Raw genomic sequence first — 440,857 nt, forward strand, 5'->3', positions numbered from 1 at the left:
CTGTCACGTTTACACTGATCTATTGGGCTCAGAGACTTTAAGGTTGGTTCATGCATACATGTTGGTGCATCCATTTAAACAATGGATAGCTTCTTCCAGATGGTCCATTCAGGACAGGTGTCTGTCCACGAGATGAATATTTTTCTTTCTTTTTTTTTTTTTTTGGGGTCCGGTCGTGAGGCCCGAACTCTGGGCCTGGGTGCTGTCCCTCAGCTCTTCAGCTCAAGGCGAGCACGCTACCACTTGAGCCATAGCACCACTTCCGGCTTATTTTTTTCTGCTTATGTGGTGCTGAGGAATCGAACCCAGGGCCTCAGGCATGCAAGGCAAGCGCTCTACCACTGAGCCACCTTCTCAGCCCCATGAATACTTTTCTTTGTGAACCTCCACCCTCTTTCTTGTGTGTGCTGGTCCTGGGGTTTGAATTCAAGATCTGGGTGCTGTCCTTGAGCTTGTTTTTACTCAAGACTGGCTCTCCACCGCTTGAGCCACAGTTCCACTTCTGGCTTTCAGGTGGGTAATTGGAGATAGGAGTCTCATGGACTTTGCCTGCTGGGGCTGGCTTTGAACTGCAATCCTCAGATCTCAGCCTCCTGAGTAGCTGGGATTACAGGTATGACCCCTGGCATCTGGCTATGAACCTTTATTTTGGTGCCTAGAAGAGCCATTTTTTTCCCCCTCAGAGTTTTCCAGGATAAGTATCTTTCGTGAAGATATCCTTGCTCAATTCCCAGAGCACATCGATTATTTAAGTAGACAGGGTTAGAGGGAGAGAGCTGATCTGCTTCCTGTTCTTTTTATTCAGTTGTTGTAGCTTATTGAGGGGCCATAAAACTCAAGGAAAAGACAGTAGAGTGTGTGTGTGTGTGTGTGTGTGTGTGTGTGTGTGTGTGTGTGTGTGTGTGTGTGTGTTGGTTGAACTCAGGGCCTGGGCATGGTCCCAGAGCTTTGTTGTTATTATTGTTGTTGTTGTTGTTCAAGGCTAGCACTCTACCACTTGAGCCACAGCTCCTCTTTTGGCTTTCCTGGTAGTTAATTGAAGATGAGAGTCTCACAGACTTTCCTTGCTCAGGCTGGCTTTGAACTGGGATCCTCAGATCTCGGCCTCCTGAGTAGCTGGGATGATGGGCCTGAGCCACTGTGCCCGGCTCCACAGCTGTTTGTGCAAAACAGCCATGACAAAGAAGGGAAGGAGAAGGTGGAGTTAGGTGGTGTCTGCAACAGGGAGGCAAAACCCTCCCAGAAACCCCTTGGGCGATCGCTCTTGCAGGGTCGGATCCCATGTGAGGTGAGCAGATAGATACTTTTCACTGGTTATGTTGTTGCTTCAAACAAACTATGAAGTTTGGCACGGGCCAACGTGGACACTGCGTGGGCAGCTAAAGATGTTGGCCACCATCAGCGCCGTGATTCCCTCTCCACAGGCCAGCGTGGACTTTGCTTTCTTGGATTCATAAATCTATATTTTTTTATCCCCTCTTCTTCCATCTTTTTTTTTTTTTTTTGGTCGGTTGTGGGACTTGAACTCAGGGCCTGGGCGCTATCCCTCAGCTCTTCAGCTCAAGGCAAGCGCTCTACCATTTGAGCCACAGCGCCACTTCTTTTCTGAGTAGTTTATTGGAACTAAGAGTCTCATGGTGACTTTCCTGCCCAGGCTGTCCTCTGTGTCCCCCAACACAACCTCATGCTTAATGGTGGCCTGTGGAAGGGTGTCCATGCAGAGCTAACCCGAAGGAGGTCACACACACACAAATGCTGTGTGTGGTGGTGGTGTCAGGGGACTGTTCTGTCTGCTCTTAACTGCTGTTAACTGACTCCAGCCTTGGTCTGGAGCTGGGCAGAAGGAGGAGTCTGAGCTTCGCGCTGCTCCCTGTAAGAATGACGGGCTATTGTGAGAAAAGGAAGATGCGGCTTCAGTGTCAGGAGCGCAAGCACAGGGCTTTCACAGAGTCCAAGCCCTGCCCGCCACGAACCCACAGTGTCCTGATAATAGAAGCAGGCGCTTGCTGGGCGCCGGTGGCTCACACCTGTCACCCTAGCTACTCAGGAGGCTGAGAGCTGAGGATCACGGTTCAAAGCCAGCCTGAAGCAGGAAAGTCTATGAGACTCTGATCTCTAATGAACCGCCAGAAACCCGGACAGAGAAAGGCCAGATCTGCAGAGGACGCATAAATGTATTTTGCAGCCGCAGATCCATCATTTTAATGTAACTCGGCCTTCCCATTTGAATGATTAACGAAGGGACTGTCGGTCCCAGTGCTGGTGACCGACCTGCAGAGTCCCGATAAGCCGCCCGTAAAACTGTCTCCAGGCAGCCCGGCCACAGCGGTGGCTTGATTATTCTAGCAGCTTCTAGTAGCTTCTTTTCTGCCCAGTACCGCAAAGCACTTAGGAGCCAGTTCCGTACACACTGCACAAAGACCCCAAAGACATGATGGGGTGGATATGGCAACTGGGCTTGGCCGTGGTTCTAGTCACATCCTGGGGCTCACACCTGTCATCCTAGGAGGCTGAGATCGGAGGATCGCCGGTTCAAAGCCAGCCTGGGCAGCAAAGTCTGTGAGACTCTTACCTCCAATAAACCACCAGAAAACCAGAGGTGTGCTGTGGCTCAGGTGGTAGAGCGCTTGCCTTGAGCTGAAGAGCTGAGGGACAGCGCCCAGGCCCAGAGTTCAAGCCCCATAACTGACACACAAAAAAAGAATCTATGGGTGGTTCTTTTCCAAGAAGTAGAGTCCGAGAGGCTGAGTTGTGAAGGCAGATCTCAGGGGTTTGGGAAACGAGGTAACCAAGGGAGATGTTGAGCTCTAAATAGCAAATGAGGTCCCGGCCAGTCCTGTGGGGAGCTGTGTTGTCGGGTGGCCTGTTAGTGGGGTTGACACAGGGAACCAAGTTAAAATCAGTCACCAACACCTAAAGCACAGTCAAAAAACGGCGGGGGAAGAACTCAGAGAAAATGCGATTCCTTGAAATGATAACCCGGTGCTTCAAATGAGTAAAAAGACAAAACCTGGAACGGGAGGAAATATTTGCACCTCACCTAGCTGATAAAATCCTAGCATTCAGACTCTGTGAGGAATTCCCACAATGCAACAGGCACCAAGGTAAATAAGACTAGCCAAGAGCTGGTGCTAAGGCCTGTCATCTTATCCTGGCTTCTCAGGAGGCTGAGATCTGAGGATGGCAGTTTGAGGACAGGCTAGATGGGAAAGTCCGTAAGACTCTGATCTCTAAACCTCCCAAAAGTTGGCTGTGGAGGTGTGGCTCAAGAGGTAGAACACTAGCCTTTAGGGGAAAAAAAAAATCAAAGTTAAGGGACAGCAGTCAGACCCTGAGTTCGAGCCCCAGGATTGGCACGTGCCAAAGGAAGGCTCGGGGGAGGCGTGTGATGTGGAAATGAGGTGGTGGTGAGCTTCCATACTTTGGTTTGTCGGAAATATTAAATAAGAGGACACAGAGGAGGCAGGTGTGGGTGCAAATGTAGCCACGTGAACAGAGAAAACGCATGCTCGGTTTCTCTGAGGGCACTCTGATTTTTCTCACTTTGTTGGCTAGAGGGAGGGAAAATGCTTCAACTTTAGTTGGGTAAACTGAGTCACGGCCATACGCCAGCCCAGCACTCAGCCTTCTTCACTTAGACTCGCTCAGCTCTCACGTTTTTTTCCCTCTGACCCAGTGTGGCATCTTCAGTGTGGAAGAGAATGAGTCTGATCAGAATTCAGCCACATGGAGAAGGAGAGACAGTGGGACATTTAATGGCTTGTGAAATTGTTCCGGAAAGATCAAGAAACAGACTCTTGGTTAGTCTGCCTCATGTCACCTCTGCCGTGTGCATTACACACCAGGAGTGTGCCCCTGGCCTGTGTCCTGTCCCTGTAAGCCTCGGTGCCCAGGCCCCATTTTGTTGCAACGCATCTGATTAGTAACCTGTACACCGCACCCATGAACCCTAGCCAGCTGCAAGTGCATCTGGGAAATGTAGTTTTTATTTTGTGTTCTGTGGGGCTCTACCCCTCTCTCAGTTCTGGTGTTCTGCCACATCTCTCCCATCGGGCGACTCAACATCCACTCATCCCCTTCATCCTCTGTGTCTCAGTCACCATGGCAACCTCAGCGCGCTTCCTTGGAGCCCCTGGGCAGACATCAAAAGGTGCTCACCTTCTCAGAATGAAAACCTCAATGTGTCACCAGATCTTGCAGCTCTGGGTGATGCACCTAGCTCGGTCACAGTTCTGCCTTGATATCATCTAACCCAAAGACTAAATATAGGGTGAACCACAGCTTATACAAGATATATTTTTTAAATTATTTTATTTATTGTCGTGGGGCCTGAACCCTGGGCCTGGGCGCTGTCCCTCAGCTCTTCAGCTCAAGGCGAGCGCTCTCATGCATGCAAGGCAAGTACTCTACCACTGAGCCACCTTCCCAGCCCATTATTTTAAAACAAAAAAGGAGACTAGAAGAGTAACTTGGAGTTTCACTCTGGTGGCTCATGCCTGTCAACCTCACTTAGTCAGGAGGCTGAGGTCTGAGGATCACAGCTTGAAGCCAGCCTGGTTAGGAAAGTCTGTGAGACTCTTTGTATCTCCAATGAACCACTCAAAAGCCGGGAAGTAGAGCTGTAGCGCAAGTGGTAGAGCACTAGCTTTGAGCCAGCTAAAAGACAGTACCCAGCCCCTGAGTTCAGTCCCTGGTACACACACACACACACACACACACACACACACACACACACACACACACAGATTATTTGGGTATACTCTGTGTGTATTACACAACTTGAATATACATCCATGTCTACTAGTTACTGCTGTGTAAGAAAACGCTCCCTAGTGTAGAGGGTTGGCTGGGCAGCTGTGGTTGAACACACATCTGTGGTCAGCTGATAGAGGGTGGACAATGTAGCATCACCTGGATTTCATTCACAGTCTCGGGCTTCAGAGCACCGTGAGAAGCCTGGCCTTTTTAAAGGAAGCTTCTGCTCATGGACCATTGCCCAAAGCCAAGCCATGTGGCCTCTCAGCCCAAAGGATGGAGATGTGGGTAGAGGGCTGGGAAGGTGGCTCAGTGGTAGAGCGCTTGCTCCGCATGCATGAGGCCCTGGGTTCGATTCCTCAGCACCACATAAGCAGAAAAAGCCAGAAGTGGCGCTGTGGCTCAAGTGGTAGAGTGCTGGCCTTGAGCTGAAGAGCTGAGGGACAGCACCCAGGCCCAGAGTTCAGGCCCCACGACTGACAACAACAAAAATAAATATATATGTATATACCATAGATCACAACAGACCATATGCTGAGCCCCAACTCATGTCTTGATAAATTAAAAAAAAAAAGGCTTAGATTCCTAAAAAATAGATCCTCTAACCAAAATGGAACTAAACTGGAAAGGAGTAATATAGGATCTTTGGGTGGTGGGAGAGGATCAAAATAAAAAAATCCTTATCAAGCTTGAAGGAGAATAGCAGGAACTTGTCCCTGTGAGCAGCTTCCTTCATTTCCATCTGGTCTTGATATTTTTTTTCTCCCCCCTCCTAAGAACAGCAAAGATTTGGAAAAATTGTCAGCTAAGGGTTCTTGATTCTTTCTTCCTTGGCACAACCTGTTGACACTTTTTTTTTCTGATTTAAAAAGAATTCCAACCCCCCCTCCCCCCGGGAATTAATGTGATCAAAGATACTATTTTTTCAGGATAGCTCTCATTACATTCTATCACCTCCCGGGTGTCCCAGCTCTGCAGTTTCCTCCCTGAGAGACACAAACAAAGCATTACTGCCTCCTGACAGTAGGCTTCTCTCCATCATTCTTTTCCCTGTTTGCTCCACAACTGAGCAGAATCTGCTTGCTATTTCTTATTTTTTTGCCTTCCTAAGATACTGGAGAATTTTCTAGAATACAGCAATATCTATCTATCTATCTATCTATCTATCTATCTATCTATCTATCTATCTATCTATCTATCTATCTATCTATCTATCTATCTATCTATCGTGCTTCTGCTTGCCTGTTCTGAGCCCGAGACAGACATCATCAATCAATTACGATGCGCTGGCTCTCTGACAACCTCCAAGATGAGCCCCGCACCAGGCAGGCCCTGTCAATCAAGGAGTCGACACCAGAGTGAAAACACATTCGTCAGCTCACTGTATAGCACCTGTCATTTTGTGCTTTTCTCTGGCTCGAATAAAAATCCACTGTGCTGACAGTCCTGATGGTGGAGGTGTGGAGAGAGGAATCGAAGCCCCGCGTCAGGCGGGTATGAAGGAGGGTCTGGACAACAGGGAACCAGCCAGCAGCCGGTGGCTCATGCCTGTCATCCCAGCTACTCAGGAGGCTGAGTATCTGAGGATCGAGGTTCAAGGCCAGCCCGGGGAAGGAAAGTCCGTGAGATTCTGAATGTCCAGTTAAAAGCCGGCAGAAAGCCAGGAATGGAGCTGTGGTTCAAATGGTAGAGTACTAGCCTATAGCCAAAAAGCTCAGGGACAGCACCCAGGTCCTGAGTTCAAGTTCTAGTACCAACACACACACACACACACACACACCAGTGAAATAATGCATGCCAGCCCCAACCATTATAATTTTATAAAAATTTCAAAAAATCCCAGCCTTGAGCAACATTACACAAGGGAATGGAATACTCAAGGGAATGGAATATGCTGTGTTTCTCACAGATTCCTCCTCAGGAAGACTCTAGAAACTTCCCCCTCTCAGAGGAGAGAATCAGAGATGGATTTGTGTTCATGTGTGTCTTGTCTTGTCTTTTCTTTCTGTGTATGTGTGTGTATGTGGGTGTGCTGGCAGTGGGGCTTGAACTCAGGGCCCAGCACTGTCCCTCAGCTTTATTGCTCAAGGCGAGCACTCTACCAACTTGAGCTACAGCATCACTTCTGGTTTTCTGGTGGTTCATGGGAGATCAGAGTCTCGTGGGCTTTCCTGCGCAGGCTGGCTTTGAACCGCAGATCCTCAGATCTCAGCCTCTCGCATAGCTAGATTGACGGGCGTGCCCGGCTCCTCATTTTACTTATACTGAGTAAAACCTTTTGTGTCTGCACAATGCCCTGGTCTTTCCCAAGAAGTATCAATTGGTTGTCCTTTGGCAACTTTGGAATGTTCTGGAAAAAGAGCCGTCACCTCTTGTGGTTTTCATGGTGACTACCTAACTATTCGGGGTACAGTGGGGGGAATGTAGCTCAGTGGTGCAGCTCTTGCTTAGCATGCGAGAGGGTCTGGGCTTGAACTCCAGCACTATTGCACGTGCGCGTGTTTGGAGTCAGATGGTCTTACACCGAGCTCGAGATAGGCGGAAATTGCCAGGCAGAAATTGAATTTCCTTCCCGGGGTGGTGGACAGGCGTCTTCACCGCGCATGCTTTCTCTCCAGCTGTGCAGGAATCTGGCATGGGTTCCCCCAGCCCCCAAACCCGTCAGCTGGAGGAGTGGGTTTTCTGGAGCCTTCTTGAGCTTTCTCTCCCCATCTCCTGAACCGCTCGGCTTCCTCTGCGCTCAAGAATATTAGATGGGGAGTCTAACTGTGTAGAGTCCCCAAAGGCCCCAACTTGGCGAGAGGAAATGTGGCCTGCCCTGTCTGATGCACCCCAGTTATTCGATTTCCTCGGGGTGCAGGTCGGGGTGGGGGGCATTGATTCTGACTTGCTTGGTGCCAGAGGGGCGCTTGCTATAAAATCTTAGACCTTAGCACGTTAAGCTCAGCCTGTGGTGGTAGACCTGGGGCCTGGAGAAAGCTCCATTTGCTTGGCACTTAATAATAGACCTGGATGCCGTCCTCCGTGAAGAAGCCAAATGACAGCAGGGTGACATCTGTGTCGCCAGCCTCCTGGCCTCCGACCTCGGTCTCCGTGCCAAGTGTCCTGCTGGTCCCAGCGCCGTTCTTCCCCATTTTCATGTAGATGGTGACCTTATTCTTTTCATGCAAGAGGTTATCTTTGAATTACTTGTTTTCTTTTCAAAAATCTCTGGGCTTAGGGGTAAGTTTTGGGGTATAGTATAGCCGTCTTTATGGATTTCTGGAAGATATGTCCCGTCTCTTTGTTCATCTGTGTCACAGTCTTGTATCTGGCAGTAGAGGAAGTATGTTCTTGCCACACAGACACAGGAGTTTCGATCTAATCCTCGGATCTCTGCATCTGGGGTAAGAAGCACTAGCACGTTCCATTGCTATGAAGCTGAGTCTCATCAGCTGAGAAAGAGCTGAACTGACATTGGTAGGACACAGATGTAGGCCCTCTGTCAAGTATTCACTTATTATTGTTGTTGTTGTTGTTATTATTTGCCAGTTGTGGGGCTTGAACTCGGGGCCTGGGCGCTGTCCCTCAGCTCTTCAGCTCACGGTGAGCGCTCTACCACTTGAGCCACAGCACCAATTCCAGTTTCCTGGTGGTTCATTGGAGATAAGAGTCTCACAGACTTTCCTGCCTTGGCTGGCTTTGAACCGCGATCTTTAGATCTCAGCCTCCTGAGTAGCTGGGATGACAGGTGTGAGCCACTGGTGCCTGGCTTTAAAAAAAAAAAAAAGAAAAATCCTCCAGGAAACCAGCTAAAAAGCTGGAAATGGAGGTGTGGCTCAAGTGGTTCGAGTGCTAGGCCTTGAGTGAAAAAGCTCAGGGACAGCGCCCAAGCCCCGAGTTCAAGCCCAGGACTAGCACAAAACAACAACAACAACATGAACAAAAACCAAGCGCCCGGTAGCTGCGCGAAGTTGTTTGCTGAGTGCAGGAGTGGAGGTTGCTGGGACACTTGGCCTTTTGTCTGTGTTGTGAGTGGATCACCAGGGATGGAGCTCCGGCTCTGTCTGGCCTCCAGACCTTGGCCGGGGCCGGGGCTGGTTTCCCAGAGCCGGGGTTCAGGGCCCCTGCTCTCCTTACGGCAAGGTGGTGGGCATGTGCCAGCCAGTTTCCTCCCAGAGTTCTGTGCGGCCCTGAGAGTCTCCTTGTCCGTGAACCACGCCCTCGCTTCCCTACATGCTCTGGGTGAGCACCGGGCTCTGAGCCAGACCCATAACAGGGCGGCCCTTAGACTCCAGCCATGGCAGGCCAGCTCACGCCGCCTCTCACCCGCAGCTTTCCCATCTGTGGAGATGAGTGCCCAGAGCAGAGATCGGGGGTGCTGAGGCCTGGGACTTGGGGGTGGGGGTGGATTACTTGGGTCTGTGCTTGGTTCATAGGAAACGGCACTGATGGTTGTTGAGCTTGCTTGTTGGCTCCTGCTCTGTCAGTAAAGGAAAATCATCACAGCTGGGTGCCCGTGGCTCACGCCTGTCATCCTAGCTACGCAGGAGGCTGAGATCTGAGGATTGCTGTTCAAAGCCAGCCCGGGCAGGAACATTTGTGAGACTCTTATCTCCAATAAGATGTGGAGCTGTGGTTCAAATGGTAGAGTACGCACCTGGAGCTGAGGAACCCAGGGATGGCACCCAGGCCCTGAGTTCAAGTCTCCCCCCCACCACAAATGGAAATCTTTGCTTCCATTCATCCTTTGATGAATGGATAGGGTCTCGGATAGGGTGGGCTCCTGCTGGGAGGGGTGGAGGGCTGAGGTGGGGGGGGTTTGGGGGCTCTGTGAGAGGGCCTTAGAAATCCAGCAGCCCTGTGGGAACCCCTCAGGAAGTTAGTTCTAGTGGGATGTCTTGTGGAGGTGGAGGGGAGTCTGGGGTTCTCGCTCTGCTCGGCATATGGCACCCTTGGCTGGGAGCCACATTTCCCTGGGGAACCATGGGCTGGAGGACCGGGATCATCTAGACAGGGAGGAAAAAGCCACCTCCACTCTCCTGCTTCTTGGCGGACGGTCTCACCTCCGCCTTCAGAAAGTGGGGGTTGGGGGACGGCCTTGCACCCCCAAGGAGAGAGCTGGTGGTGTTTGGGTTGGCGGGGGTTGGGCGGGTGATCCCCTCCACCTGTGGGGGCTGAGGCTCTCTTAGCTTTTCTTGGAATCACAGACGCCTAGACCCAATAAAGAAAGGTGGAGGAGCCTCAGCATTGACCAAATTAATCATGCAGTTTAATAAAAAGGAGCACCCAGTGCCCAAGTCAGCCGCTTGACTTTGCTGTGTCTGTTTCCTTCCCTGTACGCTCAGGGACATCAGCTTCTCTGAGGCACTGGGTGCTCAGTGAATTGAAATCTCTTCCTCCGTACTCGTAACTTCCCGTGCTCTGCTCCGTTTCTCTTCTAGCCCAGAGGAGACAGGGTAGATAGAGGGAAGGGGTGTAGGGGAGGAGAGGCCTCTGGGATTTCTCTTATAATGTACTACTTGTGTGTGCATCCTGAAAAGAGTCTCAGAACCGTGAAGTTGTAACTCTGGATCTCTGTCCTGGTACTACTTAAGGGAAAGCCCTCTGACTTGGGCAAAGCCATCTTGGGAAGCTGGTTTCGTCTATACAGAGCTGCAGCAGACCCACGCTCACCAGGGGACCTTGTAAGACAGGAAATGCTCTGCCAAGCCAGGGGTATTGTTGTTTCCCACTCTTTCTGCTGTCTCTTCTGTGGCCAACGCGGTGGGGTTGGGGGGTGAAGTTCTGTCCAAGGAACAAAGTCTTCAGCAATGAATTCCGACGGGAGTTTGCCTTACAGTGTGATCTGTGAGTCTCAGAAGTGTGTAAAGACCGCGAGCTAGCCCAATGAATTCCCACCTGCGACTGTTCCCCCTCCTTTCCTCTCTCTCCCCCCTGATTTGGGTAAAAACTGGGCAGGCCCTGATTTCTTTTTGTCTTTTTCGTTTTTTTGTGAGCAAGCGCGAAGTGTTGGTGAACCGGCAGGAAACGATCCCAGACTTGTGAGCCCGTGCGACAATCCCATCCTAACTCAAATTAGCTAAGGGTTGAATTTCACCACAGAGCGGGCAAGTCTGTGGTTTATTATTTTATTTATTTTGCCAAGAGAAGAGGCCATTTAACTTGATGTGCCCAGGACAAGGTGCTTTTACGAAAACAACAATAACCCTGGTGTCTTTTCTTCATGTTTCTAAATGGCTTTCATTCTGCTGTCTCTTGCAGACCCGCTTAGCAAAACCATCTCTTTGTTCTCATTAATACAGCCATTCCTCCTCAGACATCTACTGTGCTTCATTAATCAGGTTAGAGGATTAACAAATATTAGGAGGGTTTTCTTTTCTTTTTCTTTTTTGTGAATCACAAAATAATAAGAACTCCAGTCTACTGATGGCTTCATTTCCCAGCCTGTCTTTAGATGATGAAGAAACTATTTTGTTTTCTTTGTGGGTGTTGGACCTCTCAGCCCAGAATCTAGTGCTTTGGGGAATGAGGGCGGTAAAATCATATCATCTTCTGCACACGCAGGTCCTAAGACCCCCTGTGTGCCCTGTATATACCCATCATCGGTTCAGAATTCAAAAGCGATTATTTTAGACTTCGGGGCATGGCTCAAGGGGTAGAACCCTCTGCCTGGCAAGAAGGGAATTAAGGAGAAACCTTGAGTTCAAGTCATAGTACTTCCTTTATTTTTTTTTATATTTTGGGGGCTGAGACTGGGACTCAAACTTGGTATATGATACTTTCCGCTCTCTGGCTGGTGCTCTGCCACCTGAGCCACGCCTCCAACCCTGAATCTTGTGGTCTAGGAAGGTAAGCCTTCCTGAAGCTCTGATACCTAGATTTCTTTCTAGGGGACATGGAAATGTGAACAATGACATGAATCATAATGAGCGTTTTCACTATTTGAAGATGTACCATGTTTGCTTCTTCACATGAATTTTCTCATGGACCCTCATACGAATACAAAAAAGGGGGTGCTGATTGGGTCTTCTTCCACACACTAAAGGACTCAGGCACAAGAAAGGTAAGTAGTGCATCTGAGGACACACAGACAGTTGCGGTAGAGCTGGGTTGATTACGTGCATGACCTTAAGGACTGGTTTCCAAGCCCTGATGGTTTGCACTGGGTCTATGACCTGGAAGGTCACATGAGCTGTCTGGATTTCATTTTTTTTGTTTTGTTTTTGTTGGTCATGGGGCTTGAACTCTGGGCCTGGGCGCTGTCCCTCAGCTCTTCAGCTCAAGGTGAGCGAGTGCTCTACCCCTTGAGCCACAGCGCCACTTCTGGTTTTCTGAGTGGTTCGTTGGAGGTAAGAGTCTCATGGATTTTCCTGCCTGGGCTGGCTTTGAACCGCCATCCTCAGATCTCAGCCTCTTGAGTAGCTAGGATGACAGGCGTGAGCCACTGGTGCCCGGTTGGATTTCAGGTTGGTTTGATGGTTCTCTTCCTCGTCTACTTGTACATGAGAACATTTAGAAAAGATGAACTTCATTTCAGCCTCTTTCTAGCTCTGACTTTCCACAGCCCTGAGGGGTTATGTGGAGGGGGTGGGGATAGCGGGAGCCGGCACGGAATTATCTCCCATTCAGAACGCTGCATCCGGCCTTCATTTCCAGCGGTGACACCTCTGTGTCTCTGCCCGTGATTGCCTGGCAGCCGCAGGTCCTGCTAGGCTCTCCAAGCCTTTCCCAGCTGAATAACTGTCTTCAATTTTGCAGTTTCCCCTCAGCGCCACCGAAACCACGGTGGTACATAAACAACCCAGCCAAGAGCGGTCATTCTGTTTCTCAGTATGGAAGAGGCGTGGATCCATTTTCATTTATTTTTCCTTTTTCTAATTCCTTGTAAGAGAGTGGGCATGCATTATCGAGTTCAAGTGTTTTGGAAATAGGCTATGAAGAATCGTCATCTGCTGAAAAACAACAACCTAGAAACGTGTCCATTTGCACGTCTGTGTGTCTCTGTGTGTGTGTGTGTGTGTGTGTGTGTGTGTGTGTGTGTGTGTGTGTGTGTGTGCTGGTCCTGGAGCTCAAACTCAGAGCCTGGGCACTGTCCTTAAACTATTTTAACTATTTTGCTCAAGGCTTGTGCTCTTCCACTTGGAGGAGGTGGTTAATTGGAGATAAGAGTCTCACAGACTTTCCCACCAGGGCTGACTTCAAATTTTGGTCCTTAGATTTCAGCCTCCTGAGTAGGCTGGGATTACAGATGAGGGCCACTGGTATCTGGCTCCAGCCCTTTATGCTTTCGTTATTCTAGAGTAGACTTGCTTTTTGCCCTGGCCCGTCTGGACCTTGATCCTCCTGTTTATGCTTCCTGTGTAGCTGGGTTGATAGATTCATATAACTGTACCTGAGGTGGAGTCTGTTGAACTTTTTGCCTGGAGTGACCTAGGACCATGGTCCTCTTGACCTCAGCTTCCTGAGTAACAAGGATTATAGACATGAACAAGTGTGCCCAGCTTCCTTCCCTCCTTTCCTTTCCAGAAATCTTGGAAGAGGTTGATGATCACCGCTATCCCAAGGTTAGGAAGAAGACTGCAACCAGCCTTTTGCCTGTAGACGCTTTTACAAATCAATTTTAATTGTTAACTTGAAACATATCAAGCAACATCCCTTCCGGGCAAGTTTGAACTGTGTAGGAAAAAGTTTAGGGCTCACTCGCAGTCTCGGAGCTGGAGGTAGATGGATAGATCCCCTGTCGTTCGAGGAAAGGAAATATGGAACTCAGGGGAGCCGTTGAGCCTCAGCCAGAATTTGTGTCAGAAGTTAATTGTTGCCAGCTGTGATCTGAGCAGGATGACAGCTGGTGAGGTCAAGGGAAAAGAAAAATCCAGAGATGACTTTGAGCAGAGTTGTGGGGTTGGGGTCGGGGATGCTGGCTCATGATGGCAGAGCTCCTGAAGTTCATCGCTGGGCTTGGGCCACGTGGAGGACCAGTAGCTGAGCTGGTAAGCTTGTTCTTTGTTTTGTTTTTGTGCCTGGGTCTAGATGCAGTCCCTGAAGTTTTGTTTTGCTTTGCTCTTCTTTGCTCAAAGGTAGTGCTTGACCACTTGAGCCATACTTCTACTTCTGCTTTTTGGTGTTTTCATTGGAGATCAGAGTCTCATAGACTTTCTGGCCCCAGGGCTGGCTTGGGACGGCGATCCTCAGATCTCAGCCTCCTGAGTAGCTGGGATGACAGGCGTGAGCCACCAGCGCCCGGCCCATGCTAAGTTTTAATTCCAGCCTAGGCAACATTGCTGGACTAACAGCTCCGCCCTTGCAGTGGGCATTTACCTCTGAGGGAAATAACAACACCTTCCTGCAAACTCTGTGCTTCCCTCCAATAATGTTTGAGAGATTCTAGACACTGAGAGTGGGTGTTGGACCCATGGCTTGGACACTGCGCTGAGACAGACATCATAACACACTGTAATAATAATAATAATAATACAACCAAAAGTAGTAGCCAGCCAATGACAGGGCGGAGTAAGAAGGTGTTGCTCTTTAAGCTCAGTGTATTCTTGTGTGGATTGTGCTGTCTAGCTTCTGGCACTTTGTGTGTGTTCTGTCATTGCTTTGGGGTGTGTGTGGGGGGACAGCCATTATCAGGGGCACACCCACTCTCTCTGTTGATGAGAATATTAGGCCTTGCCCTGGAAGGGAGCCTGTTGGAGCGTGGTTGGTGATGCGCTGTTGTAAAGAACTGGGACCGAGATGGGGGGAACGTGAGCTTCAGAAACCCAACATGTGGGTCCAGAAGAGGCCGCCGCCAATGGGGTTGCCGTGAGTGATGTGGGGTTCTGATGCCCTGGGCGGCCTCCTCGGTGCTGGGAGCCCTGCGGGCTGTCAGCATCTGTGAAGGCCCGGGTTGGGGTGTTTGGAGTGGAAGGATCCAGGCGTGTGGGATCACACGTTGGTCCACAGGGACCTAGCGCCTGTCGTGAACCCCTTCCTGGAGACGAGCTCATAACCACATCTAGATCCCGGGGTGGGAGGGGGCCTCAGATGGCTGCCCGAGGAACCTCAGGAATTCAGGGAGGCCAAGCCGATGCTCCTGAGCGGGCTCTCAGCCTCTCCAGGGTTGTGTGTGTGTGTGTGTGTGTGTGTGTGTGTGTGTGTGTGTGTGTGTGTGTCTCAAGCCAATTAGGAGAATAGATTAAACTGCTTTGGTGTCAAAATAGCTGTGTGTGTATGTGTGTGTGTGTGTGTGAACCTTAATAGCAGGTTGCCGATGGAAGAGGATGGAATGGGAAAGAGACAGGGCACATTTGAGAAGAAAGCAATCAGCCGAGAGAAAATAGAGGGAGGCGATAAAGCCTGGCATTTTATTTTATTTTATTTTCAATTGAAAAGTAGGCCGGGGCCGCGTGTGCATGTGCTGAGCGGCAGGCGGGGACCCGACTCCCCTGGCTTCCTCAGGGCCGCCCCCTCCCTTACTTTTCTCCATGTCCATGAGTTAGGAGACACTGTTGGGCCGTCACCAAGAGCTTTGGGACAGGGAGGATCTGCTCTCTGTCCCTTCTCGGCCCCAGCTTGGCCACTCCCTGCCATCTGCCCTCAGTTTGCCTCTCCTCAGAGATCCCCGGTCATTCCATTCTTCCCACGCATGTTTCCCGCTGGCTTTTAGAGGATGGCTCTCCAATCCAGCTTCCCAAGCTGAAGGGCCTCTCCCCTCCCCTTCCTTACCTCCCTCTTCCCCCCAGTCCTTGAATCCTCTAGCTGGTGGTCCTCTGCCTCTAGTGCCATCTCATTTAACTCTCCACGCTGCTGCTGCTGCTGCTCATGTATTCTCCTTCCCTGCTTCCTCGTCGCCGATCACAACGCCACCATCTACCCTGCCATCCAAGTCTGGAAACTGGGCGTCTTTATGGACTCTCCTCCTGTCCATCATACCCCCAAGAAGCCAGGCCCTGAGTCTGTGTGTGTGCTTGCTTTCTGACAGAGCCCTAAAACCCAGGGTTTCTCTTCCCTTGGCTGCCACCATCAGTCATGTATACAACTCCACACAGCCCAGAGAGTTCTTCCTCCTAACCCATTCCATACCCAGCTAAATCAATTATTTGAAGCCATGAGCCAGTGGCTCACTGGCTACTTCAGGAGGCTGAGATCTGAGGATCGCGGTTCCAGAATTCTGTGAGACTCTTCTCTCCCATGAGCCACCAAAAAAAAAAAGATGGAAACAGAGCTGTGGCTCAAGTGGTAGAGCATTAGCCTTGAGTACAAAAAGCTCAGGAACAGCCCCAGGACCAGCACAAAATCAAAAAGGATTAAAAAAAAGGAAAGCCAAACACTTCATCGGATGTCTTAGTCTGTGGGTCAGGAAAATTCAGGCCTGGCTCGGCGGGGAGATTCAGTTGGGGCTTGCTTCCCCGTAGACTGGCTTTTCCCATACCGCAGAGCTGCGGCCAGAGCCGTGGAAGGCTGAGCTGCGGCTCCGCTGTGGTTGGGGGCATCTATGCGGCTCCTCCAGCCGAGTGCTCGTGGGGAGCTTGGTCCATTCCCTCAGTAGCTCACAGATCCACGGCAACTGAGAGAAGGTGGTAGATGCAGCCGCCTGGTTCTATGGCTCGGTCTCAGCGGACCTGTGTCACCAGTTCTGTAGTCCTCTCTTGGATGAGGTCGGCCGTTTTCAAGGACAGATTTAAGGCGACAAAGACCTCTTAGTCAACAATGCCCAAGATGGGCAGCCATGTCCTTTTCGCTGCCGTCTGGTGGAGGATGGCATCCCAGAGCACAGTGTGTATGTGTGGTCCTTGGTGGCTGCATTCTGCTCACCTTGGCATTGCCAAACTTATTGCTCTTTATTTTTTTGTCGGTTGTGGGGCTTGAACTCTGGGCCTGGGCGCTGTCCCTCAGCTCTTCAGCTCAAGGCGAGCGCTCTACCACTTGAGCTACAGCGCCACTTCTGGTTTTCTGGTGGTTTAATGGAGATCAGAGTCTCACGGACTTTCCTGTTCTGTCTGGCTTTGAACCATGAACCTCAGATCTCAGCCTCCCAAGTAGCTAGGATGACAGGTGTGAGCTACTGGCATCCAGTTGTTTTTTTTTTGTACCTGAGTTTTGAACTCAAAGCTCTGTCATTCTTGCTAAATAGGCATTCTGATTGCTGATCCACACCCCTGGGTTGTTGTTGTTATTTTCCATTGTGGGACTTGAACTTAGGGCCTGGGCGCTTTCCTTGAGCCTTTCCATTTACTAACTGGGGTGTGTGTGTGTGTGTGTGTGTGTGTGTGTGTGTGTGTGTGTTTTAGAGAATTAGTTTACTTTTCTGTCATTTCAGTTTCCTATAAGTAAGTTGTGGGTAATATTTGTTGTAGAAGAGATCATGCAGGAAGAACAGTTTTCCACAGAACACGGTCAGGACTCCAGAATGAACTGTGGCAGTTTCTGTGGTATGATTATCCATCTTTTTATCATTAAAGTAAGGCCTACGTCCAAAGTTATCTGAATTCCCAGAGGTGACTTGGAACTTCGTTAAGGAGAACAAAATGGAAGGGTCCCAATTTGACTTGGGCAGTAAGCTTTGAAACTGAACCTGGTGGCAAATTGTGGCTCAGTCCTGGGAAATACTTCTCGAGTATTCTTGTCACAGCCCTAGTTTCAATCAAGACATCTATAAAGGACAAAGAATGACAGCTTTTCTAACAAGCCAGATTGCTTGACCAGAGAAACATAATTTTGTCCTTGGTGAAGAGAGGGAAGAAATGGCAAAAGCCAATAGAAAACGATTGATTTCAGACTCTGAATGTGTGTGTGTGTGTGTGTGTGTGTGTGTGTGTGTGTGTGTGTGTGTACATGAATGTATACCAATCTAAGAGGGGTTAGAATCAAATTCCCCCAGAATTTGATGTTTGTCATTGAGAATGACTTAAGGTGAAGTTGAGTTATAAAGTTTTAAAAATAACTCATTACCCGACTTATAAAATGGTTAGCTCTCTGTATAACACCTTAATAATAACAATAAAATCATATGTTTAAAAAATAGTAACAGGCCAGGCTCTGGTGGCTCATGCCTGTAATTCTAGCCACTCAGGAGGCTGAGATCTGAGCATCATGGTTCAAAGCCAACCTGGGCAGGAAAGTCTAGGAGACTCTTACTTCTAATAATCTACCAAAAAGCCAAAAGTGGAGATGTGGCCGAAGTGATCTAGTGCTAGTCATAAGCAGAAAAGCTCAGGGACGGTGCCCTGTGTTCAAGCCCCAGGACTGCCACATGGAAAAAAAAGGAACAAAATAAGTTGATTATGAAGTTTAGAAACTCAATAATTTGGGAAAAATCAGCAGAGGAAGATTATGTAGAGACCTGGCACTGCGTAGAAGACCCGGGGAGCAGCAGGAGACGGTTAGGTGTTAATCTGATTTTGGGAGCGTTAATGCACGAAGCTCTCCAAGCAACAATGACAAATGCACTTTTAATCATCTCCATATTAAATTTGGAACCCAGGCGAGGGGTACTTTTCCCGCTCCATTTCGTAGGAATGAGATTAACATGGATACGAGAAAAGGCACGAGGAGAAACAAAATCTGATTTGAACTTGATGGTGGGTTTCAGGGTGGAAATTAAGATGTATTTGTAAGATGTCCGTGGGGAGGTTTCCAAGGGACCGCCTGTCATTGTGATTGAACCCATTTCATCTTGTGCTTTTCCTCCCTGGCTCTCCCCTTTCCCAGAGGTGTGAGTCAAAGGAAAAGAGCAGCCGGAGGGGAGAAGACTCCATGTTGGGGTGAGGAGGGTCTTGGGGTAACACTGGCCCCAGCGTGGAAGGTTTCAGGTCCAGCTGGAAACAGGGGTGGTGAACCCCCAAATCTTTTGTGGGCATGAGAATGGGCTCCCCCTTAATCTTGGACAAGAGAGTTGGATACAGATCGGTGACAAGAGCTCTAAAACAATGATAGCCATGATGGTCAGTGGTGGGCTTCAGGGTTGACAAGGGAGAGGCTATGATGTCAGCTGTTACTTCCGGATCCTCCTGCCAATCAGGACGGGCCACTGCCGGATCCTGTCGGCCAAGGTAGGCCACTTCTGGGCCCTTCTGCTAGCGGCTCTCCCTAACTGGCGTCTGAAGCGTGGGAGTCAAACACTCGGGACTTTCAAAGCCATCTGCATCTGGAAAGGTCTCTGCTTCGCTGAAGTCCCCTTCTTGGGTTCTCATAATTTTGGGGGGGCTAGTGAAAGAGAGGAGGAGCAGTGGGGTCCCTTGGCTTTGGCAATGAAGGTACCTGCAGCTCTCTTGTCATATCTTGAAACTAGGGTATGCCTTTGTTTGTCCCTGTCTTACTGGAGTGTTTTAGACTCATGTATGTATGTATGTATGTATGTATGTACGTACGTATGTACGTGTGTGTGTGTGTGTGTGTGTGTGTGTGTGTGTGTGTGTATGTGCCATTCCTGGGGCTTGAACTCAAGACCTGGGCCAGTCCCTGAACTTTCCTGCTCAAGGCTAGCACTCTACCACTTGAGCCACAGGTCCACTTCCAGCTTTCAGGATGCTTAATTGCAGATAAAGAGTCTCACAGACTTTCCTGTCAGGGCTGGCTTCAAATCAGGATCCTTAGAACACAGCTTCCTAAGTAGCTAGGATTACAGGCCTGGGCCACTGGTGCCAACTCTCATCATCATCATCATCATATTATTATTATTATTTAGTAAAAGAGTATATGTATGAATGGATGTCTTCCTACAGAGGGACATTTTTAGTACATGCTCTGCAGTAGTGTAAGGAACCCAGAACTTTGGTCTGGTTAGATGTCAGAAAACAGGGCAATGAAAAGGATGTGTTCAATTCATTCAGAAATTGACCCCACAGGCCAATTTAGCCCGTTTGGTCTGGGCCAGATGAGCCCAGCTCACACTGGTGAGCTGGGCTCTCTCCAAAGCTGGGGACGGAGCTTGCTTGATTAAGATGTTCCCTGGGACATGGAATTAAGCCTAATGATTTCCGATGGAAAGGACTGCTAACTGGGATGCCTGTGGGTAACTAAAATCTCCCTCCCCGTTGCCTTCCCCACTTAGGGCTCTGGGAGGTGGAGACAATGGGAATGATCTGGGCAATCTCAGCCCTGTAGGTCCAGGTTCTCCTCAGGTCTGATGTCTAAGGCCACCAAACTCGGCTCCTTCCTACTCCTTAGCGTGATGTCCTTCAAAAACACGGGGAGCCTGGATGAGCTCCCGCTGAGCTGCTACTGGGGGAAACCTGAGGGAACTCTCTAGAAAGGCCAGGAAAAGGCAGTGAGGATTCATGGCCGTGCCTAGGGAGGGCCCTGTGGTCTGGTCGCGGCATCCAAACCCTCGGGACCTCTGTTGACCGTGACTCTGCTGGCTGACACTGTGACTTGGTTGTCCCAACTGGAAAAACAGGAATGATGACCTCTCACTGTGGATCACCCGCCACGCTGGCCTCCCAGGGGCTGGAAAAGGGTGGAATTTCAATCTCGGTCGGTTCCATTTGGCGGGAGCCTTGCCCCTTGTAAACCAACACTTGGCATTGCCGATCCTACTGGGAGAGGTCACACATCAGAGCTCCCAGAGGACTTCCGGGGAGAGGGGACACCAAAGAGAGTTGATTGGGAAGAAGTTGGGTGGCTGGGTGGGCAGTAGGGGGTTGGGGTCCCACACCTACAGATATTGAGGCCCCCTCGTGAAAGTGTTGCTGGCTGAGCATCTCTGTTGGGTGGAAAGGATGGAGACTATGGAGAAGAAACAAGCTGGGGGCAGGGGGAGGAGGGGAGGGGACCTCATGATGACCGCCATCATAGGAGATGGAGCCTAGGACTAGGCCCCGTGTGCCTTGCTTAGTCTCCCTCGAATGGGCCCAGAGTGATTATTGAGGAATCTTCACTGTGGCCATGAGTTTGAGAAAAGCTACGATTCCAATTGGGGAGCTGGAAAGTTGAGGGGCCCGGGGTGGTGGTGGAGATAGTTGGCTAGCTGTTAGAACAGTCTAGAAGGTGGCACCAGGATCCTAAATCCTGGCTAAAGCAAGGGCGCCGTTTGCACGGGTGTCCTGGAAATGCTCCGGCTGCAGCTGTGTCTATGTCTGAGCTTCTGAGAACGCAGGAATCAGAGTCCCGTGACAGCCCTTTGTCCCCCTCGAATGAAGCCTGCCCCCGCTGCGTGCTCTGTGAGACACACTCTCCAGGACCTGGCTTGGCAAAGCAAATGCTTGGGTGGCCTGGATTCTCCCCACATCTGGCATCCTCAGATAACACCCGTGAAAGAGGAGAGGAGCCTGGGGCCTCTCCCTTCCCCAGGAGGCTTTGGAGGGAGGCCCGTGGGGAGACAGGTCCCCACTAGACTTTGAATGGCGGGGAGGATTTAAATGGCAGCCAAGCTGGAAAGACTGTCGCTTCCACCCTACTGGCCATCTGATCGTCTCGTTTTTCTCACGGGGAGATTGGGTGATGGGCACGGGTGGATTCAAGTAGGGTCTCATTTCCGATTTTGTTTGGAAAGCTATTCACCAGCTTCGGGTCCTCTTCATGGCTTGGGAGCAGCTCTTGCTGTCGATGAAGACGCTAGGGTACCAGAGCGACTCCCTGCTAGCCTCGTTCCCAGCAATGTCAGCATTTGGGGTTGGAAGTGTCCGGCTGTGGTTTGCTAACTGAGCGCTTCTAGTAATAGCAGCTGTGCAGAGGTGGGAGCAGGTTCCTGGCAGGCCGCTGAGGGTTCTCTTGAGCTATGGCTGGTTCATCTCTACGGTCCATCTTACCTTTCCCAGCCCTGCCTACTGTGTAGCTGCTTACGAGAGATGCGTGTGTGTGTGTGTGTGTGTGTGTGTGTGTGTGTGTGTGTGTGTGTGTGTGTTTTGGTCGGTCATGGGTCTTTGAACTCTGGGCCTGGGCGCTGTTCCTTCAGCTCAAGGCGAGCGCTCTACCACTTGAGCCACAGCGCCACTTCCGGTTTTCTGGTGGTTCATTGGAGATAAGAGTCTCAGGGACTTTCCTGTCTGGGTTGGCTTTGAACCTTGATCCTCAGATCTCAGCCTCCTGAGTAGCTAGGATGACAGGCGTGAACCACTGGTCCCTGGCAGGGACCGGTTTTAGTCCAAAACCATGACCTGTCCAGGTAGAGCCTCCACTGGGTAGGAGCCAGGGACTAGATCTTGGTTCCTGCCCCTGAGCTTCTGAGGTTGGATGATGGTGGAGAGATACCAGAACTCCACGGGCCTCAGTTTCTCCATTCTTTCAAAGGATGACAAGCAAGGTCTGATGCTCCCTCCTTGGTTTCCTAGTTGAGGCAGAAGAAGGACACGGTTGCTAAAGTCCGGCCTGGTGAACCAGCCTGGTTCTGGGGTACACAGCCCATGAGCCACACACCGAACCCCCCCAGCGACTTCCTGTAAAAGTGGCAGGAAGTAATGGCTGCCTGTTCTTGGAGCAAATTCAGGCATGCGGGGGAGGGGAGGGGTGTCCAATGGCTGAGTTCTGCACCCATAGTTAGATAGAATGACAGCCTTAATCACCTGATAAGAAGAAAGGTGGTCCGTTGGCATAGAGCAGTTGAGGTAACCCCTCACGGTAGGCTGCCATGTGCCAGCATTGGGACCCGTGGATACCGTTCCTGTCCATAGCAGACTTGAGTACAGACGTTGGTGCCTGTGACTCATTGGCCTTAAAAAAGGTACCTTCCCAGGCTGGGAAGGTGGCTCAGTGGTAGAGCGCTTGCCTCTCATGCATGAGACCCTGGGTTCGATTCCTCAGCACCACATAAGCAGAAAAAGCCGGAAGTGGTGCTGTGGCTGAAGTGGTAGAGTGCCAGCCTTGAGCTGAAGAGCTGAGGAACAGTGCCCAGGCCCAGAGTTCAAGCCCAGGACTGGCCAAAAAAAAAAAAATTCTCCCTCCCCCTTTTAAGGCCCTAGATGCAGCTCATTTCTCTTCCCCATTTGGCCTGTTTTCCTGCAATCTCTACCCCTACCCCTCCTCTTTTTTTTTTTTTTTTTTGGGTCCGGTCATGGGGCCTGAACTCTGGGTCTGGGCGCTGTCCCTCAGCTCTTCAGCTCAAGGCTAGCGCTCTACCACTTGAGCCACAGCACCACTTCCGGCTTTTTCTTTTTGCTTATGTGGTGCTGAGGAATCGAACCCAGGGCCTCATGCATGCAAGGTGAGCATGCTACCACTGAGCCACCTTCCCAGCCCCCTCCTTTTTTTTTGTGTTCAGGGCTAGTGCTCTACTTCTTGAGCCCTAGCTCCACGTCCAGCTCTTCCTTCCTTCCTTCCTTCCTTCCTCCCTTCTTCCCTCCCTCCTTCCCTCCCTCTCTCCCTCTCTCTTCTTCCTTCCTTCCTCTCTCTTCTCTCTTTCCCTTTCTTTCTTTCTTTCTTTCTTTCTTTCTTTCTTTCTTTCTTTCTTTCTTTCTTTCTTTCTTTCTTTCTTTCTTTCTTTCTTTCTTTCTTTCTTTCTTTCTTTCCCTTCCTTCCTTCCTTCCTCTCTCTCTTCTCTCTTTCTCTCTTTCTTTCTTTCTCTTTCTTTCTTTCTTTCTCCCTTTCTTTCTCCTTTTCTTTCTCTCTTTCTTTCTCTTTCTTTCTCTCTTTCTTTCTCTCTTTCTTTCTTTTTTCTTTTTTGTTCGTTGGAGATCAGAGTCTCACAGACTTTCCTGCCCAGGCTGGCTTGGAACCAAGATCCTCAGATTTCAGCCTCCTGAGTAGTGGGAGATTATAGGCGTGTGCCTGCTGAGTGGTTTGATGTAGCCACTTTTGAAGCACTTTTTTTTTTTTTTTTTAAATGATTGCTGTTGAAGGTAACGGATCGTGCGGATGAATGGTGTTATTTGCAATTTCCCAAGTTCTGTCGCTTTGAAGCAAGGGCGTAATAGTTCTTAATGGCTAACTGAGAAAACCAGAGGAGAGAAGAGATGGCTGTTGCCTGCCTTTCCAACACTTTAGAGGGCCCGGGGGAGGGGTGTGTGCATTTGAGGCTTTGTGTATCCTCCTTCCTGAACTCAGTAGGCTGAATTTCCAAAATGACTGTTTCTCATTTTTTCCTTTTCTATCACTATTGCATTTAAGCACACCCACACGCACACATACATACGCACACACACACGCACATTTAATTATACAAGCAAACTAGAAAGACAAGTAGAATAAAGATTGCTGGAAAACCTACCACCGGGATCTAACTGGTAGATAAGTTGGTGAAAAATTTCCCCAATATTTGTGTGTGTATATGTATGTGTGTAGAAAAATAGCACTTTGTGTTCAGAGAGCAACATTCTGTATAGACTGCTTTACCATCTACAGCCCCTCTCCGCTTACTATTCTGTGATGTTTCCATGTCAGGGGATGCAGTGCGCCATCATTCTTTTTAATGGCTCTATAGGACTCTCATTGTATGGCTGTTTCATGATTAATTGAACCTGTCTCTTATGATGCACATTTATCCACCTTCATATGGCACCATAATTATCCATTGATTCACCTGTTCTTTCTCTCTAGGCTGTGTGTTATTGAGACCAGGACATATCTAAGATCCACAGTCCCATGCTAGGTCTCCCATAGATGTGGGGATAGACCGATGGACGAGCAAGGGGAAAAGGAGAGAAAGGGGTTTTGTTTGCTCTTTGCTGTGCTTTGTTTCCGGATGCAACTCTGTCCGTGAACCCAGGGCTGTGGAGAGCATTGCGGTGATTCTTAGGGTGAGCTGTCACTGTGTCTTTACTGTCAGGAGTTTAAATCCTGATGCCAATCGTACAGTTCCAAGTCCTTGGGTTGGTTGGTTTGTTTGTTTTTGATCCTGTGGATTATTTTCCATGGGACTGTATCCTGCTCACCCGATCACACAGACTTCCCAGCGGAGGTGCACAATGTTTGTAGCAGCAAGCGTTGGCTTTGTGTGTGTGTGGGGGGGGGGGGCTTGGAGATGGGGTATAGCTGGAATAACAGGCATGAGCCACCCAGTGTCCAACGAAGAAAGCATGTTCTTTTTCCCCTCATGCCAGCTCTCCCTTTCTCTTTCCGTGTCTGTATGGAGATTCAGTCATGTGCCATGTTAGAAGTAGGTACATGCATGTATGCTGTGGTTTGACTCCCCAGTGCATTCTGGAATCTAATTCCCAGGATCACAACGTGGACAGGCTTTAGGACCAGTGAATGGTAACGAGGGAGAAAAAGGAGGATTAATGTCTTTCTCCAGGGAGCTGGTTAGCAAAGCAAGGCCACCCTGGACATTTTGCGTTTCTCAAAGCCTGCTTGCTCTTCTGTCTCTCTCTCTCTGTCTCTCCCTCCCTCCCCCCCCTCTGTCTTTCCCTCCCCCTCTCCCTCCCTCCCTCCCTCCCTGCACCCCTCTCTCTTACTCTGTCATGAACTAAAGCAGCACCCAGTCACACTGGAAGCCAAGCAGATCAGGGAGTTATGTTCTTGGAGTTCCCATTCCCCCAGAACCACAAGCTAAACAAACCTATATTGTTTATAAATTACCCAGCTTCGGGTGATCTGTTAAAGTGACGGAAGATGAGCTCTAACTTCTACAAAGGGCGAAGAGTGTATTCCTAGATGTTAATTTTTACTTTTCCTTGCTTCTTAGGATTTGCCCTTCAAGTGATTTACATTTTTAGACAAATTATATGATCAACAATATTTCGGGTCATCTTTATCCTCATGTCTGACTTTTCTTAAAGGATAGATTCTCAGATATGAGACGGACCAGACTTTAGAGGTTTGCTCAAAAACTATATAATATATACTATATTATATATATATATATATAATATTATATATATTAGCCTTTAATACATGCTTATGGCCTAAATGTTTGGCTGACCACACCATTTTTTTTTGGTGAAGGAGGAGATAATTATTTATAATAAGTTCTCATATATTGCTTGTGAAAATATAAAGAGGTACACTCCTTAGAAGTTCACTAGTTTATTTTACTTACTTTTGTGCCTGTCCTAGGCTTAAACGCAGGGGCTGGGTACACCTTCTGAGCTTTTTGGTTCAAGACCAACACTCTACTACTTGAGCCACAGATCCACTTCTGGATTTAATTGGAGATTAGAATTTAATAGATGTTACTGTGTGGGCTGGCTTTGAACCACAGTCCTCAGATCTCAGCCTCCTGAGTAAGATTACAGGTGTGAGCCACCAGCACCACCTGGTGCCTAGAAGTTTATTGATTTTTTTTTTTTTTTGGGTCCGGTCACGGGGCCTGAACTCTCGGCCTGGGCACTGTCCCTCAGCTCTTCAGCTCAAGGCTAGCGCTCTACCACTTGAGCACCACTTCCGGCTTTTTTCTTTTTGCTTATGTGGTGCTGGGGAATCGAACCCAGGGCCTCAGGCATGCAAGGCAAGCACTCTACCACTGAGCCACCTTCCCAGCCCCTATTGATTTCTTAAAACTTAACCCCCCCCCCCCCCCACACACACACACACACGACCCAGGAATCTCCTTTCCTGGTCATTTACCAAGGAGGGGGGAATGAAATACTCATCTCTGTGGAGACTTCTAGATGAATCCTAATGGGAATTTTATTTGAAATTGACAAAACACAGCAACAGCTCCAATTCTATCAGCGCGTAAGTAGGTCAACAAATGTTAGTGTGTCTATACAAAAGAAATCTCCTCAGCAATATGGAGAAATCAACTATTTTTATGTGTCATAACACAGATGATTTTCTAAATCATTCTGCTGAGTGAAAGAAGCCAAAGCGAAAAGAGAACCCACTGAACGATTCCATTTATATAAAACTCAGGAAGAGCAGGCTGGTCACAGTGAAAGAATGGGAGCTGGGTATATGAGAGGCAGAGATGAAGAAGTCTTAGCGAACTTTTTAAGGGTGATAGTTCTACTTGTTATCTGGATGGTGGTGATGGTCTCAGAGGTGAATGTGCGGATAGTTGCTAGACACTAGGACCTGTAGTCCTAGCTACTCAGGGGGTGGAGATCTAAGGGTCCAGGTTCAAAGCCAGCCAAGTCAGGAAAATCTATGAGACTCTTATCTCCAATGGACAATCAAAAAGCCAGAAGTAAAGCTGTGCCTTAAGTGGTAGGGCATTAGCCTTGTACAAAAAGAAGCTCAGGGACAGCACCCAGGCCCTGAGTTTAAGTCCCAGGTTCTGTATACACACACACACACACACACATTATACATATATATATATATATAATATAAATATTTATATATTTAGTTTTATTATATATTTATTATATATGTTTAGTTTTAGTGTATAAATATATATGTGTGGGTATTGTATGTTTGTTAAACCTTAGTAATGTTAGTTATGATAAAGGCTATCCCACATGACACAGGATTATATCAGAGTTTTCTCACCAGATAAATGACCTTTCTGACTATTATACATCTTAAAACATTGATTAATTGAATTGGTAAAGGACTGATAGGATTGTTTTAATTTTATTATTTATTTTACATGCTGTATTCTGTTAAATTTGAACTTTTGTAAGTTTTTGTACTTCTGTGCATGTTTGTGTGTGTATTAACTGTCTTTTGTCACTTGTTATTTTGTATACTTTTCACCCAGTTTATGATTTGATTTTAATTTTTTTTTTTTTGGTTCCGGTCATGGGGCCTGAACTCTGGGCCTGGGCGCTGTCCCTCAGCTCTTCAGCTCAAGGCTAGTGCTCTACCACTTGAGCCACAGCGCCACTTCCGGCTTTTTCCTTTTTGCTTATGTGGTGCTGAGGAATCGAACCCCGGGCCTCAGGCATGCAAGGCAAGCGCTCTACCACTGAGCCACCTTCCCAGCCCTTGATTTTAATTTGTATAGGCAATCCTTTTTTTTTTTTTTTTCTTGTCAGTTGTGGGACTTGAACTCTGGGCCTGGGCTCTGTTCCTCAGCTCTTCAGCCCAAGGCAAGTGCTCTACCACTTGAGCCACAGCGCCACTTCCGGTTTTCTGGTGGTTTATTGGAGATAAGAGTCTCAAGGATTTTCCTGCTTGGGCTGGCTTTGAACCATAATCCTCAGATCTCAGCCTCCCGAGTTGTTAGGATGACAGGCGTGAGCCACCTGCGCCAGGCTCCTTTTGTTTTGTTTTGTTTTTGATGATATTACTCAGAGTTGAACTATGCTCTGGCAATGTTTAGATAGGGTCTCATGTTTATGGTAGGGTCTCACGTTTATGCCTGAGCCCGTCTGGGTTTCAGTCTTCCTATTTGCACCTCCTGGGTAGCCAGAAATGGCAGGCTTGGGATGCCAGGCCCAGATTGTATTGATTGAGATGGAGATGGAGTCTAGCCTCAGCTGGCTTCGAACCATGATTCCACCCATCTCCGTGTCTGCGGTGGCTAGGATTTCAGGCGTAATCCACCGTGCCCAGCTTTTAGGGAGCATTCCAGAATCACAGGTTGTGAGACATTTAAGGTCAAATCCGTCCAGTGTCTCCTTTACATCCTCATTTGCAACTTTTTAATCCTGGCTGGGGAAAAATAATGAATCATGAGACATCCTGAAATTGCTTAGCAAAGCAAGAGTGAATGAGGCCACAGTGCAGACCTTGAGACTTCTCTAGAATCGAGTTACATGTGTGCGTGTGTGTGTGCGTGTGCGTGTGTGTGTGTGTGTGTGTTTGGTAACCACTGTTCCAGCCCTTTCCATGTCAAGGTCTTCCAACCTTGTCATGTTCAGGAGCTCTTTCTAATGTACAAAAATTGTGGGTCCTCATAGCATATGATTATATAATTAATACAGTCTACAAGATAGGGATATGTATTTGTATATACATATATATGTGTGTGTGTGTGTGTGTGTATGTATGCATCTATGCATCTATCTATCCATCTATCTATCTATCTATCATCTATCTATCTGTCTGTCTGTCCGTCCGTCCATCCGTCCGTCCGTCCGTCCGTCCATCCGTCCGTCCGTCCGTCCGTCCATCCATCCATCCATCTATCTATCTATCTATCATAGAGGATAGATAATCACCAGAAAGCACCAAAGGATTCAGTCCCTTTAAAGAGAATTCCCGTTGTACCACTCACCATGGCTCTCATCCATGTTTTGAAGAAGGAGGAAGCTCTATGTCCAGCATGACGTAGGTGTGGAGGAGACAGCTGGTGTGAGTGTGGCCATCTGGCCCCTGTAACACGGTCAGTTTGGGCCACGGGCCCATTGTGGGCGGAGCAGAGTTTCCGCTGTGTGGCCCCTACTTCTTTAAACTACTTTCTGCTTAGGAATTAGGAGAAGGTGGGTGGACTTGGGGCTTCAGGGAAGCATGTGGGATTAAAAATAAAACGACAAAACAACTTTGTTTTCCCAGCTACCCTCTTCAGTTTTGAAGGCCATGTTCTCATTCCAGTGTTTCAGGAGTGGCTGAAAGAAAGATCTATACCATCCTCTTCTTGGCCATTTTCTTTCCCAATCAAAGCATCTTTAACCCAGAAAAAAAAAATTAGCACGTGGCTTTCCCAAGACCCTTTGTCATTTTGTGAGAGAAGGTGTGTGTGTGTGTGTGTGTGTGTGTGTGTGTGTGTGTGTGTGTGAGTGATTTGGAGCATGTCTGCTTAAAGAAGATAACAAGTGTGACCCCATTCCTCACCTCCACCTCCCCCAAACAGCACAAGATCTGGCCTACAGCTCATGCTCAGGAAATCTTTGCTCTTCTCCCTTTCTGTCCTCTGAAGCAAGTTCCAGCTCAGAACGCTGATCTCATAGCAAATATAATTTGGCTTAGTGATGAGTCCACTCGACATAAAAAAAAAAGAAAGAAAAGAAAAAAAAAGAGCAAGAACTATTTAAATTATTGAAATACCTTCATCCACGAGCTCACTCACATCCACAGTGTTTGCAACTAATGGTTTTGTTCATTTTGGAGCCGGTCTCGTACTTAAAACATTCCAGGCTTTTGATTTGAAAATTCCTTTTGTGTTAAACTTGCAGTGGAGTGTTGGATTGCTTAGCACATTTTTTTTTGTGTGTGTGGTTTTTTTCCCTTTCTTTTTCTTCCCCTCCCCAAGCCCTTTATCAAAATGTTAAGCTTGGTTAATTTGCATAAAATATTTCCCCTGCAATTTACTCTCTATTACTTTTGAGACACAAATCGCCTATGCTTGCAGCACAGGGCGGTGGAGGGGTGGGGGCGAGGGGGGGGGGGGGGACGTGGCTGTGATGGCCCGCAAGCTATCGGGGCTTTTGCTTTTGGAGATGAGGACGGCTCAGGTCTGAAGCTCAGGGAGAGAAATTGCAATCCGGCAATGCCTGACTCTTGGGTGATTGGAGTTGCTCTGAAGAAGAAAAGCAGGGGGGAATAAAAGGAAAGGAAATGGAGGTTGCAAAGGGAGAATCTGAATGCTGAAGCATATGGTTGTGATGTGGCATTATGCACATTATTAGTAGTAGTATTTGGTAGAACAGTGCTTCTTGATCAATGGCTGGGTGGGAGATCTACCCACCATCCTTAGCCAGGTCTTCCCGCAGAACCCCAGCCTCACCCCTGGCCATTGCTCTACTCCAACCCCTTGTAGCCCAGCATCAACTCTATGTTCAAACAGACGGTCGGAATAGCTGATGGCTTTGATGCTGAAGGAAATGGATGAGCCACCCCCAAACAGCCTGGCCATAAACCAGAAGCTGAGAGATGTTCCTCGGTTTACTTGATTTGATTTGGTGTGTGTGTGTGTGTGTGTGTGTCCATGCCACTACTGGGGTTTGAACTCAGGGCTCTTGCTTGGCTTTCTTATTCAGTGCTGGTACTCTACCCCTTGAGCCACGCCTCCACATCAGGCTTTTTGCTGGTTCATTGGAAAAGTCATGGATTTGTCTGCCTAGGTTGGCCTGGAACCAGCATCTTGAGCTCTCAGCCTTTGGAGTTGCTAGGATGAGAGGCGTGAGCCAATGGGACCTGACCCATTCCTGGGGTTGTGTGACAGGGGACCCTGATATCTTGTCTCTGTCCAAGACACTTGTCTCTGAGCCCAGTATCCTGACTCAGTGGGAGGTCCAGAGCCCCGGGGGGGCCCTCTACATTTATCTCACCAGCTTCCCTTCGAGGCAGACTTCCCAGCCCGAGACACCCTGGCGTTCCCAAATAGCAGATGGATGGGCTATAATTAGAGCCGCTGTCTCCTTCCCCTTTTCTTAGAAAGGGGGAGACTCAGAAAGAAATGGATGGGTTACCCTAATGGGGAGGGGGTGCTCTCCCCTTTTGCACACTCAAAGTTCCTTCCTAACCCATCCAAAAGCCTTGCCCTGAAAGCCAGAAGGAGCTGGTGCGAGTCGGAGCGCACGCATGCGTGCGTTTTTGTTGAGAGGTGAGATCTGGTGTGCAAAGACAGGGGGTTATATTTAGATCTTGGGTGATTAAAGGCCCATTTATGTCTGAGCATCCTTTCAGAGACAAATATAAAGCTCATGAATACCAAATCCTATTTGGGTAGCTGGCTGGGAGTACACACACACACACACACACACACACACACACACACACACACACACACACACACACACACACACACACACACACACACACACACACACACACACACACACACACACACACACACACACACACACACACACACACACAGTTTGTACTTGTCTCTGGCTATCTGGTTAGAAGTCCAGGCCACATTGGGCTGCTGAGATGCCATGCCCGTGCCCCATCCCCCCTGCCCCTCCCCCCCACCTCCTCCCCTTCCCCGCTGTCCCAGGGTTGGGGCTTTTTCTGCTTCAGCATGGAACCCGGGCTCAGCTGAGATGGACCCCCACCAAGGCCGGGCCGGGTGGTTCTTCTCAGCCGCTTTTCTCCCAGGAGACGAGTAGAAATCACATCAAACATCTTAAGAGAAAATAAGAAAGGGAGTCAATGATTGGTACCTATTGAAAAACAATGTGTTTTCACCTAAAAATATTTCCAAAAGAAAGAGAAGCACAGGGCTGGGAAGGTAGCTCAGTGGTAGAGCACTTGCCTTGCATGCATGAGGCCTTGGGTTCGATTCCTCAGCACCACGTAAGCAGAAAAAGCCAGACATGGCGCTGTGGCTCAAGTGGTAGAGCGCTCGCCTTGAGCTGAAGAGCTGAGGGACAGTGCCCAGGCCCAGAGTTCAGGCTCTACAACTGACCAACAACAAAAAAAAAAAAAAAGAAAGAAAAGAAAGAAAGAAAGAAAGAGACGCACAGATTCCCAAATTCTGAACAACCTAGCCTGTCTTTAAATTGGATCAAGTTCCTATTATTTATATATTCATATATATACATGTATATATATGTATATAAATATATCTGTATCTATTATATAATATATAATAAACAACACATATATAGTATATAAATAATATATTTATATAATATATTAATTAATTAATATATATTTATAAATTAATTAATATATATTTACATAATATATATTATATATTATTTAATTAATTTTTTGCCAGTCCTGGGGTTTGAACTCAGGGCCTGGGCACTGTCCCTGAACTTCCTTTGCTCAAAGCTACACTCTACTGCTTGAGCCATAGTGCCACTTGGGGCTTTTTTGAAGTGGTTTATTGGAGAGAAGAGTCTCATGGGCTTTTCTGCCGGGGCTGGTTTTGAATGATGATCCTCAGATCTCAGCCTCCTGAATAGCTAGGATTACAGGTGTGAGCCTCTGAATCTGGCTCATTTACATATATATATATATATATACGTATATATATATATATACGTATATATATATATACGTATATATATATATACGTATATATATATATATATATGTATATATATATACACGTATATATATATATATATATATATATATATATATATATATAGTGTGTGTGTGTGTGTGTGTGTGTGTGTGCCAGTCCTGGGGCTTGAACTCAGGGCCTGGGTTCTGTCCTTCAGCTTTTTCGCTCAAGGCTGGCACTCTACCATTTGGGCCACACTCCACTCTCTGGCTTTTTAATTGGAGATGAAAGTCTCTTGGGTTTTTGCTCTTCAGCTCCTCAGCCTCCTGAGCATCTAGGATTACAGGCCTGAGTCACGGGCTGAATTAGTCTTGGTGAGCTTGATGTACAGGCCGTTGAAGCTTTGGAGTCTTGGTTTTAGTAGCCTTTGGCCCTTGTCAGCTTTTGCGATTGGATTCTCTGCCTGCGGCGTTGCTGGAATTGCTCGTGGGCTTGTTTGCTGATGACAGGTGTGTTTTGTCCCTGCTCTCCTCTCTCTGAGGCGTAGCTCCTCTGTGGCTAACGTCAGTTTGCCTGGTGCTATTTCCAAGCACATTTATAACCAGAACAGCCAGAGTTACTATCAGGGGTCCCCTTCTAGGAGAGTTTTCACCCACCTGGATATCCAGTGGCAATGTTTCAAGCGTGGAATTTTAAGGAAAATCTAGGGAAGAAAACGCAGCCTGGGAATGCTACGGGTCTTGCAGTCAGACAGCTTTGCATATGAATTTTAACCCGGCTGTTTTCTGTGTTCTTAGAAAAGCCTCTTTCGTGCACTCACTCATCTGCTCATTTATTCATTTCATTCACAGCAGGTGATTGGCTACCGTCTCTGTGCCCGGCTCTATTGGAGGCATTTGCGACATAGCGTGGCATAGACAAGCCCAGAATCCCTGTCTTCTGGGAGTCTAAGGGCCTTTGGGAGGAGATAGTACATGCTAAATATGATCAATATGGAAATTATATAATATGTAGAGCGATGATAAGCGTAGTGGAAAAATACAAAGTAGAGCAGGGGTGCAGGCCTTGGGGTTTGGTAATTCAAACAGCCTGGCTGGGTAGAGCTCACTGAGAAGGTGGCACTTCACCAGCAACCAGGGAGGTGAGGGGCGGTCCTGGCATCCACGCGGCAGATGTCTGTCTGCCAAAGCCTGCAGGGGAGAGGCTGGAGGGGCCCGGGGAGGGACAGGCCCTTACTTGTTTGTTCAGGTTCCTGTACATCCACAAAGAAGGGATCAGATTCCTAAGGGTGATTTTTTCCTTTTATTATTATTGTTATTGTTGTTGTTGTTGTTATTTGACTACCACAGTGCATCATCTCAAACTGGGTTGCTTAACACCATGTGAATGGATTCTCTTAGCGTTCTCAGGGCTGGGAGTCACAGCATGCCTGGCGTTGGACAGCTCTCTACTCCCAAACCAGGGAACTCCTGAGAAGCAGAGCCAATTGTGTACAGCAGTGTGCACGTGTGTGTGTGTGTGTTTCTAAAGAGATTTAGTACAAGTTGCTGGCTCTCATGATTGTGGAAGCCGACAAGTCCTCAGATCTGCACCTGGAGACCCAGGAAGGTCAGAATGCATGACATCCGTGTGAAAGGGGGCGCCTGTGACCCTTGATAACTCAGCAGGCTTAAGACGTCCCACAGCAAAGGCCAAGGTCCCAGCTCAGTGGTTGGGCAGGAAGAGAGTTCTGTCTTATGGAAGTATTATCATGATTATTATGTTCCATTCAGGCCTTCAGCTGATTGGACAGGATCAATTTGCTTTGCAGCTGACTGATTGAGATATTAATCTTATCTCCCCCCCCCCCCCCTCCGCTAACACCCTCTCTAGCAGACTCAAAGATGAACAGTTTGAGTAAATACTTGAAGTTCCTGGGATCTGATTTTCCTTATTTGATTTTCTGATCATTCTGATGTTCTCATAAAGCAAGGCATTTCCAGGACTTACGCAAATGAAGTTCCTTCGCTAAGGGATAAAGCCTGGATTTTCTTGCCGAATCTCTCTCTATATATGTATGTATTTCTTATTCTCTCTCTCTCTCTCTCTCTCTCTCTCTCTCTCTCTCTGATTGTGGGGCTTGAACTCTGGGCCTGGGCGCTGTCCCTCAGCTCTTCAGCTCAAGGCGAGCGCTCTACCACTTGAGCCACAGCGCCACTTCCAGTTTTCTGGTGGTCCATTGGAGATCAGAGTCTCACGGACTTTCCTTTCCCGGGCTGGCTTTGAACCACGATCCTCCGATCTCAGCCTCCTGAGCAGCTAGGAGGACAGGCGTGAGCCACTGGCGCCCGGCTTGTATTTCTCATCATCTTGACATAGAATAACGTTGGCTTGGAAGGCAGGGTGATCTTTCCTCTCACTGGGCCTCTCGACTGCTTTAGTCCATCCTAACTTTTGTCACACACCAGGGAGTTTTGCTCCTTTGGAAAGTACCTGTTTCCACGTGAACACTCTCTGTAAAGGATGGACTCAGGCTGTCTATCCCTTTGTAATTTATTTATTATATTATATAGATTTATTTATTATTGTGCCAGTTCTGGAGCTTGAACTCAGGGCATGGGTGAGGTCCCTGAGTTTTGGTGCTCAAGGCTCGCCCTCTACCTCTTGAGCCACAGCTCCACTTCCATCTTTTTTTTTGGTAGTTGATTAGCAATAAGAGTCTCATAGACTTTTCCTGCCAGGGTTGGTTTTGAATCACAATCCTCAGATCTCAGCCTCCTGAGTAATTAGGATTACTTCGTCCCTTTTAGTTGAACTCCACTGGAAGAATCTCAATTGGAAATGGATACAAAGTGGAGGTTGGCCCAGACGTGGGGACCCAAGAATCCTGAGTTGACCTCCAGTTTCTGGACCCAAGTTTCCTGAGTTGGCCTCCAGTTTCTTTCCAATTCCTGTAGCTCTTGTCCACCCTCGTCCAATTATTCCCCGGGAATAATTTGCCTAGCAACAATCGTGAGAAACATTAAATACATCATTATCTTCCAGAGTCCAGAGTCGAGAAATAGCAAAGACAATTTCTTAGGAGATTGTGGTGCCCACTTGAACACAAACTCTCATTTCCTGAAGTCCAGCTCTGTTTTGAAGAATGACCTGATGGATATTCCTTTTAATCGAATTTTGCCATCAGGAAAAAAAAAAAAAACCCTGCCAATAGGTAACTTCCAGAGTTGTTTTTCTTAACATATTTCTTTCTTTCTTTTGGTCCGAGCCCGCAAATATCAAGAGCTCCCTGCTTTCCTTCCTTCTAGAAGTTCACTCTCAACTGCGTGAGCAGATCGCTCCATGTTGCTCAAGCTCTGGTGTGGCCGGGAGATACGGCAGGCTGACATCTCCCGCTCTCTTCTTGTAAACTGTAGACTTTTTCCTCCCAGGGGTATCCATGTAAAGGATGAAGAGAGAGGTCAAACAATTCTCAAAAGTAAGAAGAGTCTCAAAGGAGTCTCTTTCTTCTCTTTTCTTTTTTTCCTCAAGAGGCAATGACCACAATCAGCAAGTTCAGAGGACAAAGAAGTGTGCTCCCTCTTTCTAGCGGGGCCTGTTTGTTTTCTTCACCCATTAAAGAATGAAAATGTTGGGCCAAGTGGCTCACGCCTGTCATCCTAGCTACTCAGGGGGCTGAGGATGGTGTTCGAAGGAAGCCAAGGCAGGGAAATCTGTGAGACTCTTATCTAATGAACCACCAGAAAAGCCAGAAGTGGTAAAGTACTCCGCTTGAGCAAAAGGAGATCAGGTTCAGTGCCCAGGCCCTGAAAGTACTTTGGGATGGATGCAGCCATCTATGAATGGTTAGATCTTGTATACACGTCAGAACATCTTACATTTGGAATCTGCCCTGGCATGGTTCCACGAGAGACGGGCTACCCCTTGAGAGGAGTCCAGCCTTTCTTTGTGGTGGTCCAGTGGGAAGTGGTTTCCTTTATGGGGGTTTTGGGGGAGAGTCGCAAAGCATGCTGGGTCTTGGCTGAGGCTGTCCTGACCCATGTGCGGTCCCCGCCCTCTCCGGAGACCCCCACATCCCACCTGGTTCTTGAACCCACACAGGTAACGGCCTGTCATGATCACCCTAATCCTAGGAGACTTGACACCGACCTGTGGAGCTATCAGTTCGGAGGTGATGAGTGAAAATGAAAAATGAAAAACAGATAACATTTTGTGCTTTTTTTTGTTCTCCTCTCCCAAATGATGTCATACCAGGTGGTGGTTGGTGGCTCAGGCCTGTCATCTTGGTGACTCATCAGGCTGAGGTCAAGGATGGAGGTTCAAAGCCAGCCTAGACAGACAAACCGGTAACCTTCTTATCCCCGGTTGACCATCAGAAGAAGCCCTGAACCAGAACAAAACCGGAAGTATCAAGTGCTGGTGTCTCACGCCTGTCATCTTAGCTACTCAGGAGGCTGAGATCTGAGGATCTCCGTTCAAAACCATCCCAGGCAGCAAAGTCTATGAGGCTTTTACCTCCAATTAATTACTCAGAAAAAGCCAGAAGTGGCACTGTGGCTCAAGCGGTAGAGTACTACTAGCCTTGAGCAAAAGAAGCTCAGGGACAGTGCCCAGGCCCTGAGTTCAAGCCTGAGGACCAGCAAAAAAGAAGTAGAGTTGGAAAGAGTTGTGGCTCAAGTGGTAGAGCACCAGCCTTGCATGAAGAAGCTAAGGCAGAGCATGAGGCCCTGACTTCAAGCCCCTAAATTGGCATATACATACACGCACACGTGTGTATGTACACGTGTGCATGCACGCACGTGCACACACACACACACACACACACACACACACACACACACCAAGTCAGGCATGTCGAATCTGCCATTGTGTAATCTCTGGATGTGAACTCTCATTTCTTCTGCTCTTTCCCCAGTGGAGATGGTTCACAGCACAGCCTGTGTTTCCTGATGTCTGCCTTGCTCAGCTGCAACAGCTGAAACCGAATGTGCGGTGTGCTTCTCCACAGCCATGTGCCTGCTACCCCTGCCCCCCAGAACGCTCCGTTGTGGGCTCTCTTTGGGACCTTGTAGGTCAGAAGCCGAGTGGCCCCTCCTCAGACACCCTTGATTGCGGGTTTGGGGGGTGATTGGCCACCCGTGTGGAGATCCCTCATCTCTCTGCCACCCAGAGCATCTTCTTAGTCTCAGGAACTTCACTTTTGAGAGGCCAATGGGCTGGTGACAGCAGATTTTATTATTATTATTATTACTATTATCATCATCCATCGTGGGTCTTGAACTCTGGCCCTCAGCTCTTCAGTTCAAGGTGAGTGCTCTACCGCTTGAGCCACAGCGCCACTTCCGGTTTTCTAGTGGTTTATTGGGGAGAAGAGTCTCATGGATTTTTCCTGCCCAGGCTGGTTTGAACTGCGATCCTCAGATCTCAGCCTCCTGAGTAGACAGGATGACAGGCGTGAGCCACCGGCGCCCGGCTTAGGTTTGCTGTTTTAACCGTTTTAACTGCATATTCTGATCTTGCTAAATGTCTTCACTTCATCCTGCATTCTTCTTTCCAGCTCGAAACTCTGAACCCTTGCCACAGTAACTCCTCAGTCTCCCTTCCGTTATCCTCTGCTCCTAGTAACTCTGTCACCGTGAATAGTGTCTTCAAGGCTCATGGGGCTCCTGCCTTTTTAAGGTGAGTCATCTTCTTGTCTAGGTGCCTAGTACATATTATTTACATATTCATCTCTGCCCTTCAATCATTGTGAATAATAACACTGCTGTGAATGTGGATGGATGGATACCAGTCCCCATATTTTGTTCCCATGGCTGTATTCCCAGACACGAATGGAATGGCTGGGTTACCTGGCAGTTCTGTCTGTAATTCTTTCTGGCAGCACTGGGGTCTGTGCTTGCTAGGCAGGTGCTCTACCACTGAGCCATGCTTCCTTCCCCTTCCCTCCCCTTCCTCCTCCGCCTCTCCTTTTCCGTCTGAAGGAGAGGATGAAAGTTCACATTACGAAGATCAGATTGTTTATCATTGTATAACAGAGAGGGAGACTGTAGAGACAGCTCTGAGTACTAAGATTGTAAATAAAAATTTTTGTTCGGAGCTGGGTGCTGGTGGCTCACCTCTGTCACCCCAGCTACTCAGGAGGCTGAGATCTGAGGATCTGAGGTTTGAAGCCAGCGTGGGCAGAAAAATCCCCGTGAGACTCTCAACTCCCACAAACTACTCAAAAAAAAGCCCGAAGCGATGCTGTGGCTCAAGTGGTAGAATACTAGCCTTGATCACAAGGAAGCCCAGGGACAGTGCCCAGGCTCTGAGTTCAAGCCCCAGGAATGGCCAAAAGCAAACAAGCCCAATGTTTGGGGGGGCCTTGAAATCTTGATTTGTAATTGTTTATAATAAAGGTCAAGCACTGTATAATGCTACAGAGAGGCGGAGCTGACAGTACTCAAAGCTGGGAAGAGGAAGAGGAAGAAGGAAGGGGAAGAGGAGGGGAGGAAGAAGAAGAAGGAAGGGGAAGAGGAGGGGAGGAAGAGGAAGGAGGGGGATTGTGCCTAGCAGTGCTGCCCCAGCCTGCATGGTTCCCTAAGCATCATCAGAGAAAACAGACCCAATCTTCCCCTGAAAGTCCAAGGAAAGTTCTAGAACTGAGCCTCTTCCAGTCCCCCTTTGAGGTGCCAGGCCCTGGTGATATCAAAACCCACACACCCAGAGTTTGTTGTGTTAAAAAAAAATGCATTCACCTAGGGACATCCTCCTAAAACAAGTCCCATCTCCTACACGTCGGTGCATCTCGCATTGGTCAATGAATACCCTATGGAACTTTCTAGAAAAAAAATTTTTTTTTCTCCCCAAATGATTTGGATCTAAGTTGGATGGAAGTCACAGATGCAGAAACAGAAGGTGGGCTGTTCTCTGGGGACAGAGAGGTTTTTGTGCCTCATTTTCTGGAAGCCATGGGGTCCACTAGCCGGTAAATCAAGGCATAGTTAACGCAAGACCAAAAAAAAGCAGAGAAAAAAATAACCGCCGAGAATCCTGGGCAGACAAAAGCCACAGGTCTCCCCGGCTTTGTCGGCACAGCCCGGTGTTTATTTACCTGGACGTTGTCTTGTGTGCAGAATGAAACATGGCCCTTGAAAGGCTGGTGTTGAATAGCAGCACTAACCTCCTTTGCAGGAATATAATTATAAAGCATCCCCTTTTCTAATTTCCCTACAACCTCTGTGCTCATCACAAACAGAGAAAATGAACACGGCGATTGCATTTGAATGCAGTCACGGATTTGTTCCACCGGAAGGGCACCTGTACGCACACAAGAGGGGACATTAACTTAATTACTAATGGATCCAATATCATAGGCCATTGCCCTGAGAATTTATCTTGTGTCATACCCGGACAGAGGAGCTGGGCATATTTCTAAACACAGTCAATTTCCAATTATCCATGCTAATAGAAGAAACACAGCATGCGGAGACTCTAAATACAGTTTCTGTTTGGTTTAAAGACTGGACACGATTTTTTTTTTAAATTTGCCTTCTTGGGTTATTTGTCTTGCTTGGGCTTGTATGAGTTTGTATTATTTGGGGGCCTACATGATTTTTTTCCCCCTTTTGTTCGTTTTACAGATGTGAGTTATAGGTTGGTTGTTTTTACTTGGATTTGGGGAGTGTGTGTGTGTGTGTGTGTGTGTGTGTGTTGGTCCTGGAGCCTGAACTCAGGGCTTGGGTGCTGTCCCTTACTTTTTTTTTTAGTCAAAGCTGGTGTCATACTACTTGAGCCACAGTTCCATTTTGGACTTTTTGGGTGGTTCATTGGATATAAGAGTCTCATAGACTTTCCTGCCTGGGCTGGCTTCAAACCATGATCTTTGGATCTCAGCCTCCTGAGTAGGTAGGATTTCAGTGCCTGGCTTTTTTTTTTTCTTTTTAAACTTTCACTTTGAACTAATTTTACATTTATAGAAGATTTTCAAAACAGTCTGGAGAGTTCTTTCACAATATCTGATGTCATTTGTTTAAAATCATATATAACCATATGCTAAACGCAAGAAATACTGATTCATTACTATAAATGAAAATAGAAACAGTACTTGAGTTTCACCCAAATCCCATCTTTAGTGTGTCCTCGATCTCAGATATAGCAACCACAAACTCATACTCCTGTTACGTAAGTTTCCAAGGTACTCCATCCACTGGAGTCTTGGAGTTGGTGTGCCACAGGATTGGAGTGAATTTAACGTCACAAGCAAGTGGGTATGAGCCGTGACCTTGTATTGACAGTCTTGTCCTTGGCAGAGATATTCTGGGATGGTTATACTCGCCTCCAGCCTGGCAGTCAACATCCAATAGCATGACAAGACACAATATCAGCTTCTCAAGGGAGACCAATGAGTTGTGCCAACTCTGTGGTCCAGAGTTCTCCAGGGATGACTAATGCTGGTATCCATGGTGACCAGGCTCGCTTGGCTTTCTTCCCATCTACCCATCTCCTGTTTTCCTTTGCTCTCTTTAGTGCCTACCCTCAGTGAGCTGCTTCTGCCGGAATCCTGATAGATAGATCACAACTGCTCAGTATTCCCTCGTGATACCACTTTTAATGGTGGAATAATGTTCTATTCTGTAATCAAACGTTGTCAGACCCTATATTATATTTTAGATGAAAAGAGTATCTTTGGCTGTACCAAGGGGTTTCCATCCGACGTGTCCGTGTGTGAGGACAGTGCGATACATCCTGGTCAATGTCACCCCTTCCATCATTGTCCGCCCATCGTTCCCAACCCCACCACCCCTCCCCCTGATTCTCCCCCATCCATCTTCGCAGCCATTCAATATGGCTGCATTGGTCCACCTTTCACCTCTCTCCATGGACTTCCCTCCCCTTGCCCTCATCCTCCACCCCCGACAATGCACGTTCCAGAAACGAAATCCCAGGGCCAACCAGGAAAACACAGAATTACCCGAGCCCAGGCCTCGTGTTTCTCTCTCTCCAACGGCGGCCACTCTTCCAGTCTCATGGCAGATGGGGACAGAGAGGAAGCAGGGAGGGAGCCGGGCTTGGGGCTTCTTGTAAACTCACGTCACATCCGCCCGGCACTTGTTACAGACACGGCTGGTCTCTCTTCTCAGAATTCCCGGTGCCTTTGTGTGGATGATCGTCGCCATTTAGCCAAGTCACCGGAAGCAAATGAAAGATGCCCAGAGCTCCTAAAGCTTCCTCAGAGATGGATCTGAGTTCAAGACCCGTGTCTCCCTTCTGCCATAATATGTCGTCTTGATGAATGTTCAGACTACAAGTTCATGATCAGAACGGCAAGCTATACCCACCGTGGCTCTGTGTGTGCCCTCTTCCTCCTCCTCCCCCTGCCGAAATCACCACCAACTTCCTAACGATGTTTAGAAAAAATATATATATTTTTTACCCTACGTTTCTCCATGTTGCTTCATGGATTTTATAGCCATCAATTTAATTCCCTGCGTAATATTCCTTTGTTAGGCAGATGCTCAATTCTTGGGTTTAGTGCTTCTCCCCCCGCCCCCCACCCCCCATGGATGGTGTTGGGAGAATTTCCGGGGACCCCTGCTGTCTCCCGTGCAATTCTCCCTGGATGGATAATTCCATTTTCCCTTCCTGTGATGAGTTCCACGACCACAAATTTAACTTGCAAATTGCCTGCGAGTCTCTCTTCGTTCTGGAAATTACACGTGAGTGTCTGTGTAGGCAGGCGGATTCTTGCTCACTCTTTGACCTGAAGGAAACTCTTTCTGGGCACTGGGCACTGGTACCCATCACCACCCTAGCTACTTGGGAGATGGAAAATGGGGGAGGGAGGGAGAGGAAGCATGCTTCTAGGCCATCCTGCAGAAAACGCTGGGAGACTCCATCTCCGCGGAAGGAAAGCTGGCGGTGGTGGCAGGTGCTGGTGATCTCAGGGATGATGGACGCCTCAGGTAGGTGGACCTAGAAGGAACCCATTCCATCGTCACCCCCATTTCTCCCACAAGCAGATTGGCTCAGGGGGGGATTGCCAGTGGATCTGAGGGTCTCTAGCCGGGATTTGAACTCAGGCTTCTCAAAGCCTGAGAGGCAGAGTAATGGGCTATGATTCTCCTGCCTTCCACTATTTCATCTTAAGTTAACGACTTCCTTCCGAAAGTATCTAAGGAAGGCCTGCAGCCCAACTGCGGACGATCATTCACTCGATTGAAAAAAAAAAACCCACAAAAACATACATGCTGAAGATGCATGGAGAGATTTCTCCAAGGAAGTTGTACAAGTGGCCGATGGGTACGTGGAGAGATGCACTGTGACAAGCCATTGAGGGACCCGGCTCCACTCATTCGGATAGTATTGATTGTAAGGCTACTATACACGAGATATGTGTGTGTGTGTGTGTGTGTGTGGACTTGAACTCAGGACCTGGGCACCATCCCTGAGCTTTTACACTCAAGGCTAGTGCTCTACCACTTGAGCTGCAGCTCCACTTCTGACTTTTTGGTAGTTGGCTGGGGATAAGACAGAGTCTCACAGACGTTCCTGCCCAGGGTTGGCGTCCAGCCGCCACCCTCAGATCTCAGCCCTGAGAGTAGCTGGGATGACGGGCGTGAGCCACCTGGGTGCTGGGCAGCTTTCTTGAACCCTGTGCACTGGGTAACAGGTGAGACCCACCCTGACTTTGTGCCTCTGAGCATCTGGTGGGAGATGGACGTGAAGCCGTCCTTCAGCGGTGATGGAGAACGCTTTGTCGAGGAGTTGGAGTGAGTCTGTGGTTTGGGGTAGGGGGCACAGTGCGGGGCTGGGCAGGGACTCTTCCTCCGGACAGTGGGGAGGAGGGTGTCCAGGCCTCAGGGAGCCCATGGAAAGAGCCTGTGGGACAGGGGTGGGGATGGAGGATCTGGGCATCAGGGAGATGAGCTGGGGGGACAGAAGGGTCCGGAGGGACCAAGTGAGGGGCTCCTGGCCTTCATCCTGAGGGTACAGACGTAGAGAGCAGGGATCCCATTTCCATGTGGAGGGGACCCCATGAGTTGGTTCTGTGTGGAGATCGCGTTCCACGTGGGGAGAGATGGAGACCCTGGACGGGGGTTCTGGGGAGTGAAGGTAAGAGCTGGGGTGGGGGGTGGAGGCAGGTAAGAGGGCAGAGAGGGGCTCAGATGTGGGGACGAGGGGAGGACGGGAGCAGGGCTAAGGTGGACTTGGCCGGTGTGTGCGTGACTGGAGGGGAAGGTCAGAGGGGTCAGCAGGGTTTGGGGCACAGGGAGGGGAGCAGGCTCGATTGGGGGTGCAGTTCCCATGCACCACATTGGACACAGTGAGTTCGAAGCAGGAGAGACAGCGCATAGCTAACGATGACGACGGGGCTAAGAATGAAGGAACCCACCGGGGGAGCTCTCATTCCATTCTGAAGTCCTTCTAGAACTTTCCACTGCCAGGCCATCTTCCTCTCTTTCTGTGACCTTCGCCATTTATCTCGACTTTCCTGGGCCTCCTCCTCCTCCTTCCTCAGCATAAAATGGCAAGAGTTACATCTGCTTCCGTCCAGCCGGCAGCCCGTGCTGGAGCATGCATTAAACTGGAAATAAAGCATGCGGGCCTCCTTGGACGTAAGAACCACGGTAAAACAAGGAGTTATTATCGCCACGCATGAGCCGATGCAGAGCAGAAATACAGCTCGGAGGCTCTGGTATTGATCTTGGTCCTGGGCAGAATCAATCTGACATTTCTCCCTTGGAGTCTGGCTGGGAGGATGGCAGGGGTCCAGCTTCTAGCCTCTTCACCCCACTTCAAGGTTGTGACCCCTTATTAGCGTTATTTTTTGGCTCCGTCACCTCTCATCTTCCTCCCCCCCCCCCCCCCCGCCTCCCCTGGCTGCCCTTTCTGCCCGCCCTGGTAAGGTTGGCGTGTGGCCAAGAATGAATGCCCTCTGATTAAGCTGGAGGGAACGGGTCACCCCCACCCCCCTCCAGAATGGGCTCCGATCCAGAGACCGAAGGAGAAAAAACACGTGCTCAAAGCAGCTCGAAGGTTTTCAAACTTCAGCACGCATGCAGGGGTCATGGAATTGGTTTGACCCATCTGTTCATTCTGCAAATCGCAAGACGCGTGTTGATGGTGTGTCCGTCAGGCTGAGATAAAATTTGGGGGATCTGAGGCCAGTGTCCTTGGATTATAGGTCCAGGATTATAGGTCCAGGATCATACCCCTGACCCTCTCCTCTCAGGACAGGAAGGGAAATGGCTCAGGTGATAGTAAAGGGTTGTGAGACAAACAACTGTCCTTTCCATCAAAGTGCATTGCTTCCAAGTTCCTGCTTTGGCCCAGGCGGCTTGGCTCTTCTTGTTAAGGAAAAGAAGATGTGGTCAGGGATAAGCAAAGCTCTGTGAGATGCAAGGTTTTATCTTAAACTGGTTTCTTTCAGAGATGGAGTCGCCACAAGCCCCCAGATAGTTCAAGAAATAGCTGGAGGGTGCCCGTCTATGTTGAGATCACTGGTAAACTCTTCATCGCACTTCAAAAGATCACCTGATGTGAACACGGTTCACCCTATTCAGACTAGCCAATAGCGAGCAGACTGAACCTGAGCTCAGCCAGTCGGAGCCGAGGGGCGGGGCCTGCGGGGCTAGGGATAAATAGGGGTGCGGCCTTGTCTGCTCTTGTGCTTGCTTGGCATGTTTGTGGCTGATGGCATGCCCTTCTGCAGAAGTCCTTGTGACTCCAGTGGTTCTTGGAGAGCATATTTATGACGGGGTGTAGAGCAGCTCCCTGTGTGGGCAGGAGAGCTAGGAGGGCAGGTGACCCACGGGCCACAGAAACTACTCAGGCCTGAGTGTGGTGGCCAAGAGGAAATGAGCTAGGCTGACAGAATAGGCTGATGAGAGCTAACTGGACAGCAAATCCCAGGGGGGACTCTTTGGGGTGCTTTTTTGGTCCAACTGGGCAGAGAAATGGGGCCCCTTGGGTGGGTTTCTCCACACATCAAGAATGTATTGTTCTCCATCATCCCTGGGCCTTTCTTTCTTGGAGGTGCACCCAGGCTGTGACACCTGAGATGTTTCTATGTCAAATAAACTCAAAGGGCCAGCTCTCCTTCCCTTCCCTTCTCTTCCCAGAACGCTCTCAGTATGCCCCGAGTCACCTCCAGAAGCCTGAGACGATTGATGATCTGTTTTGTTTTTGTTGGTCTTAGGGCTTGAACTCTGGGCCTGGGCGCTGTCCCTCAGCTCTTCCGCTCAAGGTGAGCGCTCTACCACTTGAGCCACAGCGCCACTTCCTCGGTTGACGATTTTAAGAACGTCGTGATCCAACTTAACCTAGCCATACAGGAAACCAAGCGGAGGACCACAACACGAGGTCCGATTGAGCGTACCTGCGCTTGCTGGCCTGCTGGCTGGGGAGTGGGAGTCTCTCATTCATCAGGTGTCTCTTGCTCTACATCCTTGGAGTCTGGGCCTTCGGCTTTGGAGGCCACTCCACGTGGGAACATTCTGGGTGCTCACGGAGCCCCTGCCCACCGGGAGTTGACACAGGAAATGAGTGACTTCAGGGCAGAGAGCTTGAGGGTTTCCCAGGGCATGAATCCTGGCTCAGCCCATGGACTCCGTGAGAATCTCTTCTCTGTCAGTAAGCAGAAGCTTGAGTTGGGGCGGACACTAGTCCAGGCCCAAGTGAGCTCAGTGTTGGCAGGACCCTGTCTCCACGGGGGTCTGTGCCCGAGGCCAGCCGGTCCTGTGAGTCAGGGGAAGGGGAGGAAGGAGGGGACGGAGGCAGCCAGAGCGGTGGCCAGGAGGCTGGACGCTTGCCTTCCCTGTGGCTGTAGCCACGGAGCCAGGTCTTCGCCAGGAGAGCCTCACCGGGTGCTCTGAACTTGTGTGCGACCATGTTGCTCTGATTTTGCTTCCTTCTCAAGAGGTGATGACAGAAGCAGACTTCCTCCCGGATGCCCACACTCAAGGATCTCCTTAGGATCAGTGTGGGGACAAGGATGGGGAGACAGCAAGGAAACGGTCCCAGGGCATAGACGGAGGCGGCCGTAGGGAGTAGCATGGATGACAGGCATGCCCTTTGGTGCAGGACCTGGCTCTGCGGGTGCAGAAATTCACTCAATTTTGCGCTGTCTGGTAGCAGCACGGAGGGGACTTGTTGAAAGTGCATATGGGTTGTAAGGCCTGTTGGTTTTGCAAGCTGGGGGGCTGGAGCCAGGTGTATTCTCCTCCCTCCACACCATTGCCTTCATTATTTGTTGTGCCTTACGGATGCCTTGCATATATATTATATTATATTATATTATATTATATTATATTATATTATATTATATTATATTATATTATATTTCCCCTAGCTTCTCCCGTGACGTGAGCCACAGCTCCAGGCCTGGTTCCTTGGAGATCAGAGTCTCACAGACTTTTTCCTTTGGCCGCCGGGGTTGGCTTTGAACCGTGATCCTCTGGCCTCAATCTCCTGGGGCTCCTGGGGGAAGCTGTGCGTGCGCACGGCCGCCAGAGGGCGCGCGAGGCCCTCCCCCTCCGCTCCCCGGGCTGCGCGCGGCGCCCCCGACCGCGCCTGCGCACGGCCGCCAGAGGGCGCGCGAGGCCCCGGCTGTGCGCCGCCCCGCCCGCGCCGCCGCCGCGCCGGCGCCGAGCCGAGCGGAGCCGGAGCCGGAGCCGGAGCCGGAGCCGGAGCCGGGGCCAGAGCGCTGCGGCGCGCGGAGCGGCGGGAGCGCGGGGAGCGGCACCGCGGCCGGCAGCTCTCCCTCCGGCGACCGCGACTCGGACGCGGGGCCCCGGCGGGCCCGCAAGGTACGCGCCCCAGCCCGCGCCCAACTTGGCGGGGCCCCGGCTCCGCATCCGGGCCCCGCGGGCGCGGCCGGGCGGGACCCCCGCCTCGGCCCCGGGGCTGCGCGGAGCCGGGTCCGCCGACGCGGGGGGGCGGGGCGGGCGGGCCGGGCCCGGGTCCCGCGGCGGGGTCGGGGGTCGGGGGTCCGGGGTCGCGTCCGGGCCCGGGTCCCGCGGCGGGGTCGGGGTCGGGGGTCGCGTCCGGGCCCGGGTCCCGCGGCGGGGTCGGGGGTCGCGCCCCGAGTCTGGGGTCCCCCTGCGGCGGGGTCGGGGGTCGGAGGTCATATTCCAAGTCTGGGGTCCCCCTGTGGCGGGGTCGGGGTCGCGCCCCGAGTCTGGGGTCCTCCTGCCTCGGGGTCGGAGGTCGAAGGTCGCGCCCCGTGTCTGGGGTCTCCCTGCGGCGGGGTCGGGGGTCACACCTCGAGTCTGGAGTCCTCCTGTGGCGGGGTTGGGGGTCAGGGGTCACGCTCCAAGCCTGCTGGGGGGGGCCCCCTATGTCGGGGTCGGGGGGGGTCAGGGTCTCCCCTCTCCGGTCGGTCGGCTCACCTCGGCCCCCCTCCCTCCCCCCTCCTCCCCCCTCCTCCCCCCTCCTCCCCCCTCCCTCCCTCCCCCCCGCCCCCCCCCCCCCCCCCCCCGCAGATGCCGGCCCTGGCCGTGCTGGCCGCGGCCTGGTGCGTGCTGCAGGTGCAGAGCCGCCGTCCCGACGCGCCGGCCCCGGGCGCCGCCGGCCTCCACCGCGGCAACTTCCTGGACAGCGACCCGTGGCTGGGCCCCGCCGCCCAGTACGACGGGGGCCGGTACTGGAACCGCTTCCGAGACGTGAGTAGGGGTCGGGGGTCGGGGGTGGGGGGCCCAGGCCAAGGAGGAGGCCTGGGGCAGCGGGGACGGCCGGGACAGCGGGTGACAGCCCGCCAGCTCGCCCCCGCGGGGAAGGGACACCTGGAGCCCAGGATGGACGCACCTGTGCCTCCAGCCCCTGGCCCTTCCCAGGGGCGCCCCAGGGGCGGTGGGGGGTGGCACCTGGTACCCTGCTCCCAGCAGGCCGCAGCTCCCCCCTGCACCCTGGGAGAGGCCACCAGCACCTCCCCACACTCCCCCACCTTCTCGGACACGGCTGGTCCTCTAGGACACTTGGCATTGCGAATTGCCATCTCTGACTTGTTTAAATCCTGTAACAACAACAACAAGCTGTCCACGGCAAAGAAAAACAGCTTGTCAGGGGCAAATGCGGCTGTGTTTCTTTTTTTTGGGGGGGGTTTGAGGGGCTAAATGAATAACATATATTAATATGCATTTATATAACAGCTATCTGTCTCTCTTCTGGTACTGGGGCTTGAACTCAAGGCTTAGTTCTCTCCCTCCATTTTTTCACTCCAGGATGTCGCTATGTCTCTGCTACTTGTGGCTTTTTTGTGGTTCATTGTAGATAAAACAGCCTTTTTCCCACCCTGGCTGGCTTTGAACCTCGATCCTCAGCCTCCCGAGTAGCTAGGGTGACAAGCATGAGCCCCCCCCCCCCCCCCCCCCCCCCCCCCCGCCCCCCCAGTGCCTGGCTCGGCTGCAATCTGAAGAACCCGCACCTTTGCCTCTGTCTGAACCAGGGAGTGTGTGTTCAGAGTCACCTGGGGCCGAGGGAGTTTTGCTTTGGCCCTTGCAAGGAGGTGTGGGAAGGGGAGCATGTGTGGCTGCTGATCAGTTGAGTTGTGGGGTGGTGCTCTCCCACCCATTCAGGCTGGCGCTCAGTGTGGTTGTGTTCTTTGTGTATCACGTGATCCCAATATCTCATTTAGCTTCACATACAAACAAACACCTGATTTTTATTTATTCTGGATGGATGGTACTGGCTTTGGGTTAATGCTTTTTTTTTTTCGGGGGGGGGGGTGGAGTGGATTCCATGTTTCTGGGGGTATTTTATTTCATTTAGTTATTTTGGTCGGTCGTGGGGCCTGAACTCTGGGCCTGGGCGCTGTCCCTTAGCTCTTCAGCTCAAGGCGAGCGCTCTACTGCTTGAGCCACAGAGCCACTTCCTGGGGTCTGTATTTTAAACAGATAGGCCAGGCAATTCGTAGGATCTTGGAAAGCATGAAGACAAAAGAAGAAAAAAAAAGAAGTGAATAAGGCTTTACCCTTCCCCAGATGAGAAAAGGTTCAGTTGCATTTCTTTCTTTTTTTTCCTGGAGTTGCTTTAGATGTCAAGGTAATACTTATCGATTGGAAAAATGATAATTGGATCCAGCCTGCCATTAACAGATTGACAAGTGTTCCCACAAAACTTCAGGCCTCGTCCATCACCCACCATTTTCTCTGCTTCATTGGCGCCTTCCCCCACAGTGGCTCAGATGTCGCTTAATGCCATTAACCTCTTCCTGGTTTTCTTTTATGAAAGAGGACAGAGCCACGCATCTTGTTTTTGTCGGTCGTGGGGCTTGAACTCGGGGCCTGGCGCTGTCCCTCAGCTCTTCAACTCAAGGCGAGTGCTCTACCGCTTGAGCCACAGCACCACTTCTGGTTTTCTGGTGGTTCATTGGAGATAAGAGTCTCACAGACTTGCCTGCCTGGCTGGCTTTGAACCGTGATCCTCAGATCTCAGCCTCCTGAGTAGCTAGGATGACAGGTGTGAGCCACTGGTGCCTAGCTAGCCTGAACATTTTCTCGGAGCCAGGCTTTGCTCAAAGTAGACAAAGCCCCAGATTCTCCGCTGTTGTTCCCCCGCCCCCCAAAGTCTCTGATAAGCTTTGAAAGGCTGTGTCCTAAGATGACTGTGAGGCTGGAATGCGTTGTCACTTTTGGAAACTCACTTTGGCAAAGAACTTCTCATCATTCTTGTTACTTGGTTGGAAAAGAGAGATTTAGACAATGATCTTTTTTTTTTTTCAATCCTGGGAAAATGAAGAGCCCAGGGCTCTGCTCCTTACGACGGCCCAGTGTGAGCTGGAGAGGATGCTGAGCCGTCAGGCATGGCTGTGTTCTTGCTGGTGACTGTCCGGCAGACTCGACTTTCCACTTTAAACTATCTCATTGCTCACGGTCTGCTTTCCGGAAGTAACGCCTTCAGAATGGCCCCGTGGCCTCTCCTGGAGTTACAGATGCCGGAGAAAAATACCAACTTGTGTCTGATTGTTCCTAGAGGCATTTGGAGTCTGCTAGGCTGATCCTTGTTCTTTGATAATGACTGGTTGTTTGGCCAGAAATGAGGCGTAAATACAATATGAAGCGGGAGGGGGGGGGGGATAGGAGGTGTAACTAATTTCACATGTGGCTGGTTTGAGGCAGAGAAGTCAAGGCAGACATTCTCAGTGATTCTGGCTTCTCCTTACTCTCACTATAACCGGAAGTTCCTGGGCTAGATCTTCATATTCATTCATTCTAATAAACAGAACCGTCTAAGCACTGGAATCTACAGGCGAACAAGATTAATACAGTCTCTCCTGTATTGTAACTTCTTGTGTGCCTTTATTTTACATCACACATTCCTTTCTTATCCTGTGTATATGTGTATGTGTGTGTCTGTGTGTGTGTGTATGTGTGTATATATGTTTAAAAAATACATTTCTTTTCCTGAGGATCATGGTTCAAAGCCAGCAAATCCAATAGACACTTATCTACAGTGAACCATCAAAACCCAGAAGTAGAGGTGTGGTTTGAGTGGTAGAGCTCCATCCTTGAGTAAAAAAAGCTTAAGGACAGTGTCCGAGCCTTAGTTCAAGACACACACACACACACACACACACACACACACACACGATTATGAGATTGCAGAAATAACCAACATTTATGGACCACTTAGTGTGTCAGGCATTGTTGAAGAATATATATATGTATATTATTTCACTTAACATGTATACCATCCTAGGAAAGAAATGTGTTCATAGCACCGCCTCTCTCCCCACCCCCCATTTCCTGGGGCTGCTTGAGTCTGTTGGCTGGAATGACAATGCTGGAGCCAGTCAAAGTGCGGTCACACAGGGGCTATTCCTCGCTTCCTGTCCAGGGTGGCTGGCAAAGAACCTTACCTCTCACACAGCCGTGTGGGAAACAAGTAAACAACAGGTGTGGACCTGATACCAGGCCTCAATCTTCTAATAACGAGCGTCTGGCTGGATGATAGTAATGCATTTTCTTTTTTGTGCTTGAACTCCCAGCCTCCTGCTCTTCCCTCAAGGCTGGTGCTCTACCACGTTGAGCCACACCTCCCTTTCTGGCTTTTTGCTGGATAAGTGGAGATAAAAAGAGTCCTAGGAGACTTTTTTTTTCCCGCCCAGGCTGGCTTTGAACCTGCCTGCTCATCATTCAGCCTCCTGAATTGCTCGGATCACAGGTGTGAGCCACCAGCGCCTGGCTAGATTAGAGTAATATTGTTGCTTACAGTAAATATGGCATTTTCTTTTTTCTTTCTTTCTTTTTTTTTGTACGCATGAAAATCGCCCTGACATTTAATTCCAGGATAATTACCTTTAGGAATCTGGCAAAATCAGAAGTGTTGCTTTGGCTGGCATTTCTCTTACTCCCCGGTGACCTGGGGTTTGTAATCGTGATGAAAGATTACAAGGACCTGCCCTTGTTCTGGACTTCTTCCTTCTGGCACATTCTCTGTGGGCCACAGTGGTCTTCCTGGCAAAACGGGGGGGGGGGGGGGGAGGAGGGGGTGGCAGTGAACATTATGATCTGTTGATTTAATCCAGATACCTCAGCCATAATGAATTTCAAGGCTGGTTGTTTTTGGGGGCCTGGTGATGAGAGGTGGGGCCTGGCTTCTGTCACCACAGGAGCTCAGCTGGGGAGAGGAAGTAGCAGAAAATCATTTTGATCCAACAGATTCAGGAAGACAAGAATCAGTCTGTGATCTGGACTGTTTGGAATGAGAAACCATCTTTCCTCCCCTGGGCCAGATGACGGCCGATAGAAATCATTAATTCACACAGATGGTGTGAATTGAGAGCATTCTTGGCTTCTTCAGTCTGAGAAAAAGCCAGCTCTGGCCTGGCGGAAGTGGTAGAACTCTCTGCTCTGGTTGATCTTCCGGGTCCCCGCTCCGAGGCTGCAGAAGCTACTTTTCAAAGCCGAGAAATAGCTCTGCCCAGTTGGATAATTGGGTCTGTGAGAGTCTCTTTCAGAGGAGCTTGGATCTAATCATTAGTACCACAGTTTCATGTTGCTTGAGGATACAAAGTAATTTTTAAGTCATTATCTATTTTATAATACTATGTGATTTCTGACGTATTACACGTGCACACGTACACACAAGATAATTACCAACAAGCAATTTCCCAAGGTTACAAGTAATTTTTATTTAAAAGCATCTTTTAACCAAGTTGTGGGTCTTGAACTTGGTACCTGGGCGCTGTCCCTCAGCTCTCCAGCTCAAGGCGCGCGCTCTACCACTTGAGCCACAGCGCCAAGTCCGGTATTCTGGTGGCTCCTTGGAGATGAGAGTCTCATGGACTTTTCTATGTGGGCTGGCTTTGAACTGCGATCCTCTGATCTCAGCCTCCTGAGCAGCTAGGATGACAGGCGTGGGCCACCAATGCTGGCCACCATTTTATAGACTGCTAACGAAGAAGCCAGGGCCAGGAGGGTGAGTGGAACAACCCTGCCCCTCCCCCCCATGCCTGCACGTGGGGCTGCGGAGGGCTGTGTGAGATAGTCCACCTGTCCATCCTGGCCTCCATGGAGGCCGGACAGGGACAGACATCCCCTGAGCCTTCCCGCAGGCTGGCGCTTGTGTAGATGTTTGGCTCAACTGCTCACCACTTTGCTGCCCTCACCCCAAATCGTGCGAAGCCAAGTCGGAGCAGCCTGGGGTGGCTTGCCCTCTCTGAGCCGCTGCCCCCCCCCCCCCCACCCGTCCAGGCAGAAGTCACAGCCCTCTCCCTGCTGAGTGCCGAGACCCCGCCCCTTGGATGGGGCGGAAAGTCTCATTGATGGGCGTGGCTTTATGTGAGGCAGGGGTGTGTGGGGGGAGGCCTGGGCTTTGATGTGCCTGGCGGGATCTCTCTCCTGTCCCCCACTGCTTTGGGCTTTGCTTCCCGCCACGCCCCTGGCCCCCATGTTGGTTTTGACCTCAGGTTTGTTCTGCGTAGCAGCTCATGGTGACTGAGAGTTCCACCTCTGAGTTCTGTGCCTCCACCGTGCCAAGAAACTTCCAGAATCGAGGCTTGGGTCTGTCATTTTGGTCAAGTGTTATGCAGGGTTGCCCCAGGGGGTTCCATGGTTTTAGGGAGGGGACAGAAGGGCAGAGGCTGTTCCTTTCATGCGTCTGAACTCCAGCCGCTGTGACTGAGCATCTGTGCCCTGCCCCTCCTTGGATAGCAAGAGCCTGAGGTATTTTGTTCTTTATTTTGTGCCAGGCTTGGGGCTTGAACTCAGGGACTAGAAGCTGTCCCTGAGCTCCTTTTTGTTCAAGGCTAGCAGTCTACCACTTGAGCCACAGCTCCACTTCTGCCTTTTTCTTCTTTTTTTTGGTGGTTCATTGGAGATCAGAGTTTCATGGACTTTTTCCTGCCTGGGCTGGCTTTGAGCCACAATCCTCAGATCTCAGCCTCCCGAGGAGCTGGGATGACAGGCGTGAGCCACTGGGACTTGGCAGAACCCTGAGTTCTATCACACACAGTCAGTGGTCAGGAGGGTTTTGTGGGCTTGATTGGCCCGCCCGGTGCACCCCTTGGCCAGCCCCGGGAAGGGGAGCCGTGAGGCCCCAAATGGGCAGAGTGCCGGCAGGCTTTGATGGGGGAAGTTTTAGGCATCACACTAAACCTGGATTTGTTTTCCGGTCTGACCTCTGTATGTCACCCAGCAAATCGCCTGGCCTAGAGATGTTTCTTGTTAGCATCCAGCAGTCCCCAAATCCCAGAGTGCTGTAGAACCAACTAGAAAATACAAACAGGATCCGCACTGCTCCTTCTGGTCCAGAGACCCAACTCTCTTCATTAAAGACCATCCGCAGGGCCTGTAACTCACCATGGCCCGTGGAGACGCAGGGTGGGGGTGGGGGGTGCCATGCTGGCTAGAAGAGAGTCTTCCAGGGCTGACAGCCCCAGAGCTTTGCCCAGCGTAGAGGGGGCAGGGCAGGAGCGAGGTGAGGCTCCTGCGGGCCTGGGGCTTACAGTCTAGCGTCAGCGATGGATGAAGGATGAATGATGGCCGCACAGGTGTAGTGGAGAAGGAATCCACCGAGACACGGGCACTTGGGCACGGGGAGGGGAGGCCAAGGCTGGGGGTCAGCTCCCGGGGGGGAGGCCCTGGATGTATTTCCAGGTATTTCCACGCATGGCTTGCCCTCAGAGACCCTGGAGGAGCAAGCTCTCGTTTTCTGTGCTGCGGAAAGCCTCCCCCCTCCCCCCAGCTTGGGTGAACACACATTTTGAGAGGCGTGAAATGGTCAAAACCCTTGGGAGACTCCAGTGGAGGTTCAGAGTTGGAGGCTAAACAGGGAAAGCCAGGCTTCCACTCTCAGGGATCACAGCTGAGAGGGAGGCTCCTGTGGAGACCCCAGGGCCACGGGCGGGCGGGCTGTGCGTCTGGGTCTGGACCCCAGGGCCACGGGCGGGTGGGCTGTGTGTCTGGGTCTGGACCCCTGGGCCACGGGCGGGCGGGCTGTGCGTCTGGGTCTGGACTCTGGGGTGGGCTGTGCGTCTGGGTCTGGACCCCAGGGCCATGGGCAGGTGGGCTGTGTGTCTGGGTTTGGACTCTGGGGTGGGCTGTGCGTCTGGGTCTGGACCCCAGGGCCACGGGCAGGTGGGCTGTGTGTCTGGGTCTGGACCCCTGGGCCACGGGCGGGCGGGCTGTGCGTCTGGGTCTGGACTCTGGGGTGGGCTGTGCGTCTGGGTCTGGACCCCAGGGCCACGGGCAGGTGGGCTGTGCGTCTGGGTCTGGACCCCAGGGCCACGGGCAGGTGGGCTGTGTGTCTGGGTCTGGACCCCTGGGCCACGGGCGGGCGGGCTGTGCGCCTGGGTCCGGCCTGCATCCCCAGGGCAACCCTGAGCAGAATCATTTCTCCTGGGGAGGAGGGAAGACAGGTTCACAGTCTGGGGGGTCTTTGAGAAGCAGCATCGTCGTGTCCAGGTGAACTTGGAGAGAAGATGCTGTCTTTCTGGAGATGGTTTCACTTGATGTTTGAAGGTGGACTCTCCCTCGTGGCGTGCACGCCCAGGGCAGGACAGAGGGACATTTCACACGCTCTTGGCAGTCGTGGATGGGTTTGTCCCGTGTGCTCTGTGACCGACACCCTATGGCGGCGCCATGTTCCCAGGATGGGTTTTGTGGCCAGCAAGTGGCTGTTGACACAGATTCTGTGGAGGGGGGCTCTTCTTTCCACCCCGATGGGGTGTCCTTCCCGCCTCTGCCTCGCCTCAGTCCAGAGAGAGGCCAGGCCGACGTAGGCGATCCGCCAGGGCCGAGGTAAACACAGACGTGCTGCAGAGTGGACGGGGACCGGATCCTCCTCTTCCTCTTGACAGTCTTGGGGAGCCCTGGCCGGGCTGGCTTCAGAGTTGTACCTGCTGCTAGCCTGGATCCCAGCACCCCTCCGCAGCAGTGGCACCCGGGAGCTGCCCAGGGGGCCCTCCCATGGGTCCGTCCTTCAGAAGGGAACGGATTGCTATGTCAGAGAGCCGGTGAAGAATGCAATCCACCCAACAGCACAGTCTCAGACGAAACGGCTTTTTATTGGAAGACCCGCAGCAAGTTATTCCAAGGCTAGCAGGGCAACCATCACCGCCAGCGGAAAGGGCACATCTTCCTGTGTATCTGAGAAGCAACTGTTCAGTTTGCTCAGGGAGGAATGGCATCTGGCTTTTCAGTCCCGGGACATGGAGATGCCCGCACGCTCGAATCAGTGCAGTGGAAGGCATGGGTGGGGAGACGGGGCGGAGAGGAGCCTGTCTCCTGAGGGCCTGCGTGCAGCCAGGTCTGGTTTGATTTCTGCTGCTTCTCTTGATAAGAGTTGCTTTGTTGCTAGGCACTGGTGGCTCCCGCCTGTCATTCTAGCTACTCAGGAGCCTGAGACCTGAAGATCGTGGTTCAAAGCCAGCCCAGGCAGGAAAAAGTCCATGAAACTCATTTCCAATGAACCACTGGAAAACTGGAAGTGGCGCTGTGGCTCAGGTGGTAGAGCGCTCACCCTGAGCTGAAGAGCTGAGGGACAGAGCCCAGGCCCAGAGTTCAAGCCCAAGGCTGACCCCCAAAAAAGATTTGCTCTCTTTTTGGCACAGAGGAACACAGGGGAATTGACTCTGAACCTTGCCTTTGGTTTTGATGAACGGGGAGCCGGGGGCAAAGTAGTGTTAGGCAGGGAGGATGTAGCAGAGTGCCCACTCCAGCAGGAGGTGTTTTCTTAGGCGCAGACAGTGGCAGCTGAGTGCCAAGAAGGCCCTGGGGTCTGGGCTGCAGAGCCGGCGCTGCCCGCTTCTGCCTTCTTGGCGTTTGGTCTGGTTTGGTTGTCCAGCCTCATTATTCTGGAGAGATCAGAAGACACCCAAATCAAAGGCGCCTTGAAGTTGAGAATGCTGAGCATCACCAAAAGTTGGCAGGTTTTATTGTTTGTTCTGAAGCCTTTCTTTTCTTTTCTTTTTTTGGGGGTCCGGTTGTGGGGCCTGAACTCTGGGCCTGGGCGCTGTCCCTCAGCTCTTCAGCTCAAGGCGAGCGCTACTGCTTGAGCCACAGCGCCACTTCTGGCTTTTTTTTCTGCTTATGTAGTGCTGAGGAATCGAACCTAGGGCCTTATGCATGCAAGGCAAAGACTCTACCACTGAGCCACCTTCCCAGCCCTCTGAAGCCTCTCTTCCTTCCATTGCTGGCTGAACCGGCCCTGGGATCTTGCTTTACTCTTTGAATGTACTCAAATGCATAGCAAATAAATGGTGCCTAAATGAGGCAGTAGATACACAGGAGAGACTTGGTGGCTCTCTGGCCTCTTTCCATCACCCCATTGCTAGGGGCCATATGGGGAGTTTCTAGGCCTTTCCATGGTCTTGGGGGGAAGTATGGATTTGGTTTGGAAAATTATTGCAGTAGTGTGTGTGTGTGTGTGTGTGTGTGTGTGTGTGTGTGTGTGTGTGTGTGTGTGTGTGTACGTACGTACGTACGTACGTACGTGTACATGTGTCCTTTAGGGAGCAGCCTTAGCTTTCGAAGGCCAGTCACAGACCCCCATGTCCCTATTGACCACACACGTATGGGCCACTGTATTGAGGGCTTTCAATCTGGGAAATCAACAGGAGATACTTTTGTTTATTTCTATTTGCCAATTTCCTTTAATATCTTGGTGTTTTTTTCTCTCTCTCCCTCCCCCCCTCTCTATACATATACTCACATGTATATATATTATTATTTTTTGTCAATTGTGGGCGCTGTCCCTGAGCCTCTGTGTTCAAGGCTAGCGCTCTACCACTTGAGCCACAGCACCGCTTCCAGGTTCATTGGAGATAAGAGTCTCACGGAGACTTTTCTGCCTGGACTGTCTTCGAACCGTGATCCTCGGATCTCAGCCGCCTGAATGGCGAGGGTGACAGCGTGAGCCACCGTTGGTGCCCAGCTGCCTAATTTATGGATATGGTGGTTGGACTCCAGGCCAGCCCCTTCCTCCTGTTCCCTGGTGTTAGTGGGGTGGGTTACTCCGGGGGGACGGCTCCAGAACAAAGCACAGATCTGGCTCCCCGGCAGCCAAGCTGGTTTCCACCTTGTGCTCTGTGTCTCTCCAAGGCTGGAGGCGTTCCACTCTCTACGGTCACTAATCCCCACATCAGGGAGGCCACACACACAGGGATGGGAGGGGGGGGGCGGGGCGGGGAGGGCTTAGAGAGACTAGAGGTAGAGAGGAAAGGAGAGAGAGGAGAGAGACAGGGCTGTTCCTCTGTCTCCTCAATAACTCTCCATGCGTCGCCCTGCTGGAGCAGCGGGTTCGAAGGCTTCCCTGCGCTGTCCCTGCTCCGTCCGCTCTTCCCTGAGTCACCTCTCTCCTGTTGGATGAGTCAGGTGTCAGATTAGCCAGGCGGGCATGGCAGAAGTGAGTCTCTCCTTCTCGTGGCTGCTCTGGCTCAGCGATTCTCTAGTCAGCCCCTCTCCCCTCAGTGAGCCTTTTGTTTAAAAAAATTACTTATTTTATTTCTGTGGTTCCAAGGAATTGAACTCAGGGCCTCCTGCATGCTAGGCAAGCGCTCTACTAGACACTGAGCCGCATCAGTGCACGAAAACCCTCCACTGGGAAAGCCTTGTGGAGCATGTGTCCCCCAAAGGCTGGTGACCCCCTCTCCCCCTCTGCTCCTTCAGGCTGGGGGAGCAAGGGAGGGCTGGTTTGGGGTGAATTTCACCCCCTTCCTCAAAGCCTCCTTGTTAAGAGTTGTGCTTTAGTACTGGGCACCGGTGGCTCACGCCTGTCATCCTAGAGACTCAGGAGGCTGAGATTGAGGATCGTGGTTCAAAGCGAGGCCAGGCAGAAAAGTCCATGAGACTTATCTCCAATGAACCACCAGCAAACTGGAAGTGGCACTGTGGCTCAAGTGGTAGAGCGCTTGCCTTGAGCTGAAGAGCTGAGGGACAGCGCCCAGGCCCAGAGTTCAAGCCCCACGACTGAAGAAAAAAGAATTGTTCTTTAGCATCTGGGAGTTTGGTACCTTCCCCTAACCTTCCTTTAAGAACATGTAGGAATTTGGTGCTGAGCTTTGGTCTTATTAAACATGTAGGAGGCCAAATAAAAAGTCTTCCTTCAATGACGCTGTCAGGGCAGGGTCGTAACTCGAGGCTCGGCATCAGCGGTGGCTCTGACTCGCGGGAACCTGCATTACGCTAAACCAGCTCGAAAAGCCTCTGGATTCCTGACCTGTATTCCATTGGTTAGCCTTGAATTCTTTGCTCAATGCAAATTTCCTTTTCTGTTTAAAAACCAGGGAGAACGCTTGTTTAATTTCTTAAAACAAACATTTTATTGGGTCATTTAGCTTCTGTTCCATTTAGAGTAAAACAGTGATTATTTCAGTGTCTCTGATCTGAGGGATTTGTGGGTGTGTTTAATCCAATAATTCATATTTCTTTCTCCTCCCTCCCTCATTCCCTCCCTCCCTCATTCCCTCCCTCCCTCATTCCCTCCCTCCCTCCTCTCTCCCTCCCTCCCTCTCTCTCCCTCCCTCTCTCTCCCTCCCTCTCTCTCTCTCTCCCTCTCTCTCTCTCCCTCTCTCTCTCTCCCTCTCCCTCTCCCTCTCTCTCTCTCTCTCTCTCTCTCTCTCTCTCTCTCTCTCTCTCTCTCTCTCTCTCTCTCTCTCTCTCTCTCTCTCTCTCAGAGGGGCTAGTGCTGATGCTTGAACTCAGGGCCTTAGCTTTTTGTGCTCAAGGCTAGTGCTGTCACTTGAGCCACAGCTCCACTTCTGACTTTTTGGGGATTAGAGATAAGACTGTCATACACTTTCCTGCCTAGGCTGGCCTTTCTCAGATCTCAGCCTTCTAGTAGCTAGGATTATAGGTGTGAACCATCAGTATCCAACCCAATAACTTCTTTTTTTGGGGTGGGGGTTATGAGTGCCAACTTTTAATTCCTGGAGACAGTGAATCTTGGTACAGCTTACTGTTTCTCCAGTCTTCCAGCTTGTGGTCTCTGATCCGTTAGTGTCTAATCCTGGATGACTATTTAAAAAAATTATTGTGCTTGTACCAGGAATTGAACTCGGGGCCTTGTACTCTTGCTTAGCTTCATTGCTTAAGGCTGGTGCTCTGCCACTTGAGCCACAGCTCCACTTCTGACTTTTTGGTGCTTCATTGGGAGGCAAGTACTTTCCCACCTGGGCTGGCTTGGAACCATGATCCTCAGATCTCAGTCTCCTAGGTAGCTAGCATGCAGGTGTGAGTGAGTCTCGGGTGCCCGGATCCTGCTCAGCAGACGGGAAGTTGATGGGATCTGGGACTTTTTCGGTTTGGTGACCGGAAGCCAGCCTCCCATTGCCGCGTGGGGAGGAGGAGGTGCCAGGGTGGGTGGGATCCTGCAGGGTCCTCGGCTGTGTGCTGGCTGGCTGAGTGGAGAACCTCACACTGAGCAGGAGACTTGGGGAGCAAGAGGGGAGCAAGCCGGGAGGCATGGGGGGATCGTGACCTGGGGTCATGCTGAGAACTTCCTGCATGTGGCTTTTCCTATTTACAAACTCACCATTAAAAACAAAACACTCCCCCCCCCCCACCTCAGAATGACCTGAGAAAAATAAATGGAAAAATTAAAATACCCCTCACCAGCACTACCTGATAACTAGCTCACTTTGTGCATTTATGCATTTATATGTGAATGCTTTTCTTGTTTTGGCAGTACTGGGGATGGAATTCAAGGAAGTTGCTCTACCGCTTGAGCTGCACACCCCCAATTCGTTTTGCTTTGCTTTGTTTCTCCGGTAGAGTTTCGGTTTTTGCCAAGGTCAGCCCTGGACGGCCGCCCTCCTACCTCTGCTTCCCAAGTAGCTGGATGACAGGCGCGCATCCTTGCGCCTGAGTGACACACACTGTATATTCCATGTTTATTTTAAAAGGCGGCCATTTTCCAGGTCCTTTCATAGACTTTGATCACATCTTCTTAGTATTTAAATCTTTGGTGGATAGTCTAATCATGTGAAACTTTTTTGCCCCTTTGGTTAAACATTTGGACTATTTTTTGTTAGTTTACTGATATGATGAGCATTCTGGTGATGAAATCTTTGTCCTTATAATTGTTTTGTTAGAATAATTGTGAGCACAATTATAAAATTGCTATAAAATAAAAATACGTATATATATGACCTATTATATATATGTATATATACACATATACATATATACACATATATGTATGACTTGTTTTGTACTAGTACTGTTCTCTTAAATTTAGGACCTGGCATTCACTGTCCCTTAGCTTTTCCACCTGAAGTTGGTGCTCTACCACTTGAGCCACACCTTCATGTCCAATGTTTTGCAGGTTAATTGGAGATAAGAGTCTCATACATTTGTCTTCCTGAGCTGGGTTTCAAACTGCAATCCTCAGTCCTCAGCCTGCTGAGTTTTAATCTTTTATCATGAGTGAAGCAGAACATCTTTTTCAGATATCTTTTCTGTGGACTATTTATAAATCTTGCCTCTTTTTCTGTGGGTGCCAAGTTTTTTTTTTAGAGGTGCATAAGTATACTATTGTGCACATACATTTTTATTTACCTGGTTTCCTATTGGTAGAGACTGGAATTTCTACTCTTCAAAAGAGTGCTCAGAGAATAATCTTATGGAAACTTCATTTTATTCATATACTTCTCTATGCCAGTTAGTTTTCGGAGGTGGATTTTTCGGGTCAAAGGGCAAATCACTAGAGCATATGTGCACACTAATGGATATTAATGCATTTTACTCTCTTCTGTGGGCACTCTGCCTGGCCGTGTACGTGAATGTCTACTTTTTCTTAACCTTTGTAAGCCAAGCCACTGGGGTTATTACTTTTTTGGGTCTTTGTCTTAAGAGATGAAATATAAGGTGGCCGGATGGAGCTGTCTCCTCTTTGATCCGGAACTCATCGAGGGCTTCACTGTTCTAGAACAACCTGCTCCTGAGGTTCCCTGCCTCCCCCCCCACACATTCTGGACCCCATTTCCAGTGGGCACTCGGGCAGGAGGTGGCTCTTGGGTTGGGGTCTTCTAGTACCCAGTGGCCCCTGCTGCGCTGACCCGCGGCCATCCTGTGGGGGAGGGGGGAGGGAGGGGAGCTGGACTCTCAAGGCTCAGGACCGGATGGAGGGATGCCAGTGTCTCATTTCTGTTCACTCTCGTCAGCTGCCTCTCTACCGAGACGAAATCACTCTGCCCTGTCATTTTCCACGCCCGAGGGGCCGTGGCAGGTGATTATCTCTCTGTTGATTACAAGGCTGCAGAGTTCCCTGATCACCTTGCTCTCGGGCCTCTGACGTCTGAGCTGAGAGGTGTTGGGAGCCACGAAGCCCCTCCTGCTCAGGGAGATGCCGCCGCCGCTGCTACTGCTGCTGATTTTATTTTTTAAAATTCTTTTGCTGCTGAGTGCCGCTCTCTAGGGGCTGGGCTGGAACTTGCCCTGGGTCTCAGCTGCTGATTGCTCTCCCCCCCCACCAACCCCCACATCCACCCAGCTGCTCCTGGCAGCCCTCAGTAGGATCAGCCCTTTCAGGTGATTGCAGAGTATTTTAAGAATAGCTACAGAAGGACCCCGTGCTCGGTGGCTCAAAAGCTGGTGATCCTAGCTCCTTCTGAAGCCGAGAATGGAAAGGTCCTGGTTCGAGGCCAGCCTGAGCAGAGAACTTTGTGAGATTGCCGCCCCCCCCTCCACTTCCCCTTCTCCACCAACAGCGGTGAGCAGTGACCTGCGCCTGTCAGCACCGTGGGAGGCAGAGATCAGTACCATCGCCATTCCTCCAGGCCATCCCAGGTAGAAAACTCCACCGGCCTGGGTCTCCCTGGAAGCAGCTGGGTGTACTGGTCTGTACTCCGCAGCAGCAGGGAGTCTGGGATGCACACCTGGTTGCCCAGGTGTGCACCCAGGGGAGGGGGTGAGATCCAATGTCAAAATCACCAGCACTCCTTGCTAGCCATTAGCCCCCCCCCCCCTCGCCAACTGGAGGCAGGAGCAGGATTTCTCCATCTTGGTGAGCCTGTCACGCAGTGGTCGGCACCAGGCAGACAGGCAGGCTGGGTCACCAGGCCCTCAGCTCGTGTTTCGTGGCTGGTGCACAGCTGCACCACCAGGAGGGATTTGGAGATGGCCCGCAGCTGGATGGGCGCTGGGCCAGAGGGGCTGGCAGTGTTCTCTCCCCCTGCAGGGGCTGCCGCGGCGGGACCTGGTGCCGTCAGGAGCCCCAGGCTCTGCCCTGGACGCCTGCCCCTCAGCATCAGAGCACAATGCAGTGGTGGCTAGGCCTGCCACCCACAAACGCCCGCCCCCCCAGCCAGCCATGGCCTGTGGAGAGGAGACACCTTCCACAGAGCATCTCCTCCTCCTCCTCCACGTCCCATCACGATGAGGACCGAGGCCCAGGGTGGGGGCTGGGGCAGCAGAGCGTGCACATGGGAGGAGGCCACGCCACTCAGGCTGAGGGGGAGCGGAGTGGTCTGTCATCCCGTGAGCTGCCTCTGCAGGGCATCGTGTGCTCCCCAACTTCCCAACCCACCACGAGACCCCTCCCCTCCCCTCCCTTCCCCTTCCTTCATCTCCCCTCCCCTCCCTTCCCCTCGCTTCATCTCCCCACCCTCCATCTCCCCTCCCTCCATCTCCCCTCCCCTTCCCTCCCCTCCTCTCCCTTCCCCTTGCAAAATTAATACTCAATGGAACCAGTGTTTGTGTTTTAAAATATTTCGGGAAGTCACGAGATAGAATTATACTTTCCGTACTCTTTAAAAGCTTTTATGTATTTAATTTTGTTTTAAAGATCGTGGCGGCGCCCTTCCTGTGGGTGCTATGGACTTGGTTTTCCTCCCCAGTTAGAATGTTAAGTCCTCTGAGGGCAAGCGAGGCCCCCGCCTGCTGACGGCTTCTCAATCAGGACTTGTTAATTGATCGATTGAAGGTGTTTATTAGAGGCCAAAGAGTTAATTAATTGAGGCTGGAACCAGTTCTTTGAATCTGCAGCCAGAGGCAGCCTTTGCCGGCCAAACTGGCTGTGCCTGGAGGGGCTTCAGCCGCCTGCAGTTTCCTGAAGCTGCTTTGAAAGCTAAAGGAACTTCTTTGTTCAAAAATTATTATTATTAAGCAGTTTACTCCAAGTGCATCCCTCTTGACTCCTCTCCAACGTGGTAAACCTCAGATGCATTGAAGTGGGTGAGTGAACAGCGTGTGGGCAGGTGCGCTGTGTGTGTGTGTGCGCGTGCACGCGTGTGCGTGTGCTGTGTGTGGTCAGAACTTCTCCCCATGTTTTCTCTCACTGAAGCTTCTTGCCTGCGGAAAGCATGCAACTTTGATCTCTTCTGCTTTGTTCTGTCTGTGGGCTTTGCTTTGGGAATTCCATCCTAGTGGAAGGAGGGAGAGAAACGGGGATGGAGGCCTGCCTGCAGCCAGAAGAGGCTTCCGGCCAGGCGCCGGCGGCTCAGACCTGTCCTCTTAGCTACTCCAAAGGCTGAGATCTGGGGATTGCGGTTCAAAGTCAGCCCAGGCAGGAAAGTCTCTGAGACTCTTACCTCCAATAGGCCACTGAAGAAAGCTATTTATGCTCAAGTGGTAGACCACTGGCTTTGACCATAAAAAAAAAAGAGAGAAAAAAAGCTAGGGAACAGTGTCCAGGCCCTGAGTTCAAGCCCCAGTACAAAAACAAACAAAACAAGAACTGGTCAGTCTCCATTGCATTGCCAGGTGTGAATCCACCGTTGACAAAAGACTTCACTACTAACGCTTGCGCAGAATCAGTAGAAAAGACACGAACGAGGTCCTTTGTGCCTGAGGCTACAGCCTAGCCATTTGTCATAACTATCTCAGACAAGGTCAGCATGGTATACAGGGAACCTGCTAATTCTTCTCCTTTACCACGGTAATCCGTGCATTCTAACATGTCTTTGATGGCTGTTTGGCACAGGACAAAGCCTTGAGCACTGGGCAGCATCTGCGTCCATCTGGTCTATACTCCAACCTTGGAGAATAACAAGAAATGCATCTTGGCTTTTGACCGAGCCTTGCTCCGGCTTGGTGTCTACAGTGCCCTGTTCTCTTTAACACCAGGAGTCACTTCGTAGCATCATTTATATAAAAATGGATTGAATTTAGTGAAATGTATGAGAGAGAGGAACATGAGTGCCCGGTGGTTAGCAGTAGCCATTGGCCTGAGCTCTGACGTTGGGTTGGGGGCCGTGGAACCTTCCTGGTCAAGGATCATACAATAACAAGGCCCCAAGGCGCTGGGTGTTTAGAATCTTGAATGTTGAGACCAGAGTGGGTTTTATCACCTCTGTTTATCTGGATACTTTGCTTGTGGGTATAACCCAAATTATGGAGGGCCAAAGTTTCTGAATGACTTCGTGCAAATTTACTTTTGTTGAGAATTAGGGGCTACTTAGTGTCTTGCCCATCTCCTGTTGCTTGGCTCTGCCAGGAGCAAGATAATTTCAGCTAGTCTGTCCTCCCTCCTTCCCTCTTTCCCTCCCCTGCCCCCCTTCTTTCTTTTTCTGGTGTGCCAGTACCTCGGCTTGAGCTCTACTGACTTGAGCCACATCTCCACTTTCAGTTTTAGGCTGGTTAATTGGTGATAAAATCTCAGACTCTTCTACTCCATCTGGTTTTGAACCACAGTACTCAGTTCTTGGCCTCCAGAGTTGCTAGGATTATAGGTGTGAGATACCAGTGCCAGGTCTTTTTATTGTTGTTGTTGGTCATGGGGCCTGAACTCTGGGCCGGGCCGCTGTCCCTCAGCTCTTCAGCTCAAGGCGAGTGCTCTACCACTGAGCCATGTTCCCAGCCTGTGGTCTTGATTCTATTGTATCTAAGCAGCGGCTCTCTTTCCTGGCCCTACGCTTTGTCTTGTCTATTTTCTTTTTCCTTGATCTTTTGGTCTCAGCCTTCCTCTGGGAAGGCTTCTTTGAATTCTGAGTAGCATTCATTCTATAATTTTATAAGATTTTCCTCCTCCCCTTTATAGCACTTGTCACTAAATCCATCCTAATCCATCCCTCCCCCTTCCTTCCTTCCTTCCTTCCTTCCTTCCTTCCTTCCTTCCTTCCTTCCTTCCTTCCTTCTTTCCTTCCTTCTTTCCTTCCTTCCTTCTTTCCTTCCTCCCTCCCTTCCTTCCTTCTTTCCTTCCTTCCTTCCTTCCCTCTCTCCCTCTCTCCCTCCCTCCTTCCCTTCCCTTCCCTTCCCTTCCCTTCCCTTCCCTTCCCTTCCCTTCCCTTCCCTTCCCTTCCCTTCCCTTCCCTTCCCTTCCCTTCCCTCCCTCCCTCCCTCCCTACCTCCCTTCCTTTCTTTTCCTTCCTTCCTTCCTTTCCTCTCCTTTCCTTCCTTCTTTTCCTTCAGTTAGAGCTGGGGATTGACCTCAGGGCCTGGGTACTGTCCCTTAACTGTTTTGCTCAGAACTGGTTTTGGCCAGGGCTGGCTTTTGAACTAGGGTCCTTAGAACTTCAGTTCCTGAGTAGCTAGGACTCCAGGCATGAGCCTGGTTCTGTTTTTCTCCCCATTTCTCAGATGAGAGAAACGGGGCTGAGCGGTGGAGTCTCTCGTCTGCGGGGTTGGCAGACAAGCACCAGTGGTGGTGGAGCGTGTGCTGCGTTCACGGCCGAGGGCGAAGCGCGTGCCCTGGGAGGGGGCCGGGCTGCTTTTCCATTTCCATGCTGGGCCTCCTGGCAGTGCCACCACTGGTCAGTGTGGGGGTTTGGGCAGGGACAGCTTGGGTCTGCCTCTTCCAGAAGCAGGACTAAGCCCTGGTAAGAGAGATCAGCTGTCGCTTTATTTAGGCACAACCCTTTTAAGGCCTGGAGAATTCGCACGCTTCCTATGGAAGCCCAGGGAGACGCTTCCAAGTCCACCATGCCTCCCTCTGGTGTCTAAGAATAAAATCCAGTCGCTTGCAGGAAGGACGGTAGCTTCTGGAATAAAATGAACAGCATCCCGAGAGATTAGAGCTTGTTTTTCAACTTGCGCATGATGAAATTAAGTTGAGTAATTGTTTGCCTATTGAACCACATGACTCCGATTTGTCTGAGGCAGATTGTGACATGGCGAATATTTACATCAGTAATAAAGTCTTTTTGAATGTATGTGTTTAGGTTTTATTTTTTTCCTCTCACATTTATCCGCAGATCTAAAAATGCAACTGAGTTAAGAAGGATTTTTTCTGAGGAAAGGATGGATGTTGGGTGAGATCACCGAGGGTTGAGGTTATGCAGTTCCAAAGCCTGGCTTTTGGAACTGATTTTGTGCGCAGATTCTACCATATACGTTGTTCCAGGGAAATCCTGGGAGAGCAAGGCCCTGTGGGTGTCTCCTCGTGTTCTTGTCTGCCTCCTGCCTCCGAATCGATTTGGCTTTTCTCCTCGAGCACTGTGGAGTCACATTGTAATTGCTCACTGAAATAGATGCATTTGGAGTGATGGACAAATAGCCAGGCATGCACAGATGACAACCGAGAGTTGGGATTACAACCTGTTGGGAGCGTATACTAGGAAATCTCACTTCAGGATCAGACCTTATATTCTGCAGCTGTACCTGTATCTCATAATCCAAACAAACAAACACACAAGAAACCCTGTATGCTTTCCTAGAAGCTCTACCAGATAAACAGCGATCGGGTCTCAGCTCTTAGGAAAATATCAGCTTATGCTTTGTCAGACGCATGAGCACCAGTCTTAGTGCTTTATTGGATGCAACTTGAGGTTTAAGAGTCCAAAGCATTGCTTGCCTTTCCCGTTCAGCTGCCATGATTTTGGCAGCCTTTTGATCCTGGCGTTGGTTTCTTACCTGAGTGAAGTTGCGCATGAATGCAATCAGTGTGTTGGGTTTGGCCAATCTCTTTTTTTTTTTTTTTTTGGTTGGACATGGGTCTTGAACTCTGGGCCTGGGCCCTGTCCCTCAGCTCTTCAGCTCAAGGTAAGTGCTCTACCACTTGAGCCACAGCGCCACTTCTGGTTTTCTAGTGGTTTATTGGAGATAACGGACTCTCAGGGAGTCTCACGGACTTTCCTGCCAGGACTGGCTTTGAACCATGATCCTCAGATCTCAGCCTCCTGAGTAGCTAGGATGACAGGCGTGAGCCACCGGCGCCTGGCTTTGACCGATCTCTTTAACCAGTGAAATGTGGAGCGCTGTGTTCATGGAGATGAGCTGCTTACATTTTCTTCAGGGAATTTTATGAGTCTAACAACCACCACCACCACAAAGGACGGCCTGAGTGTCACTGATTACCTCTTCCTGTTCAGCCCCAAGCCCAGGATTCGGGTGTGATCCGACACTCTTCCCTTCCATTGTGCGCTTTGGTGGCTTTCTGACCTGGCCTTCCTGGTATCTGTGGCGCTGGTTTTCTTCTTTTTCTTTTTGGTCTGGATAGGTGTTTTCCTTCAGCCCCTGAAGTACTGGTGACCCCCCTCCCTTGCTCTCCCTGCCCCCAATTCAGTGGCCTGGCCACTCCCACAGCCTTCTGTACCTGCAGAACTGCCCTCCTTTAATCCCTGGACCTTTCCTACTGCCCCGTCCCTGTCAGGGGCACTGCCGACCCTCCCTCAGACACCAGGTCTCTAGGCTGAGTCACCCACCCTCCCCCCCAGGCCCACGCTCTCAGGACCATCTTTTAGCATCTTGTCCTTCCTTCCTTCCTTCCTTCCTTCCTTCCTTCCTTCCTTCCTTCCTTCCTTCCTTCCTTCCTTCCTTCCTTTCTCTCTCTCCCTCCCTCCATCCCCTCCCTCCCCTCCCTCCCTCCATCCTTCCTTCCTTTCTTTTTTCTTTTTCTTTTTTTTGCTATTCCTGGGGCTTGAACTCAGGGCCTGGGCACTGTCCCTGAGCTTCTTTTGTTCAAGGCTAGCACTCTACCACTTGAGCCACAGCACCACTTCTGACCTTTTCTGTTTAGGTGGTGCTGAGGAATCGAACCCAGGGCTTCATGCCTGCTAGGCAAGCACTGTATACCACTGAGCCACCTCCCCAGCCCTGTCCTTTCTTAATGACACCTTTGCCATGGTGTCTCCAAGCCACGCTCCATATGCCACTTGCTCCCAGCTCCTGCCCAGGCCGGGTAACCCGTCCCCCTGGAGTGTCAAGATGGAATTCTGAGCCTGGCAGTGTAACGATAAATCTGTCCCTCAGTGCTGTGCCCAGCTTCCTGGGGCTGGAGTGGCTGTGACCTGGTTGGTGTGTGTGTGGGGGGGGGCTGGGGGGAGCAGATGCAGGCTGAGGTCCAAGGATCCCCAGCCTCCTGACTGGACTGGGTGCTTGGCCCTGGTCTCTGAGCTGCGGGGCTCCCGCCAGCCCCAATGTTGCAGCGGCCTGTGGCGTCTCCAGAGCTGGAACTGTCTGGAGACGACGGGGTGGTGATCAAACGCCTGGAAATGGAGGCAGGTTTATTATTAGATCAGAGAGGGGCTGGCCGGAAGAGGGTTTGGAATTATCTAAGGCTTTCCTTTTTCGTCTCGTTAGCCTCAGTCCGTGAGACCTGGCTGCGTTTTGTGCTTTCTGGGCCATGTGGAAGTTTCATAAAAGGCAGATCTGCTTTTCATAAAGTCTCATTAGACCCCGAAGGAAGGGGACGGAATGAAGACACGGCCCGGGCCACACGGCCACTTCCCGCTCGGCTTCCAGGACGTCTCTTAGCTCAGTCACTAGGGCCTGCTGGCAGTGTCACGCTCTCCAGCCCTGACCTTGCTAACAAGGGAATCTCATCATCAACATCGACAACAGGTTTAAGGGGCCGTCCCCATCAGCCACTTGGCGAATCAAGACATTTCTAGAAGTTTCTTTTCTCAGGGACTGTGCGTTCAGCAAGTTTCCCATTTAATGTGAACACACACACACACACACACACACACACACACACACACACACACACACACACACACACACACACACACACACACACACACACACACACACACACACACACACACACACACACACACACACACACACACACACACACACACACACACACACACACACACACACACCCCCCCCCCCCCCCCCCCCCCCAGCTGCCAGTGTTTGAGGTGCAAATGAGTGTGTCACATAGTCCTAAACAGATTTCCCTACCCAGGGAGGTAAACTTCCATGGATTTTTTTCCCCCTCATAAGACATAGATTGATTAATTAATTATTCCATTTATTTAACAAGTATTTATCGAACACTGCTATTGGCTAGGCACTGGTGTAGACCCCGGAGCGGCAGAGGTGAGCAAGACTGAGATGTCTCTGCTCCCTTGGGTTTTGTGTTCTAATTTGGATAACAGCAAACCAAGCATGCAGCACGGCGGGTAGAATCTGTGGTAGGAGATGAGCAGGGTGTGGATGGCTGTGCTGGACTGGAGTCGAGTGGAGCGTCTCCTCCCCAAAGGTCTGGGGGGTCACAGTGTCTGGCGTCCACTCGGGACACAGAAGCATGGTGGGAGGGGTAGGCGGGGCCTGGCAGGCCCGTGTCAAGACTTGGGTCTTCCTTCCCTCCTTCCTTCCCTCCTTCCTTCCTTCCTTCCTTCCTTCCTTCCTTCCTTCCTTCCTTCCTTCCTTCCTTCCTTCCTTCCTTCCTTCCTTCCTTTTTTATCAGTCTTAGGGCTTGAACTCTAGGCCTGGGCGCTGTCCCTCAGCCCTTCAGCTCAAGGCGAGCGCTCTACCACTTGAGCCACAGCGCCACGTCCGGTTTTCTGGTGATTATTGGAGATCAGAGTCTCACGGACTTTCCTGCCCAGGCTGGCTTTGAATCGCGATCCTCAGATCTCAGCCTCCTGAGTAGCTAGGATGACAGGCGTGAGCCACCGGCGCCTGGCAAGACATGGGTTTTATGTAAGGTTGGAGCTCTCCTCGCTTGCACTCCCAAGTCAAGTGCAGCATGTGGGAGACCTGGGTGCATTTGCCTGGAGGGTTTTGCAGCGCTACCTTAGAGAGCGTCCCTGATGATTCCTCACGTGTCCTGGGTTCAGTCCTGACCTTGACCGGAGCTTCTTGGAGGGTTGGACGCACTGCTGTGTGCCCTGTATGGTTGGGGCACGTGGGTACGGGCAGGAGGCAGCCCTCCGTCTGCGTCTTCTCAGGGCATGGAATAGGCCAGTCTTTAATTTGCTTCCTGACCTGGAAGGTTTTCCCAGAGGCCCCCATCCTAGGGTCCCACCCTCTGCCCCTTCCCCCAGAATCGTCAAGCAGATGGGCACCTCAAGTTACAGGGGGGAGCAGAGTGGTCAGCCTTGCCTACATGGATGCCTTTCCCCATTCTCTAGCTTCCTTCAGCGGCCAGTTCTGGGCCTGGGCCTCTGGGCTGCCTTTCCCGACGGCTTGAGCTCACCGGGCTGTCTGGTTTACCTTGCTCCCGGAAGACCACCACCTGCTTGCTTGTAGATGCACGGCTCAAGGATGGTGGGGCTGTGGCTTAAGTGGTGGAGCGCCTGCCTAGCGAGTGTGAGGCCTCGTGTTCAAACCCCACCACCTGCCCCTGCCCCCCACAAAACAGCCTACGAGCTGGCAAGAACCTACGAGTGAGTGAGAAACCACACCCCTCTCCTCTGGGTCAGGGCGGGAGAACATTCTAGATGGGACAGTCCAGAAGGACGGAGTGTCACCACTTAACTTTCCAGAGAGTTCTGATCAGCTCTACAGATGAGAAGGTTTCTTGTGGAAACAATGCCTTCAAGTGAGGTGTGTATGAATGTGTGTGTGTGTGTGCATGCATGTGCACAGGTACATGTGTCTGTGCTTGTACACGCTGGGGGTTGAACCCAGGGCCCCGTAGGCTAAGTGTGTTCTTGGTCTTCGTGCCACATATCAGCTCCAGAGGAGTAGTTTGTCATGGAAGGCCTGTGTCTTGAATTGGCCAGGACAGCTTACTCTTGGGGGGGGTTCCCCCAGGGCGTTGGGGGTGCCCTTGGAGTCTGAGCTCTGTGGATGGTCATGTCTGGTCACAAGGACTGTCCTGCTGGTGGCATTGGTTTGATGAACGTTCTGGTCTCGGATGTCTGGGAGCTGCTCTGCCCTTGGATTCAGCAATGAGTCTTGCAAGTTTTTAGGGCCCGGGAAACTACAGGATGCAGACATCCCCACCCCCTCACCTTGAGCGTGGGACACCCCCTACCTGCTTCCACAGTCGCCACGGGGGTGCAGCGTGCCTGCCTCCGGCACCGCCCAGCCACGTGTGCGTACACACGCACTCACCGAGAAACCAAAGTCCCCGGGCGAGGAGGGCCACGTGTGAGTTCCTCCTCAGTGGGTTCTGTTTTTCTGTGAGTCTCGTTGGCCACCCATTCCTATGCATTTGGGATACCATAAAAGTACCCACAGTGGCCGCCCCTGATACGCACCCCAATACCCGTTTCCCGGTGGTGTGTTGCTCCCCAGGGGAGAGGAAGGAGTCTGATCTGCGTAATTTGGTTTGGTGCCTTTCCATCAGACATGCTCCTTAAAAGGGATGATCTGTTATACCCGTGAATATTCGCTGTGTTCCCACCTCTATTGGAAAAAGCTATCGACACAAGAAATGAAACGCTAACTCTCGAAGAAATTTAGATATAAGGCGATGAAATGACAGAAGAAAATAATGCTTCTTAAATTCCATCACACGAGTTCTTAAATGTATCTTACCATCAAATGTATCTTGCCTGAGTGGGCTGCCAGGTGGCTCACGCCTATAATCCTAGCTGCTCAGGAGGCTGAGATCTGGAGGATTAAGGTTCAAAGCCAGCCCAGGCAGGAAAGAGAGACGCTTTTTTCCATTGTACCATGAAAAAGCTGGAAGTAGAAGGGTTGCTTAAGAGGAAGCATGCCAGCCTTGAGCACAAAAGCCCAGGTCTATGTGTCCCCCCCCCCATGTATTCTCCACAAGAAGAGTGGATTATTTCTCAAAATTCAAGTGTGTCTAGGCCTGAAAGATATCACCCCAAGCAATATTGAGTACATCCATTTAAAAAAGATTCTCTTATGGCAAAACTAATTGCCATATACATTTATTACAAGAACTTAGAAAATAGAGTCAGCTCTTGTTTTTGTTTGTGTTTTTGTTTTGTCCTTCCCTGTGAGACTGCTCTGCATGGGCAAGACAGACTTGAAGTCTAGAGCCAGGTTTGGAAACAGTGATTGAAGCCTGGGGCTTCGTTAGAAAGTTTGCTGGCCCAGTGCCTGGGCTCTGAGCCTTCGGAAGAAGCTGACGCCTGCGTGGGCCTGCCAGGTCCTCTCTCCCCGTCGAGAGCCGTGACGCTGCGTCAGAGTGAAGGCCCAGGCCGATCTGGGGCGAGGAATGGTATTACAGTCCGTGGGGAAGCAAGCCCCAGAGCACCTGCTGCTATTTCCCGGCCACCACCCTTTATTTCCAGGAACTCCCAGACAGGATTGACTCATTCCTCTGGACTGTCGTACTTGGTGCCCTTCGATTTCTTGCCCCACATAAAGCTCCCACTTGGTTTAAAATCAAAGGGCATTTATCTTGCTCAAGGAAAGAATCTCTTCCCCCACCCCCATTTCTCTGAGATAAGTAGAAAGCCAACACATTCTGTTGGACTAAAAGAGAGGGGATCATTTTGAGAGTTTTTAATTTAGCACGTGCTTTCTCCATGTTTTTCTCCACTGTAGCACATAGTAGGCATTCAAACAAGGCTAAGTGAATTACTGACTCAAACAGTGGTGCATTTTTAGTGGTCCTTTCTCCACTGTGGAATGACTGAAGGCAGTAGTTTTGTCTAGACTTGAGTTGGTCTGAGACACGAAATTGGCATACCAACTTGATGTCTGGTATGGTTTAAAGATTCTTCTGAGGCCAGGCACCGGTGGCTCACGCCTGTCATCCTAGCTACTCAGGAGGCTGAGATCTGAAGATTGAGGTTCAAAGCCAGCCCTGGGCAGGAAAGTCCATGAGACTCTTATCTCCAATGAACCACCAGAAAACCAGACATGGTGCTATGGCTCAAAGTGGTAGAGTGCTAGCCTTGAACAAAAATGCTCAGGGACAGGACCCAGGTCCTAAGTTCAACTCCTATGACTGACCAAAAAAAAAAAAGATACTTCTGAGGTCTGGGAGGTAGCTCAGTGCCACCTGCTTTGCAAGTGAAGCATCCTGGGTTCACTCCCCAGTACCAAAAAAGAAAAGACACACACCCCAAACCCAGTCAGAGAGATGCATCTGAGAGCAGCACTGCGTTTGTACGTCTGCAGCTGCTCTGCGTACCCGCCGTCCCACACCGGTCCCGTTCTTTGGTCTCCTCCAGTCTGGGAACGCTGGACTCTGCTCAAGGTCATCCTTCCTGAGTAGGCTTTATCTAAATTCCAATCCACGCCAGCCCCGCTTCCCTTCCTATCATTCTGCTCCAACCCATTCATGTCTATTTTCTCTTTGATCTTCCTCTGAAAAATTCATAAGGACCTCTGCAGGTGTCTGCTGATGCGTAGGTTGCTGCTCAGAGCCAGCCATATGTGAAACTCCTTCTTGATAGCAAAGCCTCATCTGAGCGAGTGATTTTCTTCGTATCAGAGGAGTTACTCTCGAGTTTAAATTTATTCTCACCTGGATAGTGGACTACGCTGGGAAGGCCCGGGCCATTAAAAGTGAATGAGTTTTCAAAGACGATACTACACAACCAGAAGACTTTCTTCAGATTTGTTGTGTGGTTTTCTTCAAACAAAGGTTAATATAGCTCCCATGAATGAGCAATAGTTGGTGGTGTGCAGTAACGGTGACTTTCTTCTGTAGGAAGAATTTCTGTTGGATGCTGTGTTGAATTATCAAGAAAAGTAGCTTCTGTTATAGTCTTGTGGGTAAACTGGAGACTATACCAAGTTCTCACTGGCGTGAGATGACTCGCTCTTATTTGGAACGAGGTATTATGGTCTTACTGCAATCGATCACTGGTAGTTATTCCTAGGGTTCATTTGACCGATGGTGTGTTCCTGCGTCTCTCATTCATAATGGTCACCTTTCTTCATATACATTTTCAGGGGTGATAATCGTGCCACGCTGTAGTAGTGTTGCATCAATACTTGTCAAGTGCATAAATGCACTGAGGGTTTTCATTGATCTATTGGGATCAATACCATCTGGGATCAGAAATGCCCCCTATTCTTCAGCACTTGGTAGAATTGGGAGATTTAGGGGCAGAGCAGAAGGGCACGTGGCTCCTAGCTCACCGAAAGGAAAGAAATCATGCTGTGTGTAGGAGCTAAAAGTAGGCCATCAGCGGCTACATGAACTGTGACATGCAAGTTATTGGTTATGTAACTAACAGGTACCTTCCCGTCAAAGAGGGAACTCCGAGTCCAGGATGGGACAGGGACCTCGTGAGAAAACTACGAGACATACGAGGAAATGCAGGAAGAGGTGCACCGGGTGGCTAGCTCAGACACAAGGGCTTCTCAGGTGTAGACCGTGGCCCAAATCCACTCCATCTAGCTTATTCAGTTGTGCAAGAAAAAGAAACTAGTCCCTCAATTTTAAGTCTGTGATCCAGAGAGGATCCAGCTGGATCCAGAGGGGAGACCTGGCCCCGAAAGCTGGGCCTGCGGGTCCCAGAGTGTGTGGGAATGGCTGCCTTCATCCTGGGCCGTCTCAGAGCTAGGGCTTTGGCTGGTGCCTGTCTTTAGTAATCTCTTTATTTAGGCTCCACAAGGCAGTTGCTTTCCTCCAGAACCCTGTTAGACCAGCGTGGGCCCGGGCAGGATATCCTGACAGCAACTATCTTCGTTTGATTTGAGTAGGATGGTGTCTGCAGGAAGTAGGAAGGAAAGATCTCTCTTCATGACAGCTCTGACACCCTGAGCAGATCCCTTCATCTTTTCTAGCCTTCCAACTTGGGGAGGAGAACTTCTTGTTTCATTTCTTTTTTTAAAAATTCAAGTAGTTATACAAAGGTGATTTCAACTGAGCGTGTCAGATTACAGACACCAGAGACCTTGATCATTGGGGAGAGGATGTCTTCCTCATTGAATCAAGGGGCAGGGTGTAGAGGACCGTCCCCTTGGAGGAAGGTGCTGGGGGGATGGCGGTGCGGCAGTTATGTCAGGGAGCAAGCACACTCTCGTGTGTAAGGGACTGCCTGTTAAAGCTGCCAGGCTCAGCTTTATTTCTCCATTGAGCATCCAGCTCAATGAACAGCTAGGAAATCGAGCACAGACTAGCACGGACGCATGCCCGCTGTCATCCTGGCTTCTCCAGAGGCTGAGATCTGCTGACCATAGTTTGAAGCCAGTCCAGGCAGGAGTCAGTGAGACTCTTAGCTCAAATTGGCCATCAAAAAGCTGGAATGTGGCTGTGGCCCAAGTGGGAGAGCACTAAGCCTGAGTGGACAAAGCTAAAAGACAATGCCCAGGACCTCAATTCAAGCCCCAGTACTGGCAAGCATGCCAACACACGCGCACACACACACACACACACACACAGATAAATGAACACCTATCTGAAAAAGCTTAACCTTCAACACAGTGGAGGTCTGTTGGGGTAATTGATTTCATTTGGAGAACAGAAACCCTTTTTTTCCCCTGTGTCCCATAGTGTCTGAGTTGAAAAGCAATAGATGAATTTATGCTCAGTCTTCAAATGGTCCAAATGATGTGCGACATCTTTTTCTGAACGTTGTTACCTAGAGACCAAAAGCCATTCTCTTTGCACAGAGGCGATGTGACAGCGATGTGGTCTGGGGTCATTCGCGGCTGTAAGTCCTCAACTGTCACGAGTTGTTGAGGGGCCTTCACTGTGCTTTGTCAAAACCAAGTTCATGCTCATCATACAAGCCATGTGACTTTCATCTTTATTAATCCATCCATGGAGGAATCCTATCCACGTTGAATGAGAGTACTAATTATTGTGAGTCCTTCTCAGAATGCTGTAAGAAATCTGTGTGTGTGTGTGTGTGTGTGTGTATGTGTTGGTTGTGGGGTTTGAACTCAGGACCTGGGGACTGTCTTTGAGGTATTTAGCTCAAGGCTAGTGCTCTACCGCTTGAGCCACAGCTCCACTTCTGTATTTTTTTGGGGGATACTTTTATTAGAAGTAAGAGTCTCATGGGCTGGGCTTTCCTGCCTGGGCTGGATTCAAATTGTGATCCCCAGATCTCAGCCTCCTGAGTAGCTAGGGTGACAGGTATTAGCCACTGGTGCCTGGCTGAGGAATTATTACTATTATTTAAAAAATATTTTCTAGGAAGACTGTCTTCACTATTCTCGCAGTCTCTCTGTTTGCTCTCCTTCTCAACAGGTTCTTTGGTACTTGTCTGGACTTTTAGGGCTGTGGCATTTGCTACAGGCTCTCTTGGTGCTATAGAAGAGATTTTAAATGCTCTTTCATGAGAATACTCTTAAAATACTTCAAACAGGAGCTCAGGGATTCTCCTGAATGTATTTCCTATTCTTCTAGGTATTATTATTATGAATCATTATTATTATCTCTTTTTAATTCAAGGCTAGCACTCTACCACTTGAGCCACAGTTCCTCTTCCAGCCTTGGGGTGGTTGATTGGAGATTAGAGCCTCACAGACTTTCCTGCCCTGGGCTGGCTTCAAATTGCGATCCTCAGGTCTCAGCCTCCTGGGTAGTGAGGATGACAGGCGTGAGCCACCAGTGCTTGGCCAATTGTTGTTGTTATTATTTTGGGGGATGAGCTTTGCATTTAGCCCCGTATCCACCCTTGTAGTAGAGCTGCCCTCTTAGAACTGAGTTGTCACCCGTGCCCAGTAGTGCCCAGGTTCGTCTGTCAGCTTCACCCTTCTGGGTGTGCATGGGCTGAGGTCCGTGTGGAGGGGCAGCTGTGGATCTTTGGCGCTTTCTTACATAAATATTTGCCTTCTCATCGGTTCTGTCCTTTAAAACAAGGGGGGAGGGGGGGGCGCACTCTGGGATTTTGTTTTCCTTGCATTTCTCTTCTGGTCTTGAAGTACCTTCGGGTTTTGCCAGTGACACTCTTATGCACCATGGTGCATTTGCCACTAACGAGCGTAGGTTGTTGGTGCACGTTATCCAGGCACAAACAGGTAAATGTAGCTTGGAAAAAAGTAGAGCCTAGGGGATTTGGGGACTCCATTCTAGTCACATTAATTAAACCTCTGAGACTTGTAGTTGTCATTTGCTCTCTCCCGTGAGAGCCCTGCTCCAGTAACACCAAAAAACAAGACACAGGTGGGCGCCCGAATCCCCGTCTTGAGTGGCCTCACTGCTGGGACCCCTCACAGTAGGGCCAGGAGGTAATGTGTGCTTCTGGATCTGTCCACGGTGCTGAACAGGCTCTTGAACCTGTACCTGAACCAGAGCACAGGATGTACACCGAATTCTTGATTGCATTCTCACCCCGGACTGCACCCGTTTCAAGTACCTTCTTCCTGGTGTGTGCTGTGTTGAACTCCAGACCTTGCCTTTCTGAAGGAATTACACTATTTGAGTTCTCCCTTGAATCTACCATATGTTTGTGAATTTATTTGTATCCACGTACCTAACTTATTCGTTTGTAAGCTAATTCTGGCCTCCACATATGAGGGAAAACACGCAGCCTTTGTCTCTCTAGGCCTGACTTCCTTCACTTAGCGTAACTTTTTTCAAGGTCCTTCCCATGTCTTTACAAGTGGTACCACTTCGTTCTTTCTAATGGGCTAAGATTCCATTGAATACATACACCACATTTCCTTGATCCATCTGTCCACTGAGGGACATCTGGGCCGATTCCATGCCTCGGTTATGCTGAATCATTAGCTGCAATGAAATTAAGAGCAGTGAAGGAAAGAGCCGGTTGAGAGGCACTGGTGCGAATGTGAAAAGGGGTGGCACTGATCAGGAAACATTGTATGTGTTCATAGACGGCTTTGTAAAGTGGCAACTCCTTTATACAATGACTTAAAGTTTATGTGTCTATGTACCTATATAGCTATTTATCCATATATCCATTTCCAGGGTTATGTGCTGACACAGGGCAAAGCATAGCAAATTGGTGATGATCACTTTCCTGCTTTGAGCCACAATGATATTTTGAACCTGATTTCTCTTGGTCTTAAAAATTGGGGCAGATTCTAATGTCTGGGCTGTTTTCTGTTGGTAGCAAAAGCTCATGTTTTCCTTTCTTCTTTCTTGTAGCCACCCCAGAGTGTCAAATTGACAGTCCTGGGGCTTGAACTCAGGGCCTGGGCACTGTCCCTGAGCTTCTTTTGCTCAAGGCTAGCACTCTACCACTTGAACCACAGCGCCACTTCTGGCTTTTTCTGTGTATGTGGTACTGAGGAATCGAACCCAGGGCTTCCTGCATGCAAGGCAAGCACCGTACCCCTGACCCATAAGAGCTGTGGATAGAAAGCAGCTTCTCGTCCTCAGTTCTCTGCAGTGCCTTGTAGTGTAACCAGGGGCCATTTCTGGTAATGTTCGAATCAATGGCCTGTCATATTCTGGAAGGAACAATAGGTTTTGGTTTTGAGTTAAGTTTCCAAAGTGTGGCTTCTTTTGCTCGGCAGGCCAGCTTTCATTATAGAGGAGAAAACTGTAGCGTTCTAACATCTGCCTTTGGTTTTAAGGAGGGTAACAAGCCAAGTATGGTGAGGAAGAACTTAAGCTTGATTCTGTCTTAACATCCTCCATCATGATCCCCTTAAGACTCAGATTTATGGGCGTGGAGGATTCTTAGGGTACTCACGTCTTAGAAATTTCTCAGGAAACAACAGAGTTGTTGTTGTTGTTTTCTATGTTACCCACGTCGCCGTGCCATTTTGCTTCAAGTACGGGAAATGAAAGTGATATTCAATTTAATGTATACTTACTGAGAATTTACAGCTGGACCCTGATTGAGATAAGAGCTCAGTGGAGAAGACGGATAAAGGATAAATAATTGCCCGAGTGCTGTGTAAGCCGCGTGGAGTTAATGCCCACATGCAGGTCGGGGCCCTATCATAGAAATCTGTCATCGCTGTGTTTGCCTAAAAATGTGACATGAGCTATCGTACGGGGCCTTCCTCTCAGGCATACCGAGAGCGCATTGGCATGTTGGTGTGTGTTTTAGGCACATGTAAATTCAAGAAGGAAGTTCTTCACCCCTGGTAACCCTTGAGTCAGATTCACTTGTATTTTGTCTCCAAGTGGCAGTGTATAGTAGCCAGTTCCAATGGGAACACAGAGAGAGTCAATTAACCCTAACTTTTCAAAGTGGCAGCTTCATAATGGCCTGATGAAAGACTCTGTTTTTGTACTTCCTTAGCAACAATAAGCCAGCAGAATAGATGAAAAATATATCTCATTGGCAAAGAGCCCTGCAACTGGTCATAATAACATCACTGGGGCAAAATCACGTGGGGAACACAGGATGCGCTTATGTAGACGATGATTTGTTTTGCTGGTACTGGGGCTTGAACTCAGGGCCTGGGACAGCACTGTCCCTTAGCTTGAGTTTGGTGCTCTACCACTTGAGCCACACCTCTACTTTCAGCTTTTGGTTAGTCAAGTGTGCGTAAGAATCTCACAGACTTTCCTGCTTGGGCTGGCTTTGAACTGTGGTCCTCAGATCTCAGCCTCCCAAGTTGCTAGGATTATAGGCCTGAGGCTGGTGATCTTGTTTTTTTTTGTTTTTTTTTGTTTTTAACATATATTTAAGGTTGTTTATGTAGCCAGTGGTAGAAAATGCAAAGTTATTGTAGGGTATGAAATTATACTAATCAGACCTGGAAAACAAGCTGGGTACAGGTGGCTCACGCCTGTCATCCTAGCTACTCAGGAGGCTGAGATCTGAGGATCATGTTTTGAAGTCACACCAGAGAGAAAAGTCCCCATGAGACTCTTATCTCTCAAAAACTGGAAGTGGAACTGTGGCTGAAAGATTGCTAGCCTTGAGCAAAAGAGCTCAGGGATAGCACCCAGGTCTTGAGTTCAAGCCCCACAAGTGACAAAACAAAAAAATGAAAAAAGCCACCCTCAACCCCTGGAAAGCATACAGCCATACATCCATACTTACCACATTAACCCGTCCTTGGGCTCACCAGAGGAAAGCAGTGTACATACTGGGGACAGATACAGTCTCCTCACCCACAGCTCTCCACACACCAGAATTAGTGTGCGCCACTAGGATCACGATCTCAAAGGGAGGCATAACAAGCAAAATGCGCGCTGATGGGGCTAACTCCATTTGTTTTGTTCTGTATAGATCTAGAGGGAGACGTTTACCAAGATGATGCTTGTTAAATATTCAAATGCGGGGTCGATTTCGGGGGAGGCAAAGCGTATTAGCTAGCTTAATGGAGATCTTTCCCGTAAGGCGGAGGTAGATTCCAAGAGTCTGTCTGTGCGTAATGTAATTCTTCTTTGTACTTTGCCATTAAAGTAAAGGAGCCAAAGCTGGGCGCTGGGAGCTCAGCCTAGGCCCTGCTCCTAAATCCTAGCACCTCAGAAGGCTTGGATTTGAAGATCATGGGTCAAAGCTAGCCCAAGCAGTAAAGTCCATGAGACTGTTACCTCTAAACGAATCACCCAAAAGCTGGAAGTGGAGCTGTGGCTCAAGTGGTAGAGAACTAGCTTTGATTGTAAAAAAAAAAAAAAAAAAACCAACCGAGAATGTGAGGCACTGAGTTCAAGCCCTAGTACCAGCAAGAAAAAAAGGAAAAAGAAAAAGAGCAGACAAGATGGCAAAGGTCCTGCAAGCTTGAATGCGCTCCCCTTAAATTCCCCAGAACATTGAATTGGCTAGAACACTGTCAAATGTGCCAGAAGAAATCACTTCCAACGAATTTCCTATTGATTAGGAGAGGTGCTTGAGGTCATCAGAAATGGACGGATTAAGTGTGAATTTGGACCTGGGAGAGCGAAGTCAGGCATTAGCCCGTTGTGTTTTAGAATAAGGATCTAGGCATCACAGGGGATTCAGCTCCTGAAAGGTCTGAGCCCGGGGCGGGGTGAGCCCAGGGGAGGAGAGACGAGAAGGGAGGGGGTCGGGGTGGTGGGAGCAGGCCAGCAAGCCAGCACACTGGGAATGGGTAGGAAGACACAGATGCGCCACGTAAGAGAGCAGACAGCCCCTGGCCGCTTTCAGCTGCACAGGCGAATGGAGGGAGAGGCTGTGTGATCTCAGTTCCAGGCCGTGGGGAAGGTAGTAGCGCCACGATTGGAAAGAGAGGGAGAACCGGTGAGGGGAAATGCTGCACTGTCAGCTGTGCTGTGCAGGATGGATGAAGATGCAAGGCCACTTGTTAAAGATTAGAGAGCATGGCCCTGCTACACATGGGTCCCTCTGAGGATGTACCGGAGTGTGGAAAGGCGCGTGCACCCCCACATCTTTCCTGGGCACCAGCCCCGGGTCTTAGCTGGCCCAGGTGGCAGTGTGGAGCATCTGTGCACAGATGTGCACAGAGGTGTGGGAAGCTGAGGAGTCAGGACCACAGCCAAGCAGGCTCTGAGTGGATTGGACCCCATCCTTCCCCGTGGGAGGGCCTTAGGCCAGTACCATCCCCTCCCACAAACAGGTGCCCCGCTGGAAGGAAGGCTTCTGAGGGTGGATGAAAACGCTTTCAGTCAAGAAGACTGTTGAAGGAGCTCAACGTGCTTCCAAAGGGTACGGGCTAATGGATGGAAAGCCAGGCATCCAGCCCCAGGGCTTCTGAGCAGAGCCGGGTCAGATTTTATTTCTTGGGCTGTTTGTGATTCTGGCTGGGGTTGACTCTGGTGGCCATAGCATTGTTCGTGGCCCTGAGAGGGGACAGCCATCATCCACCACACTTGGATGAGTGGGTCACACACTGGAGTACAATTCAGCCATTGAAAGGAAGGAGATGCTGTCACTTACCGTGGCAAGGATGAACGCCAAGAACATGATTCTAACGAGAGCTTTCTTTGCTGGCTTCAGCTGCAAGCAAACAGCTACCATATGACTGAGAATCAGAAAGGCAGCGGGGCACCGGTGGCTCACGCCTGTCATCCTAGCTACTCAGAAGGCTGAGATCTGAGGATCATGGTTCAAAGCCAGCCCGAGCAGGACAGTCTGTGAGACTCTTCTCTCCAATAAACCACTCAGAAAACTCGAAGTGGCACTGTGGCTCAAGTGGTAGAGTGTTGGCCTTGAGCTGAAGAGCTGAGAGACAGTGCCCAGGCCCAGGGTTCAAACCCCATATCCAACAAAAAAAAAGGCATTGGGTTTTCCAAGTGCTGGGGCAGAACACATGGAGGAGGAGTTGTTGGATGGCTGTAGAGGTGGGGCAGCTACAGAGAGTTCTGGACATCGTTGTACAGTGTTGCTAACACACTGTTGAAAAAAATGGAGAAGATGCTAAATTCCATGCCAGGCCTTTGAAAAAGAGTTATCGCATGGGGTCTGCAAGCCTGGTGGCTTGCTCCTGTCTTTGGTCTTTGCCCAGGCTTTGGCACATTTCCTAATTTCCCTCTTGCCATGTATCTTGCATGCCTTCTTCCCCCTAGGAGAATTGCTAGAATACAGGTTAGACTTGCCTCCAGAGCCTGCAGAGACCAAAGGAGACTGCGCGGGCTGCGGGGCCCTGCTGGGCTGCCTCTCCGCTCCTCCTGTCTGGGCCAGGGCTGTGTTTCTCCCGGTGCAGCTGTTCTCTCCAGATGCTGGCATAGGTGCCATCTTCTGCAGCTGCATTGATTAATTGCAGCATTTGGTTTGGTTTAATTGCAGCGAGTCTGCCGTTAACCGTTTCACACAAAGTAGAGCGAGGCAGGGGGAAAGTTTGCGCATACTTTCATCTCTCCCCAAAGATAAAATGTAACCATTTCTTTTTCTCCCTGCATCATTTGAAGTTTTTACTGCTAATAAACGCCCAGCACCGCTTCTTGGTATGATGTTTAAGTGTAAAGGGATATTGTAGAACCCACATCCACATAATTTAATGTGGAATACCGAATGTTTTTAGAGTTGGGAAGGAACTTGGAGAGCTTTTATTTTTACTTCCTTTGTTGTATAGTGGAGAATTTTGAGGAACGTTGTTAACAGGGTGGGCAGAGCTGTGTCGAGGTGCTAGTTTGAGTTGTGAGCACTTAAAATTTTTTTTTTCTGGAACTCAGGGCCTGGGCACCATCCTGATCTTTCTCACTCAAGGCTAGTACTTTACCATGAGCCACACCTCCACTTGTGGATTTTTGGTGGTTTACTGGAGAGATAAGAGTTTCACAGATTCTCTTACCCCAGTTGGCTTCGAACTGAGACCCTCAGATCTCAGCTTCCTGAGTAGCTAGGGTGGTAGACATGAGCCACTGGCACCTGGTTTGGTCTTTTGGTTCCTTGGAATGTCTAGAACTTTACTTAGTGCCAGGATTCTGGGCACCACCCACTTGAGAGCATACTAGCAATGTGAGCTTGATGTGATCACGAATGGTCTGGAACCTTCCAGAGCCACTCTCCTGTACTTGAAGTCTCGGGTGGGTCATTACTCTCTTCTTTCCTCAAAGGTGGGATTCCAATGCTGCGTGTAAAAGTCAACCTTTTGGACTTAACTCTTCCAAGGAGCCAGCTGTTGGAGGACGCTGGATTTGAAGTTCTGTAACCAGGAAAAGAAAAATCACCCTCGAATTCACCTTTCTCGGGGAGGAACATGGGGGGGGGGGTGCTCTTCTTTAAGTACCTTTCCTTTCCTTTGGGACACTGTGACACATCCCTCCTCCACCCCCAGGGTGGAGAGCGCGGAAGTTCCTATGCATGTCGAGTGAGCATCCGCGGCTCCCGTGCGGTCCCTAGCTTGGGGTCCGGCGCACTGCAGGGGCGCCGTGTGACTGTGGCTGAGCCGAATTTAAGTTAGACCATTTGCAGAAAAAGGTGCGGCCACACAGGAAACACAGCATTCTCCAACACGGCGACTAGGGTTTTGTAACTGGATAGAATCATCTCCACAGAAACCGCCACCGGTAGTCAGGTGCCTTGATTTTACAAGCTCAGAGGTTCGATAGGGCGTGCAAGGCCAGCTGTCAGGCCAGCGCGGCCGCCCGTTTCCTTTCCATTCCTTGCCTCCCCGTGAGGCTGAAGATTGGGGCTGAGATGAAGGCTGCAGGGTGCAGAGCACTTCCAGATTCCAGGCAGGTGGCCACTCTGATGAGCGTCTGAGGGCATCACTGACCTTGTGCTCCGGCTTTCCCCCCTGAGCCCGGCTCTTACTGGAATCCTGGGCAGGGAGACGCTGTCTCTCCTGGAATACGGAAAACAACGTTAGTCGTTTAATTGCACTGTGGATTGTGGCCAGCAGAAGAACCTAGCAACAAACTCATTTTCTGTGGGGCACAAGGCACATGGGATGAACGGTAATTAGTTCTGGCTTTTCTTTCCCTCTTGTTGGCAAAGCCCTCTCCATTTGTTGTTGTCGGGGTTTTTGTGTTTTTGTGTTTATTTCTTTCTTGAGTGCTCCTGTGGTGTAAGGTTTACACCCAAGGTTCTGGGGTTAGAGTTGGCAGATTGTCTTGAGAAGAGTTTGAGAGGTTCTATAATTTGTACAAATGTGACCACACACACACACACACACACACACACACACACACACACACACACACACACACACACACACACACACACACACACACCATCACCATCACCACCACCATCATCATCATCTGTTGTATACCTGCTGTGTACAAAGTTACACCCGTGGAGGGTTATACGTGCATTATCTTATTTAATTCTTGCTATGTGAGTTTGGTGATAGTAGTGTCCGTTTTACTGTAACATCTCTGCTAAATGGGGAAAGTTAATTTGCCCTAGATAACCTGGCTAACAAATGGCAAGTAGAGACTGGAACCTAGCTCTCTCTAACTTTTCCAGTCATTCTCTTCTCTGATCTGGCATTGTATCCAAGTCCAAGAGAGACCCATGGACGTGTGTTTGTTTCTCTCCTGTAAGCAATGGCTATTCCTGATGACATCAAAGAACACGCAAGCCTGCTTAAGAATGGCTCACCCCTACCAGGTGCTGGTGGCTCACACTAGTCAGCCTAGCTACTCAGGAGGCTAAGATCTGAGGATCACGGTTCAAAGCCAGCCCAGGCAGGAAAGTCCGTGAGACTCTGATCTCTAATAAACCACTCAGAAAACCGGAAGTGGCACTGTGGCTCAAGTGGTAGATCACTAGCCTTGAGCTGAAGAACTGAGGGACAGCGCCCAGGCCCAGAGTTCAAGCCCCACAACTGACAGAAAAAAAAAAAAAAAGGCTCACCCCTGTCTGCAATCCCTGCTACTCGGGAGGCTGAGATCTGAGGATCGAGGTTCAGAGCCAGGCAAGTCTGTGAGACTCATATGTCCAGTTAACCATCAAAAAAGGGACAAGTGTGCTCAGGTGGTAAAGGGACAGCTTTGTTTCAGAAAGAAGAAATTACGAGGCTGTCAAATGCTGTGTGGCCCTCGGGGGCAGCCTGGGGCTCTTGGTTCTTGCAGTGTGGATGCGGTGGGGCCTGCTGGCAGCTCCGGGCTGCCTTGCTGCGACCGGCTCATCCCCAGAGGGTGCGTGTCCTTTTCGGAAGCCCGTGCCTGAGTGCGTAGACAGAGCAACGCCTTTCGCTTGAGGCCTCTTGTGTATGGATTTTCTTCGGCACCACGAGTGCCTCTGTCTTCTTTTGCTAATGAATTACCCAGGTGTCAACAGTCCTGGTGGATCGACGCGGTGGCTCAGGCAGCGGAGACACAGCTGCCAGCCTGGTGTGACAGGGACCCCTGGCCACAGCTGCCAGGTGATGGCAGGGCTGTGCCGTGAGCTGTTTGGCGATTTCCCCCTCGCGGACGCCACGCTGGCCTGCAAGTACACATCTGCTCGTGTGTCTGCGCCGCTGGCAAAGATGCTGATTTGATTGATCTTATTGTTAAGTCGCATGCATTTGGATGGAGGTTGGAATGGCAGATGGATGCTTGAAGGAGTCTGGGGCTTATTTCCCTTTACCTTGCTCCTGGGAAACCGAGGCTGGAGAAAGGAGAAACTTTGCCCAGGGACTGGTAACACACTCCTGGAATCCTAACTACTCTGGAGGCTGAGACCTGGAGGACCTCAGTCAACTGGGCCAGCCATGGGGCTCGAATGCTGGGCCTGGGCCCTGTCCCTCAGCTCTTCAGCTCAAGTTGAGCGTTCTACCACATAAGCCACAGCCCCACTTCTGGTTTTCTGGTGGTTCATTGGAGATATGAGTCTCACAACATTCCTGCCTGGGCTGGCTTTGAACCGTGATCCTCAGATCTCAGCCTCCTGAGCAGCTGGGACAACAGGCGTGAGCCACCGGTGCCCGTCTCAGATCCCTGAGGCTTTAACTTGAGTCGACCAGCCTACTGGAGGTGTGGCTCAAGCGGTGGTAGAGTGCTATCAGTGAGCAAGAAAGCTGAGCAAGAGCGCAAAGACCCGGGGTTCAAGCCCCAGGAATTCCACCAGCACCAAAGAAACCATGAAGAGTTTGGAGAGATTTCATTGGCCTCCCAGTGTCGGTTGGGCGGGGCTTATTCTCAGATAAGCTCACCTGTTGAGTTGAGTGTTGGGCTCTGTAGTTTTCCTTTTTCTTTCCGGAAATCCAGGAATAGTTGTGACAACTGCTCGTCATGTGAACAAGGATCAGTTGTGTTAGAAAACTCCTTTGCCCTCCGGGTTATTAGAGACCCATTAGAGACCTCTGTCAGCCTCAGAACCGACGACACCCGGGAGGCCGGATGGCAGCGGTGAGCCGTGTCTTGGTTGCACCAGGGACTCACGTGGTCAGCGGGATGCTGGTCAGTGAGCATCATAGGATGTTTGCCTCCCACTTTTCATACTAGGCCTATTTTCTATTCCCTAGACTCTTGGAGCAATAGAGGAAGGGGAAAGGAAGGAATATACAGCTAGCAGATTATAGAAATAAAACCTTGAATAAAACTTATGAATTAAAAATACCTAACTTCCGGGGATCTAACTCCTTCCTAATGCTTCCATTGATACAGCATGTGAGTGTAGCGAGGCTTAGATTCAGAACTCACTTTTGAGTTCTGGGAGATGATTGGGTGCAGGAACGATGCTGTTACGTCCGCTAGATAGCTCCCAGGTAAGTTCAGAAAAGACTGTTGCCCTGAATGAGGTGTACCTCGGGGGCAGAGCTATCTCCAGCATGTATGGGGCTCTGGTTCAGGCTTTGACACTGGAAAAAAGAAAAAGGAGCTTGTGAGCCCTGGACTGAGGGCTCACGCCTGGAATCCTAGCGACTCAGGGGGCTGAGATCTGGGGATTGTGGTTCAAAGCCAGCCTGGGCAGGAAAGCCCATGGAGCTCTGATCTCTAATTAACTAGCAAAAAGCCAGAAAGGCAGGCCTGGCCCCAGTGGTTCATGCCTAGCTACTCAAGAGGCCCAGATCGGAGGATCTTAGTTTGAAGTTAGCCTGGGGAGGAAATCTGTGAAACTCTTATTTCCAGTTAAATACCAGAAGAGCTGGAAGTAGAGCTGTAGCTCAAGTAGCAAAGCACTAGCCTCATGAAACCGCTGGGGGACAGCGCCTCGGCCCTGGGTTCAAGCCCCATCCTAGCACAAAACCAAAACAATGCAAAGCAAAGGCCGTTTTACTCATCTTCCTGGGCATGCACCCGAAGAAAACAAAGCAATACCCGTGTTGATTGCCGGTATATTCACAGTATCACACTACAGTCAGTCTAACTCTACCTTGCTGTATTAGTGGATAAAAGGAAAGGGTGATATACATATATATATGATGGAGTATTATTCAACCATTGAGAGGAGCAAAAGCCTGTCACTTTGGAAGGAAAATGGGTAGAACTTGGTGTGCATTTCAGCGAGGCCTTCTTCCTTCGGGCCTCACCCCCTTCAGAATAAGAGTTTGGTAGGAGCCCGCTTTGCCTGAGCCCCACCTGGGGCTCAGTCAGAAGGGGTCAGAAGGGTGGGAGAGCACGGCACGGGGCAGAGAGCTGGAAGGGGCCGTGTGATCCCTTGAAGGAGCCGTGTGATCCCTTGAAGGGGCCGTGTGATCCCTGGAAGGGGCCGTGTGATCCCTTGAAGGGGCCGTGTGATCCCTGGAAGGAGCCGTGTGATCCCTGGAAGGAGCCGTGTGATCCCTGGAAGGAGCCGTGTGATCCCTGGAAGGAGCCGTGTGATCCCTGGAAGGGGCCGTGTGATCCCTTGAAGGGGCCGTGTGATCCCTTGAAGGGGCCGTGTGATCCCTGGAAGGAGCCGTGTGATCCCTGGAAGGAGCCGTGTGATCCCTGGAAGGAGCCGTGTGATCCCTTGAAGGAGCCGTGTGATCCCTGGAAGGAGCCGTGTGATCCCTGGAAGGAGCCGTGTGATCCCTTGAAGGAGCCGTGTGATCCCTTGAAGGAGCCGTGTGATCCCTGGAAGGAGCCGTGTGATCCCTGGAAGGAGCCGTGTGATCCCTTGAAGGAGCCGTGTGATCCCTGGAAGGAGCCGTGTGATCCCTGGAAGGAGCCGTGTGATCCCTGGAAGGAGCCGTGTGATCCCTGGAAGGAGCCGTGTGATCCCTGGAAGGAGCCGTGTGATCCCTTGCAGATGACTTTCTTTTTGCTGTGGCACGCGCTCACTGCACTCCGCACACAGGCCCGTGCTTTTGGCTGCCACTGTCATCCGCTGATTATTCATTTGTTCATTCAGAAAGTGTTGAGGAGGGCCCCGATCTTCTAGGCCCCCGCCAGAGCAGCGGAATGCAGACGCCCCACGTCCGACCTCCTTCGCCCGCGCCAGTTTGCCCAGGAATAAAAAAGTAATACCAAACAAGCAGGAATCGCATAGCCAGAGACGCTGCCAGACCCCAGATGAGGAAAACCACAAAGATGTAGCGGCAGACGTAAAAGAAGACTCAGACGAATGGCCGTGTGCACTGCTGGTTTCTCTCAGTGTGGGGAAAAAAAAAGATGTCAGTTCTTTCCAAAGAAATGTACCCTTTCATCCATTCCTCAACATCTCAGCTGAGATTTTCTTTCTTTTATTTTTGGACCGGGGGGTGGGGGGGATGTGTCAAATTTTTCTCAAATACTTGAAGAAGAAACTGGCTGGAATTGCCAAGGAAATTTGGAAAATGATCTCTCGTGAGAGGAGATTTGCATTTCCAGATATAAAATTTCCTCAGAGGATGCTAATTGAGACCACATGGCTGTGCGTACAGGGACGTACCCATCCGTGGAACAGAATATTCCAGAAAGAACACAGTGTGATGAGGGCTGGGTGCCCAATGAAGGGAAATACTTAATGCATCCTAAACTATCCTTTTGGAAAAAAATAGTATTTTAAGGCCTTTCTTCACACTATATACCATATTAAGGTTTGGTTATATTTGTTTAAACTCAAAATTTATTCCAGTAGGAGTAAAAAATACTTGCCAATTTAAGACACTAAACACAGGAGAATTCATATGGTACTCTGGGATTAGGGAGTTAACATACACAAAAATCTCAACAGAGAAAATAAACGAGTGCTACCCATAAAAATTAACATTTTTATAAGACAAAACCTCCAAGAAATGGAAATTAAGATGCAGATTAAAAAACAAAACAACAATAAACATTGGGCACTGGTGGCTTGCACCTGTAATCCTAATTATTCAGGAAGCTGAGATCTGAGGATTGTAGTTTGAAGCCAGCCTGGGCAGAAGAGTCTGTGAGACTCTTATCTCCAATAAACTACTCAGAAAAAAGCCAGAAGTGGTGCTGTGGCTCAAGTGGTAGAGTGGTAGCCTTGAGCAAAAGAAGTTCAGGGACAGTGCCCAGGCCCTGAGTTCAAGTCCCTGGACTGGCAAACAAACAAATAACACAAACAGCTTTGAAGCTGGGAGTAGTTAATCAGGAGGCTGAGATCTGAAGATTGCTGTTCAAAGCTAGCCTGGGCAGGAAAGTCTGTGTGACTCTTCTCTCTAATTAATTGTTAAAAATCTAGAGTGGAGGTGTGGCTCAAGTGGTAGAGTGCCAAGCCTTGAGCAAAAAAACCCAAGAAAGCGTACAAGGCCCTGAGTTCAAGCCCTGTCCCAGCACCAAAAACAAAACAACAACAACAAAAACTTGGCAAAAATACCTGTAGTAAATTTTGTTACACTATAAATAAATGGAATTGTCATGAATTTACATACATTTCATATGATTTCTGTAGGTTTGTTAAGAGACACATTTTTATAAGTAGAAAAAAAAAAGCACAGAAAAAAATCCTGTAAGATGTTCACTGAAAATTTAATAATAGTATGGGAAAACAAAATAAAAGCTATTTATTATTTGGCCAAACCAAATACTGTTGGTAGACATGTATAATGAATATAACTTTTTTTTGGTTGGTTGTGGGGCTTGAACTCAGGGACTGGTCTCTTTTCCTGAGCTTCTTTGTGCTCAAGGCTAGTGCTCTACCCCTGAGCCACAGCACCACTTCTGGTTTTTCAGTGGTTAGTTGGAGATCAGAGTCTCGCAGAGACTTTTCTGCCAGGGCTTTGAATTGCAGTCCTCAGATGTCAGCCTTCTGAGTAGCTAGGATTACAGGAGCCACGGGTGCCTGGCTATGAATATAACATAGTAAAACAGCTTTGCCTATCTTATTACAAACCTTATAAACTCATTGGACATTGTCCCGGGAGATCTTCCTTTCCTTCTTTTTCCTTCTTCCCTCCCTTCATTCCTCCCTTCCTCCTTTTCTTCTCTTTTACCAGTCTTTTTTCTTCTTTTTTACCAGTCTTATTTTTGTCAATATTGGGGATTGAGCTCAGGACCTTGTGTTTGCTAGACAAGCAGTGTATCACATGGGCTGAATTTCTAGTCCTTTTCCCTCTGTTTAGTTTTTTTTTTTGTTTGTTTGTTTTTGGTCGGTTGTGGGTCTTGAACTCTGGGCTTGGGCGCTGTCCCTACGCTCTTCAGCTCAAGGTGAGCGCTCTACTGCTTAAGCCAATACGCCACTTCTGGTTTTCTAGTGGTTTTCATTGGAGAGTCTCACGGACTTTCCCTTCTGGGCTGGCTTTGAACCGCGCAATCCTCAGATCTCAGCCTCCTGAGTCGCTAGGATGACAGGCGTCCGGCGCCTGGCTCCTCTGGTTAATTTTTGAGGTAGCATCTTGCCTTTGTCCCAGGCTGGCCCTGACCTGGCATAACGTAAGTACCACATTTGCTCAGCGAATGGTTGACATGAGCTCTCGCAAACATTTTGCCCGGGCTGGCTTGGATCTTTGATCCTGTAGGATTTCAGACTCCAGGCCTGGCCTATGAATTTTCTTTCTGAGAATCACTCCTAAAGGAATGAATCAGAAAGATGACCATAGCTCTACCTAGGTCAATATTAGTTTATTGGTCAAAATGTAAAAATTAGGAACAAGCTATAACCCCAATCACAGGGGCTTGCTTAAAGAAATCAACATTAAAATGACCTTGATATTTCACGTAATGTTTAACGAGAGAGTACGATATAAGATTTAAGAAAGAACATCCCCCAGCTGCGATTAAACATGTGTACTCCAGACACACACTGTGAGGACAGAGGCTAACATTCGAATCTGGGTTACATGTACGTTGTGAGCTGGTTTACCACCATCTTCCCTTTCTTCTCTGAACTGTCATGGGCTTTCTGTCTTTTGAGCACTTACTGCTTTGATAAATCGGAATCACATCTTCTGGAAGTGCTTTGTATGTAAGCAGACACTTTATTTGACACTTCCTGACTTGTGCATCTTCCTGGGCCATTAATATTTAACCACTCCCATTCTCACACAGTGGAAGGAGGGACACTTTCTCTCAACCCTGTAGAATCCGTACCTGCCTTGGTTAGCTGTGGTGGAGATCTGGGATTGACACCTGGAAGGTCAAGACTGGGAGATTTCCCTGGAACTCTCTTGTGTTGTTGAAGTAAATTCTCTGACGAAGGACTGGAGATCAATATTGAAATCTCTTTCTCTCTGCCTCTCCCCATCCCTCCCTCCTTTTCCCCCAAGTGACAGTTAAGGAAAGAAGATAGAACATCACTCTCTGCCTTTGTGCAGGCCATTCACGAAACGCTTTTAAAACCCAGTGCACGGTCCAGCGAGCCTGTCATTCCTTCGGGTGGACTCGTCTCGGCACGTCGATTTAATTAGATTTCAACACAGCGTCTGTAGCCCCAGTAAATTCAGATAATTAAGCTCCATGATTTCTTGTGTGTCCGAAATGTCACTGGAATTACTGTCGCAGAACGCATCATTTCTTCAGCAATTGCAGTTTCTCTCGTGATGGTTTCGTCACGTGGAGCGGTGGATGGGAGCTCGGAGGTAGAATTTTCTGGAATTGGGCTCAGCGGTAGGACTTCTGGCTTTGGATTGAGTCTCCTCGTGCCTTTGTGGTTCTTCTCCTCCTCTTCCTCCTCTTCTCCTTCCTTCTTTCCTCTACCTCCTCTGCTTACTCCTTCTTCATTAGCCATCCACATAGAGAAGGACTCAGTGGTTGCTAGGGAAGAGTCCAGCGTTGAGGTCAGGCTACGAAGAAGCTCAGTGTCCATTGAACCAGCGAGCCAGGCTCTGATGGGCGAGACTCCAACCTGAGTGTCAGGACTGACCCACAGCATCCATCCATAACCCAGGCCATCTGTGGCGTTTGTGTATTGGCCCTGGCGCCTTTGGTTCCATGAAAGAAGGCTAGGTGGTAGTGTGAGTGTGGTCTCTGTCTTCCCCCATAACCAGTGCTACTCACCTGGGGACAGGAGAGGTCCCTCTCCTTGTGGTAGGGGATAGAAGATGGTTTTGTAGTAGTGGGGTTTGGACCCAGTACCTTGGGCTTGCTAGGCAGGCTCTCTTCACTTGAGCTGCCATATTGCTAACTCTTCTTTAATTCCCTTTTTTGGATAGGGGCTCACATGTTTGGTCCACATGTTCCTGGACCATGATTCTACTGTTTTTGCTTCCTGCCTATCTAGGATTGCAGGCACTGGAGGACAGGCTGTGTGAGGCTTCGCTGGCCTCTCGGCCTTTCTGTTTCCCCGGTGTGACATCCCAGACCCTGAACCATCCCTCCTGCTCTACCTTATTTGCCGCTGAGTGAGAGCTCACCTGTCCGTGAGCTGAGTCCTACGGTTGGACCAGCCATTCTGTGGATAGCGTGGGGCTTGGAGTATGCCAGTGGAAGGCTGTGAAGTGGACAGGAATGGAAACTTCTGGACTGTACAGCACAGGCACCAGTAAGGGTAGTTGATTCTGGACAGGTAGAACTTAAGGCACAGAACCTGGGTGGGGGCAGGACAATTCACCTTCCATGTGGCCCGATATTGCCTTACATGAAGAGGAAGTTGTTTCTGGACTCGGGCGGGCGCAGAGGCCCAGAGCGCTCTTGTGAGACCCTTTGTGTTGGTGGCTGCCATGTTTGGGGTTGGGTGGCTGGCATGACCACCAACCTCAGGATCCTCAAAACCTGGATCCCAGACCTCTTCCTGAGCCCAGCACCGTCCCGATGGTGTCCTCTAAGACGAGGAACTGGTTGTTTTGGGAGAGGTAACAATGAGATGTTCATTGGGGAATAGGGTAGGGGACAGTACGAAGATCACCACTTAGCTGTCAGCCCGAGCGACACAAGCCATTTGCGCTCACAGTGCTGGCATCCGTCCCACACTCCTGGCTGGTGGGGAGGGCAGCTCCCACTCCTTAGGACCACCTGTGCTCTACCGAAGGGCATTGCGGGTCTTGGGTGAGCCACTCAACTCCTTGAGCTGCTCGTGGCAGTATCACAGACGCCATATTTCTGGCAGAGGTATCTGAGTGCTTCAGATGTTGCCAGGGTAACGGGGAGCGATGAGCCGTCTAGACTGGGAGCATTCTTGGTGAGCTCATGCCTTCCAGGGAAAGTCCCGGAAGCAGGAAGTCTGTGATCCCTGAAACTCAAGGTACACATGGTATGATTGTTATTCTTTGCTAGGGGAAGATATCCAGATTGTCTCCGTGGAAATGTTCCCTTGCAGGTTGTAAGAGAATAACTCATCAGGGCGCCATTGTTGGAGATCCCTCTGGAGCGCGTGTCTGGACTTGATCCTGGTCTCCTGAGCCACTTTCCGATCTGTGCTGAGCCAGGGACAGGTCCCGCTTGCGTGGATGTCCGGGTCTTGTCTAGAAGTAATACTCTTGATGTATATGAGTGGATGAATGGACCTCAAAAGTATGCATTTGTCTTAGCCTTTATTTTTGTTTCCAGCAAGAAGAAAGCAGTGTGTTGGCCCATCTCCACTGCTGAACTGAGAGATTTTTGAAGCTCAGCCTCAAAAATTCTCCATTCCTCCCTCCCTCTCTTCCTCCCTCCTTCCCTTCACATTTGTAAAGAAGCAGTCAGTAATCTAACGGCCGAATGGATTGAGCTCATCGCCAGAGGGGATGCGACAGTACATGCAGCGGAAGAGTAATAAAGGATAGTGACCCCAGACGGCTGACATGTATCCATCAGTTCCCATTGGCCAGCCTTCTGCGCCTCTGTCATCAGCGCTGTCTTATGGCTACGGAAAGTAGGACAGTTCATCTGAGACTCCGCTGTAGCCATCATGTGGCCGGGTCAAGGTTGGAGCCTGGCTATGGGAGGCGCAGGGCAGGAGGACTGGGCGGCAGGCTGTACGCGCTGTGGACATGCCACCTCTGGAGTTTGAGACCCATCAGTTTAGAGAAAAGTGTGTGTGTGTGTGTGTGTGTGTGTGTGTGTGTGTGTGTGTGTGTGTGTGTGTGTGTGTGTGTGTGTGTGTGTGTGTGTGTGTGTGTGTGTGTGTGTGTGTGTGTGTGTGTGTGTGTGTGTGTGTGTGTGTGTGTGTGTGTGTGTGTGTGTGTGTGCCCGCCAGTATCCTGGCTTGAACTCAGGACCTTGTGCTCTTGCTTGGCTTTTTAAAATTTTTTCTCAAGGCTGGTGTTCTGTTCCTGGAGCTACAGATTCACTTCTGGCATTTTGCTAGTTAACTGGAGGAAAGAGTCAAGGGGACTATTTCTGCCTGAGCTGGCTTTGAACCTTGATCCTCAGATCTCAGCCTCCTGAGTAGCTAGGATGGCCAGGTGTGAGCTGCTGTTTTGATCCTATTCTGGTTCTCACAGCAGCTGCTTTTCTTTCTTTTCTTTTCTTTCTTTCTTTTATTGAGACAAACCGCAAGCAGGGGATCTGGATCTCGAAGAGTCTTGAGAGCTTCAGGGTTTTAACCTGAAGCATCTGTTGGAGATGGAAAATGTCTTTGATGTGTCCTTTTAAGCATGCTAACAAACCATGTGCATTTTGCTTCCCCTGACATAAAATAATGTGACTGTTGGATCTCAAACATTTCCTCCCTCCTCAAGTTCCAGGAAAAGGGATGCTCCAGATGTGTGCACCGTAGGAGGAAGCAGGTCCTAGTTGGATGACTAGGATTATGCGGTTTGCTACTCGAGAGGTTACAGATGTGTTGCTAGTGTCTAGGACCTGGGGAGCCCTCAGGGGCCGCTGGGCACGCATCTGCTCTCTGCAGGGCTGTGAACCATCTATCAGTATTGCTAGAGCTGCTGTTATGTCAGCAAAGACACACACACACACACACTCACACACACTCACACACACACTTCTTTTGAAGATTAATTTGGCCAAAGAATTTCAGGTCATTCTCTTGTTTTGGGGGTCCGAGTATGGAGGAGATGTGTATGAGTGGAAGGATGCGGAGGTGAGGAACGAGAATGTTCCGCTGGGTCATGTCTGCGTTGAATATCGTGCTCTGTCTCTGGCTATCATGGGTGTTGCTATTTCAATGACTTTAACAGGAATCCAGAAAAGAAACAGTGAACACAGATCGGTGAGTACCTAGGAAATAAATGTATCGCGATGACGGAAGCCATCCGGCCCACTGCTAGGAGTTAGTTTAAAATATTAGTGTCCTAAGACCCTTTTAGAAATAATCAGTAAAAAGCAAGGGACAGCCTGACATCTTTATATCAAGCATTTTGAAGAACGTACTTACGAATATAGACAAATTCTTGAGTAAAGTTTTGGAACAAGAAAGCTCTTACTGTTACCGGGGAAGATTGTGTATTTTTTTAAAACAAAAATCCATTTCATTGAGGAATAATCTACATACAGTAAGCTGCACTGGTTTAAGTGTACTGTTTGAGCGTTAATAAATGTTTGCACGGGTGTAAATCCCAGCACGATCAAGGTTTAGAGCAGTTCTATTACTGTAAGTCTCCTTATTCTCCCCCCCTTTCCATCCGTCAATCCGTCCCCAGGAGACTGCTAATCTAGTCTTATCGCTGTAGTTAAGTTTTGCATATAAATTGAAGCATACACTATATAATCTGTTCTTGCTGGCTTCTTTGTCTTAGCATGATCTGTGTTAGTTTGCCCGTGGTATTTGGTGTATTAGTAATTCTTCCTTTCTTCTCCTGTTTTTATTGCTGTCTGGTTTCAACATGATTTGTTTATGCATCTGCCATGAATAAACTGTTTCTAGTGGCAATTATTCTGAATAGGGTTGTCCTGTGTGTTCACGGGTGAAGCTTTTCTCTTGGGCTAGCCGTAGATTGTTGGGTCATGTGGACAGATGTGAAGAGTCTAGAAGTCAGCAGACACATTTAGGATCAGCTGATTTTTTGTTTCGTCATTCACTGTGGAGAAGGCTGTTTTCGCCCAGCAGCACTGGACCTATCTCTGTCCTCGTCTTCTCTAACTCAGGGATTATTCAGAAGTCTCCACTGACATTTATATTCTGAGATCCCTTTTTGCCTTATCTTTTGCTCGTGTCCCTAGGGTAGGACTTAGAAATATCACCTGGTATCTTCTACAACTTTTACCCTCGTTCCAAAATTGGAGTACTTTGCTGGTTCTAATTGGGTACTCCTCTGTGGGTTTTGATCTCGGAATGAAAGGTTAGCTAGGACAGCACTGAAGGAGGGGATGGAATGTCCACATATTGAGTATCCACTGTCACCCCATTTATTACCAGACCATTCAGCATTAAAACTCTGGCCCTCAGGGGACCAACTGTGAAGTCTTGGAAAACACATCCCAGAAACTCAAAGCATTTATTGCAGGAATTAGTGAAAATGTAAACCTTTGTGGTTTCTTTAATTAATTAATTTACTTGCTTGTTATTTATTTATTTTATTGGTGGGGGGAGAAGGGCCAGACCTGGGGCTTGAACTCAAGATCTTGTCTGGGTGCTGTTCCTGAGTGTTTGTGCTCAAGGCTGGTGCTCTACCACTTGAGCCACGGCTCCACTTCCACCTTTTTGGTGGTCAATGGGAGATAACGGGCTCACAGACTTTCCTGCCTGAGCTGGCTTCCAACCATGATCCTGATATCTCAGCCTCTTCAGCAGCTAGGATGACAGGCGTGAGCCACTGGCACCCGGCTCTGTTTTTCTTTTCCTAGTGATGGGCACAAGGTCACATCCCCGTTTAATACTATTTCTCCTGCAATAAATCATTACCAGGAAGGCAATTTTCAGCGTTTTTTTCTTCTTCTTCTTCTTTGCCACCAGCAAGCGAATATCTTCCACTTATTAGAAGGAAATGTAAACAGAGCCAGCATCCCCGTTTCTCCAGGCTTTAGGAGTCATTAATAAAGATGTCTTTTCTCTCTCAGAGGGAAGGGTGGTTGCACAGTTACATTTTTATTATGCTACTGAATAAGCGAATTTACCCAGCACATAAATTAGCAAATACATTTCCTCCCCGAAGCACATGTTGACATTTTCCCGCAGATGGCGTGGCAGAAGGGAGAGCCGGAGAGGTGGCTCGTGACAAAGACAAGGCATGTCTGGTCACTGCCTCTCACCACCCCGAGTGCCTGGCCGGCTCCTCTCTCTGACCCACCTCCTGCCCTTGCTGGGAAGAGACGGACTCTGCGTCCAGGCAGGGCCGGTAGAGACAGAGCCAGGGTGACAGGACCTTTAGAATTTGTTTCCACGCTTCTGTATTGCATTTGGACGGACCCAGGCAAGTCCTCATAGGCCTTCCCCCCTTTGCTCCAGGCTGACACTCTTATCATCTGAGCCACGGCTCTTTGCCCTGCGTCTCTCTGCCCTCTTTTCCCTGGTGCCTTCCACTTGGGCAAGTTTTCCTTCACTTGTCCAACACACGCCCCACCTCGTCTCCTGCTCTTGAGAACACGCCCCTGTCCGCGTGTATCTTCGTGTTCATGGGAACACAGGCAGCCAGCCCGTCTTCTTCCCGGGCAGCCCCAGGCTCCCTCTGTGTGATTGGCCTCCGTTGGGTCTCATTGAGCGGTGAGGTGGGGACCCCCCGGCCCCCGGCTCCGCCTTCTGTTCAGTAGGTCGCCCATGCCGTGCTCAGGCCACAGGACGATGCTGAGATCGCGGCTGGGGTCAGCCTCCCTGTGGTACCGGCACCCATGGGGGCTTGTGACTTGGATCTTGGATTTTTACCCAGAGTGAGGATCTCAAGGCCCCCAACTTGAAGTGCTCATGCGGGAGGAGGTCAGCCATCTCTGCTTTTTCCCCCTGTACATCGTCAGCTTCCTCCTCCTCCCTCACTCTCTCCCTCTCCACCTGGCTTTCCCAAGGAGAGCAGGTGGTCCCCTGTTCCCGGGCGTCCCTGCCTGTATCTCAGTGATGCTTCATGACACACCCAGGTTCCCCACCTCCTTCCCCCAGTGTCTGCTCAGAAGGGCGCTCCAGCGATCCAGCCTTCCTTGCCTGTCGGCTCTTCCTATCGGGCCCTAGGCTGCTGTCCATTGAATGCTTGCGGATCCCGTTCAACTCAGAGCTCTTTTCCAGGCCGGTTGTGCAATGGGCCACACACGGAACTTGTTTGGAATAATGGAATTGATAACATGCCCCCCATGGAGCATCTGTGCAACCACCACTAGGAGGATAATTTTTCCCTGTCCTACAGCCTGCCTGCTGGGAGCAGCAGCTTAAAAAGGTCCAGTTTTTGTGATAAGACTATATGGTCATCATTTTCCCGAGGCTGCTTCCGCCTAACATCTTGATTCATTTTAAAAAAAATTAATTATCCTCAGGAACAAATCAAACAGTACCTGGGATAGGTCTTCTTAAATACTAGCAGGCCCTGCGGTGGAGTTCTCAGATAAGGGTATGAAATAGATCAGCCTGGAATGGCTTGGACTAAACCATCAGAGCCCTGTCATGAAATGCCTCCAAGTGCTGAGTAGCAGGAGTATGGTAAAAAGGAGAAAAGACCAAGGCAGTAAGGTCCGTAATGAGTCAGGTTTGCCCTGGAACTGCGGGGAGGAGGTGGAGTTTTCAAGTCCAGAGGGCAGCTAGCTAGGGCCTTGACACCAAGAGCAGCTCGGGATGGTCCGTTTCCCGCCTGCGTCTCACGCAGCTTGGCATCTTTGCCTTCCTCCCCAGCTCTGAGCCCTGGCCTGAAACAGGATGTACCCAGCACACTGGACATGGGCCTAAACTCACTCTCCCTCTGACCACAAGCTCCCCAAGGCCCAGATACCTGTTTGGCTCAGCACTTAGAGTGAGCCACGCACTTCACAGATGTCCAGTAACTGAATGAATGGAGTGCGTGTGCACGTGGGAACAACAAGAGAAATTTAACCGTCGCCACCCGATGATTACGAACGCGGGCGCTGCTTCCCCGCTCCTCTGGGCTTCTTCCCACGGGGCGATCGTGAGCCGCTGGTTATTTCACTCTCTGTTAAGACGCTGCTAAGGTTGACCGGGCTTAACCCTCGTGGACATGCCTACAAAGTGGGTTGTCGTTTTGCCATTTGGTTTTCATGTTAACTTACTTTGGGTTTGGTCGTCCCTGGTTTGAGCTCAGGCCCTTGCAGTTTCTAGGTAGGTCCTCGAGGGCTTGAGCCACACCCTCAGCCCTTTCTGCTTTAATTTAGTTTTCAGATGGTGGGGTGGGTGGGTGGTGTCTCCTATTTAGCAGAAACCTGTCTTCCATCACGATCTTCCTCCCTCCGTCCACCTCCTGAGTATCTGACCACAGGCGTGCACCTTGATTTTTGGGTTACGAGGTTGTCTTACAGAACGGGAAATGGGCTTACAATGGTGAGCTCGTGGCAGATCTGGGTGGGAGCTGAGGCCGTCTGACTCTAGGCAGCCCGCCTCCTCTGGCGTTCCTCCAGCTCAGTTGCCCCCAGCCGGGTCTCTTGCAGACGCCATGTCCCGTGTGCACAGTCCAGCCTTCTCTCCACCTGCACCAGGACCACACGGGCAGCCACACTTCTCAAACCAGGCTTTCTTTGATCTGCTTTGGGCAGAACAGACAAGAGTTTCCTGCCAGGAACCAGTGGTTCACGCCTGTCATCCTAGCAACTCAGGAGGCTGAGATCTGAGGATCACGGTTCAAAGCCAGCCCTGGGCAGGAAAGTGAGACTCTTATCTCCAATGAACTACAAGAAGACCGGAAGTTGGTGGTATGGCTCAAGTGGTAGAGCGCTTGCCTTGAGCTGAAGAGCTGAGGGACAGCGGCCAGGCCCAGAGTTCAAGATCCATGACTGACAAAAAAAAGGAAACCATATCTAGGGGGGAATAAGGAAGCCAGGAGTGCTGGATCTTGAGGCTAAGTGATAATGGTGAGGAGCAAAATGCTGTCCTGTCTTTGGTCTAGCCGTGTGTCCCGTCTCTCCTCCTGGTCTCCTCCTCTCCCCTCCACCCCCCTCCCCCGAATATTTGGGAAGTCAGATCCAACTACTGAGGATTCATGGGATGTACTGAAGACACAGCACTAAACAGATCATCTCTTTTCACCTAGTGGTAAGGGCAGTGGGGGATATAAATCAAAATTCAGTGCAGCGATGTTCTAGCGTGACCCAAAAGCATCTGCAGAACTTGGCCGGCTGTAGGGGCTGCCAGGAGCCCCTGTGGCTGGGGGATGGGCTGGCGTAGACCCCCGCAGGGCCCTGGCCACTTGGCTCTAGGATGCGGGATGCCATCGTAAGCGTCGGAGCCATTGCTGAGTTTTAAGCCAGGGAGCGATGGGACCCACCAGGCTTTCATGGTACCTGGCTGTGTTTTCCACTGCACAGGTGGGTGTCCAAGAGAGCCTCTGTGTAGAGCAGAAAGACCTGTGACTGAGGGCTGGGCCGGGGAGAGAATGAGGTCCTCTGTGCCAGCCTGGAAGACGGGAGTTCGCTGTGTAGTCCAGCCACAGTCATTTGTGTTTTCCGTTGAGCTCAGGACTCTAGAAAGTAGCATCTCCTCTTGCCTTTGCCATGTGTTTTCTGCAGGGACCTTGGGGAAGGGGCAGGTGCAGGCAGGATGCAGGTGTCCTTTGGGCTCAGGGCAGCGCTGTCATAGGACAGACCCTTCGTCTGATGCCCACCTCTCCTTGCAGGCGCACCTGGCAAAACCCTCAGGGCCCATGTTCCAGACAGACGCAAAATCCGAACCACATCCCCCTCTCTGGGTTCAGCCAGTCCTGATTCTTCTTTCTCTGACTCCTGTCTCTTCCCGCATTTCTCTCCACGTGTGAAATAGAACTTAAAGCAGAAAAGCCCAGTGTTGTCACCTTTCTCTAGAAGAGAAAAAGAACATCGAGGTACTCCAAAATGACTCATTCTTCACGGACAGCAGCTGTTTCAAAGTGACAGCCATGGAGTTGAAGATCTTACATCTTTTATTCCAGACCATAAAATTCTCTCCTGCTCCAGTTTATATCTTTGGTATAATTAAGCTGTTAATTCACTCTGAGTTTATTTCTGCTGCGTTCTAGAGGCTTCTGCAGCTGCTGTTAAGGTTTCCCAGTGGCTGAGGACCAGACCTCAGTTCAAGACCCAGCCCTGCCTCTTTACTAGCTCTTCGACTTAAGGCAGCTTTCTTTCTTCTAGAAGCATCTACATCCTTGATTTAAAACTGAGGTAATTGCAGAAGCTAACGGTCACACTCTTGGACTGCGGAGCGTTTTCACTCAGATAATTCGTCCACTTTTCTTAATAATCCTGCAGGGTGCCGCAATCGTGATGTCCACTTTGTAGATGTGAGCGCCGAGGTACCGGGGGAGGGGGGTGGGTCACTGGGCCGGGCCAGGTCTGTGCTGTCAACGCCTGACCACATACCTTTGCTGAGCTCCCTCTGAGATTCAGGTGGGAACATGGGCTCCCAGCACCCAGACACGCTCCTCCTACCTCTGTCTCCCCACGAGCACTGAGGAGCTTTTCGCCTGGGAGCTTGAGAGGAGGGCAGCCGCTTTAACTCCGCATGGTGACAGTTTCCTGGCACCAGATGCTCAAAGAAGGAAGGCGTTCTGCACGTGTGCCCACTAGGTGTCGACAGGAAAGTCTGGCCCCAAAGTAACGGCCACGCCAGTCCCCGGCTGGTGGCCTCGTTCAGCATTACCGAATGCACCGGCTGCTTGCTTAGTCCTGGAATTCACGGTTTCATTCAGGTGACCTTGGCATCTGTGGCGTTTGCCACCAGGGGCTGACATGGCTTGGACAGTCACCAGGTGTGACCGTCGGGGTGTAAAGTCTAGCCCCGGCCTGTGAACATCTGTCTATGGCACTGTCTCACCTGCTGGGCTCCTTGGGCAGGCGGGGGGATGGGGTAGGGGACCACACGGCTTCTCAGTTCACCTGCCCAGAAGTGAGGGTGTCCTCCTCACTGGCTTAAGACATGAGTCCGGACAGCAGCAAGCCGTCTGGGGCCTCGGATGGTGTGTGTGTGTGTGTGTGTGTGTGTGTGTGTGTGTGTGTGTGTGTGTGTGTGTGTGTGTGTGTGTGTGTGTGTGTGTGTGTGTGTGTGTGTGTGTGTGTGTGTGTGTGTGTGTGTGTGTGTGTGTCTCGGATGGTGTGTGTGTGTGTGTGTGTGTGTGTGTGACAGAATCAGGCCGCTGTGTGGCAGCAAACTTGTGATTTCTTTTCCCTCCCCGATGGCTGGACCAGCTGCGTGAGCCCAGCTGGAGAGGTGGCCAGTTGCGGGAGGCCCGTGGGATGGCTCAGCTGCCCAGATGTGGGGCGGGGTCGCGCACGTGACCCAGGACACAGGGCCTGGACCTGCGCTTCCTCTTCTAGAGATGGGATTAGGAAGTTAGGTCTGCAGCTAAGCCAGGCGAGGATCAGCCCGCCTCTCCTCTGCTCCCCCCCTGTCATTCGCGGGCTCACTCAGAGAGACCCCGCCCACTCCCGGCTCTCCTCAGTCCCCACGGCTGAACTTCCTGTTCAACTGATTTAGGGGCTAAAATAGGTGCCTTGTGGGGGTTGTCGGCAGTTCCGTGGATTGATGAAGGGTTTTTCTTCGCTTCTTCTTTGGGATGCATGCAGAAATCACTTCGGCTTGATTTTGCTTTCCTGATGTGAACGGTGGTGAATTTAGCCCTCAGCCTTTTCCTGTCCAGAATCCCTTGCGGTCTCCGTCCGCAGCTGTGGCTGTGGGGCCAGCTTCTCCTGGGTCAGCGCTCAGAGGAAACCCCAAGGGTTCCTTGCATCTCGGATCGGCTGTGTGGTCTTTGGTGTGTTGATCATGAACTGCTGGAGAAGGGTTCGTCTGTGGAGACCTCAGGCAGCCGGCTCTTGCTATCAATGTTTGCTGCCTTGGCAAGTGAACAGTGGAAGGTTCTAGAAGGTGGAAACCTGTGAGCACCCTGGGACATTATTTGCTGACAGTATGGAGGCGGCGTGGCTTTCCGTGCGTCAGCAGGTCAGGACGTCGGGGACTTTCTCTGCGCCATTTATTCCCATCTAAGTCATCTCATGCTTTCTTCCTTTAAAAAACATGTGGGTTATTTCCCGCATCGCTGTTGTAGAACGTGAGCCACACAATGCTGGGGTTTGGGGTGGGGGTCCTCGCTGTTCCATCCCTAGGGTCTTCAATATTCCTTCAGAAAGCTCTATTGGGTGGTGTCCAAGCCTCGGGAGTTTCCCAAGAAGCTCTTGTCCTGTCGGTGCTCTCCTCCTCCTCCTCCTTCCCTCCGAGACCTCCTGGCTCTCTCTCCTGCCACCGAGCACAGGGGTGGCGGCTTATGTGTCCGACGGAACAGAAACGGTGGCAAGAAGGAGGGATCAGAGGGATGCCTCTGCCTGGCGGGCACCGAGCTGTGTGCCTCGGGCACAGTTCGGGCTTCCCTGCCCACCGGCCAGGAGCTAGCGCGGCTCCGCGAGACCCGGGAGACCCGGAGACTCCGGGCCCATGCTCATTAGCAGCCCTGCCCTGCTGTCAGCCGCTTCCGACAAGGTCCTGTGGGGCCTGGTCCACCCGTATCTGGTGGGAGAGCTGCGGCATTGCTGACCTCCCCTCCCCTCCCCTCCCCTCCCCTCCCCTCCCCTCCCCTCCCCTCCCCCCTCCTCTCTCCTCTCCCTTCCCCTCCCCTCCCCTCTCTCCTCCCCTCCCCTCCCTTCCCCTCTCCCCTTCCCTCCCCTCCCCTCTCCTCCCCTCTCCCTTCCCCTCCCCTCCCTTCCACTCTCTCCTTCCCTCCCCTTCCCTCTCCTCCCCTCCCCTTCCTTCCCCTTCCCTCTCCTCTGTTCTCCTCTCCTCCCCTCCCCTCCCCTCCCCTCCCCTCTCCTCTCTCTCCTCTGCACTGTGTGGGAGCAATGCTGGCCCCATGGTCGTGGATGGTAGTGAAAAGACACTTTTCCTTCCTTCCTTTTCCCAGTAGAAATTCCCTTCGGGGTTCAGGTGTTTTCCCCACACGCCCCTCAGTGAAATGCGAAGTGACTGTAGAGTGTGTGAACGCGGCCTTTGCCGTGCATGCCGGCACTGGGGCTGGACCTCAGGCCCGGCCTCTCTCTCTAGGCTTTTCAATTTTCGTAATTTCCTTCGCTGCTTGAGCCAGCCCCACTTACGGCTCTTTCACTGGAGACAAGAGACCCATAGATGTTCCTGCCTGGGCTGGCAGAGAACTACGATCCTCACATCTCAGCCTCCAGGGAACTGGGGTGACAGGTGTGAGCCACCCTCACCCCACGGGTGGGGAGGTGGATGCTGGTTCCTCAGCTTAGCTGTTTGTGGGCGGGTGGGGAGGTGGAGGCTGGTTCCTCAGCTTAGCTGTTCGTGGGCCGGTGGGGAGGTGGAGGCTGGTTCCTCAGCTTAGCTGTTCGTGGGCCGGTGGGGAGGTGGAGGCTGGTTCCTCAGCTTAGCTGTTCGTGGACGGGTGGGGAGGTGGAGGCTGGTTCCTCAGCTTAGCTGTTCGTGGGCGGGTGGGGAGGTGGATGCTGGTTCCTCAGCTTAGCTGTTCGTGGGCGGGTGGGGAGGTGGAGGCTGGTTCCTCGGCCCCTTTGGCAATAGTGTTCATGCTGTGCTGTCTGCTCCGGTCCCTAGCTCGCCTCTGCTTCTTCTTCTTAGTGGAGAAGTACCTGCAGACTCATAGGATCTAACACAGGCCGGCCAGCACCTTGGCCTGGAGGAGTAAAACGCGCCTCATTTCCACTCCAGGTGTTGTCAATGAAAGGTGACATTTAAAAAACACTGACTCAATGTAAGGCCGGTGCAGTGCTTCTTCTATCATTTAAATGCCTTTTTTTCTTTTTGGTGGGGGGAGCTTTGTAAGTGTGTTCTATTCAGATGCCTATAAGCATATCAATCTTACACGAACGAGGAAATCTACCGTGGCCGTACATGTTCCTAAAAGCTTTTCCAAGAGAAACTCAACAGCCTCTACCAAAACAATTGCAAAACCCCCTGTAACTCAGGGGAAACGGAAATAAATGGACCTATTTTCTCCCAGACACGACAGCTCTGCTCTTGTAACCTGCCTTCCCTGGCTTTTTCAGTGCTGGCCTCAAGGTGAAATCTTCATGAGACAGATGGGGCTCCTGGGGAGGAAGGCAGCAATGCCTCCCAGATAACACCAATAAATGTGCCATTTCAAAGCCTCCTTTCTTCCCAGAGAAACCCCAGGCTCCAATCTCGAGATCTCAGGTGGGACAAAAGCCTTTTCTGAGCAAAGACACTAAAAAAAAAAAAACAATCCCCCCAAAAAAACCATCCCCTAAAACAGTGGGACGTGGGGATCTCAAGGCAGCCGGGGGGAGACGTGGCCACACACAGCTGACCTCACCTGCTCCCACAGCTAGCGTTTGTGTTTTTGTTTTCCCTGGGAGGGGGTGGAGTGGGGACCTGACATGACCTTCCTGAGCCTCGACTTCACACTTGCAGATGAGAATATTCAGAATTCCTGCTCCCTAAGATCATTGCAAAGAGGAGAGATGGGATGGCTTATGCAAAGGCTGCACATCAGCTTGTCCTGTGACTGTGCTTTGATTCCCCGCTTCACACTCCCCCTCCCCCCTTGGGACACTAGAAAGACTCAGGGAAGGACCCCGCTCCCCCAAATCCATTCCTTCCTGCTCTGCCTTCTAGAATCCGCAGGAAGCCTCTGCCTCTTAGCCCCCTGCGGTGGGTTGGGTGGGAGGGTGCTGTTCAGCTCAGGTAGGGTGACGGACTGTCCCTCGGCCCTCCCCCAGCCTCCGACTCCAGCAGAGAGGCCAGGTCCTAGCGGACAGGCTGGGGAGGGCTGTCCCCGGGTGCTTTGCGGGGAAGTCTGAACGTGCCTGAAAAATGGGGGCTCCCCTGGGAAGAGCACACACCCTGAAGAGCTCTCTGAAGCTCCCAAGTGCCATGTGGTCCGTAAGAGCCAGCCTGAGGCCACCAGGCCGCCATCTTGCCACAGCTCTCTCTAAGAGCCCAAGGCCTAGTCACACCGAAAGCCCTTTCTTGTCTTAGTCCCTCAGACGGGCGTGATCTGGTGCTCCAGGCAGTGTAGCACAAAGTCCTGTAGGTTTGCTGTGGATGAGGAAGGGGCAGGGGTGTGAGGGGCCTGGCCTCGGTGGTCTCCCTGCCCATGGGTGGGTCTCCCACACAGAGCTGGCCCCCGCCCCTTCTTGCTGAAGGCTGCAGCTGTAGTGAACTCTTTCCCAGAGTTAGGACCGATGATTGGTTTCATTTTAAAAATATATACACGTCCACACTTCATCCCATTTTGAAGCAGAGCTTGAACGCATTGACTTGTAATCTGCAGCCTTCTTCTGCTGTTGGGGAAGGGTCTTCTCTGAAGTGAGAATGTTCTGGTCCTTCTCTCCAAGCCCAGGCTAGGCCTCGTCTTCAGGGCCTGCTCGATTGTGGGGTGGGGAGCGGTGGAGGTGGTACTGAAGGCTTCTAGTACTTTCTCATGATGGAGTCACGTTCGCACCTTTTCTTTTTTAACCCTTAGAAAGGCAATCCAGTAAGGAACGATGAGGATTTCATGAGGATGTATTTGTCTCCAAACTCTTCAGGTTGGGTGCAATAAATATCTACAGCTTTTTGTAAATCATTTATGTTTCTGGAGAGTGGGTCAGAGCTGGTGGGGTGCTGTAACCCTAGCTCCTTGCGGGGGCAGCGGTTGGCCAGTCACTGTTCAAGGCCAGCCCAGCCCAGGCACAGACGTTCACAAGACTCCATTGTACTCGACGTCTGGGGACAGTGGCACATCCCTGTCACCTCCAGCAACATCAACACCCACACACAAGAGGCCTGCACCCCGCGCCAGCCCTGGCAGGAAGGTGAGACCCTCTCTACAAAATAACTAGCACAGAAAGGAACTGCAGGTGTGGCTCAAGTGGTAGAGTGCCTACCTAAAAAACGCAGGGCCCTGAGATCAAGACCCAGTACCTCCAAAACAATCAAACAATAACAACGAAAGAGATAAAATCGCACAGCCACGGAGAGTCTGGGCTCTGGATAGTTTCTCCCTGGGGCGGCATGATGGAGACTCACTTGTAAAAAGCTCACAGCTCACCGCGGCTGGTCCTGCCTTTGAATTATCATCCGCGGTTACTTTTTACAGCCTTTGCTTCTTGTCCTCATTCCCTGGCGTATTTCAAATGTTCCCTAGCATTACTTTTAGCACCCAATCTGGGCTACTGTGATGCAGAAAAATAGAATTTTTTTTCGGGACAAAAATAAAGGGCTTGCTAAAATAAACGTGAAGTGCTCATCTCTCAGGTGGCACCACGCTGTCTCCTCGCCTCCCTCGGGGCCTCCTTTAGCATGGAATCATCTGCCTCACCGTGCCCCGATTCATTTGGCAAAAGTCACTTGCCTTCTCGGGCTCTGCCTGGCTGCCTGCGTCGTAGGTGGGTAGAATGTCCAAATGGCTCCGAACACGCTTTGCCAATGGGCTGGGCGCTCTACTCCATCTACAGTGTGTGGAGTGGGGGCTCGCCCCAGCATGAGATTCTCATCGATCACTTAACTCGGAAGGAATGATGGAAAATCTTATCTAGACACTCACCATCAAAGCCCATCGAGTCTACCAAATTTCCAAGATGAGAGGATCCACTAGGCTTGTTGTGTTTATTTGTTCGTTTGTTTGTTTTTTGGGTCTGGTCGTGGGGCCTGAACTCTGGGCCTGGGCGCTGTCCCTCAGCTCTTCAGCTCAAGGCGAGCGCTCTACCACTTGAGCCACAGCGCCACTTCCGGCTTTTTTTTTTCTTTTTGCTTATGTGGTGCTGAGGAATCGAACTCAGAGCCTCATGCATGCAAGGCAAGCACTCTACCACTGAGCCACCTTCCCAGCCCTGTTGTGTTTATTTGTTGAAGCTGTGGTCTCTGGTCCTGCTTTTCCTACGCGTTGTCTCTCTTACCCAGAGATTTGTTCCTGTCTTCCCGAGAGAGGAAGGTGTGCACACCCCACCGCCGGCTTGCTGGTAGAAAGGAATGGAGCAGGGAGATAAATTAAGCAAATATTTCAGATTTGTTACTGTATTTTTTTTTTTTTTGCGAGCCGTAGAAGTTAATGATCCAGGGCCAGATACATTGCTTCATGCCAGACACAATCACACTAGATGCGGCTTTTCCTAGGGGAGCGGTGGATGGATGGCGGATCCGGGTTTCTCTGGCTGGTCTCCTGGGGGTGACGGGTGTCTGCTTCATGTCGTTTTATCTGGGATTGAGCATTCTAGTCTCCAGGCACCAATTATTGCAAAGGTATGAGTTACTGTCATAGTGCCACCTCCTTGTAACCCATCAGCTTAATGAGGCTGCGTCTCGAAGGTCTGCACATGCCCAGAAGTGGTAGGCACGCCAGCCAGCCTCATTGAAAGTCTCCTCAGGTAGCAGAATGGGCTCATGCATAGGTAATAATGACAGCTATCAAGATTGGGTGAGCTCATGGCTGGACAGGACCCCGGGAAGGCTGTCCACACTACCTGGGATTGATCCCATGATTACTCTTCCAAGAATTGTTTTTCCTTTTTATAGGTCCTGATGATCCCTATTCCTTTAGAATCCTCATCAGATATTCCCTTGATCTATCGATCTATCTATCGATCTATCTATCTGTCTGTCTGTCTATCTATCTGTCTATTTGTCAATCTAATCGATTGATTGATCAAGCTTGTGCTGAATGCTGGAGGTCGCCTCAGTGAGGGGGATCTTAGGTGGTCTTAAGAAGCCTTCGTGTGGCTGGTGAGGTCTGAGCCCAGGCTCGAAGGGTGGGTAAGAGAGCTAGGCGAAAAGATTTCTGTGAGTTCCATTCCTTGGACCTTCCACAGCTCTAGAAAGGAATGGAATCTCAGGGAAGGAAAGGAACTTGCTCCAGGTCAGAGGCTACTAGTGAATTTAGGAGTCTCTCTCTCCAGAAACCATGTGCTCAACCAGTGCATTCTAAGTAACACTTTGCTGTTGTTATTGTTACTGTGGAGGTGGTGTACAGAGGGTTGCAGTTTCATAAGTCAGGTAATGAGCACATTTTCTTTTTGGATGATGTTATCCCTTCCCTCACCCTCTCCTGGTTTTTACCTCCTGACCCCACCCACAAGCTGTGTAGTTCATTTTCCACGTAGTGTCCCATTGAGTACCACCGCTGTAACTGTTCACCCTTTGTTCCACCATTTCTGGGCCTCCCCCCCCTCCCGAACACAGATCAATGAACGGACAAGAGAAAAAGGAAAGACAACAGAAACAACAACAAAGAAAAACCCACTTGTTTCCATTTCCTTGAGTCTATTTTGATAAATAGTCTCTCCATCAGTGTATCTGACCCACAAGTTAGCCCAGTGTTGGCAAGGAAAAAGGAGGGGACAGAATGAACCCGACCTCCTTCAGGGTTGGCTCTGTTACAGGTGTACAGCTCGGGGTGCAGGCAGAACTCAATCTCTGTTCTCCACGAGTTGGTAATCCTGTTAGAAAAGCCAAGTCCGGGAAGACTCTAGCTGGCAGAAATAGATAATTGCAGCCCTGGGTACAGCCCAGACATCATGTGCCAGGACTTGGCAGCAAAATGGTGCGGAGCCGCGGCCCTCAGCACCGGCTCCTCGCCGGACGCGGTTCTCAAACCTGCAGCGGGCGTAGCCAGCTTCAAGCGGTCCTTGTTGTGTGGGAGACCCCTGCCCCTGAGGCCGGAAGCCATCCACGAGCTCCCTGAAGGAATTCCCTGGAGAACGCGCTGGCTCCTTGAGGCATCAAGTGAAAGGATCAAGGGGTGGGTTTGAGCTTCTAGACCTTAAGAGTTCCGCAAACGTTAGTTCTGATCCAGACTCACCTGGCTCGCTGGCTGGGGTAGTTCTTGCTCATCTTCATTCAGCACATGGAGGCCTACTCTAAGGAAGGGAACATTTTTGACAAGGGGATAGAAGAGTAAGGCTCTTTGCAGAGTACGAACGTAATACTGAATGCTGATGGCGGAGGGCGGGGGGAGGCAGCAATGGACAGGGAGATTCAGTCTGGCTCAGTCTGATGACGGGGGCAGGCGTGGACGGGGAGATTCAGTCTGGCTCAGTCTGATGACGGGGGCAGGCGTGGACGGGGAGATTCAGTGTTGTTCAGTCTGATGGCGGGGGCAGGTGTGGACGGGGAGATTCAGTCTGGCTCAGTCTGATGACGGGGGCAGGCGTGGACGGGGAGATTCAGTCTGGCTCAGTCTGAAGATGGGCAGGCGTGGACGGGGAGATTCAGTGTTGTTCAGTCTGATGGCGGGGGCAGGTGTGGACGGGGAGATTCAGTCTGGCTCAGTCTGATGGCGGGGGCACGCGTGGACGGGGAGATTCAGTCTGGCTCAGTCTGATGGTGGGGGCAGGCGTGGACGGGGAGATTCAGTCTTGTGGGGTGCTAAGTTGGCCCGGCCACCCACAGGTTGAGGCTGGCCGAGCTACTGGATACACACAAGATTAGCATGTGTATGCACTTGGATAAAACGCCTTAGTGTCTGTTTTTCCCCTGCCTAGAAAATGAGAGGACTTAGTTTCCCCTTGCAGTTTGTATAAGAAAAAAAAACAAAAACACAAATGGGGCTGAGGTGGGAAAGTTCCCTAAAGCAGAGAAGATGCCCTGAGGTCCGCTGCCTCCCCCGGGCAGGTGTGGCGGGGGCCCCCTCCTGGCCCCTGACTTACGAGTCGTAACCGTCCTCGTTTCTGTCACATTGCAGACGCTGGAGTTGATTTCCTTTCTGCTCACCATACTGGGGTTTGAACCTGGGGCCTTGTGCTTGACAGGCAAGCTCTCTATCACCTCAGCCATTTCCCTGGTCCTTTTGTCTTTTTTTTTTACACTGTTATGTTTATTACTTTTACACCTTTTATACCCCTTAATTTTCAACTTTGATACTTACGTCACCTTTAAGAGTTACACAGAGGGGTTGCCATTCGACAAATCCATTGATAAGTACAATGCATCTTGATCATTCCCCACATCCTTCCCAACCCAAATTCTCTCCTTGCCCTGTTTGTTTTTCAAATACGATCTCATGCTTTTGCTCAGGTCAGCCTGAACCAGGATCATCCTATCTCCACCTCCTGAGTAGCTGGAATGATAGCCATGTGCTACCACACTTAGCTAAACAGTCTTTAAAAAAACATCAGTTCACTAAGCCATGTGTCAGGGGCTCACGCCTGTCATCCCAGCTACTCAGGAGGCTGAGATCTGAGGATCGTGGTTCAAAGCCAGCCCGGGCAGGAAAGTCCCTGAGACTCTTCTCTTCAATTAACCACCAGAAAGCCACAATGGCACTGTAGCTCAAGTGGTAGAGCGCTTGCCTTGAGCTGAAGTGCTGAGGGACAGTGCCCAGGCCCAGAGTTCAATGACTAATATGCATGTGGCTTGATAGATCGTTTGAAGGAAAATAACTCCGGCATGCCTGGCATGTGTGGGGATTGCTGATGAATGAAAAGCAGAGATCCAGGTCGTGTCAGAAAGATCTCACTATTACAAAACGTGGCGGCCTGCGAAAGACAACATCCAAGAAAGCTAAGGAGCTGTCAGAGCTTCTTTCCAGGCGGGCAAAGTGCCGTGTTCTGGGACCAGGTCATTGGCATAAACAGGGTACATGATGGACAGTCGACAAGGCACGGAGGACCCCAGGAGGGAATGAGGAGGTCCGGGTTGTTTGTTCTCAGTTCTGCCCACTGACCCCCGGTCACCAGAGGGCAAAGCAGTTCATCTCGCTGGAACTCAGAATTGCCCTGTCACTGACTCCACCTGAGTATGTGGTAAAAGCTTTGTCCTGTCCTCAGAAAGCAAGTACACACACACACACACACACACATTTATATACTATATAATATAATTATATATCCTATATGTAATTGTATTATATATTATATGTAAATTATTTTATACTAGATATCTTAGATAAGTATATAATATATAAAAATTATTTTATATTATATATGCAAATACATAACATAATATATACTATATAATAATTGTTATATAATTACATATATTTATAAATTATTATGTGTATTATGTGTTTTTATATTTATATGTAATTATACATATTTATATACATATTTTGCACAATGCAAAGCTTGGTGGACCTCAGGTGTAGGATCTGCAGATCTAATGAGCCTTAACTGTCCCTTCCTGCTCCAGAGATCACTTCCAGACTTCGTGTGACTTGGTAATGTTGCCCCTCAGGGTGGGTCATGACAGAGCGCTGGTCCCAGGGCTGTCTCTCCTGGTTCTGCTCAGTGAGCATCGTTGCACACCCTTCCTTGCGTGTGAGGCTCTGGGTCGGATAAGAGCTGTGGAGGTGACTGAGGTCCACAGCCTGCCTCAGGGTGGGTTTTCTAGGGTGGTTACTTTCAGCAAGAATGAGTCAGGATTTGAGATCTGGCTCCAGCCTTATCTTGAGTGATAGCTCCATTCTTGGCCATCCCAGATAACTTACTGTACCTCAGTTTCTTCACATGTTCAATAAGCTCTTTTATTCAAGGGCTTCCTGTCTCTCCAAATTATGAAAATATGCTTATCTGTAAGTTTTTTTTTAAATTGGTTTACGAGCTGGGTGCTGGTGGTTGACATCTATAATTCTAGTTACTCAGGAGACTGAGATCTGAGGATCACAGTTCAAAGCCAGCCTGGACAGAAATGTCTTGAGTCTCTTAACTCCAATTAACTACCAAAACAGTGGATGTAGAGGTGTGGCTCAATTGGCAGAGCACCAACCTTGATATAGAAGCTAAGGGACAGTGCCCTGGCCCTGAGTGCAAGCCCCAGTATGGACACCTGTGCACGCCCGTATGCACGCACACCCACCCTTTGGTTATTAACTGCATGACTTTCAGAGCAAGCCTCACTCAGGGGAGCCCCATTGGGGCTGCAGTGTACAGAGACCTGCTTGCACACCTGGGAGCTAGAGAACCTTCTGGAAAGAAAGCACCTGTACTCTCTCAGGATGGCTGGTATTGCTGATCACCCTTCATGTTGATGGTCCCTTTGGTTTCTCATCCCTGCTGAGGAACTGTCTCCTCTATCCCTCCCCTCCCTTCCCCTCTGTCTTTTGACTCCTGCTTCTCCATGACTTGGGGCCTTGGTTCAGACTGTAAAGATCTGAATTCTCTCCTGTACTTCTCCTCTGTAAAGTACGGCAATCTCTGCCAAGTCTCGTCCTAATGATGGAAAAACAGGGGAAGGGGAGAGAAAAGAAAATGTCGGAAAGAACATGTGGCAGACGTGGCCCGTCCTGGTGTGTCTTGTTCCCATGGTGCCTTGGGCTCTAGCTCAAATGCTGCTTCTTCCCATAATGCCATTGGGTTCCCGGTCAAATGCTTCCTTTTCCCATAATGCCCTGGGTTACTCAACATCCTGTGTTGGCAGTGAGGTGATGCCTCACGCCTGACCAGGCAGGACGAATCAGGCTTCCATACCTGCGGCCTGAGAGCCGGACCCATAAGAAAAGAACCAAGGTGGCATGCGCACAATCCAGCAGGCCATCAGCGCAAAGCCTGTGAAGGGAAGGTCAGCCAGGGGAGGAGCTGCGGGAGGAGCCCCCATCCTGGAACTCCCCGCTGCGTGGACTTGTCAGGCCTGGGCGCCGGTCCTCTACCCCGCCATCCTCTTTTTCTCCCTCTTTAAAATAGAAATGGAGCCTGCGAGGAGGCTCTCCCAAGGACCTTTTTTCCTTTAGACAAATAGATGGGTCTTCCTATTAAAATGGTAATTTCCTTTGTTTAAAAAGGCAGATGTGGTCAAATTAAGCTAATCTAATTTGCAGTTTTTCATTAAAAATACATATGAGTGAGTCCGGGAAGCTGCTCGGGTCCCAGGGGTCATTGCGTTAGCAGCCAGCAACAGGAACAAACGTCCCTTATCTGCTTATAGATACAACCATTCCCAGGCAAGCGCCATTTCCTCACACTGACTTCTCCCTGACCTTGTTCCCCACCACGGGGGATTTTTATCTGCCAACTTGTCTTGTGTGTTGCCCTTTTTATTAAACAGAAAAATCCCTAAGTACCTCTAGGTTGCAGAGTCCCCAGTAAAGAGACGAGGAGAAAGGGTCTCCTCTAACTAATGAGGGACACAGGACAGAGACACGGACATTTTTATATTCAGAGCAAGGAAGGCCAGATGTGCTGCCGGCAGCTGGGTGGAATGGAGAGCCTCGGACCTGAGGGCAGTGCAGTGGCAGGCACGGCAGGGCGGGCCAGTGGGTGTCCTGTCTGTTGCATTCCAGAATCCGCTGTTGTTACGTGTAGACTACGATCCCCCCCTTCCCCCCAGAGAACCACAAAGCCTGTCTGACAGGGACATGTCCCTATTTAAGCCTTGATGAAAATCCACATGTTCTTGGACATTCGGGCACTCACCGACCCTGCTACGAGAAGTCCACCACGGTGTGGCGAGCTTGTGGGTCTTCCAGTGCGCTCCTTGAGATCTGGGTTTGAGCGCCATCTTGCAGCGTGGTGACCCCAGGCCTGAGGAAAGCACGTGGCATTCCTGCTGGGCACTGAACCTTCGAGGGCTCTGTGGGAAGCTTGGCCCGTCAAGAGACGGTGCCTCTTACCACCACTGCTAGCTTGGGCATGGCTGTCACGAGTCGGGACTTCACTGCACAGTCAAGGATGGCGGCTTCTCCTGGGGTACCCTGAGCCTGGACGAAGAGCCTTTGATCCAGAAATTAAGGCCGGATCAGTGCTAGTTGGTGGGTACCAATGGTTGCGGGGGGGGGGGGGTGTCGATAAAAGCAGGCAGCACGCTCCACTAGACAGTCGAACATCTTCTGAAGGATGGACAGGACTTGAGAAAATTGTGCGTGGAATTCTAGAAAGTTCTGGCCCTTTCTGGGGGTCCTGCATGGAAATCTATAGAACTTGAGAGGAACCGGCAATGCTTCTGAGCTATTTTAGAGCGGGTTGACATCCTTGCGACTGTGTTTATCTGCATGATCATTCCTAAGAACCATCTCCCGGGAAGCGTGAGGTGCGGGGTGCTGTATTGGTGCTTCTTGCTTCCTGTCTGATTGGTCTTTGGAAGGAGCCTTAGGTGTTTTGCTGTAGTTGTCCTATTTTTCTTCCCTACCTAAATGATGCCAATTTGTGCAAAGAGCTACATACAATGACAAGCGGATGGGCTGTGGGTGAATCCTCTCTCCCTCAGCCCTCTCATCAGCGTCAAAGCTCTGAGCGCTGGCAAGTTCTCTAGTTAGATGTCTCTCTCTCTCTCTCTCTTAAATGTGTGTCTAAAATTAAATTTGACTCTTTTGAAGAGGTTGCCGAGCAGATGTGGTTTTGCAGAAAGAGTCTGTAGGCCTGGCAGAGGCTCTGAAAGCTTCAAGCCTGGGGTGATTAGGCCTCGGCTGCTTCCAGATGGATGGGCGGTGTCTGGGTGGGGCTGTGGGCGGGGCCGGTGTGTGGAGTAGCCATCACATTATTGAGCAGACCCGGCTGGGCCCGCAACTCCTGTCTTTGAACTTCAAGGGCAAGAGATGGCACCGATCAGACTAGACGACACACCCTGGGCATTTGGCTGTGTATCAGAAAAAGCGATGTATTTTATTGAAGAGTACGTGGGCCTGTGTGGCCTTGCCTCTGCTACGCAGTATCGTGTGGATTCGCCATCACGCTCCCCTTTGTGCCCTTTACCCCCAGAGGTGGCATCAAAGAGCACAGGAAGCGCTTGGCACGTTCTCAGAAAGAGCACTGGTGCTCGGTGGGTTCCTTTGTATGCCTCATGGTTGTGGTGTGTGTGTGTGTGTGTGATTTCAGTTGGCACCTAGCAGGGTGTCCTCAAAGGAGGAGGAAACACTCATCCTCTAGGCTGTGGGCTCTGGTAGAAATGGAGTTTGCTGGGTTTCCCACAACACAAATCTCTACTGCCTGTCAGGGGCCGGGTACTTCAGGAGCTGAGCTTTAGAACGTGGCTCCCAGAATAATGATGTGCATGCGTGCGTGTGTGTGCGTGAGAGATAGTTCACAATTTGTATTTGTTGGTTGGATTTTCCACAATTTGAATCACCACTGTGCCTTCTGGTGTTGTGCATGTGATGAGTTTTTGGACAGATGATATAATGACATACCTGCATTATTATAGTATTGGACCCAATAGCTTCATTCACTTAAAATGTCTTCGTGCTTCTGGGCATTGGTAGCTCACGCCTGTCATCCTAGTGCCTCAGGAAGCTGAGGCCTGAAGGTCAAAGTTCAAAGCCAGCTTGGACAGAAAAGTCTGTGAGACCCCCATTTCCAATTAAACAACATGTAAGCCACGCTGGAGGCACGGCTGAAGCAGCAGAGCACCAGCCAACTGAGCAAGCGGAGCAAGTAGGAGGTCCTGAGTTCAACTGGTTACCAGCAAGAAAGAAAAAAACCCTTTGTGCTCTGTCCATCCATCTCTTATTCTCTTGATCGCTGGCAACCACGGGCAACCATGGAACGTCTTAATCACTTGGTGATTTTCACGTTCCTGGAATGCTGTTTAAGTAGAATCACACAGCACATAGAATCTCCAGTCTGGCTTTTCTTCCACTTAGTAATATGCATTTAAGCTTCCTCTGTGTCTTTTCGAGGGTCATTTCTTTTTAGTGGTGAATAATATTCCATGGTCTGGTATACATACCACAGTTGACCGTCCACATGTCGGAGGGCATCTGGATTGCTTTATACACTGTTAGTGATTATGAACAAAGCTTCCGTAAACATCAGTGTGCACTATGCTAGCTTTAGTGTGGATATAGATTCCAAATTTCTTTTTTGGGGGGCGGGAAGACAAAGGAGGTGTTGGCTGAAAAGTATATCAAGTGCTGTAAATAGTCTGCCAGAGTTGCTGAGCAATTTTACATTATCACCCACAAAGGGGAGTTCCTGTTGCTCCTTATATCACCATGTTTGATGTCATTGTTTGGGTTTCTGGACACTAACTCACCCATAGTGCTGTTTCATGGGGGTTTAATCCACATTAAAACAAGTTCAGTGATACGCTACGTGAACAATTTTTTTTTGTTGTGGTCATGGGACTTGAACTCAAGGCCTGGGTGCTGTCCCTGAGCTCAAGACTAGCGCTCTATCACTGTGAGCCATAGTGCCACTTCCAGTTTTCTGGGTTAGCTGGACAGAAGAGTCTCACAGACTTTGCTACCTAGGATGGCTTTGAAACCTGATCCTCAGATAGGATCCTTCTGAGTAGTTAGGATTTGCAGACATGACCCACCAGTGCCCAGCTGTGAAGAATCTTTTCATTTGCTTATCCGCCATTTGTATACCTTCCTTGGTAAGGTGTCTGTTTTTGGATTTTGGCCAATTTCTGAAATTGGTTCATTTCTTCTTTTTAAGTGTTCTTTGCATCGTTTCAATGACAGTACTTTACTGCTTTTGCAAATACTTTTTTTTCCAGCCTGTGGGCGTATTGTTCCAGTTCCCTTGGTAGTCTCTTTTACAAAACAGCAAACTTTAACTTTGAGGAAATACCACTTGTCAATTCTTGCTTTCATGGATTGAGCCGTGAGTGGTGCCTGTAAAGAAGTCATCAGCAAACCCAAGCTTGTGCAGATCTTCTCTTCTGCTATCTTCTAGGAGTTTTTTTAGTTTTATGTTCTCTACTGAGATTTGTGATCCATTTTGAGTTAAGTTTAGTGGTGGGTGTAAATCTAGATGAAGATCCAGCTTTCTTTTTGTCTTCCTTTTTGTGCTGTCTCTGCGTGTCTATCTATCGCCTTCTGTCTCCTACTTCTTTACATACAGGTGTCTAGGTCTAGTGCCATTTGTTTCTCCTTTTTGCCCTCCTCTGTCTCAGTCACCGCTTTTTAGGAAGTCTTGATGTTGGTTGTTCTCAACCCCACACTTTATTCTTCTCTTTCAGTGTGGTTGACATATTGACTCCTCTGGGTCTTTTGACTCTCCTCCCATATAAACTAGAGCATTATGTTGTCAACACACAGAAAGTTAGGTGCTGTAATTTTGATTGGGATTTCACCAAAACTATAGAACAAGCTGGAAAGGGGTGACATCTTGACAACACTGTCTCCCTATCCATGAACATAGGATGCCTTTCACTATGCTTAGCTCTTACTTGATTTCTCTCATCAGAGTTCTGTAGTTTTTCTCATACAGATCTTGCACATAATTTTTAGATTGATACCTGAGTGTAACATTTGGGTGCTTAATGTAAGTGGCATTGTGTTTTTAATGTCCGATTCTATTTTCCCACTGCTGATCTATGTGAAAGTGATAGGCTTTTATATATTAACCTTATACGTATACTGCCACATTGCTGTCATTGTGTATTCACCAACACCTATGTTTTACAAATAAGATGCACTGGGAGTCAGATACGTTTGTTTGTTGACGTTTTCAGGGGCAGCTTTAATGCTGCGAAAGTAGAGCTGGAAGATTGTAACCGTGACCACATGGCTTTTTTTTTTTTCTCTGAGAAAGTTTGCTGGTCCTCCTTCAAGAGCAGTCAGGAGTTGCCGAGCACGTGGTAGGAACCTGGCAGAGTGTGTGTTCTGTGAAGGTCTGAAGATGGGAGGAAGGCTCACCATTTAGCAGTGTTCATTTCTTTGGGGTCTGGAGGAGGTGAGCTTGTGGACAGCCTTTGAGTAACCCCCACCCCCACCCCACTGCCTGTAAAGGGCTGTGGATGGCCTGGCTTGATCTGCAGGCTCTGTGGATCAGGGGGAGGTGAGGTCGGTGGTGCCCATGTAGTTAATCATGAGACATTTATTGGCTGGTTCTCGTGACGAATCCTTACTCTTGTGGGTCGTGTACACCGCGCGTTGGTCCTGTATGCGTGTGTATTGTATTGTGTGACCGTTCGCAGCCTTCCCTGGAGCTGGTCGTCCTCCTGTTTCTGGGAATGTAAGGGTGAGATGTGAACACGGGTTCTCACGACCCGGTCACGTTGTGAGAGTGGGGGACCTCAGCGCACCGTCCAGTGCAGGCCCCCGTGACGCGGCCAGCGAGCCCACAGGTGTCCACAAGCGCTCGGCCCTCCCCAAGCGTGGCCCTTGCTCTCGAGGTGTTTGTAGTCTAGGGCGAGTCTGAGGGAGCTGGTGTGTGAGGAGGGCTTTCTGGAGACAGGCAGGGGATGATGGCTGTGCTCATGGTAACACGGAAACGCAGAGTGTTCGTGGCTGGCTGGGCAGAGCATGCAGCAGCCTTTTCCTCTAATCTGGGTGCTGTCCCCTTCCCTCCCCGCCCCCTTCTTGCTCTGCCTCTGTCCTTAGCGGGTCCTTGGTGGAAGATGGGGAAAAAAGCAATCACGGTGTCCCAGCATTTTGAGTCCCGTCACAGCCCACGTTTACTCTGCCGGGCTGGTGGTCTGGCGAGTTGGTTCTGTGTGGGTCTCAGGGAGTTTGCTATGTTGAATATGTTAGGGGAGGAAAAGAGAATGCCGGGAGCTTGGAAAGTGCCCCCCCCCATGCTAATTCTTCCCCGCTAAGCGTGGCAATGTTTAGTGTGATGATTCAGTCTGTGCTGGGGAATTGGTTTTCGTGCCGCTGTCATTGCAGCTCATGAGGGTCGATCTGCCACCAGAGGAGTCCGGACTGTCTGAGAGATGAGTTCATTTGGCCTTTAGAGATGGAAGACAGCCCCAAACCCCACTGACCTGACGGTCTGTGCCGTCACTCCAGGCCTGACCAGCGGCTCGGGCAGTAGCACTGCCGGGCTGGTTTTGATTTCACATTCAAATCAGATTCTGACTTAATGCACGCTTTATAGCTATTAGGCCAAAGAAATGAGTACAATTTGAAAGCACTGGCTTGTCTGGTGTGATTTTTAAGTAGCACCCAAATAACTCTGGATGGTAGCCTTTGCCACAGACAAGCAGGTGCGGGCCATTCGTAGCGGGTAGAGGGGCGGTATTACAGATCTTGCCACTCAAGCAGGGTCTTTAGCAACATTAAACAACCCTCCCTCGTTTTCTTTTTCTTTCTTTTTTTTTTTTGGGTAAAGCCACAGGATGGCTCAGACATGCATTTGCATATTGCTCAGGATTTTTTCCCCCCCTTTCTTTTTGGCAGTGAAGATAAATCTGTATGTGTTTGATCTTTCTTGTGTTTGAAGGAGATTAAAATAGATTCATTACGATGAAACTCATTTCCAATGGTAAGTCTGTCTTTGCTGTGACAGAAAGCTAGAGCGCGTTTTTATTTCTAGAGGCTTCCAAACATGATCCTGACACGATCAGTTCCCAGGATGGGGGGAGAGGGAGGATGTCCGGGCCAGTGCCCCTGGCTGGCCACCAGATGCAGTGTGGGCAGTGGTGGCGGTGGTGGGGAGGGGGGTGGGCAGCCTGGAGGCTGCTGGACCTCTGTGGTGGACGGCTGACGGCCCTGTTCTTGCAGTTCGCCCAGGCTGCTAGGGGCTGAGGCGTGCCTGGGGTGCTATGGAAACCCGGGATCATTTCAGGCAGAGGGGAGGAGGAGAAGGCATAGGACAGCGTCTCAGTTGTACAAAAGCCAAACCTGGCCTGGCCTGGGAAGCAGGTGGGGACAGCAGCAGACATCTCTACAGGCATCTGGCTCCAGGGTATCTCAGATGCTCACACGTTAGCCCCGATGCCTCTCTGCCTGCTTTTCACAGCCATACGGGCTGTGTCACTAGATGTGCCGACCCCGGGGGTCATGGAATCCCATCGGGCCGTGGGGCTCTGAGGGGTGCGGCTGGAGACCTTGCTCTCTTGGGCTCACAAGGCCATGCCAGCCTCACTCACTCACTTTGGGGTTCATTGAGTGTTTCCAGCTCAGAGGCTGCACCCTTCCATGCCTGAGACAAATGACTCAGGCTTCTGATCATGAACACCCGCCCTGTTCCTGTCCCTCATCTTACGGAGTAGGCCTGGCTCTGTCCAGCCCACCTGTACCACCAGAACCAAGTCTCTCTGACCTCCCAGTAGATCTGCTCTCCCCTCCCCAGCTCCAGAGCCACGGAGGCCACACGGAGACTCCACGCAGAACTCGCGCGGAGGGCAGGAAGGAGTTGCTTTGCATCTCTACCGCTGCTGCGGCCTGCGTCTCCCGTCTTGCCCGGTGCTTTTGCAAAAAATACAAATAAAAATCGTGCTTTCTCATGAAGAGAGGGCTCACTTGCAGCCCTGACCTCAGCTGACTCGTTGATTTGGGAAGCTGTAAACATGCTGGGAGAGAGTCCCGAACTCAACCACAGCCGGAGAAGGCTAAGACCTCCGCGCCCCCCCCCCCCCCAGCCCCCTTGGTTGGCGCACAGTTGATCTGCCAGCTTATTGAATTGCTTGTGTCTCCACTGGTTCCCCAAAACTCCATTCATTATTCCACACGCAATCCATGTTCCTTGTAGAAAAAACATTCAAAAAAAAATAATGGAAAGAAGTCGTGGGAACAAACGGTTCCCTGATACTTGGAGACGACGACATGGCGTGTGCAGATTTCCCTTTCATCCCTGCTCAGCACCGCCCCTCCCGCCGCTGCACCTGACCCGCCAAGCACGCTCGCCTTCGGAATGCTTCCGTGTACTTCTTGCGTGCTAACTTGCAGGCCTCTTGGCTGCCCGTGGCTTGTCTGCGTGTATTGCTCATATTGCCAGGCTCACAGATGATGTCGTAGAGATCTGCCCTTGGCAGAGAAAAGCTTCCCCAGCCCTGACAGAACCCCCGGGCGACCCACAATCCCGCCGTGATGTCTTATTAGCCGCTGCCCACCTTTTGTGCTGGAACTGTCATCCAGTACAGGGGTGTCTCAGAAGTTGGGGGAGGAGGGGGTTCAGACTCTCAGAACCAAGAAACATTCACAGAAGAAACAGAAATGCGGGATGAGTGAAGGCCCGAAACTCAGCTCTCTCTAGGTTTATCTTTCTCCCCCCTTTTTTTCTTTTTTCTTCCCCCGTGCTCCAAGACGGTTTCTGAGTCAAAGGCTCTTTTCACAAAGAACTTCAGAGTGAAACCTGTTCCTTGGGTGGCTCTAATTTCCTTTTTAAATTTTTTTTTTTAAATTTTTTAATTCCATTCCCCAAGGCCCCCCAGGGAGCTCTACTCACCGAGGACCTTGTAATTGCTAAACTGCAATTCAAATCAGAGTGTGATTGTGATCAAACCCAGGACTCTCGTTACTCCTTTGCCTCTTAAATCAAAACCCTGCATCCGCGGTGAGTCCCTTGGAGCAGCACGAGCGGCCTGCGATTCCCGGCAGGCCGGCTTCCAATGCTTTTAATAAGCAGGGGGGAATGGCGTGAGGTGCAGGGTTGGCTAGTGCTGGCTGCAGGTGGGGGCACCGTGCCCGGAGAGAGCCTGTCATGCATTTCTTCCTGGGACCAGGAAGATGGCAGGGGGGAGCTCTGGTTAGCTCGCTGGGAGGTGTCACCGAGCGGATCTCTGGGCTTGCATTCTGAGCCTAGCCTGCTCTCCGGCCTGGAGCTAATTAGAGGCAGGCATGCCAGTGGTGGCCCAGAATAGGGTCAGAGCCTGGTGGGCGGCGGGGCTTCCTTTTGTGCTGTGCATCCATTTTACCCCATGCACCTGCCTCTGGACATGGCCAGAGACAGTTTGGCTTCAGCCCATGCTTTGGAGATGAGTTTCTTCTGGGGCCTTCTTAAAAGGCAGATGCTCCTCTAGGTCACCAAGAAGGGAAATATCCTTCTAAGTCCCTTTGAAGTGGCAGGTGGGAGCTTTGTTCTCCGCAGACCTGTCCTCCCTCAGTCTCACTGTGGGTCTCTCCAGCTGTGCAGGTTAGGGATGGCTATAGGGATGGGGGCGGGGGTCAAGGCATAGCTTTCTGACTTTGGAGCATTCAGCGCCTATGGGCTGATTCCCTTGCTTGAATATTTTATTGTTGCTGAATTTTGGAGGTGACTGCCACTCCTTTATTAAGTGCAAGAGTTATGTCTTTTTTTTTTGTTTGTTTGTCTCTCGTGGGTCTTGAACTCAGGGCCTGGGCGCTGTCCCTCAGCTCTTCAGCTCCAGGCGAGCGCTCTACCACTTGAGCCACAGTGCCACTTCCAGTTTTCTGGTGGTTCATTGGAGATAAGAGCCTCACAGACTTTTCCTGCCCAGGCTGGCTTTGAACTGTGATCCTCAGATCTCAGCCTCCTGAGTAGCCACCGACACCCAGCTTCAAATTTTTGTCTTGAAAACTATCTGATTTTAATTTCCTTCCTTCCTTCCTTCCTTCCTTCCTTCCTTCCTTCCTTCCTTCCTTCCTTCCTTCCTTCCTTCCTTCCTTCCTTCCTTCCTTCCTTATCTCCCTCCCTCCCGATCCCTCTCCCTCCCTCCTTCTGTCCCTCCTTTCTTCCTGCTTTCTTTCTTAAAGGGCTGTGGTCCCCTTTTTACCTAAAAGTAAAATCCTGGATCAGATAGTTCAGTGACATCTTCTTGAGTTCTTGCTTTACATTTTTATTGAGGCATTATATACATACAGGAATGGGTGCAAATCTTAAGTGTACAGCTCAGTAAATGTTCACTGCTACAAATATTCATCTATACCCTTATTCTGATGAAGGTGTAAATCATTAACAGCCCCCAAAAGCCCCTTGTGGTTTTTGGGGTCCCCTTCTGTCACCAGACTCAGTTGTGCCTGTTTTTGTATTTGATATGAAAATCAGCTCCTTTAGGGTATATTCTGTATCTTTTTTAGTCATTTGGCTACCGTCTGTCTGTCTGTCTGTCTGTCTGTCTGTCTGTCTGTCTATAGCCCCTTTCCATTGCTGTGTTGTGTTTCCTTTTTTTTGTGCTGGTACTCATGGCCTTTGAACCCTTGCTCAGCTTGTTTGCTGGCATTCTATCATTTTGAACCATAGCTCTACTTCTAGGTTATTTTTGCTGGCTAATTGGAGATCAGTATCTTTTGGATTTGTCTACGCAGGCTTGGTTTGAACCATAATCCTCAGATCTCACCCTCTTGAATAGCTAGGACCACAAGCATGAATCACTAGTGCTTGGCACTGGGTTGTATTTTTTTTGTTGTTGTTGGTCTTGGGGCTTGAACTCTGGGCTTGGGCGCTGTCCCTCAGCTCTTCAGCTCAAGGCGAGCGCTCTACCACTTGAGCCACAGAGCCACTTCCAGTTTTCTAGTGGTTTATTGGAGATAAGAGTCTCACAGACTTTCCTGCCCAGACTGGCTTTGAACCTCGATCCTCAGATCTCAGCCTCCTGAGTAGCTAGGATGACAGGCGTGAGCCACTGGTGCCCGGCTAAGGGTTGTATTTTTTTTTTAAATGTGAATCTATAAATATGACTTCTCTATTCTAATGTTGATAAATATTTTACTAAATTTGTATTTTTTTTTAAATCTTGGTTTATAAACCTTTTGCTATCGGGTATCATTTGCTACAATGATCTTATTTTTCATCCGAAGGGAATTTTATATGCAATCTGGTCACAGAAAAGCGATGGGATGTGAACTGTTATGACAGAGTGGGAATGAGTGGCGTGGATATCCGCACCCCGCAGGCTCTTTGCCTCTTTTATTTTTGCACCCATGGGTGGGCCTTTACTGAGATGGTTTAGCTCGCAGACTCAGAGCCTGGCTTATTAGCTATGCTCTACATTCCTGGACCAAGAATTTAACCTTCCCTGTCAGGTGGAGAATGAAAACTATGGCATTTCTATAGAATACACAGGAAGGAAGGTAATTCAAGGTAAGTTGTGCACTGAGTTCACACTCGGGGAGTGTGTAAGCAGGTCATTGGTGGTAAGTTGTTGAGTGAGTGTGTAAGAAGCAGTCTGCTCAGCCCGCTGCTATCATCACGGCCAGCATTGTTTCCCTCTCTCAGATCCCAGGTCTCCCTGAGACACCATCAGAAAGCCCTGGGTTCATGTCAGAGCAATCTCGGCGCCCCCACTCCCCCCCACCGCCTGGTTATCCCTCCAACCCGTGAAGATGAGAGGGGTGTGTCCCCTGGCTGTCTCTGGGGTCATCTTGCAGCTAGTGTGGGAGTGTGGGTATTACAGGTAGACAGGTTACTTGGTCTGGGAGGCCGGCGAGCTGGTACTAGCCCGGCTGGGCACCTTGCGTCCACAGAGCCCGATCCCCCACGCCCACCTTCCACTTGGTACCCGAGGGACTGGGTGCTCCACATCCACAGAGCCCGATCCCCCACACCCACCTTCCACTTGGTACCTGAGGGAATGTTTGGGTTTGCTAAATGAACACAGTCTGGGGCTCAACCATGTGGCTTGAATCCCAAGATTCCAGAAGACAGAACGTGAGCGATCGGAGCCTGTTCCCGCTTCCGCCCTGGCTTCCAGCCTAATTGGACATTTGGAACGAGGCCCAGCCTCAGGTATAGCTGGGAGAATCCAGATATTACCGTGGTTACTCCCTGTGACAACAATACATAACATTTAGCCCACACAGTCTACATTGGGTGAGTCCTTGAATCTTCAGGGCCGACCCCATGAGTGAGGTGTGGTTCTTCGATCTGTCAGTAGGCGTTGGAAATGCTCTCTGGGCAGCCTGCTTCTAACTAGCAGGAAATTTCACGAGGGAGAGATTCTCTGTACTATTACTCTCAGATGCCAGGATAGCATGGGCTCAGCCTCCCAAATGAATGAGCGATACTCTCTGGGATGGAGAATGGGGTGGGGGGTGCTCAGAGCAATTACAGAGTTCACTTGGGGTAACCCTGTGTAAGGGGGGGGGCTGGTTGGTTGGGTATGGAGCCCCTGCTGGCCACTTGTCCCCGGGAGGGTGGGGTACAGGCCTGGAGTGGAAGAGAGTGGGCTGGGGGGCATGAAACTCCAAGCTCAGCATTTGTGGGTACTGACGTGTCCCGTGGAGCACGTGGAACGTGGCATCCACCACCAGACCAGGGCTGGGTCATTTAGGACTCTGATGTGTGGACCCAGGTCTCAGCTGCCTTCAGACGGCCTGAGGAGAGGGCCTGGGCCTGGCTCAAGTCTTCCAGGCATTGCAGACATAGGAAGATAATTTTTTTTTTTTTTTTTTTTAGCCAGTCATGGGGCTTGAACTCTGGGCCTGGGCGCTGTCCCTCAGCTCTTCAGCTCAAGGTGAGCGCTCTACCGCTTGAGCCACAGCACCACTTTTGGTTTTCTGGTGGTTCATTGGAGATCAGAGTCTCATGGACTTCCCTGCCTGGGCTGGCTTTGAACTGTGATCCTCAGATCTCAGCCCCCTGAGTAGCTAGGATGACAAGTATGAGCCACCCATGCCTGACAGGAAGATAATTCTTTAATGAACCATCAGAGAGGGGTGCTGCGTAGACTCAGCAGGGCAGGAGGTAAAAATCACCCTTATCTACAAGGACACTGGAATGGCTTTAAGTGTAGATGAAGGACTATCCATGCTTGAGGGTCAGGGATTGGGGGACAGAGAGATGTGTATTTTCTTTCTCATGAAGTTGTGCCTATTTCTACCACAAAGCTGTTGGTTGTGATAATCTCATAAAAGCTTTTTAAGCTGTCTTTTCTGTGTGTGTGTGTGTGTGTGTGTGTGTGTGTGCATGTGCACCAGCACTAGGACTTGAACTCAGGGCCTGGGTGCCATGTCTTAGCATTTTTTTTTTTTTTTTAATCAAAGCTGACCTTGAGCTACAGTTCCAAACCTGACTTTTTGATGGTTAACTGGAGATAAGAATCTCAAGGACTTTCCTGCCTGGGCTGGTTTCGAACGTGATCCTCAGATCCGTCTCTTGATTAGCTAAGATGATAGGTGTGAGCCAGCACACCTTGCTCCATCTTGATTCTTGAGTGTACTTCCAATCCCAGTTCTGCAGTGTAGATCGCCACGCTACCATCTGACCGTGCATGGTTTTTTGTTTTTTTTCTTTTTGCAAAATTTCTATTCCTGTGATTTTCCTGTCTTTGAGGAGAGAACTCAAGAGGGGAGACTTGGCCAATTTGAAGCTCCTCCATTCAAGGCTGTCTCTAGCTAAACAGGCCTGTTCCCCATTTCCACTGAAGAACGAAGTACCTGTTATCTTGTTTTGTATTTTTCTGTGCTTACCATTTTTTTTCTTTCTGGGAGTTTTTTTTAACATCAAAATTCTTATCCAATTGCAACAAATCTCTGTAACCTTCATTCTCTTTTTTGCAACTTCCAACACAGAGTTGAACATCTTATTCTTCTTTTTTTCCCCTTCCCTGACAGATCTGAGACTCTCCTTTGACACATCAGTTGGGTGCTTTGAAAAAGTACTTGTCTTCTCATACCCTGGGTTCCTTTTTTTTGCAAGTTTCAGGGATGGGGTTTGCCAGAATCTTTTCTTTTTCTTTTTTTTAAAACAGCTACACAGCAGGTGTCTCTTTTCTCCGCTTGCAAAGTGGGTGGGCCTTCAGTGCTTACAGCGAAGGAAGGATGAAGCTCCCATTGTTCAGTGCCCGAAAAGTGTGGAATTTAATGCGTCTAGCAAACAACAGCCTGCTTTCTTTAAGCCTCGCAGTCCAGTTCGGGTAATGGTCAGCTATATCTGGAATTCTTGAAATAAGGCTAGTCTGTGTTGAGATGGTCTATGAGTGAACAGACACACACACACTCACACACATTTAGTAAGCAGGAGCATTCATTGTTTTAGATATCAATGGCATGTGGAAATGAAACATGTTATTGAAATCTCACCTGTTTCCTTTGACTTCTTAGTGTGGCTTGTAGAACGTTTAGGTTGTACTTGGGAGGTCACCATCTCCCTGACAGTGTATTTCTATTGGCTGGCACTGATCTCCACCAAGGGTGATGACTGATGGGTGGTTGTGACGGTTGCATTGAGGGCTCCTAGCTAGGTGACTAGTGTTTAACTTGACACGTGGCATGTAATAGCTTTCACCAAACCATTGGGCCATTATCACCACTCTCGTTTTCCAATCCAAGATGGCGGCCTCACCTAAGAGGAACGAATTTTAGGTGTGGCAGCCGCTGGGTTTTGGTTTGAGGGGAACTCATCTTTCTCCTCAGAGGCTGTACATGATTTTTCTTCTCTTTGTGTGTGCGTGGGGTCTCAGATCGGGTAGGTAGTCCTACTGCCTTTAACTTCCAGTCTTGGTTCATAATGGAAGGTTGTTTGTGTTGTTCAGGTTTGTGTTGTTGTAATGTGACTCCTTCTGAAGTGCTCTGTGGAATCTGCTAAGGATCTCTCCAGCATGCTGTTACATGCATGAAGAACAAGTGTGTGTGTGTAAATGAAATCAGTTACCTTTAGGGTGTGCTCAGTACTTTCTGTATATTATTTTATCTCTTGTATGTGGCATCCTTTCCCGCTAAGCTCCGGTCCTTCTCTGATTTACATCTGAGTGAAGTGCGGCGTGAGTAGGTAGCATGTCCCAAGTTTTCAGAGCCACTGTGTCTGGATGCTGAGCATGGAATGCAGGTCTGCGCGGTTCTACTGTTCCTACTCCATTTATTCCACCTCATTCCAACTCAAAAGAGCTGTCTTCTCATCAAGAAACCTCACACAGCCCCGACTGGATATCCCTGAGATCCTCCAGAGAGCATGAACCTAAAAGTGGAAGAGGCCCAGGGCATGGCTAAACCTTCTTCAGTGGGGTCCACAGTGGCCAGGGCCTGTGATTGGCTGTGAGGCATGCAGACCACGGTGGCCAAGGCCTGTGATTGGCTGTGAGGCACGCAGCCCACGGTGGCCAGGGCCTGTGATTGGCTGTGAGGCATGCAGCCTCTGCCTTGCAGATTGGATTCCCTTCTTCTAGCCCGAGTTCCATCTGGAGAGGAGGAGAAGTCCTTCTGGCAGTCCACAGACATAAAGGCACCTGATAAATGCATTCATTTCACTTATGCTGCTTAAAGAAGGCATTTGAGAAAACATTCCCCAAACTCTAGTACTTTTTAATTTGGTTTTGTTTGTTGTTTTGTTTTTGTGTTGGTCTCGGGGGTTGAATTCAGGGCTTGGGCACTATCCTGTAGCTCTTTTGCTCGAGGCTGATGCTGTACCAGCCACACTTCTACTTCTAGCCTTGTGGTGATCAGTAGCTAGGATGACAGGCATGAGCCACTGGCACTCTAGCTGGTTTTTTTTTTTTTTTTTTGGTCGGTTGTGGGGCCTCAGCTCTTTAGCTCAAGGCTAGCACTCTACCGCTTGAGCCACAGCACCACTTTCGGTTTTGTGGTGGTTTATTGGAGATCAGAGTCTCACAGACTTTCTTGCCCGGGCTGGCTTTGAACCTCGAACCTCAGATCTCAGCCTCCTGAGTAGCTAGGATTATAGGCGTGAGCCACCGGCGCCCGGCTGCTATTTTTTTTTAAGAAAAATCTCACACCAGTTAAACTCTTAATGACTGCATGTGTCAAGAAAAGGTCTTCTGTTCCATTCCAGCCTGTTGTAAATTTGCTGGTGAAATACCACGTTAGCTACCTGTCAGGAAAGATCTACGCCACGGAGTCGGGTGTTTCACTGCGGGCAGACGCTGCGTGGCGTGCTCATTAATGAGTGAGCGCCAGGGATTGGAGCAGCTGCTTTTCCGGGAGGCCCGTGCTATTGAATAAAAGATTCCTATTTAGTAATCCCGGTTACTTCCTCTTCAACACACACTCCCCCCCCCCCCCCCCCCCCCAAGCCTCCCTTCAGTCAAAATATGCAAGGCTTATTCCTCACCTCTTGACATCCAATGGCTGTTAGAGTCTTATTAGCATTTGTTCTCATTGACGCTCAGTGCATTTTCAATCTGGCAGAGACGTGATTAAGAGGTGGAAAATTACTGGACTTGGTTGGTTGGCGTGTGACTGTCAGATCGTGGCTTGATGACCAGCCCAGCATTTAATCACATCTCTTTATCCTTTTTTTTTTTTTTTTCTTTCATAACCCTGGGGATGGGGAGGGAGAGAGTTCAATTCCAAGTCATGCTCAGGTTCAGCTGCGGCAGGCAGAGGTGAGGCGTGGTGGGGGGGAGCCCTGGGTTGTGCTTGCCTGGAGGAGAGAAGCTGGGGTGTGAGTGGGAAATGGTAGCTGCCATTATCCGAGACGTCTTTCCATCAGTCGGCTCAAGGAACAAGGAGGCTGGCAGGGCCGTTGCATGGCCGGGCACTGTGCTTTTCAGTGTGCAGGCGAGATCTCAGGACAGACCCATGTTAGTCTGTCTGTCTGTCTTTCTTTTTTTTTTTTAGTTAGTCATGGGGCTTGAACTCTGGGCCTGGGCGCTGTCCCTCAGCTCTTCAGCTCAAGGTGAGCGCTCTACCACTTGAGCCGCAGCCCCACTTCCGGTTTTCTGGTGGTTTATTGGAAATAAGAGTCTCACAGACTTTTCCTGCCCAGGCTGGCTTTGAACCACAACCCTCAGATCTCAGCCTCCTGAGTGGCCGGGATGACAGGTGGGAGCCACGGGCGCCTGGCCCAGGCTAGTCTTTCAAGGCTGGTGGTGGCTATGGACCTGTTGTGTCTCTGGTCTGAAATTCCATACCATGGGGTGATGGATTTTGGGGATGAGTCTTTGAGGAGGGGGTTGGGGTTACATGAATTCATAAGGATGGTTTCATCGTGATGAGAAATCAGTGCCCTCGTGGGAATGGGGGTCAGAGAGCTTTCTCCGTCATTCTCCACGTGAGGAGCACACAGTAGGACTGCAGCTGTCTACACGCCAGGAAGAATCCTCCCCATACTGCCGCCGTTACTTTGACCTCAGCCTTTTAGCCTCCAGACTGTGAACAAAATGGACCTCGGTTGTTTCAGTCACGCGCTCTGTAGTGTTGGGGGGGTTATGACCCTCTGAGCGGAGCCAACTTTGAGAAGCCGACCCAAGGCCCCCAGCCAAAAGGCATGCGCAGGCCGGTCTGCCGGTACGCCTGCTGCGTGGTGTTCCCGGTTCATCTCTGCTTCTGTGTAGACATCGCCTCTGCGCGTGTGTGCGTGCGTGTGTGTGTGCGCGCGTGCGCACGTGTGCGCTCTTTCTTGTGTTTTCTTGGAGAGACTCTCCTGTGGTCCTGTCACGTATCCCTGGGTCCAGGCTGTGTTTAGTTTAGGCACGGACTCAAGGTACAGCTGTGAACACGGGATCAGGCAACTCAAGGGGACATGAACTGACGCGCTGAGTTGGAACCCCCTCTGTGCAACTACTTAAAGACAACGGCAGCGACCAAACTCTAGAGCCAGAGTAGACACTGAGCAGATGCCACAACGCCATGAGAGGAAGCAGGAGCTGGGGATGGAGACTCGCTAGGGACAGAGAGGAATGCGGGAGGGGGCAGCAGCCTCTTTCCTTTTCCCCAGACATACACGTCTGGTGCACGTCACGGTCATCTGAAAGAGCCCACTGGGGTCTCCTGCCCCTCCCTTCCCACAGAGGCCCAGCTGATGCCCTTACCTGACACCACCCTACTGGGTGTCCAGCTCTCTCCTGTTCCCTGAGTGCCTGGCTGGATGGCAAAGAAAGAGTTAAATCCTGCAACTGTGAGTCTCCTACCCAGAGCAGCAGCTCCTAGGTCATCCTTCCAACACAAAGGAAATGAAATACTGCTTGCCCCAGTGCTGGTGCCTCTCCATGCAGGGAACCTGCTCTGTGGGGAATGTGGCCAGGCCAGCCACCGGGCCATTCTCCTCAGATGCAGCGAGATCGATCAGGGAGCAGCCGCATGTTCCTGGGGGACATGTGTCCATGTGGTAGGAGAGCACAGCAGGAGAGCAGTGGGGATGGACGGAGTCTTGCGGGGGACAAGAAGCAGGGATTGCAGCCCTGAGCGAAGGCCAGTCCAGGGAACTTCCTGAGGGCAGGGTAGCATCAAGCCGCGGTGCTGAGCAGTCTGTGGTGATGACCTCACATTTTTGTTTTTTGGTTGGGTGCTGTCCCTCAGCTCTTCAGCTCAAGGAGAGCGCTCTACCACTTGAGTCACAGCGCCACTTCTGGTTTTCTGATGGTTCATTGGAGATAAGAGTCTCACGGACTTTCCTGCCTGGGCTGGCTTTGAACTGCGATTCTCAGACTCAGCCTCCTGAGTAGCTAGGATGACAGGCGTGAGCCACCAGCACCCGACTGACCTAACATTTGATGGTCCCATGCCACGTGCATGACTCCTTGTGAAGTGCTCTGTAGCCAAGCAGGCTTTGTTTGGGGCCTACCTGGAGACTGTGTATTTGTTGTTCCTCTTGCCTGGATCATCACCCTTCCCCCATCTGCGCCCCCCCTCCTCCCTCCCTCTCTCTCTCTCTCTCTCTCTCATCTCTGGCTCAGCAATTTAAACCGTCTGAGGTCTGGCGTTTGAAAATTGCAACCACAATCATTTGCTATTCTTCTTATTTGCTTGGTCTGCTTTTGCCTTGTTTTGCTGGCGCGAGGCTGGAGCATTTCCATCTCTTTCCTTTCATGTTTTTTTTTCTTCTTCCTCCAGGGCTATGCCCTCTTCCCTCTGGCCCTGGCTTTCCCAGCAGAGGTCTGTGGTAGGCTCCCCCCCCACCCCCTCATACTTGATCGAAACTCCAGCCTGATCATGGGTGTCTCTGCATCGCTCTCCGGTCTGCCCATCAGAGGAACTGGGCTGGTTGCACAAGCCAGTGGGTCCACGCAGAAGGGCAGCAGCTCCTCCCGCGGAACCGAGCATACTGCGCAAGCCCAGGCGCGTGCTTTGACCTTCTAGGCCAGTCTGGGGAAAGGGTGCTGGGCACGGGGATTGGAACCCCTGCTCTGACTCAGCTCCGCCTTTGGTCCCGCGCCCAGTTTGTGAGCATCTCTGTCATAGCTGCCAAATGACGACGGTCACCTCCTGCCTCCCTCCAGGAGCTCTCTTTGGGGACTAGATGAAATCTCGCCTCTCTACGACACTTCAGCCCAGCGCCTTGTAGAACGTGCTTCACCTGAGCTCTGATTTTCCAGCTTAGAGATGGCCAAGTTTCCTGATTGGGAGATAGTAAAATGGGCTCTTCCCCGCACCGTGCCATCCGGGGTGTCCATAAGACTGGATAATGCTGTCTCGTCCTTGGAGCCCTGGGACGGTGGTCTTGGAGGTGACATCTACGACATTTTGGATCAGGGTGTCACCTCTGCTTCCCTGCTCAGCGGTCTCAGCTTGGGGAGGATTCCTGGGAACCCGTCCCCTTCCCCTGCCTCCCGTGGCCCCGTGTGGGACTCCAGTGTCCCCCTGGGGACAATTCCTGAGGATTGGCTTTTCTTCCCCTCAGTGCCTCCAGAAGTTTTGAGGCTGTACTTTTGTGTGCCGACGCGCGTAAAGGATGCTAGAGAATATTTAATAAGGTCAACCATAATGCATGTTTGAAAACTGTGTAAGTTGAGTTAGGAAAACAGCTCTGATTGCATGAGTAATATTTAAAGTGTCTGCTAAAAATGCAGTAACTTTTCTGTCAATAAAAGGAAAGCCGTCTGAGTTCTGCCGAGATTTTTTTTTTATTATTATTTTTTTTAACACAAGATTCAGTGGCTCTTGCCCGCCACGGTGCAGGTTTTCCATTAAACAGATGATTCATGCTATGAGAACAGGGTGATTAACATGAATTATGGGAAAATTATTCTGGGACTCAGATGTCTCAATTTATGAATGATTCGGAAGCAGATTTCTCCAAAATTTTCTTTTTAAAGGAGGATTTTGGCTTACTGTAGAGCCTCAAAAAATGAGGTTGTCTTCCTTCCTTCCTTCCTTCCTTCCTTCCTTCCTTCCTTCCTTCCTTCCTTCCTTCCTTCCTTCCTTCCTTCCTTCCTTCCTTCCCTCCTTCTTCCCTCCCTCCTTCTTTCCCTCCCTCCCTTCTTCCCTTCCTCCCTTCCTTCCTTCCTTCCTTTCTTTCTTCCTTCCTTCCTTCCTTCCTTCCTTCCTTCCTTCCTTCCTTCCTTCCTTCCTTCCTTCCTTCCTTCCTTCCTTCCTTCCTTCCTTCCACCCATCGATCCTGCTATTCCTGAGGCTTAGGGCTTGAATTCAGGACCTGGGTTCTGTCCTTTAGGTTCTTTTTTGCTCTACCACTTGAGCCACAGCTCCATTTCTGGCTGTTGGTGCTGAATCAGAGATAAGAGTCTTACAGACATTCCAGCCTGGGCTGGCTTCAAACTGTGGTCCTCAGATCTCACCCTTCTGAGTAGCTAGGATGACAGGTGTGAGCCACCAGTGCCCAGCTTGATGTTTCTTTAAGGTGGCCTTTTAGGGTTCTTGATTTGAAGAGGGATATCAGAGGAGCTACCCATTTTTGTTGATTTCCAGAGTAGAGTGTAGAATGACTCTCAAGCCTGAAGGTCAGGAAGGTCAGAACTCACCCTCGTCAGGGGTGGTACCGGTCTGCATAGGGACCTGTACCTTCTGACATCTGAAGAATTAGCTCAAGCTGGACAGAGCTTCCAGCACTGAGGAGAACGGAGTTTGGCTAGGCTCTCTGTCCCTGCTGACCTGCTGAGAACTCCAGCCCAGGAGGAGAGGGGGCTACTGAGTTAGGAGCAGCTCTGAAACCCCATGCTCTGTAGATCCTCTTCCATGGCAGGTCAGTGTGTGCGTCCCATGCCTGGCCCTTTGCTGGGTGCTGGGACGAGGAGCTCACCTCGCATCTCCAGCAGTTTGGCTGAGCAGTTTGCATGTCCGTAGCGCCCCTCCCCTTACCCTAGCCCCTCCCCTTACCCTAGCCCCTCCCCTTATCCTAACAGCCCCTGTGGCCAGCCCCTTGGCCAGCTCCCATAGTATTCAGCTGAGGAGATTTCCTCACCCAGCACGGCAGATTCTCTTCGGAGCTCTTTAGGCTCCAATTTGTCTCTTGACTTCCGAAAGTCAATATTTACTGAAGCTTTGCGCATGAGCTCACCTCCTGGCAGTCCCCTTGCATAGAGTGGCTGATCCTTTTGCAAAGAAACCAGTGCCAAGGGCTCGTGGGCGGTGGGCATGGGTGTTACCGATGCCCGAGAAGGTCCCGTGGGGGAGGGTGCCGGTGGAACTCTGGGGGAGATGCCATAGGACTTGGAGAACTTCGGGAAAGTGGGGTGGGCCAGATCTGCATCTTCCTCGCTGGAGCTTAGGATGCTGGTGCAAAAGCCTGTGCAGTATGTTCACCGGGTGAAGACGCCCACAGGCTGAGGCTGAATAATCTTATGGAGCAATGTGGCTGCAAGGAGGCCAAACTGAGCCGGGCGTGAGCAGAGCACCGCCTCCTGCTAAGAGCAGGACCTACGCAAAGGAGTTGATCTCCCTGATGCTTGGTATCCTGACTTTAGCGTGGCGAGAGAAAAATCAAGAGCTCAGATCTGTGGCCTGCCCACATGGGACCAGGCCTCAGGCAAGGCGGTCACTGGTCCATCACTGATTACCCAACACAGTGTTGCCTATTCTGTTGTGCGTCTGTGACCACGTTTGAGCCATCAACCACAGACTTCAGCTGTGACAGAGACCACAGGGCCCCACCGAAGATCAAAATGAATACTCCCTGTCCTTTATCGCGCAAGGTGGCCACCTAGAAAGCACTAAACAAACGGGGTGTGTACAGTCATCATGGTAATTATTGTCACTATCTCTAACTTCCATCCCTGCTCCTTCATCAACGCAACGTTAAAGCAGCGGCCTTCCTCGAAGCTTTCCGGCTTTGGGAATGCTTTTTCAATGGCTTGGTGGCCCCAAAGCTTTGGGTGGGTGGGTGGAGTTTCCTTCCCAGCCTTTTTCTTCTGCTCTGATGATGCCTCCTAGGTTTGGCTCTGTCCTCTGAGGTAACTCTTCCCTGTCCTTTCTGTCCTGACATTAAGTTTTATTTGGGTAAGCAGCCAAATGAAAGAGCTTTAAGGTGAGGCCTTTCTTGCTTGTGGAGAAGTCTGGAAACGTGGGAGCTTCTGAGCTCTGGAGACATGGATCTAGACAGTCCTGACCTTCTTTCCCTGTCTCTCTGACATTGATTTGAAGGTGAACTCTCTTATGGATGTGGAAGCATACTTTTTTTTTTTCTTCCTAAAGTAATTTCCTTTTAAAAAATGTGATCTGATTTTTGGATTACAATGTAATACGTGGCATTTGTGGGAACATGGGAAATGCGGGGAACCACAGCAATCAGTCTACATCTTACCACCCCGAGGTAACCGATTTTAGTCTTTTCAGGGTGATTCCTCCCGGACTCCTAACCGTGTGTAAATGTTTACATAGTGCAAATCACATGGCTTGTGTAATTTCACTTCCTACGTGTTTACTCGCTATGTCATTACCATTTCCTCCTGCATTGAGTGTTTTTTTTCCTCCAAAAACCGTAACGTCTATCTGTGTATGTGCATACGCATCCACACCCACACCTCCGCCTGCCCACCTGTTAATGCACACGGCCCTTCTCTAGGTATTTCCTTAGCGCCGCTCAGATGCCATGCACCATGCCAAGTGCATAGCTAGGCTTTGTCCCTCCTCTGCCCTTTTGGGCTGGTCCCAGGGCTTGAACTCAGGACCTCATGTTCTCTTCTGGATTCTTTTTTTTTTTTGCTTAAGGTTGGTGCTCTAACCACTTGAACCACACCTCCACTTCTGACCTTTTTTTTGTTAATTGGAGATAAGTCTCTGGGATTTGTGTGCACAGGCTGGGCTTGAACTTCGATCCTCAGATCTCAGCCTCCTGAGTAGCTTGGATGACAGGCGGGAGCCACCAGTGGCTGACATGATCTCTCCTTTTGAGGAGCTAACAAGCGAGTAGAATGTAGACAAATGATTGTAAGCTTGTATCCACTTGGGCTTCTGTAACAAAATACCATAGAATTGGGTGGGGTGTCTGCAACACCAGGTACAGGGAAACGCCTAAGGGCTTTGGTTGATTCTGTTTTTGGTGAGTTCTGATTTTCGATTTGGAGGTGACCATACTCTGGCTTGTATCTACACGCAATGCTACTAGATGTCCATTTCTGAGGTCGCCTCTTTTGGGGGAAGCATAAGGAATCTTGACCTGCCAGCTCTCTTTGGAATAGTAGAACATATTCTTAGGGGTGTGTGTGTGTGTGTGTGTGTGTGTGTGTGTGTGTGTGTGTGTGTGTGTGTGTGTGTGTGTGTGTGTGTGTGTGTGTGTGTGTGTGTGTGTGTGTGTGTGTGTGTGTGTGTGTGTGTGTGTGTGTGTACACAAATGGAAGGAAAGGAAATTGGTAGTTATTTTCTGAGGCAGAACCCCAAATATTGCTGCGCCGTGCTATTACTGCCGCTGTCTTCCCAGCATGGGACTCTTTAGAAATAAAAGGAGGACTGCAGAGAGGGAAGCAGGCAGAATTACGGGCAGCATCCAGCCCAGCCTGGAAACAGAAGGCACCGTCCCCCAGGAGATCCCTTCCCTTACACCGAAGGGCACGTGTTAGGAGGGGGAGGATTCAGACAGAACTCAGAGACCCAAAGCGTGTCCAGAATCCTCTGCGCACCTTCTTCCGCTCTCTCTGATTCCTGTGGGCCCGTCCTACATTTCCCCTAAGAGATGGCCATTGTCATAGACGGATTACCAATGGAGTCTTGTGCATGCAGGGGGGACAGCAGAGCCGGGCCCCCGAATTTATACCTCCGTGAGCAGCGCATAAGCCACTCAGACACCGTCCGTTCTCTGAGAGGCCAAGATCGAAGTGGCCACATTTGTTCTTTTCTGGATGTTTCTGGGAGGGGGTTGGTCAGGGGCGGCCCTGTGGGTACTTGGTAGCACATCTGCCACCGAGGGGGCCTGGAATGGCTGCGGGATGAGTCTGTGGGCCATGCCTCCTCCCAGCAGCCCACGCAGAAGCCCATAGTTACAGAAGCAACAGTAAGAAAATCCATAGCTGCAGGGAGGGCGGGTGGCACAGGACCTGTGATCCTGCCTACTCAGGGAGCTGGGATCAGAGCATTGAGATTTGAAGCCAGCACAGGTGGGATAGTCCTCTAACCATCAAAGAGCCAGAAGTGAGCCAGGCGCCCGTGGCTCATGCCTGTCACCCTAGCTACTCAGGAGGCTGAGATCCGAGGATCATGGTTCAAAGCCAGCCAGGACAGGAAAGTCCATGAGACTCTTATCTCCAGTGAACCACCAGAAAACCAGAAGTGGTGCTGTGGCTCAAGTGGTAGAGCGTTTGCCTTGAGCTGAAGAGCTGAGGGACAGCGCCCAGGCCCCATGACTGGAAAAAAAAAGTCAGAAGTGGCTCAAGTGGTATAGTGCCAGTCTTGATCAAAAGGCTAAAGGATAGCACCAAAGTACTGAGTTCAAACCCCAGTACTGCTCCCTTCCCACCCCCAAACAGCGCTCAGTGATAGTTACATCACAGAAGGAAAACAGAATTCCAATTTAGCAAATGTATCTGTTTCTGCATTTTTTTCCCCTTGACTTTGTATCTTTATTCAAGTTGGACAAGCAGATAAAAATGCTGACTGCATTTGCTTCTTAGTATGGACTTGCAATGCTTTATAAAAAAAAATAAAATAAAAATGTCTTTTCATTAGCAAACGCCTGCAGGCGAGGCAGAGAGGAACAACATTTGCATTTTCTCACCTTCATTTTGCAAAATGTGGAACTACACTCACACTACCCCGTAGGGTCCCTTGTTAAGGATTAAATTAGAGATTGCAAATCCTTAACCTACTGCCTAGGATGTAGTAGGTACTCAATGCATGGAAGCTATTATTTTTTATTGATATAATAGCTGAGTTTGATTCAGGGTTCAAAGTGCTCTGCCTGTATTAACTCTCTTAATTGATTTTATATGCTCTGGATCTCGGTACTTTGGTCTTTAATCAGAAGTGGGGCTGCAGAAGCGAATGCCTGCTTGTGTCTCGCTCACCCTCCTTGGGGTGAGCTCTCTGGCTGCTGTCCATATGATGAAAGGCTGGAGAAAGACTTTATAACCAGATCAGTGGAGCTTTCAAGCTCAGTCCCTGGACTGCTCCCTAAGATACTACTACAGCAACAACTACTACTACTTTGTGATGTTACTATAAGGTGACTCCAAGTTTCTATTCTTTAGATGGTCCTTTGCTCCAATTAGAGGGAGTATTCCTTTTTTTGGTCGGTTATGGGGCTTAAACTCTGGGCCTGGGCTCTGTCCCTCAGCTCTTCAGCTCAAGGTGAGCGCTCTACCACTTGAGCCACAGTGCCACTTCTGGGTTTCTGGTAGTTCATTGGACTTTCTGCCTGGGCTGGCTTTGAACTGTGATCCTCAGATCTCAGCGTCCTGAGTAGCTACAGCCTGGGCGCCCAGCCTAGAGGGAGAATTCTTATTTCCTGAAGACAAGATGCTCAAAAGATGGCTCTGGTTCTTAATAATAGGTCTTTATATCGTAGGCTTCCTCTGTGGGCTTGATTTATTTAGACATCCTTTGGGGCTAACTGACTGCGATAGACAAATTTTAGCCTTCATCCCAGAAACGCTAGCTTATGAAGCTGTCTCCTGTTCTGTACTGCAGGCTTTGTGATGAGTTCATACTTTCCGAACGATCCAAGCAACTATTAAATTGGAGTTCAGGGTACCCGGATTCTTGATTTGATCATGTAAGTCTTGAAATTTTGTCCAGGAGGCATAGAGGAAGAAAAAAAAAAAACCCTTCAAAGTTCTGAGTGTTTAATCTGTTTCAACAGAGTTTGGGGAAAGGGTTAGCCAAGAAATACCAGACTCTGATAGATACCGTTTATCTAAAACCAACAGAGAATGTCCATTAAACACACAACGACCCTGTGCATTCACGTTTTACAGGAGACGGCGGAAGAGCTGTTGGATGGATTCAGTGTCTTACCATGATGGGTGGAAAGGATGTGATCGGGGAGGAAGTCTGTCCTTCTGTCTGTCTGTCTTTATTGCATGCAAGTGACCAGAACCCAGTGATTTGTACAGATGAGGGGTGAGACAGTGCTCCCCAGGGTCAGTGCTTTGTTCCTTTTTGTCCCTTGGCAGATAGGAAAGATGGTGAAGGTTGGTTTTATGTTTTTGGCCTTGGCAAAGTGCAGAGTCTTGGTTCTGCCATCTCTCAGAATTGTCTCTCGTAGATACAGACTATAGAATGCGGTGACCAGCACACATCTTGGGAAGGAATCAGGGCTGCAGAAGCCCTCAGTCCCTCCTCCCCGTTTTCCCTCCTTCTCTCCTTCCCTCCCTCCCCCTTTCCCTCCTTCCTCCCTTCCCTCCCTTCCCTCCTCCCCTCCTCCCCTCCTTCCCTCCTCCCCTCCCTCCCTCCTCCCCTCCCTCCCCTCTTTCCCTGTTTCCCTCCCTCCCTCCCTCCCTTCCTCCCTACCCCTTTCCTTCCCTCCCTTTCTCTTTCTTTCACATTTGCCTCTTAAGGTGAAGTGAATCTGGCAATGATTTCTTGATTCCCAGGAAGATCCGTGAGATTTACATGGGATGGGACCTTCGGGTAAGAATCTTTTATTCTCTTTGGAAGATGGATTATTAACGGCGGCTAGCGAGAGGTGTCTGTAAGAGGTCCAATTATTCTGTTAGGAAAGAATGGAAAAAAAATCAATCTCCCTTCCAACTTCACAAAGTTGGTGTGGGTACCATCAGTCACAGATGGGGTAGAAAGGCTTTTTTTTTAAATAAAGGAAATAGTCTACCAACAACATATCCCAGAAATTCGTGGCTAGCTTGTGGTATGGCCCTCATGGCATTTATGAATGCTAACCTGCCAGCTCTTTGGCAAGAAAAGCATTCTGTGGCTCAGGCATTTGTACATGTTGGTCATTTTCCTAGCCTGCTTAGCAAACTCCTACTCAACCTTCAAGACCCATCTCTTCCTCAGTGCGGCCTTCCTTGACCAGCTTGTCACATACCGGGGCTGATCTCCGACTCTTGCCTCCCCACTGGCTGAGGACATTCCCTGGTTTTAATTCCATCCTCTAGTGTCTCGCAGCACAGGCCCTGGGAGCTGTTCTGTTTCCTAGTGGTTTATTTGCTACAGCACCCGCCCTTCTGGCCTGTGCATACTCTATTAGCAGAGTATGAGTTCTGTTCATCTCTGTGCGTGCAGCAGTCAGTGCCATCCCCGGACCATAGTTATAGCTGTTCATTTTATGATGCACTGATGGATGGATGGACGGACGGACGGACGGACGGGCGGATTGGGCAGGGTGCTCTCACACTGGATGGGGAAGTCATTGATGGTCCCTTCATTGTAAGCACTTCTCCTCTGGCCGGGGTATTTCCATCAGCATCAGATTGAGCTGTGGGTGAGCAGAAATCAGTTCTTTGCATCCACCTGAGCGGGGAGAGAGGGAGGGGGGGAGAGAAGTCTCTGCTAATTACCAGGTCAGCATGAGGTGATATTTCCCTTTGTGTTCTGGAGAAGAAAGTCAGCTTCCTGCCACCCCTGTGGTCTTAGAGGTCACAGGGGGTGGGTCTTGGCCTGTGGCCAGATCTCGGACCCTGGAAAGAGCCACCAGAAGGAGTTGACACCCCCCAACCCTCCCGGGAGGGGGGTCCACACACAGCTTGGACTCGGTTTCAAGGGGTGGTGGGTGGAAGTCATTTGCTGGGCTTGCTGGCAAAGGAAATGACAGCAGGCACAGAAAGCCGGGGATCTTTGCTCACAGAGGCGACGCTGGACAAATGCCCGTTCCCTTTTTAAATTTCCCACCAAGGTTCCCTAAAATGTCCAGATGGCAATTTGTGACTGAATAATTTATAACCAGACAGTTTATGCATTATGCAGGGCCCGTTTAAATTATACATTGACCTCGCCTGGCAGTTTACCTTAGTTAATAAGTGGACTTGGTGGTGGTCGGCTTGATCTGCTAAATTGGTGCTGAGTTAAGTGTTAGTCAAAGGGAAATAGCACGTCTGGCTGGATCCCACCTGCGGGGACGAATGTGTTTGTGTGTGGTGTGTGTGTGTGTGTGTGTGTGTGTGTGTGTGTGTGTGTGTGTGTGTGTGTGTGTGTGTGTGTGTATAAGAGTACCCTGGAGACTTGGACTCCTCCAAGCCCACTCTCTGAGGGTGAGCTGAAGACAGCTGATCATTCATTCTCTCTAGGCCTGAGCTAAGTATAGCAGGGGAGAGAGAAGATTGCTAGAATCAGGCCTCCTCTCTTCCTAGTCTGTGAGTTCCCAGAAGGAGGATGCTGTGTTCCGGAAGGCACATCTCAGTACGGTGGCAGGGAGGGGGGCGTGTTTGTTCCCCCACAGGGATTCTGGTCTGTGTAGTGGACTGTGTCCAGTAGCAGCTCCCGTGACTGGAAGCCCACCTCGCCTGTAGGGCCAGGTCCTCTCTTGGAGGCTGGTAATCCAGCAGGGAACAAGTAGACAGGTCTCCGTCCGTCTGATGGCTCTATTCGGGTTGTCGGGCACCAAATAAAGCTGTCACCCAACAGAGTGCCTGACGTCTGTGGCTGATAGGGAAGCCTTTGCCCTTAAACTCCACGCTGTATGGATTGGGCGGACAGGGCTCTTCTGCAGGTATTGATCCACAGCCTGCATCATGGAATGGCGCTGCACCATGAATAATGTACACACAGACGAGATGCAGTCTGAGCTGCGTAGGGCTCAAATTCTGGGGCTGTCGGGAGACGTGGAGCACACATGGCATGGGAAGAGGGCGTGGCTCCGTGGGGGCGTGGTTTGGGGAGGGAGGGGCTTCACGGGGGCGTGGCTCCGTGGGATAGTGGCTCCGGGAGGTCCTGCCTGGACCCTGTGGAGCAGAGAGAAGAGCTACTCACCTTCTCCATGCACCATCGTGGGTTGACCTCTCGGAGGGAGGTCGGGCTGGAGGTCACATTGAGAAGTGAGGGGTGCACCAGTGGGGACAGGAGCCCCTGTGGGCTTTCTGACTGGAGTGAGAGTGGTAAGTAGATGGATGTAGGACAGTGGGAGTGGAGATCAGAACCAGGACTCAGGGACGTGTGTCCAGGACCGGGTTGTGTGCGGGCGAGAACCAGGGCACCTGCAGCCTGGACGGGAGATGAAGCAGGACAGACTTAGAGGGGGCGTGGAAGAGGGCCGCGAGGCTGAGCTGAGACAGGGAGCAGGGCTCCCACAGGCCGCTTTCCCAGAAGGACACGGGCCTACCAGGGAGACAGACTTGGCAGAGAATGAGGACAGGGGTCAGGAGTTTGAGAGCATGATCTCGTGTCCGATTGTTTTAGGGAATCTTTGATCTGGTCATCACTTCGGTACGTAGTGGTCAGATAGTAAAAGTTCATTCCCAGGAAAGTTCTGAAAGTAATTAAGAGTTGGAAGAGGTGGACCCATTGCCACAATGAGGTGTACAAGTCATTACGTCGAAAAACGAACTTTATAACTTTGGCTGGGGAGGGGGCGGAGGGAGGGGGTGAATGGGAAGGGGAAACAAAGGAGGAGGCACCAATGCTTGATAAACGCACTCATTACCTTGCCCATGTAATTGCAACCCCTCTGTACAGTATTTTCACAATTAAAAAAAAAGAGTCAGAAGGGGTGGAATAACTGGTCTCTTAAAACGGATCCTTCTGTCATTCTGGTCAGAGGCGTTTGTTTCTGAAGTGTAACGAAAAGCCAGCTTTTCTGATAGAGCTTGGTGCTGGGACGGGTTCAGAGGTCAGAGGTCATGCCATTGTCTGCCTGCTTCGTTGACTTTGGTTTGAATCTAGGTCCATTATATATACCCTCGACTGGAGTAGTACTTGGAAAATTCAGATCTGCACAGGTGTCTTCTTTGTAAATGCCAGAAAGCCTTTAGAAGTACTTGGTACTCCCCCCCCCCCCCCCACACCCCCAACCCCTCAAATACAGAAAATAATTGTGTGTACAAAAGAACACAGAGACGAGTCACCGTGGTGTCTACACCCCTTTAACTCACACAGCATAATCCACCCACTCTACCCGGCCTCACCTGCTCTTCCAGCTAGAGAAGTCAGTTCATTCCCATTTGCTCCAGCCTGTCAGTGTTACGGCTGCCTTTCCTGGAACCTGCTGACGTCTTCCATCCACTTCCTCCTCCCTGCCTGCCCTCCCTCTTCTTCTTCCCACTCCTCCACCATGGCTTCCTGCTGAGCTCCCAGGAAAGCTGTGAGCCAGGCGCCTTCATGGCCCTGGAACAGATGTCGTCCTGCTTTTCCAAGGAAGGAGGGTCACCTGCGTAAAAGGAGACATAACAATTCGATGAGAATATAGGGAATCTCACGGCCTAAGCGCGGTGCACCTGTCCTTCGGTTGTCACTCCATTCTGACTACTGTACCCAGTTCTGCCTCCATAGTCGATGATTAAGTCAAGGGCTTATCAAGTATTTAATGATCAGCAGACATTTGTAAAGATTGGTGCTCCAGGCTGTGAAGGAACAATAGCTTTTCTTACTGGTATACTAATAACTGGTATATTAATAGTTGTTGAGCATCGAGGGTCTGGGGCGAGTCAGCTCCCATTCTGCAGATTTTTCTTCAATTTCCTCAAGCCCTCTCAGCAAACCAGCACGGCTGGATTATACCGCAGTTATGCTGAGTTGTGCAGCAAAGGCCTAGTGGCTCTGCGGCATAGGAAAGTCTGGACACAGACACAAACATGTCCAGAGAGGAGGCTCATGGGAAGAGTCCCGAGAAGGTAAAGGCAGAGCTCAGAGTAGTGCCCTATAAGCCACGAGTCACTACAGATTATCAATGAAGAACCAGAGGCTAATGGAGAAGCCTGAGGCGGTTTCTACTTCGTGGGTCCTCAGAAGGAACTAATCCGGCCCACCTTGATGGTGGACTTCCAGCCCGCAGAACTGAGAGCATAAACTTCTCTGTCGTTCCCGCTCCCTGCTTTGTGATCGTTTACTACAGCAGGGCGAGGGAACTCTGTTGACGTGATCTCCCTCGCCCCCCTCCCTCACCTCCGCCACTGGTCATCCCTTAGTCCTGGTCTCAGCAAATCGCTGAATTGCTTCTCCATCTATTTATCCATTTGCTCAATCCGGAAGCCAGACGCCTCAGCAGCGAGAGCTAGACCGGCCTGAAGCCAGGCACTCAATAATATTGACGGTATAAATAGATGCCCTCAAAGATGGCGGGTCTTGGGGCGACAGCCCGTGCGTGCTATCACCCAGAGGAGGGGCCACGCAGAGCAGGCGAGTGAAAAGGTGTCCTCAGAAGTGTTGGGCCTGTCCCTGGGTGTTCCGGGTTTCTAGAGGGGAGCTATTGATTTCTTCTGTCAGCCTCGGGCACAGACATCTTTTCAGAGCCACGTATATGTAAATAAGGACGCAGTGCCGGGCTGCCTTTCTATTCTTCAGAGACCGATTGATTTTTTTTGGGGGGGGGGAGGGACTGGGGAAAAGTTCCCTAGAAGTCCCCCCTTTCTGCTAGCTAGACTCTTTGTCTTTGTGTACGTCCCATACGAGGGGGTTGAGGTGCACAATGTGGTCTTTGTAACGCGTCTTGCGAGTCTGGTGGAGTTCTTTGGAAATCTTGGGGCGAGGAGGGCTGTCTCAGAGTTATGTATTGATCTGAGGCGGGTTATTGAAGTTTTTCTAAATGCTTACCTCCATCTCCCCCCCCCCCCCCCCCCCACCACACCCCTTCCATTCAGTGATAACTCAAATCACTGGGCTGCAGAATTAAAGCATCAGGTTTCCAAAGAATTGTTGTGCTATTCTCCCCCCCCCCCCCCCATGGTGATTTAAACAAGTCCCTTGGCTCCATCCTTTTCAATCATCTGTATTACCCCTGGTACCAGAGAAGCAATGTAATTGTTGCACGTTTATTTTTATATTGAAATGACTTCAACATATTTCTGATGCTGGCTGGGGTCTTCTCCCTCCCCCCCTGCCCCCAAAAGGAATTATAGTTGTGTGTGTAAACCCTTAGCAGGGCACAAAGACATCAAAGTCCGCTCTAATCATAAAAAGCACATGCAAATCTTCCACATTAATAATTCACAGTTAAGCACGAGTCTGGAACTGCAGCAAGTAGCAATTTGTTTGGTTTGAATAAAAGGGCAACAGCATCACCAGGTTCAGATGCTCTATTCTGGCCTCGATGCTGGCCTGGTACTTGGCTTTAGGGATTTGAGTCAGACAACTCATTCTGCTTTGTAAGGGGGTACTTGCCTTTTCTCCTGGAGGTCTGGTTTGTAAGGGACACACCTGTACATGTACCACCATGGCAGGCTTTGGATGAATGTGTCGGTGGCAGACTGTGGGCTGTCCCTTAGAATTGGTTTGATTAGCTTTTCCAGTCATGGGAGGGGGCAGGTTTATTCTGTGGGCTAGACTGCTGTTAACAGAAAGCGCAGATTTCCAGAGAAGTTAAGACTAGGCTTGCTGTGGGAAAGAAGTTCACGGGTGTCTGTGTGGACCCCAGCCTGACTGCAGGAAGGTGGCTGAGGCTCTTGTAGAAGACAGAGCTAATTCTGTGTGGTGACCGGTCTAGTGTCCCCAGAGGCCCCTGCGGGAATCTTCATTCAATCACAGTTTTCCTGCTAAAAGCTTCAGTGACCCACAACCACCCACGACCTGCAGATAGGTTAAAATTCCAGAAATAAACAGTTCATATGCTTTGAAGTCTCTATGGTAGCCTGGCACTGGTGGCTCATGCCTGTAATCCTTGCTAGACAGGAGGTTGGGATCTGAGATTGCTGTTCAAAGCCAGCACAGGCAGGAAGGACCATGAGATTCTTACCTCTGGTTACTTTGCAAAGAGCAGCAAGTGGAGCTGCAGTTCAAGTGGTAGAGCACCAGCCTTAAGTGAAGAATCCAAAAGGGAGTATGAAGCCCTGAGTTTAATGCCGCCCCCCCACCCCCACCCCAGGGCAGGATGGCAAAAAAACACAACATGTGCTCTTCCAGCAGGGTGAGGAAATCCCTCTGGGTCCTGGGTAAGAGGACATTATCATATTCTGCAGGAGATAGGGGGGGAAGGGAAGGAGGTTGGGAGGGAAGGAGATGTGAGGGAAGCGTGCACGTAGCGTAGCGTTTACTACAGCATACAGTCGTGACTCTGTTTTTATTAGCCAGCCAATTGGTAATGTCTTAGTACAGGTGCAAACAGGGCTTGGTGCTAGGTTTCAAGAAGCCATTGTGTGTGTGTGTGTGTGTGTGTGTGTGTGTGTGTGTGTGAAATCTTGGGGTGTATTTCTGGAGGATAAGGGGTACTACAGAGTGCAGTTAACTCGTCCACTGGAAGAAAATCTACTTGGGGGATGGAGCTACACCCCCCGTGGTGTCATCTTCCGGAGCCCAGGCAGGCGGTGAGCTTGCTGGTGCTGCCCAGTGAGCAGCCGTGCGGGGTGGGCAGCGGAGAGGCAGCGGGAGCCTCTTCCAGCTGTGCTCTGCTGTCTGCTGGGGGGCGCCATTTCATCCACTGTCCAGCAGCAGCGTTGAACTTGAACTCCAACTTCTAGGCACCGAGGGCTGGTCACATCGTGTGGGGTTTGCAGGTCATTTGTCCTGGGTGGGCTTGCTTGGATCTTGTCCCTCTTGGGGTACAGAGAAGGGAGAGAAAGGAATGTTGAAATATGATTTTTTTTTTTGGTCGGTCATGGGGCTTGAACTCTGGGCCTGGGCGCTCTCCCTCAGCTCTTCAGCTCAAGGCGAGCGCTCTACCACTTGAGCCACAGCACTACTTCCGGTTTTCTGGTGGTTCATTGGAGATCAGAGTCCCACAGACTTTCCTGCCTGGGCTGGCTTTGAACTGCGATCCTCAGCTCTTAGCCTCTCAAGTAGCTGGGATTTCAGGTGTGAGCCACCAGCACTGGCTTGGGTAATTTTTTAAAAAAACTGGTAGTGGAGCTTGAACTCAGGTCCTGAGCACGGTCCCTTAGCTTTCTCTGTTCAAGACTGGAGCTGTATGATTTGAGCCACATCTCTACTTCTACCTTTATGGTGGTTAATTGGAGGTAAGAATCTCACAGACTTAAACTGCACAGACTAGCTTTGAGCCACAATCCTCTAAGTTTCAGCCCCCTGAGTAGCTAGGATAACAGCTGTGAGCCACTGGTGCCAGCTTGTATAATTTTTAACCGTAGTCTAATACACGATGTCACATTAAACTGAAGGACTGGCAGCATGGGGCTGTGAGTAGGTGAGTGTCTTTGAGCGGAAGTTCAGCCAAGCCCACGCCTATGGGCTGGCCACTGGCCACCTAGGGGAGGAGTGGGCGGGCTCAGCCACGTGCAGGCTGGCCCCTCCCGCACCTGCTGTGAGAGACAGAGCCCCGTGGTTCACACCTACACCCCTCTTCCGGTGGGAACCTCCAGCCACATTTCTTCAGCCCAGACAGTCCGTGAAGATCCACATTCCCTGCCAGGAGCCTTCCGCCAGGCACTCCACAGCACCCCGGCTCCGCACGCCTGCCTGACAGCTCCTGCAGGAAATCAACTTGATTTGGTTCCAAGCGAGCAGGAAGGAGGTCAGGAGAAACCCCTCTCCAGGTTACAATTATTTTCATCCTCCGTGGACGGGCGAGAGATTGACTGGGCTCACAGATGAATATTTTATTTGTGTTTTCAATTATTCACGACAATGGGTTCCATAAAGTCAACCCAAGGAAGGGCTCAGAACGAGATACAGCTTAGTGACAGAAGACAGGAAACAACTTCCAGTCTTGTGTGTTTTGTGCTCTCCCATTGGAAGAAATGTTGGTGCTAGAAGAAATTAGGAGCGTCCCCTGACACCTGAGGCTTCCCATCAGAGGCCGGCACGGCTGTGGTGACTTCTGAAAACAGCTTTATTAGTGTGTATCGGTTGTACAGAGGGGTCCCATTTTGATATCTCCAAACATGCATACATTGTACTTAAATCCATCTCCTCTGTTCTTCTTATTACCCCTTGGTCACTCCCCTCCCCCACTTTGTATTTGTGCGTTGGTCTTGGGGCTTGAACTCGGGGCCTGGGTACTGTCCCTGAGCTTTTGTGCTCAAGGTTAGTGTTTTACACAACACCACTTTCTGGTTATGTGTGTGTGTGTGTGTGTGTGGTTAATTGGATCTGAATCTTTCCCTGCCCAGGCTGGCTTTGAACTGTGATCCTCAGATCTCAGCCTCCTGAGTAGCTAGGATGACAGGCGTGAGCCACCATACACACACACACACACACACACACACACGTGTAGATATCCATATATATTATATAAACAGATGACATAGTTTCATTCTTTTTTATGGCTGAACAGTACTCTATTGTGTGTATACATTACATTTTCTTTATCAGTTTTTGGGGGTGCTATGATAATTCCATAACTTGGCCTATGTGAATAGTGGGGCTACAAACGTGGATTCCCAGAAGGTTGACTCGCATTCCTTTGGATCTATCTATTCCCAAGAGCACAGAAAAGTCACAGGTAATTCTCTTTGTAGTTTTCCCCTCCAGATTTCCAAGTGGCTGCACTAATTTATATCCTTACTGCAACCTTGACGACATTTGTTGCCGTTGTTTCTGATGGCAGCCCTTCTGACCTGGTGAGATGTGATCTGTGCTGTTTTGGTTTGCATTTCTGTTTTAGCTAGGGATATTGTCCATTTCTAAATACATTTATTGGCCACTTGTCCTTACTTCTCTTGAGCATTCTCTGTTTGATTCATCTGCCTATTTATTGATTAGATTACTTATCCTTTTGGTATGTGAGCTCTTTATCTCTTTATATATTCCAGATGTTTTTCTCTTACTGGCAAAGGATTTCTCCCATTCTGTAAGTTGTCTCCTGGTCCTGGTAATTGTTTCCGTCGTGATATTGCGATGGTTTTCTGAAATGTTCTCTGCAGAGAACTGTCACTCACCATGTCCAGTAGATCAGACTTTGCCTCATCAGGGATATTTTTGCAAGGCTTTGACCATCTCTTGGAGTTGCGAAGCCCCCACCAGCCCCCATTTTGCAGGTCTGGTCCTTCCTCTGCTACTTACGGGCATGTTCACCAGTAAAAGATCTGAGAGGACCCGCAATAAAAAGTCTGTCCTGCCAGCGTTAAAACCACCTGTTCTCTGCTAATTTGACCACAGAAGCTTTTTGTTTCCCTTCCTGTGACACCTTATTAGAAGAAACAAGTTTTGGAATGTTGCTGTTCCACCAAACATTTTCTCCTGAGATTTCCTGTTACTCACTTCACAATGAACTTGGAGGTTTTACAAGCCTGTGGAAGCCACTAGCCGGGGAGGCAGGAAGGTGATCATCTCTGTCTGGCCTGGTCAGCGGTATGGTCTCAGCATGGACCACTGTGCCCAAGCATGTAGAAGCTCATTAAAAAATAGAAGCTGGGTGCTGGTAGCTCATCCCTGTAACTCTAGCTACTCAGGAGGCTGGAGTCTGATGAGCACAGTTCAAAGCCAGCTTGGGCAAAAATATGTGTGAGACTCTTACCTCTAATAAACTAGCAAAAATCTGGAAGTGGAAGGAAGGCTCAGAGTGGTAAGAGTGCCAGTCCTGAGTGGAAAAGCACGAGGCCCCGAGCTCAAGCCGCCACAACTGGCACGAAAACAAAGGGTTAAAAAAATCAAGAAACAATAAGGCTAATAAGGGAAGGCTTATTTAAGAACTGGATCAGCCTCTGTAGTTCCATGCATGTCCTCTGTGCTCAGGAGGTGACACATTTCACCTTCCCTCCCCTTTTTTTTCCACCACGGTTTTTCCAAACCAGAGACAAGATCACTTCCCCACGGCGAAGCCATCTGCCCCAGCTGCGCCGGCTTCCTTTTCCTATGGGAATGCAAGGAGGTTCAATTGCAAGGAGTTTCCTTGATGCTCTGGAAATGGAAAGGCCCTGGGAACAGGTTTTATGGATTCCGAGTCGTCCTTAAAGTACAGCTCCATCTATAACATACCCGTTAGATGGAACTTTCTTCTTGTCCCTTAACCTTTCTGAGTGCAGTTTTGGCGAGCGTGTGCGGAGCATCCGCTTGAAGTTGTTTCCCCGCCGGGAGACTGGGTGGTGCAGGAAATGCAGGTGGGAGTAGAGGCAGCTAAGAGCGAATCGCCCGGGTGATGGTGCATGCTGACTTCCAGAGTGGTGGAATGCTCAGGGAACCGGCTGGTGTGCCAGTGTGGGGAGCGAAGAGAAAGGCTTTCATGACGGACCTGAATCCTGCAAGCATTAGTTCTAGGATGTCAGTCTTCTCGCATGCACAACCACAGTTGACACCTGCTACCATCCTGCTCCTCATTGAGGAGTGTGTGTGTGAATGTACTAAATCCTGGAGCTTAAACTTAGGGCCTCACACCCTTGATCAGGTTTGTTCACTCACACTGGCTCTCTACTACTTGAGCCATGCCTCCAGTCCAGCCTTTCTGTTGGTTAGAGATGGTGACTTAGACTTTTCTGCCCAGGCTGACTTCATACCTCCATCCTCAGCCATCAGCCTCCTGAGTAGCAAGGATTGCAGGTGTGAGCCACCAGCATCTGGCTACACCTGGTCTTCTTCCACAAATGCAGGCCCTAAAGGCCATTGGGAAGTAGGTCCACTTGCTCTAGGGTTAGGAAGAGGCGATGCTGGGAACCCAGTCAGATGCCTAGGACTGGCCACTCTTCTACCTGCTTGGGTGAGTGGTCAACAAGGGCTGGAAGGGAGGGGCCAAGAGTGAAAGTCCAAACAGCAAAGGTCAGCTCATGCTGCATGGCTTCCCCCATGCAGTGGAGGAAGACAAGTCTCCCAAGCATTTCAGTTTCTCTTTCTCACTTACCGTTCAGGATCAAGATCTCCTTCAGTGGTCGCAGCTGGCGATCAAAGTCCTTTAACTGCCTACCTCCTTTGTGTGTTTCCACCAAGCCATTGGTCAAATAGAATTGATGAAGTCCTTCTGCCCCACGCTCCAGGGCACACGGATGGCCCTTGTAAATGTCGTGGTACTGCCCACCCATCGTGGTACTGCCCACCCGCAGGGACGAGAGAAAAGTCAAAAGCCCCACCATTTCCTCAGCACATCTGTGCCACAATCCAAACACAAGTCAAGAACCTGGGGACTTGGAAGCAATGCCCCGGCTTACCGAGCATGATCTGGCTCTCTGCTTGCTCTCCTTGGTGCTCAGCCCCCCCCCCCCCCAAGTCTCTCCGTGTCCCAAGACAAAGTGCTTATTTCAAAAAAAAAAAGCCTATAAGGAGAAATTTTAAGGCCCGAGCAAGAATTGAAGAGGAAGTTCTTGCTTTAAATTTAGCTTGATTTGGAGCCATAGAAGGTAACAAACTCTGAATTCTAATTTCTTATCCTTGAGTTGAGTTTTGTTCTATCCGTGGAGTCTGTTCTTGGGCAGGGCAGGTACATATAGGGTAAGCTGGCTGTAGCAGCTCATTTACATTGAATAGCAGTGGTCTTTCAGCCATTCTCACGACATCATAGTACATAACCTTACCTCTGATTGTATCACGCATCCATCCATCTAAAGGAAACTGTCATGCTTTGGTTGGCATGGATTTGAGTCAAGACTCCCATCCTGGAGCTGGGAGGTCTATATACTGCCAGAGACTAAGTGTGATCTGTTCTTCTCATAGGAAGCAAGATTAATAATGTATCCTGTCCTTATCTAAGAAGTTAAGACAGATAAAAATGTTTGCTGCTCCAGGTTAGCTTGGTCCCCAAGTTGCTGGAGGATGGGTGTAGTCCATAGCATATCTCTGTGCAGACCACAGAGTGATGTCTGTGCTCTGGCCAAGTGCTCACATTAGCATGACCAGGCATAAAATCAGGAGCAGTGAGTATGGCCATCCTTTTGAGTCCCTACCCCATGGCATGCACTTTCAGATACACTTTGATGTAAGTTCTCTAACGCAGTCTTTGAAATAACACTGCAGAAGGTATTACTAGTCCATTTAACAATGGGAAAACAACCTTTGGAGGTGTCAGGGCTTGCCTAGCCACATTGTTAGTGGAGAGGCCCTGGGGAGGAGGCTCCTCCTGGTAAGAAGTCCTTCTGCTGGAGTGGCCAGGAGTCACTCATTCTACCACAGCACCCGAGTCCCTCCTATGGGAGGCTCCCCTGGGCCTGTCGCCTGGACATTTGACCCGGGAGGCCTTTCGTTGGGAGCATGGATTTGAAGCTGGCCTGTCTTCCAGGCATGAGAAGGAAAACATCTGGTTCCTCTGGCTGTCATTTTGCCGGTGTTCCCAGGCAGAGAGAGCTGAGGGAGGTATTTTCTGTTTGCACAGTGGAAGTTGCTTGTCCTGTGTCCAAGGCCTCTTTGGATGTTGATCAGAAACCCAAACAAACAAACAAAACCGATTCAGGCTGAAAGAAAGTAGCAATCAGAAGGCCGAGGGACAGTCCTTTTTTTTTTTTCCTATTAAGCATTTAATTAAAAAAAAATTACCTGCCATTGTCCAGAGGAGTTTCAGTTCAACATGCCAATCCTGAGTTCCTGTGTCTGGATCAGTGTCATTCCTCCATCATTCCCCCTCTCTCTCTCCCAACCCCTCCTGTCTTCTCAAGTTACCCGACTCCATATTTACCTATGTTCATAGAGTGTCATGGCTGCATTCCTTCTCTTGAATGGATAGTGTGTGCTGTCTGTATTTCTGTACCGAGATACCACAGGCCCTCACATCTGTGTGTTCTGCTTTTCTTCTTTACCTCACTCTTTTGAGCCTAGCTTTATCTACTTCACCAGGTACATCGGTGTAAAGTAATTACCCTTTGGTTTCAGGATTCACAGGTCCATCTTTCAAATGACAAGTGGAGAGTCATAGTAAATTCTAGCCCCTAACATCAGAGAGGAGGACACGTGGGCCGGGGCTTTCCACAGCCTCCGCAGCTGTGGCCTGAGGCAGGCGAGTGGGGTTTGCGTTGCTAACGGGGTGGCGCTGGGGGAGCAGGGAACATTCATACGTCAGTGCGCACAGGCAGAGGACTCTATTCTCAAGGTGTTAGGTCGGGCCAGGGCAGCGAAACACCATTTTGCCTCAGCTCACGATTGTTCTTCACACCAGCAAACTGTGGGCTCGGCCTCGGCTCACCTTTGTTCTTAGTCTTAACACCTCTGATGTAGAAACTCCTGTGTTAGCATGGTACTATTTATTGCCTTAGAAACTTCCCTGTCAGCAGCGTATTTAGACATCCAGTGTGCGACATGAATCTCGAAGGATAGAAAATCACGAGTTGTGGTCAATAGATTCCCCTGTTACTTTCTTATTGTGTGTGTGTGTGTGTGTGTGTGTGTGTGTGATTTGCATGAATATGTTGTTCTGAGTTAGGGATAGGCACCTTTAGGATCATTCTTGCTAATTTATATTGACTTTGGATTGAACACATAGAAATGTGTTCCAGAGTTCACAGGAAAGCTTGATGGACCTGAGATTCCTGACTGCCTTCTCTGTATGGGACCCGGCCCCTTCTGGAAACACACAAAGTAACCACTGAGCAGAGAGGGTATGTGCTTGCCTGTGCTTGCCTGTGCCTGATTGCTTATTACTTCATTGGTTTTTGCCCCAGAGTTTCAGCAGCAGCCATGGTGCTAAATACCTCCTGCTGTCCTCAGGGGACACACACTGAGTGGCATCTTCTCACGTTCATGCCTTCCTGCTCGCCCTCCCTGCGATGCACTCTGCCAATCTCTCCAAACCCACATCGCAGCTTCCGCTCTTGGTCACGAGAGCCATCAACATTCATGGTAGAAATTCAGAACACACAGGAAATAGAAAGAAGAAGATAAACTTCAGGTTCTACCATATCAAAGATAACCCAGGGGAGTCCTTTTTGGCATATTGCTTTGTCTTATTTCTTTATGCCCGTGTGTGTTTTTTAAAACTTAGGAGCAAATGATGTATTCCGCGTTCCGTGTTGCTTTTTACCTTCTATTTCTCCTTATCGTTAACTACTCAGTGAGTGTGTTTCTTTTATAGGCTTACTGAGTTATAATTTAGTATCACAACTCGAGCCCATTTCAGACGTACAGCTCAGTGAGTTTTACTAATGTATCCCATTCACACAACTGTCCCTACCATCTTGTTCGCAAGCGTTCGTGTCGGCCTTCCAGTTCCAGGTTCCCATTTTACCTCTCACCTGGGACACCTGCTGGTCTACCCCGGGCTTCTCTAATGTGTGGTGTGCAGAGTGCCCCCATGGTCCTCTGCATCTGGCTTCTCTGAAGGAGGCTCCCTGGGGGGCAGCATTGGAGTGTCTGCCATGCCAGTGTGGGTTCTAACACCCAGCTCTTTCCAGGGCATTGGGTGCTGTCATCCGGATATTGTCTGTAGAGAAAGGAGCGAGGTGCCTGTGGACAGGATCGTGTTCTGAGCCTGAGAGGCCAGTGATTACACATGTCCCTGACACTGTGAGGGGATGATGAGGTATCCATCTCAGGATCTTATTGACCTCATCTTAGGGCCAGGGGTTCCTGCTTCATTATGAACCAAAGACTCTGTTACGGGTATTGATTTTCCCCACAAAGGTAATCGCTGAAACCCGAGGGCTGCTCTGGACACAATGGGAGACAACGTGGAGCAGGCAGGAGGCCGAGGGCCTTGGCTCTGTGACAGAGCCCTGCACAGCCTGCAAGTCCAACATCCTTGCTCTGCCTCTGCACCCATTGCCTTTCCTGTCTCAGAGCTTAGCAGGCTCCCTAGAAAAAGCCAACCAGGATGTTTACAGCCTGTCTGCCTTCAGACAAGTGGAAACAATGGGAATGATGGCTGGAACCTTGTTCACCCATTTCAAAGAGAGACTCTTTTCACAGTCACCTATATTGTATTCATCTCGGCAGAAAGGAAACTTGTTTGGCTGCTCACACACTCTGTCATCTTGTATCCAAGTTAAGTATGTACATTGTTTTGACGCTAGTGTGTCTCAAGGAACCAGTACCTTCTGGTGAAGACACTGACTTATATGTCGCTTACAATACAAGAGCCCCCAAGTACCAGGATGGGAAGAAGACAGGACTCCCCTGGCAGAGACCCCAAGGGAGTGGGGATCTTCATGGGGACCCAGTGGGCATCCTTTAAACTCTTGAGTCAGGGTCAAAACTACCCAGCAGGTCTCCATTCTAATAATGATACTTTGGCTATGAAGTTCATAGATTTTTCTCCCAATTCTTTTCTTTCTTTCTTTTTCCTACTGAGTCAGAGAGGTCATTGCAATTTATCTCCCCCACAAATGGGCAGGCCTGTTTGGGAAACATCAGTGTTCACAGAAATATGTGAGCATTTATAGGTATGACGTGCATGTAATGCTTTTCCTCAGAAAAGCAAATCCTTGGCTTTGAGTGGATTACAGTGAGGATGGATTTGTTTTCGGGAATCCGACATATAGCAGATCACTGTCGAACCTAGGGCCTGGGCACTCGAGTTCTGAAGGATCTCTTGACCCATAAATAAGGCTTTCCCTCATGCATTGTGTGTTTCCCTAGACGCCTCTGAAGATTCGTGGCAGGCTGGTCTGCATCCTTGGGTGGCTCAGGGCCAGTGTAGGCCTGGCTCACGTCGGATTCCACGGTGGCACAACCGGGAGCTGCGCACGGGAAGGGGGCTCTGTTGGGTTCAGGGTCTCTCGGAGACTTTGTGGCCTCCTGTCTGCCTCTCTGTCTCTCATTTCCCAGTCTCTCCCGAGCCGTCTCTTGCCTGGACTTGACATTCCCAGCCCCACGCATGGTGCAACCTTAGCCTTTGGATTAGTGTTAGCGTGTCTGACCTTTTCTTCCCTTTATCCTGTGTTCTCTCAAGTGACCGCGTTCAGAAAAGAGCTGTGCGTCCTGGCCCCTGTCTCATGATGGGCTTGAGCTTCCTCATCGTTCATGTGATCAGAATTCCCTTTGCATGTACTGAGTGTGCAGAGGCCCAGGCCCAGCTCCCCGCGTTTATGCAGCCAGCATAACCGAGAGGGTAGAGCCACCCGGGGCTCTTCTGGCTGCTGACCTATGCAGAGCTGAGCCTCAGCCCAGGGCCTGGCCTCCCCTGGGACCTCCTGTGTCTCCCACCCTTGTTTCTCTAGCGCTGGTGATTTGTGATGCTCATTTTGCACTTACACTCTTCTGCTTTGGACCATGAGTGAAATGTCACACCTGGGCGCTCACACTAGTTACAGCATTCAAAATCTCTTCTATTGAAGACACGTGTGTGTGTGTGCCTAGTAGGGCAGAGACCCTGCTCTCTCCATGGGCCTTGGCACCTCCCGCTCCTCTGTCAACCTTCAGCAGCTGGGCAGGAGCTGTGGCGTGGCCGCCAGGGCTGCAGGAGGCTACAGCTAGGCCTGGTGAGGACCAGGAGTGTTTGTTGTTTTGGACACTGGGTGCTCATTGCCGATGGCCAGTCTTGCACTAGGTCTTCTGTTAGGTGCTGGGTGCTGAGTGATGGGACTGGGGCCTTGTGAAGGGGAGGGAGAACCATCACAGATGAGAGGGAGGAGCAGGGGTCTCCAGAGGGAAAGAGGATTCAGAACTGGAGGGGTGGTAGCGTGGAGCTGGGGGTCAGGGCTGAGGCCTCCCTAGGGAGGGACACAGGAGCCAGAGGGACTGCCGGGACCGCGTAGACCCCACACAGGACTTCTTCCCATTTGATAAAAGGCTCCTTTCGACACAGGAGAGTCGTGTGGTGTGAGTCATATATAAAGAGTGGCTCTAAATCAACACATAAGATGAAGTAAGGAGAGGGCAGTGAAGTGTGTTGTAGGGGGTTGTGCTAGCTGGAGGTGGAAGAGGCAGGGTCTGGGGGAAGCGCTCTGCATGTGGAATCCCTGCCCGGGTCTGGTGGTTCTGGAAATGAACTGGGAATTCTTGGCCGTGCCCGGCAGGTTTCCAGTCACAGGCTCAGAAGACTCTAGAGTTGGGAAGCATCTCAGGGATGCTCTGGTTGCCTTGTTTCGAGGATGCTGCAGTCTCACCAGTAGCTCTCTTGTCTTCCCCTGGACAGGGGACCACAGGATCCCTTCCCACAAAGGAGGGTTGGCCGCTGGTCCTGTGAGAAGTAGGCCCTTTGGGATACCCTTGGGATCCCAGCCGATGCTGAGATTCAGATGGGGAATTTGAGCCCTCCCTCTACCCAGCATTGGCAGAATTATATGACTTTGGACAGCTCTTTGAAGTCTCGCTGTCACTTGTAAAACAATAGTGCTAATGGCCATGTATCTTGCAGAGGTAGCTGGATTAAGTGACATGATGATGAAGAGAATTTGTCCACGTCTGATATTGTAGGTAATGAGTAAGCACGATGATGGACTGATCTGTGGCTGAGTGATCCCTTAGCCAAGAGCGAATGCAGGGCTGGGCAGGCCTCTGCAAATGTCCACACAGCCTTTCCTGGCAAGTGTGTGTGTGTGTGTGCGTGCGTGCGTGCAGGGGTATTGAAGGTACATGGACCACAGCAAACTTCAGTGGCCATGGCCTCATTTCTCCATCTTCCCATCTTCACTGCCTCTGCCTGGAACTCGAGTCCCCCTCACGGCTCAGCGGGGGTGCATGAGTGGGTATGTTTACTATCAATAAGTGAAAACAGGGGCCATAGACCCAGATCCCAGCCTTGCGGTTGTGATTGCAATCATGTTGGACTTTGCTTCTCACTCTCCCCGTGGATCTTCACACGGCATCTGATGATAGGTTGGGAACAGGTCATGTCTTCAGATCCGCGAGAGGTGTGGCTTCCAGATCAATGCTGATGGCTTTCAGCGGTGAGTGAAGTGGCTTCTGCCTGTGTCTGAGGAGGAGGCCGCTTTGCGTTATGGTCTGGGAAACGCAGGAGGACTCTAGCCACGGTGCCCTTACCTTAAGCATCCCCTGTGGCCGCTGAGGACCCCTGAGTCAGCCAGCCAGAGGAGCTGAGCACAGACAGGGAATGCGCAGGGAGGGGACAGGATCATAAATATTATGAATTGGCCCCGCAGGGCACCTCTTGCTCCTGTGCTCTGGGTGGATTGTCATGATGGAAGAGCTCATTTTCAGGAGCTGAGCTTGGAGGGAGGCCTCGAAGAGCAGAGGTGAGGTCCCTGCTCAGCTGCCCACGTGACCTGCAATAATGGCTGGCCCAGCCCAGGTCGCATGACAGATGAATCCCCACGAGGCCTCGTTGGAGGGCCGGGGGGGGAGGGGGCCTGTCCCATGGATGGGAATGGGGAAGAAAGGCGAAGGAGAGGAAGTCGGGGGGGGGAGAGAGCAAGCGGGAGAGAGGAGACCTGCAGAGAAGCTTTTAGCTTTAAAGCAGCCTTCTCTGCTACTGTTGGCACAGACTCTTCTAGATTCTTCTGTAGGCTCAGGGATATGGGCAGACCCGAGGGTGATACGCCAGGGGGATGTGGCAGATGTGGCGTGTCAGCAGAGCCAACAACACAGCTGCCTGGGAAGCGGGTGCTGAGCACAGGGCAGACCCCCCCCCCCCCCCCGCCGTGCGCCCTGCCTCCGGGGACTGCGTTCACAGCGGTTACTTTTCAGGTTCAACATCTCTAAAGTTCTGTTTAAAAAGCTGGGCTGCTGGATGCATTGTGTCCAAACAACCCATGATAAAATCTCCTGGGTTAGTGAAGGCTTTGATTGGATTTCTGTGATGATTGGCACCTGTATTCGTCATATTTCTTCAGGCCAACAGCCTGATCGGGGACAGACCGATCAATTGATCCATGGATGGATGGATGGATGGATAGATGGATAGATGGATGGATGGACAGATGATAGAAAAACAAATAAATGATAGATTATAAGCAATAGCCAGACACACATTAGTTGGCTGGTCCAATCGTGTATCACTATCCCTTCTGCAATTAGAAGCAGTGAGGAGCCAAGCTGCCGAAGGAATGTCAGGCAGTGGCACAGGCTGAGATGCTGCTTCTGCTTTAAGCGGAATTTCATCTATGGACCGTGGATGTCCACAGTGAATGTAAGAAACTGGAACAACACCGCTCTGTTCTTTCTTGTTGTTGAGACCCCTTCCCCCATTGTTTGCAAGGCTTGAGACCCGGGACAGTCTGGCAGGTGAAGGCCCACTGTGCAGAAAGCGGGCAGGTGAGCCTTTCCCAGTGCGCCTTCAAGTGCTGTGTGTGAATCTCGGGACTTTAAGCACAGCAGCCCTGGGGGGCTGGGTGTCTTTATCACTGCCCACCTCACAGAGGAAGAATGGCCGCACAGACTGTCTATCCGCTTTGCCCACGGTGACAGAGCGTGTGTGTAAAAATGAAGGATTAAATTACTGCAGAGAAGATACCAGCCTATTGGGAGAGGATGGCTGAGATACCATTTAAACAGCCATGAAAGGCTGAGCCTCTCTTTTCCTCTCCATTGCCTTCCTCTTTTCTGGTGGTTGAGAGGCTCCACCGTTGGAGAATGACTCAGTTTCCCTGACTTGTGTTGACTTCTGCCATTGTCAGAGGGGCTATTTCCCACCCTAATATTTCATTACCACTGTTTTCCTACTTATCCTTTGGGGCTGCTTGTCGGATTATGAAAATGAAGGTCTTCTTAGTTCCTATTGGCAAAATAAAAGGTGATTGGAACCGCACAGCTCTGTGTTTTCAGTAGAGCGCATCCATCTCTACTGCTGGGTAACTTGAGGTTGGGGTGGGTGAGCAGGGCTGGGGCGTGGGCGCCATTGTGGGTCAGGTCTTTAGTCCCCTGTGTGGTTCACTCTGTGCCGGAGGCTGAGCTGGGACTGGAAAGTCCAGGCAGTGCCAGTCTGGGCTCACTCCCACGATGCCTCAGCCCCTCCCCGTGCAGACAGCACCCAGCTTGGACTTGCTGAAAAGTTCCATGTAAGTCAATGATGAATGAAAATGATCCCTTTTTAGGATTTAAATGGAGTGTGTTCACCGTGAGGCTGTCTCGGACAAAAAAAATCTCACCAGAGATAATGAGATGTAATGCAATATGTATTAAAATGCACCCCATTTGAGGACATCCCAAGAGAAATTACTTGGTTGGTTTTTACAATGGACATGAACACAATGGCATGATAGGCAAGACAAATTCAGGTAATCTCCAGATTAAAATTCAGAGCAGTGAAGGAGGCATCTTTCGTAAAAGGTTGAATCGCCTGATAAGCTCCAAATTATATTCCCACCTTATTTAAGAATATGTGTTGGCAGGTTTAACAAGATCTTGGCACATTCTAATTTGAGATTTATTACAAGATGTGTGCATGTTTAATAGGGGCTTAATTATTCATCTCCATATCTTCCTGACAGTAACGTACTTCAGCTTTAGATAAATTCCTGGCACATTGGGGAATATTGGCTTCTGCTGTTAAAAAGAGCCAGTGAAAGGAAAAGCAAATGCATATGCAAGAAATTACCCTGGACAGCCTGTACTGCTCAGGCTCAGCTCCTCTCCGTGGGGTTGACCCCAAAGCGCATTCATGTCCCAGGATAGGTGGTATGGAAAGAGCTAAGAGTCAGGACCAGCTGGTATCGGTTCTACTTACACAGTAGGGGTCTCTGTGCCTTGGCTCCCTGCAGTCTCTAGGCCTGAGGTATTTCTGCATGAAGAAGCGGGCTTCCAGTGCATCCTCAGAGGGCTGACACGGAGGCCGGGCGGGGAGAAGGCTCGGGACAGCTGCCCTCCATCCCCTCCCCAGCCACCATCAACTCCTTTAAATATATCTGTCCAAGATTCTTGAGGAGAACACTGTGAGGCAGTTACTCACTTACTTACTTATTTTTGTAGGAAATCCAGGTAAGTGAGGTGGTAGTGAAAATGCTGGGAAACAGTCAGATCTGATGGTAAACACAGATTTGGTTTATCCAAGGAAGTACTTTCTTCTTTCATTCTTAAAGAATCCTTCTGCCAGACTGGGTTCTTTGCTGGCAGGTTTTTTTTTTCTTTAATTTCAGCACTTCTGAATACATAATTGCATTCCTTTTGAGGCTGTATGATTTTTTGTGCTGAGAAATATTCTGCTGGTCTTCTGAGAGCTCCCTAATACAGTTTGATTACCACGTATCTTGATTACCACGCCTCTGTGTTTATCCTGCTTGTAGTCCATTAGGGCTTTTGGAGCTGATGCCCATTCTTTTTTCATAATTTGTAAGGTATGGTAAGCTCTCTGCGCAGTTCTCTCTCTCTCTCTTCTTGTAAGATATCCATCGCGCACGTACTGGAATGCTTGGTAGGCCTCAAGTCTCTCAGATTTTCTTCATTTCCTTTCTTTCTATTTTTTTTACCTCTCCTATGATTGAGTAACTTCAAACGATCTATATTTTATCAATCACTTATTAATTTTTGCTGAACCACTGTAGTGTTTCTTTTCAATTCATTTACTATGCTCAATTCCCAAATTTTATCTGTTCTTTAAAAGTTTGAACTCTTCGTTAGTATTCTCATTGCATTTGTGCACTGAGCAATGTTTGTTATGAATTCTTTCTCAAGAAATTTATATACCTCTGTTTCTTCTTCCTTCCTTCCTTCCTTCCTTCCTTCCTTCCTTCCTTCCTTCCTTCCTTCCTTCCTTCCTTCCTTCCTTCCTTCCTTCCTTCCTTCCTTCCTTCCTTCCTTCCTTCCTTCCTTCCTTTCCTTGTTGTGGGGCTTGAACTCTAGGCCTGGGCACTGTCTCTCAGCTCTTCAGTTCTAGGCTAGCGCTCTACCACTTGAGCCACAGTGCCACTTCCGACTTTTCTGTTTATGTGGTGCTGAGGAATTGAACTGTTCTCTTCTGGCCACATCCCCTCTCGAATCCAGGGCCTCATGCATGGGAGACAAGCACTCTACTGCTGAGCCACCTTCCCAGCCCCTTGAAGATGAATTTCTGCAAGCTTACTTTGTTAATTTGATTGGGTCATGTTTCCTTTTTGTTTTTATTATTGGTGTGTGTGTGCGCGTGTGTGCGTGTGTGTGTGTGTGTGTGTGTACACGTACCTGTATGTGTCCTTTTGGTTTTGTCTTGGGATCTGCCATTTGAAAATTAGCCTCCTCTTTCCACAGATGTACTTTCTCAGAGAAAGACTCTGACCAGTCAAACCAGCCAGAGATTCCAGGCCCCCCTTTTCTGAGAAGACATTTTCTGGGGGCATGCGCTCATATGCTTGTAAGTTGCTAATGAGAGGTTTGCCCCCCCTTGGGCTTGTCCTGGGGCCTGCAGGTTTGGGGCACATTTTTGGGGCCCCCTGAGCTCTCTTCTGTGTTCTGTAGTCCCTGGGTATCTAAGCTGCACTGGGCCTGTCAGTCTTGGAGGCACGGTCACCCTCCAGGCAGCCCCTGAGGAGCCCGATATGGGATGCACACTCTTCCTTCTCCCCCCAGCCCTGCAGAGAATGCAGGTCGCAAGGCGCTGTGGCTGCTTGGTGGCGCAGTATTCCAGTTTGTCCGGGGTTACTCCAGCAGAGAATGCAGGTCGCAAGGCGCCATGGCTGCTTGGTGGCGCAGTATTCCAGTTCGTCCGGGGTTACTCCAGCAGAGAATGCAGGTCGCAAGGCGTCGTGGCTGCTTGGTGGCGCAGTATTCCAGTTCGTCCGGGGTTACCGCATCTGTTGCACCTCTGTTTCCTCTGCTCCCCGCACGTCGGGTGCCTGAGTCAGGCATGGCAGGAGGCAGTCAGTCTCGGGCATGCCTCTGACGAGCAGACACGCCGGGCATACATGCTCCCGTCTCCCTCCTTTCTAAAGGAGAAGCTGTCCACCAGGCCTCTCCTCCTCATCCGGAACGGTTCTGCGAGAAGCTACAAGGTGGGCTTTTCCTCAGGTCCCGAGCTGTTCTGGTGTGGGGGAGGAGTTAACATGATTGATCTGAAATGGCCTCTCTTTCCCATTTGATGTCCTTGTTCCTCAGGGTACTTTGACTTTCTAACTATCTCCCAAACTCTCAGGAAGGCTTTTTAGACCATATATTTTTGTTAAGTTGGTGTTTTGACGGGAGAATGAAGCCTGGAACTTCCTGTTCCACCATGGTTTTTGTGTCCCTGGAAGAGCAGATACACTCTTCAGCACGTCATAAAATTGCATCCCACACTTCTGAACTCACTCTAGTTTCACCACTGACCTTCTAAGAAACCATTTCACAAGTGTTTGAAGGAATTACTCTTCAAGAGGCATCTGCTGTGAGTTATAATGAGCAATGAATTATTGGGAAAATTTGCTGCATGAGAGAAAGGGGTTATGAAGGTCTTTGGATTCATAGATGTTAGATCTAAAGCTAGCCCTAGAATGTTATCCCAAATCAATGAAAGGCCAAAGAAAATCTCCATCATCAAGCTGTATGGGTTTTTTTTTACTGACAGAGAGACTTTCCTTAAAAAAAAAAAATCTATGAATCTTCAGTTCTCAGAGGAGAAGCAGCTTAAAATTCAGATGGGTTTTGTGATGTCTCAAACAGCCTTTACCACCTTCACGATAGATAGACAGTCTTGAAACCTGGCAGTGTGTACCACCTCTTTCCTCTGGAACCTGGCTTGTGGACTCCGTCTTTTCTCTAAAGCAGAATTGGGACAGACTTGAACTGGTGAGGAGGAGGAAGAGACTTCTGGCAATTTTTGCTTACAACTGCATCAGGTGGCAAATTGTAGGAGCCAAAGCCTGAATTGTATGCACTAGGAAGTGATGGCCACAAAACGTTCTCTGTGAAGGAAGTTCTATTTCCTGAAGGGAACTTGGCCAGCAAATCTGCATTATTTAATGTCTCCGCTCTCTTCTTGAGGTTAGGAAGAAATATTCTGTCAGCTGGGTGAAAGGTACGAGGTCAGCGTAGGCTGTGTCTTCTTGTGAGTGGTCTGATTTTTGGACTTTCGGCTTTTCCGTCCAGCATCCCTGCTTATTTATGAAGGATGAAAACCGAAACAATAGATTCTGCGATTCTCATTTCACCGTGGGGGGTCGGTTCTTCAGAAGATCTGTCTGCGTGTCCATTCCTGGTGTGCTTTGCCTAATAAACAATGCCCTGGCTCACTGTTCACCATAGGACAATCGGGGACGGGCCTACCTTTTCCTGAGGCTCTGAGGCAGGCTTCCCCAGGGACAGCCGAGGAGCCAGACCAAACGCTCATCACCCTCAAGTGGCCCTTCAGGGCTGAGGCCTGAAGACAGGCATCCTGCTTGACATTCCAAACAATAGAGTCACCCCCCCTTTTTATTATTTAAACACAGTTTTTCTTCCCTCTCAGGTAGTCGACAGCTAGCGATTTAAATGAGCTGGGTTTATGGATGGCTGCAGAGATCCTCTTCATTCAAACTCAATATCTATCCATCAGCCTGTGCAAGGCTCTCTGCCACGGAGCCAGCCAGGGGACAGCTCATCAGAATGGCCTCGGAGGAATGTCGGGATAGGAAGAGAGAGCAATAGATTACATATTTATGCGGTCTTTGAAAATGCAGTGGGACAGGAGGCTTGCTTGTAACGCATGCAGTTACATTAAATGACTATTAACCTTCCTAGTGGCCAGTGTCTGGCGCATACGTTGGTGCCCCCGTATGTTGTATGCCTTGAAACACTCATGAGGATTTACAAATAACTCAAATTAAGAATATTCATTAGCCCAGGTTCTGGCGATCGATCAAAACAAAACTGAGTAGAACTTATAAAAATAAAGTATCATCTGAGAGAAAAAAAAAAAAAACGCAAGCAGAAGAGAAGGAAATGCCAGCTGCGCAGGAGTGGTTAAGCTGGTCTCATTGGTGGAGAGAATCGGTTGTGGATGAAAGCGGGTGCGTGAGCGCTGGGAGGGAGCTGTGTGGGAATGCGCACTTGTGGGAGTGGCTTCCCAGACCTGGCGAAGACTTCCGCAAGTTTCCAAGTGGCTTATACAGACCAGGGCAGTTTGACTCCATTGTAGGTTTGTTCATGCTATCAAACTTCGCACGTATTTTGTCCCCACCCCCTTTCTGTTACCAGTCCACCCTCCGTCTTCTGTTCTTGAAACCTGCCCACTGGTGATCTGGTCCACCCAATCCCCTGTTCTCCAGTGTCTTTCCCCACATGAAAGGAACGCAAGCCATCCAGTCAGGAGCAAATCCCCTGGATGAGGAGCAGCTGCCTTGCTCTGTGGCCATTCCAGGAGAGAGGCAGGGAGGTAAGAGTTCCAGGAAGGTGGTTGTAAGAATTAGAAAAGGAGGCACTTCAGGGGCTGGGAAGGTGACCCAGCGGTAGAGTGCTTGCCTTGCATGCATGAGGCCCTGGGTTCAATTCCTCAGCACCACATAAGAAAAAAGCCAGAAGTGGCACTGTGGCTCAAGTGGTAGAGCACTAGCCTTGAGCTGAAGAGCTGAGGGACAGCGCCCAGGCCCCACAACCAGACCCTCCCCCCTCCCCCCCCCTCCCCCCCCCCCCCCACACCAAACGTTTCTCTAGCTGTAATGGGAACCAAGGGAGACAAGGCTGTTGTTTGTGACTAGGGACTCTTTCACCTGGGACTCAACTGTGTAACTGCAAAGCCCTTGGAAGGAGAGGCGCTTGGGGTTCACCATTCAAGGCACTTACCAGCTTGGAGGAAAAAAAGACTGATCCTGAAAAGGTTTAGAAGGTAGGGCCCAGTGGGGAGCCCAGAGCAGGCCTATTTGTCCTCCCGTGGGCGCGCAGCAGTCCACCCTCCCCTCCCGAATGTGTTACTTTAATTGTTAAGCCAGAAGGACCAGGGTTTGTGAGTTAGGATAATTGATCGGCAGAATTCTGATTTCCTGCAATTTAAGACTCCATCCTGGGCATGAATGAAATATTCAGAGGGCAGAGGAGCTAGAGATAAAACCTGTAGGGGGGAAAAACTAGTTAGAATACAGTTTCACAAGTACAGTTCTGAAGCGCAGGGATTTAAAAGCCCAGGTTGCCACCCAGGCCTCGGTCATCACAGCCAGGCTGCTGGTAATGAACCTGAGAGCCGTGAGCCCCGGCCGCAAGCCTGGGTGCCGCCAGGTAGGTTATACCTGGACAGTTCTCTGGCCCTTAGCTTTTGGTGAAGAGTGAAGTACCCGAATCATATGCTATCAAGAGCCGCGGGTAGAGAATTCCAGCCGTAGCTGAGAGAGAGGAGCCGTAAGTTGTCTAGAAATGAAGATCCTTCCTGAAGAGTAGAAGGTTTAGCTCTCGGTGCAGGGGCCTCCTGCAATGTGGGCCTGCCCCTCAGGGCCATCTGCTTTTCAGAAGCCCATCACCTGGGGGCCTGTCGGACTCTTGGTGACTCTCAGTCCCTTTCAAGACCTACTGAGTCTCACACTCAGTATAGTATGTTGACATGCTCCCCCTGGGGGATTCCTATGCGCATAGAAATTCGAGAAGCAGAGACAGCCTGGCCTGCCACACGGGATTGGAAACCCGTGCCTGGTCTCGGGGGACCTCGGGGTCCAGGGAGAGGGTGGCATATGATGATCACGGGGTACTGGTGCCAGTGGCATGCGCCTGTCTTCCTCGCTACCCAGGGGGCTGAGATCTGAGGGTCATGATTTGAAGCCAACCCCAGGCAGGAAAGTCTCCAAGACTCATCAGCAGTTAACCAACACAAACCCGGAAGTGGAGGAGGTATGCCTCAAGTGGTAGAGCGGCAGACATCTTGAGGCAAAAAGCCAAGGCAGAAGGTGAGACCCTGAGTTCAAGCCCCAGTACCAGCACAAATATAAACATACAGACAGAGTGACCACAGAGTGAGTGGCTGATTTTGGGGGAGCTCTGTGGAGCGTCTCATGATCCCTGCAGCCCCTGCATGGGGTTTGCTGCGCAGTTGGTTTCTTGGTGTATTCCGTGAAAGAAGGAAGGAAGGCCAGGGGGAACTCTGACCCTCTCCAGCCTCTGCTTCCTCAAACAGTGGCAGCAAGGATGTCTTCTTCTCAGACCTAGTCTGCTGTGCCTGAGAAGTTTGCTGAACCTCTATTCTGGAGTGGAGAGAAAGATCCTTGGAGCTTCCAGCCTCCTGGGAATGACAGATTAGAGGAAGGGGAAACAGCCCGTGACCCGTGAATCACAGCGAGGCACTGAGCATTGGCGTGTGTGCAGTGTGGGGTCTTGGAAGGCTTCCTGGAGGAGGAGATGGAATGTTAGCTGAGATAATGCAGCTCTTCAAGGGCCGAGCTCCAGCTCTAGCGCTTGCTCTTCTTCATTCCTCTTAGAGCTGCACAGGGTCCCTGGTAAACTCACGCAGAGGAGAGCAGGGCGTTTGGGAAAGCCACAGGATTTCCTACATACAAGGTTGTTGTACGCACGAAAGGACTGTCTCAGATGTTCCTGAAGACAGCTCATTTCTACTGGGTATTGAGGCCGCGCCATGCACGGGAGTGCACAGAGAGCTTTAAATGCTAGTGATCCACTCCTGCCAATTAAAGAGGCGCCACTGGCTGGGGATTCATGTGAGGAGCACTCGCCTGTTGCTGAGCTGGGGGGTAGGACATGCCGACCAGGAAGACACGGTCCAGGCACTTGCAGACTTTTAAACGTGGTGGGGTCCCATGTGGTCTTTTAAGTAGAGCCAGATGAGGATCCTGGCCTAAGCAACAGACGTGCAAATACCCTGACAGTAACCTCTCCCGCAGAACGGGATCTGCTCCTGAGCGGCGGCCAGCTTTACCAGGGCCATTTCCGCTGCGTCCTCACGAATCCCAAGGCAGGCTTCCTGGTGTCTGGGGTGCGGGAGAGGATGAGGGGGCCTGCCCGGCTTTTTACCGGCAGACCTGGGCTTCTGGGCAGCTGTGTCGGGTGCAGGCCCAGTCTTCTTCCTGCTGGAGCTCTCCTTCTAAACTCAGAGAAACGGGGCTAGCACAAGCCCAGGAGAAACTGCTCGGCTTTTGTGCTTAAGGCTGAGGCTCTACCACTTGAACCACACACCTCCAGCTCCAAATTTTTACTGGTTAATTCGAGATAAGAGTCCTGCAGAGCACTGTTCACAATAGCCAGGATATGGAAACAACCCAGATGCCCCACCACAGATGAATGGATCCAAAAATTGTGGTATCTATACACAATGGAATATTATGCAGCTATTAGAAATGACAAAATAATGGCATTTGCAGGGAAATGGATGGAGCTAGAAGGAATCATGTTGAGCGAGGTAAGCCAAGAGCAAAGAGACAAACGGTACATGGTCTCCCTGATAAGTGGATGCTAAATCCAAAATGTTAGGTGATATGACAAAATTAACAAGACTTAAGAAACAAAGAACTCCCACTCATCTGGTCGAACCACTACTAATTATCCCCATGCTGCTGATCACATGTACGGTGTATAACATGTGTACACCGTTATATGTTACAGACTGTGATAGACAATTTGCTCCAGGAAAGTTAGAATGAGTTTGTGACTTTAAATGAGCATCATTATTCCACAATACTGTGAAATTCCGGAAATTATGTAATCACTTAATCACAATCAAAAAAAAAAAAAAAAGAACCTCGGGGAAGGTAGGGAGGGAGGGGATGGTAGGGGGAAAACAATGGAGGGGGTAACAATGTTCAATAGGAAGTGTACTCATTACCTTACTCAAGTAACTGTAACCCTCTGTATAGTATCTTTACAATAAAAATAATATATAAATATATATATATATACCTATAAAAAAAAAGAGTCCTGCAGATTTGTCTGCCTGGGCTGGTTTCAAATGGAGATCCTCAGATCTCAGCCTGTTGAGTAACTAAATTATAGGTGTGAGCCACCAGGTGGCTGGTAAAGATAGTGTCGTTTTAATTTAGTGCCGTTTTTCAATTTAGGGGAAAGAGAAAAGTAAATAAAAAAGCAAATTCTTGCTGCTTTTTCTCACCATTGTGATTGAATTCTGGGGTATGGGTTCCCGAGGGCTTCTGAAGTTTTTCTCCTTTATGTCCCCTCCCCTCTCTCCTGGAGAGCTGGGGCCCTGAGCTCACGTGATGGTCTCCTTTGGGTGGTGTTGGCTGAGACCCACTGGAATGGGAGACTTCCCTGCCTTCTTCCCCTGGCGGCTTGGGTAGAGACACCCGGGCAGGGCATGGATTCCGCTCTTCCCACGACTTGAACTGTAGGGAGCTGAGTTTGAATATTGAGTCATATCCTGGGGAATTCCAGGCACGTTGTGGAATGAGATGTATCTGGAATCCCTTTGCCTAAGAGGTTCCCCCAAAAGAACCAGCATATTAATGCAGCTGCGTACGATGCACTGGAGCACATGTGCATTTCCCAACACCTGATTTCCCCAGTTTGCGGATGGAAACGGAAGAGGAACTTTGGTCAGGCTGTAAAACCTAATTAGTTCAGACAAGCTAAGTAAATGAGGGCAGAGGCACGCGCCGCCATGCTAGGCAGCCAGGAAAACGATGCTGGAGAATATTTAATGATGTGGAGAAAGGTTCATGCCTTCTTCAGAGTAGAAAGCAGGTTACAAAGGAGTGCAGGCGTCCAGTTCGCCTATTTGCCTGTAATTTAAATGCAAGTGTAGAGAAAGACCGAGAAGACAAACATGGGAATGTGAGCTGAGGCTCTCTGTGGCAGTGGCCTTGTAGGTGATCCTTTCTTTTCTCTTTTTTTCTCTTCTTTTCTCCTTCTCTCCCCTCCTATCTCTTTGCAGTCCCCTCTCCTCCTTTTCTCTCCTTCTCCCTTTCCCTTCCCCTCTCTCATCCTTTCCCTCCCTCTCTTCTTCTATCCTCGCCTTTCTCCCTCTCTCCCTCTCTCCCTTCCCTCTTTTCTTGTGTTAGTCCTGGGACTCAAACTCAGGGTCTGGTACTGTCTCTTCGTTGTTTTGCTCAAAGGTGACACTGCCACTTGAGCCGTCCTACCACTTCCAGCTTTTTGTTGGTTAATTGGAGATAAAAGAGGCTAGTGAATTTGTCTGCCAGGGGCTGGCTTTGAACCAGAGTCCTCAGTTCTCCATCTCCCGAGTAGCTAGCATGGCAGACGTGAGCCACCCATGCTTGGCTAGCTCTGTTTCTCACACCAACACCAGGGGCTCTGTCTCGTGGCTTGAGAGATGAGGACTCCCTTGAAAACACTCTTTTTAGGATGAAGACAACATAGATTTCTAGACTGGCCTGCTGAAAGTTTTCTCTTGACCAGGAGGAGGATTCCCGCAGTCTCCTTGCGGACAGCGGCACCCGTGTCTGGAAACAGAACAAGTCGTCTCTGTTACTTTCTAATAAGATCCAAATTGATTTTTAAAGCTTGTATCTCACCTGCCCCTGGGGGAGGTTTTTTTCTTATCCTGTCCAGAATTAGTTTCTCATTTCCTGGATTTCTCTCGCCATTTTCTATGCTCAGGAGTCACTAGAACACAGCGAGTCAATATTCCCCAAGTTTTAATTCATTAATAAACCCATTAGGCCCTCGGCACTTTGTACTGGTGAAAGGCGGAAGCACGTCTTCCTCTGAGTTGTCTTGCTCACACCCGCGTTCCCAGGTCAGGGCCGGACAGGGGAAAGGTCCGAGATGAATTGTGGATGACAGACGGTAGTGTTTTTGTGCAAGTTTCCCTTTGTCACCGAGCAGGAGCGCGCACACACTGTGTGGAGCCGGCTCCCCAGCCCACGTTGCTGCAGCGGTGATTAATGGTGCTGGCTTGTTGGTCCTTCCTGCTCGCCTCACAACAAGTATTCCAACTGTATCCCTCCCCAGGGAATTGCTTCCTACGGCTAATAAATCAGTAAATGACTTAAAACTCTTAAATGAAGATGATACTACTGTGGCTCCACCTGCGTGCCATTATGCTCTGGTGTTAAAAAAAAAATCATAGCGAGCTCTGCCTGATTTTTATACCCACTGAGATGAGCCCCACCATTCCCAGTCCTGCGTGGAGACTCATATTTGTAGAGACCTCTTATGCCAGAGGGTGCTGTGTTAAGTACTACATATGTTCTTCACTGAATCTTAATAGAAATTCTTTGCTTTATTATTGTTTTTGCTGCTGTAGGATTTGAACTCAGGACCTTGCGCTTGTTTTGCTTGCTTGCTCAGCTGGCATCCTGCAATTTGAGCCCTACTTGTAGCCCGACTTTTTGTCCTGGTAATGGCGTTTTGTGGCTTCTCTGCCTGGCAGGCTTTGAATCACGATCTACCAGCATTCCTTCTCCTGTCCTGAGTAGGAGCTGGGATGACAGATGTGAATGGGAATCCATCTGAGGAAAGTGGCATTGGTCCTGTTTTTCAGGAATGATTCAGAGAGGTTCAGTAATTTGTCTGAGACCCACAGCGAATGAATGCCGAAAGATGAGATTAAAACACAGACCCCTGGTGCTCAAATCTAGGCTGGTTTTAGGTTTTTATGCCTCTGGGGTACCAAGAGGCTGGGGTCTCCAAAAGAGGGTTTCCCGAGGCCCAGGTTAGTGACACGTGTGAGAAAGAGCCATTAAATGACAGCTATTCTAGAGAACACCAGGGTGTGTTGTGCGTGCGTCCCCCGTGAGGGGGACACCGGGGGGCCTTGGAGGACCTGGGCAATCACAGCACCCCCACCGCGTTGTTCAGGGAAGATGTCTGAGCAGAGGCAACGGGCAGGGCCCGGCCTTGGGGTCCGATCTGGGCTGACCATAAACAAGTGATTTCAGTGTGCGCGGGACACGTGGCGGCACGCTCCACCCGTGGTAAAGGACGAGTGCACTTAGGGATCACTTAGCGTGCCCTTCCTGCTCGTCCCTGGAGGGAAGGGTGGGCGCACGGGAGGGAGGAGCCACACGGAGCGGAGCTGGGCAGGAGGCTTAGGGACGTGTCAGCGTTCGGGCGTGCATATCCTCAGGGGCTTCCGTGCCGAAGGTTTGCTCCCCAGTTGGTGCCGGTACGGGGAAGGCTGATGCGCTGATGGGCTTGTGTTAGGAGGTGGGTCTCAGTTGGAGGAGGTAGGCACGCACACTTTGTGTGGAGCCTCTTCCTGGCTGCCGCCTCCTGGCTGCCCTGCAGCCTTCTGCCCCCTTGTCCCTCCGCCGTGAAGTCTCTGCAGTTCATCGCCCCGAAGCAACGGAGCCAGCGGTGGACTGGAGCCTCTGAAACCATGAGCCCAAATCGAGGCCCTCAGAGGCTTTGTCATAGTGACAGGACCGAACGCAGTGGGACGTGGGGACGTGGTCTCCAGGAGCGGCCACGCAGCAGTGGTAGGTGAATGCGAGGCCTGGGGGCCCCCGCGCGTGGCCAGGAGGGGCCTGCGGAGGAAGCTCAGGGCGCTGGCTCCCCGTGGGGGAATGCTGGCAGCGCGGCCCCTCTCCCTCTGGTCACAGCGTGCTCTTCCTGCAGGCCGCTGCTTCCGTCCCGGAAAGGCTGCCCCGGGAGGATCCGGGCTGAGGAGGAGAGGCAGCCTGAGGGGGAATGGGTGGCCTTCATCTCCTGCAGGTGGGCTCTTTGGATGGCTTTTCTTCCTCAATATAAGTGGCTTTTTCTGGTCTGGTTGATGTGGATTCTTTTACAAAACTACAGAGAGGCATAAAAAAGTTTGTTTTTAAAACTATAATCTCACAACTGTGAAGTAAGAATAGACAAAATTGCAGGTACATGTAACAGGCACCTTTTTCTTTCTTTTTTTTTTGGTCGGTCGTGGGGCTTGAACTCTGGGCCTGGGCACTGTCCCTCAGCTCTTCAGCTCAAGGCGAGCGCTCTACCACTTGAGCCACAGCGCCACTTCCGGTTTTCTGGTGGTTTATTGGAGATAGGAGTCTCACAGTCTTTCCTGCCCGGGCTGGCTTTGAACCGCGATCCTCAGATCTCAGCCTCCTGAGTAGCTAGGATGACAGGCGTGAGCCGCCGGCGCCCGGCTCAGCCACCTTTTCCTTAGTGCACATGCCTGCTCAGCTCCTGCGCCAGGCTCTTTCTGATTCAACACTGTTTTCGAGTCCTCTTACTCCCTTAGCCCTCAGTGGTCTTACAAGGAAGTTCATTCACAGGTGTTCGTGCCAATGGCTGCCTATTGCTCCATGAAACTGGCCACATAACTGTTGTGTGGAGCATCTGTGTTCTCTGGAGTGTCGGTTCTTCTTTGGAGGATGTATTGGTCAAGATCTATGGGAGAACACAAGCCCACGCCAGGTATTTTCAACAGAAAAAAAAACTTAACACAGGGTATTGCTACACAGGAGATGGAAAGCTAGAACAGAGCAGCAGGGATTTTCTGTCTCTCTTGGGCTGAGCCAAGCTGGGCGGGAGGCTGGGCTTTCTGCTAGAGCTGGAGCCCTAGCAGGGCGTCTTAGCTGGAGCTGGGACTCCTCCTGTATCCGCTGTCTGTAGAACAGGGCAATGGCAGGGTGCAGTTACTGCTGTCAGAAGCAGGCGGAGGTGGGGAGAGACCCCAGCCTCCCTTCGCTGTAGGTGGAAGTCGAAGGGGAGGGGAAATGCCTTCCGTTTGGACTCAGAGCCGAGGAAGAGCAAGGGATGTGTCTGAGCTGGAGTTGGCAAATGGCTGGCAAAGCTCGGAGGCAGGCAGCTTGGCATAAGGGCTTTTATACGCCTGGAAAAATCCTTCTCAGCACGAATGGTTTCTGCGCTGGCTGAAGTGCACTGGGCGCAGGAAGCTCGTGGGACGCGACCCTGCTCTGCAGCACATTCACAACCGCTGCTGGTCGAGCATTTACGAAGCGCCTAGCTGCCCACTAAGCGCTTCCCGTAATCATCGTGTGAGCCCTCGCATCCCATTTTGTCCCCCATTCTGTGCGCGCATCGCTCTTTCTGTGTGGGGTGTGTTCTGGGCACGAACGCGCTCCCTGACTGATGAGGACCCCGCAGGGCGCGACACCTGCGCCTCACAACGCGCTGTCCCTGACAGTCACCCTTCCAGCACACGCCCAACGCCACGCCAGGTGTGGAGGCCTGTGTGGCTTCGGCTCCCTGCTTCTCCGAGTTGTGGCCCAGCCCACACTAGGAGCAGGGATGTCCCTGAGACCTGAAGCCACCAACATGGCCCTTGGCTCTGGAAGGCCCAGAGGTCTTCGCCGTCTGTGTCCTGGAGGTTTTCATCTGGTCGATGGGAGTTAACCTCGCCTGCCTCCCCCTTCCTCCCGGGCTGTGTGCTTCTCGAAAAGCATTCTGGGTGGGGCTCGCTGCGTGCACAGCTGTTGACCAGGTCGCAAACTAAAGGGTGGGGAAAGAGGCTGCCACAGAGCGCACGCACCCTGCAGAAGGAAGCCAGCTCCCCAGAGGGCTGCAGAGCTCTGGTTGGCCACGCAGTGTTTGTCCACTCCGGGTGAGGTAGAAGTAGTCTTGGAGAAAAGCAGATGCTCATTAAAAGTGTACCATTGAGGCCTGGGCACACACGTTGGGTGGTTAGGAAAGGATTATGGAGTTTGTGGTTGAGCGATGGCGCTCACCTCGGGGGAGGTCTGCCTCTCACAACTCTGTCGGCCCACGACTGTCTCTCTAGTTGCCAGCATAGCACTTGGAAGTGGCCCGAGGCCTGTCATTACTTTTCTTTGCAGCGTTAGGAGTTAAACCCAGAGCGTTGCACATCCTGGACGAGAACTCCACCTCGGAGCGAGCAACATCTCTATCTCAGATGTAGAGTCGTCCATAGGAACTCTCCCAACTTTATGGCTGAGGAAATTGACCATACAACCACTAGATGATAGGTCTGGGGAAAGGGTGGGTCCGTCCCGGCCTCCGCATGCCCTTGCCTGAGAACTCTGCGTGTGCAGTGTGTCCAGAAAGCAGCGTATTTGCCAAAGAAGCTCCTAAATCCACTTTCCTCATGGCTTAGGTGCGTGTCAATCCCATGTTGAATCCAGTGCTAGGTGTCTGGAGCTGGTAGTGTGTAAGGGTCTTGTGTGTGAAAATAGATATTGAGATTATTTGCTGTTTGGGCTGAGCAAATAAATAATAAAAAAACGGCCAGTCTGGTAAAGCTCCCTCGGGTGGCAGCGATCCAGTCCGGGAGAGAACAGATTGGTGTTGTACATCGGCTGCCCAGCACAGCTCCGTAATGAGTTTCCCCTCCGAGCTTTCTGCTGCGTCTCCTTTGCTCGCCTCCTCATAGGACATCAATTCTTTAATCTTCTCTACAGAGAGATCGCACAGATAATTCAGCCTCTCCTCCAGCGTGCTGATGAAATTTGGTTTGTTTTTGATAGCTGCACGCCCAGTCGCACAGCTTCCAGAACTGTCTGTAGAGGCGGCGTCCTCACGCACGGGCTTCTCGTGATCTCCGTGCCGCGTGACTCCCATCCACACACAAAGGGAGGTGGCCTGCGAGTTTGCCCGTGCGTGCCGCGTGACCCTCGGTGCTCTGCCCTTGGAGCAGTCCCTCCCCCCAGGTCCCCGCTTCCATCTTGTGCGTGTGATTTCTGGAACGTTGTCCCCCGAGTCCGGATCCTGGAACGGTGTGTCAGCACCGCGGATCCCTGGCTGGGCACCGCAGGGCACCCTCCTCCCCTATCTGACTTTGCCGTTCTTCCGTGTTACCTTCGCACACCGTGAGTGGACACATTCCCGAAAGCCGTTTGCACACCGTGATGACGAGCTGTGATCCCACCCGTCCCAGAAGTGACTGCAAACTCCGCAGCCACACCCCCTCCCCCTCGGTGCACCTCGAGACAGAAGGGTCTTAACTGTGGTTAAAAAGGATCTGTAGCCAGGTACAGAGGTTCTTGCCCATAATCCTAGCTTCTGGGGAGGCTGAAATAAGGAGGATCACAATTGGAGGCTAACCCGGGGAGAGAGTGTGCGAGACCCCATCTTAAGAGAAAAAAGCTGGACCTGGTGGTTCATACTTTGTATCCAGCATAAGCCGAGGCTCCGACTCTGACTTGACAGTTTGGTTATAGCTGAGTGGCGAGGCAGAACAGGAATGGCTACCCCAGAGCTGTCCATGGATTGACAGCAACCGTCGAGCTGCTGACCTGTGTCCAGTACTTCCTGCGCAGGTGCTGTGACAATGCTTCCCCGGCCCTCTCCTAGTTACCGTGGCACTGTGACCTCCAGGATGCCTTGCTCGGGTCTGATATCCCGGCACGGAACCTAAGCTGGGAACAGGGACTTACAGATGTAACGAGCTAAGCTAATGGCATTAGGGCGGGCGCTGATCCTATAGGACAGGTGGAGGAGCCGTGAGCTTGGGGGGGGGGGGGGGGAGACGACTGGTCAGAGGCGGGGACTGCCATCTGTCCTGGAAGCCGGGAGAGGCGCGGAGGGGTCCCCGCAGCGGGCAGGCACAGGTGTGGGCAGCCCGCTGCTCCTGCCTACATGCTGTCTTTGCATTCTGGCCTTCTGGGAAACTCTGACAGCACGCTTGTGTTGTTTGAAGCCGCCGCTTTCTGCTGGTTCTTGCGAGAAAATCGCATGCTCCCCTGGAGCCGTACGATGTAGGGAACAACACAGTCCCCTCTACAGATGAGGAAACTGAGGTACGGGAGGCCAAGCAGCTTGCCTGGATCACACACACACACACACACACACACACACACACACACACGTGCACGCACGCGCGCGCACACACACACACACACGCAGCTTGCCCGGATTTCACACCCACACCCACCCACCCATACCCCCCCCCCCCCCCACACACACACGAGTTCTGTCAGTGCCTGAGGCCAGGAGGCCATGTGGAGGCCAGAGACTCACTTTTCATTTTTTGGTTTGGCTGCCAAAGCCTGTGAATGAATGTCAGACAGGCGCTCAGCCACCCAAGCAGAGCCTCTAGCCTTCAGCCCCCTTGAAACACCTCCTCTTCCTCTTTCCTCCCTCCCCTGCTCCCTCTCTGGCAATACTGGGCTTTGAACTCATGGTCCCAAACTTGCCAGATACTCTACCACTAGAGACATGCCCCTCAGCCTGGAGAGATGGCCTCTTAATTCGATCTCCTTAACCATGGGAAAAGGTTGTGTGAGTTTGTGGCTGTCTTGTATGTGATTGCATGTGTGTTTCCCAGGGCTTGAACATAGGCCGCTGCCCTAACCACTTGCGTCAGACCTCCAATTTGGCTTTTTGCTGGTTAAATGAAGTCTTGTGGGCTTTTCTGCCCAAGCTCATTTAAAACAACAGTCCTCGGCTCTCAGTCTCCAGCGCCGCTAGGGGTACGGGTACACTTTGGAGAGCACACCAGACCTTTAAGTGATCTGGAAGATCCGCGTGTGTGAACTTCCTTCCTTAGGAGAGAACACAGTTGCATCAGACTGTGAACGGCATCCAACACTGATTTCAAGGAACTTCGAGATGACTTCTCCCTTCGTGATGTGAGAGGGGCCCGCAGCATTCGTAGACGCGTGCTTCGACACTAAGCCTCACGGTGGTTTTCTCCTCGCCTCTGCGTTTGTGTTTCCACGAGGAAGATCTGGCTGTCCGTCTCTAGGCCCGGTGATGGTCTGTGGAGGGGAGCTGGGTTCGTTGCTAAGAGGCCTCTTTAGAGCCCAGAGCACCTCGCTGTAGAAGCTTCCAGGCCTTGGCCTGCGCTGCCTGGCCTGGGCTTGTGCATGTCCGTCAGCACACGGGCCGCTCACCCGTACTCCTGAGAACAGCTGCGACTTCCCTAGTGCTTACTGTCACCCGCCTTCCCACCCGCGGTGCTGAGCCTCCCTTCTCCCCCTCCTCCTCTGCTGTGGTTCCTCAGCCTGCAGGTTTTAACTTGTGAAGGCTCCGGGGGCGGGGCGGTGTGGCTCCGGGGGCGGGGCGGTGTGGCTCTGGGCGGGGCGGTGTGGCTCCGGGGGCGGGGCTGTGTGGCTCTGGGCGGGGCTGTGTGGCTCTGGGCGGGGCTGTGTGGCTCCGGGGGCGGGGCGGTGTGGCTCCGGGGGCGGGGCTGTGTGGCTCTGGGCGGGGCTGTGTGGCTCTGGGCGGGGCTGTGTGGCTCCGGGGGCGGGGCTGTGTGGCTCTGGGCGGGGCGGTGTGGCTCCGGGGGCGGGGCTGTGTGGCTCTGGGCGGGGCTGTGTGGCTCCGGGGGCGGGGCTGTGTGGCTCTGGGCGGGGCTGTGTGGCTCGGGGCGGGGCGGTGTGACTGGGCGGGGCGGTGTGACTGGGCGGGGCTGTGTGACTGGGCGGGGCTGTGTGGCTCTGGGCGGGGCGGTGTGGCTCTGGGCGGGGCTGTGTGACTGGGCGGGGCGGTGTGGCTCTGGGCGGGGCTGTGTGACTGGGCGGGGCTGTGTGGCTCTGGGCGGGGCGGGGTGGCTCCGGGGGCGGGGCGGTGTGGCTCTGGGCGGGGCGGTGTGGCTCTGGGCGGGGCGGCGTGGCTCTGGGCGGGGCGGGGTGGCTCTGGGCGGGGCGGTGTGGCTCCGGGGGCGGGGCGGGGTGGCTCTGGGCGGGGCGGGGTGGCTCTGGGCGGGGCGGGGTGGCTCTGGGCGGGGCGGGGTGGCTCTGGGCGGGGCGGGGTGGCTCTGGGCGGGGCTGTGTGGCTCTGGGCGGGGCGGGGTGGCTCTGGGCGGGGCGGGGTGGCTCTGGGCGGGGCTGTGTGGCTCTGGGCGGGGCTGTGTGGCTCTGGGCGGGGCTGGAGGGCGGGGCAGCCTGGGGCCCGGGAGCCTGCTGAGGACAGACGTCTCTGCCTCTCAGTGGCAGCGCGGGGTGGGTGAGCCTGCAGCTGGCACCAGCGTGGCGCTGGCCGCATTCTCACCCTGCTCTCGGGGATGACGAGTTGTCTCGTGCAGAATCAGGACATTTCCAGGTCCTTCCAGGGGGGCGGCCCCCCGCCCCCGGTCCCGCATCTATGTCAGGCCAGTGGACGCCGCCCCCTCTCCCTACCGTGGGCTGAGCCAGGAAAACGCTACACACACAGCAGGCACTCCTGCCGGAGGGCCGTGGGGCTTCCACAGACAATCGTGGGTAGGAGCCACTCACAAGGGGCAACGGAACAGGAAGCAAGCCATGCGGATACCCGAAGGAAGACCGCTCCAGGGAGGCAGACAGCCAGGGCCAAGGGCCCGAGGCAGGAGGGTGCTGCAGGGTTGGTGCTGCAGCAGAGCAGCACGACTGGAGCAGAGTGAACGAGACGGGGCATCAGGAAAGCACAGGCGCCCACCGTCCCCCGTGGCCCGCGTGGTTCGCTCGGGGGCCTTCCCTTTGTCTGTGTGGCACCGACTTTGCCTACAGAACCTTGCACAGGGCTCATCCGCACAGAGGCAGTTCGTGGCAGTGGACCCCGGCAGGTGTTGGGGTCCCCACCTCGGCTCCCACTCTTGGCTGTCTGGCCCAGCCAGGGACGCTGGGTGAGCACTTAGCCTCTCGGATGACAGAAACTCTCTATTGCATTGTCTCTCCCCATGGAAGAAATGGCTGCAGATTTACAGTGAGAAAGGAACATGGTCTCACCCTGGGAACTGATTTTCTCTTCCTATCTGCTCTTTACCTGACAGGCCCGGGGCCCCTGTGAGGCCCACAGACCCGCCTCTCACCACCACCCATATTGATAATATTATGTGACCCAGGACTGATGTTATAGATACATCAGTGGCTCTCGGCAGAGGAAAGGTTCCATAATGAAGCCAAACGACGCATGTGGCCGTTTACGCTAAAATTAATCGTAATTAAATGAAATAAAATGCTGAAATCCTGTGTCTTCTAGTCGCGTCCCCAGTGCTTGGCTGGTGCGTGTGGTCACTCGGCCTTTCTCCATCACCAAGGGCCTTTTGAACAGTGCTGCTTTTGAGTTAGTGGAGAACTTGATTTATTTTGGGTCTGTTAATCACTGGGATTTGAACTCAAGAGCTCTGAACTCAGCTTTCTTCCCTGGCGGGCACTCTACCACTTCAAGTGTGCCTCCAGTCCACTGTTGTGCTGGTAATTTGGGAGACGGAGCCTCAGGGACTTTTCTGTCCAGGTTTGCTTCGAATCACGATCCTCAGATCTCTCAGCCCCTTGAGCAGCCAGATGATGCGTGTGACCCCAGCGCCTGGCGGATGGCATGCTTCTCCATGGCAGCGTTTCCGAGGTGGGAGCTCAGAGCGCCAGGACAAGGCCCAAGGGCCTCCTTTCCCATGTCCTCCGACCCCGGTGCACCGTGAAGTTTAGGGTGAAGGACACTGAAGCGCACGGCCACACACGGCTGTCCTAAGTGCTCGGGCGATGCCAGCCACAAAGCTGCAAAGTGTTATTAACAATGGCGGTTGCTGTAGTGGGCACTTCCCGGTGCCCACTTGAGATTAGACTAATTTGTTGGACTCGGAGAATTACCAGGCAGGTAGCATTCTGTGTGCTTTAATAAAAGCTGTCAGCATATTATTTGTACTTTCAAAATATTACTGATATAAATGATCCTACTCGTAGTTGGTTTATTAGATTTATTTATAAAACAAGACAAGCCCAATACCCAACGGTCTATGGCATATACATTGGGAAAAAACTCACGTTAACCACAGAATTGGATTAAACAACAGTGGTCATGGTTTTCTTAAAAGAGGAAGCTGCGTGGGCTCAAGCCACAGGGGGCTACCAGACCCAGAAGATAAACAAGATTAACACGGAATTATTTCTCAATCCAAATCAGGATTTTCCTTTTTGTTTGAAGCAGTGACTCTGGGGGAAATTCAGCCCACATAGAGTTACTGTCACCGAGCCATGGTGTGTGTCCAGTGATAAATCAGAGGATTTATGGATTTAATTTCCTCTTATTGCCGACTCCTTTCCTATCTAAAGATATGAATTTAAAAGTTAGGGCGCGTAGCTACAGGAAGTAAAATAGCATTTGGCTCTTCCTCACCACTGAATGCTCTGTGGAATTAAAATCACAGGAAAAATCTTGTTAAAGTTGAGTCAATTCATTATGTCGGGGGATTCATGAGTGGGAGATGTGCCTGCCTGGGCGTTAACTCTGCTGTGGGCGGGGCTGTGTTCCAACAGCTGTTTGTTCCAGAAGGTGATGTTTGGCTCTATCCTGGGAGATCACCTGGGCGCCTGCCCTCCCGCTGGGGCCTGACCCTCCATCTCTGTCTGTCTGTCTGTCTAGCTAGCTTGCTAGCTATGTAATCATCAATAGTAGGGACTATACACAGGCCCTCAAAATTGCTAAGCAAGTACTCCACCATTTGAACTGTTGCTGAGACTGGGATTTGAACTCAGGGTCTTGTGCTGTTGCTTAGCCTTTTCACTCAAGGCTGGTGCTCTACCCCTTGAGCCATGCCTCTGCGTCTGGCTTTTTACTGGCTAATTAGAGTTGAGCCTCACAGATTTGTCTGGCTGGGCTGGCTTTGACCTCCGATCCTCAGCTCTCAGCCTCCGGAGTAGTTAGATTACAGCCGTGAGCCACCACTGCCTGGCTGTGCCCTTTTGAGTGTTGATTACCAGTGCGGTGCAGTGGGGCCTCTCTTCCAAGTTTAACTTAACAGTAGTACTTTCTCAGTTCTCTGGCTTGCGGCTTTATGTGCCTGTAGCTTCTCACCCCATGTAGGTACTGCCTAAAGCACGAACAGCTGTTTTCTGGGTAATTTCCCACATTGCTGGGTGAACGTTTTGCGGTAGCAAAGGGCTCTGGGAATGAAAGCCCCCACCCGAACCAGCCATCCGCAGACACAAACACAGTGACAGCGTCGCGAGGGGCTGTCTGGGGACAGCAGAGCGTAGTAATTGCCGAGAGCAATTGGCTTTCTCTCCACACCAGTGTCTGCCTGGTGACAATCGTGGAAACTTTTAGGGGCATCAGAGAGCCATTTCGCCTTTGGGGGTGGAGATGAAACTTGGGGAGGAAATATGGTTTCTTTTATTTGCAAATCCATTCCTAAACAACTCGGATCTTCACTTGTTTCTGTGGTCTGCAGACTGTGGGGCTGCTGTCCTCAGGAGGAGGGAGGTAGGATGGGAGAGACAGCCTCCCGCGATTTAAAGGCCCTCCCTCCAGGAGTTACCCTCCCCTTCCCCCCCATCTTGAGGCCGTAGCGAGGCTGTGTGTGAAGGGAGCCCCTGCAGGATCTGGCAAGTCAGGCCCTGACTGTGTGAGTCCTCAGGGTGCTGAGGATCGTGGGCATCCAGCCAGGTGACCCAGCCCTGGCGTGGCTCTGCTCCGCCAGGGAGCCCCGCCATGACAGTGCACGGGACACCCGTGGGTCCCCGTGATGTTTGGGTTGGGAGTTCAGGGATGGTGGCCTCGCAGGAGGTGGATTCCCCAGCCCTCTCCCCTGACCTCTCAGCCTGCAGCATGGAGCAGTCACCTACCTTGATGACGCCCAATTCCCACGCCTCACCGCGAGCACGCACCACGCCCATTCCTTCCTAGACCGTGTCTGAAGCCGCATGCTGGCGTTCTGTGCGGTGGGAAAGTCACTTCCAAGACACGGCGGGCGGCATGCTGTCCGGACACCCACCGCCCCGGGCCGTCCTTCCTCACATCCGTGGACCCTGCTCTGTCTCCCTTCACTCTGCTCCGGCTTTCGGTGAGGCTGATCTTGCCTCCTGTCCTCCCAGGAACTATTAGCAGGGCACAGTGGAGCCTTAGTGAGAGACGGGCCCGGCTTCGTGTGCAGTCCGGAGGGATGGATAGCTTCCTGCCCTGGCTGCCGAGTGTGGACCGTCATGTGCAAAGGGCAGGGCGAGGGCCAGGCCCGTACGCCGAGGCTTCACCAGCATTAGCTCCTCTTACAGCCCTCATTCCCATCATACCTCACTTGCTAAACTTAAAACGAGATTTTAGTTTTATTGATATTTACTGTGCAAAGTAATAGGTTTGGATTTTGGTATTGTACTTGGCCTGTTTGTAGGCCACATCCAGCGGAGGCCAGTAGATTAGAGTTAATGATATATGTGTGTACGTATATGCATATATGTTGATATATGTGTATAAATTTATATATATATATATATATATATATATATATATATATATATATAGTTGTTGTTGTATGTACCAGTACTGAGGCCTGAACTCAGGGACTTATATTCTTGCTTGGCTTTTTTTCACTCAAGGCTAGTGTTCTAATATTTGAACCACACTTCCACTTCTGGCCTTCTGCTCGTCAATTGAAGATAAGAGTCTCTCAGATTTGTCTGCCTGGCCTGGCTCTGAACCACGGTCCTCAGATCTTAGCCTTCACAGTAGCTAGGATGACACTGTGAGCTACTGGTGCTTGGCTGAAGTTTACATTTTTAAGACACAGGAGGGGCGGGTCACAAAAGAGGAAAAGTGTGTGACACAGGCTGTAGATGATCCACAAAACCCAGTGTAGATCGCGAATGGCCGTTCTTGGGAAAAGGCTGGAAGGTTGAGCTTGGCTGGCCAGAGGAGCTTCTCAGGCCTGGGCGCCTTGTCTTCCTTGCATGGATGTTTGGGGCAAAAGGCTCAGAGGCCAGCCCCAAACCCACCCAGGGAGAGCCCAGCATGCAAAGGGAAATCCAGGGACGTACTGCGTCATTGGACAGTCTTCTCCTTTGAGTTCTGTGCTCATGGAGGGCTAGCTTGGCTTCGGTGGCCACAGGTATGAGTGGCCTTTGATGTTTGTAAATAATCACAATGAAGCAGGCTATGTGGGGAGCATTTTTCCACCCTGACAATCTATAACCTGGCTATTTATTTTCTTGGAGAAACAGAAAACCCTGCATGGCTCGGTAATGAAGTGCGCTGTGGTTATGGGACTGGCCCGTGTTGTGTCGAGGAAGATTTATGTTCTCAGGTAGATTTTAATGGGAAACAGAGGAAACTAATGTGGTCTTCAAAAGAGCAGAAAGATCCTTAACAGCAGGAGAGGTCCGTGTCCGTCATGCAGTGTTCTCGCCAGTCCTGTGTTTTGCTGTGGGGAAGGAGAATGCAAAGCCTCCGGAAGGTATGCAGTGATACGTTTAAAAAAACAACCCGGCACTACTGGGTTTTGAACTGGGAGCTTTGAGCTTGCTAGGAAGGCACTGCACCCCCGAGCTAGAGCTACGTCCCGATACAACGTCTTCTTTTCATTTTGCCTCGGTTACTTTAGAGAACAGGTCGGCTTCCTGTCTGGCGCATCATGCCTGGTGCATCTTCCTTCTTCCTTGAGCTGCGGTGACAGGCGTACTGCCACACCCAGCCTCTTCTGTTGAGGTGGATGCGTGTGCACGTTTCTGCCTGAGCTGTCTTGGAACAGAGATGCTCCCTATCTCAGCCTGTTTCGGCTCACGGTTTCAGAGACGTTGGTCCATCATGGCAGAGAGGGCTCAGTGGAGCAGAGCAGCGCACATCATGGTGGCCAGGAAGCAGAGAGAGGAAGCAGGAAGGGGCCAGAGCCAGACAGAGCCCCAGGCTGCCTACTTCCCCCACGTGGGCCCGCCTCCTCCTTTTACCACCTCCCAACAGCACCAGGACTCCAGGACTCCATGCGGGATTACGCCTTCCTTTAGGATTAAACGCCCAGGATGGTCACATCGGCAAGGGAACCTCGGTATGTGAGGCCACAGGCAGCGATCCACAGTCAAGCCGCCACAATTCCTCAAGGCTACCTCACAGCCTTTCATTCCCCTCCCCTCTCTTCACTCCCCATCTCCTGCAGACCAGGGCTGAGCGGTGTGCTGTGAATTCCGGGGGCAGACCACCCCGGCTCTGGTCCTTAATCCTAATCATCTTCACTCCCCATCTCCTGCAGACCAGGGCTGAGTGGAGTGCTGTGAATTCCGGGGACAGACCACCCTGGCTCTGGTCCCTGGAGGCGTGGGTCCTTTCGCAGTGTGTCTGGCCCCAGGGCCATTCCAGTCCTCCCTGACTGGGTCTGAAGGAAGGCTCCGGAAGCATGTGAGAACCTAAGGGCACAGAAGCCTCGCTGGGAGGGGCAGAGTCTCTAGGACGAGTCTGGCTGCGTCAGCACGACCTCTTGGTGGGGAGCCCTCCCCAAGGAAGGTCAAGGATGGGTGCTGCGGACCTGGCTTGAACGCCAAGAACCAAGCCGTACGGCCTGCCTGGGCCTTCCCAGCCTTTCCCCTTCAGACTCCTACGTCTGCTCTGATGTGGCCTTTCTAGAAGCTGAGCACGAACGGTCTGAGGACCATCGGGTTGGGTGATTCAGGGACCCTTCTCAGAGAGGGACCAGGTTTCAGGCTGACACTCTCTCGGTGCTTGACTTGTGGCTGGGCACTTCTGAGATGTGGAGAGCAGTTAGCTCCTTGGTGAGTGAAGAGGCCCCACCCCGCCCCATGTAGTAGGGCCAAGAGGATCGCGCTAGCAATCTGCTCGGGCCCAGACAGTCGGGGGAGCCCCTGAGAGCCAGACAACGTGACCCTTAATGTAACGGCTGACTTAGAACTGGCAGTGCTCTTCCAAACAAACATTTCTGTCCATGTTACCTCTTCATTACGAAGGCGTTCACCTCCTTCCCGCCAGCTCTGTCCCCCCCCCGATTGCAGAGCCTGCCGGTCCCGTCGGGAGCAAACGCAGATGTTTGCAGCCCACACTGCCGCAGACAGCTGGGCGGAGCTCAGTGGCACCCGACAGACAGGAGAAATCCATCACACACACGTGCGCTTCTGTCAGATCCCATGCAGAAGCTGTGAGCGATGTGGCATTTTATTTACACTTTCTCACAGAGCAGCGGCTGCTGTTTGTCCAAAGCAGTCCATGACCCCCCAGGTTACCTCCTGAGTGTCAGGACGGTGGCTTAACAAATACACGAATAGGCCGATATTAACCTAGGGCCGTGGATGAGGTGCGATTCACGCAGGAATCCTGAGCCTCCGGTGTCCATGTCCCCGTCCTCCAGGCGACCCCGTGTTGTAGGCGCCCCCTTGTCATCCTACAGGTGAGGAAACTGCAGTTTAGTCAGGGAAAACCACTCGCTGGCAGTCACCTGGTCGCAACATGGAGAGAAGTTACCAGCTAAAAATGCTGCCTTTGGTGTTTCTGGGTCTTGTGTTTCACACTGAGACACAGAGCTGTTGATTTTAGGTCCGAGCTGGGTAGGTGTTCTGAGATCTGTGAACCGAGGCGTGAGGATGGCTGGGGCTTTGGTAGGCAACGTGAAAATAACCTGTGCAGTGTTGCTCCGAATGACTCCAGCAGGTAGCCCTGACAAGGTGCGTGTGTCCCGACGGTAGACTCCACGAGGTGTCCCCCCCCACCCGAACACCGTATTACATTTAGCCACAATTTGGGTTTGTTGCGGAGTTGTCTGTGTGTCTGGGTGAATGTATGATTTCTGCCTGAGCTCAGGCTCCTCTCCTGTGTGTTTCTGCAGCTTGTGGCTGAGTCAAGAGTCACCCCTGCTTACATGTTGGTGTGTGTGTGTGTGTGCGTGCGTGCGTGCGTGCGTGCGTGCGTGCGTGCGCGCGCGCGCGTGGATGCGTGCATGCCAGTCCTGAGGCTTAAACTCAGAGCCTGGGCACTATCCCTGAGTTCTTTTGCTCAGGATAGTGTTCTACCACTTAAAGGAGAAGTATTTTTCTACCACGTAAGCCACAACTCTACTTCTGGCTTTTTTTCTAGGCTTTTCTACTCAAGCTGGCTGGAGCTGGCTTTGAACCGTGATCTTCAGTTCTCAGCCTCCTGAGTCGCTGGGTTTGTAGGTGTGAGCTACTGAGATTTTGACTCAGATCTTTCCTTTTTTTTTTTTAAATAAGAACAGAAATGTCAGGACCAAAGGAGTAAATGAATGGATGATGCCACTGGCTATTCTAGACATAGGTGATGAGTTTGTGGTTCTACTGAGTTCTGTGGGGATGTTCCTGGGACTTTGGCCTTGGTCGGGAGCTCTTCCTTCTGGATTCCCTGGGTGGCCTTGCAGTCTCAGCGTTTGGGTCTTAAGACAGCAGAGTTTAATTTTCTGCGACTTCCTGTAAAAACAGTTTTGCCTCTTCAGGCTGCAGTTTCTCTGATTATCCTGTTACTGTGAGGCTGTCTTCATTTAACCCATCCCACAAGGACTTTAAATGAATGATAGAGTAGACAGTATATAAATTCATGAAGTAATCCATCTCCATTTTGTACAAGTTGCCTAACAATTAGAAAAGGTAGGAGCAAGAAGAAAGCCCCTGTGTTCTCCAATCCATTGATCTTTGTCCATACCATTTGACTTTATCGCTTTGATCTTAGTCTTTTCGCGTGACGACTCTTCCCTTTTCCTCCTACAGCGAGGCCTGGGAATAATTCAGGCATAGGAGAGACCTTTAAAGTAATGGAGCTGTGCAGCTGAGTAGACTAGTTACAGCCAACAGGCCTGACCTAGTCCAGTGGAGCTCCCGTGTCCCTGTAAAGAGCTGGTGACTTTGCTTCCCTGTGCCTTCAGCAGGGCCCAGGGGAGGCCTGTGTGCCTGGAAGTGTGTGCTTAGCTTACTGGCGAGGGGGGATGAAGCAGGCGCTGGCACGTCCTTGGTCTTCCTTTGCTTCTTGAATTTTCCACCGTCTTGCTATCACGGCCTTCCTCTAAGCTTGCAGGAGAACCCAATGTAGCTGAGCGATTGGGTCGTGGAAATCTGCTAAGGCAGTTTACATTGCAGAGGAGTAAAACGCCACTGGATTCTTTCCTTCGTGTTCATCAGTTATCTAACAGGAAGGAGACTTGGAAGATTTAGCAAAGAATGACTACTTGTGGTCATATTGGGTCTGTAAAAATGCGTTTGGTAAACATCAAAGCAAAAGCAGCTTCTCGGTTTGGTCCACCTTGCCTTATTTCTGTTACGCTGGTTGTTGCTAGTCAGTGAAAAATGCTCCTGCTTTATTGGCGCAGAGCTTTTGGGCAGATTTGATTTATTATTTGACGTATTTAGAGTCATAGAATTTTAAGACTGGAAAGAACTTGCATTGTATTTCCCCAAATAATAGATGGGAAGAAAATATAAAAATAAAAAGTATTGCAATGGTTTCTGCCATCTGAGTACATATGTTCTCACTGAAGCGTATTTTTGTTACTGTATAAATGATGTCACCTGATCATTTCACCGTGGAGGATTTTGACTTCAAAAGCTGGGACCAGAGATCTTGGCTGTTCATCTCTCTGTACCTCTGTCCCCTATGTTCAGATTGGAGACTTTTCAAAGGCTCAGGGAGAACAATGGGGCAGTAATTGCTGAATCAATGTCTGAAGCGCAGGGAGAGGGACCCCCATCCTGGCTTCCGTGGCGTGGCCCCAATTCTCAGGGAGCTCAGCTTCAGAGAAGAGGTTTAATTATTGAATACAGGAAGGCGTAGTGGGATCAAACTGTGTCTCTGCAGGAGGAGGGGCAGCGGCAGCCAGCGCGTCACTTCCAATTGTGTTTCAGAATGACACGCAGGTGTGGACAGGCAGCCCAGGGACACGTTCTGGGAGGAGAAGGATTCAATGCGCAGTGCCCACGTCGGGCGTCCATGGAGAGGACCTGAGGGCGGAGCTGCCCAGCCCGGCCTGGGGACTGGCCGTGGCGGCCTTCCCCTGCCGTTGTGTGCGTCGTGTGCTTTGGGAGAATGCAGATCACAGTCCCATGCAGTGCGGGTGGGGACAGCGAAGGCATCCCACAGGAAGTTGAGTGTGAGCCGGAGTCTGCTAGAGTGTGTGTGTGCGCGTGTGTGTTTGTGAGAGCAGAGCCAGGCGGTGTGTGTCTGGCAGAGAAGGGGCATCACAGGCAGGGCTTTGGCGGCTGGGAGAGGCTGGGCTGGGGTGGGAAGTACATACACACCGGCCCGAGGCCACGGCCTAGACTCCACTCACAGGGAGGCCGAGGGTCCCCGGGCCTCGGGCTGGGCCCGGGCCTGAAAGCCACTTTGGGATTTGGGAGGGGGAGTCACATGATCAGAGTGTCCTTTAGAAGGTCACTGTCAGCGCCTGCGGAGAGGAAGCTGGGGGGACCATGGGAGCCGTGGAGGGTGGAGGTCGGGAGGGTGGATGGCCCTGAGGCCGGAGAGCTGGGCTGGGTAGGAGTGGAGTGTGTAGCTAGCGCCGAGCTCGGAGGAGGGCTGAAGGAGGGGTGGAAGAAGGAAGGGAGACAGAAGAGTCCAGCTTGCAGCCCGGGACCTTGCCGGGCAGCTGGGCCAACAGAGGCCCGGGCTACCAAGGTGGGAATCTCAATGGCCAGACGCTTAAGTGTGGAAGGTACAGGAGATTCTAGAAAGGTCCAGAAACCAGGAGTTGTGTCCCTGGGGGTGGGCGATCCACGGCGGGCCTGACTTTCCCTTGGTTCCCTCAGTCCCTGTGACAAGGGCTGAGTGTTTACAATCACTTGGAAGGCCCGACAGTCAATCCAAGATGGAGTCCACAGTCCAGGCCTGCTTGTCATCACCTCCCAAGTGGGGCTGGGCCCAAGTGGGGCTGGGCCTCCGAGATGGGAAACCCACCTCTGCCGCCCACTACCTGCCTCAGAGGCCAGCCAGGGGGAGGGGGAGGGGCTGGGTGCTTGCTGGTTCATTCTCTGAAAGGTAGCATCTGCATATGCGTGGATGCCTGCCGTGTGGGAAGGGGCATGCTTCGACGGGGGGTGGGACCTAATTAATTTGGAACTCATAATGGTCAGACAAGGCTGGGCCTCAGGCCAGTGTAATTTGTACTTTGTGGGACATAAAGATTTCCATGTGAAAAGGTGGCAAGGGCCTGGTTTGGTGTGCCAATGGGCCAGACACTTGCAGGGCTCCTCCATCTGCTGTGTTCAGAGAAGTCGATGATTACACAGAAATTTTGTCAGGTGCTGGTGGCTCACGCCTGTGATCCCAGCGACTCAGGAGGCTGAGGTCTGAGGAACTTTTTGGTCAGCCTGGGCAGAAAAGTCTGTGATTCTCTTATCTCCATTTAACCAGCAAAAAGCCAGAAGTAGAGATGCGGCGCAAATAGTAGAGCTCCAGCCTTTAGTGGAAAAGACAAGAGTGTGCGACCTTGAATTCAAGCTCCAGTATTGATGGGTGTGTGTGTGTGTGGGTGTGTGCACACGCATGTGCACTCACCCACCCACACCCACACAATGCCAGTTTGGGCTCATTTCCCTTAGGAGGATCTAGTTCATCGTAATTGGAATATTAATTCATTTACCTTTATCTGGTGAGTAAATCTTTGCCTTACTTCAAGGCACAAAACTGTTAAATGGCACAGGTGTTGTGTTATCTTTTTGTGCCAGGTGGGTTGTATTTATTAGATGAGTATGGTCAGACCTTTGACAGAGAGAGTCAGACTTGAAATACCAATATGCTTGTAACTTAGGTTTTCAAATTTTATTGAGTTTTTTCCCCTAAGGGACTCTTCATTCATGAGACTAATAAAATTACATGCACGTAAAGTATTTAATAAGTATCATGCACTGGTGGCTCATGCCTGTCATCGTAGCTACTCAGGAGGCTGAGATCTGAGGATCAGGGTTTGAAGCCAGTCCGGGCAGGAAAATCTGTGACACTCTTATCTCCAACTAACCACCAGAAATCCGGAAGTGGGTCTGTGGCTCAAGTGGTAAAGCGCTAGCCTTGGGCACAAAGAGGTTCAGGGACAGGGCCCAGGCCTAGAGTTCAAGCCCCAGTATTTCTCTCAGTTGCAATTGGTCTTCTCTTACTTGGGCTTCATTGGTAAACTTCAAATGAAGAAGTCACATTATCGAACTTTTATTTAGCATTATTTCTGCAGAGCCTGACGTTTACCTCTGTTTCGGGTATATCTCACAGCCACAGAGCTCTGGACATGCAAGCTCTGTGGCTCTGTTATTTATTCTGTGCTGGGTAATGAGCCAGGCCCTCTGCATCACTGTCAGGAATCTGAGATCATGCTCCGAGCGAGGTAGGTGCATGTGGTCTTAGGATCAGAAGCTTTGTCCTACAAGGCCTCAGAGCCAGGGGGTAGAGCAGGAACAAGAGCCACTTCTGTGTCCAAGCCCGCCCTGCCCGTAGCAGCCTCCCTTCCTTCCACGCATTGTCTTTCCGCGAGATGAAGCAGGTCTCAACAATTTGAGGAATGGGTGAATCTGACCCGGGACAGCGCTCCTAACTTGGTAAGGGATAATGGAGAGCCGCCTCTTACAGTTGCTGTCTCTGGAGGTGAAACCCAGACGCACAGCAGCATTGCCGGAAGGAACCTCAGACAGACTTGTTCAGCGTGGGGAAAGACCAAGTTCATGATTGCTTCCTTTCCACTGCGGTGGGGGTGGACTGACACAGGACAGTGCTTTCAGCATGAAGGGGCCCTGCTCAGCCTGCCGCCATTACCTGGTTCTAAGAAAAACACAAATCCGTGCCCCTGGGGTGGGAGCCCTACTGAGTACTTTGGAGCTGCGAGGCAACATAATCTTTTCTTTTTCAGAAGGCGGAAGGTCTGCCACGCCTTGGTCTTTGTGGACCTCTGGGGGTCCTTACTGATTATCGCCCCTATACGGAAGGTCTCGGGCAATAACCCACTTGAGATGCTCCCGGAGAGCCACGGGGTTGAGAGTGTGATCCCCGTGGGACTGTGCCCCCGTCCCTCCGTAGGGGACGTGTCCCTGTAACCACACCTTCCTGCCTGAGAGATGGGCGTTTTCCTGGTGGGTGACTCATGAGAAGGTGGCGGTCTAGCTAATGAGAGAACTTGCCGTTGTGTGTGATTGTCAAAACGTACACAGTCCAGCCTGCTGTCTGATGTGACTCTTTCTTTCTTTTTTTTCCCATTTATAATGCTTGCGTACTCAGGAGGTTGAGGTAGGTTTTTGACTTTTCCACTCCATGTAGACATAGTATCAAAGTAGTTACCACATAAAATGTAAATGGTACCCTACGTCTCAAATCTCAGCGATAAATATTTGTTTTCCTTCGGTGAACCAGTACCTCATACATTTGTTTTTCATTGGTGTATCCAGGGGATACAATTTATCAAGTGTATATCAACAGTCCATTTACCGCTTTATCTTTTCTCATTAGTTACAGTACAAGTATGATTGTCAGTTATTATCTCTGCTTTACTGGTGGGTTATTTATTGAAAGAGCAGAGCAACTGACATTGTTATTTTCTAAATCACTTTGTCTAAGGCCTGCAGGACTTTCCACTAAATGTCAGACCAATTTATCAAAGAATCGTTCTCCTCTGCATGAAAGTGATTTCCAGCGTGTATACAAACACACGCCCACCTGTACTTAATGCACACCAGTGGCGGGTGGTTAGGGGAATTTCACAGGGATGCTCATAAAACTCGGAAGCAGCTTCCTTGGATTTGAAGCGATACAGAGAGGCTTGCTCACACCTTAGAGAATACACCGGTGAGCGTGGCTTCTCCCTGCTCTGCAGTAGCCGTGGCTCACACTCACGTACGGGTAGTGACATGCACATCGTGGAGTGTTTCTACACACAGTGCCCCCTCCCTGGTGGACAGGGCTCTGCTGAGTGGGGCCTGGGAGGCCCCATCTCTGCCCACGCGGGGCCAGGCGGTTAGGTCATTCCTTTCAGAATGATTCTCCACCGGAACTCTTCCAGGGATGGACACAGACAGCCCTTCCCCTGGCCAAGAGGTGAGTGGACACAGGTCAGAGCCGAGGGGCTGTGTGGGAAGCTAGCCCCCTCCACCCTAAAGGAAGGGCTCTGTACCTTGTAAGTAACCCGATGAGCAGGCAAGTCCATTTTTCCTAAGTTCAAATGACCAGAAAAAATGGCACATTAGATGGCAGATGCTCTTATATGTAGCCTTGTCTGGAGCGCTCACGGTTCTAGGGGTTCAGTTACGATTCTGGGGAGCCTCCTCTTACCCAGTCACCAAACAGCCCTTCCCTCTGACCTCCACAGTCTCGTAGCAGGAAAAAGAAATGGAGTGGCTTCTACAGAATCCCCCGGAAAGCAGTTTGGTTTTGAGGGTGTCTCCGCTGGGGTCTGTCACCCGGCAGGGGCAGGCTTCCCCGGTGGCACTGAGTGGCCGCGGGCCCACGCGAGTCCCCGCAGTGACCGCCCGGCCTGGCCCCGGCCACCCTTGGCCTCCTCTCAGACGTGGCTCTCTTACACATCCCCGGTCAGGGGAACGAGGCTCCTCCTCCCCCACCGTTTCTTTTTTTTTTCTCAGGCTGGTCATTTGTATTATCTCAGGTGATCCTCACCTGGCAGGGTTCAGACAGTTGAGCTAAAATATGTATGAAGGAGAAACGATCTGTTTCGTGTGAGCTAAGTGCCTTTCAGCTGTGGCCTCCTAGGCTGTGGGGAGTGATCAGTCACCCCAGCCTCCCCCCGCTGCTTGGCTTAACATTCTTTGGAGCTTAACTAGGAATCTCCTAAAAGGCAGATCCTTGGAAGAGAAAGAATAGAACCGGGCACCAGTGGCTCCTGCTGGTAATCTTAGCTCCTCAAGAGGCCGAGATCTGCCGGGCGCCGATGGCTCTCGCCTGTCATCCAAGCTACTCAGGAGACTGAGATCTGAGGATCTCAGTTCAAAGCCAGCCTGGTCAGGAAAGTCTGTGAGACTCTGATCTCCAATAAACCACTAGAAAACCGGAAGTGGCTCTGTGGCTCAAGTGGTAGAGCTCTCCCCTTGAGCTGAAGAGCTGAGGGACGGCGCCCAGGCCCAGAGTTCAAGCCCCACGACTGACCCAAAAAAACAAACAGAAAAAAGAGGCTGAGATCTGAGGATCACAGCTGGAAGCCACTCCTGGAGAGGAAAGTTTATGGGACTCTTATCTGCAATTAACTAGCAAAGAGCCTGAAGTAGAGGTATGGCTCAAGTGGTAGAGCACCAGCTTTGATGGAGAAAGCCAAGTGAAAATAGGAGGCCTCTAAGTTCAAGTTCCAGCACTGGCACCAAAAAAAAAAAAAAAGAAGAAGGAGAAGGAGGAAGAGGAGGGGGAGGAGGAAGATGAGGAGGAAGAGGAGGAGGAGGAAGGGTAATAGGTTGAAGATGATTAAAGTATTTTATATAAGTTTGTGGGAATACCATGATGAAACCCCTTTGATACATGCTAGCAAATGAAAATAAATAACACGAAAGGCGAAGCCCTGGGCAGTGTGTAAGCTGAAGCCATGTTGAGGCTGTGGCACAGGAAAAAGAAGACTCTCTTTCAAGATGGGCGGGGACCCTAGATTGGTCTGTTGATCAGGTCCACCCACTCACAGTGAGGCAGGGATGCTTTGCCCTCATTCCGTGTTAGGAACACTCATGGCGGTGGAAGGCCCTGGACATATCCAGGCATCCCTTCACATCGGTGGACCCCCAGACCCCTTCCACAAGATGGCATAGTACTTACATGCTCCCACACACTCTGAACCACCCGTCCATTACACACAGTGCCCCCGACAGTGCAAGTGCTGGGTAGATAATTACTGTGTTGTGTTGGGAATCACTGCAAGATAAAGAAGCTGCCATGTTCAGTACAGAGATAATTTATTTGAGTGTTTCTGATGTTTAGTTTGATCTTTGGTGAAAATAGTACCCGTGAGAGAGAGTTGACCATGGGTATATATGTGTGTGTGTATATATGTATATATATCATATATGTTAGTAATATGTACAATGATATATATATATATATATATGTATCTGTATCTGTATACATATATACGGTAGGCACATCTTTCCCATAAACACTCATAGGGACAAAATTCTTTTCATGTTACAGAAAACCTAGAACTGATATCTTTGTACCAGCTATTGGGAGACAATAATTTTATGCCATCTAGTACTTTGTTACTAGGATATTTTAATGAGTGAGGTAAATGGAAAAAGATAATTTTGTTTATGTTGATCAGTCATGGAATTTATTTATTTCATTGTGGGGCTTGAACTCAGGGCCCAGGTATATCTTTGAGCTCTTTTACTCAAGGCTAGAGCTCTACCACTTTGAGCCACAGAGCCACTTCCTGTTTTCTGGTGGCTAATTGGAGTTAAGAGTCTCATAAGACTTTCCTGTCCAAGCTGGATTTGAACCACAGTCTTCAGATTTCAGTATCCTGAGTAGCTAGGATTGTAGGCGTGAGCCAGAGTTTCTATTTATTTTAATGTATTCATGTTCCTACCAGTCTCTAGTCTTTTTAAAACTAAAAACTTAAAAAATAACTTTAAAAACTTAAAAAATAAGTTTCTTTTATTGTGAAAATACTGTACAGAAGGGTTACAGTTATATGAGCAAGGTAATGAGTGCATTTCTTAGCATTTTTTTTTGTTTTTTGTTTTTTTTTTTTTGCCAGTCCTGGCTCTTGAATTCAGGGCCTGGGCACTGTTTCTAAGCTTCTTTCCTTTTTTTTTTTTTTTTTTTTTGGGTCCGGTCGTGGGGCCTGAACTCTGGGCCTAGGCACTGTTCCTCAGCTCTTCAGCTCAAGGCGAGCGCTCTACCACTTGAGCCACAGCGCCACTTCCGGCTTTTTTCTTTTTGCTTATGTGGTGCTGAGGAATCGAGCCCAGGGCCTCATGCATGCAAGGCAAGCGCTCTACCACTGAGCCACCTTCCCAGCCCCCCCCACCTTTTTTTTTTTTTTTAATTTGATGTCTACTTTTTTTCCAAGGCAGAGTAAAAGTCCTCAGAAACGAAGAATTTTCTTTCTCTGCTTGGTCTTGTAGGGCAAGGGGCTGTTTAAAGCCTTATTTTGCATAATGAGTTTCCCTTTCAAGATGTACTTTTACATTTTGTAGTAATTAGGCAGCATTATTCTACTTGCTGGGAGTTTCAACTATTCTAATGCAGATATCTGCATTTAGAGGTTTCCTGTTTAAAATGGTAATCTCCTCCCCACACTTGAGGTGACTGTGGAGTTGGTGGTGAACCAGTGGAAGTTGGGAGGCCCAGAAGAAGGCTTTGCCTTCCATCCGGCTGTGGGTTGAAGTCTTTAGGGAATATGCCATTCTCCAGACTTGCTCCAGCCTTTCCTTGACTTCAAAGAGAATGTGACGCGGGGAATTAAAGAGACTGGTCTTTGGCTCCAGCCTTTCCCGGTCAGACGCACCGCTGGAGCTCCCAAAGACTTCCATGTTTCAGAACAGCACACTCAAGTAGAAAACAGCCCCCAGGGTTTTCCCCCTGACCCTGGTGCCATGCTCTGCAGGAGAGAGCACCGGAGAACACAGTGGGAAGCGTGTGCTTGCTCTTAACCTTTGTGAAAAGAGCAGAATCTGCGGATACTCCAGTAGTCTAAGGTAGCCGTAACACTGGGAAATCTGGTGCTAAATTTCCTCCCTTCCACCCAGTGCTTAGGTTACAATGCGTATTTTTAAAACAAGTGTTAACTTACCTTTCAGTGTTTTAAAATGATCTTTAAGTAGTTGTACCAAGGGGCTTCATTCAACAGGCCGGTTGATGAGAGCAGTGGGCCTTGATCAGTATCACCACTTCCCTCCTCCCAACCCCGCCACCCAGGCCCTCAGTTACTTGGTTCCCTTTCCACAGGTGCAGCCTGACTTTTATGGCGGTGTTCTCTCTCCATTCATATTTCCCCTCTCCCCTTGACCCCCCTCCTGGCCGCCGGTGCTCCGGCTCCCTGGAATTCACTTTGCTTAGCTCTAGGTCAGTTGTTCAAAGGAGTCATATGGTCGCAGCCCCGCCCTGCGAATACCACGCTGTAGACCATATGTTTATGCATCTACGCAGACGACCCCGTGTGGGTTTTCACATATGCTCGTGATTTAGATCTAACTTCCACATTCTGACAAGTTTCAGACAGCACACTTTTGAAAGATTCAGCTTGCATTCAAGTAAAAAAATGGAGGATTTTTTTTTTTTTTTGGTGGTTGTTTGGATTTGGACTCAGTACCTTGTGCTCTTGCTTGGCTTTCTTGCTCCTAGCTGGTGCTTTACCACTTGAGCCATGCCCACAGCCCTGTCTTTTGCAGGTCTAGAGATAAGAATCTCACAAGCTTTTCCATAGACTGGCTTTGAGTTGTGATCCTCTGATTCTCACCCTCAAGAGTAGCTAGGATTATAGGTTCGAGCCTTCAGCACCCAGCTGGGAGAGTGATTTCCATGGTGTCGATCTCCAGGCTAAGTGGGCTAGGAAGACGACCAGTTGGACCATACAATTGAAGCCAGGGAAAAGTGGGCCAATTCCTAAGAGTTAAAAATAGTTTAATGCAGAATCTCCAGGATCCAGAGAAACCTGTTCATGTTTATTCATGCTCTGGAAAACGGCATCACTGGCCAAGAAGCAATATGTTCTGATTTTCCTCTAAACCCAGTTTCCTCAAATCTATTTAAGGGCTTAGGTGAACTCAACAAGGATCTAATAAAGCCAGGTAATTGAAGGACGTGGAGCCAATAGGATTCACGGGAGATGGTGTGGGAGATAAACTGCAGCAGGCGACGGCATGGACAATATTTTAAACTAATTGTGTACTTTGATGTAAATTAACTTTGCCGGAAGAGAAATGGACAGCTTTTTTGAGAGTGTGATAAGCATGCCGAGTGCCCCCAGCAAAGAAACCAGATAATAATTGAGAGGCGGGAAACGCCAGCCGACGGCGTGGGTTGCGTGCGGGGCTGGCAGCCGTCCAGTGGTACAGACAGCGGCCGTCTGGGCAGTGGTGGGGGCTGGGGGAGGGCAGGGGGGGCAGGCAGCTCAGCGCACAGCGGCTGTTTGCAGCGAAATGGAAGTGGAGGAAGCCGGGTACCTGCGGCCTAGGCCTGTCATCCCAGCTACTCAGGAGACCGAGATCTCAGGGTCATGGTTCAAAGCCAGCCTGGGCAGGAAAGGCTGTGAGACTCTTATCAACAATTACCCATCGAAATGCCAGAGGTAGAGTTGGGGCTCAAAGAGAATGCGGTCTTGAGTTCAAACCCCAGTACCAATACACACACACACACACACACATACATACACCCAAAGAGGGAGGAGATTAGAACTATGAAGTGAGTGGCTTAGACTCTTGCCATTTCAAAGCCACGGAAGACTTCCCTCACGGAAGCAAAAGTTGCTGCCAGCTGCATGCAAGAGAGACACGGTTACACATGGCCCAAGTTGGCCAGCGTTTGCTTTTCCATCCTTCCACGACTGGAAGACATGGCGTTCAGCTCCATATGCATCTACGGATGATTCCAACATTTGAATGGTCCTCCGTGTTCAGGTTTTGTGTGAGCGCCGGAAAACTGAAGCTGTGCCTGGGGAGATATGAGAAAGGTTGACAGCTGGATTATCAGTGTTACAGACACAAAGGCTTCATCTTAAGCGAGAGTGGCCTGGTACCACTCTCTACACAGGTCTAATTGATAGCAATTCCACTTGCACTGTAGAAAGTGTCTGGGCATCTATGTCAAACCGTGATGAGCAATGCTGCTTCCGTGTTGAGGTGAAATGGTTACTCTCCTCGGTGTTTAATCCATACAGCTTGAAAGAGAGGAATGTGACAAATACATCCATCTTTTGGATTGCATGCTTATGCCTGCTTGGGGAAAGAATTCTAAGCCGTGTTTGCCTGTGTCTTTGGGGCGTGGCGGGAAAGGCAAGCGTGTGGGCAGTTCTCTGAGAAGCCTTCTGAAACCTGACTTGTGTTTTCTATTTTTGCTTTCGTAGGATGATTATTTCAGGAACTGGAATCCCAACAAGCCCTTTGACCAAGGTAACGGATGCCACCTTTCTTGCTGTCTGGTCTGTGGGAAATGCGGTCTTGCTTTTCTTTCCTGACATGTTGAGCGAAGGCCAGCTAGCTCTCTTATTTGCTTGACTGTGGGGACGCAATTGATTGGGATGGTAGAAATTATTTTCTCAAGTTGGTTTATTTGTCTAGGACAAATTGAAGCCGTTTTTCTTTAAAAATTGAATTGACTGATACAATTACTGATTGCCTTATTTTTTTTGGTTTTGATAGCGAAATGGTTATCAGACTTACCTAAAGAATCGTGGGCTGGATCCACTGCTTTTATTCCTGGAATCTACTGTGCCTAGAGTTACCATAAAAATGAAGCTTCCTTTGTTTTAAAAAAAAAAAAAAAAAGGCTAATCCTGGGAGATGTTTTTCAAGGTCACTGAGATTTCCTGTGCTAAATGACTTATTCATGGTTTCTGAAGCTTGCTTGCAGGTTGGCTTGCGGGTGGTGTGGGTCTCAGTCTGGTCCTGGGAGGGCTCTGTCCATCCACATCAGCATGCAGAGGACCAGATTCATGAGACAAGTCACTCATCGTGGCCTTATGTGTGTGTGAGATTTAAGACTCAGGGAGAACCACAGTGAACCAAGCTCTCGTCTCATTGTTCCCTGTGGAGCCATCTTAGCCCGGCCCCATGTATACCTGGGACCCCAGTATGTACCAAAGCTCCTTCTTAAAACCCAGAGGAAGACTATTACACAGCATGTCTAGGAGGGTTTGCGCTTCTGGGAATGCGTGCAGCTTGTGGCTATGGTGATCGGCTTGAAAGGAGGCACTGGAAATGGGGGAAGACGCCCTTTCTAGGTGCCCCTTCTTTTGCCAGCTGTCCTTATCTTGAGGTTTGTCTCAGAGACCTGTGCCTGGATTCACAAACACTCTTTCTATCCACTATCTGTAACCCGCGTGGCCAGAGCGGGCCTTGCAAGCCACTTTGAACAGACCCACCTGCCAGGCTGATAGTGAAATTTTTACCTCCAAGCTTATCATTTGCCTGGAAGTTGTGTCATGCTTTACTTATTCATGCCTGCCTGCCTCCTCCTATCTGTTCATTCATGGATATTCATTGAGCTCTCACTGTTTGCTCAGCCCAAGCCAGCTAGCTACTGGAAGAGTGCAGAATTGTTGGCATGCCTGCCCTAGCGCAGGTCAGGGTGAGGAGCAGGAGCAGGGAGAGAAACTGGCTACAGGATAGGCTGATCAATCTGATGTAGAGCTGTGCAGAGAATTGTGACTGGATAGGTGGTGTGTGTGTGTGTGTGCGTGTGTGTGTGTGTGCACGTGTGTGTGTGCGTGTGTGTGTGCACGTGTGTGTGCGTGTGTGCGCGCGTGCGCGCGCGTGCGCGTGTGTGTGCACGCGCGCGTGTGTGCGCGCGCGTGTGCATGTGTGTGTGTGCGTGTGTGCGTGTGTGTGTGCGCGTGCGTGTGTGCACGTGTGTGTGCGTGTGTGTGCACGTGTGTGCGTGCGTGTGTGCGCGTGTGTGTGCGCGCGTGTGTGTGCGCGCGTGTGTGTGTGCGCGTGGGTGCGTGCGCGCGCGCGTGTGTGTGTGCGTGTGCGTGCGCGTGCGTGCGTGCGTGCGTGTGTGCGTGTGTGCGTGTGTGTGCGTGCGCGTGCGTGCGTGCGTGCGTGCGTGCGTGCGTGCGTGTGTGTGTGTGTGTGTGTGTGTGTGTACCAGAGAGAGACAGAAACAGAGATGTAGACAGAGACAGACAGAGAAAGGAGGAATATACAAGAGAGATTTCCTCTGTCTGGGCTGTAGATGTCTCAGTCCCTCAGGGTTTGACTCCTTTAAAACTCTGAAGCATTGTAGTAACTCAACACAAAACCAGAATTTAGGAGTTTTCCGTGAAACATGGCCAGTTTCTTCCTTCCTTTCCTTCCTTCCTTCCTTCCTTCCTTCCTTCCTTCCTTCCTTCCTTCCTTCCTTCCTTCTTTCTCTCTTTCTCTCTCTCTTTCTTTCTTTCTCTCTCAATCTCTTTCTTTCTCTCTCTCTTTCTTTCTTTCTCTCTCTCTCTTTCTTTCTTTCTTTCTTTCTTTCTTTCTTTCTTTCTTTCTTTCTTTCTTTCTTTCTCTCTCTCTCTCTCTCTCTCTCTCTCTCTCTCTCTCTCTCTCTCTTTCTTTCTTTCTTTCTTTCTTTCTTGCCAGTAGGACAATTTGAACTCCGAGTCGTATGCTTGCTAGGCACATGTCCTACCTCCCGAGCCACGCTCAGACCCCTTTCTGCTTCCTCTTCTCCACGCCCCAGTGGGGTCTGGCTTTTTGCCCAGGCCAGCCTGGGCTGGGACCTCCTATGAATACATTATGCGTAATAGCAGAGTTAACAGGCACGCGCTGTTGAGCCCAGCTTTTTGCTGCTTGAAAGGGGGGAGGGGGGGAAGGGGTGTCTCACAAACTTTTTACCCATGGTGTCCCAGAACCACGATCCTCCCAAACTGTCTATGCTGAGTAGGTAGAAATATGGCACAAGCTCCTGTACTTGGCTTAACCAAATGTTTTTGAGAGATAAACCTTCATTTATGAAGAGTACTCATCCATGCAGAACAGCAAATTCCCTGTCTAGACCTGCTGAATGAGCCCCTCTGCGCACCTCTCCCGAGCAGGCCCTTACTTGGGAAAGCAACTTGACTAAGAATTACCCAGAACTGATGAGTTTTGTTTTCTTAGGTAAGAGCCGGAAATGGGGTCAAGTCAGTAATGGGCTCACAGTTACTCTTTTTTAAGACTTTCAAACAAATACGAAAACTCTTCTTTACTTGTGCTACTAATGTACTTTGGAGATGACAGGCCCGGACTGGCTGTCCATTCCTGACTGGAGTGTAGCAGATTGCTCCCCTCGGTTTGGTTAGACAGAAACTGAGTGTTGAAAAGCACCTGTGATTTAATTCAGGTAGGGGTTTTCTCTCTGGAGAGTGGCAGCTGGCATACTGAGGAGACCTCGCCTTTGCAAAGCACATCGTAAGAAATGATGGGCGGGGCGCCAGGGGCTCATGCCTGTCATCCTGGCTACTCAGGAGGCTGAGATCTGAGGACCACGGTTCAGAGCCAGCCAGGGCAGGAAAGTCCATAAGAAACTTATCTCCAATAAACCACTAGAAAACTGGAAGTGGCGCTGTGGCTCAAGCAGTAGGGCGCTCGCCTTGAGCTGAAGAGCTGAGGGAGGGCGCCCAGGCCCAGAGTTCAAGCCCCGCGACCGACAAAAAACAAAAACAAAAGAAATGATAGGGTACAATTATCAGCACATTAAGAGTTTCAGTGAGGCATCTGGGCTCGTTTCAGGGTGTGGGGGCTTCCAGATGGCTGCGGGCTTGAGCAGCAGGGCAGAAGAGGGGAAGGAAGGCCCAGCCTGGGCACTCTGGCTTAGCGCTGTCACAGAGGCGATCTGGGGCGCATGGAGGGGTGTTCCACACCTGCTGCAGGCTTGCTCTTTGTGTTCTTGGCACTGGGGAGCCATGCGAGGTTTCTGAGCAGGCGAGTGACATGAAAATGGTGTTTACTTTTAGACGATCTGGTTGGGTAACTCAATAGGTGTGACCAGGGATGTCAGACACACTTCTGTAGGATGCTGGGGTCACTTCCGCATCCCATCATCCACCATGTTGGAGTCCAGGGCTGTGGCGGTAACGGGTGGCCAGGGGCGTGGCTCGAGCACTGATCAACCTAACTCTTCCCTGGAGCAGCCTCAGGCCCCGCGAACGCTTCTTCTCAAGGAGAGCTCTGGTCCTGCACACATTATGAGACACGGCAGGTCCTCCGGCCATCTGGAGACTCATAATGCTCATTAAAGCTCCGGGACACGCTTAACTGTGAAAGCACTTTCAACCTGTCCATTTCTAGCTTCACCTTTGAGCTCCTGTTGTTTCTGTTTCTGGTCGTGCTAGGGTTTGAACTCAGTGCTTCACACTTGCTAGGCAGGAGCTCGGTCCTTGACCCACATCTTGGCTTTTTGTTTTGAACTGTTCTTTTGAGAGAGGGTCTTGTTATTTTTTTCCCCTGGCCAGTCTCAACTGTAATCTTCCCTATGTTTCCCACCGTAGCTAGGGGGCAGACCTGTTACTACCATACCTGGTTTTCAGTGTTGAGATGAGGTCTCCTGAACTTTCCTCCCGGGGCTGGCCTGGAACCGTGATCCTCCTCCCTCTCCCAGATTCCCACATAGCTGGGATGGCAAGCATGAGCAACGGCGCTCAGCTGCTGAGTGAGATGGGACCTCCCACACGTTTCACCTGGGCTGGTTGTGAATAGTTATGCTCCCAGGCTCTGCCTCCTGAGAAGCTGGGACGATTAGCATGAGCCGCCGGTGCCTAGCTGGGACATGGGTGCTGATTTCGCACCTTAATCTGGGTACCGAGAAGAGGTAGTGTAGTACGTGACAGGTGTAGCCTTGGGCTCTGGAGTGTGATTCCCAGGCTTTAGAGCTTGATGATCAGTCACTGTGTGGCTTTGGACAGTCATCTCAACTTCTCTGATCTCAAGCCTTCCCATGGGGAAACTCAATGCTGATCGTACTTTGAACACAAAGCACTGAGGAGATGCAATGGATTCCTCCTCCTCAGGGCTGGTGGCACGCTCTCCGGGAGTGTTGGCTTGGCCAGTAGCCCATGTCTTCCATGCCTTCTCTGCCTCTCACTTTTAGCTGCCTCTCTCCCTGGCTTCCCTCCCTCCCCACTCAGGTGTTCTTTCCCCTCCTTTCCCATGTGCGGACCCCCCAGAGCTGAGGCACGCTCCCCTGGCAGTTCATGGGAAGGACTGCGTCCCAGGTCCCTTCGGCTAGAGCTGAAGAGGTCCAGGCTCTTAGTGCCTTCATTTATTCCTTCATTCCACGAGAAGCTCCAGGTGTGTGGTGTGGACAGTGGACCACACCGAGGAAAGCGCCTCGTGGCGTACCCCCATTGCTAGCACCTCCACTGGTCCCCCAGGTACGGCGTGGGGGGGCTGGGCGGGTGGGGTTGAGGAGGGAGCTGGGGCCTGGGCTGCCTTGCATTTGAGCAGGTGGCTTCGCTCTAGTGGAGCAGCTGGGGTGTGGTTGGGCCACGACTTGGCCTTAGACATTCTGTGCCTTTGATCTGTCCATCTGGATCCGGGGAACCTGCCTGGTGACAGCCCCCACCCCCCATGTTGACAGAGGCGTCCCATTTCCTCTCGCCCTCTGAGGGAGGTGTCTCGGTCAGGACTGTTATCCACAAAGCGCAGAGTGGGAAGGAAGAGATAATTGACTGAACCACAGTGCTGTTGTTAAAAGCTAAAGAGCTTGCTTCGGGGATTCCCAGAACGGGTACCGAACAAGCTACAAAGCTAGTTCTTTTAGGAAAAGACACCTGAAGCTTCCTCCTACCATTTCTGTTGAGGAAGCAGGCCTTTCCCTTGCTGGTTGTCATCCTGGGTGATTGGAAAAGGTAGCTGGCGTATGCCCATGTGCATAATGCCTACCTTACCTTCACGTGGAATCTGGATCCCATGAAGACAGCTCAGTAGCTCAGGATCTCCACTGTAGCCATGCTCCACCAGGGGATCAACTCACTCATTTCTTTGGGTACAAAGTCTTTCTTACCGAGCCAAACCATGTTAGGGAGAAAGGGCCGGTGAGCCTTAGAATGGACGAGAATTGAGACAAAGTAAATGCACGTTGTAGACAAAATGTGCGGCACTGTCGTTAGGCTCGCCGTTCCTCCTTCAAGGAGAACGCTGGTCGTTCTTGTCCAGCAGCAGCTTGTGCTGGCAATCTTCAGAGCAACATAGGGGCACCCAGGAACTGATTCCCAGAAAGAAACAAAGCCTAGAGAGTCATCCCGTGTGCTTCAATGGAAGAAGAAAACCCTTGACCTTTTTGACTCCCAATCTATTATACCAGCATTCCGGCAAGTCCCGATCCTGAGCACAGCCTTGCACTGTGTGTTTGCAACAGTTCTACAACTCAGAAGGAGAAAGTGCTTCCCCTGGCCTGGCTGCCTCTGGACCCTGGGCCCAGAGGATTCCCACTGCGCTGACATTTCACTGCAGTTTTAAAGGAGCATCAGGAGAAGAAATTGCTTTTTTTTTCCTCCAAATTATTCCTTAGGAATGATTTTCCCCCCCTCTAAATGAATGTGAAACGTTACAGGATGAGTTTAATAGAAACCGCGCATGTCTGTAGCCTTCCATCTAGAGGTGGACTTAGACCTCATCTCTCAAGGAGCCTCTGATTTGCATTCATCAGGCCTTGAACAATTTATTTCTTTGTTTCCAAAAGAGCCTTCCCCAAGCCCTAGAGCTGTTGATTTGCAGAGGCAGCTGGCCCGGTGTGTGGGAAGCATGTTGATCATCTTCTCCTGGATCCTTCACGTGGGATGGCTGGCTTGCTCTCCCCCTCTGCCTTTCCGTGTGGTTTCTGGAAGATGCTGTTTTTATTTTTTTAAATCGCTGCTCTGCTAAATCACATGCACTCCGCGCTCGGTGGCCTCCGCTCCACCACCAGCGCGTGTGTGTCTGGATCCCGACAAGTAGTTTCTGTTTGAAAAAGTAGGTGGAGTCTGATTTTTAGAAGTTCAAACTCAATTCTGGCAGAGAAGACAGAAGACAGAATTCAGATATGGTGGTGTCCCTGCCTAAACTCGTCTCTCTGCTTTGAAGCCAGATTGAGTTCAAAGATTCCTCTTTGGCTAGCTTTCCCTGTTGGCTTATTCAAGAGAAATTAAGCAGTAGACGTGTCAGAGTGAAATCCCCTGGTGGTTCCTTCTTGGTCTTCTTTCTCATTTCTATAACGATTATTAATTAACTTTTGCATCCATGTTTAGAAACTGTTATATCTTGTCTGTGTGTCCACAAATTGGTACCCTACGTTTTAAATGCATACATACATACATATGGTTCTGGAGCTTTAATCCTGGCCTCACACCCATTCTGCTTGTTTGCTTGCCCAACTGGCAACTCTACGGCCCTCCTATTTTGCTAATTTCTTGGAGACAGTTTTTCATGGGCTTTGCTGCCCTGGGTGGCTTTGAACCTTAGCTAGGATTACATGTGTGAATATGGGTACCCAACTCTCTATAGTTTTTCCTTGTGGTTGGTTGTTGGCTGTGATGAACCACCATGATGCTCAGATCTCAGCCTCTCTAGCTTAGGTTACAGGCGTGAGCCACGGCGCCCGGCAGCAAGGCGAGTTCTGTCAGCGTGCATTCCTTCCAGCTCGGGCAGTTCTACCAGGTGCAGTGATGTAAGCCCTGTTTCTTCTGCGTGCAGAGGCAAGCACGGGCATCCCGTGTGCTGGCATCGTGCCGGCTCCTCAGAGGACTCTGTGGCCCCTTCCCTAGAGCTCTAGAAGAGGAGCCGTTCAGGGTGGCATCTCCCCTTGGGGAGTTCTGGGGATCACGAGAGTAGTCCAGCTCACCATGTGGTTACGGGCTTTCTGTCGCGGTCTTTAGGGGGCTTTGGGGTATGATCAGTCCACCTTTATTACCATTTTCCCTGCCTCATAAAATGAGGTGTTAGTTTTGTCAAAAGAGGAAAAAAAACCGTATCTGCTATTCCACTTGCTCAGAACAACAACCTTCCCTGAATGAATTATGGAATATTTGTTGAGTTTTAATGAACCAGCTTTGGTTTAGGTAAATTCTCAATAGGGGAGCACATATCAGCTGAATTTTCAAACGGATCAATATTGCAGTTTACATTTTTTGTCTTATTGGAGATTGGGGATCAGAAGGGAGAGGATGGCTTCCAGCACATTGCTGAGAAAGGAGGGCTGTGCTCAGTGGCCCTGCGTGGAAAGTCCTGGCTGGAAGGCGGTGTGTGTGTGTCCAGTGTCTGATGACGACGATGTGGTCTGCCAGGAGGCTGCTGAGCAGTGTCAGGATTTGAACTCCGCTCTCTCCTCGCCCATTTGGTAGCTCTGTGTGCCAGGGCAGGTGCCCGACTTCCCTGAGCTTTCATTCCTTTATCTACTAGATAGAAATTCAGACATTTCCCCCCATTATCCTCTCCCCCTTCCTACTTATCACCCCTACCTTCCCAAGTAGAGCTCCCTCATCTACTTTTACATCTGTTTTTCTTTTTAAATCTTGATTCTGTACATGCCAGAAAACATACAGTATTTCTCTCTTTGAATGTGGCTTAGTTGGGTAAGCACACGTATTTTCAGTTCTGTCTGTTTTCCCACCGATGACGTGATCTTGTTTTTCCCTGTGGATGAATAATATCTCATGGTGTTTATATAATAACACGCTGTCTTTATCCATCCATCTATTATTGATGGACACTAGGGCTAATAGCACCACACTAACCAGGGCAGCTAAAAGTGGCACACAGGAATCTCTGCTGAGGTTCCCTTAGATGTATGCCCCGGAATGCTATACCAGAATCTCAGGAGAGTTATATTTTTCTTAACATACATGTTTATATTATCTTTGTGCGGTGCAGGGGTTTGAACTCAGGGCTCATGCTTGCCAGGCAGGCTCTCTAGCTACCATGCCATAGTTCCAGTCTTAATGTTTTTGAGGAGTCTCCATACTGATGTCCGTAGATTGTGGCACTAGTTTGCATTCCCACCAAGCGTGTATGAAGCTCCTTTTCTCCTACATTTGTTTATTTTCCTGATGATGGACATTCTGACAAATGAACCAGAATATCAGCATAGTTTTTTGAATGTTGAACATTCCTTCACATAGTTATTGGCCCTTTGTAGTTCTTTTAATAAATGTCTCTACAATTCTTTTACCCATTGATGGATTATTTGGATTTTTAGTTATTTGTGTGTTCTAGATATTAATATCCTGCCAGATGATAGCTGGCAATTATTTTCCTCCAGTTTTTAGGCTGTTTATTCTGGTAATTTATCCTTTGTTGTACAGAAGCTTCTTAATTTGATAGAGTCCTACCGACCGCTCCTTGCTCTCATTTCCTGAGCTACCTAAGTTGTATTCAGAAAGGCATTCCCCATACCTATATCTTCAAGAGTTTTCTGTGTTTTCATGGAGTAGTTTTAGGCTTTACATTAAGGCCTTTGATCCATTTTGAATTGATTTTTGTACAAGGTGAGACTTTGGGATCTAGTTTCATCCTCTTACACAAGGATACTCAGTAAGAATTATGAAATTTATTGCCCTCAGGTAGGGTCTGCAAACCGACCCAGACTTACCATAAACAACACGATATGGAACCAAGCCTTGGCCAAAGATCGAACCAACTCTTCCTCATTATAAGCAACACAAGCTTTGGCTGAAGATGGAGGACTGAAATTTCGTTTTGAAGTCTGAAGGATCTTAGCCCTTTTTGATGTGTTGACTTATTCCATCAGAGTATAAATTAATTGATCCATTCATCCCTGGGCCAAGTAGTTTCGGAGCATGTAGGCTGCTCTGGTTGTAGTTTACATAGCAGAGAGAGAACCACAGGAAATGAAATCAGCCAGAGGCAGTGGCCAAGACAAGGATCCAGGAGCAATTTAAGGATGGGTGGACGTTTGGAGGTGGCTTGCAGGTTACGTGCGATAGAGAACAATCCTCTCCAATTTTAGGGTGGCAGATGTGAGATTGGACAAGCCTGTGTCACTCGGGGCTCCTGTAGCAAAATGCCAGAGGCCGGGTTCTAAGTAGCAAGCATGTTCCCGCGGCACGGGAGGCCACGTGTCCCCCGTCTGAGTGCCAGCACGGCTGGCCTCGGAAAAGGGCTTTGTGCCTTCTGGGTTGTATGTAGTAGCTCTCTCCACATGTGTTCACGTGGAAGAAACAGTCAGAGAATTCTCCGGGGTCCCTTTTATAAGGTACCAGTGCTGATTGGGAGGTTCTCACACCTCTCAAAAACTACCTCCTAATACCATCATGCCGGGGCTTGGGATTTCAACATCTGCAGCTCCACTCCGCGTAGACAGGGTGCTGCTTTTAAAGGTGCGCCTGATAGACAGGAAGAAAGTGCAGTACACTGAAATGCAGGCCGATGCGCTCCCCATCCGTGTCTGAAGAGCCCAGATGTGCCCTTTGTGGGGCAGAGGTTCAGTGCCTGGGAGACGGGGCTGAGGCAGCTGGCACTGCTGCTCCTCTGGAGAGAAGACCCGGCCCACTCCAGCTGAGTCCAGTTTTGAGGGCTGTGCTGGGCAGCATCGGGACTTCACATCGCTCAGGAGTAGCAGGAGATGAAGATGCTTTCATGTGCATGTATAGCTGGGCCTGCCTAGCGGTTCCTAACCACCAATCAGGGAAGGAGACATTCAGTTGTACCTTCCAGGGAGGTGAAGACAGGCGGCTGATCAGGAGAAATGCAGACATTCCTGGGACTGAGAGCAGAATGCCCTTGCTCAGGGGCCTCAGAAGAGGCTTGCCAGGACTCCTTTGTTTGTGCCAGTATCTGACAGTGACAGAAGTCTTCCTCTACAATATCTCAGTGTATAACAGCACTGGCCGCCAAGCACAGTTCTTTCAGTTAATCCAGTAATACTGAGTACACAATCTTCAAAAGGTCTGGCCTGATGCACGAATAAAATTGACAGCCTGGAGAAGATGGTTGGCCTGTACCTACATCAGGGAATAGTCTACATTGCTTCCAGTAACTGTTTAGCAGGGAGAACAGAGAGTTCTAGGCTTTTCCTGGCAGAGACAAGGAGTTGGGATGATCTGTGCTGCCAGCTAATGGAAGCAACTGAGTCCACTGACTTCAGCCAAGTGGCAGGAAGTGCCAGGCCCTCCATCCGCGCCCACCCCAGAGCATTCAGCCCCCACAGGTCACCTCTGTGCTCAGAGCAGGCAAGCCGGGCGTGAAGAGCATCCACATTCTCCTGTAAAGACCTTAGAACCCTGGGCCGGTGCAGGGAGCTGTCCAGGGTCCTGCAGAGTCCCTTTGGGTGATACACATGCTCACACACATTCACCCATTTTTTTTTCAAATGTGTATAGACTAAATCTGCACTTTTTATTTATTTTATTTAAAGATATTACTAAGTTTGTAGCACATAAAATATAAAAAAAGAAAATATGAAATTTATAAATTAGAAAACGTGTAAAATTCTCAGCCACCATCTGAATTGGTGGCCCTTTGCAGAGGTGAAGTGGGTGTGTGCAGATCTCAGTCTCGGTCTAATAAAAAGAGATCCTCATGGCAGAAGAGCTAAACATTTTGCGAAAGTTCAGAGAAATAGGAATGTTATCGTAGAGCTTTTTTTTCCATGGAAGTGTTATGAAATCATAAAAAAAAAACTCAGCAGACACACACTGAATACTTAATTTTAAGCCACATCTCTGATCTAGTTAAGATACATTATTTATTAAGAAAACTCTCCCCTTGGGGAAAATATAATTTTTGGATACAAGCCATATACACGTTGGCAGGCATATGCTAATATTTAAGGCTTTTTCCCCCACTCTTAGTGAGGTTGCTCCTCTGTTGTTTTTTATGTGTTTAGTCAGGAAGAGAAATTCCCGGCTTGTGATGGTAAAGTCTGGTTAGGGACGCAGGTTCGTCATTCGGCTTTCATAGCAGGGCCCAGACTTCTTCCTCCTGAACTGCCTTCTAGGGCAGGTTTTCCAGGAAGGGGTGGGAAGAATACTGAAGGGGCTGGGCAGGCATGCAGGGCATCCAGTTTCCAGCAGCTCTGCTTGGTTCTTCTCCTGATGCTTCCCAGAGTAGCTCAGAAGCCAGGGAGGCTTTGGTTCTACCCAAGTACAGCTTCTGAGCTCCAGGGCTGTCCCTGAGGCGGGGGGGTGGGGAGGAGAGGGCGTGAAGGCTGGGTTAGCTCTTTGTGTGTGTGTGGGGTGGCGCACGGGTCATATCGGGCGGCCCCCTGGGTGTAGTGAGCACCGTTCTGACTTGGGGTCTGTGTTGTCCTGTGAGACAGTGGGTCCAGGGACAGGTGCTGAATTGCTTTACTCAGTGAGTGATTCCTCATGGAATTCCTCCAGGCAGCCCACCTCGCTTGCGCACCTGCAATGCATCTTTGCAAGACTAAGAAGTGAATGGGTACAGATATACACAAAGCTGCCCAGTCCCAGCTATGGGGGGAAAGGGACCGAGGGATCTTGAGTTCAGCGTCAGCCTGGGGAAAATTAGCAAGACCTTATTACTCAAGAAAAGAAAAAACAGAAGGGCTAGGGCATAGATGGGAGGCCCTGGGTTCAATCCCCAGTATTACCAAGAAATGCCCCATTCATTGCCGCCAGGAAAGAAAGGTAGCCGGATCAATATATATGCAGCGAGGAAAGGTAGCCTGCAGTCTGTTTAGAGCGTCAGATTATGGGTGTGGAGCTGCCCAGTCCCTCCAAGAATGCGGGGAGTAGCCAACCCTGGCACCACCATTTGTCTTGTTAGATCTGCAGGCACCAACATCATTTTCCAAATACAGTGCAATCTCTGAGGTGTTAGGTTCCTGTGGAGAGATTGGCATCTTCAATCAAGAAGGAGACACTTCTTTTTTGCAGTATATCCTGGACTCCAGGAAATGGGGAAAGTAAGGATTGAGCAGGAAGTCAGCACCTCTACACAGCACCTGCAGCGGACCTGGAGAGAGGACATCACCCGGTCTGTGTCCTCCAGGAAAGCTCTGGTCCTGCCGGTCAGTGCACGCAGCCAATCCCAAAGGGTAGAGTCTCCTGCCGGTCAGTGCACGCAGCCAATCCCAAAGGGTAGAGTCTCCTGCGTGGAGCATATGCCCCGCCCCACAGGGCACAGCGGTGCTCTTACACAACCATGTCATGTGGCTTCCTTCTTGGAGAAACCTAAAGTGCATGTCAGATGCAATGTGATTTATAGCTTACCATTTCAGACGCCGAAGAAAAGACCTGACAAATAAAGACCCTCTCAGATAAAGGAGGGGTGTGACGCTTCGGCAAAAAGCTAGAAGCAGGGGCGGGGCTCACGTGGCAGAGGATCGGCTTTGAGTGCAAAAGCTAAATGAGAGCCAGAGATCCTAGTTCAAGGCCCGGTGCTGGCACAAAAAATACCCACAGAATTAGGTAATCAGTGTGGGATGTGAGAGCCTTTTGTCATCTCATCTCCAGCAGCATTGATTGGAAGGTACCGGACTATTCTTTTTCTCTTTTGGGCTGGTTATGGGGCTTGAACTCAGGGCCTGGATGCTGCTGTCCCTGAGCTCTTTCACTCAAGGCTAGCATCGTACCGCTGCTAACCACGGTTCTGCTTCCCATTTTCTCATGGTTACTTGGAGAGCAGAGTCTGAGGGATTTTCCTGCCTGGGCTGGCTTTGAACTGCCATCGTCATATCTCAGCCTTTTGAGTAGCTAGCATAGGCATGAGCCACCAGCAGCCGGCATCAGAGCTATTTTATATACCACTAAAACCCCCCAAATCTTACATTCAACCGATGGTTTAAAAAAAATAACCACCATTCTGGCTTCTGTATTAAAATACGAAAATTAATATTGCAAATCTAGCAAATGTTAAGCATTGGTAAATTTGGTATTCTTGGCCTGTCTGTGCAAGGGGCTTAATACTGCACTTATTTAACAGGGTAGGAAACCTAGCCTCAAATCAGTAGTATTGGGCAGAGGTGTCTACCATTTTTCTTCTGCAAAAGGTCAAGTAGTAAATATCGTAGGCATCTGGGCCTTTGAAGCCTTTTTTTGCAACAGTTGAGTTTGGACTTGGACATAGGAAACATGCAAATGAGTAGAAGGTCTGGCTGGATTCCAGAGAAATTTCACTTGTGGAAAATGAAATTTGAATCTCATTTAATTTTCATAGGCTATAAAATATTGTTTTAACATTTCGAGTTATTTAAAAATGTGAAAATTGTCTCAGCTCATGAGTCACGCAATGCCACCAGCAAACCAAATTTGACCTGGCTTTGGCACTGGACTGGAGGTTGTTGAGCCTTGGATAAGAGCCACGAAGGGTCTTGGTTCAAATCCAGGTGTGTCTCCACAACCATGTTCATTCTGCACTATAATAGGCTGGTTCATATAAGGAGAATTGTCAGCTTGTTTATTCTAAGAAAAACAATCCACTCGAGTATGACTTGCTTTAGGTTGAGAAGTTTGTCAATGTTTTCAAGGGAGGACTCATTTTTTTCTGAAGTTGTTTCATTTTTTAGCTCAGCATTAATTATGATGTGGTGATCCATTTTGGCTCTTGAACTGACAGCTTGGAAATGTAAAGTTTTCTTTAAGTATAACAAACATGTACAAGATCTTAAAAAATTCAGGTCATTAAATGAAAAGTCAGGATTGTCACTTGCTCATTCCCTTTATTCTATAATTCATCTTCTTGAAGTAGAAGTGTGGCTCAAGCGGTAGGGTGCCCAGCCTTGATTTACAAAGCCACAGGAGCGTGCAGGGCCCTGGGTTCAAGCCTCAGTACTGATACAGAAATACCTAGCATTCATCTTCTCATCGACGACACTGTGAATAACTTCTACATCATTCTGAAAGTTTCCTGAGGGAGAGCCGTGTGTGTGGATTCATGTTCGCTTTTAACCTCGCGATGAGTTTTACTTTTCATCACTGTTGTAATTTAGCTTAGAGAGCGCGCCATGTAAACTCACACATTAGCACATTGCATATTCCATGTTTGGCCTGGCTGGAGTTTGCACTTAGGGCCTTACACTTTCTAACAAGTGCTTTACCATTTCAACCATGCTGCAGCTCTTTTTGCTTTAGGATTCAGTCAGACTCTCATGCTTTTGTCTGGTTGGCTTTGGACTATGATCCTCCTACTCCCTTCTTTTGATTTACAGGGATTTCAGGCATGAATCCAGTATGCACTGCTTGTTTTTCAAGATAAGTCTCCCTAACTAGCTGAGGAATTTTTCCCACCTAGACTACAGTCCTACTATCTCTGACTCTGAGTAGCTGGTATTACATGTGTGCACCACCTGGCAGTATATTATTTATACGTACACTGTGCCATCTACACTTTAAGTATAGCTACTTATTTAACATTGTTTTTTTTATTGCTGGATTTGAGCTGATTCTAGATTTTAGTGATTATAATGGCTTACACACTATGTTGCAGTTAAATCTATCATACTTTGAGCACAATTGTGTACGGTATATCTCTAGAAGTGAAACTGCTGCATTAAAGAAACTGTACATATTCTCTACATTAGCATATTTTCACAGTAAATTTCAAACCAGTTATCTGCATGGCGAACAGCCTCGCTGGTGGGAAGCGAGCCCTGTTTTGTCCCTGTGATGCTTCCCAAGGCCTGCTGTGTTCTGTTTGGTGAGAAAATGCATCCTCTTCCATCGTGCTGTTGGTAGAGAATTAGTGTGCAGTGGCCCTGAGGTTTGGGGTCCCGGATCTCATCATGATCTTTGACATCTACTTAAAGAGCAGTCACTTTATGAACATAAGAAGCATGTGTTCTGTGTCTCCCTGGCAGGAAGCAACATCTGTCTGTGAATGTGGTGGTTCATGTCCCTAAATGTCCGCGAAGCCGACAGGAAGGCTGAGAGTCGCTGGCGTCCACTGGACTGTGCCACTTATGCGCTGAGCACTTTCTGTGGCTCATCTTTGAATTTTCACAATGACCTTATCAAACCTGGAACTGCCCCCATCCTGTGTTCAGATGAGGAAACGGAGAGGGTCACCGAGCTTATAAATGTGGGTCAGAGCAGCTCAACGGTAGAGCCAGGCTTTGAATCCAGAGCGGACTTGGAAACTTCCCCTCTTGGTCAGTTCTATCATTTTGTATTTATTTTTTTTTTGGGGGGGGTCCAGTCATGGGGCCTGAACTCTGGGCCTGGGCGCTGTCCCTCAGCTCTTCATCTCACTTGAGCCACAGCGCCACTTCCGGCTTTTTTCTTTTTGCTTATGTGGTGCTGAGGAATCGAATCCAGGGCCTCAGGCATGCAAGGCCAGCGCTCTACCACTGAGCCACCTTCCCAGCCCCGGTATCCCAACATTTTTAAACTAGCGTCTGCTTCATGTTCCACATTACCCGGACTGAGATGCTGTTTCTACCTTGTTTCTCCAGCCTTAATACAAAGGCTTTTCTACCAGAATATGAGTTCCAATGACAGGGTCATGAGTCACTCAAACCTAGGGCCATGGCATGTTGACTAACTTAATGAATTTGACAGATTCACATAAAAAGAATTGGAAGGTCATCAAGACTGTATCATCAGGAGCTGAGTAATGGGGAATGCAGGTTAAGAAGGTTGAAGAAGACTCAGAGGATGTGACTTCTGTATCTGCTTACCCAGTCATGAGACCAGAAGAACAGCAAATTTTATTTTCAATATGTTAAAACTGTACTTGGTCCCTCATCCTGAGTCTCCACATTTCTAGTGAAGAAGCATTAGGGTGTGTGTGTGTGAGTGTGTGTGTGTGTGTGTGTGTGTGTGTGTGTGCTGTGAACCTACCCTATGGTGATGATTGGTTATGTAGTTGAAGTCCAGTCCGTTTTCTGAGATCTGGTTGGTAAACTAGCCTAAAGAAGATCACAGAGGAAACCCCCATGTCCATCTCATAGAATGAGGTAGTTTCTGCATGCGTGGTGACCCCTGAACCAAGGGAGAGTGTGAACCCCTGACTCCTGGTGCTGGCCTCAGGAATCGAGGCCCTGGGCGAGGCAGACCCCCCCTCTGAGTATGCTTTCCCCTCCTCAGCGTGCCCCCCTGCAGGTTTTTTCTCAGAGCTTCTTCATAGCTCTTCTCTACTGCCACGACCCTCCTTCCCTCTGAGTCTTTTCTTTAACCTGACTAATGCCTCTTAATTCATCAGCCTTACGGGTTGTCCGCTGAGTGAACTGAAACGTTAGAGACTCTCCAAACCGCAGGGCAGGGGTCCTCCAACTGGAGTTGTGTGATGGGGACGAACTGTGGAGCCGGTAGAATGCTGACCCTGGACTCGACTCACAAGAGCTGGGTGCAGCAGCAGGGTGGGCTTCTGGCCTGGGTGGTCCATCCTCGGGGATCAGAAGCTCCATACAGGGGACCCAACAGCTTTCAGCTTCTTCCTGGTGTCTCGCCTCGACCGTATATGCCTCTGTTGCCCCAGCCAAAGGCAGAGCAAGGTGGCACGGGCAGTGTCAGGCAGAACATGTATAAAAGAGTGAGGCCCAGCATGGAGGGTGGAGAGATACTCACCAGATCACGGTCTCCATGCAGAGCTTGCAGGACCGACAGATTGGAGACGCCTGCACAGCGGACGTGAACACCAAAGTTAGAGACACAGAAGCAGGGATGGACGGGAGAGCTTGGAAGACAGTTGGAGGAGCGAGAGCTCTTTAGCCTGAGATAAAGCCGTGTGGGAGTGAGCTGGAGCAAGGTGCACGGTATTGGATTCTAGCTGGTAGACGCCGTGCGAGCGTGTTTGAGCTACAGGGAGGTCGTCCGTAGCTCAGCATCAGGGCCCCGTGCTGTAATCATCCCAGCAGCCAAGAGAGTGCGTGGAAGATTGGCTGCATTGCTGTAAGAGGTCCTTGTTACCTGACTTCATTGACGAGGCGCCAGTGAACCTGTGAGGCCAGCGGGAAGGTTGCCGACATACTGGTGTTGAACTGGGCAGTGAGGATTCACCTACTGATAAGATTCACAGGAAGTGTGAAACCCGAAGTGTGTCCAACTGTGCCGTTTCCTCTCAGTAATATGAGTTGTCTGTAGAAATGGAATGAGATGCGGGGGGGGGGGGGGGATCCTGTCACCAGCTATTCAAGTGCACCATGAGAGAAACTTCTCTCTGTTCATCCATATGAGTGGGTATTAATGTGTGTGTGTGATAGGAAGGCAAGTTGGGAAAACAGTAAACAGTAATTAGGCATCCTTCTCCCTGGACTTCTCTGAGCTTCTAAGATGCTAATATACATTGTGGACCTTGGAAGACAGGCAACATAGATCATCTCCGAACATATGTAAGCCTGGGTTCATTCCTACAGAATATCACAAGGTAGTCCTGGGCTTCTAAGAAGACATTGCTCACAAAGGCAGTGCTGACAGAGCTCATGCTTCAGAGAATGCATGTGTTAGTCTGGTTTTCATATGCTGGAACAACATGCTCCAGACTGGATAATTGATAAAGAAGCGCGTCTTACAGTGCCTCATTATTCTTGAGGCTGGGAAATCCAAGATGGTAGATACATCTGGTGAGGGCCAGGAGGAACTTGCAGAAGGGGTAAAGAAGCTAAACTCCCTGGTCTCTAAAGGCTTCCTACCAGAAAACCTTTAATTCTTTCCTACGAGCTCCATTCTCTTGACCCAAACACCTCCCAAGATTCCACCAGCTGTCAGACTCATTGAAGTCTTGGTGGACACAGGTATGTTCAAACCACAGTGGACCTGTGATCCAAGCTCCCAGAGGGTGCCTTGCAGAGGGGAAGCCCTTGGATCTAGGACGCTGTCATCTGGGATTTGTGTGTTTTTCTGTTTTGGAGGGGGCATGCATGGTCTCTCTGCCTGCATTGCCTTCACACTTTGCTTTCATTTTTCATGAGCAAATATTGAATGTTTAATTAATTCCCTCCTCTGCTTATGTCCTTAACTATTGATTAGAACAAACAATTGTCATAATAATCATTAGAAGTATAATCATTTCCTATAAATGTTACATGAATCTGGGGAATGGCCACTGGAAAGCAATGGGAAGACACACTTACATCCATGTGTTTTTCCATTCTGAAACCAATTATTTTCCTCAAATTGCTTTTCAGATTGGCTATTAAGTTGAAAAGATCATTGATTTTTTTTTTAATACTGGCATCAAGGAGAATCTCAATGAAAGAGGATGTGTTTGCTGTTAATTATGTTAGCTCTCACCTGGAGGCTTAGTGCCAGTAATATTTATGTGTTATTTCTGGTAGGACAAAGTGGCCATGCTCACTGATACATCCTTGATTTTGCGGGGGAGGGAGAGACTGATTATCTTTTTATGGAAATTGGTGGAAGGTTATTTGGAATTACTGAGTTAAAAAGCATAATTTTCATATCATTTCCCCATTTCCTTGAGCTATATTTTCTTATTAGGTTGAGGTGAACTCTACCTTAGTCACTGGTAAGGAATCCGAGTAAGGTTTTAAAGCTATTTTTGTTTAAAAGTCTCGAGTCTCTGTAGGGTAGGACTCATCTTCAGTGTCTACGCTGGAGCACAGACCAGGTAAGAGACGCTGGAGTGGCAGAGAGCTCCAGGGGGAAGGTCTGCCCAGGGAGCCAGCAGGTGCACAGGGTCTTGTCTGGAGGGGATCTGCAGTCACAGGTGGAGGTCCATGTGCTCCAGTCCTTTTCCAGGTATTTACACACCTCCCTTCAAAGGTAGAACAAAACCCAAGTGGCCAAGGCAAGTAGGATTCCACCCCCCCTGGCAGAGCACCCCTTACTCACAACCCACAGACCCGACTTTCTCCTGACCTCACAATCGACTGCTCGCTCCTGGGTCATCAGTTCCCTCAGAAGCCAAGGGAGAAATCATTTCCGTGTGAGGGCTTTTTGAAAGCATTTAGGATCTACCTCCCATTCACGCACACTCTTTTCAGTTTTCCTCCCGGAGTCCTTTATATTGAAAATCCGACAGTGGAAGATATGTGTATAGTCTTGTAGTTACCTGAAGAATGATGAGTTTCCAAGAGCGTTCTGCCTAGGCCCCCGTACACATCTGAATTTTGGTCTGCACTGAGCTTTGAGGGGGTTCTTGTTTGTGGGTCCCTGTGCTGTTGGCTCACAGACTCTCCAAGCTCCTGGCTTGTTGCTGTGTGTACCTGCATCCAGCTCAATAGTTCCTTTATAGGCAACATGTTATTTTTATGTGGCTTACTTTATTACACATGAAATGAAACCATCTCTGACATTTTCTATACTCACTGAATTTTTATTAGAGTTCTATCTTTCATCAATAATAGCATAAGCTGCAGCACCCTTCTCCAGAATATTTACGGAGATTGCCGCTCTGCTGCCGTTGGACAGAGAGCTGTTGCCACCTTATTAGAAATACCATCATCCTTACTGCTTTTTATCTCATTAGATAATCCTTTAATCCCGTTCATGGCCCATAGATTCTACCTCTCCTGCCAGGGCTGCCAGCGTAAGCCCACAGAACAGTGAGGTGAATGAGGCTGGCCGGCCTGCGAGTTCACCAGAGTTGAGTCATTACAGGATCATTAGTTCTGGTGGCTGTGGTGATGACAGCCAGAGGTCCCATACCTGAGGCCAGTTCATTCAGAATAAGGGATTTAGCAGATTCGTATGCAGGCAGAAAATTGAATCAGCAGTGCCATCGGTGCGTTAAATGAGGACATATTTCGCCCCCATAGAATTCTTGTAGAAATACATCTGTGGCTTTGGACGGAGCTATCATCTCTTAGGTGAGTTAGTTTAGGGTGGTTTGGGTAACACAGGGAGCTAAGAAGTCTACATAGGTTACGTTCTCATTCCCTGAGACTGCAAACCAGCTTGTTCTGGTTGGTACAATCATATGAACGTCTGCTCACATTTAGGTACCAGCCTTTTTCACTACCCATTCGGGGAAATCACCTTCATGCTGATTTCTTTAGTCACAGAAAAAATGAGGTAGGAAACACAAGAAAGCAGGCAGGTTCTAGCACTGAATTTAGAATCTAAAATATTAGTCCAGTGCCAGTAGCTCCACGTGTAATCCTAGCTACTCAGGAGGCTGAGATCTGAGGATCTTGGTATGAGGCTAGCCTAGACAGGAAAAGTCCATGAAATTCTCATTTCCAGTTAACCAGCAAAATGCTCAAGTGGTAAAGCATCAGCTTTGCGCAAAAAAAAAAAAAAAAAAATCCAAGCAAGGCACTGTTCAAAAAATGTACTTATTACCTGACCTATGTAACTGTAACTCCTCTGTACATCACCTTTACAATAAAGATAAATTTTAAAAAATCCAAGCAAGAGTGAGAATCTATGAGTTCAAGTCCCAGAAGCAGCACACACACACACACATACACACACAAAGAATATAAGATATTAGACTGCCTTTGACAGCTGCATGTTTTAGTTAATTTTAAAAGATCTAAAAAGCTGCTGATTTTGTGACATCTTAAGTTCAATGTTATTTCCCCTGGGTACTAGCTGTTAGGGAAAAGAAAACCTGGGGCTTAAAAGAAGACCCTTAGGAAGAGGCATTTCCCAGAAAACATTTGAGTAACTAGTTATAAATCATCACAGAAGAAAAGTATAGTACTTCTTCATGTTTTTAAATGTAACTTTAAGGCAGGTTCTACCTCTAGTTAGTTCAGAGATAAACATAAGTAGGAAGAAACATTGTAAAAACTCTCCTCATGCCCAATTTCTCACCCTATAGGCACTGTTACACATTTCTTTTATACCCTTCTGGTTGCTATTTAAATATGTGCCTATGTTCTTCCTGTCTTTTAAGACATAAAAGATAGCATGGAATGCACAATGTCCTCCATCCTGCTTTTTGCAAGAAATGATCTTGGAGATAACACCCATATTTATTCCTGGAGATCCTCGATTCTCCCTTCTTCTGTGGCTGTATGGTGTTTCAGTGTGCAAATATTGCCTAGGATCTTTAACCCATTTCCCACTGATGGTCACTGGAGTTGTTTCCAGTATTCAATGTAAGAAACAGTCCTACAGTGTTTTCCACACATTATGTGCTAATCTTCCTCAATGCTAACTTCTCAGAAGAGGTGTTCTGGGGTCAGAAGATATATGCCATTGTGAGTTTTGATGATTGCTGGCAGATTTCTATCCCCGCCTCCCTTCATAAAGTCAGTATTTAGGCACAGCTGAATCCTAAAGCCGTGGTAATACATATCCATATCCTTTATCCATTTTCCTAATTGGTCCTTGGTATACTTGTTAATTTCTAGAAACTCATGATATATTTACAGAGGTTCATATTTTGTCTGTCATATGAATGCATTCCTTTAGGGTTGGTGTTTGTCTTTTTAATTAAGGTATCTTTCCAGATTAAAGTCTAATTTTATGGATTCATATTTATTCTCTTTGATTTTTTGTAGCCTCTGGATATTGATACATGAATTAAAAGGCTATAAAGAACTTCTCTGTGCTTTTCCCCTTACCATCTTTTAATACACGTGAGATTTAATTTGGTATATGATCCATAATAGAAAACCAACTTTCTTCTTGAGATGGTACCTGGCCACTTTTATTTCAGGAGTTTGGTATACTTTTTTTTGCCCACTGATTTGAGATATCATTTCTTTTACCCATTTGTATTTAGACTACTTCTTGGACTTTGTATTCCAGTCCATTTGTCTATTCTATACCTGGACCCAGTCCCAGTATCACACTGTTCATTGCTCTACCCTGTATTATACGATCTAATAGGGCTGGTCCCTTTTGTTACTTTTTCCAGAAAGTTTCCCTTTTCTTCCTGGTCTTATTTGTTTTTCCAAATACACTTAAGGGTTAACTTGTGTAACCCCAAGTTAAGAACAGTGTTTTCATGAGGAGAGCATCACTTTTGACATCTCTTGAGTTTTGTCTTCCTATCTAAGAACATGGTATATCCACCTATCCGTGCAACTTTTCTCTTCTCTCTAAGAAGGTTTTGATATTTTCTACTAACAAGCCTCACACATGTCTTAGTTAATTCCTTGGTGTTATTTTATGTGTTCTCCAAAATTTTCTTTCTTTCATGATGGTTGGTGGTTTGTATCTAAGGAAACTATTTGCAAATTAATTTTGTATTTTATTAGTTTTCTGAATTGTCTTTTGGCTTATGGTTTATTTAGTTGATGGTATGCGTATAATCAACTTGGACTTTGATAGCCTTTCTTTTTTTTTAAATTTTTTTGGTTGGTCGTGGGGCCTGAACTCTGGGCCTGGGCGCTGTCCCTGAGCTCTTCAGCTCAAGGCTAGCGCTCTACCACTTGAGCCACAGCGCCACTTCCGGCTTTTTCTCCGTATGTGGTGCTAAAGAAACAAACCCAGGGCCTCATGCATGCAAGGCAAGCCCTCTACCACGGAGCCACCTTCCCAGCCCCGATAGCCTTTCTTTTATCTATTGCTTTCTAATCTTGAGGCTTTCCCTAGCTCTCCTTCTAAAATGTGAAGTAACAGTAGTTATAATTAATTCCCTTGGTTTAGTCTTGATTCTCACTGAGAAGAGGAAAAACCTTTTTCCTCTATCCACAGAACACTGCAGATAGCAAATCTATGAGTTTGTTCCGCACCAAGCAATTCTCTGCCATCACTAACTGGTTGTCCTCCAATTCAATTAAATTCTGACACGACCTGGAGGCAGTGTTGGTTCTCACCGCTAATGGGTTCCGTCCCACAAGCCTGTGCCCATGTCAGAGGCCAGTACCAACCCCACCTTGCACCTTTACTTCTGACGGCCAAAGGTACATCCAGAGAACTGCCCTTCCCCACGGTCTCCCCCCACCCCCCACACCTCTGTTCTACCTGTCTGTATTCAGAGAACGGCTTCTGGCTTATTATGAAGGATTTTTTCAGAGGGTAGAAATGAACAGATGAAAGAATACACAAGGTGTGGAATGGCGTGGGTCATGGAAGCATCTGTCCTTCGGAAGTGGTGTGTGGCACACTCCGGGCATGGGGCATCCATTCACCAACCGGAAACATGTGCGACTCTGTCCCCTAGGGTTGTGACAGAACTTGCTTCAGTCATCTTCCAGCGGGGGTTAATTCAGTCTCCAGGCCATCTCCCCCCACTGGAAGCCAGGGGTCATCTGAAACTTCCCATCTTCCAACCCTCCAGGCACCTCATTAGCATAAGCTCAGGTACTACTGAGAGGGTCACGTGATCAAGGCAAAAAGATGCTCCTATCCACGCACTGCAGGAAATTCCAAGGGAACTAGGAATTCAGACAACTACATGTTTGTGATCATAGCATACAAGCAGTGTACATGTATTTCAATGTTGCCCCATTGAATGTGGTCCTGCTTTGGGTATGAGATGAATACATAGATGAATTATCATGCCAGAGAAGTACACCTCTGTTTCTGTTTCGGTAACGTGTCACTGTTACCAAGAATGGAGATTGACTTTTGTTCAGTGTTTTTTTTCAGTGTCTCTGGGCTGGTTATGCGACATCACTTCTAAATATGAAGTCGTTTCTTGGATTTACTAGAAAAGGTTAGTCTTACACTTCTTATGTGTACTATTTGGTCAACAGTGCTTTTTTTGCACTGCTATTTTTAATATAGTTATGAGGTTATACGCTTATATTAAATAACCTCATCCTGTGGGAAAACGATGACGTGCATGTTTGCGTCAAAGGAGCAGGCAATTCATGGACTCCAGTGGTTTCTTGTATATGAGTGCAGATTTAAACCATCAGTGAAGTAGATACTGTATTTTTAGGGAGATTAAGTATGGAAAACAATTTCTTAACAATTAGGATCAATAAAATTACAGTATTAGTTAGGCTAGTTTGATGTGAAGTAGGTTAGTGTCCATATGTCAGGTCATTTTTATCCTCAGTGTAGCCCTGAAGAATTGTTTTTAACTTAAATAAGAAGTATCACGCAGAAGTGCTTAGGATGCTGATGATTTCAGATGTAGGAGAGGTTGGAATCACACTTCAAACTTAGATCTGGTCGATCTTAGCTTCCACATCCTCCCTTCCTCCCTCTCTCTCTCCCTCCTTCCCTCCCTCCCTCCCTCCCTCCCTCCCTTCCCTCCTTCCCTCCCTCCCTCCCTCCCTACTCCTCCCTCTCTCTCCATACTTCTCTAGTGTGCAGGCACTAGGGCTTGAACTGTGGGCCTTTGCGCTCTCGCTTGACTTTCTGGCTCAAGGTTGACACTTTACCACTTACACCAGATTTTCAATTCTGATTTTTTGCTGACTAATTGGAGAAAAGAATCTCACAGACTTTCTGGACTTCTCTACCAGGGCTGGCTTTGAACTGCAATCCTCAGATCTCAGCCTCCTGAGTAGCTAGGATGATTATGAGTATGAGCCACCAGTGCTCGGCTACATTTTCCAGTTTTCTTCCCAACACATTGCATTTTCAACCTAAGTTTGACTTTGTGTTGGCTACTGGAAATAAGAAAACTATGTCCTGAAGCAGTGGCTTCAGGTGTAGCCCTCAGACCAGCACCTGCTGAATCATTAGATGACAGAACTTTGTTGACATTGCGGAATGGTGCTCAAGTCCTGCTCAGATCTGCTGTCTCGGAAGCTCAGAGGACAGGCCTACTGTCTTTGTTTTTGCTTTCCAGGTCTTTTCTGTGTATTTTAAAGCTTGTGGCCCACCGCCTTGGAGACAGCAGAGTCTTCCCCCACCTGCAGTGTACATTTTAGGAGCAGTTACCTTGTTGGCTCTATGAAGAAGGGCCAAACATTCATTATGTCCTCGATTACTCCTCTGAAGTGAAGGCCAGTCATTTGTTTGACAGCAGATGGCTTGCTCACAAAAGGGAGTATTTGCTGAGCATTGCCTCCCTCTGAGACTCTTGAGCATTAAACCCTTGTGACATGTCACCTGGGCAGAGGTCTTGAAGCACACTAATGAGACTTCATGTTAGGAGCGGAAGCATCTTGTACATGCAAGTGCTTTGCACGCCTGGCCCCCCACGCACGCTGTGTGGGGACTTCCCGGATGAGAGGGGCTGGCCAGGCGTCCTCAGCCCTCCACCTCCCAGCACGGTGCCCCCAGGCCTCGGGTCCGTCCTGGAATGAACGAAGATGACATCAATGTCACAGTGCCACCGACTGAAGACAATGATGAGTCATTTAACCTTAAAAGGCTCAACCAATTAATAATTTGCATGCATTTGCCAGGTGCCTGCCCTTCTCTTATGGGTTCAGCACTCATTTCGCTGGCATCACGGATTCACAAAAGGCATACAGCTCACACACTAATTGGGGACAGTCACTGGAGAGGGCGGTGTGGCTCTGCGCTGGAGCCGGGCTAAAGTGGTTTTCGATAAAGTCTCCCTCATCCCCGTATTGATGTTGCCCCCGGAGCAATTAGACCTGAAATGATTGGCATTGGTTTGGGGCTAGGAGGATTCTGGGAGGTTTGACAGTGACCATGTGTACTTGGTTGAAACTGGCTCTTAATTATACTCAGACGCCTGTGCGGCTTTGGAGGTTCCCTGGCAGACATGGCTTCTGTGCTTGGTGGAAGTTAGCCCGGATGTGAGCATGTGCATGGCTGTACTGGGTCATGAGGATAAATGAGCTAGTTGTGAGGGATGGCGGAGTGGCACCACTGTAGGAGTTAACTCAAGAAGGACCCCACCCCCCTTCACCCCCAGTCCAGGGCACATGCTGCTGTACCCCATCTTTATCTCTGTGCCTGGAGGATTAAGGGCTGTAGGTGGGACTTGCTGGCGTTCACAGGAGGTCCAGGGAAGCCGGTGGGTCGGCATGCCCCCCACAGCCTGTCTCTTCACAGGTTTGAGACCTGGAGCAAGAATGTGGCCGCGGTTCACACGCCTGAATTCTCGTAACTGAATTTGAGAATATACTTACCCACTGCTGTTTAGCATAATACATATTCTAACCCACGTGGGCAGGTCAGCGTTTGTAGCAACCCGGGATGTGGCCGCAGGGACACAGCCCCCCGTCCTCCCACCCTTGGGTTCAGCCTATTCAGGAAGGGCCCGGTGTGTGAACCTGTGTGCACACAGCATTTGATGCAGGCCCCCTGATCATAGCCAATCTTCATGGCACACTGTTGCTCTATGGCTTCTCCTTGGACATTTCTAGAAGGCCCACTTAGCCTTCTAGAAGTTGGTTCAAGGCCATTTGGACCAAAATTTTGGGTTCCTGAGACTAAGGATGTGTCAGAACAGCCTGGGTATGAATATTGCTTATCTTCCAAGCCACGTAGAAGCTTAAACAAAATGAAAACCAGAGTATGGGCACCATAGTTTGTGTCTGAGGGTAAAGCTGGGCTTGTGCCAGCTTCATTCACAGGGTCTCGGTTAGAGGCCTTATGTGTAGGATGCTCACCCCGTGTACCTTCACTTTTAGCACCCCAGCCTGAGCCGCCTTGTGAGCTACCTACCTGTCACATTCTACTCCTAACCGCTCACAGGCACATTGCTATGCGCAGAGCCCTGCTTCTCCGTACAGAGACAAGAGCTGAACTCAGTATGCCACTGACTACCAGACGTCCTGAGAGAGGTAGAAATGGGGTTTTCCAGGCACCTTCTCTGTAAAGCTGCTACCTGCTGCTTTCCCTGGTCTCTGTTTGCAAGCAAGTCACGAATCCAATCCCACCCTCCTGGGAAGGAAGGCAGGAAGCAGAGTCTGCCCTGGGAGGGCACCTACATGCTATTATCACTTATTACTTGGAATTCTACTCAAAGATAGAATTCACTACCCATAACTTACAAGAAGTTAGACAAGTGCGTCTTTTGGTATCACTTACCTTTTCTCTAACCTTAACTTTTAGGAAGCTATAAAGGTGTATCTTTTGTCATGAATCGCTTTACCTGCTGTCAAGGCTTACGATACATAGCTGTAGTAATCAAGACAGCGTGGTGTTGGCAGAAGGTAGACACATGAACCAGTGGGATAGAATAGTGAACCCAGAAATAGAACTAGACAAATACGCTCAACGGAACTTTTGACAGAGGGGCAAAAGCAATTCAGCGTGTGTCATTGGAGGGTGCTGAAGCAGTTGGACATCTGCAGGGGGAAGCAAAAAAACCCTCAGCAGCCTCATGCTGTATTCTAAAGTCACTCAGCATGTATAAAGAACTCTCCGAACCCAAGAGGAAAAAGTCTAGTTTGAAATGAGCAAAAGACCCGAAGAATTTCACCAAGGAGGAAAACGATAAGTATGTGAATTGGTGTCCTATATGATTAGTCTTCCAGGAAATACAAACTTAGTAACAAGATATCCCGACACACCTGCCAGAATAGCTGACATCAAAAAGAATGGCCAGTCCTGGCACTAGCAGGCTTACAGAGAACCCCTCATTTATCTCTTCCCTGAGAAGATAAAGTAGTACGGCTTCTCTCAGATCAGTGCCATACAACCCAGCGATTGCCCACACCAGCGTTCACCTGAGAAACAGGAATTTATAGCAGCTTTATTTTGTTTATTTATTTGTTTGCTTGTTTATTTACTGCAGATCTAGGGCTTGAACTCAGGACCTGGGCACTGTCCACGAGCTTCTTTTTGCTCGTCTAGCCCTCTACCACTGGCGCCACAGTGCTTTTTGCTGATTAATTAGAGATAAGAGTCTCAGGGACCTTTCCTACCCTGGATGACTTGAACAGTGATTATATCTTATCTGTCTAGATAGACAGATATCAACGTGTGTATCTATATAGATAGATAATGTAATGATGCTGTGCATTTTTAATGAGCTATGTTTTCCTTTTCTTTGTGTACAAGTAGCAAAGGTGTCTTACATTTAAAATTTCCCGACAAACCCAAAGAATATAGTATGTCTGTGTGAATTCTGAGCTAGGTTACTCAGGCTGCTGCACTTGCGGTTGCTTTGCCGGGTCCTGCCTGTCCATTCTTTCTGCAGTGGGCTGGCGGGGTGGCGTTTTCTTGCACATGCTTCCCACCTGCCCTCCCCCAGCTCCCAGCTGGTATGGGGCGGTAACCTGAGGGCTTGCCCGTGGATGTGTGTGTGCATAAAGACAGGGTGAGCTGCGTATCCAGTCCTGCCTTGATTAGCCCCTTGATTTGCTAGGTGTGGACTGCTAGAGGTTCTGCAGTTACCTTTCTGCAGAGGCCAAAGTGGATCCTCACTGTTAACGCCCCTCATGCTGCTCTCAGCCTGCTGGGTTCCCACGGTTCTGTCTTCCCAGAAGAGTGGCAATCCTTCTCTCTCAGAGGTGTGCCTCCTTCCTCCAACCTTGTCATTCAAGGGAGTGAAACCCGGGGCCTGGGAGCTACCGGAGTGTTTTACCAGGACCTGGTAGTGGCCAGCCTCAGGTACAGTTTGTCCCTAACCTCATCTACCTTTCAGCTGCCCTGTTTACAGGAAGGACCGAGATGTGTGCCTCGCCTAAACCAGTTCTTGTGGAGTTGTTTTCAGTTGTGTCCGAGCGTCCCGACTCATACCGTCTCCAAGAGCATGTACATTCTTTTCTCGCTTCCTTCTCCTCTGTGTTTTACTGTTCTTAGCTATAGACAAGAGCGCCCCAAAGAACTGGAGCTTTTCCTTCTGTTCTTAAGTTTCCTGCTGAGTCCCAGACAGGATCAGTTGCTGAGTGCCTTCGTGTGTCTAGAGAGGATCACAGGCTTCTCCAGGACCGGCTCCAGTCAGACCAAATTAGGACCCAAAGACCCAGGAGCTCCTATTCCGTGGAATTCCAGGGCATGAGCGCATCTTGTTGCTTGAGATGGATGTCATCACCCTGGCCAAATCCAAGCTGACTCACAGATACAAAGCCAGGCATTGATGGCAGAGGTATATTTGGATTGTTCCGAAAGTTTTTGACATTGCTTCAAGGTAAATCCATTACCTGTAGTAATTACATTGGAGATATGATGTTTATACATGCTTTCTCCCCCTCTGCAGAACATGCTTAAAACGTTCTCAGAGGTGATTTTTTTCTAAAACTTGGCACTTTCATACTATATAATTCTACCTGAACACCATCCGGCGATTTCTCAGAGGTAATGGTGTTTTGTGTCTTGTGGTGGCGAGGGTGGGGTCCCGCGCGCAGGCTCCTGCGTGGCCCCCTCCCGGCCAGGCCTCCCCGGTGGCTGTGTCCACACAGCTTGCCGTCACTCCCTCCTCGGCCATTGATTTGGGCCGGGGCCCTCCCGGTGATTGTACCGGCAATGTGACCTTTGCAAATCTCAGATCTTGTTTGGGTCTCTCAGGGACGTTCAGGTCAATTGGCATTGATGCGAACGCCAGGCACTCGTGTTTGCTGATGAGGGGGGCAGAGCGAGAAGAACAGCGCACGCTTTGATTGCTCAGCACGGCCTTTTTGGCCGGATCGGCTTTGCTGAGGAGATGGGATTCGTGAGTTCCCTGCACAGACAACTTGGTGGTTTTCTGCACAGAGCTTCGTGGTCCTTGTCCCGGCGTGCCTTGAGGAGGAGGACAGGAAAGTCTCCATGGAGGAGGGAGTCTGAGAAGCAGGAGCTTCTGACTGCGTGCCCTGTGGCGGTCTGGGGCATTGCGGGTGCTGGCTGTCACTCTGTTTCTGCCGGTGTGGGGATGACCTGTCCTCATCTCTGAGGGTCTTCTGAGTTGCTGGTTCAGGGTGCTGCCATGCCCCGTCCCCTCGGCCTGGCTGGCCGCTCTTTGCAGACGGGATGAGCAGATGGGGGAGGGGAGCAGATGCTCTCCCACAGACCGTGGCTTCCTTCTGACGACACCAGGGCCGGAGCATCGGGAGGATGGGAAGGTCCTGTGAGGTGACCCCACTTCAATCCGAACCCAGTGGATTAGTCAGTTTCCTGGGTCTAGAAAGCCCTCCCCAGAAAACGGCCATGACTTCCACATTTCTCTATATTGTTGTTTGCTTTGTTTTGCTTTTTGTTCTATTTTTTTTTTGGTGCTGGAGTTGGAATTGGGCCTCATGCATGGTGTGCAAGTGCTCTACTATTGGAGCCTCTCCACCATTCCCCACTTGTGTTGGTTATCTTCAACATAGGGCCTCTCTGTGCGCAGCCCAGGACTGGGCTCCCCTCTGTCACTGGGATGACAGGCATGCACCACCGCGTACAACCATTTGTGGAGACGGAGACTCAGGAACAGGTATGCCTGGGCTGGCCTCAGGGCTCCAGCTCTGTTTCTCGCGTACCTAGGATCACACCTTCTTCCTCTTTCTTCTTTCTTCTTCCCAAGCAGTGCGTCTTTCTTTATTTCTCCCAAATGAAATTTCACTTAGAACCTAATTCAGGAAACCTCTTAAAGCAGAATTTCTTTCCCATCCCTTTGCATCCATAATCACTTTTGAGACAGTTCCTGGAAGCCCAGGTTTGAGGGCTACTGGTCTAAGTACTTCTCAACTCCCTTCTAAAAATGGGCTGACAAGTCATAGCGGTGGCCCGGGTGCCCTACAGTGGGCACACGGCTAAGGAAAATGTCGTTTTATACACACGCACATGTGTATATGTGTGTGTGCCTGATATGTATGTATAATGAAATTGTATTCAGCCCACAGGAAGAATGAAATTATGTCATTTGCAGGGAAATGGGTGAGTCTGGAAAAAATTCATACTGACTGGAGGAAGCCAGGCCCAGAAAGACAAATGGTACCTGTTTTCTCTCATACATGTATTGTAGACCCAAAACACAGCCTCCTGTTTAAGCACACACAGGAGCATATGCCCGTGTACCCAACCAAGCTGACTAACGTAGCGTATGCAGGAGTGAACTCCACCGAGTAAAGCCTGTGCAGACGAACAGCTGGCTCAACCAAGTAAAGATCAGGAAGTCGAATCATGTTTTGAATGCGAGGAAGTGGGTGGAGGTAGAGAGAGGGTATGGATGAATGGAAAAGGGAATAGTAGATGAATACTCAGTGTAGATCAGCGGGGAAACTTGATGTGATCAGTGTGTGTGGGGATGGCGGGAGGAGCGATGCACATACGTGGACTTGTCTGGTTATAACTCCCTGAACAATGGTCTGCAGAGAAAAGGATGGCTTGTTGTTGTTGTTTTATTGTCATGGAGGGCTGAGCAGTTTCCACAGGATAGAAGTGTTTTATGGTAGGACCTTTTGACTCCCTACATTCTCCGAACTTAATTCCTTTAAGGAGTCTGGGGTTTTCTGGCCACAAAGTGCTTAGAAATCCCGAGTCGGAAGTCCTCATTTTGCAGATGGATGAACAGGGAGGCTGTGAAATAAAGACAGGGTGTTGCTCAAGGTCATCTACAAGTACTTATCAAACACCTCCACCTTCCGTTGCTTCCCTGGGCACTTTCCTGGAGGAGGGTTTGGGCTCAGAAAGCTTGCAGGTTTGATATAACATGAATGACCACCCGTCTGACTGTGTGAGAGGCGAGGGCTGGGGTGTTCCTGTGACTCCCAGTCCTGATACTTGCAGGGCTAATGGGAGGTACAAACCTTGAGAAACAGGGGGAGGCCGCCTTCCAGACAGAGGGACTGGCCTGTGCAGAGACGCAGAGGCAGGGAAGCCTGGACCCTGGAAGGGAGGTGGAGAATGGGACTGGAAGGAATCAGACACTGGAAAGAGTCTGGTCCTGCAGGGCTGGTGCGCCATGTTAAACGGCCCAGACACAACTCCAGACTGGTATGGGGGACTTAAAAGGAGCAAAGCCCAGGGGACGGGAGGGGGCTGGGGTGTTTGTGTAGCACTAAGGACCCAGCCTGCGTAGGGACGCATCCCAGGCCAGCATCCTTTATTGAAAATAAATGTGGTTGACTCTGTAGTGTGACACGCCAGCCCTCGGGGCAAGTAGATCAAGCCACTATGTGTGTGGTAAACAGATTAATTTGGTCAATAGTTTAATTCTGGCAGGAGTGGAATGACATTATAAAGAATGCAGTGGCATTTCCACTGGAAATGTCTGCCATCACTTTCTTTTTGACATGAGGAAAATAAAGGCTTCTCGGCTCCAGAAAGAATTAGCATGAAATATGCCCATCAGTCTCCCCGCAAAGAAGCGTTATGCTGCAGAATCGTGTTAGCACGGAGGACCCGAGGACAGCTGGATGGGACAGCGCACGGCCCACTGGGAGCCTTGTTTCAGAAGCTCACGTCTTTGCAGGGTCCAGCTCTGCCTCATACTCCCCCTGGGCTGTGTCTTTGGGTTAGCCAGCGGTTTGGAAGGGCGAGGCTCACCTCCTGACTTCCGCAGGGCTGGGCAGTCATTGCTTCTTAGCTTCCAAAGGAAGCTGTACCTTCCACACATCCTTTGAGCTTGGCTCTTTGTCTCTCCTTCCACCTGGTACAGTGGTGCTCACAAAAAAACAGGAACCAGGATACAAGCACACATACACCTCCATGTTCGTTGCAGCACGGTTTACAATAGCCAAGACATGGAAACAACCCAGATGCCCCACCACAGATGAATGGATCCAAAAATCGTGGTACCTATATACAATAGAATATTATGCAGCCATTAGAAAGGACAAAATAATGGCATTCACAGGGAAGTGGCTGGACCTCCACTCATCTGGTTGTATCATTATTAAAGGACTGCATGCTGCGCACCACATATATGTGCACATTAGAGGGAAACTAGGAGGAGGAAACAGAAACAGAGGGAAACGGGAAAAACATACAGCAGCGGGACCCATCAGCTGCGCTGGTCATTGATATCAAAACAAAACAAGACAAAAAAAAAAAACCTGGTCCATGAACCAGCACCAGACACGCAGGTTTGGGGTTCCACCTCAGATACTGAATTGGCATCGTGGAGCATGGGACCCCAAAACCTGTATTTTCACAAGCCTTCTGCGTGCTTGTGAGAGCCCCCAGTGCAGCTTGCCCCTGCCTTACCGAACGGGAGCATGGAGGATCTAGGCTGTGTGTGAGGAGGAGCGTACGTACTTCCTGGAAAGGTTCCAGACAGTCAGGTAATATAGGGAGCCCCTGGGCAGGTGGCTGGTGAAGCTGGAACATTCTCCAACGCTTGTTGGTACCTGTTGATAGCGTAGATGATGGTAGCTGATAAAACAGAAGCCGTGTGTCACTGTGTCAGTCATTGCTGACACTATTTCGCTGTTTCCACATAGCATTTCTTGTTTGAACTTTATGATGTCTAAAAGTGAGGTTCAGGGCACTTCACTAAGTTGTTATATTTCATCCAGCCAGCAGTGGAAGATGGAGCCCGTGTGCACAGGCCTGGCTTGGGCCCTGCCGTTAAACTCTTGTCCTGCTTTGCTCATGTCTGTTTTAAGCTCACCGAGGCTGCCTGTGTACAGTCCTGGGGCAGCCTTGAGTGAGTCAGTGCCAAGTCCCACCAAGAGACCAGCCATGCAGGACTCCTGTGTTCTCGGGGTTTGCTGTGCTCATCTTCTCTCCAAGAGTAACTTTAGATGCATAAGCAGGAAGCAGAAAAATGAGGCGAGCTATATTTTATACTGCAAATGCATCACAAGTGACCCCGTGTCTAGTGGATTGGGCTGGACCTGTGTTCCTGGTCCCCTTGCTGGAGATCATTAACATGCGGTGCTAATCCGTGGCGGGGAAGGCTGGCTGATTGCCTGCAAGAGAGGCGGAAGTTTCATGCTGCCCAGGGCACGCTCTGTGGAGATTCCTCTTGTGACCCAACACACAGCAGTGTTTCCCTTTACTTGGGAGGCGAGGGAAGCTGGGATGAGATTTCGAAGCCTTCACCAAGCCCCGTGTGCACGAGGCTCTTGTTTGTTTCCTCAGGCTCCGCAGGAGACAGCGTCTGAATCTCAGCATAAAGTTTCCTGGCGATCAGTGATGTTTCCTCTGGTCTCTTGTCAGTTCTGAAATCTGAAGATGGAGGAGTACTTTGGGACACAGGTAGTATCCGCCCTCCCCTCTGCGTCCCAGTGCTGGTCTAAGGTCTTGAACTCAGAGCCTCACGCTCTTGCTTAGATTTCCTGCTCAAAAGCCACAACAACCTTTGTGTGCTTTTTTGATGACAACTGCAGATAGGAGTCCCATGGACTTTCCTTGCCCAGGTTGGCTTTGAACCTTGATCTTCAGATCTCAGCCTCCTTGAGTAGCTAGGATGACAGGCGTGAGCCACCGGCCCCCTGTGGAACTGACTGGGCTTTGATTTTATATCAGCTTCCTTTCCCAGCTATCCTCTTTAAGGAATTCTATTTGATCTTTCTTTCCCCCCTTCTAGACTCCATCTTTGCCGTCTGTACTAGAAAACATGTCATTCCGCAGACCAGTTTGCCTGCCCTGGCTGCAGCCCTGTGTCCATTGTGCATCTCATGTGTTTTCCAGCTTCGAGTTGCAGTCACCCAGCAATGTATTGCATTTCCCCCATGATTCCTTGCTCCCAATTAGCTTGTAGCCAAGCTCCAATAATATATTAAGCCAAGAGCTTTTCTTGTTAATTTCCCCATAGAAAAGACGTTGGGGGAGCTGCAGAGAGGCTGAACTTAGGCTACAAGCAGTGCTGAGCTCTGCTGTTCTTCCTTTCAAATCATAGCTGGCCCCCTGGAGAATAGGTTTGTTTAGCATCTGTAACAAAGTCTGAGTGTTACCAGGAGTTGGAAACTTTGTGGCATTATTAGTTAGGGGAACGCCACCTCTGGAGAAACTTCTTGAAGCAACTTGTGCAACTTCTCCTATTATCCAGTAGATGAGAACCCTAAGGGGTTCTGACATTTCCACGTTCAGCTTTGACGTAAGCCTGGCGCTTTGAACGAATGCCCATCACCAGCCTTTCCATCCCTTGCTTTTTTGCTTTGTTTAGATGATCCCTGGAAGACAGGCATTCTGAGCCTTGGTCTGCCGTCTGGGTTTGAAGGGGCAATGCGATTTTTCTGGCTTATCCTTACATATATCCGAGCACTGCCTTGATTGTCTGGTGTATTTTATGTATTGCTTTTACATGTTTGTAATGGTATTTAGCTACTCGGGAGGCTGAGAACTGAGGATTCATGGTTCAAAGCCAGCCTGGGCTGTTGAAAATCCAACTAACCAGACTAAAATGCATCTGGAAGAGGAGGTGGTAGAGTGCCAACCTTGAGCAAAAAAGTCAAGCTCGAGTATGAGGCCCTGAGATCAAGCCCAGTACCTGTGACTGGGGTGCGCTCTCTCTCTCTCTCTCTCTCTCTCTCTCTCCCCCCCTCCCCCTTTCTCCCTCTCCCCCCCCAATCTCTCTCCTTCCAAATCTCTCCCTCCCTCCCTCCCTTTCTCCCTCTCTCTCCCTCCCTTGCAATCTCTCTCTATCTTTCTCTCTCCCTCTCTCCCTCCCCCCCTCTCTCTCTCTTACACACACACACACACCCATCCCATTCCATCCCTCAGTAGCACAGTTAGGGGGAATGAACAGGTTGGTATTAGTATATAGAAATAGAAATGGTTTTTGGTCCAGTGTCCTATTCTTTGTCTCCTAGCCTATCTGCTTCTCTGCTTTGTTTTTCCATGACACTTACACTTAACAGATTATGCATCTTATTTCCTGTTTATCGTCTGGTGCTGCCAGTAGAATATTAGCTCTATACGGGTTTTATTCATTATTCTAGACCAATGCTTCTCAATTGTTTTCATTATCACTTCCCTAAGGAGATTTTTAAAAATGTTTTCTCCTTAATACATCCCCCTCCATGAAAGTTTAATATCACACACAGGCTGTAATCTGTTTACATGATGTGTGTGTGCACACTTTCTGCACAGGATGAGTACGCCTTTGTTTATCTGTCAAAAGCCAGTGTGTCACTCTAGAGGGACATCAGCGCCCCCTGAGAATGGCCGTCCAGGCCTTACTTCAACAAGAGGACTTAGAGCCTAGCAGGTATCCAGTGGGTTTGTGTTGAATGAGTTTGACTCCCTAGGATTCCTGTGTTGAGGAAACCTGCTAAACCTACATGAACAGTACGTGGACCTGCTATGACCCTGTTTTGAGAATGTCTGTCCTTGGTTTTGCAATTGAGAACAAATGTATGTTGGGTAGGTTTTTGACTGGTATGTGAAAGGACCCCTTCCCATAGCAGTATGAAGCCCTCGTTCTGCTTTTAAGAGGGTTTGCTCACCAGGAAAGGGGATGTTTTAGCTCAGGCTCTTATTTAAATCCCTCGACAGTTCTCCAATGATCAAATGATACCCAGATAGCGAAGCGCAAACCTGCTCTTGCTGGCTGCTGGCCTTTGTCCCCATGTGAGTGGTGCACTCAGTCTGAACTGTTGGGTGACAGAGCTCCAACAGCATTTTGCTGGGCTCCCCAAGTGGCCTTCTCCAGAGATTTTCCCTTAGCCACTTCAGAGCGAATTTGAGAACAAAATAGCGATGCTTCGTCAGGTGGTAGAGTGCTGTGGCTGGGCCCAGGTCCTCTGCTTGTGTTGTGGTCACAGGACGCTCCAGGCCCCCTCTGTCGTCTGGCTGCCAGCCTGTGTGTATGGATGGCGTGAAAACAGCAAATGGTTCCTATGGCATCAAACAAAACACGAAACGCGATGCCGGCGGCTCACCCCTGTGGCCCTAGACACTCAGAAGGCTGAGATCTGAGGATTAAGGCTCAAAGCCTCTTCGTTCCAAGTAGGCAGGAAAAAAAAGCCAGAACATGGAGGTGTGACTTAAGTGATGAGTGCCAGTTTTGAGCAAAAAAGCCAAGCAGGTGAGTGAGGCCCCGAGTTCCAGCTTCAGCACAGCCCGAACAACATACAACGGAAACAGAAGAAGTAAGGACACTCAAGGTTTTGCGCTGTCCTCAGTGGCGGCTGGTGAGCGCCCGTTCTGTCAGATACTTGGGCGGCCCCCAGACTGGAGGGCGGCCCAGCCAGAAGCCCAGGCGGAGGGTGGGTGCTGCTTCCTGCGAGGCTTGGGAGGAATAACTGGCTGTCCTTGTGTTCCCAGGAAGGCAACTATTCATTCATCATTCTGGGTTGGCTTGTTTCTCCGCAGACATTTGCTAATTTCCTTGGTAGAGAAGATTGACGTTCACACTTAATTTTATACCAACGATTAAAAAGAAAGCGATGAATATTCATACCCAGAAAATGAATTGACAGTCCCAGCAACCATCATAATGAATGGTTCTCACCGCTCCCCCGTTCATGAGGTTCCATGGAGTGGAATCTGTTGTCCATTTCCGTTGCTGACTCCCTCGTGTAGATCTTAGGTAAGGGATGGCACTGGCAGGCCTTGCCACAACCCAGAGACCTTGCTCATTTCTGACACTGGTCTGAGTGTTTACAACACGAGGTCCTGTCTTACTATCTGTCTCTCATTGGTCTTTTGCCTTAGGATGGACAGAAGTCTACAAGCGAGGGTTTTTGGAAGATGCTGAAATCAGACATCTTAAAGTGAAATTTCCAAGGCAACAATGAGCTATTTAGAGGAAACTTACGGTGAGGCCTTTTTATAATTGAATGCCTCCCTCATTTATATCTCCACGTAGCTTTTTAGATTTTCATTCCCAGTCTTCTCAAAGTGAACCATACTGTTCTACAAAGATGTGTTTCTACTGGCCATGATTCTGTGGTTCTTGTTTGGTTCTGGTGGAGTGCTACGTAAGGAATTCCAAGAGAATACTTGTAGAAGTGCCTTGAAAACACACACAGTAAGTCAAATACCCTAGTACTAGAGTTGGATAGCTTTTCTGCTCGAATCTCTTATGAATGTTAACTGTTTTCTACTCTGGAACTGTGCTAGGCTTTTGAGGGAGTCTGTGGACTCAGTATGGAAACCAGTAATGTTCTCTTGTGCTGCTTGCGCTAGCTTTCAGGCACCTACCTAGGTGACCTTTTCTCAGGACCAATAGGCAGTGGTCCCTCTGCCCAGTGCTGGGGAGAGGATGACACTAGGGGGCGGGGCTTAGGGCACCTGGACCCTCAGCCAGTCACGTGTGACACTGGCCAGATGACTTAGGTCCCTGTGTTTGCGGCATCTGTAGAAAGGAATTGAAGTGGTGACAATGCTCTCTCCAGGCTCCTTGAGGGAGTGGATAACCCAAGTCCATTCTCGCAACAGTGTCTCCTGCTGGGTGTGACTGAGAAAATGATGGTCCATTCAGCAGGTGCCCAGACAGGCTCCGCATGCCCGCAGGGAACCAGCCCCAGGCCCGGCCACTCACTGAGTGCACACAGAAGACCACCCAAAGAGCGAAATTTACCACAACGCAGCTCTGGGAAAAGAAGGAGTGGAGGGTATGATTTTGCCATCCTTTGATGTTGTTCTGGAGTTCTCTGTCTCCTTCCACTCCTTCCACTTCCTTCTGCCAAGCATTTGTTCTTGTGAGTTTGCCTAGAAACGGTACATGGGTGAGTCAGGTGATGCAGGTCACCCCATTCCCCCCCGCCCCCAGGATGGCATGATGTCTAGACACCCTGGGATCTCCATTCAGAATGTGCGGGAGCGGGCAAGGGAGCATTAAGCATGTTGCCCATGGATTCCACTTTAAGCCAGTGATGGTCTGTGAACTTTCATGTGTGAGGTGTCCTTGTTAGGATCTCCTCTCTTTTGGGAAGCAAAGCAACCATAAATAACAGGAGAAGGAGCTTATAAAATCCCTCCCCTCCAGGAAACAAAACAGTGCTAGATTATGTTCAGTGAATCAAGCTTCACGTTGTCAACACAGTGTACTACCACGATTGACAGATGCTTGTTGAATGAATGAATGAATGAATGAATGGGTGAGCTAGAGACACCAGGTAAACGCATTGTGCCAGTTGTTTCTTCTCATTTGTGGTTTTTTTTTTTTTTTCTGGCAACAAAGCCTAATTTCTCAAGGAATTCGACCTGAGATTTTGTTTGGCAGTATTTTGAGCTTCTCATTTGGAGAAGAAAAAGGCATGGTTCTTAATTGGTGTAATTTTACCTTCATGAATTTAGAAATGTGGCTCTGGGAATAATGAATTCCCCTTTTAGAAAGAAACATATTTACAGAAATGCCAACTGTTGGCTCATTAGCCTCACTGCAGCTGGTGGATGTACGGTTCTCCCTGGGCGGGCCCCGCCCGGCTCGGATGCGCCATCTCCTTCCAGCTCTACTGCCCCTAGTCGGCTGGACGCTCCTACAGCCACCATCCGACATGCCGTGAAGGACCTCTGAGATGCATGCTGGCCGGAGCCTGCCTCCTTGTCTATTGGCATATATTCCCAGTGACTATTTCTTCCCATCTTATCCCCTTCCGCCATCATTTCCACTCAAGCATTGGGTGCGTTCAGATTTGACCACTGTCATCTTCCAGTAGGGAGAGATCCCTACTGGGCAAAGGGCTCTGGGTCAAGGCCTTGCTTCCGATTTGGCTCCTTAGGCTTCCCCCACCCGCACTTACAGAAAGGAGAGCCTCAAGGGGAATCCCACACTTTCCCATCGCTCCGCCTCCGCTCGCCAGGTCCGGTGGGCGCTGCCTTCTTCCTTGTTTATGGTCATCTTCTAACAAAATCCCTGACCCTGGGTAACTTACAGAGGAGGGAGGGTGTGGGCCGTGCTCTGGTCTTCTTCCTGCGCCGCAGCATGGCAGAGGGCGGCCCTCGGTCAACTGAACAAATGTCTAAATCAGGTATTCTGTTCTTGGTGATGCCAGCCTGGGACCTGCCCCTCATGACCTCATCAGTTCCACTCGCCTCGCAGCCCCGCCTCCCACACCGTTAACACGGATTTGGAGCTTCAGTCTCCAGTACATGAGTTTTGCTGTGATGCGCTCTCACATCTGCATACCCGTGTCTCCGCCCCGCGCCGGCTGGCTGTGTCCATGTTCCCGGGTTGGCATGTCTTCCCTGCTGGTGTGGTGATGTGATGAGACGTAGCCCTGGTGACCCCCGTGGTCTTTGCTTCAAGGGGACGGGAAGGGTTTGGCTGGTTTCTAGAGGATTCTGCTCCAGGAGCTGGCTTCTGTGTGTCTCAGGAATGGGATTTATGGTTCATCCTTTGGATGCAGCTGAGACATAGAACTTGTCACTTTTCCCTGCAAAGCTTGAAGAAAATCTGCCCCCTGCAGAAGGAATTAAATGAGTAGCAATATTGTTCTTTTACTTATTTCATGGGTTTTCTAGGATTCTCAAATATTTGTTAGCTTGTGGGGTTAAAAATATAATATCTCTCAGCCTTACAAGTTATTAATTTCATTCAGAACAAATCAGGAGAGTGGTTTTAATCAATCAGATGCCTTGTAATATCCAAGAACTGTGTGTCAGGCTGGGATTTGGAACAGTCTCCTAGCCCATGATGCGATCACCTTTGACATCTCAGTTCTACTGTTTATTCTGAGTCAGATACAGAAAGCATCGGCGATTTCACCCTCAGCCTGCTAGTCCGGAAGTCCAGAGAACAAGCATGGAGTCCTTCCCCACCACTGACAAGCTGCGTTAAACAAATCACATGCCCCTTACACGATCAGCCTTCTTCATCTTGAGGTCTGATCAGTTAGCAGTGAATCTGTGGTACCCATGAAAAACAATTCTTTGATTAGTCATGTCTGCCATAGGTACGGAGAAGGTCAGTGGTGGCCTGGCTGAGCAAGTCAATGCCAGAGCTTCCCTTTCTGACACCAGCCTGAGTAGTGCATAGTGGTTGTGAAGGTGAAGTAATCCTGCCCAGGGGAAAGCAGTAGAATTGGAGCCATACAACTTGGGAGCTGGGTGTGTTAATGACTCTCTCTGGCTATATTCTCTTCAGTAAAATGAGAATGCCATAATCCTTGCAAGATGGTGATAATGATAGTCAGGCATTTTAAATACTCAGCCAAGATTAGATGATCAATACCTTGCAGTCTAGGTGTTGTTGTTACTGTTATTATTTTGGATTGGTATTGAGGCTTGAACTCAGGGCCTTAGCTTTCTTACCGGAGGCCAGCCCTCTACTACTTGAGCCACAACTCCACTTCCCACTTTTTGCTGGTTATTTGGACATAAGAAACTCAGGGACGTTCCTGCCCGAACTGGTTTCAAACCTCAGTCCTCAGATCTCACCCTCTTAAGTAGCTAGAATTACAGGTATGAGCCCGCCGGTGCCAGGCTCAAGGTGTTATTAATGTAAGGCGTACAGTTGATTCTCCCTTCATACCACCGTGTGATTTGCTGCCGTGGAGGGTGTACGAAGCAGCCCCAGAACAGTGCAGCAGTGTGAACAGCCCGACTTTGGAGTGTAGAGAACCCACGTTTCACGGGCGAGGGAACGGAGCCCTGGTGACCAGGTGAGCCGAAGGCCAAGCGGGTCCTCTTCTCTCGCCTCCAGCCCGTTCTTGATCTCCATCCTTGTTGGCTCTGTGCGGCTGCCCGGCCCAGGGCCCCCGCAGGGAGGGGGCAGCTCCTTGGGATGGCACCGCACTCCCTGGGTCTCCATCGCTGCCCTGCAGAGTGTGCAGCAGCCGAGTGCTGCTTAGCAGCCCCTGGACGTGTATTTATTTAGTCACCGTGTTTGGGAAGGGCCTCTACTCCCAGAAGGAGATGCTTCCGTCCCCCGAGCTTCGCTTTCTGCATTGGTTTACTGTGAATCCTCGTGGCTCCCGATGGGGCATCCCTGACTCTGCTCTGCCTTCTTCCCCATCAGGACTGGGCTGGGCTGCCTGCCCTGTGTCTCTGATGCAAGCGTGTCCCGACCCCCGTTTTAAAGCCCCATCCCTGCCCTGCCCTGCCCTGCCTCGCAGTGGACGCCTGGTCGTCTCCAGGGTGAAGGACCGCCTGCCCTGGCACACCACCGCACCAGTGGCCGTCTGTGGGCCTCATGCCTTCCTGTGCCTTCTTTTCTGCCGAGGGCCGCATCCCTACACCTCTCCACGCGTTTCCGACTTGTCCCAAATGATATAGCCCCGTGCCAGCCCCTGACTCCTGGAGGCAGGCCGAGTTTCAGTGGAGTTTTCATTTCCTCTACTTTCGTTTCGTTCTTGTTTACGGAAACACTGCATGATCTCTGGAGGAAAGAATGTATTAGAAACTCTTTGTCCTGGAGCAAGTATTTAATAGATGTTGGAATGTCTGACTGGATGGGCATTAGGTTCATGCTCATTGCATATTTGTTCTGTGCACGATTCTGCACTGAGTAATGCTAAGATCATTGCATGGTAGTGTCATTTAGGTTCACCACTTGAGAGCTGAGCAAGTTGAAGTCTGAGAGGATGAACCGTGTTCAAGCTTTTGCTAGTGAGTGATAAGGTCAGGGTTTGAATGCAGGTTGGGAGGTGCGAGGTCCCAGCTCCTGGTGCTGCGACAGTCACCCACAGGGGCAGTATTTACTCCAGGTGATCATCACCTTCTGAACAGAAGGCCTGTTCTCCCCGCCTGAGTCCTTCCTGTGGTTCACGCCCCGCCCGGGTGTTCCCGCCTCCCTCCCACCACGTCCCGGCTGGTTCTGTGGCCCCCGTCGGGATCCCTGTGTGATTGGCTGGTTCTGTGGCCCCCATCGGGATCCCTGTGTGATTGGCTGGTTCTGTGGCCCTCCGTTGGGATTCCTGTGTGATCAGGACAGGTTGGAGCTCAGCCTTCTATTTCACTGCGCTCCTTTGTCATCTGCCAGCTTTCAAATTTGAACCTGGAAAACCAGCAGTTCCAAAGGCCAGCAGGGAACAGAGCAAGTCCTAGGACTCTGTGTTGGGCCTGGCCCCGCGAGGTGGGGCATAGGCAGCCCCCCACCCCCCCGGCAGCCTTGCCCCTTGCATTCTCCATGGCCCCCATCCTGGCTGGTTCCACTCACGCCCTGTCCCACGCTCCTGGCATCTCCAGCATCTGGGGTCTGCACTGCAGCATAGGCTCTACCCACAGGACTTCCGTGCCTTGTTCCACACCTCCGGGCCTCCAGGCCTTCCTTTGAAGTCTAGGTGGAAGCCTCCATGACCTTCTAAACCCTTGCCTTCGGTGTGACCAAAGACCCAGCACCACATGGATGATGTTGAGGTCCATGGCCGGCGTGGGGGTTGTCAGGCGTCAGGAGTTTCCTTGTGCCTAGGTATGGTGGGGCTGAGCGTGGTGAAACCTCTTGGTGGCTCTGAGTGGGTCCTCTCCTCCAGGAAAGTCCTTCAGAAGAGCTACCCTGGAGCTGTGGGTCGATGCTGACTGACCCACTCCTGAGACGCCCGCCAGGCATCTTTCCCCGTCTGTACTTGGTTTCTTTTTAACGGTGGTAATCTCTTCAGAAACCATACCTTTACACGTCCTTTTTATGACCCAACTTCAACTTTTTCATATTTCTGCTCCTCTTTTCCTGATTCTCACTGTACACTTGATTAAAATCAGCTCGCAATATCTATTCACAGCCCGAGTGCTGGGCCGCCCTGAAATTTCTTCCACCACATTAATCAGTTCATCACATTTAAACTCAGTCTCCCATAAAGTCTGAGGACATGGACAAAATCATAGTGGAGTTCTTTGCCGGCTGTAATGTGAATTTCTTCTAATCCAGTACCCAGTGGATCCTCATTTCCACCTGCAACCTCATGAGCTCTTACTCTCTGTATTCTGTCTGCATTGGAACTAGAATCACCATTAAGCTGTGATCACAGCACACGGGGGCCGGAAGGCCTTTTTGTGAATACGGTTCGGATATTTATTACGTCATTTGCACACCATATAAAATCATCGGTCTGGCCAGACAGCCTCAAGCAGCTAGTGAGAAGCAAATGGGTCTGACCTGCACTCACAGCGATGTGGCCCTTGACCTGTTCCCCACCCTTCAGCTCTGGGGCTTTTCTAGTCTTCTCTTTCCAGTCTTTTCCAAATTCTTTCCACAGCTCCTCTCCAAAGTCTTTAGAACCACACGTGCAGGTTTGGCACACCAGTGACCCTACTTCTCGGTACCAGTTTTCTGTTAGACTTCATTGCTGTGGGAACACGGCTAGCAGACCTGCATAGGTGTCAGAGATTCAGTACTGTGTCCTCGGTGTCCCTGGTAGACTTGATGGGAGCAGGCTCGTGTGGCCGAGCCGTCCACCTCCTGGCAGACGGGAGACAGCGCGCGGACAGGAAGGAGCCCCGGACAGCACACACGCAGAGACTGCCTCCTCCTTCTAGGCTCTGCCTCCTAAAGCTTCCAGAACTTCCCAGTACTGCCCCTCCCCTCTCCACGAGCCTGCTGAGCACACTGCATGTTCGAGTCACAGCACAGGCTGGATTTTCCTAGCATATCTCTGTTTACTTTGCCGTGAAAATGTGCAAATTTCCTGTTTCAAGTGGGTGTTCTCATCACAGCTGTTCCGGTTTTCATTGCAGACCAGGGGAGTTGTGCGCTGGCCTCCCCGGGTCCCCTGACAGTGGCTGGCACGCATCCTGGCTGGGGGTGGAGGAGTCCAACTCAGCGGTCCTTCAGGGCAGGGCGCCTCTTCTCTGCTGTTCTGGAAGCCAGACATTGGAGAGGGGGCGAGTTCATCAAGGAAACGAGGCTGTTAGAACACAGTTTACCTCACTGCCTGGGCAGACACTCAATTCCTAGCATTCAATTGGAAGGAAGATACCTGTTTTCTGTAGAAGTCAGGACAGCCTCCTCGTGGGAAAAGCTCATCTATTTCTCAGAGGAGGAAGCCTATGAACATTTTAGTTCTTGGTGCATAGGACATGTTCAGAGATGACGTTAGGCTTTACTGCACATCCCGTGCTGGGCGGTTTTTATCCAGTTGCTCCCCTGGGTAATACCTTCATCTTTCATCGCAAGGGTCACAGTGTGTGTCTGTGAATATAACCTGCTATTCTTTAGGTCTGTACTCAACGAAGAAGGAAATATTAAATTATCCCCTGAAACAGATACATTGAGCTTAGCATTGGAATGGGAATGGCTAACGGAACTACATATTTCCTGAGAAATGATGGTGATTTATTATGCTGTGGATTCTGCCTCACGTCCACGATCATTCATGACCACCTCAGGGCCTGCCGGCTGCCTTTCCCTGGACCCCTCTATCCCTTATCATCTGTACTTGGAATACGAGGCATTCCATCATTTCTGTTTCTGTTTCTATGTCTCTGTCTAATTATCCTAATTGTATTTAGGGCAGAGACTGTAGCTGTCAATACATACTTATTCAATCAGTCATTCCAAGGGTTTTGTTTTGTGTTGTTGTTGTTGAGAAACTGTAATATCGCAAAGTGTGCTGTGCTGTAGGGAAAGAATGGAGAAACCGATAAACAGAGCTGCTTCTTTATGAATGAATAATGAGGGCACACGCTTATGCACGGGCACGCACAGCCCCGTGGCAGCGACAGAACTCTGTGCGTCTGGATGGCTTTGCTGTGCTTAGTGTTAGATCTGGCCATCTGATGCCCACCGATCTGAGAGCTTTGCTTCGGGGTGCGCGCAGCTCTGGGGTTTGGTTCTGTCTCCACTCCTTACCAGGTCTGGAACCTTGGCCGACTGGCTGCTTTCTCCCTGCTGAGCTTCAGTTTTCTCTGTGTGTGTTTTTAATGTGTAAAATAAGAATAGAAGAATTCCCCTTTCATAAGTTGCAGAGGTAAGTAAGTTGGGATAACCAGGCCTACCTCATAGCAGCACTTGGCATTAATTTGTTACATTTTCTAGGATCCTGAGATATTTGGGGTCCCAGTGTGTGAGAGACCATGGGCTCGGTTTTACGCTCAGAACTGGGAAATGTGGTGATGACAGAAGAGTTGTCTTGAACTCAAGGCTGTGAATGCTGATGCAACTGAACACAGCCATTTCTGGGTACACCTTTATCATGTGGTGGTTCGATTGTTGCTTGACTGCAGCGATATTCTGTTACCACTCTCCTTGCTCTAAGCAGAGAATGAATTAAAATGAGACTGCGAGGGTAAGACTTGGGCCTGGCCACATCCAAGAGCAACGGCAGGTGGACTGGCAGTAGCTGCTCCCCAGCAGAGCCTCCGTCAGACCAAGCAGGTGCTGTCTCCCTGTCTCGCGGATGGGGAACCATGGGCCCATCAAGACTGCTGACTTTATCTGAGGGCGTGTCGTCAGTAAGCGGCAGAGGCAGGACTGGAACCGTCTTGCTGGACTCCTGATTAGCATTGTCATAGACCCAGCCTTGTCAGCCCTTGAGATGGGACCGGTTTGTGTCCTCTGCCAACGGGCAGAACAACAGCACTTCTTTGGTAGTGGTTTGATGGAGGTGGAATTGGAGTGCACAGAGCTCGACTCCGAGGTCTAGAAATTCGAGCTGTGGATAGCAGTGTTGGGATGATCTGCATGCCAGGGTTCAGGGTTTCTTCTTGGTGCTCACTTGTTGGCTGCCTTGAATTACGTGCTTACCTTCTCTAAGCCTGTTTCCTCGAGAGCATCGGGCCCAATCCTAATCAACCAACACAGTTCAGCTCGCACGTGCTCAGTAAGGACTGGTTATCACGGTGACGATGGGGAGGTGGTATGCTTGCTCTGCCTCTCTGTCCTTTCTGTGCTCATCAAGAATGGAAGGCCTGGCTACAGGCCTGAGATAGGCCGTGTTCTCTGGCTGTGGGCTTGTCCAGTTTCCTCTTTTCTGAAGGACCCGGGTGAGCTGCAGTGGCCTCTGCAGTGCACCAGACCCAGGACTCATTGCTTTGACCTCTTCGTGCTCAGCTCAGCACAGTCTCCTGGGTGCAGCCGCCGTGATCTGGGAGGTCAGAGGCAGAGCTTAGGACGACAGATGCTCTACTTCAACACAGTGCAGGACTCTTGGGCCAGCCAGTCACTGAAGGCTGTTACCGTGTTCAAGAAGGCTGAGCCTCGGACCTCAGCCCCCGCCGGGCAGCTCCACTACGGGGAGAAGCAAACGTGGCAGCTCATAAACACAAGTTTGGGAAATTCTGACGTGCGGGGGAAAAATCTAAGGCTCCTTGCCTCTGGCCCAGGAATTCTAACTTAGATTTAAGCATGGGCTAAACATGGAATCTTCACCTAACCAACATGAGATTATTTACCAGGCTCCGTGCAAGCAATTCTGGCCACAGTTGGTGCATAGTACCAACTTGAATCTTCCACAGCCAAACCCACAATGCAAGGCAGGAAGTATGAGTTCAGTCTATGTCTGCATGGAAAGGATCAGTCTGCAAGGGATGCTAGGGAATTCCACCTTCTCTCTACATAAACATGCGTACTTACACGCCAGACGCTGAGCTCAACATTTCCTGTGCAGTATCACCGTTCTTGATCTGCTTTTGATGTACTTACACTGAACACACTTAGTACAGAACATTTTGCCCTACTCCTCAAACTGGGTATACATTTTTGCCTACTGGCCTCTAGCAGACACTAACCCAGTGTCTATGCTGCCACTCAGTTCTTACACTGTGGACCCAGAGTTATAGTTACCTCCCACAGATGAAAGATTTGGTATCAGATTTAGATGCTAATCCTATGCCCCAGGGGGATGACCTGTGCTTTTGACCGGCCAGATACAAATGGAAGTCCCCCTTGGAGTCTCTCCTTGGATTCCATTTAATTTCCTGGAGTGCTTCACAGACCCCAGGGCACAATTTCACTCTCATTTACCCACTTATTACAAAGGATTCAGAAAAGTTTACCGAGGGAACGCCAGTTGGAAGAGAAAGCAATGGAACTTCTGTGCCGAATCTGACCAAGCCCCCCTCCAGGATCCTCTGTGTGTACGATGACCGAAGCTCTCAAACCATGTCCCTTGAGGTTTTCTGAGGCTGCTCTCTACAGGCATGATCAGTTGTTTCTTTGGCTCTGAGTGAGGCCTGCAGATTTAAAGTCAACTCTCTAGTCATACCTTAATCTTTCCAGTGATCAGCCCCCACTGTGAAGGTCTCCAGAGATCCCAGCTACCACTTACTTATCCATTACCCTGTAAAAGATGCTCATTGCTCTGGAGATCCCGCCCATGCCAGGAACTGTGCCAGACCTCGGACCAGAGCTCTCCCGACACCCCTCCCACCCACCTTTAAGAGTGTTAGGAGCTCTGTCTCAGAAACAAGTAGGAGAAGGCAAATCTGTCCCTATTTCTTACTATATCATAATAGCCCACAGCTACAGTTCTCTTAAGGTAGGTGCCATCTTCCCCCCCTCTTTTTTTTTAAATATCATATGACCTGACCCTGAGGTTTAGTGACTAGTTCCTAGTCACAGGACTAAGGGGAAGTGGAGGTCAATATTTGTGATATGTTTGACTTTGACTCTTAACTCATAAGGAATCCAGGGTAAATGGGGGCTAAAGCGTGGGCTTGTGTTCCCCTAGCCTCTCGGGGCATCCATTTCCTTGTCTCCAAGGAAACAGTAGAACAGGGACTTGGGAGTACTGTCCTGCTTCTTGCTGTGCGTGCGTGCGTGCGTGCGTGCGTGCGTGACCTCCTGGGCCCTGACCCAAGCCTGACTCTGGCTGCTGCCCATCTGCCGGCCTATTGGCTGTGGAGGATGAAGAGGACTGTGTTCCCTCATTGTGTTGGCTCATTTGAAAGATTCACAGTTAACTGGGTTTGGATGGAATACTGGGGGGGAATGAACAGCCCTAGAATGAAGCCCATAAACTCCAGTCACATAATGCAGGCCCAGCTTATTAGCGGTTTCAGGTCTAGATATCTCTCTTCTGTAACTAGCACAAAACAAGGTTAAAGAGATACAAATAATGCAGTTAGAAGATGGGCACTCTGTATATAAAAAAACCATCCAGCAACTTTCCCTTTCCCTCAGCTGTTCCTTGCAGCTCTGCCTGTGTCAGACGGACCGATGGACGGACGCACTGGCCGGGTCTCACCTCAGCCTCTCCAGCTTCCCACAGGTCCTGCAAAGGGGACCTTACCTGTGGTATAAATGTGCCTTTTACTCTCTGTTCTTTCCAGTACCTTCCTGAGTGAACCAAAGGGTGCTAGGTGGCCCTAAAAACCGAAAAGAAATGATTCTGAAGCAAAAATCATCTTTCCACGGCATTCCAAAAGCCTAGTGCACGTGATGAATCTTAATTTTCCAGGGACTAAGATGTGGTATTGCTTTGGGAGTCCCCTGGATACAGAATGTACCAGCTCTAGCCTGGGACATGTTAAGAAAGCAGGGACTCTCTCTGCTTGCTTCTTTCAATCCCATTTTGAGGGTTGTTTTGAGTTGAATTCACAAAAGACTTGACCACATTTCTTTTGCATTTTGGTTGTATGGAGAAGGAAGGCATGTTCCCAGGCACACGCGGGAACAAAGGAGGGAAGCTGACAGAGGTGGAAGGCAACTGGAACTCACCTGATAGTGGGCAAGTCTCCTACCCCTTTGCTCCATTGTGCTATGTATAATGGGGTGGAAGCGTCATCCTCAAATTCGCTAGACTTAGAAAAGTACAAAGAACACAGTGGCTGCTCCAGATCATACCTTTGGTCCCAAGATCTTTCAATTCCTAGCTTCATAACAAAAAAATCAATATCAGATCTAGTTGTGCGGGTAAACACACAGGTTTGAAAAGACTCAGCTAACGTTGAGAACATGAAAAATGCTGGACTCTTTAATGCCCAAGAATATATAAATATGAACTTATTCTCTCTAGCATTTGAGGAAGTTTGTCTTTCCCGCATTTCCCGTGGCTGTGTGGTTGTCTGGAAGGTGTTCTGTGTGCCCCTTTTAAAACTTGACTCCAGTAATCGTATGCTAATTGACTGGATGAATCAGTGTCTTGCTCCTCATACCAGATAACTTTCCTGGCCATTCTCAAGCTGCAAGGTTGGGTTCATGGTTTGTATCTTATCTGACTGATGCTGAGACGAAATTCTCAGGAGCCCGATAATGGAAGCAAAATGCAGTCAAGCAATATGCGGTTAGTCTGATTCAATCAAGCCCAGGGCTTTCTCATCTGTCACATAAGCCACTCTCGAGATTCTTGGCTCAAGAAATTATTATGAAAGTGGTTTCACATTTGCTGCCCATGGTAATGTTGCTGGGTTCCAACTTTGGGTAGGATATTTACAGTGTTTCTATTAGTTTGAGTCATATCACAGCAAAATCAGACTACCTCCATATCTAACTTAACACTTAGGAGCAATTCATTTATAGCGGGCAGGTCATCCAGCGCTGGCTGTGACATGGCCTGGTTACTGAGGGCTTTGCCAGAATTAATAGCTTTGAATTGCCTAATAGAAAATATATTTTGGAAATGGTAAACACTCTGCAAGTAATTCCTACCGTGCAGCGGGATTTGATTTTGAAAGGTAAAAAGTACCATGCAGGCAACGTTCAAGAGAATCCATCCAGGCTTTTTTTTTTTTTTTTTAAGATGCTTCATCAGGTTGAGGGAAAGAAATAACATTTATTGAGAGCGCTCTCTGAATTCTCCCTGCAGTCTTATGAAACAAGCATTGCTCTCCTGGTTTTGCAAATGAGGAAATGGAGATCAGAAAGAGATTTACCAACAGATTGCATTAGGAACGAATGAAACTGGGCTTCACACTCACGCAGACTAATTCCATATTCTGGATTCTTCCTTCCAGTCTACAAAGTCTGACTTCTGTTTAGTCTTATTTCAGAGGCAAAAATTAAATAACAGAGACAAATAACATGTTTGGGATGGCGCAGTCTCTCTAAGGGAGGCAGAATAGGGGCTGATAGCTTTCCTTGAACCCTCTTAGGTTCCATCTGATCTACAGTAACTAGGGAAAGTACCCCAAATTCACAACAATATGGTATAGGGTCAAAGTTATAACACCAAAGCACCCTACTCACCACCCATCAGGAAAATTCCTGTACCTGTGGACCCAATTATTATTCCCTGTCTCTTTCCTTGTAAATCAGGGAACCATATTCTAGTTGGAAGAGAAGCCAAACCAATCAAGAGTTAGGGTCAGCTGGGCACCTAGCTAAGATCTGAGCATCCACAGGCTGAGATCTGAGAATCTGGTTCAAAGCCAGTCCAAGACAGACAAATCTGAGTGTCTTACATCCAAATGACCAGCAAAAAGCTGGAACTAGAGGCATGGTTCAAGTGGTAGAGTACCAGCTATGAATGAAAATGTAAAGAGTAGAAGGCCCTGAGTTCAAGCCCAGTTCTGGCACAAAAATAAAAGTCAAAGACAAAGAACAAACTAGGTCTAGACGAGGAGAGGGGGCGGGTTGTCTTGGAGACTGGGCTTCATGAAGCCGGCCCCTTTGTGGTAGCAGTGGGGACGTTTGGGAGAGGAGACGTTTTGACACATGTGCTGGGGATGGCGTATTTAGATCATTTGGGGCAATAAAGGATGGAATTCCACGTTTCCAAACTCTTGAGTGCAAACCAGGTTGGATTTTTAGAGTATGATAACGATTAACAGTCAGCAATAGCAGTCTCCCAGTCCAACAGCTGGCATCTGGAATGTGTCGCCGGGTTCTGGGCCACGCGCTGTGCAGGTGTGATCCTGCCTAACATGCAATAGGCTCTGGCCTGGGCTCAGCTCATCTCCCCTGCCCCATGCTGGGTCCTGTCCACTGCCATGCCCCGAGCTAGCTCCCTGTCTCTGCTCCTGCTACAGGGCGATGGGGCCCCTGGGGGGCTGAATGGAGATTCCCGGTGGCCTCTGGTTATCTTCAGGTAACACAGATACAAGTTTGGGGTCAGGCCAGAGTAAAGCGCTGCTACTGAAGTTTCAGGTCAGCGTGGCAGGCTTCACAGGACATGACGTTTTTAAGAGGAATGGCAAGGGATGCTCCGTCCTGAATCTTGTTTCTGAGGTCCAGGGAAATGGGAGGTGTGATGCATTCTGTGTAGTTTCCAGTCTGCTTGGCTGTTCCTTCCGCCTCTGCCACCGGTAGCAACTTTGACATTGAACATTGTGCAGCGACCCTGTCAGCACGTAATGTTCTCATTATCCAACGACAGAATCTAGCACAACTTTCTCACAGGGCTGTGGCGAGCACTCCTTGAAAGAATGGCGGCACAATGCTTACTCCTTGTCCATGCGCCGTGTAAATCAGTGTCGTGAAGTTCTTTCACTTAGCTGTTTCTGTCTCCCGGCGTCCGGCCCTGGCCAGCCTGGCGCTGGGCTCTCGGATTCAGGCTGCGTTTGTAACAGCTAGGAAGCATTGTTTTGCCTTTAGCAGCGGCTGTAACTCGGCTGTGCATCCTCGCTCCAGCGAGGCCCGGAGGCTGTGTTTCAGGGTCCCAGGGCACGAGGACTCTGGCGGTCAGCAGAGGCCGGGGAGCAGCTGCGTATTCTCAGGGCACCAGCCTGCTGCCTCCGCTCTGCCACCCCGCTGGCTGCTCATCAGAGACAGGAGCAGAGCCTCTTCCAGCTCAGAGCTGGCGAGGGGAAAGCCACTGCCAGCTTGTGCAGGCCCATCAGTGGTTTCCTCTGAACTGCTGGCATGTCCCCAGGAACAGGCTGAGGCCCCAGAACTCGCTCCTCCGGGGCAGGCAGGCAGCTCGTGTGAGGAGCCACAGCTCTCTTGTCAGTTTGCAGTCCACAGCGCTGTCCCGTTGGTCCCCACCCCCATCCTATCCCCAGCCCTCTCCCCCTCCCCTCCTCCCTCCCCTCCCCCATCCCCTCCCCCATCCCCACCCCATCCCCATCCCTCATCCCCACCCCCACCCCATCCCCATCCCTCATCCCTCATCCCCATCCCCATCCCCATCCCTCATCCCCACCCCCACCCCCATCCCCATCCCCATCCCCACCCCCATCCCTCATCCCCATCCCCATCCCCACCCCCATCCCTCATCCCCATCCCCATCCCCACCCCCATCCCCATCTCCACCCCCATCCCCACCCCCATCCCTCATCCCCATCCCCATCCCCACCCCCATCCCTCATCCCTCATCCCCATCCCCACCCCCACCCCCATCCCCATCCCTCATCCCCACCCTCACCCCCATCCCCATCCTCACCCCCATCCCCATCCCCACCCCCATCCCCACCCCCATCCCCACCCCCATCCCTATCCACCCCCCCCCCCCCAGCTTGGGAAGTCATGAAGAACACAGGCCACATCTGTGGCCGGCGGGTGGGGGGCGAGCTCCAGCCGTGGGTGGAGCCTGACTGGTGGGTGGGGCTGTGTTCGGCCATGGGCGGAGCCTGACTCTGGTGGGTGGAGCCTGACTGGTGGGTGGGGCTGTGTTGGGCCCTGGGCAGAGCCTGACTCTGGTGGGTGGGGCTGAGTGTTCGGCCGAGGGTGGAGCCTGACTGGTGGGTGGGGCTGTGTTCGGCCATTGGTGGAGCCTGACTGGTGGGTGGGGCTGTGTTGGGCCATGGGTAGAGCCTGATTCTGGTGGGTGGGGCTGTGTTGGGCCGTGGGTGGAGCCTGATTCTGGTGGGTGGGGCTGTGTTGGGCCATTGGTGGAGCCTGACTGGTAGGTGGGGCTGTGTTGGGCCATGGGTGGAGCCTGATTCTGGTGGGTGGGGCTGAGTGTTGGGCCGTGGGTGGAGCCTGACTCTGGTGGGTGGGGCTGTGTTCAGCCATGGGTGGAGCCTGACTGGTGGGTGGGGCTGTGTTCGGCTGTGGGTGGAGCCTGATTGGTGGGTGGGGCTGAGTGTTGGGCCGTGGGTGGAGCCTGACTGGTGGGTGGGGCTGAGTGTTGGGCCATGGGTGGTGCCTGACTGGTGGGTGGGGCTGAGTGTTGGGCCATGGGTGGAGCCTGGCTGGTGGGCGGGGCTGAGTGTTGGGCCGTAGGTGGAGCCTGACTGGTGGGTGGGGCTGTGTTCAGCCATGGGTGGAGCCTGGCTGGTGGGTGGGGCTGTGTTCGGCTGTGGGTGGAGCCTGGCTGGTGGGTGGGGCTGTGTTGGGCTGTGGGTGGAGCCTGGCTGGTGGGCGGGGCTGAGTGCCCTGTTCACAGTGGCAGTGCTGCAGGCGAGCACATGGTGACTTGGTAGTGGGAGAAAGGAGCAGAGTTTGGAGACGGGATCCCGAGGGGCGATGGGAGGAGGGGTGAAGCTCCACCTCGTGCCCCTCCCGCGGCGGAGGCACCCACCTCCTCCCCTCTCCCGGCCGGGGAGCGGGGCCTTTTGGTGGTGCGATCACGGTGGGCAGCTCTGCCGCGGGCTGGAGGGCGCCCCCAATGGTCAGAATGACGTTGTAACCCCGTGAACATCGCCTGTCTAGAGGCCCGTGCTTAGAGCTTAGGGGTCTGATCTTACGAAGGCATCAAGAACCGGGAGCCGCCATTCCCATTCCCCGCCAGAGAAAACCGGTGACAGAGCAGCCCGGAGCCTGGACAGTGCGCGGTCCACACTGAGGCCAGAGCCCCGGCTGGCCGGCCCCTGCCCGCGCCGCCCTGCCCGGCTGGCCTCCCTGCCTCAGGATTTGACTTTTCCTCCCTCCCTCTGGACGTCGGAGATAAGCATGATTTTCCATATTCTCCCTCTAGTCAGCCCTATTAATGAACGAAAGGGAGACGACAGGGTGCGGGAATGGCAATCGCTGATCTCAGTAGCCTTTTGTTTACAGACGCAGTGTTCAAAAGTACCCAATAAATCAAAAAGCAGAAAGCCCGGACTGTAAGTGATTGACCTCGCCGACTTGCTGGGACGCTTTCAGTTCATTTCTACTGCATCGTGGGTGAAGATCTTAAGGATTAGAAAGAGGCCATGGCTTTCTCCTCTACCTTCACGTAAACAGTCATGCCACCCTAAGGAAAAAACCAAAGTGTAGGTGGTGGGAATAGTAAGTAACTCATAAGCCAGACATCAGGAATTAGACACAGCTCCGCCGGCCCTCTGCAGGGAGTCCATAGCAAGATGCTCAGGCCCCAGACGGGCTCAGCTTGACTTGGGGAAGTGTTATTCTCATAAATGGACGGTAGAGGGCCGGACGCTCTCAGGAAGATCACCAGTGATGGGGTCAGAGCAGGTGTCCCTTGTCCCCCTTCGATGAAGTTGATCCATCTCCGGGAGGAAGGGCATGGAAGAGCAGATCATGCCGTGACTACGGAAGATCAAGGCCAGGAAAACGGTCCCAGTAACCCATGACTGGCATGGGACTGCAGCCGCGTCCGGGGCTTTCGAAGGCAAACCCTCTCATCAGTTATTAAAGCGAGGTGATCGTTAGCCTAAATGAAGTTTCATTAAACGTAATGTACTCATTAAGCATAAAATGGCTGGGAAAAAAAGCCTAACCATCATCATTTCTTAGAATAACTCAAACCTTGGCTAGGAAGGTTGACTTTCACCTTTGTGCAACAAGCAATCAACATTTAATTAGTCGAGCACTTCGATTTGTTGATTAGCGTCAGCACATCAAGGACGTGAATATGTATGAGATTCTTAAAGCCACAAATTCAGATCTTCTCAGCTTTTCGGAAGCTGCTTGTCCAGCGAGTTTAAAAGACTCACAATGAATATGGAACAACTCCTCTGTTTCCATCTTTAGCCTTTACAAAGTTATTTCCGAGTTTACTGTGACCTGATTTTTAATTCCAAGAAAAGAATACTTTGCCGATGTTTTCCTGTGCACTGTCTGAGTTTCTCCAGTGAAGGAGCCATTCGAGCCTATGAACACCTAACTTGCTCATTTACAAACTGAGGAAATAATGTTTGAACTCAAAACTTCTAAGTACTATACTGTCTGTCTGTCTATCTATCTGTGTATGCTTGTGTGTATTTTTTCCATTGGGTCTCCTGTAGAGACATATGGAGGGAACACAAAGAAATTGACATGTCATGTGAATTTGTGTCTGTGTCTTCTAATTTATCTATACCAGCATACATAAAATCTGGTATCAAGTACAGTTGACTACTGACTTTCCTGAGCATTACTTTGGCTTCTCTGGTATGTCACATTGCACGAAAACTTCTGAATATCTTTTTTATTTCTAATATAAGAATATTGTAGTTGAGCACTGGTAGCTTACTCCTGTAATTCTAGATACTCAGCAGGCTGAGATCTGATGATCACAATTCAAAGCCAAAGATCAGTAGAAGACTCTGTAGACACCCAGTCTCCAATTAACCAGCAAAATATTAGAAGTGAAGGTATGGCTCAAATGGTAAAGAGTCAGACTTGAGGCCCTAAGTTCAAGCCTCAGTACCCAGCACAGAAATCAAAGAACTTTAAACACAACTAAACTTGTATTAGCTGTAGACTCGCACGACAAGTACACAACATAAAGGACCACCCGTGTCTTTCTGTACTACTTGCTTCTTCTCAGATGATGGGCTGGCTGTTGGATGTTTTTGTGCAGTGGGGTGAACAGGTACAGAGAGCAATGGGCAGAGAGCTGGGTACCGGTTTGCACCCCGGCCTCCTCTGAGCAGCGCGCAGTGTGGCCCGCAGTGACGTACTTGCTGTGCATGGTTAGGTCATGGGATTTTCTGTTCATTCTCCTCTCCGTGGAATGGAGCTGCCCGTATGTCCTGTAAGATTCTTTAGAAGGGACAGAGAGTGGATGATGATGATGATGAAGGCAGGTCATGCACCAGGAATGATGGATGCAGCTCATCCAAATCACAATTGCCTGGCCTTTCTCACTGGGGTACAGATAATTATTGAGCTCTTCTTTCTTTTTTTATTTTTTTCTAGAGAAAAGTTTGTACTGCCTTGCTTGTTCAAATGAAGTATGCCCGTGAGGTACTTTTCAAAGTTAACATTGCACTTGGCACCAGAGCCAGGATTACATCCCAAATGTGGTATCTCTGGGACTTTGTTAATAAGGCTCTGTTTATATTAGCAGGGAGAATATTAAAGCTTCCCACAAACAGCTTGAATTGTTACAGTGGCTTTGTTTCCCGGGCATAGCAGGAATGCAGCACATTATTAATTTTCGAAATGGCGCGGCAGAGCCGTCCGCCCCTCTCCTCCCTTTAGAATTTAATGATGAGAATGGGCATTTGTGAAATTGACTGAGCGCTCTTTGGGGGGTGCCCATTAAAATCCAAACATCATTGCAGAGTTTTGTAGTGGCTTCATTATGAGCTGTAATCTTATTAGGATTGTTTGGTTTTGCAACCACCATTCCATCGGGCCAGCCCCTAGATGCACTCCATGTTTCTACTGGTCCAGCCCTTCTGATCCCTTTTGTTCTGACAAAATCATTCCTTTCCTTTTCTGTCAATCAGATTTTTATCTCCTTTATCTTGCTCGGGTCTTTTTCTCTTCCTAGTCCTATTCAGCAGGACAGTTACTTTTGTGTTTATACTTCCCAGACCCAACTACTATCTAAAGATACATTAGCAGACTTTCTCTGTGCATTGTAGAACAGAGCTGGACTTGCTCAGGAGACCTAGATTCTGTGGCAGTCTTAATGCCTTAAATCATATGCACAGTATTATGAGCACAGGCCTGAATTAGAAGTGTTAGGTGGATGGATGCTCCGTTTGCTTGGTGGTAGATTCGATCAGGACTGGTGGCTGGCTGGTCTGTCTTCCCCATTCTCATGTTAGAGATGGGGGAGGCTGAGTGGAAATGAGGAGCCTGGGTGGCTGCTTCCAGTGGGTTTAACCCGTCACACAGACCCAGGCTCCTATGGGTGCCTTGCACAGCGGCGGCATTCTTTATCTGCCGGCTCTGACCAGAAATGGGGAGAGTAGCAGTTGAGATGATGCTGTCTCAGAGAATCCTGCTTCTCCTCCAGGCCAGGATGGAGAATGGCAAAGGAGGAGCCATGAGCTTAGAGTTGCTTTCCAGTAGTGAGCTCTAGGGCTGGGGGTGGGGAGAAGGAAGCTTGTGTTGGGGAAGTAGAGGTTGTTGGGGGAGGGAGGAAGACTTGGCTATCCTCAGTCACCTCGGGGCTGTCCAGGCCTCTCTTAGCTGCTCGGCCTGGGAGAAATCCGGGCTGAGCCCAGAGGAGGCAGTGTCCTTGCCCGCCCGCCCTTCTGCCCTCACGCGCTGCACTTCGCACCTGCCTTCTGCAGAATTACTCTGGACCACTCTCAGGCACACTTTCCCTTTCCTGAAAGCTGTTGCTCTTCCACCCCCTTTGCCGGCCTGATTCCCAGGCACCGTCGCCGACACATTATACCTCATTTACGGATGGTAAGGCCTCGGCACTGCCGCTTTCCTTTCCGTGAGCACAAAGGGCTCCTGGCTTGCGAAGCAGGAAGGAGAGGAAGTCGGCTCTGCAGCCCGCTTCTCCCACCGGTGGCGGTGCCGTGTGGATCGGCGCCCCTGCCTTCTGAGACAGGCCCACTGGCATCTCAGGTGCGCAGACGCCCAAGCCCCTGAGCAGCCCGGGGATGAGAAGAGCAGTTGTGCACCTTCTGCTCAGCTCCACAGAGTGAGCTGTGTCGTTGATCACGGAGGAAGGGCCCGTTCCAGGGGCCTCGGCGCTGTCTCCTGGGAGGGAGAGCAGACCTAGGGCGTTTGGGGTTGGAGTAGCTTGCTAGGTTATCTGCACAATTGCAATAGCATCTCTCACCCATTCCACACTATTAAATCTGCCTCTTCTAACATATCCTTAAGGGGGGGAGGAATAAATGACCAGTGCCCTTGTACCTACAGCCCTGTGTTATTACTGCTAATGTAACTTCTCAGGGGGTAGCCAGGAACTGCTCATATTTCATAGTCGTTTGCACCCCCAGAGCCATAGTGAGCTATGGAGTATTCACGCACCCCCTCCAGACCTCCAGTTTTTCCTCTGCTGGTTGTAACCAAAGGTTCCAAGGCAGAATTAAGCCTGGGTTGCAGGCTGCACGGGGCTTCAGCGCTAGCCTTTCCATCCCTTCTCTACTTGGGTTGGTTCATCAAAGCCGCGCACCACGGATGACTTAGAAAGAATTCTCGTGGGGGGTCCATGGCAGCGGCCCATCATGGGTCTGGTGAGAGCTGCGGGTCTCACTTCTTTTGCCAGGGGATGGCACCGGGTGGCTGGTCGTGGATCTGTTTCTGGAGTAGCTGGATATTTCTTCTCCACTGCCGGTGCCTACACCGAGGCTGCCACTGCCCCGTTCCAGAAAACCGGATGTCAGAGTTCCTCCTCCTTTTCCATAAACTTCTACTTGCTCTTGATGCCCACCAATATCCAAGGCCTCTGGCCACCCAGCACTCCTGAAGATGAGCCTGAACTGAATCTGCTCACCTTCCATTATCCTCACGGTCTTCATTCCGTCTCCTGTCTGGATTATTGAAGCCACCTCCTAATCGGTCCATCTGCTTACAGTCTACCCCCACCCCCTCTTGCTCTTACCCATTTGCCATATAACCACGAGTGACTCTTGATTCTTTATAACTCAGCTATCTGCAGTGTGTCTCTGTGCTCTCCTGTTAGCTGTCACACAGCCGCAGTACTACGCCTTTGAGCTGTCTCACAAAACACCAGGTTGCATTCCCTTCCTTTCCTCTCCATTGGTAACTCCATTCATGAATTTGCTATCTGCCATGACCATGCACATTTTTACTAATCATACACAGTATCCATTTGTAGTATTTTGCATGTGCCACACCTTTTATAAACGATGCCACCCCATGCTGTGTCTCATGACGTATTGTTGACATTGATCATGTTGACTCATGTATTACTAGCCCATGTCCTTTAGTTGCTGGGTGGTAGTTTCCCGTGTGCAGTTAACGTGTCCATCCTTCTACTAATGGCTGTTTTGTTTCCTTTGGGTGATTCTGAGGATTGAACCTAGGGCTTTGCGCATGCTAGGCTCTACCACTGAGGTAGATTGTCCGCCTCTCAGCTATGGAGGAAAAGCAGACCCTGTGGAGGAGAGAGGAGGGGAAGAAGAGAAGGGGAGAGGAGAACAAGAGGTGAGATGAGAAAATGGTGGCAAGGTGTGACTGGAGCGAGGAGCAGGCGGTTGGAGGACCGCGTGGGCTGGAGAGGAGTAGCCCCATCATGAAGATCCTGTGCGCATCGTAACAACACGTTTGTGACGCCTGCACCTCCCAAGCTATCCTGTCTGTGAAAAGAAAGGGAGGGAGGAGGGAAGGATGCCTGGTAGGGAGCGGGAGTTTCAAGCCCACCCCCCTGCCTCACATGCCAGCCATGCTCATGGAGACAGGAACAGTGTAGATTCCTGCTGGTCACCCCGGTCCTGTCCGCAGGGTCGGCAGACTCATTCTCACAGGAATTTGCCTCCCCCTGCTGCACCTCCCTTGCGTCCCTTCAGGAAGGCTCCATTTCTCATGACTTGCCATGTGGAGCTCTGCTTTGTTCTCACCTGTCCGGTCGGAATGCCCCCTTCCTTTGGCTTTCAATTACGGAGGCGTTCTGGGAAAGCCCTTATCTAGGAGACACGCAGCCTGCATCTCCCCATCCAGTCTTGCTCTGTGGTCATCCTCCCACGGATGGTTCTGCCCTGGGTGGGCAAGGCTCTCCTCGGTGCTGGCCTGGTTCACGTCTGTTTCCTGTCCCTCAGCACAGTGGCCCCCACGGACGCTGGGACCCCTGTAGCCCATCGCCAGCTCACACCAATTCCAACTACGGTTATTCCATTCTTTTGGAAGATACCTTTTCCTTTATTTTATGAGGACTTAGCCTCAGATGCATTAGCTGGAAAAGGCAAATGCTATAAAACTGTCAGGTCTTAAAGCTGTACCACGGTAGCTAATTTGTCGGCTTCTGTTTCCTAACCTTAAAAGAGAACGCCAACACATTAGAATAATCGCTGAGACTCGGTGGGTGCTGCAGCTGGAGCCATCTGTGGGGAATTCCAGGGTCTTGCTTCAGCCCACAACCCACAGGCCTCCCCTTGGTGGCAGCCGGGCAAAGAGAAACGTTGTGGCCATTGTCCAGGTCCCCTCACCCCTGCAGCAAGTGAGCACGAAGCAGACAGAGTGAGGCCTTCATAGACTTCCCAGGCAGAGAGAACAAGAAAGGAAAAACCCCAGGTCACCTGGGACAGGAGCCGGGGAGTGGCTCTTGTCTTTCCCTCTCTCCCTCTCAGAGCAGAAGGCTTGCATGGTCTTCTCCTTGCCTGGACTGCCCTCTTGCCTGCCTCTCCTGTTCAGATCTTTCAGTCTCCATCTTGTTATTCTGTTGGTTCCATTTCTATGGTGGGTAGAATGCAGATGATAATAGCAAACATGGGTAACCCCGAGAAGGTTATAGCAAGTTCCTTACAGAGAAGAAAGCAGAAGGGGTGAGAATGGCGATCCAGAGGTGGACACGCATCAGGTGAGCCCTGGGGAAAACCAAGATCATTGCTTGGGACACAGGTATCCAAGGGGGAGGCAATCTTCAGGTCTCTCAAGATAGTAGAATCCCAGAGAAAGTAAAAGGAGGCGTTGAGGGTGGAGACGAGGAGAGACAGCAGAAGGTGGTGTTGGAGGAACTAGAGAGAGGCTGGAGCCCAGGCAATTTCTTCCTGATTCTCTTGTAGACACAGCTTGTTATCTGAGCACTTTGCCTTCCTGCCCTTCTGTGGCACCTCCCCTAAGCAGCATTTTGGAGCAGCTGCCCTAATATTCCCAACATTGGTGGGAAGGCCCAGGAGACTCTCATTAGATTTCCATTACTCCATGGTCCAGCACTCCATGGTCCAGCATGTGATTTTACCGGGAACTCCAAGGATCCCCAGTGAGAACCTCTCCCTGTGGGGAGGCCGGTGCCGGGAGCCAAGGGGCAGGAGACGAGATAGCCCAGCCGGGTTGGGAGAGGCAGAGGAGGATTAATCCCCAGGGGAGTTGCCTTGTTGGCTTCCTCTGACTCTGACATAAGAACCTAATACTCGTGAGGCTTGTTCTGCTAGTGACCTAAACACAGTTGTGTGCCCTCAGGAGCAAGTCAAAGCCCAGATGCTCACTGGAGATTGCCCACTTTATTTGATAATTAAAGAAAGGAAAACCTGTCTTTTTAAGTGGGCAGTTTGTCCTTGTTCTGGGGGAATTCTCCTGCTGGTTGTCACTGAGGGCGTACTGCCAACCCATGGCAATGCTGTAATGGTAAAAGTCAATGAGCATTGGGGGGGCGGGGGGTGGGGGTGGGGCGCCTCAGCTCTCTGAGTGTGTTAGAAGGGTTATCTCCTACCAGGTAGGTAATGCTCAGGATTCCATGCTGAGCACGAGGAAAGCCAGGGTACGTGTGTGTGTGTGTGTGTGTGTGTGTGTGAATAACTTAGTCTAAGTCACCCAATTGGGAAAGAAAGGAGCTAGGCAGTTAGTCCAGAGTGTCTAACTCTCATGGAGCCTTCTTCTCTGTCGTGGAAGACTTCCTGAGATACCCAGAGACATGCTTGCGTCTGAGCATCCAGCAAGTGGGCTCAATTGCAAGCCTGTTTGACTTAACTCTGAGGTGTTCTCAGCCCCCTCCTTATTCTCAGATTCCAACCCTAGATCAGTGTAACACAACCTGCAAAGGAGAGTCATCTGTGGGAATTAGAAGGGCAGCATCTTGGAGACCCCCACAGTTCTGATTTCAGGAGGCCCACTCACCCATATACTGATGCTGTGAAGGATGGTCAGCAGGCCAGGTGACCCCTTTGTGGACTTTTTCCTGACTTTCACCTTAGTAAAGCTGGTATTTCCTCCTTTGATGGCACCACACAGACCCTGAAATACCATGTGAGGGCTTAGTGTTTGCTCACCATCCTGGTCTTTTTAGTCTGCTTATACTACAGTGAGTCATGAGGTCAGTGGATGTTTGAAATGACAGGTTGCAGCAAAAGGTGCTATGCTTGCATACAGTGTCACCTGTGTTTTCCTGGTGGGGATTGTGCAGACTTGTAGTTGAGCCTCCTGCTTGACCACAGTGCAGGTGCTTTGAGACTAAAGCCCACACTGATGTTGTTACTCACATCCCATTGCTTCACCTTGTCTCCACAAAATAAATGACTTGGGCCAGAGCTGAGGGTAGTCAAGTTGGGAGGATGTCTTGAGCTGGGGAACTCATCCTGACAATACCATTGCCAATTGTGCTGTTCGTGTTAGGGCCTCTTGACATGCTGCAGGCCAGCATCCCTGTACTGGTCAGAGGGCTGAATCCAGGGATCCAACCATCCCTGCCTTCCAGGTATTTAGAGTCTAGTAGAAAGAGAGATGTGTTGACCCAAAGGCTGTGCAGAAGGAAGTTATTCAAATAAAGGCTCTGAATCCAGACTGATATATGGGATGAATCCAGGCTATGATTATGTCACCTCCAAAAACAAAGCTGTCTGTTTTCCGTTATCCTGAAGTGGAGATGGTGTATGCGTGTGCGCACACACACACACACACACACACACACACACACACGGACAAAGCAATGTTTAGTTAGAAGAGCAGCATTTCAGATTGAAATAGGGGTGGGGCGGGGCGGGGGGGGGGGGGAGTGGGGAGGAACAGAGGGAGAGGAGAAAAGCTGCTAGCAGTTCATTTATTTCCAAGGCATAAAGTGTTAGCTGGTTGGGGAAACCACAGGTGTTGAGGACTGGAAAGGTATGCTTTTTAAAGTCTCATTCCAGAAGCGATAGTATCCTTTGAAGGATGTTAAGCTATGAAGTAACACCACCGAGCCTGTACCACGTACACACGTTCCATGCACACAGAGAGAGCCTCTGATCTCTTTAGCTGTGCCTTGATCAAGCTGGGGTCTGTTTTCTTGAGCCCACTGCTACAGAACGATCTGTACAGTACTGTCCCCACACTCTCGGTCACACCAGTGGAGGCCAGCAGAGGAGGGCCTTGGGGCCAGGACTGCTGGGGGACATGTCAGCTGCATGGCCAGGTCCTGTCTGCCATGCCCCATGGCCTCCTGGGGATGAAAGGGAATCATCAAGCAAATCCTAATCAGATTTCCCAGGCAGGCATCTGCCCAGCCCGATTTAGATTACCATACATTATCCTCAGCTCAGAGAACTTGTGATGGTGGCGAGATTAGCTCAGGCTTTGCATTTGCCAGGGGAGTTTACACAGCAGCAAGCCTGTTTGTCAGCTAATGCTCTAAAGTTCTCAGCACCCACAGGGACCATGTTTCCAACCCTGCTTCATGATTTATTCAAATGTAGCAAAGGGAAAGTGCAAAGCTAATGGCAAGCTAGATGCTTCTAGAAGCTTCTAGAATTGGTAGATTGCCTTTGAGGCCCCCTTCCGGCAGTCTTATCTTGTGTTTGGTTTCCTCACTCCCTGAACCCAAGGCGGAATTTTAATCCTCAAGGCAGAAATTTTAGGTGGCCCTGTTTTGTGAGCAGAACCACAGTCCCTTGTGGCCGAATTCTCCTTGCTGACAGAAACTAAGCAACTTCCTCTGGATGGCGCTCCTCCTCAGAGACTGGCGGTGGCTCTTCCTGGTGGCGCAGTGAAGTCCAGAATCACTAGCACAGGGTTCAGAATTCTTCCTGTTCTAGTTCCAGACTCTACCAGCCTTACTTGCCCCTATACACATCGAGACTGGAATGTTCCACACCGCAGTCTCAACTTCTTGCCCTTCCCGAGTTTGTTCATGCTGTTGTTACCCAGAGTACCTCACGTCCACCCACCAGAACTCCTGTGTGGTTTTTGGTGCTATGGGCTCGATGTGGTCGCCGTCCGCCGTTGGGCCTTTCTGTTTCAGCAGGGGGCATTCCTTGGTTCCCACGCACATTAAGCTTGGTAGTTATAAGAAACAGACGATGCACCAAGCTGCAACATCCTTAAGCCTGCAATCTTGAGGTCGCTTCTGTGCCCTGTCTCTCTCCTTGATACTCCCGGCCCACACGTGCAGCTCATGGTAGGTAATAAGGTCATACCAGACACAATTCCAAGATAAAGCTTCCACACCATCCGCTCAGTGTTACACCTTATTTCCGATTTTCCCTGGGAGGGCAAGGAAATGAATGGCTCATTCAGGGTATTTTGTGTTTTCCCATCATCCCTCAGCGCCTGGACCCTGAGGGTTTCTATTTCCAGGCTGTGCTTGACAGAGTACGAGAGGGAGGAGAGCTAAGAAAGGGAAATGAGGCTTCCTCCCAGCTCTGACCTGAATGTTCTGGAACAAATGGCTCGCCTGGTTTTCTTTCACCTGAATGAGGACAGGGTGAGTTGGCCCTAGCTGGAGAAAACAGCAGTGTTTTTGGTAAACAGAAGTCTGCTGCTAGGTGTATGAAGCTAAAGATGTCTTTAGGATGATCATGTGTAACTCAGAGGCATTGAGGAATAAAATAATTCAGATAGCTTGCCAGTACTTTCAGAAGATAAAAATCTCCTTTCCCTTCCCCAGTTTATCAAACCCCTTGTTTAAATGAACCCCGCGCAGATTTAAAAGTGTGACTATTAGGAAAATAGTAATAATGAGTATTGCCATCCTGTAATTCCATCGTTTTACTATCTAAAGTACACTCCGCTTGGCATGCAGTCTTGGCGTGTACTGCGTGTCTGGCGGGCCTGGCCAGCCAAGGTGGGTGGGAAGGTTGAGGGAGGGAGGGAGGCGGGGCAGAGTCCTTCAGGGTACAGGGCTCCAGGGGGAGGTGGCCACACTTACATATAATAACAACAAAATTACATCCTGCCAACCCTTCCTCTTTAACAAAGTTAGGGACCAGCCTCAAATCATAGAGCCAGCAGTGAATGACTAGAAGCTCAGGGGATGTCTTCTGCCATTTCTCCTTCCACTGTGACCTTGGGGATGAATTCCAGTCAATCTCTGTTGGGATTGGCGGGAGGTAAACAATCTGCCACGACGCTGCCATTACTCTGAAGGACTCGGGGCTGTGGCTGTGGAGGAAGAGACGTCCGTACAGGGTGATAGGCCAGGGCTCCAGCATGGTCTGAAGGAACCTGAGACACTGGATGACCCCTGCAGTCAGGCCTGCCGGCCCTGCAGACCTGCATTTCACCCCGGGTGACAACTCAGATACGTAAGGTAACTAATTGGTGCCATTAAGCCCTATTAAAGGAGAGCAAATGCCCGTGCCATTTCTGCAGAGGAATCAGAGCTTAAATCAGACGCTCTCCAAGGAATTTGGAGCCAGTGCCTTTATTTTTAGATCAGATGGGGAAAGGGGCCAATTTTTTCAGATTCACTGAATGTGGTTAGAAAGTTGGTCTCTTCTTCTTAAGCCACTGTGGATGTGGTCCTTGGCAGAATGGGGAGGGATCCGCCTTTTTTTTTTTTTTTTTTACATAGTCCCGGTTTTGTAATAAATATCTAGTTTTAACATGGGAGACAAAATACTCCCATTGCTCGGGTAGTGTCCGTGGCCTTAGGCATTCTCCAAGGCACACTCATTGAGCCAGCGTGGAAACAGAAGTCCCTGATCACCACGCCCACACAGCATCGTTCTTTCCCAGGGCCTCGTCTGAGCCAGGTGCCATGCCGCTCCCTGCGGGCAGGGGACCGGGGTGCTCCGCTGGCCGAGGCCAGGCCCAGGGAATGCAGTGGTTTACCCCACAGAAGAGACCACAGTGCTTCTAAATGTACTTGTCACGGGGAGGCGATGACAGTCCGGCTGGCCAGTCAGGCAGAGGTCAGTGGTAGAGGGCATCTGTGTGAAGTGACTTGCGTGTTCCCGCCTCCCTCTGCCCCCAGCTCGCAGGACGGTTTGGGCTGGACGTAGACTGTCTTCCCACTCTCTCCACTCAGGAGTCCTTAGAGAAAAGAATTGGCCAATAGAGTGGGACTCGTGCCCTTCAGTTATACAGAACATCAGAGTGTCTGGGTCCTCGGTCTCCTCAAATGGAGGATGGAATGTTGATGCACAGTCCGTCGGGTGCATCAGCCGCCGGTAGCGAAGCCAGCTTCAGGCCATTCCACAGGGAAGCAGGTGGGTGATGAAGGCCTTGAGTCGGGCAGGGACGTGGGAAGGACTGGAGATGGTCTCATACTGATTTCCCATCTCCCACTCCCCTTGTGAAGAGACCAGGGTTTAACGCCATTTCCCCTTTCCATTTCTGCCCACAGTCCACGGGTTTCCCGGCTGTGTTTCTCACACACACTAGCTCAGCACAGAAGGCCACCGGCACGCTCTAGCTTTCTTCCTTCAGCCCATTGCTATCTGGTCTCCAAGGTCTCCAGTCTGGCCTTCTCTTCCTTTCTCTCTACGAGCACATCCAAGCACGTTGCCATACAGAGGCTCCTCAAAATGAGTGCTTGGCGCGCCCTGCCCCTAGCCCTGACGCTGATGGCATTGCTGGGTAAGCTAATATCGAAGAAGGGAGGCTTAAACTTAATTTTCCTACACTCTTCTTTCTTGACCTTTCAACACAAGCACCTTCCCCTCCTGTTCTCAAAGTCTGCTGCTTTCTGGCCTGGTTTTCTTCCCTCCTCCTTCTCTGTCCACTCACAGCCTACATAGTGTTTCCTGCCTCTAGCTTCCTTTCCTTCTCTAGCTCGCCCTTTCTCTCAGTCAGTGCTGGACCTGTGAGTTCCTTAACCCAGCCGTCGCCGAGGGCTGTGCTGTAAGCGAAGGGCCTCGGGTCTCCGTCCACCCCCAGACCTCTTTGAAGATGCCTTTGATAGTAGAGCATGGCCCCCGGCCGGCCTGGACCACACGGCCTGCTTCTCTACCCTCTGGCGAAGAACACTGTCCTGGTTTGAAAGAAAGCAAATGTTGTCCTTTAACTTCACATGCTGATTTTCCCGGGGAAGCTCTTCTTCAGGTGCTACAGAACACCCAGAATGCAACTACTGAGGGTAGATACTGCTCGGTGAAGCCATTTCTTTGTCCCTGAGCACCCCACATCCAGCCTTCTGCTAATTAATTGCTTCTTCTAGGCTCTGAGAGATTCCTTCTTTCTGTAAGTTAGTTCCAGCCTATGAATGCTGCTGATTTTTTTTTATTTTTGTTTTGATTTTCTACAGAAGAGGACATGATCTGAATGTGTATTTTTCATTTTAGTTGTTGATGTCTGGGCCAGGACTTTGCGTTCTTGCTTAGCTTCTTTTTTAAAAAAAAAAATCAAGGCTGGCACTTTGCCACTTGAGCCACCCTCCCAGGTTCAGCTTTTAGAGTCTCAGATTTATCTTCCCAAGCTGGCTTTGAACCTCAGCCCTCAGATCTTAGCCTCCTGGGTAGCTAGGATTATAGGGATGTGCCTTGAATTTTTTTTTTTTTAAGGGAAAAGGTAGGTTAAGGTTATACTCTTACATTGACAGTCCTGGTTACCGTCCACTCTGTCCAGCTTCGGTGCCATGTGTGTCCTGTAGATGAGTATTACAAGAAGGAAAAAGGAGCCCCTAGGATTTTATTGACATTACATCAACTATTATTGCATTTCATAAACTGCATAAGCATCATTTTTCTTCTTCCTTCATTCTGCCTTCATCCTGTCCAGCCAGTTGATTTATATTGATGAGACCATGATTTGAGGTTATTGCCTCGTTTAATGAGGGAGTCATCTTTCTAAGCACTTCCGATAAGATGGGTTCTTACAGTCACTTTTAAATTATTGATGGAAAAAAAGTGTACTTTTCTAGCAAGGTAAATAATTGTATGTGTGTGCGTGAGTGCTCACGTGTACTTGCAGTGGATTGTGGTGGTGGGATTTTTGTAGTCACTGAGTCTTTCCATCAGAACATTTCAAGCTCATTTTAGCAGAGTCTAAATGGCCACCAAGACATATCAATGTCTTCTTAGCATCTGGGGGGACTTCTGAGGCCGAGGTGACCTTGGTTGCAGGAATCGAGGGCATGGTGGCCATTTGTATGATGAAGGAGCAGCATCTTCCTTACCTGAAGATAAATGGGACCCGCCTGTGGTGTTTTGCTGGGAGCATTTCATCTTAGGGGCTTTGCTAAAGCAGAAGAGCTGGCGATATGAATGGCTGTTGCCTCAGATGAATTCAGCCATTATGAAGGTCGAGCAGAAGCTTAATTCTATTGGTATCCCCATGGGTCAGATACCCACTTTCCAGAAGCTGCTCTCTGTGGCATTTGAGTTAGCAGAAACGCAGTAAAATATAAATGGGCCCAGTGTACGCCTCCTGTCCTTCCTGTTATTGTCGGTGTTGGCGTTCGGGACAGTTAGAAGCATGAGTGGCTGGGTAGATGTGGCAGGTGGGGTGTGTCCTCATATTGGCCGTGAGGAGACTAATGGAGCCGGCCGTGTGCTTCAGCAGCTCCTGGTGCACATTCTGCCTGCCAATTCCCAAGGAATTCCCTGCTGTATTTTTTGACATCCCAGTGAGAGAGCGATACTTATTTTAGCAACTCAAAAGTAAAGAACCTGAGTTCTTTACTTATCCAAAGTTGCAGAGCTGAGATTTGAACCTGGAACCTAAGTTCTTTATCACGAGGCTGTATTACCTGGTGGCGATACGCAGTAGAGCAGCCCAGCCATTCCCTGTAGCAGGTAGACCTCAAACATTAGTTCCCTTCACACTGGAACATTTCCTAGCTGTTACGGTTGGGATATGAAGTATCCCCCCAAAGGGCCCACATTTCTAAGGACTGGTCTCTGAATTTGCCGAGTGTGCAGACACGGGCTCAGGGAAGTGTTTGCCTTCATCAAATGGTGGTGGACGCGTAATCGATGGCATTGCTGGGCGGTGATAGAAACTTCTGGAGGTTGTGTCTCGCTGAAGGAAGGGGGTCACTGGGGGTGAGTTCTTGGGAGCTGTATCTTGCACTAGGATCCTTTCTGTCTCTCTGCTTCCTGGGCACCATGAGGGTGAGCAGCCTCTGCCTTCCCCTTCAACCGCGAGGATACTCTGCCTCCCTCCACACCCAAAGCAGCAGCTCCAGCCGCGCCTGGACTGCAGCCACGGAAGCAGTGGGCCTCCCTGCCTCCCTTCGGTTGTGTCTGTCAGGTATCTTGTCACAGCAGCGGGAAGTATGATGCACACGCTGGCATGATTGTGTGCTCTGCCCCGACACCGCACGGGCCTTCGTGATAGGGACAGAACACCTCGTGCGGCATCATGTATAGCTCCAGTCATGCTCTAACTTCGAGTTTTTACTCCAAGTTTGCCCGACTCATGCAGCCCACCATGCTTTTATTGTGGCCTTTGGTCCTGAGGTCACATGATTCTCATGTCTCATGCTATTCATTTTTTTCATCCAGCCTCCAAAATCTCCACCCAAAGTGCTCCCTTTCTATAAGCTTGCTTTCTTTCTTTTTTTTTTTTTTTAAATTATTGTACAGGGGAGGTACAGAGGGGTGACATTTACGTAAGTAATGAGTGAATTTCTTTTTTATCCAAAGTGTTTCCCCCTCCTTCATCTTCTCCTGCTTTCCTCTCCCAGCTTCCCCTTCCCCAAGTTGTAAAGTTCATTTGCAGCAGTGTCTAGTGCGTTGCATTGGTTTCATTGGTTCACCCTTTGTCCCACTGTTTCTATGCTTTCCCGTCTCCCAATCAGATAAACTTCTATACAAGACAGATAGTACAGAAATAAAAAGTGACAGCGTGGAATTAACCAAAGGAGAAGAAAAAAAGAAATAACTGCAAGCAGTACACTTAAAAAAAAAACCAAACAACCTCTCGTTTCCAGTTCTTGGAGTTCATTTCAATAAGCATCATTTTATATGGCCATATGCATATAGTTATTGAGCTATTGTGATTCTCTGCTAAAATTATATTAAGCGAAGCAAGCCAGACACAAAGAAACATAGGCTGCGTGGGTTCCCTCATTTGTAATAACTAGAGTATGTCTGGGATATATTTTCTAAGCTTACTTCCCTTACGCATGGTATGGGTAACGATTTCCCCCTCTTCATCATTCTAGCTACATAGACACACGTCATTTCTTTCTGGCACTCTTCATTTTGACTTTATAAGCTCCTTGAGGGCAAAATTAAATTGCAAATTTATGCAGACTGAGGGAGAAATTAGCTCTGCTAAGGTAGATAGTTGGGTTGGGGAGAGGATCTGTAATGTTGAGGAGACCGAACATTCAGCAAAGAGATGGCAGCCTCCACAGTGTACAAGGGTCATTCCTTGGGGTCTGGTACCCTTCGTTTTTTCATGTCTCCGTGTGGTCATGTCTAGAAGACCTCTTTTCTGGCTATCTTGGTGGTTCCTCAGAGTCTTTGGAGGCCAGGGAAGGGCCAAGACTTTTCTGATTCTAAACCAGGTCAGTATTTCTTACCCGATCAAAACCAGCTCATAGGTGGTCAGGCCTGCCAGTAGGACAGCTTGGGAACAAAATCTCTGATCAAGGCAAATGCTCACATTTGGAATCGACAGAATTATATTCAAGAATGATCCTTTGAGCCGGGGGCCGGTGGCTCACGCCTGTCATCCTAGCTACCAGGAGGCTGAGATCAGAGGATCACGGTTCAAAGCCAGCCCGGGCAGGAAAGTCTGTGAGATTCTTATCTCCAGTAAACCACTAGAAAACTGGAAGTGGCGCTGTGGCTCAAGCAGTAGAGTGCTCGCCTTGAGCTGAAGCGCTCAGGGACAGCGCCCAGGCCCAGAGTTCAAGCCCCACAACTGACAAAAAAAAAAAAAAAAAAAAAAGGATCCTTTGACTTCTGTCCCTCCCTGGGCAGATCCATAGTCAGACACAAAAAGATGGCTGAGGCCTGGCCCCAGGGCCTGGTGGCCAGGTGTCGGGACCTCTGGAGGACATGGCTGAAAGGAGAGCAACAAATTTGATTGTGGAACTGGGAATTAGGGCATGTATGAAAAATAATTAGGAATCGTAGCCTCCGGAAAAGAAGCCTGCAGGGAGAGCTGGCAATTGTCTTGAAGCATATGAAAGCCAATTTACCACCGAGTTAGGTCAGCTTGTTTCTTCCCCACAGAGAGGAGAAAAGCATGTCTAACGCTGGAGAGGGAGGGCGTCAGCTTCAAGTACAATTGTGGCATCCACGTTTGAGGGATCTTCATCAACTGAAGAGGGAGTGCCTTTCCAGAAGGAAAGTTTAGGTAGAAGCAGAGCTCTCTTAGGAACGTCTCAGGGTTTGAATTTTTTGTTTTTGTTTTTTTTAGTCATTTGATTTGGTTGTGAATGATATCTTAATATGTGTAATTATTAAGTAGTAATTATTAAATAACATAACTTGGTACTTAGGTGAGACACAAATACCTTTGAATATCATAGAATAGCTTTAAATCTTAGAGCTGTCTTCCATCAGCTCTAGGTTATTAGGTTTATTTCTTACCTTCTGAACTTCCATCCCCTCCATTGTAAAGTAGTAATAATACATGTTTTGTGGCATTGTTACAAAGATGAAGTGAAAATATATTTCCAAAGAATTTGGTCACTTAAGACATAGATGATGCTAAATATATTGTAGCGAGATATTTAATGTGATAAATGTTGCTCAGTCTTCCCTCTGGAGGAGAAAATACCCTGGTGAAACAAATTTGATAAATGCACAGATGTGTGTGCACTGAGTGGAGCCAGAATGAAATGTGAAGCTCTGGTCTCATACGCCATGCAGAATTTTAAAAATGCTAAAAACCACAAACTAAATGCCTGGCAGACCGCCTGTATTATTGCATGCGATGTTTTCTGTGGTTGAAGTTATTTCTGAAATAATAACAGAAATGTTGAAGCAATACAGCCTTAACAACATTTTGGGGGCACAGAGCATGTTCTCAGTCTGCTGGTAATGTGTGTGTTGGGAGCCCAGCACCAGTCTCTCAGCAAGCAGGTCCTGAACACCCAACCAGTCATTGCTTCTGCTAAGAATAAAGCCAGCGCCTGATAATTTACTTAAGATAAAAGCGATTTCTTAGGATGGATGCTTGAACCGTTGACAGAAATTGAAGTCAAAACATTGCCAACGGTCATGTCCAAGTGCCACCATCTTGACTGTGATGATTTCCTTTAAGACATTCGTGGAAGATTTGGAGATCCCAGAAAGATACCTAGTGAAACTCTCTGGCCATATACATTCCAACAGTTAGGCCAGAACTTGGGGATTATCTGGTCCTTTCTCTTACAGTGGGAGAGACAGGCAGCAGCGGGAGAGCATGCCCATTTGTACCACACGTGAGACATTGTACAGAAAAGACAGAGCCCCGAAATGCCCTCTGCAAGCCCGATTCCGTGTGTCACATGAGTAATCATCAGTCCAGTACATAGCTTGTTTGCAGTCTTTATCAGTTACTCGTCCATGCATTTTTCCTCTGTCTTCATGGAGACAAGACAGAGTGTTCTACAGGGCAGGAACCTTGTTTGTAAGCTTTGTATCCCCCAGTAAATGTCTGGTGATCAGCGGAGAGCCCATTTGATTGAATAGGTTCTCAAGCAGAGGCAGACAACGTATCCCTGAGGTGAAGAGCAGGTATCCAACACTGGAGGTACATAGTCGGGACTAGAAACGGCCCTTCAGTCTCAAATGCCCAGCAGATGCATCTCTAAGATTCTGAGCTGAGTTTCAGCATGACCTAGGGTCCTTGGTGAAAGGGTTGAAAAATAAAATAAACTCATCCTCTCAATTGCTTTATTAAATAATGCACAGATGACAGCGCATGAAATATTGATGCACAGAGAGCTGGCCCTCCTGCAGGAGAGAGGGCCTCTGCATAATTGGTTTTTCTACATGGCAACCCAGATAGCTGGGAAATACTGTTGCAATTTCCCTCACTGCATCAAGGCCCGTCTACTAATAGAGGTATGCACCCGGGTGACTTTTGTGTCCCAAATCCTTCTTATCCTGCCACCGCTGAGCCATCAAAATGAACAGAAGGCTCGGCGAAGTACCAGCATTTTCATATAAGTTGGCATGCAAGATCAGGCAGCCACTTCTTGGGAGCTGAGCTTGAGGACTCTTCCGACCATCTTGGTCAAAAATTGGTGGAGTATTATTATTATGTCTGTCTGGAAGATTTAGCAGTGTTCTAAGTTTTGTATAGAAGACCAAGGCTGTCTTACGGTCTGGGAGGTAGTTGAATGGAACGCGTTTTGAATTCCTCGAGGAAGCTACTTTCTACAAAGGATGCATGTAAACCTCGACCTGTCAGAGGCCAGGAGCTCAGGCCACTTGTGGACCACCGAGGAAAATTGTCCACGGTGATTGAATATGTCCAACAGGCAGAAAAAGAGCAGCTGCTGTGATGGCTCTTAATGGAATTTTGAGTCGCAGTCACCTTTATAATTGGAGGCACAGACAACATATGTTTATTAGAAAAGCGCCAGGGGACTGCGGCTCTCCGCTCAGATGGGATGGTGGTTCAGACTCTGGCACGAGCTCTTCCTTGTAGGAGTTGTTGCCCTGTGAGGTCAGAGGTCAGGGAACATTAATTGAATGCCTGTTGTGTCTCCTTTGCTTTGTGCACTTGCTTCGCCATTTGCATTCCCCCCCCCCCCCAACAACTGCGTTGGTCCAAGTGTAAGTTGAAGCTGTCTGGATATAAATATAGATAGCTCTGGTTGCATAAAGCTGATGAGTGGATTCAGCCAACATTCGTAGAAACCACATGGCGAGCTCGGTCCTGGGCCTTGGCCATGATACGGTGGTCCCTCCTTCCACACGGGGGGGATCTAACAGGCTGCTTCCTCGCTCAGCCGTGCGCTGGCTCAGTGGCAGCCAGGGTGCCACAGGGCCGGCCAGGCCTTCCCCGGCCTCACCCTGGGCTGCTCTGCACTGCAGAGCATCATCACACACAGGTGATGACCAGGCGGTGTCCCCGGCCTGCTCGCCTCTGAGTTCCAGCTAAAGCTCTTCTCGTTAGCTCCCACCCTGCTGCCCTCAGAGGACCCCGTCACCCACGCACCCGCATCTCGGCTGTGGTGACGGTCTCCCACTTGGTCCCCCCAGCCTGTGGCAGGCTGAGAGCGTGCTGGTTCGTGATGAGGCTTTGCAAAGTCACCCACAAGAGCCCGCGACATGAGCCACCTAGCCTCTGTGAATTCTAGCTTCCTTATCTTTAAACTGGCCAGCGTAGTAGTATCTGTCTTAGTCTACCTGAGCCGCTGTACAAAATGCCAGAGTCCAGGCATCTTAAACCATACAAGTCTGAGATCACGGAGCCAGCATGGTGAGTCTCTGGAAGGGCTTCTCCTTGGCCTGTTCACTGTGCTCGTGGATGGCTTTTCTTTGGTGCAGAGAGAGAGAGAGGGAGTGGAAGAATGGAGAGAGAACAAGAGAGAGGGAGACAGACAGACACAGAACAGACAGATGATAACACGTTTTCTGACATTTCTTCCTATAAGAACACTAATGGAATCCAAGGACCTCTCCCTTATTATATCATTAGCTCCTAATTCCTTCCAAAGACCCATCTCTGAATACCATCTTATTAGGTTTGAGGTTTGAAGATATGAAACCCAGATAAGGTTGAAACCAAATACAGATCGTTTACTTGATCTTGGGCACCACACACTTAGGAGAAACAGAAAGGGAGCCCACCCATCCAAAAGCCAGCCCGTTCTCACTGTGTGACCCCAGGCAAGGTCTCTAACGAGGAAGACGGAGGCAGACGTCCAACATCAAAGACAAGGACCTGAGCCTTTTCCATGGCAACAAGGTAACAATCGGTATACATCTGGTCACATCTCTGTGTGCAGTTGTAAGATCCTCAAGGTCAGGCCTGTGTTCCCCTTGTGGGTGGCTCCTCGCAGATTTCGGTACTGGGATGGCCAGTGAAAGGAGACAAGGAACGCAAAGCTTGGGTTTCACACTGGAGACTCAGATCTGGTTCTGGCCATTCCTACTTATCTGTCCCAGAGCAGGGACCAAACCTCTCTGAGCCTTTTTCTCTCCTGGCTGGTGACATGGGAGCAGGCACTCTTAGGTCTCATACTTCTGATGAGGTCGAGCTGATCTGAGTCATACGTTTTCTGATGTACAGTGAACACCCTGCAGATGCTGGCCGCATGAGACACACACACATCGATCTGCCTGCTACGCACTCGGCGGCAGAGGGTGAATTGTGATCTTAGACCCCAGTCACCCTGATTCTGTCGCCCTTGGTGGTGTTTTCTGTGTGCCTTGTCAGGAAACAAAACAACTTAATCTGCTAGAGAAGCAATGACTTAGATCAAATAGTCACATAGGAAAAAATGTATCATTTTGAATGTTCTTGATCCCATTAACGAAATTTAATCTAGTGGCAAGAATTGACGGGGCAGCAAGCAATCTGTCTTGCCTGATGGTGTTCTCAGGAGCAAGCGAACACTTCATGCAACCTCCCGGCTTTTCTCAGTTTAACAGCGCATGAGTGTTTCCCTTTCGCACAAGGTGGCTCCTCACTTGTGTGTCTTTTTGTGTTTCATGTGAAGTGTGCAGTGTACAAACGACTTAAGTTTCCTGAAACACCACCGTGGCAGAGGGAACTGTCACGTACTTTAATGCAGTCAGTAGTTCAGTGTGAGACCTCGTCAGTAAACCAACAGCATGCCGGTGGGGACCGCCAGGCAGCCTGGAGTGGCCGCCATGCTAACGGATTGATCTCAGCTGGCCAACCTTTGCAAGTCTGGATGCCTCATCGCTGGTCATGGTGACGAGAGGTCTTGGGGCAGCAGACCTGGAGAGGAGTCCTTCTGCCCAAATAACCTCGGGTTAGTTTCTATCTGGATAGCACTGATTGAACTCAGGTTTCTGCGTCTATAAATTGGGGTGATGACAGCTACCACACAGCATTAAGCAAAAGAAGTTAGTGAGATAGTACATGCCAGGTGCATAGTAGAGTACCCTGGGTGTCTACCTGTGCCCAGGAGCTGTTGCTAAGTATCCTTACAGCTAACACTTTGTTTTTCCTTGGTGGTACTGGGCTTTGAGCACAGGGCCTTACTCTTGCTTGGCTGGTGCTCTACCACCTGAACAACAAAGCTGGCCCTACTCCTTTGCTGCTTATTTTGGTGATGGGGGTCTAGGATACTTTTCTTCCTTGGGCTGGCCTTATGCTTTGATCCTCTGGATCTCAGACTCCCGAGTATTTAGGATTGCAGGCATGAGCCACCAGTGCCTGGCGGTGACCTGTTGAATTCTTAGAGTTTGAAGCAAAGTGTTGCATTATCCTAAAACCCCCTTTATAAAGGTGCTTAGGAATCCCACCCTCCAGGGTATTGGACTTCCTGTAGAATTGTACGTCCCTTTGCTGCCTTGCTGCGGTGGCCATGCTCTCAACCACCCTATGTGGTCACTAGAAAGCAAGTATCCGAGCAGAAGAGCTTTGTTTCTCCCCATCACCCGTATGTTTCTAATGGTAAACCCATACCCGGCCTATAAGAGGTATTGGCTTTCAGCCTTGAGTCTGTGTGTTTGGCCTCCTTTGTGGCCAGAAAGGACTCTTCTCAGCACTCAGCTCTCTTACTGTCTTCAAAGACCAGTGGGAGGATTGGAGTTAGGTTTCCTTTGATCTTTTCGGTAGGATCAGCATGCTGTGATGGATAGACAGATGGAACACGCAGCCGGAGTTACGGGCCTAAGGTTCTGTCTCCATTATATAGTGAACTTGCTTCAAAACTTGGAACAGGTCGGCCTGCTCGTGGTCAGGTCAGCCTGTGCTCTTGGACAGGTCAGCCTGTGCTCTTGGACAGGTCAGCCTATGCCTGGACAGGTCAGCCTGTGCCTGGACAGATCAGCCTGTGCTTGGACAGGTCAGCCTGTGCCTGGACAGGTCAGCCTGTGCTTGGACAGGTCAGCCTGCTCTTGGACAGGTCAGCCTGTGCTTGGACAGGTCAGCCTGTGCTTGGACAGGTCAGCCTCCCCTTGGACAGGCCAGCCTCTCCTTGGACAGGCCAGCCATCTCCTGGACAAATCAGCCTCTCCTTGGATAAGTAGTCCCCCCTTTCTTCACCCCAGTTCCTCGACAGCATCATGAGGAAATTGGTTCCTGTAATTCCTGCAAGACCCTTCCGATGCTGACATGGAAACGCAGATGCTCTCTGAACGGACCTCAGTGTGCTCCTCCTCCTCTCTGTGTCTCTGGTCCTGGCCGTCCCAGCAAATGCTTTACCTTCCCCGCAGAGAAGGTTCCAAACAGCAGCTCTTTCCAAAGCAGACTGTAGGTGTGGTTCCGGGATTCTCGACTCGGGCCCTGTTGACATTTTGATACAGTCAGTTCTTTGTTGTGGCATTGCCATGTGCGTTGCAAGGTGTTTATACCCACCTGGCTTCGACCTACTAAATGACAATACCGCCCTCCCTGTCTCCACACTCCCACTGCGAAAGCAAAATACCTCCAGAGCTGTCAGATGTCTCCAGAAGGGCAGGAGAGGGACAGCATCCCTAATAGAGGCCCTCACTCGCCCATGGCCTGTGGAGGAGGGAAGGCCTCCCTGGGAAACAGAAGCAAATGGAAATAGTCTATTGATCAGAGGCTTCTTTTCCCCTAAGGATGAGGAGAAATAAAAAGAGGAAGCAAACAACTTTCTTACCAGCTTGAAAGTAAGAAATATAAGACTAGCCCAGTACTTTGCTGGGGACCCGAATTCACACTGAGATAATTCCATGGCTAATACATCACCAAGGATGAGAATGGAGAATCACAAGTCTTAGATCTTTCCCGGAATATGACAGCTATTGGATCTTATTCATGGAAATTGGGTAGCTGTAGCACTGAATACTTGAAAAAGATAGGTGTTTTTTTTTTAAGTCTTAACATCTTAGATGCAGGAAAACCCTGGAGATGCTTTTAATACAAAAACAGTGTGGAAACAGTAACATTTTTACTGGTGCCAGGATATTATAAACAAGGCATTTATTACAAACTTGTTGATCATATTTTGTCAACAAAAGTAGGATGCTTGGCTGAATGCTTTGAGGGAAGTAAAATATATTTATAAGACCTCAGCTTGCAGCTTTTGATGGCCAACACCAGAACCAGCGAAATCATAAATCAAAAGATAAAATCATCACGGGATGATAGCAATAGTGATTTTGTAGCGTAAATAATAATTGCCACCGGAGCCCAAATAAATGCACGTATGAGCTTACCTCGGCAGCAAAGGTGGTCAGCCTGCCCTGGAGATAGTTGAACAGCTTACAAGGAACAGTGTACACTTGAGCACAGGCCGATTTTGAGGCTCCGCCGCTGCATCTCGGAACTGACGAGACAACAGATGTCCGACGCCGCACGTCTACCCTGAGAGTAGCTTGCAAGAGGGCCCTGCCCCCGTCACCTCCCCCAGAAGTTGGTACCCTTGGCGTTGCTCGACGCCGTCCAACCCATTCTCTGGGAACATTGCGTGTCCAGCAAAGAAGAGACGCAGAGGAAGGCACCGAGTGGTGGCATGTTCTGGATGTGATTTTTGTCCCGCAACAGTTCATGCGCTCCAGACTTGTCCTCAGTTAGAGGTGGCGTGGAGCTCTTAGGAGTTGGCGCCTGGGGGGAGTGTCCTCCAGAGGGGCTGCGGGCCCTCTGTGCCTGTGGAGCGGCGTGGTCACATCCTCCCAGGCGAGGTTGCTGCTTCTCTGTCTCTGCAGAGAGCTAGCCATCCCACCTGAAAAGCAGGTGCATCATCTCAGGCTGACCTTGTGGAAGCACCGAGATTTGCTTGGGGGGGGGGTCTTCTCACACCCCGGGCTCCCCTCTGTTGCTGGCCTTTCTCTCCTCACAATGCCCCTAGGCCTGCTTCTTGTCTGTGGCATATTCAAGGCTGGCACCTGTGAAGGTGTGCTTCATAAAGCTCATTTCCCACCTACCGGTGACCCGCATGGTGTTTTCCTCCATTCTATGAACTGTGGCGTTGGGGAAGTCCTGCTGATCCCACTCACTCAGTGAAGGTTCGCTACAGAAACCTGCCCACGTGTGGCCAACCTCCAGCGGCCATGAGGTGATCCAGGCTCACGCACTGTGGCTGCCAACCAACCACCGGCACCTTTGCCGTTCCACGGAGACAGTGAAGTTATGTTATTGTCCAGTTGAGTTCTTTGTCTGTCATCAGCAAGCCATGACTCAAGTCATGGGGCTGGGGAGTGGGATTCCCAAGCTCACAGAGGCTGAGAGAGGCTGGGAAACGCTGGCTTAGAAATGGGAATTCGTTTCCATGCAGCTTCTCTGAGGGGAGACTGAAGGGTGGGCCAGGTATCACTGGATGATTCTCTGCAAGGGAAGCGGGGTGCTGGGAGGAGGAGGAGGAGGTTGGAGGGCTCCAAGTGAGATTGTGTGAGCCAAAACCTCTCCAAAGATGTCTGGTGAATCCCAAGGAATTTAACCCGAAGGTATTCCTGCTCATCTGTATCATTTGAGGTTAGTCAATTGCCTACATTACTGAAAATTTGCTCCTCTAATTCTATGCCAATTCACAAATAACTGAGATCAGGATTATGAAGAAAGGGAAATAAAGGTTTATTATTTGGGGCAGGCAAGTTGAGGATGTATATGAGCTGCAGCCTCACAAAGAAGCACAGTCCCATTGTGTGTATTGGGGGTGGGGGGGCAGTGGTTTTTATAGAAAAGTCCAGAAGCGTGGGCCTCCTGGTGTGTGTGCTGAGACAGGGGTCCGGGGTGACGGTGGCCTCTGCCCCACCTCTTCACGTGCTGGCATCAGATCCCGGGAGTTGTATTCCTTGCTGTCCCAAATGTTCTTGGGAGAAGAGCAGGGGGGACCTTGCCGGGAGCGGTGCAGACATGCTTGAATGCCTTCACTCGAGAGCTGGGGGGGGGGGGGGGGGCGAGGGAGATAGAAGAGTAGGAAAGAACAGAGCAGGACCACACGGCCTTTTAAAACCTTACCTAACTGAAAAGGTATCCTGGCTAGTTACTGCGCTAAGACCCCGGCCATGAGCATGGTTAGGTGTCTGTGTCTCTGCCAGCCAGGGGCTGAGACTGGGGACCAGACTATCAGCAGAAAGGTCTACAGTGAGGAAGGTGTCCTCGTGCGCCACCCTGGATACCTGGAATCTTCTGGAAGAGGTTCCCTGCTTGCCGGGATCTGACAGCACTACGCTGCCAGGCACCATTAAAACTACACGTTAAACTCCTGTAAGGAGGAGACACACTCTCCCGGGCAGAGGGTTATTAAATTAATTACTCAAAGTTTAGCGAAATTCAAAGGAGGATAACGAGACAGCCTGTTAAGGCTAAAACAGAAGTGATGATGCTGTTTGCCAAACAGTGAATTACCAAGGCTGGGGGGGCTGTTGTTAACCACAGAAACACGGTCTTCTGGAGCATTCCATCCTGCCGTCCCAGGAGGCTGTGCTCTGCTAAGGAAAGCCCGCAGCTTGTGGTCTACAAACACCAACATCTTTGGGACCAAGCAGACCATGTATGTTCCGGTTAAAGGAGGAGGAGGGGAGGGACTGAGGAGAAGATGCACGAAGAGGAAATTGGTGGTGAAGGGGGGAGGGGGCATGCATTCTTCCATTTCAGAGCTTTCCACCCATTGTGGGGGTGGTGGGAGGGGGGAGGGAGAGGGGGGAGGGGGGAACGGGGCAGCAAGCATCTCTCATCACGGCAGACAGGAAGGAACTTGAGCAAGTCCTAGTCCTCAAGGTCACATTCCACTGACCTCCTTCCTCCAGACAGGCCTCACCTCCAGCCCCTCCCAGTGCTCCCTGCAGCCGGTGAAGCTGTCAATGGATTAAACCATTCATTAGGACTTGAGCTTCAGGATCTAATCTTCTTGGGCAGTATCCTCCCAGACACACCCAGAGGAGGGCTTTACTAATCTTCCAGATGTTTCTCAGTCCAGTCAAGTTGACAGTCAAGATTAACCATCCCCGTGGGCAAGCCCAGGGTGGCCAGCCCTTCCTGTTAAAAATCACTGAGCCACGTGCGCAGGACTTGTGTGTGTGTGTGTGTGTGTGTGTACTCCTACACGCTGCGCTGCCTGAACTGACTTGAAAAGCAGCTCCTGGGGGTTGGTCTGAGCACCTCTGAGGGGTGAGTCTGCCGCAACCCGGAGACTCAGATCCCACTTGGGATGCAGTTCTCACTCTGACCCTTTGAGCTCTGGGCACTGGGTAAATCTGATCTCATCTCTACAGAAGTTTGTCTTGGCTGTGAAGTGAGGATGAGGTTAGTTGGTCCCAGGGGATAGTTTTAGGAAGCCATCAGGTACCCGTAACTCTCGTGGGCCTGTAGGTGACAGAAACTCAGGGAAAACTCCTCTTTGAGCATCGGGCATGATGCCTGGCATCTAATAAGTGCTGCTCGGTGTGGTTAACCAGTAAGTAAACTCGGTCCTCCTGTTGTATAAACACAGTTCTCTTGATTTCCCTTTGAAAGCTGGATGAGGAGGAGGCGGCATCCATGAAGGTATGTCCCCATGGCAACTGTACCCCAGGAGTTGATCGCCCAGGAGGGGTTGGGCCGGTGACCTGGGACTATTCGTGACCCTGGAAGCCTCCAGTAGTGGACCCCGCTGCACACAGGAGACCCTGTCCAGCCTGACATTGCCCTTCCGTGGCAATCTTCGGCGGGCATTCTGCCACCACTGACTCCTGGTGGCAGCGGCATCTCTGATCCACCCACATCTCAGGATTTGTAACTCTAGGAATTTTACTTGCCTGACAATGTCACATCACCCATTGATGTTGCTGCCTTCATTAGTGAACTTAATCTGGAAAGTGATCAACCTGCTGTGTAGAAATTAGTCAAAAATCGGCGGTGTGCTTCCTTCATTGGAGCTCAGGATTCTGATTTTGGACTTGGCCTGCAGTGAGAGAAACTCGTGAGGCTGGAGCCGGGGGACCCCGCGTCCGCCATTGCGGAGAGACTCTTGAATAGACATCCGAGGCCTCTCCCCCTGTTGATTGGACAGGGCCCACAGAAAGCCCAGACGGAGCTTTTGTTTGTCTCAGAAAGGAACACACCAGGGAGATTTGTTGCCCATTTGAAAAACGACTGGGCATGAAATAGATGCTGTTTGGATTAAACAGCAGCACATCCTCTCATTAGCTCTTTCAGGATCACAAAAGGCCTGATGGCTGGTTTAGTCCCAGGCAGCAGGATCCCATGCCAGAAATGTCTTGCCCAACATTCGCAGAGGGAAGGAGTGTGTGGGGAGAAGGGAATCTCCACCGTGTCACCGGTTCCCTTCTCCTTTCCGCTCGTTCTTTATGTTTGTGCGTGGATTGCCAGGTATCAGCTCTGAGCTTGCCCTTCACTAGGCAGACCACAGAAAAGCCCCGGTTTCCCCTTCTGCTGTTGGCTGCCTGGGAACTGAGGAAAGCGAAGGAATTGAAGAGGTTACTGACGCATCGAGTAGCTCCTGGGCAGGGGATTCATCTCCCCAGAGGAGCTTGCTGCGGAGAGCTGCTCATAGGTCGCCCGGAGGGCCAAGATCAGAAGCAAGGTGATTTCAGGGGTGTGCTTTGGCTCTGGGATAACCTGGAGAAGTTAAGGGCCCCCATTTGGGCTGTTGTAACCATAGGGATATTCTAGTGGGAAGGAGGTGAACAGACACTTATTGAGGGCTTCTTAAGATCACTGTGAAGCACTCGCTGCCATGTTTCCTCTAGTCTCCCTAACGACCTTGTGAGGCAAAGATCGACCTCCTTCCACACTTGCCCCAGGTCACACAGCATTTGACAAGTTGAGATCAGCTGTGGAATTGGCTGTGTCAATTCCAAGGCCTTTCCTGTGATGCCTTTCACAGTCTAGTGACTTGCTTGTACGAGCAAAGAGTGTCCGGGAAGCTTAGGTCTGAGATGTGTTCTTCTGTCAACCTTTGCTGGACTCAGAGTCCTGGGCCTGCTGTATCTCGGTGGTGATCACCAGCTGCATGCACGTGTGGAAGAAGAGTGCATTGTTGCTGGTGCACCTTGGTGTGGGACCTTGGTGTATTAGTGAGATGTACGGAGACACATGGTGGTAAGGTGTATTCCTGAGAACCAGTCCTCCGGAAGATCCATCTTTACCATTAACTTATATCTCCTCCTCCTCTTACACTTCTCTATTTCGCCTTTTCTTTCCCTCCTCCTTCCTTCTTCTACCATTTCTCTACCTCAGTGTATGCTCCTTAAGCCCAAGAACTTTAGCCACCTCTGAATGCTCAGTGTTTGGAACCGGCCTTGGCGTGTAAAAGGAGTTTCACAGACGCGTCAAGTTGGTGAGTCATTGAGTTGGTGAGTCTCTACTTTCGCGATGAACTTGCTGATCCGGAGATGCCAGGGCTTCTTGCAGCACTAAACCTGGTGGCCTGGACATTTACATCCAGAGAGCCCCCCGTGGAGAGAGTTTAATTCAGCCTTTACTGAGCGCTTCTTTTAGAGAGACAGGTCAGGAGACCCAGGGCTTGGGAATAGTGAGCGAGTGTGGCCCCTGGTTGTCCAGGGCAGGCTGGGGCGGGGAGAAGCCCGCGGACCTGAGTGTGGGGGCTGAGCTGAGCCCCGCAGCCCTGCAGACAGTTGTGGATAAGAGGGCTTGGGAATAAGGAGGACACTGCCTCTGGGGGCTCCTGCAGGATTGAGTCAGACTCGGGGACACATCCTGGGTGGCTGCTTAGTTGCATGATCTTTGGGTAGGTCTAGTTGCCTTTTCCAACCGTCATGGAAGGCATAATCCTGGCCAACTGCTTTAGCTGTAAGAACAGAATGTCACCGTGTTGTGTGTGTGTGTGTGTGAGTGTGTGTGAGCGTGTGTGCATGTGTGCGTGTGTGCGTGTGTGAGAGTGTGTGTGTGAGTGTGTGTGAGTGTGTGTGTGCGTGTGTGTGTGTGTGCGTGTGAGTATGTGTGTGAGAGTGTGTGTGAGTGTGTGTGTGCGAGTGTGTGTGTGAGTGTGTGTGTATGAGTGTGTGTGTGCGTGTGTGAGTGTGTGCGTGTGTGTGTGTGAGTCTGTATGAGTGTGTGTGTGCGTGAGTGTGTGTGTAGTGTGTGTGTGAGTGTGTGTGTGTGAGTGTGCGTGAGTGTGTGTGAGTGTGTGCGTGTGAGTATGTGTGTGAGAGTGTGTGTGAGTGTGTGTGTGCGAGTGTGTGTGTGAGTGTGTGTATGAGTGTGTGTGTGCGTGTGTGAGTGTGTGCGTGTGTGTGTGAGTCTGTGTATGAGTGTGTGTGCGTGAGTGTGTGTGTGTAGTGTGTGTGTGAGTGTGTGTGTATGAGTGTGCGTGAGTGTGTGTGTGTGTGTGTGTGTGTGGTGTCCAGTGTAACCACGGGCCTGGTAGATACTGGATGAGAGGAGAACTGAATTCCGGAAGGCCAGACTACAGAAGATAGTTGTGCAGCTTTTTAAAAATAAAATTAGGAATCTGTAATCTTGACCAATATAAGAATATCTATGGCCCACCTTCGTCTCTGTCTGTCCTGCACTCTGTGTGCTTAGAAAGAAAAGATCTTTTTTGGGGGGGATCATTGCATGCCCGACTTAGAAAACCCCCTAAGTACTTAGCCTGTCATTTACTAGTTGAGACCCGATACATGCTTTATATTAGTCCATGTCTTAGAGGTTGCGTTGTTCGTGGCAGAAAGAGAACCTGGGAAGAGAGCGGCATCTGGGCAAGCTTGGGACAATGAATTGCTCAGTTTATTCTGATACACGTAATGCTGTCTTTTAGCAATGACCAAATAGCACCGGGCACAATAGCAAAACAGAGAAAGGAGAATACACATGACTTACCTGGCACAGTACTTACCAAAGCCGACAGTTTGAGATGGTTTCTAAATAGACTACAGAGTGTCCCGAGAAATCCCAGCTCCACTCAGCACTAACTTTGTCATGATTACTTCAGTGTTCTCAGTGAAGGAATGAAATTTAATGACCCTGGGATCCATCTCAAAAAAGCAGAAATGAATCTGCCCTAATTGGGGAAAGAAAGGACTTAGAAATGAATAGTCTCTGATTACCCATTTATAAATCCACAGCCAAGTGTTTCCCACAAAAACAATTAAGAGTGAGAAGGGACAAAGGCACTAACAGCTTTAATTATGATATTAAATTTGATGCCTGGGGAGTCACAAATGCTTTGTAACTCATTTATTATATACCTTTCCCAATGCTTGGAGTGAGAACATTTTCAGAAAAGCTTTGGGTACACAGGGCCGGCGCTCTAAACAACCCTGGAACTTTTTAACCTGTGAGACTCTGAGATCTCTGGGAAAAGATAGAGTGGAAGTTTGTTCTAGAGACACAGAATACATTTTTTGCATTAATCAGCTTTAATGGGATCTGCTTTCTGGTCCCGCCAGAATGAACAATTTGCTTCTGAAGGTTCTTTGTATGTACTTTTACCAGTATTGATTTTCCATCTTAGATTTCAGTACCCTGGAGAGCTCTCGGCTTCCTTCTAGGACCCTTTCAGCTTAGTAAACACTTTCCAAAACTTTGCAAACTTTTCTCCCCCAAAGTCCCTAAAGGCAAATGAGAGTAAACAAGTAGTCTGAGGCCCTGGGGAGTTTTCCATACCAGCAGCAGGTATGCTCTTGAAGTCTCTTCTACACCAGCTTATATGGTTTCTGTTCTGTCCCCTGGTAGATCTGTGTGATTGCTGTAATGTAAGCAAGTTTAAATTGCCTGCAATGTAGTAAAATAGATGTCGTCTGGAGATTCACAGTACGTTTGCATTCTCCTTGGCCCACCGTAGGGTCTAAGAGGCAAGATCAGATGACACCACGGGAAACGGGAGGGTGCGAGTGGGCAGTGGTGGGCTGTGTCAGCGGCATCTGGCAGATTTGTCTTCAGCTGCTTTGTCTGGAAGGTGGCCAGTGAGTTAGCACGAGGTCCCTTCCTCCCCTCCCCCCAGCCCCGGCTCGGCTCTGTGCTGAAGTTCTGCACCATCGGAGGCCACACTGTGGCGGAGACAGCCTCGTTGACGACTCTACCCTGTCACTTGGAGCCGGCTGACTCTGCACTGTACTGTGTGTTGTTTTTTCTTTATACCTGCTTGTCTGATTGTACAGGACAGACCAGAAGGCATCAGGTAGGCAGCTTCTGGTTGAAGACCTGAGCGCACCTCCCTTGTATGCCATACCTGCTCTGTTGACTCCTGTCAGCCTAGTTGTCCTCAACACATCACACCTACTAACCACCCCGAACTCCGACTCTAGCCTGCCTGCATCGAACGTGTGTACCAGGCCCCTTTTCCCTTAACCCAGCTCTTTCCTTCCTTGCTTTTTACCAGTAGTTGCTTAAAAGTGAGCTCGTAGGATACTGCAGCACTCAAAACTCCATGACTCACCAAGAGAGATTTTTCCAAAGCTCACAAACCTCTCAGAAACAAAACGTTACCAAAATGGCGTGCGGCGGTGTATGGTCTCATACAAAGCTTTGCTGTGCTGTCTGAGTGCATGGAATTTAGGGAGAATATTTGCCAGCCTTTCTAATCTTCGGGAGCACACTTGGCAGACCCTGACTGTACTAGCCATGCTCAGACAGCTTGATTTACAGGATGGATTCAGCCGGGAGGGCGGGCCTGGTTAACCAGCAGAAGTTTTCTGGACAAAATGGCCCCTGAACTCAGTGTTCCAAACAGACATTTCAGCGTTCCTACGTGCAGAGATTATAAGAGAGTGTACAGTTCTGAGACTGGAAAGAATGTGACAGAATCATGGCCTGGGTCTCGTGTCTCTGGAATACACTGAGTCCCCTGCCCTTGGTGGACGCTCATTTCTGCACTGCAGACCAAGGGCCTGCTTATTCTGTCCAGGGAAGCAGACCTGCTTATCTGTAGCTGCGTCAGAGAGCTGAGGAACCGTCAAGACCTTACAGATTTGGGATTTTTTTCTGGATCTCATCTTTACATGGTCAACAACCATGGCTGCTGGGTAATGATAGATCGTCATAGAAAGAATTACTTCCGAAAGCCTTTGTTCTGGGGAAAGTTCCTATGTCTTATAGGCATTTTTAATTGCATTGAAATGAAGCACGGGCACAAAAGATAGACTTTATGAGCCACAATGATCTTTAAAGTATACTTTTTTTTTTCCTGGAAATATTTGATTTTTTTTTTTTGTGCTTTTTATGTCCTCTAATTCTCCTAGGTTATAGAATTGGTTCCTTTGTATTTTGAGTAATTCTCCCTTCTTTGTTCATAAATGTCTTATGAATAATTTATGTTGGTTACAGTGAAATAGAACCCAAGTACTTTAACTATTAAAACACTTTAATAAATTCTGGCCTTTCTAATGGTAGAGAAGGTTGAGAGTTCTCTGCGCATGGTGGCTTCCGCTTCTCCTTTGTGTGAGACCTTTTTCGGGGTCCTGTGTTTTTGGCTGTGTTGCCACCAGACCTTGCATGTCTCTCCATCTGCTATGTGGATTGGAAACCCCTTCAGAAGGATCCATAGTAGAGGTCGGGCCAAAAGGTTTGCCTTGACACGCAGTTCCTTAAGTTGGAGTTACATGCACTGGACCGGGGCAGTGGTTTTGCCTTTGTGTTCATTATAAAAGTAGCACAAGCTTGTTGGACCCGTAATCTAGCCTTGGTTTCTGTGGTGCTATCTTTCCTTCACAGTAGGAAGTTCTTTTTGGAATCCTGCAGCTAGCATGGTGCTTAGGGGCTTGGCTGGACAAAGGGGGCTGGTGGTGTAGTTACCACCTTTATTCCAACCACAGACTGTTGTCACTCGTGGCCTAGTGGCTCTGAGCTTCAGCTTTGGAGAGAAACTTACCAACGTTCAATTCTGGGCCCCGCTGACTGATAAGGTAAACTGCCCAATACCTCTGTGTCGATCAATGACCAGTGAGGAAGTTAAGAATAACCACATCTCTGTATCCGTTTCGTTACTGTTGAATTTGAATCTGCACTGGTCCCTAACTCTATAGATTGGTGGATGTCACTATCTGCATCATTGTTCTTCCAGTTATATATACACTTATGTATATGTATATATCTTCCAGTTATATTTATTCCAGCTATATTATGTAGCAAAATGTTTCCCCTTTCCCTTGCCCCTCTTTCCCCTCTTTCCCTTCTCTCCCCTCTTTTCCTGCTTTCTTCCCCTCCTGTTTTCTTCTTCCTTTCCTTCCTGTCCCCTTCCTTCCCATTTCTCTTAGTTTCCTTTCCCTCCCTACTTATCTTTTGACTTTCCCATGAGGGCCATTTCTTCTCTTTCTTTCTTTCTTTCTTTCTTTCTTTCTTTCTTTCTTTCTTTCTTTCTTTCTTTCTTTCTTTCTTTCTTTCTTTCTCTCTCTCTCTCTCTCTCTCTCTCTCTCTCTCTGTTTCTCTCTCCCTCTCTCCTCCCCCCACCCCCCGACCTCTCTGGTACTGGTCCTGGGGTTTGAACTCAGGGTATAGGCACTGCCCCTGAACTCTTTTGTCCAGGGCTAGCACTTTACCACTTGAGCCACAGCTCCACTTCTGGCCTTTTGTAGTTAATTGGAGAGAGGAGTCTCTCAGTCTTTCATTCCCTGCCCAGGCTGGCTTCTTTACCATTTCATAGCAGCTTGGGATCATGGGAGTCTGGGACAGTAGTTTGAGGAAGGGAGAATGGCTGGCCAGGCTAATAAAATTTCGTGGCTGCTGATTTTATGGAGCACATTCCCACAGCTGCTCTAGCAGACCCCTCTTCATATGAACACGGCATGTAAAGGGCTGTTTGGGGCTTATCAGTGGTTGCTTGTAATGTCTTGTTTTGCACTGGGGCAGGGTCCACACTCCTCCTGGCAGCAGCTGCCATTAGTTCCAGTCAGTCCTGGGTCATCCCCTACTCCTTCATCTATGGGGAAAACCCCGGCATGCGTGCCCTCACCTGGGGCTGTAATCCCGACTTTGTGGCTGCAGATAAATTCTCTAGGAAGCAGAAAGAGGCTAGAACTTTGGTGGAAGTTGTTCCTAAGTCATTTAGTGACAGACAGACAGAGGGTGTTGGCCCGGAGTTTCTGGAAGGCTGGGTTTGCTTATGAACCCTCCTCGGGATGTGGAGGAGCCATCAGGAGAAGCTGTGTGAGTGGGAGACAGCTGAGGCTGGTGTGGGACCGAGGTTCTTTTCCAGGAAAGAGAAGGGAGGGATGGCTTCTTTGGAAATGGGCAGGTGCCGAGTCCTGGCGTCCATGTTAAGACTGTGGAACCAAGGAGTGACGCCATGTTTCTAGTTGTTTCTATCTTCTTCAGCTTGCTTATTCACCTTTCAGAAACATCTACCTGTATTATTAAGGTAGTCACGTACTGTTTGATAAGTGAAACCCCTGTAATGAACTGAATCATTGACCTTTAGGTGCATGTATACATTCCCTCCAACTTTCTGTGTTAAAAGTCCCACCTCCCAGAGTGGCCATATTTGAAGATGAGGTTTTCTTAGGCAAGTAATTAAGGTGAAACAGGGTGGACCCCTGACCCAATAGGATTGATATCGTTGTAGGAAGATTCTCTATCTGTGCACACGTGGCCACGTGAGGACGTGGAACCACACTGGCACACTAATCTCAAGCTGCCAACCTCCAGAGCCCTCAGGATATTACTTTCTGTCATTTTAATCACTGAGTCTTGGGTATTTTATTACAGCAGCCCCAGAAAACTAATACGGATGGCCAGATTGTTTATAACTTTCCCTGGTAATAGACCATGGGACCTAGACCATGTGCCTAGTATGTTGGCTTGCGGGGTCATAGGATTTTTCCTTTCTTTTCTATATACTAAGAAGTTGAGCGAATAATAATTTAAAAATAGTTGTCATATAAGTCCCTATCAAATAGGCTGTTACCAAGCGCTGCACACATGCATGTGTGCCCGTGCACACGTGCACACACACATGTATTATAACAGGGAACCCATTTTTAGCTTTGCTGTGGAATGAAAGGAGTCCTCAGGCCCTGAGTCGAAGGAAATGGAAGAGCAGCTCTGGTCAGGTGCATCTCTCCATGCTCTTCTCTTTGTCCTCGTCTGTGTCCGGCCGTTCCCCAGTCCCCCAACACACAGGTCCAGCCTCCCGTGTCACAGGACTGACAGGCCCCTTAGTTTGGCCTCAGGAGAACTTGGTCGGCCCTTTGAATGTGAAACCCAAAAGGAGGGAGTCTTTGCAAGCCACCATTCTTCTCTACTGACAGCCAGATCCAACGGGCAGGCCCTTCTATTTTGCATTATGTAGTGTGTTGTCAGCCTGTGAACAGGCCGCTCCAGAGAGAAGAGGAGGCAGGATGCAGCCCCACGAGTTGCCATGGGGACAGACAAGCAGAAAGAAATAGCTAGCATCCCAGCCTGGTGAGGTTTTCCAGGTCTGGAGTCGTTGCTCTGGCAGTCTTGCATGCGGTCACTCCCCAGGCATCCCTGGGTGCGTCTGTTCTTTGGATGAATCCTAGGTGCGTGGGACAGGGGCACTGAGTCATGGCAGAGGTCGGGAGGAGTCAGCCGACCCTCGTGAAAGTGTAGACATTTTCCAAATGGAGCGACCCTCTGTCTGAGGAAGCTCCGAGGTGCCACCGGGCTGGACTGTGAATTCACACCGAGTCTTTATGCCCGCCTCCCTTGGAGGATGACAATATGTAACCTGTCCTCAGAGTGTGCCTGTCCACATAACGTACGTGGCTCCCTCTTCCTGCCTTCTCTCTTATTTAACTTGGAAATAGGAATGTGTGCCAGAAGCTGCCGGGTTCTGCCATGTTTGAAGTCACTGTGGAACTTGGAGACTTGTCTCCTCGTGGGCCTCGCTGTGGTTTCAAGGCTCCCCCGTGACCATGACCCCCTATGACCTCTCCAGCCAGCTACCAGTCTGGTCAAACGCATCCCCCGTCCACCCCCCAAACCATGCTGTCAGGTCTCTCTTGGCCCTGGCTGACCCTGGATCATTGTGCTTTGCCCTGTTTAAACCTCCTTTCCCATTCATGTCAGTCTTTCCAGAAGTCTCCGCTGACTTTCTAGAAGGCTGGGTTGAGTCCTCTCCAGTTGTGGCCCTTGCAGAGCAGAGAGGACATCTGGTTGACCCCAGAAGTGCTGGCCTCTGGCCTACAAAGATTCCGCCCATAGAAGGATGCTGTGTATACACTCACTGGATACACACAGGCGTGTGTGGGTGCCGGGTGACCCAGGGACCCTCGACCAACCCACAGAGTAGAACCGCCCTCTGCCCAGCACCGCTGAGGTGACGGTGAGCTGCTTCCTTGTTGTGCGGCTCCGTGACCCTGTGTGCAGTTAGCCTGTAGGATGTGCTCAAGGACAACGGGAAGGCTTACCTCCGGAGTTCCAAATCAATGTAGCTAATTAAAAAATAACTCATTGAACGGAAAAACAAGTTCAGAAACAATTAAGATAATTAAAATATTGCCACCTTAATTGCAACCAAGCAGTGAGCTTTAAAAAATAAAATTAATTAAAAAAAAAAAAAAACCTATGCCGAGACATTAATTAACTGGCTTTTTGAATTCAATGCAGCTCAACCAATGTCTCTTTAAATTAGTTCTTGCTTAGCTGTTTTTGTTACTTTAGAAAAGTAAAAAGTTTCTGTCAAAAATACTTTGAAAAGCATAAATGGGATGTGTGCCCGGTGCCAGCCGGCCTTGGATGGGTTTCTGCAGGAAAAAGGAAATTAACTTCTCACAGCCCCTCTGCAGTGGTGGGCGTGTTCCCTGCCCTGCCAACGTGGCCTGACCGAGGTCATGGGACAGGGCTGTGTGGTCCCCTGGGACTGCTGTACCTTGTGCTCGAGTACGGGCAGAGGGAAATTAGAATGTGGAGCACCCACCATCTCCAAGAAATCAGTGCCGTGACCAGGAGGCCTCAAACCAGCTGGCAACCGTCACTGATTCTCAGCTCTCGCTCCCTGCCTCCCTACCTGCGCACCTCCCGACCCCACAAGGACTTCTCAGTGCCAAACGGTCCTGGTCTCTTCTCATTGCTTTTGAAAAGAGGAGCTCCATAGCGCTGCCCAGTGCCCAGGCCAGGCCTGTCCAGGGCTTCACTGTGAGCCTGTGGCAGCTGGGGGGAAGCATCTCTCTGAGCTGTATGTGTCACAAAAAGTGACACACTCCTCACCCCCTTACAATCCCTGGATTGCTATTTTTCAAAAACAAAACGTGTTCTGATGATTAAACAAGCAATGACAGCTTGATTTGTTACTGTTTTGTTGTTCTGTGAAGTTCATTTACTCTCAGTAATTCTCCTGCATGTTTGAAGTATTCAGACCCTCATAATTAATTTTCTTTTTTAGCAGACTTGATCTCTGTATGCAGATTGTTAAATATGTGTATGGCGTTAAGCCGGCCATGCTGAAGAATGAGTATTTTCCTTTGGAGATTTTCTAGTTGTTTGTTGGTTAAGAACCATTAGTTTCCCAGATCAGAAGGGATATCTACAGTAGGAAGCCGCATCACCAGATGGCGGGAGCACTCCTGGCCAGCCGTGGGTCGGGTGACTCAGCCAGGGGGTTGCTCCCTACAGAGGGGAGAGGCGCATGGTGTGGTGGTTCACGGCTGAGCACCCAGTACTGCTGCTTCTGACCAGTCCCAGAAGGGTGTGTTTCCCCTGCCTTGCAGCCCTAAGCAGCGAGGGGAGACGGGGCCAGCTGAGCTCTGTGTGTGCCTCCATCCACCCTCAGCCTAACTCATCCTTGCATCCCATGCTGACGGCATATTTATAATGAGCATTCTGGTTCTCAGAGCAGACTTGTAGCGCCATCGGCACCGGGCAGCCTCAGCTTCTCTTGAAGAGGTGTGTTTGCAAAATGGGTGCATTTGCAGCAGCCTCTCCAAGGCTGCTTGTAAGGATTACATGAGCTAATCCAATTAGAGGGCTTAGTCCACTCCCTGTGTGTCAGAAGCCCTTGGTGAGTGCTGACTGCTGTTCCCGCAATGACAAATGCTCATTATTCACTCAGAGAACAACATGAACACCTGTAACCCATAACACGTACCAGGTGCTTAACATCTACCAGCTCTATTGCAACAAACATCAACTCATTTAGTGCACTTAGCGTTCATAGGTATTTGTTTTCCTTCCTTTGCAGAGGAGGGAGTGGGGGAATGAGAGACATTAATAAGCAGCAGAGCCAGAGGTCCTAGCTGTACATCTGTGCTCTTTTCTGCCATGCAACTGATTTACCATATCACTCAGGCCAACTGACGGGCCCAGTGGACCTCGGGGTATGGGCTACAGGAGCAAAAAGATGCCAAAATAAACCTTAAGACTTCCCACACAGTAGGGCAGGTTTTGACACACCCACCCATCATCCAGAGTCAGCCTGGTGCTCTCCATTTCTGAGACATACCCAAGAGGAAACGCCACCAGAGCGGCACCCAAGCACCTGTCAGAGAAGTGTGTCAGCAGGTCGCTGCAGCAGAGCTGCCAGCGTTGGTTCCTCAGGCTTCCTTAGATTCCCAGCATGGCAGGTGGCACTACGGAAGGGGAGACGAGGATCCGCATGGCTGGTGGTTAGCGGTCATCAGACTGTCCACCCCAGTCCACTCTGGAAGGACTTGGAAATCAAGTGAAGGCCACCAGTGGAGTCAGCCCCAGCCTCCCAGCTTCTCGCCTTCTCAGCGCCTGGCTGAGAACCTAGCTCTGCCTACAAACGTCTGGAAGGCCTGGTCTCGGAGGACGCCAGTGCTAAGACACGGCCTCTCTGCTTCCTGCTTCCTAGAGGTGGCCCTCAGCTTAAGAGCAAGAATGATCAGCCATCCTCGGGGTGCATTCTCTCTCTCTCTCTCTCTTCCTCCCTCGCTCTCTCTCTCATTGGCTCTCTCTCTACTAGAGTCTAGACATTAGAGCATGTGTCTCGGGCAGTAGCTCTGCCACTTGTTGTCCTCCTGTCTCCGCTGACCTAAGAAAGTACCCTGGTTCCTGTTCGCAGTTGGTACCTCGAGGAGCCATGCTGAGCTGCCCAGGCAACAGAAATGCTAATGGGTACTTTATGTCCACAATCCCGGAGACATTCCCAGCATTCCCCAAAGAGTGTCAGATTCTGTGGCTGGGTGCCCGCCGCCGAGGCTGAAGGGTGGTGTTGTGAGATGCCGGTGCCTCTTAGAGCGAGGCGGCTGTCCCTGCTTAGGATGCCAACGGTGTGGCCCAGTGTTTGGGTGGACAGGGAATGGGGCACATCGCCTCCGCTGGCAGTGGGGAGCGGTTATGAGAGATTTGCTGCCTAATAAGCTCTGGCCTGGAGCTGGGAGATGGCACAACTGCTTTTGTTTTTCAGAGAACCCCGCTGGGGGCTCTCCCCGGCCCAGCCCAGCATGCTGAGTGCTGACTGAGCCCCCGTGTGGGAACCGCTGTTGTTGGGGACCCTCTCGGGGGTTCGTGTTTGGACCCACTTTTCTCACCTCATTATCCCCACCCACAACACACAGTTAGTTTCTTACGGTTGCCCAAACATGCCTCCTTGTAGTATTGCGTGGCCTCCTCTCCCTGCCCTCCTTGGCTTTTCAGACCCTACCCGTCCTTAAGATCCAATTCACACATTAATGCTTCCCTAATCCTTGCCCTAGAAATGGATCTCTCTTTCTCTCCAGCTCCATTATCGTTTTTTATATGCCCATCAGGGCTCTTATCTAATTCTGGCTTACTCAATAAATATTTATATAGAGCCCACACACACACACATATTACGTTGTAACTGTGTGTGAGTCTAAACTGCCCTGGACTTCCTCTAGCTCTCCAGAATCTTGAGCTGTTTACGCACAAGACGGTGTTTATTGAACTCATCCGACCAACCTGCATCTTTGAGGACTTTTTTTATGTGATAAGATAAAACATAGTTGAAGACATAAAATGAAACTCCAGATAAATAACCAGAGAGCTCTCGGTGCCTCTTTGGATCACATCAGATTCTAAAAGGCGTTTTTAAAAAGTAGATCGCGCTTCCAATGAAATAAAAGGTTCTGAAATGCCCAACATACAATGGTGTCAGTGTTCTGATGTGGAGGGGGGACAATGGGAGACATACACAGAACTCCCCCCGGCCGGGCCTCTCGTTCCCATCCTCATCCCTCTCAACTGGTTTCTTTTCCATTCATTTATGTGAGTGGCACATTAAATGAAATTTGCCTGATGCCCCTAACCCCCTCCTTTTCTCCCCTTTTGCTTCAGCGCTGGACCCGTCCAAGGACCCCTGCCTGAAGGTGAAGTGCAGCCCTCACAAAGTGTGTGTGACCCAGGACTACCAGACGGCGCTCTGTGTCAGCCGCAAGCACCTGCTGCCCAGGTGAGGCCAGAAGGGAGCTCCCTGGAAGCCGGGGCCGGGAGTGTGGCAGATGGCAGATTCCAGTCTCTGACGTGGGAGACCGGGAAAGGAGAGACACGGCCATCCTGTCTGGCGTTCGGTGCCTGTATTCTTGCTAGCATCTCCATTCCTGAACAGGTGTTTTGCAGAGAAGGTCAATCGTCTCTCCCCCGAATCGGTCTCGTTTTTCCGAGTCCACACCTGAGCTCTGATGAGTGGAAAACCCCATCCTGTCATGTGGGGGCCGAGTGGGCCCAACATACAGGAGCGTACAGCTCAGAAAGCAGAGACTGGAGCTTTAGCCTCTTGGTTGTGTGTGCTATAGCCTGAGCATGATCATGCCTCCCAAGCCCCTCAGCCCAGCCGGGGTCGCTCCCCCTGCATCCCTCAGGATCTCGGGGTCTGCCTGGCTGCTTCCTCAGGACATAACACCCCACACCCCATTTCCTCAGCTCTGGAGGAGCTCTCCCCCACCCTCTGGGGTCCTCAAGCTGCCCCCAAGGGGAGCCACAGCAGGTGGACTTACGATGACTGCACTGCTGACGAACAGGCCTATCTGTTTGTTGGGAAAAGAGTCCCAGAGGCGGCTTTGGCTGAAGCTGCATGCCGGCGGCTCTGGTGGGGCTGGTGTGGTGGCTGCCTGGGGAAACCCTCAAGTGGTCTCTGCTGTGATCATGGGTCCAGCCTTCTGTCCCTCTTAGAGGCTGAATTACTCAGTCCTCAAACGTGCAGACGTCTTCAGAGGGTCTTGGCCATCTTCCCAGATGAAACATCTGTCCTTGCGTATTCTACTTCAGAGGTCCCCTCTGATCAGGGAGACCATGTTGACAACTCTATTGATGCATCCGTCAGGGAAGTAATGTTTCCTTCTGCAAAGCATCTGCAGGCAGTCCCGCCATCCAAAGGTGGCCTGTGCTGCAGCTCGAAAGGCAAATCCTGCCCCGTAGCCAGGCGGCAGGACGCACAGCTGGAGAGGCGGAAGGGCCAGCGTTAGCTGAGGATGATGCTCCAGACGTAGGCTGTGTTCGCCAGCCAATCAAGGGGGGAGGCAGCGAGTATGTCAGCCAGAGAACTGCACCAGCTGCCCTTCCCCACGGAGATGGGGTGAGTGGAGAGGAACAGCTATCTGCAGGGTTTAAAAATTAGTGGCAAGGCAGGCACCAGTAGCTTACGCCTGTAATCCTAGCTACTGGGAACACTGAGGTCTGAGGACTGTGATTTGAAGCCAGCCTGGGGTAGAGAAGTCTGTAACACTCATCTCCAGTGTACCAGCCAAAAACTGGAAGTGGAGCTGTGGCTCAAGTAGTAGAACCTCAGCAATGAGTGAAATAGCCAAGGAAGACAGGCAGGCCCTGAGTTCGAGCCTCAGTACTGACATAAAAATAATTGGCTGGGGGCTGGGGGCTCATGCTTGTAATCCTAGCTACTTGGGAAGCTAAGGGTAGCAGGGTTACGTTTGGAGGATTCTTAGTTTCCGTGGTAGCTTCCCCCCCAGACGAGCAAGTACAAGCCCTGAGTTCAATACTACCCCCCTCAAAAAAGAAATCCAATCTATTTTTGCTATGATGATAGTTGTTGCTTATTGTAGAATATTTTACTATATTCAAATTAAAAAGCAGAAAGAAACAGGAAATAGGCAAAGGTCACTTTGTCTAAAAATAGTACTTAAAACATTTTAGTTCTTAAGAGTTTTTCTGTGTTTTTTTTTTTTTTTTTTTTGGTGTGCGAAAACTTTACTAACAAGTAGTATTCCTGGTGTATATAAAAGCTTGTTTTAATATTTATAGATGACCGTTTCTATATACTTCACACTGTATAAAAACTTGTATAAAACATGCCACACAACTTGAGATAGGTCATGATCCTAAATATAAAAGCTAAACACTTTTCTGAAACAAAATTTTTAGAGGAAAGTATAAGAGCAGTAACTTGGATTTGACACAATCCAAGAAGGACAAATACAGTAAAAAGAACAGGAAATTGGCTTTCCTTAAAATTGAAGTTACTGTTGTCCTAATGGCAATTTTGCAAAACTAGTCACATCAGAAGATAATACATTTTAAAACATGTACAATGCAGATCAGCATCTAAAATAAAATTATAGGTGAGTTTGCTTTACTTGAATAGAAAACCGGGTAAATGGGCACCCAGTCTATATAGTCTGTACAGTACAGTGGATCATTGTGCAACAATATAATTGATACATCCAGCAACATGAATGAATCTGATAATCACTCTTGGGAAAAACAGCCCCTCCCCTGAAGAAAGCAAACCTATGATTTTGATTTCCATTTGTGTGTTGTTTTGATCTTGGGAATTGGATTTTGGGTCTCAAGTTTGGTAGGAAAAAGCTCTGCCACCACACCATAGACCTTCTTTTTTGTTTGTTTTACAGATAGGGTTTCAAGTTAGCCTGAACTCTAGGCCTGGGTGCTGTCCCTCAGCTCTTCAGCTCAAGGCTAGCGCTCTACCACTTGAGCCACAGTGCCACTTCCGGCTTTTTTTCTTTTTGCTTATGTGGTGCTGAGGAATTGAACCCAGGGCCTCATGCATGCAAGGCAAGTGCTCTACCACTGAGCCACCTTCCCAGACCCAGCTTTTTTTTTCGTTAACTTTACTTTTTTTTTTTTGTCGGTCATGGGGCTTGAACTCTGGGCTTGGGCGCTGTCCCTCAGCTCTTCAGCTCAAGGTGAGCACTCTACCACTTGAGCCACAGTGCCCCTTCCATTTTTCTAGTGGTTTATTGGCAAGAAGAGTCTCACGAACTATTCTGCCCGGGCTGGCTTTGAACCGTGATCCTCAGATCTCAGCCTCCTGTAGCTAGGATTATAGGCATGAGCCACCGGTGCCTGGCTTTTTTTATTATTTCTTTTTTAATTTTTTTTTTTGTCGGTCATGGGGCTTGAACTCTGGGCTTGGGCGCTGTCCCTGTGCTCTTCAGCTCAAGGCAAGCACTCTACTGCTTGAGCCACAGCACCACTTCCAGTTTTCTAGTGCTTTTATTGGAGATAAAAGTCTCATAGACTTTCCTGCCCAGGCTGGCTTTGAACCATGATCCTCTGATCTCATCCTCCTGAGTAGCTAGGATGACAGTCAAGAGCTACAGGCGCCTGGCCTTAATTAAGTTTTTTATTGTGAAAATACTGTACAAAGGGGTTACATTTACATGAGCAAGGTAATGAGAACATTTCTTATCCAGCAGTGTTGCCTCCGCCTTTGTTTTTCCCTTACCATCCCTTCCCTCCCACCTCCTCAGCTACACCTCCCCACCCCCAACCCCCTACCCCCACCTAAATTGAAAAGTTCATTTTTCAACATAGCGTCTTGTACACCTCATTGTTGTAATGGGTCCACCTGTATCCCTATTTAAACAATTTGTTTTTTCCCTTCCCCTCCCCATCAAATACAGTGAAAAGAGGGGTTATACTGTGGGGGAGGGACATACAAAGCAACAAAAAAAAAATCACATGGTACCTTATAAATAGGTTAGAAACAATAGCAAGGAAGAAAAAAACCACTTGTGTCCTTATCTTGGGGTTCATTTTGCTTAACATCATCTTATCTGACCTTTTCTGCTTGTCCCTGACATATACCAGTTATTGCAAATAAGGGAAACCATGGGGCCTATGTTTCTTTGGGCCTGGCTTACTTCACTTGATATATTTTTTTCCAAGTCTTTCCATTTCCTAACAAATGGGGCGATTTCAACCAACGCAGACGCCCCTCGGTGGATGAGTGGATCAGGAAAACGTGGTCTGTACGCAGTGAATTCTGTGCCTCTGTCAGGTTAGCTTTTACCTGAGACTATCTCAGACCACAGTCCTGTGTCTACCTCCCAGGGAGCTGGGATTATAGGCATGCACTACCATGCACACCTGACACCAAAGCTTTAAAGACAAAGATGCATCTGTGGTGACAGAAAGCTGATCGCTCGTGGCCTGGGGAAGAGGAGAGTACTAGGGATCGTTAGATGGTTATGTAGTCTGTAAGGCTTGACTTCAAAACAGAAGATCCTTCGAGAAACAGTGGAGTCAGATTGGCCATCGCTGCCTCAGATCCACTGGTAAAAGAGTCTGTTTGTAAAAGGCCTTTTATTACAGTGATGTGTATTAACGTCCTGACTTAGGTTTTTAAAATACTCTGTAAGGCATTCTTAAGGGAAAAAAAGTATCTCTGAGAGGACAAGGGATAAAAAAAGGTCCTCAGGTCCCAGAGAGGCCTCTGCTCCCGCCAGGCAGGATGGCGGGTCCTGAGTCACTGGTGTGTGTGGGAGTTGGGGGCGGGGCAGGGCCTTCCTCGCAGGACGCTGAACGTGGATTTTAACTCCCTGTGGCCATCGATGTTCATTTGCAGAATGGACAATGGAAGCATTTGTTTCAGGCCTTGCAGACGAACCGTGCTCCCCAGTTGTGCGAGTGTATTGTGAGTGTGAAGGGGCGTCCGGGGCCGTTCTCGGTGTCCCTGTGTGCCCCGCGGAGCCCTGGGGACCCGTGGGAGCGCATCTGTTTTTAAGTAAAGCGCGAGACGGCCCGACTTCCCCGAGGGCTGGGCTTCCGCAGTGGAATGGCTCTTCATCTCCGCAACTACCCGGAATAACAACTAATTCTCCACGCAGGCCAAAGAATTCTGATCCAGTCGAGGCTTCCGGTACAGTAGACCAATCTGAGAGCTTTCTCTCTTTAATGCGAACTTGAAAAAAAAAAAAAAGAGAAAGGAATCAAAGTGTTTGAGGTCAGAGAGAAGTACATCACAGGACGCGCCGCCGAGGCCGGGCTCTCGGAGGACGTTGAAAGGATGGCGGTTATTTCATCTCAGTTTTGTTTTACAACAAAGCACTGCCTGCTGCTACAGGAGCTTTGAACCATTTGATTATACACACACAGATGCGCTGGGGTTCGGCAGCCACGTGGCCGCGTGGAGGGGGACGGTCCCTCCCTCGTGCCCGGCCGGCTGGCGCTTCCTTGTGAATTACCCACGTTAGAGCCGTGCCCACATCCATCGCTCTGCCGTTGGATTTCTGTGGCTCACGCTGTCTCTCCCAGGGGGTGCACGTGATGGCTTGGGTTCTGGGCATAGTTCCCAGGACCTCCACTGACACCAGACCTTCTGGTCTGGGTAGGGTGCTAATGAGAGCTTGGTACTCTGTATTAATGATTAATTAATTATTAATTACACTCTGGGCCAGTCATGCTTGTTCTCTTCTGAGTCAGTTGCTTCAGTAAATAGGGAAAACTTTACCATACTCGAATATTGTGTTGATTCATCTCTCTGGTTATATCCTTTAAGCCCATCCCCATATATATATATGCACACGCATATATATATATATAATATATATATACATACATATACGTATATATATACATATATATATATATATGCCCTAGAAGAAGAGGGGGAGGGGAAGCAGCTGGTTCAGGATCAGCACTAGGGACACGTTTCCATCCCCAGTTGACAGATGGGACTGCTCACCTTCCATCTATGACTTACCTGCGCAGTAAGGGCAGATTTGGAACCAGAGATTCCAGACCTGTGCTGTGCTGTTCTGCAGGGCAAAGAGTTTGCTGGTTTCCCTACTGGAGCCCACCGGCCTACATGCTCCTGGGCTTTGAGGCGCCACTGAGCATAGCCCTGGGACTATGCTGCCAGGCCCTTCCTCCTGCCAATCCATTGCTTTGAGCCCTAGCTCTGAACATGGTTCCTCCTCTCTGTGCTCAAAGCAGTAATTCTGGTCTCGTTTTCCCCTTGGTGGTTTTCCCCAAAGCATTCAACGAAACCACAGGCCACCTAAACTTAGAGATATTTAATTACGTTAAAAAATGCAAGACATTTTTTTTTTTTTTTAGCATTTACGATGGACGTGCCGCATGCCGCTGCTTCACCGAGCCTGCCACTCACATTCTTTTGTTTCCTCCTGGAAACGGAAGGTACTGGTTAGGTGATCACCATGACAAGAGCAGTAGAGAGTGCAAAGCAGTCCTTGGTAGAGATGTCAGTGACTGCAGGAACATTTCTTCACTGGGAGCCCAGCACAGAGGGGAAGGCAGATGCTACACTGTGAGGAAAACACACTCGTCAGGGTTTACATATGTATACAGACATACGTGTTTGTGTGTGTGTGTGTCTGTATATGTATGTATATATAAAATATAAGGCTCTCCGTAAAATGTATGTATGATATCCATAGTTTGTCCTGCTTTATTTTCCTTTTCCTGAGGAACCAACCTTTCAGTGTGAGCTGTTGCTGGGCACATCAGTCTCTTGGCCTGCTGGCACCGTGTTTCTGGGCATGGCCCTTCCAAGGGTCAGAGCCTCTCCTAGCTTCAGTGCCTTCCCAAGGCAGCGTCTTCTATTTCCCATTGACTCCATGTCAACTAATCATCATCTTTTTTTAAAAAAATCCGTTTACTTTCCACGAGGGATGGAGAGTGTTTCAAGGTTGAATTCCTGGCTTGTGCACACCCAGATGCTAATAAGCCAGGCAGGTGTGGTGCTGGGAATGGGGTTGGTGGGCAACAGCCTCATCTCTGGTACAAAACACTCAATATACTTCCTTGTCCTGTAATGCCACCTAGGAGACTGAGGGGCCAGGGGCCATGTTTTGGGGTGCTCTTGCATATTAGGAGAATATAGACGTGTATTTCCTGCTTTAGATGTAAGTGTGTTAGAAAGAGGGGCTTGGAGCCGGTTGCTGGGAGCTCACTCCTGTCATCCTAGCTACTCAGGAGGCTGAGATCTGAGGATCATGGTTCAAAGCCAGTCCGGGCAGGAAAGTCCATGAGACTCTTATCTCCAATAAACCACTAGAGAACTGGAAGTGGCGCTGTAGCTCAAGTGGTAGAGCGCTCACCTTGAGCTGAAGAGCTGAGGGACAGCGCCCAGGCCCAGAGTTCAAGCCCCACAACCAACCAAAAAAGAAAGAGGGGCTTGGGCGCATGTGCAGTTGTGAACAGATCATCACTAGGTGTCAGAATGGGGTCTGGCTGGGGACACACAGGTGGGAATATTGGTGCGTCTGTCCCTCCACGTTGAGACCCAGGAAACTCAAGTCCCTGTTTATCTCAGGGAACTTCACAGGTGGCCTGTAACCGGGCTGAGATCTGGGGACACATCCCCTTCCAGGAGAATCTCAGCCCACGTGGACCTTCACACGGCTGTCATCTTCTGGAACAAAAGGGACCCGTTGGAAGTTGCCCACTTTCACTAGTACCTGTTTCTTGATTTCCGTTGGTGTCCGTCCCCCTCGTTTGTGCTGACAATCTGTTGCCCTAGTGCTGCTTTACAAACTCCTCAGGACCCCAACTCGCACTTTATGCCAGATTAACTCGGCCAGCAGCCCATGACCATCAGCCATCACAGTGGGACTCCACCCACCCGGGGCACTGACCCACCGTGCAGATTCCCGGGCCAGAAAATGGGCTCCGCTTGATCCTGATGGACGTTTGAGTCTGTCTTCAGAAGGACTTAGGTTTTAAATAGAACACTCCCAAGGTATCCCTTGTATCTTTGGAGAGCATTCCCTTAGTACCTGACATGTGATCCATAGGTTGAGCTCCAAAGGCTTTTGTTCGGGATAGCGTCTGCACAATGGCCCTACTTGTACTCTCCCAGGGCATTGTGACCCACGGACACAGTTATGCCAGCATGCTCTGGGGCATCTTGTCTCTACATGGGAAGGGGCTGGGCATCCCACTGATGAGCCCAAACTTGCCAGTGATACAGAACTGCGTAGACAGCACATCTCAGAGAGGGACCGCTTCTGATTGAAGATGAAGGCCATAAAGCCAAGGAAGCTAGGCTTCCTTCTTGGCCACTGCTCCAGAAAGTTCCCCACCCGTCAGGGCCTCAGAGGCAAGAAGGAGCTTCTCAAGGCTCTCTTCCTCCCTTTCCAGAAATGACTGTGAAGATCGCTTTTCAGAGTGATGCTAACTGCACTACCTGTGTCCCAACTGGGCTTTCAGTGAATGAGTTATTCCGCTTGAATCTGAGTCTCATTTGCCCAGGATCTCTGAAAAAAAAAAGTGTGTGTGTGTGTGTGTGAGGACACCATCAAGGTGACGGATGGCAGATGACAGTATTCTGCCAAAACTCCTGAAGTGCCACGTGTCAGCGAGCCCCCGGCCTGTCTTTACATCTGTCCTACAAACGATCACGTCCTGATGCAGCCTCTCCATTCTGCTGACGTGGTCCTTCCCGAGTCAGGCCCCGGCCTCCCTCTCGGAAGGGCTGCTTTGATGCCAGGAGCGACAAAACAAACAGAGGTGCATTTTTATGGCATGCAGTCATCCCACGGTAATTAATTACCCCCAAGAAATGCAAGCAAATATTTTCTAAGATTATACTAGCCAAGCTTATGGGGGAATTGCATAGACTCCCATGGTGCGCGCGCACACACACACACACACACACACACACACACACACACACACACACACACACACACACACACACACACACACACACACACACACACACACACACACACACACACACACACACACACACACACACACACACACACACACACACACACACACACACACACACACACACACACACACCCGGGCTGTGAAGGGCAGGAGGGGAGGGTATTATGAGCGCTTAGGGACAGGACACTAAATGAAATTCTCAGCCCTGGGCTTCCTTGATTATTATTTGCTTTTTAACCAATTACTGTGTCCACGGCTAAAGATTTCCTCTAAGGTCTCAGGGCTAGAGACGGACCTCTCTTTATTGGACCCATGACCAAAGAAGAGCAGCTAAATAAGAAATCAAATGGGAATGTCAAAGGTCAGTGGATACAAGTAACAATTTCTTCTCTGTCCAGTTAGGATGAAATGGATCTTTTGAAACAGAGTATATCACTAACAGTTGTCCTAAGGGAATCGGAGGCTCAACCGTTCTTTTACATTTCCCTAATAGCCCGCTATTACATGCTGCTGGCTTGGCAGTTTTCCCTCACTACAGCAGACCCTTGGTTGGAGCGTGTGTGTGTGTGTGTGTGTGTGTGTGTGTGTGTGTGTGTGTGTGTGTGTGTGTGTGTGTGTGTGTGTGTGCGTGCGTGCATGCGTGCAGATTCCTTTGCCCCCATGTGGGCCTGAGGATGTGCTTGTCAACAAGCTAAACTTTAAGTTAAAAATCTCAGCAGTCTGCCTCCCAGGACTCTGCCACATGGCTGTGGTCTGTCACCATCTTAATGGAAGGAGACTGCAGATTCAGCCTCTTTCCAGTTAGTGGCATTTACATAATCACATCAGCCTGCTGATCTTTATTATCCGGTCAGGAAACACTAGAGATCAGTTTGCCCAGGCTCCCTGAACATATATATTTGTTTGAAGTCTTAAGGAAACTTTGACTTAACTCTTAAGCCAAAACTCTGTGAGCCACCAGAGATCTGGATCAGACAAGTGCCTTTTCTTCTTGACATTTGCCTATTGACCACACAATTGGCTCCTGGCGCTCTCAAATGTCAAATGGTTTGCAGTATTCTTGAAATTAATAGTGCGTTTCTTGACATATGGAATTTTTTTTTCAAGAACAGTTAGCAATCTGTGTTAAAATATGAATAAGAACAAAGCTAGGAAGTTAACATCTCTTCTGAGTAAATTCAGCTATGTCTAGAAATTAAATATCCTGTTCAATACTACTCATTATAATTACACTACAAATTAATGTCTAATATAGGCAGTACATTTGAATTTGTGTGTGTGTGAGCTGAGGCCTGAACTCAGGGCCTGTCCCTTAGCTTTTCCTGCTTAAGGTTGATGCTTTACCAGTTGAACCACAGCTCCGTCTTTGGCTTTTTGCTGATTAACTGGAGATTAGCGTTCCACAGATTTCTGCCCTGGCTGGCTTTGAGGCTTGATTGGCAGATCTCAGCATCCTGAGTAGCTGAGATTACAGGTGGGAGCTACTGGCACCCAGCTTACCTATTTGTCCTTCAGTCATATCTCAGGATTCCCTAGACAGCATGACTTTTGTACCACCAAATGCCAGTACCACTTGGGAGATGACTAGCTCAGGTAATTTATTCTTCCTACAGCTCTCTTTGCCTTGTTAGGAAAATTGGATTCTCTTTGACAGGATCTTGTGTCTGGGACCTTCTTCATCTTGAAAAGCCAAGGACTCTTGAGCCCACACATGCTGGGAGAATCTGTCATGCGGGAGCGTCTTTTCTTTCATTAGGGCAGCTTTTGTAAACGACACAGGCCATTATGCTCTTCCTGTGTAATTTTATGACTTCGTATAATGACTGGAATAACCCTAACAACCAAGGAATTACAGCTCCATTTTACACGACAGATTATTTCAATGGTTAACATGTTTTTCATTTCAATTAGCATTCATTATTTTGGTCCGTGGTTTCAAAACAGCCACCATGTCAACTATCTGAGGATCGTCCACCCCAGCTTCCGCAGCAATTAGTTTTGATTCTGCAAACAAATTCGATTTTATTTTTTGAATGGACAGCTTGATATTAACATGATAATAAAATGCATGCAACCCTTTTATGCTAGCAAACAAATGCTATTATTGCCGGGAAGGGACTGTGCTTTGATGGATTCTCCATACCTCTCCGCTGACAGGGCTGTCTTACAGATCTGACAAGGGGACAGAAAAGCAGGTCACGTGACCGAGACTGGTTATGTAAGCCTTGATTTTTCCGAGCTGTCAAGTGGGGGTAGGAATGGTATCTGTCTTCGGAGTGCTGTTGTGTGCGAGGAGTCAGGAGACACCCCGAGACACTCCTCACTGGCCTGTGGTAGTGGGAGCAAATGAGATGCCCTGCGATGATTATCTGCCATCCACGTGCAGAAGATGACAGTTCCATCTGAAGTCAGGCAAACGAGGCGGAAAGCGCAGGGTCTGATGTAAAGGGAAAGGCCCTGCTCTGCATATTTTTAGCAGCCACCCAGTCTCAGCGCCTCCGCTCATCAGTACATTTTTTGACAGACTACGTTGAGTTCCAGTCAGCTGGGTTATGTCAGGGTACTTCTTCTTGCAAATGTATTTGTTGCTGAAACAAATCACTCTGCCTCGCCCCTTCTGGCTGGGAGCTCTGGCCCCGGCACCACTCGGCAAGGGTGCGGGGCATGCTCGGTCACAACTGGTGCTACCCGTGGGGTGAGGCGACGCCAGGGTATGGGCACCCCCGTGTTGTCAGGTGAACCATCCCAGAAGCCACATTTTAAAATATAGAGCATTGGAGTCTTTATTGTACAGTTAACAAGCTGCAGGCGGCCAGTTGTTACAAAGGCCTGCAGCACGCAAGTATACCTCACACAGCTAGGAAACATGCTAAAGAGGAAAGAAAGAACAAAACAATACCAACAAGCCAATTCGGCTCCAATGGAGAACTGAATTGGGACTCCGTGATGACTGGAGCCAGGACACAGGACACGATCACGGAGACACACGTGGCCTGGAGTGTGGCGGCTGGGCTGGTCCAGGCCTAATAGGGTTGGCACAGCGGGCAGATCCTCAGGAAATTCCCAGTCCCAGGCACTGGATTGACAGATTCAGGAACCTGTCAGCCAAGTGCCCGCCCTGTCTCCAGAGATCCCGCCCCCCCCCATCACCTGGTAGGCAGGTGATGGGCAGGGGCGTTTCCTTCCCCCAGCACAAAGACAAGATGCCAGACCTGTAATCTACCATGTGGCCAATATGGCGCCAGCCAGACCTGACCTCTTTACTTCACCGAGATGAAAGCAAGCGCAGGAGAGGCTGATACTTGGAATTAAGGGTTCAAGGTGACACACAGGAGCCAGGGCAGGAGCTCCTGGGACAGCATTCTTCCAGCGGCTCAGCGAGGCTGCAGCCACTGCCATCATCGGCAGCACTGTGATGTGCCCTCGTAAACAAAATGGATGCTAGTAGATCCATCTGCGTAACCTATTTGACAGAATCCTCCGAAGCGTGTTCCAGAGCACAGTTTCTGAGCAGTGGGAGTTTACATGGAAATGAGCAGGTGATTCTGCATCCTGTTACTACCTAAGTCCCATTCATTTGTTAGAGGGTGTGAGTTTTTGTGTTGTTGGAAGGCTGGCTGGCACTCACTTGTTGAAATTTTCCTTTGAGGCGAAATTTCTTTTAAATATCTCTAAACTTCATGTTTGCTACTTAAGAAAAAAAATACCAGGGCTGGGAAGGTGGCTCAGCGGTAGAGCGCTTGCCTTGCATGCATGAGGCCCTGGGTTCAATTCCTCAGCACCACATAAGCAAAAAGAAAAAAGCCGGAAGTGGCGCTGTGGCTCAAGTGGTAGAGCGCTAGCTTTGAGCTGAAGAGCTGAGGGACAGCGCCCAGGCCGAGTTCAGGCCCCACGACCGGACCTCCCCCCCCCCCCCCCAAAAAAAAAAAATACCAGGTATACTGAATAACTAGAAAAGTGGTTGAGCCCAAGTGGTCCACACCTACAATCTCGGCAGCCTGGGCTACATATCAAGACTTTATCTAAAGAAAAAAAAGTAACAGAAACAGCAAACATTCTGTAAAAAGCCAGCAATCCTGAGTTGTGTTTTCAAATACGAAGAGCTGTGCAACTGCTGCTGTCTGGGGATTCCTGTCGGCTCCGCACACGGGGGCTCCTCAGCTTGCCTGGAGCTGGTTTACTCCTTTACTAATAGTTTGGGGGAAGACTCTGAATGAGAATTTCTGGAAACAAGAGGCCCTTGAATTTTTTTTTTTTGTTGTTGTTTAAAACACACACTATTTTTGTCTCCTTGTTAGTACTAATAATTTCTAGAAAAAAAAATTTCTGAAGTTCTGTTTTTATATTTGTTTTTGTTTTCTTTTTGGTCGGTCATGGGGCTTGAACCCTGGGCCTGGGCGCTGTTCCTGCACTCTTCAGCTCAAGGTGAGCTCTCTACTGCTTGAGCCACAGTGCCACTTCTGGTTTTCTAGTGGTTTATTGGAGAGAAGAGTCTCATGGAGTTTGCTGCCCGGGCTGGCTTTGAACCGTGATCCTCAGATCTCAGCCTCCTGAGTAGCTAGGATTACAGGCATGAGCCACCGATGCCCAACTTATTTTTATTTTTATAGCTTTTTTTGGGTCAGTCGTGGGGCCTGAACTCTGGGCCTGGGCACTGTCCCTCAGCTCTTCAGCTCAAGGCAAGTGCTCTACCACTGAGCCACCTTCCCAGCCCAGAAGTTCTTATTTAATGAATTCACTTATTTTGCGCAGGTTCGCACAACAAGGATCAACCCATCTTTCCCGATAACAGAAGTATAGAAACAGTTAAGACCAGGCACTGCTGGGCACTGGGCATAGGAGACACAGGAAGGGAGGATCACAGGTTCATGGCCAGCTCAGGCTACATAATAAGATCTTGTCTCCTAAATCCAAAAGAAGACCCAGCAATGCTTGGGGAGTGTGCAGAGGCCAAAAACCAAACAAACAGACTTCATGCTGCACTGAGTGTCACTGCCAGGTCTAAAAGTTGTTGTGTTGGGACAGACATTGCCATGCTATGGGACTGAGGGTCCCAGGAAATCCTTCCCAGAAGGCATGAATGAGGAGCTTGAACAGGAATGGCGTTGCTGTGTGGATAGAAAGTCCTCCCCACCGGAATCTGCATGGCCCACGGGAGGGGTGGGGCGTGGCCAGTATGTCTGGCTGCAGACAGCCCGTAGAACTGAGAGGTAGGAAAGCCGGGAAGGGCCGGGAGAGGCAGGTGAGCAGGGGCCGCGCCCAGGCTTTCGGTCTGCACATGGCCATGTTCTGTTGGAATAACGGTCGCCTTTGGTTCTTCAGTTGGGTGGAATCAAGGCAGTGGTTTGGAGTCTGACCTGACCAGAACTGACCGCTGGGCCACGGTGGAGCACACATGCAGCCCTCCTGCCCAGGCAGAGGCTCGGGAGGCTTCCTGGGGAAGTGGCATATGAACCAGCCGTGAAGAAAGGATGTAGGGGAGATGGGAGCAGGAAAATGGCATGCCAGCTGGAGGAAAAGGCGATACAATGCCACAGAAGTATCAGGGTCCTTGCTGCGCTCTGGGAATTAGTGAAAAGTGACAGAACTTCATAGCAGTCATGCTGTGTGTGTGCTTGCAGGTGTGTGGTGTGTCAGAGAAACGATCAGAGCCGCCGCCGCCGCCGGCGGCAGGGTGGAATCGTAAATACCCAAACTCAGAGGCTCTAGAGCGCCCCAACGGATGGACAGATGGGGCTCTCAGGGTGGGAGTCACATGACTCGATCAATACGCCCTTCTCCAAAATCATGAATGTGGGGAAATTTTGACAATTAAGAAAAAACAGATGAAGTCCAAATAGTTTTGCAAGTGATAATTACGAATACTGGGTGAGGGTCCTGTGCGCTGTCACTTACGAAGAGCACGTAGGCTGGGGTTTTCTGTATGATCCGGGATGAAAATGTCACCCAGGCCGAGATGGAGTCAGCCTGGTGACCAAGGGGAAGCCTGGTCCCACCAGCCCAAATTACTGGGTTCTACCCCCCCCCCCAATGGCGAGGGTCTGTGACCCGGGACATAGCCAGCCCATCAATACACACCACTGCATTCCACTCTTCCTTGACTCAAGAATGGAAATATTTGAGTCAGAAATCTTAGTCTCTTGTCTTGACCAAGTAGGTTGATTTTTTAAAAAACATATTTGTTCTGAATTGTGGGGATTAAAATACAAACGCAGCTGCCAGGGAAGCTACGCCTGGTCGGGCTCCCAGATTCTCATACGTAACTGTCCACGTGTGGGCTCTGGACAGAGACCACGGCGTTGGCTGCCATCACCCCTGGGGTTAGGTAAGGAGCGGCTAAGTTTGACCCCCCCCAACAGCCATGCTGGGGAACTTGGAATGGCTTAGGCTTTGTGGTTCTTCCCCAGCACGATTCGATTCACGGCTGCTCACAGGGGTGTGGAGCGTATTCCTCTCCACCTAGAGATCCAAGGGGGGGCAGGATTTGAAAGGAGGTCTATATGTAAAACGAAACCCCAGTGATGAACGTACAGATCCCAGGTAGGAGATTCAGACAGCCCTGGATCACTGCAGTGCACAAACATGCATGCTGTAATGGCTGTGTGTCTGCGTGGCCCTGTAAGTCACTTTCCCTCCGTGTGTCTAATTCCTCCGTTATGAAGTGCGGGTGGTTATCTAACTTTAGTGTTAAGGAGTTGTCTGATCCTGACCTGGGATTTGGGGCCTAAGTGTAAAATGGCCACTGCAGAGTCTGTACGTCTAAAGTTTCTGGGCGGTACCAGGCCTTCCACGAGGCACCAGCCAGCCTGAATGGTGCAGATCTATAGACAGCAGTGCCCATGGTCTGTGGGCTGCCAGCCAGCCAGGGGCTCAGCGTCTGCCTTCCCTCCAGCCTTTTGCTAAGACCCTTCAGACTCCTTCCCTACACACTCACACACACCCAGCCTCCCTCAGAAACACCATCGTACACACTCACACACACCCAGCCTCCCTCATCCTACACACTCACACACACCCAGCCTCCCTCATCCTACACACTCACACACACCCAGCCTCCCTCAGAAACACCATCATACACACTCATGTACACTCAGCCTCCCTCATCCTACACACACACCCAGCCTCCCTCAGGAGCACCATCACACACACTCACACACACCCAGCCTCCCTCAGGAGCACCATCACACACACTCACGCACACCCAGCCTCCCTCAGGAACACCATCACACACTCACACACACACACACACCCAGCCTCCCTCAGGAACACCATCACACACTCACACACACACACACACCCAGCCTCCCTCAGGAATACCATCGTACACGCTCACGCACACCCCAGCCACCCTGCCGCTCTTTGGACTTCACGGCCCTTTCTGAAAACTTATAATCAGAATTACTTCCATGTGTAGCAACTGACCCCAGAAAAGGGGGCTGCCAGCTGCTGGAACTTCTCCGTGCATCTGCCGATTCATTATCAGTGTCAGGCAGTCTGCTGTGCAGATGATGATAAATGTGTGGCGTTGGGCTAAAGGAATCATGATCTCTCAAGATGCACCCCAGGCGGACAGCCTGCTCTGCCAGTGGAGCCCCCCCTCCCGGAGTCCCTCCCCCGGCACCGCCAACCAGAGGAGCAAGCATGTCTGCTGAAGGCGAGCTCGAGACCGCAAGGCCATGTGACCTGAATATTAAGTGATAGGTTTCCTTTCTTTCTTTTCCTTTCTTCCATTCTTAAGTTTGTTCACTCATGCTCGTACTGGAGCTTGGACTCAAAGCCTGGGCGCTGTCCCTTAGCTTTGCCACTCAAGGCTGGTGCTCTACCACTTGAGCCACAGCTCCACTTTTGGCTTCTTTTTGCTGGTTCATGGGAGATAAGAGTCTCCTGGACTTTCCTGCCCGGGATGGCTTCCAACCTTAATCCTCAGGTCTCAGCCCCCTGAGTTTCTGGGATTACAGACATGAGCCAGGGGTACCTGGCATTCTTCTTCATTATTGGCAGAGAGGCGGGGCCACTGTGGGTAGCCACTGTGGAAGCAAGAAGTCGGTGAAGCACACACAGAGCTGTCTGCAAAGAACTTTTAAGTCCGGGTCTAGTGATTACACAGAGTGGTTTCATCTTGTGATAGCTGAATTCGTGCCTATCGTAGGCTTCGATCTCATTCACTCCGTCTATTGCATCTCAAAGAACTTTGAAGCTGGTGTCCTAGTTGAACTGAGATGCATGAAGACAAAGATGCATCCGTGGATACTTCCCTGTAACTGTTTCCCTGGGCCCAGCCGCCAGACCCACCCGTGACTTCAGGCAAGACTCGGCCCCTCTTGGAGGTTCCCCTTCCTCCCTTAGGAAAGCCAGCAGGTTGGACTCTCAACTGAGGCTGGCAGGATGGAATGCCTTGTCGTGGTGGCGTGAGTGCCAGTGCTGAGTCTGAACCTGTGTCTAGATGGTTGCAGAGTCTGACGTGCTGCCACCTCTTTGCAGGGTTGCCATGCAAACGCTCTTCAAGGACATGGTAATTGCTTGATTGATGGGCAGTGCAGACACTTGTCCCCTGCCTGAGCCCAGCCCCCTGGCCAGGAGTGTCCCTCTGAGTGGTTTTCTGGGAGAGCAGCTTGGGCTCGGGGAGGAGGCGGTAGGGGGGCAGCCACCGCAGGCCTCTATTTCGGTGGTTTTATGATACAGAGATGAGGTTACTTCTGTGGACGCAAGCCATCCTAATGGTGTCATTTATCATTATGACAAAGGTTAGGCTGGAGGACCAGAGCTGGAATGAAAAGAGAGAATTCTGATGATTTGGGCCGTTGGGAGTGACATCACCCCAGAGCCGGTATCGACTAGCAAATCGGGAGCCGGGCTGAAATTGCTTTAAAATATATCCAGCGATAGTTTTCTCCAGCCGCGATCAAGGCCTTTGGATGGGTTGGGCGCTGTGTCTCTGTGTCACGTGATCACACGCTTGCCTGTGTGTCACTCAAACGGAAGGCTGCCCATCAGCTCTGAGAGGCCTTCTGCTGGGCCACACCTGGCATTGAACTGCATCCGTACTTGTTCCTTCAAAATGCACTGTGAATCCCTCTCTGTGTCTACGAGTAATGGAATTGTGTGGGGTTTTTTTTGTTTTATTTTTGTTTTGTCGATCATGGAGCTTGAACTCTGGGCCTGGGCGCTGTCCCTCAGCTCATCAGCTCAAGGCGAGTGCTCTACCACTTGAGCCACGGCGCTACTTCCAGTTTTCTGGTGGTTCTTTGGAGATCAGAGTCTCATGGACTTTCCTGCCCTGGCTGGCTTTGAACTGCGATCCTCAGTAGCTGGGATGACAGGTGTGAGCCACCAGCGCCTTGGAATTGTGTTTTGCCACAGTGTACAACATTTTAATGGTGACCATCTGGGCTTTTGTGGCAACACCTTTAGCCCCCATCAGTGAACGCGAAGGAATGGCTGCGTGGCTGGGGTGGTCAGGGTTCCCCCTGCCTGGCGGAGGGCTGTTTCGTTTATGTGTTCCATCTTGTATTCTGCGAGTCTGAAAGAATGACTAATGGGGAGTAAAACCTGAGCTAACGTCTCCCCTCTTCTTCTTAGGCAAAAGAAGGGCGGCGCGGCCCACCAACCCTGGGTTGGTCCCTCGAGTCTGGTCAAGTGCAAGCCCTGCCCCTCGGCGCAGTCAGCCATGGTCTGCGGCTCGGACGGCCACACCTACACCTCCAAGGTCAGTCTTCACGGTGCTCGTTGTTTCTGTCATTAGAAAGCCCCCAGGTTTGCTCATGTGTCAGTCTGAGCCCCTTGGTGGCTCAGGGCCCTGCCCTTGAACAGCTGGCAGGCAGATGTGCTCAGAGAGAGCTCTGCCGGAGAGGCACCCCAGGGAAAGCTGTGTATAACTGCCTGCGACCCGGAAGTAAACCCAGAGGGGCCCGGAGAAGTGAAGTGGAGGATGCCCGTCGCACAGCTGGGTCTAAGCGGGGAGGGGCTCGGGTCACCACCTTGTGAACAGTGCGTGTCGGGACTGAAGCTCTGCCACCGCTCACCTCATCCAGCTGCAGCAGAGCTGCTTGGCAGCTCTCCTGGGCTCCGTGTACGGCTCCGTGGCCAAGGAGCCAGTGGACAGCACGCTGTCAACGCCCTGCTTGCTCCCGGCCACCGTGCTGGGTGGCGCTGTGTGGGTCTCCATCCTTTCCTCTGCCCCCACCGCCCTCCCCCGCTGCAGGGGTGCTGACGGCGTCTCTCCTCTGTGAGCCCTTGTGGAGTCCGCAGGGAATGGCCAGCCCTGGGGAGCTCTCTGGCAGTCCAGCTCGGAGGTGAATTCTGGTGATTCTGGGGCCCTAGCCACTTTCCCCTAATGATCCTGTGATGCGCGCATCATATGCTTTTGGTCACTGAAAGTAGAGCTCATCGAGGGAGGAGATGGGCGGGAGGGGAAGGAAGAGAGCGAGGGAGCAGATGACACCATGTGAAGGACATGCACTTACTACCTGGCGTATGTAAAGGTAACCTGCTGTATGTTGCTTCTAAACAACAGTGACTTTCCTTGTGTTAGCGAGGCCCTGCAGTCTGATTCCTTGCTGTTCCAGAATTGCGTGTAGGACAGGTCTTCCTTCCCTCTGTCAGTAGCTGCCTACTGCCCACTGCCAGTTGGGCAGAAAACACGGGTGGGAGAAGACACGGGTGGGAATACATCCGCATGTATTCCACGCGGGGCGCATTCAGGACGGGTGCTCAGAAGTAGTACTGGGTCGAGCGCAGTCGGGGATTCTCACGTGCACAGCGCGCTGTGCGTTTGCTAGGGTGACAGAGACAGAGTTTAGTGACTGAAAAAATAAGCCATCCCAGTTCTGGCCCAAGATCCTTAGCTAAACACCCAGCCCGGGGCATTGGCAGAGTTAGCAGTTCCTTTTAATGCTTCTGTCTTCGTGAAGATCCGATTTGTACTGTTCAAATAATTGCCTTCAACTCCGGAATGAACAACCCGATACTCCAGCTGGAGACTGGAATCCAGCCATGAGCTATCAGCAGGGGATTAGGGTTCTGTGTTCAAGTGGTATGCAGTCATCAAGCCCTGGGCAAAACCTGCTCTGGCACTTCTTTTATTCACAGGTGGAACTAAAAATGCCAGGTCCCCATGGCCCTGCGCTTGCCGCCTGCCAGATGTGGTGGCTTGAAATACTGTCAGGTGCCTGGAGAACTTCTCTGGGAATAGTTGCTGGTCAGGGACCCCGGTCTGGGCTGTGACATTGCCTTTTGTATTCGTGAAGTCGCCTGCTTTCAGGTACCGGTAGAGAGCTGGCTTAGTAGGCAGGATTGGGATTTGGAGAAGCCCTTGCGATGATTCTTGGACTGATCTCGGTGTGGCGTTGGGCATAGTCTACAAAGGCCGGCAGCACCCGCCTGACTGAGTTCTGTTTCCCCACCTTAAAACTCCTCCCAGAACAAAAGGAGAGCCGCGACGGCGGCCTTGGCAGAAGCTGGCTTGTTCCTCCCGTTCTTCACCTGTGGTATGTAAGTCAGCTCTCCACTGCCGTAACAAAGCGCCGGACACAGTCAGCTGATGACAGGGAACCGCGTGGGCGTGGTCGCAGAGGTCTCAGTCCGCCGCCGTCTGGCTCTGCTGCTGTTGGCCTGTGATGGCAGAGTCTATTATGATGGAAGCGTGGGACTGAGGACGCTGCTCCCTGCACGGCAGCCGTCCAGCAGAGAGAGAAGCAGGGAGGCCTTACCTCCTCCCCCAGGGTCCCATCATGCAAAGGGTCCGGTACTGGCGAGTAGTGCCAAAGCCAGGGACCAAGCTACTACATACGGCACTCTGGCACCCCAAGAGACAAAGCCTGTGGCGGTTTGACACCCGTGGTCTTCTGCCTGGAACCCGTCACTCCCCCCACTTCTATTTGAGGTTAAAACACAGAAGCGCCGGGTGCTGGTGGCTCACCCCTGTCATCCCAGCTACTCAGGAGGCTGAGATCTGAAGGTCAGGTTCAAAGCCAGCCCGGGCAGGAAAGGCTGTGGGACTCTTACCTCCAAGGAACCATCAGAAAACTGGAAGTGGCGCTGTGGCTCAGGTGGTAGAGCGCTCGCTGAGCTGAAGAGCTGAGGGACAGCGCCCAGGCCCAGAGTTCAAACCCCCACGACTGACAAACAAAACAGCCCCCCCCCAAAAAAACACACACAGGGAAGAGGGATCACTGGAGAATAGTAGTGGATGCTCACTTAATATAATGAATGACTGATTTCCCAGCCCGTGGTGATTTGGTCTTTGTGGATCATTAGCGTCAGGAAAGGACAGAGGAGGCCAGGATGCACAGATAACCAAAGGTGATTTCATATTGCTGAGTCAAATTCATTAAAAAAAAATAGTTTGGGCAACAATGTGTTGTTTTCCAATCATGCCATCACCATGGAAACCTACACCCCATAATGACAAGTTCTAGCTGTGCGTGTATATTGATTGGCTCTGAAGCCCGTGCAGAGCCAGTTGGCGTGTCCGGAGGAAGGCAGTCTGAGTGTCAACCTTTAACACTGCTGTCTCTCCCTGGGTGACATCAGATACACTTTCCTTCTGTGTCTGGGCCCTGGAGAGCCGGAGGCTTCTAGAATTGAGGGCCGTTAGGACTCTCGTCTGAGGCAGGCTTCTTCAGTGATCCCACGCCAGGGAGCCACTCAGAGCTCTCCTCGCTCCCAGGATCAAAGAGAGCATCGGTAGGAATTCACAGTCTGAGACGCAGTGTATTCCAATTCCATGGAGCCGTGGAGCCACACTGCCGGGAATCAACACTGCAGGCCAGCCGCCCACTCAGCCCACTCAGAGGGGGAAGTAGACCCGGACCCCGGGCTCAGCTTCTGGGCAGCCAGCATCATTTTACCCTCGGCAGTCCTTAACTGCTTAGGCTATCACAGCAAGGAAAGCTCATGTAGTGCAGAAATCCAATTAATACTTATTGAGTCCTTTCTAATGGTGCGTCAATCACTGGGCTAAGTACTAGGGATATGGCTAAGGATGAAGCAGACAAAGTCCCAGTTTTCATGGAAATTACAAGGAAGATTGACAAATTGAGACGCGATCTACTAGCAGAAGAACAGGTGGTTTGGAAGATTATTGGGTTCCAGTGGCTGTGGTGGGTGGTAAGAAGTCAGCTTTCCTCCGAGGTAATTGGATCAGCAGGGCCCTTGGAAGAGATCAGCACCAGCGGTGTGGACTGAGTCTCTTAGCCAGCCTCGGCCAGGGCTCTGGATTCCTGTTTTACCACGAGATCTTGTCTCACACTCTCACCAAGATACCATCATCAGGATGCATGTGTAGCCCAGGAGGCCCTGCGAGCTGGATAAACTTCTTCATACAGTTCCCAACCTCAGAAAACAGATCAAGACAACGGTTGTTGAAAGTCCTCCGCCATCTCCCAGTTTGGAGGTGTCAGTGGTCTTCTTAGAGGAGGTGTGCTGGTCCCACTGAGATCTCAAGACTGGAAAGAATGAGCAAGAGACGGGTCAGGGGGCTCCTGTCTCCAGGAGGAGGGGCATGAAGAGGAACAGGAAGCAAGGTTGGGGGTGGGGGGGAGGTGGCGCACTAGAGCCCCAGTGTCAACATGGGTGTCACCTTCAGGGTGGAGATGGGGGTTGACTTACTGTAGGAATGAGTCTAGAGAAACAGGTATGGGTCGTGGCTAGTAGGGGTTGAAGAGCACGTGAGCAGGGCTGGACTTTGCCTGGAATGACCTGGCCATTGGTGGATGAGCAGATGGGTAGGCGGTGGGTTGATGTTCAGTTTTACATCTGCCTGCAGTTGTATAAGAAGGAAAGAAAGTCTGGGCAGGACTGGAAGGCAAGGTGAACTGTGCGGATCCCCAAAGCGCACTCCTCAGGGGCTGCTCCAGCCCGGCCTGGGCACCAGCTAAAGCGGTGTAGAGGTGGCAGCTGGTCTTGGCAACTGGATTTCAGACAGTGAAAGTCACTTTGGGCCCAAGCCCAGCCGTCCGAAGGATTTCATCTTCGTCTTGGCTGGACTTGTAGGCCTTCCTGCCAACAGCTTTGCGGCTTCACCTGGTACATCTGGGAGCTGAGAAACCCTTTCCCTTTTGTTACCTGCAGAGAAAGATGGAATGTTCCAGGGAAAAGCAGCTCGAACACTGCTGACTAGAACCAGTCACAAGCACGTGGGCCTGGGGAACGCAGGAGGGCGCAGGGCAGGTCCCCGCTGGCCTATCCTGACTCTTAGAGGGATTTTGTGATCAGGAAAGGATGGCTTCACTGATGCCTGGACCGGGGCTCTGATGTCTGGGGTGCATTGCTCTCTTCCCAGCCTGCAGCCCAGGGCCCAGGCTGGCCTGTAGGGACCAGGCTCTGCGGGGCCTCCAGGTATCCCAAGAGCCAGCTCTGGTCTCTGGCCCCAGCTCAGCTGCTGGTAATTGGCAAGCAAGCTCACAAACACCCATCTGCTTTTTCTGCCTCTCCCCTTCACACTTAACTTTCTTAATCGCTGTTAAACAATTAGCAAATGGCTCATTTATGTCTAGACAAAGAAGAGGGATGGGGAGCTGAGCGCGCTGCAGAGGAAAACATTTCTCTTCCCTTCTGAAAGTGAGCCGTGGTGGGGGCAGTGGCCGGGCGTGCCCGCCTCCCCGGCTGGCATTTCTTGCAGTGTATTGTCACTATTATCTCCTCGGTGCATCTTAATGGTCTCCAACAATTTCGACCAAGTAAAGGTCATGTCTGAAAAGTTGTTGGCGAGCGCTGTCTCTGGTGGCCGACATTTCTCAGCGACGGGAGCTTCTGAAGGCTTGAACAATCAAGGGCGTGGACCTGTGAGGCCTTTCCCCAGGGCTCTGGGGGCCAGGTTTTCTCAGGCTCCCCGGCATCCGGCCTCTGTGCCTGTCAGGAATGAGATGTTTCTGGGGCTTTCTCTCCAGCAGCAGAAGCAGTCATTATTTGGGAACTTTTGGGGTAGGCCCGGACTATCCAGACCCATGGGGGGGAGAATGGTCTTTGTAAATAGTTCATGAGTAAGGTCTTGCTTTTTCTTGTGTGTGTGTGTGTGTGTGTGTATGTGTGTGTGTATACGCGTGTGTGTGCATACATGTGTGAATGTGGGCATGTGCATGCGCACGCTCATACTAGAGCTTGAACTCAGGGCCTGGGCACTGTCCCTTAGCACTCTTTGCTCAAGGCTGGTACTCTGCCACTTGAATCCTACCTCTGCTTTCAGCTTCTTTGGTAGTTAGCTGGATATAAGTCCTGTGGTCAGGGAGGCAGGGGCACCGGGCATCAGTGAAGGCCGCAGGCCAGGCGAGCCTCAGCACGCTTCCTCTCGGCAGCACGCTTCCTCTGGGGGACAGGAGTGGCCGCCCTGGCCATGTCTGGATCCTCTCAGGAAGAGAGTTCCATGCAGACAGCCCGGCGGACGTCAGCAGTCGGGAACTGGCTAGCATAGATTTCACTATTCTGATTTTCTATTGCTTCAAAAAAGGCAACCATGAGGGTTTTGAGACTTTAGGAAGATACAAAAATGGCACCTAGCCAACTCTAATGAGTGCGTTTGCTTTGGGCATTAGACAGTGGCGGTTTCAGGACAAATCCCCGATGGCAGAGGCCCCGTTTCGCCTTTCCTCCTCAGGCCTTGTTCGCCACACCTTTCCCTCCATAGTCTGGGAAAGTCACATATCATCTGATAAGGAGAGCTCAGTTCCACAGTCTGATCCCTCCCCCCACCCCAGCTATTGGTTTATTAAATAGAGTGGTGCTAGTTGTTGTTTTTTGTTTGTTTTTGGTCGGTTGTGTGGCTTGAACTCTGGGACTGGGCGCTGTCCCTCAGCTCTTCAGCTCAAGGCTAGCGCTCTACCACTTGAGCCACAGCACCACTTCTGGTTTTCTGGTGGTTCATGGGAGATCAGAGTCTCACGGACTTTCCTGCCCGGGCTGGCTTTGAACCACGATCCTCAGCTCTCAGCCTCCTGAGCAGCTAGGATGACAGGCGTGAGCCACCGGCGCCTGGCCCTTGTCCTAGGTTCATTGTACTCACCCCTTGAGTCCCTCAGGCTTTTGGAAGGAGTATGTACAAATAATATTTAAAGTATTAATTGTGTATCAGTTAGGACAGAGGTTTTCGCTCCTGTCACAGAAACCCAAATGGAACAGAATTGAGTGGGATCCGCTTTTGTTTCTTCGTTCATGTAAACTCTACACGAGCAGCCTGAGGTCAGTATTAAGCCTCCACAGGGAGGGCGGCCGGTCGGCCAGATCCTCTGAGCTTGCAGCATAGTCATTCTCAGTCATTGTAACTGTGGAGCTTCTGTCCCTGGGGCCGGGGTGCCTGGGGTACCTAGCCAGAGGAGAAGGAAAGAAGAGGGGAATGGCTAGAAGCCACCTCATTACTTTTGCTCATTTTCTGTTGGCCAGGGCTTAATCACATGCTACCCACCAAGCTGCAAAGGAGGCTGGGAAATGCAGTTTTTAGTCACAACGATGTGCCTAGCCAGAATCTGAAAGTCCTATTACTTTTAAAGGAGGGACAGAGTGAATATGGGGTTATCTACCAGTCACTACGACAGTAATAGCTAAATACCAATAGCAGTGAAAACACAGCATTTATTGAACACGTATTTGTAAGGTTTTAGGTGGGGAAAAGAACACGCAGGAGGAGGCAAAGGGGAAGGAAGGAAAGCTTATTGGGGTACGCTCTCGGGCAAACTCCCGGTGGGGATCAGAGAGGTCACGCAGCGTTTACATGGCCGGGGTCAGCAGGAACCTTTAGCACGTAACTTGTTTTGTGAGTCTGAACAGTTTCGGGCTAGAGCCCCTGAAGGACAGGCTGAATGGGACAGGTGGTGTGTAATTGGGGCAGGTGGGGGATAAGAAACTGGCTTTCCTCAGCTGCCCTGCCCTCCAGGGGCCTGCCAGTGCCAGTGCTCTTTACCATGACATTGTGCTTTGCCCTCCAGGGGCCTGCCAGTGCCAGTGTTCTTTACCATGACATTGTGCCCTGCCCTCCAGGGGCCTGCCAGTGCCAGTGCTCTTTACCATGACATTGTGCTTAAGGGCTGTACTATTTTATTTTCTGTATCATTCCATCTAATTTTAAAAAATCAAATGAAGAAAGTACCACTACCAGTCCCAAAGTGAAATATTATCTTTAAGTGAAAACTACTTGTGAAGAGAAGCTTTCTGCTCAGTTTGTTTTGTTATGTTTATGTTTTAACTGTTGGCATCATTAAAAAAAAAATACTTGTGGGGCTGGGAAGGTGGCTCCGTGGTAGAGAGCTTGCCTCGCAAGCATGAGGCCTGGGTTCGATTCCTCAGAACCACATTAGCAGAAAAAACAGGAAGTGGCACTGTGGCTCAAGTGGTAGAGCGCTAGCCTTGAACTGAAGAGCTGAGGGACAGCACCCAGGACTAGAGTCAGGCCCCACAACCCAAACAAAACAAAACAAAAACAAAAACAATAAAAACTTGTGCCAGGTGCCAGTGGCTACTCAGGATGCTGAGATCTGAGGATCATGGTTCAAAGCCAGCCTGGGCAAGAAAGTCCATGAGACTTTTATCTCCAATGAACCACCAGGAAACTGGAAGTGGTGCTGTGGCTCAAGTCATAGAGCACTAGCTTTGAACTGAAGAGCTGAGGGACAGAGCCCAGGCTCAGAGTTCAAGACCCACAACTGACTCCCCACAAAAAAAAAAAACAAACTCGTGAAAGGAAAAAATGAAAAATCGTATTTCAAGGTTAACATAGAATAGACAGCATGCAGCTCAATAGGTATTTGAACTTCAGCCTGACTCAGGAGTTAGGTTTTTTTTTTTTTGGGGGGGGGGGTCCGGTCGTGGGGCCTGAACTCTGGGCCTGGGCGCTGTCCCTCAGCTCTTCAGCTCAAGGCTAGCGCTCTACCACTTGAGCCACAGCACCACTTCTGGCTTTTTTCTTTTTGCTTATGTGGTGCTGAGGAATCGAACCCAGGGCTCCAGGCATGCAAGGCAAGCGCTCTACCACTGAGCCACCTTCCCAGCCCCAGGAGTTAGGGGTTTTTTTTAACCTCCATGAGTGGAGAGAAGGGGAAAAAAAGCTGAAAGGCTGTAAAATCCCAGTGGTATTATCAGGATGCTTTTAACTTTAAGTGAGAGCAACATACAACTCAAACTCAGCTTAAATCAGCAAACAAAGAATTTCTGCTATGCAAGGATAGAGAATACACTGAGGTTACCAGACCTCAGGGGGAAAAAAAGGAAGGAAAATTCATCATTCACAACATTGCACTTGCTCGTCATTCGCTTTTCTTTGTCTCTATTTGGCTTCCAAGAGGTCTGTCTCCTCTGAAGAGAAACACAGGTTACAAAAGCTCAGGATTTACTTGTTCTCAGATTTACCACTGTCTGCGTTACACCGTAGGAAGGGTTGTAGTCACTCATCTTGAGCCGTGTGTCCGTCTGTTTATAACCAAGCACCACGCCCAGGCTGAGGAGGCTACAGGTGGAGCCCATTTCATGATGGCTTTATTAACAGGAGAGAATGGACAGAGCAGATGTATATTGGGCTGAGTAAAATTTTAATAGGAGTGTTCTACACAGTCACTTGTCTGAATATCAAATCCACTGGTGACTTCAAATTCTCCATCTCAAGACAGTATTCTGAGCCAGGACGAGTGTTACAGGTGTGCTGTGTTTCTAGGGATGATGGATGTAGACAGGCGTATGAGATCATATTTGTTCCTACTTTCCATCAGTGCATATTAATTGTACAGTGTGTGAATTTTGCTGTGATGTGTTCATCGCATTCATGAAATATATTTTGCTCATATTCAACCTCTATTTAATTTTCCACCCTTCCTTCTGCCCTTTCCAAAAAAATCCTCCTTGAGATTAAAAAATGGACTTACTAGGACTTTTTCATGCATAAAATGCACTTTGATCATATTCTCCCCTTACCAACATCCTTCTCTCCCTCCGATGCTCAATTCTCCCCTCAGATAATTCCCATTTATGTTCATGTCCAGATAGATAAAACTTTATATATAGTTTCTAAAATAAGACATGCAATATTTATCTCTCTGAGTCTAGCATATTTTAGTTAACACGCTACCTAGTTCCATCCATTTCCTGCTAGTGACATGATTTGTTGTGGCTGAGTGGTACTCCAGAGTATGCATATGTACCACATTATATTTAGCCATTCATCTGTTCATGGGCACATAGGCCGATTCTGTAACTTGCCTATTGTGAGTAGTGTTGCTATAGCTATGAATATGGAGGACTGAGATATGCCTGAGGGTGGTCCACGTGGCAGAATCGTGGTAGTTCTAGTTTTAGATTCTGAGGAGCTTCCATACTGACTTCCACAGCGGCTGTACTCATTTGCATTCCCAGTAGATATAAGTACACATGTATAACACATACACACATATATAAAATAGTACAAAATGATTCTCTCCTCCATCCTTGATTGCATGTGGTATTTGTTTTCTTTTTTTTATTGTGAAAATACTGTACAGAGGACTTACAATTACATGGGCAAGATAATGAGTACATTTCTTATCAAGCATTGTAGCCTCCTCCTTTGTTTCTCCTTCCCATCCCTTCCCATTGGTATTTGTTTTCTTAAGGAGAGCTGTTCTGACTTGGGTATCATGGACTGTTTTTGCATTTCCTTTACAAAGAGTGATGTTAAAGCTTTATGTATTTACTGGCAAGTTGTGTTGCTTTATTGAAGAATTAATCTGTCCAATGCATTTGACCATGTATTATATGTTTATGTGATGTTTAAGTGTTTGAGCTCTTTATACTTTCTGAATATTAACCCCTTGTCCAATGAGTAGCTGACAAAATTTTTTCTCCTATAGGCTGGGAGACAAGTTTTTAAACTAAGTATGTTGTCTAGTTGAAGAGAAAGTTCACCTAAACGAAAGTCAATTCAATGCTAGTTAAATTCGGGACTCTGTGAGACCATTTGGCCTCATGCCTAACACTTTCTTCTAAGCAGGAGCACATTTATCCTTACTTCTCCTAAGCCTCTATTGCTTTTAGACATGCCAAGATAACATGGTCTTTTCTGGCTCCCCAGGATAGACTTGCAGGCAAACTGGTTATTATGACATTTTCAGAAATCACAGATGTTCAAACACCATCCATGGTGAAAATGCAGCTCTAGGATTTACACAGACTACTTCAGCATGCAGATGAGTCGTGAAGTTAGAGCAGAAGGAGGCAATCCAGCTAATTATTTCACCACTTATTTCTGTGTTCTATATGCAAACATGCATTTAACAGAGATTTGAAGAATAGATTTTCATTTCTTCATCTCCACTGCTCTGAGTAGAAAACCATGTAATTAGTTAGTGCTTTTGTTAAAAACACATTAGGAAAAATAGCCTACGTGTTGTCGGTGCTGTTGAGAGCACAATTAAGCCATCTGATCAAGCAATTCCCTGAGTATGATGATGATGCATGTCCCTCCCTCATCAGGAGCTGAAATTAGGGGTTAGGTAAAACCGTAACACACGTGAGATCTCTACCTACCAATCTTAGATAAGACAGAAAGGTCCCTGGCCATACGAACATTCACAGTGCTATAAAATCTAATTAAATCATTACAAACAACTTTAATTAAGCTCACGATCATGTTGCTTTTGTTTTTCTTTAAAAGAAACAAAACAACATATTCCCTGTTGACATACTGCTCAAATGAGTACAGTCAGATTTCTTTCAGCATTTTCCAGAACGTTCCAGTCCCAGATATAGATATTGCTCAGAGAAGCTGAGCTTGTTTTTCTGAGCCTCAGGCTAGGGCCTGAGTGGTACGGGAGGGAATTAAGGAATTCCTTATTCTTTAATTAGAGTTACCAGGAATTGTTGCATTTACTGAGTATTGAAGGTAAGGACTTTAATGATGTTTTCATTTCTTCACTGAAGCAACATCCCTTCTCCCCCTTTCTAAAACAAGTGAAACATTTTGGGATATTTCTGTACCTTGCACAAAACAAAAGTGCCTTCTCTGGCAAGAGAACCCCTCCTGAGCTGCAGGTCCTGCCCAGGGAAATGCTCAGAACTGCTTGCACCTAGCAGCAGGGAATATCCTGGGTCCAAAAGACTATATTCTGCCAAGCTCTTCTCCACAGTCATTGAGGACTGCTTTGAAACCCAAGGCTCCCTAAAGACAGGCTCCGCATGGCAGCCAGATAAGACACCAGGTGCTATAGGAATCGGTTTGGTGAGATAGAGTTCATTAGAAAGGTTCATTTGCTCCCCACCCCCGCTCCCTACCCCAGAAGAGCACCTGAAAGATGATGATGTCTTGACAGGTGGGGTGAACCCAGCAGCAGCCCTGAGCTAAATAGGCTTCATTCCTCATGTCTTCTACATGTTCTTGATATCGTTTGTCTTAGACCATCTCTTTGATCCCTCTTTAGAACAAATCAACATGCAACCCAATTACTGGGTACTTTAAGTACAGGTAGAGGTACTGTAGAGAGGGGATAGATCTAACTTGGCCTTTCACATGCTGAATACGCACTTGCTCAGCTATAATCCCTAGCTCACCTCTTTCTTGTTTTACCTTGAATGAGATAGAAGGGATTGAGCCTTCCTTGCCCACATCTACTCTCACTAAGAAAAAAGGAGTAATTGTGTTCATATGTGACTTGAACTGTAAGTTCAGTGAAGCCCCTTGGTGCCAGGTGAGACCATGCCTTTCCTCTGAACTCTGACAGTGCCAGGTACTACCTCCTCCTCCTGGGCAGTGACCGTATCACTTGGGAATTGTTTTGCACAGTGTCTATCTGGCTATTTGATGGGCTAGAGGAACTCAAAACCCTCTGATAGAAAATGGTTAGCTGCATATAATACACAAATCCTTTGGAATGACTGGGCTTGCATATTGTTAAGGGAAATCCCTGGTTACGGGGAGATGACACTGAAAACCAGACAGGATGTTGACCATTGCCTCTTACCAAGAGGCTGGTTCTAATTCCATTAAGTCCTAAGTAGGTGGGAAGTGGGAGCTAAGGCCCACAGATCCAGTCTTTCAGAATGTTCACTGTGAATTCAAGGGTAGATTAGACTGTCTTGGTTTTTGTTTTTTGTAGCGTCACTGTGGTATGTGTTCACGCTCGTCCCACCTTTTCTGTGCCCCCCTTTTCCCTCCCAATACAAACTAACAAACCAGACCAAAGGAAAAGAAAACAAAACCCAGCAACAGTGGCAACTGCAAAGGCCCCCGGTTTCCTTTTCTTGGAGCTCATTTCGTAGACTATTATTTTACAAGTCTAGATTTGATGTTTTAAGGTCTGCCTGATAGTGAAGCAGAACAACAGGAATAGTTCTCAATTGCAGCATGGGCTCTGGAGAAAGGACTGAGCTATGCAGCTATAACAGAGACGCTGCATTTGTTCAAGTAACACAAGGGTGGTATAGACAGTAATAAAGACGTAGAGGGGAGAGGTATATATCAATCAGAGCAGTTACTGGCTGGTAAGCTGATCTATAACACACACACACACACACACACACACACACACACACACACACACACAATGTGAATCTAGGCCTGAGTATTTGGTTCAAATTTATCTTCTACATGACCCAGGAAATGGGAAGCCATTAAGTTGACTTAGAGTGGTTCTGGAAAGGAATGCACAAGGGGTTTCGGAAGAAGCGCCCTTTTAAGTCTCCTCCCTGAAGATTTGAGTTCACAATTCAAGTTTCACAGGGTTCAGAGACTCTGGTCAGCGAGCTTCAGTCCTTTAAGGCATAGAAAGAAGCCTGTGAGAAGAGGCAGCATAAGCAAGAGTGGAGTCAGGCCCCCAAGAACTTGAGTGATGGATTTTTCTGATACAGAATATAAAATAAGCTTAAGCACGCAACATGTTTAAATACAAAAGGCAATTTAAAACTTCAGCAATGAATTATTCACTATCAAAACCCACCAGATTAATGAAATGCCTAGAGTTGGAAAATACAATCATTAAAAGTACATCTTGTTGAAGGAAACATGAATATAAACTGCTTCACTGGGGATCCAGCCCTGTATGCTAAATTAGACAATTTTTTTAAAAAGGCAATTATTAAACATGTACCCATTATTATTATTATGATTATTTTTACAAATCGCACTTCAGTGGAAGTCTGAATTCCTATTCAGGATGGGAATGTGATTTATAGGAAAAGAGCAGTGCAATAATGGGGGAATGATAATAGTCTCGGGAAAATCATTTCCCCACCCCAATGATGCATCTGCAGACAACCATCATCAAGGAGAGAAATCACTGGGTTGATTGAAGGTTGATTGGTGAACTTCTCGCTCTTGGCATCTGAGCCCCCTGGTAAATCTTAGAATGACCTTTTTCTCTTTCTTTCTTTCTTTTTCTCTTTTTGGTGCCAGCACTGGGGCTCGAACTCGGGGCCTTGTGAACTGTGGCCCTCACATATCAGCCTTCTGAATAGGATTCAAGCACCTGGCTTGACTCTTAGCATTACTCTAGTGGACTGCTAGTATTGCTTATTCTCTGGTGAAGTATTTCTGGAAAGAGGAGATGAACGTAAATGTAGTCAGTCCCAACTCGCCTTGCCAGGGCACTCGGGGTCAAAGAATGCACTGGAGAACCACAATGGAGGACACCAGGATCAGAGCACGGACCCACTTTGTACATGAAAGGGTGTCTAGCTAGAGATGAGGGATAGTTAGCTACCGAAGAAAGAGAGTGGGAAACACAGCCACCAATATCGTATAAATTGCTGTAAACTGAAACAGATCGGCTGAACTTTATACAGGAAAGTTATTTGGGAGATACTAAGGAAAAATGATGGGAAACAATGGGAGTAATGAAGTATGATGGATGGGACAAGGCTTCATAGTTAGTAACACACATATTTTAAGGGACATTAACAACAGTGTTCCCTTTAAAATAATTTAGTCAAGAAAAAAAGGTACGAAGGAAATATAGAAGAATTTTGAAAATTGTGAAAGAGAAGTTATGGGAGTACACTTTAGTAATTTCTCTTCTTTGGCATATAGTTGGAATTTCATCAAAAGAAAAGGGAAGAAACTACCTCCACTTAATATTATTATCCAAGACTGACTGCGTACAAAAGAGTGTTAGAGGAAAGATGCAAGGAACTAAAGCAGAACACTTTGAGGAAGAAAATGACCAATTTGCAAAATTATATTAAATCATGTATCTTACAGACAACATGTAAAAGCTAAATCTAAAATACAGAAATTTTAGGAAACAGAAAATCTTTGTAGTCTTTGGAACGAGCAAGTGTTTCTTAGGTACAACACCAAAAGCATGTTTCACAAAATTATAACATTTTTTTTTTTCAATTCTTCTCCTTGGAAATTACTGCTAAGAGAACCAGCAAAGAAGCCATGGTTTGGAGGCAATATTTGCAAGTCATACATCCTAATATATGTGTAAAGAATTCTAAATTCAGGGGCTGGGAAGGTGGCTCAGTGGTAGAGTGCTTGCCTTGCATGCATGAGGCCCTGGGTTCGATTCCTTAGCACCACATAAGCAAAAAAAGAAAAAAGCCGGAAGTGGTGCTGTGGCTCAAGTGGTAGAGCGCTAGCCTTGAGCTGAAGAGCTGAGGGACAGCGCCCAGGCCCAGAGTTCAGGCCCCATGACCGGACCCCCCCCCCAAAAAAAAAAGAATTCTAAATTCAATGATACAACTGGGTGCCAATGGCTCACACCTGTAATCCTAACTACTTTGGAGGCTGAGATTTGAAGATCCTGGTTTCAAAACCAGCCCAGGAAGACAAATCTTGAGAGACTGTCTCCAATTAGCTAGCAAAAATCCACAGGTAGAGCTGTAGCTCAAGAGGTAGAGCACCAACCTGGAGTGGAAATAGTTAAGGAAGAGTGTGAGACCCCACATTCAAGCCCTAGTACTGGCAGACAAAACATAAAATTCAATAATACCTAAGTAACGCTCCCAAATGTGCGTCTCATGAAAGAGTCTGATGGATGCATTCGCAGTGGTCTATGGTGCCGGTGTGTGACCTTCAGGCTCTCAGAGCTGGAGGTCCAAGACTTCTCTGGGGCTTGCTTCGAGGGGCCCCTCTTCCAGCTGGCTGCCCGTTACGGAGCTCAGCCAGGTGCGGTGGTGGAGGTGGGTGGGGAGGCCCAGCGGGGGAGGCTGCCACCTCTGGCTCACAGCTCAGAGCTTGTGCAGGGAAACCGGATGCTTCAGACTTGGGTTGCAGCATGGCCTGTTAGATAGGTGGCCGTCAGTGAGCTCCCTCGCCGCTCCGGGCTCCGCTCCCCTTATCTGTAAAATGAGGATAAAGGGCCTTCTGTGAGAAATGAATTAGTTAATGCCTATTAGGTTCCTGGAGCTCTGTGTGTCACGTAGATAAGCCATCTGGAAGGATTCCTGGCTCCCTCCTCGTGCTCCCTCTGGCCCCAGTGGCTCAACTCTTAGATCCCATTTCCTCCACGAAGTCCTTTCTTCTCCCTGCTCCCAGGTATGGGAAGTTTCTGGAACAGCGGAGGTGGTGCTGGCCGGAATGACGGCGGAGGCCCCGCGGCTCGGGTGTTGTGTGCTCCAGGCGCCAGCGGTGGGGAGGCGTTTACCCGTTGGTCCCCCTGCAGCCCTCGCAGCGCCGGGGTGGCGGGGAGCGCGGGTTCATGTCCGATCCCTTCGCCAGCAAGGTGTGCACGTTAGGCCTCATCAAGGTCAGGTATCCGGGTGTACCTGACTAGAACAATCTGCATAGGTCAGGCTGGTATGAGAGCCCTCCCGGGCACGCCGCGGGGGAGGCCCGCCTCCCTCCACCGCACTGTGGTCAGGTGCGTGCCCAGACCTCGAGGTGCTCAGCATGCCTGCAGGGTGCTGGGGCATGGCCCCGCTCCCCGCAGCGCTCTGGGAGACGCGTCCACGCCGCTGCTCGCGGGCCCCGGAGGCAGCGTCGCGTTGGGAGCCACAGTGACCACAGCTTGGGTCCTGCCACTGCTGCGCTGGAGTCTGCTGAGTTCTTGCAGGTGCAAGGCCAGAACTCCAGGCGCAGGCTCCTCCCTCCTGGGAGGACACAGGGTCTATTCCAGAGCTGTCTCCAGCCGCCAGCTGCACTTTGTCCCAGCTCCTGCACGTTGACCCAGAGACCAGGAGACATGATCCATGACCAGAGGCCCCGGGGCCCAAGCAAAGTCTTCCAGGGATGCCCTGCGGGCCCAGTGCGTGCCACGCCATTGCGTAATTCTCACACCAGTCCTGAGACCCCTTCAGATAACGCAGAGAGAAAGAGAGACAGACAGACAGACAGGCCAACCAACCAACAGACCCACCCAGCCAAAAACACTCGTGTGGTCATGTTCCCTTGGTCCTGAGGTCTAGGAGGGGCTGGGCCTCAAAAGTCAGTGTCAGAGTACATCCCCGACTCTGACTGACAGGGAACAGGTCAGGCTCAGTTAGAAATGGCCAGAAAGCGAGACTTTATTTTGTAGTGTTTTACAAGATTAGGGGTCTGTTGCTTTCACCTCCACCGCGTGGCTGCTCGCTCCCCAGAGTCGCCAGGAGCGCGGGCCCCCTCGGGCTGAGTCCTCCCCATGGACTGTCCCCGGGGCCTCCGCAGTGTCCTGAGCGGTGGACGCCGTCCCTGCTCCCCGCCGGGGTCTCTGTGCGTGCATCGTCCGGGGGGCACCGGCGTGGTTGTCATGGGCACCGGTTTGTTGTCGTTTCCATTGTGGTCGTGGGCAGTGGTCATTGTTTCCTCACGGCTGCTTGAGGAGAAGAGATGGAAAATGAGCAGGGCAGCGTGCCGAGCAATTTCAGGGGTCACGGTGGGCGGGCCAGGGCTGTGGAAGGGTGAGGTGTGGGAGCCCCCAGGGCAGGGCCCCCCTGTGTTCACCACGTCAGCCAAGCGGGGTGCTCCGGCCCCCGTCAGCCTCCCGTTCCCACCCCGCCCCCGCCTGCCCACCACCCACCAGATCCTTCCGTCCTGCGGGCACGGAACAGAGCAGCGTGGGAGGGAAGAAAGGGCCCCGGGGTTACTTGGTTTGCACAGCTCACAGGTTTTCTTGATTGCATGTTTGGTAGATCCCATTTTTATCCCTGCAGCTGTCATTTTTCCTGACCTGCCATTTCAGTCACTCAAAACAGTATTAGTGTATTGCTCCGGAATTTCTCTGGCATTTTTTTCCCCCCTCCTTCTCCTTTCACGAGGCTTCTATCAACCCAGAGCTAATCACAGCTAATGGTCGGGGTGGAGAACTGAAGCTCCCAGCTGGGCCTAGCTCCCACAGAGCAGGGCTCGGCCGGTGCGCCTGCGCAGCCCAGCGATCCCGTCCCCCCCCAGCGCTGCCCGGTGCTCCCTTCTACCCTCACACCTACACCGCACCCCAAAGCTGCTCCCGTCCTAGGAGACAGAGGCGTGGCGCCTAATCCCAGATCTGGTTGAACCCCAATAGTTTTGCTCACCGGTCATCACCTTGCCAGTCTGACCACAGTGAGCAAGGGTGGCCTGCCACGTGGAGAGGTGGCTTTGAGTGCCTTCGAGAGCCGCCCACCCAATGCCTGCCAGCGTCTGGGGTGTGAGGTGGTCACGCAGAGCCTCCCGCTCCCCCCAGGCCCACGCAGCCTCTCCAGCCCAGAACCGTGGTGTCCTGTCAGACTCCTTGCTTCCTCTCATTCCCTTCAGCTGACACCGTTAGGAAATGTCCTCCTTACCCGTACACAATAATAGGTCAGTGGAAACACATCATTCCTGCTCCTCCCTGGGCACTGTGCAGATCACCGTCATCTTGTACCCGAGCCAACGTGGCCCCTCTCCTGGTGTCTGTCCATAGTATCAGCTTCTGCTCAGAGCCACTCGGGGCCCATCAGATCAGCCCCGGGCTCCCGTCCTGTGACCCCCAGGTCCTCCGTGAGCGGGCCCCGGCCTTCAGCCTCACCGGGTCGCTTTCTCCTCAGCTCTGCTACAGCCACCTCTGTCCACTTTCCTGCCTCCCCTGGAAGCTTGACCTCGATCCGTCAGGGTGTTTGTGGATACCATTCCCTCTGCTCCTGAGCTAGATCGCTTCTTGACTGCGTGCTCCTCTACGCGGCTCTCTTCTCTTGCTCTTCCCTTTTCCTCCACCTTTTCCCTTTCTCCTTTCCCCCTCCTTTGTTCCACTCCCCTCCTCATCCCCCCTCCCCTTTCCTTCCTTTCTCTTCCTATAAAACTGCGTTAGGTAACGTCCCTGCCTGCCTGGAGCTGGCAGTTCAGAAAGACAGATGGATGAGTGTTGGTGTTCAGGTGGACGCATCCTGAGCACATGTGCATACACAGGCTGGCATGTGATCACCCGGCAGGCCGGCAGGCAGGCAGGCAGGCAGGCAGGCAGGCAGGCAGGCCGGCAGGCAGGCAGGCAGGCAGGCAGGCCGGCCGGCCGGCAGGCCGGCAGGCAGGCAGGCAGGCAGGCAGGCAGGGAGGGTCTCCTGGAGGAGGTGCTGGCGGAGCTGTGTGTGTGGGAGCCGCTGCTCCATAGAGCAAAGAGCAGCTTGTAGAAGCCAGGGGAGCGGGGCAGGCCGGTGCTCACCCTGCTCAAGCCTTGGCAAACTCCAGCTCATCTATTAGATGGTGGCTGGTGCTCACCCTGCTCAAGCCTTGGCAAACTCCAGCTCGTCTATCAGATGGTGGCGGCCTCTAGGTAGTGGCAGCCCTGCCTCGTGTGGCAGCCCAGGCCAAGGCCCCTGGGCCTACACTTCAGCTGTGCCTTTGGCCCTGGCAGTTACCATAGTTACAGCTTTCAGCATTTGTAAGATTACACATTGTCTCTTTCCCAGTAAACTGGGAGCAACTTGGAATGTGGGACTCTGTTTTTTTCTTGTCCAATGCCTGGCACAGAGAAATGGCTCCATAGGGAGGCGGTAGGGAGAGGAGAGATGGGGCTGGAATGGGACACGTGAGCCAGACCAGGAGAGTGCCCGTGGCCTGCGGGGATTGTAGCCTTGGGTGAACCAACGCGGTCTTAGCTCCTGAGAGAATGCGGCAGAGTCTCTAAGACGCGTGAGCTCCCGGATGCAGTGTCCAGCCTGGGGAGGGGCTGCCCGCCATCCGCTCTCCCCTGGGGTAGCACCCCAAGGTGTGTGCACCTGGGTGCCAGGTTTCTTGCCCACTCTGGGAATGATGGTGATGAACAGTCTGAGATCCCTGCCCTGTGGGCGCGCTCCACCTGAGGAGAGGCCCAATTCTGTGACCCTTTGGCGGGGTGACGGGGAAGCACAGAGAGCCTGGGGAATCGGGGAAGCAATGTGTATTTTTCCCTGCTTAGAAAGCAAGGCATGAAGTAGAGGCTGCCATGGGCACGCCCGTGGGCACGTCCCCCAGTGCAGAGGAGCACCCACGCACCCACACACAGCCCCGGGCCATCGATGAAGAAATGACGTCTCAGCCACGTTTCCAGCAAAGGGTGTTTGTATTGGTCTAGTGTAACTCTTGGGGTTGCCGTTGCTTGATATCCCCAGCATCTACCACAGAGACCACGGGCGAGCAGTTAATGTAGGCAGAAGGATGGAGCAGAGGACAGAGCATCTTTGCGGAGATGGAAGAAATGGGTGGCAGGCTGTCCCGATTGATAGAGAAGTCAAGCAACTTGTCACTGCTCTGAACCTCATTGACCGCAGAGGGGTAGAAGCACCAGGGTCCATGGCTCACGTTTCCTCGGCTGCCTTATCTCCCCTGGTGTTGGTTCTGTTCCATGGCGGGATTAGTATGCACAAGAAAAGACAGCGGTAGGCAGGGGAGGGGCTCGGTACTCTACTCGGTGACTGAGCCCGAGCGTACTGAGAAAGCTAAAACCATTCATGAGCAGGGAGCCTCCCAGACTCCGGAGAGTCGAGCTGCGTCTTGCCAAAGCCCCTTGCTTAAAAGCCCAGGGGAACACAGAGAGAGATTTTCCTCTAAAAGAAAAATCTGCCTCTTCCTTTTGTGCCAGAGCCCTCTCCCTCTCCCGGCGTGGGGACAATGGAACACGGGAGCAGTGTGCTTACTTTCAAGATGAAGCGAACAGGGTAGACCCTGACCGGACCCCGCTCTTCCACCTGCCGCATCCGGTGCTCTGATGGGGCGTGGGGGAAGGGCGGGGCTGGACGGTGTCCCCCTGGACAGCTGAACTGAACACCAGGCAGCGGGTCCCGTGTCCCCCGAACATCTGCGTTTGTTCGCCAGATGTGCTGGGACCTGCAGAGGCAGGGAGGCCTGGGTACGTCCGGAGGCAGAGGCCGGAGGCAAGATGCTCTTCTGTAGGCCTCAGAGAGCGTTCCTCCGGGCCTCAGAGCCGGGTCTGCGGCTGATTGTTTCTCTGTGAGAAGGTCAGAAATCGCACAGCAATTTTGTTTGAACGCCAAACCGCCCTTTTCTTTTAATTTTTTTTTATCTTTTGGCAACAGATGATTTGTTCTCAAGGCGGGCTCAACCTTTTTCCATGGAAATGGAGCCTTAAACGCTCAGCGTGTCTTGTGTGGGTTTGCGTGTTTGCTCAGGGAAAGTATCCCTTCCGTTCTGTTGTTTGCAAGGAAGGCTCGTCTGCAGATGAACTCCGTGTCTCCCTGGGGCCCACGCAGGCCCAGGGTCCACATTGGCAAGACCACAGATGTTCATTCTGGTCGTTGTCGGGAACCTCCAGCATAAAGCCATAAAGCCCTGCAACCCAGGGCTCCACAATCGATGTTACAAACGTGGATTTCCCAACACCCAGCCTCACCTTCTTTGGGACTTGCCACTAAAGCCAGTGCTCGGCTGAGAATGCTTTTGTCTCAAGGTCAAGTGTTGCGTTGGGGGCTGCAGCTGGTGGGTGGTCTGGAGTCAACCTCCAGACTGGTGTAGGGGAGGCTCGGACGGTGAGCCCGCCCTCCCGAGAGAGGGTTGAGCAGAGCAAGGACGCGGGCCCACGTGCGGCCTCTGCCGTGTGGTAGCACGGCCAGGGTTCCTCCCCAGACACAGGTCTAAGGCAGCCACCCGATCCTGGGGCTGAGCTAAAGAAACCTCTCTCGTCATACTGTGCCTAGCCTAAGGCATTTTGTTATGGTGGAAAAAGGGGCAGAGATCTGGTACCGAGAGTGGGTGGTGGCTGATGCCGTCCCTACTTATAAACACGGAAAGCAGCGTTGGGGACAGGCCGGGAGCACAGAGCCTGGAAAGCCCAGAGCGCGGAGAAAGCCAGCATGTCTTACAGACTGGCTTTGTGGCTGTGACCAGAATGCTAACGAGGTCTCACGCAGGAACACAGAATATTCTACAGGCAGTTGGAAAAAAGGTCATCTTGTTACACCATCACAAAGAACCTGGACCAACTGTGTCCCGTGCCTCAGGGCTCTATGGACAGCAGAATTTAAACAGATTCCTTTAACAATATCTGACAGAAGAAATTCCTCCAAACAAATACAAGGCGGGGAAATGGAAGAAAGGGAGGGAGGGGGTAATAGTGTCATTACCTGACTTACATAACTGCCACCCCTCTGTACGCCACCTTTCCAATAAAAGTTAAATTAAAAAACACAGAAGGAACTACTGGGGTATTTTTAACTGGATTCAGTCAGTATCACAGCACCACTGACTATAATTAGTCAAGAAACAATATAACATTTTGGCAAACTCACCACCTGACCCGGGAAGGAGTAAAGAGAAAGCACGTAAGCACAGCTTGCTGAAGCGATTAGCGCAGATTGCATAGGAAACCCCACGCTTGGCATCTGCACAAAGGGGGAAAAAAGGCTTCCAGCAGATCTCAGAAACCTGAGGCTTCTCCCATTCCTGGCCCAGAGGCTCGGAGGAGACGTGGGACCCGGCTCACGGGCTCACCGCCCAGCACTGCCTCAGCTGCTCCGGCGGTGATCCCAGGGCATGGGCCTGAGAAGGGAGGAGGCCACATGCCTGGATCCTCACTGCTGACGGCGGGTTCCAGAGACATAGAAACCCCTCCCTGGAGAAGAACTTGGATCCTGCTGCAGGCAGGGCTTTGCGTGGGCCGATGGAAGCGTGAAGGGCTCGAGAAGGAACAACATCTAACACTCATCCTGTCCGGTACTCTGCTGCCCTACTCCTGAGACCCCGGGTTACTGCCTGTGCAGGGACGAGAACCCACACCCGTGACTGCCACACACGCACTTCACATGGAGACATGGCGGACGCCAGTGGGAAACCAGTGAGCCCTGAGAAAACTTGCAGTGATGGGACACTACGCAGGGAACACTCCCCCCCCCCCCCCCCCACAGGAGTGTCTTACACAGACCACCCGTGAGCTTCGCCTTCTTAAGATCGTGTCTGCCCATTTCCTAGCCACCTTTCTGCGTTTTCCCGGAACTGTCTCTGCCGTAGACCTTGGGAAGACACGGTGGGCCCTGCAAACTCCAACGATGCTCCATTCCTGGTTCTAACTACTTCTTCCCGGCACAGCAAGGGTGTGCTTTTAGTCCCCTCTTCTGGGACACATGCTGCCCAGTTTTTTTTTTCTTCTGTAATCTCTTGATTTCCAGAGAGAAATGTCCAGCACTGAATGCAGTGCAGGATTTTTGAGGGTGAGAGACACTGAGAAAGAAACTCCTTGAGCAAACTTGACGGCATAGGCAACGATACCAGTGAGGGTAAGATGACTCACTTTTGTTGGATGATCGCTGCTTTACCGTTACGGTGTAATTTACTGCATAGCCCAAAGATGCTCTTCCTCCTTCAGCCAAGGATGCTGGCGCTCAGAGACAAGTCTGAGTCCGTGCCACTCAGTCGGGCTCACACCCAGAGCTCAGCCCCCACAAGCAGCCCTTGGAGATGCAGCCAGACAGAAGGCCTTCACCGTCTGGGAGGACGGGAAGTCAGTGATCCCCCCTTGCCCAGTGCAGCCAATCAGATGGGAGGGAAAGGGGAAGGAGCGCGCTGCGTCTTTCTCTTTGGGAAACTTTTCTTCCTGGAGACTCTTGTGGTAGTGATTTCATTCATTCCTGCAAATATCTACAAAGAACTCCCCCAGCAGCCGGGAAAGCGACAGCTTGTTACATAATAAGAGGCTGTGACTGAGACTCAGGAAACATGGGTTATGTCTCATCCAGCTCGGGTGCATGCCTGGATTCCCTGAGTCACGTTCTGCATCCTTCCTGGAAAGGTGAAGATGTCTTCACAGGCAGAAACATCACGCAGGGAGGCACTCAGAGGAGGAGGAGGAGGAGGAGGAGCAGGAGGAGGAGGAGGAGGAGGAGGAGCAGGAGGAGGAGGAGGAGGAGGAGAAAGGTCGGAGTTCGAGTTCTCTGTTGTTGACTTGCGATGAAACATGCCCAGTAAAATGGAAACTTTCTGACGGCACAGTGCGATCTGCCCCAGCCTGGTTCGCGGTGGTAGTTCCAAGGACCTGGTAATGCCAGGCACATGCCAGATGCTCGGTAGACGTGAATGGATGATCAGCCGAACCGAGGCACAGATGGAGGAGAGGATGAATGCTTTATAAACGGTGGTTCCCCCGGGGCATGAAGACACAGGTCAGATTCTTACAGCCTGATTTGCCTTCAATTCAGTAGCTCTTGAAGCAGGCTTCCTGACTTACAGTCTACAGAAGGGAGAGGTGGACTCAACTGGCAAGTGCAAGGATTAGGACCAAGCTGAGGACGGTTGTGCCCTAGAGCTTGCGTTCCTTGAGGGGAGGGAGGGAGACGAGCAGACCCTGCTGAGGTTCGGAGCTTGCTTTACCAAGAGGGCGGCGGCCGGCGGCTCTCCCCTGTCACCCTAGCTACTCACAAGGGGATCCCTGACAATCAGGATTCAAAGCCAGCCCGGGCGGGAAACTCCACGAGACTCCCACCTCCAACGAACCAGCAAAGAGGCCAGAAGCGAAGGTGCGGCTCAAGTGGTAGAGCACCAGCCTCGAGCAAAAATGTCCAGCGAAAGCCCGCCCCAGAAATGACACGAACAACAAACAAGCGGACAAGAGGGTCATTGCAAGAGGCCTACAAACAGATGCCCGGCATTGCCTACCGCGAGCACTACCATGGCCTCTGCCACCGTGGGTACCACTGGGAGAGCGCTGTCCTCGCGGGTGCAGAGCGAGGCCTTGCCCTGTGGGGTGGCAGGTCATTCTTCTTCCCCAAAGGGGAGCCCCAGCCTGCCATTCATGCTCACGAGGGCACTGGTCCCCTTCTCTAAAATCCAAGCCCCAGGCCCCCTCAGTCCTTCAGTTGCTCACTCCTGGGGTGTGTGTGGGGAGGGATTGCCGCTCTGAACCGCCGGGCAGATGGTGAGCGGGAATGGCCGTGGGGCTGGGCCGGTGCTAGGAGAAATGTCACTGTCTGCGCTTGCCTGCCTTTTACACGCCTCAGGCTCGTGGCTGGAAACGGCTCCACATTTAAACTGGGGGTTTTTCTTTCCAGCAACTCATAGGTCCCGCCTCGCAGCGACAGTGAGGTTCCGCTGCACCAGCTCCCGCTCTGATTTTGGTGGCCGGCCCCGGGACTGCGCGGGGGGCCGTGCGGGGGACCATCTCCTCCCGTCATCCTGCCGCTTCCGTGAGACTCGCCTCGGAGTCTGGCATTCTTCTGGATTCGTGGGACCTACTCTCATGTTCTTTTTTAACTTTGACAAGTGTTACTGCTTAGTTCTCATTGTGCCGGACTGTGTGATGGTGGGCAGAGCGTTGCTTCAGGTGGATCCTGGCTTTCTGCAGGGGGCTGGCCCAGGGAGGACCTTGGCCTCCCTGAGGCGCATGCATGCATGCCCTGCTGGGCCTGGGGAGTCGGGCAGCTCTGAGGAACTCTGGGCAGGGCTGACCAATCCTGCAGAGGCTTAGCCTTTCCTTTCGTTGTTGTTGTTTAGTAGGGTCCTGTGGTGTATAGCCTTTCCCGTCTAGCACAAAGGATCTGGCGGAATATTAATTTCTCACCAATGCCTCTCACGGAGGGTCACGGGGGGAGGAGTCAGCGGTCACTGGACAGACCTTGCCTGAAATGTGACTTCTCAGAGTCACATCTGGTTTCAGTCCGGCCTCCTCCCTTGCTGCCTCCCGTGTCCTCGCTGCACGCCCGCCCTGGCGCTCAGGGGGGGATGGTACCCTTTGCCTCCAGGGGCTCCCAGTGTGCAGAGGGGAAAAGGGAAAGCGCACGCGTCCGTGGCTCCCAGGCTGGGTGTTCCCCACTGATCCTGTGACCGTCGGAGCGGCTTCCTGAGTCAGCAGGTGGATCCGGCCTTCAGCTGATGAGCGCAGAGCTGGCACCCCAAGCCAGGCACTAGGCTGGGCCCCCGTCTTCACCAGCCCCCACAGGTGACTCAAGGAAGCAGGTGGCAACATTTGTCCCCATTTGATGGAGGTGGAAACTGAGCCTCCCTCAGAGAGTTAACGGACTGAAGATGCAAGAGCTGGAGTCGGAGTCCAGTCGGAGTCCAGGTTTGTCTGCCAGCAGATGCTAGTCGCATGCACCCAGAGCTCTGAGCGCTTCGTGAATATTATTTAACGTTCCTCTCTTCTCCTTATTTTTTAGCTATTGTAAAGGTTCATGTTCCCCCCCAGCTAGGATCAGTTTTCCTTCCTGCACGGAAGCCCAAGGGGACCCCAGGCCACCCCTCCCCCCTCCTCCCAGGCCGTGGGAGCGCTGGCTGGCACCATCCCTTAAACACATGCCCCCGGAGGCATCTCCACTGCAGACTCAGTAGGGTGAGGTCACGCCCCCACAGTGAGGAAGACTAGAGCCAGGAAGGATTTGAACTCGGGCTGGTTGTGCGGTTCCGAGAAGTCAGCCTGGGCCGGCACCTCCGGAGTCGCTGATAGATCGCTTTCCCCGTGAGGCCCACGCGTGACCGCCTCCGAAGGCGGCAAAAGGAAGGGGATAATGGATGAGCTTCATTATCTGTGGCGGGGACGTCACGAGGGGACCGCACTGCTCCTCGCAAACCTCCCTGAACTGGAGCTCGCATACTGTGTCAGGTGCTGCGCGACACAAGCTGTTCCCGCTCCCTCACAGGCCCCCTCCCCACTGCACCCCACCCGAAGTGCGCCCTGACGGTGTCTGAAAAATCACTCCTCCGTACAAAACACAAATTGTGTTCGATGGAGAGCAGCTGACTTCCCGGAGCTCACAGTTGCCCTTCCGTAATGAATTTTGGCCTGATTAACGCAGATTCCCAATTGACCTTAAAATATGCAAGCAACATCTCCGTCTGAGTGGGAGAAGACTGGAGTGAGCTTCCTAACGTCAAATTGAAGAGGAGGGCAGGCTCCGGGGGTGCTGCGAGTTGAGGCCTGGATGTGAAATGAAGGCCCCGTCTCTGAACTGCCCAGCCTTCTCAGACCTCCGTGGGCTGGGTCCCCGTCTAGGCCATGAGGCCTTCATGGCCAGTCCAGCCCACAGCCACCTCTCCAGGAGGGGATCTAAGCTGAGCTGGCCCTCAGAGGTGCCCAGATTCTTCCCTCTGTAACCTGTGTGCCGGTCACGCATCCTCCTCTACATTCACCATCCCCTTCCCCCATCATTGGCCTTCCAGCGGCTTCTTGTCCCCAAACGCCTGTCCTCCTCACTGCGGGGTCCCTATTCTACCTTCCCCCTCTTAGCTTACCCAGATGGACCTAGCTAGCCCCTTACGATATCCCCGCCCGCTTAGACTCTCTGCATTCATCCCTACACCATTCATCCCAACAACTCCCATGGCCCAGCGGATCTGTTCCCCTCTGAACATCTCAGGAAATACCCAGGAGTCTGCCTTCCCGTGTCAGATGGGTCACCCTGCCCATCTGGGGCTCACTGGTTACAGTTCTGGTCTCATAAGAAAGTACAGCACTCATACCAGGGGAGGGGGCTCCACGTGAGCATCACACCTCAGACATCGCCAGTCACAAGGCACGCGCTCCAAACCATTAGCACACAATCTGGGTCCTAGGGCTACAGGATCGCCAGGGCTGGTCTCCTGGGGCACCTGCTCCACCTGGGCCATCTTTCATCAAGTCCTGGGAGAAATGAGATCAGACCCCATTGGGGGAAAACTGTATAACCGAAAGAAAGGAAGAAATGAAAGCCTTTGTCTAGCCCTTACCAGTCTCACACACCAAGGCCCCTCAGCAGAGAATGGACTTATACAAGGGCCATTTTATTACTTAAATGTATCTTTCACAGAGTGAGTGTCAAGCAAAGAAAATTGTCTTTGAGTTATATGGCTTTTTCATTCAGTACTACGGGGTCTTTCATCTGTAGGCAGGCAGTAAAATCAGGCAGTAATTCAAAGTTTAAGTTACCGTTTCATTTTAAAAATACCACCTTAATCTTGTTGCATTTGGCCAGAAGTCTGCTTTGGCATTTTTGGTCACCTTTATCTCTGGTTTTATTTCTGTTGGCTCTCATGGACATAAAGGCTGTATTCACAAAGACATTGGGAGTTTGTTTTCTCCAGCAAGTACGGGTGGGGAAGAAATTAGGCTGGAGCCCAGATATAAAGGGATGCTGAGTGGCTGTGATGGTTATCTGATGTCAGCCCAAGGTGAGATTTTAATAGCTTTTTTTTTTTCCTTTCTGGACCTTGTGAAATGCTAGCATTGGACACGAGTTGGTAGATATGCTTAGCATATGATGCTGGCATCTGCTTTCTCATTCTTCAGTGTGCATTGAGGGATAAGTTATCAAGAACTGAGGAAACCATTGAATTTCTTCTCCCTTACCCGTGAGAGCACGGCAGGTAATTGACCTCCCGAGGAGTTTCACATGCAGATTCTAAGTCAGGCCACTGCTTCCGAAGCCCGGGCTCAGGAGCCTGGCCTCCACCAGTGTCAGCCATGACAGAGAGATGCAGCATGCGTGAGGAGGGGCGGGGTGTCAGAACAGATAGCGTCTGAGCCCCACCCATGAAGTGCCCTCGGTCCTGGCCGAGGTCCACACTGGAGAAAGATGGGTTTGAAACTACAAAGGACACTGTCTGCCTCCTTGCAGTCACAGGTGGGTTGCTGACCTACTTCTCACCACGGCTGCCATCAAACCATCCCTGCCTTCCGGTGGCCGCTCTGGTCACTCAGAACACCTGTGGCTGGTTTCCACATTTCTCCAAGAAACTCACTCATTTATGTATTCATTTATTACTCATTCATGTATTCTTTCATTTGACTAATAGTTCAAGGGTACCTACCACCGCTGTAGGCACTTGAGATATTTGTGGGGAAGAGCAGGGCTCCTGTGGATCCTGGGCAGGGTTGGGGGGTGGGGAGCCCCTGGGTCACAGCAGGGATCCTGGGGAGACACCGGGCAGCCTAACCCCTCTCCATCCACCCTTCCAGATGCAGAACAGTGTAAGCCCCATGATGCACTGCCCTGCGCATTTCAGAGAGGATTCCCCAGCACTGACATCTGTCCAGTGGCTTCGCTCTTTAAAGTCAGGGCTCCTGCTGCCACGACAGCCAGGGGAGTGGGAAAGGAAAGAAAGAAGAGAAGGGGAGGGGGTGGCAGCCATATCCCTAACCTAAGGCCACACATTGAACCTCTGAAGAGCTCGGGTCGCAGAGTAGGAGCAGGCTGTGCGTTCTGGCCCTGATCCTTAGAGCTGGCTTCTATCAGGAGCAGTACTTGTGAGCCTCAGTTCCTCAGATGTCACATGGGTGTGAGTTCTTCTCTTGGAGGATCTGGGATGAAAAGTGAACGTCAGTCATAATGCCCTATAGTAACCCATACTCGCCCATCGTGAAGACTCTAGACACCATCTGTGCCGGCCCTGGGAGGTGAAGGGTGGACTGTGGAAGTCCCCAGGGACGAGGGCCCTGAGGTCCAGCGGCTCCAGTCTGCTTGGGAAGCAGGAAGGCAGAGGAGTAGGCATGGGGCAATGTGGGCTGAGGATGACCGGGAAATGTGCTGCCCCGAGAGCTCTGCCGGGGCGGAGCAATCACAGGGGCCCAGCGGGGATGAGGGCGGGGGGGGGGGGGGGGCTATGAATCATGGCGGTTGCAGGGGAAGTAAAGTCAGGAAGAGGGTAAGCTGCCTGGAAAAGGAGGGTCTGGGATCTGACTGAGGCTGGTGAACAGCTGGGGCTCGGGTGGCAGGAGCGGCTTCTGCCTGAATGTGTGTGTGCCCCAGGACGCCATCCAAGGAGCTCAGGAGGAGCCAGGCCCAGAGCTGGGAGATGACTGGCTTGGGGCAGCGCCCCGGAGCCGACAGCAGAGCCTGCGTGGAACTGCCCGGCCGGCGGCAGAGGCGTGGGGATGAGGCCGCTGTCCACCCACCTGTGGGTCTGCCTCCCTGGCCGCTGCTTACTGTGTGCCTATGGCTTTTGGCATCTTTTGCTGGGTGCTGGGAGCAAGACTGTGTGGCGTTCTTAAGACAGGAGGGTGTCATCAAGACGAAGTGCTGGGGACCCGGGTGGGCACAGGTGCTGGGGGTACGCGTCCCCGGGGGTACAAAGCAGGACATGGGAGCAGGGGGGTCAGCACATGGAGGAGAGCTGGGTGGCCTACTCTGTAAGTGCACGGCGCAGGGGTGAGGGGTGAGGGGTGGATGGGGGAGGGGGTAATGCCCTACCAGAGCCTTTTCTGTTAGGTTAAAAGCTGAGTGTTTTGATTTGTCGGGCGTGGGGCTTGAACTCTGGGCCTGGGCGCTGTCCCCGGGCTCTTCAGCTCAAGGCGAGCTTGAACCACAGCGCCACTTCCGGTTTTCTGGTGGTTTATTGGAGATCAGAGTTTCATGGATGTTCCTGCCCGGGCTGGCTTTGAACCGCGATCCTCAGATCTCAGCCTCCTGAGTAGCTAGGATGACAGGCGTGAGCCACTCGTGCCTGGCAAACGCTGGGAGTTTTATCTGAGGCTGATGGAGAACAAGGCATGCTGGTGAGCTGGGGTGGGTGTCACAACCAGATTTGCATTGTGCCAGGACCACTCAGGGGCGAAGCTGGTGGAGGAGGCAGGGAAGAATGGAGGTAGGAGGGCTGGCAGGCCGTGAGGCAGGGACTAAAGAGGTCCGGTCTAGGTCGCTGCACCAGGACTCTTATGAGTTACCTCTCCTCCACAGCCAGCCACAGGATGCTGGATTACCTTCACTCAGAGAGGAGCAGCAAGGCTGGGCTTGTGAGCTTCGGTGATCCCTGGAGCTTAGGTGTCAGATTCCCATCCCAGGCGCCCACCTGGGGCAGGAACCTGGGAGAGGTGAGGTGAGCCCGAATTAGGTGCTGCCTCAACTTCCCCGCGCCTCCCTGGAGTCCTGACTGCAGAGCAGAGACAGATACAAGACGGGGCGCAGAGGGCCGGGTACCCCCAAGGACGCCAGAGCAGCGGGGAAGCGGGCTCCCAAGGGCATGTGTAGCAGGAGGGACGGTTTCTTGGAGCACACACCCCCGGGCGGGTGAGAGACACGCGCAAGGTCCCTCTCCTGTGCTTCCTGCCTTTTTCCTTTGGAAACATGGCTGCCTTTCTTCCTTTTCTGTCTCCTCACTTTTCTTCGCTTCTTTCTTGCCTTGCCTTCCCTGTGGCTTCTTTCTGTTCCCTCCTTTTAAAAAAATAATGTATGTTTTTGCTTTTGGTGCTGCTAGGGCTTTGACTTCTGAGCCCTATGCTCACTAGGCAGACACTGTATTGCCCTTGTGTTATTTTACAGATGGAGCCTCACTTGGTTTTGCTTTTGCCTGGGCTGATCGTGGGCTGAGGCCCCCCTAAGTGTGCTTCCTGGTGTAGCTGGGATCGACGGTGCCCTGATGTGTTTGTTGAGATGGAGCCTCAATCGGCTTTTGCCTAGTCTGGCCTAGAACCTTCAACTGTGGTCCTCCCGATCTGTTCCTCCCAAGTAGCTGGGCTTACAGATGGGAGCCACCGGCCCCAGCCTTACTCTCCCCCTCCTAGTCTCACTCATGTTCCCTCATCTCTTACCCTTTTCCTTCTCATCTGCAGAATGGAAGTGAAAGTCCCTAACCTTCTAGGGCTTCTGGGAAGACCAGTAATTAATTTCCACCAGCCCCTCTCGCCCACTCGGACTTTCCCATGCGCCGGGGCTGAGGAGCAAGTACAACTTCCTCAAGGAGCGCTCAGACCCAAGGATGGTTCAGGAACGGTGTATCTGTTCACCTGAACACCTGCTGGGCCTCCGTCAGAGAGGCTGAGGTCCCCTGCCAACAGCCTCTGCACCCACCGCATCCGATGCAGGTCTGTGGGCCAATCAGCGCCTTCTAAGTTATCTCTGCCAACCACAGCCCAAGGAGAACAGTATGCAGTGTGTCTGCTGCTCGTGGAAGTCACATGTGCAGCTTCGTTTAGCACAGTAGAAGATGGGGGCGGGGGGGCACACGGGACCAGGCGCTGTCCTCCTCCTGCACTACAATGGTGGCTTCCTCCACAAGGGCCTCCTGTTCTCCCTCCCCCAGCTCTGACGTCACTTCCCTTCCCCAGCTCTGACGTCCCTTCCCTTCCCCAGCTCTGACATCACTTCCTTCCCAGCTCTGACGTCACTTCCTTCCCAGCTCTGACGTCACTTCACTTCCCTTCCCCAGCTCTGACGTCACTTCCTCCCCAGCTCTGACATCACTTCCTTCCCAGCTCTGACGTCACTTCCCTTCCCTTCCCCAGCTCTGACGTCACTTCCTCCCCAGCTCTGACATCACTTCCTTCCCAGCTCTGACGTCACTTCCTCCCCAGCTCTGACGTCACTTCCTCCCCAGCTCTGATGTCACTTCCCTTCCCAGCTGACGTCACTTCCCTTCCCCAGCTCTGATGTCACTTCCTTCCCCGGCTCTGACGTCACTTCCTTCCCCGGCTCTGACGTCACTTCCCTTCCCCAGCTCTGACGTCACTTCCTTCCCAGCTCTGACGTCACTTCCCTTCCCTGGCTCTGACATCACTTCCCTTCCCCAGCTCTGACATCACTTCCTTTCCCAGCTCTGACGTCACTTCCTTCCCAGCTCTGACGTCACTTCCCTTCCCCAGCTCTGACGTCACTTCCTTCCCCAGCTCTGATGTCACTTCCTCCCCAGCTCTGACGTCACTTCCCTTCCCTTCCCCAGCTCTGACGTCACTTCCTTCCCAGCTCTGATGTCACTTCCTTCCCCAGCTCTGACGTCACTTCCTTCCCCAGCTCTGACGTCACTTCCTTCCCCAGCTCTGACGTCACTTCCTCCCCAGCTCTGACGTCACTTCCTTCCCATCTCTGACATCACTTCCTTCCCCAGCTCTGACATCCCTTCCCCAGCTCTGACGTCACTTCCTTCCCAGCTCTGACGTCACTTCCTTCCCTAGCTCTGACATCACTTCCTTCCTCCCCAGCTCTGACATCACTTCCTTCCCAGCTCTGACATCACTTCCTTCCCAGCTCTGACGTCACTTCCTTCCCCGGCTCTGACGTCACTTCCTTCCCCAGCTCTGACATCACTTCCTTCCCAGCTCTGATGTCACTTCCTTCCCAGCTCTGACGTCACTTCCTTCCCAGCTCTGACATCACTTCCTTCCCAGCTCTGACGTCACTTCCTTCCCAGCTCTGACGTCACTTCCTTCCCAGCTCTGACGTCACTTCCCTTCCCCAGCTCTGACATCACTTCCTTCCCCTCACCCCTCTTTCTCTGCCTGGTCATTCAGCCTTGCTAAGAGGAGGGAGAGACTTTACCGACGTGGGTGCCCTGCAGAGGCCAGTGAATGAATCACGCCTTGCTTTGCTGCGCTAGGGAGAAATAGAGGGGCTTGGATTAAAATAAATGTGTGCTCTTTCCTGGCTGCTTCCTTAGCTTGCCCTCTCGTCATCGGTAAAATGAACAGAGATGCCTGCCCTCACTCGGGGATCCATATTTCCCGTAGACAGACAAATGCAAGGCACGTTCGTACCTGTGTGCCGGGCTCTAGAAAAGGTGCTGCTTCCCTCAAGGGGGAAGGGTCAATGCACTGTGCATGCACAAAAGTATCATTAACTGGAAGGCGGTCAGGGCGAGGGGCCCAGAAAGAGCCCTAGAGGAGGAGGGTGTGGTGGAAGTATGTCACATCACTCATTCTGCTGGTCTGCCCGTCAGCCTGGCACACAGGCCACTATTTTCCTTCATTTTCTCAGCATATGTTCATTGAGCACTTGCTGGTCTGTGTGCAGATCTGGTACTGATAGGAAAGCGGCATGCGGATTTTCAAGACTTTCCACATCTGTATTGTCTCCCAAAATTCCAGCTGGACGGAACATCCCATAGAAATTTAGAACTCTGTGCTGGGCAGTGCCGGCTCACACTTGTAATTCTAGCTCCTTGGAAGGCGGAGATTGGAGGTCCCAGACCAGCCCAGACATACACAAGATACCCTTTCTTGGCTGGTAGCTGCATGCTGCCGTGCATGCCTGCCTCTCAGGCTTATTGGAGACTGAGGTCAGAGGATCTGGCTTCAAATTAGAGACCCCTTCCCCTTGGTTATTAAAATAACATCGCTGGACACCTGCCAAGCCTGAGGAATAATGTAATGAGCCCGGTACACTCATCGCAAGATTTGACAGGTAACATTTTGCTGTCTGTGTATACGTGCATACTTTACAATGAGCCATTTAGGGGTAATTTACAGACACTGTGATACCTAAACCCCTCATAAAAGCCAAGGTGGTAGGTGTGGATTATCCCACCCAGGAGAACAGCAATTCTATTATATCAGAGATCTCATTAAAATCACAACGATTTCTCCCCAAATGTCTTTTATAGCTTTGTGTAATTATTGTTATTCAAGAACTAGCCAAGCTCGCGCACTGCGTTTGCTTCTTCTCTTCCTTTGAATACGAAACAATGATCTACACACTCCAGGGCTTTTTATTTTTATTTGGTGTCAGTAGTTTTCTGTTTAGAGCTCAGGCAGTTGTCTCCAATCTGGAGTCTGTTTCTTAATAAATAAGTTGAGGCTCAGAACCTTGGATCAGTATTTCACCATTGTATTCACTTCTCTTCTTTTTAGCACATCTAGAAGTGCTTGTTCCTTGTGATACTGACTTGATTCCTTGATCCTTTTCTTAAGGGATAGATGCCGTAGATCTTGTTGGAAGTAGGCTTTTTCCTTTTTATAATAATGGTGTAGTCTTCAGAGTAGCATTTTGAGATAGTGAATGTCGGTTCCTCATTTACTGGTACCCATTTTTTTTTTTACATTGAGTGATCTCTACTTAAATCAGGACAGTGTGTTGCAAATTGGTGATTTACTAATTACAACCTTCCATTCTAAATTTAGCTGGCATCTTTTTGTGAAGAACTGCTTTTTCCTTGTTCATAGATTTAGCAACTTGGTTTTCGAGTTTAATGTTCTGCAAGTCAAAAATGTGTGTGTGTGTGTGTGTGAGAGAGAGAGAGAGAGAGAGAGAGAGATGCAGAGAGGGAGGGAGGGAGGGAAGGAGAGGAGAAAGTGAGAAAGAGATGGGAGGGAGAATAAGGAGAAGAGGGGGAGAGAGGGAGGAAGAGGGAGAGAAGAGGAGAGAAAGTTGAGCGAACGCGGCAGTGAGCACACAGACTGAGCCCTGGGTCAAACACAGCCAGTCATTAGTCCACCGAGATGTCTGCTGGTGACAGCTAGCGGCTGTCTGTCTGCTGGGGCTGGAGTGGCTGTGGTCATGCAGAGAGGGGCCTCTGGCCTTGGCAGAGCCTTAATGAACATACACACATGAGCATGTTTCTTCTGACACTTACCAAGCATTCGTGAGGCTCTTGGCACGGGCCCCATGCTGTTCCCGGCCCTGAACCAATGGAACAAAGGCCCGTTTCCATGAAAATTGCATGGCAGACGCTCACGAGGGCCACAGAGACAGCAAAGGAGAGAAAGAGACAGAAAAAATGGGGAGGAGTTGATGTACGCCAGGAAATTTCCTGGCATGACAAGATCTGAGTGTAGAAAAAAAGCAAGCAAGCAGGCCACTGTGTGGGGTGGGGGAAGGGACAGACAAAGGCCCTGAGGTTGAAGGTTCTGAGCTGCAGCGGCCCAGCGGGGCGGAGAGGCCCGTGGACTCTCGAGGTGGAACACCAGTACGTCTCACCCAGTTACTAAAGGCAGCGGAGCCTCAGATCCCTCCCCTCCCCCTACTGCGACAACATGATTTTGGGTGAATAAAAACAAATCAGAATTCATCAACTGTGAACAAAATTGTCAACTGTGAACCACCAACAGTCTGGCTTAAAAATAGACGATAGGTTGATGAAATACAGTAGGGAAAGCAATTGAAATCGAAGGCGTGGAGCCGCAGCGAGGGTGGCCTGGGGGTGGTGTGGACTTGGTTGAGATCTGCGTGGGCCCAGAACCCGAGAGAAGCCGTTCGCTTGGCTTTCCAAATCATCAGCGAGGAAGGCTGGCTGGCCACTTGCCAGGAAACCCCGGCTCCTTGAGATGTACCGGCATGCCACGCAAAAGAGAAGCAAGGATGGGCGGGGAGGTCTGCTGCCACGTGCCTTTTAAGTAGGTCGCCATGCAGACTACTTCTGCACATTCTCTCTCTGAGCCTGGCTCGCTCTCCTCTTTCTCCGTTTTTGTGATGATGGTTATAGATGCATCAGGGTGTGCATTAATAGTTGATGTTGCCTGGCTGTGGGACTGGTCCATATTCAAAAGTCGTTATTTCCCATCGTCTCAAATCACCTCCTTCGCAGGGCTAGCGGTAATTACTTACTTCACTGCTGCATCATGACAGTAATGTGAAGATTATGACTTGGCCAAGTTCATCCTCAGAGCCCTCGATCCCCCCATCGGTGTGTTGTATGTTAGGACTTCTTGCTTTTTCTTGCTTGTAGACCTGAGCCATCTTGGCACAAAAAAAGAAATCTGTGGTTTTTAAACCCAAGATAAAGCATTTCTGTGGCATGGCGTCTGTCTCTGGAACAGTCTGATTGCTGGGGAGTCACCCCACACACCACACACAGCGGCTTCCACCACAGAGACGTGCTGTCCTCGGTCCTGGAGGTTCCAAGGCTGAATTCCAGGAAGGAACCGCAGCGGCTTGCTTCTGGGGGCAGCGGGCAGTGGGCAGCAGCTTGTTTGGTGCCCCGCTCCCGGCCTCGAGCTGGCGGATAGATGGGCCGGCCCTGGGTCTCTTCATTCTCCTCTCCTCTCTGGTCGTCAGGCTCCACAGTCAAAGCCCCCTCCCTGTCAGAACACCAGGAATAAATACCCCATCCCCATGCGCTTCTCCAAATCTGATTCCTTCTCCAAACTCCCTGTGGTCCAAAGAGGCCCCATGCTAAGCTACTGCCAGGTAAAGATTTGGGGACGCAGTTTGTTATTTTTGGAGATAACAGAAGTTGAACTCAAGACGTTGGACTTGCTACGCAACCATGCCAGGAGAAGTTCCGTGAGGTCCAGGTGGGGTTCTGTGAGCTCATTCTGGATGCGGTTCTGCAAGGTCACCCTAGGTAGAGTTCCTGTGAGCTCACTCCTGGCGAGGCTCTGTTAGGTAACTCTTGGTGGGGTTCTGTGAGTTCACTGTCGGCTAGGTTCTGTTAGGTATCTCTAGTTGGGGTTCTGTGAGGCCACTCCAGGTGATGTTCTGTTAGGTAACTCTAGGTGAGGTTCTATTATGTAACTCTAGGTTGGGTTCTCTGAGATCACTCTAGGTGAGGTTTTGTTAGGTAACTCTTGGTAGGGTTCTGTGCGCTCACTCCAGGTGGGGTTCTGTTAGGTAACTTGTTGGGGTTCTGTGAGGTCACTCCAGGTGATGTTCTGTTAGGTAACTCTAGGTGGGGTTCTGTGAGCGCACTGCAGGCTAGGGTTTGTGAGGTAACTCTAGGTAGGGTGTTGTGATGTCACCCCAGGTGAGGTTCTTTGAGCGGGGTTCTGTGAGCTCACTCCAAGTGAGTTCTGTTAGGTAACTCTGAGTGGGGTTCTGAGCATTCACTCCAGGTGAGGTTCTGTGATGTCACTCCAGGTGAGGTTCTGTTATCTAACTCTTGACAGGGTTCTGTGAGCTCACTGCAGGGGAGGTTCTTTTAGGTAACTCTAGTTGAGGTTCTGTGGGTTCATTCCAGGTGGTGTTCTGTTAGGTAACTCTAGGTGGGGTTTTGTGAGCTCAGTCCAGGTAAGGTTCTGTGAGCTCCCTCCAGGGGAGGTTCTGTTAGGTAACTTTGTGGGGTTCTCTGAGTCTGTGAGCTCACTTAGATGGGGTTCTTTCAGGTGTTTATTAGATCAGTCTAGTTGGGGTCTGTGTACTCACTCTCGTAGCGTGTGCTCACTCTTGAGTTTATTTAATTTCAGCGAAGGTATTGCTGTGTGACGTTACCATCGGTAGAACTGGTTGAATTCTGTATGGACCGTTCTGTGATCTGAGTATAGAGGGAGTTCTCTGTGCTCATTGTACGTTTGGGTTCTTTGAACTCGCCAAGTGAGTGTTGTTTGAGCTCATTACAGCGCCTTTCCTGTGATCTCAGGAGCTCACTATTGGTACAGTTCTGCTAGCTCACAGTGAAAGACTTCAGTCACCCCTCTATAAGGGTAGCTTCTGCATTGTAGGGAAGTTTTTTGCGGTCACTATGGGTAAGGTTGTGAAGTCAGTATAGGGAGATTTCTGCGATCTCACTATTGCTAGAGTTTTATGAGCTCACTACAGTGAGGGCTGTGAGTTCACCAGACAGAGAGCCAGTGATGTCTAGTGGGTGTGTGTGAGGTCAGTATAGGGAAATACTGGCGAGCTCACTCTAGCTAGGGTTCTGTGAGTTCACAGGCGTTGAGGCTCACTCTCGAAAGGGTTCTGTGCGCTTCATGTAAGGAGAGTTCTGTGAGCTCGCTAGAGAGCAAGTTCTGTGAGCTCTTAGAAGGAGAATTCTGTCCGCATAATGCAGGTGTGTACCCCAAGCCCCCTTCAGGAGGAGTCCTGTGAGCTGTCATGGTTCTCCGGTCAGGAGGCAGCGTCGGGCCCTGGGATGAGAGGATTCTTGCATTTCCCTCTTCGCATGCTTTTGTTGTTGAGACAGTATTATTGTTATCGTCCGGGCAGACCTGGTACTTCTTTGTAGAACAGCTAATTAGCAAGCAGGAAGGAGATTGGAGAGGAGGATGAAGAAGAGGGAGGAGGAGGAAGACAGAGGGGAAGAAAAGATAAGAGGAGAAAGAGGAAGAGGAAAAGGAGCAGGAGGAAGGGGAAGGGTCAGCCGGAGGATATGTCAGAGGAGGAAGAGAGGGAAGAGGAGTGTAAAGACCCAGGAGAAGGAGGAGGGGGAGAGAAAGGAGGAGTGGAGATGGAGAGGAGGAGGAGGAAGAGAAGGAAGACCAAGAGGATGAAGGAGTGGGAAGAGGCAGGAAAGGAAGAGGCCAGCTGTGCTCAGCCACGTGAAGAACTCGCGGGCGACTCTCTTGCTGCTTCCCGCTTCCCTCCTGACTTCCCCTTCCAGTCCATCTGAGCTGTCAGCCGGCCCTGCCTACACCCACGGTGTTTTGTGTTCTGTCTCCATGTACAGCTGCGATAACTCCCTGACCACACTGGACATGCACCGAGACTCTCCAGGAGAGTCCCCTGTCCCCCACCCCTCTTCCTTCCATCCTCCCGATCCTCTTCCCCTGCATCAAGAGAACCCAGCTCTCTTCCTCCCCCTGGATGGGTGACTGCTGGGGTTACACAGGGTGACCCCAGTGCCCTTAGGTACTGGATTTGTCATCAGCACAGACCACAGAGCCCCTCCGCCTGTTCGCAAACCAGTGTCCACCTGCACTTACCTATGTGGCTCTGCAGATTCTGGTGGCTTTTTGTTTTTCCTCTCAAAGGTATGCATGTGTGTTTTCCAAGGGCCGGGACTATACGTTCCCCATGGCACGCGATACGAGCTGCCGTCCAGCGAGCGCTCTGTGCATTTTGGTATCACTGCCGCCTTTGAACGCTCGCCAGGTGCGTAGGCCGTGGGCTTTCGCAGAAGGCTGATTAGGCAGGCCTCGATCGTAACAACTGTGCAGACAGAAGGGGAGGAAAATCCCAGACAGCTCACCTTTGAGGAAAGAGCGGAGACGCAGAATGAGCCCACCTAGTGCACTGTGGGAACGAGCCCACCTAGTGCACTGTGGGATGCCTGTGTCCTGAAACCCCACCCACCGGGCCTGGAGGGTCCTGGGTCTCAGCCGTCAGAGTCAGAGATGCATGCAGATGAAAGCCGTGGTGGTCATGAGTTCCTGAACCCTTCTAGATCTCAGTTTCGTCCTCTACGATGTAGGAAATTAAAACATGCTGGTAACTGGCGTGGCGTCTCGCATTGCTCCCTCCTGCTTAGGTTCTCAGTTTATAGAGGCTTAAAAGAATCAGAAGAAAGTAACCAAAATATAGCTATTGCTGATAAAAGGTGACAGACTGCAGCTTAGAGACTTGTAATTCTGTGTCCTCGAATTAGACATTGCCACTGAGTCACAGGCTGGTTCCACAGCCAGGGCCCTGCTCCAGGGAGCTGAAGTCAGGTACCCTTTGGACAGTGGGAACTAAAGCATTCACTCTGCCTTGTTCCCGAGGGGAAGGTGTAGGGTGTCGGACTTGCCATCAAGCCTGGCTGGAGAGATTGGTTCGGAGGATGCTCCAGGCAGAGCGGCCTCTGTGTGGGGAGGCGGGGAGGGGAGGAGCATCCACAGAGATGGAAGAATGCCTCACAGTCCACTTAGGGCTCCACAGGTGCTCCATTTCCTATCAATCAGTCTTCTTTCATAAGTAGTGATAGTTGCGCACACTTGTCATTAAAATAAGCCTTCCAGCTTCCACTGTGTTTTGGAAGTTAGCCTGCTCAGCTGGAAAAACATGAAAGGCCAGTCCTTATTTAGCATGCTGGGCCTTAGGCCTTCCACAGAGATGTCCCTGCCTTCTCCACCTTCTCTAGATCAAGGGCTCTGGCTGTTTCCTGGGGGTCTGTAGTAACTGCGTTCTTATTTCCATGTGTGCGTCCACGTCTGAACTCCTGGGCCTAGGTGCTGTCCATGAGCTTTTTTGCTCAAGGATAGTGTTCTGTCACTCGAGTCACAGCTCCACGTCACCTTTTTTTGGTGGTTAATTGGAGGTAAGAGTGTTGCAAACTTTGCTGCCTGGCTGGTTTCAAACCTCGATCTTCAGATCTCAGCCTCCTGAGCAGCTGGGATGACAGGCGTGAGCTGCTGGTGCCTGGTCTGACTACATTCTTACCACCTGTTTTCTCTCTCTCTCTCTTGCAGTGCAAGTTGGAGTTCCATGCTTGCTCTATAGGCAAAAGCCTCAGCATCCTCTGTGATGGGCCCTGTCCGTGTCTCCCGGAGCCTGAGCCTCCCAAGCCCAGGGCAGAGAAGAACGGTGAGTAGAAACCTCAGGGCACTACTCGAGGCGCGTCGAGTGGCCCAGAGCAGGCCTGCACAGGCAAGCCTTGTCCCACATTCACAGGAGCAACTTGGCGTTCTGCACGGGGGGAAATGGGTTACCTAAGCAAGGAAGTTCTCTAATTTGTTTAGGGATCCTAAAGTGAATTTCCTTCATCTATCATTGAAGAGAAACATTAAAAACAATGCGAAGAGGCTTCAAGAATAACTCTGTTGGACCGAGCTAGACGCTGGGTCCTTTTAGAGGTGGAATTTGCCGGGGTGTAGGAGGAGCAGGTTCTTTTAGCATCTGAGACCAGGGCCTGCCCTCGGGTGTATCTTGGGTTTTCTTGAACTCTAATCTCTCAAATCCTTTGAACTTCTCATGGCCAAATATCAAAACAGAGACTGCGGAGATATCACAACCGCGGCGCCTTCTCCCCCCAAGCATCTCCTCATTAATGTATTCTGCTTGGAGGACAGCACAGAGCCAAGCCATAGATCAAAGAGAGTTCTTTCCCCAGGGCGCCAGCCCTCCTCCAGGGCCGAGGGGTCAGGAGAGGCCGGGCTTCGGGGGGTTTCCACGCGCGAGAAAGCACCGCCTCCACTTCTGAGCCGTCCTTCATGAGACCCAAGACAGAAGTCTAAATTGTCTATTGTGGCACCAGGCACTGTCAGCTGTGATTGGCCTCCTGTGGCAAATGCTGTGTATGTCCGTGTGTGAGTGCGTGTGCGTGTGCACAAGTGCATGAGATGCTATTGGTGACAGAAAGGGGAGGGGCGAGGGGAGAGAGACTGTCCACTTCTGCCGTCCTTCCTAGCGCAGACAGAAGTAGACCTCAAGGCTTAGGCCCCGTTGTCGTGGTAACGTCGGGGAGACTGGAGTTGTGAAGGCTCTTTGGAGGTTCAGCTCAGGATGTGGAGACGCAGCGTGATCCCATGTCATCTATAAAGACCACGCGTTGCACTTGAGGGCGTTATCCATATAATTATAGGAAGAAAGGTGAACTAGGGCTCACCAGCCTCCACGTAGCCTCGTCAGAAAATCAAAAGTCCTGTGGCATTAAGTGACTACTAAATCCAGAAATTTCCAGAAATGCCTCGAAATTTCTTGAGGGCCTGCTTAGGAAGTTTCAGTAGCTTCTATTATTCTAGTCCTACGTTTTATTGCTTTGATTTGCTGTTCTATTCTGAGACTAGGGAACTGGGCCATCCATTTGCCTGTGGCACCCGCAGATGCCCGCTGGTGCGCCCCCACCGGCCACAGGAGGTAACAGGCCCCTTTTCTGAGGGGCGCTTAGGCTCTCTGAATGAAGAACCCTTGTTCTTAACGGTGGCCTTTGCCCTTGACTAAATGAGACTTTCCCTCACATGGCACATTCCAGGGCTGGCTTTGGCTGCGCCATCTATTTATGCCGTTATTTGCTGAAGAAACAAATCCTGCAGGTAAGCACACTGCCGTGAGACATACAGAGGCTTGCAAAAAAAGCCTCATTCCTGAAATCCGAAAGGTCAGGTAGAACAACGCCACCTTTTAAAAATGTCTCAAGACACTCGCAGAGGCTTGGGCTGCTAAATTAGTGGTGAGACGCAGTTCAGCAAAACAAGAACAGCCGCCATTAAATCGTATTAGAAAAGAGAGAGCGCCCCAACAATATTCCAAGACAACCACTACGCATTTCCGCATCATTTCCTTCAGCACCGCGTGCTTGCTTCTTGCTCCACTGGACCTTGGGGCAACAGTTTGCTTTTAGTTTGTTTACATTTTGGTTTGCTCTTCATGTCCCTGGACTGCACCAGGTCCTATAAATTCTTGCTTGGTCCCAAAGCCTCCTGGAAATCATCTAAGAAATACCACAAGCTTGAAACCTCCATCAATGGGTCTGGCCCTTAGACTAGTAGCATTTCATGAACGCTCTCCCCACGGGTCCCATGCGGGGATTTCATGAGACAGGCCTTTTTGTTTTGCCAAAAAAATACCACTTCTAGTCTATGGCTGATGGCAGGAGTTCCACGTAAGCCAGAAGCAAAGCAGAGACATCCTACGAATGGTGAGATGGAATGGAAGGGTTATCACGTGAGCGGAATGTTCCCATCTCTCCATCTTACGATGGAATCCTATGGGAGAGGCATCTCCCTCCCCCCACCCATTAGCCAAGAACGTCCAGCTGTTTAACATGGATCGGATCGGTGTTTCCCGGAAGGTTAAGAACATGTTACAGGCAGTGAGGGCTTTGATGATTCCCCAGGGTCACGGGCATGTGAGGCGAAGCACTTAAATTAATCATGTTTTGCCTGGACAAATTTGATCAAGGGAGGACTGAGCTTCTCCTTGGAGCTGACAGTTCTCAGCCTGATGACTGCTGACATAGAATGGGGCCCGGCTGAGGCGGGACGAGGAGGAGGGATAGAAGAAGGGAAAGTTTGAAAGTGATGTGAAGGGCAACTTTCAGGAAACAGCTGAGCTTTGGGGGTAGAGAGAAAGAGGAGGGGGAGTTGATCGTGAAACCCCCTTTCCATGTCTGCCGGCCCGCAGTCCCTTCTGGAAGCTGCAGGAAGCGGGGTGGTGTCTGCAGGCATTCCTGCCTCTGGACACGGCCACGGTCTCTCTGTCACCAGCGACATTCTTCAGAGCCTCTCCGGAGGGGGTCTGGGGAGGATGAGCCTCTAAGGACAGGGCCTTCCTCTCTTCCCTTAGACGCCCAAGCTCAGGAAGGCTGGCACGTGTGCGGGAGGTGGGCGCAGGGGCCCCACGCAGGCCGGGGAGAGAAGGAAGCGGCGTCTCCAGCCGGGTGTGCCAAGGAGGAAATCACGGCCTCCCTCCAGCTGAGTGATTTGCCACAGTAGAAAACTCGTCTGCAGCGGTGTTCTTTTCTCAAATGGTGTTTTCCACCTGGGGCTAGATTCTGAGAGGAAAAGACACCGCTGCGGGTTGACAGACGGTTGTCTGACTCCATCTCTTCTCACGAGTGGAGTTGAGGGGGGGGAGAGTTGAGTGGGAGGCGGGGGGGGGGGGGGGATCCTCCCAGTAGTCATGTCTTCATGGAAGTCTTAAAGAATCCTGCTACAGGGGCTCCTGGAGAAATGGAGGCGTACCTCTACATTCTGGAAAGCGCCTCCTCCTCTCGGGTCTGTTGTGTAGCAGGGTGCAGGCCTCGGGCTTGCAAACCTGCAGTTTAGAAGCAGTTCCCATTAACCTGTCTTCACCCATTCAACTTCTGTCACTTAGGACTCCGTGCTAATACAGGCAGGAATTAAACATATAAAGAAACATTTAATTTTTTAGGGACCCATTCTTCTAAATGTCATGACCCTCCCCCCCAAAAAGCTTGAAAGTTTAAATTGGCAACTGGATCAAAGAAGAACTCGGAGTTGGCTGCGTGTACAGTGATAGCTATGCAGATCCATTAGGACTGCAGCCAGGATCAGAACAGAACCACCCAGATGTCTCCAGTCTGAGCAGAGCGAGGAAGGAGGCAGAAAGCTCTGAGCGATGTGTCCGCACCTTAAGTCCTTGTCCTCATCCAGAATGTAACTCCAGGGCCCCTTCCACAGGAACTGCGGGGAGCTCTCAGCAAGACCAGCAGGGGCCCAGGTAGGGTCCTCACTGTTAGGATGAACCAAAGAAATGGTTATGGGGCATGGACTCCTCCCTTCTTAGGCCGCCAGGTCAGGCCTGTCCTTAGGCCTTTGGTAGTTGGAGTTGCTATCGTTTGCTCTAACTGACGTGGGAGCACTCCCTTTAGAAATAGAGATGATGGCTTGGTACTCAGAGTCGGCCCATAATGCCATGGGAGGCTGGAAGTTTCTAGAAGTAAGTGGGAGCTTAGAATGGCCTGGAGTGGGAGCAGCTGTGTACCATTCCTCTCCACAACTCACCCAGGAGGAGAGAGTAAGCCAGTGGGACATGGCGGAGTCCATCACCCTGTTGCGAGCGGGTATGGGAGGATTTGCCAGCTGGAGGCTGGGCAGGTGTAGGAATCGGGGCAGCAGACAGGCAAGGTTTGAACTAGGGTTAAAAATAGGATTTGCGCTGGGAAGGTGGCTCAGTGGTAGAGCGCTTGCCTTGCATGCATGAGGCCCTGGGTTCGATTCCTCAGCACCACATAAGCAAAAAGAAAAAAAAATAGGATTTGCATTGTGTATTGTAGAATGTGTCAACAATACCGCAAAATATAAAGAATATTTTTAAATTACCCAACTTTCCAAACTGAATATGATCACCTATTACTTTCCTATCTTTACCACTAGCTTAATAGCACTTAATAACATTCCCCTATCATCAACGACTCCTTTAAAACTTTATTTTTAATGTCATGATGGCGTTTGATTATAGAAGTGACTAATTTTTATAATAAGTCCTCTATTATTGAGCACTTCATTTCTCTTTGATTTTTCATGATTATAAACACTGCTTTTATGAGCATCATTGTGTATTAATTTTGTAGGCATATTAATCACTTTCCCGGGATACATCCCCAGCAGGAGAATTTCTGGGTAAAAAGGTATGCGTGTTATAAAACCTTTGTTATACATAGCGGGACTTTTTCAGGAGAAATATACCACACGCACACACACACACACACACAGGGCCCACCCCAACTCTCCATGCTACCACTCTAAGAATCTCCCTACTCTGTGGGTTAAGAAAGTGAGATTTCATTTACTGGAATCTAATTGACACTCCAGGTCCCAAATAATGGTTTACACAAAAGAGAAAAGGTGCCGTTGGTGACGTTCATATAAACCAGGTCACGTGGCAGGAGGCCGGGGGCCCATCCAGGACAACCTCGATCTCATCGGGATCTCGTTTTTTCCACGTTGTTGCTCTGATAGGCTCATTCCCTGGCCAGTGGCGCCTGCTCGAGCCCTGGCCATTCCGTCCACACTCAGAGAAGAAATCATGTCATGTGCAGGTCTGCTTACCTCTTCGTGGCTAACGCAGTCTGAATTCAGCCCAGGGTCAATCACAAGGCCCTGCTTAGATGCACTCTTAAGGTGGCAAGCAACAGACCAGATAGGAACCAAGGCTCTTACGTACCAAAGCAAAGGAGAACCAACGGCTCTTAAGACACAGGTTATTTCACTCTGTCCAAGGTGGAATTGTTTTTTCTTTGTGCCGATACTGAAGCACAAGGCCCTCTCTTGTTTTTTCCCCTCAAGGCTGGTCCTCCACCATTTGAGCCACACCTCTTTCAGCTTTTTGTCAGTTAATTAGAAAGAAGATTCTTCTAGAATTTTATAACTGGACTGGCTTTCATCTCTAGTCCTCGGATCTCAGCCTCTTGGGCGGTCAGGATTATAGACATGTGCACAGGTGCCCAGCTCATAGTTCAACTTTTTACTTTTGGACTACTCTGCAGATTGGATTGTGTGCGCGCATGTGCATGTGCCCATGTGTACACACCCACCCCCAGTGTGCCTGCTAGTTATAATTCTTTTGGAGATTTTCCATATCCCCTGCGATCTCATGTTTAGGGCATTGTTTTCAGGGCAATTCTTTTCGATAATAAAGATATAAATCAGTTTTTCTACCATTTTCAAAGCGCCATTTGCCTTTAACAGGTTTTTCTTGTTATTGATGGTGGTGGTTCATTTTGTTTTTTGACAAAGGTTCTAGCTCCCTAGCTCCAGCTCATTTTGAATTCTGATCCTCAACCTCAGCCTCCAGAGTGCTGGGATTACAGGCTTGCACCACCACAGCTAGCTAATGCCTTTTTATGATACACATAGACTTTAAGCGTTTTATGCATTCACTCTTTCAAAGTTGCTGCTTTGATATGTGTGTAAAAATCTCTCCCCTATGCTAAGGCTGGATAAAAACTTGACCTGTTTCCATTTTGTTCTTTCACGGTTTGAATTTTTCATGTTGGATGCATTCCACGAGTGCCACTCACACTGCTGAAGACAGCGTTCATTAGCCCCGCCCTGCCTCCCCTGGACCCCGGAGAGAGAGGCTGGCCTTCCTCCTCTGAGCCATCCTCCTTCCTGTCTTAGCATTATACCCAGGATCCACGCAGAGATTGCAGCTTAGAGCTGGATTTCCATCTTAATCAATCTGTCTAACACCTCTCAGGACGTGATCGGAGAAGTGTGTCTTAGGTTCTGTAGTTCCTTGAGTAATTCATCTCCTCGCCTGACACATCCTCTTCCGTTCTGGAATCTTTTCATGGCTGTTCTGACCTGTGCGCTCTTCCCACTGATATTCAGAATCAGTTTTGAATGATTCTGAATCAGATTTTTTTTCTCAAAAAGGAAAAGAGATGTAGATTGGGTTTTCAAAGTCATTTGGGGAAGAGACAAGTTGATAGCCAAGGCACTCCGTCTGGAAGCGTGGTGCACATCACGTCTGGAGTCTCCCACCATTACATCCCTGACTAGAGAGCCCGTGTTCCCGACTGCTTTCTGCAGATGAGATCCGCTTTCCATTCTTTGTTTAAATGAGGATTTCTTTCACATAGGATGTCTCAATTCTGTAGGGATTTGGTGTGTCACCTGGGCTTTTATGTTGAAAACATAACATCTTTAGATAACAGGCAGTTTCTCCTGGCATCTTCCTGCAGGTATACATTTTAAGAAATAACTGTCATTTATTCATGACTGGTATAGACGGACACTGGGCATCTTGTGTACCTACATGATCATGGATTCAGTGGGAGTTCGGTGATGGAGGGACTATGATCTCCTTGGAAAGGATAAGGAAAAGGAAATGAGCCTTTCAAAACTCAGACTGCCAAGTCACACACCAGGTTAAGGGGAGAGCCATGGTTTGAACCCAGATCGCTCTGACTCCTAAGTCTGGAGTCTTGAGTAACTTACTCAAGTGTGTGTGTGTGTGTGTGTGTGTGTGTGACACGAGTGTCACAGCTTTGGTTAAAGCTTCCCAAGTGAAGTCAAAGGTAATACTGCATTGCTAAGACCACAGCATGCTGGTTACCTTTCCCATTCTCGGCGTTGAACCAGTATCTCATCTGTGCTAGGTAAGGGCTCTGCCCCGAGCCATGTTCACAGTACTTGGTTCAGCTCTGGCTGCCCTTGCAATCAGAAGCTCCCTGCCTCAGCCTCCCACGTGCTAGGATTACAGCCCATGCCCAGCCCCTCTAGGCCAGCGTGCCGCTATGCGTCTAGAGGCGAGGCCTTTGTCTATGGTCCCCTGTGACTGGTCTGGTGGGCGTCCCAGGTGTCATCCGCAGATGCTGGGCCTCTCCTCCTTGATCTGGCCAGTTCTCCACCAATCTCTGTGCTTAGCACACTTGCTTTTTTTTTATATCTAAGAAAACCATCCTGTTTCCCAAAGTCATTGTTTAAATTTTACCTAGACTTCCAGAAACATAGTGAACGGGGCAGAAAGTTTCCTGCATCCGTTTCTTGCAGTTATTAATGTCTTGCATTTATATGAAAATCAGCTGCTAGGGTGAATTATTTAGTCTTATAAGAAACTGTCAACACATTTCCACGGGTACAGTGTGTCTGTTGTTCACATATTTACCAGCGACTGGTACTGTCAGAATTCCTTGTTTTCATTTAATCCTTTTCAGGATCTCAGACTTTTTTCTTGTATTGGTCCTGGGGCTTGAACTCAGGGTCTAGACACTGTCCCTGAGCTTGTGTTCTTAAGGCTAGCTCTCTACCATTTAACTCACAGCTCTACTTCTGGCTTTTTCTTTCTTTTTTTTTCTGGTGGTTAATTAGAGATAAAGTCTCACACGGACTTTTCTGCCTGGGTTGGCTTTGAACCGGGATCCTCAGATCTAAGCCTCCTGAGTAGCTATTGAGTTCATTTTTGTGGGAAGTGGGGCCGTTCTGTGTGAGGTAGAGCCATTCTGTCTGGGCTCAGGCTTTGGTTTGGGGACATCGGTTGTCCCAGCACCATGCATTAAACTAGCTGCACGTTCATGGTCTCCACGTCAGACTCTTACCCCGCTGCGTCAGCCTAGGTTTTCAGCACTGCTACACTATGTCAATTGTCATACCCGTAGAAATCAACCTAGAAATCTGGCCACAGGTGCATTCCAACTTTGTTCTTATCTCTTAAGAACACAAAATGAAATATTTGTCGCAGACTTTTTGTCTAAAATGAGTACTCTGGGAGACCCGGTGCCAGCCACGCACCAGACGCTCTCTCGCCTCCTGGAAAGGAGGTGTGGGGAATTCTCCTGAGCGAGCGGGCAGGGGGCTGGGGTGGCCGTCCGTCTCTCACCTCTCACGAGTGGATCAGAACCTGCGTGGTCTCCAAGAGGAAACCCCTCCATCGCTCCTGCCGAGAAGAACCCTGGAGTGACAAGAAAGCGTTGAGGAGCTGGTGCTCCTTCACGCAAACCCAGGCCCCAGGGATCAGTTAGAGCACATAGCTGAATGAGAATGAGATACAATGCTTTCTTGTTTCACACAGATACAAGAAGAGTGTTCATGAGACGGATTCTCCTAAGTCCTCTACCGCGTAAACACTTGTGTGCGTCATTTCTTCCTGCTGGTGCTGTCTGGCCTGTTGGGATGGGGCGTGCGGGAGGAGGTATCTGTCCCTGGGAACCTCCTGGGTTCATATTTACCTGCCGGCCTCGTTCCCAGCTCTGCCTGGAGATGGTCTCCAGCATTTGTCTACTCCCTGCCATATGTATGCTTCTTTGTACTGCGTTTTCTGGACATCGAGTGGTGTGGACGGGCAGTAGATCCCTGGTTGGCCACTCGGGCTGGAAGCTGGTCAGTAGGGATGATCTTTCAGCCGCAGGCTCAGAGGCCAGTGTCGGTTGGCATCCCCGTCCAGTGGGCACCGGGCAGCTGTTGGACCGAGCCGGAGCAGAGGGGGACGCGCTGCAGCGAGGCCTGGCACTGTGAGCAGCGCCGCGGTGACCTCTAGCTAGCTCCCCTGGAAGGCTGTCCTGGCAGGCCTGGCCCGCAGCTGCTGCTTCCTCTCCACGGAGGGGGACAGTGGGCGGGATCCCCTGGGACGGCGTGGACCTGCGGCGGGCCGGCATGGGGGAGAAGCTGCTCAGGTGGAGCACCGGCAGCGGTCCACTTACAGACACCCAGCGCTGACCCGGGCATCTGGACACCCACTTTGGCCAGGCTGCTCTTTTCTTGTCCTGCAGAACTTACCCAGTGTGTGGCCCAGGAAGAGCTCCCCACAGCTGAGGGGCGATGGGCTAAAGCAAACTCTAGGCCCTGAGCCCAAGGCTGCCCTCCTCTGGCCAGCATTTCCCAGCCTTTCCGGCTAATGGTGTTGGCCTTGCCGGGGGGGGGGGTGGGGGCGGGGGGGGGGGAGCGCCTGGCCTGCGGTTGCTCTGGGATTGTGGGGCCAGGAGCAAGGGTGTCAGAGGAGGCTCACCATCCTGGTGTTCATCCTCCAACCCCGGGCCTCTATACAAGCCAGCCAGCCAGCCGGCGTGGTAACGGGAGGAGGAGAAGCAGGAGCTGAAGTCCAGCTCGGCTGGACTTCCTTGGAGGCCTGCTAGGATTGTTATTGTGCTTATGATTACGATTAGCCCTGCTGTCTGCGCAGGCCCCAATGTGGGCAGCGGGCCTCTGCGCCTCACACTCTAGTCCCAGCTGCACGCCCACAGAGGGGGAGAATCGGCGTTGGAGGTCAGTCCTGGCAAAGCTGGCATCCGACTAAACACAAGAGCTCTTGGGGGGCGGGGGGGGGGGGGTTGGCTCAAGTAGCAGAGCACTGGCCTAGCTTGCACCAGGGCCTGGGCCAGTACTGGCGGGAAGGGGGGGGTGGTATGTAGTCAGCAGAGCGGTGAAGTGTTCTGCTTCTAGTGTTTGGCTCAGCAGTCTAGTGGGTGCTGGTTTCTGGCAGATGGGTTCGCTGTGTGCATCCCCGCGTTCACCGGGGAACGGGGAGGTACGTGTGCACGCCTCTCCTCACGGACGTGCGGTGAGGTCACAATGAGCAAAGCACTTGCATGGGCCGTGGTGTGTCCTCACACCCGCCACCGCCATCTGCACTGATGTCGCGTGGCAACCCTTGCCGCTCCGCCAAAACCCGAGACCTTTCTCGATTCCCACAGAGTGCAGGAGCCGGCATGCTCCCACTTCTCTTTTCATAGGGCTTACAGCAAAGGGGGAAAAATGTATACATCCATTACATTTCGGCAGCACGAAGATAAGCAGTACGATATGCCATTATGACTCGTGAGGGGAAATCAAAGTCACGCTACTCATGTGATGACCGCTGAGCCCGACCTTTGGCTCGCACCTCTGTCTCCAGAACACCACATCCCGGAGAGCCGGGGAGGGCCGGGGAGGTACCACAGGGACTCCCTGTCCGCAGCCTGCCGTCTTCCCACTCTGGCTCTGCAACCTTCTCCTCCTCCTCCCCCTCCTCCTTCTCTGCTTCCTCCTCCTCCTCTTCCCCCCTCCTCCCTCTACTCCTTCTCCCCCTCCTCCTCCTCCCCCTCCCCCCTCCTCCTCACCCTCCCCTTCCTCCCCCTCCCCTTCCTCCTCCTCCGCCTCCCCGTTTAGTGGAACTGTTTGTGTTCTAAAGGGAAGACATGGTTCTTGTGATCTGCCCCTTCTAGCATCGCCACATACCGCTTCTCCCCAACAGATGCTTGCACTGTGTGTGTGGCAGGGAGGGAATGACAGACGGACAGACAGAGATGGCGACCCAGAATAATCACAGCTTTGTGGAGTGGGTGTTTTTGCAAAGCTTCTAATACCGTCTTCCCCTCTCTCCAAAAATGAGAAAAATGTTTCCCTGGCCTTCCCGCCTGCACCGTCCCGAGGTGCCTGCTTCCTGCCCCTGCCACAGAGCCCGAGAGCTGGCCTCCGGCCTCGTCATCTCCCGCTTGGAAACATCTCTCATTTCCCAAAGGCGTTCTTGGGCCCTGTGACAGCTCCGGTGTGCGGTGTGCCCTCCGCCGCCAGCCCTGCTTCCGTGATCATTAAAATATGGAAATGCAGGCCGGGGCAGCGCGGGGTGCGGGAAGGGGGGGGTGCGGCTGTCCCCCCCCCCCCCCCGCCCGCCTTTGCCCTCCGACCTCAGCACCAGCCATCTGGCTAATGAGATTGAACGTGGCCGCCGCTGCCGCTCCACGGAGAGAGGTCTGGAGTCTCCACAGCCCAGTGTGTGGGTTCGGCGGGAGCCCCAGAGGGTGGACACTGGGCTTCTGTGCTGAGCCAGCTGTGCTGGGGAGGGGCTAGGCCTTACACAGGTGCTCCCGCACAGAGGAAGAGGATCTGCGGGGCTGGGTCTCTCCTCCCCCATCCTGAGCCCCGCATCTAGAAAGTGCTGGCAACCACGGTGGGTTGGTGACTTATACCAGAGGCTCCTGGGAGGCCGGCCTCAGCTGGCCTGTGGTCTCGCAGGGAAGGAGGCTGAAGCCTCTCGGTGGCCCTGCCCGCTCAGCCTCTGCCTCCATCAGCCAGCGAGGAGCTGCCCTGGCGGGCTGCAGGCTGGCGACGTGGTGGGGGGGTGGATGGGCGAGGCAGGAGATCCACCGCATGGCGAATGTCTTACTAAGTCAGTGTGGATGACGCGGGGCCCAGGGGAAGCCGGGGACAGGGATCGCCGCCCGCCCGGGCATTGCCTCCGAGCAAAGCCAATGGACAGATCGGTGGGTGGTGTGAGCACCAGAGGCCGTAGCCCCTGGCTCAGCCATTTGTTCAAGCACGCGTTTTCTGAGTGCGTGTGAGCTCCGGCGTGGGGCAGGCCCGCCTGGGCTTCGCGGTGTGCAGTCCCCACACACAGCTGGAGAGTGTGAAAATCAGAGGCCAAACCAGACAGAGGAGCCTGGGACTGCAGGATCAAGACCCGCTGCAGCTACTGGGTGGGTAAAGGGCAGGTAGAGCGTGAGATGGAGCCGGGGTGGGAGCAGCCATGCCCCCACCCCCCTGCATCCGCTCTGGATCCTTCCCGACGGGTGGCTGCTGTTCCCCAGCGTCCGGGGCAGCTCTCCCTGCTGGACGCGTGGCTCTCAGCCAGAGAAAGCCTCCTGCCCACTGACGCTGTCCCCCACCCCCTCTTCCTGTCCTTCCTCCTCTCCTCCTCCAGGCAGAAGGAGAGAAAAAGTCACTCACAGACACCTGCACAAATCGCACTGCTTCTGCCTGGTTTCAATTCAAGTGCGAACTTGCAACCGCTGTGGCCTGGGGGTGGGGGGAGCGTTCTGTCACAGGGCTCAGGCCTGTGTCTCCCCCCGTCCAGCGCCCTGCCCTTTCCTGTTGGCTGGAGGGCGGCTGCTGTGGCAGGGTCGGCTGTCCATGCCCGCCTTACCCGGCGGCGGCCGTCTCTGATCCCGTGGGGCTCCTCCTCAACCCAGAGCCTTCATCTCTGCTAGTTTTGTGCTGGACTATTGTCGGGGTTCTCTGGGCCGACCTCGCTTCTCTCAGCTGTACCGGGTGCCCACGGTGCCCGGAGAGCCTGTCCTGTGATGTGTCTAACAGTGCCACCTGCCATTGGCACGGGCTCAGGTGACCAGAACTCCAGGCCGTGAAGCCTGCCTCCACCAGAGTTCATTACCACAACCCTCCGCATCTGTCCATCCGTCCATCCGTCTGGCTCTCTATAGCTAGAGAATGGAGAGGGGAATTTATTACAGAGTTGGCCAAAAGTAGGGAGGGAGAAATGCTCAGCCAGTGTCTGCCTAGCCCATAGCACCGTCGGAACATCCAGAAAAGATAAAACCGAGGTCAGCAAACAGGCACAGGGAACAGGCTCGGCCCGAGTCACTGAACCGGGAGTCAGGCCAGAACTCCTGCGGGAGGCAGCTGCGTCTCCGGTTTTCTGGTGGTTCACCGGAGATCAGAGTCTCATGGACTTTGCTGCCCGGGCTGGCTTTGAACCGTGCTCCTAGATCTCTTGTCTCCTGAGTAGCTGGGATGACAGGCGTGAGCCGCCGGTGCCCGGCGGGGGGAGGAATGGCATTTCCCGCAGGGACCCCAGTCCTGGGCCTCAGTTCCTCTAGTCGAGTGGGTCCCCCCACAGCAGCTGCCTGGCCCCTGAGAGCGCATGCGCCCTGGGACAGGACAGTGCTCCTCAGGGGAAGGGAGGGGCTCACGGAGGACGAGGCCTGCCTGTGTCCAGAGGCAGAAAGCATTGCATGGTGGGTTCCTCTCTTTCCAGATGAGGGAAAGGAAGGATAGGAAACGGAGAATGTCCCACATCAGCGTGCAGGGTTATTGTTGGCTTTGGCCACAAGCTTACGCTGCTTTTAAAAAGATAACTATGGATCAGCCGGTGTTTGTGAAATATTCATTATCTGAGCACAGCAAAATAAAAATCACGGGAAACAGGGACTTTTCCCTCCTTAAGAGTTTCTTCTTTAGATGATTTTATTGTTTGTCTGTGTATGTGGTGCTGAAGAATTGAACCCAGGACCTCAGGCATGCGAGGCGGGCGCTCTACCACTGGGCCACATCCCCAGCTCCCCCCGTCAGAGTTTTCTGAGGAGGGTCTCGCTGTGTTGTTCAAGCTCGTCTCAAACTCATGGTCATCCTGCCTCAGCTTCCCAAGGGCTGGGATTACAGCGCACGCCACCAAGGAGGAGAACCGGAATGACTCCATAGGTAGTGTTGTTATTTTAAGATAGATCACAAAATGCCCCCAAATCAATCTTTGGAAGGAATTGAGATTTGGGGGCTATCTTAGGAGATGTTTCTGGGTCACGTGGGCATCCTGTCATATGAGCTATTTAATCAGTTCTTGGTTGTAAGTTGTCTGGCTGTCCTCAATAAATTTTTAAGCACGTTTATCTATACCCCTTATATAAATCTTTACAAGATGAATATATAAAACTAAGATGAATATATAAAACAAAAACACAGACCGTGTTAGGTGGTTTGCTCTTTGCAGGTTACCAGCTTCCTGCCAGTCCTCAGTGGTACTGCAGAATGCTCAGGCTCTTCCTGTGTCACCGGCTGGCGAGACGCTCCTGAGCTGATTCCTGTTATACAGGGTAGTTTTGATCATTAGTGAGGTGGGGCGTTGATCGCTTACATCTGGCATACATCAGTTCTTTGGCAAACGCCTGAGTGTGTCCTCGGTCCTCACAAGCGGTCAGGAAGGCCTGTCGGCTGCGCAGAGCACAGCTGGAGGAGCCAGGTTCTGGTGAGTGGTCAGGTCAGGACGTGGCGCTGACCGTCTGTCCCGGGGTAGCTGTGTGTGTGGAGTGGCTGAGTCCTCAGGCTGGAGTTGCATGCCGGCCATCTAAGGGCTGTTATCGCGAGTTCAGTGTCTCCATTATTCTACCCAATAATAACTTTTTAAGTGTGGTAAGCTCTCTTGAAGGCTTTAGTTCCCACTGTCAACCATGTCCTTCTAAGGGAGCAGGGTTTACAATACAGTAGAAGAAAACCTGCAGCACAGGGGCAGCTGTGACAAGATGCGCTTTTGGCTCCCGGGAAACACGAATGGCTTTGCGAGCCAGCGGGAGGGCCCTGACCGCCCTGGGTCTCCTGGGCTTCCTCAGGAAGACAGGTGCATTGCAGTTTGCAGAAAACAAAGCCAAACCTCCAGCATGTTTGCCGCGAGAATCGATGCAACGCCTTTGCTCTCTTCTTGGCTTCCACCGTGTCCCGCCCAGGATGGCGGCCTGTCCAAGCCATGTTTGGACACCCAGGCCAGGGCACCACAGCCAGAACTCCACTTCAAAGACTTGGGCTCCTTCCTTGTTTGTGGCTCAGCTCTGTGTGGAAGCAAACCTTGCCTCCTACGAGCTGTTTGAGGCACCAGTAAAGATGATGATTCGCAGTGTCTGGCACAGGGTAGAAAATTCCTCACAGCCTTTTCCCGGACGGGTGGTAAGGTAGTCGAGGCCCGTCACCTGGGAAGACTAACCGGGTGGGCGTGTCTTCACAAAGCACTGTGTAAGGTGGCTTTGACTGGTACAGTCACTGGTTTGGATCTGCCTGCCTCTTGTTTTTACACATCTGGAGCTTAAGTTTTTTATTTTCCCAGAGACGCTTACAGTAGACAGGTGCTCACGAGGCAGCTGAATAAACACCGGAAAACTCAAGTCAAGTCAATGGAGACTAGAATATTCAGTCTCCTTCCTATCCAGGGGATTCCGTCTGAGCCAGATTAGAATTAGTGCTCCTGAGAGGAGCAGGGACTTGGAGAAGCACTTAGTTGTAAGAATCCGGGCCCTGTCCACCCCGTCTGCCTCGTTCTGGGTTACTCGCCCGCCAGTCGCAGCGGGGCAGCTGTGCAGTCTGCGCTAAGGCTCAGCTCTCTGCTGTTGCTGTTGAAGAGAAGACAGAAGCAGCGGGGAGAGGAGGAGAGGAGAGCGGGGAGGAGTCGCTGAACTCACTGGCCACAGCAGGCGCTGGAAGGGATGTGCGTGTGCAGCACACCGGCCTGTGCAGACATCTCAGGCAGCCAGGGGTACTTCGCACTCAGGGCCTGCTTTTTCTCTGAAGGTACCATGTCCATGGCACCTTTCAAAAAGTGGCAAAGTGGCAAGAGCTGGAGGAAGATCATCTCCAGATGTGAAGCAAGAGGCCCGGGGTCCAACATCACCCTCGCCGGAAGGCGCATCATCTACAATGGAGTCTTCCATAAAATACGGAAATCACAAAATGAACTTTTTAGAGAGAAGAGTGCACTCACTAAATAGACAGAGTAGGTATTTATGGGATACGTGCCCGGTGCCCAGCACAGCCAGAGCCTCCAGCACATAACACGGGCCTGGTCCATCACAGACACACAGTGAACATGTAACACGGGGCCCGGTCCACCATGGACACTGAGCGAACGTGTAACACGGGCCTGGTCCATCACAGACACACAGTGAACATGTAACACGGGGCCCGGTCCACCATGGACACTGAGCGAACGTGTAACACGGGCCTGGTCCACCATGGACACACAGTGAACATGTAACACGGGGCCCGGTCCACCATGGACACTGAGCGAACATGTAACACAGGCCTGGTCCATCACAGACACACAGTGAACATGTAACACAGGCCTGGTCCACCATGGACACTGAGCGAACGTGTAACACGGGCCTGGTCCACCACGGACACTGAGCGAACGTGTAACACGGGCCTGGTCCATTACAGACACACAGTGAACATGTAACACAGGCCTGGTCCATCACAGACACACAGTGAACATGTAACACAGGCCTGGTCCATCACAGACACACAGTGAACATGTAACACGGGCCTGGTCCACCATGGACACTGAGCGAACGTGTAACATGGGCCTGGTCCACCACGGACACTGAGCGAACGTGTAACACGGGCCTGGTCCATTACAGACACACAGTGAACACGTAACACGGGCCTGGTCCATCACAGACACACAGTGAACACGTAACACAGGCCTGGTCCATCACAGACACACAGTGAACATGTAACACGGGCCTGGTCCATCACAGACACACAGTGAACACGTAACACAGGCCTGGTCCATCACAGACACACAGTGAACATGTAACACGGGCCTGGTCCATCACAGACACACAGTGAACATGTAACACGGGCCTGGTCCATCACAGACACACAGTGAACACGTAACACGGGCCTGGTCCATCACAGACACACAGTGAACACGTAACACGGGCCTGGTCCATCACAGACACACAATGAACATGTAACACGGGCCTGGTCCATCACAGACACACAATGAACATGTAACACGGGCCTGGTCCATCACAGACAGTGAACACGTAACACGGGCCTGGTCCATCACAGACAGTGAACACGTAACACGGGCCTGGTCCATCACAGACACACAGTGAACATGTAACACGGGCCTGGTCCATCACAGACACACAGTGAACATGTAACACGGGCCTGGTCCATCACAGACACACAGTGAACATGTAACACGGGCCTGGTCCATTACAGACACACAGTGAACACGTAACACGGGCCTGGTCCATTACAGACACACAGTGAACACGTAACACGGGCCTGGTCCATCACAGACACACAGTGAACACGTAACACGGGCCTGGTCCATTACAGACACACAGTGAACACGTAACACGGGCCTGGTCCATCACAGACACTCAGTGAACATGTAACACGGGCCTGGTCCATCACAGACAAACAATGAACATGTAACACGGGCCTGGTCCATCACAGACACACAATGAACACGTAACACAGGCCTGGTCCATCACAGACAGTGAACACGTAACACGGGCCTGGTCCATCACAGACAGTGAACATGTAACACGGGCCTGGTCCATCACAGACACACAGTGAACATGTAACACGGGCCTGGTCCATCACAGACACACAGTGAACATGTAACACGGGCCTGGTCCATCACAGACACACAGTGAACACGTAACACGGGCCTGGTCCATCATAGACACACAGTGAACATGTAACACGGGCCTGGTCCATCGTAGACACTCAGTGAACATGTAACACGGGCCTGGTCCATCACAGACACACAGTGAACACGTAACACGGGCCTGGTCCATCACAGACACACAGTGAACACGTAACACGGGCCTGGTCCATTACAGACACACAGTGAACACGTAACACGGGCCTGGTCCATCACAGACAAACAATGAACATGTAACACGGGCCTGGTCCATCACAGACACACAATGAACACGTAACACAGGCCTGGTCCATCACAGACAGTGAACACGTAACACGGGCCTGGTCCATCACAGACAGTGAACATGTAACACGGGCCTGGTCCATCACAGACACACAGTGAACATGTAACACGGGCCTGGTCCATCACAGACACACAGTGAACATGTAACACGGGCCTGGTCCATCACAGACACACAGTGAACATGTAACACGGGCCTGGTCCATCACAGACACACAGTGAACACGTAACACGGGCCTGGTCCATCATAGACACACAGTGAACATGTAACACGGGCCTGGTCCATTGTAGACACTCAGTGAACATGTAACATGGGCCTGGTCCATCACAGACACACAATGAACACGTAACACAGGCCTGGTCCATCACAGACAGTGAACACGTAACACGGGCCTGGTCCATCACAGACAGTGAACATGTAACACGGGCCTGGTCCATCACAGACACACAGTGAACATGTAACACGGGCCTGGTCCATCACAGACACACAGTGAACATGTAACACGGGCCTGGTCCATCACAGACACACAGTGAACACGTAACACGGGCCTGGTCCATCATAGACACACAGTGAACATGTAACACGGGCCTGGTCCATTGTAGACACTCAGTGAACATGTAACATGGGCCTGGTCCATCACAGACACACAGTGAACACGTAACACGGGCCTGGTCCATCACAGACACACAGTGAACATGTAACACGGGCCTGGTCCATCAGACACACAGTGAACATGTAACACGGGCCTGGTCCATCACAGACACACAGTGAACATGTAACACGGGCCTGGTCCATCACAGACACACAGTGAACATGTAACACGGGCCTGGTCCATCACAGACACACAGTGAACATGTAACACGGGCCTGGTCCATCACAGACACACAGTGAACACGTAACACGGGCCTGGTCCATCACAGACACACAGTGAACATGTAACACGGGCCTGGTCCATCAGACACACAGTGAACATGTAACACGGGCCTGGTCCATCATCTAAGTCAGTGAACACGGAACACGGGTCTGGCCCATCATCTAACTCAGTGAACATATAACGTAGGCTACGTTAGTGCGGGCTCCCAGCAGAGAGAACTAATGAGGAGCCAGAGAGAAAGGAGCTGGCTCCTGAGATTGTGGAGCCCGCCACCTGCCACAGAGCCATGGATTATCGGGGTTGCTGCACTGAAGTGTTTTCTTCTTTCAGGGCCGAGTAACGTTCCACTGCATACAGCCTGCATGTGTCTGTGGACCCTGAGGTGGTTTCCCCTCTTGGCGGTTGGCACTGCGCCTGGTGGAGATCCTGATGTCATCTGTTTGGGATAAACGCCCACCACGGGATTGTGGGCCACGTGGGGGCGGGGCTTCAGCGGCACACAGGGATGTCTGGCCTGGGGTGAGCTCAGAGGACGTCCAGCCCGTCGGCTTCCCTGCCTCTCCTGGCTGTACTTTTCCTCCATGTCCGATGGCCCTGGACTGCTCTAGTTTTTATGATTCAGACGCTCAGCTCGCGGGCAGCAGTGAGACGCACAGGCCCCGCACACAGGCCATCCTCTCCTGCGTTCCGCAGACACCTTCCACATCTTGCTAAGTCAAAGGCTGGCGCTCCCAAGATTTCCAAAACCCGGAGCGATTTCATTCATCACAGCACCGTTCCAGGATCCTGGCTTTAAATCAATGTTGTATTTAATAAGGATTGAGCAGTCAGTGTAACTTTTTTTTCAGTAAACTGATGCAATTTAGTGCTTATGGAATTTATCTGTCTGGCAGATCGGGAGCCGAACATAATTTTAATTATGCCTGTCACCCTCGGCCACGCTCGCGCCTTCCTCGCGCTCCTATTGGAGGAGCCCTGCCCGCCCCGCCCAGTTCCACTGCTCACAGCCAGAGCGTCTGCGTGTCACTCAAGCACCTGCCTGGCACTTTAATTTCAGAGAGCAGCTACCTTATTAATATAAAGTGACTTAATAGGAAGTACAAGCTGTTAGGTTGATGTTGGACTAAAAAAGCTCCTCACAGCTTCCCGAAATAGCGAAGCACACAAGTGTGTTAAAGTTTGCAAAGAATACTCCATTGACACTTGCTGATTAGATCCCTTCCACCATGCCTGCGGCTTTTACTACCCCCATTTGCATCGCGGCCAGGAAACCTTTCTGGAAGGAGAGCAGGCAGTGGGCTTCTCATTTTTGTTTTTTTTCAACTGAAGGCCTGGGTGCTGGTTCTAAGCGTTTCTGCTCAAGGCTGGTGCTCTACCACTTGTGCCACAGCTCCACTTTTAGTTTTTTGGTGGTTAACTGGAGATCTGAGTCTCATGGACTTTTCTGCCTTGGCTGGCTTCAAACGGCAATCCTCAGATCTCAGCCTTCCGCGTAACTAGGATGACAGGAAAAAGGCAAGACTTGGGATGAGTGAATGTTGACGTTGTGTGCCCGGGTGCTGATGAGGTACTGACCGTGCCTGGGCCCGCATTGTCAACAAGGCCCCATGGCGCCTTTGCCCGTCTGCAGGGCGAGCGCTTGGCCCTGGAGCCCTGCAGAGCAGAGCCAGCCCCGCCCGCGGGGCCCGGGAGGCCGAGGGGCCCAGAGCAGCCAGGCGGGGTCCCAGCAGTCACAGTGTTGGCGTTGGCAGCTCCTCTGTGCTGCTCCCAAAGACAGCCTGCCACGGGGTTCACGTGGTGTCACACCCACGCACGAACAGACCAGACATGAAGTGTGACCTCAATCCACCATCTTTCCCTGAGAGAAACTGAGGCTCACCGGCGAATGAGGCACACAGCTTCGTTGTGTTGGGTGCATTTCGTAGACTATGCTTTTGATGGGGGGGATTCCCCAACATGCTGCCTTTACTGCCTTGAGGGGCTTAAATCACAGTCTGTTTGGGGTGGCTACCGCTGCGTAACAAGCTGCCCGATCATGTGTGGTGGCACATGGTTAGCAAAAGGACTCCACGGTTGGGGGCTTGCATGGGGTGCGTGTGGGTGGTCGGGGGGGTGTCTGCATGACATGGGGCATCTTCGTGTGCCTTGCATGGATCTTGGCTGTCAGTGCAACCCCCCCCCCCACCGTGGTCGCCCCAAGCCTCCATCCCAGTGTCCAAGCAGGGGCCAGTGCAGGGGTGAGACCCCTGCTGCTGGAGGGGAGCGGCGGGCTGGACCAGGCCAGCGGGAAGCTCCGTCCGAGTTCAAGGGGAGACCGAGTCATGGATTCGCCCTCTGTCATATGCAAGCTGAGCCACGCTTGGGGAGACTACTTGGGCTTTGCTAGAAAACGAAATCTGTCACGTGGTTCTTCTTCCTTCTGGAGCTGAATCTCACTCCTTCCCTTGTATTTTGAGACAAGACCTCACGTATAGCCCAGTAGCCTCACCTGGCCCGGAATTCACTGGGTAGCTCAGGCTGGCCTTAACTTCACGAGCCTCCTGCCTCTGCCTCCCGAGTGCTGGGATTACAGGCATGAAACACAATGCCTGGCTAAGCCAATACTCTGTTCAGCGTAGATAACATTGGTCCCAGGGGTGTTCTCACACCTGCTTCTCGAACAGAGCAGTTAACCATTAACAGAAAACATTTAATCTGAGAGATGATGGACAAAACCACAACCATCTGTAGCCTGGTCCACTTCCCACCTTGGTATTTTCTAGTTCACAGAGTTTTTCCCTCACCTCTACTGTATTACTGTAAATAGAGTCAGGGCCAGCTCTGCCTCAATGAATGAACAGTTTTGACTAGCATGTTATTTTATTTTGTGGGCCGTGGGGCTTGAACTCTGGGCCTGAGCACTGTCCCTTGAGCTTCTTTGGCTCAAGGCAAGTGCTCTACCACTTGAACCACAGCGCCACTTCCGGTTTTCTGATGGTTCATTGGAGATAAGGGTCTCATGATGGACTTTCCTGCCCGGGTTGGCTTTGAACTGTAATCTTTAGATCTCAGTTTCCTCAGTAGCTAGGATGCCAGGCGCGAGCCACTGGCACCTGGCTATTTTTTAATTGACAGAAGAATTATGTAATATAAAATACCTGATCTTTTTGAAACGTGTAAGGGCTGAACAGCAACCATGGAAAGATAACCAGTCACCTTTAGCCATGGACCTGCAGAAGTGTGCCTGTGTGCACACTTTCCAGAAGAGCCATTACCCCCATTTCCACGTTCACCGTACGTGTTTGCTTCGTGGCACACACCCCACCCCAGTGATGTTTAGTGCTCTGCTTTTAGCACACCTTCATAGTTGGAGTCATACTCTGATCTCGCGATCACGGCCACGCTCCCAGATTCCAGTCATGTATGAAGTTATAAACAATAACAGAGTATCGTTTGATGGACATTTCTTTTCCTCTGGCTTCCCCCCCCCCCCCCCCACACACACACTAAAAGCAGTGCTGATGGGAAAATTCTCACGTCTCCAGGCGTATGAGCCAGTGCTTCCCAGGGTCTTACCCGAGGAACGAGATTGCTGAGGTGTGACAAATGCTTGTTTTCGTCTTTATTAGAAATGTCACGCTGTGCCCCCAGCCATTGCTCCAGCTACATTCTCATTTATGTAAAAGCCTCGGGTGCTTTTCATTCTTACAAAAACTTCTTTTCTCATTGCTTATTTTTCTCTTTGTCTTTCCGGTGTTTATGAAATGTTATCTTGGGGTGGTTTTATTTTTGGCATTTATGAGCCTTTCTTGCATTTGATCCCCTGGCTTTCTCATTCACTGGTACTTTCAACTCTCCTATGAGTTTTGCATTGGGTTTTTGTTTTTACACATAGACGTATTCAATTTTCTGAGCAGACTGAGCTCTATTTCAGTTGTGTGCTTTGCATGTCCTTAGTTTTGTTGTTATTTTTGTCTTGTGGTCATACCGGGTTTTGAACTCAGAGCCCTGACCTCGGCAGGCCTGGGCCTCTACCATCTGAGCCCTGCCCCTCGCCTGGGCTTGTTGCTTTATAATCTCTGAGGTGATTTTCAATATCTAGAAATTGTTGATGTTTTGCTGTCCCACTTTTATTTTTTAAATCCTCCCAAAAGAAATCCCTTCTCTTGCTTGAGATTATATGCTGTGTTGTTGCATTTTTGTTTGTCTCTGCCGTGTTTTCCTTAGTATCCGTGCGTGTGCTCAGCCCGGGTTGGCGTTTGACTTGCCAGGCTCACGTCTGGCATGCTGAAGGATCCGGCTTCCTCTTGCTGTGACTCTCTCTTCATTGTGTCCACGTGGGCCATGTTTTCATTGAGCTTTCAGATTCAATAATGAGAAACGCTGAGAGCCAGGCTTTATGGTTCATTCCTGTCATCCCGCTGCTTGGAAGGCAGAGGTAGGAGTATCGAGGTTCAAGACCAGCCTAGGTAAAGTTAATGGAGGACTCGCTCTGAAAAACAAAAACGAAAATGAAAGCAAAGGGATTGGAGACAGGGTGCTCAGGCTGGGAAAGCACGTACCCAGCACCATCCCTACTACTGAAAATAAGCTCTGCTACTGAGATGGTGTTGTCGGGGAGCTCCCTTAATCTATGTGCAGAACATGGCCTGCATCTTTCCAGCTCACCATGTCTTCTTCTTTTGGCAATATATTTTTATTGCTTAAAAGATCATTTCAAAAATGCCTGAATATTTAAAAATTTAGCAATGTATACAAAAGAAAGAAAATGGAATATAGGATGGAAAGACAGAAAGGATGAAAGAGGGACAATTCCTCGTTTTTTAAACCCTTTTTTAGGTGATCTGTTCATTGCAACTCATTAGGTTTTATTTTTCATTCTCTTATAAACATTGTCTCATACATTAAGCCACATTAATTCTTTTTAATATTCTCTGCTTTTTATTTCCTTTGCTGTTCCCACCATCATATTTCTCTCCTTTTGGATTTATCATACATATGTGTGTATGCATGTATGTATGTGTGTGATTATATTATATAATTATATATTATCACATACATATGATGTGATTATATGCCACCAATTGTGAAGTAAACCACTGTATTCCCATTTTATCAGGAATTTATATGTGTATGTGTATATATATAAATATATGTCATTTTGTGTGTGTGTGTGTGTATATATATATATACATATATATATGTATATATATATATATATATATATATTCCCTATCATATCTTGCTCTCCCACTCCATAAAGGACAGAAGTTAGGATAATTATGCTTGAATCTTTACATTTCTGGAGCTTCCAAGATGTTATCATTGTTTTAGATGTATCATTGTTTGTGGTTTTAGGGATGTGTGTGTGTGTGTGTGTGTGTGTGTATAAGTTTTAACTATGTATTTGCCTTTCTCTGTTGCGTTTCGGGAGTTTTGTTTTGTTTTGGGTCCGGTCGTGGGCCTGAACTCTGGGCCTGCGCGCTGTCCCTCAGCTCTTCAGCTCAAGGCTAGCGCTCTACCACTTGAGCCACAGCGCCACTTCTGACTTTTTCTGCTTATGTGGTACTGAGGAATCGAACCCAGGGCCTCATGCATGCAAGGCAAGCGCTCTACCACTGAGCCACCTTCCCAGCCCCGCGTTGCAGGAGTTTAGTCTGTCCATTTTCCTGCTGTCTGAAGTTTTTCCTTGGAAATCTCTTGTAATAAGAGAGTGTTGGTAACAAAGTACCTGACTTTGTCTCACAATATCTTCATTTTCCTGCCATTCTTTGAGATGCAGGAAAGATGGAGACATCATGATGACCTCAACAGCATTATTTATGATAGGCAAAAAACAGGAACAAGGACAAGAAAACCTGCCTACATTCCCAGGAGACAGACAAGGAAGGGTTAATTATGCCACTACACTCACACAGCATCGTACAGCCCTGATATAGTAGGTTTGTAAAGGCAGCACAGTGCCATGCTCGTGACAGATGATCACATCATAAGAGGAGGGACCAAACTCTGTGTGCAGCCTCATGACACTCTCTACAGACACCTTGTCTTCAGTGCATTCTGCCAAAAAAAGAAACCTTACTCGGGCTTTGAAAGGATAGGTGTTTCCACGTACAATTCATGACTCTCGTATTTCATAAACCTCTTGAATGAGCAAGTACACTATTGAAATGACTTAAAGTCAAAATCATTGTCAAGAACACCAGATCCTTTACACTCATAGCCAACCCTAGCAGTCTATGAACAGCAGTTAAATTTTTACTGTCTGCCAATTCCATAAACGTGATGAACTATTTCATTATTATGCCCATTTACATTTTGTTAATTATTATTGAAGTCAAACACTTTTATGCCTCTTACTGGCCAATTATACTTCTTCCTGCTTTAGAGGTTTGCCCAGACCCATTGTCGATTTTTCAATTACAATCTTAATGGCTTTCCTATTGATTTGAAGTAGCTTTTTATATATTAAGGATATTGACCCTGCCTTTTTTTAAACATTGTTTTCCAACTTGTCTTTTATTGTCACTTATAAGAACTTGGATTTCAAATTATTCTTTTTCATTTCAAAGATGATTTAGGTCTACATTTAAAAAAATTGGAATAATTGTAAGGAATATACATATGTTTGAAATTATATTTAAATAGGTGTATGTTTGGAATCCGTATTTGAATATCTATTTGTGTGTAAATGTATATATACATCTTAAAGCTTCTGATAGAAGTCTTGATGCCAGGTAGAGAAGAAGTAGTAAGACGCATGTCTAGAGCAGGTTTCAGGTGCGTGTGGGGAGGTGGGGGGGGGGGGCGATCTTCCACCGTGGTTGGGGGGAGGCGGCAGCTAGGAAGCAGGCTGATACCCTGGCTGTATAGATCGCGGCCGACAGGAGCTGTGTGGGGCAGCGATGCCTTGTGGGTACTCTACGATGAACTCGACAGAGGGGAAGGAGAGCAGCAGACTACACCTAGAGACAGGGGCGGCCCGACGCCCCTTGTAGCAGGCATTGGTTCTGTCCTCGCTCCCTGTACCAGCAGGCCGGGGGTCTGGAGCCTGTCACCGGAGCAGCTGTCACTACAGTCGCGCTCTCCACAGAGGGATGGCCTGCTCTTAGGGGTGGACATGAGTGGCGGGGGGTGGGGGGGAGGGAGGCGGGGCGTGTTTCTCTTGTACGTTGTGAATGTGGGTCTGTGTCCAGCCATGACCAGCAGATGCGAGGAGGATTGTCACACAGTTGTCACACCCAGAGCTGACACCAGACTCTACGGAGTGCTCCTTGGGGGAAAACGGCCTTGAGACCCACTGCGAGTGGCCCAGGGTCCCCGGAGATTTCGCCCCGCTTGCTGGGGTGGGCGGTGGCGGGCTGCTCACAGGTCCAAAGACCAGTGCAAACCCTTCTTCTTTATACTCAGGCAGTTCGTGTCACTGCCTTGAGACACGAGTTCCCCCTTTACTCGTGTTCTTGGGGCCGTTATTTTTGCCCTAAGCCCTTCATCCCTGCAAGCCTTACAGTGATGTATATGGTGAGGTGAAGCTTTGCCTTCCGGTAATTTTTCTTCTTTTAAAATAACAAATGTAATGGTGCCACTAGTTGGATAATTCCATGATGGTGTCCCGTAATGCATTCATTAGGTGATTGCTTGTAGAGTCCTGGAAGCTCTCTCAGGGTGCGGACTGAACTATCCTTCAAGAGCAGCCTGTCTTTAAGAAATGTGCTCAAGTAGCAAAGCAGCTCTGCACCCATCACCGTTCACATTACCCCCAGCCAGTGTTAGATCTCATAACTCAAAATACTTCAAAGCCAGGCGCCGTGCCTCCCGCCTGGAACTCTATCAGGAGGCTGAGATCCGAGGGTCGCAGTTCAAAGCCATTTGGCTGGAATGGCAGCCCCGGTGTTGCTGCCCGTCACAGGAGGCTGCGGCCCTGGCAGCGCTGTCCGGGTGGAGGAGGGGCGGGGCGGGGCATGCGTACTGGCGGACACCCTGAGGTCGTTCAGCGTGTGCATTATAACGGAGCAGCTGTGCTCCAAGGCTCCTCCGTGGCCAGGCCTCCTCCCTGCCACACTCCTGCCCCCGGGACAGCTTGCCTGAGAACATCCTCCTGAAGAGGAGAGTCCGCTCAGCTCCTGCAGGAGCGGCCTCGCTCAGCACAGTCCCTGAGCGCTCGCGCTTCTGGGCCCAGATGACAGGAGGACACATGGTTGGGGGAGCGTGGTGACGCAGAGCTGTGCACGTGCCCCAGAGAGTCTGACCCGGTGTCCAGCAATGCTGCGCGCCCCAGAGGGTCTGACCCGGTGTCCAGCAATGCTGCGCGCCCCAGAGAGTCTGACCCGGTGTCCAGCAATGCTGCGCGCCCCAGAGAGTCTGACCCGGTGTCCAGCAATGCTGCACGCCCCAGTCTGACTCGGTGTCCAGCAACGCATGCTTGTATCTGATAAACTCTGGCAACGCCATTTCCACCTCCCAGCCATGAGGCCAGCTAGAAGAGGGGAGGAGACGCCACCGCCCTCTCTTCCCCAGATGTACTGGGGAAGCCTGGCTCTGCACCTGGTCTCCAAGCCCCCCCCCCCCCCCCGGCTCTCACCCCTCCCCCGCCCGCACCTGGCTAGTCCGGCCTCACTGCCCTCTGCCTGCACAGGTGTTGGCCCGTGCTTTAGGTTGTTCTGCTCTCTTAGAACACAGTAAGTGCGTTCAGTCCAGGGCAGTCTTTCCTTGACTTTGTTCTTAAAGTGACAGCCAAGCATGGTGACACATGCCTATAATCCCAGCTTATCAGGAGGTAGAGACAGAGCGACCATCAGTTCAAGGTCAGTATGGGCAAAGTTAACAGTACCTGCTTTCAAAAGCAAAACAGCAAAAGGGCTGGGTGTGTAGCTCCAGGGCCAGAGCATTAACCTAGCACGCACAAAGCCGTGGGTTCAGTTCCCAATGTCCTCCCCTAAATGACAGGTTGCTCCTTTGTGTTCAGAGTTGGCTAACCTGGTTGGCCTTAAATTGGGGTGATTTCTCCAGCCCTTGCTATCTGGGCTCAGCTTTTGGAATGAGCTTGTAGCAAAAGGCTTGGGCCCAAGGTTGGCATCTCATGTTTCTGGGTCTGCTTATTGTGAAGGCATGATGTGAGGCACACGGAAGAAAACAGTGCTGTGGGAAGCCTGCCTTACCTTACCCAGCACTGCCGATCTTACCCAGAGAGTGCTGATCTTACTCAGTGAGTGCCAATATTACCCAGCAGTGCCAATCTTACCCAGCAGTGCCGATCTTACCCAGCGAGTGCCGATCTTACCCAGCAGTGCTGATCTTTACCCAGCAGTGCCAATCTTACCCAGCAGTGCCGATCTTACTCAGCGAGTGCCGATCTTACCCAGCAAGTGCTGATCTTACCCAGCGAGTGCCAATATTATCCAGCAGTGCCGATCTTACCCAGCGAGTGCCGATCTTACCCAGCGAGTGCCTATCTCTTACCCAGCAGTACTGATCTTACCCAGCGAGTGCCTATCTTACCCAGCAGTGTCGATCTTACCCAGCAGTGCCGATCTTACCCAGCAGTGCTGATCTTACCCAGTAATGCCAATCTTACCTGTAGTGCCGATCTTACCCAGCGAGTGCTGCAAGGTGTGAGCTTGCCCATCCACACACCCGCGCGAGGGGCCGCTTGCATCGGGGCTCGCGTTTGTGGGTGTGCAGTGATGGGAAAGCACAGGGTGGCGCAGTGGTCCAACCCCATGGCCCTCTTTGGCTGTAAAGCGGCAACCTTGGCCTGCCCACCATGTGCCGTTTCAGTAAGAGGTTGCTTCAGAGCCCGAACTGTGTGTCACAAGTGTGGAAGGCGTTCCCGTCTCTGCCTCCGCAGCCATCCGTCCTTGGATCCATAGATCGTAGATCCGTGTCCAGTGCTCCGGGACGGCGTTGTGAGACAGGCAGTCCCATTCCGGCCCGGCTCCATCTGCCTCCTGGAGCACAGGACGCCCGTCGGGACATCAGTGCGGGGTGTTCTAGCCATCCGGCGTGTCTTCAGATCCTCCCCTAACGCACAGGCCGTGGCCGTGGCGAGAATGTGAACCACCTAAGGCTGAGTAGCGTCTTCCCCAGGACTAACGTGGTCAGAACCATGCTACACGTTTTCTCCACTGAGGCTTTTGGCATTCCCTTTCACCCAGACAGCCTTGCGACTGAGCTTCGCCCGATTGCGCAGGGGAAGTCTCTGAGCAGCGCCCGTCAGGCCCAGTGCAGGCAGCTGGGCGGGGCCGGAGGCGGCGGGAGCCATCATTACACAGGATTACCAAAGCAGAGCCAACTGAAGGAAAGATGACGTGTCCCCAGCCCCCATGGGGACCAGGGCGTCAGGACACACGTCCCTGGGGACAGGAACCCGGGTGGATGAATGGTGGCTGTGTACATCCTCTGTTCCGAGCAGCGGGCTCAGGAACAGCACCAACACCAAGTTCCTCTTGTGGGAAGACTGTCAATGCCGGGACAGTCCTTCCAATGAGGCCCTCACACCCCACTCGAGGATGGCTGCTGAGGGTGACACGTCGGGTCCCTGTGGCAGCTGGCAGCGTGGGACCACTGCCTCAGGCCAGGCCACGGAAGCTCATGTCTCTCCCCAACCTGCTGGGGAGATGGACGGCCTGCAGCGCTGGCTCCCAAGGTGAAGGACTTCTAATTACATCTTCAGCATCATTTATCACTGACCAGGCGGGGGTCGGGGGGGGGCGCAGGCCCACGTGGAAGGAGCCAAGAGCAGCGATGCTGCCCCTCCGACTGGAGGAGGAAAATGTGAGCTGGGTCACTGCGTGGAGCACAAGGAGTCCCCATGGAACTGAGTCTGAATCCCAGCCTCATCCTGCCACGAATTCCATCCCGAGACACATTATGCCATTGCCAGGGTCCTTGCAGAGGCCGGGACACCACTGGTGTCCCAGATCAGACCTGTGTGCTGCTCAGCATTTCGGGGCCGCCGGGACCGCGCTCCTGGACCCCACACAATGGCTCCCTCGCATTGAAGCTGCCTTGGAAGGAGCCTTTGTTTTCTTCAATGCTCTCAAGTGTGGGTCTGCGTAATTTGTTAAATACATCATGTTTACATAAGCATAAGCCAGTTATCTCCAAATCACTGGCTCCTGCCTGTACCATTGGCTGCATACTTCAAGAAAATGAAGCTTAATTTTCTGTAAGCAGTGCTCCATGGTTTCCAAATAAGCTTGCGGAGACGCCGGCGAACCAAATGACACGGTGCTGACTACCCCAGACAGGACGGGAGCCGGCGCCCGCCACGCCAGGTGTGCAAGCAAGTCACAGCACCAGGCAGGGAAACACGAGCCCCACGGGGGCATCCGGGACAGTGCCTTCCTCAGTCCCAGAGTCGGGGCGTGGGGTGTGCGGTGGAGGACTCGTGAGTGGATGGGGGGAAGAGCATAGATTGGGGTCCTTTGGCGCTGGGTTCAAATGTCAGCTGTGGCGTTTGGGGAGTTGAGGTCGAAGGTGTGGGCTCCGCTATCCCTGCTGTTCGGGAGAGACCCTCCCTGGCACTGTAGTGTGTGTCTTCATATGGTGCAGGACATCCCTGGATTTCCCCGACCCCTCCTGGCCACCCTCCTTTCTCCATCTGGCTCCAGTGTTCTGCCTTGACCACCAGGTGCTCACTGGCCATGTTCTGGCATGGTAATGGAGTAGTGTTGTCCCTTAGCGTTCATGTTCTTTCTGCTCTGCTTTCTGCAAACCTCCGCCAGTGGCACTCGGCTGGAACCGGAGAGGAAGGTTAGGGACTAAAGCACCGTGCTGTTTCAGGTCTTGAACTTGGTGACAAGGACAGAGAAAGGGAGTGAGCAGGGCGAGGAGACAGACATTCAATGTGTGTGCGCATGTGTGTGTGTATGCGCATGTGTGTGTGTGTGAGAGAGAGAGAGAGAGAGGAAGAGAGAGATCTGATACTCAGGGATGTTTTCCATTTTGAACAGTGACAAAATTAACAGGCCTTCCCTCCTCTTGTCCCCTTCCCCTCTCCCGTCCCCCTCCTCTTATTCTACCACTCGCTAATAGCTAATACGTATTTACCCTGTTAGGGTTTACCTTTGTTCTACTAAGTATAGTCAACCTCCTACTACTTGCTTTGACGCCTTTCAATCTATTATCTGAGACACGGCTGTTATGTATGAGGCAGTCCAGAACGTTCACCTACTCCTCCTTCCTTTTTCTTGTTTTGGTTCTATCACTCCATTTCTATGTACCGTCTTGTGGCTCAGTCTTCGCTTTTGCTAGGATGTGTGTTTCAGAAGTCATTTTCTCAGGTGGCTGCCTTGACTCCTTCGGGTGGTTCCTTTGAAGGTCTCGTGGGAACAAGAGTCCCTGTTACTGTGTTCAGCACTGACTTTCTGTATCCTGTGTTCTTGGGTAAGCGAGTAGGTGGGGATGAAATCCCTGATTCAAGTCTTTTCTGCGTAACTGGGAGCGGCGCCCTGCTGCCATCTACGCTGAAGATCACAGCCTCATCTCCTCTCTCACCAGTTACCGTAGGATATTCTAGTAATTTCACTGGGATGGATGTTAGTATTGATCAGTCTACACCCATTTCGCCCTTGCCGGGGTCCAGCTCTGTCTTGGAGGAACGATGTGATGAGTTCCTTTCCCATGGCCTGTGATGTTCTCGTGTGTTCCTCAGCTCCATAGAGCACCACGTCCCTTTTCTGCTTCATAGAATGGTTTGAGGAGCATCTGGTGTGTGCTCTCGTGGATTTGACAGCAAATCCATGTGGTCTTGGCTATTCCTCATTGGGGGGGGGGGGCATCTCTGGATGCTTTTCATTGCTGTATTTATTAACAGCTTGCTTGACTTACTGCGTGTATCCTTTCAGTTCAATGTTGATGCGTCAGAGAGATCTAGAGTTACCTTCAAATTTATTGGAATAGGAGCTTCCGAGTTTGCTCCCCGACAGCCCCATGAATTCCAATGGCTGTTGTGTCTCTCTGTCCATCCCCCCTTTCCTCGGCGGGGCAGGGTGGTGTCTGCAGTGTGTCCTGGCCCCTTGTTTCCATGCAGAGTGGCCTGTGCTGCTTCTCCAGGGGTCACTTCGTCTCTAGCCCCGTGACTTCTCCTTTCCTTCCTTTTCCTGTTCCCTCCCTCTCATTCCGGCATTCTTCCCCCTCCCCGCATTTTCCAGGGTCTCCTTACTCTCTGCTTCCTCCATCTTTGACTTCGATTCTTCCGCAGTCTTTGTGGCTTCTCATTTTTTGTTTGCCTGTCCTGAGGCTTGACAGCCCGGGCACTGTCTCTGAGCTTTTTCTGCTAAGGCTAATACTCCACCATGTTGAGCCACAGCTTCACTTCCAGTTTTCTGGTGGTTAACTGGAGATAAGAATCTCCTGGTCTCTCCTGCTGGGGCTGGCTTTGAACCTCAATCCCCAGATCTCAGGCTCTTCTTGAGTAGCTAGAATTAACAGGCATGAGCCACCATTCCCCGGTGCTTCTGAGTTTTGTGCACTGCTTTCTTGGGTTTGTTTATAAAGGTGGTTTTTTTCATTTCAATTTATGGTGTTTTACTTGGTCTATGTTTTCATGCTTCTCTGTTTTTCTGCCTAATAATAATGTTGGGCAATCTCCTAGTTCAAGGTTAACTTGTGCATGCATATATTGATGTTGACAGGAAATGGCCAGGCACCAGTGGCCTGTAACTGTAGCTACTTAAAGCATCTCCAGTCCTCCAGGTCTCCAATTAACCAGCAAAATGCTTGACTAGAGACATGGAATAGTAGAGTACCAGCCATCAGCTAGAAAGTCAAGCAAAAGCATGAAGCGCTGTATTCAAGTCCTAGTACTGGCACCAGAGACAGATATAGAGAGACAGACAGACAGACATAGAAAATGGAATTTAAAGCTAGATTTCATAGCACATTAATGTGGGTGCTGAATGAGCAGAGGGCATAAAAATGCAGATTCTTCCTATATATCCCCTGAAACTATGCTTTCTCTCTGTCACTAAAAGAACTTGAGGTTTAACATCAGTTCCAGAATATGCACGGCATGTCAGAGCTCATCCCCTAGACTGCATGTGTTTATAATGTGTAATATAGCAGCCTGCCTTGGAGCAGATTCACACATTTGCTTTCTAGATGCATTTCAGATCTAGAAAGTGACTGAGTCATGCAAGTTGGGTGCCTTTGAGTACAGCTAACCCTTAGCACGAATTCACTTCAGTAGCCTCTCCATTCAAAATGGCTTCCCCATTGTTCCTCGGCCTGCCTGATGTGTGGTCTCCCTTTCCATGCACATGACACTAGGCTCAAACTCTTCCACCACCTGGAGGCCTTCCCTGACTGCAGTTGCCCACTCCAGCTCAGAGGCTAACAACAGGCAAAGGCAGAGCAACTTTCCGAGCTCCACCTGCCTTTGTGCGGGGCAGCTGCCCAGGTGGGGACTGGCCATGATGCCGGCCTTCCCCAGGGCTCCGCCTGCCCTGGCTCTCTAAGTCCTCTGTTGGCCCTATTCACACCTAGCCTCAGACAGCTGCCATCATAAACTGTAGTGCGAACAGCGACGTTGTTTTCTTCTGCTTAGTCTGTACTAGTTGCAGGTCTATGAAATCTGGTGGGCATAAAGCCCCTGCGAACCTGCTGGGTACACTTCTGTTTCCCGTAGTCTGTTCATCTGTGCCAGGGCCCCATGCAGGCAGACGCTGACCCACTGGCAAGAAAATACAATCAAAGCCGGAGCTGGCACTGCCAACCAGTGTTTTGCATATCCAATATATATATATATACATATCTGTATTTGCCCTGGAGTGTGGAAAAGGCTGTGGATTTTATCAGAAGCTTTAAAAGCTTATTTCATCTGGCTAAACTTCCTGCCCTAGACTATTGAGGGGAATAATAAGTATTACTCCTCAAATACAGCTACCACTGCTGTGTGTGTTCCCATGCATTTCTTTTCCCAGATGAAGCGTTATCATTAGAATCGAGGGAACTTTAAAGTCTCTTCAAATCCAGGTTACCAACAATCGTCATAATGGCTTTAAAAGGGAAATTTATCCGATCTTAGTTCGCAGGTTGTACCATTAATTAGTTTAACTCGTCTTCTTCTGAGTCGAATGTCAGTATTTTAAGCTCTTCCAAAGACTGCTTCTGAAGGGCTTTATTAGCAAGCTTCTGACTCTAATTCCTTTCTTCCTGTCTGCTTACGTAAAATAAAGCTTTCTCTAAGAAGAAGAGTGTACGTATATATGAAAATTATGTATACACACATACATGTATAATTTGTGTGTGTGTGGTGTGTGTGTGTGTGTGTGTGTGTGTGTGTATATATATATATATATATATATATATATATATATATATAGTAGGCAGAGTACCAGTGGCTCACAGTCATAATCCTACCTTCTCAGGAGGCTGAGATCTGAGGAGAATGGTTCAAAGCCAGCCCAGGCAGAAAAGTCTGAGACTTTTCTCTCTACCCATCAAAAATTCAGAAGTGGAAGTGTGACTCAAGTGGTAGAGCTCCAGCCTTGAATAGAAAAAGCCAAGGGAGAGTGTGAGGCTGTGAGTTGGAGTGCCAGTATTTGCACCGAAACAAAAACAGCAATACCTTACTTTTCGATAGACTTGCTGGAGGGGCACCGAAAACTATGAAAGTGAAGTTGTGTGGGGTCTGGTTTGAGTGGACATGTGCTAGCTCATCCCTCTGCAGTGATTCCGGTTAGAAGTGGGCTCATGCGTGTGCCCACACTGTGCTGGAATGTGGCCTGTGAGTGCCTACTGCTAGCAGCCTCTTCTGGCACAGGTCCATGTGGACAGCGGGCAGGACAGCGAGCTGATTTCCAAGCCGTGACCTTCCTCTGTAGCTGGTCCCGGCCCGGTCTTTGCCCATCCGCCGATGGCAGGCAGGGCTCAGAGGAACGCCCTGACTGGCCTGAAGAGCAGCAGCGGCTCGGGCCTTGCGTGCTGTGGTGCATTGGCCCCTGCGAGGCCTCGCTGGCTGGGCCCTCTGTGCAGGAAAGCGGGTGAACGCCAGTTCTGAGGCCCCAGTGCCATTCGCCAACGCGAGCGTGGAGGACCTGGGAGAGATGAGGAACTCCTCTCCCTGGGTCCACTCTGCTCTCGCAGTCTGTGATCCGCAGCCCCCGCCCGCCTTCCTGCACGTGCATGTGGTTCCCACACCGCAGCTCCTGCTGCCTGCCCCGTGTTTAATGGCGGACTGATCCAGTCCCCGTGGAGGAGGGAGACAGGTGAGCGGGCCGGCGTGTGCCAGGCAGGGCAGGGCAGGAAGGTGCCCTGGCCTTTGCAGATCCTGGCTTTGAAAAGTCTTACCCCGGCATGGCAACTCCATCCTAACAGCAGCTCAGCTGGACCTTTGACAGGAGCTGCTAATTGCAAACACTGCGTGCACTGATCCAGAGCCGCTCTGATTAAGTAATGACTCACAGGAGCGCAGAGGAGGCCGAGGTGGATTCGTGGGGAAGGGCCGGCTCCAGGTCTCCCCACTCCCCAGCAGAACTTGAGTCTGGCCCAACTCTTTAATTACCTTCCGAGGCACTAGCGTTTAAATTAAATTCTGATGGTTCTCATATTGGCTTCCGCAGCGCCCTGAGCTCCGCATCTGTGCGGCTGGGCGGGGGGGGGGGGGGGGGGGGGGGGGGGGGGAGCAGCCCTGGTGACAGGTGGCGTTTTGTTCCTTGGGCCATCGGCCGACTGGGGTCACGTGTTGGGGAGTGCACCCGCAGGGCCTGCCCCACACGCCACGTGCCCCAGCGTCCCCCGGGACCCGTGTATATCATTTCCCCAGCACTTCACAGTTCTCATTCTGTTCTTCTCATTCCCTTTCAAGCTGAATCCTCTGGGGGGAATGTCAGCACCCCCAAATTATGCTCAGACCTGTGTGGACCCAGGGGTGGCCTTGGGGTGCTGTGTAAAGAGGACTGCGCTGCCCAGCTTCCGGTCCTCTTCTCTGGCACCAGTCGGTGCCTATTCTACCGCCTCTGCACTGGGCCTGGCCTTGTGTGTGTGGGGGGGGGGGGCGGCTTGTGGGAAGGGGGAGGGGCGGCTTCTCCAGGCTGGACGTGCCTGGCATCTGCTCACTGCCCACCTGGCCTCCGCCAGCGGCCGAGGGTCCACAGGCTGCGCTCATGTCCTGATCTTCCTGCACCGCCGGCCTCCCAGCCTGCGTCCTGGGCCTGCGGGACCCAGAGACTCGGATCCCTCGCATCCTTGTCAGGGTGGAGCCCAACGCGGCTGCAAACTTCTCTCCCGGCTGGCAAGCGGGCTCCTGGCAAGTTGACCTGGCGGTGTTCTCAGCCCAGAGGATGCTCTGGGTAGCTGGCGTGCATAGAAATAGAGAAAGCAAACGGATGATGCTCATTTCCCACCTTCTAATGGGAGATGAGCCTCAGAGTCCACATCCCATCCTCCTCCAAACCAGTCTTCCTTCCCGTAGAGCTGAGCCCTGTCGGGAGGGGTGGCGGCTCCCTCTGAGAGGTGAAGCAGGTGGGGGGGGGGGGGGAGTTGCGGACGCTCCCCCGCCTGTGGGCCCCTGGCTCATGAGTGGGGCTGTAGGCTGGTTTAGGGTTCGCCAAGCACTGCTGTGTCCTCGACACCACACAAGGGTGTCGGGAAGGAGAGGAAGCTGGACATGCCTAACCCAGGGTTCCCAGCCTGCCGTGCTGCGGGGACTCAGCGTGCACACCCCACAAGCCACCGCATGCCTGGCTCCCGGCCCTGGGCTGGACACGTGAGTGAGGAACTGGATGTAGGCTTGTGTTCATTTTAACTCACTGTAATGGGACAGTACAAGCATTCATTTCCTCTGTGTCCGCTGTGGGCAAAGGCAGTTTTATATTCATGCGTTTATCTTACTGGTTTGGGGGAGGCTGGGTTGCTTGCTGTCACGTTTCCTATAAATCTTCAATTTTAAACAAAAATCCTTGCTGGCATACCCTGGGTAATTACCAAGAAGCCCGGCAGACTGTCCTGACTAAAGATCACCAATGCCATTGGCCTGAGGGTCTGACCAGCCAGTAGGCAGTGTGCCCCCTGACCCTGCACACCCCTGCCTGATGAGACATTCCCAGTGCCACTCCCTGCCTGGTGTCTTGCAAGGCCAAGGACCGGGAAGGAGGCTTAGTGGTAGAGTGCTAGCCTTCAGTAAAAGAAGCTCAGGGACAGTGCTCAGGCCCTGAGTTCAAGCCCCAGGACTAGTTAAATAAATACATACAAGGCCGGGCATCAGGACTTCAGTTCAAATACTGAACATACATTTGCAAAGTGCTTCGCAGAACTTGAAGTCGAGTCCTAATGGGGTGAAGGCAGTAGTCAGGAATGATGGCAGCCCACTGGTCGGCTCCCCTAGCTTGGTAGGTGGAGAGAGGCTTTTCCTTCCTGGGGTCTGGGAAATTTAGTCCCAGCCTAGGGAAGGATGGGCTGGACCAGAAAGCAGACATGGATTGTAAGACTAGCATCTTCTGGTGAGGCCTCGCCTTTCCACGCAGACGTCAAGGCCTGTGCTGATTGGCTGACGGACTGTGCTCATGCAGTCAAGGCCTGTGCTGATTGGCTGGCTACACCTGTGCAGTCAGGGCCTATGCTGATTGGCTGGAGGACTGTGCTTGTGCAGTCAGGGCCCACGCTGATTGGAGGCCAGCTTGGAATATAGGTGAAACTCTGCTTTGCCCCTGCCCCATCCTTTCCTTGGTGGCTTGCAGTGACTTCGAGCCCTCAGCACCGGGAGACGTGCAGAACTTGGCTCTGCATCCAGTCGGTGTTTTGCGGGTTCCTTAGTGGCATGCCTGTGGAGAATTGGAGTCTGGGGAAAAGCCACAGCTCCGTGTCTCAGCTCATCACTGGGATGGGGCCCCCTGGCGTTCTCCTTTCTCTCTAGCCGGCCTAGGCCACAGAACACATGGTTCGTGACTCTCATGCTGCGCATCAGGCAGGCCTGGGCCTCCAGGACAAAAGGAAGTGAGCTGTGTGTGTGTCAGACACCCTTTTCTCTCTTTCGGGATTTCTCCCCTCAGCCTTCTAGGAGGCCTTCAGATAGCCTCCACCACCTCCGCGCCTGCCTGCCGTCCATCCAATCACACAGTAGGGGTGTCTGTCCCCACCAAACCTGCTGTCCCTGTCAGGATTGCGATGGTGAGCTTGGGTGGGCGCACAGCGGTGTGGTTGCCCAGGGGGAGGCGTTAGCTTGGAGGCTGTCAGATGCAAGTCTGAACCGTGCCGCCTGTCCTGAGAGTCCAGGCTTTCTCTGTGTCTTGCTTGGCTGGGAGGTTTTACTTTGCCTCCCACACAGGGGGCAGAAGGCCCAGGGACTCAACGTTTGTCTGTCTGTGTGTGTGTTTCTCTCCAGCTTGCACCGACAAGGAGTTGAGGAACCTTGCTTCCCGGCTGAAGGACTGGTTTGGAGCTCTTCACCAGGACGCCAACAGGGTCATCAGACCCACCAGCTCCAACGCAGCCCCGGGCAGTAAGATACTCCACTTTTCCAACCCACTCCACCCTACACACCAAACATGGTTCATTAGCAATAGCATTATTAGGGTTTTTTTTGTTGTTTTAAAGGAAACATTACACTAAAGATGTGAACAGTAACACATGCCTGTAATCCCAGCACTTGAGAGGCTGAGGCAAGAGAATGATGAGTTCCAGGCCAGCCTAGGTTACACAGCAGGATCCTGTCTCAGTAGGTGGAGTTTCTGAGGGCAGTGCTGCTGACAGAATGCAGGTGAGAATCACAGCACGCCTCTTGCGGCCCAGGAAGGCAGGACGATCACTTGAGCCCAGGAGTTTGTGAGCAGCAAAGTCAGACCCCATCTCAGAAAACCAAAAACCTGTATCTTTGAATCTTTGGCTGTCTTTCGCTGTGCATGGCGGCCTTCTAGAATGCCCAGTGCAGGGGATTCTAGGTGATAATTGTTGAAGTGTTTTACCTGTCAAGCTGGATGTGGGTGGCTCAGGTCTGAGATCTGAGAATTGTGATTCAAAGCCAGCCCAGGCAGACAAGTCCATGAGACTGTTATTTCCATTTAACAAGCAGAGAGCCAGAAGTGGAGGTGTGGCTCAAGTGGTAGAACACCAGCCTTGAGCGGAGAGCATGTGTGTGCACACACACACACACACACAGAGCCAGAAGGACAGGATAGCATTTGCTGCCCAGAGCGTACAGGTTCTGGAGGTGCTCTGGTTGTGTCTGCAGGAAAGGGAAAAGGTCTGGTTTTCCCCATTTGGGCTCAAGAGACCTGGAGCCACAGTGGGTGTGGACAGGCGTCCTGGCCGTGGGGTCTCTGAGCAACCTTTTAGCAGAGAGAGATGAGGAGCCACTCCAGGCCACCACAGTCCCCAGAGACTGGGAAGACAGCAAGGAGCCTGGAAAAGACTGATCTGGCCGGAAGTTGAACCCCCAAGGGGCTCTGGTCTTGATGCCCTGAAGTCACCGGAGGAAGGGCGTGGGGGGAGACGAGGGTCCAGAGTCCCTGCGGGGAAGCTGTCGGACCCGCCCCACGCCCCCCCCCCCCCACCATTGAGGGGTCCGCTGTCCGGGCAGCCACCGACGCCCGGCACAGCGGGTCTTGTCTGGATTTTTTGACTACCGCCTACCTGGCTTGGCATTTTGGTCCTCTGTAAATGGTTAAGTATTCTCTCCCGTGTATAAAAATGTCACTATTTTATACAAGTGACATATAGATCCTTAGCCTTTGGAGTAGCTAGGACTGCAGGTGTGAGCACTAAGCCCTCAGCAGAGATGCCAGAAAACTCCTTCCAGCAACATCCCTGGCATGTGAAGACACGAAGAGCTCAAGTCACTTTGTCCTCAGCTTCGTTAGGTCTGGTCGGCACGTACGCCTGCTGAGCAGGTCTCCCGTGCTCCAGGAAGGGCGCCCCGCTGCCTCTCCCATGGCCTGGAGTGCGCAGGGGCTGCAGGCAGTGTCTGTGGAGACCTAGGGACCCGGGCAAGGGAGGCACCGCAGGAGGGCCTGTCGTCCCATGGACTTCTGCTGCCATTTCTGCCTTGCCCCCTTTCTCTGCTGTCCCCAGAGATGTCCTCAGGCCTGTCCAGGAAGGCAGCAGGGGACTGCTGATGGGGCCTGGGACAGGGCTGCCTGGCTTTGAACCCCAGTTAATAGTTGCATAACCCTGAAAACAGAAGGAAAGCTCCTAGCCGTGTGTGTGTTGTCTGCAAAGCGGAGAAGCCCAAGTTCATTTCACAGGACTACTCCCAGGAGTAGCAGGAAGTATAGGATGTCCAGGAGTGTGCAATATGAAACTCTTTTTTGATTTTGCAGTGCTAGAATTTGAGTTCGAGGCTTGTGGCGTGCTAGCAAGTGCTCTACCACATGAGCCACACACTCAGCTCCTTTGACACTATTTGTTAGTCAGGGTCTCGTGCTTTGCACAGGGCTAGCCTCACAAACAGCGATCCTCCTCATGAGCATCTAGGACAACAGTGACAGTGGCACCAGCACACCTGCCTCCGTTGGAGGCTGAGACGGAGCCCAGCCAACTCCTCAGAGTGGCCTTGAACCACGATCCTTCCAATTCCCAAGTCCCTGGGATGGCAAGCATGCTCCCAGTCCTCAAACACTAACTTTTAAGCAGGGCGTGGGGCACACGCAGTGCCCAGGCCGGGGAATCATGGAGACTAAAGACAGCCTAGGCTAGATAGCAAGATTCTGTGTCTCCAACCATGAAAAAAGGAGATTCCAGAAGGGAAGCAGACGTAGGGATCCCAAGAGGAAGATGCGCTCGTGACGTGAGGCATGCCCTGCCTGTGCCTCGCGGCTCCAAGTGGAAAGCTAAGAGTTACTGTCGAAGCCATCCAATTTCTGCCGTGGAAATGAGTGAATTCTCCTTCCCAAGGGAAGCGAGCGGTCACTGTCTGGCTTGACCTGGATCCCCTGTCAGAAGAGACGGGGTGAGGCAGCCTCTGGCCGGCCGGCTGGCCACACCATCCCTCTGTGGAGTTCAGCAGCCCTCTGCGGTAGTCAGTGCTTCTAGATTACTGACTGTCTTGCTATCCCTTTGATAATGTTTTCAGTTGATTTTTTTCCCCTAAAAGCACAGTTTTCAATATAGTTTCACACACACCCTCTTCTAAGCAGGCCTAGACCACAAAAACCCTATGTGCATCAGAGCTACATTAGCATTGGAGAGTTCCTCCCTTGAGAACACCCATTCCCCAGATGCTGGCTTCTGTGCTATGGCACGTTGTACTGTGTGTCACTCAGAACCTGCAGTCACTGAGGCTGTGGGAAGGAAGGAGGGGCGCACAGGCAAGCCTGAGCCTGGCCTTTGCTTCCAGGGTTCGACACCAGCATCCTGCCCATCTGCAAGGACTCCCTGGGCTGGATGTTCAACAAGCTGGACATGAACTACGACCTGCTGCTGGACGCCGCAGAGATCAACGCCATCTACCTGGACAAGCAGGAGCCCTGCATCAAGCCGCTCTTCAACTCCTGCGACTCTTTCAAGGACGGCAAGCTCTCCAACAACGAGTGGTGCTACTGCTTCCAGAAGCCGGCAGGTGAGGCGGCGCGCGCAGCTCACTGCTCCCGTAAAGTGGTTCCTAGCACCTTCGCCGTGACTTCATTCCCAGGCTGACTCAGTCCGATGCTCGGTGTGAAGCGCTCTATGCAAATACTAGTGCGATTTCTTCCCACAGGCACATGAATCCCCTGCACATCTCAGGTGAGTGTGCGCTTACTGGCGTCTGTAGACAGCAGCTACTGAGGGAGAGAGATGAGTATTAGAAAGGACTCCCAGCGATCGCCTGTAACTGAGCCAGACAGGAGGGTGAACCTGCGGTGCCTCTGGGAGGAGACAGGAGGGTGCACGGGAACCCGCAGCCCCTGTACCCATTGAGCTTCCTGTGCTCAGGCCCAGGACCAGCTGTGGCAGCCCTGGTGGGCGATGCCTCCTGGAAGTGAGCATGCGGTGCGTTTATTTACATCAGATTCTCAAGTGCAGCAGCACCCGATCTCCCGCCACCTCAGAATACCATTAACATCTGCGGACACGTTCCCTCCCGCCACGGCTCCTGTCCTCTCCGTGGCATGACCGTCCTTCCTGATTTATTTTTCCTGCTAGGCTCTTGTGGGGTGTTGCTGTTATATTTAGTAAGAAATTCAAATATTTTTTTTTTTCTGTGACTGCATGCATTTTTTTGATAGAAAATTTTGACATCAAGATAGAATACCTTGGTTTTTTCTCAGTTAATAGGGCTCTCGTAGGTTTTCTTCAATACCTTTTGGTTTTCAGTTTATATATTTCCAACAGATATTTGTCCTCTTTATCAATCTATTCAAATTAATTCTACACTATCCAAATCACAGTTGCTTTGCCGTGCTCTTGATATCTGGTAGGACTATTCCCTTTTTAATCTCTTTTTCCAAAATTTTCCTGGGTATTCATCTTTTCCTCCCTCTATGAACTTTAGAATCAATTTATCTAATTAAAAAGAGTTCCTGTTAGCTCCGGAATGTTGCACTTTGTTAGAACAGAATGTGTCTTATCACACTGAGTTTTCTTCCAATATTTCTGTTCTTGGTGAATGAAGTCTACTTTTGTTCCGGTCCTTCATGACATTCTCGTTTTGTTTATGTTTAGGTTATTCTGCATGGATTTTCCAGGTGCAATCATATCTTCAAATAGAGAATTTACCTCTTTGCCTTTTCAATTTTCAAACCTCATTGCTTTCTGATTTTGAATTACATCAGAAACTACTTAGAAATTGATGCCAAGTAGAGTAGCCCTGATTTGTATATTAGTATAAAGCATTTGCAGGCATGCACCACCAGTAAGCTATGGTAACTGGAGCCTTGATTTCATACACACAGCTGTAGTTTTGGTGTGTGTGAGCACAGAGTGGGTTCTTACTGCTGGTCACCAGGCCTCAGGGGACATCTGTGACCTTTTAGCACTTGCTGTGGGCCAGAATCCTGAAGTAGTTGAGCAAAATAATTTATCATTCTCTCCTTTTCTTCAGAAAGAAGAGGTTTCACTTCCTGACTTGGAATCACTTGCATTTTGCTTTTCTATTATACATCAGTATTTTCGAAGCTTGGAATTTTCCCTAATGGACGGCCACAGATATTTTTATGATGATTACGTGAATGATTCTGATTTTCTTTCTCCTCAGGACTGGTCTGTTTATGCCTATACTTTCTTCTCTTTCTGCAGTTCTAAAGACAAGCATTTCCACTTGCAAAACGGGCAGTGTCAGCACCGCCTTCCGTGTCACACTAAGTGTAGCTGTGCCTGCAGCATGCTGCCTGTTCTAACCTCTTTCTCTGGTGGTTTTCATGTTGGATCTTGTTTATCTAAAGCTAACAAAATGGGTCTCACAGCCCTACCTTCTGTCCCAGAATGCTCAGGAAGACCAGTGGCCCTGTGAAGTCCTCAGTAACAGTGGGGGATGCCCACACACTTGGGACCTCTGGAAAGAGGTCCAAGCCAAAGCCCAGAGCTTCCCAGAGACTGGGGAGACCATGTGGTCACAACCCCCCAAAGCTGGTGAGGTTGCTTTGCTTAGAACAGATGTCTGTTCTTTGGGGAGACAAAGGCAACACACACCGCACGAGCCTCTAGGACCCCTGTATCTGTCCTTTACTTACGAGTGGACGGCTTCAGGCAGCACACACAGGCTGTGTCTCAACCTGGACTGGAAGTCTCACTTCTGACGCCAACAGATCTCTCTCCAGGCCGCTGTGCTCTGAGGTCTTCACAGCTGTCCCTGTAGGGTTCTAATCCTCTTTTCACCCCACAGCGGGGTCTGGACTTGATGGAGGATTTGTGGCAAAGCCTTAGGTAGTTTAGAACACTTACCACTAATAAGCCCTTGCAGATCCCTCCTTCCAGCTAGCAGCGGAAAGTCTGCTAACTGGGTGTGAAGGCTCAGACCTGTAATCCCAAGGAAATTGAGAGGATGGTGGTCAAGACCAGACTAAGAAAAAAGTTAGAGGACCCTCCCCCCTCCCCCCCCCTCGCCACCACCACACATACCCCTCAATAAATAAGCAGGTGTGGCGGCGTACATGGATAATTCCAGCTTATAGGGAGGCCTAGTTAGGAGGTTGGTGGTCTGAGGTTAGCCTGGGGAAAAATGCAAGACCATAAGGTAGAGTGCCTGAGTTCAAAGCCTTGTTCAAGGCCTGAGTTCAAGGCCTTGAGTTCAAAGCCCTGTACTGCCACAAAATCTGTTAGCAAATTATTATCAGACATACAATATTTGCTTGAAATGGAGCTAGGAAGGAAAATTCCAGCGCATTGCAAGCAGCCTTGAGATACTGTTTTAAGTAGTGTGGTATGAGGTTTAATTAGCAACACTAATGGCCTGGATTTGTTTTGTTGTGTGGTTCGTGCATATGGAGCCATTCCATTCCCAGGTGTGTCATTGTCTATGACACACGTCAGGAGCAAAGTCAATCATTAGAGATGATATCCCATACCATCTGGAAGCTGACTTCTGTAAATTATTTTTTAGGTCTCCCTTGCCAGAATGAAATGAACAGAATTCAGAAGCTGAGCAAGGGGAAAAGCCTGTTGGGTAAGTTCAGTTTCTTGTCACTTGCTCAAGCAACTAATTACACTGTGCATGTCTCTTACGGTGTTCAGCACTGCAGGGGCCGCTCAGCTGGGGCCGGTGCCGTGTGCCAGAAATGACCTCCTGGGCATTTTCTCCCTGGACCCGACTCTCAGGGCAGCTGGTGGTATGCCATCACGCCACCCACAAAAAGGTCAGGGCTGGAATCCAGCCCCTGCCCTGCTGCAGCCTCCTCCAGATCTTGGGATACACTGAACCTTGAGTTTCCCTTCTGTTAGCTGAAGCCCCTGGTAAGGGCTTGCTCAGATTCCTGCCAGCTCGGAAGTGTAAGGTCTATACGCTAAAGCGGGAGCTGCCCACTGTAGGAGGAGGAGCTCAACCTCAGAATGTACTGGCTCTGATGAGAGCCTGTGCATCTGTGCGTCTCTGGAAGGATGTGTTGGGCTGCTTTCCCTCCTCCAGTGTGAGAACAGAGGTCGCAAATGCCCCCCTAAGCCCCTGACTGCCTGGACTGCCCTCCGGTCTTCAGCATTTGCAAGAAACGGTGGCAGTGCCGGGCTACTGGCAGCCTCATCTGCTAAGAAAATGGAGTCTGTGGTCCTTGACATTTGCTCGCTGACAGCTGCAGCATGGTCTTTCTCTGTGGCCTTCTCTGAACACTGAGGGGCAGGGACACCCCTAAACAGCCCACTGTCTACACGGGTGTCTGCCTACCTAAAGGAAATGGGTGATGTCCCGCACCAGCCACGGTGTGGATTCTGGCGATTTCTCTTGAGTTGGGGATGCTTTACCTGCTACGGCGACTCCGGCCCACCTGCTCCAGTCAGGGTCTCTGTCCTGCCGTCACGGCTCTGCGGTCCAGTGGCACATGCTAATCATCAGTCACTCTGGGGATGCCTTGCTTGGAGTTCCAGCCACATGTCTAGGACCCAGAGCAGTTAGGGTTGTGGTAGATCTTTAGCTGTTAGGTCCTGGTGCTATTTCCACACACATGCAACTTCTGCCCCTTTCCTCCTCCACCTGTATAGACGGCGCTTGGGTGCGTATTGCTATGCTGTCGTGGTGGGAAGGTATGCAGTGCCCTTCGTCCTCCACCCCTCAGGGATGCCCTTGTGCTGGACAGTCTCCCTGTCACCCATGTAAGCTCACTCATTCAACATGATGTCCAGTTTCAAATGACATAACTCCAGCTTTCTTTATGGCTGTATAATATTCCATCACACACACACACACACGTACCATATTGTCTTTACCTGTTCATTGATCAGTTGTTGGATACCACAGCTGATCCCTTGTTTGGCTGTAACAGGACTGCAGTGAACTTGGGTACAGGAGGCTCTTTCCCTTTCTGGATGGTGCTCTGCTCTCCTTTGGACACAGGCCCAAGAGTTGTGTGGCAGGATGGTGAAGCAGTCCATTTTCAGTTCCTCGAGGAGCAGGGCTCCCTCTCCACACATCCCCACCAGCATCCGTGGGCTATGGGTATCTTGCTACCGCCTCGCTCATTTATAATCAGTACCCAGGAATAACATGCCTACCTTTGTCTAATTGCACAGAGTTTTTTACTCTGGCTGTCATAAAAATTCCATCTACTTCTTACAAATCATTTTGTTCCTAGGAAAAATCTAATACATAATCACTGTATTCAGAGATATTCATATTAAAATAAATAAAATAAGCAACAACAAATTATAATCAGTTACAATCACCATCTTAGAAAAAGCGGTAATCTTATTAAATTATAGATTTCGTGCAGCACCTGCTTCCTACCAGCCAGGGGCTCAGCCCAATTTCTGTTTATTTTTTGGTCTATTAAGTGCTGTTTTCTAACCACAGCTCCCGGGGAGAAGTCCTGCCCTCTGCCTCTGCAGTCTTTTTGAAAATCCGCTCACAAACTCTGCCTTTCAGCTCTGTGCACCATTGAAGGTGTCGGCTTTTCTTTTTTCCCTCTCCTATTGCCAGCTAATCAGGGGTCAGGTGCACTGGCAAGCCCCGGGCTGAGGGGCAGCAGGGTCATGTGGCCCCCCCGTTGAGTGCCAGCAGCCTTTCCTAAGAGGTGAATATGGAGGTTCAGGGGCATGTGCCTCTCGCGGAGCTCACCTGATCGCTGAAAATAGTGAGAAAGTACATTCTAGACTCAGATGGACCTTGGTTTAAAACCTAGTTTAAAATCAGAGAACTCTTTTTCTGCAGTGCAATACTTTCACTTTTCTGACATCAGTCCATGAAAGGAAATTTCACATACAAAACCATACTGGCCACCAGAAAAGAAGGCAGAAGCCAAAAGCCACAGGTGAGCTACAGCAGCTTCTGTAGAGGTTTCGGGATCTGGTCACCCCCAAGTCCCTGTACAGAAAGCCATCGGGAAGATCACCTACAGCTGAATGACACACGGATCCACATCACACTTCCCATGAGCAGCACGAACGTAAGCAGAGAAGAGCACGTCCAGAGTGCTGAGGGGAAACCACGGAGCCTACGCGTTTCAACTTATCCCAAAGGCAGATCAAGTGCGGTGACAAAGATAGTCCCACGCTGCTGCAGGTTCTGTCCACTCCCTGGCACAAGCCCAGGAAGAATTATTGGGAGTGTGAGGTGACATGCTTTGATAGCAAGTTGGAATTAAAATTCTAGCTTGTTCAGGGCAATGGCAGATAGGGCTTATTAAGAAGAAAACAGATTCTCTTTAGAACTCATTAGGAAGAACAATGCTGCTCTTGAAGGGTAGCCACGAGAAAGAACATCAGAAATAAAAGGATGAGGATCGTTTTAAAACATACAGAAGAAAGGCATGGAGAGAACGGAACAGGAGTAGCATGGCAAAGGTGGATAGGGATGCAGGAATAAAATTAAGCGATTTGTATGTAATCACAGTAAGTGAACAGACCGCTTGCTTACCCTGACACGCAAACTGTGTGTGGGTATTTTAAAGTTACATCTACAGCAATCCTAAGGAAAGCTGAGATTAAAAGATGATGGGAAATACTCTTTTTTTATAGCAATGTTTCAATTGCTGGCAAAAGCAAGTGTGTTTGCATTATAAAAATCCATAGTATCACCTTGCCAAAATATGCCTTTTACCCTAATCATGCCATCAGTGGGTGTAATCATAACTTTAAAAGAAAAGTGGAACTGAGCTGCAAAGCAGTGCAGATCAAGTAGACAGAGGCTAAAGCACTGACTGACTCATTTGCATCCACATTTGCGCATAGTCTTGACCGTATAGTCTTTCAAGCACATGTGCATTATCTGCCGTGGAAAAGTCCACGGAATACGCAGCGATCCCCTTTGAAGCTTCCAAACCAAACGAAAACCCTGTGTGCCGAGCTAAGCCGAGAGGAGCCTCGCGCCAAACAGATCTTTAGAAACCCACACTCGATGAGCTCAAGAAACCCACACACTCGGTGTTCAACACAGCACTGTGAAAACAGTTCCACACACCGGAGGTGACTGGAGTTCAGAGCTGAGAGCAGACCGAAGACGGACAGCCGGTGTTCGAGGACAGACAGCCGGCGTTTGCGAATAGATAGCCTGGTGTTTGCGGATGGACAGTCCGGTGTTTGTGGACAGACAGGCAGCCCTGTGTTTGAGGACAGACAGCCCTGCGTTTGGGGATGGACAGACAGCCAGGTGTTTGTGGACGGACAACCCGGTGTTTGTGGACAGACAGACAGCCCGGTGTTTGCCGACAGACAGACAGCCCGGTGTTTGTGGACAGACCAGCCCGGTGTTTGCCGACAGACAGACAGCCAGGTGTTTGTGGACGGACAACCCGGTGTTTGCCGACAGACAGACAGCCCGGTGTTTGCCGACAGACAGACAGCCCGGTGTTTGCGGCTGCGGCTTTGAGCAGCGTCCGTTCCCAGCGCCGGCGCCCGGCGGCCACAGCTGGGCCTGGAACCTTCTGAGGCCTTCGGGCTTGTGCCGCGGCGCCTGGGCCGCGTGTTCAAAACCGGAGCCGCGGGCCTGAGATCCTGCGCGGACGGCGGGACGCTGGCAGACGCGGCCACCCCGCGGAGCCCAGTGCGGCCACCCCACGGAGCCCGACCCCGCCGCGGCCACCCCGCGGAGCCCAGGGCGGCCACCCCGCGGAGCCCAGTGCGGCCACCCCGCGGAGCCCAGTGCGGCCACCCCGCGGAGCCCAGTGCGGCCACCCCGCGGAGCCCAGTGCGGCCACCCCGCGGAGCCCAGTGCGGCCGCGGCCACCCCGCGGAGCCCAATGCGGCCACCCCGCGGAGCCCAGTGCGGCCACCCCGCGGAGCCCAGTGCGGCCGCGGCCACCCCGCGGAGCCCAGGGCGGCCACCCCGCGGAGCCCAGGGCGGCCACCCCGCGGAGCCCAGGGCGGCCACCCCGCGGAGCCCGACCCCCCCGCGGAGCCCGACCCCGCCGCGGCCACCCCGCGGAGCCCAGTGCGGCCGCGGCCACCCCGCGGAGCCCGACCCCGCCGCGGCCACCCCGCGCCGTGCCTCGCGGGCGGCTCTGCTGCTTCCGCCAGCCGGTGGCGGTCTGTGCTCTCCAGGAGCGGCCTGAGGACCACACGGAGGGCGCGTGGCGTGGCGTGGGGCGGGGCCGGGCTGGGCCGGTGCGGAGCGGAGCTCGCGGCGGGGGCGGGCGGGCCGCGGCCCTGGGCGGAGGCCTTCCTCTCTCCGCGCCTCAGTTTCCCCTTCATTGGGCCGGGGCGGTGGTCTCAGAGGCAGGGGCACGCACGCACGCTCGCTCACTCGCTCGGGCGTGGTTTCCGTCGGTGCCAGGTGCGCACGAGCCCTCGGTGCCGGCCGAGCACTGAGCTGCTGCGGGCAGCGCGCAGCCGGCCCGGCGGCCTCAGGGCCGGACCCGGCCGCCTCGAGCCCTGACGGCCGCCGTCCCGCAGGGGCCTTCGTGCCGCGCTGCACCGAGGACGGCTACTACCGGGCCACGCAGTGCCACGGCGGCACGGGGCAGTGCTGGTGCGTGGACAGGTACGGCAACGAGCTGGCGGGCTCCCGGAGGCAGGGCGCCGCGGCCTGCGGTGAGTACGGGCGGGGCCGGGCGGGGTCCCGGGCTGGGTGGGGGTCCCGGGCGGGCTCCGGGGTCCCGGGCGGGGGTCCCGGGGTCTCCGGCTGGGTCCCGGGTGGGGGTTCCGGGGTCCCGGGCGGGGGTCCCGGGGTCTCCGGCTGGGTCCCGGGCGGGGGTCCCGGGGTCTCCGGCTGGGTCCCGGGTGGGGGTTCCGGGGTCCCGGGCTGGGTGGGGGGTCCCGGGCGGGCCGGCCCGGCTGACCCCGCGCGGTGCGGTGCGGTGCGGTCCGCAGAGGAGGAGCCGGAGACGTCCGGCCTGGGCAGCGGCGCGGCGGCCGAGGAGCTGGAGCCGGAGCGGGAGCCGCGGGCGCGCGCGGCGCGGGAGGACGACGAGGACGGCGACGACGACAAGGAGGACGAGGCGGGCTACGCCTGGTAGCCGGGCGCCGCACCACCGCGGGCGGGCCGCGCTCCTCCGCACAGAGGGCACCCCGCCCCGCCGCCCCGCCGCCCGGTGCGATGGTCACAGCTGACGTCCACTCGCCCTCCCTGGCTTCCTCCGCCGCCTTAACCCGCCCGCGGGACCCGCACCACGCGCCGGGGGCTCCCGTCGTCGTCTCGTCTCCTCTCCTGAAATCACCCTCTCCGGCCAAGAACCCCGGCGGTGGCCCCGAGAGCATGGCGGCGGCACGCCCCGCGGCGGGGCACGCGCGCCACCCGACTGCGTGTGGGAGCCAGCCCCGACCCCCGCAGGGTCCCGGGCTCCCGCACCAAGGGCACCCCCACCCCCAAAGAGCCCCAGGAAGACACAGCAGGCCGCACTGCCCTCCCCCCAACCTCGCCACCTCCAGGCAGGCAGAAAGCCATGACTGGCGTGGCGGCCGAGGAATCGGGGTGTCAGATGAACACCGGCCTCGGAAAGACCAGGTGTCACCAACAAGCGCTCCACTCCCATCTCCACGCAGCCACCACGAGCAGACTCTCAGCTCTGCTGTCCCTCGTTCCACAGCCGCCTTCCCCCTCGAGCAAGCAAACCTCCGAGAGCATAATTTAGAAAACAGGTGCTTAATTGCAGCCTAATTATAATAGAGCGCATAAGAAATAAAGATGCATTTTTAAAGACTCAGTTTAGACCACTGAAAGCCATGGTAGCCCCGCCACGCTTGGGGGAAATGCACACGAGAACACATTAAAATTGACAAATTGATTTTGCTTCGAGAAACTTCCAGGAACAGAGTGAACCACTGATTTTTAATTTGCCTAATTATCTTACGACAAGTGTCAAATTAAGATGACACTTGAAGATCCTAGGTATTAACTTAATGACGAAGAGGAATACTCAGTTGGCACTTCCCCTAACTTAATGATGAAGAGCACTCAGCACCTCCCAGGAAGGTGAGGAGGTACCACTTCCAGACATTCCAACAAGGTGTTTTGATTCGTTAAACTATTAAATACAGAGCCTCCAAAGGCTGGAACTAGAATCAGCAGAGCAAAGCCAACACATTCTGTGTCTGATTCCATTAGGGCACATTAGGTTTTTCACGATCTTGAGTCCTTTAACAGAGGGACTTTAGAATGAGATTTTGAATGACTTTATCCTTGGGAGAAGGGCTGGGTTCCTCTTTGCTGAAGGCCCTTTCTTCACAATGAGCAAGTGCATGTAAGATACGTACTGGTTGAGAGGGAGATATATTGCGAAAAGGTTGGCTTCACTAACTCATTTGTGGAAACTCTTCAGTGAATATTTTATTCTCATTCAATAAACACTTATTATCTAATATCATTACTACAGGATTCAAGTCAAATCTAAGGGTGGTCCCTGGCTGGTTGTCTGCCTTGGTGACATCCTTTTGTTATACGAAGGCAGAGGCATGCTGCCCCTGCAGCTCACCCCTCTGAATGCCCGTCCCCTCACACAAGGCAGCCAGAAATGGCACCCATCTGGTCAGCCCCTCTGCTCTACCAGGATGCCATCTTCATTTGGTTTTGGTTGGCCGTCCCCAGTCTGCACTGTACAGTACCATCCAGGAGCCCTTTCTACAGTGGGTGGTTTTTGGTCTTTTTATACCTTTTTCTCAAAGCCACTGATGTTTGTCCCTGTTCCATGTGTAGCCTTGTAAGGAGAGCCATCAAATCCAGTGTCGCTTTGTTGTCCCTACTTGTAGATGAAATAGTGACGTAGACAAACTAGTATTCTGAATGCTTTTCCATGTAGACTTACCTGGAATGTGAAAACAGCTCTTTGGTTGATAGCGATGCTTACCTGTAGTCCTGAGTAGGTGCATTTCTGTCTGTCTCAATAAATTTTACTTTGTCTGCAACACTGCAATGTTTATTTCCTCAGATCCAATGTGAACTCACCCACCCTGTGGATGGGACAGCAACCAAGGCCTTGCGTCCACGTGAGGGGACATGGCCTGGCCTCCGCCCTCTCACCTGGTGTGCACAAGCACATGCATGCATGCACACATGCGTATACACACACACACACACACACACACACACAGAGTACCTGATCACAGCCACTCTTCCAGAAGCCTCTTTTAGAACTTTGAACTTTTTTTTAAATGGTACTAGAGTTTGAATTCCAGGCCTTAACAATTGTTAGGCAAGCTTTTTATCACCAGAGCCATGGCCCAACCCTTTTGCTTTTAATTTTTTTTTTAGAGCCTTCTAACTTCTCAGTTGGCCATCTCCACCTCCTGAGTAGCTGGGATTAAAGGAAATGTACCACTGCACTGCGATAAACTTTTCCGACTGCTTGTTTAATTCTCCTTGGGGTAGAGACACCTCTCCCCTTTACACAGGCCTTGCCTTCTCCCTCATTCGTGAATCAACACACCAGATGCCTGTCAAACACATCAGTAAGCACCCAAATTAGAACAGAAACTCTCCTTCCCAACTTTGTCCACAGTCGGGCCAGCATATCTAATTATACCCTGAGTGAGTAATTTCACCATGAACAGAGGTACAAACTGTCTTATGAATAATTCCATTTCTTTACCCCTTGGGTGAGATTTTACAGACAATTTACAGATTGACAGTTCAAGAAAGGTGCTTTATACACCCACAAAGTAACGCCTGCCACAGGGAATGACAGGGCAGCACAGGGCTGTACGCACACTTCAAATGCCTCTCCCCTCAGCAGGGTTTCCCAGATGAAGCCCGGCATCTCTGCTCAAGTTGCACCTTCCCTTGACCCATGGAGGACCAGGATGGAGGGAATGAGGCAGGGGCAGGTCCTCCTCCAGGGTGGGGTCACAGTAAAACTGGTCCTTTCAAAGAAAGGGAAGATTGCAGAATTTCTTCCATCAGACTTTGATGTCCTGTGGACAGGAAATCCACTTGGTTCCAGAAATGTGCAAATGAGTCAGAACTGGAGCATGTCCCAGGAAGCTGTTCTCTTCCTTGAGAAAATAGACCCATAGAAACGACAGGCACAGATGTCGCTGACACCCGTGGCTTCTTGGCCCTCTGTAGGCCCCTCAGCCATCGCCACTTGGTTCTCCCCCAGCGCTCAGCCATTCCTGTTAGGTTTTCCACACACCCTGTTGTTCACCATTTCTCAGAGTTCTGCAGCTCCTCGGCTGCTTGTCCTTGGCCGCCATCTCCCTAACTGCCCATTTCCGCATTCCTTGACACACCCTCTCTGAGCAACGCACAGCCCATGTCTCCAGTATAGGCTTGGCTTCTGCTCTAAAACAGTTGCTTCAGGTTAGCTAATTCTGCCTGAACCTCCAAGCCTTATAAAATAAAGACGACAGAATATACCATGAAAATGCTTATGGCAAGAACAGTGCACAGGGCTTTCCTTAAATCCCAACAAACATAAGCCATAAAGGAAGAGACTGATACATGTGCTTCCATAAAAGTTAATAATGCATCATAAACTCGAAAGATAAAAAGAAAGCTACAGAAGGTATCGGTGACATAAGCCAGATGAAAGATATACATACATATACATATATACATATATATGCACTAATTCCTACAAATCCAGAAGAAAAATATAGCCCAACCAGCAAGTAAAAGATAAAAATAAGCAATTCACAGAAAGCCACAATAAAGGCAGTGAAACTCTGATCTCACCCATGATCAGACAAACACAAATGGCAGCAATGATGTTCAAGCTTCACTCAGAATACAAGTCATGTTCAAGCCACTGTGAGTGTGGGCTGTGGGGTTCACTGTCTCCAGGGACCAACCATCAGGAGGCAATGACGACCCAATCAGTGGCCAGTAACCACTCCCGGGGTAACACAGAGCACTGGACTTCCAGCCAGGTGAGGACAATCAAATTGTCTCCTTCAAATGACACTATTTCCTATGTCGTGTAGTGACAGTTTCACCAGACACCTCCAGATGAACACAGTAAGGCTGTGAGGGGTAAACTCGGCAAGCACACAAGTCATTTGCATTCCTGTGTCCTCACATGGAGACTCTGCAAGGGGAATTCAGGAAACAATTTCACGTGTAATCGCATCAAACGGTAAAACAATTAGAAACACAACGACCAGCGAGGCAAAACCTTACATATTAAAAAGTTGCGAAATACCACAGAAAGAAAGATAAAAGTGGAAAGAAATTCCTATTCATAGAGCAGATATTGCCTCCCTGTAAACCCCAACACCTACCGCTTCCACCCACTCCCCTGCAGCCTCCCAACATGCTTCGCAGAAATGGGAAAAACACCCCCAAATTCATACTGACTCTCTAGATACCCTGCCTATCAAGTACTACCTTGAAAAGAACAACAACGTTGAAGGGCGTACACTTCCTCGTTTTAAAACTTGCTACCATGCTAGGGTAATAAAATGGTGTGGTGCTGGCGTGCAGATGTGAAGGCAATGGGAAAGAGGCTGCAGAGATACATCTACACAGATGGGTCCTGACTTCAGGTTTGGCTATGATTCCTTGAATAGGATACCAAAAGCACAGGCAACAGATAGATAGTAGATAGCCAGACAGACAGATGCTCAATTTCACAAAAACTGCTCTAGCTCAAGTGCTAGTGGCTCATACCTGTACTTCTAGGTACTCAGACAGATCTAAGCAAAAAAAAAAAAAAAAACCCTCTGGGAGACCCCATCTCCAAAATAACCAGTAAAAAGCTGAATGAATGAAGTGGTAAGGTGCCAGCCAAGTAACTAAGCTGAACAAGCACAGGGCCCAGAGTTCCAACCACCAAAAAATGAGAACTCAGCTGTTGAGGATTATGGAACCCTGTCAATAGGATGGAAAGCACCCCATGGAATAGAAGGAAACATGCAAATCATATTCTGATAAGGATTATCTAAAACATATAAAGAACTATAACAACAATAAAAAGTAGACTAATTTTGAAAATAGTTAAAAGACTTAAGCTAGAAGTTTTCCAAGCAACCAAAAATGAAGGAGCTATGCCTCATAACATTTTGAATGGTTATTCATGAAGAAGAGTAGCCAGTGTTGCAGAGAGGAAGAGTAACTAGTCAGAGACAGAGATAAGCCACAGCCTTCGTGGGCAGTAGTGGGAGTATAAAACGGCACCTGCACTATGGAAGGCAGGCTGGAGGCTCCAGAGAAAAGTCAGCAGAGAATCTCCACCCTACCCAGCAACATCACTCCCAAGAATCCATGTGAAAGAACTGGAAACAGGGACTTGAGCAGATTCTTATAGGCCAATGCTCACAGCATTATTCCCAACAGCTAAAGATAAGGACAACCCAAGCATCCATCAAGGAACAAATGGAAAAAACACAATATGGCACCATATATACCATGGAAAACAAAGGAAATCTTTATATGTGTGACAGTGTGGGTGAAACTTGAACACATCACGAAAGGACTCGATTTCTCTGAATCCTCTCACATGAGGTCATGAGAACCGTCAAATTCAGAAAAAGTAGAGCAGTAGCAACTTGGGGATTGCCGATAGAAGTGAAGACTTTACGCACAGAATTCTGGTTTGGGCTGATTGAGTCACTCTGAGAACCCATGTCTCAGATATTTACCTGTAATGAAAAACTACTGTCTTATTCAGTCTCATTTCTCACAGTAGATGAGCACGTACTGTCTGTCCGATAAACTGGAGCAGGCAACTGAGAACAAAGAGGACTGACAAGTCTGCTGGGTACTGGTGGCTCACGCCTGTCATCCTAGCTACTCAGGAGGCTGAGATCTGAGGATCACAGTTCAAAGCCAGCCCAGGCAGGAAAGTCCAAGAGACTCTTATCTCCAATGAACCACCAGAAAACCAGAAGTGGTGCTGTGCCTCAAGTGGTAAAACACTAGCCTTGAACAAAAGGAGTTCAGGGACACTGCTTAGCCCTGAGTTCAAGCCCCAGGACGGGCACACAAGGGCAAGTGTGTACGTGTGCACGTGCACGCGCGCACGCACACACACACACAGAATGAAAAATTCATTCCGCCTGGAAAGGTATTTTCAAAAGGAAGATCTGTCATAACCAGGATGACACCTGATCGATACCTTTGCACAGACTGAATGTTTCATGAATTCATAAAACTTGAATTGCTTTAATAGCCCTGAGTGATGATGCATTTAGTATAAAATCCATCCACGGAAAGTGCGATTTTTATTAAGCCTACGGCGTTATCAACCACACATTTACTGTTCCAACATTCCCATTATCCCAGGCGTGCAGTCCTCCTGTTTCCCCACCCTGAGCCCTGGGCCACTGTACCGCTCTTGGTCTCCACAGATCTGTCCTTTCTGAATATTTCATCTTTAGCAGTCACACACAATCTTGGGGCTATGGGCAGGTCCACTGATGGAAAATCTGCCACACGGGAGCTTTTCACTGTTCACAGCTGGACGATGACAGCTCCAGAGGTAGCTCAGTGGTGAGTTACGGTCAGCAAGGGGTTGGAGCATGCTAACAACACGCGCGCTGCAAAAGCCAACGGCGGTTCTCTTTACTTGCCTTTCCCGCGGTTTCATGATTCTGCCCTCCCATTCCCGGATTTACTGCTCACCCCTTTAATGTTCTCTCTCTGAAAAAGGACTTGGGAGGTCAGTTGGTTATATATAACAAGAATGTGTTCTTCCTCCAAATTTGAACTCTATTTATTGAAATCAAAATTAGTTTTCAAAAGCTGTCTCACTAATTATATTGAAGCAAAAAGAGACAATAAGCCCAATGAAACGCCAGGCCTTAGTTACGCACATTCTAGCTAGTTCTTAGGCTGGGGACCTGGCTTCTAGACTCCAGGATACCTGGGTTCATCTTCTGATGGCCCCTGTAGTTTAAATGCCAGAGATGTTGCTAACCATCAGCTCAGTGGTCCCTGCGCCTCCTCCACAGTGAAGCAGTCTGCGGCCATGTTTACCAGCTAGAGCGAGCAAGTGGGCATGAGTGCCGCTGCTGGGCCGATGCAGCCAGTTGAGCCTTGCACAGGGCCGCTGCTCCATGAATGAGAGAGTGGGGATGTGGAAACACGGGCGACCACCTCAGACGCCCGTCCTGGACAGAGGCTGCTCATCTGCGTCTATATCACTGCACTGAAGTCTCGCGATGGCTCGAGGTAATTACACACACACACACACACACACACACACACACACACACACACACACACAGAGTAGACTTGGTGGTCTGTGGGGAAGTCCAGCAATGCACTAATTCCCCACATGAATCAGTGAACAATAAGAGAACCAGACTCTGATCTCCAGAATGTCCCACTTTCCACACTGCATAGAACTGCATACAAGAAAAGGGCCATGAGGCCTGCTGTGTAGACAGGCTGATAGGAATCTGGATATGTTGGGGAATGACACCCTGCTGCTGTGCCCTCCGCCAGCATCTGTTTTGCCCTCCAAAGGTCAGCCCGCAGCAGCATGAATGGCTGGCCCACAGCTCCTCGCCCATGGGTGACCTGTGAGATTACTTCCGGGGTAACGCACTTTCTGCTCACGAAGAGGTCAACCCTGCAGGGGAAATCCTCCAACCTCAGAGCTTCAAGGACAGAACACCCCTACCTGTGTCCTAAACAGCTGTGCCAGGGCAGCGCGCTGCCTCTTACAGATGGGGTGAATGAGGATGAATTCTGTTTGGAGACTTGCTCTAGCTGCACCATCACACACCGCCCTCCCTTCCCTCTGTGGATGATGGCAGCCATCCTGCGGCTTCTCAAAGTCCAGGACTCAACTCGACAGCGCACGCAGCGCATTCGCCACGAGCTGCCATATTTCACTTGGGGCCGAGTGGGGAATTCATTGCATTTCACTGTTCGGTCTCAGCGGCACGGGCATGTATTCTGGGCTGACATGTTTTCATGATGGAAAAGCCAGGCTCTCTAGCCAACGCTGCCTGAAGGGATTAATGAGAGGGGATGGCTATTTGTCCACAGCTTGACACTTGGCGTGGAGTGGGTCCCACGTCATTTACGACTTTTAATTGGTGAGTGTGAGGACTCAGCACTCTGGACGAGCACCCGGCCCAGACGGAGGCGTTGGCTGGAGTCACCTTGCAGAACGGCGGTGATTGACGTCACAGCCAGCAGGCCCAGGGGATGGGGCCCCACGCACCCCACCACCACCACAGAACCCCAAGGACGCTCACGGAGCGTCCTTAGTGAAGTAGTTCCCTTAACATGAAAGCACCCTGGGTCATTTTTGTGACCTAAACAACACACACATCCCTCAGCTTCTCACTGGACCCTGGCCATTGCAGTTTAACCCTTTCATCACCTGCTGAGGGGAGGGGAGCGCAGGTCTTCAGCTCGGGGGCTTCAGACAATGCCGGGGGTCTGTGTTTGGTGAACTGGCTCCTCCCAGGATGCTCAGAGAACACACTGGACAAAATGAGTCTCATTAATTAGCTCCACCATCAGGACAGAGGTCCACTGAATTCTTCAGTTACAAAACTAAAACACAATCCCCTGGTGTGGCTGAGCCAGCACTGGCGCTTGCGTCGGCTCTGGCTCACCATCCTTGGTCAGCACAGAGCACCCAGGCCGCGCAGGCGCAGACTCCAGCAGGCCCGGGGCCTCAAAAGACACCACCTAGATGGGAGGACGGCCTGCAGGTGGGAGATGGGGAGGCCACGCCAGTCCTTGTCCCCATCCGGAGCAGGAGAAAAGCAAAGAGAACACATTTCCCCTGGGAACCTATGGCAGACCCTGAATTCCTGCAGAGTTCAAAGCAGCCTGCTGAGTCCTTTGGTGGTCCGGAGACCCCAGGAGGAAAGCAAATGCAGCAGGAGAAAGGTGAGTTATAGGGGGACCGTTGGGCGGGGGGAGGGGCTCCACAGGTGCACAGGGAGGACAGGAAAGACATGAAAACCGGAGGAACTGAACCTGTGGAATGTAAGGCAGAGACATCTCACATACACCTAAAGAAGAATCTAGAAGTAGGTAGCAGAATATCAGTGTTTTAAGAGGTAAGTCATAGACGCCACCAAAAGTTGGATTCAGAAAGTTCAAGCAATCCCAAACAAAATGACTAAAAATAAATCCATTCCTAGACTTATCCTAGCTTATATAACACCAGAGATGAAGTTTAAAAAAGAATCTTAAAAGCAACCAGAAATAGAAGGTGGATTATTTTATCCCCCGAAGAAGGATTACATCACTGACCCGCCAACTTTTGTTGAAGTGGAAAAGCATCTGACTGACATTAAAAACTCACTCCTGAACTCCAGCTGCAGAGTTTGGATATGAGAGCTTAAAATAAGGTTAAACACTGTAGGTTTAATAGGCTTCAGAGACCATGCTTTTAAACGGTGAGTTATATACCGAACAGCAGTGACAGGAAACAGCGGGATGGGCATCTGTGAGCTATCAAGTGAGAATGGGCGTGGAGCTCATGCCTGTAATCCTACCTACCCACGAGGCTAAGCTGAGGATAGAGGTTCAAATCCAGCCCAGGCAGAAAAGTCTGTGTTGCTCTATCTTTAATTGACAAGAAGCCAGGCAGGAGGAGTAGCTTAAGTCGTAGAGTGCCAGCTGAAAAAGCAAGTAGGAACAAGAGGCCCTGAATTCAAATTCCAGTACCACAAGAACAAAGCATTAAGTGTTAACCTATGAACTTAACATTGATATCCAGCAAAATTACCTTTAAAAACAGTTAAAGACACTGTTAGGCACCAACTGAGAGGTAACAACAGACATCATCATAGTAGAACATGTACTTTAGGAAAAAGGAAGAAAGAATGGGAAAAATAAGAAATATCTGATGTGAGTAAATTTAAACAAATGTTGAATGTACAAAACAGAAATTCTCTAATTTGCAGGCCTATAAAATTTAAAACTAGAATTAAGATTGTAGTATACTAATACCTCAGAACAAAGCAAGAGTAGTCAGATTAAAAAATTATGATTCTTATTTTACAGGGAAAGAAATGCTCATTAATGTATACCTATAAATTAAAACATAGACACTAACATTTCCAGAATGTAAGAACAACAGACATTCAAGACCAAATTAATGGATGGGAACGTGCAAAATGAGAGAATAAGATAAAGGAAAGGAGTCCTTTTTCCAAACAGCAAAGAAGAATATGTAGCCAATACTCAAACAGTCACAGTCAATGTATTGACTGTGTTTATTGTTTTAGACAGTAGGGGAATGCCAGTAAATGAAGCAAAAAGCTGTAGAGCAAGTGAATTAAATTTCTAAGCTTATATGTACCTTAATAAAGATTTTCAAGCCCAACAAGCAAAAATAAATGGAAATAAACCACAGGTGAAAGCACTATAATAACTATAATAATAAACAAACTGCTTGATGACCAGTCAAACAGGAAATAAAGAGTAAGGTCCTGCAGAGCACCAAGGCTAAAGCTTGGATTTTACAGGTAAGCCCCTACCAGGCTGTGAAGCAGTGGTCAATAAATTCCAAGTAACACACATCACACAGACTTCATCCTATGATTGTCAAAGCTGGAAATCAATAACTAAAAGAACAACCAAAAATGTAGGTTTGGAATTTGTAGTAACTAATGAAATAGAGAAAAAAAAAGGAAACCATACAAAAGATGAGGGCCCACCAATATCGACATTAAGTACATTAAGTGGATTGATTATTCAGCAAGAAGAAGGAAAAATTCAAATACGTGATAGTAGCAGAGAAAATGAGGCATGACCACATTTGGATGGGAGATTCAAAAAATAAAAAGCAATTACGAACTTGGGTTCAATAAAGTTTAGATCCTAGACAAAATGGAAGGCTTTGGAAAAACATGAACTACTGAAGTCAGTACAAGAAGGATATCTATTTAAAAATTAAATCAAGCATTCACTTGGTGAAACATGCAGGAAACAGATTAAAATCTTACACACACGTGCTGGAGAATAGAAATGAGGGAATACTTTGCAGATCCTTTCATGACATTAGAACCTCGAGACACAACACTAGACCAGTCGACTGGAGAAGAGAGACGTCACCATGCTTAAAAGTACCAGCCAGCCAAAGGAGGCAACGTCAGATCAGGGCCCAGTCAGGCTTACCCCAGAAATGCAATGTTGATTTAAGATTAGAAACGATTTATCCATTTCAACATGATAATTGAAGAGGAACAGTCAGCTGACTTTAGCAACAATGCAAAGAAACCATACTAAATAATCCGCAGGCTTGAGCTCTGGGGCTTCACATTTATGAGCCATTTTCACTCAGGTGCTCTACCGCGTGAGCCATACCTCCAGCCCGGGGATTTTCTTTAGCTGTTGTTGGTTAAATGGAGAAAGGGTTTTCTCAAAAACTATTCTGCAGGAGATGGCTTTGAATCTCCATCTTCCAGATTGCGTGGCTTTGAGGGACACGGCATCGCACTGGTTTTTCACATGCCAGGGTGCTCAGAGGCAGCCCACCGTGCGGCGGAGGTCTGAACCCCGCAGGCCGGGCGTGCCGTGCCCCAGCTCGCGTGGGACGGGCTGATATAGACTGCCTGGAATCCACATTCTGATTACAACCCTAACTCTACGCCTGTCTTTCTAAGGACACGCCTCCCCAGGAACGACGCGGGCCTCCCCAAGAATGATGTGGGCCTCCCCGCCATTCTGAGGGGCACTGGATCAGAACAAAATGGCTCATCTGCAAGTTACATGAGAAAAGGGGGGAGGTACGGTTCTGAAAGTGAGCAGCACTGTTTGGTTGGTATCCAGAGGACTTGGAGCAGAAGCAGAAGCAGAATCCAGAGCTGTGTTGCTTTGAGACATGTCAGCATACAAAAAGCCAAAGAAAAGGGAATTGCCCAAGGAACCCTGCAGGTCTGCCTCCATGAGTCCCTCCAAACCCAGATCGCCCAGCTTCCTGGCCTTTCTTCTCTACCTCCACCTTCCCCTGCCCTGTGTCCCACCCCATGCCATTCCCATGGTCTTCCTAAACTTAGGCCCCAAATTCCTGTTACACTAAGATCTGCTATCCCCTGAAGCTGGGCAAGCTGCAGCTGGAAGAGGTTGGGCTTGAATTAAGAACGATCATTCCATACTTCCCTAAACGGAAACAAGACCTACAAATATTCACAGAAGCCCAGTGCTCATGACCCGGCACCAGCTGACCCACATCACCTGACTCAGATTCCAAAGCCCAGATAACAGAAGCCTCGCCACTCAGGAGGCTGAGATCTGAGAATCATGATTGGAGGCCAATCCGGACAGACAAATCCATGAGACTCTTATCTCCAATTAGCCATCAAAAACATAGAGGTAGAGCCATGGCTGAAGAGAACCGTAGCTGTGAGCTGAAAAACTCAAGCAAGAGCACCAGGCCCTGAGTTCACACCCAAGTACAGGCACCAAAGGGGAAAAAAAGTTGGCTGGACAGATCCAGAAGAGACCTCTCATTCCACCCCTCCCCCAATAAATCTGAGGCCCCAAAACAGGCCAGAAAAGTAGGTCAAAGTCTCCATACCTAACATATAAACAAAGAAAAGCAATGGAAAGAACATTGCATAAGGGAGCCACACCAACACACACACACGAGCTCTTTAAGAGATGAGCAGATCCCTCCATGCGTCTCTGCGCAGCTGGGAGGGCGCTGACATAATCGCTGGAGCAAACCCTTTCTTCCTCTCTCGGCAAGGGCGTTATACTCGAAGCTGCAGCTCCAATTCAAAAGTAGAAATCAAGAGATGAAAATCGCCCCTTTAAGTGAACGGCAACGCCTGCTTCCCTTTTCCTAGGGCTTTAGAACAAGAACAGACAAGATCGCAGTTAAATGAGGCAAAATCCCGGCAGACGGGGGCGCGGGCTGGGTGATCTCCGTGCTGCTGGAAGAAGTCACAGCAAACGACTTAGGGTCCCAACCTCTCAGGCCCTTGGCTGAAGAGTCCACGGCTGAGGCCTGGCCACGGGTCTCCCCGCAGTCCCCGCCCCTCCGCCCGTCCAGGCTGGCCGCTTCAACCTTCCACTCAACCCCAGCTCCGTGGAAAGCTTCTTTGCTTCCACATCAAGAATACTTCATTTCACCCCGTGTGGGTTTCCCAGCTCTCCTTCCCCCCGCAGTTATGGTAGGGTCATCTGTTTCTCTAGGACATCTTCCTTACTCACAGTGGGAAATGGTACAGACAGACCATGACCGGTGCCCAGGTGGTACTGAAGCCCTTCATATTAAAAATAGATTTCTTTTCTTAACTTTAAAATGAAGGGATCATAGCCAGGCACCCGTGGCTCACACCTGTCATTTTAGCTACTCAGGAGGCTGAGATCTGAGGATTGTGGTTCAAAGCCAGCCTGGCAGGAAAGTCTGTGAGACTCTTATCTCCAATGAACCACCAGGAAACCAGAAGTGGCGCTGTGGCTCAAGTGGTAGAGCGCTGGCTTTGAGCTAGAGAGCTGAGGGACAGCGCCCAGGCCCAGAGTTCAAGTCCCACAACTGACAAAAAAGAGAGGGAATTATAAACAGCATGGTATTAATTAAATGAAGTAAACCATATAATCAGGGTTTGATAAAGGTTAGCTTTTACCTGTGTCTATAATATACTTTATTGGGCACAAACTAGGAGCACACGAGATGCTCGCACCTGTGAAGGGAACTAAAGGAAGGAAAGGAGCTAGGGGTAGAGCCATACCTCTAGTTGTGTGTATTATTATTTTTAATAATAGTATAAAACTACTAACAAGATACAGAGGCAATGTTCTCTCTAGAGGTGATGTGCTCCAATACAACTGGACAAATGTGGATGTTTAGTCTCACAAAGCCACGACTGTCCAAGTAGACTTGGAAGGTCCACATGCCGGGGGTGGAGCCTAGTGGGAGGACCTTAAGTCATTGGGGGATTGTGGGAAGCTGGCCGGCCTCTCTCCCTTGTGTTTTCTGGTGAGATGAGCTCAGAACATTACCATGCTCTGACTCACTTCAGGCCTAAAACAATGGGGCTGGTCAGTTATGGGCTGGAGCTCCAGAATTATCTTGATCTTGGGGATGCTGTTATAGTCATCTAACGCTAATACACCCATTAGGCAAATTATAAATGAATCACTCCATAAAGTTTTTATACCCTCCTCTTCCTCCTCCTCCCCCCCCCCACCCAGAGGAGATGGGCTTGAAGCTCCTCTTCCTCCTCCTCCCCCCCACCCCCGCCACTGCACACCCAGAGGGGATGGGCTTGAAGCACGGGGCCCTGAGCAGTGCCTGTCCGTACTCTCTCTGCGCTCACAGGCCAAGGTGTGGTACGTGACTGTCCTCCTTGGGACACGTGGGTGTATACTGTTCTACTATGCCTTCCCAACAAAGGTCGAGAGACGTCCTTTTAGAGATAGTAACCCCGCCTCTGCCTCTTCATCTCACTGCTGGGATTTCAGAGGAGCCCCTCCCACCATGACCCAGGAAAATGTCTGCAGGGGCTGTAGGACCCACGTGCAAGCGAGTTGGTATTGTAATGTTTATTGACAGGATGCCAAAGAACCAAATAAAAACATTTTATTTGGAGATACTTTGCTTGAGGCAGCCACCATTCAAGAGGCAGGAGTGACTGGCAGGTCCCCCCCCCCCCCCCCCCCCCCCGCAATCCCAGGGCATCTGCATAAGCCACGGGAGCACTGCGCCCGAAAGCTGTAAAGCATTTTTATGGGGCTCTAAATTCTCCTGGCGTAGAGTAAACCAGGCATTGGAGACAAATTTCCGAGATTGTGGATATATCAATAGAAAAGACAGTCCAATCTATTTCTAGAGTAATCGTTGTGTATATCTTAAAGATACATTTTTTATTAAAAATGAGATTTATTCTAGATGAGCGGCACTGCAAAGTTTCTGTCCAATAGAGTGGCGTCAACTTTTGGGGAGAATGATTCACAGCTGGCACTGCGGTGTCTTTAGCAAGCTCTGGCGGAGGGCGCTCGCAAACTCCGACATCGCCAGGGTACTGGCTTTTAGAAAGGATGGCTGTATCTCTTTCTTAAGATTTCCTTAGGTGCCCTTTAAAGCGACAGAGACCCATGGAAGCTACAGCAATGACGGCCTGGGTTTGATCCTCTGCCTTTCCCCATTAGCACAACATGGCTGGTAGAATGAGAAGCCAGCACGGAAAGACATCTCACAACCGATGTCCGTCCCTGAAACACTTGTTCCTCTGTCCACCCAGCCATGGGCTTCCCAGACAGCCTGCCCAGCCTCATTCCTGGCTGCATCGGTTCCCGCTCTGGGATATAACCAGAGCCTGGAAGGGCGTGGCACAGACTGAGGATTTGATATGTTTGTGCTCCTAGTTAAGTTCTTCCTTACAAATTCTACCATTTTCACAGTGATTCCTCCTCCACTTAAGAGTTCTCACGTGGTCCTTCCGACCACCTAACGTGTGTTCTGGCTGTGACCTGCACGAGAAGGCCTATCCCTTCTCCACACTCCAGGAATCCTCTCTCCCAACCTGGACCTTTCAGTACTGCTGAGGGACTACAGTCAGATACACACAGCCACGTCTATCACTACCTACTCACAGTAGCCAAGACAGGGAAAACAGCCCCCCCGCCCCACCACAGAGGAGTGGATCCAAAACAATGTGGTACCTATACACAATGGAATGTTACGCAGCCACCAGAAAGAATACAATAATGTCACGTGCAGGGAAATGGACGGAACTGGAACAAATCATGTGAAGGGAGGGGAGCCAAGCTCAGACAAATGGCACACGTTCTCTCTGCTTTGCAGAAATGAGATCTAAAATCTACTGGGATATGATAAATGATACCAGATTCTAGATACTTACACAGTGAGACCAAAGGAAGGCAGTCTTAGGAGAGAAACACAAAGGCAAAATGCCTAATGCCTCGTCCTATTTATATAAAATCAGTCATACTGAAATGAACTCCAAGATACAGAAAAAAGAGACCTCTTTTTCTTTCTTTTTTTAGTTTTGGGTGATTCTGTCTTTTTACCTTATGTGTGGTGGACTCAGGTGTACATCTGCAGAAGGGTTGGGGAGAGCACACAGAACTCCAGAGAAAAGCGTAGTGGTGGGGCTCCCTGGACATGAATGGACGTGGACGACACAACTCGGGGGTGGAGATGAGCGGGAGGGGCTGGGAGAGGGACGGGGAAAGAAAGGGAAATGTACTCACGACCTGACTCATGTAAGTGTGATCCCTCTGTGTCTCACCGCTACAACAATAAAGTAAATTAATAATTCAAAAAACCCACAAACACCTAGCTGATTCTTGGCTCAGTGAACTTGACTTTCCTTCTTGTTGCCAGACCTACTCCCCTTTGGGGCTCTGGGTGTGGTGTGTGTGTTTCTGCACTGGGGGCTTGCATGCTGGGCCTTGAGCTCTTCCTGGCTATTTTTGCCTTCCTTCTCCTAGCTTTTTGATGGTTAACTGGAGGTCAGAATCTTGAGGCCGGCCTCAACCGTGGTTCTCAGATCTCAGCTTTCAGAGTAAGCAGGATTGGAGGCCTGGCCTGCTCACGCCTCCCTGTCTTCCTGCCTCAATCTCCGACACAATCCATCTTGGCCACATAATTCAGTCCTTCGATACACAGTTTTGTTTGAGTATTGCTCAAGTGTGATTCCTGCTAAAACTCTCAAGCCTCTAACACTAAGCCCTCAGGATCAGGCTCTGTTCCTTGCATTCATCCTAACACCGAGGACACAAGCTAGACAGACGGGCCATGTGAGCCTTCTCTCCTGCACACTCTGCTCTCTCTGACAGCGATGAACACTTTACTTGAGAAGGCTCTTCCGTCTCCTAACTCACTGCCTCTCCGCCCACAGCCAACTGGACTATAAGCAGAAGTACGAGGGATATGTAACACCGGGGGGGGGGGGGGGGGGGGGAATGAGCCAGGAGAACAGAACTCTCCGTCTTAGCGCCTGTGTGGAGAGTGGGGTGAGGCGGTAGCGTAGGGTAGGTGTGACAGGCGATGCCGAGATGATACCACTGTCTGAGGCGCTGCGATAGAACGTCCACCCGCGGGCCCCAACGCAAAGAACACCGGGAGCCCTCATTCCTCCCCAGGCACCGAGGCTGGCCGCAGGGAAGAAGGTCTAGACAGAAGGTGGGAACCCAGGATCTTCTCCTCCACCAGCTCCCTCATCCCCCTCTCTCCTGTCTGGTGCTGTGGTCTGCTGAGGTTTCCATAACCAAATACTGTAGCCATGAACAACAGGAACTGCTTTTCTCCGTGTTCCAGAAAGTGGGTGTCTGGGCTGAAGGGCTGGGCTCTGGTGGAAGCCTGCTTCATGTCTGGAAGATGGCTGACTTCAGGGAGGAGGAGGAAGAGGAGAGCTCCTCCTCCTGTGGGGCTACCCGCAAACCAAACCGCATCTGGGGGTCAGGGCTCCACCATGATGTCGGGGTGCATCATGCAGTTGGGCATCTGTGGGGTGTGGGGAGAGAACACACCACGGGGGTCTGTGTCCTCTCCACCACAGTGGGGGAGGGGGGAGGAGGATCCAGCCACGGGGATCCCAGAGGACAAAGACCTGTGGAATTTGAAATGATTTCAGATGGAATATACATGGAATAAATGCATGTCATTCAGTTCTCAACGTTTTCTGACTTCATTCTTATTTACTGAGGGCCCCCACTGTGTAATGACCCTCTTATTTATTTCATTTAGCGAGAAGCGCCATTTTAACTCCAAAGGAAAGTGATTAATGTCAGATGGGGGCTGTGGTTTGGGGTGGCCACGTCCCCGGGGCTGCCCAGTGCTTCAGGGCTCGGCACCGGGGTGCACAGAGCTGAAAGGGTGCTTGTGGTGGCCTGAAGTGGAACCTAAGGGTGTTATCCTGAGTGCTTGCTTTGAGTCAGGTTGTGTGATACTTGGAAGCCTGGAATACACAGCAGCGACGGGCAGTAAGGCCAGGCCTTATTTGGAACTGGATCATAACACCAAGATCTTCCACCTGGCGGGAGAAGAGAATCCTGCACACTTCCTGCTCTGCCTGCCTAGAAGTTCAAGTAACTTAGCAGCTTATTTGATGTCAGTCCATGTTCGGAGTCTGGGAATGAATAAATCAGTTGAGGTGAATTATTCCTTTTTCAATGCTGTCAGATCTCATGTGCTAGCATTTTATTTAAGGCTTGTTTTTTAATCTACTGACCTGGAGAGGGTGTGTGTGTGTGCGCGTGTGCGCGCGCGCGCATGTGTGTGTGTGTGTGTGTGTGTGTGAGAGTCCTCCACCCTATTTTTTTTTTTTTTTTGGTGCTAGTCCTGGGGCTTGTGTGTGTGTGTGTGTGTGTGTGTGTGTGTGTGTGTGTGTGTGTGTGAGAGAGAGAGAGAGAGAGAGAGAGAGAGAGAGAGAGAGAGAGAGAGAGAGAGAGAGATTCCTCCACCCTATTTTTTTTTTTTTTTGGTGCTAGTCCTGGGGCTTGAACTCAGGTCCTGGGCTCTGTCTTGGGGCAAAAATGCTGTGCTTGGGCTGGGAAAGTGGCTCAGTGGTAGAGCCCTTGCCTTGCATGCATGAGGCCATGGGTTTGATTCCTCAGCACCACATAAGCAGAAAAAGCCGGAAGTGGCGCTGTGGCTCAGGGCTAGCCTTGAGCCTAAGAGCTGAGGGACAGCGCCCAGGCCCAGAGTTCAGGCCCCACGACCGGACCCAAAAAAATGCTGTGCTCAAGGACAGCACTCTACCATTTGAGCCACAGCTCTACTTCTGGTTTTTTGGATGGTTAACTAGAGATAAGAGTCTCACAGATTTTTCCTGCCTGGGCTGTTTTTGAGATGTGATCCTCAGATCTCAGCCTCCTGAGTAGCTAAAATTACAAAGTGACTGTGTGCATGCATGTGTGTGTGTGTGTGTGTGTGTGTGAAAGAGAGAAAGAGAGAGAGAGAGAGAGAGAGAGAGAGAGAGAGAGAGAGAGAGAGATCAGAGCCCTGGAGTCAAGCTAGATTTACAAAGTCTATCAGTGGGTAAGCAGTGCTGAGGCACCCGGCTACTGTGATTCCTTTCCCAGCTGTCTGAACCGCAGTCCCTGCCACCCGCACCCGCCCTGCGGGCCCCCCCCCCCCCCAGCTCACAGCCCCACGCTGGCCTGCACCAGCTGGCCTGCTTGTGCTGCACACTTTTATCTCCACTGGACTTTAAACCCTGCAAGGGCAAAGCCCAACTATTTCCTGGCCTCTCACACACTGCCTGAGGTACAGTGGGGCCTTAATAAAAATTTATTGAATACATGATGGACAAAAATACGTGATTCAGTCTGATGCAAGGTAAGCTCCACTTCTGAGCTGTATACAATAGAAGGAATCTAGAACACTAATATTGATCAGTTATGGAGTATTGACTAGATAGTATACACGTGAAAACCTATGAATATATAAAATATAATGCATGCTAAAAGCACCACTAATCCGAAAATCCCAAACTCTGCCACGCTCCAAACTCTGGGTATTTCCTGAAAGCTGTTTAAGTGGATAACTCGGCACCAGATTTTATGGCATAGTTTGTAACTTAAAATGTAAATGCACTTTAAATATAGTTAAAATGACTTTCAGTCTAGGTATATATGAAAGGGAATTAAAATTTCTGTTTAGACTTAGATGTGAAAATATTTTTTAAAAAGTTGAAAAAGAAGTCCCAAACACTTCTGGTCCCAAGTGTTTCACATAAGTTATACATAACTTGCTGCTGCTGAGATCACTGCATACTGATGGGAGGGTTTAATTCTCTGATCCTTTCAAAAGCCTTGTGAAGCTGGGCATGGTGGTGCATGCTTGCAGGCCAGCACTTGGGAGCCTGAGAGAGGAGAAGACTAAGTTCAAAGCTACCCTAGGCTACAGATGGAGGGAGACCTTATCTCAAAAGCCAAACAAATAGGAAAGCTGTATGAAGTCAGTTCAGAAACAGTAAGTAATTTACTTAGAGCCATCCAGTTAGTAAGGATTCAATCCCGGGTCTTTTAGACCTGAAAGGTAATGTATGTTCTTTACAACAATGAAAAATTGCTTTCTCCCTAAAACAAACTGCTGCAGAGAACTGGGCAGTAAATTTTCCCTAATGGGAGGTCACATCTTACTTGATTTGTCCCAAATGTGAAGTTCCTTAGGCCAATGTTACATTAACATTTAGAAGGATTTGCACTATATATAATGAAACTACTGTTGCATGTAGAATAAATATGATTGTTTAAATGCCTAAGGAACTTCATTTAAAATGCAACATTCGTCTTAAGAGAATAATCTTCCTGCTGACTCTTTTGTTCAGGATAATGTGTCTGGAGAGACAGAGGAAGCAGGGGGGGGGGGGTAGGGAGTGGGGGGGGGGAGGGGTGTCTCCCTCCAGCCCAGGCCTGGTCCAGCAGGGTTGGGAACCAGGACTACACGCCATGTTCCCAGCCAGCCAGCCAGCGCACGCATGGAGCAGCGCATGCACAGAGCAGTGCACGCACACACGGAGCTCATCTAGGCCAGGGGAGGGTGGGGGGAACCCTCTCCCCCTCCCCATATCAGTGAGCAGCTGGGGCAGAGCCATCGGGGGCAGTTCTGCAGCTGACACATGGATGAGTTTTTCTCCTTAGGGTGGAAAGGAGTAGGGAGTGAACAAGGCCATGGCCCATACAGGTTGGCTGGAGGGAGGGTCCATGCCACAATTATTGATTGGGCCATTACTATATATGTGAAGACTGCAAATTATGGACAAAATCCAGAAGCACACTATCTTTAACAATTGCACTTATGAGTTGAGATGGGAAACTCCAGGGTGCTCTGGAAAGGTACACAGAGAATCCACTCCGCCGGCTGAGGACAGGTGTCTGAGAGGCTGGCCTTACACAGAGGCCTGCAGGAAGAGCAGTAGGTGGCCAGTGACAGAGAGAGGGATCGCTGTGGGCAAATTCTCTGCAGGACAGAGAGCACTAACATAAAGAACAGTGACGGGGGCTGGGCGCGCACACCTGCACCCTAGCAACTCAGGGGGCTGAGATATGAGGATCACGGTTCGAAGCCAGCCCAGCAGAAAAGTCTGAGACTCCTATCTCTAATTAACTAGCAAAAAGCTGGAAGTAGAGATGTGAATCACGGGGTAGAGTGCCAGTATTGAGCAAAAAATGCTAAGGAACAGTGCCCAGGACCTGAGTTCAAGCCCCAGTACTGGCACAAAAATAAAAGAAGAAGAAAAAAGAGAAGAAGGCAGAAGAGGAAGCAGAAATGAGGGAGGAATGGAGGAAGGGAAAAAGGGAAAAGAGGACAGAGGAGGAAAGGAAGTAAAAAAACAGTAATGGAGGTTGTATTCAAAGTACCTTTTTGAATATATGGAAATGTCAAGCCCCTAATTCACAGCAATTTCATATATGTAAACAATCTATGCCCGTGAAACACCAGATAACATCCAACATTATGACCTGAGACAGAACAGGATGGACCAGGCGCCTTGTTTTGCCCTTATTTTGGTTTAAAAGCTTGAGATATCATGTACCCATCAGTCACAGATTTATCTAGTAGGTCTAACAGAATCAGCTATGAGCATTTGCTAGAGTCAGAAACCAGCAGGGGAATTCTTCACCTGCTCAGAGAGGACAGATGAAATCTGAGATGATCCCTTGGAGATGTCCAAGTTTGCCAGATATCCACACATACACAAGATATCCATACATACACAAGGTATTCACACATGTAAGACACACACACACACACACACACACACACACACCCCACACGATATTCACACACTGCCTGGGTGGTTCTGATGAGAAGGCCTTTCCTGAGCCCCTGGTTTCTAAGACCTTGGCGACCTAACAAGAACCTTTGCTCCTGGTGGCGAGGCTTGTGGGACACAGCGATCACAAAGCTCACCTTCCCTGGGGGAGCCAGGCCAGGCTCAGGACAGCAGGCCAGCCCGGGAAGGCAGAAGTTGAGTGTAGAGGTGCTGTCGGCTGTGAACTGAGAGGATCAGAATGTGGCTAGTAGGAAGGACAGCAGATAGCCAGACCACAACCAAAGGAAGATGGATGGCTCTTCAGATCTGGAGCAGAGAGGAGCAATGATACCATTAACGACTTTATAGCCCAGAAAAGACGCCCTGGATAGCTGGACACAAATGTGCTACATATCCAAAGAACTCGCTGGTGTGTGTGTGTGTGTGTGTGTGAGAGAGAGAGAGAGAGAGAGAGAGAGAGACTGGGGACTTGTCCTCTCACTTGGCTTTTTCCTCGTGGGCCATGAAGGCTGTTACTCTATCAGTTGAGCCACAGCTCCATTTCTGAGTTTTTGTTAATTAATGATAAAGTTTACTACTACCTGGGCTGACTTCAAACCTTGATCTCAGAGCTCATCCTCCTGCAAGGCTGAGATGATAGGAATGAGCCACTAGTGTACCCTACCCAAGAACTCACCTTTAAACTCATCATTCCTTCCAACACCATAGTTCCACTTGGGGAGAGCAGTCTTTCCCGGGTGATTTGGGGGAAAAATCTAGTTGTATTTACACAAGGAGATTTTTAAAACTTAACTGATACTACACTTTCATGACTTAGTACCTCATACGCAATTGAGGAAATACTCTGCCTTGCCCTCCGGCTGCTTTACTAGCGTGATGCAGCCCCATGTTCCAGCTCTCATATTTGTATGAAGGTGAAACAGAAAACAGATCAATATTTATAATTTGCTACAAATGCAGTGATTGTTTTCAAAATAACAGCAGAAAAGGGTGAAATGCAGAGAAGGAGAGAGTGCCAGAGAGTAAACACACTGTATCTCAAAATTCCACAGGGAAAGCAATGCACCGCAGCTACCTTTGAGAAGCAAATAAGGCCACAGAGAAGAGCGCACAGCCTACTGAAGCCCAGAGCTGCTGGTGCACCGCGTCCCCGCCAGGACAAGCTGGCGGTGCATTCCCAGGGCCACCGGGTCCTTCAGCTTGGCCTCAAGTCCCTGCTCTGTCCCCTACCAGATCTTGGGAAGATTACCCTCTTCTAGACTCAGTTTCCCTATCTGTAAAATCAGACAGCCGTGGCTATTGCGGCTCTGAATGGCTGATCCACATGACGCTGACAAACTGACATGTTGGATTAAAACCTGCACCACCACTTAAAGACAACAACAATATAATGAAATATCAAAACAAAACTATGTACAGAGAGCCTGGTAAGTCATTTTGGGAACCACAGATATCATCTTAATAATCTAGCTAACTCAGTGATATACCTTTCACTGCATTTTAAGTGTGGTGTATTTAATTTAATTAATTTAACCAGGATACCCAGTTCCGTGATTCTGTAAAAGGAGTAACAGGACCTAATGAACAGTTTTGTACCACAAGCGATTTTTTAAAATTGTAGATTCCTATGTTTTTGTAATGGAGTAAAATATTATTGTTTTTAAAAAGCAGATTACAATACTATCTATAAATTTATTGTGTTGCTATTGTCCCTTCAAAAAGAAAACAAACAATAGGTAAGTGACAGCTACAAATAATCACCCAAAACAAATCCACACAGATTAGGATAAATATCGTTGTAACCACCTATTCAGGGGAAGAAAAATGCAAAACAGTTGAGCAAATGGCTTTAACAGATTATACATGGAGTGTTGGGAATTCAAAATGTGCCTCTCTGGAAGCACAAATGTTTATCTTTCCTTTTCCTTGGTGTACTATGAGGCCAGCAGACATGCGTCTGGGCTCCCTAAACTACACGGTGGGATCCCACTTGTTTGCAAATCCTTTCCCACTGTCCGGTTGTGGTTTCCTTCTGACCTGATTGCTGCCACCCAAAGGGGATCAGAGCTCTTTCCTCGTTTGGTACTCTGGGCAGTGCCCCTGCTTACCATGGTGACCTGCTGGGCATGAAACCCCCTGGTTCAACGTTCAGAAGGGGCGAAATGAGTATCGGAACCGGAAAGCTCAGGGAATCTCCGGATTTGGGAAGCAGTGAGATTGGACTGTGCTTTCATTGGCCAGAGAGAGACAAACTGTCCAAATGCCAGAGCTTCCCGCCGAAGCTGTCGCTGAGGAGCCGAGGGCATCTTTCAATGTCAGGATGCACCTCGGCTCCCATTCCAGCCCCTTCGCCTCCATCTTGGAGCTGGTCATCCCGTGGTCCCTCAGTGACCCCACAGGGGGAGAGGGCCAGAGGGCAGCTGGCCAGCTGTGGGGCTGGCCGGTGGGGTGGGTGGGGTCAGGGGCTTCTTCCTCTCCCTCCTGAAGGTGGCTGGATGGAGACCGAGGGGAGGGCTCTGGCTTCCTCCCCGCAGATGGCTCGTTTCTCATTCTCATCCCTGCCAGCTGCCACCTACCTGCCCTACAGATCAGTCAGGAGTGTGGTTAGCTCATTCTAGAAAGTTCTATGCTCCAGGACCCACTCCAGATGAGAAGTGGAGCCGTGGTGAGAACCCTGGCTTGTCCACCATGACGTCCTGGGCTGCGGCTGTCCCAGCCACAGCAGCCCGATGCCTGAGGGAAGCGAGGCCTCCCGGCAGGCTCTGGGCGCTGGTCTGCTTCCCGGAGGGAGCCCCTGGGAGGAGGCCACCGTGCTGTTTCTCTCGGGTGCTGCCATTCACCAGACTCAATCCCAGACCCGAGCAAGCCCGAGGAGGGCGCGGGGCACGATGTGGAGGGACAGGTGTCTGGGGTTCTCAACCTGCTCCAGCTGGCGGGGTGGGGAGCCCTAGCCACGCACCTCCACTCGGCTCATCCGCCCCAGATGCCAACCGTCTTCCCAGTGTATCTTAATATTCTTAAGAGGTATTTTTACCTCATCCTTTCTAAAGTCCAGCTGCCTCGGGACAGTGGGTGGTCAGTGTCTGAGTCTTTATTCTGTGCACAACCAGCACCTCCCACCTTCCAACAATCCCACGAGACACCAGTCCGCCTTTCCTCGCCGCCACATCAAGTCCCTGGACGTATGTCAAAAGAGATAGAAAGCCATCCCTGCCTATTTCTGTCATTTTGTGTGTGTGTGTGTGTGTGTGCATGTGCATGTGTGTGTATGTTGGTACTAGGGCTTGAGCTTGGTGTCTGTGTATGTGTGTGTGCATGTGCATGTGTGTGTGTGCCTCTGTGTGTGTTGGTACTGGGGCTTGAGCTTGGTGTCTGTGTATGTGTGTGTGCATGTGCGTGTGCAGGTGTGTGTGTGTGTTGGTCCTGGGGCTTGAGCTTGGTGTGTATATATGTGTGTGTGCATGTGCGTGTGCATGAGTGTGTGTGTGTGTGTATGTGTGGGTACTGGGGCTTGAGCTCGGGGTCTGGCACTCTCATTTTTGGCTCAGTGCTGGTGCTCTACCATTTGAGCCACAGGTCTACTTCCAGCTTTTTGCTGGGTAATTGTAGCTAAGATCCTAACAGACTTTTCTTTGCAGGCTGGTTTTGAACCAAAATTCTCAGATCTCAGCCTCTGGAGGAGCTGGGAGGATGGGCGTGAGCCACCGGGACTGTTCTTATTTCTTACTTGAGTCGTGTCTAGGTCAGCGTTTCACTAGGTGACTTGAGGATGTACTATGTTCATGCTTGGAAAGTAAGTGTTGCTTTGATTACGGGTCACGGAGCAGTTAAAGGCGAAGCCCTGTGGAGGAAACACAGCCATTTGGGCAGAATGGCCAGGAATGCTCCGGTTCCAGTTTTTCCAGAAGCCATTCTCCCTTGGCTTAAATACCTTCCCTTCCAACAGCCCCCCCTCCCCCGCCCCCGCCGTGTCTGGCTAATTAGCCCCTTGTCTGTAATTTCCCCAAACAGGCTCGAATTCTACCACCGAAGCTGCCCTCATCACGCCTCCTGGCTAGGTCCATAAAATTTATCACGCATTGTTATTGTTTGTTTTCCCTGCTAGACCTAATTTCCTGAGGGCCCCACGCCGGGCCTGCCTTGCTCACCGCTGTGTGCCCGGGGTTTAGCACATTGCCTGTCGTGAGCCAAGCCAGCCGTAAAACCAAGAATTGGGAAGCAAACGAGAGACTGAATGAATGAATGTGTGAATGAGTGAGTGATCAAGGGTCCCATATCTCGAGGTGATGCGAATTTAGTCAATATCCAAGACAAATGACATCTATTGGCACTGTTGCAGACATGGAGAGACAGCACGCTGTTTCATGAGAAAGGCTAGTTCTCAAAGAAAAAAAGAAAAAAAAACCAACCCACCAACAACAAAGATTAGTGAGCCGTTTATGGGAGATTATATTTGGGGAACGAGACTGAGAAGACGCTTACCAAAATGTTAATTACCACTGGATGAAGCCATCTGGGGATAAAACTATATTGTGTTACTTTCTTTTTATGCATTTCCATAATGCATGAACAGCTCATATGAAAACAGATCATGTTGATATAAAACTTCCCAAGAAACAAAACTATTAATCTGGAGAAGATAGGCACATGCACACGTTTGTTTTGCTCTGACGCCTGCAGGACCGACGTGTTGTTCGGGAGCTGCGTGGAGCACCAGGAGCGCTCTCACCGCATGCACGCACGCAGGCAGGCAGGGTGCTGCCCAGCCCGGGCGGGGGCGCAGCACACATAGGGTCTCTGCACGCGTGCCTAGCACATTCTTCCTAATTAAAGAGCTTGTTTTCCTCATCTCCACGGGAGATTTCTGCTCCTTTCTAATCAAAAACACAAAGACACCACAAGGAGAATGACAACGGTGTTTCCTGTGGTTTGCTTGTTCTTTCTGTTGTTTGGAGAAGATGGAAGCCATCCCAGAGGTGATGTCTCGCCGGCCCTCGTGTGTGGCTTCACTTGTGTTCCCCTCCACCGCCCTCACCCCAGCGGGCGGAGGGGCCATCCGAGCGCGTGCAGGTGCACTCTGCCACCTCCTCGTTAGTAACCGGGACGTGGCAAATACTCCGTACTAGAGCCAGTATTCACCAAGACTCCAGAAATTCACTCTTGGATAATAAGCGAGAACTGTACTAGCAAAGGAGAAAGGAAAACAGACAATCTTGTGCTTTACTGGGGTACGGACATAGGGGGGGAAAAATACTATCCTGCTATAGAAAATAACACAGGAATTTAATAGAAAGAGCCAGAACTCTTCCAACAGGAGCCAAGACCCAAGATGCATTGTTAAATGTAAACAGCAAATTGTAGCATAAAATATAATAGATGAGTATTTATAAACCACACACATATGGAAACAGTATACTATGTATGTCTATGTGTAGGAACACATAGAAAATTCTAGAAGGACGCCCTAAAAAGCTGTTACTTGGGGGTAAAGCAGCAGTCATGAATGAAAATAGGGATTGGGATCAAATTGAGCTTCAGTGTTGTATCAAGTATTGGAATTTCTATACAGAGAATGTATTTGGGTGCTAAACACTTTTAAAACTATCTAGTACTTGTCAAGTGCACAAATACTTCTTGATTGCCTTCAAGGTGCTAATACGTTGCCAACCTTGGCATATGGGTCACAGAGGAATTTCCTTCCCCTGTGTACATACTTTTGAAGCCAGGTAGAGAAGTAAGAAGAGAAACAGACACCGCCACAAGGTTAGACAGCATGCGCACTGTGACGTGACCACCTCCCAGCAACTCCAAGAACAGAAGGTTCTAGAACAAAATACATTTCACCTTTGCATCTCTCTTAATGGGCCATAGAGAGCCAAAAGGAGTATTTAAATACTCCATTTACTCCCTGAAGGACCCAGTGTGACATTTCCACGGGAAAGAAGCTTACACTGTATTACCTCTTAGAAGGACATCAGCTCCCGACTGTACAGTTTGATCATTGAGAAATCCAATTGGCTCTCCCCGAGGCAGGGAAAATGGATTTGAGAGGAGATGGAATTTGAGCAGTGGCTCTCGGGCTGCCTGGTCAATAGCTCTAAAAGGCCAGACTGATTGCGGGCCAGCAGTGAGCGGAGGGGAGGGGGGGGAGGAGTGAGCGCGGACCTCAGAAGCCAGGCTCCGGTCAGTTCATTACCTCTGGCTGCCTGGCTGCAATGCCTGGAGCAAACAGATTCAGCCTCATTCCTGCTGAGTGTCTGCATCCAAAGACGGCCCATGTCTCTTTCTCCAGGTCTTGCATGGGTCAGGGTAAGTTATTGAGAGGATGGGGGCTTGTGCAATCTCCACAGCGATCAAGACATTGAAATGTGCCATTAGGTCTCTGCTGTTTTTCCCTCCTTAAATAAACGGAGATTCATGGTTTGTGGGTTTTGTTGTTGTTGTTTTAACCAACACAGTAGTCCTGTTCATTTGTCTTTCAATTTGCTTTCCTGAGTGGCTAAGAAAGATCCACAACTATTAGCACAAGGCCTGGAAAGGTCTTAGGAGCTCAGCCGGGGACCACGGTGTTTTCTCTCACATATTACTCATGTTCTGACTCTGCCACTCACCTGTGAAAACCTGGGGCAGGTGAGAAAACCCCACTGAGGTTCGGGCCTCCTCTGTCACACCGGGGGGCCCCCAGAACACGGTGGATTCCCTGTCCTACCCATGCCCCAGATGAACCCAAAGCCCACGTTTTACCCCTGACTGTGTTTTCCAGAGGTTCCGTTAGCAAGGCGCAAATGTCCAGGCCAGCTCCTCCTGCGGCCCTGGCTGCTAGCTGCTTCTGACTAGCTCCCAGTGTCTGGGATCTGCAGCCTGGCTGGACAGCACTGCTGTTCCCCCCTTGTGGGGACCAAGGATGGAGTCACAGAGACCACACACATGTCCCACTGAAGGACCTGAATCAGCCCTCAGGGCTGGTGCATGCCCCGCACAGCCAGGTGTCTGGACACCCTGGGAGGATCTGGGGTAACCAGCAGGAGAGACATGCCCACATGCCTCCTCTCCCAACGTCAGACATGAGGCCGGCCATTGTGGATCATTTATGTCATGTAGAGTAGCCGGCCAGTCAGAATTCCGACCCAATTTCATTGAATTACCGCTCTTCCTACCTCCCTGGAAGGAACATCTCATGCTGCGCCTAGTAGGCAAGGGTAAGCCCCAGATCCTGGACAAACACCTGTTCATCCTGGACAGGAAGCAGAGCATGAGGCAGACAGGACGGACTAACCCTCCCCAAGGATGTTATGGCAAGAGCTAAGCCATGGGAATGGAAGCCATGGCTTCCCTGTATGCACCTTTGCCGCATGCCTTCCCTTTGAAGAAGCCGCGTTGTTGAAGCTGGTTTTTCTCTCTGGGCAGCAGCTGACTGTCCTTGTCAACCAAGCAGCGCCCCCTCTTGGCGGCCAGCGGGATTGTCCCCAAGGCAGCCAGCTGTGTTGAGCGCTTGGTAAATACCTGGAGGAAGGGCTGAGTATAAAGAGGGACCCTGCTCCCTCCAGCCCCGGGGCAGGATGGCACCCGCAGACCAAAGCTGGTGCTGCAGCTACTCTCCCTGGCCAGCAGGGGCTCACTTCCCCCGGTGACTCAGCAGAGAGCCTGGGATTGGTTCCTAGGCGAGACCCGTGATTGGCGGAACTGGAGCTGCACTGTGAGTGGTGCCAACACAACCGGTTCTTCCCTGGCAGGCCTGTGGCCCTCTCCTGGCTATCCAGCCAGCCCCTCGCACTCGCTCGCTCTCCTGAGATCTGGGAAGCAGCCTCTGAGGCGCTCGAGATGACCACGGATGGTACAGGAAGCGAGAGGAGGCAGACTCTGAAAAGTCAAAGATGAGATGGTGGGCCAATTCTGGAGGAGCTCAAGAGGGCTGCCAAGCCCTAACTGCCAAGGTCCCAATACCAAGACCAGAGAGCCTAACATCGGCACTACTAGGAACCAAGGGTCTCAGGACTCAGGGCGTGAGAGGCCGAGCACTGACCCCAGGAGCTGTGGCTGAGTCAGGGATTGCTGTTTGCTCAGAGACCACTAGCAGTCATGGCTGGGGCACGAAGGCTCTGATCTGAGCTCCTACAGTTGTCAGTCTCTGGCTCTGGACATGGAGACTCTAGTTCTCAGGATCTTTAAAGGGAAGGCATGCGGCCAAGGGTGCTTACAGCAAAGCCATCGCTCACATTCAGTTCACATCTAGTTCCCAGCTCTGGGTCTGTTAGAACATCCCAGGGGCCCTCGGATCCCCTTCTTAAAAATTCATAATTTCAACCCAGTGGAGCAAAGCTAGTGCCCAGGAAGTAAAATCTGCAATCCAAACCTAGCCAAGAAAATAGATAACTCAAACAAAGGAAGCAACACTCACTGAGTAAAGCAGGTTCCCAAAACATCCTAACTTAACATTCATAAATGCCTGGCTTTCGAAGAATCTGGAGGGAAAAAAAAGGGGCCAATAGGGAATATAAACCTGAAATACTGATATACAGGAGTCGTCATGCAGCTACAAGAGCTATGCCCAGGGAGTAACCCAAAGCATGGTTTCAATAGAGGAAATCTTTGGCAGAGAAATGAGAATTTAAAAAGTAGAAATTCCTGAGAAGATAATATTTTTTTAATTCCTGGGATGGACTTAGTCAAATGGACATGACTCAGGAAGTACATTTGAAAATACACGAACAGAAACTATACAAGGTGAGGAAGATGGAAAAGATGGGGGGGAGGGGATGAGCAGGCATCATGGACTCGTTAGGTGGTATCAGTGTTTGTAGTGCCCAGAAGAAGCACGAAGATAATACAAGGCTCTAAGCCAAAAAATCTCCCTGGAGTAAAGAGATAAACTTTATCAAAGAGGATATTACCAAGAGCATCTACCAAGAAGGTATCGACTATCCCAGCTTCAATTTTTCTTAAAAGCAGAGAAAAAAAAATCTGGAAAACAATAAAATTCACAACTTTACAAATTTACTATCTTCCTGTTTTTTTTTTTAAAGGGGGTATGAATAACGCACTATTTGACATTACACTTCAGAGCTTTATATATTTGTTGATGATCAGTAAGTAAAAGATCCAACGAATAGTCAGGAATAGGCTGGGCATAGTGGTGCACACCTGTAATCCAAGCTACATGGGAAAGGCAGAGATTGGAGGATCATAGTCTGAGGTCACTGGGCAAAAGTGAGAGACCCAGTTAGAAAAACAAATAAAGCAAAAGAGGTCATGGCTCAAGTGGTAGAGCACTTGCCTCGTTAGTGTGAAATTAGAGTTCAGATCCCAACAACACCAAACAAAATTAAGCCAAAAACGTTTTAAATGCTTCAGAACAAGGAGGTACAAAAATAATAGAAAACTGTGGGGCTGGGAAGGTGGCTCAGTGGTAGAGCACTTGCCTCGCATGCCTGAGGCCCTGGGTTCGATTCCTCAGCACCACATAAGAAAAAAGAAAAAAGCCAGAAGTGGCGCTGTGGCTCAAGTGGTAGAGCGCTAGCCTTGAGCTGAAGAGCTGAGGGACAGCACCCAGGCCCAGAGTTCAGGCCCACAACTGGACCCAAAAAAAAAAAATAGAAAACTATAAAATATTATATGGTGAAACAGGATCAAAATCAAATTTAACAAAATTTGTAGAAATGATAAATCCCCTGGAAGATCAGGTAGAAAATAGTGCGCAATAAATAATGATGAAAATTAAAAAGACTCATCAGTACAAATTTTACAGACATTAAAAAGAAATTATATTATTATGAATAATTTTATGCCAGGAAACTAAAAATTAGATGTGATGATCAAATTCTTAGAAAATGCATCTTAAAATTACTGTGAGCAGTGGAAACTTGGAATTGCTTGTGTTCATTTAAAAAAAAGTGAATATATAAAAACTTTCTGCAGAGAAACCTTTTTAAAAATTCCATCAAGGTTTTAAGGAAGAAATAGCACTAATAGTACACAAATCTTACAGCCACAAAAAAATGTAGTTATCTTAGGATAACTATATAATCAAAGCAACAAACATCCTTAAGAAGGATTTACTGGAACATTTGAAAGTAAATAAAACAAGCATTAAAAAAAGGATCCTTTAAGAATATCACAAGCCTCTGGCTATCAGTGGTTCACGCCTATAATCCTAGCTACTCAGGAGACGGAGATCTTGGGTTGGTGGTTCAAAGCCTGCTTGGGCAGAAAAGCATCTGAGACACTTTTCTCCAATTAACCACCCAAACTCTTGAAAGTGAAGGTGTGATTTGAGTGACAGAACATCATCAGCAGAAAAGCCAAGTGCGAGCACAAATCCTTGAGTTCAAGTCCCATACACGCCAGAGCTCGGCCATTTGGGAGCATAGACATGCATTTTTAATGTACAATCTTATCAATCCACGCCCAGCAATCTGTACAAAGGATATTGCTTTAGTCATTTGGGTTAGTTCCAAGAATGAAGGCGGCTGTTAGCATTAGAGAAAAGATCGATGTTGTTCACCCCATTAACAAAATAGAGGAGAAACATCATGATTGCCTCCGTCAATACAGCGAAAGTAGCGGAGAAAATACAACACCCACACAGGATTTTTAAAAATATTTCAAGCAAACTGAGAATAAAAGGCAACTATTCGTCTGAAATGTGATGTTGGCAAATCATTTATCGCAGTGTCAGGGGAATGGTGAAACACTGAAAGGTTTTCCCGAGAGATCACAACTGGAATGAATGTTCATTATCATCCATTCTAAACCCCCATCCGGCAGGTGTTAGTAAACACGTTGAAAGAAATGGAAAGAAAAATGAAAAGACGGAAGGATTGGAAAGGTAGACATGAGACTGTCGGTATTTACAAACATAATTATGTAGGTAAAAGACTCAAAAGCAACGTGCAGAGAAGACGATTTGAATGAATGGATGGAATTTGGAAATGGCTGGGCTCCAGGCATGGTAGAGCACATGCCTGGGGGTGCTGAGCTGGAGGGTTGCAAGTTCAATGCACCTCACACCTAGCAAGCAAGCACCTGCTATGTATTAGGACTGTGGAATGGTTCCTGGACCAGCTAGAACCCTGAGGTGGAAAACAGAGGTCTGAGACTAGAGACAGTCTGGCTCGGGGGCTAGCCATACAGCAGTTGGTCACTGGGATGGGGTAAAATTGGGCAAAGACAACTCTCTATCTTCTAGAAGAATTCACATCGGCTGCCAAGTTTGAGGGGGAGGCTGGTACCCCTCCAGGCCCCTCTTGTCCCAAGGAAATACAATCTTTGGCTCACTTCCCCCCCCACCAAAAAAAGTAAAGATATTTTTATTAACATTGGCTGCAGAGGAACAGTTTGCTTAAAATGGTCTTTTGTGTGTGTGTTGGGGGGGGGGGCATTGGTTGTGGGGCTTGAACTCTGGGCCTGGGCGCTGTCCCTCAGCTCTTCAGCTCAAGGAAAGCGCTCTACCACTTGAGTCACAGCGTCACTTCGGGGTTTTCTAGTGGTTTATCGGAGATAAGAGTCTCACGGACTTTCCTGCCTGGGCTGGCTTTGAACTGAGATCCTCAGATCTCAGCTTCCAAAGGAGCTAGGATGACAGGCGTGAGCCACTGGTGCCCAGCTAAACTGGTCTTTTCAAATGCCTATGGATCCCAGACATAGTTTGACGCAAGATCCAAACAGACTGTATTCGTAAACTGCTTTACTGAACGACAACTAAACAATAATGCAGTAATAAACCAGGGTGGAAGCTCCGCTGAGCTTACGTATGGGGCGCGGCACTGAGTGGCGACTGGGGTGGTCGGTTGCGCTCCTCTCCACCATCACTTTCAAAGCCAGCTAAGGAAGCAGATCAAGGTTGTTTTTAAATACATCGATCCGCTAAGCCATGCTGGACCCGGGACTAAATGCCGGTCATTTCCCAGAATTATTCAATCAGAACACCAAAACACAGCGGCAACTAAAGGGGCTCATCTTCGTGTTTTCAGTAGCTTCTTGGGACTTGGGAGCCTCGGTGGGCGGCAGAAGGTTCCCAGGGGGCACTGAGGTTTGAGACGTACAACAAGACCTGATTAGTGATCAGACGTGCAGAAGCCGGCTCGGCCATCAGAGGAGACAAAGACGTGTATTTGTCTGTGCATTCTGCACTTGCTGCGTGTATCAGGCCTCCAGCTACCATGGCAGAGTTTGGCCTCTGCTAAATTCTCCCCAGGAAGGGCAATCTACCTGACAGGTGTAATTTGTTACCCCGAGAATGCAATGTTTTCCTCTGGAAATACACTCCTCAGGCAGAGTGCAGACATCAGTGCGTTCCCCAACAGTCCCCAGAACCGACGGAGTTTGATCAAGGGAAGGTTTTACTGCTCCTGACACTGGGGCTCCGGGTACAAGCGCATTGTCATGCAAATAGCTTCAAAGCTTCGGTGGGAATCAGGAGCTTTTCAAAGCTGTACAAGAGGAGGGAACAAATCCCCGTTCAAAGCAAGATGCAAGATAGAAAGCAAAGCTGTGTCACCGCCTCGTGTCTCGGGGAACCTGGGAGCTGCTGAGAAGCCGGGGCTGGAGAAGGCTGCCACCTCAGCCGTTACTGTGGGGCGAAAACCCACCCAACGATCTAACGAAGCCTGTGTTCCAAAAGTGCAGAACCTCCCCTGTTGACAGACGCTTTGATTAGAGCAGAAACACGAGACAAGGGGTAGGCAGACAGGAATGGTGGAGAGCTAGCAAGCTCAGCCCTGTGGATTTCCCACACAGGCAGGGATGACAGGCCTACACCACCAACTTCTTCCATTGAGATGGCGTCTAGCAGACTTTTCTGCCCAGGCTGGCCTACAACAGAGGTCTAACTCCATCTCTGCCTCCGACTAGCTGGGATGAGAGGTGCACACACACTGTCCCTGGGCTGAGAAGGGAGGAGGAGGAGTCTCAGGAGCTGTTTGCCTCTGCTAGGCTCATACTGCAATCCTCCTGATCTCAGCCTCCAAAGTAGCTAGGAGCCACTGGCACAAGGCTCAGGACCCCAAATTTGAATCCCAGGGCACATTAGAAAGGACATGTAATTAATCTACAGTGACTGATTTGAGCCAGACTAAATGTAGACAGTGAAACTCAACTATCAGGGGCGCTGGAGTAGCTTAAGGACTATTTGTTGAAGGAACAGAATTATAAATAAATGCGAACGCAATTGGTTTGGCCAAGGATGTGGGAGGGGGGATGCTTTTTTCTCTGCCTGTGACACATACTAGCATTAAATGTTCATTACAAGCACTTTCTGCTGCTTTGCTGATAAGGGACGGAAGAGTTAAGACAGCTCCATAACAGATAACACAGCTAACAACGAGCAGAATTTGGACTTCAATAGCGCATTGTCCCGACTCCCACATAAAGTCAGGAATAACAACTACAGGAGAGAAACGAAGAGAATAAGGCCCACTTGTGGATTTGGATCACGTGCGCCCCAGCTCTCAGACAAAGCCCTTTCAAATGAAAGAGCAAAGTGGCTGGGATTTGCATGCCTGTCTCCCTTCCCAGAATGCATTCAACCCAAGGAGAGGTGTGGAAAACAGCTTCTGAAGACAGCTGACAAAGACCTCGCTCTTCCCACTCACGCGTAGACCCTTGGCAGTGAGAGAGGATCTTCCGCCTCAGGACCAGCTCTGGCCTCTGCTCCCCATGTCCCCAGGGCTCCCTCTACTCTCCCTGGCCCTAGCACCAGAAAGCAAGATGGCCGTGATCTTGGACCTCTGTTTCTTTTGTCAGTCATCAGGCCTGAACTCTGGGCCTGGGCGCCGTCCCTCAGCTCTTCAGCTCAAGGTGAGCGCTCTACCACTTGAGCCACTGCGCCACTTCTGGCTTTTTTCTGCTTATGTGGTGCTGAGGAATTGAACCTAGGACCTCATGCATGCGAGGCATGCGCTCTGCCACTGAGCCAGCTTCCCAGCCCGGGTCTCTGTTTCTTAAAACAAACATTGGCCCCCCACAAGTTTGGGTGTAAGGCTCCAGGAAGACAGGGAGATAAACTCTCACACATCCGTCGTAGGGCAGGAATTGTAACCCATTTCCCACACTGCTTCTCCAGAGTGGAATAAGAGCCTTCGTCTGTTCTGGGGAACGCTGGCGTGTCTGACGTTCCCAAGGAGGTGAACAGGATGGAAGGAGCCACTGAGGCACAGGCCACTGCGCGCTAAGTGCTTCGCTCTGTCCCATGGTGCAGATGCGCTTACGAAGTGGTCTGGGATTGAACCACTGAAGGAAGAGACAGGTGGCTGCAATTTGAACCTGGGTCTGAGCAGCTGCAGGAGCCTGGGGGGGGGGGGGGAGTCCCAGGGTGTCAGGGTCGTGGTGACCAGTGACAGACAAGGACAGGTCAGCCGGGAGCCAGACCCACGAGTGGCCGGGCCTTCCTAGCAGGTCATGGCTGGGAAGGTCCAGCTGCTGTTAGCCGGAGAACGTCCAGAAGGGTTTTATGGCCCCGGCTGCCTCCCCGTGCCCGTGTGTAGAAGCAGGGGTTAGTGACAATTTGACATAAACCTGGCTGCTCCAACACCGGCAGGTAAAAGGGCTTCCCAGGTTTCTTGTTCACTAAGGCAGACGGTGAGACGGGCCGTGTTTAGCCGCCTTGAGCCGTTTATGCTGTTTGGCTTTACCTGTAGAGGACTGGAGCTTGTGTCTGGCTCCTACGTAGCTGTCACTGCTGTCGAAAGCAGGTCAGCAAGGTCCGCACGCGCTGGCTCGTGAGTCGCTGTCAAGTGGGGATGTCTGCTTTTAGGTCTTATTTCTTCAGCTTCAGTATTTCCATACGTGCCCAGCCTTGCCCTCCTATCCCATAATCCTCCAAGACTGAGAACCAGAATCAGTGGGTTCTCAAGCATCTCCCCGTTTTTATGCATTAGTCTTTTCGTATAACCACGGTCTACAGGCTTGGGTCTTAGCTTGAGAACTTCACATGCCATCCCCCTCCCCCCTCCCCTCCCCCCACCCCCCCATCCCAGGTCACCAGGGCAAGAGAAGAGATCTCTCTTCTTTCAAAGGGTAGGTCTGCCCGTCCCTCCCTTCCGGGCCCCTCTGTTGGGAAGCTCCAGTTTCTCCTCCCTCCCTGCGGCCGTGGCCCGCCTCTCTTGGTCTGGCCCGGCCCCTCAGCACCCCCCCTCCGCCTGCTGTGGGCTGCAGACTCGGTTTCCCCACCACCTACTCACAACTTCTGTCTCTGTCGTCAGCCCCAAAGGCCGAGGGTGATGTTCTCATGGCAAGCACGGTGACCTTTTCCCCACTGCATCCCATTTGACCTTTCGGAGTGTCATCATGCTGCAGACCAGCAACTTGGAACCTTTCTGGAAAAGTCTTTTGTTTCCATTATGCTTCTCATTGTGGTTCTTCTCCTCCCTTTTCCTTTTACATCCCCCCCCCTTAGATGTGAATGTACCCCCCCAAAAGGCACATGTGTTCATGGGTCGGCCCCCAGCTAGTGGGTCAAATCCTCGAGAGGAGGCTGGATCCGAGTGTGTTGTCAAAGGTGAACCCCTGGATGAGTTCACAGGGGCTTGACTGGATTGGCCTGGGGTCCACTGGACAGCTCTCAGCCTCGGTTTCCTAATCTTTGCCCTACACACACACTGCGAGTGTCAGAATCGCAGGAGTTGAGGATCTCTAAAGCCCAGAGGGGTTGCTACTCTTAGCAGCCCAGTGGATTCGCATTACTCATGGTAGTTAGGTTCTATGAAGTTGCGACAGAGGCTGAATGAGTGTGTACAGCTCTGAAAGCCCAGCGCCTTCGTTATCTGAACAGCTCATCTGAATGAGCCTAGCTCTCTGCTTTCTCCGCTCCTTCTTCTGCCCTGTCTATTTGAAAGCACACTTGTTGGCATTCTCAAGATTAAAACACATGTG

The 440,857-nt window shown here is 50.4% G+C and overlaps 1 protein-coding gene across 3 annotated transcripts; it reads left to right on the forward strand.

The window, feature by feature from the left end:
• Nucleotides 1–47,065: 47,065 nt before the first annotated feature.
• Nucleotides 47,066–403,398, forward strand: Spock1 (SPARC (osteonectin), cwcv and kazal like domains proteoglycan 1). 3 transcript variants are annotated; one of them, XM_042671324.1, is made up of 12 exons: nt 47,066–47,082; nt 47,757–47,949; nt 192,931–192,939; nt 199,706–199,751; nt 295,437–295,551; nt 313,578–313,704; nt 353,951–354,065; nt 391,776–391,892; nt 394,725–394,946; nt 397,905–397,967; nt 402,836–402,973; nt 403,253–403,398. In XM_042671324.1, exons 2-12 carry the CDS (start codon nt 47,770–47,772, stop codon nt 403,396–403,398), a joined length of 1,278 nt encoding a protein of 425 aa, XP_042527258.1. In that variant the 5' UTR covers nt 47,066–47,082; nt 47,757–47,769. The 3 variants fall into 3 exon arrangements, with proteins under 3 accessions (XP_042527258.1, XP_042527257.1, XP_042527256.1); XM_042671323.1 differs by lacking the exon at nt 47,066–47,082 and having other exon boundaries at nt 47,770–47,949; nt 391,776–391,889; XM_042671322.1 differs by lacking the exons at nt 47,066–47,082; nt 192,931–192,939 and having other exon boundaries at nt 47,770–47,949.
• Nucleotides 403,399–440,857: the final 37,459 nt, after the last annotated feature.

The sequence above is a fragment of the Dipodomys spectabilis genome, unplaced genomic scaffold, assembly GCF_019054845.1.
Source record: "Dipodomys spectabilis isolate Male_0828 unplaced genomic scaffold, ASM1905484v1 ptg000611l, whole genome shotgun sequence".
Taxonomy (NCBI): Eukaryota; Metazoa; Chordata; class Mammalia; order Rodentia; family Heteromyidae; genus Dipodomys; species Dipodomys spectabilis.

Excerpts from the sequence above, each read along its gene's own strand:
- Spock1 (XM_042671324.1), top strand. The coding sequence starts at position 47,770 with ATGCCGGCCCTGGCCGTGCTGGCCGCGGCCTGGTGCGTGCTGCAGGTG. Across the intron at positions 394,947-397,904 it reads CTGCTTCCAGAAGCCGGCAG|GTCTCCCTTGCCAGAATGAA; the intron begins GTGAGGCGGCGC and ends ATTATTTTTTAG. Across the intron at positions 397,968-402,835 it reads CAAGGGGAAAAGCCTGTTGG|GGGCCTTCGTGCCGCGCTGC; the intron begins GTAAGTTCAGTT and ends GCCGTCCCGCAG.